We start from the raw sequence: 576716 nt of genomic DNA on the forward strand, positions 1-576716 counted from the left end.
GGTATAGGGGAAGCCAGAGCCTCTGGTTTAGATCGTCACACTTGCCACCTAAGTATAGGTATCAAGGGGATAGTTGGATATAACAGGCCAGAGCTTAGAGTTAGATATAAATTTAGAGAGTTATCCATAGATTAGTGCATTTATTTAATCACAGAACTAACTTTTGAAATACAATTTGTTAACGCGAAAGGTGAAGTTTTACATGTGGAGTCACATTACTTTGTGAGTGAACTTCTCTTGCCCTGTACATGGAGTGCAAAGCCCAACACTGATGGCTTCAGGGGCCCTTCTGTTCACGGATGGTGCTGTGTCATCTCAGGTGGAGCTACTGCATCTCACAGACCATACGCCAACAATCTACCTCCATAGGAACCCACACGGGCCCTTTCCAAGACGTCCTGTACCATAGTAGACTTTCTAGCACAGAGGCCAGATCCCTTTTCAGAAGATCCTTGAATCTCTTTGCTTGCAGCTTTAACTGAGAACCATTCTGTTATGTTGTAACGTGGTGTGAACCTGTTTATCCACTAGATTAAGCCAGAATGTGATCCTTGGCAAAGAAGCTTTTGACCAAATTAAAAGAACGGAGAATAGATGTATTAATGCAACTCAAAACAAAGTTTCTGAAGGTAAGAAAAGAACCATGTTCACTTGTAGATAAATTCTTACTGAAATTGTTCTCAGAAAATTCAATTTTCTGTTCCTTTTGAAAAATGGTTGCAATAAATTCACTATGAAGGCTTTGTTTGGAACTTTCTAATCTAATTGCAAAACTTTTGTAATCCTGTTAGCTTTCAGGAGAGAGTAGCAATCGTCAAGAGTTGGATATTAGTCCAGCTTTAGCACTAAGTCTCTGCGTGATGTTGGTCTAGTTATATAACCGCCTTGAGTTTTACTTTCTTCATCTATGAAACAAAAATATTAGGCTGAATTATCTCACTTTTATTGTGGTAAAAAACACTTAGCATAAAATTTATCATCTTAATCATTCTAAGTGTACAGTGCAGTAGTGTTCAGTATATCGTTGTTGAACAGATCTCCAGAATTTATTTACTTTGTAAAACTGAAACTCTATACCTCCTATTGAACTAATGCTAGTATATCCATACCACGGAATAGCAGGCACCTGTAAAAAGGAACGAACTAGTGATATACCCAAGAACGGGGGTGCATCTCTAAAGAACTGTACAAGTAAAGCCACTATTATAAAGACTCTATGATTTCATTTATACAACATTCTTGGGATGATGAAACTATAGAAATGGAGAACAGAGTCATGAATTTGAGGGGGTAAAGAGAGATAGGGGGGAAGGGAAAGGAGTATGACTTCAAAAGGGTAACAGGAAAGGTTTTTGTGCAGGTGGATCTGTTCTATGTTTTCATTGTATCAATGTCAATACCCAGGTTGTGACACTATACTTTTGCAAGATGTTAACATTGAAGAAAGCAAAGTGAAGGGTATTTTTCCTCTTTTCTTCAATTGTGGTAAAATACACATAACATGAAATGTACTATTTTAACCACTTTTCAGTGTGCAGCTCAGTGGTATTAAGTTCATCCATATTGTTGTGCAACCATCACCACCGTCCATCTCCAAGACTTTTTCATCTGGCAAACCTGAAACTATACACCCATTAAACAGTAACTCCGCGTTCCTCCCTCCCCCTAGTCTCTGGCACCAACATTCTGCTTTCCACCTCTATGAGTTTGAGTATGCCAGGTGCTACATATTAGTGGGACCATATAGAATTTGTCTTTTTGTTTATTGATTGGTTTATTTTACCCACCATAATGTCCTCAAGGTTCATCCAAGTTGTTGGATATGCCAGAATTTCCTTCCTTTTTAAGGTTGAAACACATTTGCTCATCTATTCATTTATTAATGGACATTTGAGTTGCTTCCACCTGACTATTGTGAATAATGCTGCTATGGACATGGATATGTGACTATCTCTTTAACATCCTATGTTCAATTCTTTTGAATATATACCCAGAAATGGGATTGCTGGATCATAAGATAATTCTGTTTTTAATTTTTTGAGGAAGGTTCATACCACTTTCCATTGCACATGCAGCATTTTACCATCTCACCAACAGTTCACAAGCATTCCAATGTTTCTGTATTCTTATCAACATTCATTATTTCTTCCTTTATTTAATACTACTCATCCTAATGGGTATGAAGAGGTGTCTCACTGTGGTTTTGCTTTGCATTTCTCTGGTGATTGGTAATTTTGAACATGTTTTCATATCCTTGTTGAACTTACTGCATATCGTATTTGAAGAAATGTCTGTTGAAGTCCTTTGCCCATTTTTAAATTGGGTTATTTGGGTTTTTGTTGTTAAGTTGTAAGAGTTATTTATATGTTTTGGATATTAACCCCAGATACATTAATCAGATATATAATTTGCAAATATTTTCTCCCATTCTATGGGTTTCTCTTTTACTCTGTTAATTGTACCCTTTGATGCACAGCAGTTTTTAAGTTTGATGTAGTCACATTTGCCTATTTTTGCCTTTTTTTTTTTGGCCTATGCTTTTAGTGTCATATCCAAGAAATCATTGCAAGTTCAATATCATGAAGATTTTCCCCTGTTTTCTACTAAGAGTTTTATAGTTTTAGGTCTTATGTTTAGATCTTTAATCCATTTTGAGTCAATTTTTGTATATGGTGTAAGATAAGGGTCTAACTTCATTATTTTGCATGTTGCTATCCAGTTTTCCCAGCACCATTTGTTGAAGAGACTGTACCTTCTCCAATGAGTGGCCTTATCACCCTTATCTTAGATCATTTGACCGTTTGATCATTTGAGGGTTTATTTCTAGGCTCTCTGTTCTTGTCCACTGCTCTGTTTGTCTAACTTACTCCAGTAACACATCATTTTTGGTCACTGTAGCTTTGTAATACATTTTGAAATTAGGAAGTGTGAGTAATCCAACTTTCTCTCTTTTTTCAAAATTATTTGGGCTATTTGGGGTCCTTTGAGAGTCCATATAAATTTTTCTATTCTATTAAAAAATGCCATTGAGATTTTGATAGAGACTGGACTAAGTGATCTCTGAGGTTTCTTGTGATATTAAAATGACCTAATTATTATGTATATTGATGAAGTAGAAGTTCAGCTCTGGAACTATTTCAATTTTTTACCTCCAGAAGAAGAGAAGGAACATTTATTCAGCACATGCTATATGCCAGGTATTTTTGCAGCGATCCTGGGAGAGACATCATTAGTGTTCTTGTAAGGGTGACTTGTCCTGCTCTGCCTGGAAAAGCCAGGATTCCAGCAGGGATATAACCCCAGGTCTATGCCCTTACAATGCTCATACTAGCTGACTCCTCTTCCATCCCTGGCAGCTTCCTAACTGCAGACAGAGGTTGTACCAAAAACCAATGGGTCTTTATCCTTTCACTGGTGCCACACACTTGTAGGGGTCCTACCTGCTATTGTACTTAGGGGGTTGTAACAGAATATTAAGTGTTCTATGTTTATTTGAATATGTATAGTGTTAAATGGATAAACTACATAAGGGAATCATGATTTAAATTTTATTTTTTAATTGAATAAAGTCCCATCTGGGGCTTCTTTCTTATTCATATGTATATAACCAATTCTTGCAAAGAAGAAGTGAATAACCCTTCTCCCAACCTTTTCTTCTCCTCTCTGTTCTACTCAAGATTTCTAGCCCTGGACAAGTAATGCAAGTGCTCCAGGATCACGCTGCAAAGACAGACGTGCTGGCTCCATCTCACCCAACTTTCGTGGCTTCCCAGGGCTTGCATCAGTGCAACTATGACCAAATCTGGGAGAGTATTTATAGCAACATCAACCTCTACCAGGTACCACAGGGAGAAATAGCCAATATGTCTTTCTGTTCAACTCACCACCTGTGTGTAGATCTTAGAAGTTTACTTTGGTAGTTTTTCAGAGACCCTCCCCCCTCAAAGCTCTATTACCTTCCCAGGCTTGTTTTTATTATAAAAAAACATTAAAGGCTAATTAAAAAGAGGGATATAAAGAAGTGCTATACAAGGTATTAGTGCAGCCAGGACATATACTCAACTGATAAATACCAGTGCAAAGCTGCAAACTTTAGTCCTAAATACCAAAAGAGGTGGACAGTTGTTAAATATTGTGAGTGTTCAGACACAAAGCGGTCCCCATAGGGTTGGTTCTATTGAGAAAAGCTTTTGAAGGAGGAGGAAATTGAGCTGGACTTGAAGAAAGCATAGGGCTTAAGGAGGAGGTGTTGGAGAGGGAAGGAGGGGGCACATTCCAGGAGGGAAGCATGAGCAACAGCACAGAGGAGAGACTATGCATAGAGTGTTCAAGTTTGATTAAGTGGAAGACTCATGTGGAAATATAGTGAAGAGAAGATTTTTTTAGGTGGGGAGGAGAGGGCAGGTTGTAGATGTCTATAAATTCCAGACTAAGGAATTTGTGCTTTATCCTGCACAGCAAGTGCTATATGCAAAGCTGCATTTATTAAGGAAGATTAATATGGCCACAGGGTGTTAGTTGGATTGGAAGAGTGAGAAATTGCAGGCAGGGATGCTAGTTAGGTAGCTACAACATGGGACAGACATGAAATTTGGCAATGAAAGGGAGTTTCTGCACAAGGTAGTGGATATTTGTCTTTACAATGGTACTATAACATTTTTGAAACTATGACCTACTATTGTTTGTTCTCTAAGAGAAGAGTTTTGTTTCACTTGCTTATTTAAGATGAGAAGACTCGAGTTTATTTATAATCTGAGGGGAAGGAGTAGGGGAGGAGAAGACACGGGAGGGTGAATTTGAGAAACAGATGACCCTGGGGAAAGAAGAGGAGACAGGATGAGAAAACCAGGTAGAAGAGTAATTTTGAGAAAGGGAGAATGGCATCGCTTCCCTTGAGGTGAATGAGGCACATAGAATTTTCAGGTGCGAAATGATAAGATGCGGTAGCTCGCAGATGGCCCGGCTGTGTCAGAGAGGGAGAGGAAGATGTGTGCATTAGTGAGGTAGGAGGTGAGCATGGCATGTGAGCAGGTATCACTACGTGGTGCGGGGGGAAGACCACCAATGAGAGGAGAACGTAAGGATGACCATTAGCTAAGAGGGCCCATGAGCCCATCTGTATAATAATTCTGTTACTTTCACCCCTAAAGACAACTGTAGAATAAATAAAAGTTACACACGAAGTCCAGGGTGTGGAGAGGTTTAGGAGCAGAACTCTAGGAAGGGCAGCACTGTCATGGTCCACCATCCCAGGGTGGCTATGGAGGAAAAGAGCAACCTGAAACAGGTCTAGCAAGGTACAGATGGTCTGCAAGCAAACACACAGGTGCATGTACACACACACACCCACACACACACCACAATTTCTGTGACTTTTCTATCTGTTTAGACAAGGGTCTAGAAAAGCTGATGAAAAATGAGTTGGCTACACAAATGAGGAGCAGATGCTGCCTATCACAGCATGGAGCTTCCCGGCTCTGGAATTCCCTGATAGTGCACCTGCGGGTGATACTCTCCTCGGCTAGCATCCTACAGGAGTTAAGAAAATAGCCAGATTTTTCCTCTCCTATTGTCATTTCACAATACACTATATGTCTTCATTCAGGAAGACCTTTTATGTTCTAACAAGGAGACATTTAAAAACATGTGGCTCTTCTTCTTGAACCAAACTGAGGGGAAAGAGGGTTGGGAGTTGGGAGTAGGGAATGAGGGGGTGGGCAAAAGCAGAGTCAGCCCAGGTATCTCTGAACAAGACCTCTGCTCCTAGCACCCTGGACAGTCTATTCCTTGATGCTGATGTAATATTTTATCTGGAAAGCCCTGGTATTCACATCTGAGGGCCATCACCACAAATTGTTTTCCTCCTTGGTTGAGAGAATAGGGAGAATTAAACTCCTGGTAGCTAAATGGGGGTGAAGGGAGGTGCCTATGTATGACGGACAGGTGGGAGACAAAGGAAGATGGAGTCAGAGATGGAGAGTTTTATGTTGGAAATCATGGCTGTGGTCAGACCAGCAGGGCTCAGAGTTGTAGCAGTGCCCAGGAGTACTGAGGGGACAAAGGAGGTTACCTCTGCGGGACCACTGTGTCAGTGAAAAGCAGGCAGAAGGTGCAGAGTGAGAGCAGGAGGTGATGGCCTGTGTACGCACTGAGAGGCAGGAAGCGCTAAGTTAGAGCAAGTGTGAGGAGCCAGCCACACAGTAGGGAGAACGTCTGGTTCTGCTGCTGCTTCCCTCCATTTGCGCAGGAGATGGAAAGTCGGGGTACGGATAAAATTCAGTCTGTGCTTTCACTAAAGTCTGTTTTTAATGCAGTTGCCCAAATGTTAAAGAGAGAGAGAAAGCAAAGAAAGAAAACCACTTCCTTTGGCTATTTACTGACTTATAAAAGTTGTTCTTGGAATTGAGCAAAGGGAGAAGAATGTGAGCACTGTATTTTCAAGTTGGTCCACGGTAAAGAGACCCTAAGGAGACTTAGGATACCTATAGATTCTAGAGGGGGAGCATGAGGGAGACATAACATACACACACAAATCACCCTCCACACTAGTGTCATGCATGTTTTTTTCCAGTTTCTCATTCATTCATTCATTCATTCACTCAGTGATTATTACATAATGCTGCATTTGTGCCAGGAATTGTGCTGGGCTCAGGAAATGAAACACATAATAAATGAGTGAACAAAGAAGTAAATCTGCATCTCTAACTGTGGGTGCCAAGAAGAAATCCACAGGAGTAGAGGGCAATGGGGCTGAGAAGAGCACTTACCGATAGAGAGATTGGCCAAGACCTTCCCAAGTCAGGGGCATCTGAGCTGGAATTTGATGAATGAGAAAGAGTCAGCCATGCAAATGGGCTGGAGAAGAGTTTTCCAAACAGGGAACAGAAAATAGCGCAAGGTTTAAGAAAGGAAATTCTAAGACAGTAACCAATAGTTTTTTACATTCCTTCACATTTTCCTGTGGGTGTGACTTGGTGACCTCCTCAAGATTTCTTCCACTTTGGTCAAGAGTCACTTCATAGCCCTGGCTGGTGTGGCTAGGTGGGTTGAGTACCAGCCTGTGAACCAAAAGTTTGCTGATTCGATTCCCAGTGAGGGCACATGACTGGTTTACAGGCCAGGTGCCCAGTTGGGGGTGTGAGAAGCAACTGATCAATGTTTCACATATCCATGTTTCTCTCCCTATCTTTCTCCCCCTTTCCCCTCTCTAAAAATTAATAAATAAAATATTTTTTAAAAGAGTCACTTTACCCAGTAACAATGGTGGCATGTTGCCATTCTGAATGTTGAATACTTGTCACATGAGTTAAGATTAAGTAAAAGGTGGAGGCTGGGAGAAGTCACAGGAATGTGGAGATGAATTTTAAAGCTCTGGTAACTATTTTGCAAGCATGTAACACTCAAGTATGAATTTTAGTATCTGTGTGCTGGGGAGCAGGCTGATTCTGAAATTGGCAAGTGACAACCAATCTCCCATGACAACTAGCTTTCTTAAGGGACTTCTTCATGAAGGACAGCAAGCCTCGTAGGACTGTCCATTTTGACAGTTCTGTGCTGCACTTGAGAGAAAGTAGGCACTACTTGTAATCAACTTCAGAACAGTTTCTGATCAATTCTCAGTTACTGTTTACCAATAACCTTTCTTTAGAGGGTTTTTAAAAATAAATAAGTGTTTTATTTTGGAATAGTTTTAGATTTACAGAAAAGTTACAAAGACAGTAAAAAGAGTTCCCAGGGACTCCTTTCCCCACTTTCTCCTATGATTAACATCTTATATTTCTATGGCACAGTCGTCACACCTAAGGAACCAACATCGATCGGTACATCACTGTTAACTAGACTAGACTTTGTTTGCAGTTCACTGGTTTTTCCATTAATGTCCTGTTTGTGCTCCAGGATCCCACCCAGGGACCACATTGCATTCAACTCTCATGTCTCCCCAGGATCCTCGGGTCTGAGCCAGTGTCTCAGTCTTTCTTTGCTTATCGTGACCTTGGCAATCTTCAGGAGTCCTGGCCAGGCCACCTGCAGAACGGTCCCTGGTTTGGATTTTCGGATGTTTTCCTCATGATTACACTGAGGTTATAGGTTTAGGGGAAGAACACCCTAGAGGTGAAGTGACCTTCTTGTCACATCATATCAAGGGCAGATGCTATCAACGTGAGTTGTTGCTGGGGGTGTTAATCTTGGTCACGTGGTTGCCAGGAACTCCCCTGTAGAGTTACTATTTTTTTCTTTAAAGAGTGTTTTTTTTAAATTAATTTTAAACTACAGAAGTAACAAACGAATGTCAAATAATCTTTCTCTTCATAAAAAAATTGAACCATCCCTGAAAAGTCAATGCTTTAATGGGGACGCCAATACTGGTCCCCATTCCACTTCCTCAGAGGTCGACACCGTTATTACTTAGAGGCTTTTCAATGCACTTACATCCATACATATGTCCCCATAAAAATATAAATAGTGTAATTTAGTTTTCTATATGAACAATCTGTCATACCCTGTGGCAGTAATTTTCAACCTTTTTCATCTTTTGGTACACCAAAAAATTCTGCAGATCTGACAAAAATAGGCATAATTTTGATGCGTTCACATTGGACAGCTATTGTTGTGTTGGCTGTTGTCATTTTTTTAATTTGACAATCTAAGGGAAAAGAGGTCAATGCCTGTATTTTTAAAATTCACCTTTTTAAAATAGCCAGGTGCTGCATGTTTTAAATAGTCAGGTACTGCTTGTTTTAAAAATTCTTGCAGCGCTCCAGTGTGCTACAACACACTGTTGAAAATCGCTGCCCTAAGGAAATTTTTCTGCAACTTGCTTTTTTCACCCAACAGTATGTCTTAGGGATCTGTCTCTACTGTTCTCTTCCAAGGCTGCATTATATTTTATTGTATACTACAGATCTCATAGCCAGCCCCCCGGGGATACTTGTTGCTATTTTCCCCCCATTAGAAACCCCGCCTACTAAACTTCCTTGTGCATACATGTGTTTCTTTAGAGCAAATATTTAGAAATGGATTTGCTGATTCACAGAATGTGCACATTTAAGATTTTTCATAGATCCCATCAATGTGGTTTACCATTTTCCTCCACGTAGCCACTTATGAGAGAACCTGTTTTCCCACATCCATTTTAACCCTATGTTTTGCTAAACATTAATAATGTTTGCACTGTTTCTATCACTGTTTGAATTGGCCATTACTTACCATTTGCATCAAAGACTGGCCACTCTTTTCTTTATTTGCAGTTCTAGTTCCAGATTCACTTAAAGATCTGGGTTTGTGTGATAAAAAGAAAACTATCGAATTTTCTTATAATTGTTATTGATGATAATCTGTTACTTGAAAGAGAGAATTCTGGTCCAGATAAACTGTATTTTTTGGATATTCTTTTGAAAAAAATGTTAAAATAATTTAAGTAGAGCCCTGACCAGAGGAAGAAATGGGCTAGCTAGCCCTGCATGGATCCTTCCGAACTTGTAATTCTGTTACATCATTATTTGCATCCAATGTCATTACCCAAGAAAATGTCTGTTTATTAAAATGTTTATTTAATGTACAAACATTAAATAAACTATTTACCAATGGTCAATAGGAATACTATTGACCATTGTATTTCTAAAGACACGGTTTAAATTGGTTACTTTAACTTTATGGAACAGTGAAGGAGCAGAAAATACTATATCCTCTGCCTCTTCTTTTGCTTTTTCTCACCGGCCACACCAAGTAGAAAAGAAGGGGACAGCCGCCTCCCTGTCTGTGTTACGCTCCCCTCCGTCTCCAGAGACCGCGCAGTACAGTGAATGCATGGTGTGCCTCACGGAAGTGGTGCTGTGTGCAGTAGCCCCAGTGTGCAAGAAGTTCAGGGAAACACAAAACACCATTTTCCTGGTTTCCTTCATCACATTTAATGGGACATTAAAAAAAAAACAAAACATTTTTTGATGACAATAGAGACATGCATTTATCACAGAAAATTTGTGAAATATAAAAAAGTTCAAGAAAGAAAATTACAATCACCCATTATGTTACCCCCCAAATATAACAACAGTATTGTTAACACTCAGTATATATCCTTCTAGTCTTTTATTCTGTGTATATACACAAGTAAGCTGTAGAGTCATTTGGGGGAGGGATGGGGAATACTTGATAGAATTACTTTTCCCCTAATTATTCCTCCCACTCCATTGCCACTGCTAATTTCCCAGAAGAAAATGAGATTTGCAATGAGTGGCAATCTCAGAACTGTCAAAATATGTGAACTCAGCCATGCCGATGGAGACCCAGTCACGAGGTAGAGTAAGGGTCAAAGGACTTACCCAGGAAGACAGAATGAGCACAGGTGTTTCTGGTCAGCCTTGCTGCCAATCGCACTGTAGTCCAGTTGTCTCGGGGGAGTACCCTCATGGACTTCAGCGTTTCCTAGGCAGCTTCCTTCTGTGGGCTGTGGTCGGTTCTCTTTACCCAGAAGATGATGGGCTTTAGTCACCCTAGCCTGTTGTGCCTCCTTCCTTTCTTCCTGGAAATCGACCGGCCTAGGAGTGCTTTTGTGTCTTTCATTGTAAGTGATGTCATTTTCTGTTCTTCCTGTGTAATTCTGGGTAATTTTAGAGACAGCTGAAAAAGTCACCATGCCATCAGAGAAAGTCTGTGGCTCTGAGCTGGCCCTATGGAGTCACACTGAGCAACACTGAACTGCAACACAAGAGCACCTAGGCCCAGGACAAAAAGAGCTCCCCGAGAATGCCTCTCCCCCAAAATTCTGGGTCAAATAGCAACTGTCAACATTTAATTCCCTTCATGGAGTATGTGCTTTCCTACACATTGTTTAAAAATAACAGAGGTTCTCTTTATTTGGGGATAATGAGCTTGTATTTCTGTATTAAAGAACCAGAGTGTGCCACATCACCTTCCAAGGTCTTCCAGTCCTAGGGTCGTGGGACATTTACACAGAAATACACCTATGTGTACACTAACCTGAAACAGACAGGACCCTCTGCCCACAGGCAGTGTCGAAGCCACTTAATGACACCCGATTAGATAACTTTGTCTCTCACCCACTCTTGCTAATATCCCTGTCCAAAATTTTCTCCCCCACCGCCTGTCATAGAGACTGGAAGTCTATCTTTAGAGACTTGGGAGCTGTTTTATTTAAGGCTAGGTTTGGACGTTGGTCATAGACAGACACAAAATAACAGGATTAAAAGAGATGGAAATTTCTCTTGCTCCCTCAAGCTAACATCCAGGAGTAGGAAGTACAGAACTGGTGCGACAACTCCACTCCATGGAATCCTCAGGGACCCATGCTCCTTCTACCCTGGAGTTCCAACAAATGTGACCTCCATACCCAAGATCAACCCCTGATCTGAGGCGGAGCTCCAGCTGCCACGTTCATGGTCTATGCAGGAAGAGGGCAAATGGGGGTGGGGAAGCTGCCACTTCAGGGAAATGCCCAGAAGATGCCACATGGCATTTTCACGTTCATCCCATTGTTCAGAACTTAGTCACATAGCTACACACCTACTGCAAGAGAGTCTTGGACATGTTATCTTTATCTGGGTGGCTATGTGCCAAGATAGATATTACATTACTATGGGAATACATTTTTTACTGTGGGAAAAGAGGAAAATGGATATTGGAAAACAACCAGCATTTTCTGCCATTGTTGGAATTTTAAGAACCAAAAATTGGAATATAAGTAAACCAAAGAGGGGGCATTCCAACTAGCCATTGCCACTCAGTGTCCTCAAGGGGATCAATGTCAGTATGAAAGACCATGGCTTATGGGAATGGGGTATAAGCCCAGGGACAGACAGAGCGGCCTCCCAGAAGGCCAGGGGCAGGACCATACATCAATATTTCCTTCTTTTCAGTTTTTCCTAGGGTCCTTGGGGGGTATGACCTCATCCTTCTCCACCACAGGAAAGATGAGTGTAGAAATAAGTGTAGACCATGAATCCTGTGATGGATCCCACAGGGCTGACTGACTACTGTAACCCACGGCCAGGAGAGAACTAGCCTGCACTGAGCATCTATGAGGTGCCAGTCACCAAGCTTTTACCCATCCTGTCATTTCATTCTCATAGCAATGTATTCTCCATTTATCCTGCCATCTTACAAATGTGAAAATAGGATTAAGACTAAGTGCTAAATCATATGGCTAAAAAGTAGAAAGAAGAGTTAAACCCCTGATCTCTTCCAGCCTGGAGCAACACTAGAGTCAAGGTTCAAGGCTTCAGACATTTACTAGAAAGTGAGTACTGACTCTTCACGATCATGAAGGTTCACATGGACCATGGAAAAGTTGGGGGGGGGGGTGCATGGAGATGGCTTGTATTTAAACGCTGTGAATAGTTTTGCAAAACAAAAACTAAATAATAGTAAAAAGGTGACCTCTAACTTCTTTTAGAAATAGATTTTCATGTCAGGTTGAAATGGACGAAGATGCTTTTCTATGATACTTGGTCATCTAAATGTGCCTTGGGTCATGAGATTTAATTTTGTGATGACCCAACTGTGAATTTCTTAATAACATTGCAAATGTCTTTGTAATTTAACTAATGCCACTTTTTTGATAGAATGGAAATATGGAGAAAGATGACCTTTCAATGGAACAAAATAAAAAACAATCCAGCACAAATAAACCTTAGTCAACATGTGGGGGAGCCTGTCAAACGGAAAAAAGACACAGGGAAAATTAAATCATTTTATTGTTGACTCGCGGATATGGCTTAAACACAGAGGGGAAAACTGAGTGACTGATTAATATAGAGGTTATATGTTAACTCAAAAATATTTGAAGCTGAAATAAAAACAAGACTGTTAAAGCAGGTCAGACAGCTAAATTAATGTTTCACTCTAGGACTAGATTGTTAATGAGAGTATTTGCTAAGAGAAATTACTTTTTATATTTATACATATATAGAGAGTAATTATTTTTTATCTTCAGCGAATTTTTTAAAGAGTGGCTTTTATCAAACTCCCTTACATTAAATAAAATGACTTCAATTTGGTGTATATGAATTTTCCAGACTACTCTGAGGTGAAAGGCATTTACTCTACATATCCTGCCTGCTGCAGGTACAACTACGTTAGCGCCCTACACCTGCTGGGCCTGGGTGACACGGTGGGGCCTGGGGATAGGGACCCAGTCCTAACGAGAGGGACCTACTTGTCCTTTCTGTATCTGCATCACCTGAGAACCAGGGAGCTGCTGGTAGGCGGAGGGCCTGGCAGTCTGGTCTCAGCAATCTGAAATGTTTGGTTATCTAGAAAGGGGGCTTTCCTGCTATTCCAGCAGGAACACATTTTTACACTTAGTTCTTTGTTCTGATTTTACCAGGAAATTAGTCTTTTCTGGGGGTGATATGCTCCTTTCTCAGCAGTAGGATTGACCTGCCAACCTCCAGGGCCCCGTTAAGCTTTTCTCTTAAGCTTTTCTCCAGCCAAGGGCCAGGTCCTGATCCTGTTCTTTCTTCACTTTAGTGCGTCTGCTTAGGAATTCTGAACTACTTCAGATCCATTGAGCCAACGCTGACGATCAATACTTCAGGCCTTACCTTGGTTGCAGGGAGCCTGTCCCCCACCAGACAAGAGAATTCCTGGATAGATATGGCAAAGGAAGCTTGGGCATGTTGCAAGGCCTAGGAGCTCACCACTATGTCCATGGGACATCTGCTGAGCACAAGGTAAGGTATCCTGCTACAATTTTTTCTTCCTCCATTACCCTGTGTCCCGAGTCACCTTCTTCCAGGCACCTGGAATCAGTTAACATGATGGAGTAATAAGTGGGAGTTTCTTAGGGAAATGGCTTTTTTTAAAAAACATGGTGAAAACCATAGTAAAATTCTGGGTCGTCTTGAGAGCAGGACACAGGCAGAGAGCACCTAATGGCAGCCCTGGGACACACAATAGGCCGGCAGGCCTTTCAGCGGCTGGTTTGTCCTCTTTATGGTGAACGGGGCACGAGAGGCTCTTTCTGTTGTCCTTGCCCGAGAACCACAGGTCCTTACAGAGCAGCTCTTATACAGCCCTCCCTGACATTGCCAGGGGGAGCTTTTGGCCTCTGTTCTGTTTTCCATGCCCTAAATTAAAAATAGATTAAAAAACAAAGGGGAAAACATTGGAAGAGCTGAAATAAAAAAATCTTTTATCTTTCCAAAAACCTATTTGCCCCTTGGTGCTTTTCATATCTCTTGCGTGTATTTTATATAGTCTACAAAGGTCATATTAAATCCCTTCCTTTGGCAGTAAAGTTGAAAATGCCTACATTTTCTTAAACTATTGTCAACATTCTGGTGCTATTTTCATCTCTATCTCCAGAAAATTTATTCCTGAAGGTAGGGTTCACTATGAATTAAATCTTTTATCTTCTTAAAAAAATACTAGGCCGACAAATGTGAAAAATTAAATCTAACCATCAAACAAGCCGTGTTCTAAGCTTGCATGGCCCCTGATTTATGTTTGTCACACCCGTAAGGGTGTGAAACCTTACGGTCTCCTGTCATTGATATGCAGAGGCTACAGTAGCACTTCCAGTGGAAATGTAACACAAGACACATAATGTAATTGAATATTTTCTAGTAGACTCATTTCAAAAAGTATTAAAAACCATAAAGTTAATTTAAAAATATATAACCTATTTAATCCATTGTACCTAAAATATTATCATTTTAACATATAACCAGTATAAAGAAATCATTTATGAGATACACATTTTTGGTACTAAATCTTGAAGGTCTGGTATGTACATCATATGTACGGCTCATCTCAACTCAGACAAGCCACATTCGAAGTGCTCAGTAGCCACTTGTGGTTGGAGGCTATTGTATGGAACAGTTCAACTCTAGATATTGAGAAACATTTTCTTATTTTTTCCATCCAGTTACCTAGAGTCCAACCTTAACTCTTGGTAACCAGGAGACTCCTCTCTTCGGTCTCCTTCCATAACAAGCTCCTGCCTCCCAGGCCCTTCACTATACACGGGCTTCATTCCCTAGAAATGAAGAAGAAGAGGGAGACAAATCCAATCCTGCCCCATTATTGATTGTAGGAGGAGCTTCTTAAGGGTAATGCAATATTTCCTTCTGCTCTCATAAGTGATAGAGATAGCAGCATCTTTAGAAGCAGCCAGCTGCTGCTACATTAGCATAAGAAATTCAAGGAAGTGACCTTCTTTACAGAGTTCTTAATAGGACAGTGAGATTTAGTTGCATTCCATGTGTGTGGCCTTGTCAGCATTTAAACTGGAACATCCAGATTTAACTATGTGATCCTTCCCCAAGTAAGGATGGGAGGCACAGATACTAATTTGTTGGGTTGGTTCCACCAGGCCCAGGACCAAGGGTATAGGTAACAAAATCACTGGGCTTACCAGCCCAGGGCGCTGACATTGGAAAAGCTCCTGTGACAGAGACCTCTTCCCTGGACCCACTGTGTTTATCCCATGAGGATAGTCTTGGGCTAGTATTAATACATGTTCACTCAATGACAATACCAGAAAAGAAAGTGACCTATGTCCCATAATGGGCACTTTGCCATTTTCTGAGCCTACCTTAGCAGAGTAGAAAGAGCCCCAGACAGGCAGTGGGCTTCTCCTAGCTGTTTGGTCTTGAGTGTGTCTCTTTCGGTGCAAAGCCCTGGTACCCCATGGCATGTTCAAGATCTGCCAGGACTTGACATGCTAGTAGCAGAGGCTGTTGTGAGCAAGAGGTGGGAGATGAGCTGCAGAAAAAAGTAAGCCAGACCATGAAGGGCTGGGCTCTCCTTAGGATAGGGACTAATTCTAAGGTTGATGAGGAACAGACAATTTCAAATAAGAGAATGGCTCTCCTCATTGCTTTGTAAATGCTATAGATTCTACCCAAATATGATCACATTTGTTCTTTACTTGTCTATGAGTTTTCTACTTCTCACAAGATAAAGGTGAAGGCTCTTGGTGATGTTTCCAAGGCTGAGCACAGTATGACCCCTGCCACTCTCTTGGACCTCATTGCCCTCCACTGTCCCCATTCCTCCATCTTTATGGGGCTGGGGCTGTCCTCCTCTGAATGGGCAGAATTGTTCATGCCACTGGGCCTTGTACATACTCACAAGTCCATGCCTTACCTCCTCTTTAATTGGTAAATGCCTAGTATATTCAAAAGTCCATTCAAATATCACCTCTCTAGGAAGTATTTCTTACATCACTATGCAGAGCTGAGTGCTTCCACCCATGACTTGCTTGTTCTATATCCATTACAGCACTTGGCTCATAGACATGCTAGACTGCTGGCTTACCTCCTCCCACAGGCTGTGAGCCTTTCATTCATTCATTCATTCATTTCTTCATTCCACACATGTTCTGACCATAAAGATACTAGGCACAGGGGACACAGCAGTTAACAAAACTGGCATAAATCCCTGCCATTATGGGACTATTTGGTGGAAAGAGACAGACATTAAATAAGTAAGTAAACATATATAGAATGTCAGATGGCTTGGCACCAAAGCTTCCCAGACTTCCTAGTCCCTTACAGTTGGGTGACGCCTACTGATGAGCTTTGGCCAGTGGGCTGTGAGGAGTAATGACATGTGTCATTTCCAGTCCTAAGCATTTAAGGGCTGGTTTGTGACCCTCCAGCTCTATTCCCATCCTGCAGCCATGGAAGGCATGTGTCAGGCCACAAAACAGAAACATTCTCGGTCCCTTGGGTCAATGCTGGAAGATACCTGTCTAGAAAGCAACTAGTCCTGCAGTGGGATCTGCATGAGTGAGAAATTAATTGTAATTGTAGGCCATTGAGTTTGGGGTTGTTTATCATAGAATAACCTAGACTTTGTGGACCACCAGAGATGGTATTAGGTGTTACAGAAAAAACTTGAGAAGAGGGATAGAGAGTGGTGGAGGCTGGTGATGGGGATGTTCCAGTTGTAAGTAGGGTAGTCATGGAAGGCCTTCCTGAGAAGGTACTATTTGAGTAAAGATCTGAAGGAAATCAGGAAGCCACCCATGTGGCTGATGGGGAGAAGAGTGCCAGGTAGAGGGGAGAGCCCATGCAAAGGCTCCGAGGCAGAACCGTGTCTGGCAGCGTTGCAGGAACAGCAACTTCAGAGTAGCTAGAGTGGATGAGGGGGAAATTGGAAGGCAATATGGTTACAGAGATTGAAGGGGTGGGAAACAAGTGATGTAGGGCCTGATGGACCACTGTGAGGACTTTGACTTTAACTTTGAGTGAGAATGGGAGCACTTGCTGAGTTCTGAGCAGGAGAGTGATGTGATTTGACTTACATATTAACATTTATGCTGCTGAATTGGGAATAGACTGACACTACATCAGGGCTGAAGCAGAGACTAGTTAGGAGGTTATTACATTGATCAAACTAGAGACAATGTGTCTGAGAAGACAGCATGGTGAGAAATGGTCGGACTCTGGATATATTTGAAGGTACAGCCAATATGATTTCCAGGAAGAAGAGATGTGGAATGCCAGAGAAAGAGAAGTCAAAACTGATTCAGAAGTTTTGGTCTGAGCATCTGGAAGATTGAAGTAGCTACCATCTGACATGTGGTTGGAGCAGGTTCATGGGAAACATCAGGATCTCGGTTTCGGACATGAAAATGTTGAGTTGCTTACTAAATGTTCAGGTGGCAAAAGGAAGTCCAGTAAGTCCTCACTCAATGTCACCAATAGGTTCTGTGACTTTGAGCAAAATGAGGTATAATGAAACTAATTTACCACAGGCTCATTGATAAAAAAAAAAGAGTTAATTTTAAGTTCCTATGACATCTCATCAACATTATAACAAAACCATATTATCTGGACACCTGCTATATATTTTTTTCACATACTAGGTATTTAATAAATGTTTGCTGGACAAAAACAAAAGGCCATGTCCATAACAGACTGGTTTTAAGGTCACAAAAGGACATTGTATACAAAAGTGTTTTGCCGAGTATATCATGCTGTCTGAATGAAGAACAGTGAGCTGTGATGATATTGTAATATCATACTCTGCAGGTGAGGCAGGTTGTAAAAGATATTTTCATTTTGTTTTCAAAATATTTGAAATTGTAGCCAATGGATCAAGTCATTCACCTAACAAATGTTGATGAAACTCTTGGATAAGACTATTATTAGATGAAATTAATGCAAAGATGATTTAGAAATAGGTGAGCTAGTCAGAGAAATAGTGTCTACATTGTCAAAACCTAAAACTCACATTAATAAATGATGACAGCAACCATTAGAGTAAAAAGAATGAATTATGTTCCATCAATTGTCCTATAGTTAATGTACTCAAATAGTTATCTTGGCATCAGTTATTTTGCAGGCTTAAAAAACATATGAATCATTCCAAAGATCAGATTACTTCTTAACCAAACAGGTAATTATTGTCTTCCCCTTCCTGCCACTCCTCTAAGCATAATATTGAACAATCAATTTTCTAGACCACAAAAACTTTAGAGGGGGGAGGTCTTTCACATGGCCGAGGAAGACATTAAAATTAAAAGAAAATATTATAATAACTGAGTCATAACCCTGTTTGAAATAATTTGGCCATCTGGTCTTCAGAGTTCCTCGCCATCAGACATAAGCACACATTTCAGAGGCAGGAACTGAGGGAGGGAAGGAGAAGGAATATGCATGGCTGTAAAGTAAACAGTGAGCTGGGGGTGGGGAGAGTGGAAAAGGAGACCTGCGTTACAGTCAGCGACTTAACACTGCTATTGTTTTCCATCAGCTTCAGAACTTAATGCAGTAGGCATTTCTTTACATATTATAAAATTCCCCTCTGCAAGAATTTGGGAAATGTCTTTTCCAGTAAAGTAGATAAGGCATACATTTTTCTGGAAGGAGAGCTCTTTTCATATAACAGGTGATAGGTGCTAAGTGCAAACAGAAACCAACATGCTGGTTTATAAATCTAAGCAAGCTGTTTGATTTTCGAATGTGGCATGTCACTTCTCAGCCTCTCTTCTGTTTTTCACTGATGCCTATAATTTTTTTAAATTATATTTTATTTTATTGTTTATGCTATTACAGTTGTCCCAATTTTCCCCCCTTTGCTTCCTTCCACCTACCCCACCCCCCCGCCACACACATTCCCTCAGGCAATCCCCTCACCGTTGTTGTCTGGTCCATGGGTCATGCATATATATGTTCTTTGGCTACTTCCTTCACCCTCTTTCATCCAGTCCCCGCCCCCCTCACCTGCCCAGCACCTACCATTTTATAAGAAACAATACTTTGACTTTTAGAACTCTTAGCCAAAATGAACTCCTAGCCAAAGTAAAGTACTAATTTTTAAAAAATTTTATATCTAAAGAATGGTCAAAATCAAAGTAAAGCAAAAATGACAACCTATTAGAGGAATGCTTAACTCTGAAACATCCTTTTTATGGAATATTATGAACCACAGATATTTAGACATGCTCATACTCTTACTTATTAGATGATTTCTAAGTTCCTGCTTGAATAATTAAGAACCTATAATTGAATGGGCAGTTCATTAAAGAGTAGTCTCTTCAGGGAAATTAAGAACATTACCATCTGGTGTGCTTGTAACAGCACATTAAATCTAATTATAGTAGCACGGAACTGAAAGGACCCATACACCACCTCTCGTCCGCCTTCCTGATGTTGACGACCAGCCATCCAAGCTGATGATCGTCTGCCCTGTTTGTGAAGCTGCAGAGACGTTCCTGTAGTTGTACAATAGGCAACACCACGTGCACAAACCAGTCGACAGGTCTACTGAAAGATAGGATACGACCACTTAAAGTTTATAAATCAACGGATTCTACCCAACAACTGGTTACTTAACTTAGCAAAATGTTTATGTTATAAGAATGAATAGATAGGGGATAAAAATACGGGGAGCCATTGGTTCCATAGTTTAAATGGCTCCTAAATAATGACTTAGAAAATCAGAGCATACACACAATATAACAACACATGTTAGAGAGGATGTGTGCCATTGGTGGGAATGTAAAATGGTGCAGCCATTGATGTGAAAGTGTATGGTGGGTGCTCAAAAACTTAAAAATAGAATTACCATAAGATCCAGCAATTCCACTTCTGGTTATGTATCTAAAAGAATTAAAATAAGGATCTCAAAAAATATTTGTACACCTATGTTTATAACAGCATTATTCACAGTAACCAAAAGGTGGGAGCAACCCAAGTGTCCACTGAGGGATGAACAAATATGAAATGTACATGTACAATGGAATCTTATTCAGCCTTGAAAGAAAGGAGAATCTGACACATGCTACAACATGGACGAACCTTAGGAGCATTATGCCAAGTGAAACAAGCCAGCCAGAAGATGACAAATGCTATATGATTCCACCTGTATGTGGTACTTAGAGTAGTCAAATCCACTGAGACAGTAAGTAGAATGCGGTTCCAGGGGCTGAGGGAAGGGGACGCGGGGAGTTATTGTTTAATGGATACAAAGCTTCAGGTCTGCAAGATGAAAAGAGTTCTGGGGATGGACGGTGGTGATGGGTGCACATAACATGAATGTATTTAATGCCGCCCTAACTGTCCACCTCAAAGTGGCTCCGATGGTAAATATGTATGTTTTATCATTTAAAAATATACAATATGGCCCTGGCTGGTGTGGTTCAGTGGATTGAGTGCCAGACTGAAAACCAAAGGGTCGCCAGTTCGATTCCCAGTCTGGGCACATGCCTGGGTTGCAGGCCAGGTCTCCAATATGGGGTGCTTGAGAAGCAACCACACATTGATGTTTCTCTCCCTCTTTCTCCCTCCCTTCCCCTCTGTAAAAACAAGTAGATAAAATCCTTTAAAATACATATATAATATGAAAAATGAGGCCAATGTTTCTTAACATGTTTTTCATTACTGCTCCCCCCACAGGACTCTCTTTCACCACCTTTCCCCGATGGTCCTTCTCCAAAGATGTGTTAATACCACAGATATGTCATATATCTGTACAGCTTGTGTGTCTGTGCTTTACACATCAAAAGAGTAAGATTTTTTTTTCCTCCCAAGAACTACTTCCCACCCTCACTGAGATGCATGTATTAGGGTATAATGACATGAGATGAAAATCTATATGGGCAAAACACACTATTTCTGGCTTATATACATTGAAAGTACAGGTAGGGATCCTAAGATGATAGACTAAAAGAAATCTATGTGCAAAAAATATCAAAAGCCATTCATCTATTCATCTGTCCTTGAAATATTGTCTAAGCACCTATTATGTGTTAGGCCCTGTGCTAAACCTAAGAATACAATAATAAACAAAAATAGACACGTTTCTTACCCTTATAGTACTAATAACTCAGTGGGCGAGATTCATATCAGTCGATGATCACACAGATAATTGTGAAATAGCAACCTCAGTAGGTGCCTCAGAAGAGAGCTAACTTGGCGCTTGCTGTACTGAGGCCACAAGGAGTTCTGTGTGAAAATGAGGATAAGCTGAGGTTGGAAGGTGAAGGGGTTTTAACTAGGCAAACGGTGAGGGAGACCTTTCCATGGAGAGGGGATACCCTGTGCAAAGGGCCTGTGGCCAGAGGGAACACGAACCCAATAGAAACCAAAAGAAGACATGCTTGGCTGGGACACAATGATCCTCATGGAAAGCAAAACAAGATGACGCCAGCCCAAGGTTCCTAAACCTTGTCTGTATTGGCATTTTGATCTTGATAATTCTTTGTTATGGGAGGCTGCCCTGCGCATTCTGGAATATTTAGCAGCGTTCCTGGTTTCTAACTCCTAGACACCAGGAGCACTTCTCCCAAAGCATGATAATCAAAAATGTCTCCAGACACCGCCAAATGTCCTCTGGGGACCAAAATCACATCTGGATGGGAACCACTGGAGAGAAATAGGCAGAGGTTGGACTCTGTAGGCCTTGTTAAGGCGGTTTGCTTTATTCTGTGAGCACTGAGGTACCTTTTAGGGAAATTAAAGGGGAGGAGGAAGGACAGTCAAAAATGCATTTCTCAAAGATCTTCTGCCAGCAATGAGTAAAAGGGAGAGGAAGGAAAGCCAGAGGGAATGTGGATAGAACAATTAGAGGTTAAACCAGTTTAGAAGCTCCTAGACTAATCCTGGTGAAAGATAATAACAGCTTGGCCCAGGGCAGTGGGTGGTGGGACTGAGAGAAGTTAGATGGATTTGAGAGATAGGAAGTGAAATCAACAGAACTTGGCAGGAAATTGGACATGTCGGGTGAGGCGGAATGAGACAGGGGAATGATTCATGCTAGAGGGAGTGGATGGGTGATGGTGCTGCTACAAAAATGGGGCAGCTGGGGATGGCCTAGGTTTGTGGGGAAAGATCACACAATTTGATTGTGTTAAATTTGAGGTGGCTTTGAGATGCCCAGAACAGATGCCAAATAGGGAATTGGATATGGGGGTCTGGAGCTCTAGGAGTCTGGATTGGAGACATAAATTGGGGAGCACAAGATCTAAAGAAAGTACTCTCAGCCATGACAGTGGACTGTCTCCCAAGGAAGGAATAGAGGAGGAGAAAATTAGGTCCTCGGGTGAGGACTTGAGCATGACCACCATTTAATGAGCTAATAGAGAAAAATACATCTCAAGCATCAGAGAAGGGACAGCTGGGAAGTTGGCAAGATCAAGGATAGTGTGGGGTCCTGGGAAACTTGGGAAGAAGGTGGGTCAAGAAGCAGAGAGTGCTAAATTGTGTGAGATGCTCCTGAGAGATTACGTAAATTAAGAAGAAAGCCTGATGGGTATGGAGGAAAGGTCATTGTCGGTCATAGTGAAAGTGGCTTGATGGAGATGGCACCAGATGGCACCAGATGGTGAGGATAGGAGGTGAGCGAATGGAGACGGTGAGTACAGATGACCTCTTAGGAGGTTGCACCTTGAGGAGGAGGACAGACATGAGGTGGAGCCTGGAGAAGGGTGTGAGGTTATAAAATGAGAGGGACATGAGCATGATTCAGTGTCAGCTGGGAAACATCTGGTTGAGAAGAGTTGGATATCCAAGGAGAAGGGATGCATCAGAAGGGGGAAGGGGTAGGGATCCAAAGCACAGGAAGGGAATGGCCTGGGAGAACAGTAGGGGAATCGTCCACTACAGTGCAGGAGGAAGCAGGAGAGGAGGGGTGTGAGAGCACTGGGTTTGTGTGTGTGAGTGGAGAGTTTGGTGGGGAGGTGCTTCTGCTGAGACTGAGAGAGGCTGGGCATAGGGGAGAGGTGGGGAGTGAATTCAGAGGCTTGGGAAGAATGGAGAGGTTTGAAGTTATGAGAATTATTGTTAGAATGATTCTCAGAAAGCAACAGATCCTCAGTCATCTAAGAAAAGTATAGTTATGATTGGAATACTCATGTAACTTTTAAGTATTAGTTTCCTAGGGCCACCACAGCAATGCACTATGAAAGGGGTGGCTTACAACAAGTGGGAGAGAAATTTATTCTCTCACCATCCTAGAGGCTACAAGTCCAAAGTCAAGGTATCAGCAGGGTCTGCTCTCTGTGAAGTCTTCCAGAAAGGATCCCTCTTTGCCTCTTCTAGCTTCTGGTAGTTGCCAGCCATCCCGGATGTCCCTTGGCATTCCACGGCTTGTAGATGCATCACTACAACCTCTCCACCTCTCTCTTTATGTGGCCTCCCCCACTATGTAGCTGTCTCCAAATTTCCATCCTTTTATAAGAACCCCAGTCATTGGATTAGGGTGCACCCCAATCCAGTGTGGCCTCATGCTAACTTGTGTACATCTACAAAGACTCTATTTCCAAATACGGTGGCATTCACAGGTTTCAGGTAGATGTGATTTTGGGGGGACACTATTAACCCAGTGTATTCCTAAGACATGAGGCTATATTAATGCATTAGAAGTATTTAGAAGATTAAAACAAGATATCTTTAGCCCCTAACACTTATAGGTCTCAAGTGCCTCCTGTGCACAGTGTCACAAACTCCCCACAAACTTTATAGTGTCTCTACCATCCCCATGTTACAGATGAGGAAACAGAGGATAAGGGTAGCTGAGTGACTTGTCCAAGGTGAGCTCCTGGCAGAGCCAGGACCTGAACGCGGGCGTCGTGACTTCAGAAACCACCTCTAACCCTTGGTTGGCTCTATTGCCTTTTCCAGGTCATCCCGAGTTAGTCGGGAGAACTTAAATCAGCTAGTTACCTAGTTCAGAAACTACACTTTCCTGCCAACATTCTTTGCTCATATCTTTTTCTCTACATACAGCTCTTCATACGTTCATCATGCCTACTGTTCTACGCATGGGAGAATAAGCCTACTGCTCGCCATTTCGTCTCGTAACATACAGCCCTCCCTTCTCTGGTAACTTCCAGGTGTTTCCCCAGGTCCACAGCGCCCAGTTCATGGAGTTGTCAGAAGGGAGGACCAGGATGACTACTATAGCACAGAGGCTGGGTACATCTACACCCGGGATCAGCAAGGGGCAATGTCATGTATGATGAAGCCTTGAGCTATCTGAAGGAACTGGGGACAGAACTGCTGCTGTGGCCGGCCATTACACTGAGAAAGAACAAGGTCAGAAGTCAGATTTTTAAAAGTCAACCAACTAAAACAAAAAACACCAAGGGCTTGGTTTAACACCTCCCACCTCAAAATATAAATGTGTATCCAGTAGTTCCTGAAAATTCAATAAGCACATACACTGCTCCCCAACACACACCCGCATTAGAAAAGATACAGCTCTGTCTCCAGCCTAAGCACCCCGTTTGTTGGAGACTGACTATGCTCTCAGGGCTTGGTTACAATTTTTACTGCGGTTTAGACTCTACTTGCTCCCCAGTGGCACTTCTGAGTGCAGAGAGTGTCACACAGGGCCCTGAGGGAAGCAAAGTAAGCAAGGGAAATCAATGACTTTTTTTCTAAGTGACAAAAAAGTGACTGACCTTGGGAAAGGGCAGTTAGAAGCAGAGACATCCCTGGGCTCCTAACAGAAAACCACCAGGTGCAAGAAGATCGGGCTAGGAAAATGCCAGACAAACCCCAGAGGCCGAAATCGTTACTCTGGGTAATCAAATAACCCACAGTCTGCATTCGCTCTTCCTCCTGGCACTACACAAATTTATCCAATTTGAGAAATAGGTGAGGTAAGAATATTTATTTTAAAATCATATGACAGTATTAGCATTACATTTGGCAAGAACTTAGGGTTTCCAGGTATCTTGCACCTGAAGGGAAATATAGCAAGGGTTTATGCTGTGTTGTAATGTATTAGACTATAATGAAGGACAATTCAGTCATATTGTTATAAAATTCTGCTTGAAGAATGTTTGACAACTACCCTTTCAGATCCTGGACAGAATTAATTTAATATCGGCTTGAACTCTTTGTCCTGCCTCTGCCCCAAGGCGTCTGGGACCTGACTCGCAGGAGACAGTGAGGGCAACCAGCATCCCGGGCACTGAACTTCCGCTCCTAGCTCTTATCCTTAGTAGTTCTCCGTACACTAATGCAGCGTTTTTCTTGACTGAGAATAATTTGTAATACAATGCAACTATTTCTAGCTGCTAAGAATTTAATTTGCTCGAAACACGGAGCAGTCATTTACCCACATGAGCACCTCTCAGCTGAGCTAGTAGGAGGAGTACAGCCATTCTCTGCAGAAGGATTCCCCAGAGGAAGTCCTGATCGAAGCCTTTCTCCTGTGCTGAGTGGCCGTCACATACTCTGTAATCATTGACCTCCGCCCTCAGCCCGTGAAAAGTTCTTACTGGTTAATGTTTCATTCTGAAATAGAGAGCTCAAACATTTAAAGCAATAATAATGCTGATAGTGGAAAACTAACATTAATATAATGGGAAAATATTTGAGTTGAATAACGACACTGATTCCGTTTATTTACTCAGATTAGTGATTAACACGATTAAACACTATCTTAGAAACATCTGAAATTTTTTCATTTGTCTAGCATCAATTGAAATAGCAGGTTAAACTGGGTTTGTTTGGGTTTTTTTTGTTGTCATTGTTGTTTTTTAAACTGGGTTTGTTTTTAAACCACCAGGTTTTAGAGAAGGAAAAATGTATGTTTTGCCTTTAAATTATAGGCTTAAGGACATTTTAGTAAAGATTTTATGTTGAGTGAACTTGGTTATATTTCTGAAATTAGTTTTTAAAACTAAAATTGTAAAGTAAAAACAAAAACCCCTGTTGACTTAATAGTCAGCAAGTGTGAACTTAGGGCTCTGTCTTTGCCAGCTGATTTAGGATTCCCATCGCGGAGTCAGTGTTTTCGCTCCTGAGAAGGAGCTGACAGTCTGAGGGCGCATTTCTGCAGGAATAGCTTCCTGGAGACAGGCCTGGCTCTGGTCATTGCCATCACTTCTCTTCCAGGTCACAGAGAGGGCAGCAAGTCGAGTACTGGCCAGGACTGGAGATGGGCCCATACAGGACTAGACAGATTTGCTGTGCTGTATGACCTGTGGACTTGGGAAGCAGCTCTTCTAGAAAACAAGCGCCAGGTATTCTTGCCTAGAAAACAAAATTCAGCTAAACATTTTTGTAAAACACAGTATTTTTAAAAATTCAGTGGGTCGTTTAGGGTAGCTCCCTTTTAAGTGAGAATGAAAGATGACTCCATTCACATTCCTTGTCCTGTCGGGACAACCCTCAGCCTACTAAACAGACAAAGTGACTGACCTCGCTGTGGCCCCCCGGAGCGTATGCCAGGTGTTGGTGGGGGAGAGCAGTTGGGCAAGGAGTGCTTGGTGCAACAAGTTACCAAGGTAGATTTAAAGCAATAAAACAGCAAGTTACTAAATCATCATCCTGTCGTTAATGGTTCATATCCCAGTAATAAATGAAAAACTACTCTTCATTGGTGTCCTTAGCATGGATTATGGCCCTTCTGATAATCACTGGCTGTTGGGAGTTTATTCATAAAACATTAAGTGTTCAGTCTGTACCAGGTACTGTTCCAGGCATCGGGAACACATAGATATAGAAGAAAATATCTTTAAGGAGTTTCTAGCCTATAAACATTGATCCAATCTCTCAGCAAAAATTATAACCCAGAGGCACATGCAAGAGCCATGGGAACCCCAGTGGAGGGAGGGATTTGTCCCACAGGGGGCTGACGGAGTAAGGAAATGTTCGCTGGTCTTCCCAGAGGATAGGTATTTATTCTGGCTACTAAAAGATGAGTAAAATATTGTCTGTCAGAGAAGGAAAGATTCTCAAGCAAAGGAAACAGCATTAGCAACGTCAGGAGGTATAAAATGGGGATGGTGGTTTGGAGGATGTCAAGAAGACTGCTCTGGCTCAGATGTGAAGGCAGGCTGGGAAACAAGGTGGACATGTGGTTTGGGCGCAGCCTGTGAAGGGCCTGCTAGCCCATGCTACATTTAGAGGGCATCTTATAAGCAAAGGGAAGCCATCGGTGAGTTTCAGTAGAGGAGAGACACGATTCTAGCTTTGTTTTCATATCATAGCTGGGTGGGTGTCAGCGTGGAGAATGGATTGGAATAGAAAGCTCCTGGAGAGAAGTGCAGTTATTATTATAACAGGTACTCAGTGGGTTAGGAGGGACCCACACCAAAGATGTAATAGTGGGAATGGGAGGGAGCAGCAGGCCTGAGAGCACTTTGCAGAGGTGGAAATGGCAGGCTTTGAAGACTGGATGTTGGAGCAAGGGAGTAAGGGTGAAATTAAAGTGACTTCCTCAGGGTCAGGGAGGAGGCTCTTAACTGAAACAGAAAGCAGGCGGAGGGGCACTTGAGAGGGAGAGTAACACTGAGTCTAGGAGACAAGGCACGAGAGGGAGTTTTCTAAAAACCCAGGTGTGGATGTTTTGTGAGTGCTATACTTTTGAAACTCAGGAGCAGGTATGTGCTGAGGTATGAATGGGAAAGTGGAACCATAGTAATGAGTCAGAATGACTAGAACAAGCCAGAGATGTCTGAAATGGGTCCCCTGGTGACGCTTACTTTTAAGGGTAAGGTCACGGGACAAGAATCCATGAGAGGAACAAAGAGTAGCCAAAGAGACAGGAGAAAAAAGGAAGGAATGATGTTCTGAAAGAGAGTGGAAAAGAGTGTGTTTTAACTAGGAGAGGATGGGTACTAGTGTAGGATGCAGTGAACATCCAGAAGGACGACTCCTAAAAGCCAGGCAGTGGTTTCAGCCATCAGGTGGTCATGGCCAGCGTTGTAGGGCTCTTCCAAGGGTCCCAGGGGTGGAAGCCAGGTGACAGTGCACTGTGATGTGGTCAGACGATGGGGAAGTGGCCGTGTTTTCATTGTTTTTCTAGTAGAATAGATAGCTTACCATTTCATCTACTCTCTGATCTGTTACTCATGGAGATGTAGGTGACCCAGTTTTAAAAGCAACTGGCTGGGCTTAAAGGGTGCAAGCCCCGGGCTTTGATAGCTGGTCGTCTTTTCAAGATAACTGGCCTCTACGGAGTTTTCATCTATCTGCCGGTTAGAACCGTAAGGTCAGCTGAGTAAATGAGACAGTTGGGCTCATAGTGTAGTAAGTGGAAAGGCTGCATTAATTGTAAATAAGACAGCATCCTCAAACTTGATGAGTTTATTGGTCCAGACATGAGTTCTGAAGAGGCCCCCTTTTCTGTACTCTCTCTCCCCATTTTCCTTCTAAGTGCTTCTAGGCCTCCTGTGGAGGCTCCAGGCGGACCCAATGGCAGAGAACAGAAGGGCGGGGTGGACCGAACGACACACCGCTGTCCTCACACTCCAGCTAAAAGTTCATTCTGTGCTAAGCTTCTAGCCGCTAGTTTCTTCTATGGGACATGAAATTATTTTAACATAAAACAATCACTGCAAATATCTCCTTCCTTTCTACCCCGAGAACAAGTTCCCCACAGAAACATAGATGTGCCAAAATGTGGCCTTCTAAATCAGAAATTCTGTTGAAAGAGCCTATTTTTAATGGATAAACCAGATTTCTATCTAGAGTGGAATTGATTCCCCCAGCTTGGTTCTGCTGCCAAGTTTCCTCAGCTGCGTTTGATTGGTAAATACATGGGAGTCACTAGTTTAAGAACTGCTCAAACACATTGGATTGTCTCAAATCCTTAAAGTAACTATATTATGTATAAACATTCATAAAATTAGAGCTGGCATGAATTTAGGTAGATTAAGGGACTCTGAGGGAAGCTAGTCATCAGCTGTACCAGCTCCTGAGTGACACTTGTACCAACAGCTAATTTTCCCTGCAGCCACCAGAGGACACATTTTCAGTTGAATTAATGTGTGGAGCACTTAAAAAAAATTCTCTTTACAGGTTGTATCTAGCATAGATTTTCTGTTTTACACTTCCATTTGACCTGAAATACTATCTTTAAAAGTTTCTTGAATCCTAGAAATAAAAAACAAGTTTAAGCTAAAAATAATATAAACAAAGTAAGTTTGGGGAGCATTCTGTCCACTTTTCTATTTCTCCCCGTCAGTGTGTAACACGTATTATTTTGCCTGAGAGTTGGCCCTTGACACACACACGTGACATTTGACAGGCTTGGAAGACTTCTTAGACAAATACCAGCCCAGAGTTTAAATGGGAATGGCCATTTCGCAAACAGATAATAAATAAAATCTGAGAGGTGGAAAGATCATGGTCCTACCCCTGTGGGGAAAGAATTCATAATAAAATCATGCAAGGCTCCATCTGAGAGCTTCCCAAGAGTGAAGCCAAAGCTTCAAGCCTTGTCAATTTAAAAAGAGAACCACACTTTCCTTTGCAACAACTAGGGTTGTCAGGTAAAATACGACAATATTTGGGACATATTTATACTAAAAATAGTATTCATTGTTTATCAGAAATTAAAATTTCACTCGATGACCTGTATCTTCACTCGCTAAATCTGTCAGTCCTATCCACAACCAAAGTGAGCCTGGCAGTTCAGCTCTGGCCTCTGCAACCTGCTATCACCAGATCTGAATCACCAGCAAGAACCCTCCCAAGCTTATCCTGCCAAATAACCCAACAATAGGGCTCTTTGTACAAAAACAGGTCAAGGCAATACAAATGCAACAAACTAGCTCCTGGGATTGCCCCAGCCCAGCAAAATGATTCAGGTTAGTCTAGGATGATTAGGGGCATAATTGTTTCTTTCCTAATTCCCCCTAGGCTACACTGAGCGACCCCGCCAACTAGTCACTCCTTTGTTTCTGCTTTATCTTCTGCTGTTTAATAATTGAATATTATTCTAGAGTAGAAGTCTGTGGACAGAACAAGGTAATTTAGGTCACCCTGCAAGTCAAGGGGATCTCCACCTTCCTTCATTTCACACCAAGAGATGTGGAGCATCTAACCTGGGGAGCACGTTCTGTGTCCTGAGCTTTTAGCCTCCTTTGGTTGACCCAAAGTCCCTTAGACCATTTGCCAAAGGAGATCCTGAAAAACCCAGAAGCTAAATACGGTGCCCCAGGCTGTAGCTCCTTGAGCTTTTAGCATTGAAAGCCTCAGTTATGGATGTCTATTAATAAGGCATGGATTCCTACTCTGCTATTAATTCCCAAGTGTTCACCTCCCCCAGGAGCCTCAGAAGCCATGATTGGCCAGAAGGAGACAGTCCTGATTTTCCTGCCCATGGTTCCTTTATCCCCTTGCCCTCTATACAGTTGCCTCCTATATTCAAGAAGTGCTTACACTTTCTCTATTCTTTGTGTTTTGCATTCTCAGCTATTCCACACAATGAGAGGGGCTCATCCCTTTTAGGAAATTTTTTAGGTTTTTTAAGAACAGGGCTGACTTTCTGACCTCAAACTACCAGGTAGACCAACACCCAAGAAAGCAAAACATACCCTTTCTCTAATGCATCTCAAAATGTACTAGGCTGTTGGCTTGGTAGAAATTGCAACCTCAACAACTCACTCCTTGCTGTCCATTGAGTGCATACACTGGGCAAGCCTAGGTGATGTGGCTGCCATAGGAGCCGAGGCCTCTCAGAAGGGTAAAACCTCCATGAGAAGAGCTAGTCAAAGAAGACTGGTTCAGAAGGGACAGCTTGAGCTAAAACGCTGAGGGAGGATGTGTTGGATTAGTTTAGCAGAGGGAAGGAATGTGTTCCATTGTAATACCAGTAGGAATGAAAGTTCAGAAGCTTCTAGTCAGAGCCAATTTATCCATCAGGCAATGTAGACTGAGCGTCTAGGATCTAATTGCTTTTAGGGACCATTGAAAATGTTTGAGATTTGATGAAAAAAAAAAAACATGCATTACTCCAAAGAAAATACAAAATAGATGTCAATAAATGCTTAACTACATATCTGTAAAATGTAAAAACTTTGTTAACTGAGCATTAATAAACTTCTCATTACATTTGAAAACAATTTATGGATCAGATCTCCTCACTTCATAAGAATCCCCAGGTATATACTGCCCAGAAATCATAGGCAGTCATTTGAAAAGCAAAAAAAAATACATATCATGTAACATTTTTACAGAAACAAGATTTGATTGGCACGTGAGTAAATTTTATTTTTTATCTTTTTATTGAATTTATTGGGGTGACACTGGTCAACAAAATTATACAAGTTTCAGGTGCACACTTCACCAACACATCATCTGTACACTGTGTTGTGTGCTCACCACCCCAAGTCAAATCTCCTTCCATCACCATTTAACCCCCCTACACCCTCCTCCCCCTCCTCCCAAACCTCCTTTCCCTCTGGCAATCACTATACTGTTGTCTGTGTCCATGAGGGTTCTTTTTCTTCTGTGCTTAATCCCTTCACCTTGTTCACCCAGCCCTGCAACCTTCCTCTCCTCTGACAGCTGTCAGTCTGTTCTCTGTATCTATGAGTCTGTTTCTATTTTGTTTGTTAGTTAATTTTATTCATTAGATCCCACATGTAAAATCATATGAAATCATATGATACTTGTCTTCTCTGACTGGTTTATTTCACTTGGCGTAACATTGTCCACGTCCAGCCATACTGTCACAAGATTTCCTTCTTTTTATGGCGGAGTAGTATTCCATTGTGTAAATGTACCACAGCTTTTGAATCCACTCATCTACTGATGAGCATTTGGGTTGTTTCCATAGCTTGGCTATTGTAAATAATGCTGCAATGAACATAAGGGAATCTCTGGGTCATAAGGCAGTTCCATCTTTCATTATTTTAGGTAACTCCATATTGCTTTCCACAGTGGCTGCACCAATCTGCATTCCCACCAACAGTGCACAAAGGTTCCCTTTTCTTTGCCAGCACTGGTTGTTTGTTGATTTATTGATGATGGCCATTCTGACAGTTGGAGGTGATATCTCATTGTGGTTTTAATTTGCATTTCTCTCATGATTACTGATGTTGAGCATCTTTTCATATATCTGTATGTCCTCTTTGAAAAAGTGTCTATTCAGATCCTTTGCCCATGTTTTAATAGGATTGTTTGATTTTTTTCGTGTTGGGTTTTATGAGTTCTTTATAAATTTTGGATATATTAACCTCTTATCAGATATATTGCCAAGTATATTCTCCCATTCAGTAAGTTGTCTTTTCATTTTGTTGCTGGTTTCCTTTGCTATGCAAAAACTTTTTAGTTGATACAGCCCCATTTGTTTATTTTTTTTCTTTTGTTTCCCTTGACCAAGGAGCTATATCAGAAATAAATATTGCTATAAGCAATGTCTGAGACTTTACTGTCCATGTTTTCTTCTAGGATTTTTATGGTCTTGAATCTAACACTTAAGTCTTTTTTATTATATATTTTTGATTATGCTATTATAGTTGTCCTGATGTATTCCCCGTTGGCCGCTCCACCCAGTGCCCTCTACTCCCTCAGGCAATGCCCCTATCATTGTTTATGTCCATGAGTCATGTGTATAAATTCTTTGGCCACTCCATTTCCTATACTGTACTTTACATCCTCATAGCTATTCTGTAACTACTTATCTGTGTTTCTTAATCCCCACACTTCTTCACCCATTCTCCCCCTCACCACCCTGCCCCCAATCTGGCAAACTTCCCATAACTAACTTCTTTTCTCTTCTTTTAGAGTCTCTCTTTCTCTTTAACCTTTGGTCTTTTAATAGTGATGTGTCTCGGAGTGGGCCTCCACGTCCATCATATTTGAGATTCTCTGTGCTTCCTAGACTTGCATGTCTATTTCTGTCACCAATTGAGGAACTTTTCTTTCACTATTTTTTCAGATAGATTTCCAATTTCTTGCTCTTTCTCTTCTCCTGGCACCCCTGTGCCATGAATGTTGGATTGCTTAAAGTTGTCCCAGAAGCTGTTTATACTATCCTTATTTTTTTGGATTCTTTCTTCTTGTTCTGTGCAGTTGGTTTTTGTTTCCTTATGTTCCACATCATTGATTTGTTTCTTGGCTTCATCCATTCTACTGTTGTTTCCCTGTAAATTGTTGTTTATTTCAATTAGTGTATACTTCATTTCTGATTGGGTCTTTTTTATGCTCAATACGTTTCTTGAACATTCTTATAAACAGTGGAGGATCAGCTGTGCAGGGGCAGCATGATGGTGCTCCGACGTGGTCTGTAGCTGTCTACTGGGTACATTGGCCTTGGGGTTTCCTGGGTGGTGCAGGCCGAGGTCAGCCCCCACTTGCAACATTTAAGTCTTTAATCCATTTTGAATTTATTCTGGTGTATAGTGTAAAAAGATGGTCTAGTTTTATTTTTTGCACATATCTGTCTAATTTTCCCAAAGCCATTTATTGAAGAGACTGTCTTCACCCCATTGAATGTTTTTGCCTTCTCTGTCAAATATTAATTGATTATAAAGTTGTGGGTTTATTTCTGGGTTCTCTATACTGTTCGATTGATCTATATGTCTGTTTTTATGCCAGTACCAAACTGTTTTGATTACTATGGCCTTGTACAGTAGTATAGTTTGACATCAGTTAGCATGATTTCTCTAACTTTGTTCTTTTTTCTCAAGATTGCTGTGGCTATTTGGGGTCTTTTGTGGTTCCATATAAATTTTTGGAATATTTGTCCCAGGTCTGTGAAATATGCCATTGGTATCTTGGTAGAAAGTGTATAGAATCTATAGATTGCTTTGGGTAGTATGGACAGTTTAATGATGTTAATTCTTCCAACCCATGAACATAGTACATGCTTCCACTTATTTCTCTCTTTTTCAATTTCTTTCTTCAATGTCACAGAATTTTCCAAGTACAGGTCTTTTATATACTTGGTTAAATTTATTTATAGGTATTTTTTTTGAAGAAGTAGTAAATGGGGTTGTTTTCTTAGTTTCCCTTCCTGAGAGTTCATATTGGTGTATAAAAATGCAACTGATACTGGATATTTATTTTGTATCCTGCTATTTCATTGAATTCTTTTATCAGTTGTTGTAGTTATTTTGGTGGAATGTTTAGGGTTCTCTATACACAGTATCATGTCATCTGCAAATAATGACAGTTTTACTTCTTCCTTTCCAATTTGGATGCCTTCCATTTCTTCCTCTTGTCTGATTGCTGTGGCGAGGACTTCCAGTACTATGTTGCATAAGAGCTGAAAGCGGACATTCCTGTCTTGTTCCCAATCTTAAGGGAAACACTAGTAGTTCTTGCCCATTGAAGATGATGTTGGCTGTGGGTTTGTCATCTATGGCCTTTATTATGTTGAGGTATGTTCCCTCTATTCCCACTTTACTGAGAGTTTTTATCGTAAATGGGTGCTGGATTTTATCAAATGCTTCCCCCCCTCTATTGATGTGATCATGTGGTTTTTATCCTTCATTTTGTTTTTGTGGTGTATCACATTTATTGATTTGCAGATATTGCACCAACCTTGCATCCCCAGAATAAATCCCACTTGATCATGGCTTATGATCTTTTTAATGTATTGCTGGATCCAGTTTGCTATGCTTTTCTGAGGATTTTAGCATCTATGTTCATCAGGGATATTGGCCTATAATCGCCTTTCTTTATCTGGTTTTGGAATTAGGAGGATATGAGTACATTTTAATGTATTTGATATAATGTGGGACAGGGCCTCCAAAAGTAAGAGTGTCTAAGGCCAATGAGGGTTTTAAAACAACTCTAAAACAGTAATTACATTGTTCAGAACTACTTACTTACCTTACCCTTAGGTTCCTATTTAGGATTCCAGCCCAGTGATCTCTGAAGAGCTTATTCTGATTAGCACCATGACTAACTACACACAAATACAATTTATACACAGAACAGAAATTCCGTAAGTCCATAGACAATTGTAAAAACTAAATAAAGAGCATCTCTCTCTGAATTCCCACACTAAGAATGATTAGTGTGTAGAAGCTTTCTTTGGTTTTTAGAAAAGGCTTGTGAACACCACAAGAAAAGGAGTTTCCATAATGCCTTTGAGAGTTCTGTACCCCAGGCCCTTCCTGATGGAGTCCAGTCTGGAATAAATACCTTTGTATTTCGGGGGACATTCACTCTCAGCCTTCCATTCTACCATACCCCCCATCATTCCTGCATAGGTGAAATTTGGGCAGACTATTAAAGAGAAGGAGTCAGAAATGGGACTGAGGGGAGGGGACCGCCTGCCTACATTTGGTGATGGGGTACAAGGAAGTGGGGAATGGGTCTGTAAAGAAAGGTGTGGAAGATAAATATATTTGATGAAGTGACAGTGAATGTGCTGTGGTTAGAGCTTATGATTGTTAGGTGTGATGTTATTCATTATATAACCCCGTTTTATCTGGGGAGAGCAGGGAAAGGGGAGACAGTATGTTCTTTCCCTTGCCCTCCCTAAGTCTGTCTGTGAGTTTAATGATCGCTCTGCATTGCATTGATGCTGCAGCTGCCTGTACCAGGCCTGTACCCCGAGGTTCAGCCCTGTCTGTCTTCTGCTGGTGCCCAGGGTCTTTTCAAAGCTTGGAGTGGGTGGTGCCTCACCTCTCTTTGCTGGGCCTGGGGACTGCCTCTGTAGAGAGTAGGACCAATAATATGGCATTGGTTTGGTGAAGATAGGATAAAGTATATAAAACAAAATGGAGTCACTCATGTCAACCAAGATGGCTGCCAGTCAGTCATGACACTTTGGTTCAAGAGGGAAACTACCTAAGTCACACTAGACACATATGGCAAGGAGACACACCTTAGATATATGCACACATGACCAGAATAGCTGTGTCTGCAGAGCAGGACCACCCACAGATGGGCTCCTGGGGAAATTCCATCCTTGTCATCAGGGATGCCAAGACACCTATCCTAAGAGATCCAGAAGGCTGGAGTACACCACTTTCAAGATATAACTAAGGCAGGCTTCACACCACTTCTAGACAGCTGAGCTCACTCCACACACCAGAGAGCTCCTTCACATCATACTGATCTCCCTTGGCATTAGCTGCCAGAGGCTCGGCTCTGCTGGACTGAGGACTTCATCTGCTCTGCTGCCCACCTGGATCCAGAGATCCTTCCTTGCAAGATGCTGACAAATTCCTTGACTACTGTGCTATCTTGCAGACTGAGACTTGCAGACTGAGACTCTGCAGACCCAGACTTACAGACTGAGACTCTGGGACTTGAGTTCTTTATTACCCATTGATTGCTGTGTGTGTATGTATTATACTTCTCTTAGAGTGTTAGAATGTGAGTAGGATATTAATGTATGTTGATGTTCTACTTTGAGTGAACCTGTGTTTACTAAAAGCTGAGTGAATAGCATAGTTACCTCTTGTGACTCTTGTCTATTCCTTGGTGCTGGGTTGCTCAGTATGCAGCCAGCCAAGCAGGTGCCCAGCTGACTTGTGGGAAAGGCTATATTGTGAACATACGCTCATGACAGCCTCCACTGTTCCCTGAGTATCAATCTTATTTGCAGCTTCTTGACTGCTACTTTGAAGCCTACCAGCACGTGTTGGACCCTGAGGAGAGGTTTGCCTTAGCACAAGCGATCACTGATACTTGCATAGGTGCCCAAGGTTTGATCTCAGCCACCCTTACTTCAGTAAGGCCTACCAAGATGAATGCATCTGCCTGAGGCTTCACCTGCAGCTAGTGAGGAGCATCCTCAATGAGCAGGTGAGTACAGTTGGCTTTTAAAATGGTACGTGTGTGAAGAGGATGGAAAACGTGACCAGAACTGAAAACCATGTTTTCTTTTCATTGTGGGTCCAGAATCTGGGTTTTCTAGGGCAGCATGTACTTGCATTGTTGAATTCCAAGCATAACCACAGTCTTAAAAGGAAGTTTCCAACCCTAACTACATATAATGGTCCACAACAAATGGGTTATAGAGTTTATTGGTAATGAAGGAAGGACTAACCATAACCCTTTATAAGACATTGATGTATACAATTATGTTTGTTATTTTTTTAATGTTGTGACTATTTTTAGGACACTAAAGGGAACAAACACGGTGTCTGTCCTCTGGGGGAAAGCTAGTAGCAGGAAGTAACAGGTGATAAAGATTGTTCCCGTACATTTATCTCCCTTAGGCCTAGGTGGAATTGTTTCCTTGTAGTCCATTATTTGACAAAAAGAAATTTTCTTGTGCTTCTTAAGACTGAGTGAAGTTGGCTGCCTTTGCTTTTCTTGGCTGACCCTTGGCTTGGACTGAGAAACCAGCATGTTCCTATATGAGAGGATCCTCAAAGTTATGTCTGGCTGAAAATGGGTCAAACAATGAAGAGATGCAAAGGGCTGATGTTTTTCTCATGCCAAGGCTGATAACTCACATCCATGGGAAAGTTTAACTCTTCTAATTTTAACCTTTATGCTACATTTCTAAATAGAACATCAATGGGAGTATGTCCAGAGGCTTTGGCAAGAAGGCCATCCAGAGGATAGAAATAATTTTGGACTCCCCCTAACATAATTTGCAAACAACTTAATTCCATCAACAATAGCTGGTAAGCTAGTGTTGTCTTTAGATATTTGGCATTTAATCTTCTAGATAAGTTAAGGGTATGACGTTAAGTTCAAACACTATTCTACAAAGCATGTCTCAAGTATTTTGGAAGATGAGAAAAGTAGAAATAAAAGCCACAGAAGAGGGATTCCCTTGCACCCTCAATATTATTTGCTTTGTAAGTGATAAGCAATAGAAGGTCGAATTTAAACTCATGCCACTGGGTGCCAAATCTTCACTTCCTTGGGAGGACCTAAAAAAAGCAGTGGCTTTTGAAATGCTATTAGAGGATTTTATCAGAGCTTCCACATAGCCAAGCGTATGAAACTTGGATGTGCTTAAAGGTTTCTCAAAAAGAAATTTCTTTTTTCTGGCAAATGCCACCAAAAAGGTTTCTGCTGATCCCCCACCCCTTGAAGGAATACATTCAATTTCCTGAGACCACTCAGAGGGGATACATTTTTTATCACCCCCTTGATATGTAATATGACCTCTCCCCCCTTTCCCTTACAGCATTTGAGGGGAGAGAAGGAACCGAGAAGTGGGTGACCAGCCCTGGGTTGTCTGCGTGGCTCAAGATTTCAGTTTCTCTATTGCCTTCAAATGGGTGGAAAATTTGTCCAGTGCCTTTCAACATCCAACAAGTGTTTGCTGAGCACTTACATGTACTAGGCAGTACGTTAGGCGTGTGCTGTTCACATACATGTGAACGACAGAAGCATGACCCTATGCTCCTGTGAAGTATACAGTGTTCAGCAGGACAGACAGACTTTCAGTGGGAAACTGCCTCAGTGGTTATGGTGTCATCCTGGGGACCGAGAGGGTGCCATGAGACTTCACAGCTGTCTCTTGAGAAAGAGCCCTTGGAGCCCCAGGCACAAGACTGCATTTCCTCCGCAGACATTTCTCGGGACTGATTTCTTCACCAGTCCTGAGAAATGTCTGCAGTGGAAATGCAGTCTTATTACCAGCCCTTCAGGTAATAAGCTTGAGACACCAGCTGTGTATGTACAACTTGCTGTGGCAAGAATCTACTGTTTAGAAAATGAGTTTTTTTGGCAGAATATGCTAGGCCTATATGGATACTAAGTCCTGTCAGCAGATCAAAAGCAAATGTTATTTGCTTGATAAGATTCCTTGCAGGCCCGAGGATTCCTTGTATTTTTTTAAGAACTAGGACTAGGGAATCCCATTTGCATAGGTTTAAGAAGTAGTTCTATTCTTTAGTTCCATGCGGGTGTAGAAAGGACCTTGGCTTGTGCTGTGTCCTCCATTTGCAAAGAAATACCCATGCAAAGTGGTCATTTCTGCCTCACTCACATACAAAATATGACATCCTTATGGCAAACGTGAGTGATTCTGTGTCACCCCCTTGATATGTGGCATGGGCTCTCCCCCTTTCCCTTACAGCTTGGTACACAGGATTTAAAGATTGTTTTTGCCCATTAACATTTTGGGGGGAGGGGGTAAAGACTCAGGTGAAAATAGAAACTAACCATGGAAATTGTTTGTTTAATATTTAGTCACTTTTAAGTTACTCCGTTTCCAAATATTTGACTAAATATTGATTACCAGCATGTTGACAGGTTTGCTACATATAATTAAAGAATCTTACTCTTCTTGTACTTTTAGAATAAACTCCTACATCTTCCAATTTTAAACGGGTTTCACATAAAAGCAAAGAGCATGTTGAATAATCTGATGCAGTCCCTGCACGGCCTCTGAGGCCTCTTCAAGTTCCTAGTTTTTAAAAATAATGTCCTGGTTTAAAGGAGCTGTCTTATTGGTCTTTAACATTTTTAAATTCAAATATCTTTGGAAACAGATTAAATTCTTCATTGTGTAAAATTGTCACTAGTTGCTCCTCTTTTTAAGCCCAGCTTTGAAAAACATTTATCTGCTGGAGTTCCACCCTTCCCTGGGCCTGGACTTGCTCATCCTGGGAGCACCTCTTCCAGGAGGCCCGCCACACCTACAGGCCCACGTCATCCAGTGGCCTCACCTCACTGGAGAGACGCGTGCTGCAGCTGCTGCTGGACGTGCAGCTGGCCCCAGCCAAGCCCGAGTCCTGGGGCAGCGCACAGATCCAGGAAGATGTAGGTTCACAGAAGGGGGGAGGTGGGTCCTTGGCAAGAGAATGTTTCCTCCCAGATGTTCCTACTTAGCTTTGTTTTTCTGTTTGGCTCTATTCCTCCCCTATTTGGCCAGAGACAGATCATAGTCTTAGGCCTTGCCAACATTTTTATGTGATTTTTTTCCACTTTTGTTCAAAGTTTCTGGTTTATCTGGATGCTGCAACAATGAAAGTTAAAAGGGAGATGTACATAGGTATGTGGGAAGTATTTTCTGGTTTATTATTCATATTTTAACAATATACATTTATAAATAAAAGTTACATATTTTCTTTCCACTAAGACTCTTTCTAAAACTCACTCATTTTGTCCTGAGCTGAGGTTGGTAGAGAAGAGAGAGGACTGAATGTGGGGTTGGGGGCTCAAGTTCGGCACTACCATTGACTTATGTGTGACCCTGAGCTGGTCCGTCAGCCTCTCTGAGCCTCACTTTCCTATTTCGTAACGCCATGTTTGTGTATTTGAAGGGGAGTGGTGGCGGGTGAGATTGATGATCTCTAAAGGCCCTTCCAGCTCAAACAATCCATTGTTCAAACTGTGGCCTGATGATGCGCATGGTGTTCGCAATTGGATTTTAATTCTTTTATTTTTCAGTGAAGGCTACACTGTAGAGCCTGGGTGTCCAGTGTGACCTTACTCTGCGTGGGTACTTGCTGTATATAAAGGAATTTTCAAGGGCTCAGCTGCTAAAAATATGTTTCACGTGTCTGGCTCGGCCTCCTATCCCCTCCTGCCCAAACATTTTGTTTTCAATTGATTTTAAGTTGGTCAAAATAATATAATACAGAATATTAGCAAGGGAGGAAAGCAAAAAAATTATCCTAAATATGACCACTCTTATGCATTCACGATCACTTTTCTGAATTCAAGTATTCTTCATTTGCATGTTTGACATAGTTACAATCATACACTTCATGCAATGCCGTCTCTTGTTTTCCTCGGTTAACATTACACTGTATTTTTCTATATTACTAACTGGTCTTTATGCTTGCTTTCATAACTGCATCATTCTCTTAAGTGACGATCATAACTTCTCTAACCATTTCCCTGTCGATGGGCATTCAAGTACATTTCTAATATTTCATTAATATTAAAAATGCTTTAAGGTACATCTCCGTGCTTATAGATTTTTCCATATTTTGAATCAATTCCTTTTGATAAGTTCTTGGAAGTGAAACTGCTGAAACAAAATTTAAGTCTTGGGATAACATGTTGGCGGATGGCTTGTCGAGAGTTGTGCCAGTTGGGGCGGTGAACACACAATAGAATGTACAGATGACGTGTTATAGAAACCTATATAACTTTATTATCAGTGTCACCCCAATAAATTCAATACCAATTTTTAAAAAGGACTTGCAAAGTTGTAAGGCCACCAGTTATGTTTAAGAGTGCCAGTCCTGTTACACAGGACAGTTTTAGGGGTCAGCATAGAATGTCTGTGCCAATATTACACGCATATATAGAAAAGGTGGAGTTGTGTTGTAAATTCATATTCTCTTGCAATTTGTTGAGATTAGATATTCTTTTAAATGTCTTATTACGAGCTGTATTATTATTGTGAATTTTCTGTTCTTTCCCTTTGTTTATTTCTTAGAATCTTGATGTTATTCTTACCCACTCACATGAACTCTTCTTAAATAAAATCTCTAATCCTTTCATCATCATATTTTCTGCAAATACTTCTCCCAAATTCTTTTTGTAATTGTTAACAGAAACTTATTTTTATGTAGTAAAATCTGTTGATCTTATCCTTTGTGATTTCTTCTATATTCCTAAATCCAGAAAGTAAATAATCCCCTAGATGTTTCATATTTCTTATTTTATTCTAATTTCTTAAAATTTTCATTTCATTTAAAAAGTATTTAACCCCTTCACTATTCTACCTGGAGTGTGTGTGTGTGTGTGTGTGTGTGTGTGTTGTGAGGTGGGGCTCAAAATTGAATTTTCCCCAAAATAACCAGTCATATATCCTTACAATTTACCAAGGATTCTTTTCACTTCGTATTACAGTACTAAATATTTAAAATGTATTTTAAATTATTTTATAAATCATAGTAAATATCTGAGATACCTATCTAGGCTCTCATTGATACCCCACAGTTTTAATAATTATTATTTTTGAAATGTGGTCAAATTTGGATCTAGAATTGATAAATATGTAAATTAAACTTTTGTATTAGGCCAGGAAAGGGGGCACGTATTACCCTCAGAAGACATGTAGGAATTAGTTTAATAAATTTCTTTGGAGAGTATAAGGGGACTAGATGGTAATGGAAAAAATACATTAAAGATTAAATTAATAAAAATAAATTTCTTCATCACTTCAGAAGACTTCAAGAGCATAGAAACTGCATCCTCGCGTAGACCAGGGTTTTTGTAGACAAACAGATAGATGAGGGAGTTTGTGCAGGCTTAGGGAGCCACACCCAGAAAGGCAGAGCAGGAGTCCCCAGCTGGGTCCTTGCTGTAGGACCCTTGCTATAGAAACCCCTATATTAGAGGGCAGCAAAGATGTCAGAGCAGAGGAGCTGACTATGACAGGGGGCACTGAAGAAGGGTGTGGCTGTTTCACGAGTGGCTCAGGGCTGGCTCTGTAAAGCAGTTTAGTGTCCTGTAGATCCACTGCACCGGGAATTAGGAAACCTAAACCTACTCTTGTGTTGCTGTGTGACACTTAGGGAGTTTCAGCATTGCTTCAGACCCCTCCCTGGGCAAAGGGAACCAATGGTATCTGCAATGCCCACTTTATGGGGAACTTGTGAAAGTAAATGAGTTAATGTACACAAAAATTCAAAAACTTTGAATTCTTGAAAATGCAATTAGAGGGGCTTATAAGAAATTATTATTATTAGCAGCCACTAAAATAGTTGACAAATATCAGGGACTTCTATTTCTGTTTAGGTTATCTTTGTTGTTTTTATTCTTTATTTTCACTTAAAACATTTACAGTAATGATAGCAACAAATACTATGTACCAGGCATTTTTGCAGCTATTAACTCACTTAACTCTCTTAACAGCCTTACTAGGTAATTATTATCTACGAGGGCTTATTATCTGCTGTTTTTATCCTCCCTTTACAGATGAGACTAAGAGACAGTGAAGTTGAATAACTTGCCCCAAATCTCACAGATTGTGAGAGTCAGGATTTGAGCCCAGAAAATCTGGATCCAGAGTCTGTGCCCCTAACAGTAGTTTTCTTAATATGTGATATTTCTTTTTTATACATATTTTAAAAAGTACTTTGTTTTCTTCCAGCTGTTTTCAGCTAATGCGATGGGAGGCCCCTTTCTGGTGGGGGAGATAGGCCTGCTTCCACTCTGGTCTGCAGCAGCCGAAAGACAGAACCAGGGCCAAGATTCTCACGTGCTGCTCCTGGAGATGTTTTCCAAACTTCTGGAACTTGTGACCCTCCACCACCGGCTGATAGAGATGAGTCTGGTGAGTGTACACTTAACTCGGTCAGCAAGAGACTGCACGTCCAGATGGGGATAACGGACAGCTGGTCTGCCTGCCTACAAGCCTTGCCTCCTCTGTGCCCCCAGAACAGCTGGAGTAAACTTTCTAAATCACGGAAATGATCCCCTGGCCCCCTTGCTTGTTCCTTCTCTCACCCAGGCCTTCCCATGTGCCTCTCTGACCACTTAGCTAGGCTAGATCCTAGCACTGGCCTTTCTCTCTGTTTAGCACATTGCCTTGTAACAAGAGGCTTAATATTGGTTTATGGTTTTCCTCTCATGGAAGCTCCCTGAATGCAAAAGCCCTGTGCATGTTGTTTTCCACGGTATCCTGTCACCTGGGGTCAGGTGGGACCTACACCAGGCCCTCGATGAAGATTGATTGGATTTTTCCCTTGAATGTAATGAAGTTGAAGAGCAGCAGAGCAGAAGCAGCAGTGGGCCTAGACAAAGGCGAGGCTGAGGCAGCGCCAGCATTCAGGCCTGCAGAGGTGTGGGAGGTTCAGCAGGTAGGGGGAGGGGAAGAGTAATGAGTGAGGCTTTAGGTATGAGTGTGAGGTGATAGTAAGACATCCAAGCAGACATGTTCCATAAGCAGGGAAAATAAGACTAGAGGGTTTGTCGCCAACGTGTATGAGTTTTAGTGCGTTCTGATCCCCATGACAGGCCCCGTAGCACAAAGGGTCCATTTTTGAGGGCCTGTTGTGGCCTGGGTCTGTACTGGGACTTTATGTGCATTAGTTCTTTTAATTCTCAGAATATCCTTATGAGGCATCTGGCAAACATTTCACCAGTGAGGAAGTAGGGGCTCAGAAAAGTCAAGTGATTTGCCTAAGATTACAAAGCTAGAAAATATAGTCAAAAAATATACAAATTTAAACCATGAGTCAAGGTGTTAACCTCTATGATACTCCCTCCCCATAATTTCTGATCCTTGATCTTCAGGAGCTCACAATGTAATAGCAACCCCAATACAGTTCGATACGATGTTTTAGCCTGTGAACAGTATGCTACAGGAGCACAGAAATGCAGTATTTATTTCCTTCTCTTTAAGTGGATCAGGGAAAGCTTCATAGAAGAGGGACTGCTAGGGGCTGAATTGTGTCTCCTTCAAAATTGAAATGTTTAAGTCCTAATCCCCAGTACCATAGCCTGTGAGGTTGTTTGGAGATAACGTCTTTATGGAAGTAATCAAGTAAAACAAAGCTATTGAGGTGGGCCCTAGTCCAATATGACTGATGTGTCCTTATAAGAAGAGGAGATTTGCACACAGACACACAGAGAGGGAAGACAATGTGAAGACCCAGGAGAAGATAGCCAACTATAAGCCAAGGAGAGAGGCCTGGAACAGACCCTCCCTCACCGCCCTCAGGAGGAACCAACCCTGCTGACACCTTGATCTCAGACTTCCGGCCTCCAGGACTATAAGCCCGGTTTCTGTTGTGAAAGCCACCCAGTTTATGGTACTTTGTTACAGCAGCCTAGCAAGCTGATATATACCGTAGGTGCTATTTGAACTCAGCCTTAAAGCACCAATTTCTCAAGAGGGAGAAATGTGTTAGAATGGGGGTGAAAGAGGAGGAGGAGGTATCCTAGATACATAAGACTGAAGTGCCAGAGGGACACCCGAACAGGGCCTCGCTGCAAGCTGCAGAAACTTGGGAGTAGAGCTCAGAGTTGAGGCAGGACAGGGGTGGGGGTCACAGATTCTCACACTAGAGGGGATTGTTCCTGCATGGGGTTGGAAGGCGGACACCCCCAGGAAAGGATGGAGAGGACTGGGTTTGGAACCTTGGGAACACCAGGGTTTGAAAATAAAGAGAAGGAAAAGCCAGTGAAGACTGAGAGAGCGTGGTCAGGAGGCAGGAGCGTGGACAGCCTGGATCCAGGAGAACAAAGATGTTCCCTAAGGCGGGGACAGAGGCCAGCCGTGAAGCATTCCGAGAGAAGATGGTGAACCTTGTACCGAGGGCAATGTTGGTGGCCTGATGAGGGCTCTGAGACAGAAGCCAGCCTGCAGGAAATGAGAGCTGAGAAAGTACCCAAGCACATCTCCTCCTACTTTCTTACTATTTTCAGCTGTCAGAGCAGAGGGCAGACACCAGGCCTTTGTGACTCATGCACTTCCGACCCTACTTGGCTTACCTTGTTTTGTCTTGTGCTTTTGTGCTTATTCTGATGTTTTGGTTTTCTTACCACTTACTTTCCTTTTAGGGGAAATAATAGCAAATGTTGTTGGCTCTTTTTTCCCCCCTTTCAGTCTCTATAAGGAAATGGTGTGGGAGGTGGGTTTTGAAGAGTTCCATTAATATCTGAGGCCAGTTCACTTTGAATTTACATCACAAAAGGACAAGGTGGTTCACCCACCTCCTATCTTTACCACCTCTCTGCTGGAGGAGAGTGATCGTGTTGACAGGTGAGCCTTAAGAGTGTCAAAGTAAAAATAATGTAATGGTAGAATGAATGACCAGTGAAAGATCATTTCTACCCCCAGTGGACACACAAATGCAATTGTGTTTCTAAATTCATTCCCTTATCTTCTACCTGCCATAATGCTACTTCTTTTTTCTTTTCTTTCTTTCTTTTGGAATAAGAGGGAAAAATAAGATCTCAGTCATGGGGAATAATTGGATTTAAAAGCATCAAGTAACTGAGAAATGGAAGAATCAGATCAGAGAGTGCAAATGAGAGGGAATCACGGGCTCAGGCAACTCCCCACATCGACTGTGTGCTCCTGAGTAGAAAGGGGATGCAGGTTGGTCTCATAGGGCAAGAGCCATAGGTCAGAATCCAGGTCCCTTCTCTCACTTTCCCTGGGATCAGGGAGAAGTCAGTCGAGTGTTTTGAGCACTGTTTCCTCGAAATTCTAACACAATGTACAAATCTAACACGTATGGCAAAGTCTCGGTCAGGTTCTTTTGTTGGTCTGTAACAAAAGCTGACTCAAACCACTGAAACCTCTTTTTCATGCCCTACGAGTTCAGCCCATTGGCAGAAAGAAAGCACTCTTACCAGGAACAGATCATGAATCTACCCAATCAGGGGAAGGAATCTTTTTCTCCTCACAGAGTCAGCTGTTGATATGGGCTTGGAAGAAACTTACTCTCCTTCTTCTTCCCTTCCCTTGTAGTCTGCCTTCCCCTAAGGGCATCCCAGGTCTATACTTGCAGATTTCTGGCCCTGGCCCCACTTACCCCAGGGAAGGCAAAGAGGACTCCAAGGAGGGATAGTCACCTTTGTTTTGCTGATGTGGATCACTGCTCAAAATATAATTTGGATATGTTAATATGTTAAAGGACTCACCTTCTCCAGAGAGAGCATGGGTTAGAATGGAGGGGTGAGGGTAATACATCCAGTATCGCAGAGTTTCTCAATCTCGGCACTATTGCAGTTGGGGGCTGGGTGACTCTTTCTTGTAGGGGCTTTATATTCAGGGGCTGTTTAGCATCACCCCTGACCACTACCTACCAGGTGCTAGTAGGACCCCTTCCCATTTGTAACAATCAAAAATGTCTCCAGACATTGTCCAATGTCCCCTGAAGGCAAACTGTTCCCCGCTCTATCCTGTGACACTAGCTAAACCAAAAAGGGAATTTGCTGTGAGGATACAGAGATACCTCACAGAAGCTGACGGCGGGAGGTGCAGTCGGGCTTCAGTCAAGGCTGAGTCTCCAACCTAGAGCCCAGCTACTCTCTCTGTCTCTGCAATGGCCTCCTTCTGGAGCTGGTATTTTTCACTGCTGTAAAATAGGACATATTTTTTGTTCAGTTGGAATCAACAAAGTAGCAAAAATTGCCCAAGTGCTCTGTGGCCTGGCCAGGCAGTGAGTGGTCCTCCCAGAGATGACCCAGAGGTCCTGCAAGAAGATCTTGAGAGCCTTCTGAATTACTAGAGGAAGGTTTATGCATCCAAGGAATTTGTGTCTTAAGTTTGCATTTATTTTGTGTATGTTAATTTCTTAAAGTTGCCACTTTGGAGTTCCACTGTAACAAAAACATATATCAAACATACATATAGTGACTTACATTTTAAAAAGCACATTCATGCATATTGTTCATATTTGTCATAACCATATATAAGTGATATCCCATTTACAGATGAAGAAACCAAAATTCATAGATATTAAATTACTCAACAGAGTCTCATAGTTATGGACAAAGGACAATGTCCCAAGGCGGACATGTGGTTACAAAGAGCATTTAGATGATGGTTGAGGCAATGGGAGAGAGTTAGAACTGGATGGCTTTTAATGAGTGGACAGAGGAGTCTGAGTCAGTGAGGGGCCTGAGTCTACATGAGGTTGCAGAGAGGAAGAGACTTTCCTGTATCTACCCTTCTAGGTTCTTTCAGCTGGTCTAATAGTCAAATAGAAATGAGACAGGTAAGCTAGACAAAATGACCAAATTACATACATACATATGGGAACCCCACATACATGGGAGGTTCAACGAGGGGGAAGGAAAAATGGCCCTGGCTAGTGTGGCTCAGTTAGTTGGAACATCATCCCGCAAACCCAAAAGTAGCAAGTTCGATTCCTGATCATGGCACATGCCTAAATCATGGGTTCCATCCCCTGTCTGGGTGTATACAGGAGGCAACTTATTGATATTTCTCCCTCGCTTCAATGTTTCTCTCTCACAGTGATGTTTCTCTCCCCTTTTCTCCCTCCCTTCCTCTCTGTCTAAGCATGTCCTCAGGTGAGGATTAAAAAAAAGGAAAAATGAGGTAATAACTCTCTGAGCTAAGGAATTGGGTAAGGCACCTGGGGCTTCAGAGAGGAGGAAGATCATTTGCAGTACAGTAAGTGCAGATGTACAGCGATTAGAAGTTTGTCCTGCCCTACATGTAGGTCATAAAAAGTTTTTCTGGTGATAACTCCTTTTATGGACAAGGCCCTTAATTTAAATTCTTTCAGGGAGAGGTAAAAGTTTCTCATAAGCCCACAGGCTCTCAATTGCCTTCAGCACAAAACAACCCACATGCCGAAGTGTGGAGGACTCTTCTGACCTCCTCTGAGGTCAAAAAGGCAAGAGGAAAAACAGGAGAAAACAGTGGAATGGCAATCAAGAGAAAGGAATTTCAAACGCTCCAGGGTAGCTGTTCACCACAGCCCAACCACAGGGACATCAAGTCCAATAGGATCGAAAAGACCCCAGAGCCCTTCAGTCTTTGGGTGGAAATATCAAGTCCTGCAAAGCCTGCATAGTCCTGCATAGCTGTTACTACTGACGTCCTAGAGCTGATCGCAGGCCACTCTGTCCCATCAGGATGGGCAGCTCTTGACTAATGGCACGGCACGCTGAAACCATGTCATGTCGCTTCTTACAGATGTTCTCCCCCTACTCGTCTTGGCCATCTCTGAGGTGGATGATAACCAAGTTGGCAAATTCAGTTTTTATGCAAAGGAAGCCATCCTTAAGGTAAAGTATTTTAATTCTTTTTTTAAACTAAATTGTATTTAAAAATACACTTTACTGATGTATTTCTTTAAAAATCATGATGTTTAATTTATATATGATTGGCTCTCACATATAAGAAAAGCTCCCGTCTTCATAAGTATTGATAATGACCTTGCCTTGTTTGATGTGCACATTGGCCTGGTTTGAACTATAGAGACTGTAACATCTGTTGAAATAACTTCTGTTAGACGTTAGAAAGAAGCACTTGTAGTGAACCATCTTTGTATCAAGCTTTTAAAATGTACACTTGTTATTGAAGCTTTTATCTGACCTTTTGAAACCTGGTGCTGTTTTTTCCCTGCCACTCAGATTTCTTTGCTTCCATGTGTGTATGTGTGGGTTTGTAGTGTGTGTGTGTGTGTGTGTGTGTTTAAACATAAATCTAATCTTGGCAGTTTTACAAGAGCCTGCCCCTGAGCATATGTTTGCTAGTTCATCAGAGCTTGCTCATCCTTTTCTGACATTTGGGGAAACTTGATGGTGTCCAGCTACGGAGCAAATCGAGCTTGGGGGCTGCTTTTATGGATGAAATGCTGCTTAGGGAGAGAGAGGTTCAGTCTTGTGACTGAGGAACAAGGATCTCAGCTCATCCTGTGGTTTGATTTATGCATATACATGCTGAGTAAGTGGTGACCTCAACCCTCAACTTTACTTTTTTCTTTATGAGAGAAATTCCTAATACCTTTCATATTTTCTTGTTGTAGCTCTTGTTCCACTCAGGAGTGGAAAATATTCAAGTGACCCTTGCATGTCAAGCTGCTCAGAAAAATGCTTTGATGGTGGCTGTCCAGCATGCCTTCTTCTACCACACTCCCTGAGGGGGCTGCCCTGCTGATGTCAAGGTCAGCCTGTAAGGTCAAGGAGCCTGGGCAGACTATACTTCCAGCAGCTGCCCCTTTGTTCCCTACTATCCTTCCTACCTCTGCCTCTCCCCCATCCCTTCTCCTCCCCCTTTCCCTCCTTCACGTTCTCTCTGTTTTCCTTCTTTTCATCTTCTTCCCCTCCCCCTTCCCTTTCTTCCTTCTTTCCTAAAGTGATTCAACATAGGACCAAATCTTTACTGGACCTTTTAATTTTTAGTAATTTGCTAACAATTTTTTCTTTTTACGTAAATCTAGCTAGAATAAAAAAACCTTTTCCTCCACCCCTGACCTTTGTAGATAAATGATTCCATTGTTTTATGTTTTATACTTCCTGTATTTCTTTTTGCAAAAGTAAGCAAATACATTTGTCCCTTCTTTTATCCACAAAAGTTAACATATGACATATATTTCATCTTTTTCTGGATTTATGTGATTGTTATTGAGGTATGATTTACATTACATAAAATTTACTCCTTTTCAGTGTTTAATTCAGAAGATCATGCAACCATCACCACTATCTAATTCCAGAACATTTCGTCACCCTCAAAAGAATGTGCTCATTAGCAGTGACTCCTATTCCTCTCTTCCCCGGCCCATAGCAACCAGAAATCTGCTTTGTGTCTCTACAGACTTGCCTATTCTGGACATTTTATATAAATAGAATCATAACACATGTCCTTTTATGTCTGTTTTTTTTTTTTACTTAGCGTTATGTTTTCAAGTTTTATCCATGTTTTAGCATGTATCAGTACTTCATTTCCTTTTACTGATGAGTAATATCGTATGGATATACTACATATTGTTTATCCATTCATCAGTTGACAGACATTGGCTTGATTTTACTTTTTGGCTGTTATGAGTAATGCTGCTATGAACATTCATGTACTGGTTTTTGTAAAGATGTATGTTTTGAGTTTTGCTAACACTTGTTATTGTCTCTCTCTTTTATTTTAGCCTTCCTAGTGGGAGTAACATGATATCTCATTGTGGTTTTGATTTGCATTTCTATAATTACTAATGTTGAGCATCTTTTCATGTGCTTACTGGCCATTTGTATGTCTTTTTTAGAGAAATACCTATTCAAATCCTTTGCGCTTTTATAAATGTAGATTTTTTGTCTTTTTATTATTGACTTGTAAGAGTTCTTCATATGTTCTGAATACAAGAGTATGATTTGCAAATATTTTCTCCCATTCTGCAAGCCATCTTCTCACTTTTTTGCTGATGTCCTCTGAAACCGAAGTTTTTCATTTTGACGAGTCCAATTTACAAATTCTTTCTTTCATCATTTGTTCTTTTGGTATCATATTTACATAATATTGCCTAATCCAAAGTCACAAAGACTTACCCCTGTGTTTTCTTCTAAGATTTTTGTAGTGTTAGCTCTTTCCTTTAGGTCTAAAACCTATTTATGGTTGATTTTGGTATGTAGAGTAAAGTAGGGGTGCAACTTCATTCTTTCGTGTGCGGATCCAGCTGTCCCAGCACCACTTGTTGAAAAGATTCATCCTTCCGTACTGAATTCTCCTGGCACCCTCGTCAAAAATCAATTCACTATAAAACATAAGAGTGTATTTCTGGACTCAAAATGTTATTTCATTGATCTATGTCTACTTCTATACTACTACCACTATGCTTTGATTACTGTAGAGTAGTGTTAAGTTTTGAAATTAAGAAGTGTGTGTCCTTCAACTTTCTTCTTTTTTAAGATTGCTTTAGCTATATTGGGTCCCTTGCATTTTCATATGAATTTTACAATCAGCTTGTCAATTTCTGTTTTTTAAAAAAGCCATTTAGGATTTTGAGAAGGATTACATTGGCTAGTTTGGGTAGGTTAATTTGGGTACTATTGCCATCTGACAATATTAAATCTTCTGATCCATGAACATGAGATGACCTCATTTATTTAGATCTTCTTTAATTTCTTTTAACAGTATTTCATAGTTTTCAAGGTCTAAGCCTTGCACTTCTTTTGTTAAATGAATTCAAAAGTATTTTATTCTTTTTGATATTATTATAAATGAAATTATTTTCTTAACTTCATTTTCAGAGTATTTGTTACAGGTCTCTAGAAATACAGTTGAATTTTGTATATCCAGCAATTTTACTAAGCTCATTTATTAGTTCTAATATTTTATTTGTGTTTATATGTGTATATTCCTTGAGATTTTCTATATACAAGATCATGTCATCTGCAAATAGAGATAATTTTACTAATTACTTTCCTAACTGGATTTTTTTCCCCTTGCCTAATTGTCCTAGCTAGATCTTCTAGTACAATGTTGAGTAGAAATGGGGATATCATTGTCTTTTCTTTTTTTTTTAGCCTTGCCCAAGGGCATGCTTATTGATTTTAGGGAGAGGGGAAGGGGGGCAGAGAGAGAGGTAGGAGAGAGGGAGAGAGAGAGAGAGAGAGAAACAATGTGAGAGAGAAATATCAGTCTGTTGCTTCTCGCACATGCCCTGACTGGGGACTGAACCTGCAACCTAGGCATGTACCCTGACTGGGAATCAAACCTGTGACCTTTCACTTTACAGGACACTCCAACAACTGAGCCATACAGGCCAGGGTTATTGTCTTATTCTTAATGTTAGGGGGAAAGCCTCCAATTTTTACACCATTAAGTATGATGTTAGGTATGGATTTTTCATAAATGTATTTTACCAGGTTGAGGACATTTCCTTCAATTCCTAATATTTTTTAATGATTTTATCATAATGTTTGGATTTTATCCATAGGTACAGTGTGGGGCAAAAGTAGGTTTACAGTTGTAAGTATGTGAGTTTATTCTTGTATTATTATTATTTACTAATTATTGTATTATTTTCCATACGAACAACTGTTTTGTACTCTGTTTTCTCACTTAGCAATATATTCTAGAAATCACTCTAAATCAGTTCACAGGTATTTTCCCCCATTTCTCTTGTGTGTGTGCACTGGTGAATGCAACTTAAGTATAAAAATTAAATATTTTATACTTAAACATTCTTTAAGCCTTATGGATTCTATATAGCTTACCACATTTATCCCTTATCATATTTATCTACCTCTACTTATCTTTCTAATCTTCACATTAACAGGAGAGTACAAATGTGTAAGTTAGGCAAGAATATTTCATCTGAAACCAAGGGCAAATCTCCACTTCTGCCAAATATTAATTCCTATAGGAATCAGATACTGAAGTAGAAGACAGGGATAGAGTGAATTATTTTTAAAAATTCAACCACCAAAATGTTAATGCAGTACCTGCTATAATACTGAGTTACAATTCATGCTCCTGAGGAACCTACAGACCAGTGTGGGGAAGGAAGACAGGTCAGCAAGTAGTTCAAATACAAGGCATAGAAGAGGTCCAACAGACTACAGAAGGAATTTAAAGAAAAAAGGGGACACATCTGGGAATCAGGAAGACTAGCCCAGAGAGGGGGCATTTGGGAAAACCGGAAGAATGAGCTTTTTGACAGGCAGGGGCAGCCAGGTGACCATTCTGAGAAAGATCCTTCAGATGCTCAGGCATGGAAGTGAGGACAGATGGGAGCTAGGAAAAAAAGAGCCCCGCTTGACCACCACTTACGGCTTTCATGCGAAGTTGACATATACATTCCTTTACTTAATTAAGTTAATCTTATGAGAATACTAATAATTAAACAGCTATAATTGGGGTTGTTCTGGTTGCAGTGGAGGTTGAGAGGCTTATGAGTCACTCCCTGAGATCCATCCAGGGAGCAGACATTGAGAGTCACTAGATAGGAGCACAGGGCAGGCGAGAGGAGGCATTAAGGGGAAAAGCCTGAAAATACCTGCTACATTAGGGTAAAAAATATATGTGTGTGTGTATGTGTGTATGTATATGTCTGTGTGTGTGTGTGAATATGTATGTGTGTGTGTTTATATGCTTTCCTACAAGTGTGGGACAGGAAGAGGGCTAATGATATAATAAGAAATAAATGATGAACACAGTGAAAGGGAAGAAGAGGAAGGGAAGGAAGTGAAGAAAAAGAGAAGAGACAGAGACAGAGAATAAAATTGTGTGCACTGATACCAAAGCCAAAAGAAGGAAGTGTGTCAAGAAGTGAGTCATGACATCAAACTATATCGCAAGGCCACTGTAATCAAAACAGCCTGGCACTGGCACAAGAACAGACACGTAGATCGATGGGACAGAATACAGAGCCCAGAAATAAACCCATGTGTCTACGGTCAATTAATATTCAACAAAGGGGGCAGGAGCACAAAATGGAATAAAAATAGCCTCTTCAACAAATGGTATTGGAAGATCTGGACAGCTATATGCAAAAAGAAATGAAACTCGACCACCAATCTACACCATACACAAAAGTAAACTCAAGATGGATAAAAGACTTAAATATAGGTCGTGACACCGTTAAAGTTCCAGAGGAGAACATAATCATGATAATCTCAGATATTCCATGCAGCAATATTTTCACTGATATGTCTCCTAGAACAAGGAACATAAAGGAAAGAATAAACAAATGGGACCTCATCAAAATAAAAAGTTTCTGCATGGCTAAAGAAAAATCAGCAAAATGAAAAGGGAACCAACCATATGGGAAAATATATTTGCCAATGACACCTTGGACAAGGGTTTGATCTCCAAAATACATAAAGAACTCATATGACTCCACTCCAGGAAGACAAACAATCCAATTAAAAACTGGGCAGAGGACCTGAACAGACACTTTTCCAAAAAGGACATACAGAGGGCCCAGAGACATATGAAAGGATGCTCAGTGTCACTAGCCATCAGAGAGATGCAAATTAAAACCACAATGAGATACCACTTCACACTGGTCAGAATGGCCATCATAAATAAAGCAACAAACAACAAGTGTTGGAAAGGTTGTGGAGAAAAGGGAACCCTAGTACACTGTTGGTAGGAATGCAGACTGGTGCAGCCACTGTGGAAAGCAGTATGGAATTTCCTCAGAAAACTAAAAATGGAACTGCCTTTTGACCCAGAAATTCCACTGCTGGGATTATACCCTAAGAATCCTGAAACACCAATCCAAAAGAACCTATGCACCCCAAGTTCATAGCAGCACAATTTACGATAGCCAAGTGCTGGGAGCAACGTGAGTGCCATCAGTAAATGAGTGGATCAAAAAACTATGGTACATTTACACATTGAAATACTACAGAGCAGAAAGAAAAAAGGGAGCTTCTACCCTTTGTGATAGCATGAATGGAACTGGAGAGCATTATGCTAAGTGAAACAAGCCAGGAGGTGAAAGACAAATACCATATGATCTCACCTATAAATGCAACCTAATCAACAAAACAACCAAGCAGACAAAATATAACCAGAGACATTGAAATAAAAAACAAACTGACAGTAACCAGAGGGGAGGGGGGAGGGGGATAACATGGGAAAGAAGGGGAAGGGTCATCAAGGAACATGTATAAAGGACCTAGGATCGAGGGTGGGAGGTGGGGGAGGGTGGGGCAGGACAAAGTGGTGATGGGAAAATGGAGACAGCTGTGCTTGAACAACAAAAAAAAAGAAGAAGTGAGTCATTTCAGAAGATGTACAGATGACAAGAAAGCATATAAAAAGGTGTTCAACACCATTAGTCACTGGAAAATGCAAATTAAAACCCTAGAAAAATGACTGCACAACCATTTTAATGGTTAAAATTTAAACAACTGTATTGGCAAGGGTGTGAAGAATCTGGAACTCTCATATACTGCTGAGGGGAATGCAAAATGGTCAATCATATTGGAAAATAGTTTGGGCACTTCCTTAAAAAGTTAAACATACACTTTACCAGATGATCCAGCCATTCCACTCCTAGGTATTTACCCAAGAGAAAGCACATATCCATATAAAGACTTATACAAATGTTCACAGCGGCTTTATTTAAAACAGCCAATAACTGGAAAGAACACAAATATCCATCACCAGATGAATGTATAAGCAAATTGTGGGGTATTCATACAATGTAGTACTACTCAGCAATACAAGATATGAGCTATTGATATACACAACAATATGGATGAAGCCAGACAAAACAAAAGTACATACTTTACGACTCCCTTTACATAAAGCTCCAGGAAATGCACTGTGATCTATAGTTGCAGAAAGCAGAGCAATGGTTACGTGAGTAAGGGGGCTGGGTGAGAGGGATGGCTAGGGTTCTTTTGTTTTGCTTTGTTTTTTGCAGTGATTATTTCAGTTTGTATACATCTACTAGAATTTACCTAATTGTACACTTTAAATATGTGCTGTTAATTGAATGTTAAATGTACCTCAATAAAGCTTTTATTTTTTAAAAGAAGAAAAAAGAATAAGAAGGTGGAAGTTGATAGAGTTAACTCTAGAGGAAAGAACCAGAAGAGCAGAGATTAAAATGAGGCCATTTGACATTCCCCAAGTTCATTGCTGACTCTGACAGAGCAGGTCTAATGAAGGTGAGAGCCAGACTGCCAGAGTTTAGGAGCGAGAAGGTGGTAGGAGTGCAGGAGCAGTGCATATCTACTGCTCCTGTAACCGTCTGCTCCGGTTGCCGTAATGAAATACCATAGACTAAGTAGCGTAAACAACAGAAATGTATTTTCTCGTAGTTCTGAAGGCTAGAACCCCAAGATCAAAGTGCCTGCATGGCCAGTTTCTGGTGAGAGCTCTCTTCCTTTCTCGCATGTGTATATCAACACTCTCACTGTGGCCTCACAGGCAGAGAGAGAGAACTCTGTGTCTTTCTCTCCTTGTAAGGGTACCAGCCCTATCAGATTAGGACTCCACCATTATGACCTTATCTAACACTAATTACCCTCCAAAGGCCCTGTCTCCAAATACCATTGTATTGGGGGTCAGGGCTTCAACATAAGCAATTAGGGGGAGACACACACATTTAGTCCACAATATCTCTTTAAGAAGTTTGGTCAGAATTGAGGAGGAAGCTTGAGGAGAAGGGAAAGTTAAGAATCAAACAGGTGTATCTGTGGAAGGGGCTGGAAAAGAGGAGGCAATCAGGGATAGGAATGAAAGATGGGTTATGACTGGGATGTTGAAAGCAGGTGAGGGAGTCAGAGAGTTAGAAGTTCAATTCAGCTTCTGGTCCAGCAAGGCAGTGAGCTAATGGGTGGATGGATATACATGGGCTCATGGAACCCTCTCAACAGCCCCATGAGATGGGGGGCATCTTCCCCTTTTCCTAGATGAAAAAACAGGTTCTGAAAGGTTAAGGAAAAGAACGAAGATCACCAGCTGAGTGTCAACACTGGGACCTGATTGCAGAGCTTGTGCTCTCTCAGTCTGGGCTCACGCTCGGCGTTTCTAAGGCCTCTCAAGTGTTCTGAACTGGTGTATTCTACAGTGTCCGGGAGACTGGAATAACGCGGGGTCTTCAGAAAAAGTCAGGATGGAAATGTTACACTTTTACCAAGGATTTTTTTTCCTTTTGCCTCACTCTCCTTTAGCAACTCAGATAAGAACTCCTTGTTTCTTTCTTTGAGAAAGAGTGGTCTTTTCTTGAAAATTTAGTATTTCCTCTTAGTATTTTAGAAAAACATAAAAGAGTCCCATCCATCATACTCTACAGTTCCATAACCAATAGGAATATTGGGAAATATGGATTTCCCTTTTTTCTTCTCCATCTTCCTTTTCCTCTCCCCCACCCTCCCTCCACCTCTCCCTCCTTCATCATTGCATCGGGTGGCAGCCTAAATAGCCCACCTTCACCTGCTTAGGCTTCACCAGAATGGGCCCCCTGAAACTGTTCCTCAGATGGTGCAGCATGGAGTCCATCAGCAGTGTCCCTTGCGAGGCCACGCTATTCGAGCACTCCAACTAGCCACCTTGTGGAATAGAGAATTTTTTTCAGAGCACTTTGGACAATGGTCCTCTATCCTGGAAAGAGTTACACTGAGTATCTTACCCTTCATTGTACAAAATGGTAGCTCTCCTCCCTTCTCTCCCTTACTCTCCTCCCCTCCTCCTTCTCTCCATTCCCACCCCTCCCCCTGCACCCAGTCATTCACATGTGTCTGTGGTCATTGGTGGTGGTGAGATGATTTTATAGCCATTACCTCAGGACTTATAAGTCCAACAAATTTAATTCACTTTGATATGAAAAATTTTAGGAAAAAAGTTCAAACCTGCGAAGTCAGGGTCCAACCAGAAGAAGTTCCAGAATTGTAAATGGCACAGAGAGAATGCTGTCAGCCCCGACTCCAAAAGTTCCAGACACCTTTATTCTTCCCTCGGTGAGATCTCAGTCTGCCAGAAGGTACTGTACTGGGAACATAGGGGGATTAAATAAAAGTGTCAATTTTTAAGTCAATGAAGGATGCCTGAACTCCCAGAGTGACCAGCATGGGTTGCATTTTGAACCCTGTGTGAACAGGGTGAAGGCTCATCTCCTTCCAGAATGCTCCAGTCTACGAAGGAGTTAACAGTTCCTAACTGCAGCCTCTTCTCTTCTGTTCTCCCTTCTCCTCCCTTCTCTTCCTTTTCCCTTCCTTTCCTTCTTCTTCCCTTTCTCTGTATTTTTCAGACTTCAAAGCAAGTAGAACAAAGAATGCTGGCCTCTCCAAATTTTCCGCGTCTATCCTAAAGAGCAGCCCAGAACTACCCTCACTATTCTAACAAGGGTTTTGACATAGAATAGAACGGTGTGTCGTCAGAGAGATGCGGCCTCTAAAGAAATACATCTACAGAGCAGGAATGTCCTACTATGTCTTTTGTTAAGATTTCATGTATTTATTTTTAAAGAGAAGGTGAGAAGCATTGATTGGTTGCCTCTCACATGCCCCCAACCAAGAACCTGTCCTGCAACCCAGGCATGTGCCCTGACCCGGGATTGAACTGGCGACCTTTCGGTTTGTGGGACGACACCCAACCCACTGAGCACACCGATCAGGGCCCTACTGTTTCTTGATCTCTTCTCACCATGACAGAGAAAGAGAGATACTTGTATTCTGCAATAACTGTGAATACTCTGAGTATTTTATTGGGACCTACCAATGACACTAGTCATTGGTAGTCATTTAATTCTGGCAAATTTAGAATGAAAAAAATAAATAGGCAAAGCTACTCTACTACTCAAGTTACCATTATGGCCAGAGTTCCAGTGCCCTAAATCTGCATTCCTAATGCGCGGACAGAAGATATAAGACCAATGTCTAGTCAGGCAGACTCTTGGGAGGCCACTTGATGCGGCCAGGAGGATACAGAAGGACCTGGACAGTACAAACACTGGGCCAGACTGTGAAGTTTGGGACTGCTGGTGCATGGCTCGGGCTCTTGGGGTCCCCAGGGAGGATGGTGACAAATCAGCATCCCCAGTAAATATAATCAGAAGTGCTGGAAGCAGCTGAGACCACAGAGACACAGCCATCACTCCCATGCTGCAAGCCCGATACGCAGCCTCAGGTGTCCCTGTCCTTCAGAGAGTTCTCGAGTTGTCTTCTTGTTACATGTCCACTTGCCTTGGGCTCAGATGTCTCTGTTCACTTGTCAGGGCGCCAGAGGCTTTTGTGTCCATTCAACTAGAAAAGGCGGGACTGCGGGGCATGGTGCCGAACGCCTTCCTCCTCAGGAGACCAACGGTGGCTGACGCAGTGGAGAGCCTCGTGAGTGCAGTCAGAAGGGCTCCCTAACGCTCTCGTGTCATCTTTCACATCTGAGCAAAAGAAAACTCTTCACCGGGCATCTCTTGCATTCAGCCTGTTTGGATAGGACCATTGAAAATATGCTATAAAGAACTGAAAAGGGAGTTCAATCGGAAATAGAAAAGAAGCAATTCAGGCTAACTGCAGTCTAGTTTTTAAAACACATGCACTTTTTCCAAGGTCACATTTTGTTTTGTCATTTTCTAAACTGAACTACTTTCAGCACCTGCTCTGGAACATTTGACCTTTCCTGCGTGACCGACTGGTACTTAAGGTGTTCAGACAAGGTGAACAGAGACTTGCCATCTGACTCACCTGCTATTTTGGGTTTTCGGGCACTGCCACCATGCTCCTACTAGCCCATCTGTTGACAAGTGTTTAGAAAACTCAAGTTTTTAAACAGTTAGAAGTGTTGCTTAATTTTGTGAATATCGTTTCATTATTTATTAATTTTTTACGAGGAAATCATTAGGCTAGTGCATCACTGTTTGGGAGAGAAATGGCAGGTTTACAACCTCTAGGCTTTTTCCCAACCTGCGACTGGAAAGGAAAGACTTACATTTACCTAATCCAGTTCTACAAATGGGCTGTGAGGGAGGCCAGACTTCAAGATTACTGCTGAGCAACAGTGGAGACAAAGGACTCCTTTTAATAAGTCATTGACGTGATAAATTACTTTTCTTACTACAATATTCAAAATTATTGACCAAGTGGAAAATGTAATAGCCCATTAACTGCTCTTAGGGTTACCCAATGCTTGGCAGACTAGAAAGGGCTCAGGCAATATACCTGTGAGTTTTGTCCAGGTCTGGGATTGGAGCCTACTTACAAGCCAGGGAGTTAGCCTGTGACTGTCCTGTGAACGCGGACAGAAGACACAAGATCCTGGGTCAGAGACAAAAGACCTTTATTGTTCACAGCAGAGCAGGCAACACGAGCTTTATGTTTGTGTCAGTTCTCCTGGCCGCCCAAGTCCCGAGGGGACAACATAGAGCAGCCTGGATGCCAGCAGTGGGTTGTCGCCCGCTGGGTATTGCTGAGCTTGGGGGAATCCGCCTTTCTCACAGCAAGCCTGCTCTTTTTCCCCAGAGGGAGACATCACCTTGCCCTTTAAAACTGCTTCCTGCAAACATACCCCTGGGTAATGGCCCAGGTAAAGAGTGGTCAGGGCCTTGCATTCTTGACTCACCCAGCAAAATGTACAGGAGTGGGAGAGCCCCAGGGAGGAGTGTTTCCCAGAAGTTGAACCTCAGAAACACTAACCAGCACACTGTCAACAGTGTGGCCTTTTTCTGCATTAAGTTTGCTGTGAGTTTGTACATACATCCTAGCTTGGGGAGTTTTTATAACCAACTGTCTCATAGAGGAACTATCATCTTTTTCTATTACAGGATGAAATTGAGAAAGCCAAGAGAGATGTTATAGTTGAACATTGTCAGAAATAAGTAGAGTATATGTGAACTACACGTGCCGATTGCTCTCACTCTGAATTCAACAGCAATATTACATAGAAATCCAGACAGTGTGTCAGGTGGTTTGCTTTAGGTAAGCTACAGTCCTATTGGATAAAACCCCGCTAAGCTGTCCTCTGACACATAGAAGAAGCAGCTGCAGAGGGGAAGGACAGGAGGGGCTCTGAGGGGCCCATGCCTCTGGCTTCCTGCACTAGCATCCTGACCCCGACAGAGATTTCTTCGTGGCAGAGGTCCTCTGCTCTCTTTGGAAGATTCTCCAGGCAAGCAGGTCCTGGAGCCTCTGTGAGAGACGGAACAACTGGGACTCACCTCCTGGCCATCATCTCTTCTGACTTTTTGGGTTTAACCACATCAGGTCTCACTATGCTCCTCAGGCTCAGATCATGGGATACTGCAACAGCCTGAGAGCTCTGCTGGAAGACTTCCCGACCGTCAGGAACACCTTTTTCATGGTGGGGCAACCACAAGAAAAGAAGGGGTTGAGGGACTCCAAGGAGGGCCTCAAGGCTGAGCCCAAGTGGGTAATTTCCCTTAGAGCTTGTTACTCCCCCTCTCTATCCCACCCCTCCCAGGGAAGAGGTATGTTAAGTCTGGTATGGAAGTCTTGCTCCCTTTACTGAATTTGACCTTGATCTTCTGGTCCAAAAGGGCAAAAGAAAGAGTTAACACTTCAAGAATAAGAGAGTATCTTTGTATTTGAGCCCAGAAGGCGTTCTCAGTTTATGGGCTGTTTGACTACTTTTTCAATCTATGCAGCTTTATTTTCCCCTGGAGAGTCCTAAGGTTTCCATCGGTCACGCCCTTTTACATAAACCAGCATCTAAAATAAGCAAACCAATAAGTAGACTTGATTTTGAGCTGTCCTAGCTTCAAAATTTCACTCAATGGAGTAGAAGAAATATCAATAGAAAAATGGCATATCAGTGCCTCGGATAAATCAATGTTTTTCTGTATTTCTCTGACAGAGAAAAAATATATATAAGTAGTGATATTAAGTAGTGAGTGCAGAGCTGCTTCCATGCTTTGTTATCATGCTTTATCCAGTTTCCCAAATGTTTTTAACTCAGCCAGCCTAGAGTTCACTCACCTGGATGAGGAGTTAGCATACCTGTGCAGTTAGTGACCACATTTCCTCTAAAAAAACAAGGAGGCCTTATACAGCTATGCAGTCTTCAAGGGGGAGGAAAAACAACCTGTGGGATGAGCTTTCCTCCCTCCTTACTCTTTCCTTTCTACATGGAGTTTAGTGCTGAGTATCAGGAATAATAAATACGAACAGACAGATGAAAGGGATCGAAAGTCCATTTGTATCAGAGCACTCTTTCGCTCACGTTTTATTCATGCTTTGTTCACACGTTCAGTGCTTGCTTAGTACCAGGCACTTTGCTGTGTGCTGGGGTTACAAAGGTGATTAAACCACTGACTCTGGCAATAAATTCAGTCTAGCAGAGGAAAGTTCTATAAACAAAAAAGTAACTTCAGAGATTTTAAAGATAACATCTTAAAGTTATGTAAAAAGTTCTGTGAGGGCGTAAAGGAAGGAGTGTTTAACCCAGGGCCTCAGGGAGAAATTCAAAGAGCAGGTGATAGGGAAGTTGGAGTTTACCAAGAAAATGGGGATGATAGAACAGGCTAGAGAATGAGAGAAGTCACACCCTTGGCTGCCAGGCAACTGGCGGCCAGTCCTACCTTGAGGCTGACAAGGCACCCAACTTGTGGACGCCAGTGTTTTGTCTAGTGAGCTCCACTCTCACTTGGGGAGGCTTCAGGATTTACCTAATGAAAGAATGCACTTAAGGGAGGAGTAAGGCACAGAGAGCTCAGTAGACTGACTTGTATAGGGTTTGACCCGTTGCCCAGTGAGGCTTAAGTGTATCTTTCTGTCATGTAAAACATCACAGGATAATCCTCCAAGATTCCCCAGTTCCATTCTCTCATCCATCCCCTAGCCAAGCCAACCATTTGTAATCTAAAAATTGGAGATCAAATTTTTAAAATAGTTTCCAGAAGTCTAATCATGAGTTCACTACATTTGTGTTTAGGATAAAATGTATTCAGGAAGTCCATTTATTGCAGCCAATGAGAGGGGAGGGGGGGCGGAAATCCCTCTAACTTGTAGGTCTTGCTCTGTTCCTTCACTGTTTCTTCTGGATGAATGTGTGTTTCATTTAGATTAAGGGAAACAGTCACTCCAGAGAGAGCCTACAGCCCTAAATCATCTGGTTGGTTAATATGTGGTAATTCCAGGGCAAGCATTTGGTCCATGAAGGGTGAGCAATCATACGGAGCCCGGCTGATACAGTCAGGCAATGGATGAGCAGCAACTGGTAGCGATTCTGAGTTTCTCCGCCATACCCATCTCCTGCTTCCTGAACTCTCTAGATTAACAGTCCCTTTTAATACACTCATATAAAATGGATTACAGAGAAAGGAACTTCTGTCTTCTGTGGAAGTTTGGAAAAGATACTGTATAAGATTCTTTCTAATGTCAAAGTCTATGACTCATTCCATACACTAAGTAAACAAATATTGAACATCAGCCACACAAAGGTACGGGGAGAGGCCCCTGGCCTGGTGTCAGAATGCGTGGACTTTACCCAGCTCAGTCATAAGTTACCCTGAGGCCTCGGGGCAAATCACTTCTCTTCAATCTCTAGACCTCAACTCTTCACTAGGGAGTGAGGAAACTGAAGCATCTCCTTGAAGTTAACTGAGGAAAGACTTCCAGGAAAGGGGCCAGTTAAGTGGAAATCATCCCGGGCCAACTTTCACTAGAGATGAAGGGACAGAGTGGAGGAATGAGGGTCATGGAGGAGAGGGAACCTCACCTCACCCATTAAACAAGGAGTTGGGTTATATTAAAGATAAGAAATAAGTTTTGTCTTAAGTGCCAATTCCAACAATTAGTGCCTTTCTGAGGAGGATTCTAAGCATCCCAAGCATGTGACAGTGTTGCCGTTGACTGGGAATGTCTGCCACGGTCAAGGAAAGGGAGAAAGCTGGCCCCCGGCTCGCGTTTGCCATCCCTTGACGAGAAGGGATGACTTCTATAGGTTGAAAATTCCAAGGTGCTACTTAATCCTTGAGAGGCTGTAACGTCTGCATGTGCTGTGTCCAGTTTTAGCAGAGAACCCCACCCCTGCCCAGAACCAGACCAGAGTCTCTGCAGAAGAGGAGGCAAGGGAGCCCTCCTCCCAAGGAGGCTGCCCTTTGAGGCCTCCATCCCTCCTGGTACCAGAGGAGTCCTAGTCTGCAGACTAGGCTGACACTTGGCCACACTCCCAGTAGCAGTGGCATTAGCTGATAGGGGAGCTAGGAAGGTACAGAGGGAGACACTAGCACCAATCGAACACTTACTATGTGACAGGCGGAGTCACAGCTATCCTACATAGCTGCTTTCTGCGCCTTAGAAGAAGGCACCCCTTCCTCTGGGCAGGGGTAGCCCACATCTGGGTGCAGAGCTTGGCGAGTAAAGGCTGGATCTGGGCCACGGCTGGTTGCCTCGGGGCACAACCTGAACAACAGTGGTACACGGCAGCCCCGGTGCCAAGCCCTGTACAGCAATGGGTTAGACATGGTCCTTGCCCTTTGGGCAAGGGGAAATAGAAAATCACAGTACATTGTGATGAAGAATAAAAGTATAACAAAAGCACCCACTGGGAAATGGTCACTATTATCTGAAGGATTAGGAAAGTGGGGATGAGGCTTTGGGGAACCCGGATCTTAAAGGATGATTGGTGTTTCAGGTGGACAAGGAAAAGAACTTGAGCTCAGGCTGGGAAACCCCCATGTGCAAAGGTACAAAGATGTGAGACAGCACGCAGATTTGTGAGTGGCTCCCATTAGGGCATTGAGGATGAGATCAGGTAAGGTACGCACAGACGGACACACGAGATCCAGAAGTCTGGCATTTGTCCTTCAACAACCAGAGTAAGAAGAACCAGGTGACTGTCAGGGACGTTATTCAGGAAGCTGCGGAAACTGCACAGATGAGAGACGTTGAGGAGGTGGAATGAGCGAGGCCAGGTGGTGGATTTAACGTGGGGCTGAGGGAAAATGGGGACTCCAGGATGTCACCCACAGTCTCTGGCTTGGGGGACTAAAAAGATGGCAGTGCCACTATTACTTCAGGGGTATGGGTTTCCGGTTTGGAAGATGGAAAAAAGTTCTGGGTGGTGGTGGCGGCGCACAACAATGCAAATGTATTAATGCCATGAACTATTGAAAATGGTTAAGACAGTAAATTGTGTGTTACGAATGTTATGTATACATCATGTGTAAATTTTATGTTCTATTTCAGTACGATTTTTTAAATGGGGAAAAGGGGTGGCAGTGCCATTCAGAGGAAGAGGTATGGAGAGAGAGGTGACGAATCACAGCTCAGAAGCCTAAGCTATGAATTACTTTTCCTAGTCTCCCAACACGCCTCAGATGCTTCCTATTCCAGGTTTTCCTCTACACTTTCGTATACATCCATTCCACCATGCTTCTAGCACAGAATCATGTTTGCACATCAGGCTGCTTCTGGAATGTGAGCTCCCTGAGGGCAGAGGCTGTCTGCATTTCATATCCTGGGTGTGCACCTCTGCCTTTGACTGTGGCTGAAAGGGAGGATGAGAAGGGGGTGGGGGTTGGCCCACAGGAAGTGGAGGGAGTTTGGCCAGTGGCTTTTAATTCAGTTATGAAAGAACAGAATATGCCATCATCTGCTGGCAGGAATTCGGTGTGAGGCTTAAAAAAGACTTGGAATTATTGAAAAAGGAAATGGGCATAAAAGCAGATCAAAGGAAAGAGAAAGGATTTTCCCAGGGTGACAGCTCAGGCTGCGATTGCATCAATATAATTAGTGGTGTGATTTCCTCCAGCTGTGTGTGACTGGAAGCAGAAAGCGAAATAGCTGGAGGGATCCAGAGTTGGGGTTTTGCTAGGTAGGTGAGTGGGGAGTACAGAAAAGCAGAGAACCGAAGGTGCCGGTGAGACAGTGGTTCGTGCGTTTGACTTGAGACCCTGTCTGGTAGGAAGGGAATGAGGTCAGAGTGGAACTGGCAGAAGGAGACAGAGGGCAGGATGATGTCAAGGAGCATATTTGATAGGAACGAAGGTTTAGTGGGCGTGAATGAGTGAGAAAACTAGAAGAATAAAAGATTGAGCTGGAAAGTAGGATATTTGAGTTTAGGACTTTGGAGGTGCTATGGTCCCAGGTGATGTTGAGGTCTGGAGTTGATGCTCCTGAGTGGGTGGCTGAAGGGAACTGAAAATGAAGGGCGATGATGCTGAGCAGGTCAAGGAACTGTCAGGCCAAGGAGCTGATGGAACGCTCTCCTTGTGGGGCTGAGAACTGGGCTACAGTCTTGCACGAAGCAGCCAGAGCTTTCTGCTGCCCTCTCTGCCCCTCTTCAGCTTGGCTGCTCCCTGAAGTCAGGTGTGGCAATGGCAGGGAGAAAACGGATAAGGAGTAAAGGATACCCCTTAGCAGAGGGCCCTGTGGCCCCAGGGCACGTGTGGTCTCAGAGGCCAAGGACTGGTTCAGCCTCACTGCTGCCCGTGGCCTCCCGTGTGCTCAGACACATACCTGGCGACCTTTTGTCATTGATATTCAGTGTTTCTTGGGGGCACCTTTGAACACTGTGAACTGAATCGTAGAGATAAAACTAGAATAAGCTAGCTTTGGTCTGCTCCAGAACAGATAGTCTGACTTTGTGGTTGCTGAAATAAAGCCAATTCTCCAAACTAACTCCACACTTTGTTCTGAGCTTCAAATTATCTGTTTAAAACCCTGAGACTTGAAATGTAGGTTTAAGGCCAATGATTCATTCTGTTCACAGTATAGTTTTCATGACCTAAAATGTCTCATTTTCAGAATATTTGATATTGAAAACATTCAGTCCTCAGTTAAAATGAATCACAGTTTACTTTGATAAGTGGAAAGGGTCATCTGACTCTCTCTTAGAAACACAGAAATAATAACAACAGTCAATAAATGCCCCTCTGGTTTCCCAAATACCCCCAGAAAGGTAAGACCCTCCCAACAAAAGTCCTTGCTTTAGGCAGTGGAAGCGGGTGCAAATGTGGGAGAGCAGCGGATTCAGTAGGACCTGAGGAGTAAAGAAGGGGAGGATCTCCAAACAACTCCCTGGTTTCTGGGTTGGAGGAGTGAGGGGTTGTGGGTCTTTGAACATGGGAAGGGGCACAGAACTGGGATGAAAGAGGGTGCAGAGTTCAATTGTTGCCTTTCTCAATTACGGTGGTCGGGCCAAGCAAGTGGGAACACGGGAGGGACCAGGCCTGCGAGTGTGGATTCAGAAGTCTTAGGCAAATAATGGTAGTTGCAGCCAGAAGCATGAAGGAGATTGCCCAGGGCCTGGGAGACTGGGAAGAGCAGAGCAGAGGGCTGAGTGGGCCCGAAGCACACCCACAAGGCACTGTATGGGGTGGGGACTCCGCATCCACTGCATTCCTCCTGCTGTGTGTCCGTCTGTCAGGACTGCCTGGCTAGCATAACCAAGACAGGCCCAAGGTGGCACTAGCCTCTGGCCTTTCCACCTAACCCTCAGTTCTAAGGCATCCTCTCATGAGCTGGTTCAGGTCCTCACTTTAACCAATTACTCCGAGGGTTCCCATGTGCGTCTCTCCTGGGCCTTGTGCATCCCTCAATGCCCGCCCACCCCTGGCCACTTTACCAGATACCCACACCTCAGCATCTTAATAGCAAACTTTGTACAGCGCCTCACTTACAAAAGAAAACTTATAAAATAGTTATCAAATCCTTGATATTCTTTTTAAAAATCATTCCTTATACCAGTACTGTGAGTTAGGAATCTTTATCCCCATTTTATGGATAAAAAGGCTCAAAAAGGATAGTCTGCCTAAGGCCACACAGCTGTGGGTGACAGATGTCGGTCTCAAAGTGAGGTCCTCTGATGCCAGATCCCACATCTGACACCCGCACACAGCCCCACTTTCCACACCAAATGAACACAATTAATTAGACTTGAAGGCACTGACATTATTTAAGGGGGGAACAGTCCTAGTGGGCTGCCTCACCCCTGAGATGATGTGGAAATCAGGTCAGGATGTCGCTTCTCAGTAAGTACAGTGGAAAGATCACGAGCTTCCAATTTCATGAAGGTCAAAAACACACAAAACCCAACAAAATCTCAGGGAAAATCCAGCACTGATTAGTGTAAAATTCAGGACGGTGGTTCCTCACGGGGCCACCAGGGAGGTGCATGACAAGCTTCAACAAAACTGGCGACATTCTCACTCTCAGGCCAGGGGGTGGGTGCCTGGGCTGTGCAAGTCCTTACACCCACAGGTGTGGATTATGTGTTTGTACATAAACTCGCAGCAAAGAGACCACTATACCACTGCCTCAGAGATGAAAGGGCATTTGGAAGTGGAGGAGAGCAAAGAGAGACAAGGAAAAAAAAGAGGGCCAGAGTCTGGAGAACCTGGAAAGAAACTGGGTGGGAGGGAAGGAAAACAGGCTGCTCTCTAGAGCCTGATTCCAGAACCGGACAGATATGCACATAACTCTCAACTTCATTTCTCAGAAGCTCGACGGGCGAGACCTGGGTCACCTCAGTTTTCTCATCTGTGGAACAGGAAGGAAATAGGTGCACCCAAGGGCTGTCATAGGAACTAAGTGAGGAGATACGTGTGGGGGAGGAAGAAACTCTCCTCTACCATTTTAGGTTCCCCCAGCTGGTGTAATAACCAAGCTGAGTTGAAACAAGAGAAGATAACTCACATTAATTGTATACATACGTATAGGAACCCCACATACACGGGAGAGGCAGAGACCCCGCACCCATGAAAAAGGTCAGAGACAGAAAGGCGAAATGAGGTGGACATGACGTCCTGACCTAAGACCGAGGGGAGGCAAGGCCTCAGCGAGGAGGAAGGCCGTTTGCAGGGGATGAGAGGAGCAGATGTTCAGCAAATACAAGTTTGCCCACCCTATAGGTAGGTCATAAAAAGTTGTGACTGCTGATAACTCTCATTGTGGGCAAGGCCACAAATTTAAATTCTTTGAGGGAGAGATCGAAGTTTCTTATGAGCTGTCAATTGCTGTCACCTCAAAGCAACCCACATGCCAAAGTGGCACGTCCTGGGGAGGCCTGTTCCGAACCCCTTCCCATGTGACATTCCGTGTGGTGCCAGGCACCTCATTCACACCCTTCCTTTCCTGTCTTCCCGCACCTCCCCCTCCCTGTGCGCCCACTGCTTCCTCCACGCAGTTCAGGCTGAAATCAGCCCAATTGCTCTTTTCCCCTTGGAGTTATTTATAACTGTGGCCGCCCAGGAGCGGCCTGCTGCCCTCAGGTTTGGGCCGCTGGGCTGGTGAGTCACCGCAGTCTGGGCCTGTATAAATAGTTCCCGCTGGAGACGCCTCTTTTCTAAGAGGGAAATGCTGTGCTACCCACGCTTCCTTCTGATGCCGCAGGAGTTGCCAGCCCCGGCCCGGTGTTTGCTGTCTGCTGACGGGAAAGCCTGCCTCAACCTATGGTTCATACCTCATCCTCCCAAAGTGCTGGTTGTGTTCAAATCCCTGACAGACGAGGTTTGTATTCTCTGTGTGTACCAGAGTGTGAACTGGCTGGGTTTTTACATCTCACTACTAAACACACCCACTTCAGAGATCATCTCTTGTTTATTCCAGGGACATTTAATAACTGAAAACTTTTCACAGGTCCTAATATTATTATATTGTATTATAATAATTTTTTCCTAATACTATAATTTTTCTTGGGCCTCATTATTTCATGAGTTCTGTTTCTCCCTGGTCATTAATGAGCCCTAATTCAAATTTCCAATATTCCTCATTATTCCTCAATGTCTTTCCAAACCCCTCAAAATAAAAACCCCACCCTGACCCCCTGAAGCTCGTGAGATGTTGAGACCACGTTTAAGCACAGGAGTCAGCTGTGCCTGTTTTTTGAGAGATTGCTCTGTGGGGTAAGTACCTCAATTGATAGAGGATAATACTGGCAACCATTAAAAACAGTGGATGTAGTAATACATAAAGCACTCAAATAAGTATTTGCTAAATAAAATACAATGTTGAAAATGGAAGTTTGGGAACACTCTGATTTTTTTCCTTGTAAGTGAAAACCTATTTAACAACCTAGATTTTTTTACACTTTCTTTATTCCCCCAGCTTTTTTGAGGTGTAATTAACAAAGAAAATTGTTCAATGTGATGATTTAATACACCTATACATTGCGAAAGGATTCCCAAAATTACGTTAATTAACACATCCATCACATCACACTGTTACCTCTTGTGTGTGTGTGTGTGTGTGTGTGTGTGTGTGGTAAGACCATTCATCTACCTTCCTAGAAAATTTTCAGTATTATGTGAAAAATAAACAAATGGAGTTACTTCAACATGGAATCAGAGCTGCCGTCCCTTGCATGTCTTGCTCCTCCAACCTCTGGGATGTTTAACTGGGCAAAAAAACCCTGTGGACTGGGCCTAGAGCAACGCTGTGTTCCAAAGGCTCTTTGCGAAGCTAACAGGAATGCAGACGTTCTGACTCCTGGACTAAACATTAAAGTCTTTCTTCAGAATTAGCACCACCACGTGCAGCTAGAACATAACTTAGTTTATCTGCACCTATAGAAATTCCACCCATGATTCGTTGACAGCAATAGGAATTTCTTCCTTCTCTTCATGTAATCATCCCCCTTCCCTTCCTCATGAAAACTGCTTGCCTTTGCCCCCTGATCAGAACAGTATTTTGGTTTCTGCCTGAATCCATGCTTCCCAAATAGCTATTCTTTTGGATCTCAAATAAATGTTTGTTGCCTCTCACTTTGGCCTTTTTTTATGCTACCATATACAATGCAGAATTATGAACTGCAGGCACCATGCTGTCTGTACATTAGATTCCAGAACTTACTCATTTACAACTGAGAGTCTGTAACCTTTGGCCAACCCCTCCCCATACCGCCCCCCCACCCCAGCCTCTGGCAGCTACCATTCCGTAAGTTTGACTTTTCTCTCCTCTCTCTTTTTTTATTTTTTTAGATTCCACATGTGATTGAAATCATACAGTATGTGTCTTTCTTTGTCTGGCTTATTTCTCTTAGAATAATGTCTTCCAGGTCCATTTATACTATTGCAAATGGCCAGATTTCTTCCGTGTGTGTGTGTGTGTGTGTGTGTGTGTGTGTGTCACACTTTAAAAATCTGTGTACCCATCCACTGGATTCTCAGGTGGTTTCCCTAGCTTGGCTATTGGGAGTAGTGCTGTCATGAACATGGGAGTGTAGATAGTCTTTCCGAGACACTGATTTTGCTTCCTGTGGATGTGTATCCAGGAAGGGACTGCTGGATCATATGCCAGGTCCACATGCAAAAGAAGGAAACTGGACCTCTGTCTTATACCTTTACATCTCTTGCAAAAATTAATTTGAAATGAATTAAAGACTTAAGTGTAAGACCAGAAACTGTAAAACTCCTCGAGGAAAATGGGAAAAGCTCCTTGACATTGGTCTCGGCAATGCTTTTTTTGGATATAATAGCAAAAGCACTGTCAACAAAAGTAAAAATAAACAAGTGGGGACTACATCAAACTACAGAGCTTCTACACAGCAGAAGAGACAATCAACAAAATGAATAGGCAGCCTATGGAATGGGAGAAAATTTACAACCCATATATATGAATCCATACCTCAAATATGTAAGGAACTCATACAACTCAATAGCAAAAAAAAAAAAAATCTTGTTTTAAAATGGACAAAGGACCTGAATAGACATCTTTCCAAAGAAGACATACAAATGGCCAACCAGTAAATGCAAAGGTGTTCAACATCACTAATGATCAGGGAAACACAAGTCAAAACCACACCAAGATATCATCTCACACCTGTTAGGGAGGCGATTATTAAAAAGACACCAGAAAACAAGTGTTGGCCAGGATGCGCAGAGAAGGGAGCACTTGTTTGCTGTGGGTGGGAATGCACTGCATAGCCGTTGTGGAAAATGGTATAGGGATTCCTCAAACAATTAAAAAGAGCACTACCCTTTCTTTCACTGAAGAACTTTTCTGAGTTTGTGTGTGTGTGTATTTATATATTTATGTGCGTGTGTGTATATATAACCTTCTTCAGTTAGATCATAATTTTTCACTTTTCCTTCACTTGAACATTAATTTTTAAGATTCAGTATTTGAGGGCGGCGGCGACGACGACGACGACGACACCACCAACACCAACACCTAAAATAATAAAATAAAAATATATAATGAAAAAAAAATTCAGTATTTGAGTTTTTAGTTGTATGTTATCCAGGGGCGTCCAACCTGCAGTCGGCAGGCTGCGTGCAGCCCAGGATGGCTTTAAATACGTCCCAACACAAAATCGTAAATTTACTTAAAACATTATGAGATTTTTTATGATTAAATGTCACAATGTATTTAATATATGGCCCAAGACAGCTCTTCTTCTTCCAGTGTGGCCCACAGATGACAAAAGGTTGGACACCCCTGGAAATATGTTGATAAATATCTATGCTTTGCCTGCAGCTATTCCCTCAGGGCAAAGTTGTCTGAATTTGGGTCTCTTCTAGGACTTATTTGAGACCTTTGTAATTTCTCAATGGTCATAGAAACTTTTTTTTTAATGTATTGTGACCACCAATGGCTTTAAACAAAGAGAAACACATCGCTTTAAACCCCCCACCCCAAGAATCACCTAGTCCAAAGGCATATAACCCAGTTTATGAATAGGTTTGTTGTTCTGTTTTTCAGATGTTATCCTCTATTATCCTATTTTTATGCTATGAAAATGTTTATCTAAATATTTGTGTTTAAATAAGTCATCTTTAATAATTGCTCATATATTTTATATGCCTCTTACAAATGGCTTAAAACTTATTTCCTTGTATAGATTTTACCCACAGGCAGGTTTTGGAGCCTTACAGCGAATGCCGCAGCTGGCGGCCCCTCGCCATGACGCCGTGGCGAGTCATGGGAATCGTCCAGCAGGTTTTGAATTTTTTCTAAGTTCCAACCCTTTGAGAGGTGACTGGGGAGGAACTGAAGGCATGGGTAACTGATTAAAGGCAATTAAGTCACCTTCAGTGTTTATCTATGAAGCTCTTTTCCACCCCCAGCTTTACTGAGGTATAATTGACAAATAAAATTGTAAGATATTTAACATGATGATTTGGTATACATATACATTACAAAACGTTTCCCTCAGTTAGTAATTACTAAGAAGCTCTTAATAGTTGGGAAGACAGAACTAAAATATTTTCTCATAAATGACAGTGATAAGAAGGGCAAAGGGAAAGTCCCATTACACCTGTCTCCAAACCGATTAAGCTGCATTTGCAGGTTAAACCACAAAGTACACCAAGGCCGGAGTGAGGAAGCCTCTGCCACTTGGTTACTGGAAGCTGGACGCTTTCTATTCTGGGTGTCTGTCTGTCCATCTGTAAAATGGGAATGAAAATACCTATCTCTTAGGAGATGATCTGTCCATTGAAATCTATGTAAAAAGTATTTCATTCCTTTTCCATTCCTGGCCTTCATGAACTAATATGGCAAAGTCAGAGCCAAACACCAGGAAGCTTACAGACAGCCCTTGGTTAGCTAACAGCGGCCCAGCGGTCCTGTAGTCCAGAACGATCCACTCGAGCGCGGCTTCAGTTGTATCTGCCCAGTGCTAACCCTTGAACTCTAACTCCGCACTAGGTTCTAAGATAAACACACAAGGTAAATTAAAGATACTGAAATGCTTAGTAAGATGATTTTATCCAAGGCAGGGAAACTGATCTTGTTATTTTAATAATTTGACTCTCATCTAAATTATGTCATTAGTCATGTTCATTAATAGCAACATATTATAACATAGCTAAGGATTTTAAATGATGAGAAGCACCAACAAAATGAGGTAATATGCCTATTTAAACCTAGGGGTCTTGAATGTACTATAATCTGAATCTTTTCCTCTATGGTCATTGCATAAAGAAAATACGTTTTTGGAGATCCTGACTGGTTTGCCGGTGGAGTTGCGTTGTGCTAATGGACACTGAAGGAATTTGTAAGCGTTCAGTGGGAGACACAGGGAAGGGGGTGAGTGCTGATCCATGAGGAAGATCCTGCCTGCGAGGACAGGCAGCACAAAGCTGGGTGGGGAGCGAGGGGCGGAGTGGGGGGCAGTTGGTGCTGCCTCAGAAAGCACAGAATTGTTGCAAAGCTTCCAAAACTAATAGCATCAAGAGATTAGACAAGTTCCAAAGCGCTCTTAGATCCTTTCCTTTTACTAATTCAGGGACTATTATGAAAGAGGTTTACTCAGAAAACAATTTAAGACTCTCTCAGGGGAGCTGCTGCATGTTTCCAGGGCATGGGGGCTGGGCTTCAGAGGAGGACAGGAGAAAAGAGGACAGGCCAGGGAAAATGCCATTCCTGCCCTTGAGATGGGGAGACAGGTGTTACATGGAGATAAGCTAGAAGCCGAGACAGAGCCAGAGCCATATTTCCAAAGGAGGTCACTGCACAGGAAGTCCTACAGGCCTGCAGGGAAGGCAATATGGGGGGACTTGCCCCCGCTGAATCAATGGAGAAAAATAGGAGGGATGGTCCTGGTAAGACAAGCCAAGGTCACTGGAAAAGACAACAGGCAGGATTACATGTGGTCAGTCCAAAGAATGGTGAACCCAGCAGAGTAATACTGAGACTCAGTAGGAAGTGAGGCCAAATTATTGAGGACCTAGAATTCAGAAGGAAGGAAATTGGTTTCTTATATTTACATGCTTCCGAACTGGAATCATTGAAATATGCAGGGCCCAGGCTTTCCGAGGTGTGAGATCAGGGACACATACCTCATCATGTTGTCAGTATAAACATTTGTGCTCCAAGAGGATGTGCAACGTTTTGCATTACTCTGCTTTGCTGAAAATAGATAAAGAGAAAACTGAACTAAAAATAAACCCCCCCCCCTAAGATAATCTTTTTAAAAAGACTAGGCTGTTCAGTCTCCCAGAGGAGGCAAGAAGAGCTAAGGTGGAAAGATGCACCGGGTCTGTTTATACACTCCCCCAACGCCTGTCAGTCATCTCAGAACTATTTGGAGCTGCACAAGATGACTTTGGGGGTGCTAATATGCTTTAAACTATTTTTTAAAGAGACACTCCGGATTTCAGCATCGGTCCTCCCCATTGACGGAGGAGGCAGCTCTTAGACACAGTTCTGTGAGGACAGGCCCCGTGACCCCTGCCAAATCCTCTCTCCTTCCTTGAAGGCCAGCAGCTCCCCCGGAGTCAGCACGAAGCAGAGGGAGTCATCAGAATGTGGTGGTTTACACTGTGATTTCCTTGGAAAGGTCTATAGGAAGCCAATTAAAGCCCAGATACTATGCACTAAACTTCGTGTTTCAGGAACTCTGGAGACAAACTAGGAGCACTGTGTGCTGGCTCTGAGTATTCACGTGAAGACAGGGCCGCTGTGATTCCTCTCCCCAGCTGATTTCCCACACAGGACCCTCCCAGGGGTGAGCGAGAGAAAGGCTCATCTGTTTCCTGAAGTTTCCTGGGGCGGGTCCACTTGCACCCCTGCCACCAGCACCACACGGCAACCATCTGTCCCATCCTCACAGAGGGGCTGCCTGCCCTGCTGGTCCCTGCCACCTTGCCTCCCACCTGGCAGGGGGACCCTGCAAAGGAAGGGGAGCCTGAATGAGCATTGTCAACTCGATAAGTAACAAAGAAAGGGCATCGCCCACCTCCACATCTGTATGCTAATGAAAATGCCACCTCTCACAGAGAACGGTTTGCCTGGGAAGGGATCATGTAAAAGTGCACACAACAGCACTATACAAACAACAATGGAAACAGTATAAAGAGAAAAATCACCTATAATCCAGTCACTCTAACAAGTGAAATATTTTTATTTACCTTTACTCCTTGCTAGCCCCCACCCAAATATACTTTACACTTACATTTTACAGAGCTTTAATCATAGGGCATATGCAACTTCATATTCTTTTCCCCTTGTCTTCACAGAGGATCATAACCCTTTCCCCATGGTTGCTGCTTAGCCTGACAGAGTGTGTCGCTTATAGAGTGAACACACTAGGTCTAGAACATATAGGGCTCACTGACCGCCCCTCCTCCCATCCACCACTAAAGTTGTTGCACAATTCTCTCTAACGTGACTCCTCTTTTGGTAGACATGTCTTTTCAGCCCAATATTACCACCAAATTTATAGGAGTCATAAAAAGTTTAATGATTAAACTGAATTCATTTGGAACTGAAAAAATACTCAGAAAACATTTTTCTGTTGTGCATAAAACATCGAATGGATATGAAACCTGGACTGTTCCTCTTTTCCTAAAGCCAAGTGCATATATTGCAAGTATCAGCCCTGGTTCTACCCTGATCAGTCTCTTTTATGGGCAGCTTCCCTCACTCCCTTAATTCCTTTGACTTACATGCTGGAGATATGGGAAGAGACCCAGTACTGGACCAGACAGGGCAGAAGCTGCTCCAGTCTGGACAAAGCATTGAGATAAAGTAACTTCCAAAATCCCCGTGGGTCTCCCGTCTCTCTTCTGCCTTGGGCTACACATAGGCACAGTGACCAACTTCCACTGTCTTCCCATAGCAGGGATGTGCTCTCATGTGGAAAGCTATCTCTGTCCTCACAGGAAGTTCATGAGCATTTCAGATCAGCTGATGTTCTGGGATTCCTGGAAGCATGCCCCCCCACCTGCCCCACCAATGCTCCTAGGGCTCATCATTTCCTTGCTGCGCTCTCCCATTCTGACCAGCTCCTTTCCCAGACCGTAACAGAGATGCTGGGACAGCCATCGAGACCCAGGCCAGTGTTCTTAACCCAGCATGGAGTGCCCCCAAAGGCTCCTAACTTAAATTTCCATCCAAAACACATATAAATCTATTTATATGCAGCCTCCTTTGGCAGTAAGAGTCCAGGAAGTAAGCCAATTTAGGATCTCCCACATCTACACTTTAAGTAACAAGAATCTCCTAGAAGGGCTTGTGTGTGTGTGTGTGTACATATATACCTATTTGCAAGCATATTTTTTGCTGGCCTTGGATGGCCTCCAGTCTTCTTTAATCCTTGAGCCAGCAACAGGGTGAGCCAGCGACAGAGAAGGCTGATTTGAATGGATGGCATGGCTCTAAGAAACGAGTTCTGGGTTATAATCTTTAATAATTTTGAGCCCCTAATAGGTCTCCTGAGCCCTATATTTTCCTATTCTTTGTAATTTGTCTTTTTCAATCTATTTAGAGACTGTAGCCTTATAAATTTTAATTTTAAAACTTTCTCTCAAAAGCATGTTCTTATTCTGCTGAAAAACAAAGCCAGTTTTTGTCTTCCTGGGAAAGGAATGATCGAAAGAAGGAAGGAAGGAAGGACACATAGACCATAAGGCTTTGCCAGTGTCGCAAAGCATATGATTGGTCTACTCACAAATAGAGAAGTCCATTCAGGTAAAAAGGTAGCTTGGGAGGTGAAATGATGGCTCACTGGGTGAGCTTTAGTAGCCGGTATTTAGTGCTGTTTACTAACATGTTGTCTGTCTTCTAGTGTCTGAGCTTCAGGAGCTGCAGAAAATGATTGACAGCCTTCGGAGCCCCCAGGACCCCACACAGGTGTCCCAGGCACTCCTCCTCCGCAGGGAGGTTGTGTTTCTGCAGTGCGACGCTGCAGCAAGGCACCTCATCCAGTAAGGGCTGGAGCGCTAATCCCATCTGGTAAATTCTGCCGGGCAGGTGTTTCTGCACGACCATGGACGGAGGTCACTCTGAGCAAGATTAGATCATGAGCTTAAAATAGTCAGGGGCTCAGCCTGATCCAGAACACTGGGGCTGCCAAACAGACAAAGGCTGTCGGTGTGGCAGGTGTTCTTGCTGGACATTAATAGTCTTGATTTTATTCAATGTGATTTTAGTACAGTTAGTTTGCATAACAATTGCTGTTTTCAATATTCAGGTTGTTTTATTGGGAATGATATTTTTTATACTTCAGAAGATGATTCTTTCCAAGAGTTTTGTTTATTGTTTTCAGCCCTTAATTACCTTTCAAAAGAACAGTTTTCACTGCACTTCTGAAGCCAATGGAATTGGCTACCAGAGTTGAATTTACAAATGAATAAATTTGCCTCTGGCCTTGTAGGTACTAAGTACTCTGCGTACAAAAAGAATGTTTACTTCGTTAGTTAATCATGACTGATGAGAAAATTAGTTTGGATTAAGAGTCACCAGGTTTCTAGTATAAATAATACGTTTTGTAGAAAAACAAAATAGGTCAGTCCTGAGGGTCTCTCCTTATTCTTAAATTGCCAATATTAATTAACTTCTTTTGATTAGTTCTCTGCGTGAGTATTCAGCCAATGAGGGAGACCTCAGAGGGCAGGGGCGCTCCTACCTGCGGACTACATCCCCGCCCACGGTTAGTGTGGGCGTCCATAGAGAATGGAAACGTGAGGAGTGTACTGAGCTGTATTTTCTCTTTCAACTCTGCATTTTCTTTGCTGTGAGCATCAGGGGCACTCTGGATTTAGAATGTAGATTTAGCAAGACAAACAAGTCAGGCTAATTTGTTCTCTTTTTATTATTGACAAACAGCTTTCTGAGCGCTAGCTCAGTCTAATTGATGGGGTAGTCATTAGTCCAAATCAGAATTTGCAAGTTGTTTACGCAGAGTGAAGAAATAGGTCTGTACTCCATAAGTGCTTTGGGGAGCTCAGCTTTGTGGGGTTCAGCTTGCTACTGTTCTCCCAGGGGAACCAGTTCCTGGGGGAATTGCTCTGTGGGCCTTTCTTTGTCCCGACTCACTCACTCTGCAGGAGTGGAGGGCACTGTGTCCCTGTGTCTGGTTTCTTTACTTTCAGTGTATTTTTCAGAGGACCTCATAGGGAACCACCCTGGATGGTGCATCTCCATGAGGCCATTCCTTGCATTTCTTCCAAACTGTTTTCTTCTGAGCTCTTCAGGGGTGTGTGTGTGTGTGTGTGTGTGTGTGGAACCGCATAGCTAGTACGTGGCAGACCAGAATTAGAGCCTAGGTGCATTTGACTCCAATGCCTGAGAGCTGGGTGGATGCCAGGCAGCAGTGTGGATTGAAAAGGCGACTCCAAAGAGAAGTCTCCTACTAATCCTGCGTAGCTGGAATCCAAAAAGAACTCCTGGGTTATAGTCCTATTTCTTTGCTCTACGTAAATTCCTTGCAAATTCTGACTTGGAGTTTCAGAGCCCAGAGGTGGGAGAAAAAGAGAAGCTGAATGGTAAATGCAACCCCTCCTGCTGATTTTATTTAGTGCTGAACCTGCAAACAAGGAAAAATCCTTAGATAATCAAAAGAGACAGGAAGCTTGTGAAGTTCCCTCGCCCTTCCCAGAGCTCACCAACTCTGAGCAAGTATGACTGTTTACCCCAGGGAACTTCTTGCTTATGTAAACGGAAGGCATCTCCAGAGTTTGAAAAGACTCTTGCCTAGAATGAGAGCAGCTTGCTTCCATAGACCGGGGGTGGGGGGAGGCAGGCAGGGATGGAGCTCATGGACCATAGGACAGTGGCCCCATAGAGTCACCAATTATCTGGCTCCTGCTTCTCTGTGGCATAGACCAGCTCGGGTTACAGGATAGATACATGTTTCTGAGCATAAAAGTCTCACTTTACTCCTGTTAACCCACCCTTGACTCAACTCAGGGGAAGACCAGATGGAAATTGCTACCGTCTTCTGATGTCATTGGAACCACACTGCCTGGGGCCTATTGTTCACCTCTGGGCACATTCCTATTGGCCAATGTAAGAAGTGCCTGAGGATTGAGTTTATCTTTAATTTCAGGTGAATGAATCATTTGGGTGGAAGGTAAGTGCTTGGGCGGTACAGTGGTGCTCATGGGTCTCATCTGTTTAAGGCAGGGGCTGGTAAACTACTGCCTTAGGCCCCTGCCTGGTTCTGCGCGGCCTGTGGGCTAAGGGTGGCTTTTACACATGTAAATGGGGGATAGTTCAAGAAAAGAATCCCATAGAATTCAGATTTCAGTGTCCATAAAAGAGGTTTTCTGGGAACACAGCCGTGGCCATTCATTTAGGGATTTTCTCTGGCTGCTTTCACCACAGAGCTGAATAGTTGCAGTGGAGATCCTATGATCCACAAAGCTGCAAATATTCACTATCTGACCCTTTAAGAAAAAGTTTTCCGCCTTGTGATTTAATGGATTGAATCCCTTTGCGGTTCAGGAATGGAAGGAGGCAAAAATAAACCCCCCTCAAAGGAACGCTATGGAACAGAGTAAAACCTGTGGCATGAGAAAATGCCGCTAATGCTGATGTTTAGCAGGACCATGGTGAAAAGAAGAAACTTAAGAAGATACAACAACTTCCGGCAGGAAGCCTGATTTAGGAGTATATCGAGAGATCACTAAAGAAAACAACACTAACTCCTCAGTTCTTGAATTTGTGTTGGTTTTCTCCTTGTTTCTTAATTTATTGTTATGCTCATCCAGTGTTAGTGTCTCTAAACATGCAGATATTAAATTGTGCCTCAGGGTTACCTGGGGAATTCTGGGAGATACAGAGAAGGCCTCACGTGAGCTGGGCCTAGTTCGTGACCGTGGTCTTGGTCTCCAGGGTCTGAGTCTCAGCTTTTGCCTGGCTTCCCCAGACCACGTTGCCGGTGTTTTTGTTTTTGCTTTGGTTTGTTGTTGATATCCTCACATCCAGGAACCCCCTGGTTTGCACCAGCTTGCTGCGCGTAGTTCTGTCACGCACAAGATGATTGGTGTTCTAGGAAGCCTTTGACTGCTTTTGACTGCTTATGGATAACTGGTGTGTGGCAGAACGGTTTGGAGAATTTGATGCATCTATTCCAGTATTTTAGTGGGTGTCTGGGGTGACCTGACTTTATCAGAGGCTGGCAGGTGACAGGTGCTGCATTGGCACGAGTAACAAGCTGGCCTGTCCTGCAGATGGGTTTCCCTGTGTCTTTCATGCGGCCGGCAGCTGCCCTGATGAGACACAGCCCCATGGAGGTGCAGGCCAGGCTTTCCCCACTGAGGCTGAGGGAGCTGTCACAGGGCTGGTGAGCCCTTTTCAGTGTTTCTGAATGAGACAAAAAAAGACACATTTGCCCAAAAAATTTGCGGGGAAGGAAAATGTCAAGCTCCTCCCTGTTTTTAACTGGAAGCATTGGAACTGAGTGAAATAAGGGGGGAAAGCTCCCTCCAAGTGCTAACTCTGTGGGAGTTACTCTTTCTACAGTTGAGGAAATAGAGATTCAGAGAAGTTGCATAACTCGCCCAGGGTCCCGGAGCTTGTTGTAGCGGAATTTAAGTGTATACAGTTCGTCTCACTCCAGAGCCCTGTTACTTCCTTTATATCATGTTTCTTCATCTTTTCCTGCAGCTCAGGGCTTGGGCTAGAGGCTGACGTGGCTTTGAGTTAAAAAATGAGAAAATGCTTAATGGATATAGAAAAGTCTTTCAAAATATGGGGCCCATGCAGAAGGAGGAAATAGAAAAGGATCTAGTGCTAAAAATGTGGGGTACCATCTTAAAACCCTGAGAGAGCCCTGACCGGGTGGCTCAGTTGGTTGAAGCATCATCCCATACAGTAAAAGTTTGTAGGTTCGATCCCAGGTCAGGGCACATGCCTAGATTGTGGGTTTGATCCCTGGTCAGGACGCATACAGGAGGCAACCGATCAATGTTTCTCTCTCACATCAATGTTTCTCCCTCTCTCTCTCCTTCCCTCCCTCCCCCATTCCTCTCTCTCTAAAATCAATAAAAAAACCTGAGGTAAGGGGGGACAGGTAAGGGCTGTGTGGAGGTAGGCAAAGGGAAGGAGGGACATGGGGACATTTGTAATAGTGTCAACAATAAAAATAAACCTTTTAAAAACTTTTTTTTATATAGTATTACATTGTACCACTCCCTAATAAACAGTTCTAAGATTAAGGGGACTTGGTCCCTGGGAAGGGCGGTGACCTGAACTGAGGAATTAGGAGAGTGAGCGAAAGGTTAATGGATGATGCTCCCAGTGGTAGTGCCTGTAATTTCACTCTGGTCTCTCTAGAGAGTGTACCATAGTCTATGATTCTGTGGCCTAGAGTAGCAGTCCCATGAACATCTGAACTATACTGATACTTTTAAAATAGTCTCTAAGAGCCCATAAAGTAATGGACCTAATACGTGCACAGAGCTGTGTCTGGGGCTGTAGAACCGCCAGGAGCTGTGGTCACATCAGCACCGGGTAGTTACAAAGTCCTGCACAGACTTGCCAGGGTAAGAGAGCACGTCGGCGCTCTGTGTTCTTTTACGTGATGATCAGTCAGGTGCGGCCACAAGGGGAGACACAGGAGAGACTCGGGAGACAGAGTTTATTATACTCAAGTCCTAGAAACAGGAGGCGTGCCGCCCACACGGGGTTCACGGGAAAGCGTCGGTGTCGGTCAGGAGCGAGGAGAGAGCCGAGGCCTGGATAGGCAGGCAGGGCAGGGTGGACAGGTTACGGGTCGGCAGATCCGATCATTTCAGGGGCTTTGGTCTGTAGGAACGGTCTCTGGTTGCCTGCTAACTAGTCGTGTGCTTGACTGCGGTGGCGTGGGCAGAGAGAGAGGCGGGGCTCTGGGTGGGTGTTCTGCATCTCGGGCTCAGTCCCTGGCTGAGGCCTGTGCTAGCTCTAGAAGGTGGCTAGCCCGGAGGGGGCAGCCTCTCCCCAGCCAGAAAGGTTCTTCTAAGATGTCAAAACATCATAATAAACAAAATAAATGTTAATATATAAACAATACAAAGATTGAACAAGTGCGATGGTAACAAAGCTAGGCCCAGAGGCTGAGGGAGAGAAATAATTCCGTGGCCTGGAGAGAGAGAGCAGCAGGAAAGACGAGAAAGGAGCCAACTAGGGAAAGTGTGTGGGGTGCTGTGTGGGATTTGGGCTGGAAAGGTTTCCTTTAAAATATTCTGCCTTTTGGTCCCGTTGTTTTCAGTCAATATATACAACCTATGAATGCCATCAGAGAAATGTGTGTGTAGAAAGTGCCTTGGGAGTTTAGAGTGTTAAAGAACAAAATTCAACCAAGTAAATTTGAGGATCTAATTGGCTTTATTAAGCAATTCATGAATCGGGAAGCATCCCACCTAGCAACTGCAGGGTCACACAGAAGAGATGTACAGGTGGAAGTTGTCACAGACTGGAAGAAAGTGGGACTCAGAAGTCAAGAGTGGATTCTTCCAGGCAAGGACACCTTCCCTTGAGGGACAGCAGAGGGTCTTATCAGGCAGATTGTCTCATTAGTGCTGACCAGACAATCCCAGATTGATCAGTTAAAATTCAGGCTGAAACTGCCATTGGATTAGTTATTAAGTTTTAGTTTGGTGAGGTAGCTTAGCAAAAGTGACTCCATTTTGGCCTACTGTTTCTTTCTTTCCTTCTTTTGTTCAGTTGGAAGGTCAGAAGCAGCTGGATAACGAACTCTGCCTCACAGGGCCCTACCAGGCTGAAGGTCAGACCCATCTTTGAATCTCAGGCATTTCTGGTCCAGTGCCCACGCAGTGGGGGCTTGATGCCTCCCTGACACCTGTGGGTTAAGTGAGTCGTGGGTCCCTTTGCAGGGCCCTGTGAGAATCTTAAGGAAACAAGAAAAATATGAGAAATGGGAGAAAATGTTTACTCTGTAATAAATTTGACAAGTTCAAGTGACCAAAAGCAATCTCACAGGGTGATCTGATCCTAAATTCTTAACTGGGCAGGTCATGGTGGGTAGTCACGTTGCAAGCCTGTGGCTTCTTTAAAGCTCTTTTTTATCCTCCCCTGAGGGCATGCTTCTTAATTTTAGAGTGAGAGGAAGGCAGGAAGATGGAGGGGGAGAGAAACATCAGTGTGAGAGAGAAACATCGATCAGGTGCCTCTTGCAGGCGCACCTGGACTGGGGACCGACTCCATAACCCAGCTATGTGCCCTGACCGGAAATTGAACCCGTGACCTTTCGGTTTAGAGGATGACGCTCCAACCAGCTGAGCTACACCAGCCAGGGCCCAGGCCTGTAACTTCTTCAGTAAAAGTTTTATCTTTGCCTTAAGCAGGCCTTGTCCATTGTTCTCATGCATTTAGGTTAACACATCTTTAAAATGCCTGAATAATTCTCTTCTCAGATCCCTCCAAGCCATAACCACCCTCAAGGGAGCATGTGATCTTCTCACCTAAAAGCAGTCATAGAGATTTCCCCACCCACCTTGCTTCTCCTACCTTCTCTCCCACTTTTCTGTAACCTTCCTTACTTCCCTCCTTAATTCTAAATGTATAAAAAGAACTGAAAAACTGCCATTCTCCATAGTATTTGAGATCTTGTCAGTTTGGCTCAAGTAAACTAAAAATTCTCAACAGGCTTGGACGTCGACACCTCCACTGAGCAGCTCCGAGCTCCGTGCTTGAGCGGTCAGGGTGAGTCCACGATTACCCTCCGTCTCAGTGTATAACAGTACTCACCCATCTCTATTAACTCTCCTTCAAATATGGAAAGTGTGGTACATTTCTGCTCCAGTGCACGGTTTGATGTGCAAATGTAGAGCGCCTTTTAGTTCATAAGCCCCTACTTCGGCGGATGGCAAAAAGATTAAACTTTCCAATTCCATGTCATTCAGCCACATTTAGAGTTTAAAAGCGGTCAGTTTGATGTTTAAATTAATTAACTCAAAATTATCCCTTTTCTTTTATTATAATGACCTCTTACTCTGTTGGTGAGGGAGGGATTCTGCCCTAGGGGTGTGGGGATGGCACTAGGGTTGGGGGCGGGGAGCACAAGGCCCCAAACACTGGACAGATGAGATAACAGCAATGTATTAGTCACCTACACTCACAGCCCAGGGGAAGAAGACATTGTACACCAGGCAGGGCCACAGAGGAATTGCATTTGGGGACAGAGTGAAATACCAGGGGCTGTGGGAGACTGTGCATCAAAAGGATGTGGTGTCCCCTGACTCCCACAGGAGGATATGATTGGTTCGTTTGAATAATACTGTGGTCTGACATAAGAAACACCCAAACCTGTAGAGAATTTTTATAAGAATTTATTTGGGCCAAACTGATGACATATGCTGGGGAGCAGGATCTCGAATGCTCTGGGAGAATGACAGTTTGCAGTTTCTCTTCTGCATGTGAAATTAGGACGGAAACCAAGGGAGATCAGTGAAGGTGGGAGATCAGCTTACCGGCTAGTTAATGAGATTATGCGCTCTCTTGCACACTTTAGACAGAGGGGTCTGAAAGGGGGCGTTGCAAAGGCGTATTAGCCTCTGTGCACAAGAACAATGGGGAAGGCTGGCTTAAAAACCTTCTCTAAAGAAGTTACAGGCCTGGGGTGTGACTACCCCCCATGACCTTCCCAGGTAGGAATTTATGATTTATTATTACAGCACCCCTTTTTCATCCACCAGGAAGCTGAAACCAGCACTCAGGGGTATAAGCACGGACTGTGCTTGGTCCTTGGGGGGCAGATGGGGGAGGGGAACTGTGGTTAGGCCATTCAAGGCCCTCCTGATCTTACCGGGTGTCAAGGCCGCACACAATAGTGGACCTTAATTCTAGGCCTCACACCACCCCTGTCTTCTCCTTCATTCCTCTCAGAGGTGATCCTTGTTCCTGGGGACGCTTATAAATCATCCCGGCAGTCAGGGAAGAGTAGCCACCTCCCCTCTCTCTGTGACTGATTGGCTGGTCCAACCCCAGATCTCCCCGGCTGGGCTGCTACCCAGCCCCCTGCGCAGACACCCATTTGTGGGGGGCTCAGGCACTACCCCCACCCCGCTTTGATTGTCTGTAGTCTCTGCAGGGTGGCCTCGTTTCCATCAGTACCAACATCTCCCTTAGTCATTCCTAATCTCCTTCTTTTCTATGTCTGATTCATGCAAGACTGGGGCCACACCCAGGGAGGACCCAGGCAAAAGGCTTCCCTTCCGTTCTGGGACACCCTCCCCCGCACCCCAGCTTGTCCCATGTCCGGGTTTTGGGCATCCACTAGCTCTAAGCTCTACAAACAGTTTTTCCTTGCTTGCTGAACTCTTTTTTCCTTTTGGGCAAGAAGTCATTGTAATTTATCATGCATACTTCCTTCTCTACAGTTTACGGTAAAAATTTCATGCTCTAGTCTTCAGGATTTTTGGTTCATGATATGCAAAACCAAGGTTGTTGAAAACAAAGGAAAAATCTTTCTCTTTCGAACCCCAGGTTCTTATTAACATTTGATTTTAGATTATCAAGAATTGTTGTCTCAACTCTTGATCTTAAAATAATCACTTCACCAGACAATCAATATCGTCATTCTAGGGCGACGATTGAACTACCCAAACTGTAGTCCCATGTGGCTATTTAATGTAAACCATAAGTTAATATTGATTTAGATGAAATAACATTTAAAAGTCAACTCCTCAGTCGCTGTAGCCACATTTCAAGTGCTCAACAGCCGCATGTGGCCAGTGGCTACCATTTTGGACAGTCAAATACAGAATGTTTCCACACTGCAGAACGTTCTATTGGCCACTGGTAGTCCAGAGCAGGGATCCCCAACCCCCAGGCCATGGACCGGCACCGCTCTCTGGCCTGTTAGGAGCCAGGCCTCGAAGGAAGCCCTCAACCTGAGCTCTAACTCCTGCTCCCCCACCATTCTTCTGTGGAAAAACCAGTCCCTGGTGCCAAAAAGGTTGGGGACGGCTGACCTAGGGTATGTGTGCCTTCCCTTGAGAGCCGTGAATTGTAAGTGATGGGCAGTGTGTGAAGAAGGGGGGACGGATGCAGTCGCTGAGAAAGAAATCTGTTAATATCTCAAAATGCTGTCTTGCTACAGTAACTTTGAAGAAAGTTTTGAGCTTGAGAAGCTTAAGTAACCTCTTTTAAAGAGACTCCCTTCATTCCTTGCTAGGAGAACATTTCTGACGGCTGGAAACGCTGCTGCCTACCAGTCTGTCACAGACAGCTTGTACCACGGGCTGCAACCTCTGAGCAAGTCCCTGGTGAAGAGCATTTTTGCTGCACAGCTCAGCCTGCCCTCAGCACTGGACCCACAGAGCCCCCAGGTGCGTTGAGAGGTATTTTATACCTATAAAAGCTGTGCTGTGCTTGGGGGATTTTGCCACTTTGTTTTCATTGGTTTCAATATCTCAGGGACTCTCTGAACTCACGCCTTCCAGTCTTGCTTGGCCCCCCTTCTCAGGTGGCGAAGCAGTCTGGTCCCTATGGCCAGCGGCTTTTCCTAGGAAGGGTTTTTGCCTCTCAACTGCTCAGCAGGCTAACTGGGGCAAAGCTTATCTGCTCAGAGCTGGTAGCAAAACCAACATTTGCTCTTTTTCATTTAATAAACAATAATGATAGCAATGACAATACATAAATTAGGTCAGCAGCTGAGTTCTGAACAGCCCTGTTTATAACATGTGTTGTCCGATGTAATCCTGGCTACTATTATAGCCCCTAGACACCAGCAATGCGCCCACCTGCCGCAACTGAAGAACTCAAGGTCAGGAGTGCAGGGGTTAGAGCTCTGGGCAGCCGCGTCAGCACTAGCTCACAAACTAGCAGTCACCTATGGCGGCATAACAAATTACCTTAAAATCTGGCATATTAAAGCAATAAACATTCATCATCTCATGTAGTTACTGAGGCTCAGGAATTTGGGAGCAGCCTAATTGGGTAGTTCTGGCTCAGAATTTTTCACCAGGCTGCACAAGTGTTGGCCGGCGCCTCGACACTCTGCTGAAGGGGGATCTGCTTCCAAGCCCCCTCACTCGCCTATTGGTAGGAGACCCACCCCCAGGCTTATTCACATGGGCTTCCCTGCGGGCCTCACAACGTGGCAGAGGACTTCCCCCAGAGTGAACGGTTCAGGAGGGAGTGAGAGAGAGAACCCAAGATGGAAGTTACGGTCTTTTTGTCACCTAATGCAGACATGCCACCCCATCACTTTGCCATAGTCCATTCATTAGAAGCGAGTCATTAATGTCATCAGACACTTGAGGGGCAAAGAATCAAGCTCCACCCTTAAATGCGAAGAGTAACAAAGAATTGGTGGACATTATCTCTAAAACCACCTCCCAGGCCTTACTTACCTTTTGACTCTAAAACCTTCATCTTCACGTTTTTGTGTAGTGACGCCAACACCAACCCCATGTAAGTCCCACACTTCTTCCTTCCCTAGCTACCAGGCCATGACTGTGGCCCAAGCCTTGACCCTCTTTTAGACCCAGAAGACAAGGTTGGACCATGACCAGTGGGTCTGTTCCTTCTGCCTTTGGGTGACACCCGGGATTAGGTGGATGTGGGGGTCCTGCCTGGCTGCCACCTGAATCAACTCCAAATCCAGAATTGCCTGACGCCAGTACCAGGTCTGGGAGCATCGAGCGGGGTCAGACAGACAGGCCCACTGTGTCCGGCGCTGCAGTGGTGCCGCAAGGAGCGGGGTGCCTCAGCAGTGGGACAACGGCGTGGAGAGGAGGGAGGCCCCGGTGTGACGTTGTGGCGTTGATTTTGAGCTGTTACCTAGAACTGAATCACAACGGCAATTAAGGACAAATTTTTAAGACTCCTAATATTGAGAACATTTGAATACGTTTTCTCTGTTGATTATAAATATGTCGCACTGGTATGGCACTGACCTGGACCTTTCGAACTCTGTGCTGACTAGTTTCACAGAAGTCTTCAGAACCCTTCTGTGTTTAGCCACTTTCTGAAAAATCAATGTAACGAAATAAGATTGTTACCCTCTCCTCTATCATCAGGGACTACACATCAAGAACTATTTCTACACAAGTATCCAGTGTTTTGGGGGTAGACACAGCTATCCTGTTCGCATGAGGGTGTCTGTGATGAACACGGTACAGCATTGCCACGTTTATTACTTGGTTCTTTCGGGCATTTGTGCTGTTCCCTTGGAAAGCGTTCCTGCAAGATGGAGGGCCATGTCCAGTCATGAGTAGCAGCCCAGATACCCTGAAAGGTAACATGCAGGTAGGATTGGTCTTTCCACTTGTCACAGACGCACCCCGATGCAGACTGCAAAGGGAGTGTCCTTGGGTCTACAGGTCAGATCCTCCACACCCTGGCCAGTGGTGAACAATTTAGGAGATAATCAGGTTGTTTCATAATGAGGCGTAAACCCCATGCCTGCAAGGTGAGTCATGCTTTCTTACATCAGAAGAGCATTAAGGTCTCAGCTGGTATCAGCCTTTGCTGTAAACTCAGCTGAAATTCCTGTGGCCAGGAATGATCTGGAAGAGAGGACATCCATTCCTGGCCATTTTTTCAGCCTCTTGGAGGAATACCCAGGCTGGCAGCTCAGAGGCATGTGACCCCTGATCCATCTACAAATAGTGATAGAAAGAGAACTCTTTAAGCAGAACCTGACCCCATGGCAGCATTTGACATAGTATGTCCTTCTGGAAGCCTCTCCTTGGCTCCCAAAGCGCAGCTCTCTCTTAGTTTTGCTCCCAGTTTTGCTGGCCACAACTTCTCAGATTCCTCTGTAGACTCTCCTCCCTCGGCCAATCCCAGAAATGTTCTTCAGGTTTTGTCTCAGCACTGCTTCTCCCAGGCTGCATTTTGACCTCCATGGCTCCAGCACCGCTGTCTTCATGGGCCCCTTCTGCCATCAAAACAATGCAAAGTTACAGCTTACAACTATGTTAATGTAAAGAAAAACATATTAACATCATATATTAAAATATTCTACTCAACCTAAATGTTTTTTCTAATTTTTTAAATAAATTACTTTATTGTTGTTCACTTACAGTTGTCTTCATTTTCTCCCCACTACTCCTTCCACCCCAGCCAAACCCACCTCCCTCCCCTGCTTCCACCCTCCCCCTTGATTTTGTCCAAGTGTCCTTTATAGTAGTTCCTGAAAACCCTTCTCCCCACTGTCCCTGCCCCCCTCCCCTCTGGCTATTGTTGGATTGTTCTTAATTTCAATGTGTCTGGTTATATTTTGTTTGCTTTTTCTTTTGTTTTTTCTAACTTTAAAGGAAATTAAAACATTTTATGAACCCCAGGCATTATGCCTTCTGTGCCTAATCAATAAGTTTGTTCCATATACTGTGAATACTACTATTGACTATGATTGAGATCTGTTTGGAGTGCTTTATTAATTATTAATTTCTTTAATCCTCACAATAATTCCATGAAGTAGGTACTTCGTTATTCTCATTTTACAGTTAATACCAAGGCTTGCAGAGGTTAAGTGACGCTCCCGAAGTCACATGCCTCATGAGTTACATTCGCCTTGGAAGGTTTAGCATAGATTTTAGGAAGTTACTTTAAAGAGATGCAGTAAAAGTTTGCTGCCTCAATTCAGGGTGAGGGAGTTTTAGCAAAAAGCAAGTCTTAAATTGGCCTAGGTTCAATGCAGGCCTGGTTCCCCACGGGAGAACCTATCCATGGGCATGGGTCCTGTGTGCCAGACCTCACTTTCCACTGGCCTTCCTGAGTGGGGGCTGGGCCCACGCCACGCAGAACGACCTCCTATAAGTTTGAAAATGCAATGGTCCACTTGTGCATGGGTTTTTTCACAAATACACAGTCGGCCCTGTATGTCCCTGCGATTCCACCTGCACAGGGGCCGGTGTCCCTGACCCCCACGTCCTTCAGGTGTCAACTATATACTAACAAGGCCAGTCTGCTTTAAAATTAGTATTTATCTTAGTTAGTTTTATTTTTACGATCTGTCTTATTTAAGAGTATTTAACTATTCATAGATAGCAGGAAACACTGGAGCTTATACTGGGTTTCCTGTTTCTGCGCTGCCACCAGTTCTGTGACCTCTTAAGCTTCAGTCTCTAAAACTCCAAAGAGAAAGTGATGAATTAATTAGCTCAAGGCCTTTAAAGCTGTGGCCCCAGGACCCTGGGTTCCTCAGAGGCACGTTGGGGATTTTTGAGCAGAGGGACCAACTCTGTGGCCTGCAGGCTGCCACCCCCTGTCACCATGTTTGGCCTTGGTCTGTCGGATATTGAGGGCCACTGCCTAAGATTCATGGGACAAAAGGTTTCTGAAAGTAAAATAAATCCAGAACTGCACGGATTACCTGGCGGTTGAGGAAGTTGGCGACAAGGTTGAGGGGTTGCCAGGCGTCCTCAGGAGCTTACTCTCGCCCTGGTCTTGTTTGCCACCTGTCCCTCTGACCAGCCCTCTCCTGGCAGCCACACCTTCCTTCAAATATGTTAATAGTGCTGATCTAGGATCGGGTTACTCCGGCAGTTCTTCCTGTTCCTACCCAGGAAACTCGAGCATCTAAGGTACTAATACCTGATTGTTCTCTGACGCCATTCTTGCCCTAACATCACAATCCAGATTTGCCGGCTTCGTGTGCAAAGGGAAGCTCCTTTTCCTGTGACGGAGCTGCTGCTGTCAGGCTGAGAGCCTGGACGCAGGTGCCCATTCTGTCTGTCGCCCTCTGGGTTGACAAGCCCTCAGACCACTGGCCACAGGAGAGCAAGAACCTGAAACCCCTTTCCCTCCACTCCTTCCAGGGCTCATAGCAGCCCCTCCACAAACACTTACTTAAGAAAAACACCAGTGAAATGAGTGAGCAAATCATAATTTTCAAGTAAAATTATCTATTGAATAATAAGTTCCAGTTAAGAGACATGTTCTCTGCCTAACTTTTACAGGATGATAGAAGGAGCAGGAAGTAAGATTAGCTTAAGTGTCCTTTCCCTTGCCCACCCAATGGCTGAAGTCCCCAATTTAAGGTTATGTTACTGCTCTACCACATGGGGAGTTAAATCTCACGTGTGTTGAAAAGCACTCTGCAGAATGTGGAGGCTAGACATGAAAACCTTCATTTCTCAAAGGGAGAGAGAATGTTAGCACCCGAGTAAAAAAGCATAAAATAAGTGGGCCAAGGCTCAGGCAGAAAGCTGAAACTGAGGCCTGTCTCTCCCTTCTGCTCAGGAAGGGTGCTTTCCCTCCCTAAGTCCCCCCGAGTGCTGCAGGTCTGTAAACCGCTCCTCCTGCGGACAAGAGTCATTTCCAGAGCCTTCTTTCTGCAATTCTCCAGGTAAAAGTTCATCCCGTCTGGGTCCATGATCAACAAAGAAGAATTTTTGTAATGCTTTCAGGCAAATTTGTCCAGAGTACTGGGATTCAGAAGTCAGTTCCCAAGCAACCGGGTAGCCCCCCAAACTTTGGGGAGGCCCGTGCACGCCCTTTCTTTGCTGAGGTCATTTCTGGTGCCGTGGAAGCAGCTGGAAGTGCTGAAGGGGCACTGGGGCCACCTTAAGCTGCGAGGCCAGGACATCAGTTCCGTCTCTCTCCACAAACAGTTCTCAGAGCTCTGTGGCTGATGTTGCTGAGGTGGAAATTCATGTGAACCTGGGGTTGGGCAAATCCCAGCCCCTTGCTCTGGGGGTGAGATTTGGTTCATGAATCCTGGTACGGCCTCCCCACTGAGCAAAGAGGGAGCTAGGCAGCATGTCCCTACAAGTAGTCTTTACAGGAAAAGCTGCACTCTGTGGGCTGCAGGGACAGCTCTGGCAACACAAGCAACACTGCTTATCATTTACCCAGAGCTCTGTCCCTGGGAACTTGTGCTTCTGAAGTGTCCCCACCATGCTGACTCTACGGTTTTTAGCTCATCAGTTCCCAGTGAGCGCTGGGTAGGGAGATGCTGCTGCTGCGGATTCCTGCCTACTCTCTGCCCCATTAGACCCAAGTGCTGAGTCTCTGAGAGCTTCATGTGTGGCAGCCAGAATGTATATGGTGCAGAGGTATAATTAGGTCTGCAAGGGTAGGGGGGTGTTTTCTCAACTGCAAGCTCTGGCTGGGATGACTTAGCTGGCAGGAAAGACACATTGCTTTGGCCACGTGCCTGTCACCCGACAAGCATTCACAGAGCACCTACCCACCTCGCAGGACCTTGCTGAGCACAGGAAGGGTCAGTTTGGTGGGGTAGTGTGGATTGTGTATCTGATGAGTTATGAACAGTCAGCTTCCCAGTTACTAGGGAATGAGACTTGTCAGTATTTTGAAAAATAAAGACGGAAATTAAATGTACCAAATGGGAAAAGGCCGCAGGGTTTAAGACTGACCAAGGGAATGGCAGATGTGGTTAATTTACATGTTGATGTGAGCGCCTGTGATGGGTTGGGAGGTTTATATGTGATGACAGGAAACAGAACAGGAATGGAAATAATTGTCAGAGAATCTAATGAGAAAAAAAGTGTGTTTGTTTGTAACTTCTGTCTCACTTTTTTAATGGAACTGACATTTTGTACCCAAGCATGAAAGCTATGGCCAGGAGGATGGGGAAAGACGATGAATTTGAAGAACTTATAATAAGTAGTCAATCTATCCTTCCCCCCAGAGGCGCTTCAGAAATTCAAATAAAAACTCAGCAGGTATGCAGGAGCTGTTTCGAATCTGGCTTTGGAATTTTTCTTTATGCCATTAACAGATATACCCAAGTAGTGTTTTTTCCTATGCAGTGGAGTGTAAATTGAAGGTTGTAAGTCACTGAACAGGCTCAGAGGGAACTAAGTATTTAAAGGCGTTTGGGGCTTTGAATAAGCTAATAACCACCACTTAATGTCTCAGAATTATTAATTTAAGTCTAGATTTTCATATTTTAATTTCCCAAAATTAAGGTGTACCACCACGAAAAAAAGACGACAATAGAAAATATAATCACGAGCATCCGAAACATAAAATCCAGCACAAAGTATCCCCACCCCAATGCACACACCCGTGGAAATGAAATATTTAAAACAGCTCCTGTGATTGTTCTTCTGAGAACAAGACAACACCATCTACGCTCCGCCCACTTGGTGTGTGTTAGCTGGTCTACGTGGAGAGGTTGTTTTCCCACGTGTCTGTCCACCTCGGTCCTGGGACACAGGCTCCGCGCAGCTGTGCTTATCGTGAGAGGTGAGCGAAGCTTCTGGCTCCTTGGGCGTTGATGCCGAGGTGCGCGTCCATGAGCATCAAAGAGAAATCAGTGCCCCGCCCCCAACGCACACACACCAGTCCCAAGCAATGTGTGCTCTGCAAGCACAACGTATAAAGTAAGGGCTCGAGGTCTTGGAACAGAGTTTTCTCTTGGCTGTGTATGGAGTTTTAAATCTTCTCGTGAAATCCTCCTTGGTGTCTAAATCAAGTTTCAGATGTGAGGGCTCTTCATGTAATAACAGATCACAAAATTCATGGCCACATTTAGAGATGCCAAAACACATGAGGTCACCTCAGACATTGAGCCCTTTGCAATTTAACAGAACTTGGCAAAAAGGGTTGTGTTTTATTAGTCAGAATGTAAGCCACGAAGAAAAGATGTGGGTCTCCGAGAGGTGTATCTACCCTCGCAGAAACACTCGGGAGTCCTGGACAGGGACCTGTCCTTCTTCCCCGGGGGGAGGCAGCGGACAGCCAGGACCAGCCCAAGGACCTTCGGCAGGAGTTTGACTTAGAAGCCTCAAGTGTAAACCAAAAGTGGAGACTGATGCTCAAACTGCTTACTCTAGCTTCAGAAACTTCTGGGAAATCTTGAAATTCATATGATCCCGGAGGTATTAAGGAAAGTTACCAGAGAGAGAGAGCACTGGTTGTGTCAGAAAAGTCCAAGGAGCTACATGCTCTGCCTGCAGATAAAGTATCTTACAAAATAACATTCACTGCCCTGGCCGGTGGCTCAGTGGGTTGGAGCGTTGTACGGTGCACCGAAAGTTTGCGGGTGGGATCCCCAGTCAGGGCACATACCTAGGTTGACGGTTCGGTCCCAGTCGGGTACGTACGACAGGCAACTGAGAAATGTTTCTCTCTCACATCAACGTTTCTCTCTCTTGTTCACTCTCCTCCTTCCACTCTCTCAAAAACTCAGTAAGCATAACCTTGGTGAGGATTTAAAAAAATAACATTTACTGTTTTTTCCTAATAATAAAAGCAATCCGTGTATCCATATTCAGAGTAAAAAAGCTCTATAATGCCCAGAAAAATGATACAAAAATTGCCTTTTCACATCCTGACCCACAGAAAAGTACTATTAACATTTTGATACATTGCCTTCCACTTAAAGGGCTTTTAAATAGAAAACATTTGTTGTATGTTAACCGTAACTGAAAAATACATTTTTAAATAAATACATAAATAGAAAACATTTGTTAACTTCAGTCTCAACCCTGCTTATTAACTCTAACTGAAGTAAAGTTGAAATGGGGGAACACAAAGCTTTTCTTATTCCATGTATACATGTAGATAGTACACATATATGACATAGACATGGGGTGGAAGGCAATCAAAATCATTGCTTTCACCTGAGGTCTAAAGTCAGGGTCACCTGGCTGGTGTGGCTCAGTGGATTGAATGTCGCCTGCGAACTAAAAGGTCACTGGTTCTATTCCCAGTCAGGGTACAAGCATGGGGTGCAGGCCAGGTCCCCAGTTGGGGGCGTGTGAGAGGCAACTGATCAATGTTTCTCTCCCTCTCTTTCTCCCTCCCTTCCCCACTCTCTAAAAATAAGGAAATAAAATCTTAAAGTCAGGGTCACTTCATGGGCATATGACCGGCGTGCTCACACAGGCAGGGCCACTTGGAGTTTAACATTCTTTGGGTGCCACCTTGAAACTCCTAGTTTTGACTTAGAATTTCCGTTTTGTAACTGGAATCCAGTGAGTCGATGGAGCATGCACCAAGGGCTTGGAACCTTGGCTCACATAGAGTCCCACCTCCTGCTGCCTCCCCTCCTTGCCAGGTGGGGCTCTCAGCTGCCTGCTTCTCAGCTCTCTGTCTCCCAGGGCACCCCTGAACTTCCCCTCACCATCCCCACTCAGCAATCGCTGCAGCTCTCCACTCCAGTGGGGGCCTGAACCTGGCGAAGGCCCGGTGGGGTGTGTATACCTGGCAGTGTCTCAGGGATCCCAGGCTGACAGCAGCCCAGTGAGTTAGATGGTGACTCAGTGGGGACAAGCCTGTTGCCCATCCCTGGGTGCCTAAAATATCCCAGTTCAGAGGCTGTAATACCCGTGGGGTTGCCCATCTACAGTGGGTTGGGGCGGTGTGCCTGTGGGAAGGGGCATTCCCGGCTCGGCTTCTCTGCCCCTGGCCAGGGAACAAGACCTCAGCCTTGTTCCTGGTGGACCACATGCACTCATGCACCCACTCACGGGGCCGGGTTCCTGGGAGCCTATGAGGGTCGACCTTGCCCTGCAAGTGTTCCTGTGCCCGGGTGAGCAACCCTGAAAACCGAGAAGACCACCATGATAAGTCGAGAGAGAGAGACTGTGATAGGCAAGAAAACTATCTTTTAGTACCTATAATGGTTTTTTTTTCCTGCTTTTTCAACAAGAAGACCTGTGTGTTTATTTTGCATGGGGCGCCACAGATTCCACAGCTAGTCCCGTCTGAACTACAATGTCTATTCCTATCTCCTACTAATTTTGTAGGAAAATCCACAACCTTTGATATACAAAGGAGTTATATGACTAGCAAAATAATCTAGGTTTTCCTCTTGAGGCGACATCCACAGGTTGTAACGTTTATGAATAACCCCCGTCCTCACCTAAGCCATTGTCATTTAATCAGTGCTTGGAGTAGCTGAGTTCTGTAAACAGGGCTCTGGGAAAAGGCTGTGCTGGGAGAAGGCAAGCCACACCCCCTGCTCCCCAGGTGTCTCTGAATGTCACCAGTGAGCTGAGTGTGGTTGAGCTCCGATTACAGAACATTTAACAAGACACAAAGCCCTGTTGTTTGTGCTGAGTTTGCTGCATCCAGTCTGCTCCCTTGGAGAAAATCCACAAGCACGAGGCAGGTGCAACCATCTGCGCCTCAGGGGCTGTGGTTCTTAGGAGACTTGGGGAGGAAGCATCTCTGCTCTGCAGCTGTGCAGCGTGCTGCCCCGTGCGGGGTGCATCTCAGCTGTGCTTGGAAAGGGCCTTTAGTAAGGGGCTGGTGGGAGTCGGGCAGAGAGCAGGGGCAGAGTCAGTTTTAATGGTGGTAAGGTTGATAGTACCAAGTCTTACTTTGGCTACAGTATACGTACTGGCCAATTCCAAATTCTCGTTCAGATTCTGTACTCTTGGCACTTTTAAGATAAATGCCAATGATGAGGGTGGTTTGGGTTTGGGTTTGGATCTGTTAGCCTGACTTCGTGTGGAAGCCTGGGTCTCCTCCTGAACTGACTCCTCCCCATGCAAGTGACAGAGTCCCCACTGCCTGCCGGGGGCGCTTTTATATACACTTCCTCAAGTTAGTCTTCCTAAGACCTCTGTGGGTTGGATACCTTTGAAGAAGGTGATAAAATCACATCCTGCTCATTTCAGCAGCAAGAAGCAGCCGTTGGGGAGGGGGCTTCTAACAGGGGCTGCTTCATGCAAGACCACTGTTTGTGGCCAAGATTAGCTTGGGGCCAGGAGTGTCTCAGAGGGAGTTGGAAATGAAGAGACTGAAACCAGGGGACATCAGAGGCTCCTGTCCTCCCCTTGGGGTCTTCTCTCTCCCTGTCGACTGACTGAGGTGTTTACATTTATACCTGCCGGAAATGCACCCTTGATGCTTCCTTCCGTCTCCTTCCCTCCTCTTCACCTTGTCTGGGAGCTTAATCTTTTGTGAGTGAGTTTTCAGTTTCTCAGTGAATGTGGATGTGAGTTTTCAGTTTCTCATCTACAAATGTGGCAGCCACACCCAGTCTGCAGCTGGTTCTTGGAGGCTGAACCAGGGCTCTCGTGGGAACGTGCAGAAGCAGCTCCGGCATCCCCGCTCAGCCTCAGGGTTCGCCTGGGCAGGGAGAGAGGCCCCACTGAGGCAGAAAGGCTCTACCCTTCTCCACCTTTGACATTTTGGGCATTGAAGTCATTTTTAATTGATTTTCTAATCTTATCCAAGCAGTTACAAGGCCACCAGTCTCCAAAGTAGAGTATATATATCCCAGGGGTGTGGGAAGAAAATATTAGAACTTCTGAGTAGATGAAGTTCAAGTGTAAGAAGTCACATGTGACACTCCCCCCTGAAGTATCCTAATGTGACGGGGGTGGGGGGAGGTAATCCACAAGTAAATACGAAGAAGTAATAGAGCTGATACTTCTGACCCTGGTACATATTATGGCTTATCGTCAGCCATATTGTGAGGTAAAAAAGAACTAATCACAACTAATAAGAAGTCAGACAGACGAATTGAAAGGTAGAAGGAACTACTGGGAATGTGGATTGAGACCCGATTCTCACTGCTCAGGGCCTTCTCCCTAAGTACATCATGCTTTGCAGTATTAGCCAGCGATGGTGTTGTAGGAAATTACACGTACATAAACCTACATATGCTAAAGGTGAGTGAATAAATATGTTTCACTGGAGGGAAGCACAATCCAAATACTCAAGAGAGCATGGTCTAGGCCAGCATGTCCCCAGGGGCGCGCCCTGGGACACAAGTCCCTCAGCATGTTCACGCAAGAGTTCTCCCAACCACCCTTCACTGACAGGCTCATGGACTCCCTGCAGCCTTCCGGTCCCTTGGTGGCACAAGCAGGCAAAGGGCTTGCTAATCACAGTCTTTGGCTTGTGTATGTTTACCTAGCATCATTGATCATTGTTGCTCCAAACCCGTTTGCCACTTTTATTTGTCATTGTGTTTGAGTAATTTAATTTGTATTATGTAAACCAATGAACTAGGAGTACGAAAAGAGAGAGATCTCTTCTGTGAGAAGTAAGCTGAAGTGGATAAACTGCGGTACATCCAGTCAATGGGGTATTATTCAACACTAAAAAGAAAGGAGCCATCAAACCACGAAAAGACGTGGAGGAAAGTTAAGTGCATGTTACTAAGTGAAAGAAACCAGCCTGAAAAGGCTACATATTGTATGATTCCAACTACATGACATTCGAGAAAAGGCAAAACTATGGGGACATTAAAAGTATCAGTGTTTGCCAGGGGTTTAGAGAAGAGAGAAGGATAAACAGGCAGAGCACAGAGGGGCTTTGGAGCCTTGAAACCACTCTGTGCGGTATGTCACATGTCATCATTATACGTTTGTCAGGCCCACAGTTTCTGAACCGTAATGGAAACCATGGGCTTTGGAGGCTAATAACCTGTTGGTGGAGTTCTTCAGCTGGGTCAGTTTACCACGCTATGTGGGATATTGATTTTGAGGGGAGCTGTGTGTTGGGGGTGAGGGCAGGGTATGTATGGGAGCTCTCCATACTGTCTGCTCAATTTTTCTGTGAACCTAAAACTTTTCTTTAAAAAGGATGCATTCGGATTGTTTTACAGTGTTTAAGCTTTCTCCATAAAAGGAAAGAAACACTAAATAAAAAGAACACTCGAGATTGTAGGCCATACACAAATATTATAGTTTATAGAAGAAAGATGGCACAGAACTTCAGTGAGTGCATATATACAAAGAAAAGGCTAGGCTTTGTGTTAGAAGAATGGCAAATGTTTGTATATTGGTGTATTTTTAAGTTAAATAAAATGTTGAAGACGGTGCATGTGATCTTTTAAGCACTCTCTGGTATAACAGATTTCTTGATTTGGATGATCAGCTCTCTCAGGCTTAATTGCTTTAAATAAGAGGATTTCTGCCCATTTTGCAGGGGTTGAGAGAAAAGGGTTTTATTTGGTTTTTGTCACAGTAAGTTTGGGAAATTTGGAGTAAGTAACGTTAAAAAGATTTCTTTACTCCGACTTTCTTAGAGACTTTACTGTCCTATTGTGAATTATAAATCTCCAGGAGAGAGAGCGAGAGTACAAAACATTCTTTAAATTTATTTGACCACTGAACACTTCTTCCCCTTGGGAACATCTGTCATTAACTCAAAGAAGTAGTGTCCTGGGGAGCAGCTTGAGAAACTCAGGAGTAAAAATACATGCGTATGCGTGAAGCAGCAAGGTTCTCCACCTGGCTGGGAAACAACCTTGATTGGCAGTGGTGTGACTTTAAGTTTCAGTTCTGCCTCGGCTTAGGGCCCAGGGGCCACTCAGGCACAGAGGGCTGGTGGTTGTGTTAGAGAAACGAAATACTGAAATAGCAGCAAATGAAGAAGATGCCTTTCCTAGAGGGAGGAGGCTACTTGGGGGCGGGGAGTTGTGTTCAGAGAGGGAGAAAGTGGAAATTGGCCACGGAGAAGTTAAAGTTTCCTGCAGTCAAAGAACATGGGAACATGGGGGATGGGGGGCAGGCAGGGCAGGGGAGAATAATGGGGGGAAATGGGCACAACTATAATTGAACAATAACAAAAAAATTTTTTTAAAAAGAACATGGGAACAGAGTGAGAGGGAAGAACAAAACCGGAACTTGGCCCCAGTGTGCTGTCTCCCGCCTACTGCCACGCTCTGTCAAAACCCGCCCACCTTAAAGAAGCCCCAACCACACATGCTGACGACAAGACACATTTAGAGACTGCCAACTCCACTTGGCCAGGAATTATTTCTCTCGGATGAATCCTACTCTTGGCTTCCCTTGCCTGCTTACAGATGCAGATGCACGTGTGAACTTGAACTCATGAGATGTGTGCGTGGAAGTTTTCTCGGCACTCAGGGAAAATACTTCCCCTTCAGCTAAGCCCAGAGCTAAACCCCAAACCAGCTCTGTGGGCATTTCACAGTGATGGTCCCCAAACAAGAAGTGTGGGATGGATGTGGTCCCTCACTAGGCCTCTCTGAGCCAGACACCTGCCCCCGAAGTTTCCTGGGAAAAGCACTCAGTTCCTTGTCTGCAGTGTACATGAGCTCTGTCTTGTCAAAGCTTAGATTTATGAAAGCCTTAAACATCTTAAGAAGTGGGAACTTGTAGGCACATAAACTCTTCAATGTCTACTTGCTTTTATTGTCATAAAGGAAAAGCAAAATCGGATTTATTTGTTTATGATGGAAAGTAGACAATTGTAAAAGAAACGGGGAATCCCATTTTCAAAAAGAGGACCCCACCTCCATAAATAACATAATAAGTGCAAATACCAGAGGCTCCTGCTCTGTCATATCCAGCTCTCTGGGAAGATTGTGCAAGATGCTTCCTCTTATGTGCACTGAGTCTCCTGTCAGGAAAATGAAAGTGTGAATCAGAAATCTCATCTGAAATCAGAGAGGGCCAGGGGCAGGGAGGGGCCCTGTGTGTGCTCTTGCCGATGGCCAGCACCCCTGACCGAAAGGGGAGTGGGGTGGGGCTGGGCTCCTGCCTCTGGCCCTATAGGTCTCTCTTTGGTTCAAGACACCCCAGGGGCCATGCACAGGGAGATAGGACTGCACAGCTAACACACACATGTGCGTTTGCTCTTCCACATGTAAGTTAAGGAATGCTGACATACGTCCATTGTTCTAGCATTGTCATATTGTATTTAAATTTGATTTTGTTTGTTTAACCTGGTTCAAAACTCAAAATGATATCAAAAATACATATTTAGAAGCCTTGTTGCCACCTCTGACCCTCTTTACCACCCCCTATGTAACCACTTTGAATTCACTTTTAACATATCCTTTCAGGGCTTTTTTATATGTATACTAATTCATTCCTCATCCAGGGCCTACTTACTGAGCACATACTATATTCTAGGCCTCTATATTTTGGGCACTGTTTCGAGGATGCATCCTTACTGTTACGGAACAAAAAATCCTTGCCTTCGTGGAGTTTATCATCTAGAACGGGGTAGACAGACAATAAGCAATGAACACAAGCAATAAGAAAATGATGGAGTAAGGAGAATGGTGCAGTGGAGATTTGAAGGGGGCACATGGCGACCTGAAACCGGGTGGTTCCGATAGACTTCACTGATAGAGGGGCATTTTGAGCAAAGTTTGAAGAAAGTGAGGGAGTCAGCTCGATGGGAATGTGCAGGAAGAGCACGGAAGACAGAACGAGGACCCCTGTGAGGTCCCCAAGCAGAGCAAGCCTATTGTGTTTATGGAACAGCAAAGACCAAGTATGGCTGGAAAGGAGGGCGTGACCGGGAGCAGGAGGTGGGTGGGAGAGGACGGGTGAAAGGGGAACGATACACACGGGGCCTTGCAAGAATTTCAGTGTTCACCCTGAATGTTAACGAGGGCCTGTCCAAGGTTTGAGTGACATGACCTGACATATTTTGATAGGATCTCTCTGGCTGCTGTTTTGAGAATGGACAGTGAAGAAGGAAGGGTGGGATAAGGGAGAGACTGGCTGGGAGGCTGTTGCAGTCATCCAAGCAAGAGGCTAGTGCAACAATCCAAGCACAGTGCTTCAAAAGAGGTTGGGAGCAGGGAAAGTATTAAGTGGTCGGATTCTGGGTATATTTTTGAAGGAGTCACTAGTGGGTTGAGAGAGTGACTACTTCACTCTCTCCATAATAACTCCAAGACTTTTGACCTAAGCTATTGGGGAAATAGAATTACCATCAGCTGAGATGGCTAGTTGAGGAGGAAAGGTCAGGAATTCAATAAGCAAAAGTGAAGATTGAAATGCCTTTTAGACATCCAAGGAGAGATGCCAAGTGGGTATGAAACCTGAATTTGAGGGTTGGCAGCATATGGATGCTATGTAGCCGTGAGACTAGGTAAGATAGCCAGGGGACTGAGTGTCAGTAGAAAGAGGTGGACCGAGGTCTGAGTCCCAGGACACTCTCAACTCTAGAGCTGGGAGTGGGGAGTGGGAACAGAGAGCTAGTAAAAGGGACCTAGAAGGAACAGACAGTGAGTCAGGGGAAAGTAGAACAGAGTGGTGTCCAATGTCTAGTGATGGACGTGTCTCAAGCACAAAGAAGTGGTAAATTGTGTGAAATGTTGTTGGTGGTCAAGTAAAACCTTAGGCATGTTGCAGTCACGTGGTGGTATTGCTGTCACGTTGGGGTTTATGACAAAATTGGTTTCGCTGGAGTGGTGGGTGAGTGAGTTTAAGAAGGATTTTGAGAGAAGTCACACATAGTAAGGTTAGGCATCTCTTTTCAGAGTTTTGCTGAAAAGGGAGAAAGGAAGTGAGGCAACAGCTGACAGGGCAAGTGGGGTCCAGAGAAGGATTTTCATGTGGGAAAAATAATGAGGGTTATTTTGAATGGTCCAGGAGAGAGGAGGGAAATGATGATATTGGGGAATGCCAAAATTTTGGAACAAAGATGTTGAATAGGCTTGAAGAGATATCTTCCCACTTTATTATGTTTATCATAATCTTTCTTATAAAAGATAGCATTTTATATCCACTCATCTGCAAGTTGATTTTTTAAGTATATTTGATTGACTATGCTAATACAGTTTTCCCAAATTTTCCCTCTTTATCCCCACTCTGCCCTGTACCCCCTAGCCCTCCAGCATCCCCCCCTCTTAGTTCATGTCCATGGGTTGTACATATAAGTTCTTTGAATTCTGTTTCCTGTATCATTCTTAACCTCTCCCATCTATTTTATGCCTGCCAATTATGCTTCTTATTCCCTGTACCTTTCCCCCCTATTCCTCCCCTCCCCCTTCCCACTGAAAACCCTCCATGTGATATCCATTTCTCTGATTCTATTCCTATTCTAGTTGTTTGCTTAGTTTTTGTTTTCATTGTTTTTCTTTTTTTTAGATTCATTTGTTGATAATTGTAAGTTTGTTGTCATTTTACTGTTCATAGTTTTTGATCTTCTTCAAATTCTTAGATAAGTCCCTTTAACATTTCATATAACAAGGGCTGGGTAGTGATGAACTCCTTTAACTGACCTTATCTAGGAAGCACTATATCTGCCCTTCCATTCTAAATGATAGTCTTGCTGGAGAGAGTAATCTTGGATGTAGGTCCTTGCCTTTCATGACTTCAAATAGTTCTTTCCAGCCCCTTCTTGCCTGTAAGGTTTTTGGGGTTTTTTTTTTTGAGAAATCAGCTGATAGCCTTATGGGAACTCCTTTGTAGGTAACCCTCTCCTTTCCTCTTGCTGCTTTTGAGATTCTCTCTTTATCTTTAATCTTGGCTAATGTAATGATGATGTGCCTTGGTGTGTTCCTCTTTGGGTCCAACTTCTTTGGGACTCTCTGGACTTCCTGGACTTCCTGAAAGTGTATTTCTTTCATCAGATTGGGGGAGATTTCCTTCATTATTTGTTCAAATAAGTTTTCAATTTCTTGCTGTTGTTCTTCTCCTTCTGGCACCCCTGTAATTTGGATGTTGGAACGTTTAAAGTTGTCCCAGATATTCCTAAGCCTCTCTTCACTTTTTTGGATTCTTGTTTCTTCTTTCTGTTCCAGTTAGACGTTTATTTCTTCCTTTTGTTCCAAATCATTGATTTGAGTCTTGGTTTCCTTCCTGTCATTGTTGGTTCCCTGATTATTTTGCTTTATTTCACTTTGGGTATCTTTCATTTGTTCTTTCATTTTTTGACCAAGCTCAATCAGTTCTGTGAGCACTTTGATTACCAGGGCTTTGAACTCTCCATCAGATAGGTTGGCTATGTCCTCATCACTTAGCTCTCTTTCTGGAGTCTCGCTCTGTTCTTTCATTTGGGCCCTATTTCTTTGTCTCCTTATTTTGTAAGGCGACAGGGCCTTCCGTATTCACCAGGGCAGGGCGACCCTCCTTACTGTGCTGCCGCGCTGCCTTTGGGGGAGGGGCCAGAGAGGGAGCAAGACAGTTCACCTGCTCAACTCTAGCCCCACTTTCCAACGGACTCTCGTATGAGACTGGGGCAATGCCACTGTAGTCCACAGTCAGCTCTGAGTCTCAGTTTCCCATTCAGCCAGCCCTGCCCTCGAAGTCCGCTGCCTTTTTCTGGGTTCTCTCAGCCAGCCCCTGCCTTGCCACATGGTCTGGTCTGCTGCCTCCCCTTCCAGCTGGCCCCTTTCAGCTGGCCCCGCCCACATGGTCCACCACCTTGCCTCAGGTCTTCTTTGCCCACCCCTCTGCTCAGCTCCTTCCTACTGGTCTGGGTGAATGTTTCTTTAATTCCTTCATTGGTGGAGTACCATGCAGTTTGATTTTCTGGCACTTCTGGTTGTTTATTGATTTTAGATTGGTTGTTATTCTCCTTTTGGTTGTACAAGGAAGCGAAGGGTTTCTACTTACAACTCCATCTTGGCCAGAACTTGCAAGTTGAATTTTTCACTTAACAATCAATGCTTCTCTTCACTTCAGCATATGGAGCCAGTCCTCTTTTTATAGCTGCATACTATTCCACTGGGAGACTGTAGTGCAGTTTAGGGGTCGGTTCAAAGCTTTCACTGTCCTGAACAATGATATTCCGAGTAACTGTGTATGTGCCTCATCTCTTATGTGTCATCCCTATTCTGGCTTCAATCCAGGAGCTAAAGTTTATAGTCTCTCTGCTCTCAACATTTCTAATCTGTGACTCTTTTTTGTCTCTTTTGGACTTCCTCCTGTTTTTTATTAATTCTATATTCAAATTAATTTTTCCGGCAACACCAGGAATATAATGCAACAGATACAGATCATTGCTCTTCATTTATTTCTGGTAATTGTGTTAAGCCAAAATAATTGTTCAGATACATATAGGCACTTAATTTTCATTGAACATGTCATACAGGATCAATAATAACATTTAATTCAGGATTTTTAGTTCTGGCAGCAATATTTTTCATCATCTTCAGAGGTGCTTTTCCAAATCTTTTCATTAGGAATTTTGTTAGATATGTGTCTTCCTTATTTCCATGTTCTAAAAGATCCTGTGTCCTGAACCTCCTCCTCCCGTCCCCGACATCACCCACTAGTTTTTGTCTATTTGGAAATGACAGCTTGCTGTGTCCAGTGCCGTCTCAGACAGGTGCCGTCTCATAGCCATTAATGGTTGTTCAGTGTTTCATGATATTAGTGTTGGTCTATTTCTTCCCCTTGACCTTTGGAAACACTAAGTCATGAGAGAGAACTTTTCAGTTATCAGACCACAAATAGTGGAAAATTTTATACAGAGATTAATGGGGAATTACCAGGATGGTGGACTAGAAGTATGTATTAAAAATTAGTCATTCTGTAGTGTGTGTGTGTGTTTAAACATAAATCCAAACAAGGAAGACTTTGCCCTAAGCCAGTGATTTTTCAACCCGTGTGCTGCAAGAACTTTTAAAACATGCAATACCTGACTATTTAGTCAGGGGCACTGACCTCTTCCCTTAGATTGTCAGATAAAAACATGACAACACCCAACACAACACAGCCATATGGTGTGAATGATCAAAATTATACCTATATTTTGTTATATAGGCAAAAAATATAATGTGTTTTTTTGGTGTGCCACCAAATTTTAGTAATTCGTGTATGTTGGCCATGATACGAAAAAGGTTGAAAGTCACTCATCCAAACCTATCTCCTCACGCTCCCCTTACTCCCTGAAGACCAAAGATGTAAACACCGAGCCTGAACTCAAAGTACCAGTCCCTTGGTAACACATTAATTTTGAGAAAAGACTGATTTCTAATACAGATGGGAGAGAAATCAGAATATGCATGTTGGCTAATTTCAGATTTGGCCAATTTTAAAAGCAACCTTGGGGTTTGTTTATAAATGAGTTATTTTTAGCAACATTTCCTAATGTTAATTTTTTAGTATAGAATATTTAAAGAGAGAAACCAAAATAGCCTATAATGCCACTAGAAAACCTTTTTTAAATGTACAATATGAAAAATAAAAAACTTATCCCAGAAAAGTAACACTTGTATCCATCCTCTGCTTCGCCATCCCCAGTTTCTTTGCCACAAAGGAAACCAGTGTCAACGACTTTTTCTGTGTGTAGGTATTTGAATCCATAACAACTCTATACAGGATGCATTGAATCACACAATACGCATACACACAGCTCGTGGGGTTTGGAACCCTGTAGTCTTGACAGGAAGTGCCTTTCTAAATCAAAGGGATCCACCAAAAAGTCAAGAGTATATGTGACTATTTGTCCATAACAGAGCTTTTAGGATCATTAACAAATTAAACACAAGTGCATTGGGTATATGAATCCTGTTTCCTTTGAAATTCAACCATTTTTTTTTTAAAGGTGACATAGCAAAATGTGCTCAATTTTTACATGGCAGTGTTTTCTCCAAAATTACGTGTTTAAGCTCTTCAAATATTCCCCATAATTTTATAATCACTTCAGTTCCGAATTATGAGGTAGAGAATTCACAAGCTTGGTTGGGGATCATTTCCCCCCAGCACTTGATGATTTGTACATATTTGCTGGAAGCTTCCAGTTACACCCAGACGTGATACTGTGAGTTCTGATGGGGGGGAAGTGGTTCCTTCTGGGAACCTGCAGCTCAGAGGTTCTCAGCCACAGGCACAGAGGTGTTTATGGAGAGGCTCAGAAGAACATTTGAGCCAAAAAATGTGTGTGGCTCTCTTTACAAAGGAAGGAAATTCTTACACGTGTTTGGTCACGATGCACTTTGAAGACATTATGCTAAGTGAAATAAGCCAGTCACAAAAGCACAACTGCTGCATGACTCCCTCACACGAGGCATTGAAGACGAGTCACATTCATAGACAGCAAGTAGAAAAGGGTTGCCAGCAGCGAGGGGGAGGAGGAACAGGCAGTTAGCGTTCAGTAGGTACAGACTTTCAGTTTTGCAAGATGAAGTGTCCTAGAGGTTGATTGCACAAAAATGTGAATGTACTTAACGTCGCTCAACTGTATGCTAAAAAATGGCTAAAATGGCAAATTTTACATTATGTAGATTTTACCACAATAAAAACTACAGGTTTGTGACCCAGGATCTGCTCATCCCCTATCTATATACCTCACCCCAACATTGAAGACAGGATCTCTAGGAAAGGAATGTAGGTATTAGGAGCCAGGGAAAACCTGTATCAGGCACCACAGAAACTCGGGCACACTGAGGAGACTGGTATCAGCCTGCGGGTGTCTTGGAATAACAGAACTTCAGGGTGTTAGGTCCCTCCAAAGTCTGTGTCTGCTGGGCTTCTGGCCTCTCCTGGATCATCTGCAGTGACAGGGACTCACTCTCCCAAACCCTTCCCACTCCCCAACTGCAGCTCTTCCAGAGCTGGTGTTGGCATCCCCGGAGTCTCCACCATGGATCCTGGTTCTGTCCCTGGTTCCGACCCCTCACAACAAGCCTGTAGATATCTGAGGGCAGACCAGTCAGGGAGGCTCAGCTGGCACCATTGCGAACATACGTGCAGCTTCCATAAAATTACAACCAAGGGCCTGCTCTAGAGGGACAAACCCAAGCAGGTGGTGGATTACAAATCCTTATCCCTTCCTCCATAGGTTGTGGCCCAGGGCCAGGGCACGTGAACTGGGAAATGGAGCAGGGGCCGGGCTACCCCCTCACCTGGGTGCCTGAGCCAGCCTTCTCTGCTTCAGACTGACCCACCTTCACTTCCTTCATCACTCTACGTGGGCACCCCCACCATCCCGGTCAGTCTCCTCTAAATTCAAGGTTGTCTGGCCAGTGAAGAGTGCCCTTGACCTGGGTGTTGTGCTTGATTAACGCCATGTGTGGGGGTTTTAGGCAGCCACGTCAAGGCTGACTCATGAGGCTAATGATCACCCGAAGCCCACATGTTGCCTTTAGGCACCTGGCTACTGCCATGTGATTAGCCTTGTTCTTGTTCCCTTTGAACCTCTTGAAATGCTTAAAAATCTGGATTTTTATCATCCAGCATGCTCCCTCTCCCTACCTGCTCTTTATATCCTCATTCAAGTCATTAATAACAGTGCACTGTTGGGAACCGCCCTGCCTGGTTTCAGAAGCTGTAACCCCCATGGCTAAGGCTGAGTCAGAGACCTTGGGACCATAAGCCACTAAGGAGACAAAGCTTAACTTCCTGGCAGGGGTGCCACCTCTGCCCACTTTACCTTACCCTGCTTGGCCCTGAGCTTGACCAGTTAGCCAATGACGGGTAATTCCTCAAGGAAGGGACGACCTAAGACAGGCATGGTCACGAAAAAGGCCCACAGGGAAGGACTCGGGGGGCTATAGAAAAAAGGGGGTGATGGACCCTCGCCCCTCATCTTTGACATAGCCTCATTCTGAGATAGAGTCCTCATACTGTCTGCAAGAAGTCTCCTAATCTCTTGGCTGCCTTACTTCCCTGGCCTGACTTAAGCCTGAAACAATGACAGAGGGCAGTGCAGTCCTGTGCTGCAAAGGGCGGATTCCCCGAGGAGATCAGGCCTAAAAAAGAATACATAAAACTCTGTGAAACCTGCTTTACTAATACCCTCAATTTAAATGATAAGGGTCCAAGCCTGAAATGAGTTTGTTTCCCAAAATCTTATAGCCCTTTAGCTAACTGACCCAGACTCAGAATAAGCCTTCAGAGTTCTTTGTGTGTTATCTATTGTTTGATCCTTACTGCCTGACAATGATTGATGAGCTTTACCTGTATTCCTGTGCAAAATGAACCCAATAAAAGCCCATTGAGGAAAAAGCTCTTGGCCCTTCTCCTTTGAGAGATCAGCCACCTTTCCTCCCCAAGCAGATCACGTCTTGGTAGACTTATTCCCATCCGTCACGGGGTGGGCGGGAGGGTGGGGCCTGCGGATGGAGCCCCCACAGTGCAGGACAGGACAGGCCCCAAGCCCTGTGCTACCCACTCTGGGTCCCCTCCTGACTGACCAGGTTCTTTGGGCACAGTCTTTCAGTGGCCAGGAACCCACCCCGCTGTACTGTTCTCCACTTGTCCAGGGACATCAGGAGAAACCTTCTCAGATGTCCTGCCAAAATGCAGTGGGCCCGATAAAACCCTGAGACACACAGACACACTCTCACTGATACACCCAGACACACAGAGACATACAGACACTTGTACAGATAGAGACATACACAGAGAGACACACCCACAAATGCACACACACAGTGATATAGATGCACAGAGACACACATAAACGCTCACAGACACTCAGGATCTAACCTTCCACATACTGGCTCCCATTTCCCTCCAGAGACAAAATCTAAGCCTACCTTGGAGGGGTGGACATTCCCTCTGTTCCTCAATGGCCACCTCTTCAATAGGGGACCAAATCTCTTGGAGAAAGGGAGGGAATGGCACTGCTTAGAGAGTGAAGAGTAAGTATGACCATTTAGCCAGAGGAAGAGGGACCCCTGCCATATGCCCCATACTCCAGAGGGCCCTCTGGCCCTCCTCCAGGCCCACTCTTCCCCACAGAGTAAGAAACCACACATCCCAGTGGTCAGACACACTCAGACCCTGGGCCTTCCTTCCAGACCACACTCCAGCGCCTGGGGCCCTGGAATTCCCCGAGTCCAGGGCTTCTTCCCCAGATCACCCTCCCTGGAGCTCACCGCCAGTGCGTACACCCGCGTCTGAGGGGCAGTCCAGGGCAGCTGCGTGGGGGTGTGGGCTGCTGGGCTGCTGTCCGCTTTGTGCACGCAGGGGCCCTACATGGCATGTTGTGAGGCCAGAGTGGGGAAGAGATTCGGGTCACACTGTAAACTGCGAGAGCTACTCCATGTGTTAGGAGCACATGTTGGAGCACGTGAGGCGGAAGCTCTGTCAGAAGGAGCAGGTGTGTTTCCAGAGACCGGAACTGCAATGGGGAAGCTGTGGGTGGGGCAGCCTGGGAGCTATTCCGAAGAGGAAAGTAAAACAGAGGGGGGGAAGAGGTGTTCTCCCGTAAGAACAGAGGGTGAGCTGCACACTCAGTGGCTCATTTTCTTGGGCTGATATTCTCAGCCACAAAGATGATGGCCCAGCAAGAGTGGGCTACGTGCTTTGGAGGTGTCTAACAGGAAATATAAGAGCTGAGCGACAAAGGAGCTGGCTCCAGGGGAAGATGCATAGCTGACCTTCTCGCCCTTGACAAGGCGCCTCATGCGGTTCCCGGTCTAGCAGAGAAGCCAGGGTCCCTGAAGAAACTGACTTTAGGGTGCACATCAGGGGCTCAGGGGTGGGACTTCCTTAAAATGAGACCCCACTGGTGGGAATCCAACAGTCACTTCTTCTGTCCTAGATTGCACATTTTTTGAAATGGATTGCATCAGGGGTTCTGTAATTTTAGTGTCTACCTACGAAAAGTGCAAAAGTCTGAACAGATGAAGCATTCAAATATCAAGTAATGAGTCTTAGCTTTGCCCGCAGTTTGGCTTAGCCCCAGAGCGGGGTCCTCCGCCTCGGTGTGGGTGCCTGGAGGTGGATGCTGTCTTTTGAGGCTGGACTGGGCACCGTAGAGCACAGTCCTGGCTCCAAGTGAGTCCAGGGACCTAGATGAAGCTGCACTGACCCGAATAGGAAGTGCCTGGAATGTGCTGTCCTGAACTGAGCCCCGGTCGGAAGAATAAATGTTTGAGCTGAGCTGTGCGCTGCTCTCTTCTCTTCAGGGATTAGGAATTTTACAAAGATGTCAGAGTCCACCAGAAGGCCATGCTGGTCAGGCAGGTCAGTTATCACTGAGCAGTTTCTCTTCCCCGGGTCTCACATCCAGTCGCAGCTGCAGACATGCGACTGCAGACCCGTGCTGTTCCTGTGCCCCCTTCAGGAGTGGCCTGCGGGAGCCACACCAAGGAAGGTCCGCTGCAGAACCCCCCAGGGACTATGCTTCACTTTTTAAGCAATGAGGGCTTTTTCTGTTGTATTTTGCTTGGGTTTTTTGTTATTTTTATTGATTTGGGTTTTTTTCCTTTTGTTGTTATTTTTGGGGTTTGGGGAGAAGGGGTTGTTTGTTTTCTTTCAAGGGCAAAGTACAATTCAAAGGAGAAGAGGTAGTTTGCTGAAATGTCAAGGGGAGGCCGATTTGGAGATGGAGGCGATGATCAAGTATTTTCTGCAAATGACAAGTGCTTAATTAGTGTCTCTTCTAGGGCCATTCACTCAGCAACCATTTACTGAACACCTACTGTGTGCACGGCGCTGTTGTGGGGCCCTTAAAGCAACCTAGATTCTTCCACCCACATTTGCCTAATGGGATACTCACCTTCTCCATTAGGTTCAAGGCAGAAGTGCAAATTGTAGTGGCAGCGTGGAATTCCTCAACTATCTTCTGTTAAAAAGAACTATCTCTGCTGCTAGGTGGCGGAGCTCAGCCATAATATGATCATGGGAATCACTGCTCTGAGAGCCCGTCTCGCAGACTTGGAAGAGAGGAACCTGAATCTCGAAAAGCAAATCATAAAAGAAATGCAAAAGAGAAGAATACGAAGATTTAGTCAAAACTCCGTTTAGGGAGTGTTTACACATAAAGTGACCTGTGTCGGACATCAGGACAGGCCCGTGGGGAGTGGGAGCAACCACATGGCGGCCACACGCAGCAGGGTCAGTGACACAACAGGCTTTGGCGTCCCAGGAGCTCTCCAGCGCTAAGCTTCCTCTACAGAGCGGGAGTCAGCAGTGGGCTGTCATTATTTTACCGTGATAGACACTGAATTTTAGGTAATTTAGAAATTTGCTATTTTCCTCACTCTACTTCCAGGTGAGGGAAGGAAGGGGGCGCCTTCTTCTCCAGTGTCTATTGTGTATGACCATCCAAACAGGAAAGGACAGTGCCCTGGGCCAGGCCAGACCCCAGAGTAGGGAGCAACGGGCACCTCCTGAAAGCTTGCTAGGTAGATTCGGAATTTGGATCGGCTTTCAGAGATGTTTCCAACCCTCAAAACACCCGCCAGCCTTTCCCTAAAATCTGGTGTTGGAGCTGCGGGCCTGTCAGCAGAGGCCCACCTGGAAGAGCAGCGTGGCATGCCCATGTGATCGCCGTGCTGTGGAAGCCTGTCCCTCTGTTAGGGTGTCCGAGCAGCTGTAGATGGAGGCCCCCGGCCTGAAATGGGCCATCGCAGAGCCTGGGCCAGCTGTCACACAAATATGAATTTCAGTTCAAACGCACTGTCCTCCAGCCCACTGCCCCCTTCCTGACCTTGCATGTCCCCAGCGCCAGCCCCAGCTGGGTCCTTCCCTCCTGTCTCTACCATGGATCCCTGGGCCATCCCCGGGGTCATTATACTGAGAGGCACTTTTACCAATGCTCTGCCCTGGCCTGTTCATTCCAGACAGGATAGGAGATTCCTTCTTGCTTGCGAAGGGCCCACAAAGCACAAGTGCCTACAAATATTAAAGGACCAAAACCAAAATGCGCTGGGCCTGCTGCTGCAGGGGAGGGGTGAGCAGTGAAGGTGGGAATCTGCTCCAGAGGTGTCCAACCTTTTGGTGTCTCTGGGCCACAGTGGAAGAAGAATTGTCTTGGGCCACACATTAAATACACAAACACTAATGAAAACTGATGAGCCGGAAAAAGGTTTTAAGTAAACTTATGACTTTGTGTTGGGCCACATTCATAGCCATCCTGGGCCGCATGAGGCCTGTGAGCCACGGGTTGGACACCCCTGTCCAGCCATGTTTTGGGTGTGAAATTGCTGAAAATGTCTTAAGTTCTTTGTAGCTTCTGCCAAATTCCTAGACAAAAAGTGGATTCTGTACTTCTCCCAGGCTAAACTAGTCTACAAGTGCCCCCCCTACCCCCCACCAAAGTAAGGTATCCCTGCTCTACCCCAGGGCCCCAGAGAGTGGCAAAGCTTTTGCTGGGGCCAGCGGCTAAGCTCCCTACCGTGGCTCCCAGCAGGGCCGTCTCTTCCTGCTTTCCTCTCCAGGGAAGTGGTTCAAAGGTGAGAGGCCACCCTACTCTCACCCCTTACCCCAAAACACTGGGTTTCCAGTAGCACTTATCAGTGATCAAGTCATTTTGCCGTAAGCTGTTAGCTGTAGGCCATTCAGAACGGGCTGTTTCATAATGAGATTTCTGCGGGGGCCTCACCAGGAAGCCAGTCAGCCTGATTCCTCCCTCTGCTTTATCTCTTTTTCATGGACTTCCCTGTTAGTGGTCATCCACGGTGGTCCACCGGGTCAGATTCTGCTGAGTCAACCGGGTAGAAAAATTCCTCAGGTTAAATGCCTAAGTAACCATTTGAGGAGCAGGAGGTCAGTTTTCCACCTGTGACCCCCCAGCACTCAGCCTGCCTTGGCATCTGACAACCTAGGCCGGCTCTCAAATGATGAAGCCCTGCATTGAAGTCAACACTCCAGGGGCTGCTAGTGAGGCATCGGATAACACCTGATGAAATAATTGTTTGGGTGGATGATTTTTTTAAAAGATCTTATTTATTTATTTATGACAGAGGGGAAGGGAGGGAGAAAGAAAGGGAGAGAAAAATCAATGTGTGGTTGCCTCTCATGTGCCCCCCACTGGGTTCCTGGCCCGCAGCCCAAGTATGTGTCCTGACTGGGAATCGAACCAGTGACCCCCTGGTTCACAGGCTGGTGTTCAACCCACTGAGCAACACCAGCCAGGGCTGGGTGTATGATTTTTTTCACGTGAAATCATTTCTAAATGTTGCATTTTAGAAGGCAAAATGATTTCCTCAGCTGCCCTTCCTGAACTTGAGTCTGCAATTTGCAGGAGAAGCTGAATGAGAATCAGCTTAATTTGAACCAGAAAGTGTGTGAGCTCATCAGTGAAGTGAGAACAGAATGGACTGAGCATGTGAAGGATCTAAAGAAAACATGGGGCTCTGCCAGACCCGATGAAGGAATAAAAGAAAATGCAGCCAAAGTATGTGGTTTCGTTTAGCCATGGGATAGCAGCACTTCCTCCCAGCCTCTGACCCCACCACTCGCTCCGTTTGCATTCCAGTCTGGTCTCCCTGAGACAGCAATGCATCAGGCATCTTAAAAGAGCACTGGGGCTCACTGCACAACTGTGTCATCTTCTGGAAGGTGTGTTTCTGATGTTAGGGTTCATGCCCTTCCAAGAAAAGTGTTGGGGCCAGCCTTTTCTGAAACTGAGCCTTCTTAGCAGGAGCAGCTGCAGGACTTGGAGCAGGAGAAGAGCAGCCTGGCTGCCCTGGTGTGCAAAGTGCAGAGCCTGGGTCGCTGGAGGCTGGCTGCACAGCAGGCTTGCTTCCCGTGGCTGAGCAGGGCTGAGAAGGTGAGCAGTGGGGTGGGAGGCCTGGCCCCCGGGGCTGGGCTGGGGTGGGGGCTTGGCTACAGCAGCTCTGGCCATCTTAAAGGATCTGACAGGAGAGCATTATTCCAGAGAAAGAGCAACATCAGAGGCTCGAGAGAAATAGGAAAAAGCTAGAAGCAAATTTTGGGAAAACAGATCAGAGAGTTTACCGTGAGGAAAGGGAAAATATGGAGGAGAGACTGCTGAGGGCTTGAGACAGCTTCTTCAAAATGCTTCAGATCTTTGAGTGTCAAACATGCTTATTTGAGGAAAATGAGGTAACAATATAATACATGGAAAATCCACTCTAAGGTAAACTGAAACCAGGGCACATAGTAGTAGTGGTTTGGAAACTTTTTCTTACTGTTTCTGAAAGTCTTTGCTCTGTCACACTGCTCTCGAGGGAAATGGCAGCGGCAGTGACCCGCAGGAGCCCCTGGCACCACAAGTTTTGAAGAACAGTGAATGGTGAGGTGGTTTAGAAATGGCTCATGAAGCTGAAAATATGGAAAGGACGGTTATTTCCTATCTTATTTGTTTGGGATGTTCACAGGAAGCTACACAAAGTAAAGAAGAGTGTTTAAGCATCAGGCTAATGGAAAAACAAGAAGCGGCTTTATTTCATCAGCAGGTAGTGGCTCTGAGGCAGGCCCTGGCCAGGGCCCAGGCGGACAACCTGATGATGTGTGAGCAGCAGGAGAGCCAGGTATCTGGGCCCAGGAGCTCTTCCTCCCTGACTCTGAGCGCGCCCTGCAGAGCTGGACGTGCTGAGTAGAAGTGGTGGGCACTGGCTGTGGCGGTCACTGAGTGCCACAGTGTGAAGCATGCCGATGGCCCAGACCTTGGCTTCCCTTCACACTCCTTTCCAGCCCAGAAACCAAGAGTGGTGGCCGAAAAGCTTGCGTTCTTATTCATGGTAGGCTAAGATGATGACATGTTACTCACACTTCAGATTATTTAAGATTATTCGTGTGTGTGTGTGTGTATGTGTGTGTCTGAGCATCTTTTCGCCCTAAAGGCACCTTGGGCCCTGGGTCTCTGTCTGGAACACAGTCCTTTCCTCTTCCGAGCACACTTTCCATCGATGGCACCCTCTGCCTGTGCGTTACACCCCAAGCAGACCATCCCGGGTCCTCTCCTGAGGACCCACCGCTAAGTTTTCATTTCAGAAGTTCCTGCTGCTCAGTAGAGGCTGGCACCAAAATAAAAGTGTTTCCAAAGCTAAGCTCTGAATAACTGTGCCGGTCCTCTGAGCATGAAAGAAGCAGAGAGACCCTCAGTTGAGAGACCGGCTAAGTTTAAATGACAGCCTGGGAAAGCTGGGCATATTTAAAATATGAGATATTATTTGTTCCTTTTGGATCCTAATTTCTCATCATTGTAAAGTCTATATACAAGTACAGTAAGTCCTCAAGGTCATTGGTAGGTTCTGTGACTTTAAGCTAAATGATGCGTAACCAAACCAATTTTACCACAAGCTAATTGATATAAACAACAGTTAAGTACCTACGGCATCTCATCAACATTATAGTGAAACAATGTTGAACAAAACAATGCCATTCAAAGACCTGCTGTATTCATTGTTATTAGTAGTACTATAACTAAGGATTGACCTTTGGTACTTATGGTGCTGATTAGAAACATGTCAGAACACAACTAAATTATTACTACTGTTTTCCTTCTTTAACCACCTGGAGTCTGACTTCCCCAAAGCTAGTTTGGAAGTCAAAGCAGAGGCCAGAGTAGACCCTCTTCCCCACTCACATCGCAGCAGCTTGGATCACCGACCCCTCCCCCCACTCCCGCCCCCCACCCCCCAGGTTAACCCTTCCCTGCTCGCTCATGGTAAGTGCTCGGTGACAATGCAGATGCAGTTTGAGATCGATGAGACTCCGGCCAATACGGTAAGCAACATACAAATTTGGGAATTAAAAGACCAAATTATCTGGCCTGGTATCGCTGGATAGTGGCATTGTCACTTCATCACTTGTCTGGCTGTGATTGCTGTGTATTGACTTCGTTTCCTTCCCCCTTTGACTGTTGCCTTGGGGCTCACAGTAAACGCCAGGCTGGCCTACAGCCTGGCCGTCTTGCTGCTGGCTGGACTGTAGTACCCTGAACTGAGGAATACTCCACACAGTTCTGCCCCCGGGCCCTGAAGGAGGTCCCCCAACCTCTAGTTCCCTGCCTTGTGCTGAGAAGACAGACTGTGCCGTCCTCCTTGCCTTCGGCTTTTCCGGCCACAGGCTCCATTGCTGAAAGAATTAGCACACGAAGTGGCGCAGGGATCCGCCCACCGGCAGCAGTCGATTTACTGAAAACCTCCCGCGTAGAGAGGCTCCTGGAAGGCGTGGAGCGAAAAGAACAGCAGCTGCAGCTCCCTGGGCCAGCTCCAGAGGAAGAAACTCCAGGCAGAGCTCCGACAGGTAGCTCCAGGGAGAGGTAGCAGCGGCTGGAAAGCAACAGGGTGTGACCGCCAGAACCCTTTATTTCTTCCCCTGTCTTTTCGGTGCCCCGCATGTCCCCCACAGCAGAGTTTCTTCACCTTTGTCACTTCTGGGCCCACCGGGAAAATGGAAATATTTATATCCACACTGGCTGATTGTGCAGCTGCTAATGGAAAGAACGAAGGCTTGACTGGCTCAAGGCCCAGTATCTCGGCACCCTTGTACCCCACTTGGAAAATGCATTTTCACCTGGCTTTAATCTTTGAACCAGGAATCCTTTAGAAAGTTCTGAGAAGTAATCTGAAAAAGGAACAAGTATTATGGAAGCTAGTATAAGACTTTATTCACGGTGTTTCTGGAACTGCAGAGACAGAAAGGGAGGCAATAGTGATTCCCAGACACAATACATTTTTCTTACATATACCCCACAGCAAAAAAAGAAAGAAAAAGGAAATCATATAATATGGTGTAGATGTGGATTAATGCAAGTTCCAACAAAGGAGATCACGGAATGTAATTCAGTACAAAAGGAAAAAGAAGCAGCCTCTTCCAGAGTAGGCACTTCCCATGTATTCATTGAATAAATGAGTCAACTAGTTCACTGGAGATACTAGAAAAGAGAAATTGGAAAGTTAAATTACCGAATAAGCCCCGGCTGGTGGGGCTCAGTTGATTGGAGCATCATCCCTTAACTGAAAGGCCGCGGGTTTGATCCCCGGTCAGGGCACATGTCCAGGCTGTGGGTTTGGTCCCTGGTCTGGATGTGTACAGGCAGCAACCAATGGATGTTTCTCTCTCACATCGATGTTTCTCTCTCTTCCTATTTCTCTAAAAGTAATGGGAAAAAATGTCCTCGGGCGAGGATAAAAAATAAATAAATTATTGGACAAGTGTTTCAAGTGCTCAAAGAAAAGATCAGTAAGGAAAATTCTACAAAAATAAATAACGAATAAAAAATTAACTGAGGCAACACTTGAGAAAATATTTTTGTAGAAATGGAAAGAAAATGAGTAGCTCTTAAAGAAAACGAGAATTTCACATTTATTTCATGAAAAGTAAACTAAAATATGACTGAATCCATAAGAAAAGTTCGGTGTCACATATGTACATGTACCCTTCAAATTATGCTTTTATAAAAGCCACCACAAAAATACGCTGTTCATAAAGTAGTTTCTCAAAGTCTTCCAGTTAATAATTAATTTTTGTTTAATGGCAGGGATTCTAAAAATAGTCACAACACATGTTTTGAGGCTTCTCTCAATAAATACATGCTTTAGCATTTGTGTGTAGAAACAGTCACTGGCTCTTCCTGAACTGCCCCTCCATCTCTGCTGGCAGCTCAGGTGCCCCTGGGCTCACCCACCCAGACAGCCGACAGCTGTCCATCCTCAGCCAGCAGCAGCTTCTTTAATCCTTCTCCAGCCTTGACCTTTTAATCTTGGAGAGCTAGCCTGTCCTTGCCTGCCTCCTGCTCCTGGGGAAGTCATTTAGAGACTGATTCACAGCCCAGGCCCCCCAGCTGTGGGACTTCGGGTGAGGTCTGGGGCTTCTCCGAGTTCTAGTTCCCTCATGGAGCGAGCAATGGAGAATTACGAACTCACCTCACGGGATTTGGGGGTGGGTTGAATTAGGTAATTCAAATGCAGCACTTAGAACAGGAACTGACACACAGCTCTCTATCAATACTGGCTGTTTGACTTTTTGTTGGGAATATGAGGGTGGACAACTTTGGAAATAGGTAGATAGACCTGGATTCAAACTCTGGCTCTGTGACTAACTGGTTGTGTGATCTTGGCCAAGCCACTGCACCGACCTCTCTGAAGTGGGGGTGGGGTATACTAACACAAGGTCCTTATTAAGTATGTTTCTTCCCTTTGCTAATATTTTTCAAATTGCTTTAGCCCCTGCCTGGCTGAGGGGGTCTTGATATGTTTCCCCTGTCATGAGGATCCCACACAAATAATCCCCATAGAACAGAGCAGGACCTTAGGCCTAATTTCTACAAGGAAGTTTTCCTGACTCTGAGGATCTGATCATCTACCTTCTAACATTTGTAAGACAAGTCTGTGGTCACAGCTCAGAGCCCAGGGGCCTTCTGGTTGGGTCGCTACAAAAGGAGTAGGATTTAAAACACATATATTTTTGAGATTAGCAGGTGTATTAGTTTCCTAGGGCTGCTGTAACAAATTACCACAACGTGGGTGGCTTAAAACAGAAATCTGTTCTCCCACAGTTTAGGAGGTCAGAAGTCTGAAATCAGGGTGTTGGTTCCTTCAGAAGGCTTGGGGGAAGCATCTGCTCATGCCCCTCTTCCAGCTGCTGCAATCCTGTTCCTTGCCTTGCAGCCGCCTCACTCTAATCTCTCCCTCCCTTGTCACCTGGGCTTCCTCCTTATGTCCCTCTGTGTGCATGCGCCCTTTTCTTATAAGGACATTGGATTTAGGGCCCACCCTTACCAGCATAATTTCATTTTAACTTAATTACATCTACAAAGACTCTTTCCAAATAAGGTCACATTTTTAGGTTCTAGGTGAACATAAAATTGGGGGGGGGAGGCACTATTCAAACCACTACTCTATTACTACTTTTTCATAAACTGAAAAATTAAGTGATAATTAAAATGCATTTCAAAAGAAAAAAAATACCCGTGATCTCTGCTGATAAGGTGCACTATGGACCCAGCGACTCTCTGGGTGGGGACTGTGAGTCAGCTGTGCGGGAAGAGCCACAGGAGTAAACACAGAAATTTCCTCCAGGTGTGGGCCTTAGCTCAGGCCCCAGGACTTTGCCTGAAGCTGCTGAACTGAGCTGAGCATGGAGATCTGGGAAGAGATCAAGCCTTTCCTCTGTTAGGAACTGTCCGGGGATGCCTGCACCACAGGTGCTTGGGGTAGGTAGGTGCACGGCTTGCCCTGCAAAATCCTCTGTGAACTGGGCCCTGCCCACTCCCCCACACCCCCTCCCTCTGGTAAAATAAACAGAAGACAGGACTTTTGTGATTAAACACCTGGCTTTTATAAGGTAATAAAGGGTTCCAAGGGCTGTCTCTCCTCCTACTTGGTTAAGTTCTTGGCCTTCCTGGAGCTCTTGATTCTCAGAAGGCTGAGTTTAGCCTGACCAGGACTTTTCGAAGACTAGTATTCCTGGACTGGCCTGGACCCACACTCTCCCTAGGAGCCCCGGGAACTAAGTATGCACGACCAAAACGCATCTCTGCTTCCCAAGCACTTTCCCCTCAGGTGAGAAGCCAGAGCACAGCATGAAACTGGACACGTTCCAGCGCTTGAAAGAGCTACAAAGCCAGCTTACTGACGCGGGGAGCTCTGTCCAGATGAGCTCACCCGGAGGTAAGCAGATGCCCTGCTTTGGCTAGATCAAGCTCCCGGGACCCCCGGGTCTGAATTGAAGTAGGGACCCAGGGACTAGCCATAACATCCCAGGGGTTATTGAGTGGGTGTGCCATGATGTTTGTTGAATAAATGACACGTGAATGAATAAAGCTTAATTCTGATTTGCAGACACAATTTTCTACTTTAGTTCTCCTTTGATTCCTGCAAGCTTACACTGAATGGTCTCAGTCATAAAAACTGGTCCCAGGAGTTATGTCATATACCACTTAAAGAGCATTGGGTACTTCACTGGATTTTGAAGCATCTCAGTGCCTTGGGATATTAATGACCATGTGTCTCAGATGTTATTCATAAAGTCCATGATGATTCTTGGGTGCTGGGGGCTTGAGGAGCTTTATGGAAATGGCACAACCCTCTGGGCTGTGCAGCCCATAAGCAGTGTGGAGCTGAGACCAGGCCCCACGGCATCTCTCCACTAGCATCCTCCCCTGTAAGAGGAGGACTAAATAAATTCCATGTTCTCTTCTAGCTCTGACTATTGAAAATTTCACCAAATAGCCCTGGCTGGTGTAGCTCAGTGGGTTGAGCATGGGCTGCAAACCAGAGACTTGCTGGTTCGATTCCCAGTCAGGGCACCTGCCTGGGTTGCGGGCCAGGTCCCCAGTGGGGGCCACATGAGAGGCAACCACACATTGATACTTCTCTTCCTCTCTTTCTTCCTCCCTCCCCCTCTCTCTAAAGATAAATAAAGTCTTAAAAATATATATCGCCAACATCAACAACCACGATTAGCCTATTGTTGAGATCAGCCAAGCCTCTTCTTTCCTGTTCCGCAGTGTGGCCTTGTGATTGAGTGTGGGGGCTTTGGAGAGGGCAGCCAAAGTTCGAATCCTGGTCCTGACACTTCTAGCTATGTGACCTTAGACAAGTTAATTAGCCTCTCCAGACAGTGGGAGTAGTGTATTCTGACTATTAAGTGAAATAACACATGAGGCAAACAATATAGACACTGAGTGTGCAAATGCTGATTCCTATACTCTCAGACCTGTGTTGTAACTTTGTGTTTCCTTTTGGCTACTTACCAGTGTGAATGATGCAAGAAAACCCAGCCTCTCAGAAGCAGAAAGATCAGTTTCAAAGATCAAGATGACACAGATCAAGTTACTTTGTGTATACTGAGAGCAGCCAGGCTGGGCTTGTCCAGAAGGCGCAGGGGCCCTGCTCCCTGCAGCTGCCTGCTGCCTGGCCCTGCCCGGGGCTGGCACCCCTTGCCCCCAGCCACCCACTTAAAAAAGGGAGAACATCAAGAACACCCAAGGGCTTTATTTTGGCCAATGACTCTGGGTGTAGCACAGTCCTTTCCACACACCCTTGGATTTTTCTGTCTCTCCCCTTCCCCTCTGCCTCCAGCCCAGCCAAGCGTCTTTTTAATCCCTTTCGGGGTTAATGTGTGCATGTAACTGCCACCCATGTCCTTCAACACCTGCACAATTATCAAGGAGAACCACGGGGCAGGAGGGAGGTGGGGAGGCCTAATCCCCAGGACTGGGGGTGTGGCAGGAGTGAAAGAGCAGCAAGCCTCTATCCCAGGAAGCCGAGGTAAAAGTCACTCCCCGGGCTCGGCCCCCACCTGTCCCCCACTGCAATGACAGGAGGAGGGTTTGCTGAGCATTCATGGGAGGGGAGAGACTGGGTCATACCTGTCTATTTAGTAGCCAGCACTCTGAGGGGAGAGGCAGATATCAACTACACTGTTGGTGTTACAGGGTAAATTCAGCGGGAAGGGTAAGGCCACACGCTCCTTGCTGCGGGGCTGACAGCGGTGGCCTCCCTGCTCCCACATCAGAAGCATCAGAAGCCCAGGCAGGGGGGAGGCGGTGAGCTCTCTTTAGTGGGCATTAACATGGATTCCCCTAGGATCTTGCAATTCCTGAGAAACTATCATTTGTTCTAGCGTAGTTATTCTCAAAACGCTTCAGGAGAAAAATGAAATCATTTGGCTCACAAAACTGTGAGATGTTCAGAGGTGGACTGGCTTCGGTTAGTTCAGTACGGGTTTGAACTGCTTCACAAGGGCTGGTTTTTCTCTCCACCTTTGGGCTCGGACAAAGCTGGGAGCACAAAGGGAGTGGAGCCCCTGGGCTGCCACCTTGTAGCTTCCATCCCCTATTCAAGCTTGGGTGGCAGGAGTGGGCTTGGCGATGGTAGGAAAAGAACCAGGCCCTGGCCGGGCCATGTGCCCAATTGTAAACAAGTCACTGGAGACAGAGACGCAGATGCCTGGTGGGCTTAGGCTCCACTCGCTCGCTCCTCTTCACAGCAACCATTTTAACTGTTCTTGGTCTCTTCGGACCTTCAGACACTGTCCTCCTCCCCCACATCACAGAGGAGTTAAAAACCATCAGGAGAAAACTCCCTCTACTTGTTGTCTGCAGCCTACTTACATCCTACATCGATAAGGCTGCTTCTCCTTCCTCCTATTAAGGTGGAAATGGTGCCCTTTTCCTCCCCCCGGCCAATCCTGGAGCACGATTCCATGTGCTCCGGCCTTCTCAGGGACCTTGAACTAATCTTTATCTGCTTCCCATCTGCACATTTACCCATTTTGCACACATCTGTCCTTCTAATCTTGTAACTAGCAATTAGTTGAGTGTGTACGTGCCAGAGTCATAAGATCCACTGTAAAATAAAATTGACGTCTATCCAGTTGCCTGAGCCAGAAATCTGGGAGCTATCCTTCCTCACACTGCAAATCCAGTTAATTACTAAGTCCTATCAATGCGAGTATCTCCAGTCTGTTCACTTCTACCCACAACAGTCCAAGTCACCCCTCATCGTCTTCTCTTTCACTTGGTCATGTGACCCTTAGGCAAAAGACTCTATCCAGGATTTGATGTTTTTGACTCAAAATTAAGGGAGCTGGATTTTATGCCCATTTTAAGCTGTAAAATTTTATGAATTAAATCTAGGCCTGTATATTGCAACCAGAAATATAATTTAACATTTTTAACCTATAGGCCTCATATCCCAGGCTCTGTACACCCTAAATTCTGCTTCCACATCACCCAGATACTCCCAGCAATACCTTTCAAAGACTAATCTAATGGGCAATAAAATAACAAGGAGGATTCAAAGGGCAAAAACTGTAGGTAAGGATAAATTTGAATATATACATATACATATATATATATATGAAACAGTAAAACATGTAGATAAGAAATTATAGGTTTAGGGTCACTTCAAACTTACATTAAAAAATTGTATCGGTATCTTATCTAGGTGCTTGTGTCTGGATTTCTCACAAAAGGGATTTGTCCATGAACTGCTGCTGAATCATATTAGTGGAGGGAAAGAGGGCCCAGGGCTTCCTACTCTGCCATCTTGCCTCAGTAATAAAATTCTGATATTGAAACAATCCCAGAGTGCTTACTCAATTACAGATCAGTGTCAAAGTCAGTACAACACCTTGTTATGTTCTGTCTCCGAATTTCTCCTTTTTTTTCTCCACTCATATACAATCAACTAGCAGTGTCAGATTCCTTATCCGAGCCCCCTGGGAGAGCAGAGTTCCAGATATCTGCCCTCCAAAGAATTTCTTGGAATGCAGATTAGCTTGAGGCATATAGCACGTATTCGAAGATTTTTAAAAAATATTTCAGCTTTTACAACCTTAGTGCCCATCAGTAAATGAGTGGATCAAAAAACTATGGTGCATTTACACAATGGAATACTATGCAGCAGAGAGAAAGAAGGAGCTCCTACCCTTTGCAACAGCATGGGTGGAACTGGAGAGAATTATGCTAAGTGAAATAAGCCAGGTGGTAGGGACAAATGCCATATGATCTCACCTTTAACTGAAACATATCAACAAAAGAAAAAAGCAAGCAAAATAGAACCAGAGACATTGAAGTTAAGAGTAATCTAACAATAGCCAGAGGGGAGGGAGGAGGGGACTGTGGGAAGAAGGGTTTTCAGGAACAACTACAAAGGACACATGGACAAAACCAAGGGGCCAGGGTTGGAAGCAAGGGAGGGAAGTGGTTTTGGTTGGGGGCGGGGGGAAGAGCGGTGGGAGGTAATGCAGATAGCAGTAATTGAACAACAATAAAATAATTTTTTAAATGTCAGCTTTTAGTTCATGTGAAACATTTACATCCTCTTCCACCGCCTTCTCAGTACTATTTTAATACGCATTACACTCTTTGCTCCAGTCTTTCAGGATCCCCCTAGAGAGTTACATACTGATTAACACATTTGAGAATTCCTCTCCTTGTGTTATGCTAAGTGAAATAAGTCAGACAGAGCAAGACAAATGGCATATGATTTCACTTATATGTGGAATCCAAAGAATAAAATAAATGAACAATCAAAACAAACAAACTCATACAGAGAACAAACTAATGGTTGCTGGGCGGGAGGGCGTTGGGGGGCTGAGCTGAAAAGGATTTTAAAGTACAAATTGGCAGTTACAAAACTGCCCTGAAGCTGTGAAATACAGCACAGCAACAGTCAATGATACTGTAGTAACGGTGTGTGGTGCCAGGCGGGCGCTCACCTTACTGGGGTGAGCACTTTGGAAATGACATAAATGTCTGACCACTGTACTGTATGCCTGAAACTAATGTAATGCTGAATGTCAACTATAAGTGAAAGAATAAAAAAAGAATTCCTTCTCTCTTACTCTAAGAAAAATTAAGAGAAAAACATTTTGTCATTCTGTCAGAGAAAACAGGCCATGCTAAAGCCTTTTTCGAAGGTGTCATCCTGCAGCTGATGTCCAGCGATTGGACCGAAAGCTGGCCGCAGTGTTTCCGAGGACGCCGTCCAGAGACAACACACACAGAGGGAAGAAACAGGCTGGGAACAGCCCCGGCTGAGATCCTGGACAGCGTAGGGCCACGCTGCTAGTGCCCACGCTTGCTTGACTCACCAGTCTCCGTGGAGTCATCTTTGACTAACACTTGGAACCCTAGTATGTGTCTGCTCGTTTCTGAAAAACTTTTCCCAAAGGAAGCAGTGTCCGGGTGGTGTGGATGGGGCCACAAGGGCTTTCGAGATCACTCCATCCCCATTTCTCTGCCCCTGTGTCTGCCATGGGGTGTCCCAGCACAGGGTTGAGAAGGCTGCAGAGTAGCGACATGCACTAGTGGAGACCCACGATATGGGAGAGGTTCAGAAGGGTGACATGAAATCAGATTGTGGGACATTATCCTACTACATACATAAATCCTCATAAGTAAGAAAGTGCCTTGTGGGCCCCTGGCTTGGGTGCCCAAGTATAGAGACGCCACATAAGAAACCTAAGGTCCAGGAAAGGCAACAAATTACTTGGAACCTCTTCAACTCTATCTCAGATCTGACTTCTCAAGCAAGGCCTGTGAGACAGGTCAGAGAGTCAGACTGAAGAAATGTATACGTGGCTGGAATGTAAGAACATCAGATTTTCTAAAACAAAAAAATAGCGCTGCACTGACACAAATGATAAAATATTAAGGACTTTTTAGATTAGTCCAAACATGGGTTATCTTTACTTCCTTAGCAGGAAATGGCTTTCCACTGATGGATTCATTCTTCACCAGTTCTTTTATGACAAGTGGCAAAATGTGTACAAGAAGGCCCACTAAGTGGCCTAAACCAGACTGAATGGTGTGATCTTGGTCTCATGAGTAAAAGCGACTTTTAGTGGTGCTGTAACAAGAATTATTCACTATCTTCCTTAAAAGCTCAAAGATCTACTGAATATTAGCATTGCAGGTGCCTACTAAACACAGAAAAGGGATCGGTGATGTTTTCCTACCCAGTGTGGCAGAAGACGTCCAACTTTCAGCTTTGCAAGTTTAGACGGCTCCATCCAGAACCCTATTTAGACCTGACTGGTGATCACAAATCCTTCCCCAAATTTTATTTCTGTACTCATTTAAATAAATAGAAGTGATTCTAGACTCCATTAAACCCTTTATCTAATATTTACTATCAGTACTGCAAAGATAGTGTGGAAGGACTGACATGATTATACCCCAAATGTCCCACGTGAAGTAGGAGCTGGCCCCGGACTTTAAAATAAAAGAGTTCATTTGCTTTTCTACCACCCAGGCCTGCCTGTGGTCAACCAGCAGCTTCTCAACCTGGGTTCTAGAAATACTGGTTACATGAAATAGCCAGGAGAAAGGCATTGCTACTAAGCAGTATTTACTAACCAGTGGAAAACTGAGATTAATCCAAATAAACTTCAACACACTCATTTCTATTTGTTTCACTTAAGAACATCATCCTCTCTTAACAGGCTTTTTATTCTGCCTACAAAAGCCAACACTCTGTTCAGACTTTCAGAACGTCCTAATCCAAGTCTCTCTGTTCAGACAAGAAAATCTACCTTGGGTAAAGTAATAACCAGATGAATGGGACAGAATAGACCAGAGAACATTTGCATGCATAAATTTACATATGACATGTGTAGCTTTTCAAATTAGGGAGAAGTCCAAGTCTCTCTGAGGCAGATTAAATCGCCCCCTCACACTACACACAACAAGTTTTGGATGAAGATCTACATGCACACACGTGCACACAGACACACGCACAAACTCCAAGCCAGGAGGAATTCTGATGACTGATATCAAAGTAAAAACCCAACAGGACAAGGTATGCTACCAGTTACCAATGAACAACCTCTCAGCTCCAAGTTCATCCTTAACTGTCTGCTGTGAAATAATGAATCTGGAGCCTGCAAATATTGCTTCCTTGCCAACTGGCAAGATGTTAAGCTTTATCAGCAGACGGTGCTGGAAGCACCCTGGGGGGTGGGGGAGGCTTTCTGGCCCAGGTCCTGGGGCTCCTTTGGGCAGGTTCCCGCAGTGCCTGCAGCTTCACAGTGGAGTGTCAGGGGCATGGCACCTTCTGTGAGGGGCCTTCCTGCCAGCACCACTTTGGATGTTGCACAGCCTCAGTGAACTTCTCTGCCAAGCAGTGAGCCTTCAGGGGCACACCCTCTCCAGTGAGGTCTGGCCATCAGCCCTGGAATACCAGATATTCTCTAAATCTGCTATCCCTGTATTCTTCTGAACTCTTATCACATACGAGCCAACCCTCCCATTACTTCAATCTCTTATCATTGACAATTCTTTTTTTTTTAAGATTTATTTCCTTTTAGAGAGGGGGAAGGGAGGGAGGGAGGGAGGGAGAGAACCATAAATGTGCGAAATATCCACTGGTTGCCTCTCACCACGCCCCCAACCAGGGACCTGGCCGCCACCCGCCCACAACCCAGGCATGTACCCTGACCAGGAATCAAACTGGTGACCCTTCTCTTTGCAGGACAACACCCAACTCACTAAGCCACGCTCGCTGGTCAGGGCTCATTAATAATTCTTTATAGTAAACTCTCCCTGTTGATTACTGTGTGGTTTCTGCCTCCTAACTGGCCCATGACTGATACAAAGCTGATACCAGTAGTGGGTTAGTCCTAGAGGACAGACACACAAAGATGGGATTTGGGATGTGTTTGGTTGCATCCTTGGACTTGCATGCAGTGCTGAGCTCCTTGTGACAGGAAATGACATGCTAGTGACACACATGTGGCATGACAATGAACCAAGCTAATACCTATGGTCAGTTGTGACAAAGCACCTGCTGAAGCATGAGCCTTGGGAGCCCAAATTTCTACCACATTGACTCATTCGGTGGTAATGATGACCATAAAGCTTGGGGTGGGAGATGGGGGTTTTTGGATGCACTTCAGCACTTACCAAAGAAAATGGCAAGGTCAGGTCTGTTCATTCTCAGCTCATATCATGGTCCAAGAACCAATGAGCTGCCACAAAGAGTCTTTTTAAAATCCATTTCCTATAGTCACAAGGATAATGCTGCTAAAAAGAAAAAACATTTTAATTGTGCAAAATGCTAAATTACAGTGACAGCTAAAGTTACAGTCTCGTTGTCTCCACGGCTGAGATGGGCTCCCTCACCTCCACGGTGATGAAGCCATCCTGGAGCAGCAGAAGCCACCCACCAAAGGTATGCGCATCTGTTATGAAGGCAGGGACATATCAGTCACCAGGTAGAGATTTGGCACACAGAGGTCTTTGGTGGTAGTGAACATGTCCCCATGAGTAAATGAATACACATGGGTAGCCGACTAAACTATTGTTTGATGTATGTAAAAGGAAAAACTCTGGTAGCCAAAACCTGATGTGAGCCAGCACAGTGGAGAGTCACAGACTCGCACCCAGACTCTGGACCTAAGTCAGTTCTCAGACCACAGCCCCTTGCCTGCAGGACAGGCTGCAGCCCCTGGAGGAAGGACCCTACACCCCTGCTGCACGTACAGAACATAAACCTCCCTCCAAACTTTTCCCTAAAGGATCTGTACTCATTTGCTAGAGTGATTTTTCATCAAAGGAAAAGAAATATCCAGACCATCTGGTGATTCCTAGGCGCTACCTCTAAATCAATTCTGATCCCTGGGGGTCCCAAACACCGCTGTGGCTCACCAGTCAAGATGAAGGCACACAGCAAGGTGATCAGAGCCTCAGCTCAGGTCTGAATTACAGTGGGCCCGGTTGATCCATGGACCCCACCACGTGGTTATTGCCTCAGTTCCTGAAGGTATAATGCAAATAAACATAATTAGCAACTGAAAGGATTCCTGTACTGGTTCTCTGACCCCTGAGTTATGGCTTATCATTGCAGGGATTATTGGAAGCCCCTGGAACCTCCCTTCTGTCAAGTAAACCAGAAGCTACATAGCATCCCTGGAGAAGCTGCGGGGATTAATGCCAGACAATGACTGGGAAGAAGCAGGGTGGTGGGATCTATCCCATCACCTCTTGACTCATCACTTTGGCCTGTGTGGAAAACAGATGGCAGGGAAAACGGCTGGGGGCTACCAGGTCCACACCTTAACCAGGCAGTGATTCCAATTGCAGCCGCTCCCCCAGACGCAGTGTCTTCACTGGGGCCAGTGAATCCGGCTCGGGCACTTGTTCTGCAAATGTGCCTTTTGCTCCTTACCACATTGCAAGGACAAGTGCTTTGCTTTTACCTGACAAAGTCACCGTGCACCTTCAAATTCTTGCCTCAAGGCTGTGTCAGTTCTCCGGCTCCCTGCCATGAGTTAATAATTCACACAGAGTGTATCCCATAAAACATCATATGGGCCTACTACATCAATAACATGCTGATTCGGTATCAAGAGTGGAAAGCAGTAAGTACTGAGGTGCTTTAGTAAGACATGTAAGAACTAGAGGTCAAGGGTAAACCCTACATCTCACACTATGTACCATGAAAAAACAGCATGATGCTCAACAGGACTTTTAAGACTTTGAAGGCAACATACATCATGTTCGAGTGTGCTACCTCAGCCCCCGCCCCAGCCAGCATCCGTATGATCAACTATGAGTGGGGACCAGAGTCAGAGAAGGCTCCGTTGTGATTTTGAGTTTTAATATGAGCTGCTTTGCCACATAGTTCCTATGATCCAGCAGAGCCAAAGATCCTAAAAATGCCCCGGCATACAGAACCCTGCACAGAGCCTCTTGTCAATCGCCAGGAGAATCACAGGCAGACTTCCAAGATTCTGAGCAAATCTATGCCCTCTTCTGATGTTAAATACCCTCCTTTTGCACCTTGGTAGAGACTGAACGCCTAACCATGGGGTAGCAGGTGACCGTGTAGCCCGAGCTTCCCATCATGATGCAGGTGTGGTAGGACCCACCTAGCCGTAAACTTGAGCACGCAGAGCAGCGGGCTATCATCAGTGGAAACAGTGTACAATCAACTTAGCTTGCCGGGCAGGTCTGAAAGGCACAAGTAGCTTCCACCAAACACACGGCTCAAACTCTTTTAACTCCTGCTGCCTCCTCTCCCTGGACTGGGGTGTGTCTTAACAATTAGCTGGCCAAGAAAGGAAAAGGCCAAGCCTGACTTATGGATAGGACCGAACCAACATTTATATGTTGGTTCAAAGCATGACTGTATTTCTCATCCCAGCAACCTCAAGCAGCCCTGGTTTAGAGGTCTTAGTTCCTGAGGGACGCTTCAACCAGGAGCACAGCCACGGGTCTACCGATGGAAGATTCAAGGGAAGGTTGCTGCTTGGCCGTCTTGATTCTTATGCCACGGAACCAACAGGCAGCGAAAGGTGTTACTTTACTGGCTGGAATGTCAATCCTGACTGCCAAGGCTGAGACTGTGTTACTGACCCACAGTGGAGGGAAGCACCGTGTCATGGAAACATGGGATCCCCCGGGTGCTTAACTCCTTCCATACCCAATAGAAAAGGTTAACGAGAAACATCAACCAAAACAGGTAGGACAATTTGAAGACTTGGACCCTTTGGTAATAGTTGGGTCACTCCACTAGGTAAAGAGCCCTGACCAGCTGAGGTTCTGACCAAGGGCAAAAGAATTACTGAGTAAGTAGTGGAAGATCACAAATTTACAGAAACCAGGGCTTTGAGCTTTGAATCCACCAGTTGTTGCCTGCTCCACCATTATAGTGAAAATGGAGCTGGAACATTCGAGTACTTCTATGCTAGGTGGTGTGTTTTGTCAGCAGAGGGTACTGGAGGGATTTTTGTGGTTCTGGGCAAATTACCATAGCACCCTGCTCAAGCAGTGCACGCAGCGCAGCAGTGGAGCGTCCCTGGTGTGGAACCTCTTATGTGTGGGGTAACCTGCCCCACACCCCCTTGGATGGCTTCACAAGTTGCACTGGCGTACCCTCCCTGTGGATAACCTTCCCCGGCACCATCTCAGACGGATGTGCAGCTACCACAGATTTCATCCAGAGGCAAGGTCGTCTTCTATGTGATGCTTTCCGCAATTCAGCCTGAGGGAGAACAGAGCGGCCACTTCTCGTACTTGCTATGCCTGTACTCTCCCGAGTTCTCTTCAATGCTTTGCAGTTTTTATTTCTTCAATTACAGATGCTATGCCCCATCAGTCCAATCCAATCCTAGAGTTACACTTTTATGTCAAACTCTTCCTGTTCATTTCGTGTGGCTTCTGTCTCCTGACTGTACTCTCCTGCTAATACACCATAATCAAAGACAGACTTAAAGAAAATATTGATTAACGGAAATCCATTGACCATGGATTAGCATTCAGGATAGTTTAAGATTAAAAAAAAAAAGCCTACAAATTGTTAAGACAATAGAAAGAGACAATTCAGAGGAAATGCAAATTAATGATAGTAACCAAGTGTAAGTTTTCCTCACCAGAGTACTGAAATTTAACTTGTCAGTATCAAGTGGTTCAGGACAGAGAAAACACTGACACCCTGGCTGGTGGGAAATGGAAGGCAATCTCAGCCTGTTAAAGTCTCCCAAGTGGAAACCCCGCAACACAGGTTTGCAATTCTGTTTACTCTAGAGAAACGGTCACACATAAACAAGGTGGCAAGTACAGAACTGTTTGCAAAATTGTTAGTAAAAACTGAAAATTGCAAACAACCTAACTATCCTTCAACAGGTAAGTACTTAGGATACTCGACCACGTACACCAACATAGAATTTAAGAATCTGGTATATCAACCTAACTAACGTGGAAAGATCTCCAAGTAGTTAAGTGGGGGAAGTTTAACACCAAGCCAGTTCCAGCAATTACCTCTGAAAACTGAAGGGCAAGCAAGTGGGAAGGGCCTGGGAATGGTCAAAGACGACGTATACCTATCTCTAGCAGTTTAAAAGAAAAAACTATGAAGATACATATATATTCACATTACCCGAACAATTACAAATTAAGACTGTAAAATCCCAACTTGAACTTTTTCTTCTGGCCAAGATGAAACGAGACTGGATTAACTTTGAAATAACTAAAACACTGAACCAAATACACGAGACGGTAGTTTCAATACACTGGTCTCAGTCCTGAAGACAGGAAAGAACTGACCCCACTTACTGCCTTGGATTTCTCAGCCACAATGCAGGGAGGGGACACCAGGGCAGAACCTACTGGACTTCCTGAGTTCAGATGGAGGTGAACTCAAGGGAGATGAAGGCAGCTGGGAGTTCCCAGGGGCAGAGGACCAGGGAGGAGTGACAGAAAGAGCAATTCCAGGGATCTGCAGAAGGTGCCCCACCCCACTCCTTCAGCAATGTATCTATCCGTCAGCACATGCGCCTGAGGAAAACTGCCCAACTCTGGGGAAAGGCTGACAGGAAACAGCACCTGCAGCCCACACGAGGCTAGGAACAGAGCCTGCTCCAATTAGCCCAGACTGGAAAGCTTCGTAATCCAGGGGGGCCCTGGATCCTCAGAAGGGTCTTACCTCAGAACCAAGCAACAATTAAGCCATAGAACAAATGCTGTGCTGCTCTCACCAAAGTTTAAAAGCAAGATCTGAAAGGATCAAACTGTTTTCAAGTAACTTAAGTCCCAGAACAAAAATAACCAGCACCCAACAAGTTACAATCTGTCCAGCATACAATAAAAAATGACAAAAGCATGCAAATAAATAAGAAAATATGACCCATAAGAAAAAAAACTAGAAAATATGACCAATAATAAGCAAAAAAAAAAAATCAACAGAAAGTAACCTAGATGGTAGACGTAGCCCATAGGCTGTTAAAAATTGTTACACTAGATGTTCAAAAACCAAACAAAAGGTTGGCTATATAAAGACATAAACAATATAAAAATACCTGAAATTAATTTCTGGAAATAAAGACATCTAAAATAAAAACACACATCGGACATTAACAACAGATTAGACATAGCATTAGTGAGCTCAAAGACAGTAATAATCTAGCATGAAATAGAGTAAGATGTTTTAAAAACCCTCAACAGTACATGGGTGAGCTGTGGAGCAACTTCTAGCGGCCTCTGTATAGAGTCTGTAATGGAGAGAAGGGAGAGGACAGAAAAAAATTTTTGAAGAAATAAAGGCTGAAAATTTCCCAAACTTGATGAAAACCATAGATTCAAGTAACTCAATGAACCCCACACATGAGAAACAAAGAATACAGCAGCATAACACATCACAATCAAGACATTATATTCTCTTCTTAGTCCACGTTCTGTGATTTAATATAGGATATAATCTTGGCCAAAACATGGACCAAAAGTACCAGATTTCATATACTAGCCATGTGGTTTGCTACTAGGTATTTATACAAAGTACTCTAAGCAAAAGACTAATTTTACTTTACATGCAATCTAAACTAAAAAGGCGGTTGACAAACAAGATTTCAGATTTGTAACAATGAATAGCAGTCTCATAAATTTGTTACCTGGTACAGTTTAAGTGGATAATTTCTATGGATTTGTGGAAAATCAATTTGCACACCACTCCCATAAGCATATAAAGTCATCCCTCCAGCTATCATTTCTAAGGCTCTGTTCTCCACTAATGATTACATACTTCAGTTACTCCCCGCTGGTGGTCTTGGGGAGCAATAGAAATTGAGTAGACAACTCACTCTCAGTGACAGGGTAAATTCCCTAGCATTAAATGTCAATCAAAAAGTAAAGACACACTTCAGTTAATAAAAAAAACACATCAATTCAATAAACACGTAGATTTATTTTAAATCAGTTTTGTACATGATACAGATTGGTTTTGCAGTTTTTTATAAACTAAAATAGAAATTTCTTAACACAGCAGTGTCTGCCTGTACAACAAATATCTTAAGGTAAAATAAGCTATTTTGATAGAATTACATCTGCATGAAATAATCAGATGAAAAATCTGAAAAGGTTTCTATATACCTTCTGGATTAAAAAAACCCAAAAATTATTAATGGCTCCAGATACTCAATTGCTACAGGAAGAAGGGGAAAAGTCTGTTGAGTTCTCTTGTAAGATCTTCTTGTAAAATCTAATTTCATATTATATGATACTGTTGTCAGAGAAGTACTCAAAATTACAGAAGATGAGAGGCATCATCAGCTACATTTTCACGGACATTGCTCTGTGTTGACAGTAATGTGTGACAAGGTATTCATAGCCAGCTAAATGACAGTTATACCATTGTAGCCAATTTTTGCCACTTTGGGAGGAACGGAAATTCTGCACACTTTCCAATATATCTTGCATCTTATAGTACTCACTAAAAACTAACAGCCATGGCACCGGAATAAAACTTTTTGTGAGGAACTAGAATATTACTACTAATGAAACACAAAAATGTGAGGTAAACCCACCTTTCCCCCAAAACTTTAAAGCCAGAGAGTTTAAACAATTAAGGCACTTGAAAACATTAGGTGTATGTACAAATGTGCAAGTAAAACAAACTTTAGCTGTACCAGCAATTAACTAAGAAACAAGTAAATCTTCATTTTAAGAACCTTTATTATCTAAATGTAAGGAATTTTGGTTTATGAAATGGACCTAAGCAACTTGCCATTCCTACCATAAAAATATTGAAAACCAAGGGCTAAACTCAGCCACTACAGAATAAAGAAACTAAAACAAAAAAATGTAATGACCTAGAAAGGCAAAAGCTCATTTTAAACTAATTTAAGCCTCTGAACTAATCCAATGTGTCAAAGGCAGGGAAAGAAAAGTATCCCTCTAAAACCAAAAAACGTAGTGCTCCTAAGAAAAATAAATAAAAGTATGCATGCATGCTTACTATACTATGAGAACTGAAACTAAGAAGGCTGGGAGAGAAGGAAAAAGAAAGAAAAAGAGAAAGCATAATCTGTTTATCCAGGGCAACCATTAAAAACCTACAGTACTCTGATCAACCACAAATCCTTAGATTTTGTGAAATTACACTGGTCACACATGCTGTCTCAAAATTTAAAATAACTGGCTCATTTGAACAGTAAATGATTCTAAAACAACTGATTGTTTCTTGCCTCATGAAAGAAGTTACTTTTCAAGATAGCTTGGTAAAAATTCTCTTTGAGATACAATAGTGTTAGGATACTTTTTGAAATACAAAGGAAAATATAATTAAATCAATTTTAATCTATTATATTTTTAACAGCTATAAGAAATACATTGGGAAGTTCAATAGATGAACACTTTCAACTCTGTATAACATCCTTCAGCTTAAGTTACTCAGTTATGAAGTAAAGTAGGTAAGTTTTCAATTAAGTACTAACAGCATGATATCTAAAAGCAGGTTTACTACTGCTCACAAAAAACCTTTTACCTTCCTTAATGGGAAACGACAAATCACAAACATTTTACATTACAGTCTACCTTTCAATCTGTCTTTTAAGGCACTGTTCCTTATTTTCTCAATGATATAAGGTGCTTTACAAGTATTAACAATAACCTGCTACTCTTTAATAGTTTGTATCCTTTCCATTCATTACTTTAAATCTGGAATGTAATTCCCTGGGTGGCCTTGTATTTCTAATGCAGAAAAAATGACTGTTCTCAGCACAAAATTTTACTCTAAGAATACAGTTTACTTTATGGATATTAAGCTTACACATTTATTCCATTTTTAAAATGGTTGCCAAAAATCCACCTGATTGATGCTCACTTGGCACATTCTTCTCAGTTCTGGTCACTAAAGTACATCCTGAGTTAGGATGTAAACAATGCAGCTTTCAGGCTTTAAAATGACTAAATTTAACTGCCCGACGAGTCATGAGGTCGTCTGTGCAGGACAGTACTTCTGTCACTTACAGTTACATTTGGCATGTCAAGAAGAGAACATAATCCCACAGCAGCAGCCATTAAAAATATAAGAAGACAGCCACAAGGATTCATGCAGAGTATTTTAAATATTCCTGTGGAACAAAACGATTTAACTGATTTTTCCTCAAGCACAATGCTCCAAAATACCTTATATGCATCCTTTGAAAATTTAAAGATCCTGGAATAGCGTCTTCCACGTGGGACATCTTGAAAGATAATATTTTGGTTTCATTGAGTTACACGACAGTCCTTGTTTGTTAATCTAGTGGGTCTGTTTACAGAGTGTGGTAGTTTCGTTCTTTCGATTTGCAGAATTTATAGAGAAAGAAAATTACAGCCTGCACACCCAAGACAAGAACAATTCCTCCAATGAAACTGGCTGCATCAAAGGTAGACTTTCGCATAGGCTGTGAAGTCGGAGTTAAAGTGGTATTAGTTGAACCTATTAAATAAGATAGAAAAAACAACAGTAAGTCTTATTAGCTTCTATCACGATTTCAAGGCCCACCTGAGTTTCTACTTTGCCATGTGTTAAATTCTATAAAGTATTTCCTCTTCAGTCAAGTCTTTACAACTAAGATTTATATCTGCTTGAAGATGACAAATTACTTATCAAGCCCATGTTTCACAATGATCAAGTGGTTACTGTAGCTTTACAACTTTACTACGCAAATGACAAAAAACACTCTCCTGGTATATAAATTATGCCCTGGGAACATGTGAAGCACTTTTAAAATTTGCAATTTCTTCAGACTATATACAGAATTGCTAAATAAAAGTATTAATTTGTGTTGAAAATTCACACATTTTGAATTTTACTAAACATATAATGTAAATTAAAAAATTTGGTTGCAATTTTTCAATTTACAAAAATCTTAAGTATCTGCAATTTATAATTCCATAAGCGAAAGAACTTGTCAATAAAATTATCTTAAATCTTATTCTGCAGATTTTACATATGAGATAGTCATTATAAAGTCATGGGTTGGGGGGAAGGCACAAAAATTTGAATTCCTTCTCACGGAATTAAATGATTCAAGCGAAGCACCACTCACTTTTTAATAAAAAGCAGCTTCTTATTTAAAATAACTTTAACATTTTTCTTAAATAGAATATCAAATAAACACTGGTTCTAGTGGCTTTATATAGTAAGTAGACCAGCTTTAAAACTAATTACAAATTTTCTGTATTTTTTCTTGTGAAGACAGAATGGCTTCATTAAAAGTGAAATAAAGGTAGTATAAGAATGAAGCCAAAACTCAGATAATTATAAAAGATTAATCAGAAACAATGGTATTTTAAATATGGATAGAAAGAAGGGTTCCTAATATGTGTATCTACTATGTCTAACTATAACTTAGTTTGTAACATGTCAAATCATTAATTAAAAAGTTAATTTTCACATGTACTTTCAAGAGTTATTACAAAGGAATTTGAGAAATAGTAAGAAATATGGCCAAGGTGCACACTAATAAATAGTGAGCTTGTCTTTTTAAGTGTTTCTCAGTAAAAGGATGGCTTTATTATCTTCACTCAAACCACTATGGTCTAATACAGCACATATCCAATTCCTAACAGTAATTAGTATTTAATTTCTAAGTTATAAGAAATTAGATTTCATGTACAAGCCACACTGAAAGGGTTTTGGAAAAACATTTCATACTAATGTGTCACGCCAAATGTGATTACAGGTGAAAAACCTAGGTAAGGGCCCCCAGAAAACCTGCCGTTACTGCTTTAACAGCCTATGCCGGTCTTCTAAAGACGTATGAGAGATTCGTTTCTGTTCATAACCATTCATGGGTGAACTGGAAACGATGGCAGGCGTGGTAAAAGGCAACAGCGGTGCACACACATCCTGCTTCTCTGTTAGTGTGGAAAGTCTCATTACCTGGCACAGTAGCTGTAGAAGAGGAAGGCACAGTTGTGGTTTTAGCTGGAATACAAACACAACATATTAATAATTTAAATCTCTAAAGTTCTGTTATCTAGCATCTACCTTTTTAAAATAATGCTGTCAACTTCCACGTTTTCAATTTTTTTTAAGAGTAAGGCCAAATTTCAGTTAATGGTTCACTATCTACATATCCAAAATACTAGCTTTTAAATGTATTTTAAAACATTAAGCAATCATAAATTGTAGCTCTGCTAGTGTCTATGTGTAAATAGATAATGTAAAGCATTACATTAACAAAATTTTTTTCCTAAGTAAGTCCCTTTAACACATTTCACATAACAATATGTATACATCCAGATAAGGTTTGCAAAAAGACATACAGAAGGGTAAGAATTAGAGTTCATGTGAGGGAACTATAGGTTCTTTGTAAATAATATTGCTTCTAAGACAAAAATTAACTTAAAAAGTCAAGGTAAGAAGGGCAACTCAGTATTTCTTACATGTGTATCAAGATCTGCTTATCGTCTTCGTTTCAGGAGGTTGGCCAACTTTTCTTCAAGAGGCAGATAGTAAACAGTTTATGCTCAGTGCACTGTGCAGTGCAAAAGCAGCCAAAGACAACATGCAAATGAATGAGCATGACTGTTTCAACAAAACTTTATTTATTGATAACAGGTGCCCTGAGGCCACAGTTCCCCCAATTTAGAAGAGCCCAGTGGAAGCTCTAGTCTACCCCTCAAATAATTACCTGATGATGCCTCTCAAGAAATAGACACTTGAGAAGAATTACATTGAACATAACGTTTGTAGGAACTAAAGCACTGTATTACAGACTTGTTAGTATTGATACTATTGCTGGATAGCAGCAAATATGTTAACGCTGATAGATATCTCCATACTTCGTATCCCTTCTCTCTCACCAGTGTACACATTTCGCCTACTCTACTCTTGGTTGCATTTTACCTACTCTGCTCTCATTTCTCCATACTATGCTCATCCTACAGGGAAATATTTGATCTCATCTCTGATAGGACTGATTCCTATACAGAATTCCCAGATTACAGAGTATGATTGTTTTAAGATTTACAACTCCTCCAAAGTTTTTTTGTGTTGCTTATATATTCTAACTTCAAAAAATACACTTTACAATTAAACATGTATCAAATTATTTTTCTATCTTAAAACACTATTACCAGTTTTGTCTGCACGTTTACTTTTGACCAAAGTAATACATTAACAGAATTTTTTTCCTAACTAAATCCCTTTAACACATTTCATATGACAACTTGTTGATGATGAACTCCTTGAGCTATTACCTTGTCTGGGAAGCACTTTATTTGCCCCTCAAATTTAAATGATAGCTTTGCTAGATAGAGTAATCCAGGTTGTAGGTCCTTGCTTTTTATGACTTGGGATACTTCTTGCCAGGCCCTTCTAGCCTGCAAAGCTTCTTTTGAGAAATCAGCTGACAGTCTTATGGAACTCCTCTGTAGGTAATTCTTCCCTTTCTCTTGCTGCTTTTAAGATCCACCCTTTATCTTTAACCTTTGGCTTTTTTTTTTTTTTTTTAAAGATTTGTTTTTTTAGACAGAGGGGAAGGGAAGGAGGAAGAGAGGGAGAGAAACATCAACATGTGGTTGCCTCTCATGTGCCTGTAACCTGGGAACCTGGCCTGCAACCCAGGCATGTCCCCTGACTGGGTACCAAACCAGCGACACTTTGGTTCACAGGCTGGCGCTCAGTCCACTGAGCCACACCAGCCAGGGCTACTAACCGTTGGAATTTTAATTATGACGTGTCTCAGTGTTGACTTCTTTGGATCCAACTTATTTAGGAGACTTTGTGCTTCCTGGACTTGTATGTCTATTTTCTTTGCCAAATTTGGGAAATTTCCTCTCATTTTTTCAAGTAAGTTTTCAATGTCTTGCTCTTCTTCTTCCAGCACCCCTGACTCAGATGTTTGTACATTTGGAGATGTCCCAGAGCATTCTCTAAACTCCATTTTCTTTTGAATTGTTTCTTCATTTTGTTCTGGCTTAATGTTTATGTTCCAAATCACTGATTTGAATCCTGGCTTCCCCCTCCCTTCAGTGTGGTTTCCTGTGAATTTTTCTCATTTCTTCCCTCATGCTTCTGCCATATTCAGTGGGATCTCTGAGCATTCTGAGTATACATTTTGAACTCTGCATTTGATAGGCTGGCTACCTCCACATCGCTTAGTTCTTTTTCTGGGGTTGTTTGTTCCTTCATTTGGGCTGTATTTCTTTGTCTCCTGATTTTGGCAGCCTCCCTGTGGATGTATACTAGGTAGAGCCACTCTGATTCCATTTGAGCGCACGTGTTAGGTCATATGGGGCAGAGCCCTGGGTATTTACCAGGGCGGGGCAACCATGGCTCCATATGTGAAGGAAGGGTTGAAGAGGGGACACTGCTACTGCTGGCTAACTTCTGGGGGCTTGCCTGGCCCTTGCCCCGTTTCCAGTCACTCACTTCCCATATGAGACTGGTGCCCCTCAGCAGCTGTCCTGGTTGTGCTTCCCAGGGTGGGTATGTTTAAATGTGTATGTATGGGCAGTTTCGTCCACCACCCAGTCCCTGCTGGGTTTATAGCCGTAAGTTACACAGCTTTATTTTTCCCCAGTGCTGGAGCCCTGGGGCTGGCTTGCTCACAAGGTGTCCCCACGAGTTTTATCCACCAAATGTGAATGTTGGGTTGCCCGTTCGCTGGTCGCCGCTGCCTCTCCACACCTCCTACCTGTCTGGATGAATATAGCTTCTTTAAATCCTTGGTTGTCGGACTTCCGTAGAGTTCTGGGTGTTTTTCAGGGTGATTTTCTAGCCATTCTTTATTATTTTTAAGTTAGTTATGTTCCTTCTCATGTATGGTTGTGCAATGAGGTGAGGCATGTCTACCTGCGCCTCCATCTTGACCGCATCTCAAATTGGTGAAGATTTTTAATAGGAGATGTCATCTAACGCCACTGAGTGTCATGAAAAACTTTCCAGTTGATGAGAAGTAGTAGTCTATCTTTTTGGAAAGCAATCAGCATTGAGTGTCTTAAGACAATCATTTAGGAATGTTGTTTGAATCAACCCAATCAGAGATGACAGCAAGTATTTCCATATAAGGTATTCCAATCTAACTATTTAACCAAAAGCACAGAGTGAAAAGTGCGTACGCCGCCGCCTGTAGTAAAAGGGAAACAACTCAAACGTGTAGGTACGTGTTATCCAATTCCATAATAAGCTTATTTATTTAGATACACACATAGAAAAGACTGGAAGAACTCAAATCACTTAAAACATTTTGGTATCTCTGGATGATGTGAATTATAGGGAATTTTAATTTCCTTTACATTTTTTAATTTACGAAGATTTTCGCAAAGCCCATAAAAAGCGGTTTGTGGACTCAATGTACAAAGCTACAGGGAATCTGCTTAGCTCCGTGAATGTGTTGCTGTCACAACAGCACACACTAACATCAGTGTGGTGGGCCACACCTAAGTATGTCTACAAGTTTTAAAATTAACAACTTTTAGGTATTTACTAAAATGTTATCCATCAAAAGAGCTTAAAAATCCTGAAAGGAAGAAGACGAGAGAAACAGTTGATTATATTACCTGTAGAATTGGTTGGCAATGGAGCAACAGTGGGCACTATTTAAAAAACAAACAAGTACGTAAGTCAAAGGTGTCTAAAAATCACAATCTGCTAACACGACTTCCTAACCTGCAGCCATTTGAGTGCCACTTTACAACTGTTACATTTTAGTACCATCTACCTGTGAAGGAGACTGACAGTTTCACCCAATATTACACCCTCTTCCTTAGAAATAGGAGCACCAATTTTCAACAACACTTCCCTTCACCCAGCAGACATTTCTCCACTTCCCCTGCAGCTAGGCAGCCATGTGTAAGTTCCAGAAAGCACACATAAAGTAGATATGGGCCTTCCTTTAAAAAATTTTTTTGATTGATTGATTTTTGAGAGAGAGGGAGAAAGGAAGGGGGAAAAGATAAAGAAACAGTGATTTGTTGCTCCACTTTTTTATGCATTCACTGGTTGATTCTTGTATGTGCTCTGATACGGGGTCCAACCTGCAACCTTGGTATATAGGAATGATGCTCTAACCAACTGAGCTATGCAGCCAGGACTGATATGGGCCTCTCTTTCCCTTCTTCCTGCTGGCAGGAAAACCAATGACATGGCTGAAACATGAGAATTCACCTTGGAGAACAAGGTCAAAGCCCACTTTTGAGGAATGACAGTAAAAACTTAGGAGGAGCCTGGGTCCCTAATAGTTGTAGAGCTGCTATACTGTAGCCTGCTAGCTGTACTTGAGCCCAGGCTTCCTTTACTGGATGGCTAAGTGAACTTACTTCTTAAACCATTCTAATCTGATACATCATCAAATAAGCAGAATTATTTGTTCAGTTTTTCTTTACTCTCTCTTAAAATGTCACTTAATCTTTTTTATAGGCAATATCATGAAATCAAAAGTATGACACAGTTATTGGTTTTTCTAACAAACATTAAAATAACCTAAATGACGTTATTGCACTCTACATAGAGCATAACTGATCTCATGCTAATGAAATTCTAAGTTACAAAGTTCATGTTGGGAAGGGGGAAGATGGGAAAACTCCTACCCAACAAAATTAGTTACAGGTAGGTAGTCTTTTAAGATTATTGATATTCTGCAGAAAAACCTTTTGCTCAATTATTAGTTATGCACCAAAAGGAGTTTGACTTTCCTATTAATTTATAGTCTTGTTATAAAAATCCACTGTTTCAGCTAGGAATTTTACTATTTCCTGAGCAAAGAGTAAAGGTTAAAGAGTGATCAAGTTCCTCAAATTAAAGTACAGAAAACAGATGAATAAATAGATTTACTTAACCACAGCACACACTAGCTGGACACTATGACATTCACCAGTACCATAGCCAAGAAATTGTCACAATAAGACTGTCCATGCCTATAAAATACAAATAAAGAGAGGTCTAAACAGCAGTGAGATTCTAGAAGAGTGAAAAATTATAATGAGAGGAGGAATCTGTATTTATAACATTCCCAATATAGCCAAATCACTAAACCAAGCTTCGAAACACTGTTCTTTTAGCAATCAATATAAATGTTATTCATATTGAAACTTATAACAAGATTAGAACTACAGAAATACTTCAAACCAAACACGGAAATAAGGCTTCCTGAAGCAGTGATCTTCCTCACCTCTCTGTGACCGCTTTCCCCAGCAGCCAGTGTGAGTACTTACCGTGACAGAAGTCTGTATTGTTTACCACCTGGCAATCGTTAACTGTTGAATTCTGTGAACAGTAGCTTTTACCTGTGATGGAAGAAAAAACAAACACGGTAAACAGCATCAATCACTCAATACTATCTTTGACTTTATTACTCAGCTCCAGGACAGCTTCCAAAAACCGAACTTAGGCATAAACACTATAGAAGTCCATTCACACACCAACAAAATACTGTTATTCTTTCCCCCATTATCTTAGCAATATTATACCGCACCTTTCCAAATATTATCCTTTTAAAATCCCCATGAAAATATGTAACAGATAACCCAGAAACACTTAGCTTTTAAAACTGAGGTAAGACTGCTGTCCAAGGAGGGCTGCTTGAATGCACATGAGGACCTTGTCAGTAAGGGAGAAGCGGTCAGGATCGAAAAAGGCTTCGGAAAAAGGGGAGGTGCCACCAAGGCAGCAGTAAGTCCTCTGTTCCTCATCTCTGCCTCTTCTACACTTTCTAAAACCAGTGGCTGATGGAAGACTTATAGCAAGAGTAAGGGAGTGCTTTCCCCTACAAATCCCACGGAAGGGTACTTAAGCTTTGAAACTTGCCAACTCTGCCATACATATGAGGGAGGGCTGCACTTTTAAATTCCATTTTATGAACTTAAAAAAAAAAGTGACTCTTATACAAGAGTAAACAACCCCAAATTAATTTTACTAATACCTTAATTTTAAAAAGGTTTTTATATTTTGTTACCTATTGATACAATATTCAGAACTCTTAATTTTTTCAATGAAGAGAAAAGAAGCTTAACATGTACCTTTGGCTCTTTTATTTTTGTATGTAAAAAAACCTGCTATATTGATTAAGAAAAAAAATGCGAGCACCTTACATTTAGAAAACAATAATTTATGCTGTACTCCCATGGTTCTAACAAAAACCTAACTGGCATTTCCAAGTATCTCCATCTAACTCTATTTCTCAAATTAAAGTAACTTTAAAACTTAACAAAAGCACAGCAAAGAATGAACTGACTCCCCACCTCATCCTTCTCCCCTATCTTAAGTTTCATAAGGTCTCTCTCTAAGTTCATCTAGCCGGACACATGGAGAATAAATGCCTCCAACATTTTTCTGGGGAAGTTTTCAGAGGAAAATCTCACAACTTCCTTTCACAGCTATCTTCACTGTATACTACAAAGATCTATAATCTCTCTTCCTTTGAAACTATTAAGCTTTAATTATCAAGTCTAAAGAATTAAAGGGGGTAGGGGAATGGGCGACAACAAGAGATTTTAGGGGGGAGTGTTAGGTAATTGGTACTGTGTAGGAAATGTACTTGACTTGCAGAAATAAAGTGCACACTGACATAAATGTTCTACATAATTTTCGAATGTTCGATATCCTGTAGTATTTTTTAAAGTGTAACAAAACAGTTTTGCATTCTCAAAATTAAAACAACCTCAAAGTTTCTTACCTTTACATTCCATCCAAAAGCAGGTAGTATTAGCAAGAGTACTGCTAGCATTAACACAGGAAATGCAGCTGTTGCGGTTTTCACAGGTTTCTGGGGTAGGGAAGAATGTATGCAATCAATTAATTGGCAGCTGATATTTTGTATTACTTTTTTTTTAAACACAGTAAACATTATATACAAGACTTACTAATTCAGAGAAATGATAATACTTTATAGCCTATCAATAGATGAAATGCTAACAAACATGTATTATACATACACAGTGGAACGTCAGTCATTGAAAAGGGGAAATCCTGTCATATACTGCAACACGCATAGTCCTTGAAGACATTATGCTACATGAAATTAGCAAGTCATAGGACAAACACTGCATTTCCATTTTTATATTATCTAAAATTGTCAACTCAGACAAGATCACCCTGGCTCAGCTGGCTGACCCGTCATCCGGCAAAGGGAAAGGTCCCCGGCTGGATTCTTGGTCAGGGCACATGCCTGGTTGTGGGCCTGGATCCTGGTTGGGTTATGTGCAACCGGCAACAGTTCAATGCTTTTCTCTCTCTCTCTTTCTCCCTCCCCACCCCCATCTCCAAAAGTAAGTAAATAAAATCTTAAAATAAAAGAGTCAAACTCAGAAGCAGAAAGTAGAATGGTAGTTGTAAGGCATGGGGGCAGAACAGAGAACAGTCCAAAGACTATAAAGTTTCATGCAAGAGGAAAAGTTTTAGAGATCTGTATATCGCTGTACTTATAGTTTATACTTACAATACCCTTAAAAATTTGTTAAGAGGGTAGATCTCGTGTGTGTGTGTTTTTTTAGGTGCGCACACACACCTTTATAAATTGGCTAAGAAATTCCAATCGTTTTAAATGACTTATAAGGCCCGAGTCAACTCAAGAGAAAGGGGGAAACACAAGTTAGTGGAACACTGAACACTTCCTGGTACCCATCTAAAACAGCCCCTTCTTACATGGCAACTCTTTCACACACACTCAGGATTTCGCGATGCATTTTAAAGCATCCTTAAAAAATAAAAATATTGGAGAACAAAAAGGACTGTTACAAGGCCAACAATACAGACAAAGAAATCATTGCCCCAAAACATCAGATGAGACACTACAGTTTGTAATGGTAATAAAGGTTGAGCCCAAGATTTAATGATGCCCATTCTGAAAAACCCCAGAGACTTGTCATTAATAAATGATCCACTGTTTCCAAGGTCCTCTATAACTGAAGAATAAGAGATAACACATTTGGAGGGCGCTACAGCCATGTACATGTAATTTAACAAGTTAGTAAGATCTTTTTTGATAATTTAAGCCAAATATCCTAGAAATAAGACTTCAAAGGAGGCTAATTACAATTCAATGTCTGTACAAACTAGACTACAGAACTGGGCTTGCGTTTCTATACTTCATCATTAGTATTTATTGGAGACAGAGGACACATGTGGGGGGAGGGGTCACAAAGCAGAAATAAGTCTTTCAGAGGTTTGTACACAGATGAAAAATGCTAGTTGTTTCAACTCTTTTGTGTTTGATGAGGAATGTTTGGGTAGCATAGTAATGATACAATGAACTGAACTTGCCTTTCAGATTGCAGCCCACCCAACTACCACTTACAGAAAACACAAATCATCTCCTTTGCATGCATTTAAATTACACAAAGTCAATTAATTTCGTATTTCCAAGCTTCTCTTTAAAAAACAAAAAACACAACGAAACTACAATTCTGAGAGGAAACTGCCAAGTAATTAGAAGATGAAACATATGCCGCTTTATCATCTTAAAAATAGGGCAGGTTTGAACTTCCAGTATTGAACTGCAATTTCCTTTCATTTAAAAAATTTAAAATGTTACCATTACATTGCTCTAACAAATACTTCTAAGTTCACTAATATTTTATTAAGCTTTTATAAAATACAAAAACTAGGGAAGATACTGTACAACAGTATGATCGACCTTAAGAAAAACACTAAGGCAAAAGCTAGAGATTATTCCATCAAAATGCCAGTTACTTACCCACTATTAACTAGACTAACCAGCCACACTAGACTGCAGGTTTTATATATCTAGTTCTTCACCTTACTATCTCAAATTTATCTTCCCTTCTTTTTCGTATTGTCACGACAGTGAGGTTCAGTGTATGCTTCAACCAGTAGGCTGCAAAGACTAACATAAGGTGTGTTCCCGATCGGAGTCTAGAAAATCAACAGACCTGGTTCCACTCCCAGCTTCACAATCTACTATACAAACGGTCCCAGCAGTTACTTCTCTACTCGCGGTTTCACCACCTATCTTCCAGTTTAGTCTGAGACAGACGTACGCCAAACACTGGCTACACGAATGGGTACTTTGCGTCGTTTGCACGTAGCACGGGGTGTAAAGTTTTAATTAAACGGCCAAACTTAAGGTAAATCTCGTAACTATCCGCAAAATTAACGTAATTAAATCTCAGGCGACTTATTTCTCAGACCCAAGTGTCGACACACAAGCGAAAATTAATGTCTTCAGTTTCCCCTTCCCCCTTCTGCAACTTCTGGAGAAGCCTCCCTTTGGACTGAAGACCTGGGTGGACAAACAACTAACCTTAGGGAGAGGGACCTCGGTCTCTTCGCCAACTTAGGGGACATGTCGCCTTGCCCCATGATCAACCCCACTGCCTCCACCGTGGAAGGAAGCCACGTCCCTTCTTCCCAGCCCACGGCAAGCTGGAGATTTCATAATCTCCACTTTTATAAAGCACCTCGGACTGGGACACTGGGGTTATAAACTGTGTAAGGGCCCCGCCGCCCCTTCTCACCATGGCGCTTCCCCACTCCGGCTACCCCGCGCCCGGCCCCGACCGGACTCGGACGGGCCGCCATGTTGCCGGAGCGCGGACGGAGGGCAAGAAGGGCAGCTCGCCCGGGCGGGTGAACGAGAGAGCGCAGAAAGCCGGCCGGGCCGGCACCCACCTGGTGCTGGAGTGGTGGCCGGAACGAGGGTGGTCAACGGCGTCGAGAGCGTGTGGTTGGTGGGCGCTGAAGTCGTATTCGGGGCCAGGGTGGTGTTCTGAGCCACGGTCAGCACACAGAGCACGGCCAGGCAGGCGACGGCCCAAAGCAGCAGGCGGGAGAGCCCCGACATCGCGACCTCAGTGTCAGTCTTCTGCCCAAGCTGCAGCGCACAACGCTCGACGGGCAAGTCCGTCTCCTGCGGCACCTCCTCCTACACTCCGCTCCCCCAGCAAGAACGCGCTGGGGTCACGTGAGGGGCCCCAGGCCGCGGCGTGCGGGGGCGTAGCGGGGCGGAGACCGGGTGTAGTCGATACCAACTGGAATACTACGGGAGGGGGAACACAGGCATCCAGAATAAACCGAGGGAGTACACCGTTGTCCCCCAAAGAGACTGTAATATTGCAAACCACCCGAAGTATTATACATATGAAACTATTTTTTTTGCCCAGTGATTACCATACAGGACGTAACTTGGCTTTTCTTTTTCCTGCAATATGGAAAGCTCCCACCCTGGCTTGGATGGAACAACCTACGTGACGTAGCGCATGGCGTCCCCCAGAGCGACCAGTGAGGCTGTGAATTCCGCAGCCCCACGTGACCCCAGGGCCTCGCTTTCCGGACCTGAGTCGCCGAGGGCGGAAGTTGTCTCCGAACGGTGCTTTACGACCGGATAACATTTAAATGTGGGCTGCGCTTCCGCCTTAACAAGGTCTTGCGCATATATGTATTTAACAGGACCTGTGCTTTTTACCTTAGAAGTCGATTTTTCTGGAAGTCACCCCGTGTTGGGATTCCCTAGGGAAATGGAGACCACGTGGTTAAGGGATTTCTGCCTCGCCGCCCCTGTAGTGTGAGCGGCGAATCACCGAAAGTGGTCTCCTGCCTTCTTGCCGGAGCCGCACACGTCTCTTTCACACTTTCCTAACATGACTTTCCCAAATCTCTTGCCATTTCAGCCAGCGATAGCAGCGGCCAATAGTCAGAAAATCGAAGACGGATCTGAATTGGAAATCCATCTGATGGGTTCCTATCCCAACTTTACAGGTGAGTGAACAGATTCATTAGTGACTGGACCAAAACACACTGATTGCTTGGCGTCAGGGCTTCATTTAGAAATGTCTGTTAATTTTCCGTCGCTGCTCAGGCTTTTATTAAGGGTGAGCGCCATCTGATGTCCAGTCGCATAGAAATATTCACAGGTGCAGCCATGCTTCCATCAAATGTTAAACATTGGATTGTAAAAGCGAAGTATCTAATGTCGTCTGTTTTCAGCTATTTGTGTTTATCATGATAACCTTAATCATGCACATTTACGCTAATAAAATATACACGGGCAGTAATTGCTTTTGTGAGATCTGCTTTAATATGAAAGCACCAAAAAGAGACGACTGCATAAGCGCTGTTAAACAAAATCTTTGAGGCCAAAAGTTGTCCTGAAAGGGTTTGTTGAGCCATACGCTAATCAGGAAAAGGACCAGGTCCTGGGACATGCAGTTTGAACCGTCAGCAGCAGCAGGGCTTAATGGAGATGATGAACTTGTCCACCGCCTTGGGGTTGATGGGGAGGGAGGTGATATTTTATACAATGAGTTTGAAGCAGAAAGATGAAAAGTTTTGAGAGAATTTACACTGGTTATACATAAGGGATGAGCCCCACAAGTCTGTTTTGAAAGGCTCAAGCACTTCTGATGCACATTGAGGAAAATGAACCTATGATTTAGCACATTTTCAAAGCCCCCTATCAAATACCAAACTTCGTAATTTATGTTGTGTATGTTACTGTTGAGATTGTTACAAATGTTTTGTATGTTGTATAAAGTTTATTTGAAATATGGACTGACTAGATTTGCAAGTTTTAAGTTGTGATTCCATTTTGGGAATGGTAATAGATAGTGTAATCTCTAAAGTACTGGTTTAAAAAATGTGTTTCCATACAGGAGAGAGTATCACAAGGTTTTAGAGATCAATTTTAATTTGAGTATGAATTAATTCAGTCAGTTGAAAATTAGTATGATGTTAGAATGGCTAGTACTGAACGTAACAGGGATTTGATGTTTATTGATGATGATGATGCTCTGTCGATGGCAGCTTGACTGTTTTCTCATGAGTTAATATTCCAGAAGGGAAACTAATTTTTATTTAATATCTGCTGTGGGTCAAGCACCATGAGAAATATCTTCACATATTATCTCAGTTAATCCTCAGACCATTATGAGATAGATATACCCTCATTTTACTAAGGAAATCGAAGCCCCAATATAATGATATTGTTAGTGATTTTATGAATTTATTAGTGGAAGGGAGCTGACAACTTTTTTCACTTCTCTACTTTTCACAAATGAGGAAAGTTAAAGGTTAAGTAATTTAACCGCCACATTGCTAGATAGCTGGGACTAAAACATGGCTAATTTCAAATATGTATAAAGTAGAAAGACTCAGACTGGGATCCTGAGGTTAGCAGACTAATCATTCATTGACAAATAACTGGCTTCTTTGCAGTTGGGGCAAATTCTTTAGATAGAATTTAAATGTTTTTCAAATGTCCTAAAATAAGAACGTCCATATACCACATTCTTATTAATACGGCTTAGTGTAAGATACAGCCTTGTATTTGACTGTGCCATATCAGCAATTAGGGCAAGGCCACGTAACTAACATTTTGCATAAATCATCAGAATGACTCTACTCTCATAGTTGTAGACTTGGAAAAATCTAGAATTCCTTCTGTTTAATCAAATTACAGTTTTCAATTTGGTTAAATCAAAGTCTTATATTTGGAGTAAAGTGGGATAAGCTTTTGAGTCTTTTGTAACAATCAGTTTCTCCAAATGTGTTTACACATACAAATCATTCTAATACATACTATGTTCTGATAGAGAGGTATTACTGTGTATACCTTTAAGTGGGGGTAATAAGAACCACTGAATGTACAAATCAGCAAAACTTCTTATACAGCCTCAGAGTGGAAAGTGAGAGGGAACGAGTGGACTGTGAATGTGCCATTCTTTAGACAGTTTGCAGTGTTCTACCTTCACATTGCAGCTAAACTGAAAGATAGGGGAGCTAGAATGTTTCTTAACACCCATGCAGATAATCCAATTCTTTCACATAAAATATTTAAAGTCATGATGTACAGGTTCATTGCCAGTAAGAACTACTCTGTTGCCTGTTATTACATGACTAATTCTTGTAATGTGTTTTAACCAGGATCTCTGCAAAGCATTGGTTTCATTCATCACGTGCTTCACTAGCTGGTGAGCCCACCTCCCTGCTTTGAGACATCCCCGGTGTGACCACAGGATCCCATCCAAAGGCCCAGAGAGGATCTGGAGGCTTCAAACAAGCCTGAGTTGTCAGGTTGGCCCAAACTTAGGAAGAGGAGATAGCTTCCTCTTCAGTGATTCCCAAATCTGGCTGTTAGTCAGTCATCGAGGAACTTTTAAAAATACAAGTTCCAGACCAGAGGCCACCCGGACAGCCAGCACCATGTTCGGCTCCAGCCGAGGTGGCGTGCGGGGTGGGCAGGACCAGTTCAGCTGGGAGGATGTGAAGACTGACAAGCAGCGGGAGAACTACTTGGGCAACTCACTGATGGCCCCAGTGGGCCGCTGGCAGAAGGGCCGTGACCTCACCTGGTACACGAAGGGACGAGCAGACTGCACGGGGATGAGTCGGGAGCAGGAGCTGGCGGCCGTGAGGCAGGCGGAGCAGGAGGCACTCATGGCGGCGCTGGGCTACAAGAATGTGAGGAAGCAGCCCACGGGCCTCAGCAAGGAGGACTTTGTAGAGATCTGCAAGCGTGAAGGAAGTGACCCTGAGGAGAAGGGAGTGGACCGTCTCCTGGGCCTGGGGAGCTCCAGTGGCTCTGCGGGCCGAGTGGCATTGTCCCGGGAAGACAAGGAGGCAGCTAAGCTGGGACTCCCAGTGTTCACACACCACCGAGTGGAGAGCAGTCGGCCTGGGGCCTCCCCGGCCCGGAAGAAGCCCAGGCCAGAGGAGAAGGTGGAACCGGGCCCCCAGAGTCACAAGAAGAGCAGGAAAGAAAAGAAGAAGAAAAAGAAGCACAAGAAAGAGAAGAAGAGAGAAAAGGAGCACAGGACCAGGGCAGCCTCCTCGCCATCGCCGGCTCCGTCTGGGACCCGCCATCGCAGGCACGACTCTGACTCCTCGCCATGCTGCAGGAGGAGGCGTGGGCATGACAGTGACTGAGGCCCAGCCCAGCAGGACCCTGCCTACCCCAGGCAGGCTTCATTCTCAGTGAAGCCTTTGAGCATGTGCCCTGCCAGGCCCAGGGAACTGCAGGACGGGCTTGTGGGAGCCCTACCAGGCCCCTGTGAGCAAGCAAGGTGTCCAGGTGGTGCCTCACTCCCAGATGGGCCCCAGGCCTACCAGGGGAGGACACACCTGCCTTAGGCTGTAAGAACTGCTACTTCTATTTTCTTTGTGAAGACTCACCCTTTGTGCTTAAATAAACTTACTTTTAGCTGGAAAAAAATACAAGTTCCTAGACAACACCCTGAAGGCTATACACTGGTAATTTATTGAGCACTCACAGTGTAACAGGTCCTATTCTAGGTCCTGTACACAAGGTATCGATTCCTTGAATCCTCACAACTCTCTGTGGTGGTTACTGCTATTTTGAGATAAGGAAGTGGAGACACAGTGAAGTTCTTGCCTGAGCTTTTGCAGCTAGGGAGCGGCAGTGCCAGGATTCAAACCCAGGCTGTCTGCCTCTAAGACCCACATCCTTAACACTGCTGGGTCAGTTGAGAGTGTGACACAGGCAGTGTACTTTCTCCCCATCCCCTCCAGTTCTTAGTATAAAACCATATGCTGTATTGTAATGAGCTATTATAAGAATGTGTGTGTATATTAGAGTGCGTGTGTGTATAAATATATAAATATGCCACTTTTCAGGAGTTAGGGATGGTGGAGGGCAGGGCAGTAGATAGAAGTACAAACGGGTGGCCCCAGGGAAGTCTCTATAGCACTAGAAAAGTTCTGTGTGGGTTGTGTCAGTCACATGAGTATACATGTGATGGAATGACTGTATGTTGTACCAGTGTCAGCTGCCTGTAGGTGTACTGTACTGTAGTTGAATAAGATACGCACATTGGGGAAACTGGGTGATCGGTAGATAGGACTGCTCTACTATTTTTGCAACTTCCTGTGTACCTATAATTTTTTTAAAAAATCACGCTTACCTTTGGCAAGCCCTAGGACACTTAGAGACCTGTCTCTATAAGATTGGCTGAGAGAGAGATCACGTTTGAAGACAAGCCTGCTAAGGGCAAGAAAAGCACAATGGCTCTGGGCAGAGCAGGAGTGCGGTGGTAGTGGTGGCAGTGGCAGCTGAGCAGGGTCACCACTAAGTCAAGCACGTCACTGAAATGGGGGCTGAAACCATTACTTAGGTCTTGCAGTGATTCCCAAACAACTCGTGCCCAGCGTGCTAAATAAGAACCTCTGGGGAGAGCCAGATGAATGCACAGAATCCCTGTGTCAGATGTTCAAGACTGAGCAGGTCAAGGATAGGATCCAGCAGTCGTGTTGAAAAAGTTCCCTGGGTGACAGGGATTTGAAAATCTCAGATTAAGGAGCAGCTGATAAAGCTGGATCCCCAATCACGTCTCAGGAGTCAACCACCAGGGGGACTATAACCCAAGCCCTTGGTATGACTAAAACAAGTATTCACATCCCTAAAAACATCCACAGATGGCCTTTTCTGAATGTTATGTATAAACAGGGAAATTGAACAAAATTACTTTTTTCTATTGTCCCTCCTACTTGGGTATTTACTGAGTTTCTCATGGCAGACAATTATAAATATTTTAGAGTTCAAAGTCCATTCATTAGGTACTGCTATAAATGAAGAATGGTTTTGGCTATAAGCAACTACTCTATCAACGGTAACATAAACAAGGGCCTATTTGTCTCTTGTAGTAAGAGGTCCAAAGATAGACACTTGGTTGGTGCTGGTTGCATGATTCAAGAGTTGGGGCAGACATCTCTGCAGTTCTCTTGGCCTTTTTTTTTCCCTAAAGATTTTATTTCTAGGGAGGGGGAGGGAGGGAGAAAGAGAGGAAGAGAAACATCAATGTGTGGTTGCCTCTTAGGCCCACAACCCCGGCTTGTGCCCTGTGGGACTCAAACCAGCGACCCTTTGGTTTGCAGGCTGGTGCTCGATCCACTGAGCCACACCAGCCAGGGCACTTGACCTTTCATTCATGGCTCCAGCCTCTTTGCATTTAAGACTGGATGAAGGGGAAGGGGCAGGATCACTGGCATTCTACTCCTGTCTCACTGGCTAGAATGGTATCCCATGGCCACTCCTGGCAGTAAAGAAGGCTGGGAAATTGAATTTTGTGCTCTTACAGTTTCTGGCAAATGCACAAAAGGAAAGGGGGGGGATACTGGGTGTTGGGTGAGACAACCTCCAGCACCTGCCACAGCTTTCACATGAAATTTTATTAAGCATGGTTTAAATCTAGAAACAGCTGATCAGATAATTATTGGGAAATATTGATATGAAAATCAAGCATAAAAATTTCCACTGTCAATAATTGTACATTGTTGTATTGGTCTTTCATTCTCTGTTGGAACTAATTCTAGTTGTTGGAGAACTTCTTTTCCTTCAATTAATTGCCTAATGTAGGAGAAAGGGTGGAAAATTTAGTCAGTCATACATTTTCACATTTAGCTTACGTTCTTAAATTGAGTCCTATCTAGCTTAGCTAAGGATATTTCCTACAAATTAAATTAACATCAGTAATAAATATCTTAAAACAGCTCTCAGTGTGTCTGTGTTGCCAGGGCTCCCCTACACCTCTCTGGGACCCTTACAATCTGTCATTCTCACAGCCATCAGGATGAAGTTTTAAAAATGCAAATCTATCGATCTTGCTCCCCTGCTTAAAGCACTTCAATGCTTCCCCATTATCCCTATGCTAAAACCGAACTTCCACCCTGGCCAGCCTCCCCACACCTCTCCGGGGCTTCCTGGCAGCATGCTCCCCTTGTGCTCTCTGCCCCAGCCAGACTGACTTTCAGTACCTCAGCAGCACCGTGAGCCCCTCCTGCCACAGCTGTCTCCTTCGCTCTTGTCCCTACCCCAACCCCTCTGCCTGGTCACTTCCTGGCCTTCAGATCTTAGCTCGGTCATCACTTTTCTTGTGGAAGTTTCCCAGACCCTTTTATAGGAATTACCAGGGTTAAATTTGATACTTATTTGTATGTTTCTTTGATTCATTTCTGATTCTCTTCTGAGGACAGAGATCGTGCCTTTGCTTAGTGCTCAATGCCTAGCACAACACCTAGCACATAGTGGACACCCAATCAACATCCACTGGATACATGAATAAAAACTCAAAGCCACGCTAGTTAGAGTCTAGATATTCACTAGCCATGAGGTGGAACTCTGATGGTTCAATTAAAAGAGAGAGAGAGAGCCCTAAGCATAGGACCAGTGCCCTCTACCAGTGCTTGCTTGGGTTGAGGTGTGGCTGAGGGGAAGGTACAATCTCCATTTCATGCACCTTTGGAGGGACACAGTCAGTGCTGACACTGATCATGCTCTAGTCATCTTTGTCATGCTCTATTTTTGACATCCCATTCAGAAACTGACACAGAAGGGGCATTGTGAGGATGAAGAGCAGGGGAAAAGGGACAGATTCACCTCTCTCCAAAGAGGTGACACCTAGTCTCCAAATTGGTTTCACAAATACTGAGGAAGCACCTACTGTGTGCACCTGTCCACTGTGATAGGTGTTAGGGCACAAGATGAGTAAGACCCAGTCCCTACTCCAATTGTTCACAGTGTGCCAAAGAGGACAACAACCAGCTTCATCTTGGTAATCAGGTTGGTTTCTGACCTCAACCTTGAACAGAATTTCAGCAGATTGAAGGGAGGCAGAATGAGCAAACAAGCAAAGGCCCAGAAGTTGTTTTAGGAGTGATGGTACTCTGCTCCAGCTGTAGCTCAGCTGCTATGTCGACAGCTTCCAAAATCTACATCTCCAGCCCTTGTCCAGCCTGAGCACCTACTCCTGGTATTCAGAAGTTGCCACCTGCTTGTTGTGTCTTAATCCAAATCATAACTTGCCCATCCTGAATTCATGATCTTCTCTCCCATATCCTTCTGCTTGTATTCTCTATCTTGGTGAATGGCACCAACCATTCAACAGGTTCCAAAATCCTAGGAGTTCCACTAGAACTTCAGTGCCCAACGTGGGCATGTGTGGCTATTTAAATTTAATTAAAATTAAATAAAATGTAGTTCCTCAATTGCCTTAGCCATATTTCAAGTACTCAATGGCCACGTACAAAATCTGTGGTTAAAATGAGCACTGGCATGAAATTTTTCCATGTAATGAAGAGTTAATCATCCCCATGGAGTGGCTGGAATAATGTAATACTCAGAAAAATTCTAACACTTTACATCATTTCAGGGCAGACATTTAAATAATCAAGTAGAGATATGAAACACATGATGAAAAGTATATCATCCATTTTAGGTCCACATGCCTATAAGCATCATGCTAGTAATATTTTAGTAATAATTACCTAAGATAGTTCCATATTTTAAATTGCTCAATAAAAAAAAATTACTTGTGGCCTGGCTGGTATGCCTCAGTGGATTGAGTGCTGGCCCGTGAACCAAAGGGTTGCCAGTTCAATTCCCAGTCAGGGCACATGCCTGGGTTGTAGGCCAGGTCCCCAGCAGAGGGAGTGCAAGAGGCAACCACACATTGATGTTTCTCTCCCTCTCTTTCTCCCTCCCTTCCCCTCTCTCTAAAAATAAAATAAAATCTTTAAAAAATAAAATAAAAAAGTTACTTACAAATTGGCTAGTTTTCATCTATCCCCTCAGTGTTCATGGACAATTAGTTTCACCTCACTTCTGCATGTAAATATAGCTACATTATTAAGCACTATGGTATTATTCATAGTAATTAAGAAGTGATACCCTTGAGGCTGAACGTAAATGGATGGATGGATGAACATAAGATTACAATGGCTGTGCCTCCTAAATGGTTTCTGTGTTTATTATAGATAGAAAGTTTCTTACAAAATATTTCTAAATATGTTTGTATTATTTTTGCTTTTAAATTCTCTTTGCTTCTAAATTCTCTTAGCAACTAAAGAAAATTTAGAACTAAATTCTCTTAATTACTCATACAATACTTAATCAAATTTTTTGAACCACACATACTTCACATATATGACTATAATATACACAAACTTACAATACACATACCCAAAAGCCACATATTTTTTATCTAGGTAGGGAGTCGCTTGTAGTGTGATGTAGAACTGTGAACCATTGCTGTGACGGCCTTTGTTGACCATCCCAAGAACTCCCCTTTTATCGTGAGGAATTGAAAAGTTTTCATCTAGAAAAGACAAACAGTAGTAGGTCATTAAAATATTTCTATTATCTCGATGGATGGTAACACGTAAAGCAAAGAGAACCCTTGGTAACAAGGGTTCTCAATCACCCTTATCAATACATCCCCAATGGCAAATATTCTGTTTGTTTCATATTACTTTCACTCAAGTGGGCTGTTAAAAAAGACAAACTGTAAAGTCTTATTTTATTTTCATTTTTATTTTTAGATCACATAACAGGCATAGACTATCAATAAAACGTAAAAGAAAGTTAAGGAAATTCAAAGGCTATGGTACAAATCAGAACCCTTTCATTATATTGGGACTCAGGAGTTCCTGCCTGCCTCTGCCACTTATAGGAAGATATGGAGTAGTAGTTACAGTTCTGTGGTTAAAACTGGTTTTATTTGTAATATACAACATTACGAGTGAGAACTGCTTGTTTGAAATAGAAATCAGAATTTATGTGAAAAATAACAGTTTCTGAATTTACTTAAAATAAAGCTCATCCTCATAAAGAGAGCAGAAGGGAGAGAGTATGAGAGCTGAATGGTGTGATCTATAAAGGACTAGGACCAGGTGGGAGAAGTGGCGGGAAAGGATCAATGGGGAGCAGGCTGGGGGGACGTGGGGGTCTGAAATGTACCGAGTATTTCAATTCCAATAAAAACACCATAGTTCAGAAACATAAAATAAAATAAAGCTCATTCTGATACTACAATGGAAGCAACTACTTTAAGTGTGGGAAACTGCATTGCATTCTCTCTGGTAAAAGTATAATCAGACAGTTTGGGAATTTCCATAGAATTTTCTAAGGACTGTTGTATCAATTAGAGCCAGGGGTGTCCAACCTGCGGCCTGCAGGCCACATGCAGCCCAGGAGGCTATGAATGCGGCTCAACACAAAATTGTAAATTTACTTAAAACATAATGAGATTTTTGTTGTTGTTGTTAGTGTTTGTATATTAAACGTGTGGCCTAAGACAGCTGTTCTTCTTCCAGTGTGGCCCAGAGATGCCTGAAGACTGGACAGCCCTGATAGACAATCTGATCTCAATCCTACAATATCCATTTTTAAAAGCTACTGCTATAATTTTACCATCAATGTTCTAATAACAGCTATTCACTATTTCTTGTTATAGAAAAGTAAATGATGTGTGATACCTAACTAGCATTTTTAAACTGCCGCTTTAATGAAATAGTTAAACATGTTGATTGTGTGTGTGAACAGCCAAGTATTTATCAACACTTGACTGGATAAATATTTACTTACAGTATATTTTTTTTATTATTGTATTTTTTCTATTACCATTTATCCCCCTTATACCGTCTTCTATGTCTACCTCCTCCGTCCTCCCCTCCACCCCATTTACGGTATATTCATAACATTAAACAGTTGTGAAAAGGAGAGAGTTGCAGCTACAGATAACATGGGTGAATCTCATAGACACTGATGAACCAAAGCAGCAAGACATGAAGAATGTCGACCATATAATTCCATGTTATATAAAATCAAAAGTAGGCATAACTTAACTATATTGTTTAGGGACCCATATGTGGGTAGTAAACCTATCAAGAACAGCAGGGGGAAAGTCAGGTTCATGGTTACCTCTGACAGGGAGATGGAATTATTGAGGATGGACAGATGGGGGGCTTCTGGCATGCTGGCAGTTTTTCTTGACAAGGATGGTAATATGAGGGTTTGCTTTATAATTCATAGTGTTTTTAATCCTCACTTAAGGACATTTTTTTCATGGCTTTTAGAGAGAGAGGGAGAGAGAAAGGAAGGAAGAGAGAGAGAGAGAAACATCAATGGGAGGGAGAAACATTGATTGGTTGCCTTCTCATATGGACCCCAAGCAGGGATCGAACTTGCAACCTGGGCAAGTACCCTGACCGGGAATCGAAGTCATGATCTTTTGGTCTGTGGGACAACACTCCAACCAACTGAGCCACACTGGCAAGGGCTATAATTATTTTTTAATTGTACATGTATACCTTCTATACATAGGATAAACCTCACAATTAAAAAAAAGTCCTTAAATAGCTACCCAGATCATATCTTCAGTTCTTGTTTCTAATAAAAAATACTTTTGTAAACTTTCTGTTGGATCATAGAGCCTGACGGCACCTCAGGCTCTGTGACTTTTATTAATGTCCAGTTACATTTAAAGACAAGTAGATCTAGGGTTAGACAACCGGTATTTATGTGATGTGTCTATTAGGGCACGAGCTAACTTTAAGAAACTGGTCTGTCTAATGTCACGAGGATAATACAGTATTTTAAAATATATGCCTTTTTTTCCTTTGCTTTTCATATAAATGACCTCTTTTCTAGTGAGCCCAAGCCATCTAGTCACCAATCCTTCAAGGGTGGGAAGGATTAGCATTATTATTCGAAGAACACAGGGAGAAGAAAGGGTGGATATTCATCTTCTACCACTCAACATAGGATTTGGGAGGACAAAAAACTTGTGATCTGAAACAAAGCAAAACAGGCTTTCCTCAAGTAAATCAAAAAAGATTAACCAGTTTATAAAATAGTCATCTAATTAAATTATATATGATTTATTTCATTCTTTTAAATTCACTGTGTTACGCTTAATAAAAGTGAGTTTTGTTGTTATAGTTGTCTTTTAACAAGCCCTGGGTTTTCACTCTGCAGCCCAGGGAAAGAAGGTCCCGTGAGAGAATTTCAGAGGGCTGGTGGGCTGATGTATTATCAGTCCGCCGTGGGGAGGAGGAGGAGGGAAAGCCATGCTGTGGCTGTTGTGGGTGCTAGTCACGGCCTCTCTTTCACAGTCACTCACCCTTCCTTGTGGAGCATCTCTCTTTAACGGAATTAGTTGCTGGGTCTCTAATTCTGCACTGCCACAAACGGTAGCAGATTTCCCTAAACACGCTGCGCTTCCCTGGGCACCAGAGAAAAGCCAGGCCTCCATCTAGTGACCAAATCCCCACAACAGTCTAAGGGTGGAAACAAAAGATAATCAACAGAGGCCCAGAGGGGCAGGTGAGGTGCAAAGAGATCAGCCTCCTACTCGGACACGTGGCCCAAGTTGTCTGCGACTGTGCCCAAAGCAGAAAGACTTTGGGTGCTCTGACAACAGCTGTTGGGTGCAGAGGTAGGGTGGATTCTCATCAGGGAATAAGGATGCCAGGAAAACTTCCGGAACATCCTTCCCATCTGCACTGTCTTACTTTAAGACTAAACTCATAAGCTGCTCTGGGCCACTGCCCCCAACTCCCAGGTAAGTTGTTCCTTCTTGTCCCACAGCACTCAGCTATTCCCTGGAAATAGCAATTAGTACTGCGCCTGTAGTTTATCTGTTTAAACATCTGCTTTTGCAAAGACACTAAAATCCTTGAGGGTGGAAACTTGTTTTCAAAAACACACATCCCCTTTGTTTCAAAGGCCCTGGCACCATGTAGGCACCCAACCGAGACTCCCCTGATTTATGAGTAAATAAGTGAATGGTGTCACTTGCAAGGTTTCATTTAATAAAGCTGCCTCCACATGAATTTAGAAGCAAACTACCTTTCACTTTTCCTTCTCACTTTTGCCACTGGTTCAATACTATTTTTAAAAATCTTTTCATCATATTAAAATACAGACACAAAAAGCCACAGAAAACCAACGTATAGTTACTTATTATTAATTACTATACAGCAAATGCTCTTTTAACTACCACTAAGGCCAAGAGAAAGAATTTTGCCAGCCTCCCCTGAAGTCCCTTGTGAAGTCCCTCTTCACATCCCCAAAGTCGCCATTCCCCTGACTTTCACAGTCACATACTTAATGTTTCCTTAAATTTTACCATCTGAGTGCGCACCCCTAGGTAGTACAGTTTAGTCATTACCATTTTAAAAGATTGTTATGCCTTTGAAATCTCTTTCAATCTACAGGTTCTTCCTCGAACCCTTTCTCTTCCTTACACGTGATCTGTTAATGAACCTGTGCTATTTAACCTAGAATTTTTCCCAGTCTGGAGCTTGCTCCTCACACACACGTGGTGCAGTCGGTATACTTATTTCTCTGTCCTGTCAGTTTGGCTATAACGCTTGTGTTGAAAATGCACATTTTTTTCACCTTGATTGATAAATTAGGGAAGGACTTGAGCCTAATGAATTGCACCCTGCTCAAGTGCAGTTTCCTCCAGGAGAAACACCCCTGGGTGAATGCAGAACTGCTCCCAGCTGAACTGAGCTGGGTTGCAGAGGAATACACACACCTCAGACATCCACCAGCTACCTCAGGCCACTGCATTGTGCACCGCCTCCAACCACATCTGGGGGCCCAGCTTGCCTCCAATTTCAGAGAACACTCCTTCCACCACTTCAAAGTCACTCACAAGCTGCTACTCTTCCCATGCCACCTCTACAAACGTCAGGGAGTTTGCAAGGTAGACTACCATATTTATTATACTGTTTATGGGTTTCTTATCCATATCATGTATGTAAAAAATTGTGTTACTATTTTTATTAGGTTACTATCTTATTTCTTAATGTGTCACTAAGAAAGGTTTTTTTACCTTATTTTTGCCACAAGTCCTGTGCTTTTTAATTACATGATCAAACATAGCACAGAGATCCTTAAGAACACATTATGGCAGACTTGGTTGTATTTCTTGCAAGTTGGCAGCTGGGTTCAGAAGCTTAATCAGACTCCTGTTCTGTCCATTTAGTAGTGTGTTCTCTAAACAGAGGCTCATAAGGTCCTGTTGTCTGTTATGTTTTCGTGAACGTAGCAGATGCTGATGCAGCAAATGCTTAGATCCACTGTTTCACTTGGGGCAGCAAAATGGTGATATTCTAATTCTTTTTATTTTTAATTGGAATTAAAATACTTTTATAATGAGATGATTCCCCTTATCTACACTTTAGTCCAGTTCACATAGAAAAGGCAAGATAAATGCTTGATTCTTTCCCATATGTATCAGTTTTCTTTTCCTGAATATATTTTATTGATTATGCTATTACAGTTGTCCCAATTTTTCTCCCTTTGCTCCCCTCTGCTCAGTACCCACCTTCCCTCCGGCAATCCCCCCTTAGTTCATGTCCATGGGTCATGCATGTAAATTCTTTGGCTACTCCACTTCCTATACTATTCTTAACCTCCCCCTGTCTATTTTGTGCCTACCAATTATGCTTCTTATTCCCTGTACCTTTTCCCCCTCATCCTCCTTCCTACCCCTCCCCACTGCTAATCCTCCATGTGATCTCCATTTCTGTGATTCTGTTCCTGTTCTCCTTGTTTGCTTAGTTTTTGTTTTTATTTTTTAGGTTCAGTTGTTGATAGTTTTGAGTTTGTTGTCATTTTACTGTTCATAGTTTTGATCATCTTCTTTTTCTTAGATAAGTCCCTTTAACATTTCATGTAATAAGGGCTTGGTGATGATGAACTCCTTTAACTTGACATTACCTGGGAAGCACTTTATCTACCCTTCCATTCTGAATGATAGCTTTGCTGGATACAGTAATCTTGGATGTAGGTCCTGGCCTTTCATGACTTTGAATATTTCTTTCCAGCCCCTCCTTACCTGCAAAGTTTATTTTGAGAAATCAGCTGACAGTCTTATGGGACCTCCTTAGTAGGTAACTATCTGCTTTTCTCTTGCTGCTTTTAAGATTCTCTTTATGTTTAACCTTTGGCATTTTAATTATGATGTGTCTTGGTGTGGTCTTCTTTGTGTCCATCTTGTTTGGAACTCTCTGTACTCCCTGGACTTGTATGTCTATTTCCTTCACTGAATTAGGAAGTTTTCTTTCGTTATTTTTTCAAAGAAATGTTCAATTTCTTGCTCTTTCTCTTCTCCTCCCAGCACTTCTGATTCAGATGTTGGTACATTTGAAGTTGTCCCAGAGGCTCCTTAACCTATAGTTGTTTTTTTAGGATTTTCTTTCTTCTTGCTTTTCTGATTGAATTTTTTCTTATGTTCCAAATCATTGATTCTCAGCTTCATCCATTCCATTGTTGGTTCCCTGGAAATTTTTATTTCACTGATTATAACCTTCATTTCTGCCAGGGTCTTTTTTATGTTGTTGAAGTATCCAATGGGTTCCTTCAGCATCCTAATAACCAGTGTTTTCAACTCTGCATCTGACAGATAGCTTATCTCCATTTTGTTTAGTTCTTTTTCTGGAGTTTTGTTCTGTTCTTTTATTTGGCCCATATTTCTCCATCTCCTCTATTTGGCAGTCTCCTTGTATTTGGTTCTGTGTATTAGGTAGAGCTGCTTTGACTCCCTGTCTTAGTAGCATGGCTTATTGCAGAAAAGAGCACTGGTAAGTTGGATGGGGTGGAGCCTGAGCAGTCTCCAGGGTGGGGCAACCCATATGAATCACGTTGATGAAGTCTCCAATATGGTGTCACTGCTCTGTGGCTCTATGTGGGAGAGGGCTAAGAAAGAGGATAATGCTGCTGTTGCTGCTTGGCCTCTGGAATTTTCTCCAGGATGAAGCTGTCCCTTGACACTTGCCCTAATGCCAGACACTTCAATTTCTCCCCATATGCCACTGGTGCCTTCTAGCTGCTGCCCTGGTGCTGGAGCCTAGAGGGAGTGAGTCTGTGTAAGTTCTTAGACTGTTGCGGGCCCTTTAAGAGGAGACTCCTGAGAATCCCACAGTTTCTTTCACCACCCCAACCCCTACCAGTTTTTAGAGCCAGAAGTCATGGAGACTTATCTTCCTGGCACTGGAATCCTGAGCTGGGTGGGCTGGTGTGAGGCTGGGATCCCTCACTCCCAAGGAATCCCTCCCAATTTTTATCCACCACATGTGGGTGTGGGACCACACATTCCAAGTTCTCCTCGCCTCTCCATGCATAGTCGTGTCTCTGCCCCTCCTACCCATCTGGATGAATGTTACTTCTTTCGTTCCTTTGTTGTCGTACTTCCATGTGGGTTGATTTTCTGATTATTCTGGGTGATAGTTGTTTTGTAGTCTAGTTGTAGTTTTTGCTGTGGTTGTGTGAGGAGGTGAGCTGTGTTTGCCTATGCCTCCATCTTGACCACGAGTCCTGTGCTGCTGCTGCTCATGGGCTCCGGTTTCTCAGCTCCCATAAGACCCAGGACCCAGAGCTCTTCACCTTGCTCCAGCTGGGAGATCAGCTCCGGGTTAGGGACAGGAAGCCCCACATGCCCATAGTTCTCCGGCATCATGTCCCTGTACAGTGCCTCCTGGTCTGAGCCCACCTGTTGCCCCTCCTTGTGAGAGAAGTACATGGCCATGTCTTTGAAGTGGCACCGCCTCCTGTAATGACAGGTGGCCGCTGCCCCAAGGCTGTGCCCACTGGGGTGTGGGAAGCCTGAGTGTGGCTGCCATCCTGGGGGAGCAGGATCTGGGAGGAGTGGGGCCACGGGGTGAGGGTGGGGCCCCATGCCCTATATTTATCAGTTTTCAGGACAATAAAGTCATTCCAAATCATTCCAGATGGGCAGGTGAGGAGATGAGAGATCAGTCTCTTATTGGACAAAAGGACAAAGTTCTAAGCAATTAGGCTTCATTTATAATATAATATTAATATGAACTCATGGATTTAAAATGTGTTGGGTTTTAATCATCGCAACTACTATTCAAATTACTCCATCTTTGGCCAGTGAGAATCTTTTCAAATTGTCTCTTAAGGCCTTTGACATCAGCCTAGTAAATTTCATAGTGCTCCTGCTGTCTGATGACAGTGTGACTGAACAGGAGGTGCCAGGCTCGTTTTGTAATTTCCTGCCCCAGAATGGGATTCTGATATTTCTCCCAGAAGCCCTGGTGCCTTTAAGTGAGAAATGACATTTCAAAACAACAATGTAAATGCTAGGAGTGAGTATCACTACAGGATTGGTTGTTGTTTGTAGACCAATTCAGTGGACACAGCTATATATAGAGAGAGAAGATACTTCTTGAGTTTAAAGGGGTATTAACCATTCAAATTCAGGACAATGAACTATTTTTCTTATTAGCCTCTATCATATTTCATCTTTCCCTCCTTCCTTCCTCAGTGAAAATCCTGATTCTGAAGGATGCAGGAAATAACAAAATTAGAATATCCCTTAATTACTTACCTTTTCCCACATTACATATACAATAATCTCAAAATATCAATATTAATAATACCATCACCAGTATGACTGAAAATAGTTAAAAATTTTTAGCATGTATTCTCCCCATTTTTCTTTCATTTTTTAAATAGTTAGACTAAGTATATAGTCATTACATATCATACTCTCACCCATTTTTAAATTTTAGTTTTACAAGTCACTATACAATTAACATTCACCACAGGTTCTTAGAGCAACATCTGTATGTACTTGGGTTCTGGGAACTTTACCTACAGTCACTACTCAGGAAGGGCTCGTGGCAACACTATTCCCTAAAGTTTGACATGTTGTTAACTCTGTGTGCTCCTTTAAAACTCAAACTCAGTTTGGCCAGACAGCAAATCCACAGCTCACATTTCCTTTCCTTGAGCATCATGAATACATTACTCCATTTCCTTCTGCCATAAGGATGTGATGGTAATCTACTTTTCTTTCCCCTGTACATCACTTGCTCTTTTTGCCTAGCTGACAAAAGAACTTTTTTGTTTTTCCTTAACGTCCAGTCGTGTTACTAAAATATGTCTTGGTATTGGTTGTTCTAGTTCAATGTTGTCAAGTAGCAGTGTACTTGAAAGATACGTAGTTTCAAGTTGTTATACATATATTTTTACTTAAGGTGTAAAATTATACAATAAAATGCATATATGTTCAGTTTGATGTATTTTCACAGTTGTATATAGTCGTGTAACCATCACCCCAAACAAAATATATTTTCAAATCCTTTTTTATTTTAGGAAACTTTCTTCAATTATAGCTCTCAGTGTTTGTTCTGTTCCCTCGTATTGGTTTAGTTCCTTAGGAACAGTCAGTCATATATTGGGTCTTCTCTCTCTTTAATAGTTGTTACTTTCTTGTAAATCCTTTTTATCTTACTTTATCTCTTTTTGATTTTAAAAAACGTCCCCCTTCTGCCCTGGCTGGTGTGGCTCAGTGGGCTGGGCGTCATCCTGCAAACTGAAAAGCCTAGAGTTTGATTTCCAGGCAGGGCACCTGACTAGGTTGTGGGTTCAGTCCCTGGCCAGGCAAATGGTAACCAATCCATGTTTCTCTCTCACACAGATGTTTCACTCCCTCTCTCCCTCCCTCCCCTTCTCCCTAAAAATAAATAAATACACTCTTTAAAAAAAAAAAAAAAAACAAAACCCCTTGTCCTTCTACTTTATACTACTTTTAAAACATGTATCTGTTATGTTTATTTCATCTGTGTTCCTTCTAGTTTATTTTTAAAAGTTTCTTTTTGTGATTTTCTTTTATTGTTAATTCTTTCCTCAGCTCTGAAACCTCATGCTGAGTTTTCTAGTTCTGATTTATGAGTTCCTTCCTGTCTTGTATCATTTTATTATTGTCTTCTAGCTCGCTTTGAAATTGGCACAGGTTTGCTCTTGTTTGTGAGCCTGCCTTTCTAGTGTGCTTTCATGATCTGTAGTGATGGCACTCTGTTCCTTTTTCTTCTAACACCCACGAAACGTTTTGCTGCTCATTTTTATGTAAAATTAGCTTTCCTAAACATTTAGAAGCAGGTGTGGTTTTAGGAGGAAAGTACCTTCTCCAACTTCACAAAGCTCCCTTTTGGGCTGTTTTCACACAGTGTTCAACAATATGGCAGCCTGCTTTCTGAGACTTCCTAGTCCTGTTCCCATGCCTTCTTTCTCACTGTTGTCCGTCCCTACATCCTGCATAATTTCGATTCCATTCCCAGCCACACCTCCTCATTGTGCGCCTGTCCTAGAAGAGAGCCATTTCAGATCGTCCTCAAGAGTTCACAGAGGTCAGACTGCCCCAGCCACTTCAGACCTTACTATGGGCCCCATGCCTACACCAGCTCTTGGCTATTGTGGGGTTTGTTATTCTCAGGTCCCTCGGACACCCTGCTTTCTCTACCACAGATTTCATGGCTGTTGGCAGACCGTGGCCATGGGCAGTCTGTCCTCACCTGTTCATACTTTGGAATTCACGTAACTTAGCTTGTCACCTCATTTTGTTGTAAGTGTTATCCATGGGTTTTCAGTTTTTATATCTAATTCTCTTGTCTGTTTTTATGTTGGAACTTAAAAAAATTAAAAACTACGCCACCACCACTACCATCCTCCCAGGATCCCAGACAGCCTAAACAGGACAATAGTCAAGGGGCCCATTCTGAGAATGGCAAATTACAAGCTTTAAAAATATCAATTCCCTTTGACCCTATAATCCTCATTATAGGAATTCATCCTAAAGAAATAATATATTTAGGAAAGTGAAAAAATGTGTGCACAAAACTGTTCTGGACTAGACCGGGGTGCCATTTTTAACTCCCACTTTTAGTGTATTATCCCAAACACTATCTTATTTGAGATTGTGAATTGCTCTGTCCTGTTAAATTTGAATAATCAACCAATATATGACTAATAAAATTTAAAGATACATACCTTCAAATGTTGGTCCATAGATCGATTCTCCACCATTTCCTTTTCCAGCCACTATATCTGCAAAATAACAATAAATAAACATTAGAATTCTGAAACTAAAAAGGAAAGTACAATATTGGTAGGGGAAAAATGCTTTAAATTATCATTTCCCTTATACCAATAACTACGGTAAGTTTTATACCATGAAAATATTGCTATAATGTTCTCACTTGCATTTTTTAAGCACTTTTACATTCAAGACCCTATTTTTTTCTCCTAATAACTCTTGGAGGTAGGTTAAATTATCATGCAAAACTTTGAAATGATGAAATATTAAATTATAATTTGATAATGCTTTTTAAGAAGGTATTCATATAAATTCTGCTCACTTCACAAGTTATTCCATAGTCCATCTTGTTTTTGAGAAAAATAAAAACCAAGAAGATAAAATAGAAATGCTAAGATCTTTTTAGAGCAAGAATAAACACAGATGATTTAAGAAGAATTAATGTTTCAATTTTCATTCCTTGGAACCCCAGTATTTAGGAAATGAAGTTCCTTTGTAATATATGAGTTTTCTTTTTAAAGTATGTATATGACCTGTTTTGCATTATATACATGTTTTGGCTTAGGCAATGCTCCTAGTATAAAACTCCTCCATCTACAAGTTAATCTACCCACAGCTAAAAGGGAAGCACAGCTAATTCTAGTGAAACTAGAGGTTGCTGATGCCTGACTTCTGCGCCTCCAGCCTCCCCTGAACCTCTTCACATCCTCAGCTCTCTAATCCACCCTCCTTGAATACAGTGTGCAATAAATATCTAATGAAGGGCTTTGCCTTTTTAACTCAGTATGAACAATTTATAAAATATCTGTGCCACTTTTAAAGATTTCTGATACAGCAGCAAGATGTGGAGAGAATTTACGCAGGACAAGGTATGTAGCATTTAAATTATACTATTTACAAAGCTGGTTCAGAAGTTAATTGATAAGCTTCAAACCTCCAACCCATCTCTGCCGGATACTGTCTCATGATTCACCCAGGGCCCTCAGGAGCTCTCAGAAGCATGCTGGAATGGCTGAAGGCTGAATCCGGGAACAGGGGTCCCCCAGCACCTATTCCCTCAGATCCCAAAGTTCGCTTTGCTCAGACAGATCTGTCCGGGTGGCTCCCCTCCCCTACTAACACTTAACCACCAGTGATACTCCTTTGCTCTGTCTGTACACACTCCTTGCGCCCTTTGCTTTCAGATCTCTCAGGTGAATTTTTTACATTGATACCTACCAGTATTTAACACTTTTGTGACCATAACCCACCCCTTGACTTCAGCCTTGTATATCTGGTATTCTTTCTATACATCTGAAAACAAATTAAAGGTAAACTTTAAAGTCAGATGATTTTAATTTCAATCTCAAATCTTATTTATCTTTTCCAAGCCTGGTTCCTCTTCTGTGTAGACATGGATAATGGGAAGTGCCTCCCAAGCAGCTCTGAGGGTGCAATGAAATCATGGAGGTGCAGCACTTAGTGCAGTCCCTGGCGGAGCGTCGTGCCCGCTCATCGGCGGCTGTTACTGTTATGCGGCACCACGTGCTTGTGGAATGCACCCTTTCACTATCATCACCTTCACCATCACTGGGATCATTATGGTGATGAGGATGATGAAGTTGTGTTAAGCAATATCTCAAGAGATCCTTCTAAAGACAGTAGAACTTGTGGCAACCACAGATAGAGAATCCTACCAAAGTGGCTTAATGACTTGATAGCTTTAACTTTGTACTTTAGAAATGAATAGCATGTATGTTTCCCATTTAACTATCTGTTCGTTCATTCATTCATTCATTCATTCACTCGTTCAACCTAATTTTAAAATGATTTTTTTTTAGAGAGACACGAAGGGAAGGAGAGAAACATTGACCGGTTGCTTGCTCCCCCCCCCAGCCCCCACCCTGTATGCACCCCAACTGGGGATCAAACCTGCAACCTTTTGGTGTATAGGATGATACTCCAACAAACTGAGCCATCCTTCCAGGGCTCAACAAATACTTTTTAAGCACCTATTACATTCCAGGCACTGCTCTTGAACCTGGGGTACAACAGTGAGTGAAATAGATAAAAATCTCTGTCCTCATGGAATTTATATTTTACTGAAGAGAAACAGACAATACATTAACTGAGAATACAGAACAGAATGCCCAGTGGTGGGAAAAAATAAAGAAGGAATAATAAAGAAGGGTAAGGGGACAGGAAAGCAGCAGGGAAGGAGTTAAGGAGAGGAGTGTGTGTGGGCGGGGAGAAGGTGGCCTTTTTAAATAGGGTGATCAGGTAAGTTCCTGCTAAGATGAATTCTGGGCAAAAAAACAGAAACAGATCAGGGGGTGTAGCAAGGGGATATCTGGAGGACTAGGTGGTAGAGTGTGTTCCAGGAAAAAGAAATGACAAAAAGACTCAAGGCACATGTATGCTTGATGTGCTTCAGAAACAGCAAGCAGCTCAGTGTGTGGAGCACAGTGAAGGACAGAGATGTCAGGGGATGTGAGGACTGGGGGCCGGGGGTGAGGAGTGAAGACTATGTAGGGCCTATTAATCCCAAAGGGCAAGAAATAATGCCTGGAAGCATCCTAAGGCATAGCACAAAACCACATTTAGCTCCCATACTACAAAATTCGACAGAGCCCTGTGGAATTCTAACATCCGAAGGGAGAATGTTTACAGAACTTGACACTTTCAATATACTAGGCCATTGAATCCTCACCATATCCTGTGATATTATAATTACCTCCATTTTATAATTAAGAAACCAATTCAGAGATGCTAAGTGACTTATTCAACATGGTACAATTGCTCATAACAGTTTGGATTTGAATCTAGTAATCAGAATTTTTTTTTCCAAACTGTCATTAACATTGCTGCTTTGCTATTTTGAACACACGACTAAGATCTAGCCCTGGCCAGGTAGCTCAGTTGGTTAGAGCGCCCTCCCAATACACCAAGGTTGTAGGTTCGATCCCTGGCCAGGGTACATAAAAGAATCAACCAATGAATGCATAAATAAGGGAACAACAATTCCATGTTTCTCTCTCTCTCTCTCTTTCTCTCTCTCCCCCTTCCTCTCTTTCCAAAATCAATAATTAAACATTTTTAAAAAGATCTGTACACTACTATTAATATTTGGAGATTTTACGTCAAATAAATAAGCATGACCCACTTTTCCCAGATCTTATACTGGGGGTGGGGGGAATTTGGGGCGGGGGAAGGAGGTATAACCAAAAAGCAAAACCAAGACAAAAAAGAACATAGCAACTGGGAGCCCAGCATGTAAGAGTCAACACTGAACTCAGTGCCAGGATACTGAGCCCCTTGAGGACTGTTTTACACTAACAAAAAATTGAAAACAACTACATGTTCACCAACGGTGAGTTAATTAAATTGGTATAGCAATATGATGAAAAATTAGGCAGATCCTAAAATTTTATGTTTATGTATACTGACATAGGAAGATGTACAGCATGTAAATGAGTGGAAAAATAATGAGGTTAGGTAACAGTATTGGTGATCTGGCGATCTGATCTCCTTTTGCAGAGACTGAGGGGAAAATAGCTGATTTATATACAACATACTCAGATTAAATCTACATTTTTCTCCTCATCAGCCTCAGAGCGTTCCAGATTGCAGAAAAATAATTAAACATTATCTTAAACCTCTGCATACTTCATCAAGTTCAAGCAAATCTCCTCCCACACTAAGCCAATTATTTTTCCATTTTGTGTTTATATGTTATACGTGTTTTTCATTCTTTCACCTTCAACCTTTCTTTTTTCTTGTTTTAATTGAATTTATTGGGGTACATTGGTTAATAAAATTACATAGGTTTTGGGTGTACAAGTCTATAATATGTCATCTGTAAGTTGTATTGTGTGCTTACCACCCCAAGTCAAGCCTCCTTCCATCAGCATTTATCCCCCTTTACCCTCCTCTACCTCCCTCACCCCTGCTTTCCTTCTGTTAATCACCATACTGTTGTCTGTGTCTGCGAGTTCTGGTTTTTTCCTAAGTCAATTATTTTTAAATTGCTGATTGATTGCTTCCCATGGGTTATTTTCCAAAGGGCCTCCCAAATTTAATTTTGTGTTGTTAACCAGGCACCTAGTCTGGTAAAAGCCAAAGGACTGACCTGGAAAGAAAGCAAAAAGGAAACCAAAATACTGTACATCAGCCATTTTCAACTAGTGTGCCTCCATAATTTTTAAAGCATGCAATACCTGATTATTTGTCAGGGGCACTGACATCTTTTCCCTTAGATTGTCAGATAAAAAAATGACAACAGCTAAGACAACCATAGCCATCCAGTGTGAACGAATCAAAATTATGCCTATTTTTTTGTTAGATCAGCAAAAAATACATTTTTTGGTGTGTCAAAGAATTTTAGTAATTAGTTTATGTGTGCCATAGGATGAAAAAGGTTGAAAATTGCTGCTCTAGATCTTACTTTTCAGTTGTTACAATGTAACATCTTTGGTAAGAAATAAGTTGTTTTCCATTTATTCTATTTTCAAATTCTCACCTTTAGTATGTTTCTTAAAAGCACTGTATTTTCTAGGTACTCTTATTTATTTAGGTAAGCATTTTAAACTACATTTAATTAAAAATATGCTATCCTACTTTATTGTATTACTTTATTTTAGACTATTCCTAGTAATATACTTTAAATTTGTTTAATAATTAGGGAATTTTTAAAGAATATGAACATCTTAACTCATCATTTGGTCATGTGAAATATCCTTTAAATATATAGAATATCTTATATTAAATATAGCTAATTCTATACACTGTATTTTGCTGTACATAGTGCATACCAACGTTTTTGGCTCAAACTTTAAGGAAAAAATCTTTTGTTTTAATTTTTTAATTCAATTATGTATTTATATTTAAAAGCAAAACCGATTATTGTATTCCAGGGTATTATTTTGCATATGGATATCATTATTGCTTTCTAGAGTTACACTTTTAATGCATAAGCATAATCAAAAGAATTAAAAATATTTATATAGATACAGAATTAGTACTACCCGTGTATAATGCACATCCTTATTTTTCCCTCAAAAATTTGGGCAAAAAATGTGCGCATTACACACAGCACAATACGGTACGTTTCACTAAGGTAGATGAAATTTTGGACACTCTGATTTGATGTTACAGTTAGATTGTATTTAAGATTTCAAACTCACCCCCTCCTTGTATCCAACCATTCTGTACTATTCGATGAAAAATTGAACCTGCATAATGTAGCTTGACGCCACTTTGAGAAAATCCTGCTTTTCCTGTGCATAGGACCTGAAAATTTTTACATGTTTTGGGACATGCATCGTTGTACAGCTAAAAAATAAAGATTAAAGGTTTCAAAGGTTAAATATTTAACATTTTAACAATTACCAATTCCCACTCCCCCCAACTGACCTAAACAACAAAAAACTCACCTCAAAAATCAATCTTCCAATTGGAGAAAAAGCAATAGAAACATCCAAGAACACAAAGTCATGCTATTAAAATTCAGGAGAAAAAGATAATGCAGGTCAGTGTCTTGGAAGAAAATTTTAGAAATGACCAAAAACCAAACAATAATATTTTTATTGATAAGATGTCAACAGCATTAACAGTGGAGAATGTAACAGCTAAAAGAATAACTTAAACAATTGTTTCATTTTATCAAGGTTTTACAACCTAAATAACATGCTTTTTAAAACCCTTCAGCAGCAAAGCTTTGGGTAACATTAACCTGTCCCCAAGCCTGAGAACACATGGCCTAGATATCCACTACATTGCAAAGTAGGTGTGGAAAGGAACACCAGTCAGTCCCTTGGGGAAAAGAAGGAGACTGGGAATTCTTTTTTTCTGAGTATTTTCAGGAAAAGTGCCAATGAGAGCGCCATGGATTTGGTTACCGTGTGGTCTGGATTTTTACAGACAGCTCAGATTCCAGGCCAGCCTTCCTGAGTGGGAAAATAAGGCTGCTAAATCCATAGCAGGTGTGATTCCAGGGCTGGGGAGAGATGCTGTGCTTTTGATGCTGTACAATCACGTCCTCATGTTCTCAGAGGTTCTCAGCTCTAGTTTTCGATTCACGTCCTTTCTGGTACAGACAGCTAACATTTGTGCGATCTTGTCTAGCCTTACAAAGAGGCAACCAAAACGAAAGCACTGGTCTCTGTCACAGTGGCAGTCACTTAGGGAGCAGGGCACATCTGACAGAATACATTTGAAGTCTTAGACACGTTCTCGTACATAAAAATGCCACCTGATTTAACAAGGTCCATAATTTGCCCTGCCCTATTTCTTAAGAATCCAGGAAACATAAATGAAATCACTATTAAATGTATCCCTATCATTAATTTTATGGTACTCTAACCTTTTCTTTTTTAATTAAAAGACTGAAATAATATTGTACATTCCTGCATCCATACTAATTATAATTAATTTGTGCCTCTCAGCTTCTATACTACAATTTCTTAATTATAAAAGATTATAACAAGAATAAAAGACATAATATTGTAAACTTCACAGGCTTAGGAGGAAAAAGAGGATCTACTGAAAATCATGATTCCTTGTGCAACAACATCTTATCTTTACGGGGTTGTCAAGAGTAGATAATTCCGAAAACTCTGCTGAAAGGAGGGCAAATAAATGCAGCACAAGAAATGTCACCTAGCAGCCAAACACGCAAACACGATTATGTAGCGTATCAATCCAACCCAGAAGTAAACAAATCCCTGCCTGGGTTTTACTCAGCAACAAATACCTACCATTTGGGGGAAGAAAAAAAAAAACAAAAACTAAGGATTTCCTCCAGAATCTAGGTCCCCTCTCCTCACTGCCCTAATTATTCAAGCTGTCATTATCTCTAGCCCATGCTAGTACTGCAGCTTTCCAAATGGCTGTTCCTGCATACCCCTGAAAGTTTTTCCAAAAAAGCGAAGAGATTATATCATATTCTTTATGAAAGTTCTGTTGGCTTGGCTTCCTTAGATAAAATCTAACTCCTTGATTCAGAATGGATGGTAAATTCAACTTTCTTTAATGGGTCTGTTAGGGTTTTCTTCCTACTTCACAGCTGAACAGGTTCCTATTTGGGCCACTCTCTGTAAAACCTAAAGGGGCCAGATGCTCCCTCTCCCCATCCCGTGAGCACCAGGGTGCAGGGGTATGACCTGGGCTCCACGAGTTAGCTGCTCTTGCCTGCTCCTTGGCTCTCCAGAGAGCAACGACAACACAGGTCAGCCGAGCAGTTATTCTTAGTGAAGGTGGCAATTCAAACTCAGGCAGGGGGCACCCATGGCTGCACATTCCTGGGGTATGGCTCTGCCCATGTTTTCCTGTTGTTGGGCCTCCCTTGGTTACTGCCTGCTTTCCCAAGGGGTTCCCCAGCTTGCCTGTCAATTGTGAGGTTACCAGTATCATGTCAATACATACCTTTTCTCCTTAAGCTAATCAGAGTAGCTTAGTATGACCGAGACTCTCATTTCCCCAGCCTTGTTTCTCCACTAATCCTGGTCTCCGTGCTTTTCCCAGTTGTTCTCAGACTACGCCACGTACTTCTAGACTCCTGTCCCTCTGGAATCGACTGCTATGAACGTTCAATTCCTCCTCACACACCAGACTTTCCAGCATTTTCCAAGTGCATTGTTTATTCAACCAAAGATTCACTGAGCACCTACTATGTCTCTGATTCTCCTCAAAGCAGCGCTGACACAGCGATGCAAGTTACTAGTCTTTGCCTTTGCCTGGCTCAGAAAGACAGATCTTTGTGTGGGCCCAGCTACGACGAGCAAGAAGTGATTTTCAGCATGTGGTAGTCGTTGCTACAAAGTGTCTGAGCAAAATGACAAAGTACTTTTGTCTCTACTGCCGTCCCAACCCGATGTCTGTCTCTCACTCTTTGGACCTCAAATGCCAGGACTGCCACGGAAACCCCAGTGCCACAGCTTGTCCACTCCTGCTCTCACCAACTGTGCCATGCTTTAAAACGTCACCTTTCTTCTCCAGCTGTCTGTGCTCCAGTGCAGTAGCTGTCACTAACTAATACCAGGTGTTAGAAGTATTACTTAAAATACTCACTAGCCCTGGCTGGTGTGGCTCAGTGGACTGAGCGCCAGCCTGTGAACCAAAAGGTTGCCGTTTCAGTCCCTATCGGGACACGCGCCTGGGCTGTGGGCCAGGTTCTCCAGTTGGGGGAGAGAGAGAGACAACCAACTGATGGACCTCTAGCACATTTCTGATGTTTCTCTTCCTCTCTTTCTCCCTCCCTTTCCCTCTTACTATGAAGTAAATAAATAAAATCTTAAAAAAAATAAAAAATACATATTCACTAAAGGTGGATGAATGACAGGCTTGACCTCTGAGGTGGTCTTTATATTTTAAAATGAATGATAATAAACCTCGCAGGGGTGTCCAACCTTTTGGCATCTCTGGGCCACACTGGAAGAACAGTTGTCTCGGGCCACACATTAAATACATTGTGACACATAATCACAAAAAAAAATCCCACAATGTTTTGAGTAAACTTACGATTTCGTGTTGGGCCGCATTCATAGCCATCCTGGGCCACATGCGGCCTATAGGCCACGGGTGGGACACCGCTGCAGGGGAGTGGAAATGTTTGAACAGGGATGCCCCTGCCTGCTGAGGTACAGACTTGTTTAATGCACCACCAAGCCGAGCCCTACCACATTATGTAATCCTTGGCAAACCTGGTCTCCTACTCTTTTCTATTCCCTTCATTAGGATATCAGTAAATAATGCTGAATGGACTTCTTTAAAAATTAGTGTAACTTGCCTTGGTGTCTCTTAAGAATTTAGCAGAATAATCCACAGTAAGTGCCTCATAAAGTGCAGGAGGCTTAAAATCTACTACATCCCACACCTTGTGGGCCCACTTCTGAAGATCAAGCGCATCACCCAGGAGCAGATCATTAATAAAACACATGACGTAGGCAGAATATTCCCAGACTTCATTCTTAAGTTCCTGTAAAGGAAAAGGAAAAAAGGTAACAAAGAAAGAAAGAAAAAATCTTGCTAACCCCACAAGCCAGAGCTTGGGTTCAACTCGAGGACTGAATCTTTAAAAAAATATGTTTCTTGCCACTTTTCAGAATTTTGCTCTCAAAAAGAGTGTAAGAACATTTTTCAAGACTCTGACGTCACTGAAAGCAAAGAATGACCTAAAAGTAATCTTAAAAAGGGCACAATCATAGAAAATACACGGTAACCTGGTAATAAAAATCTCTGTGTGTGTGGCAAGCTTGTCATAGTAACCTGAAAACAAAGGGCCATCTCTGGCGTCACATCTGAAGCACGTTTTACTGTGTGCATACATGGAAAGGTGAGGGGTTCTGAGCAAGACATGCTTTTCAGTGTGACGGATGGAAAGAAAGTTTTGTTGACAGAGGAGTGTGGAGAGTGAAGGCACGCCTCCTGAGAGGGCTGACAGGAATTTCTGGGCACCCCAGGTCAGTGAGGAGCAGGACTCACCTTCAAGTACTTTCAACACTTTCAAGTACTAAGCCCTTCAAAATGAAGTGTGTTCGTGTTTTCATCCACCTGACACTGGCAGTCAACCTCCTGGGGCCCAGTGTGTGGCCACTGAGTAACGTCCCCTTCAAAGAGATCTGGTTTATTATCACCCTGTGCTGGTCCTGGCAAAACCATGGCCAATTTGGAACAGCTGTTCTCTAATTTTAGAGGGCAATCGGAGTTACAGATTCCTGAGCCTCTCCTGAGTTTGTGATTTGGGGGTGGGGCCTGAGAATTTACATCAGAAATGTAATGTGTAACAACATCCCAGGAGATGCTAATGCTGCTGGTCTGGGACTACACTTAGAGAAGTGCCGGTTTGGGGGAACAGCCTGCCTTCAGTTTGCCGACTTGCTCTACTTTCAGCTCCTCTCAGATTTCATATCCGGTTGCAACCTGCTTCAAGGAAGAGCATACAGTTCATGCCCAACTGTAAATCACTGATAGAGCTTATGAGTCAATACTCCCTGGACTGTTTAAATTTACCAGTGTTATCACATTTCACAGGACACAAAACTTTGAAAAGGGGAGAGAAAGTTTAACTGTGGGTATTTTAGTTCCCTTGGCGGAAGGAATGAGGTAGAAGGTGTACTTTGTTCCAAGGCTGTTTCGTCTCTGCGTGTCTTCCGTACATGAGGACACGTCCTCGCCTGCCTCAAGATAGTGGCCGGACCCGATGGCTTCTGGGCTTTCCAGCACTATGACGTATGATGCTACTTTTTTTGAAAAGGAGAGAAAGGCATTTCAAAAGCCCTGAAGCCAGAGCAACATTCTGCTGAAGCACAAGGCCCGCCTGGACCTAACCTTGAATGCACTAAGAAACACTGCGTCGAACACATGACACAACACTTACACTCAAGGACAAAACACTGGCCTGAAAAGGACGAAGAGGTTAAAGTGAGGAGTATCCAGGAGAGGACGGAGAGAGAGGGAAGGAAGGATAAGGAATAAAGAATAGGTGGGAAGAAGCAGCAATGCTTATCTAGAAAGCCTCATTCAGGCCCTGTGAGAAAGGCAGGGGAGAAGGAACACAAAACATGTCAAGGTCAGTAACCTCGGCTGAAAAGGGTGGGAAATTTCTCTTTAAGAGCACAGAGGGAACATGTAAGAGGAACAGGTGCAAGCCAAAGCGTAAGATCGTGGCTCTCTTGGAAGTGGAGAGCATGATGCTGGTACACAGTAGAGTAAGTGTGATGATAAAAATGAAGAAAAACTTTGTTTTACGTTAGAGTGACCAACTGTCATGGTTTGCCCAGGACTGACCCAGCGTTAGTATTGAAATTTCTGTATCCCAGGAAACTCCTCGGCCCCAGGTAAACCAGGGCCATCGGTCACCCTAGTTGTAAGGATTAGAGTAAATATACGTTAGGAGCTATTAGAATAGTGTCTGGCATACAGTATAAGCATCACACGTGTTTGCTATGGTTCTATTTGAATGCCAATGAAAATGCGTTATGGCTACGAAAGTGGTATGAGACTTAACAAGTGGTATCCATGACTCAGTCCTGCACCACTTAGGTGACTGAAGAGTGAAGTGGTCTCAGGTAAAGTGACACTGTCTACGTGATAATCACAAGACCACAGGACCTCCTTGTGCAACCAGGCACAAAGCAATTGAAACTGCTCCGGTTAGGCGAAATGGGATTTCATCAGCCACTGGTGAGATGGGATGGGGCAGGGAAACCAGGACTGGGACTCTCTACAGGACTGGGCCCGGGGGGGTCTGGCAAGGGGCATACACCATTCCACCTCTCCCCCAACACGAGATGTTGCTGAGCTAGGATGCCACCTCAGAATCCTTCATATCATATGCTGCAGACAGCACTACCAACTTATCAGGGTTGGCACCAAAGGGAAAACTGATCTGCCCTCCCTGGACAAGCTCCACTAGCCCTGGGGTCACTAAGGGAACTGTGAGGGGGGAGATGCAGAGAAGCAAGCTTCAATTGGAGCAATGCTACCCTGTGGGAACTTGGTGCCTGTCATCAGAGCTCCCCTAGGCAATGGCCCAACACAAGCTCCTCACTACATCTGTGCTCCACAACCAAAACCTTCCGGAGTTGGAGTGGCAAGCTGTAGCAACCTGAGCACCAGAAAGTGTAAGGGATGTGCAGGGAAAGAGGGGCAGCCACCAGCAGGGGTAAGTAGCAGCATTGAGAGTTTAAAGCTTACCTTTATCACATGCCTTCCAAAAGAAAATCCTGTAAATGTTTTACTTTTTCTTAAAATCAGCCTGGTAAAATGATTGAAATAATTTAGGAAAAGTGCATAATTTAAAGAAATAAAGTTTAGTTGCACTAAAATTAGTACTTCAGTTTTCCCAAAACAATGCATAAATACTTCAGGCAAAACTTCACTCATTTCCACCACCCCAAATATCCTTTACCCTTTTTTTCTCCTGTAGATATCGATCCCATGCAAAATCTTGAAGAGGAACTATTATAGGATCTTCAAATTTGGATGGAAAATTACTCTTCAGACTCTAGGTTTCAAAATAGAATAATTATTTTAGAGTAAGTGCCTTTTCAAAGTAGTAATCATTTGCCCCAATTTTCCTGGGGTCTCCGAGAAATTTTATACAATGCATACCCAGTCTGCACAGCACTCTGAGGTCCCGTGTGTTCACTTCCACTGAGTCTCTCCCCAGCCCAGGCTGGGGCTCTGTCTTATTTGTTTCTCATGTGTAGAGCATAAGCCCCTTGAGGGCAGAGACTGTGTCTTATGTTTCCTAATCTTCCACTGGCACACGATGGATCACTCGTACATAGCAACTGGATAAACAAGTGAATAAATGAGTTTGTGCCAATAGTTCTGTGATCTATCATTTCTTTGAGGACCAGTTTTTTTCCTGAATTCAACTCTTACTAAACCTCAATAGATCTATGGATACTTTTAACTAAAAGAAATAAATGTTACTGCTTTAATTCACTGACATATGGAGAATCGCCAAAAGGATATTGCTATGGTTACAACTCTTGGGAAAGAGGTAAGTAAATACTAAATATGTTTAGGTTTAGATGAGCATGTTTTGGTTTACCATGCTCTATATGAACTGTCTATATGAATCAGAGAAAATTCTTAGTGGTTAATAATCCCTGTCAAAAATAAAATATTTCGGTTCCTAGTATGTTATACTTTCCCTCCTTCTAAAGCAAGAGAAGGTAGTTGAGGCAATAGCAATTAGGCCTGTTTTCTGAGTGGGTCTGAGGAGCAGATGGGCCAACAGGGAAAAGTGACAGCAGGCCTCTTCTGCCATCATCTAAGACAGGGGTGTCAAACTCCTTTTCACTGGGGGCCACAGCAGCGTCGCTGGTTGCCTTCAACGGGCCGAAGTAATTTTAGGACTATATAAATGTAACTACTCCTTAACTGTTCAGGAGTTGAAATTACATTCGGCCCTGTGAAGGCAACCAACGAGGCTGATGTGGCCCCCGGTGAAAAGGAGTTTGACACCCCTGGTCTAAGAGAACACTGATCTGGAATGCTCCATCAAGGATAGATATTTCAAGGGGAAGAAAGCCGCCATGTGAGTGCATGTTGCCTTAGAACCAGGGACAGCAGAAGAGGGCAACAGCAATCTGGCCATTGCCTTCTTAGACTACTGTCCCCAACCAACAGATGATGTGTCCTTTTCTCTCAATTCCAGTGTCTGTGCTCACTCTGAGGCAACTCTGCGGGACGCCTGTTTCGAACTGAGGGACCACCTAGAATGACTGATAAACCCAATAGTTTTCAAATTAAGCATACGTAATCATATTTTCTTCCTAATTTAGTGTTTGTTCTTGAATGGACTACATCCAGATTAGAATATGTGTAATACTCTTTACAAATCTGAATCTTTGTCAGTTAATTAGGCATCTGGGATTGCTCACAAATGATCATGTTGGGCATATTTTCTAGGATCATTTATTAAGTAAAATCTAGCTGAATTCACATTGATGTTTTCATAGTCACACAGAGCTATAGTAGGCAAAAGTGTATGAGAGGGAAAATTATCACTACTGATATAATAAAGACATTGTTTTCTTGACTTAGCGTGTTCTATGACAGAGACTGGCAATCTTGGCCAGCAGAACAAATCTGGCCCCCAGCCTGTTTTTTGACTTTAGAGCTAAGAATAATTTTTAGCTCTAAAAAACCAAGTAAGTTGAAAAACCACTAAGTTGGAAAAACCAAAAGAAGAATATTTCACATCATGTGAAATTACATGCAAGTCAAGTTTCAGTGTGCATAATACAATTTTATTGGAAACCTGCCATTCATTTACATACTGTGTGGCTACTTTTGCACAAGGATAAAACTGAGTAGTGGCCATGGAGAACCTACGGCCCCAAAGGCCTAATAATTTAATATCTGGACTTTACCCCAAAACATTGGCAACACCTTGTATACAGTGTGGAGCAGGCACAGAAAACATGAGCCTTCAGAAAAGGAGCTAAGAAAAACAAAGGGAAAAATAACCCCTCAAACATATGAAATACAACTTAGGTTATAAAACTATGCCAATCCCATCAGCCCAACTAACACAACCCTCAATTTCTACATTAGATGACCCTTATATCGTTTCCACAGACTTCTGGTCACCTTCATTTTGATGTAACTTTTACCTATTTCATAAGTTAGTTACTATTTCCTGATTTGACATAATTACAAACTGTTCTTTAACTCTGTGGACTTGGGAGTAGGTGAGGTGGGAATTTAAGATTTCTTCTATTTGGGAACATTTTGTGTCAAGTATCCAGCTGGGTATTTTGCCAGATATATACATACATAAGGCTGGTGGGGTTTTGAAGGAGAGAAGCTTGGCATAATGTTAGAGCAACGTTTCTGGAGCAAAGCGCTGAATTCTACATTTCAACATTTCGGATTTCTACATTTCCCCTGCATTGGGGTTGTAGGTGTGCTGCAACGTTACTGACCTGGCCACAGTCTTTCAATTAAAGTGTTTTTCCTTCTATATCATTCTGTGTGTTTACAAAGAAATATTTGTATTCTCGGAAGCACCTCATGGTCAGTCATTTATTAAGAAATCTGTCCTGGCTGGTGTAGCTCAGTGGATTGAGTGCCCGCCTGTGGACCTTTGGTTGCTTATCCCATTCCCTGCCAGGGCACATGGTGAGATGCGGACTTGGGGCGTGGGAGAAGCAACCGATCTATGTTTCTCGCACATATTCATGTTTCTCTCCTTTTTTCTCCCTCCTTTCCCCTCTCTCTACAAACAAAAAACCTATAAAAAAAGAGAGAGAAATCCCCTTAAGCACATAATTCGATTGGAATGCAGTGACTGCTATAGAAAATTTAAATTCAAAGCAAAAAAACCTTCCTGAATGAATAGTTTTCAACAATCACTCGGAGTGGGAGTTTGTAAAAAATCAGCTAATTATATGATAACACTTTTTCCTAGACATTTTTTCATAAATTTTTAAAATCTATAATTTAAAAATTAATGTGGAATAAAATGTGTGGCTAGGTAGAGGGCAGGAATTACCTTTATTCCCAGCAAGGTTCTGAACGCTTACTGCACTCGGAAGGCCCTTTAAAGGCAGCCCTTCTCGAAGTGGAATGCCCGCCCTCAGAACCCGCACTTCCCTCTTCTCGCTCAAATCCCACCTGACCAGCCGGGCTCAGCCGGGACCCTCCCCTCCCGGAGCCTCGACCTCCGCCACGAGGAGGCGTGAGCCTGGGAAGTGGGAAGAGCCTCCCGCACTTGTAGTTTCTTCGCCGTTACCTCAGCTGTGCTTTTCGCAACCTGAAAGCTAGAGCTTTTGAAGAGCCCCACCACCTTCACTTGCAGCGGCTGCTCAGGCGGCGACTGCGACCGGAACGGGACCGACCTCTGCCCGCAAGGTTGCTGTCCCGCCATTACTGCGCTCTGGGACTACTCGGAGCACAAACACTGCGTGTCGCCAAGACAACCGCGAGGCCCCTCCCCCGACGCTCGCATGGAGGAGGGAGGCGAGGCTGGAGGCGGGACCGGAGGCGGGACCAGGGGCGGGACCAGGGGCGGGGCGGGAGGCCGCGGCCGCGATTGTTCGCCTGTTGCTGGTGAGCCGGAAAAAGCCACGGCAGGGCGCGCTGGCCGGAGCGGGAGGGTCCTCGGGCCGCCGCGGACAGCAGGGACAGGATTCGGGGGAGAAGAACCGGGAGTCCCGCGCCTCTTGTGTGTCAGTGCGCCTCACCGCTCTTCCGGGCCCCCTCGCGCGCGGCCCTCACCTTCAGTCACCTCCCGGGTTTCGCCGCAGATCGCCTTTCCGGTTTGGTGGGCAGCCAGTTTGGGCCAGCTAGTCAGTTGCCGGGGTAACGCGGGAGTCTGTTTCGGGTGCAGTGCCCCGGCCACTGGCCTGAGACTTCGGGACTTAGGAGATACGGCCTTCGGGGCCGCGCGACTGCGGGGCCGACCACCTGTGCCGCACCTCCCTGGGAAGAGGCGCCGCCCGCCCACACTCGTCCCGGCCGCTGCGGTCACTGGGGAAGCCGAGCTGTCCCTCGATCCGGAACCGTTACCGCCATGAAGCCCAACTTCTCCCTGCGACTGAGGGTCTTTAACCTCAACTGCTGGTGAGTGGTCCTGCAGAGTGGGATCTGGGCCACAGCTCCAGTTGCACCCACACAGCCAGAGGAAGGAGGCTGTTCTCACAGTCGGGCGAGGGCTCTACCCTGTCCTACAATCTCGGGTGTTGCTAGAACCCGTACCGCCAAAACCCACACCTGGCTCCCAGCTCCAGCGGTGTCCAGAGGGCTGAGGACTCCCAGTAGTCACCTTCCCTGGTCCTTCTGTCCTTAGGGGCATTCCCTACCTGAGCAAGGACCGAGCAGACCGCATGAAGCGCCTGGGAGAATTTCTGAACAGGGAGACCTTCGACCTAGCTCTACTAGAGGAGGTGGGCTGTATGGAACTGGTGTGGTGGAACCCCGGGCTGGGAAGCGGGAGGAGGGGGGAGTAGGAGGAGACTTTCCCTTTGGGGAAGAGCCAGGCAGACATCCTCACCCCTTCCCCCAGGTGTGGAGTGAGCAGGACTTCCAGGACCTGCGACAGAAGCTGTTGCCCACCTACCCAGCTGCACATTACTTCAGGAGGTGAGAACCCTTCTGGCCTGCAGGCTCTTGGCCCTGCCAGCCCTACACTATCCTCGGTGCACCCTCCTTCCCGTCCCCCAAAATCCTCTCCTCTGGGTGTGAGAGCTGGAAAGGGTGGAACCAGGAAGATCCTAGCTCTTCAGCTTATCTCAGCCCTGTCATCAGGTCACCCGTGCTGTCCCACAAAGGTCTATTGCTTTGAGCTGGGTTCCGGAGCTGGTCCCCGCAGCAGAGATTAAAAAATAGCCGATAAGTGCTGGGAGACAAGGGAAGGGAAGAGAACTAGGTCTCTCCCTGCTCTTCTGGCCATTAATCAGGATTTGTCTTCCAGCGGCATCATTGGCAGTGGCCTCTGTGTCTTCTCCAAACACCCAATCCAGGAGTTCACCCAGCATGTCTACAGTCTCAATGGCTACCCCTACATGGTATGCCTGATCTCTGACCTAATCTGCCTCCTTTACCCACCCCCCACTAACTGGGTAAAAGAGGCAGCCTTCCTAGGGTTGCAGGGGTGGGCAGAAAGAGGATAGCCATGCTCTGAGTTCCTGCCCCCTCCTGCCTGTAGATCCATCATGGCGACTGGTTCAGTGGGAAGGCTGTGGGGCTGCTGGTACTTCATCTAAGCGGACTGGTGCTCAATGCCTACGTGACCCATGTGAGTGAAGCTGGCGGTGCTGAGGGCTGGGACAGGCAACCTGGTACTGGGAGGGAGAGATGGAATCCTCTAGCTGGGCTGCCTGTGGGTGAGGTGTGGGGGCAGGATCTCCTAAAGTCAGTAGGCGAGGTTCACTCATTTTTTACCAAGCATCATGCCAAGTGACAGACACGAGCTTAATTTAGACCTGCCCTTGGGACCTTCAGTCTCACATGCTGCAATCTCATTTATCTTGTTCAGCTCCACGCAGAGTACAATCGACAGAAGGACATCTACCTAGCACATCGTGTGGCCCAAGCTTGGGAACTGGCCCATTTCATCCAGTGTGTGAGCCTGGGCTTGACAAGGGATGTGGGATGGGGTCCAGGGGCTGAGGGGTGGCCAAGGCCCCACTTACAGGGCAGAGCTGGCTAGGGAAGAATTCTTGCCTCACTTACCTGGTTCCCCTAGCCATACATCCAAGAAGGCTGATGTCATTCTGTTGTGTGGGGACCTCAACTTGCATCCGAAGGACCTGGGCTACCGCCTGCTGAAGGAGTGGACAGGGCTGCATGATGCCTACCTTGAGACCCAGGACTTCAAGGTGAGGACCTGCTTGATTGTTTCCCCATCTGGACACCCAGCTTCTTTCCCTTCTTCTCCCACATCCTAGCACAAGCCAACTGTTCACCTAGGGCTCTGAAGAAGGCTGTACAATGGTACCTCAGAACTGCTATGTCAATCAGCAGGAGCTGGAGCCATTTCCCTGTGGCATCCGCATCGACTATGTGCTCTATAAGGTCAGGCCCCTCCCCGCCATGTGCCTTCACCTACTGTGTCTCTGTCTCTCACTGACCTGTGCTGACCCTTTGTGCAGCTACTCTAGTCTTAGTTCACTGATGCCTGGGGAATGGGACAGCTAGGAGCTGGTTCCCTGGGAAGATAAAAGTTTCTCTGTGGCCCTTCCTTTTCCCAGGCTGTTTCTGGGTTCTACATCTCCTGTAAGACTCTCAAAACTACTTCAGGCCACGACCCTCACAGTGGCTCCCCACTCTCCGATCACGAGGCCCTGATGGCTACTCTGTGTGTGAGACACAGCCCAACCCAGCACAACCCCAACTATACCAATGGTGAGTCACCCACATCCTCTGCCTTGGTCCCTCCCCCCAACAAGGCAGCCCTTCCACTCTGATCCTCTCTCTTGCCCCACTGCCCTGCCTTGTTCTAGGACCAGCAGAGAGGTCACCATTGATCAGTGTGCTAAGGGAGGCCTGGACAGAGCTGGATCTGGCTGTGGTTCAAGCTCGTTGGTGGGCCGCCTTCGCTGGCTACGTGATTGGGCTAGGGCTGCTGCTCTTGGCATCGCTCTGTGCCCTGATCGCTGGAGGAGGGGTCAGGGAAGTTGCCATATTGCTCTGGACTCCCAGTGTAGGATTGATGCTGGGGGCAGGTGCAGTCTATCTCTTCCACATGCAGGAGGTCAAGGGCTTATGTAGAGCCCAGGCTGAGCTCCAGCATGTGTTGGGAAGGGCAAGGGGGGCCCAAGACTTGGGCCCAGAGTTTCAGCCAGCCTTGTTGCTGGGGCATCAGGAGGGGAACATGACTGAGGACCAATAAAGCTTGACACTTTGGTGGCTCTGCCTTTTCCTTGGAGAGGCAGGGATTGGGGCCCGTGAGCACGGTGATTTGTCACAGTGTAGACCTTCAGGCTCCCACACATCTCTTAGCCTCCCCACACACTCCCCACCTCCCATCTGCAGGCAGCCTATGCCTTGTGTGTGGCCGAAACATTTTTATTGCAAACACTGAGGCCCTCTCCCAGGCAGCCCAGATGAGCAGGGTGGCACTGTCCTGGGTGAGGTGGTCTTGTAGGGAAGGGGGCAGGCAGCCTACCATCTTCTAGCCCTAGGCCCCTGGCCCTGATGCCAGCTCGCTGAGCCTGCGTTCCTCTTGGAAGCGGATGAGGGCATCTCGCTGGTTCACCACATTCACCAGCTCCCTCAGGATCCGGTCCTCAGCCTGCTGATCAGCAGCTGTCTTTTGGATTTCTGAAGGGAGAAGATGATGCTTACAGAACTAGGCGGGGAGGCAGGAGAGGCACACCTTAATCCTGGCCCGTGTGATTTCTATTACCTGACTTTCGTTTCCTAATCTGTAAAATTAGGTTTGTCAACACCAGCAGTTTTCTAGCATTGTTCCACAGCAGCACCATTTGAAAGGAAATCCTGCATGAAGGCCTGTATGTAGAGCTCTGACTGAACTGCAGGCAGAAGAGGGGCTTGGAGCCCCTTCCTCTGGCCTCCTGCCACATTGCCTCAGAGGAACTCTGACTAGAGGACTGCGTTGCTTAGTCAGTACCCGAGATCACGAGGCTCACGCAAACCCCAGCCCCGTGATGTCTGCCTCCCACATCCTGCGTACCGCTTCGGTTCATGTAGCTGCGTAGCTCCTGGTCCAGCTGCAGCTGTTTCTCCTCCAGGCTCAGTTCCTGTACCCTGTGGAGGGCAGGGATAGAAGGCACAGTTGTTCTCGGTGCTCAAGGACCCGACTGGGACCTGGCTCACAAGCCACTGTCACCTCCCTGTGTCCCTTACGTGATCATGAGCTCAGCCTCCTCAGCCACTAAGCTGTTTTTCTTCTGAACAAGGTGTAGCAGTTGTTCCAGCCATAGTGCCTTTTGCTGATCTGGAGAACCTGATAAGAAGGGGGGTTTCATGGTCAGGCGGCCTCCAGCCAGGGTCCTAGGAGTCCTGAGCACGAGGAATGGAGCCTGCTGTGGGCCAGAGCCCGCGGGTTTGAGGGATCACGGGGGGCTGACCACAGTGCTAGGAGGCAAAGGGGTATCCTCACTTATCCCTCCCCTGTCCTCACTCACTGCTCTGGTTCCTCAAGGCCAGCTCCAGCTTCATCCCCTCGGCCTCCAGCTCCCTCAGAGCAGCCTCAATCTCGTTTAGTCGCCGCTGGATGGCCTGAGGGGTCCAAGACAAGAGGCCCAGGAATCTTTGGATTGTTCACGAACAGAGCACTAGAGGCGCCCCGATCCCCAGTCTTACAAATCTGACTCCCTCGGGACTTTTGGCAACCCCTGGACCTCACCTGGGCCTTGCAGAATCTCTTCATCTCCTCCTCCTTAGCACGGCGCAGCAGGGTCCGCCGCCATGTTGGGTACTTGCCCATGGTGCCTGATTGCTTGGCCAAGGTCAGCAGAACCTGTGGCAGGGTCAGACCAGTCAGGGGCAGGGCCTGGCATCTTGGTGGACAGGGGTTGGGGAAACTTCAGTTGGAAGAGGCCAAAAAGAACCTGGGCTGGAAGTGGGGTGTGTTCTGGTAGAAAAGATGGAGGCTTAGAGAAAAGAACAAGTCAGATTGCAGGAGAAGACCTGAGACCTGTGGGATGCACGCTGGCTTGGGCAGAATAGATGGCCAGGTTCCTTCCACTCACCTGTTCCATGTCTGAGTCCAAAGGCACATCTTCCTCTTCCTCCTCTTCCTCTTCACTGGAGGAGGGACTTCCTCCTCCTTCTTCTTTCTCCATGGCCATAAGAACTGAGCAGAGAAGTAGACATGGCCTGGGACCTCCACAACCTCCCTTCCTATTCCCCTTCAGGAATCCTAGTACCACCCGCCCCTCCCTGCCCTGGCTTAGCACATCTGGGCAGAGTCGTTACCTTGAGAGCTCTGGGTTGGTACTCCCCATCCCACAAAGCTGGCCTCCAGGGCCTGGCGGGCCAAGGCAGAGCAGCTGCGGGGGGGCTTGGGTGGAGGCTCCATCTCCGAGGTAGGGGTCAGGTTAAGGGAGGACAACCGCTGGCGTTCTGGGCTGGACAGGCGGATCAACTGACGGGTGGGCTTGGGGCTTGGGACAGGACTGGCCCCCTCCCGGGGGGCTGTGGGAGTCAAGGGGCTGGATGGCATGTTCATCTCACCGGGTGTGAGGGGGTCCTAGAAAAACCACCATATGGTTTGGTCAGTGACCTGCCCAGTGTGTGTGTGAGGCTGCCTCTTTAGACAAGTGTAGGCCCCGGAATTCATTCATTTTCTGGACAGTGTCAGACAGTGTACTAGCCGCTTGGGCTACAGCAATAAGTGAAACAACAGAAAGTCCTGCCTTTGTGGAGCTTACATTCTAGCAGAGAGCATTCAGTTAACCCCGGCAAAGTCTGCTGGGCTTGGTGAGACCCCTTTCCTTATTCCCACCCCTAACACACACTTCCATGGCTTTAACCTGACTCTCAGGGCCGCTGTCCTTGCCATCCTCTTCGTGGTCTGGCTGGGGCAGGTGCTGGAGGCAGTAGAAATGTCCTGGGAAAGGTGGGGAGGGGGAAAAGATGTCGGGTATAGGCAGCACAGTGCCCCAAGACTGCTTATCTGGGAGGGTGGGGGCAGCAGGACTTGCAGGTGAGTTCCTGTTAGCCTCCTGGTTCCTTAGAGCCCCGTTTGGGGCTCTGGAGGAGATGGGGGATGAGCCCAGAGGAAGACGGTGCTGTCCTGAGCCTGTTTCCGCCTCCCGCCCAGCACCCCAGTTCCCCTCCACCTTCCAGTTCCTTCAGGCACTGCTGGCTGTGCCCTGAGTTCTCTTGAGGCCTCCTGGGCCTACTCACCATCTCCTGGATGCTGTCCGTAGCCACCTGGCCACAATGTGGCCTCACAGATACGGCAGCAGCAGCAGCTCCGGTGGTAGAAACGGCCATTGGCACACACGCGTTCCAGGATGTAGAGGTGCCCTCCACAAAGTGCGCACAGGTCCTGGCTACCAGCCTGCACAGATCCCCGTGCCACAGGGTCACAGGACAGTTCTTCCCTACCCCTGAAACTCCCTTCCTGCAGGCAGGGCCCCCATTCTCACCTCCTGGTGGTGTGATGGGGGTGTCAGGGGAACACCAGACTCTGGGACTAGTGGCTCCTCAGTATGTGGGGTCTCAGCCTCTACCTAAGGAGGTAAGTGCTCAGGCCGGAGGGTAGAGGGGCAGGATCAGCTGGAGAGTGGGTGCATGCAGATAAATGGAAAGGGCTGGAAGGGAGGGGGAGTGAGACTAGGAAGGGACATTGGATGGGGGGTTAAAGGACTGGACCTTGGCGGGGTAAGTCCTGGGAAAGTGTTCGGGGAAGGGACCAGAACATGGGGCGGGGGCTGTGTGGCCCTTTCACGTATTTACCTCCAGGCGTAGCTTCTTGCCACCTGCATCGTCCCCATTTTCCTGTGACAAGTCCTACACTCAGCATGGGGCTCAGCCCCCAGGCCTCGCCCTCAGAACCCACTGCTCAGCCCCAACCCTGCCTGGACTTCACCTGGGCCCGGGTCCTTTGCAGGGTCCTCTGCAGTTTGCCAAGGAATAGAACAGCACTGGGGGTCACTGGAGAGCCTTGGCTGGCAGGGCCTGCAGGGAGAGTCGGAATGTTGGGGCAGATGGGGGGCCCATGCTGTGCCCCTGGAATAGACGGCTACACTCCAGCCCAAAGGGACACCTCTCCCAGGCTGTCCCTCAGAGGGCACCCTCTCCTCATGCGTGCACAAACACACACCTTACCCCACCGCTGCCCCAGTCTCCAGCAGGTTACCTGGGTTGTGGGGCATGCTCTTAAAGGCACTATGAAAGTGGCTGAGGTAGGCGATGAGGCCCAGTGGGTCACTTCCTGCCACCACTGCCTGTGCGGACAACACAGGTGTGATGCCCAGCTCGTGTTCTGCCATCTTCAGCGCCCAGCCCGTTGCTTCCAGAGCCCCCATGCCCTGCAGCTCAGAGGGTTCCCTATGGCATCAAAGGGGGAGAGGGTGGGTAGAGAGCACTGTGGGAGGGGTGGGGGGTGGGGAGCACAAATGCAGGAGAAGGCAGGAAGGGTTATTCTGTGCTGTACTATCACCAGCACTACCCAATGACAGCCTGCTGGCTTTGGGGATCTCTACTGCTCACACAACTGTCTCTACTGAACTTATTTGATTCTTACAATGTCCCCAGGCAGGTGGGCATGCAGGCAGAGTAAGACAGGAATACTGTCCATAGGGAGGTGAAGTGACTTGGGCAAAAGTGGTGGCACTGGGACTCAACTGGGTGTGCTAACTCCTACCCAGTGATCCCCCCACAGTTCCATACTGCCCAAAGGAGGGGGAAGGGACCTGAAAGGGAGGTGTGGTCTGCCAGGGACCCCAACCCTAATTTGCAACTCACAGTAGGCCAGGCCGCAGCCGGTTTACCAGGGCACAGAGAGCCAGACCATCGGTCCAGGAGGAAGAAAGGTTGGTGACATGGACACCAGGGTACCCAGCAGTCTGCTCCTGGCACCAGTGTAGCAGTTCTTCCTGTGTGCCCACTGACCCTGGGAAGAAAAGCTGTGCTGCGCCCCAGGCCCCCGGGCTTTCAGAGAGCTCAGTTGCCGAGTGGGGGGTCTAGGTGGGAGGTAGAGGCAGGGCCCCACTCTGACTGGGGCACCAACCTAACCCTGTCAGCTGTACATCCATCCCAGCTTTCTCTAAAAAAAAACACCAAAAAACCCTTTCTGGAATAAAGTGAGGAAATGAATCAAGTGAGCTGAAATCACTGCCAAAGGCTCAAAGGAAAGGTGGGTTTGGAGTCTGCGAGTCTGGAGGGTCAGGGAGAGCAGCTGAGCACAGAGCAGTGCGGCTGCCATTCAGCTGCTGTTTACATAGCAGTTGCTGAAATACTGAAATACTTGCCCACCCTGGCAAAGAGCTGCTGCTGAGTGTTCCGCTGGCCTTCCATTCCCGGGACACCCCAACCATCCCAGCCAACCAACAGTGGGCCAGCAGCCTGCTCCTGGCCCGAGGCGGCAGCTGCTCCCTAAGTCGGTGCTTGCACCTCACCGGCTGGTAAATAGGCTGGACGCGGCCCTGGAGGAAGGCCTGCTTACCAGTGTCAGGCTTTCCTGAGTCAGTCTTGTCACTCTTCCACACGGGCTCCTTGGCCATCACGTCATACAGGTCTCGCACCTAAGGCAGCCCCTTTCAGGTCCGGAGGCAGGCTGACCATGCACCCCCATCAACCCATGGGGGAGGGGCTTCCTAGGGCAGGGCTAGAGGGAAGGCCTGACCTGGGAAGTCTGGTGGGGGTGGCAGGAGGTCTAACCTGATTAGGGGACACAGCCCGGAGGTTCAGGTTGGGGTAGCGGGTGGCTGGGTCCAGCCCGTACTGGGCCACGTTGCGGTGCATGTTTTCCGGGGATGTCTGTGACAGGAGCTGGTACAGGCTCTCCCTGGTGGGGGAAATTGTGAAGGTGGGGGTCAGGGACACACATCAGAGTTCACCCATCAGCACCCACCCCTCAAGAACTGCCAGGCCTTTGTTCTATTCTCTTTTGTCCATGCCCCTATCTATTCACCCAACACCCCCACCCCCTACCTGCCCCTCGTCCCTATAGCCAGCCCTTACCCGTCCCACCCCTAACTCAGGCCTCACCGCTCTGCCAACACTTCCAAGGGCTCAGTGCCCTCTGCCCACCGCTTCACCATCCAGGCGGCATCAAAGGCTGCCAAGAAACCCCTGGCCACTCCAGTGCCCAGGGGCCAGAAGGGCTGCAGGGTGAGAAGGATAGGAAGCACCTCAAGGTCAAGCAGGAGTGTCCAAGCCCAAATGCCCCCAGGTCATGGCAGAGGCAGCCCCTCACCACATCAAGCCCTTAGCTCCTTCTCACGACAGGGAAACCCTTTTCTCCCCTCCTTTCCAACCACAAACCCTTGTGCCTCCTTAAAAGGAGTCCCTGTTTTTCGAAGTACCAGAGAGCCCTTCACCCTCCCCCCAACCAGGGAACCCTGACCCCTCACCTCTACCAGGCAGTCTCCCACAAGCCCCAGCAGCAGGCGGGTGCCATGCTTCTCTTGCACACGAGCAGAGCTATCTGCCCGCATCATGCTTGTGAAGTCAAAAGCGGAGACGTCAGGCCGCCCATGGGCATCTTTAGCAAACTCCAGCTTCCCGAGCTTGCCATGGGTGGCGAAGTCAGCAGCTTCCTGGGCAAAGTGCTGCAGAGCCTCGGGCACCACATTGGCACTGCCCAGCAGCCGGTCTGTGTCTGGCCAGTCCTACAGGGCCCACAGATCAGAACAAGCATCCACTGGGCAGCCCTATCCCCTTGAGGGTAAGAGGTGCACATACATACTAAGGACCCAAGAAGGGGCTTCCCCAGACCTCACAGCAGTTGAAGGCTGAGCTGCACCTGGAATTTGAACGTCCTGCTTCGCAGGCTCAAGCCCCTTCCTCAGCACTCACCCTCCTTCTGGGGGTCCCAGGCCCCACCTTTCCCCCAAGGCCCAGAACCATTACTATTATCATACACTTGCTCTGGACAAGTCCCTGAACTTCTCAGAGCCTGATTTAAAGAACACACACCTAACATCTCAAGGTACTCATGAGAATTTGGTGAGGATGCATATAAAGCTCTCAACAGAGTACCTAGTATATAGTAGGTGTTCAGCTAGTTCATTCAGCAAATACTTATTGGGTGCTTACTATATGCCAGGCATCATTCTAGACACTGGGAATAATCAACAAGCAAAAGAGACACAACACTCCTGCTCCCCTGGAGCTTACATTTGTAGTCCCAGGGCTGGTATAAGGTTCAGCCCAGAATGTGATTCAGATTACCATGTAAATCCCAGCAGAGGGGAGCCTTTTGGGGTGGAGGAAAGGGCAGGGCAGGGGCAGGACAGGCTCTCTCCACACCAGGGGTGGAGGTGGGGCAGACGATGTCCAGGTCCGGCCTCCCCTCCCAGGGCCCACTGCCCAGCACGCCCTGGCCCAGGTCTGCCTCACCTGACGTAGCACCCCCAGACGCAGCAGACACTGCTTCTTGGCTGTCATCACGAAGTAGTGTGTGTCGTCCTTGTAGTACACAATGTTTTCCAGATCGATGCCTGGGGGGGCAGGGTAGGGGCAGGACATGTGTCTCCTCCTCATCATGTGTCACCTCTCCAAACACTCCAGCCATGCCTGCCCTCTTAGACTATAGTGGGTGCCCCACACAGGAGCCCAGGAGTTCTGATGGCACAACAGGCCATCTGTCCCAGGCCTAGGAGGCCTGAGGATATGGAGCAGAGAGAGGATCTTGGGTGGGGCAGCAGCTGGGAGACCTGCACCACTTGGTCACATGCTTGTGGAGGACAGCCTGGCTTCTGGAGCTAGAGTGTGCACACCCCAAGGGGCGTGGCAGTGCAAAGTCGAAATAAACGTAGGGCATCTTCCTGAAGTTCCTATTTCATTTTGAATTTATATCATGTACATATTAAAGCATACATAAAAAAGCACAAAGCAAAATTTCACACATTCTCTGAAAGGTTTCCAAGACCCGCCATGTTTCATGGTGAAGCGGGGCTGCGTCTGCTGAACGCCCTGGGGCTCAGGTTCTCTGCTGCCAAGATTCCTCGGACTGAAGACATGTCTGTGAGGGCAGGAGAGGGGTCCTGACCTGTGGCTTTGAGCAAGCTCTGGAAGAAGCTCTGGTTGTAGATCCTGGCCACACCGCTGATCTCGGGCACCTGTGTCTCTTCCACGGTGCGTTTGTTCACAAAGTTGGCCGTGATGCCAATAGCCAGTTTGCCTCGCATCTCTCGCACTGTGAAGCCTAGAGAGGGTGGGGGCAGGTGGGCAGTGGTGGGAGGATGAGGGCTATAACAGCCTAGAAGGGCCCAGGAGAAGCTCAAGATGCTGACTCTTCTAGGAAAGGGATCACTCACCTTCAGGGATGAATTTACCTCCAGCAGCAGAGATGAGGACATCAAATTCATAGTTGGCCAGCTGGGCAGGGGGACTGGGCTGGAGCCGGGCACGCCAGCCACTCCCTGGGGCAAAGGGCGCAAGAGGCACAAAGGTGTAGAAGTCTGAAGGGGCCTCAATGTTCCCAGGACAAGCCAGTGAAATAATAAATGTGTTGAAGGGCATTATGGTTTAGAAGGCAATGACTGCTTATCAAATTATACCTTCACAACTTCCTATGGAAAGTAGGGAGGGAAGGGAATATTACTCCCATTTTACAGATGCTCCAAATGAGGCACAGAGAGGTTTGCACAAGGCCACCTTATTAGAGAGGGAGACTCTGCTGACTCCCAACCCCACATTTTTTCTTCCCACAGGCCAAGATGTACTTGGCAGATGGTGGTTCTCAGGAGCAGAGAAGTACTTACCTTTTTTGGAAGGGGGCTGGAGGCCAGTGAAAGTGATACCCCAGTGAATTTTCACCCCTAGCAGTAATGCCACTTTCAACAAAAGCAGCTGAAGCTGTCGGATGCCTGGAAGGGAGAGGACATTAGGAACAGGGACCCAGGGTCTCCTCAAGTATCAGTGTGCACCTGGCCAGAGCTGGAAGTCTTAGGGATCACTCTATCCAACTGCCCATTTTACAGGTGAAAAACCTGAGTCCTAAACATCACCTAGGTGAAGTGAACCTTGTCCGCTCTGCCTCTTGGCTGGCCCAGCAGCCCCCCACTGGCCTGTCTCTAGACCCAGCCCCTCCAGGCCACCAGGTGGTGCTCACTGATGTGGTCCAGGGTGCCTGTGCAGAAGCGCCCACAGAACTTCTTCGCACCGAGTGCCCGAAGGTCATGGATGGTGAAGGGCCAGAGGTGGAGCACATTGTGGCGAGAGAACTTGGTGCGCTTTTCCACCAGTACCACACGGGCCCCCAGCAGTGCCAGCTCCACAGCAGCCCGCAGACCACAAGGTCCAGCGCCCACCACCAGGCACTGTGAACACAGGAGGCAGCGTGGGTGTGGCATCCCATCTCCCTTCTCTGACTCCTCCCCCCCATACAGGAATCTCCAACCCCCATCCCAGCCACTGTGTATTTACCTTCGTGTTGGTGCAGGCCTGGCCCTGCTGGTAGACAGGCTGGCCTGCCCGCTTGTCCAGCTTGGCCCACAGAGCCTTGGCGCTCCAGTAGTTGAGCTGGGCCTTGATCTTGTGGTACTGGGACAGCCCTCCACCAGACTGGAGCCCTAGGGCCTGGCATAGCCCCTGGAAGCTGCTTAGCACGTTCTGACACAACTGGGCCTGCAGGAAGCTCTCAAAGTGGGCATGTGCTGGATTGGTGGAGGTGGGTGAGGCCATGGTGGCCCCTGGGTCCTTCAGGGAAGGGAGCAGCTGGGCAGAGGCACGTGGCTGCTGGAGAGGAGGGAAGAGAAGGGGAGAGGAGACTGGAGAAAGGAAGAAGGGAAAAGGAAGGGGGAGAGAGGCAAGCAGGCTGGTGCCCCCAGGGAGTTCCGGGCCAACCCTAATTGATTCTGCTCCTTTCTCACAGCCCACTTCCTATCTGCTCCAGAGACAGCTGCTATCCCTTCCAAGTGAAATCTGCCAAATTTGGAAATGAAAAATCAGCAGTCCTGGGCACACAAGCAGCAAGGGAGCCACCAGCTCGGTCTTCCCGTCCAGGGATCTCCAAGCCCTGTGCCATCTCTAGAGCCCACAGGGCAGAAAACAGGGTGTGGGGTAATTTCTCGGACATGGAAATGGCAGGTTCGCCAGAAAGAGAACTTTCCTTGTGGTGCAGACAGGGGCTACCCTAACCTGCAACCCATTGCCCTACCTCAACCTACACCTCCCTATGTCAGGTGCTCCTTGATGGCCGCGGTGTCACGCAGTGTCACCCGGTGTGGGGTATGTCTCACACCAAGGGCAAATGCTTCCTCCTTAGCACACTGGTGATTTCCTCCTGACGACGGGAGAGGCAGACTGTGACTGTGACGGTTCCACTTCTCACCACCCAAACTACCTCAACAAAGAGCCGGAGGATGTTGCATGTTACGACTTACTGGGTGAGGGAGTACTGGGTCTATTTCTGACTCACTGTGGTCAAAAACACTTCCCCTGTGAGCCCTGCCATGTCCAGGGGACCTCGAGGGCGGTCGGGGGCGACAGCAGCCGGGTTTGCCCCTCCCAGGTTCCTTCCACCCGCATCCAAGACCCGCCCCATCCCCTGTGGGCTCGGGCTCGCTCTCCCAGGAATTTCCCGAAACAAGGCCTCCCTTTGTCCCCCTCTCCCTCTCTCGGGCCCCCACGCAGATTGAGGGGTGCTGGAGGGGGCTTTCTCATGCTGGGACCTAGAGGAATCAGAGGGTATGGAGGATGGGTTGCCGCTGGTGGAGTTAGGAAAGATGCGTAGCATCGTTGCGCAGAGGTCCCTGGGACCGATACCCCCACCCCCTCGGCCGCTCCACGGGTCCCAGCCGGAGACCAGCAAGCCAGACCAGGGGAAGGAGACTAAAGCTGTCTGCTACAAATCACCTGGACAAGGGCCGACGGACCGTCAGGAAGGGCAGAGGTCTCTCAAGGGTGGGGGAGTGGAAGGAAGAAGATCTCAGCGACGGGAGAGGGAGGGGTGACCCAGCCTGGAAACGCCAGGACTAAGGATGTGCGAGGGCTGGAGCGGTCTGGAAGGACGCAGAGGAGCTGGACCACTGACGGCGGGGGTGGGGTGGGAGGTACTCACACTCGGGACCAAAAAGTCTGCAGAGGGGCTGAGCGGGGCGTGGGCGGGGGAGAGGGGCGGGATAGGCCAGGAGGGGCTTCCGAGCGCCTGGGGTCGCGTTTCCCCCAAAACGTCCCCCTACCCCGGCTCCACCGCGAGCAGGGGCCCACAGCTGGCTCAGCTGAACAACTTACCCGGAGGCTCCGGAGCCGAAGGGGCCGCTTCCTGCCCAGCTGGTGGGAGGGCGAGGGCGGGCACGGGGGCGGAGGAAGGAGCGGGGGAGGAGGAGCGGGGGAGAGCGCGGGGCGGAGGGGCGGCGAGCGGGGTCTGCCTGGCCGGGTGTTAGTTCTTCGGGGTGCGGTCTTTGGCGCCGGGGCGCGCAGCACTCCGCGCAAGGAGGCTTTATTCGCGCTCATTAGCATCTCATTATCCCGCGTTCCCCGGCTTGGGGCGGGCAGGGGCCCGCCCAGGCCTGCTGAGTGGTGCCCGAAGGCGTGGCACCTTAGATGCCGGGTTTGGCTTGGGGGCCGGAGATCCAGGGCAGGGCCTGGGGGGTCCGAGAAGCCCGGGATCGTGGGGCGCCGAGCGCCCGGCAGCGCACCCGCAGCACCGGGCTCCGTGCCGGTGCCTGCGCCCGCAAAGCTAACCCTTCCTGGGAGGGCGAGGCACTGCTCGAAGTGCGCGGGCCGTCTCCGAGCGCGGAACCAGAAGTTTGCTGGAGCTGGCGGGTCCATAGGTGGCGCCGGAAAGTCTGAGCTGTATTCATCTCTTACCACTGCCCCGGCACCCCACGTGGGATTCCAGCTCGAGGTCCCGCTCCCCTGCGACGAGTCTGCCCCGGACCCGGCGTGCGGGCAGTGGGCACGGACTGAGCACTGCGAACTCCGCAATCTACAGCTTCCACGGCGGCATGAGAAGTGAGGGGGCAGACAGGGTCTTGGGGGTGGAGGGGGCGGAGTGATGGTGGTGTTAGATCACTACTGAGAAAGGGGCAAGTGGGAGGGGTGTGTGGGAGAGACTAGATTTCCAGTAATCAAAAATGTCTTGGACTGAGGACCTACTGAACGGTCAGTGCGGAAAGGAGCTTGAGAGAACTTTGGGCTCAGCTTCCTCATATCCCAGATAAGGAAACAGTCTGAATGTAGAGGCACTAGTCCAAGGTTAATATTTTAGCTAGTTAATAATTAACTAGTTAATATTTTTATACATTTATTTTTTAAAGATTTTACTTACTTTTAGAGAGAGGGGAAGGGAGGGAGAAAAAGAGGAAGAGAAACGTCAATGTGTGAGGGATTCATGGATCCATTTCCTCTCACACACCCCAATTGGGGACCTGGCCTGCAACCCGGGCATGTGCCCTGACTGGGAATCGAACCAGCGACCTTTCGTTGGAAGGTCGGTACTCAATCCACTGGGCCACACCAGCCAGGGCCATCTAGTTAATATTAACAAAGCATCACTTCTCATTTACTGGTTGTCGACTGTAAGCACTCCCCCAGTCTCAGTCATCACAACAATCCCACTTTATGGCATAGGAAACAGAGAGGGAGGTTCTGTGTGACCTGCAACAAGTTACACAGCAAGTGGTGTGACTCCACCACACTAGTGTTGACACAACGTGACAAACTGAAAGGCTGGCATTATAAGAAGCTGTTTTTTTTATTTAGAGCAAGCGGCACTGTTACACTGGCAACACCAACAGAACAGAGGAGTCCTTGGGAGGGTTGCTGTCCTTGACACGCAGGGATCAGGGAGAGCGGGGTGTCCCCTGGCTCTCCCTTTCTCTGCATTCTCCCTTTGCTTTTCATCTGGAAACCCTCCGAGACCCAGTAAGACTTGAATACTCACTGCTGGCTGCTTGAACTGAATGCCAGCTGGGGAAGAGGGGCAAGGGGAAACGCCTGCTCTGCCAGGAGAGGCAGGGAATGCAGCCAGGTCACGCTCAGGAAACTAGGGCAGCCTCCCAGCTGGGCCTGTCGGGGCTCTTGAGTGTGACTGGTCACTTTGAGATGAACTTGCCAAACATCAGACGCACCACGTTTAAGTACATACTGTAAGAAGCCTTCTAAAGCCCACTATCAATGGGGTTACCAGACTCTTAGAAAATCCCCATCTCCCTTTCATGAACAGCTGGTAAACAACTAGCTGCTTGGACTCAGGGCATTTGCAAAGGCCCAGCAGACTCTGGCCCTTGGCTCAGTGACTTGCGGTTGCAGCTAAACGGCAGCTGGCATTATGTGACTCTTGAGTGACGAATGCTAAAATTTGCCTTTAAAAAGGATTGCAGAACAATAATGACTTCATCAGTACTAAAAGCTGACTTGGTGTTTGATTTATGCTAATGAAAGATATATACAGGAGCATAAAGTAATGAGGAATATGTTGATCTGTAACCTAGGCCTGGTCAGATTCCAGCTTTGCTTCACACTAGCCTACTGTGACCTTGAAAAAGTCACCAGCCACTATGTTTCAGTCTTATCATCTCTGAATGGAAACTATAATTACTCAACCTCCTCAGCCCATGTTGATTCTAAAATCCTGTTATTCAATGTTGGTGACTGTAAGAAATGCACAGTCTAGAAGACCCAAAGCAAGTTCTACTTAAAGAGTTTCTTCAAAGAAAAAAAAGATGACCTTTATTAAAACTAAAAGAATAAATTTATTATTTATCTACAAATATTTATCTTCTTAACTACAATCTTGAGTCATGACCTATATTATATGTGTTGTATACAGAATTAAAAATACTGACGCAATAACATCGGCCAGTTCATATTATTACACCAAGTAAGTGGCTGATGCATGAAAAGTCTGTTTTAAAAGAATCCCTTTCTAATGTTTTTGCAAATAATACTACCGGCAAGGGCCTAGGTCAAAAACCTGAGCCATTAAGACAGGATCCATTTCTTCTAACTCACACCATGTTGTGTCTCCCTTCAATGTCATCCGTACCTCACTCCCAGCCTCTCACTTCCTGAGCCTGAAGCCAGAAGTTAGGTCCCTAGCACCGCAGGTGGCGTGTTTAAGACACCCTGCACCTACCTGTAGGTCAGTGCGGTCACACACACCCATAGTCCTGGGCTGGGAGCTGTGGTGGCAGGGCGACCAGACACGCACCGTCCTGATGTAAAATAGTTATGAACTGAGCCAGATGTGTAGAGTGCTATTAAGAGAGATGACAGGTGGATGACTGAGATTAGAGGGTCAGGGAGGGCCTTGCACCGATTTCTGATAGACAGACAACAGAAATTAGAGAATGTGGGCGGAAACCTTTCAAGGCTGAGAAAATGCCTGCCTCAAAGCCCTAAGGCAGGAAATTGGGGGTGTGGAAAGGAGGGGTGGTGGTGGTTAGATAGCAGGGAAGCCAGGGTGGCTGGAAAATGGGAAAGGGGCCCGAGAGGGAGCTGGATTGGGAATTTTATTACGTGCAATGAGAAACTGCAGAGGAAGTTTAAATAGAGCAGAGACATGATCATATTTGCCGCGAAAACACAATATCCAATCATTAGCTTGATGCTAAGGGCACAATGGTGAGCCCAAATCACCACTTCCAGGGAAGAAAGGGGTTGGGGGAGGGTGGAAAGGATCAGTCAGGCCTTGCTGGAGTCCAGGGAAGAGCACATGGTGCAGCGGAGGGAATGGGGAAGTGGACAGATTCAAAAATAGAATTTGAGGTGAAAACTGATGTAACTTGGTGATGGGGTGGGGGTGGGGGTGGTGAGAAGGATTCTATCAATAGTGACTCCCAGCTTTTTTGGCTGTAACATGAATGAATCACAACAAATTTGAGGGCCTCATCCTTTCTCTCTCGTGGCAACCTTACCCCCCTTTATACTGCTTGAGAGGTTTTATTTAAGTACCTTCCCCAGAGGTCAAAAGCGGGACGATTGCATAGACTCCGAGCTGACCCAAGGGCCTCTCCTCTGAGAGGCTGCCAAGATTAAAAATACAAATAGACTGAGGATCAGTGTAAATACTTTTCTGTATTTTTGTCATGAGAATGCTCTGCTCATCAAACACTAAGATTATGGGAAAAACTTGTCCGCTAGCCACTTAATCATACTATAATTATCTGAGATGAATTTTACAAATGTATTGTTTTTAATTCCATCTTAGCCTAAGGGAGCTTCTGTTTAACTTTTCATCTAATAAGGATAAAAGTATATAAATAAACTAAAAACAATTAAAAAGAACCTAACTATTCTTTTGGAATATCTTCAAATCCATAGTTAAAGGAATCTAATATGGGTATTAAAAATTCAAAATAATAAGTCCATGCTCTAAAAGCAAGAAAGTTCTCTGACCTAACTGCTGCTCACATTTCCCCTTCTATGTGGATTTGGTACATTTCACTTTAAAAACAAAAAAAAGGCAAGCTGTCTTGTGAATGTTACCTAAATGTGTTCAAGTTCCTCCTACATTTGTATTCAAAATGTGATTGAATGAGCTTACAATTTTAATGTACTGATCAATTTTAGATGGTGAGGGGGAGGAGAGAGAGACATTGACTTTTTTTTCACCTACTTATGCATTCATTGGCTGAATCCCGGACGTGTCCTGACCAGGGATCAAAGCCACACCTGGTGTAGGTGGAAGATGCTCTAACCAACTAAGCTACCTTGTCGGGGTGCATGAGCTTTAACTGCTTTCCTAATGTGAGTTTTAAAAGTGAGAATGATTATACTGTACATAAATAGAAATATATTCCAGTTAACAAATGTTTGTTGCTTAATTACATGTAAATAAGAAAGCAAGATAAACTATCACAGTGACATTGCAGCTTCTTTTTAGGGGTCACTCTTCGATACCTGCTGTTTACAAAAAGAAGGCAGGGGAGATTTTTAAAGAGGGTATTCCTACAAGCGTATTTACAAAATTAAGACAGTTTTCTTTCAATTTTTAAAAATGTAGCCTTACTTTGGTTTGGAAACTGAGGATGAAAATTTACCTCGATACTTTAAATTAGAATAGCAAAAATAAAAATCTGCCCTAAATGTAAAATGTCCTCAGAAGACGGATAAAACAGCTCACTGACAGAGAGGTTCAAGTTAGTTAAGAGACTTTCATTGCAGTAGTAACTTTCATCTATTTGATAAATTTCAATAAAGCTTTATTTTCAATCAGTGGTAAATACTAACATTAATACAGTAGTTATTGTGTTGCAGGAGAAAGACTATGTCACTTTTACTGTTTTATGTGTACAGTTTATGATTACATGCTGAAATTTCAGATGCAAACCCTCAATTTTTAGTCAATAAGGTTCTGTTACATTAAGTGGATCATATGTAAAGAGAAATCCAGTGGGAAGTTTTAGAAGACCGGTGAAGCCCATCTGGAGGAAGCACCGTAGCGGGCCCTGTGCCCCAGTTCTGGCTCTGCCACTTGCTGTGTGCCCTTGGGCAATGGACTTCACGTTTGGGTTTCAACATTCTCATCTGTAAAACAGCCATAGTATTACTTACCACATAGGAATGTCGTGAAGATTAAGTAAATAAGATATGCTTCAAATAGGTTACAGATGTGTCCCAGACACTGCTTCCCAACACACTCTGGATGCGAGTTATGGTCTGAATGGTGCCCCATAAAGTCAGTGATGCCCTAACCCTCACTACCTCAGAATGTGAGTGTATTTGGAGACAGGACCTTTAAAGAAGTAATTAAGTTTAAATGTGGTCATTGGGGTGGGCCTTAATCCAATATGAGTGGTGTCCTTATTAGATTAAGACAAACTCATACAGAGAAGACCACGTGAAGACACAGGGAGGAACAGATGGCCAGGATGCCTCAGAAGCAGCTAATCCTGCCAACACCTTGATGTAGGACTTTTAGCCTCCAGAATTGTGAGAAATAACTTTGTTTTTTTAAATCAGTCTGTAGTATCTGTTATATCAGTCTGATATATACTGTTATATCAGTATCAGTCTGTAGTATCTGCCCTAGATGGTTTGCTAGGGCAACCATCTTCCAATGGTTGCCCTAGCAAACTAATATTCCAGTCAAGGCCAGGGGTGACTGGAGTCCTCTAACTGCAGGGTGCTGTATAAAGCCTACTTTTTGTGCACTGTGACATGGAAGAAATTTGAGAAACATTAAGATAACATTTAGACCTAATGCACCTGGCTTTGCTCCTGGCCTAAAGACTTGATATGTAGCAGAAATTATCATTCCAATTTATGAAAATCTTGATGCAAGCATCTAAAATGATAGTCTCTTACTCCTCAGCATTATTTAACTGGTTGTTCCCCAAACTTACAAGAACCAACTGCAGAAAATACAGAGTAGAGGTAGAAAAAGGCGTTTCAAGAAACACAGGCAAGCACAAGAATAACATTTTGATGGCAAGAGCTCTAGTCTTCCCAAGGATAGACCTCTACTGAGAGAAAACCAGATTCACTTTTGAAAGTGACAAGGTCATTTCAATAGTCCAAAAGCATAATATTCTACGATTTCCTAACCAGTACAATTTGTATTTCTGCACTTAAAGACAATTGAAAAAAGTTACACGTTTAGTAAAAATGAGTTGTGAAATACTGAGCCAGCCAACTTCTCAAATACAACAGAAATGTTGTTAATGTACAAGATACTTCCTTTGGGTACAGTCGCTGAACTTTAAAATTCTGGATTTCATTCAAAGGGGCAGAATGTATATTTGAGACACAGAATAAAGGATAGGTTTATACAGCTATCATTTCTCATTTCCCTTTCACAGCTGGTCAAATAACCCAGAACTCTTCCAGAAGATATTTTTATGGCTGATACTGGTTCTCAATCTAGAAACAGGTAGGCCTGTGCTGTACAATGGAGCCACTAGCCACATTTGGCTACCCACAACTCACAATGTTGCCCAGGTTGGTATAGCTCAGTGGATCGAGTGCCAACCTGGGAACCAAAAGGTTGCCAGTTTGATTCCCAGTCAGGGCACATGCCTGGGTTGCGGGCCAGGTCCCCACTTGGGGATGCGCTCACGCTTCCGTGTGTGTGTGTGTGTGTGTGTGTGTGTGTGTGTGTGTGTGTGTGTCGGGGGGGGGGAGAGAGAGAGAGAGAGAGAGAGAGAGAGAGAGAGAGAGAGAGAAGCGACCAATAAGATGTTTTTGTCTCTCCCTCCCTTACCCTCTCTCTAAAAGTAAATAAATAAAATCTTTAAAAAAAAATCACAATATCACTAGTGTGACCATGAAACTGCGTTTAAATTTTAATTAATTTTAATATACTTTAAAAACCAACACTCATTTCAGTTATTGAAAAAAAGGTATGACCGCAACTACCTGAATATATAGTTTCAACTGTAAATTGCATGAACTCTAAATACAGATCAAGCATGTCCAACATTAGCATCCAAACTGAGTGCCAGTAGTATATAATACACACTAGATTTTGATGACTTAATATGCCAGAAATGATGTAAAATATCTTAATACATCTTTATATTGATTACATACTGAAATGATACTATTTTGCAAATGTTGGATTAAATAAACTATTTTATTGAACTTAATTTCATTCCCCTCTTTAATTATGGCTACTAGAAATTTAAAATTACACACGTGGTTCACATTAGATTTCTCTTAGCACAGAGGTAGACTGTCATAAAGCTAATCGTGACTTAGTCATGTGACTGACCATATTTCCTGAATAATTATCCAGCTATCTAGAGTGAGTAGTTAAAAATTCATTTATTAGGTTGGCCAAAAAGCCTGTTCAGCTTTTTCCATAAAAGACACATTTTTCATTTTCACCGGTAACTTTATTGATTTGGATATTTTGAGGTGTCAGCTATCTCTCACTATTGGCTTCTAGTGGGTAGAGGCCAGGGGTGCTGCTAAACATCTTCCAATGTGTAAGACAGCCGCACAGCAAAGAATTATTTGGCCAAAATATCAGTAGTATCAAGAAACTTTGCAAATCACTTTTCACACATTTCATCAGTTACAGCACTTTGTCCATATACTGCACAATCTTTTTTTTTGCATTTCAGTTGCATTTTTACCTTTCTGTAAATAATAAAGTGTAATAGGCTGAAAATGTTGCATATTTTCTTCCATCTTCAAAATTAAAATGGCTGTACAAAAGTTTACCCATTGTTGGTTTTTTTTTAATGCATGCTGATATGACAGCTGTCACAATGCAATCTAACAAAACTGCTTCCAATGAGGTTAAGAACTAAGTACTACTAGAGCCATTGTATGGAAAAACTAAACGAACTTTTTGGCCAACCCAATAGTGGAATATTATTTATATCCAGGAGAAAATGTGGGCCAGTGGGCTTTGAAAAGCTGGGAAAGGCTTTGCATTTTAAGAATAAGGTTTAAGTAAATAGTTTAAATGACTAAGGCAAGAACCTGAAATAATATTTAAGGCATAACTGTATTTGCAAAAATCACACTTTTACTCTAGTCAGGTCTGATTTAACATTACTTTGGTTGATATCTAAGATAAATCATTTTGGAAATTTTGTGAATTATATACAACAAAACATATTTTGGCAAGTATGTTAGAAAACTGGTTTCATCTTCTCTCAAACTTGAACCATTCTGTGTTACTTCAAACTCCAAACTTAATGTGATTCAGGTGGAAATCAAAGACATCTAAAACAAGAAAAGAAGTAACTGATGTGGTGACCCTGTTAATTTTAGGACAGATAAGCCCTACTCTCCACCAGCATTGTTAATTTACATGTAGCAGTACCCACCATCTTTTCTCAAAAATACTCTACCAGTTTTCTTGAGAGAAAGCAGCTGAAGTATTTAATAAAATAAAATATGCTGGGCTCGAAAAACCTAAACAGAACATCATGTAATCTTTGACAGTTATCTAAAGTCATATGGTAATAATAGACACATGCTGGCTACTAATTCTCTGAGGATCAAAGATTTTAAGATTATGAGGAAACACTTACTTTAAAAATCATGTGTCCATTTTGTGGGATTTAACCTGCTTTGCAATAAAAACAGTTTACAGGTTCCTGTCTCCAGAAAGTTATCAGACATAATACACAGATCACCATCTTTGGAGGTCAATTAGAATTCCGTAGAGTATATTTAACATAAATTACACTGATTAGGTTTTTATTCCAGGGCAATTAAGAAAGCTCGAACTTTATCACGAAGATCAAACATCACTGCAGGTCCGAGTCTGACTTGAGGAGGCAAATGTGCTATGAGAAATGAGGAAGTGGAACTAGCCATTCCACCCAATTCAATGTACGACTTTCTTTGTCTGAAACACTAACAACTGAAAAGGTCAACAAGATTATAACCTATGGCTGTGAACATTTAGTACTTACGGAAAAGTCCAAATCAATACCCCCACATAAAGACAGTGAAATGCTACATCCCTGTAAGTACTACGTATGGGGCATGATACACGTATCTTGCTGCCTGGATGGAAAGCATTATGACTATCAGCTGGTTATCACATCTCTGTAAGGATCTGTAAGTGAGCATTTCAGGAAGCCTGACTTCAAGCACATAATTCAGTTACAGCTGGCTTATGGAAAGAGACCAGTAGAGCATTCAAACATGTTTCCAGGTCAGCTCTGCTCCTGGCTCAGCGGTGTGGGCTGGGGCACGTGGTGGCTGGGTGGAGGTGGACCAGACTCCTGTGTCAGCTGCAGGTGCTGAGCTGGATGGGCAGCACTTGTTAAGTGGAGCTCCCCTGTTTGCTCTTGATGGGCGTGCAGATGCTCCAGGGTTTCCTTGGAGAGGGCGATTACGTGCACAGGCTCACTCTGCGAGGGTTCCATCTGGCTTTCGATCACATTGAGGCTCTGAATGTGTTCTGTTTGCTCCTGTTGAGCTGAAAGAATTAAATTCTGCAGCTGTTCTGGCTGTTGTGTGAGCAGCGTGAGATTAGCAGCCTGGTCTGCAGTCATGTTCTGGGAGCTCTCTGCAGTAACGATGCTGATTCCTTGGCTAGGACCAGGCATGAAATTGATGTTATGTACAGAATCAGTTACCAGAAGCTGGATTTCCTGCTCTCCGGAGGTAGAGAGTTGATAGGGCTGCAGCTGAAGAATATTCCTGACCTCTTCAGTATTATTGTTGCTAGAAACATTGCTGGCATCTGCCACATGTTTCTCTTTGCTGTGGATTTTCAAGTGAGCCTTCAAGTTGTCTAAGCGAGCAAACTGTAAGTTACACTCGGGGCAGGAGAAAGGCTTTTTGCCCGTGTGTAGAATGCAGTGTCTCCTCTTGGCACTGGAATCAGAGAAGGATTTGCCACATATGCCACAGGAGTATGGCTTTTCTCCTCTAAAAGGAAACATGTTTTACATTAAAAACAGATCTATGTATTACTTCCTGATATATAGGGAGAAGCAGTCAAAGACAGAGGAAAGCTAGACTGAGTGTCATAAGTCATGGGTTCTCCTAACTTAAGGACTTGGAGCAAGTCACAACTTCCAAGGGTTTCAGTTTTTAATTTTTTTTAAAAAAGGTGGGAGTGGTTTCTCAGGAAGGGCAGTCAATGGGGTTGGGCCAGATTTGATAAAAATTTATGATCCCACAGTATCTTTTTCAGATAAGAAAGTATTTATATATTACATATATAGTTCCTTTTCATTTTGTTTTAGTTTTCACAGCCAGTTTTTTATTCTAATGGCCAAGTAAGTACATACAACTAATTTCATCCTTAAAATGAGTAGCCCCTGTGGTGCTGTTAGAAGACCTACTAAATCCAATGTAGAAGTAAGTTTGTGAACAAAAACATTCATTCAGGAAACATTTAATACTTATTTTGATTGAAGATTTAAGCTTTGGACCAGTCCCCTGACAAAATTAAAATTTAAGAAAGAAAATCAATAATGCAAACTTTTGCTGGCTAGCATCAGTTTTCCTGATTTTGCCTAATTGAGGAATTTCTTTATTGAACAAATTTAAAAAATTTTTAAAAGTAGAAAATTCTATCAGAGTAACAGTGTGGGGAAAAGGACTACACAGGTAATGTATGTCACCCTACTATACAGGTAACATATGTCACCCTACTGAACACCCGGGTTGAAGGAGGACTCCACGTGGGAGACATATCTGCATAATTACCGATGGATTCTGATGTGGGTCTGAAGAGAACTCTTTGCTGTGAATGATTTGCCACAGATTTCACACGTAAATGGCTTCTCACCTAAAAAAGGGAAAGCATTTAGAATTACACACTCAACCTAAAGCAAAAAGCAAAAATCACTTCATAGTTTCACAATATAAACAAAAAAAGAATTAAGGCAATACCACTTGAATCTTCAATAAGCACGAATGCATTGAGCACTTACCAAGCACCTACTATGTGCTAGGTGCCAAGAGGATGCAGAGAAAGGGTAAGTATGGTTCCTTCCCTTAAACTTAAAAACTGAAACAAGGTAAGCGAGTATCCGTAGGAAACAAAGGAGCGCACCACACCCTCTCCTGTACCCTCTGCCCTTGGATAACTTACTATGCTGCACTGCTTGGTTAGGCAGCCTCGACCTTTGTAAGGACACTTGTGCACTAGGGTGACTTTCGTATTATTTGCACGTATATCTACCTTCCACGTGTATCCCAGCATGAGTCACTCACCTGAAACCTCTGCTCAAATGTCACTTTACAAGGAGGCTTGTCACCACTTAAAGCACTACCCAACCCCAACACTCGTAGTCCACTTCCCCGAGTTAGTTTTCCCATAATGCTATCATGTTGTTTATTATCTATACCCCCCCCCATTCTTACGTAGGGTAATTTATGGGCATATTCACTCCCAGCACGCCACTCTGGAAATTCTTGTTGAATGAACTAATTTCACAGGATGGGGACTAAGACTCACATAAGATGTGACTGCTCCAGACCCCGTAAGAATTAATAAAGCTTTGACAGCATTTATTCAGCTTTAGTTTGTACACTGACATACAGTGACAGACTGCCATACCCTCAGGAAGAAAATTAATGCAGGCAAGGGCACTATAAGTTAAAAAAAGGAAAGAAAGAAGGAAAATCCAATTTAACTAGATAATGGCAAGGGAGGAGCAAAATCTGAAGTGGAGGATGGTCAGGTGGCTGCCCTGTCACCAGGTGGAAGCACCCTGTAGACAGAGGACACTTGTCACAACTTGGATGAGTGTGCACCTTTGCATCAGTAACTCTACCACTCCAAAGGTTAAAACCGGGCCACTGCCGGCCCTGGCTGGGTGGCTTGGTTGGTTGGAGCATCGTCCCACACACCAAAAGGTTACCGGTTCAATCTCCGGTCAGGGCACCTACCTTGGCTGTGGGTTCGATCCCTGGTTGGGGCGCATACAGAAGGGAACTAATCGATGTCTGTTTCTCTCTCTCCCTCCCTCCCTAAAATCAATAAATATATCCTCATGTGAGAATTTAAAAACTAAATAGCAAAACAAAACAGGCCATTGCCACTCTCTCTCTTCATAGCTTTCCAATTCAGACCCAGTGCCTGCTCTGCTCTCAGTTCCTCTTCTCCCTCTCCACATTCAGAGACTGAGGACCTGCTCTGTGTGCTCACCATTCAATTCCGTCCAGACTTACAACATCTCCAGTCTTTCTGTTGGCAAATGTTTAAAATAATGGAAGTTCTTTCCAGGAACACTCTTCAGGTGGCACTCCTTGAGGGAGTGAGCAGGACAGTAAGAAGACAAGTTTTCTAGCCCAGGTGAATCTGAGGAAAGTTTCCCTACCCTCTGGTTTATGATCTGTAACAGAGCCACACAGCTCCGCTGCCTTCCGGGGAATGACCTATTATTCCTTGATCGGTTTATTCACTTCTAAACCACGGCAGATCACCAAACAGAAAGAAAAAAAGACATGAGCACTGCTTCAAAGAGAATATACAGTCTAACTGAGAAGATAAGAGACATGTAATAAACGAGAGACGTGGGCTGTACGGGACCAGACATTCGAATGAGCGGTATCAATAACACTGAGCGCAGACAAGATGAAGGATGTAGAGGAGGGTCTGGCTGGAGTGGAAAGCAGCCTGGGGACTAGGATAAACAGCAAGACCAAAAGGCAGTGTTGACAACGACCACATGGTGTGGCCAAGGAAGGACGAGGACTTGCTCTGAGGTATGGTAGAGCTAAAAGGTGAAGCCAGGCCACAAAGAGCCAGACGTTTTTGGCAAAGAACGTGCTGGAAGTTTTTAGCAGAACAACATGACAAAAGCACTAAGAAGCCATGGGAATCATGGGAAGGGTGGGCTGGAGGCAGTAGCACCTTGCAGGAATTCCTGTAAAGTCTAGACATGAAGTGCTGAGGCCTGGACCAGGAAGGGCAGGAGGCAGACAGCGAGGAAGAAACAAAGGTGAAGTGATAAGCCTTGGGAGGCAGTGGGGCCGGAAGGAAGTTGGTTACAGGATTAGACAGCAGTGATGGAACGATGGAGCAGAGAAGGGAGTGTGATGCTAACGGGTCCACCCGGAGGGAGGCCCACAGTGATACTTCAGGGTTTCCTTCTGGGAGAACTGTCTTCTCAGCAGTATCCATCACTGTCCCCACCCACCCCCGATGACTTGTACTCCCATCCCAGCCCCAGACAGTACCGACTGCCCAGGGCTCTTAAGCTGCCACAGCTTACTTCCCGCTGCCACTGGTTCAGACCTGGAATACCGTTTTCGGTAACAGCAGCGCCAGCCAGGCCCTGCCCCGGCCAGGCCCAACAGTCAGTCACATGACATGTCCAGCTCACTGTGTTCACGTCCAACTGACAATCCAGTTTTATACATTCTAACTCCAAAAGAAAACAGTTATGTTTTTCTTTATTGATCACCCATGTTCAGTGTAAAAAAAGATTCAAATAATATCAAAAAGGAAAAGTATGTAGCCTTCCCCATAACAGGAGTTATCACCAGAAATAACTTTTTTGACCTATCTATGGGGCAGGGCAAACTTCTAATTACTGAACATCTGCTCTTCTCATTGCCCTGCACATGACCCTCCTCCCCTCTGAAGCCCCGAGGCTCTTCCCACACCTCTAGCTCAGAACGCCACTGTTACCTCATTTCCCCTTTCTGTCTCTGACTCTGGCATGTTACGTGGGGACCGTGCAGGTACGAAGGTAACTAATTTGGTCATCATCTCTTATAAATCTGTCTCACGCCTATTTGACTGTTAGACCAGCCAAAAGAACTTGGACTGGTAGAGGAAAGTTTCTTTCCTCACAGGTGGCGCTATAGACAGGACACCTCACTGGCTGGGCCCTGCTCACCCTGAAGCTGCTGCAGGAGGAAGGTCCTGGGGCCCCTAGCACGAGCCGGCAAAAGGCAAAGATCCCTGCCATGTCAGACTCCCAGATCTCTACCTGCAGAGTGGTGAGAGTCCTTTTGTTCCTTTTCTAATGCTAGCAGAAAATATTTATGGAACTAGACCCTTGGACTGACTCTTGGTTATTTGGTATGGCATTCTTGGTGTTTCCTGATCCTTTCTTTTGACGGATGGTCGCTGTTTAGTCTGTTATGTCATGTCTTCTTCCATGTTTTGAGAGCTTGGTTTTGACCTCCTCTTAGATCCTGGTCATCCAGAAGACGCACTTACTGGCGTGCATTTGGCAGCCACAGAGCCTGGGGATTCCTGGCAGCTGTATCTCTGCGTCTCTTTGTCCAGTCTTGCCAGCACTCGGGAATTTCATGAGGGGTCCAACTCCATAAGGGGCCTTAGTCATCTTAATCTTTGTAGCTTCACTGCCAAATGGGTTTCTTAATTAGAATACTCTGTGAGTGAACTTTCCGGATCTTGTGAGGGCTGAATTTTTTACACTCTTGTGTGGCCTTTGGTTAAGCCATAAAAAGGCTTACTGGTTTGAGTTACTATTAAAATCCTTCTTGTCAAGGCAAGAGGGTGGACTCTCTCAACTGGAAAAACATCTAAATTAGAAAAATTTTAGAGCTTTTATCATAATAGCTGTTTTATTGGTATCTATGGAAAGACCAAATTTTAAAAGTGAACACAAAGACATATAACACCTAGTCTTAAGAACTCTCTTAATAGAGCTTTTACCCTTCTCAACAGCATGGATGGAACTGGAGAGCATTATGCTAAGTGAAACAAGCCAGGCGGTGAAAGACAAATACCATATAATCTCACCTATAAGTGGAACCTAATCAAGAAAACAAGCAAGTGAGAAAAATATAACCAGAGACACTGAAATAAGAAAAAACTGACAGTAACCAGAGGGGAGGGAGAAGGGGGTAGTGGGGGGAAAAAGGGGAAGGGTCGTCAAGGAACATGTTAAAGGACCCATGGACAAAGCCAAAGGGGGTAGGATCCAGGGTGGGAGATGGGGATGGGTAGGGTGCAGGGGAGTAATGGGAGGAAAATGGAGACAACTGTACTTAAACAACAATAAATTTTTTAAAAATTTAACAATTAAAAAAAATTCCCTTAATAAAAAGCAAAAACATCAAATTTCTAGTCTCAGCTTCTCCTCATGGGTCTTACGTATGCAAATCAAAACACTAGGTTAATTAACAAGAGAGTGGGGAGAGGCCAAGCAAAGAGTCCTGGGACTCTTCCCTACATGGTAGAAATTTTTAAAGGATTATTAAAAAATAGGTAAATAGGGTGGGGTGGAGGGATGGGGAGAAAAGGCATACAACTGTAATTGAGTAACAATAAAAATTTAAAAAGAAAAGAAAAAATAGGTAAATAAAACAAATATTGATGGGGTGAAACAAAAAAAAACAAAGGAGAGTCACAGGACTAGTCTTAGCAGGGTGGAAATCTTCAGATGATTACTTTAAAAAACTGGGATAAATATGAAAATGGACATTGACGGAGTTAAGACGAATGCTTTAATACAGCCCACCAAAGGCTGGCGGGCTGTTGGTCCCCCAACACCAACAGGCCTGAACTCTCTATTCGCCTCATTTTGAAAAGTTTTTAAAGGCTGGAAGACAGAAATTATAATGAGAAATCTGATCAGCAACCCTTGAGACAGCAAGCAGACTGGTTAATCAAGTTAAATAGTACCAGAGTCCCTTGGCCTGACCCCTTGATAGGGACCCAAAGTCTTTTTACATGAAGTAGGTAATATGGTCAGGGGACAGAACAGAGAAATTTTCAGAACTATGGGATGACAACTATGGCACCAAAGTCCTTTGGTGAAATAACATAGAAATACAAGGATTGATAACCTTGTGAAAACTGGAATGTTTACCCAGGCTTTACATAAAAAGGTTATGTTGATTTTACCTGAATATTTCACGGGGATGCGGATCATGTCTGGCTGTAATCACTTCCCCTACCCAGTACTGTAAAACCAAAACTTAGTGATGAAGTCCTAATGGAGGCTACAGTTAGGTAGCAATGTATGAGTTGATGGAATTAAAGGAAAAGTTTATAGGAGAACTGGTATATATTCAACAGACCATATGTGACGTGATTGCATCTCCTTTGCCAGACTGTATTATGAGGGTGGATGTGGTGTCTCACTAGGAAACATTCCCCTGCCTAATATAAACAGAAGGCATGTAAACCCACCCTTGAAGCAATATTAATCAGACATGCTAAAGAAAAAAACGATATAGCAAAATCTTGCTAGAGACAACCTAAAAATATTAAAAGAAAATTTTTTATCCTCGCCTGAGGCCATTTTTTTCATTGCTTTGAGAGAAAGAGAGAGAATAGCATTGATGTGAGAGAGAAACATTGATTGGCTGCCTTCTCATATGTGCCCTGACTGGGGATCAAACCCATGACCTTTTGGTCTACTGGACGATGCTCCCACCCACTGAGCCACACTGGCAAGGGCCAACCTAAAGATTTTGTGTCCTAAGAGCCTGGGATGGTGACTGTCAGGTTGGAAGCTCCAAAACACGACCAGACAGAATGTAGGTTGAACTCCATTTATGGCTAGGGTCCTACAAAACTGCTGCCAGCCCCCAAAGAAATTACAAGCTATGAGGAATGTTTCAATTAGATCATTTAAAAGTTTCATTTATGATGCCCTTAAAGGCAAGGGCTTCCAAATCAAACAAACAGAATAACATACCTATTTTTAATTGGTATGCAAGAGCCAACATAAGACTTCAAAAATATTAAGAAGCTTCATTAAAAGATCTGCTGTAAAAGATTTGTTTTAATAGGCTAATGAAAAATTAAAAATATAAGAGGTGTCTAAAATAAAGGACTGTAAGACTGATGTTACCCTTACAGGTGACTGTTCTCAGGCATCTTTCATTCCTTGGTGTAAGTCCAATATGAGAACCATAATTAGAGAACTTCTGAAACCTGAGGAGGACCCTCAAGTTTTTATAGGGTGGTGAACACACAATACAATAAACAGATGATGTATTAGAGAATTGTACACCTGAAACCTATACTTTTATTAACAAATGTCACCCCAATAAATTCAACTACGAAAAAAGTTTTTTAAAACAGATTATCTCCTGAGTCCAGTGAGAGAGGGAAATAAAATTTCACCTGTCCTTTCCTTCCTTCCCAAATCCAGACCAAACGGCTATTGATCCTTTCTCCCAGGGGTAACTGCTGCCTGTGTCTGGGTTTGGCTGTCTGCCTGCCTGGGACCCGTGGGCTGTCAGAAGGAAGGGCTCTGGAAGGTAATTATCTTTGCGCCCTCTTGATTCGATTTAACACTGCCAGAAATAGTTATTGCTTGTACCAGTTGAAACATGACATTTGAGAGGACTGAATAATCACAACTAGAAATAAAACTATGTACCCAGAGGGTAAGAAGCAAGTCAGGGATGATGCAGCTGGACAGGAAGCTAACCTGTGATGTCACTGTGCTGTCGCAACTCAGTTCTTTGGGAATTGGAACCAACTGTCCTTATTTTACAATGTTTGCAAGACCAGAAATGAAGCTCTAGAGGGAGTTCAAAGCCCACCCATTTTTATCATCCTCAATTCCTAAGAATGAAGAAAATAACAAGGAAAAAGTTAAAAAAAAAAAAATAACACCCTTGCCCCAAATCTAGCCTATAACCTCCATAAGATTGTCTTCTCCACAAATTTTAATAAGAAATCTTTAGTTTACCTGAGTTGATAAACTTATTACAGGTCTCCTGACTAAAAATTTAAAACAAAGCCTAGTCTGTTTGCATCTGTGTATGTTCATGTAGGGTGAGTAGCATTTTCTCTCTCTTCATGGTATTGCTAATCTGTAAAAGAGCTCTGTTTAATTGGCTTAAACAAGCAAGTGCTTATATTTAAAATTCTCAAAATGTAATAAAAATTAACCCAAATGCTTTTTAGGATCATATGATGTGAGAAAATATTTGATATAAAAGGTGGTTTGAGTTTGGTTAAAACTGGTCTGTCTTTAGAGTTATCAGAATTAAATGTAAAACTTTAAAATAAAGTGTTTAAGTGAAAATTTATCAATAATTACATGTATTATACTCATATATACTTAAAAACAGTTTTTCAAAATCCTCTGGTAACTTGAAACCTTAGAGTCTTACCAAGTTAAATAACGAAAATTTTTATTGAATATCTAGATCATTTCCAAGAAAGATAAAATACTGAATCATTAATTGTTAAATAAGTCTGCTTACTTTTGATTTCTTGTAACAGAAAAATTAAGATAAATTTGGATCTGATAATACGTTTTGCTTTGTTGAGGAAGCATATGTTTCTAAATATTACGAAATATATTTGCCAGTAAAAGTACCTATGTTTCTAGAGGTTATGAAATATAGTCATAAGTTTGCCAATCTAAAGAATGCTAATTGATTACTTTCTAGCTGTCATTAAAAATTAAGGTTTCTGATGGTTAAGAATTCCTTTTTTTTCAATTACAGTTTATACTCAACAATATTTTGTATTAATTTCAGGAGTATAGCATAGTGGTTAGACAATCATATACTAAGGGTTAAGAATTCTAATTAATATGAGAGGAAGTTAATATGCACTTTTAGTAAAGGAGGGTATATGGTATGGAAATGCATTTTTTGTTTGTTTTTTTGTTTTTTTAAAATTTTTATTGTTATTCAATTACAGTTGTATGGAAAATGCATTTTTTAAAAAATTAAAAGACAGTGGTTTGTCATAAAATGAGCTGTTTATTTATGAATAAGAGGAGACAAACTAAACTGGACAAGAAAAGTTGTAGAAGATTTGTGGAAAAGAATTTTGAAAAAGAAAAATTTATATACGGCTAAGCTGAATAAGATCAGAATAAATTTAAGTAAATGAATTTTAGTATCAAAAGCTAGCTCTGCAAAATTAAGAGTTTGGTGTGCTCTCTCATTCTCTCGTGTCTCTCTTTCTCTCAAAAGGAAAAAGTACTGTTGGTCAGCTCATGATAAGATACTGTGAAAAGCATTCTGCTTAGAAAGCAAATATTCTGTGTTTTATCAAATTAATTTCCTGTTCTGCTTTGGCTAGTGTGGCTCAGTGGATTGAGTGCCAGCCTGAGAACCGAAAGGTCACCGGTTCCAGTTCCGGCCAGGGCACATGCGGGGGTTGTGCACAGGGGTGTGCAAGAGGGAACTGATGAATGGCTCTCTCGCACATCGATGTTTCTCTTTCTCCCTCCTTTCCCTTCTCTCTAAAATCTTTGAAAAATTAATTTTGTTTTAATTTTGTCATTTTAATTGGGTCTTTGATTACTTAGGAAAACGGAATCTTCTCAATAGTAAGAGCTCCCTTCTACATTTGAACCGCCCTAGCTGACTGGGCATTCAATGGCAGCAGCAACAACGAAATTTATAGACTGTGGATATGTATATAAAGATTGTGGTCTGCTTCTGTAAAAATGACCCCTCAGTTCCATGTTTTTGCCATGGCAACTGTCTGTTCCTTAATCAGAGAAACTAAGATGGATAAACAATGGCTATAAATTAAACCAATAGTTGAGCCTATGGGAAACCCAAGATGGCTGCTTGGTTCTACTGAGCTTCCCGGCAAACCCCACTTTTGGTTTTTGCATTCTTCCATCCACCACAGTACATTTAAGCTGGACTTCATTCAACTAACACTTAGTATGGGCTCAGTATGTTCTTGTTGTATGCGTGTTTTCCAGACGGGTGGAAGCCTTTCCTTTCTGTAAGGCTGACCTCTCACAGTGGCAAAGAAACTGTGTTTTCCCATGTAGGGTACACGTTCCACAGTCTCGAGTGACCGAGGTACCCACTTCACTGAGAAAATCACATGAGCCTTGATGAAGGCCTCGCAAACTTCTTGGAATTGTTGCTGACCCTACTGCCCTCAATCATCAGGTAAGGCTGGGAAAACTTATGCAAAAACTTGATTAAAGCAGAACAAGTTTTATTTACATGGGACTGAATAAACTGATGAGGATGATTTTATAATTTTTATGACTTTTTGTCTGAAATATTGATGATTTTTAAAATCTTTTGTTTTCCAGATATAAAGAAACTTGCTTCTCTTAAACTACCTAAGTCAACAATTTGGTAAGTTACACCTTTGTGGGCAGAACGGAAACATTTATCTTTTTCTCCCCACTTGACCCTTCCAAAATTCAGAAGCTCTCAGTGAGTAATCGTACTTTCCTGGCATTATTGCCATTTGCACAGGTCCTGTAAGGATCTGTTCTCCTTGTAACAGGACACAACTGGAAACATTGGTTACGTTACCAAGGCTTTGACTAGAATGTCATATTTGAGACAGATACACATAGACTCAGACATGACCAGACATCTTTAAGGAATTAAGATTAACTAACGGAAGCCAATAAAACCGTTGGAAATTATAGGCTCAGTGAGCAAAGAAGGTCACTCCTGGCAGGTACAGGAACCTCAGGATATTTTGTGGACCCTGAAAAGAGAGAAACTAACCCAAATCTATATAGATAGGTATTGCAGGCAACAGTCTATATAACCTATATATAGGCACTGCAGGCAACATCAGACAGAAAGTCCTTACCTTGGCTTTTCTAGCCCCTAGAGACCTTTTGAAGTTCAGTCTGAAAATTCCCTATGAAAAATTCCAGAAAAGTAGATTTAAAAGAGCCTTTAGGTTAATTACCATTTTTGCTATTCTTATGTAAGTAACAAGCAAAACTTATTGAAACTACACTTATTGTACAAATTACTCTTAATCTGGCTATTGGTGGAAAAAATGTTAGAAGGGGGGTAGTTGCTGATTTTAGAAAGATTGTGTTTGAGCCCTGGCTGGTGTGGCTCAGTGGACTGAGCACCAGCCCATGAACCAAAAAGTTGCTGGTTCGATTCCTGGTCAGGGCACGTGCCCTGGGTTGCAGGCCAGGTCCCCAGTTGGGGGCCTGAGAGAGGCAACCAATTGATATTTCTCTCACACGTCAATGTTTCTCTCCCTCTTTTCCCCTCCCTCCCCCACTCTCTGAAAATAAATAAAAGATTGTGTTTTAGTAATATACCTCTGTGGATATCAAATTCTAGTGCTGTTCACTGTCATTTGAGGTTTTGTTCCTACCTGTAAATTGGATTGAATCCTGAATTATTCTACTTTTGTCTAGTATCTGTCTATGACTCTCCAAACTAACATTCCAAATTTTTCTCCGATATTTCTGACTTGGAATCATTAAGATCAAAAACTGCCTTCCCCCTAAACCCATTAAGCTAAAGTGGGACAACTTGCTATAAACTTCAGAGAAATCACCACAATAGTTCATACACGGACAACCTTCCTGACTGGTACAGAAAGATCACCAGACATCCAAACTGCAGACCATGAACATCCATCACATTGTCACCACCTGCCTCCACTCCATCTGAGGATGCTTCAAACCAGACACCTAGAAATCTTCTCAACTGGCTGCTGCCAGAGCTCAGAAACAAGGATTACAGTCTACTCCAGGCATTAATCATTATTTTCCTTTCGTTTCCACCAATGTGCCTCATTAAATACCTGACTGCCTGCAGCACAGACCTAACTTTGGGAGCCCTCCTGCACCACTATCTCCTGAAATGAGATACAACTGTTTAACTGAACAGACCTATTTTTGAGACCATGACGGGTTAGATGAGATATGGAACAATCTAGCAACACAACATCCGGAACATGAAGCTTCCCAGAGGTGTCAGAGGTGGGACTGAAGTGATTCCGAACAGGCCTCCCCGGAGTGTGCCACTTGGCATGGGAATTATTTGGGGCTGAAGGCAGTGGAGACCCACAAGCTCACGACTTTTACCTCTCCCTTAAAGAATTTAAATTCAGGGCCTTGCCCATAACAAGGGTTATCACCACAGGTAACTTTTTATGACCTATGTATAGGGCAGGGCAAACCTCTAATTACTGAACGTCTGCTCTTACTTCATCATCCTGTGAATGGCTTTCCTTCTCTCTGAAGCCCCGCGGCAGCTCCCCTCATTCCTTGGCTCAGGACTCCATGGAGATGTCATTTTAACTTTCTGTCTCTGACTCTCCTGTATGTGGGGTCCCTGTATGCACATATGTAATTCAATTGTTTTTTTCCCCTTGTCAACCTGTCTCGTGTCTATTAGCGTAGACCAGCTGAAAGACCTAGAAGCGCGGAGGAGCTCCCTCCTCCCCCCGAATGTCCAGCGCGCGCTGCTCTGCAATGTCACAGCCACACCACCGCTGTAAAAGGCTGTGCTGTGTCTCGCCGCGTGTCCTGCCCCAGCTTTACCTAACTAATCCTGTACTGACGGACGCTGCCGTAGTTCCTGAGCACGTGACATTATAAACAATCCTGCTCACGATGAATATCCTTATGCAAACATCTTTTCACAGCTGGGCAGTTTACATTTTGATACACACTGCCAAAGATCTTTCCACAAAGTTTCTCAAGTTATATTCCCAGCAACAGAACATAAAGTTCTCCATTTCCTCACATATTTGCCAACCTCATGGACAAGAAGTGCACATTTCTTTTTTCCGATAATTAATGTAGTTAACACCATTTAATACACGTACTGGACATTCCTATGTCTCCTTCTGTGATGTGCCTTTCATGTCTTCCGCCCAGTTTTCCACTGGGGTACCTGTATTTTCATATTTTGGTATCAACACTTCGTCATGTTCACAGTGACTTTTTTTTTCCAGACAAAACTCTTAAATACATCTTTTCTTTCCACTCCCTTGACCCAAAGGCCTTCATTTATCTTCGCCAAAGAGCCTAACTGGTTCCCTCTCTGTCCATCCTCCTGGGGTTGCCTGAGTTCTTTTCAATACACCAATCAAAATATGCCTCCCCTCTGCTCAAATATCTCCCCTGAACCCACCTCACCCCACGTGCCCCCCTTGTCAGCCACCTCACCCTAGGTGTTCACCAGGGAATCCCTCACCGCAGCCTTCAGATGCCCTGCTCCTCACGTCCTCAAACTCTACGGACCCTGCTCCTGTCTGGAAACACCTCTTCCACTTCCTGTGTCCATCCAGCACTTACTCTGTCTTCAAGCTCCAGGCCTTTCTTTTGGGATGCTGCCCCAGATCTTCCCAGGGAAAGTGAATCATGTCTATCACTGTTTATGTATCAGTGTTCACAGCTCTACTAGGGCCTGCATCATGCTGAGACTCTTACTAGATCACACACAGATTCTGTGAGGGTGGGCTACAGTGAGGGGTCCCCAGATCTCACTAAGATGGGGACAGGCAACATTAATAGATGGTCTGGACATACATGACTGAGATTTAAGAAGCTTTAAATCCATTCCAACAAAATGAAGCTGTGAATGAAAGCTGGGACTTAACTGGATGATGTGCTTCTAGGCTGGGCATCTACATGAGAGTGGGAGCCTGTCAGGTAGAATTAGTGTTCATCCTAACGTCACACCAAGGGACAGGAACACCAGAGGGCTGTAACTGTGCTGTAGGGTATGATATCACTCACCAGGCTTCTCCATGGCCTGGGACAGTTCCCTGAACTTGCCCCTGGCTCACCAAACAATCTTCTGATCACTAACTTGGTGTTCGGGTACACCAAGGTACTGGTTTAGGTACACCAGTGTGGGCAATAGAAAGGTATAGTCTCTTTTTTAAGTTAACACATAAACTGGTTTATCAGTCCCGGGACTGGCTTGGCTTGCTCAGTCCCTGACAGCCTGACTAGCTCCAGGGAGAGGGACAAGGTCTGAGTACAAGAGCCTGAGCTGTGGCGACCTCACGGGTACTGCCTACCTGCCTGGTGCCTGCCTCCATTTCAAAACGCATCCAACTCCCTCACTGAAGATGTTCTTAGGAAAAAAGCATTTCTTATTTATCTGACTTCTTGGGTTTGGCACAGGACGTCTAACCCAGAGAATTTTGCACTTCAAGAGCTGAGATGACAGTCACAGTTTTCCAACTGAGTGTGCCCCACACTGTTGCAGTCGGTGCTCCTGCCTTGGCCCCCACCAGCTACAGTCTGTTCACACCACCATCTGCAGAGGTGAGCGCCAGCTCCGCCAGGCAGGCCTCCCTAAGCTTTCCACTCTGCCCAGGGAGCAGGGATGTGGCACACCAACTCTTTCAACAGCACTGTGCAACTGTGCATATTTTCTGTGCTACAGGCGCGTGGGTCTTAATCCTGCCCTCAAAGAGCCCAGTGTTTTGGTGGGTTTGAATTTTTTCATTGTGCTCTTTGGAAGGAAGTTATTCAGAGCCCACATTTAAAGAGTGAGGAGTTATGCTCTACCTCCATTGAGAGTGGACTATCTTTTTTTTTTTTGGCTTTATTTTTTTTTCTCAGTTTTTGCCATTAAAATTCTTTTATTTTACATTTTTTTAACTGTATTTTTTCCAGGTGGGTTTGATTTCTTATTTTAAGTCATAACAAACCACTGTGGAGAGCCCTTTTGGTCTTCTTTTTTACCCATCATGTATCTTCCACTTCCCTCTTCTGCCTCTTAAAGGAGAGAGAGAAGAAGAGTTTGCTAGGATTATGGAGAAAGGACCTCTGTTCCTTTTTATCCCCATTTCAAGGTGACATCTCAAAAAGACCGGAAGCCTCACTAACTAACACCTTACACGCAGAAGACAAAACCAAGAAGAAGCGCCTCGTTTCTGGCACTATTCAACAAAACCAAGGTGCCTCAGTCCTCCTCCCCCTCCCCCTCTCCCAAGGTCTTCCCTTCACGGCTCCCAAGCCACTTACAGACGGATGTGTAAGCACGGAAACTTCATCTCTGCTAGCATGTCTCCCCTGCACTCCCGACCCAAGCAACTGTCCAGCTGCCTCCACATCTGCACTGAGATGTCGCATCGACATCAGAGCCCACATGTCCAAAATCAAACTCTTGATTTGTTCCTTCTGCAGTCTTCCCGTTTTTCATCCTTACAGTTGCTTCTGCCTCTCCTTTCTCTCAACCCCCACATCCAATCATGAGTAGATGACATTGACTCTTGCTTTAAAATACATCCAGAATCGGACCACTTCATCACCACTTCCACTGCTGCCACACTGTGCCAAGACCCTGATTACTGCAACAGCCTCCGATGGCTCTCTCCCCTCCTAGTGGGTGCCTCCACCCCTGCCTTACCGCACCCCACCTGGTAGCTGGAGCGATCCCATTAAAACTCTTAGTCCCAGCACATCAATCCTCTTGCCAGTCATCTCATTCAAAATAAAACCCAAAGTCTTTACTGTGGCCACACAAAGCCCTTAAGCCCGAGTGCAAAACAGAATCACCTAAAAGAAAACTTAATGCCAATTTCAATTCCAAGGCCCTACCTCAGGTTAGTTCAATCAGGATCTCTGGGGTAGGATCAAATCTTTTCTTTTTAAGATTTTATTTATTTACTTTTAGAGAGAGGGAAAGGGAGAAAGAGAAACATCAATGTGTGAGAGATACATCAATTGGTTGCCTCTTGTATGCCCCCAACTGGGGATCTGGCCCACAACGCAGGTATGTGCCCTGACTGGGAATCAAACCGGTGTGTTCCAGTTTGTGGGCTGGTGCTCAATCCACTGAACCACATGAGCCAGGGCCAAACCTTTTCTTTTTTAAAGTTTTTCAGGTGACTGAAACACACAGGTAGGCTGAAAACCCATGCCTTACACGAACCCCAGTTGCCTCTGAAGGCACCTACCGCATTCCTTCCTATTCCAATCATCCTGGCTCTGCCACAGCCACTCTGCCTTCTGGCATTTCTCCAGCATGTCTGAAACTCTCTTGTGTCGGGGTCTTGTACCCTCCATTCCCTCTTCCAAGGACGATCTTCTCATGGATAGCCACATTCCTATCTCCATTACAGATGTCGCCTCGTCCCTGAGGCCGTCCCAGGTAAGTCCCCACATAAAAGAGCAGTTCCTTTCTGAACTCTGTCCCTTTAGCCTGCCTTTCCTTCTTCATTGCACTTACCCTCACCTTACATGTTACACGGTTGTTCTTTGTCTCCCCTTTCGAATTTTAGCCTCTCAAGAGCAGGGGCTCCACCCACCTCATTCACTCCTATATCCCAGGACCCAGAACAGTGCATGGTACTCAGTAACTGCTCAGTAAATATGTGTTAAGAGGATGAATTAAATTGCACAGAACTTATTAATAATGAAATCTGTAGAAAAATGGTATAAAGATTCATTTTCATTAAACTCATACCCTGTATGACATTTGCTTTAAGAAAGCAAATGAAGGAGAAAAACTTATATTAAAAAAAAAGGTCCAAAGCAATATAAAGCAACCTGTTATTTAATAGACAATTTAACAGAATTATTAAATAATTAACCTACACTAGAATATTTTTCTTACAAAAATTTAACAGTTTATTTAACGGTTTATTTTTAAGTGCTCCTACCCAAAGGTCTAAAAGGTCCACATTTTCACTTTTCTGATCTCAAATGAAAGAATGTGACCTGCCCCATCTGATCCCGAGTCCTCTTTATCCCTGAAGCTGGTTTTTCTGGAGCTGACAATGCTTAAGTTGTAAGTGCTGGTTCTAGAAGAGAAAGTGGGAAAAAATCCTCTGCCTAGGTTACCTTGGTATGTTTCACTTTGCTTCCTTTTCTGAAAAGAGTATCTTGACAATCTTGAATGCTGCGGTAAACTAAGAGTGAACCATGGCACCGCACTCAGACTTGCCCTATTCCGTGCCAGCAGATAAATTTCCCCAGATCCAAGTGCTCAGGAAGTAATCTCTGTTTTGCTTTCTACAAAGTGTGATTTCCCCACAGATGCCGACAGCATTCTGCTTGGGCTTATACAATTATAAAATTCCCACCTACTTCACAATGAACACCCGAGAAGAAGACTGCAAGCACTTCGTTCCTCACTCTCCTGAAAACATCAAGTACACCGGAAAGGAAGGATCAGATGGAGTTTTACCTGTGTGGGTTCGTAGGTGTTTCTTTAGCTGAGACACGTCCATAAATTTGCGATGGCAGTGGTTGCATTCCGGTAATGAGTGGCCTTGTCGCAACAATAAAAAAAGTGTCAGTGCGTCTTTCCGCCATCGTGGAGCCTGGGGGGCCTGCTGGGAACAGGACTTCTATAACAACCAGTATGTCTGGAAGGCTGTGGTCCAAGGCCATTTCTGATGGCTGTAAGTGAGGTCTCCGGTACCAGAGCGAGCACACAGCTCTTGTTAAAATTGAAGGTGTTTATGCTCGAGATGAAACAATTCTACGTGGGCAAGAGATGTGCTTATATGTACAAGGCGAAGAGCAACACAGCGATGGCTGGTGGCAAACCGCACAGAACCAGAGTCATCTGGGAACGGAAGCTCGTGCTCATGGAAACAGTGGACGGTTTGTGCCAAATTCCAAAGCAACCTTCCTGCTAAGGAATCTGTAGAATGCTGTACCCCTTATAAACTTAAGCATATTGACAAGTAAATAAATAAAAGTGGATTTGTTCCCTTGAAAAAAAGTGTCAGGGCATATATGCTCCCCCTGCATTTCTTCAGTGATTTGTCACAGCACTTCCCTGAAAAATAATCACTTTAAATATGGTACTTTAATAAAAGCACTATAATTTTTAAATTAATTTGGTAACAGTTAATATTTTTGCTATGCATCTCAATTTATTGTCTCCTAAGAAAGCTGGGACCTTTCCAAATCCTTAAGTATATTCTTTTCCCTGGAAGCACTGGTATGACTATGGCCAATTAATCTCACATGACACTCCCAACCCCCATTCATTCCTATCACTTCTAACGAGAGGGGAAAACAAAAACAAAAACAAAAACAAAAAAACAGCCAGTGGGCGGAGCCAGGATGGAAAAAGCCTGGACTGACAGCTACTGAGTGGCCACATCTTTCTCCAGGCACCACTAACATCATAGTCTAGTGGCACTTTTGAGATACCAGTCCGTAGGGTTTTTGTGTGTGGCACCAAAACTGTAGTATAGAAATTAAATACAAATCACAAGGTAGTGAGAATTAACACAAGAACATCTAATTTAGATTGTTTTTGAAGACTTTTTCCTAAATACTCATTTATCTTCTACAATATAACCTAATGTTTCAGAAATAATTTGTATTTGCATTTCTCCCCCACCAATCCAAATTTGCTCTCACTTTATTGTACCTGTATGAACTCGGTAATGGCTCTTTAGTTGTCTTTTCTGGCTGAAATATTTTCCACACTGATCACAGGTAAAAGACTTCTGTCCTGCCAAATAAAAAACAAAACACTAAAGTATGCAAAAAACTATGAAGAACAAGGATGCTCGCAGTTGGGCCCAGGTCCCCATTTTCTACAAATGATACAAGTGGCTTGTCTACAAACCCAAATGCCTTCACAGTCTACCACAGTAACATAATGTGCAAAGGCATGTAGGGCAATAGGGAGTGGTGGAGACTGTGGCAGACCTGGTGAATTCAAGTTTCCCCTAAAGGCATCCAATGTAAAATTCTAAGTTCAAGTGGTTAAACAAAACATGTTTGCAAATTGAACTCCTGACAGCCAGTTTATAATATGCCCTAGTTTAAGGCTCCATGCTGTGCAGACTCTAACCTTCACTCTTAACAGTTCTGTAACTTTGTCTCTCAATGATACCAGGCTGGTAAGACTGTTTCGATCATGGTAACGCCCACCCCGGGAACAGGAACCTGGTGGTAGTTGGCTTTCTGGTCCAAGTCCGGCTACCTGAGTGCAGGCTCATGTGCTCCAGCAGTGAGTGCTTGGTGGTGAGAGCTTTGCTGCACACGGTGCATGTATACGGCCGCTCGCCTGTGTGTATCCGGGTGTGGACCTGTAGGGAGTGCTTCTGGGTAAAGCCTTTTCCACATTCATTACATTTGAAAGGTCGCTCCCCTGGAATAAGAGCCCCAGAAAATTGGTATAAGCAAGAACGTGCACACCTTTCTGTTCACTTGCTAATTAAAATGACAATAAAGGCACATATCCAAAAGGCCAATGAACAGGGAAACAAATACCAGCAATAAAATTTTGCAACCTGGAACAGATGAATCTGATGCCAGCAGTAAGGAATACTGAGATACGACCTAATTTTTAAGACAGCTCTCCATAAGACTCAGGACTTGGTGGCACATGTTATCTCCAAAAATGGGGGCAAGGATGATAAATGACAGTCTGTTTCAAAGGTAGTTAGACCCCTCAGATCTAGTCTCCTACTCCATGGAGCTGGGATACCAGCCTTTCCCCAAAATAAGACGGAGACTGTTCTCTGGGGAGAGTAAAACAGAGGGTCTCTGGACTAGGGGGACTTGGATTAGAGGTATCCCGTACAATGGGGTGGGATGACCACAGGGAGAATTGGTCAAAGGTTACATCTGGGATGCTGACACTCCCCCCAGCCCTCCTCTCCCTTCTGCCGTAGACACTGGCAGCGAGGAGACTATAGCCTTCAGGTGAGAGAGTGGAGTCTGCCTAGAATGTGAAAAGCCAGAAGTAAGAAAGCATCAGCAAGGAAGTGGGGGCCATTCTTGCCACCCCCTGGAGGCTGTTGTCTACAGTCTCTCTCCATACTGGCAGAGCTGCTGGTAGCTTTAAAGAAACCATTTTTACAAGAGTATGATTTTTAAAAAATGTTTTAATCATTTAGCTGGCTGAAAGCAAAGCAAAGTAATTTAAAAAAATGTTTTTAATCCTCGCATGAGGATATTTTATTATTGATTTTTGAGAGAGAAAGAGAGAAACAGACAGACATCGATGTGAGAGAGAAACACTGATTGGTTGTTCTCTAGGTAGGTGTCCTGACTGGGATTCAAGCCCACGAGCTTTTGGTGTACGGGACAATGCTCCAACCAACTAAGCCAACCAACAAGGGCAAGATTATAATTTTTAAAAAAATCATCATTGAAGGGAGGCCTCTAGTAGTTGAAAAAGATAGATGCCAAAACAAGAAGAAAAAAGGCAACTTGCAGAAAACAGAAACTGCCCAAGGTGAAGAAAATGTTAAAAGCTAACAAGTAGATGTTATTATTAACATGCTTACAGGGGCGAGGTGTTACATTGTGAAATTTAAAAAAAAAAAAGGATTGTAGTAAATTTTTTTGTAGAGAAAAAAGAGGGCCATGAAGTGAAAAAATAAGAGTGGAAGTAGAAAAAATCTAAGGGCTGAGAGGATAAGTGGAAATCTCCCAGGTGGAAAACAGGAGACAAAAGATAAGGAAGTTAGAGGACGGGCCCAAGAGGTTCAACAACCAAGTAACAGCTGGCCCAGAAACAGAGCAGAGCAAACGGAGAAATCGTCTATGAAATAATTCCAGGAAACTTTCTGGATCTGAAAGACAGGAGTTTCCAGAGACACCCAGTGGAAACTTTCAGAATACCGGGACAGAAGGAAAGCTCCTACATGCTGTTTTCCTTAAACAATCTTGTAGACTAACTATTTAACTCTTGACACTATGCTGTATTACAGCTCAACAAATATTAAGTGTCTCCCTTGTTCAAAGAACCAGAATTCAGGGTTCTCACCTATCTTAAAAACACCAAGGCTCCAGACAAATCAGAACCTCTGGGGTGGGGCCCCAGGCACTGGTAGTTTTAGAAGTTCTCTAGGTGGTTCTAAGGTGCAGCCAGGTTCAAAACCACAGTGCTGGGTGCTGCTGGGTCAGAGCACAGCAAGCTGCAGGATGACAGAAGACTCAAGCACTAGTCCCTATACATAAGCTTACAATTAAGTTGAGGGTATTTAAGTGGTAACACAACTGAACCCAGAGCGGAGTGAGTTAGTGTATGTATAAGAGAAGGTTCAAAGGAAGAAGGGATTTCTGGCTAGTGCTGCAGTGTCTAATATGGTGGCCATTTAAATTAACTTAAAATAAAATAAAAAATTCAGTTCCTCAGTCACACTTGTCACATGTCAAGTGCTCAGAATCCACATGTGGCTAGTGGCCACCACATTGGACAATCCTGTATCTGAGGATGATATTACCACCATCAGAGAAGGGTCTCTTGGCCAGTACTGGACTAGAGACACCAGAAAGAAGACATTTACAGCTAGATTACAGCTAGCTGGCTGCGTGAGAAAGCTGTCCACATAGACCAAAGGCACAGCTATGGTCAAGATGAGGAACATTCAAGAGTTGGAAAGCAGATAAATTTGGCTAGAGTTCAATACCTGGACATTACAGCCTTGCACCAACAACTAGAGAGGTTCTGGAATCAGGCTACCTGGGTTCAAATTTAAGCTTTCTAGGACTTGGTCTCTTCATCTATATAATGGGAATAATATAACTTATCTCACAGGGCTCTTGTGAGAACTAAATGCAGTAACAATTATAAAGGCTTTATTGTAATACCCATGATCTAGAAGTTGCACAATAAATGAAATCTGTCATTATCGTTACTATTGCAAAACACATTCCAATAAGCTGTGAAAGTGTAATTACCTGTGTGGCTTCTCTGGTGGATTGCTAAAAAGTGATTGTACTTGAAGACTTTGCCGCAGTCTTTACAACGGGCCTCAGGGCCAAGTGGACGCTTTCTCCTACCGCAGACCCTCTTGGCTGAACCCTGGTCTTCTTCATCCCCAACAAGTTTGTAATCTTTAAGTTTGATGGATCTCTGAATCCTCCGCTTGCTGAACCGAGTCTGGTGGTCCTGTCCATCCTGGGTCTTAGGATCACAGTTCTCATCTTTTTCAGCGGGGGTTCCCTCCCCTCTACCTGGCTCACAAGCAGGCTCAGATTCTTCCATTTCTTTTGCTGCAGTCTGTTCATTCAGTATACCATTGTCTACCTCTTTAACCACAAAGTTTTGTCTGTTCTGAACTGAATTGTTTATTCTCAGCTGTATTTCCTCCTCTGCAGCCAGTTCTGATCTCCCCTCCTGCAAACCATTAACTTTTCTTGGTCTTCCTCGTTTCCGCTTTGGCGGATCATTTTTCTTATTAGAAATAACAACCACTGGAGCACCAGGCGTGTTCAAAGTCGTGGGCTTTGGGGAACTACGATTAATTTGAAAGTCTGTATATGCCTTCACCAGGTCATAGACTTTTAAGAACTGAGCAGTAGCCAGGATTTGTTCTGTACTTTTCTCACTGGCCTGGAGACAACCTGTGTAGATGAACTCCAGCAGGATACCAAATGTGTCGGCTACCATGCCCTCTAGCATGTAAGTGGACTGGCCGATCTCCCCCTCTTCAGCAAACATCATGCAGAAGTATTCGCTACTAGCGGCCAGTAAGGCTTTGTGGGCCCGGAAATGCACATTCTCCACGATTAAAGTAATGTCACAGAGAAAGCCTTTCCTCCTCTGGTCCTCGAAGCTGGCCAGGACAGTGTTACTGTGAGTGTCTGAGTGCACAACAAGGTGCCCCGAAGGCTCTGATGCTGTTTCCGCCATTGTCTTTGGAAGACAAGAAAAATTAAGCCTGAAATGAGAAAACAATGTTGAAAAAGGAGTCAGCACTAACAAGGTTAATCCCAGACCACGTGAACCTACCATTTACTTCACGTTGTTAACTGAAATTTACCACTTACAACTTTTAGAAGTGTATTTAAAAACTTAGCTTTGAGTTCTTTTTCCTGTTGTACCATTATCTAGGTGGGTGAACTTCCAACATCCGCGTTACCTTTCAGGGTCTGTTTTCTCCTTTGCAAAATGAAGGAACTGGGTGCAAGCACCCCTAAAACTCATTCCCAGCGCTCACTTTCCATAGTTGCACAAAGAACAGAATGAGAACTACAGTGTCTCGATTTCATACATTATTAGCCATTTTTTAAAAACAAATATGAAAAGCGCGAAGAAAATGTACATGTGCTAATAAGTATCTGTAATTAAATAATAATAACGCGAGGCGCAAGGGGCCTCGCTTTAAAAGGGCGGCGCGGAATGCCCAAGGCTGACGCCAGACAGCACCCCTCGAAGAAGGGAGGACTGACGATTTCCGGATCCCGGGCCGCAGAGTTGAGAGTCGGGCGCGGAAGAGGCCCCCACCTCCGGGCCCGAGCCGCACGGGCCGGACCTGGGAGCAGAAGGCTGAGGAGGGGTCGAGATGGCCGCGGGTCCCGCACTCCCGGACAGTAGGTCTGGGGTGGACCTACCTCTCACGGCTTCCGGCGACGTGTGGATCGCGGCCAGCCCACCCAGCGGCCTGGCGGGCGCACCCGCGCCGGGCTCTCCCTGGTCTCCAGATCCACTGGGCCTGCCACTGGGGTTCCCGCGACGCCCGTGCTTCTGCTCCTCCGCCGCCTCAGATGCTGCCAACCCGGAAGCACCGGCGCGGGGCGCCGGACCACGTGGCCCGCGGGGACGCCCACTGGAGGGGCGGGGCGGGGCGGGGCCTGAGGTCCCCTGCGGCGCCCCAGGAGGCCGAGTGTTGGCAGTGGAAGACAGAATTGTGTTGGAGAGGTAGACGGAATTATGTTGTTACTCTGCAAATGTGGAAATTTTATATCACACCGGACTTTTAGCTCATCACCCCAGATGCCAAAGCTCCTCCCCCTCCTCTATTATTGTTATTTGCCTCCTCATTGTTTTCCAAATCTGCCTTCTTTTCTCCACTTCCATGCCTTAGGCCAAGGCAGTGGAGAGAGCGCTCTGGCCAGACTGATGTGGGTACTACTGAGTGATCTTGGGCAAGCTGCTTATCCTTTCAACTTTATTTTTCACCTTACCTATAAATCGGAGATATAAACGCTAGTTAACACGAGGTTGGGTTGCTGTGGGGTAAACAAGATTATATAATGAGTTTAGTAAGTACCTGGTTTAATTCTTAACTACTATGAATAAAATTATCATTATTATTCTTCAGACGTTCATACTCTTTCTTCAATAGACTATTAAGCGTTTCTATATACCTTCCTGATGAAGACCAAGCTTGTCGATATGGCCTACAAGCCCCACCCAAAGGCAGTTGCCTCCCTCCCTCTCTCTCCAGCTATTTTAACATTTTCTCTCTCTGTTTTTGCCTCGCCAACATACAATTGCTTATACTTTATCCACTCCTAACAGATACTTCCAGGTCCCCACCATACCATCTATGGCCTCCAAGATTTTCAAACTGGAGGTATAACTACCAGCCTGGCTCTTTTAAAATTTTACTAGTTTTTGTTAAAAGTAGTCTTTTCTCTGAGGTTTCCTTCCCCCTTCTCTGGAATAGCTTCTCAACCCCAGAATTTGTGGGGTTCCAAATAGAGGGCGGGCCCTGCCGGACTTCTGCACACCAGCAGGAAGAGAAGTCAGTGCGGGGAGCTGACTGCCCCATGGTGTCTCCCTGCCTCAGCAGTAAAAACACCGGTCCTCCACACGGCCTCCCTCTAACAGCTGAAGATGACTCAGTGCAGAGTGAAGCCTGGTATTCCTACTCCTCCACTGGGTCATTGCTCACCAGGGCACAAGCTCTGAAAGGAAATTCTGGGGCTGGAGGATCTTCCACCACTAGAAACCAGCCGTTTCTTCAAGGCAATTTTGTTTAGAATCCATGTGACTTTTTTTTTTTTTGAAATGTTTGTTGCCATTATTTTTTGATTGAGGCCAGCTGGTCTGCCTGCAGCAGATCTTCATAACTAAGCCCTTGCAGAGAAGGGTTTGGGCTGCCTATTTATCATTCATCCAAAAAATGTTTACTGGGGGCCCACTATGTGCCAGGCACTGTGTCAGGTGCTAGGGATGGATATAGCAACTAACAAGGCCCTTGCCCTCAGGAAGCTTACATTCTTCTATGGGGAGGAAGGGGAAAAATTACAAGTAAACAAATAAATAATTATATTTCAGAGAATGTTAAGTTTTATAAGTAGTGATGGAGCCTGACAGGAAGTGAAGTCAAGATAGGTTCCATTTAAGCTGAGATCTACATGATAAGAACTCCGCTGTGTGAAGATCTAGAATAAGAATGTTCCAGGCAAGGGAAAAGCAAGCAGAAAGGCTCTGAGGCTGGAAATCAGGCTCTGAGACTGGAAAAGGCTCTGAGGCTTGGTGCTTTTGAGGGACAGAAAGGCCTGTGTGGCTGCAGCACAGTGAGTGAGGGGGAAAATGGCAGGAGATGGATCAGTGATAAGGTGGCCAGATTTTGCAAATAAAAACACAGAACATCCAAGTAAAAATTTGAATTTCAGATAAACAACAAATAATACATCAAGGGATATTCTTATACTAAAAAAAAAAATCAATGTGATATCTGAAATTCAAACACAGCTGAACATCCTGTGTTTTTTCTGACAACCCTCACTGGAACGGATCCTGATTTTGACAATATGGGAAGTTAATATTATGAAAAACCTTTCCACAACAAGATAGCTAGAAATGACAACAGAAAAATGCATAATTGAGCTTAAAGGAGAGTAAAGAAAACCCCAGGTGCCTAATAGAATTAAAATCAGGGTAGTAAACTAACCTCGATGTCATGGAAATCCTAGGGGCGCATTTTATTAAACCAGCACCCAGAGGCTTAGGTGTTAATGAGTAATTTGGGACCACTAGACCAAGCCTTTGGTGTGTCTGAAGTAGGGGGTTGAAAAAGAAAACCTTCTACAGAAGTCAGGTTCTGTGGAAGGGCTACAATCTCCATGAAAGGGTGGAGTAGGGAGGAAAAAAATCTTTCTGAGTTCAAGGGGAGATAGCGAGAAATCATGTCTTTCTGTGTTGAAGGAAGAGACTCTTCCTTCTCACCCAGAGCCAACACAGAAATTTTTGTGACACCCAAAATTTGTGACCTGTCAGAATTAAAAAAAAATACCCCCCCAAATCCTCTAGAAATTAAAATTAAATTAATGAAATTTAAAAATCAGTGGATAACATTTCAATAAAATCGACACATAACCACACACAAGACTCTGCAGATAGGTCCAAGAGTTGAAGACAGAATTTGTGATTTAGAAGGTGTATCTGAACGAACTGCCTAGAAAGCGAGTCTGAAATAAGGAGATGGAAAGTATGGAAGGGATGTTGAGGGACCTGAACAGAATGAGAATGATTTATCATGTAATTGCAACTCTAGATGCAAAGACTATTGAGAACGGGAAAGAAACAATATTTAAAGATAATGATGAGAATGTTCCAGAACTAATACAAAACACAAAGCTACAGATTTGGGAAGCACAAGTTCCAAGAATGCTAAGCAAAAAAGAAATCTATAGCTAGATATATTGTAATCAACCTGCAGCACATCAAAGATAAAGAGACCTTAAAAGAATATAGAAAGAAAATACTGATTACCTCTAAAGGAAACCCAGTTGCACTTTACGGATAATTTCTTGAGAGCAACAGTGGAAGTCAGAGTCTTTACTGGAATGGTATTTTCAAAATTTGCCTATTTTTCCCTTTTAAACATTATGTTCACAGCAAAATTGAGCAAATAAAGAGAGTTTCCATATACCTTTTGCCCCACACATGAACAGCCTCCTCCACTATCAACCTTCAACATCAGAGAGGTACATTTACTGCAACTGATAAATCATTGCCTGGTAATACACAGACACATCATCTCCCAAAGTCCATAGCTTACATTAGTGTTCACTCTTGGTGCTGTGTATTTTACGGATTTAGACAAATGTATAATGACATGTATCTACCATTGTAGTATCACACAGAATTATTTCACTTCCCTAAAAATCCTCTGAGCTCTACCTATTCATCCCTCTTTCCCTGCTAACCCCTGGAAACCATTGATCTCTTTACTGTCTCCGTAGTTTTGTCTCTCTCAGAATGTCGTATAGTTGGGAATCCTACAGTGTATGTTGCCTCAGATTGGCTTCTTTTACTTACTAATATGCATTTAAGGTTCCTCCAGGTCTTTTCATGGCTTGATAATTCATTTCTCTGTAGCAATAAGGAATATTTCATTGTCTGAATGTATGACAACTTATCCACTCATCTAATAAAAGACATCTTGGTTGCTTCCAAGTTTTGGTAATTATGACTAGAGCTTCTATAAGCATCTTTGTGCAGGCTTTTGTGTGGACATAAATTTTCAATTCATTTGGATAAATACTAAGGAGTGTTATTGATGGATCATATGGTAAGAATATGTTTGGTTTTGTAAGAAATTGTCCCAAGTGTCTTCCAAAGTGGCTTTACCATTTTGCATTTCCACCAGCAATGAATCAAAGTTCCTGTTGTCCCATATCCTTGCTAGTGTTTGATGTTGGTGGTGTTCTGGATTTCGGCAATTCTAATAGGTGTAGTGGTATCTTGTTTTAATTTGCGTTTCCCTAATGATATATTATGTAGAGTACATTTGCATATGCTTATTTTCCATCTGCATTTCTTCTTTCATGAAGTATTTGTCAGGCCTTTTGCCCATTTTTGACAGTGTTATTTGACTGAGTTATAACAGTTCTTTGTATATTTTGAATAATAGTCTTTTATCAGTTATGTATTTTGCAAGTATTTTCTCCCAGTCTACGGTTTGTCTCCTCATTTTCTTGACAGTGTCTTTTGCAGAGCAGAAGTTATTTCATTTTAATGAAGTCCAGCTTATCAATTATTTCTTTCGTGGATCATGCTGTAGTGTGATACCTAAAGTGTTTAAAGTTGTCTAGGTTTTCTCCTACATTATCTTTCAGGAGTTCTATAGTTTTGTATTTTACATTTTAATCTGTGATCCATTCTGAGTTAATTTTTTTGTGAAAGTAAAAGTTCTATCTAGTTTCATTGTTTTGCCTGTGGATGTCCAGTTGTTCCAGCACCATTTGCTGAAAGACTGTCTTTGCTCCATTGTATTGCATTTGCTCCTTTGTTAAAGATCAGTTGACTCTATTTATGTGGGTATATTCTGGGGTCATTTCTCTGTCCTATTGTCTATTTGTCTATTCTTTCACCAATACCACACTGGTTCAATTTCAGTGGCTTTATAGTAGGTCTTGAAGTCAGGTGGTGTCAAGTTTTCTGACTCAGTTCTTCTCCTTCAATAGTGTATTGACCATTCTGGGTCTTTGCCACTCTAAATAAACTTTAGAATCAGTTTGTCAATACCCACAAAATAGCATGTAGGATTTTGATTGGATTGGATACATAGATCAAGTTGGGAAGAACTTATATCTTGACAATACTTAATCTTTCTGTTCATGAATATCTCTCCCTTTATTTAATTCTTTAATATTATTCATCAGAGATTTGTAGGTTTCCTCATATAGATATTATAGATATTTTATTAGACTTATACCTAAGTATTTATTTTGGGGGGAAGCTAATATAACTGGTATTGTGTTTTAAATTTCAAATTCCACTCGTTTATTGCTGGCATATATGAATTAATTGACTTTTGTATATTAACCTATTCTGCAACTGTGCTGTGATCACTTATTAATTCCAAGATGATTTTTGTTGATTCTTTTGGATTTTCTACATAGACAATCATGTCATCTGCCAACAAAGAGACTTGTATTCTTCCTTGCCAACCAGTGTACCTTTTAGTTTTTTCTTCTTATTGTATTAGCTAGGACTTCCAGTATGATGTTGAAAAGAGTAGTGAGAGGGGACATCCTTGCCTTATTTGTGATCTTAGTGGAATATCTTCTAGTTTCTCACCATTAGGTATGATGCAAACTGTAAGTTTTTGTAAATGTTCTTTATCAAGTTTAAGAAGTTCTCCTTTATTCCTAGTTCACTGAGAGTTTTTTTTATCATAAATGGGTGCTGGATTTTGTCAAATGTTTTTCTGTACCTATTAATATGACGATGTGATTTTTCTTCTTTAAACTGGTAATGTGATGGATTACACTAATATTTTTTGAATGTTGAAGCAGCCTTGCATACCCGGGATAAAGCCCACTTGGTTGTGGTATATAATTCTTTTTATACTTGTTGGATTCAATTTGCTAATATTTTTGTTGAGGATTTTTGTATCTGTGTTCATGAGAAATATTGATCTGTAGTTTCCTTGTAATGTCTCTGTCTGGTTTTTGTATTAGGGTAATGCTGGCCTTATCGAATGAGTGAATAAGTTCTCTCAAAGAGATTGTAAAGAATTGGTATAATTTCTCCCTTAAATATTTGGTAGATTTCCTTGGTGAACCCATCTGGGCTCAGTGCTTTCTATTTTGAAAGGTTATTATTTATTGATTCAATTGCCTTATAGATATAGGCCTATTCAGATTGTCTATTTTTATTTTTAAGCCATAAAATTATCATAAGGAACAAGGGAAAAAATTGGACAAACACTGAAAACATTAACCACCAACAAATTTGTACTATAGGAAGGAAAATAACCCTAGGAGGAAAGTCAGAGATGTAAGGAATGGTGAGAGAACAAAACAAACAACCAACCAAAAACATGAGGAAAATCTAAACCAACACTGATTATGAAAAGAAAACATCTAATACAGATAGTAAACACGTAGACTAGATCTAAAATATTAAATAAAACTAACATTTAAGATGAGAAGCTGGTGACTGGTATTAAGTGTTTAAAGGATAGAGATATTGATTCCCTTCAGACTAAGTCTGCAGGTTAAGAGTAGTGACAGCCACTAAAAGGATATAAATAGAATATATAACTTCAAAAAACTTCAGAGGATAAAATTAAATTAAAATGTGCTTAATCAATCTAAAAGAAGGAACAAATAAAAAGAAATTAGAGAAGATATTGAAAATCTAGTCAGGGCCACATCATGTAGTCTTTTATGCTGTATTAGAGGTCTCCGGAGAAATAGAACCAGTAAGAGATATAAAGAAATTTAGATTTATTATAAAAAATTGGCTCACATGATTATAGAGGCTGGGAAGTCTAAAATCTGCAGTGTAGGTCAACAGGCTTAAGACCCAGAACTGATGGTACAGATGAAGTCTGACGTTTGAAGGCAATCTGCTGGAGAATACCCTCTTGCTCAAGGAGGCCAGTCTTTTTGCTCTATTCAGGCCTTCAACTTATTGGGTAAGGCCCACCCACAGTCTAGATGGCAATCTACTTGCTTAAAGTTCACCAATTTACATTTAATTTTATCCAGAAATACCCTCAAAATTAACACACAAAATTAATGAAAGTCATGCCAAAGTAAGGAGTTTGGATTATAACTGAAATAGAAGGTCACTGGAAGGTCTTAAAAAGGGATGGAGAAAGTCTGTTTACATGTTTAAAGATTAGTCCAGGTGCTCTGTGGAATGCAGACCTTAGAGGGACATGAGTAGAGGCACAGAGACTGGGTGAGAGCAGTAAAAACATGAGACAAGCCCAGACTTACAGCTTATTTTTGAAGTAATTCTCTTTGACAGGACTTTCTGAGAGAGTGGGTGTGGAGAGTGAGGGAAATAAAACAAGGCTGATTTATAGCTCTGGGGACAAATCAATGGAGTGTATGATATTTTGTCCTTAAATGATCTGGGGGAAAACTGGAAGAAGAGAATTTGGGGGAAGTGTGGGACAGACATACTAAATTTGAGATGTCAACTAGATAATCAAGTAAATATATACAGTAGGCAGTTGTAGGCAAGGGTCGAGTTCAGGGGTGAAAACGGAATTTGAGATGTTAATATTGGATTTATCAGAGTATAGGTTAAAAACCATTATAAGATCGCTTACAGAATGAATATTGATAGATAAGAGGGCTATCCAGCCTTTTTCTCTTTTCCCTCCAAATCCAATCTCCACCCTTCTCCTCATTTTTTTTTGGCCCTGAGAGGGTGCAAAGACTTCTTCATAAGAGCCCAGTACCTGTTGGCTTCTGGGTGGTCTAGGTCAATGGAGAACCTGGAAGGATTTTGAAGGAGAGCAGAAGTTCTTGGAAGTCCTTTGTCATCAGGAAGGGCATCCAAAACATCCTTGTAAGCTGGTTGACTGATAACTGTAGCTAAAGCCCAAGGCTCATTATCACTTAAAGGGATTTGAGGGGAACAGAAGGGTAATTGACAATGTTCAATGTCAGTAAGGCATCTTTATAAGGTCCATAAAGCACTTTTTTTTTTAAGAGAGAGGGGAAGGGAGGGAGAAACATCAATGTGCGAGAGATACATGGATCAGGTGCCTCTCGCATGCCCTGAACTGGAGACCTGGCCCACAATCCAGGCATGTGCCCTGACTGGGAATTGAACCAACCACCTTTCGATTTGCACACCAGCACTCATTCCACTGAGCCACACCAGCCAGGGCCATGAAGCACTTTATAGGGATTTTATAGCACTGATTCTGTGATGTTTCAGTTTCTAGGCCTGTATCTCTTGATTTTATTATGACATATATTATACAAAATATATGTAAAACAGGCTTCTAGTTTTTAATTAACATTGTTGAAGTTATAAGGATCAATAACAACATGGATGAACCTGAAGGACATTACGCTAAGTGAAAGAAGCCAGGCAGAGAAAGACAAATACTGTATGGTATCACTTTGTAGTAGTTCAGAATGAGTCAGCCCAAGATGTGTATTATTTTGAGTTAAAGGTAACCAAAACCCTGTGGACTCAAGAGAAACTTCTGCTACCCCTCCCCACCACTAACTACCTAGAAGAATTTAAATTAAGAGCCTTGTTCATAATAATAGTTATTACCAGAAATATCTTTTTATGACCTACATACAGGGCAGGGCAAACTTCTAATTACTGCATATATGTTTTTCTTATTGTCTGGTGAATGATATTCCTCTTTGAAGCCTCAAGGTGTCTTACCTCATCCTTAGCTTAAAATGCCATTTATAACTCATTTCATTCAACTTTCTGTCCTTGATCTAGGATCTATGACTGTCTCATGTACATAGGGTTCCCATACATGCATATGTAATTAAATTTGGCTATTTTCTCTTATTAATCTGTCTCATGTAAATTCAATGACTAGACCAGCCAAAAAGAAACTTGAGGGTAGAGGAAAGTTCCTTCTTCCCCCCAGACTTATATGTGGAATCTAATTTTTAAAAAAGGTCAAATTCATAGAAGCAAACAGCAGTATGGTAGTTGCTAGGGGCTGGAAAGTGAGAGAAATGGGGATATATTGGTCAAATGGTACAAACTTTCAATTATAAGTTGAGTAAATTCTGAGGATCTAATCTATACCATGGCGACTGTAGTTAATAGTGTACTGTATACTTGAAATTTGGTTCTTCAATGTTCTAACTAAACACACACACAAACACAGTAGCCGTGATATGATAGATGTATTAATTGACTTGATTGTGGTAAATATTTCACAATGTATTCCTACACCAAAATCACCATGTTGTACACTGTAAGTATGTATGATTTTATTTGACAATTATAACTTAATAAAGCTGAAGAGAGCTAACTCACTAATTCTAGAGATTAAGAAACAAAGGCTCAGAGAAATTGAGATTTACCTAAGATTATACAGGTTGCATTTTTTATTTTTTAAAGAGACAATCTTGCTACTTCATATTCTAGATTTCTTATGCTGCTGCCAAAAAAATTGATAATCTTATTTTAAAAATCTCTTTCAAATTCAATTTAGTAAGTCTTCCTCTTGAATATACTACTTGATAATGTCATATAAGACTCTAGATTTCATCCTTCACAAAACCCCAGGTGATTTCTAATTACAAAATAATGTATAAAGCATACTTCATTTCATACTCAAAGAAAAAGAAGAGAGACAGCCATTTAGTTATCTCAAAAACCATTTATTTCTTTGGGAAAATGATGAAGTATCTTATGTTCATAGTTTACAAATAACTCCTTATTTCAAAAGTATAATCAATATTTCTGTTTTATTGATATAAATGTTAATTTTGTTTCTTGAAGCTTTCTAACATTTGCTGAGTAATTTTCTTTAACAGAGACTGATTGTTCTACTGAAAATGTTAAAAAGGAAAATGAACAATAGATTTATTAAGTAAAATGAATTACCTAAATATTCTAAATGGTAGTCTGAATAATCATTTCTTACAGAATCAAATCTCAGACAAAGAGCACTAAACTTTAAAATTATATTAAAACTTATGCTTACAGAAGAGCACTCCTCCCTGGATGGCAGAACTTTGAGTCCTTTGAGCCATGGGACATCACTCAGAGAGGGCCGACTTTCAAGTTCTCTTTCCTTCTGTGTCTTTCAGAAAACTCTTGAGATTCTGGTTGCAGGAAACTAGCATACTATTCATTAATCGGGTCTATATTTTTAAGAGAGATAAAGGTCTGTAATTTATGATCAAAGTCAATTTCTCTAAACTGAGGTTCCTTGTATTTTCTGGTCATCTTGGCACCCAGGTATGTAATGAGTTCACATCTCTCTATAAACTGCTCCATCTTCTTCTTATACTTTTTTCTTGTATATGCAGAACCTTTGGGATTAAAGGCTGTAGAAAATTTCACAGACTTGTGAATGTTTCCTGTTGGGTTAGTAAATCACTAAATTACAGAGAAAGAACTGTGTGTGTGACTGAGCTGAGAAGATAACAAAATCCCAGTAAAATTTGTGGATTTTCTATCTTAGATCATAATTGCCTTTTTATCTTCCTTTGTGGCATGAATTTTTGAGAGCTGACTATATTACTCAGAGTCTCTGCTTTAAAAACTAGGAATTCAGTTTTGGTATTTTCGTTAAAATATTTGCACACACATACACATATGCACACACACCATTCAAGAGACGAGCCCAGCTCAACAGTCCTATTTATCACATATACTACAGTTAGTGTTAAGTTACTTCTGAGTAGTGTGTCATTAGAAAAGACATACCTTTTAGGTGAAACGCTATATAGAGCAGTGCAGATTTCTCTAGACTTAAGAAGGGAAATTTGGGCTTTAAGCATCCTGCTGCATTCATTGCTTTAATTAGAGAAGTTGCAATACCCTGCAGGTAGGGAACAATTTAAACATGTACATATTTGAGTTTGATTTCTTTTCTTAGTGCAAATAGAAAAAGAGGCTATTCTTGGCCTCTAATAACCTCCTGGGGCTGAGAATGGGGCTTACGAAGATGGTTAGATGACCACTTAACCAACAGAAAAGAAAGCCCAAATTCATCTGATTAGGAAAAATGAAAAGCACAGATAGGATTAGTACCAGTTATGTGATGGACACATGGGCTTCATCACACAATTCTCTCTGTTTTTATACATTTGACATGCTAAATAGCAAAAAGTTGAAAAAGAAGGAAGGCGACACTGGGCTTTGAGCTGTCTTGGCCCATTTTGCCTCTGCTGCTCAGAACTGGCCAGACTGCCTCCCACTATCAGGATCCCTGGCCACCTGACAAGGACTTTCAGAGAACGCAGAGATCACTGCGTCAAGATTCTGCAGCCCTGAGCAGGCAAAGGAAGTGGGAGGCTCTCCTGCTGGAACTTGGCCGCTATGAGAATACCCTCTCTGGGTGGGCTGCGGCTTGCATTTTGTTACTAAGTGAAGGCCAAACATCTAGGAGAGTTGAAAAAAAAAGTGGTTACAACTTTTCATGAGAAAGGTATGAAATTGGGCCCTGGGCATTTATTTATAGAATTAAAAACAGTGCGTGGCTACTGTTAAGCTTTACTATGTGTAAAAAGAGTTATATTTAGACAAATAAAATGTCACTTCAGTAGACGGCTTCAGTGACAGTGTAACCCAACTCTGAAGTAAGGAGTAAGCCTATCGGACCCAGAATCTTACATTTCAAAATAAGACAATGTTGTACAGACACTGAAATTCAAGATATGAGCCAAACTCCATGTCAAATGTAAATAACTTTATAACAATCTATTCTCTTCTCACTTTAGTGCAGGTATTTGGGAACTAGCTGTTTCACATATCTTATTTTCATAACCACCCAATAAATAAAATAGGTTAAACGTGGATTTGCAGCTTAAAATTAGAAAACTCTTCCTTGAATTTCATTGTTACCAAAATAAAAATTACTGTTAAAGAAGAGATTGTTGTGCTCTTCTAATGTGTGTGTGTGTGTGTGTGTGTGTGTGTATGCAGAGAGAAAATCGTGTAACTGAACCTGTTCCAGATATCCAGGTAAAGGAAGACTGGTGAGATTTATTGGTTCCTTTAACGGGGGAAGTTTGTATGGAAGCTTCTGATCCCAGTACTTCATTGGCGACCTAAGAACACAAAGTTCATTAGACAGATGCTCTCAGATATACTCACTGTGTGAATATAGGAAAGTAGGTATACAAGAGACAACTAGAAGATAAAGTTCAGTACCCATTTTCTCCACGGGAGAAAGCGATCCAAGTGGGAAGAATGGTGCTCCTAGAAATCCTTGGCCATCATGTTTGCCTCGGTCCCTAGCCCTGCTTGCCTACTCTCTTTACTTTTCACAGCAATTATATAAAATGGTCTTTGTTTTCTGCAAACTTCTGACTCTCCCAAATAACCTCCTACATAGATGCCATGCTATACAAGGGAAGTTCTCTACAAGGAACTTGCTCAACTGCTTGTCACCAGCAAAGCCCCATAGGGGCTCCTCCTTCCATGGCACCATTTACCTCCCCTGCGGCCCTGTCTCCAGGTCCCTTATATAGCATTTCTTTCTCCCTCTCACCTTTGGCATTTCCTTCCCATGTATTGGATGTCCATGGGAAAGTGTCTTTCTTTAACAGAGACTGACTTTTCTACTGAAAATGTTAAATGCATCTGCCTTTAAACGTGCTCAAACTTCCCCCATTGAAAAAAAAGAAAAAAGAAAAACCACCTTCAGTCCTTCGATCTCATATCTCTTCCAGCAACTCATGTCTTTTGTTTACAGTTAAACTTCTTCAAACAGTGCGCTTCACTAGAGATCACAGGCTACTGCACAAACCCTGCCTGCGGATGTGATTTGATTCACACAGTATTTTTAAATTTGAATCCGTCACAAATATGTTAAAAATCAGAAAAAAAAATGAGGAGATTGGGTTTCCAACCCGTGAAAAACAGAAGTGTCTGGCAGTAGACGAGTAGCTGCTGCCCCTTTAGTTGGCACATGTGCGCTCCAGGATGCAGCGGTCCCCCCACTTCTGTTGTTTCACATCCAACCTGCTTCCCTAACTTTACCTTCCGGGCACTATAGGCCTCTGTGTTTGTAACCTCTGGGCTACAGGCAAGGTCTCAGTTTCATCACCCCACATCCACTCCTTGGCACTCCGCAACTGACTACTTACCTCACTCGACTGAAATCATTCTTGCCAAGGACACTGATGACCTGTTACAAACTAAATTTGACATACTTTTCAAATCTTGCCTTGCTTCACCGCTGAGCAGCATTTAAACCTGTTGGTACACCCTCCAGTGGGGTGTACAAACTCTCTCTCCCCTTCACATCCCAAGCTTCCCCTCCTGGGTCTCCTTTCACCTTTCTGTGGGTTCTTTCATTCTCCGTTGTGAGCTCTTCTTCTGACACTTGTCTGTCAGTGTTTCTCAGGGCTTGTCTTAAGCCTGCTGCTTTCCCCTCGTGAATCTTCATGAGTGACCTCAAACAGGCTATATTGTTTTGGACAGGATTACCCCAACAGTATTCCTGGTGGTCCTGCCTCTACTCCGTCATCAACCTTCCAGTGATGGTCTCTTTCCAAAGCAAGTCTGATTGTAGTACTTGGAACCAGTCCACACATTCAGACTGCCCATCAGATCAAGTCCAAATGATTTATGGTGACTTGATCTTCCACACTCAGGCCCGGCTCACTGTCTCCAGCCTCACCTCCCGCTCCCTTCCCTCTCCACCTCACACCTAGGCCATGCCGAATTTCTTGCAGTTCTGTGCTCACTGGGCCAGGTTTGTAGGTCTCTCTGCTTAGAACCTGTCCCTTTTCTCTTCCTCTAGCCAATTTCCACTTGTCATTCAGGTCTTACACAGACAATCTAGTTAGATTTGGGGGCACACTTTCCCAGAGCTCCTGGCATATCCCCACCCTAAACCCCTTCACGTTCTGTTTTCATATCAGGTACTTAAAGTCTATTTTACCTCTGAGCCTCAGGCTACGGGACAGCAGTGATCAGTCCTTGTTCACCATCATAGATGTACATAGATGTGTGCATGTGTGTATATATGTATATGTGTGTGTACGTGTGCACACACATATATATTCCAGCATGGTGCACTGAACATAGAAGATATTCAAGAAACACTGAATGGTCTCACCTCAAAAATTTCTGAAGCTTTTCCTCACTCTCACAAATATATATACGATCACAGTATTCTAAGGCACATTTAATGTTCCCAGGTACCAGGGCTTCATATCTGAAAGACAACCCCCCCAAAAAAACCTACAGTATAAATAATATACTGTATTGTATAAATAAAGTGTCAAAATGTTTTCTTTTTCTACCTATGCAACTCAAGAAGAAATAGAATATTTTCCCATTAAACAAGTGACCTTCTGACCACAATGTTAAGATTGTTACGTGAACCACTTATTGCGAGTGGAGACATCACCCTGTACGTGCACAAGGACTTGCCTTTGGTTTCCATCCTGATAGGTCACGGGACAGTAGCCCTGGAGCTCAGCACACTTAGGGAATCGTTTCTTCAGCTCTGACAGCGTCAGCCTTTTGGGGATCGTGTCAGCAGGTGGGAGTGGATGAGGTGCTAGTGGAGGCACATATAATTCTGGGTTCTCCAAAAATTTCTGTAAAGGATTACAGCAAGAAGACCATTTAAAACAAGAATACCATGCCAATAAAAAATCCACTGAGGCTTCCCTGGTACTCTCCCCATTTTCAGCGGCAGTGTTTGGTCTCCCAAACCACACGACAGCCGCTTTCAGCAGCAGTAACTCCTTCCCGGCTGGAAGTGCCTTATGGTAACACTCGCATCTGTCTCTCCTGGTCTCTCTCTCTCACTCACTCACCCACTCACCCATTAACACAAAAAATGTTCGTTGAGCTCTACCATGTGCCAGGCACTCAAGAGGACACAGTCTCCTGCCCAACTGTCTTCCTGCCCTGTAGTATAATTAACTAGTTGTGTGCCTCTTGCCGGGTGAGATAACTTCTCCAGCTTCAGTTATCACTCTATAAAATGGGGGGGACAGACCAGATCCATGATCTCCAATGTCACCTGCAGCTTTTAAATTCTGTGATTATTATTTAAATAAGCAGGAATAAACAGATGTATCCTTAATTAACTGATTAAAAAACTCTAATTCTTCAGAGGAAAATAAAATGTTCAGAGGCATCTATTTAGTTTTTAACTACCAATCTTTTTATGTCATCCCATCATGGACATTATAATATTAGAACAAATCTGTATTCTGTTCCATTAAACAGAAATATAAGGTTTCTGAGAATTCTAGTGATAGAAAAAAAAATTAAAGCACAGGAAGCATTACTTCATTTCTACTGACTTTGAGTTCCCTTCTGTACTCTTGGAGCTGAATGCCCTGGACGCCCTCCTGTGGGCCGAGCGCTGATGCTCAGCGAGCACCCCTTCTATTGGTGAGGCTCACCATTGGGTCCCCCTACCTGTTAAGCTGGCTCAGGCTGAGGGCCCATCACTGACCCTCAACTTCTGCTTTGTGCTAAAATACGTTTTGGGATGGAGTCCCAGGACTGGCCTCTGAGTTGTCGCATTGATCCCGGAACCATAGGTTTCAATAATGGGGCTCCTGGTCCCCAGTTCCTGGGTGTGTCCACTCCTTCCTATCTGACGAATTCTGAGACAGGAATTTTCTTTCCCTAGTGAATATTTGGAGTTAGGAATAAACTTACATTCAGTTTTTCCTGAGAATCCATTTTATAATAATGCCCTCTGAACTCTGCCGCAAATTCCAAAGACTTAGTTACAGAGCAATCAACTAATTCATATGATTCTGCCAGGCTCACAGGGCAGAACTGTCCGAATTCGCCCAGGCGGGAAGTCAGTTCTTGAGGGGTGATGCACAGCTTGTCAATGCAGGCAGCTTTCCCTAGTATTAACAAATTAACTATTAATATATATACTTTTTTCCATAGGAAGTTTTCCACAATGAGTTTTTAAATTAAAGTAACCTTTAATTACACAGCACTATAGAAATGCACACACATTGAAAATTTCCAAACAATAGAGCAAAAAACAAAAGTTTCTCTTCACACCGCTGTCCTCAGTCCCGACTAAGGTAACCACTGCTGTTTGCATCCTTTTCAGACTTTTTTCTGTACAATCGCAGGCACACGTGGGTATGTTTTGCACATAGTGGGCTTCTGCCACTATACTGTAAATCTGATCCTCAACGTGCTTTAATTACTTAGTTGTGGTCTTTCCATACCAGGTTATACAGCTTACCTAATTTTTAAAGTTGATGCATAGTATTCCGTTGTATAAATATACATATATAGTTTACTTAACCATTTTTCTGTTGATGGATATTTTGGCTGTTTTTAATTCCTAGCTATTATAAATTATTTATGTTATTAACAATATATACACACATATATGTATATGTACATATATACATCCAATCACACATACACATTTGCTTCATATTTTACATTTTTCTATGGACAGATTTTAGGAAGTGCAAACAGTTTGTTGACATGTTGACTGACACAAACTTGCCCCTGTGCCCAGATGCCACCCAGAGGAAGTGAAGAGACATTTATCCCAAAGTGACTAGGTTTACCCTAAGGAATCCATTTTAAAAATACAGAGCTCAAATTTCTCAATGGACAAGTTTAAGAGTTTTCTCCCTAATACTCCACTGGAATGGGGACTCAAAAGAAACATGAGATATTATAGAAAATAAGATTGCTTTTTTTTTACATCTCAGTTATAATGAGTAAATTTTGACCCCAATATATTTTGTTAATGGTACCTATTAACAGTGAAAAGTTTTGCCTTTAAAAAAAAAAGATTTGATTTATTTTTTTAGAGAGAGGGGAAGGGAGGGAGAAAAAGAGGGAGAGAAACATCGATTTGTTGCCTCGCACATCCCCAAGCAGGGACCTGGCCCACAACAGAGGCATGTGCCCTGACCTGGGATTGAACTGGTGACCTTTCATTTTTTGGAATGATGCACGATCTAATGAGTCACACTGGTTCAGGGCTTACCTTTTTAAAATTATGCCTAGGAAGGTCTTAACTGTGACATTATAAAGCAGTTATTTGATAGTCTGAACAAGTAAAATTTATCCTCAGGATCAGAGTGACGCGTCTGCAAGCCACGGAGCACAGGGATTGCTGGTGGCCCTGGACGCGGAGACAGCGGCACGGGGCAGATTTTCTCTCAGAGCCTTCAGAGAGATTTTGGTCCTTTCAACACTTTGAGTTTGAGCTCCCAGCCTCCAGAACTGTGAGAGAATGAATTTCTGATGTTGAAGCCCCCCAGCTTTTGGTACTGTGCTACAGCAGCCTTAGGAAACTAAAGCAGTTACAAAGACTGTGCGCCTGCCTCCTTGGCCCCTCCTCTTGCCTTCTCTTCTGGTCACTGGACAAAGCAAGCTGCCACGTTGGAAAGGTCCATATGGCATGGAACTGAGGCCCACAGTTCATCAGTCCTCAAGGGGCAAAATCATTTCAATGGCACATGAGCGAGGCTCCCAGCTGATCCTTCGGATAAGGCCATAGCCCTGGCCGACATGGCCAACACCTGGACTGAAGCTTTGTGAGAGACCCTGAAGTAGAGGACCCAGTTAGGCTGTGCCTGGACTCCTGGCCCACAGAAACTGTGTTGCTGTAAGCTGCTAAGTTTTGGAGTAATGTGTTATGTAGTAATAGACAAACGAATACACTATTCCACTTGCTGCTTATGAACAGCAGAGAAGAGGCTAAAAAGCTCCATATCCCTTTCTGACAGAGAATATTACACTACTATAATACCATAGTGGTGTAACATTATTGTGAAGTATTACAATGTACAGTGTTATGATATAATAGTACATGGTATTACTGAAGTATATAGTATTATATAGTGCTACCATGTTATACTATACGGTTCTATAGGTTGCTCTTCAGCTCAGATGCGCTGAACCTCACCAATTCTGACAGATTTAGTAATTTAGAATCACCTGACTTCAAGTCCTAAGTGACACTTAAATATCTTTTTCAGATTCTTGGGATATTCGTGACAGCATCTGGCAATATCTAAGGATTCTATTCTGGAATGTGGCAGAATGAGGAAGAATTTCTTTATTCTTCTCGCTCTGACTTTGCCCCATCTCATTAGCAGAGCAAACCTTGGCCCCTGACTGGGGAGGATCATTTGAATAGCACACAAAGGAAACGTGGAAAGAAAAAAATTAAAACTTAATTCAAAGAATTGGTCACAGGCTAGATCATTAGGCATGAGCTGAAGCTGAAGAGCAACAGGGGCAGACCCCAATTAGAGTAAATGATTCCAGGCAGAGGCCAAGCGTATTGGGGTGATGGTGTGCATACCATGGCGCCCCGCCTAGACCCCTTCTCAGTGCTCATGTACCCATCCCCTAGCTGCTGGGAACATCAGTGCTGATGGCTCAGAGCTGCACTGGGAACTGTCCCCGTCATAGGTTATGCCTCCTTCCAGAGCAACCTATGGTCAATGGCAGATTAATGGGAGTATATAAAGCCTGACCCTTCTCCTTAATTTGGGAAACTCGAAAATCCATTCCAGCCCCCCACCACCATAGGATCTACTGAGGCTTCAGTTCCTACGGCCTGTGGTTTAGTTTTTCCCTCTGCCCTGTCCTCCTGTCCTTGCTTCCCCACAGGGGGATCTCATTAGGGTTGGCAGAGAAAATAATGTGTGTCTCATGCAATATTTGGGGCATAGTTATACTATCAAATTATTTGTTGTTTACCTCAAATTAAATTTTACCAGGCATCCTGTATTTTTTTCTTTAAAGATTTTTAATTTAGTTTTTCAGAGATAGGGGAAGGGAGGGGGAGAGAGGGTGAAAGAAACATAATGTACAATCAGTTGCCTGTCACATACCTTCAACTAGGGATGTGGCCACAACTCAGGCGTGTACCCTGACTATAAGTCAAAGCAGTGACCTTTTGGTTCACAGGCTGACACTCAACCCACTGAGCCACACCAGCCATGGCAGTATTTTTATTGTCTAAATCTGGCAACTCTACTCCTCTACTCCTGAGAGCACTTTCTGATAAAGCTTCTGTATATGTATACTTGTTTACACTATTGCAGATGTCCCCATTCCTTCACCCTTTGCCCACCTCCACCCAGCCCCCACCCCCTTCCCTCTGGCCATCACTACACTGTTGTCTGTGTCCATGGGTCCTTCATGTATGTACTTTGGCTAATCCCTTCATTTTCCTTCATTCAGTTCCCACCCCCCACCCCTCTGACAGCTGTCAGTCTGTTCCATGTATCCATGCCTCTGTTTCTATTTTGTTTTTCATCTTGAGTCTGTTTCCAGGGAGGGGGAAGGCAGGGAGGGTGCAATAAGGTAACACAAAAATAAATGAGGCATGATCTTTGCTTTCAAAGTCTGTTGTGGAATGTTTTGCTAGTATGATGCTATCCAAAACTTATTGGGAATAGGTTCCTAAAAATTCAGTTCTTCCTTCCCTTACATTCTTATCTTCATGCCTTATAACACTCAGGTGAAAACAAATTTCCAGTTTGCAGACAAACAGGAACCAAAGATAATGGTTAAGCCTAAACAATGAAGCAAGTCAAGATTCAATGATACAATTATTATCAGTATCCTCAATGCATTTTTTACTTGTACTAGATTCTCTTAGCCAAGTTGCTCTCTCATACCTTACTATGTCTTCTTCTCTATAGTTTCTGAAGTTAAGCAAAGTCATTGAACAAATGTCTGTAAGACCCCTACAGATAAAGTGTTTGGAGTCATCACTGTTTTTAGACATATAAGATACAGATAACTTTTCTTCTCTTTTGGGTATTTTTGGAGAAAAATCAAGAAACTCTTAGGAAATATAATCAAACATTTTCTTTCATGGATTCCAAATAAGATGAACATACATTTTGCACTCAAGTTTAATTTTTATTGACTCAACATTTATATCGTATCATAATGAATGTAAATAGTAAAGATAACTTTGATTCTAGATCCCTAATCAAAATTTGGACAAGTGTCACTCCAGACCTCTGCCCTCATATAACCACCGTTCTTGAAACTGGCTTTGTGCACAGCATCCCAAATGCCATAAACTCTTCGAGTGAAAGACCATGTGTTATTGTATGAGCTGGGTTTACACAGGCACTCAGTAATATAGCTTGAATACAGCACTCATTTATTAGAACAAATATATATGCCCACAAAAATTAGATAGTACTATGTTTTTAAATAGTGATTAAAACTGTGGGAACAAATGTTCAATTTGAATGAATTAGAGTAACATGAGCCACGCATATGCAGACTTTGAATTCGTATCTTATTCTATTTTAACAATTAATGCTTTCTTACCTGCTTTTATTCTTTCCAGGTATATCTGCATGTGTCTATTCACCATTTTAATGTTATTAATGGCTTCGTTCCATACCCACCACTTGCTGTGAAATCCATCAATCACGTACCAGTTCTGATGCTGCTCTTGATAATATTGCCTAATCTCAACAATATTTTTGCAGTACTTTGAGTACTTGACAGCTGTAATCTGTGTGCTGTTGTGCAACGGATAAGGCAAACTAGTAGAGAAACAGAGAAGGAATGTAAAAAGCTGTTTAAAACATACTCTTTTCTGGATCATTGAAGTGCATTCCTTAATTACTATTTTTATCACATCCATTACCTTTGTTGGGTCTTTTTTTCCAGGAACAATCTTTTGAAAATCTCCTTGGAAGGCACATCCAACTCCAAGATTACCAGGGGGGTGATTGACCTGTCTTCCAAGAAGTTCATTTGATGCTCAGTTAAAGGGTATCCGTCGATGACGACACTAACAAGGAGAGACATGAAAATAAAAATTCCAGATTCCTTTTCTCTCATACCTTCCTTTCTGTCTTTTAGGACCAGTCATCCACCCTTTTGGAGTAGCCCCATGCTCTTCCTTAGGTAACCTGATTCATCTTTGTGCTCCATCTCTTTATCTCTCTCTACATACATGTGTTTTTAAAGATTTTACTTACTTATTCTTAGAGGGGAAGGGGAGGAGACAGAGAGGGAGAAGAACATCCATGTGTAAGGGTAACATTGATCAGTCGCCTCTCGCACACTCCCCGACCAGGGACTGGGCCTACCACCCACGCATGTGCCTTGACCAGGAATCAAACTCCTGACCTTTCACTTTAAGGGACAACATCCAACCAACTGAGCTACACAGGTCAGGGCTATCCGTATTTTTAATCTCAGACAGCCCAAGACCCAGGAGGAGGGCAGCATACATCGGAAAACAGCTCTGAATTCATACACTTAGCATCATACATGCATGAATCTTAGGATTAGAGGGAGAACACACATAATATCTTGAACACTGTGTTGTTCAATTGGGGAGGCTGGGCACGTGGAAGGGGAGATGGAGAGCTGGTGAGAGGACCCCCATAATACCTGGAAGAGAATCATTCTATCAGGGCCCATCAGGCCACTGAGTAGAACTGGAGGAAAATTTTTAGTCCAACAGCTTGAAATAATGGGAGTGTTACTATCAAACTGAGAGAAGGAATGAAAGCTGTTTGCAAATTCTGAGAGGAGTGGCCCCCAAAGCCAGGGGAATGCTGGCAGATGGTCCTCCGGCAGGGCTAGTTTGAAATAAGCTGCAGGATGCCCTCACTCAAAGCTCTCCAGCCAGACCTCTAGGTACTAATTAGTTCTACGCTCCATGGCCAAGAGGGACATAAATTCACCTAGCCTGGCAAGCCTAGCAGACAATGTATGGGGTGTCGTTGTTGTTGCCTTTAATGGACAGCGGCTCAGCCTCTCTGTCTGTGAAGGGTCACTCAAGGGGCCCTCAGGGTTATGGAAATTGAGGGTGAGTAGCTAGCCACTCTCCTGGCATTAAGGTGAAATAAAATCTTTAGGACTCAACCAAGATTCCTCTTGTTGAGATTTCTTGTATGCAAAGCTGAATGCCAGGGAGGAGGTAACTCAGTTTGCATTAAGTCTCAGAGCCTTCTCTGGGAGAAAATAATCTGACCCCCCAGAATCTGCTCCCTCATAACTGAGATTAGGAGAACTGCCCAAGGATTTGATTAAGGAAAGTTGCAGGGAAGGGCAAGGAAGCACCTAACATAAAAGAGCTTTGAGTAAATCAGGGATTCTAGGTCAGTGACCTGGGCTCATGAGCAGGGCCTTAGGTTTCACCATCTTACTACTGGGTGTGACCAGTGGCTGTGCAGGGGGGGCAATGGTTGAGCAGAGGAGTGTGAACTGAAGACACAGCTCAAGCAGGGAGAGCTTTCCTGTCCTGGTATTAAAGGGGGTGGAGGGACACTTCCTCATCACTCCACAGGGCAGGGAGGAGGTCTCCTGGGCTGCGGAAGTCACGCTATGAAACAGTATGGTAATATCGCTCCCTCCCCAGAGCTGCACGAGGACAGTTGTCACCAGTCAGTGGTAATGCCAAGTGGTAGACGGTGCAAGCCCAGAGACTTTTGGACAGCTCAGGGGTTGCTGCAGCAAGTACAGTAGTAGCCTGCTTGTTGCTCTGGCATGTAAGTGTTCAAGCCAAGTTTTAGCCAGACAGAAGAGTAAAATATGCGACCATATAGGTGCCTAAAGTTTAACAGGTAGATCACACCTTTTATAAGAGCTTTAAACCCTATTTAAGATAAATGTTTTAAATCCCAGTGAGTCATTTCTTGAGAGTTAACCACCCCAGTGAGGCCCCCACTCACCCTGCTGTATTACACACACTTCCCATCAGAGACACTTCTAAGGCTTGAGTGGCCAGTTGATCAGGCACTGTCATTCCTTTATGAAGATGCCAATTCAACATGAGTGCCAGCTCTGTGTCTGCCTGGTGGTTTAACACATAACGCAGAGCTTCTCCTACTGACAAACGCTTTAAGCCATATTCACTTGAAATTTTTTTGGCAACTGAAAAACATTAAAACTTTTAAACTTACTCCATTTCAAAAATTCATCAGTTAATCTTAGTTGCAGATTCTGGTTAACTGATATCAATAGCAAACTAATCTTCACATTCCTCAAAAACATTTTGAAAATTAAAATTGCTACATTTTACTGAATTAATACTGTCAAAAGTCAATCATTATTAGTACTTCAGGTATACATGGCCGACAGATCTGGGTAATGAGCCAACTCTGTGGGTTTTTCTCATAACCAAACCAACATTTAAGTTTTCCTTCTTGCATGAGGTAGTAAAATTATTGAGAGCTACAAGGCATCCTACGTGTAGTACTAATATTTGGTATTATGTCCAAAATAGCTCAGTTAATCCCTTAAGAAACAATTAAAAAATTATAATGGCATACCAGACATTTTAATAGTAATTTACTGCTTATGATAAAATTTTTCTCCTGTGACTTTGATATTTTCAAGTATTCCACCAGATGGGTACAGTAGATATTGAAATTCCAATTCTATACATGAGAGAACTGCAGCCCAATAAAATGGGATGGTTTGTCCAATGTCACACAGATGTCACCACTGGCTGAAAGAAAACTCACCTTGGCTTTGCTTCTCCTAAATGAGACCCAGGCATGGCTTCCAGGAACTAGCATAAATGTGGGCATGCTTTCTCGGGGTCTGTGTGCCCTGTCTCACCACGGTCTGCAGACAGCAGTGTGGAGGACGCTGAGAGAGCCGGTCTGGTCTCACGGGAATGCAGATGAACTGACCACAAACCCTTAAGCTCAGTTTTGCCAGAAATGCTGGAATCAGGCCTATTTTTTAAAGGTCTACAAATAATTAAGCTTTTACAGTTTGACATTTTGTTTAAAAATTAAACTCTCAACACAAAGAAATGTGAAATCAGATGGTCTTGTCTCCATTTTTACTTTATGTTGTGGTTGTGGGATCTTATTTGAATGTCAATGTTCTGCTTTCTTTGGGAAATACCAACATCTTTGTGAAAATTTTAAATATGACTATTAAAGGCTCTCGTCATGTTAAGAAATTTCAATGGCAAAACAAATTTCATCTGAAGGAGTGGAACATAAAACCCCGCTGTATTTTTCCTGTGACAAATTCAAATTGACCTTTGACCTCATCTCTGCCCTCCATTCTCTACTCTGAGTCATGAAGTCCATTGTTTTCCTTCCAAATATCTCCTGTATCTGTCCTTTCCAATCCTATTCTCATTATGACAACCATATGACAATGAACATATGGTTGATGTAGATGGTAGGTCACACAGAAATGCGTACTACACCAACCATTGTTGGACTATCAGCCTTTAAACACACCCACACACAGTCCAAAGTTATACAAAATTCAAACATTACAGGGGTACAGTTTGCCAAATGCCTTATTCAATTCATCTAAGATAATATTCAGTTAATATTCAGTTAAGAAAATAGACTGTTACTCTTTCAACTATTAATACTGTAGATTATACTTATAAAATTTTTAATACAATTTTTATGCTAATATATTAATATACTGTTATTTGACTCTGTTTATGTTCCATTAGTTTATAATTTCTTTTCTTGTATTATCTTTGTTAGGTTTTGATATCAGGATTTTGCTAATTTAGAAATGAATTTGTATTCTTTATATCTTTTGGATTATATGGACCATATTCCTTAAAAAAAGATATTGAAAATAAATCAGGAAGCTGTCTTTTCCCTTGCTGTGGAAGAGCTTATAACAACACAAGAAGGATCTCTTGTGTTTTTAACCCTTTTAAAGTTTGCATAATTTTTCTCTAAAACCATTTGATCCTAGGCTGTTTTAGAGTAGGGCTATATTTTTGAATGCCTTCTCCCCAACGGTTATTCGCCCATTGAAGTTTTCTCTCTCTTTCTGAGTCAATTTGGACAGTTGGTTTCTTGAAGAAGTGGCACCGCTTTTCAGGGGGTTCTTGGATGCTTATTGGGAACAAAGGCAAACATCTCCTCACCTGTCGTTTTCCCAGATTTTGGAGGCCCCACAATTGCAATCTTAATGGGCATATTAGGCTTTGGTTTGGGTTGGCGAATGTATTTGATTGGGTTCTTCATAAATTTTTCTCTAGTTTCCTTACTAGATAAAAAATAAATATACTGACGATGGATTACAGGATAAACTGGATTCTCTGAACTTTCAATTGGCTTGATTGTCTCTCCTTCACTTAGCTGCAATATATACACAATTAAATTAGAAAGTTAGCTTTAATTTATACAGCATTTCCCCCAAATATATTTAAAAATGAAATAATTTGTTAAATAAGAAGAAAACTATAATCAAATATTAATATTGATAAAACTATGTAAAAAGAACAAATTATTTTATACCCATACAGAAGGCTTTCCGTTTACGACTGTGAGAGTGCTTTGATTCCCTTTATAATGTCTTTAGTGCCCATGCTCAATGTTCCTGCCAAGGAGCATAAAGTGGTTTAGATATGTTCAAGGGCCAATTTATCTTTACAAACAGGTCTACTAAGGTAATGTTATGGATGGAGATGTGTTCCCCCAGATGCATAGGTCAAAACCCTAACACACAAAGTTACTGTATTTGGAGATGGTCCTTCAAGGAAGTAATTAAGGTCAAATGAGTCACAAGAATGGGGCCTTAATCCAACAGGACTGGTTTCCTTGTAAGAAGAGGAAGAGACACCAAGGGTGAGGTCCTAGTTTATCTTTTAGGGTATACTATTAGGACAGATGCCACTCACCCAATCAACAGCAGCCACAAAAGGAAAAAAATCCACATAAAAGTCAGTGTAAGGGGCAGGGAAGGAATGCAGTGGGGGCAGGGGCCCCACATGGCTGAGGTGATGAGGAGAACTGGGTAATTTATTGATGCTAGGTTTGCCTGGCTTTCTTACAGCATCCGACGGCCAGGCTTCCACCATCCCTGGCCTTGACGGAGTAGAGGTGAAACAGCTCCTCCCCCAGAGCTACACGGGGATGGCTGTTAGTAGTCAGCGGTGTTGTCAACATTGTCATTCTTGGGCTGGAGTGATGTTTATGTCTGGGAGTAAGTGCTTCAGACGGGGAGAAACTCAGGAATGGGGAGGGAGTGTCTGCGCTGTGTTTTACACTTGGTAATACCAGAAAAGCTGAGAGTTTAAGAGTTCCATGTCAAATTTCCAAATTAAGTGTGAATCCTTCAGTAGAATGATACTCACACCCATGACGGCATAAAGTCAGAAACACCAAATTACCAGGCACAAGAAAGGTTCCCAACAACCCTTACAAAGGGTTCCGTACAGGCTTAAACCCTCCCACTGACCGTGCACTCATTTTTCTACAAGGCATTTTTGTACAATCCTAATTGTGTTTGCACGTGGGCTCGTTTTTCCTCTCGAAACAGACTTCTGACTGTGCCTGCTTCTTTCCCTCTCTTACCTATCTCAGAGAGAATGTTAGGTCGCGACGATGCTGCACACCCTTTCCAGGTGATTCTAATACATCCTTAGCTCTCTCCAGTTCTCTATGGGGGCCTGTCATAGTGTTTTTGTATTTTAGCATGATGTTTGAAAGGTTTCTCTTATGGTTAAGATAAAGAAGATAGCACGATTGGATACAATTGAAACTGATTGTGTCCATATCAACCAAGAAGGAGGTTTCAAGTATCAATGACATGCATACGGCTCCATTTTGGACCCGTTCTGCAAATACTTTTTATCAGCTACCAATAATAATAATACATATTAATAACAATAACCCATATTAACTGCGTTCTTACAAAAAACAAGCACTATTGCGAGCACTTCACAGTAATTAACTCATTTAATCATTGTAACAATATTTTCAGGTAGGAACTATTCGTATTCCCATTGTGTAAGTGGGAATGGCTCAGAGAGGTTAAGTAATTTGTTCAAGCACATTCAGCTAGTAAGCGGGGGTTTTGAATCCAGGCAGTCTGGCTCCAGAGGCACTGGTCTTCTCCACGGTGCTACATCACTGACAGAAATACAAAGGTACGGTTGAGGGAGCAGATCGCTACTAGATGATATGCTTTTACTGTCTTATAGTGCTTAATTTTGACAAGAACCTATTGGTTTGTTAGTTATTTATTGCCTATCCTCCCTCCCCAGCCCAACTAGAACATAAGCTCTACAACAGAAGACACCTTGTCTGTTTTGTTCACTACTTTATTCCCAGGGACTAGAACAGTGGCTGCCATGTTCTTGGTTAAGATTTGCTGAAAACCATCCTGGCTATCATCAACTAATCATTAAACAACAGATGTCAGTGAGGATGTGGAGAAAAAGGAATCCCTGTGCACCCTTGGTGGGATTGCAAATCGGTGCAGCCACTAGGAAAAGCAGTATGGAAATTCCTCAAAAAATTAAAAATAGAAATACCAAACAATTCCACTTCTGGATGTTTATCCAAAGAAATCCAAAACACTAATTTGAAAAGATATATGCTCCCCTATTCCATTGCAGCATTATTTACAATAGCCAAGATACGGAAGCAACCTTAATGTCCATCAGTAGACTATTGGATAAAGACGTGGTACATACATAGTGAAATATTACTCAGCCATAAAAAAGAAGGAAATCTTATCATCTGTGGCCTAAAGGGTATTGTGCTAAGTGAAATAAGTCAGACAGAGAAAGACAAATGCCATATGATTTCATTTATATATGGAATCTAAAAAACAAAATAATGAACAAACAAAACAGAAACAGACTCATAGATACAGAGAACAAACTGACAGTTGCTGGATGGGGAGCCGGGTAAAAAAGGTGAAGGGATTAAGAAGTACAAATTAGCAGTTACAAAGTAATCACAGGGATGTAAAGTACAGCAAAGGGGATACAGTCAATAACTTTGTAGTAATTATGTATGGGGCAAGCTGGATACTAGACTTATTGGGGGAATCACTTTGTAAGTTAATGTCTAACTGTAACAGGGTGCAGCCAAGAGGGGGTCCCCAAATAGGGATTTGTAATGGAGTCCAGAAGAGCTTGGAGATAATTGGCTCCACACCACAGGGCCACACCTGCCCGGAATGCTGGCAGCTGTGGCCAATTGTGGGAGGAGCGGGAAATGCGGCTGCAGAGGAAGATTGGCGCTGGGATTTAAACCCAGGTGAGGCAGCCATTTGGGTCTCTTGTTGGGACCAGGAGGCTTGGACAAGAGTCAGGACCACGCAGCCTTGGAAGTGCTCCCTTTTGCCACGTGGATGGTGCCGGGAGCCTGAATCACGGACTTCTACTTCTTTCCTGAGACACGATACCCAGACTGGGCAGAGGGAAAAGGAAGGACTGTGTGCGTTTGTGGATATTCTAAAGAACTTTAGTCTGTATAACTTTTAAATAAATAATTCCTTTCCTTTTCACCAATCTCTGGCATTGAGAGACATCTTTCCTCTGGTGGCAGGCAAAGTGCACCTAGTACAGGGGAGGAACCCCCGGAGAAAAAGGGGAGGTCCTTTCATATCGTTCAGCCCCCCAGGTCTGTTCTGTAACATAACCACTGTGCTGTACACCTGAAACTAGTATAACATTGAATGTCAACTGCAATTAAAAAAATTAAAATTAAAAGAGAAAACCATCCCACATTTGCAGTTATTGAATTCCAATTGGATTAAATCTATTGTACATACTGCATAAAATTACAATACTTAAAGTAATATTGTTATGAATATTAATGGCTCATTTTGAATTGCGTCTCACACTTTCCAGAGGACTTAATACTCTTACATTTGGTCGCGGTGGTCTGGTGGCGTTACTCTCCCATCTTACAGGTGAGGAAACAGAGTCAGAGGTTAAAAGACTTGCCTAAAATCAGGTAGCAAGTCAGTGTCACAGTTCAACTCTCTAGATGTTTAGTTTGAAAATATTCCCACTACCATCTTCTTTTGCTACAAAGTTAAAAACAAGTTGGGATTGGGCTATCTCTACAGAAATAAACAAAAGAAATTAAACCTTTCAACTACTTTTCCCACCTCAGAAAGGCAAAACAACCACATATTTTTATAGGTAGTTAAGAATACTGTACAATGTTTACAATTTTTAAAGTTGCCCAGTCTTCTTAGACATACTAAAAAAGAAAAAAGAAATAATAGAACATAACTTTCCTGACCTTACCTTTACAGGGTCCCAGTAGCCGAATGTGCTTGTATATTTATAGGTAAAGCTGAGCATTTTCTGGGCAAGGCGTGATGATATTGGATAACACTTCTCAAAAATGCTTGCACGATTCTCTACCAGTGGTTTTAGTTTTGCATTCAACATATATTGTACAATGTGGATTTTCCGACCTCCGTTAATGAGAATTACTGGTATCAAAAACCTGTCAAATTCATTCTGATGAGAAAAGCATAAAACCCAGTACTTTTAGTGGGAAGAAGGCTGGTAGTATTCATTCCGTGGCAGCACATAGACGTTGCTGCTGACTGAGCACGTTAGTCTAGAGTACAAATATTTTTCAGCTTCTGCGTGACTGCATGTTGGCAGCTGGAACCTTTGACCCTATGTGGCTTCCGGGTTGCCCTTATTCATTAACTTGTTTTCATAACTCTAAGTAGTGCTGACAAGAGGGAATATAGCCCTAAAATACACATTTCTTTTGAAAGGTTAAAAAGAAACCAAAGCATAAACCAAATTTCTTTTGTTTCAACTCAAGTCACTTTTTTGAATTATGAAAAATAAAGAAAAATTAATAACCTGTATCACTTGTAAATTACGCATATCTGCTTCAAATTTTTCTCCCAGTTCACCTTTCAGACGTTCAAGTGCCTCAGTTTCTTGTTCTTCATCTTCCTCACTCATTGCATCCTCATCTTTTGGAAATTCATCTTCAAGAATATTGTCAATATCATCATCATCTTCTTCAGGGTCTTCTTCACTAATTTCTTCATCTTCTCTAACAATCTAAGGAGGAAAATATTCCCTTTTACTATACACATAAAACATGTAACAAATGACATTGCTAATTAATCACCCAGAATACTTTGTAATAACTGGATTTTAGCTGGTATGGCATTGGCAACGTTCATCTAATAACATGGTAACATTTTAACTATCTGGCACCCGGAAATTGAATACCTTTAAAACTCTGACACCATAGTGATCCCATAAATAAATACACAGACAAAATATTAAATGCTATTTATGTCTATGGTTGTCAGAATATTATGTTTTTGATGGTCTTCAGTAAAAGTATTTAACGCAACCCAAAGAGTATAAAGCACTCACTATCTGTGTTCGCTTGGACAAGATCAGTTTCCTCAACTGTAAAATAGGAATAATAAAAGTACCTACCTCAAAAAGTTGTTGGGAACATTAAAATTAATATATGTAAAGCCCTTAGAAAAGTGTCTGGCACATGGTAAGCATGCAAATGATAGCTATTATTGTTACTTTGTATAAAGCACTGTACTAATAGACTGGTACATGCCCTCTAGGAAGTTAGAGCCTGTGTGAGGAAACAAGAACAATACAATATCCTGTGACAGGATATTGATACTAAGTGGTATTGTGTAGGTTTTAAGTGCTACAGTGCAGTTTGTGTAATACCGAGCCCTATAATACTGACTCTTCTGCAGTGCCTTCAAACTCTTCTTGAAGCACTCTTTGTCTCAATTAGGGCACTGCCTTCCGGTTGGAAACCTGAAAGTTCTCTTGACTTCTTGCATTGCATCTCTGCACATCCAGTTTCCAAGGGCTGTCATTTGAAATAATGCCCATCCTTTCTGGTCTCATGCCACTGTTTGCACTCTCATCTCTGGCCCGAGTCTTCTGATCAGCTTGGAATTTCCTAATCTTTGTTAACTGCTTAGACCCTAGTTCTTCTAAAAAGTGCCTGAAGCTGGGGTTTGAACTGAAGGTGCAGGGAAGATGAGAGGATGAGGGCCAGTTCCTTCAATGTCTGTGCTCCTTCCTCCTTACAAAAAAGGCTTGCTAATGGGGTAGCGTTTCTCAGTTCTGGCTCTTTTTTATTTAAAGTTTGAAACCATTTGGTCCTCTTACTACTTTTCCCTTTTTCTTATATGTTGACAATTTTTTTCCTGAGATTTGATTTTTTAAAGATCGTTGCAAGTATGGTGGTGGATTGGTGGATGAGCCCACACTGCTAGCTGGGGACATTTTAGTTTCAGATGAACTTGAGTTCACCTTTGTACTTAGGGTATGTGTCAGTATCTCTGTTAACCACTCACCTGGGCACAATGTTGCACAATTGTGCTTACTTGCTGCCCTGCTTCCCCATCCTGGCTCTTCCTGGCTTTCTCCTGTCTATGGCTGCTCCACACTTTGTAGAGGGGACACAGGCACCAGAGAAGCCAGGGGCCAGGCAGCCAGCCAAGATTGTGGAGCCAGTAGTAAGAGGAGAAGCAGGGCCTCTCAGGAGGTGGGAGATAGGCAATGCAAATCTCGAGATGAAGGGGGTTGGCTTATAAAATATTTTTAGTCACATTTGGAGACTGAAGTTCTGCATGATGGTGACAGTTTCCTGAGAAATTAATGCAAGTAGTCACCATGAGACTCTGAAGGGTTTCTAACGTTAAAATGTTTTATTTGCTGCTAAAATGTCAGACAGCGAAGGCAATGATTTTTGCTCAGTGTGAGAAGACAACCCTGGTTAGGGCTTCATCTGCATGCGGTCCCCCAGTTACTTGTGAAAGGTGAGTCACAGACCTGCACATTCAGTATATAAAGAGGCAAATGAGGAGAAGGCTCCTGTTCCTGTTCACAAAGCCAGCTCGTCTGTGCAGTCAGGACGGATTCGACAGAGGGTATCCCATTAACTGATTACAGCAATCACACTGGGTGATCCTTGAAACGCTGTATTTTGTTTAGTGTTTCTTTGTCTAAGGCAGTAGCAGGGCATAGAAAATTCCCATCAAAGGAGTTGGAAAAAATCACACAGCTTTAATCTTTGAGTCATCAAAAATCTCAGGACTTGCCTTCCAAAAGTCAGTTTGTGTGGGATACGTAGCCAATTTTATAAAAGAGTAAGTCCCAGGAGAATTAAGTTACAAAAACCTATTTAATTTATAAGATGGAATATTGGATATTTGAATTAAAAAATAGTAAGAAACTCCTCATTAATGAATGGAAAAGTTATAAATTAAGAAAATTTAAAATTTATCTGGAAAACTAATTCTCTTAGGAAAAAAATTTAAAGAATAGCAAAGAAGGAAAATTAAAGTATTATTAACTAGGGAAACTAGGTATCAAATTTCCCATTCTATAACAAAAGAACCTCGGCTCAGAGAGATTAGTAATGTTCCATGTTACACAACATCAAAGAAAATAACGATAAGCTGGTGCCTGCTGTGTGTCAGCGCTGTGGGAGGCACCAGGGAGTCATCGATGAACAAACTCAGGAAGAGCTGCAGCGCTTACACCGGTGTAGGTCAGTTTCATCCGGAAGTCTGTAACCCTTTCATAATATGTCCCTGAGACATGCAAGGTGATTCATAAGGACTCCCAAGGGCTAAAGGCAGGACCTGCCTTAACTGTGGCTGGACCCAGGTAAGGATGTCTGTTTTTTTATCCGAGACATTAGCATGACATCTTTGACAGACTAAAATTTCAGAACATGCTTGTCCAGGGAATGAGCATTAGAATGAGGCCAAAGACTTTTGTGAATTCTGTTCATGGCTGATTCTCCAGTGTCTGAAAGAAATAGTGTCAGGCACACGGTGAATGCTCAGTGAAGGTTTGCTGACGAATTGACTGGATGAATGAAGGTTACAACAAATAATGAGAAGGAGAGTTCTCATTCCTTAGATGGTGCCATAACTTTCTCAGTTTAATGGTTTTAGATCAGCTTTTGGTTGTAAATACTTTGGACACAGAAATAATTGTTCTGGACTTTTCTTCTGCAATGTTTTGATGCACAGGTACAGTTACATTGTATCAAGAGTCTTCTGTACATAAATGGAGCATACCCACACCGGGGTGATACATAGTTGCATGTGTAGCCAGTCCTATTTTCTGTTATTCCTCTTTTGTTGGGTTAAATGTTTATATAGATGGAAATTATATAGAAGAGTCAGCCTTCATAAGATGTTATAAGGGGGCCTTAAACGAGAAGGAAATGGAATAAGGCAGAGACTATCTTATTGTTTGCCTCGGTTACAGGGTTACTGGTAAACTGATTGTAAAAATACAAGTCTCACGCCCTTTAAAGAACTAGCTGATCTAATGACACCTCCTCTTTAACTCCTGCACCCCTGAGCAAGCTTGGCTGTGGCATTTGGGTCAGCAAGGCCAATTTGGGAATAGCTCCTCTCTAAATGAGACAAAATCCCCAGTCTTCAAGGTTTATGGTTTGTTTTTTTTGTTTTTTTTTTTTTAATCAGCAGATGGAGAGAAGGAGCTGCACTGAGCATCCTGCAGAGTATATGACTCCGGGTTCACAGGCTCTGCCTTACTCCATTCTTTATTTTGAGGTCATCTCTCTGTTAGTCCCAGCACAGTTGCACAGGTTCTCTGTCTAGACCTCAGCCTCAAGCGCCCAGCCTGTTTCCTATGGCACGGGGTGGAAGTGTGAAAGCAAAACTAAAATTCCAAAGGAAGCATTGTTTAATGTATAATTATATTTGGTATTAGATTATTTAAACATCTCTAGTGGTTTTCTTTCCTTTAAAAGTGTTTATTTTTCAGATTTAAAAAATAATAAAAGATCATCATAAACAGTAATGGAACAAAGGGTATTAAAAATAAAAATGATATATAATCTCACTGCTTCCACATGAATTCTGTATTTTGTTCAAGACTTTTATCTATGCAATATTTTTGTTCTGCTGTTGACACACACACACACACACACACATACACACACACAATGGGTGTCCTGCTTTTGAAAAACCTTTTTTACTTACCTCTTTCTTTTTTTTCTCTCTCTCTGCTATAAGTTCAGCTCTTCTTTTAGCAATCATATCATCCTATTAGAGAAAGAGATATTTAAAAATTTTAATGTGTAATCATAAAATTACTTCCTATATATTAATGTTATACACACACACACACATTTTTCCTGAAGTGGGAATAACATTTGGGAGAAAGGGTGGTAAACTTTCCAAAAAAGAATGTGCTGGTGGTGATTGTGTTACTCCATCCTTGTATCTTGGAACCACCTGATTAGCCATTTCCCTTCAGAGGGATAAATGGCCCTTGGAGCCAGTCACTCTTCTAGAAACTTTAGAATTCCTTTTCAAATGTATTCCTTACTGATTTGCTTCAGTAAAGAGATGGATTTTGTACATGAAGAAATAGGAAAAACCTTGAAGGCAATCTGGTGAAAATGTTTGACAATCTTTTATCAAACTATTAAATATAAGAGCATAATAAAACCTAAAAATGTGTACTTGTATACAAGTGAAGAAAGCATATGCACTTTGGGTATGTTCACGGACATGGTGTGCGGGCAGTCCTCCAGGCTTTCCTGGGGCTTATAAATCTAACGCAACGGATACTTATCCTTTGACATGTCCCCAAGGTTCCCATGAAAACTGATCAGCTCCACTTAGGCTTTGGGACTCATTGGCTCAGGGCTCTCTAAACTGCACTCCCTTTAATTCCTAGGATATGAGGGTGGTGCCTGCAGACATGCTCTGTGGGCTCACGTCAAGGCCAGCAGGATCCTGCTGTTTTTATCTGGCAATTAGTGAGTATTTTAAATATATTTTATTGATTATGTTATTACAGTTGTCCCATTCCTCCCCCCCTTTATTCTCCTCTGCTCTGTACACCCCCTCCCACCCACACTCCCCACCGTTAGTTCATGTCCACGGGTTGTACATATAAGTTCTTTGGCTTCCAAATTTCCTATACTATTCTTAATCTACTTCCTATTTTCTTCCTACCATTTATGCTACTTAATCTCTGTACCTTTCCCCCCTCCTCCTCCCAATCCCCTGTTGATAACCCTCCATGTGATCTCCATTTCTGTGGTTCTGTTCCTGTTCTAGTTGTTTGCTTAGTTTATTTTTGTTTTTGTTTTTGTTTTAGGTTTGGTTGTTAATAACTGTGAGTTTTTTTGTCATTTTACTGTTCATAGTTTTGATCTTCTTTTTCTTAGATAAGTCCCTTTAACATTTCATATAATAAGGGCTTGGTGATGGTGAGCTCCTTTAACTTGGCCTTTCTAGGAAATACTTTATTTGCCCTTCTATTCTAAATGATAGCTTTGCTGGATAGAGTAATCTTGGATGTAGGCCCTTGCCTTTCATGACTTTGAATACTTCTTTCCAGCCTCTTCTTGCCTGCAAGGTTTCTTTTGAGATATCAGCTGACAGTCTTATGGGAACTCCTTCGTAGGTAACTGTCTCCTTTTCTCTTGCTGCTTTTAAGATTCTCTCCTTATCTTTCATCTTGGGTAATGTAATTATGACGTGCCTTGGTGTGTTCCTCTTTGGGTCCAACTTCTTTGGGACTCTCTGAGCTTCCTGGACTTCCTGAAAGTCTATTTCCTTTGCCAGATTGGGGAAGTTCTCCTTTGTTACATTTTCAAATAAGTTTTCAATTTCTTGCTCTTCTTCTTCTCCTTCTGGCATCCTTATGATTCGGATGTTGGAACAAAACTAGATGAGATTGAATTCATTTACTTTTTGAGCCCCCCAAAAGATTCTCTAGCTCTTTTAGAGCAGGGGCATCCAAACTTTTGGCATCTCTGGGCCACCCTGGAAGAAGAAAGGGTGTCTTGGACCACACATTGAATACATTTTCAACATGTAACCACAAAAAAAACTCATACTGTTTTAAGTAAATTTACAATTTTGTGTTGGGCCACATTCATAGCCATCCTGGGCTGCATGCAGCCCCTGGGACACAGGTTGGACTCGCCTGCATTAGAGGGTGTAAAGTTATAAAAACTGTTATTATTCGTTTTTTTAAAAAAACTTAAAAGAACTTCAACAGCATAAAAGAGGACACAGAAACCATAAAGAAACCAGTCAGAAATGAAGGCTACACTAATTGAAATGAAGACTAATTTACAGGGAATCAACAGTAGAGTAGATGGAGCCAAGAATCAAATCAGCGATTTGGAATATAAGGAAGAAAAAAACTCCCATCCAATCAGAACAGTAAGGAGAAAAAGATCCAAAAAAATGAGGATAGTGTAAGGAGCCCCTGGAACAACCTCAAGTATATCAACATTTGCATCATGGGGGTGCCAAAGAAGAGAGAAAGCAGGAATTAAAAACCTACTTGAAAAAAGAATGACAGAAAACTTTCCTAGCCTGGTGAAGGAAATAGACTTATAAATCCAGGAAGCACAGTGAGTCCCAAATAAGATGAACCCAAAGAGGTCCAAACCAAGACACATCATAATTAAAATGCAAAAGGTTAAAGAGAAAGAATGAATCTTAAAAGCAGGAGGGGAAAAGCAGTTAGTTATCTACAAGGGAGCTCCAAAAAGAGTGTCAGCTAATTTCTCCACAGAAATTTTGCAGGCCAGAAGGGATTGGCAAGAAATACTCAAAGTGATGAAAAGCAAAGACCTATGATAAGATTATTTTACCCAGCAAACTATCATTTGGAATTGAAGGAGAGATAAAGAGCTTCCCAGACAAGAAAAAGTTAAAGAAGTTTGTCACCACCAAACCAGGATTATATGAAATGTTAAAGGGTCTTCTTTAAAACAAAGGAAAAAAAGATAAAAGTATGAACCATAAAATGACAATAAATACATATCTATTAACAATTGGATCTAAGAAACAAAATGAACAAGCAGAAAAGAAACAGACTCAGAGATATGGAGAACTTTTTGATAGTTGTTAGATGGGAGGGGTTGGAGGAATGGATGAAAAAGGTGAAGGGATTAAGAAGTACAAGTTGGTTGTTACAGAATAATCATAGGAATGTAAAGTACTGCATAGAATATATAGTCAATAATATTCTAATAACTATGTATGGTGTCAGATGAGTATAAGACATGGTGGGATGATCACTTAGTATGTTATATAATGTCTAATCTCTGGGGTACACCTGAAACTATTGAAATATTGTATGTCAATTATAATTGGAAAATAAGAAAATGATTTAAAAATAAAAAAATTAGAATCTGGGAGGAGCAAAAAATAAAACCCACACTTTATATTATTCCTTTTTTAAAAACCAGAGTTTTACCATCAGTGCTTTAATTGTATAGTTGTGAAGACACAAGTCACCTCTGCATTTCTGTAAGAGAACACTGTATACGTATACCACAGAGAAATGCTAAATATGCACAATAACACATGTACATATTTTGAGTCTATTTTTCCCCTTGATCCTTTCACTCAGATAAGCTGTGGTTAGTGAAGTTTAACTATTGTATGTCTGCTGAATGCCATCACTCTTATGAGCACTGCAGTGTATACATACTTTCATTTTTCTGCTCAAACATATCTACGAAGCAGACAGTATTACTCTACTCCATAGGTGAGTTAACGACGTCAGAGGGTTTCATTCATGTAACGACACACGGCTAGTGGAGGATGGTGTAAGAAGATTCCAGGTAAGGGAATGGAAAAGCATATGGTATGTTGAGTGCTGCAGAGGAGGGTTTGTATTTGCTCTAAATAAGAAACAAAGTTAGAAAAAGGGTCTGAAATCTCTTCCCTTTCAAAGGTGATTTTAATTTTTAGAAAAGCAGAAGTCGCAGGGTATCAAATCTGGGCGGTAGGGGGCTGTCAATCTGGGTGATTTAATGTTTCATCAAAAAACTCTGCGTGTGACATGATGCATGAGCAGATGTATTGTGTGATGAAGCTGCCAATCACCAGCTGTCCATAGCTGTGCCCTTTGGATCACTGAAATAGTTTCCATGGGGAATGTTCAAGCTTAACACAAACTTTGATGCAGATTCATTGCTTTACTCATTCAATCATTTTGAATGTGACAGCCACACAGTACACATGCTCACTCAACAGCTTCTACTGCCCCCACTGACTAGTACAGTGAGGTTGTCATTATTCACACATGCACATTCCAGTCCATTCTCCTTGGCTGCCAGGTTACATCAATGTTGCACAAACCATTCTCATTATATTAACAACAGCTGGATTTTTTCCGGACAGGCCTTGTCGTATACCCAGAAGTGGGATTGCTGGATCACATGATAGTTGCGTTTTAAATTTTTTGGTGAACTTCCATACTGTTTTCCATAGTAGCTACACCAAGTTACATTCCCACTAACAGTGCGAAGTGCTGCTCCCGTTCCTCCACAGCCTACCCAACACTTATCCTTTGTCTTTTGATGATGGCCATTCTAACAACTATGAGGTGCTATCTCATTGTGGCTTTGATTCTCATGTTCCTGATAATAGTGATGCTGAGTACTTTTTCACGCACCTATTGATCTTTGTATGTCTTCTTTGGAAAAATGTTTATTCAGTTCATCTGCCAGTTATTTATTTATTTATTTATTTTCCTCACCTGAGGACATGCTTATTGATTTGAGAGAGAGGGGAATGGAAGAAGAAAAAGAGGGAGAGAAATATCGATGTGAGAGAGAAACATTGATTGGTTGCCTCTCCTGTATGTGCCCCAACCAGGGACCAAACCCACAACCTAGGCATGTGTCCTGACTGGGAATCAAACCCACAACCTTCTGGTTTAGGGGATGCTTCAACCAACTGAGCCACACTGGCCAGGGCCATCTGACAGTTTGTAATTAGATTGTTCGGTTTTTTGATACTGAGTTGTGTGAGTTCTTCTTATAATTTGGATTTTAACCCATTAGATATAAAATTTGTAAATATTTTCTCCCACTTGGTAGATTGTCTTTTGTTGATGGTTTCCATTGCTGCATAGAAACTTTTTAATTTGGTGACTTGCTGACTTTCGCTTTAGATGTCAAGTCCAAAATAAAACATTGCCAAGGTCAATGTCAAAAAGTTTACTCCCTATCTTTTCTTCTGGGCTGTAGGGGGACGGGAATGCGCATGTGTGAATAATGACAACTTCATTCTACTAGTCAGGGGAGCAGTAGATGCTGTTGAGTGGGCATGTGTACTGTGCGGTTGCTGCATTCAAAATGACCGAGCAAGGAGTTCCATGGTTTCAGTTCTTATGTTCAAGTCTTTAATCCATTTTGGTTTGTTTTTTTGGTATGGTATAAAATAGGAGTCCAATTTCATTCTTTTGCATGTGGCTGCCCAGTTTTATGAACATCACTTATTGAAGAGACTGTCCTTTCCCCATTGTGTATTCTTAGCTGCTTTGATGTAAATTAATTGACGATACATGTGTGGGGTTATTTCTGGGCTCTGTATTCTGTTCCACTGATTTTTGTGTCTAGTCTGCTATTGAACTCTTCTATTGCATTTTTCAGTTCAGTATTGTGCTCTTCAACTCTGTGATTTCTGTTTGGTACTTTCTTCTATTTTCTCTTAGTTGAAATTCTCGTTTTGTTTATTTACTGTTCTCCTGACCTTTCTTGGCATCTTTATGACCATCATTTTAAACTCCTTATCAGTTAAATTATTTATGTCCATTTCAGTAAACTCTGCTTCTGGAGTTTTATCTTGTTCTTCTGTTTAAAACATATTCTTTTGTTTCTTCATTTTCCTTGACTATGTTGGTTTCTGCACATTAAATAAAACAGACACCTCTCCTGTCAGAGTGGGCTTTTGTAGAAGATTAACTCTATTTTTTTTTTTTTTTTTAGAGATTTTATTTACTTTTAGAGAGGGAAAGGGAGGGAGAAAGAGAGGGAGAGAAACATTAATGTGTGGTTGCCTCTCACGCGCCCCCTGCTGGGGACCTGGCCTGCAACCCAGGCATGTGTCCTGACTGGGAATCAAACTGGTGACCCTTTGGTTTGCAGGCTGGCACTCAATCCACTGAGCCACACCAGCCAGGGCAGAAAATTAACTTTATTGATCAGCCTGGCCCTCATTCTTGGCTGTTTCTCAAAACTTTGTGATTGTCCAAGCTACCTTCTTTGTTCTTTGTGGCTTCCGGTAGTTGAAGGTGAGCTATACCCCATCAGTGTCCCAAAGGGAAAATCGCAGTCAGTACAGGCTAATTAGACTTTCAGGCAGCAGCTCTTTTGATATGGGTGATAGTGGTTCTTGTTCTCCCAATATGTAGGGCTAAAAGGTTCACACTTGCTCAGCTAGTTTCTGTGTTTCCTTCAGGGGGAATTGCTTTACATAAAGATTCAGTGTGTACATGGGAGGAGGTGAGTTCAGGAGGCTCCTATGTCTCCATCTGGGGCCAGAACTCAGAGCACTCTACCTGAACATCTATCAGGTATTTAGTTTCTCCATTCATCAGGTGAAGGACATTGGGTTGTCTCCACTTTTTGGCTATTATGAATAATGTGATTATGAACATTCATATACAAATTTTTATGTGGACATGTTTTCTTTTCTACTACATAGATTCCTAGGGATGGAATTGTTTGGTTCCCTATGACACTACTGAACATTTTATGGAATGCTCCTCATGTCACAGTTTTAGAAAAGATGTTCTAGGCTATTATCTGGATCGTTTCACTACAGGCTTTACATGGCCTTCATGGATGGTGTCATAATTCCAGGACCTAGTGAAAAAACCACTGATAATTTTAATTCTCTGTGTTTTAAGGCCTGCTTCACTTGCTGTCTCTTCCGTAATACTCCTGTGTCAGACATAAGGATACTTTGGTGCTACCACAATCTTTAACTTAATTTGCTTTAGAGAGAGAAGCACTAACATATTGATAATCACTTAGGCCTCATATAAATCTTAACTCTTTAATTATAAGTACTCAATATTTGATGAAAAGTGTTTTCTTACTGACTGTGGTATTAAAATCAGAAACTACATTTTTGTAAAGACCACTTTATAAACAGAATAGATAATGAAAATAGTTACTCTTTTTTTTTTTTTTTTTTACAAGATACATACCTTGATTTTTGCCTTCATTTCTTTAATGAGTTTTTTCCTTTTTAATTTTATCTTCTGTTTCAGCCTCCACTTTTCAATTTGGGGAGGCAAGAGGCGATCAGAAATATCTTGATCATCTACTTGTAGTAAAATAGCAGCATCTGGGAAAAATCCATGTTCCGCCAGTAACTGGGCCTCATCGGGATATCGTGGGAAACCATCTAATATGAAACCTGTGGAACTAGGTGTACATTTCACAATTTACTTAAAATATTATATTATAAATATTGAAAATGGAAAAAGCATGATACATCTCAATTTTATATAAGATACATGAGTAGTTTAAAAAGTAGTATCTTTTAGTTTTTGTAATGTTTCTACTTATATAAACATGATGTGTCTTCTCTCAAATGTATTAAATTAGATTAAAATTATAACATTTTATACTCACATTTATAATATAGGTAAGTTCTCTTTAACTGTAAATAGCCTTAATATTTGATGGGAATTAAGAGAAAATAAATTCTCTGCCTGGGAGGAATGCCCAGCCTAATGAATGTGTCACCCTTCATAAAAAGGCAGATTGGCCAGCCCACCTTCACTGGGAATCCGCTCTTCAGTAGTTTTTCATTTAGTGATGCTTCCTTTCCTGATACAATTCATACCCTCTTCCCTGGGTCCCCTTGTAACTCATGGCAGTTATTTGTGTATATATCCTGGCTCATATGTATTAAGACAATTATAATCAAATAGGATTATCAAACTTGTTTGACTGTGATGAAACTTGAAGAATCATGAATATAACTGGAGTGTTAACACACTTGCATTGTGGAGTAACGAGAAAAGAATCAGGCTTGGAGAACTTGCCTTGCTTAGTTGAGAAAGTCAGTATTGGTCCCCTTTTGAATGAGAGTTTATCCTCATCCAAAATTTGGTTTGCTTCAATATTTATATTTAAATATATGTTTTCTTCTTAATATGAACAGGAGTGTCATGAACATTTGATAGTTTCAGCCCTTAACTGGCATTAAAAAAAGTTTTCTATCTTATTAATGGGCAAATTTCCATCAAATGGCCATAGCAGGTGTCCTTTTCTTTAGAGATGCCTTCAGCATCATCTCTTTTGTGAGGAACAATTTCATTCCTACTCTTCCAGCTATCACTTCTTTGTCAATGACTTCTAAATCTTCAGCTTTACACCCAACTTTTTTTTTTATGTCTCCATTAAAATTTTATTGTTTTACCATTTACATTTAGATCTTCAATCCATCTGAAATTGATTATGTTTATGGTCCGAGCTAAGTATCATGATTTGTTTTTTTCTTTCTCTTTTTTTTAATTCAGTTACAATTGTCTGCATTTTCTCCCCATCCCTCCACCCCACTCCAGCCAGTCCCACCTCCCTCCCCCACCTCTGGAGAGCATTACACCCAACTTCTGTTCTGAGTTTCAATCTGAATTTTCAAAAAGCTGCTTAGTTTCTCCATCTCAGTGCCCGTCAGGAATTACATATGCATTGTACTATGAAAAACCCTGATTATTGTTAATTCTTCCACACTGCTGTTCCTTCTAACTCACAACTATTCAGGTGGCAAACTTCAGAGACATCTGGACTGCTCCCTCAATTCCCTCTTGGTTCTCATAGATACAAGCTACGTCCTGGCATGCCCTTGTCTGTACCCACACTTCCATTTCTAACATTATACCTTAGGTCAGGCTCTTATGGTATCTCTCCAGGACTAACGCAATGCCCTTTTTTAAAATGTGTTGATTCTTTCCATATTATAAAAGCAACAAATCTCACTATAGAAAAAGTGGAAAATACAGGAAAGCATGAAAAAGGCGAGATTATCTACAATCTCATGTTCCAGAGGTTATTGACATTTTGTTTTTCTTTCCAGTTTGTTCTTCATGTGTCCATCTCTCTATCATATCATAAATGATACTGCATCTTCCTTTTAAACTTACCATGAAATGACATTTCTTATGCTATTATGAATTCTTCATTGTAATACATTTTAATGGTTGTATAATATTGTTATTTTATTTAGGCTTTTACAACTTCATGCTTAGCTTTTAATTCTTCAAATCATATGCTTTAAAAAAATGTATAGTATGAGGTCAGGAGCTAAATAATGAACAACTCATGACTGCTACTGCAGGCAACCTACCCAAGTTTACTACAACTACTGATCTAATTTAGGGAACAAGACATTACACTTAAAGTTGGTGACATAACCCCCCTCACTCTTTCAGGCCAGGGACTAAGTGAAAGAGCGTCCAGAGGAGTGCTGGCACTGGCCAGTTATTTGAATTTTCTATGATATAGTTTTCTTATCTCCAAAATGAGATAATAAAAGTTTCTATCCCACAGGGTAGTAGTAAGGATTAAGTAAATTAATATGAATAAAATATAGTAGAACAGTACCTGGCACATAGTAAGTTCCATTTAAGTGTTTGCTATTAGTATTGTGAATATTATTTCACTTTCTTCTGGTGGATACCAACACATAAGGTTCTGGTTTAGGAAAACAAAGTGACGTTTTAAACTCTGCTGACCTGGAGATTCTTAGACTTGTCCTGTGTGAGGTCAGGCTTGTTCTTGGCTTTTGGTTAAGGGATAACACTATAGACAGCTATTAAGTGTTCTTAACTGTAATTACTAAAAGGCACATCATGGGTTTAGATCACAAGTTCTCAACCACAACTACACATTAGAATCACCTGGGAAGCTCTCAGAAATACCAATGCCTGTGTGCCAACCTTACATCCTTAAAGAGTTTGACTCAATTGTTTTGGGTTGGGGTCTCTGCCATCAGTATTTTAAAAATAATTCCCCCGATGATTTTAATGTATAGAATCACTAATTTACATGAGAGTAAAGGAGAAAATTCTTAAATTTATGTTACACTGCACTTTAAACTTTTGAGAATAAGGCAAATTAAAGTCTATAAATGTATAATCCTATATAAATTAAAATACCGTATTGGTTCCTTAAACCACCACTCAGAAAGAATTGCATCAAGAATTTCGGGAGGCAATGGTTCATTTTCCATTATATTTAATCTGATTGCTTCTTCTTCTTCTGTAAATTGTACTTCTGGAGTCTAAACATGAAAACAAAACAAAACAAAACAGATTTAAACATCTATATTAATTAACAATGCTCTATTGCATAGTTGAGTAAGATGAGACTGGTTTTTCTCAGAACATTTTTTTTTATACTGTTGCTTTAAACCTTTTAAAATTTGTGGTCTTTTCTTTAAGCCAATTTTAATATGGCTTTAGATATTAAACTATACATATCTAAGAGATGTTACTAGCTATTAGCATAACTGATTTTCATACATGGCCTCAGGATATCTGTCTTATCACTTTTTGTTAAAATCTTGTTCAGTTTATATCATAATCCTGTAAGGCTTAACTGCTTTTTGTCATCTATCTTATAGTGATTAAACCCAGGTCCTGATAAAAGGGCGGGCTAGCTAGGTGGTCATCTGAAATACAATCTGTACCATGTACAAGGGATCCTTTGAGAAGCAAAGGGTCTAGCTATATCAGAAATGGTTAAAAAGGGAGTCAGAATGAAGAACATTCTCTGTTCAACCCCAGATAGAAACCACCTAAGGGAGTCATACTAACTTTCTTATGAGGCATCATGAGAATTAATATTCTGAAATCCCCATTGGCATCGGGGCAGATTTTTATGACACAAGATAAAAAAAAAGGCAGAGAACACAATAATGAAAAACCTTATAGTCTAGGTCAGACATATCAAATACCATAGTCCCAAGTAAATGCTGTACAACACTCCTATTAGGGAAAACTTCTCTGATTTTTATTGGAGCCATGTGGAACTCAGAATTTTATACTCTAGGTTAGCAGTAAGATCTGTACCTAACATATGAGGAGGATGCCTTTTAAGTGACTTTTATGGGGTAATTTTTACTTTTTCTTAGAAAATTTATAAAGTTTTATATTGCTTATATTCTACTTTCCAAAAGTAATACCAGTAAACACAACTATCTGCAAAGAGAGTATCAATATTACTACTGGCTTCTTTGTGTTTTCTTCCTCAATCTTGACATTGGCCTGAACTGCAAGTTCTTCAAGTTCTTGTTTTGCAAGTTGTTCTTCCTCCGCATCTTCTTCAAATTCAGTTCCAATTTTCTTTTCAGTTTTGAGCATTAGTTTTTCTTGTAGAAATTCTTCAAACTGAATGTGAAAGATGCCCAAGTTTTCTGCTAACTGTCTCGCACAGACAGTTTTGCCAGAGCCACGGGGGCCCAGAAGGCATATTCTTAATGGAGGAGCCTGCCATGAGGGGTGAGTCAGGGAGAGGTGGGTAAGGGAGAGTGAAGAAAAGAAAATTTCGAGTAATTAAAAAAAAAAGGTTAATTCACTGCCCCCCCGCCATTATCACCCTTCATACACTCAAGGATATTTTGACATCAGGATGTAAATTAACATGACTCATCACATCAGCAATTGTTCTCAGGGTTCATTAACACCCACGAGATCATCTAGATCTCTTAGGCCAAAAAGCACTTGCTAAAATAGAAATTTTTTTAAGTTTTTATGTAAAAAGAACGGAAAGATACTTTTTCAGCATGATAAAAACATCTGACAACTTACCTTAAAATGGTATGTCAAAATGATCAAGCATTATGAGATCTATATAGAAATACACAAACTTTCTATGGTATAATGTTGAGAAAAAAGATTATAAAATATTTTATACACTAGAAAGAATGTGGAAGAGGATGAGAAAGTAAAACATAAAAATGAAGACTTGCCTAAAGCTGGTGTTACTTACTATGTGTGTGCTTTGTTTTAAAGGATGAATAAAATATTGCCACAGTGTGTTCTTTTATTATTGTGGTAAAATATACATGACGTAAAGGTTACCATTTTAACCATTTTACGTGCACAACTCAGCCGCATTCTGTGCATAAACAACGTCATGCAATCATCACCGCTCTCTCTCTGCGGAACTTCTACCATCCCATCATCTGTGCCCATTAAACAGCAACTTCTAGTCTCTGTTCTCCTCCACCCCTGGCAACCACTTTTTTGTTTTCTGTCCCTATGAATTTACCTTGTATGAGTCCAGTCACACAGTATTTGTTCTTTTGTGTTTGGCTTTAATAAGCCAATTTTTTAAAGAACGTAGAAAACCGGTCCAAATGTGACAAACAAGTAAGAATAAAAATGTTCCCACAAACTTAGGAAAAGGATGATTGTTCTATAGCTACTTAAACCAGTTTTAAAGCAGTTTAGTTGACCAAGGACAACTCCCCTCTGGGAACACTCTTGCAATCTTGCGAATCAGTGTCATCCCTCGCTCTTCAGAGTCCGGCAGTCAGGCATGAATTTGCCGCAGTAACCATGCCTCCGTGTTGAACCAGGTTAACAGCAGTCTCACCTGAGTAATCAATCACCTTTCTACACAGGATGTCAGCCCACTGAAGGCCGTGAACCTGTGAATCCCACACTTCCCCAAAATCCTATCTGATGATCCGCAGACTGCTCTGCTCACAGAGACTAACTGGTTATGGATATAGTAAGTCCCTAAAAAGTGCACAGGATCAATTAGAATAGGAAAATAGTTTTCACCTTTAATGGTTCTTTGTGAGCTACATACTCCTGAGGATATGCCAAAAACTTTTCTTTAGCCTCAGGACTTGAAAAGTAGTAGATCTTTTCTCGATATTTAGCTGCATCTTCTGTGTTGCCTGGTTGGAGGACGAAGTTTTCTTTGAGAACCACTGGACAAAAGTGCTTCGTGTCTCCCAAATGCCTTTTTTTCTCTTTCATTTTATCTTCATTCTAGAAATAGTTTTTAACATTTGGAGAATATTTTAAAAAGTATTTTGATGCAATACTAAAGAGGGAATTAAAAAGTAATATCTTTTAAATAATATTTAATCCAGAAAAATACATCTTTAAAACAATTTGTAAAGGCCAGTTCTTATACGGCCTTTAAAAAAAAAACAATATAAAACTACTCATTGACCACTGTTTACCAGTATTTACAATAAAGTAAATAATATACAGTTGGATAACATTCTGTTTACTACCAAGTTGTTGTTTTTCCTGGCTTCTATTGAACCAGAAACCCAAATACTGAGACTGAGCCTACGTGCAAGGAATGAGCTGGAGTAAAAACATGCAGGTCAAAACTTTAGATTACAAAATTTGTTCACTCACATATTCTAGCAGATCTAAATCACCAAGGTCTCTAACCACCTCGTTAGGTTTCCATGAATAAAGTCTTACACATTTCATGATCATAACTTTTTAGTCAACACAACACAGGGATTTTAACTTTTTGTAAAGGAACATCTTATTAGATGGAACTTGTAAATAAGTCTTGCTTGCCTAATTAAAACATATCAGGGTTTGGCTAGTTTTCTCATTTGAGATGAGAAGTTGCTGGAAGTGATAACATTTTCCTTTCACAAACTTGCATTTATAATTGTAGGTATGGATTCTGATGTGGCTGCTTTTAAATTGTCCAATTTGAACTGCTTACATTATATTTAAGTTGCCCAATTAATTACAAATTATCTATTTAATTTCAAAGGTTAAAGCTTCAGGAAAAATTTCAATTTAACTTGAAGTGATTTATTTCTTAGGTTGCTGAAAATGATGGCAGCCCAGAAACATGAGCTTATCCATGGTTTTGAAGTGCTGTTTTTGTTTTGGTTAAAAAAATAAAGGAAAACCATTTACATGTACATATGTATACACACTAACCATCCCCCACCAAATAAAAAAAAAAAACCCACGATGATCCTTAGGCATATATGACTTAAACACGAATTCTGACTGAGTAACAACAATGGAGGGTCCCCCCAACATTTAGAAAAGCTGTTCTCCAATGCAGAGGAAGGAATACACCATGGTATCAAACGTTCTTTTCTGCTGAAGGAAGCAACTACAGAAAGCTTTTGTTCCAAAGTAACCAGTGCTACAGATGCACCCCCTCGACTACTCTCCCAGTATTACTTCAAAACAAACCATCAAACTTGATTTCTATTTGAATGTAATTATTTCTTCATGCTAATAAATCAAAAAGACCCAGATTTTTATACATATAAATAATATAAAAAGGAATGCAAACAATTATTGGACGTTGTCTTCTAAACAAGAATGTCAAGTTAGAATCTTCATTAAAAGCAATTACAATTTGAAGACACTTCATATTTGCCTCTTTTGCCAGCACCACGTCTGCCTCATCTCAACCTTTCCATTTCGTGAGAAACATTCATTCTCTACTGCTGTCTGTGGCAACAATTCTTCCTTCAGGATCAAGACCTCTGACAAAGCCTCTTGGTTTATCAGCAGCATCTTGCTATCATCAGATTCATTATCAGATAAAGACTTTCTTTTTGTACGATCTTTTGTACAGCTTTTTGAGAATGAAGAAGTGCTTCAATTAACTCTGAACAATCTAAATTTTCTGCAGGTTCCCAAGTATTGTCAGCATCTGTGAATCCCTTCCACTTCAGGAAATACTCTACCTTCCTGTTCACTATGTGTAGGTACCCCACTTTTTCCACTACAAATTCTTCAGGCTCTGCCTCTTCAACTTTTTTACTCTTTCCATTCTGTTTCTTTCCCATTGCTTGCAATGTAATTTTACTGGAGGCCATTTTTTAAAAATGTTTTTAAAGTATGTTTTGTTAATTATGCTATTACATTGTCCCATTTTTCTCTCCCCTTTATCTTCCTCTGCCCTGCACCCCCCTTCCACCAGCATTCCCCCTCCCTTAGTTTATATCCATGGGTTGTACATATAAGTTCTTTGGCTTCTCCATTTCCCATACTATTCTTAACCTCCCCCTGTCTATTTCGTGCCTACTATTTATGCTTCTAATTCCATGTACCTTTTCCCCCATTTTCCCTTCTCCTTCTCCCTGCTGCAACTCTCCATGTGATCTCCATTTCTGTGATCCTGTTCCTGTTCTGGTTGTTTCATTAGTTTGTTTTTGTTTTGGGGTTTAGTTGTTGATAGCTGTGAGTTTGTAGTCATTTCACCATTCATAGTTTTGATATTCTTTTTCTTAGATAAGTCCCTTTCACATTTCATATAATAAGGGCTTGGTGATGATGAACTCCTTTAACTTGATCTTATCTGGGAAGGAATTTATCCGCCTTCCATTCTAAATGATAGCTTTGCTGGATAGAGCAATCTTGGATGTAGGTCCTTGGCTTTTATGACTTTGAATACTTCTTTCCAGCCTCTTCTTGCCTGCAAGGTTTCTTTTGAGAAATCAGCTGACAGTCTTATGGGAACTCCTTTGTAAACAAGTCTCTCCTTTTCTCTTGTTACTTTTAAGATTTTCTCCTTATCTTTAATCTTAGACAGTTTAATTATGATGTGTCTTGGTGTGTTTCTCCTTGGGTCCAACTTCTTTGGGACTCTCTGAGCTTCCTGGACTTTCATGTCTATTTCCTTCACCAGATTAGGGAAGCTTTCCTTCATTATTTTTTCAAATAAGTTTTCAATTTCTTGCTCTTCCTCTTCTCCCTCTGGTACCCCTATGATTTGGATGTTGGAATGTTTAAAGTTGTCCTGGAAGTTCCTCAGCCTCTCCTCATATTTTTTGAATTCTTGTTTCTTCATTTTGTTCCAGTTGAATGTTTATTTCCTCATTCTGCTCCAAATCATTGAGTCCCAGTTTCCTTCCCTTCACTGTTGGTTCCCTGTATATTTTTCTTTATTTCACTTTGTATAGCCTTCACTTCTTCCTTTATTTTGTGGCCATACTCAGTCATTTCTGTGAGTATCCTGATTATAAGTGTTTTGAAGTCTGCCTCTGATATCTCCTTGTTGCTTAGTTCTTTTTCTGGAGTTTAGATCTGTTTTTTCATTTGGGCCATATTTATTTTTTTATTACAGACTTGAAGAGCTATTATTCACCGCCTCCATGTTGCTCCAGATCCCAAGTCCACAGCATCTCCAGCCCTGCACACCTCCAGCTTGAGCCACATCCGAGGGGGAGGGGGCCTGGGACCCATGCACTGGGCTGCTGCTGTGAGAAGGGGGTTGGCCTTATAATTTGTTAATTAAAAAATCAGTTTCTCATATCCCTCTAAGTTCATATCTCAAGCTTCTTTATTTTCATAAAGAAAATAAGCAGCACTGAGAATCAAGCTGTACCCAGCTATCCACAGACATAGGTACAATGAAAAACCCCAGGATATACTCTGGTGCAGAATCAGTTTCTAAATAACCTTAAGAAGTAAAAGCTGAATCAGGGTTACAACTTCTTACCTATTGAAAATGAAATGCGAGATGCTTCATGATTTGCTTGTTTGCTACTAAGTGGATATGTAATCAAATAATTTGAGCCCTGGTTGATGTGGCTCAGTGGACTGAGTGCTGGCCTGTGAACCAAAGGGTCTCTGGTTCGATTCCCAGTCAGGGCACATGCCTGGGAATGCTGGGGTTGTGGGCCAGGTCCCCAGTAAGGGGTGTGTAAGAGGCAACCACACACTGATGTTTCTCTCCCTCTCTTTCTCCTTCCCTTCTCCTCTCTCTAAGAGTAAATAAATAAAATCTTTAAAAAAACAAATAATTTGAGAATATTTTATTTCATTCCATTAGTAATTTGTAACCTATTTTCATTATGAAAAATAAAGAAACTATGTATAAAGCCCTTTAAGAATTCTTGCAATTTATTTACTTAAAGAGTTCATTCATTCATTTTTAGAGAGAGGGGAAGAGAGGGAGAAAGAGAGGGAGAGAAACATCAACGTATGAGTGATACATGGATAAGTTGCCTCTCACATGCCCCTGAACGGCGACCCAGCCCGCAACCCAGGCATGTGCCCTGACCAGGAAATGAACCAGCAACCCCCTAGTTTGCAGGACAACACTCAGCCCACTGAGCCACACCAGTCAGGTCTGTTGCAATTTATTTAAAACAGTGGAAGTACATTTAAAAAGAAGTTTCTGTGTTATAAAATACATGCTTATGTAAAATTATTCAAAACTTGTCACAGTGCATAAAGAATAAAAATTTTCTCTCACATTTTCCCTTCAAATACTATATTATCATTCTCCAAAGGGGGGTAGGATCAAGGGTGGGAAGTGAGGATGGCTGGGGTGGGGGAAGTGGTGGGGGGAAAATGGAGACAATTGTACTTGAACAACAATAAAAAAAAAATTTAAAAAGAAACGTTGTTAATGGTGTTATGTGTATCTTTCCAGACTCTTTTTCTAAGTATACCCTACCAATATACATACAAAAATAGACATATACTTAGGCACAAATACATTATTTTAAAAAACATCAATGAGCTAATATTTTATAACATTACTACATGTCTCAATTTTTTGTCCAAAGCAAAATATAATGAACAACTTTTGGTAAAGGTACAAAAATGAGAGTAATCTCTATTTTCTTGCACTGCTCTTTTAAAAATTACAAAAAAATTAATATTATTTGATATAATTTTAAGATTTATTTTTTCAATCACAGTTGGCATACAATATTATATTAATTTCAGGTGTACAACATAGTGATTAGGCATTTATATAACTTACAAAGTGATCACTCTGGTAAGTCTGGTACCCAAATGGCATCATACATTGTTATCACAGTATTATTGACTGTATTTCCTATGCTGTACTTTACATCGCCATGACTGTTATCTTGTACTAGTTTTGTTTAATTTTTGTATCAGCGTTACGCAAGTTTCATAATGAGCTGGGAAGTATTGATCTTTTTCTATGATGTGGATGCTTTTAAACAACATAGGAATTATCTAATCAACAAAGGTATATTAGAAATGACCTAAAACTCCCCTGTTATTTTTGTTTGTTCAGCTTTTATCTTTCTTCCTAAGCAAATTTTAGTAATTCATATTTGCAAGTCCATTTCATCTTGATTTTAAAGTTAATTTATTAGTATAAAGCTCCTGTAATTTAAAATAATCCTCTTTTTTATCTGATTATATATCAGTACATTTTTTTTCAAGTGTATTTGATTGCTTCTTCTTTATACCTAATTTGACTTGATGGAAGTGTTTCTATTTTATTGCCAGTGAACCAACTTTTTATTTTTGGAAATTAGGTCTACTGTTTTTATTTGCTCTTGTTTTCCTATTTCATTATTTTTTGCCTCTAATCTTCTGCTTGTACTTTCTATTGAATTATTTTGTTGTGCTTTTTTCCAGGTTCCTGAGTTGAATGCTTAATTAATTTTTCTAGTTTTTCTTATTTTTCAATAAATGCACTTCTGAAGACACCCCCCAAAAAACTGGAATTATCTTCTGGAGGGCGGGCCCGTTGTAGTACAGGCTTCCCCTATTAGGTGAGTGTTCTAGAAACCCATCTGTATCAGCATACCAGCTGGCATTGTTGTGAGAGGCTGCATTTGGCTTCAGTGAATTTTATTTTGAAGACTCAACTCATTTGCCCATTTTATGATAATGCACCTGCCCACACCGCACTGAGTGTTCAACAGTATTTGACAAAAAACAGCAAGACCTCCATGCCCCACCCTGCCTACTCACCAGATCTTGCCCAGAGCTACCATTTTTTGTTTTCCCAATAAAAAACATCCTCAAAGGGAAACCTTTCACTGATGTGGAAGAGGTGAAACAAAAAATGGCAGAAGCACTAAAAGGCATCAAAATCGACAAGTTCAAAAACTGTTTTGAGCAGTGGAAAAATGTTTCAAAAATTGTATTTCATCAAACGGAGAGTACTTTGAAGGTGACTTTGAAGGCATAAACATGTAGGAATAAATACACTGTTTTTTGAGGGGGTCTCCCCTCATATGTGTTTATCTGTGAAATCATCACCACAATCAAGATAACGAACATATTCAGCAATACCACAATTTTCTCATACCTCTTTCCTGACCCTGTTTGCCTCCTACCTGCCCCAGCCCCCCGGCAACCACTGCTGTTTTCTGTCCCTATAATTAGCCTGCATTTTCTAGAATTTTATACACATGTAATCATATAGTATGTTTTCTTTTTTGTCTGGCTTCTTTCTGTTAGCATAATTACTTTGAGATTCATCCAGATTGTTGCATGTATGAGCAGTTCTTTCATTTACTTATTTTTGCTGTGTACTATTCCAGGTTTAATTATCCCCAATCCTGATGCTTAGATCCTTTTTAGTACTGCTCAGTGGTTAGTGGGAACAGGCATTATTTCTGGCCCTGTGTGAGACCTAAGTATTGGTCCCTCCAATCTCATCAGGTGGTACTTCCCCAAATCCAATGCCCTTTACTCCATCTTCCCCAGAAAGGCTGTTGAGATTTTAATACCTATCTTCCCGGAATTTTTCTTACAATGTGGTATACATCTTTTGCTTTTCTCTGTACAGCGCATTTCTTCCCCTTTTCTAGTAGCATAACCTTCCTCCCTCTTCTCATGGAGAACTGTGTCTTCCCCATTCTGAGGCGCTCACATGGACTAGACGATCACAGCAACTCCCCACCTCACAGTCACAAGGTGGGCATGTTACCAAGGTTGCTTCAGTCATACTAAGTCCTCTAGTTACTGTGATTAGTCGGGACAAGTGACTGAGACAGGAAAAGCAAAGTTCTTTCTTGCTATTTTTCCAAGCGGATGTAAGGATAGTGTTCTTTTGCCTCCTAGATCAAAATTTCTAAGACCTCCTGGCAGCTGTATCTGCTTTGTTTGAGAAAAGCATCTTTGCAGATGTAATTAAGGATCTCAAGATGATATGTACAATTTATTATCCAGGCAGTCCCTAAATCCAATGACGAGTGTCTGTACAAGAGGAGAAGACAGAAGATGAGAGGGCCGTGTTCAGACAGAGGCAGAGATGGGAGTTAAGCAGCCATAAACTGTGGATTGTGTGGAGGCACCAGAAGCTGGATCAGGAAAGAAAAGACTTTCCCTGGAGCCTTAGAGGGAGCGGCGGCCCTACTGACACCTCGATTTCAGAATTCTTACCTCGAGAACCATGAGGGGATTAATGTCTGTTATTTTAAGTCTTTCAGTTTGTGGCTCTTCCTTTCTTTTTCTTTTTTTAAATTTTACTATATTTTGTATTGTTTCAGCCTTTTACAATGTATGTGTCTTACTTTTTAAAATTATATTTTATTGATTATGTTATTACAGTTGTCCCAATTTTTTCCCCTTTGCCTCACCTCTACCAAGCTATCCACTCCCTCAGGCAATTTCCACACCAATATTCATGTCCATGGGTCATATGTGTAAGTTGTCTGGCTACTCTATTTCCTATACAGTACTTCACATCCCCATGGTATTGTGTAACTACCTATTTGTACTTCTTAATCCCTTCACCTCTTCACCTGTTCTCCCCTACCCCCTCCCATCTGGCAACCATCAAAACACTCACCATATCCATGATTCTGTCTGTTCTTGTTTGCTTAGTTTGTTTTTTCAGATTCACTTTTGATAGATATGTATTTAATGCCATTTTATTGTTCCTAGTTTTGATCTTCTTTTTCTTAAATAAGTCTCTTTAACACTTCATATAATAATGGTTTGGTGATGATGAACTCCTTTAGCTTTTTCTTGTCTGGGAAGCTCTTTATCTACCCTCTAATTCTGATAGCTTTGTTGGGTAGGGGAATCTGGGCTCTAAGTCCCTGCTTTTCATGACTTTGAATATTTCTTCCCAATCCCTTCCAGCCTCCAAATTTCCTTTGATATATCAGCCGACAGTCTCATGGGAAGTCCCCTGTGGGTAACTAAGTGCTTTTCTCTTGGTGCTTTTAAGAGTCTCTTCATCTTTACCCTTTGGCATTTTAATTATGCTGTGTCTTAGGGTGGGCCTCTTTGCAGCCATCTTGTTTGGGACTCTCTGTGCTTCCTGAACTTTTATGTGTATTTTCTTCACCAAATTAGGGAAGTTTTCTTTCATTATTTTTTTCAAATGCTGGTAGATTTCCAATTTCTTGCTCTTTCTTTTCTCCTTCTGGCACCCATATGCAGTGAATGTTGGAACACTTGAAGTCATCCCAGAGGCTGCTTACACTATCTTTGTGGGGTTTTTTGGGTTGTTTTTTTTTATTCTTTTTTCATCTTGTTGTCTGACTGGTTCATCTTTTCTTCCTCATGTTCCAAATAATTGATTTGATTCTTGGCTTCATTTGCTCCACTGCTGATTCCCTGTAAATTGATCTTTATTTCAATCAGTGTATCCTTCATTTCTGACTGGATCTTTTTTATGCTGCTGAGGTCCTCACTAAGTTCCTTGAGAATCTTTAGTGACAGTAACTGTAGTTGAGTTCTGATAATCCACTATCATCGGACCAGTCTCTTTATAACCAGTATTTTGAACTCTGTATCTATTAGATTGCTTATCTCCATATTGTTTAGTTCTTTCTCTGGAGTTTTGATCTGTTCTTTCATTTGAGCCATGTTTCTTTGTCTCCTCATTTTGGCAGTCTCCCTGTGTTTGTTTCTATGTATTAGGTAGCTTTGCTATCACTCCCTGTCTCACTAACATGGAATAATGTAGTTAGTGTCCTGTAGGATCCAGTGGCACAGCCTCCTCTATCACCCAAGCTGGGTACTTGAGGTATGCCCTTCATGTGGGCTGAGTACACCCTCCTCTTGTAGTTGAGCCTTGATTGTTGTTAGCAGGTCAATGGGAGGGATTGACCCAGGCCAGTCAGCTGCAAGGACTGGCTGTGACCACTGACTATGAACCTCTGCCCTCCATGGAGGATCAGCTGTGCAGGGGCAGGATGGTGGTGCTTTGATGTGGTCTGTAGCTGTCCACTGGGTGCACTGGCTCTGGGGTTTCCCAGGTGGTGCAGGCCAAGGTCAGCCCCGACCTGTGTTTTGCCCAGGGCCACCCTGCCTGAGTTATAAAGCAATCTGAGATGGTTAGTTATGCTGGGCTTGGAGCTTCCCAGGTGAAGCCAAGCTATAAATCTAGGCTGGTTGCTGCTATTGCTGGGCCTGGGGCCACTTAGCAAGAGGTATGGGGGCTGCAGGCTCACTGAGGCTGTCTGTTGCTGGTTTGAAAAGATTTAGGAAGTTGCGAAGCATGAGCCAAGATCAGCCATTCATATGGAAAAGCCACAGTTAACAGCTATAAATTGGGTGGGACAGAGCCTCAGGGGATTTCTAGTGTGGGACAGTGTTAGCCAGGTTGATGGAGTTTCAGCTATGGCACTCACTGTTTCTGTGGCTCTGTGCGGGGAGGGTTCAGAAAATGGAAAATGGCCTCTACCCACCTTTCTAGAAGAGAGAAAGCAGTCCCCCAGCTCCCTCCTTGATGCCAGACACTTCAGTTCCTTCCTATACGCCACTGATGCCTTTAAAGATGCTACCCTGGTGCTAGAGCTCAGAGGGAGTGAGTCTGAGTAAGTTTGTGTGTGGCTTATTTAAGAGGAGCTGCTTGGGACTCCAGAAGTTTCTTCCACTGACTCACTCCGCATTGGTCTTTGCAGCCAGAAGTTGCGGGAACTCATTTTTCTGGCACTGGAACCCTGGGCTGGAGGGCCTTGTATGGGGCTAAGACTCCTCACTCCTGAGATATCCCTCCCAAATTTTATCTACCAGCCCATTCTGCATCTCCGCCCCTCCTATCACTGTGGATGGATGTGGTTTCTTTAATTCTGTAGTTGTCAGACTTCCATTCAACTTGATTTCTGATGGTTCTGAGTGATGGTTGTTCTATACTAGAGTTGTAATTTTGATGTGGTTGTGTGAGGATGTGAGCCGTGTTTACCTATGTCACCATCTTGACTGTAAGTTTTGGCACTTTCTTATGGTAGCCTTAGGAAACTAATACAACAGGAAGAAGCCTTAGGAAACTAATATAACAGGAAGAAGTGGTAAATTAGGGAGAGTGGAAGTGAGGAGAGGACATTGTTATCAATGAAGACCTTACCTAAAAATATGTTTTGAATATTACAGACAGCCTGAGACTTGTCTGCAGATACAAGAAAGAGCCACTGATTTTGCAGAACAGAACCAGGCATGAAAGAATGGCAGAAGAAGGATGATTGAAAGAAGAGAATCTAAATATAGGAAGGACAAAACCTGCACCTGTTAGCCGCCTGACTTAGGGTCTCAGCAGCTCCTTGGTGATAAAGTACTGGAAGTTGTTGTCTCAATCATAGTACATAACATTTGTTGTTTGACACACACATATTTGGGTTTAAATTGAATTACAACTGTCTGTTTATCTAACTTATTACATCATTTTGTTTCATTCATAAAGCCCAAAATTAAAAGAATCACTCCTTCATTTATTATTGACAGATGCCTGAATTGGATGGCTATCAATTGAGAATGGTTATCAAAGTTTTTGTGACAAAGGAGTAGATTTTTTGCTAAAATGAGTCGTTCCAGTTTGAAAATACCACTCATTAGTATCATGCAAGCAACTTCTCAAAGATGCTATTTCTGTATTTTATTTAAAACACCACTTCTGTTAAATTAACAAGAGATTTCTGTCTCGCCCTGGTTGGATGGCTCAGTTGAATGGAGTGTTGTCTTGCACACCAAAAAGGTTGTGGGTTCCATCCCCACTCAGGCTCTCCAGGAGGCAACCAATTCATGTCTCTCTCTCATATCTATGTTTCTTTCTCTCTCTCTAAAATCAATAAAAAAATAAATAAAAACATGTCCTGAGGTGAAGATTTAAAAAATTAAAAAAATAGTTCTGTCCCTAATATCTATAGATTTTTCCATGAAAAATTTCTTTATCAATTTCCCTTTTCTTTTTTCATGGGTGTAACATACTGCTTAAGCAGCTCTGACATTTCAGGGGTCAAGGGAAGCTGGGGTGGAAGCAAAGTGTGTCGAAAATGTTTATATATGAAATTGAGGAGGCCTGCTTATTTTCCTGAGGTCCAAGAGTGCTAATTACCATTCGAGATATGTGCACTTTCAATAATGTGACCAATATTAAGGAGCAGTAATAAAAGACTCATACCTCTTCCTCTTCCTCTTCCTCATCTTCCAGCTCCTCCTCAACCTCTGCTTCAGCATGAAAGTCCTCTGTTTCTTCCTCATAATCTTCTAAACTTAATTCCCATCCAGCATACTGGAAAGGTCCTGTAAGGGAGAAAGAAAGGAAGGAAGGAACAAACAAACATTTGGAAAGATATTTTTACAATAAAATGATACTAGCAATATTGGTTTGGCCAAGAAGTCTGTAAGTTTTTTTCCATAAAATAAAAGATGCATTTTCATTATCATCAATAACTTAACTGATTTGGATACTTTGGGTATGTCAGCTGTCTCCCACATGGTATAATGTGGATTACTCTCAATTAATGTCTTGCTTTGATCACTGTTGACTTCAACTGGTCTACCTGACCGTGGGGCAGTGTCAGCAAGAAATCTCCAGCACAAACTTCACAAACTACTTTCCACACATTCGGTCAGTCACAGCACCTTCTCCACACACTGCACAAATCCTTTTTTGTGCTTTAGTTGCGTTTTTGCCTTTCTTGAAAGAATAAAGCATAATATGTCAAAAATATTGCTTATATTTTTCCATCTTCAATATTAAAATGGCTACACAAAAATTCACCAATATTGATGCTTTTTTAAATGCACGCTCACATGACAGCTGTCACAATAGAACCTAACAAAATTGTTTCCAATGAAGTTAAAGACAACTAAGCGCCATTAGAGACATCTTACGGAAAAAACCAAATGAACTTTTTGCCCAACCCAATAGGAAAATTAATTGCAGTGACTGATCTCTTACTATAAATGTGTATGCAGATTGGTCTTAGAAATTCTTTAAGCGGCAGCTGGCCAGTGTTTGTGTACCGCCACTGTTGTGATTGGTGGGTGCCTGTGCTATGAGAGTTGTCGAATACTTTAAACATCACCCCTGAGTATATTGAATGTTTTACTTTATTGGACCATCAAGAAAGGCTTTAAACTTGTACAGTGCTTTTAATAACATTACCTGCTCTTGACAGTAAATGTTAGGAGTATAGCCCTTACTTTCCATTGTCTCAACTGCTTTTTGAAGTAGTTCCTCTGGAGTTTTGCCAGCAATCTCCAAGTGGAAAACTTGAATGGAAGAGTCAGTGAATGCTGCTTCTAGAGATTTCCACGTGGTGACAAAAGATTTGATCTTCTCTTTAATAGGGTCCATTTCAGGAACATCAGGATAAGCATCTTCAGGAAACTCAGGTAGTTCAACTTTTGAGTAAAGGTTAAAGGAAAGAAAAAAAAGAGGCTTCAAATAAGGTGTTTTACCCATATTGCCAAAATGATTTATATTCATATTTTTGGAACATATGAAAGAAATAAACAGGTTGTTCTCAACAATAATGTACATTTATAAATTCATATTTGAATCATGCTTCAGTTTCTTATATTGGCTAGATGAATTATTATCTATTAATAAAATCGCTTGGATAATTAATATGTATTTCATATGGGATCTTGAACTGTTGATAAAATTTGACGAAAAACAGTGTTAGAAGCTGGAGAGATACACTTTCAATGTGATAAGCGAAATCGGCATAATGCATCAAGTGGCATACAATGCAAAAAGAAATAAGTAGGAAGAAGTTCATACTATGCCTAAAATAAGGAACTAGACCCTTTGTAGGAGAATATGGAAAGCACTTTTATGCACTAACTACTTTTATTTTATATGCTCACCTGTTTCAGGTAATTTAGTTTCCAAGCCTTCTTTGGGTTCTTTTGGAATTTCTGTTCCAACTGTAGTTTCCTCAGTAGGCTCAGATACTTAGAAAAGAAATCTAATATTACTGTTTGAATTTTAAGGAGTGGTTTCTTTATGAAAGTTTCGGCACAAAGAAAATCTCAAAACACAGTTTAAATTGTATATACTATGTCTAGCTGAAAATATAGTTCCAGTTAGGAAAAGTATAGCATAAAAATACCTAATAACATACGGCAGAAAATGAAGAATATTCTCAAAAATACTAAATGACCAGAATAATATCTGACACGATACATACAATTCTGACTGGCAACAGTCATATCTACAGCACTGAGGTAGGGCTGACCCTAATTGAAATAGGAGGCTGGCTTTAGATCAAAGGAGGTTCCCTGGGAGAAACAGTAGGGAGATAAAAAGCAGTAAAACTAGATAATCTCCTAGACTTGTAACATTATTGTGAGACACTGCGTACATTAGAGCCCTCTGGTTTAATGTTTGATGTGTCATATTTAATGAATTTCTATTTATTTATTTGTTTTTGGCATTTTACGGCCTGTCTTCTTGCAAAAGGCGGGTGGGTAGGAGAACAGTCAGCCTATTGTTTAGGTACTGAAGAAAATGCTGAAGTTTCTGAGTGGGAGTGGAAGTCAATGGAGGTGTGGGAGTCTTAAAAGGAAACTGGGTGTTGTATCCTGATAGCTCCTCTCTTGGGCACAAGGGATATGATTTTATACTTATTGTCCCATAAATTTATGCCAATCCATGTGATAAAAATGATCTATGTTGAACTTGAGATTTCTCACTGTGAAATTTCCCATTAGTCCTGTTTCTTTTACCAGATGACAGTAGGTTCTGAGTTGCCCCAGGCTGGATTCGGCTGCAGGTATTTGAAGACCTTTAGTTCGTAGCTAACACTAACTGAGCTTGGAAGCATTTATGAGCCTCACCCCCACCATGGTGGGGTGCCCCATCTTGCTGCTTGAAGCCCACTCCCCAGTGCTGAGAGTGACTTCCATTGTCCAAAGATTCCTTCTTGCCCTGCCCCACCCATCAAACTGCACCTCCGCAGCAGGGCTGGCTCCGTGGGTGTGTGACCTGTGCAGCTGTATAGTCTCTCACTCAGAATGGCCTCACACTTACTGTAATGCTCTTTGGTTGTCAATTTGAAATTTTTAATAATTTTATCTTTGACCTTTGTTTTGTAATTAAAATCCAAAGTGGCCCCAGTGGGACAATAGAGCATGCATATAAGCAGATATAGGTACAATATGTGTTAGCTAGCCCTTGCCATCCCATTCTTATGAGAGTTCCTGATGGCCCATCGTTAGTGTAGAATTCCAGAGGACCCAAGATGTGTGGGAGTACGCATGACTGAGTGGTGAGGGCAGGCAGGCAAAGATGCTGACGGGCCCAAGTGACCATACTTTCCTTTTGAACTAGGGCTTGCTTCAGTTGCAGGAAGAAGGTGATAGCATTCAGAGAGACAGGAATGACCAAGGACCCCCATAGCCTCTCTTACTCATATCACTTTCCTCCTGTAGGAAACATTTAGGCTGAAAATGACATAGAAGGACAGGAAAAATAGGGCAACCCAGTGTTCCTTTTCCTTTCGGTCTTTCCTTACTCATTAGGAAGTTAAAGGTAGAGAGTGTTGGTAGAATATGTGCATATTAAGAAGTGAAATAAAAAGCTGAGTTAGTTTTGTGCACAAAACTTACCAGTATTCTGGTAAGAATGAAATATGTATGTAGGTATGAGCTGTAAAATATGAACTGCGTTAATTTCAGTGATTCTTTTTTTTTTTTTAGATTTTATTTGTTTTTAGACAGAGGGGAAGGGAGGGAGAAAGAGAGGGAGAGAAACACCAACGTGTGGTTGCCTCTCGTGCGCCCCCTGCTAGAGACTTTGCTGGCAACCCAGGCAGGTGCCCTGACTGGGAATCAAATCAGTGACCCTTTGGTTCACAGGCCAGTGCTCAATCCACTGAGCCACACCAGCCAAGGATAATTTCAGTGATTCTTTATATGAGTTAAATACTCTTATATTTTTATTTAAAAGTGGCATTGTACAATATAAAGATGAATGGTAAAATTCATGCTAATAATTTAAATTTTTAATTTTTCTTTACTTAGAATGACATTAAATAACAAATAAAAATCAATCCATGACAACTTGTGAGAGAGATTATGGAAAAAAGAAAAAGCTTTATATTTTAGTACCTTTAATGGCATTTCCCCCCTGCTTTTTAACAACATGCCCTACAAATGATGTAGACAGGCCTGTCCCTGAGTACCGAGACAGGGCACAGCAGAATCAGCTTTCTTACAGCACTCCAAACCACGTGACTCAGAATAAATGGCTGTTCCCTGGGGGCTCATTCTCCATTTTTAGCCTGTTTCCATTTTCTTAACATATATACACATGTGCACACACGAACACAGCAATGGACATGAGCGGAATTAAGGGCATGGCTGTCAGTAAAGTCTGACCTGATTCAGATTCTGTTTCGGGAATCTCGGACACTTCAGACTCCTCAGGTAGGAAGCCCTCGGTCTCCTCGGGTACCTCGAGGGCTTCAGACTCTTCAGGAACATCAAGCTCCTCCCCTTCAATCTCCTCATCAGCATCAGGGTCTGTCTCGTCCACTTCTAGAAAAAAATGAGAAGTAAATTCTCGTTCAGGTTAAGTCAGCAAATATTAATTGGGTGCTAGGCACTCTAATAAGTGCTGAGACCCAAACAAAGAATCAAGAGTGGTCCCCTGCCCTCCTGGGGCATGGGGTTCAATGAGGGAGAGAGAGATTTTCTATATATTTTACCTATGAAAATGTAGCGGTAAAGGGTTCTAATCATATACTCAGAGTTCTATTGGAGCACCAGCCTAAGGGTTCATTTAAAAGAGGAAATGTTTATAGCAGCCCCAAATATTATAACAGTAAATAACTGGAAACATCTCAAATGTCCCTTCAATAAGGGAATGGGTAGACCTGCACTGTCTGATACACAGCCACTACAAGATGTGGCTATTGAGCACTTAAAATGTGGCTAGTTGTGAGATGTGATGTAAGTATAATATATACAATGCATTTAGTATGGAAAATTGAATGTAAAATGTATCAATAATTTTTGCATTGATTATATGTTAAAATAGTATTTTGGATACACTGTACCAAATAAAATTTGTTTCACTTGTTTCTTTTTACTTTTTATGTGGCTATTAGGAAATTTAAAGTTACATATGTGTCTTGCATGATATTTCTATTGGGTAGTACCAGGCTAGACTGTGTATTTTCTTATAGCTAATAATGAATAGTAGAGTGGTTAATCAATACACTGAATGGGTTTAAAAGTATAACTTCACATTTTCAGTAGTGGCTGATGACCATGTAGTTGCTGATGAACAGAAATATATGCATGGAAATCTTTCAGGAAGAAGATGGGGTGAATTGTGGAGTCAGAAAATCCATCTTCACAATTCCTTTATGAAATTGAATGAAAATAAAGGTAATCTCTCTGCAAAGATGATGTGGAAAAATAAATGAACTTGATTTCTGGATTGTTGTGGAAATTCTTTCCTCTCAGTCAATACCTTCCGAGAATCACATTCTAGTGGTGAGTGATACCTCTGGGACCTGAATTCTAATATAAATCTGGGTGATTAAGTCCCCAGAGGAAAGCATACTGAAGTGTCCTTACATCTCGAGGTCTGACCAGGGCTGCAGAGCATGTGGCTTCCAAGTATGTGACTTTGAATGTGGTGAATCTTTGGTGTTATTTGGAGAATTTTATGGTGATGCACACGAGGAAGAAGCAGAATTTGCTGAAACCTACTAGGGTTTGGGATGCAGTTATGTGCTCTACACCAGAAACTCAAAATGTCTTCAACTAAATATCTCTTTTGGTTAAAAAAAAAAAAAGGTAAAAAGTTCTACTACTTTTTTCAAGAACCCTAGTGAATAATCTGAGTAGCATAGAAGTCAGGAATGGGTTGAAAAGTGTTGTAAGATCCTTCACTATCTGTGATTTTGACTATATGTTGTATAGTTATCTACAGCTTCATAAGAAATTACCCAAGACCGTAGTGTTTAAAACAACAATAATCATATCAAATGTTAATCACCGCCCCCCCCCCAAAAAAAAACAATGATCACATATTATCCCTGTAGTTGCTGGGGTCAGGAATTTGGGAGTGGCTATTGGTGGCTCTGGCTCTGGGTCTCTCATGAAGTCATCATAAAGATGTTAATCATGGCCACAGTCACCTGAAGCCTTCAGTTGGGCCAGAGGATCCACTGCCAATGTGGCTACTTAAAGTCGGAACTCAGGTCCTTAGGGAGCAGAGAGAAGCCCTGCCCAAATTCCTGTCCCACAGAACTGGGACAGAACTGGGTGCACAATAAAAATGGAGGTTTACAGTGTAGTGGAGGTTTTTTGCCCAGCAATGGAAAACTGAAACAGATACTCTTCATTCTTTTGAAGAATGGACTCCTTTGGCAGTCTGATAAACCATATGGACCCCATTTTAGAATAATGCTTTCAATCTCACAAAATAAAATACGTAAGAAGCCAATTACATTGAAATATAGTCTTCAAGACATCAAACAAAATTCTGTGCTGTAGGAAATTTGTGCATCTTTACTAATGCATTATACAACAAGAACCAGCACCTGGTTTAATAATGACCATGATTGGGGAATAGTGATAAACATACACAAGATACATAAAACTGTAATGTAGTATCTTCATTTTTAATGGTGACAAAGTTAAATTATTGCTAATACTATGTGATTTGTTGCCTATATGAATTATTAGTTGAAGGAAGAACTAAATTTTAATGAAAGATTAGTTAAAATAAAGTTGTAATTATTTTTCATTCAAGTTCATAGACCCCTGAATTTTATCCATGGACCCCCAAGTTAAGAACTCCAGTCTAAAAGAAGTTTGTAGGGTAAGTTCTTCTATAATGGAGATTGGAAGTTTAAGTGCAAATACAATGGGTATAGTAAGAGCTTGACTGTTTTGTCAACTTCTACAACTCCCTTCTAGTGGAAGTAATCCCAATAGCCATGCATCATCCGTGACCAGGGCAACCATTCTAAGGCATGCTGCTCATGCTGTCCTGCTTTGCGGGTGCAGGAGTCTTTTCCCTACGATCCATTACTCCAGTGACCATATAATTTATTACCCAAATTGGAGCACTTTGAGAGTGAAAGGAGGTCAAATACATACTTTCGAACCATGGCCATAAACCTGGACTCTCATGGGCAAATGAAGAAATGTGGTAACCCTGTCTATAATTCACTGAAATACTACAGTTGCTAGCAATAATAATACAAAATTAAATAATGTATTATTAGTCATATCAATCTGTGTTTGCCTTTTCTTTTCATATCCAGAGAGTCCAAGAGCCTGTTATTTTCTTTTTCTAGTCTCAATGCCTCCTCTTTGGTTTTTCTGAAACAAAATAAAGGTCAAAATTTAATTATCTTTGGAAATTCAGACATCTTACAAAATTATAAGATTTAAGGCTTAGAATGGTAGTAATAAACAGTACATTGTTTATAATAGTCATTATATTTTTTACTTCACAATGTAAATATTTAATTTACTCATATTGAGGTCAGTTAATTTTCAGGGGGTTTTTTGGAAGAAAATTTGGAATGTTACACTTTGAAAATCTGTGGCTATTTATTAGAAAACCTGTCAAAATTAATAAAGGATTGTCTAACTACAAGTTAAACAGGCAAATGAGAAAAATTGTACTTTTTTTTCTTCTATTTGAGAAAAAAATATATTTTCACAATATAATCTTAAGTGAAAAGTATAATACAGAACTATGTATAATACAACTTTAATTTTGTATTTAAAGTGAATATAAATGATTAAAAGACTAGAAGAAAACTAATCAAATTGTTAATAATAGTTATCTGAGTGATGGCATTATGAGAAAATAAAATCTGAAATAGAACCAAAAACAAAAAAAGTCAAAGTCTCATATAAAGGCCTTGCAAGTTTTTTAGAAAACAGATAAACTTAACAGGATTAAAAATGCCATCTCGGGCCCTCGGTGTGGCTCAGTGGACTGAGTGCCAGCCTGTGAACCAAGGGGTTACTGGTTTGATTCCCCATCTAGGGTGCATGGCTGGGTTTCGGGCTGGGCAACCACACATTGATGTTTCTCTCCCTCTTTTTCTCCCTCCCTTCCCCTCTCTGAAAATGAATAAATAAAATAGGTTTGTTTTTTTTTTAAAGAATTCCATCTTGGGCCAAATATCTAAAGACATGTGGAATTCTACAGCTTTTCCAGCATCAGCTTCCAAATGTGCCAGGCAAAAGCGGGATAACTTCTGTCAGCACCATTAGTCTTTGACTGGTCTGTAAGAGGCTTATCTACGGGTGTCATAACTGGCAGCAAAATCCCGCCTCATTCTTGTCAGGTCTCAGATTCTCACCAGCAACATACTTTATCTAGGTTTTGGATAACATGTGTCTCACAAGAGAGTCCAGTATGAACTGCCAATTCACACACAGTCAAAATGGGAAAAGGGTAGAAACAAGACCCAGGCATTGCAGAGGTCTGGTCATGACCAAAGAGAACTTGAATTACACCAATACTTTAGGCTGGGTGGCAGGATTTGGCTTATAGTAAAAGAACAGCCCCTATTAATGAGAAACATACCTGCTGGGAGAAGAGGTGTGGTAATGTTTTCTGAAGAGACTGTACGTAACTAGAACCCAAAGAATGCTGACTGTAAGAGAATGACAGGCCTACAGACCAGCCTTAGGAGGACTGTCCCAGAGTGTGCTGCTGATATGAATGGGCTCCACTTAACTTCACTGGTCCCTGCTGAATACTTGGTACAGTTTTTTTGATATTATTATTTTTTAAGATGCAGTTATTTTAAAAAGGATGTTAACATTCTTACACATGTTCTCTTGTGCATCAGTATGCTGATTCCTGAGGGCTAAAGTCCTAGATATACCTTCTAGGTCAAAAGCATACATTTTAATTTTTTTTATCCTCACCTGAGGACCTTTTTTTCATTGCTTTGAGAGAGAGAGAGGAAAGGAGAGAGAGAAACATTGATGTGAGAGAGAAGCAATGACCAGTTGTCTCCCATACGTGCCCGGACTGGGGATGGTACAGGGGATGAACCTGTAACCTAGGTATGTGCCCTGATGGGAAATTGAACCCACAACCTGTCGGTTACGGGACAATTCTCCAACCAACTGAGCCACACTGGCCAGGGCCATATTTTCATTTTTAATAAATATTTCCTTTCTTCACATTTTAGTTATATCACACAAGTGTATTTTTATTTACTTTTATCATGTTATTTCTTCACTGTGTGAATTCTAGTTAGCGAAATTACTGAAGTCACAGATAAATATGGTAAAAAGAAAAAAAATCTTATCTGTGCTCATTTTTTCTGGCAGTGTCTTTTGAGAGTAGATATTTGATTTAGAATAAATTTGGTTTGGGATTGTGAAAACATCCACAACTCTCCTTTAGATTCTAGAAATATTTGTGAAATTACTGTTTTTCTTAGAATTAGAGTCGGATCAGTTGGACCACCATTTTGATATTAAAGAGATTTAATAAATATAAATTGGAAGTAGATATTTAACAGCTTCATAAAAGATTTATTAACCTCTTTTAATATTCCAGGCGGATTTTACCTTGCTGCTTCTTCCTCTATTTTTTTCTTTTGTAGTTCATCTAATAATCTTTCTAATATTTTAGAGTCAATTTCAGGCTTATTCTCTAAGTACAGTCTATTAAGTAAACATTTTCCTGAAATGCAGACAAAGAGAATAATATTAATTTTGAAGTTCTATATAGTGAGATACATTTTGAAAATTAACAAAATTTAATTCTTACTAAATCCAAATAATTTCCTTTAAGCATTTATTTAAATAGAGCCCAAATTCTTTAAAATATTAAGAGACCGTCTTAGTAGTTTTTAAAAGGTATATACTGACATGTCAAAAATGACTAAAACATGAAAAAATGCAGTATATTTCCCCTGGAAACTCTTTTCAAGTATATTTCCCTAAGATGCAAAATGTCAAAATATCCTTGGCCCACTTGTCAAAGATTAGTTGACTACATGTACATGGGTTTATTTCTGAGCTCTCTACTCTCTATTCCATTGGTCTATACATTTGTTTTTCTGCCAGTCCCATACTGTTTTGATTATTGTAGCTTTGTACAAAGTGACAAAATAATAAAAATTTAGTTCTGCTATCTTGATGTACTTAGTATATCCCATTTGAGGTGAACAAAGACTAGTATATAGTCTTGCCCTCAGCCTTATATATACTTCACTTAGGATTTATAGTGCTGACTGAGGGAGTGGGTGTTAAATTCTAGCTCCAAAGAGTAATTAGAAGGGCCTGCTGGGACATCCAGTGCTCCAGGGCATTGTTCTGGCCACCCACTAGGTGGATAGATGCCTCACTTTGTACACTTCTAGGCTGTAAAGGAATTGTGGGGGTGGTATTTGTACCTAGTGAGGGTAGAGAGCTTTCCATTTTATATTTTAACTAAAACTATTATCAGGAATAAAAACTTCAGTTTGAAATTGACATGATAAATATTTACCAACCATTGTTTTCCGTATCTGACAAACAGATGACTAAATCTGGTATAATTCCTTTCTCGACTAAGGCTATCCACAGTTCTTTTTTAATAGGGCAGTTGTCCAGTACCCATCCTCCATATTTTGGGACACCAGAAAACCTCTTCTTGTTTTCTTCGACTACCTGTAAAAAAATTGACGCACTGATACTACCATCATAGCTAGATGAGTCAAGGATGCTACCTTAATATATCACTTTTGTGAACCTTAATCAACTGTCTTCTGAGTTCTTCTTTCAGAAGGAAATAAGAGAACCACTTAATTTCAAAAAAGAAACTTAAAGCAAGAAAGCTATAAGTTTTAAAAATTAAGAATGAGAAGCAAAAGCCTTTATTAAATAAATATAACACTTTCTTTGCTGTGTTATTCCATATTACAGAATTCAGATCCTAATTTAGAAGGTCTGCGATGAGGCCCAAAGGTCTGCATTTCTAACATGCTCCCAAGTGATGATGGTCTATGGACCACTCTTTGGGTAGTAAGGTCCTACTCCAGCTTGCTTTTTTTAGTGACAACACTCTTCACTTCCCTTCTGCTTTTCATCCCTCAGCGAGAGAGCTGAGAGGTACTGAGATGATTAATAATAGCCAGGGAGGGAATTGGGTCAAAACAAATCTTGCAGGTGTTTAATGAGTTCTGCTAAACTCTTGTCTTCCCACCACTGAGCAGTAATAGCTTCAATACAAGTATGGCAATTAGTAGTGTGGATCTGTGAATACACAAATTCTGAGGGTTTTAAACATGTTTGTGTGACATCAGGTAATCACAGTATGTTAGAAGTCAAAAGGCAAGAGATGTCTATCTAGAATTAAAGATTATCTGCTTTATGAATTTCCATCTGAATGAAGTCTTTAGAAAAAAATTTTAAACTCGTTGTACATGTATAATATTAAGACTTAGAGGGTAAAAAAGCTATAGAAAAGAAATACAAGTAATAGAAGATAGAGAAAGACAAATTCTGTGTGATTTCACTTACATGTGGAATTAAAAAAAACTAAACTCATAGAAACAGAAAGTGTTGGTTGCTGGAGGTGGGGGTGGGGGCAGGGGAAAATAGGTGCAGGGGTCAAAAGGTACTTCCAGTCATCAGATAAGGAAGTCCTGGGGATGTGATGTGCGGCCTGGTGACTACAGTTAACAATACTGTACGGTATATTTGAAAGTTTCTGAGAGAGTAGGTCTTAAAAGTTACCACACACAGGCAAAAAGGTAACTGTGAAATGATGGATGTTAACTAACCTTATTGTGATAATCATTTTGCATATATGCGTATGTCAAATCATTATGTTGTACAACTTAAACAAATACAATGTTATATGTCCATTGTATTTCAATAAAACTGGAAAAAATATAAATGGTTAATATAAATGTTACCATCTAGTTGCAAAGATATGAAAATTAAAGCAATGTCAACATATCATTTATAATTTCCCCTCAATTTTTTTCAAAAAAACTTAATGACTTTTTAGTGTTTTATCAAATAAATAAATCTTGATTTGTTTAATCATCCTGTTTTATATTTATAATTTATATATATAATTTACATATGTAATTGATAACTTTATATAAATTTATATAATTGATAACTTTATTATAACATTGTACTCATGTGATGGACATCTGTATGTATAAATCTTTGTCCAAATATACATTTTTTCAGACCAGGGGCCTAGAATTGTTTTTAGGTCAAAGAGAGTAAGGAATAAACATTTTAAAGGCTCTGCATACACATTGCCACATTGCTTCCACATCAATTTTCACTTCTGCTATGTGACTATATCATTATAGTCCCACTAATAAGATTGTTATGAGTTGTAAAATATTTTTGCCAACTTTACAGAAATTATACCTCAATGTTTCAATTTTCATATTTTTATTGAAACTTGAACATTAAAATTTTTCAATTAACCATTTGTATTAAAACATTCTTTTATTTATTGATTTTACAGAGAGAGAGGAAGGGGGGAGAGAGAGAGAGAAAATAAAAAGAGAGACACATCAATTTGTTGTTCTACTAATTTATGCACTCGTTAGTTGCTTTCTGTATGTGCCCTGACTAGGAATCAGACCAGCAACCCTGATGTATTCGGACAACGCTGTAACCAACTGAGCTACCCGGCAAAAGCTGTATTTTTTCCTTGATAAAATAATCTGTTTACATCTTTTGCCTGCTTTTTTATTAGGATATTAGATTTTTCTTGATTTCTAAGAAATATTCATATTAAAGAATTAATATGTCATTTTATAATAAATACATTCCTCAATTTGACCTTAGTCTTAAAATATTGATTTTCATAATTTTTTATATAAAGAGAATCATTAAGTATTCTCACCACTGAGATTTTACTTTAAGAGTTCTCCCACTGCATTTGTGCCCAGAGTACTTGATAATTCCAAGATCACTTCAATATAACTACACTTTCTTCTAGTTCAAAATGCAATTTTTAGGCCTGGCTGGTGTGGCTCAGTGGGTTGAGTGCTGGCCTGTGAGCCGAAGTGTTGGTTTGATTCCTAGTCAGGGCATATGCCTGGGTTGTAGGCCAGGTCACCAGATGGGGGCATGGGAGAGGCAACAAATCAGTGTTTCTCTCCCTCTCATTCTTCCTCCCTCCCCCTCTCTCTAGAGATGAATAAATAAAATATAAAGAAAAAATGCCATTTTAACATTTAATTTTATATTATATGAAATTTAATTTTCATAAGGTGAGACTCTAAATTGGTTTTCCCCAATAGTTAATTTTATCAACACTATTAAATAATTCTTCCTTTCCTTTTGGATTGTGATGTAAACTTTATTAGCATATGGTAAATTATTAATCTCTGCTGAGGTCTATTTCTGTAGCTTCTCTGTGGTTCTGTTTATTCTTTTTAAAAAATGTATTTTATGGATTATGCTATTACAGTTATCCCAATTTCTCTCCCTTTGTCCCCTCCACCCAGTACCCCTATTCCCTCCAGCAATCCGCTCCCTTAGTTCATGTCCATGGGTCATCAATATCTGTTCTTTGGCTTCTCCATTTCCTATACTGTTCTTAACCTCTCCCTGTCTATTTTGTGCCTACCCATTTGTACTTAATACCTGCACTTTTCCCCCCATTCTCTCCTTTTCCCCTCCCAGCTAATTACTCTCTAAATTTCTCCATATCTATGATTCTGTTCCTGTTCTGCTTGTTTGCTTAGCTTGTTTTTTAGATGCAGTTGTTGATAGTTGTGAATTTGTTGCCATTTTAATGTTTAGTTTTGATCTTTTTTTTTGGTATATTGTTCTCTTTAACATTTCATATAATAATGGCTTGGTGATGATGAACTCCTTTAGTTTTACCTTGTCGGGGAAGCACTTTATCTGCCCTTCAATTCCAAATGATAGCTTTGCTGGATAGAGTGCTGTGTTTTGTGATGTATAATGCACACTTTTTTGCCCAAATTTTTGAAGGAAAAATAAGAATGTGCATTATATATGGATAGTACTAATTTCATATCTATATAAACATTTTTAATTCTTTTATTTATGCTTATGCATTAAAAGTTTAACTTTAGAAAGCAATAATGATATCCATATGCAAAGTAACACCCTGGAATATGATAATCAGTTTTGTTTCTAAATATCAATAAATAAAAAATTGATTTAAAAATTAAAACAAAAGATTTTTTTCCCTGAAAGTTTGGGCCAAAAATGTGGATGCACATTGTACGTGGGAGCATATTATATGCAGCAAAATATGGTAATCTAGGTTTTAGGTCCTTGCTTTTCATGACTTTGAATACTTCTCACCAGTCCCTTCTAACCTGCAAAGTATCTTTTGAGAAATCAGCTAACAGTCTTATGGGAACTCCTTTATAGGTGACTCTTTCCTTTTCTCTTGCTGCTTTTGATTCTCTTGGTATCTTTAACCTTTGGAATTTTAATTATGATGTGTCTTAGTGTGGTCCTCTTTGGTTCCAACCTGTTTGGGGCTTTCTGTGTTTCCTGGACTTGTATGTCTATTTCCTTGGCCAGACTGGGGAAGTTCTCTTTCATTATTTTTTCAAATAAGTTTTCAATTTCTTGATCTTCCTTTTCTCCGTCTGGCATCACTATGATTCGGATGTTGGTATGTTTGGAGATGTCCCGGAGGCTCCTTATTCTATCCTCATTTTTTAAAAAATTATTTTTTCTTCTTGCTCTTCTGATTGAATGCTTTTTTCTTATGTTCCAAATCCTCGATTTGATTTCCAGCTTCATCCCCTCTACTGTTGGTTCCCTGTAGATTTTCCTTTATTTCGCTAATGTAGCCTTTATTTCTGCCTGGGTATTTTTTATGCTGTTGCATAAAAAATGATTTCTTTGAGCATCCTGATAACCAGTGTTTTGAACTCTACATCTGATAGGTTGCTTATCTCCATTTCATTTCATTCTTGTCCAGGAGTTTTGTTCTGTTCTTTCATTTAGGCCATATTTCTTTGTCTCCTCAATTTGGCAGCCTCCCTGTATTTGGTTCTGTGTATTAGGTAAAGCTGCTTTGACTCCCTGTCTTAGTAGCGTGGCCTATTGTAAAAAAGGCACCTAAAATTGTGTGGGGTGGAGCCTTAGGTAATTGCCAGGGTAGGGCAACCTGTTTCACCACTCTGTGGTTCTTCATGGGGGAGGGCTCAGAGAGGGGACAATGCTGCTCCTTGGCCTCTGGAGATTGCCCAGGAAGTAGCTGTCTCCCGGCACTCGTTCTGTTGCCAGTCACTTTACTTTCTCTCCTTCTCCCATAAGCCATTTGTGCCCTTCCAGCTGTTACCCTGGTGTTGAATCCCAAAGTGGGTGGGTCTGTGTGAATCCTAAGTCTGTTGTGGGCCTTTTAAGAGGAGACTCTTGAGAATCTCAGTTTCTTCCACAGTACCAGCCTCCACTGCTTTTTATTGATAGAAGTTATGGGAATTTATCTTCTTGGTGCTGGAACCCTAAGCTGGGTATTCTGGTCTGGGGCTGGGACTGCTGGCTCCTGAGGTATCCCTCCCAATGTTTACCTACCACATGTGAATGTGGGACCACCCATTCCGATGCCTCTCTGTGCCACTCTGTTTCCACACCTCTCTGCGCCTCCACCTCTCCTACCCATCTGGATGGATGTAGCTTCTTTATATCCCTGGTTGTTGGACTTCCCGACAGTTTATTTTCTGATGAATCTGGGTGATATTTGTTTTATGGTCTGGTTGTAATTTTTGCTGTAGTTGTGCATGGAGGCGAAGAGTGTTTACCTATGCCTCCTTCTTGACTGGCTGTTTATTCTTGTATGATTATTGAGCTCATATACTACTGTTGCATTTCAACACATTTTACTAGCTGCAAGAGCAAGGCTCTCTCTATTATACGTTGCCAAACGGTTCTTTCTTAGTCTCAGCTATTGGTTCTTCCAAGTCAACTTTAGAGTTATTTTGCCATTTTTCAAAACATATTGAGATTTTTCGTACCATTGCATCAGTCTATAAATTAATTCAAGAAAGACATCTTAAGATTTTATCTTTACATGTAAAAAATTAGTAACTAACTAGCTACTTTATGACAATAAGTTTCCTACTCACAGAGATCATAGGAAACAGATGATGAGTAAAACAGTCTCCTGCACAGATCTCTGTTCTCTTGGGAAAGACAATCTGATATGAGCTTTGGTGGTAAAAGCTCATGTGATTTCAGCCCCCACAATCCCAGAGTCACAGTGTACCATCTAATGACACTACATATATTCCTCTATCAGAAGTATTTTAGTAGCACTCCCCGTAGATTTGTATCCTCCAAAATAAACTCTGAAAGCAAGGGAGAAATGCTTCAGTGAAGGGAAAGGGCGGGACTTTCACAGTGCTAAAGATGTCTCTCACTTTCATGTCTCCTGTTCTGGGATGCTTTGTCTCATCTCCCAGGCAGAGATGACAGCCCCGACCTTGGTGGAACTCCTACACCTTGTATATACCTATTTATCACTTAGCACATGATGACTCAATTATTGGATTATTGGTCAGCCATCCCCCACCTGACCGATAACTCCTTAGAAAGAGCTGAGTTTAATTCATCTTGATATCCCTAGGACCTAGTACAGGGCAAATAGTAGGTGCTTAGAGTGTTTCTGAAGGAATAAATTGATGACAGAACAACCTGAAGAGATGCAGGGGAAGTTGAAAGATCTCTTTTGGGAGCTCATAGGGAGATAGCAACTCATCTTGGGTACGGCCTGGGGCTTGAAGAGACCACCAAATACATTACAAAGTGGTTGTACACTCTCACAGAATTTTTTTCTTCTCACATAATTTTCAAATTATGCCATTTCAAATTACACTGCACCATTTTCAAATTAGAGAGAAATATAGAAGTTCGTTGAGAGTCCAAAATTGATTTGTTCTCTTTGACTTTGCTCTGAATGCTTACTCAAGGTCTCTGTGCAAAACAAGCCCACGTGGATATCGTATTCTTTATAAACAAAAGATAAGCTTTCTGATTTGCCATCAGTAGGGAATAGTATCTGAGGTTTTATTTTCCCCTGAGATTGGAAAATCACTCATGTGTCCATCCATCTCCACTATCAAAACACATTTAGGGTGGTTGGATGAAATTATCTATGGAGAAAAATTTGTCTTGGTTTACAACTAATTACATAAAATATATAATTTTGGTACTGGCCTCATCTGCACCATCTTTTAACAAACTGAGTGGAATTAAATACAATAAAACTTAATGAAGAATTAATTTCAAAGCTATGAAATTATATTGCATAATTGTTGAGAAATAAAAACTTACAAAGAGCATAAGCAATTATTCACAGAGGTACATTATACATAAAAATGTTGAGTATAAAATGTACATGAATTTGAAGGCTACAGATTTCAGTATTGTCAATGAGACTCTAAATTAATTATACATATACTAGATTAACACTGTCTCAGTTTCTGTTAAATTAATGATAAAAATGAACAGCCTGGATTTCTTACCTCTTCCAGGACTTCCTCTAAGATTTCAGCATGTTTTTCATATGGCTGTTCAAAGTTCATATCCTTTGTCATTTTCACAGTCTCCTTTACCATAGAAACAACCTCTGGATGATCTGCAGTGACCTTGCTTATTGAGTCTTCTGTTGAGTTTAAAGTAAAGTAAGTTAATAAACTAATGCTATTAATAATTTTAGTGGACAATTCTATTTGCAATAGAACATAACTGTTAATACCTGACCCAACAAAATACTACCCATGTGTTACTGTAGCACATGCTAGGAAAAAGGGGAAACAGACTTGGAAGAAAATGTCAGGTCAGGAGTCACAAAATAACAGAGCAGTGGCTTAAAGCCAGTGCATCAGAATGAAAGTGAATGAGGCAAGAAGTCCTATCAGGCAGCAGTCAAAACTCAGAAAGTCAGAAAGAAGAGGTAGGCTCCAAATGATTCCAGGGGTCAAGCTAAAACACAAGCATCTAGGGAATGAGTCAGAAAGTGAGATGAATATTTCTAATTATAAACTATAGTTAGACTATACAGGACAGGAAGAAGACAGGAGGTAGGCAAGTTGGAGGAAAAGAAGAAAGGGTGACAGGCTGGTTTCTGATGTGTTACAGTTGATTCTTGCCCTCATTGCATCCTGAGTGTCTCCTTACACAGCTGAGTTGGCTCATAGATGCCTCATGTTGTAAATGAGACAGGAGATTGGCAGCTCCACCTGACTCCTCTCCCTCTGTCTTTCCAGTTGAGCTTGCTGACCTGCTGCCCCTAGGCTCCATTCATCAGGGTCTCCCGTCAGGGCCCAACTGATCCTAGCCCAGAAAAATCCCAAAGGGCCTTCCATGAGTACCTTCCTGCTACCCTCCCTGCTGTGAAGTTAAAAAGTCTGTTTTCAGCAGTGGGGAGAGCCTGCAGTTCCTGGAGAGCCAGAGTGGAAGAGGCAACAACCCATGGTCTTGGAAAGGGGGAAATGGTGAGGCAGAAATAGCCAGGCAAAGATACTAAATGTGCTAGAAGCTGCTAGTTTTCCACCCAGTATCCACTCTCTTCTTCTTTAGTAACTTCTTTGGTTTGGTTGGGGTCAGCAAAGTGCCCAGCTCAAAACACTACATCTTCTAACTTTCATTATAGCTTGGATGGCCCATAGATAAGATGCAAGCAGATTAAAAACATTTTTTTGGTGGGTCTTTCTGTCATCTCTTTAAAGAGAAATAAGCCATTTGGGAGGAGTGCAGTTTTTGTTGCTTGTCTTTTCTCTCTTCCTGTTAGGCACACTGATATGATAGCTGGAACACCAGCAGCCATATTGTGAATTGTTACACTAGCCACATGCCAGGGATGGCAGAACAGAAAGATAGATCACCTGTCTTCCCAATATTCTTTTTCACCAAAACAATATACTGCATTATTTTTTTCTGTGTTCCCACATGTCCCACTATTTATAATAGAGTAGCCTTTAAGATGAAGTTGGGTATTAATAATACTTTTTAAAAAACAAATCACATATTTCTCCTTCAAATTCTGAAGGAAATGGTTGTGATTTTTAGATCCACAATCTAAGAAAACCAAATTACCCGAATGTTAATTTACCTTTTTTGAATCCAACTTTAGATCTTGACTGTCTTGAGAACTTTTTTCCCAACTGAGTAGTCTTAATTTTTTCATTTGTAATTTTTTATTGAATTTACTGGGGTGACTGACACTGGTTAATAAAATTATATAGCTTTCAAGTATACAATTCTACAATACATCATCTGTATATTGTTTTGTGTGTTCACCACTCCAAGACAAGTCTTCTTCTATCACCATTTATCCCCCTTTTACCCTCTTTTGCCTCCTCCCACTTCCCCTTCCCTCTGGCAATCATCATACTGTGGTCTATGTCCTTTTTTTTCTTTGCTTAATCTCTTCACCCTTTTCATCCAACTCCCAATCCCTCACTATAGGAGATCGTTCTGCATGGCATGGGAAATGCAGCCCAGCTCCCACTTGGAAAGGCCAGTGGAAAGCGAGGTCCAGCACATAGGACCCACGCCCACAGATAGGTTCTCCCACGAGGAATCAGGCCTGCATTATACCTAGGCCGCTTTGAGACTTGCTTTTTGCTAAAATTGCCTCACCCTGAATTGAGGCAGCAAACATTTACTGCATATCTTTAAAGTAACTTCCTGAAATCTATGCTAAACCTCCCAAGGACGAGTGTAACCAGTTCAACCACTTTTCCCTTTACATTCGCAAATATCCTTCTTTTTTGATGTAATTAGCAACATCCTCTCCTTTGTTTTCTATAAAAGGTAACCACCTAAAGCAAACCTGTGTATAGTAAATGAGGACCATCCTCAATGTAATGTGCCCAGAAAAAAAAGCAATAAAAGCCTGTCTAGGCAAGGGACGGGGCCTGCCCTGTCTTTCACTGAGAGAACAACTGTGTCATCCCTTTTCCTCCACAGGATTTCTGTAGTTCATATAAATTTGTTTATTGCAGCCACAACACACGGACCCTGCTGGTCAGGGTCTATATCAGCTGGTGCCCAGAACAGGGACCCAGGGTTACCAGGCGTCATTGTGGACAACACACCAACTTGGTTGGAGTGCGTGCATCAGCCCAGCTAAGGGTGTTTTTCGGTTAGGTTGTAGGGTGTATGGGATTTCAGAGGAAAGGGTTTTCTTCCTAGGTCGCCCTCTCTTGTGATCACTTCACATCTGAACCCTCTTTAGTAAGCAGGAGCCTTGCTCTCTCTCCCAAGCATCTGCTGCAATCTCACGGTCACGGGTCAAGCCATTAAGAGCCACAAGGGCACTCCCCAGAATGAAGATTCCCACGAGAGGATTAGCTGGACATGGACCAGGTCAGAACATTTGGTTTCCCGCCAGCTGCAAGCAAAGGTCCATGCAATGAGAGGCACATTGTAAAAACACTCACAAGCCTATCCCTGCAGCACAACCCCCAAATAGGTCTAGGCTTGGGAGAAGGAGCAAAGATTTTCCCTTTAAGCAGCTTTAAAAACATCAACTAGTTATGGACATTTACAAGCATCTCAGCAAATTTTTTCTTTTAAGCTGCTTCTTGCGGTCCTTTTGATTCTGCCTTTTCCTTCCACCCATCTGCATAAGGAAAAGCAGATGGTAAATGAGTGTTTCGGTTTCCACCGGACCCTGAAGATCGCTTTCCAGAAGAATTTAGTGTTAGTCACAGGTTTCGTATGACAGCTTTTGGCATTCATCAAGCACCGAAGACAAAAGGCACGTTGTCCCCTCGGCCCGAGAAATCAGGTGTTCCGTGAATCGGAACCTTGCGAGGGTGTCTGGGATCAATTCCTGAGATGTGCAGGGGCCTCATAGGGACCTCCAACACTGCTTAATCTAACTTCTGGCTTGTCTGGGAAGCGTGATTTAAAGGTTGGTCACCTAGAGTTATGAGCACCTCCCCCCCTCCCTCTGCAGTCCTAAATGCTGGGGGAGAACCCAAAACCTGTAAGTGGGGTGAGGGTACTTGGAAAGTCTGGTACCCTTCTCCCTGACTGTCTTTCACCAATAGCACATTTCGACCCAACACACTATATCCCTCAATAGCTAACTAGTTAGGGTTCCGCACAGGTGGTGGAATCTGAAAGGACAATTGAAAGTCAAAAGGAGCCTTTTAATAGCAAGAATGGGCTCTGGTTTATCTGAAGAGCAGGAATTTGTCTCATCTCATCCATAACGCCGCAGACACTGCAGGCCCGTGTCCGCATCACCTCCCTTCTGAGAGCTGTCAGTCTGTCCTCAGATCCATGTATCCATGAGTCTGTCTCTATGTTTATTTTGTTCATTAGATTCTACATATAAAGGAAATCATATGGTACTTGTCTTTCTCTGACTGGCTTATTTCACTTAGCATAATACTTTACAGGTCCATCCATGCTATTGCTGAAACTAAGTATTCCACTGTGTAAATGTACCACACATGTTTATCCACTCATCTACTGATGGGCACTTGGGCTGCTTCCAGATTTTGGCTATTATAAATATTGCTGCAATGAACAAAGGGGTGCATATACTCTTTTGAATTAATGTTTTGGGTTTCTTTGGTTATATTCCCCTTTTAACTATAGACATTGCACTGGTTTCCCTTTTATCTGTGAATGAAATATTAACACCTACAGAACAATATTAAATTGTAGGTAATTATCCCCAAAAGATTGTGGTATGGGTCCAGGGACCTAGGATTCATGTTCCTAATTATTTAAAGTTAAAATAATAGTCATAGTAATAAAATAGATAAACATATGTATCAGTAGTAGAAAATAAAGATAATGACTTAATTAACCTATAACAAAACCATGAGCAATTTCAGTCTCATATAATGCCAGTAGATCTAAATTGAGAGAAATATATATCAAATTTTCCCTTCCCAAGGTGAAGGCCATGTTTATCTCAGACACATGGAGCAGGGAAGGTGAATTTTTACCAGGGAGCACGGCCAATGTTGACATTCCTCCAGCAGTGGGTAGAGGCGCTGATGTCTGCTTCTACTTGGTACTGCCTCTCCCGAGCATGGGACAGACATTATGGGGAGGGGCTCTCTTAGTGGCTGGCAACTACTGGCTGGCAACTCCCAGAAGTCACTTGTCCAAAATTTTAATATATGTGTATGTGTGTTAGGGGAGGTTCTGTGTGTATGTTCGGGGAGGAAGAATACCATGCATAAGTTTCTGACGGTGCCCAGTTCAATTCCTACTAGAGTTGAAATACATAGCACAACTGTCTGATTCAGGTGTAAGAACCAAACAGAAAACATCAGCTGTATGTTACATAATAAAATAAATTATAGATGCACTTAAAAACTAAATAGAAAACGTTGGATAAATTGTTTAAAAAAATTTTAAAAGGAGTATTAGCAGATATTAAATCTCTGCTTGAGAAGACGACATTTTTAAGCCTGAAAGTAAATGGAAGAAATCAACAAAAAGAAAGCAATGATATCACTACCAAAATGTAAAAAAATCCCTCTACTTCAAAAACAGCAAGGTGGTTGAAAAGACAAACCATCCAATTTGGAAAAAGACTATTAAAAATACTAATTAATATAGAAAGTTTATATAGAAACCATACAAGTTAGAAAAATGGGCAAAAGAAAAAAATGTCTACCTCAGAAAAAAGAAATATAAATGATTCACAAATACTAAACTTTAGAAACAGTTAAAAACTAAAATAATATCTAAGAAGAGAAAATACCGAGGAAGCAATGACATGTACTTTGTATACTAATGAGGGGAACATAATCTGGAAGAACTTTATGCAGCACAACTTGACTCTATCTATAGCTTCATATTCATTAAACCAGTGACTCCACTTAGGTCAACTTGCAGACAAAACTTTGTTTAAAATTCACTAAAGCATTATTTTTAGTAGCAAAACAATCTGAAAAATTACAAGTTTCCAACATAAAGAATTAGTTAAATCTATTATCTATAAATAGGGAAATTATGAAGTAAATTGAAAATGATGGTTAAAATATCTTCTAAATAAATAATATAATTAAATGTTACATTATAAATCAAAAAGGGTAAAAATAGTTTATACTGTATATTTTCAATTATGTTAAAACATGAATGGAAAAGTTTTATAAGGATAAATAACACTAAATGATAACAGTTCACAGCTAAAGCTCTAGGTTCATGATGGTTGAATCTGAATGCATTAAAAGAAATAGAGAAATTTTAAGAGAGAATTTATTATTATACGATAATAATTTTGTTACATTTAGAAACATTTAAAAAAAACTTGGGTGGACCTAATCATATCAGACTCCTCAGTTTCTACACTTTTCTTCTTTATTCTAGTAAATCTATTTTTGTTCTATAGGTTAAATCTGTAAGAGAGATGCTAACTCTTTTCTCCTGAACATTCCCATTTGGGGGGTATTTTAAGCTTCAGTATAAACATGACAAAATATAAATGAAAAAAGACCCATAAGCATGGCATTAACAGTTCATTTTGTTACCATCTTTATCAGTTTTAGCAGCTTCATCACTCTCTGACTTCATTTTGGCTTCTTGATTGTCTTCTAATGAGCTTATTCTTTGGGATTCATGAGCAAACCCTGTAGTGAAAGAATAATATACTTTATCAGCTCATGTGTTTATATTTTAAAAACTGGTCAATAATAACAGAAGCAATATATTTCTTTACCATCATCATCAAGTGAAGAGAGCTCCCCTTCTAAGCTCTTATCAGAAGAGAACTTGTCATATTCCTTCACTTTTAATTCACTTTCAAGTTCTCTTGAAGCTGAAAGACAGTAATTGGCTGTATTAGCAGAGGGTAGTTGAGGGTAAGGAGTCAGGTATGACGATTCATTCCTCTGCTTTAAAGCCAGACAGACGTGGGTGCAAGTTCTGACTCAGTCAGCAGGGCTTTGCACATCACTTCATCTCCTCGTCTCAGTTTCTGTTCTGCAAAATGAGGGTGTTCGAACTGAAAGCACCAATGCAAGGACGAACTACGATGATGGACGCTGCAACTTAGAAAATGCTAGGCTCATAAAAATCCTGCAGCTGCCAGCGGACATCCTCTGTATTATTCTATCACTTTCTGTGTTCAAAATCCTCAACATTCTCCACGAAAGACTTTTCTTAAAAACATACTGGAGTAAAATTCACTAGCAAGAGTATTCCACATTTTTAAATTTTAAGAAAGGTTAACCCTATTATCAGATTTAGAATAATTAGTGAATTTAAAAAGAGGGTTTCAGGTTTGTAGCATATGAGAGATAGTATCTATTTCTATATTCTGATGGGAAAAGGCAATGTGTGGAATGCTCTAAAATCCATAATTTGATGACATAATGTAATGTGAAATGAATCTCTATAGACTCCAAGAAACATTACAGATCACTGATCTTCCTCCAGGACGCTGGCTAGCTCCCTCTTTTGATCTAGAGAATACAATAGAAAAATTATCTCATCTAATAGTAACAAAATGACAAAATACCTAGGAGTAAAATTATTAAGAAAACTCTAGATAACACATGAGGAAAGCTATAAAATATTGAGGCAGGGCTCAAATATTAGACCAAAAAATGGAGATTTCCACTGTTTCCAGGAAAAGATTAAATAGTAAAGGTGCTAATTCTCATCAAGTGATTGTTTAATGTTAACACAGTTCTCCCACTGGGATTTGTTGTAGAACTTGGCAAAATTCTACATGTATCCCAAAGCCAAGTACAGCTCCTGGTGCACATTAAGCACTCATTTTATGGAATAAGTGAAGGAATACATGGGAATAATTTCAAAACAAAATGTTTTGAGGAGAAAGTTATATTACTAAATTAAAATGCATCATGTTTTAATAACTACATTTTGTATTAAAGACTGAAATAGAAAGATGAATAGAATAAAAAATTCAGAAGTTTACATACACATGAACTTAATATTAAGATCAAGATGGCATTTCAAAACTGTAGTAAAAACATGTATAATTTAGCAACTGTTGTTTATAAAACTGGCCCACCATTGGGAAATTACAAACTGAAATCTCCATCTAACACACCATTTATTACAATAATTATATATTAACTGGAAAGAAGCTGTTCTTATAAAACTGTTATTAACTGTTCTTATAAAACAAGAGAATGCAAGTTTGCATATACCATAGAATCACAATTAATTATTACAAATATAAATAGACAAAAGAAAGGGCTGAAGAATGCATCAATTGTTAAGGGGATATCTCTGGAGTATAAATGCTCTTTCCAGTTTTCTGTGACCACTTGAGAGACACAGCAGATAGGAGTACAGACATCGATTTGAACCCCAATCACTTGCTGGCTGTCAACTGCGGGCAGCTACCTAACACCTCTGAGCCTTGGTTTCTTCATGTACTAAAAATGGAGATAAAAATATGTACCTCACAGGCCTGTTATGAGGATTAAGCATGCGATGCATTTAGCATAGCCCCGATGTATAGTAAATGCCCAGTAAATATTATATGACATTACTTTCGTGATGGGAAAACCCTCGCTAGGAAAAGAATATTTGGGATTGCGGCAGTGATGGTGCTATTAGATTACAAGTACACTGCCATAGCTTCTGGAAATCCAAATAGTGGTATTGAGTCCAGTCTAAAATACTGAAGCTAATCTCAAATTTTGTTTCCAGATCTTCAAAAGTTAAAAACATCCCGAGTAGTGTATAGCAAGTGCTGCATGGTGTGTATCCCACTAAGAGAAGATGTTTAGATATTAAGCTACTTCCACATGTTCTAACATCACTGGTTGCAACAGTACCAACTATAGACACAAATTCTACCAAAACCAATCAATAAGTCTCAAAAATAGCCATGAAATGAGAACTCCCACTTTTCCTGGAGAAAAACAGAAATTAACCCCCCCCCCAAGCCCTTGTGTGAGTTACAGGAAGATGCAGAATGGTCAGGAGAAAGAAAAGCTGGGACTTGGGGAAACTAGGTTCAAGTCTCAGCTCTGCTACCAGCTGGGTGAGCTTCAGGAAGCCATCTGCCTTCATGTGCCTCAGTTTCTCATCTGTAAAGTTAGAGACTTATGCTAATTGATCTTAAGTCTTCTTTCAGTTTTCCTTTATGACTTCTTGAATTTAAAATTAATATTCCTCAAATAGAAAGATTGATTACAATCAGAGCTGACATATGAGTCTAAAACAGCAGCAGCAGCAACGCCACCAAACTCCATGAGTTGGGTGGAGTGGTGGTATCGTCATGATTGGTGTATATAAAGGCAAAAATTCTGCTCAGCCTCTGGCCAGTGAGTAAACTCACAAAAGTAAAGCAATCTAAATTTGGAAGCTCTTTTTGATTCTTTTCCTTGGAAATCTAGATTGGAAATCTTTCCTCTGCTTATGAATCAGGTGGATGTATACTCACTTCTTCAAGCATTTATTAAGAGGCTACAAATGTGCAAGGTGCCAGGATATCAAGATGAACAAACCAAGTCCTTGCCCACAGGTAACTAGGCTTAATTGTTAACTTAGCCTTTAAAAAACACATTTTAAAAAGACGAGTTACCTTTGCTTTTAACTTCTACTTCTGTTAGAAGTCGTTCTTTCACTGTCTTAATAGCCGCTTCAGTAGCCTCAGCTATAGTATTTTTTATTAACGTTTCAAGGCTTTTATCAAAACGTGGTTGAACATGTTTGACGTAGTCAACTACCTGCAAAGAATATTTGAGAAAACCAACATAAGCATAAGTTACTGTAAAATGTAATTGTTCATACTGTTCATCTACAGCTACATCTGTATCTATTTATATCTATATCTTTACCTGTCTTAAAACTATTAATGCTACTTGAGGTATGTTATTTTCAGAATTTACTGATTTTTGAGTACTTGCTTTCACAGCAATTTGGGCATATTTTTTCATGTAAGATTATATATCTATGTATGTATGTATCATGTAATATGTTTTCTTGTTACATAAATATTTTTAAAATCAACTTTGTATAATTCACACACCATAAATGGTACCCATTTTAAGTATAGTTTGATGAGTTTTTACAAATCTATACATATAACCATAAGCACAATCAATACATAGAACATTTATATCACCCTTTCAAGTGTCCTCAAGCTTTTTTATAGTCAGTATGTCATTTTTTCCAAGGTTTTCCCCTTTATCATAATGTTTTCAAGATTCATCAGTGTATTATCTATCAATAATCTATTAGCCTTATTGCTGAGTATTATCATTGTATGAGTATACCAGGTTTTTATTCATCTATTGATGGAATTTGGGTTGTTTCCACTTTTTGATTATTTTAAGTAAAGTAGGAATGAAATTTTTTAAAATTATATTTTATTGATTATGTTATTACAGTTTTCCTGATATTTCCCCACTTGCCACACTCCACCCAGACACCCCCACTTGCTCAGGCGATCCCCCCACCATTGTTCATGTCCATGGGTCATGCGTGTTAAGTTCTTTGGCTACTCTGTTTCCTATACTGTAGTTTACATCCCCATGGCTATTCTGTACCTACCTATTTGTACTTCTTAATCCCTTCACCTCTTCACCCATTTCCCCAGAACCCCCTCCCATCTGGCAACCATCAAAATGCTTTCCATATCCATGATTCTGTCTCTGTTTTTCTTGTTTGCTTAGTATATATCTTTAGATTAATTGTTGAAAGAGATGTTTTTTGCCATTTTATTGTTCCTAGTTTCGATCTTCTTTTTCTTAAATAAGTCCCTAATATTTCATATAATAGTAGGTTGGTGATGACGAAATCCTTTAGCTTTTTCTTGTCTGGGATGTCTTTATATGCCCTTCCATTCTAAATGACAGCTTTGCTGGATAGAGCAATTTTGGCTGTAGGTCTCTGCTTTACATGACTAAATATTTCTTGCCAATCCCTTCTAGTCTGAAAAGTTTAATTTGAGGAATCAGCTGACAGTCTTATGGGAACTCTCCTGGAGGTAACCAATTGCTTTTCACTTGTTGCTTTTAAGATTTTCTCTTCATCTGTAACCTTTGGCATTTTAATTATGATGTGTTTTGGAGTGGGCCTCTTTGCATCCATCTTGTGTGGGACTCTCTGTGCTTCCTGGACTTGCATGTCTATTTCCTTCACCAAATTAGGGAAGTTTCCTTTCACTATTTTTTTGAAATAGATGTCCAATTTCTTGCTCTTTCTCTTCTCCTTCTTGCATCCCTATATGTGGATGTTGGGTATCTTGACGTTGTTCCGGAGGCTGCTGACACTATCCTAATATTTTAGGATTGTTTTTTCTTCTTGTTGTTGACTGGTTGTTTTTTTTCTTCCTTATGTTCCAAATCATAGATTTGATTCTCGGCTTCATCCTTGATGTGGTTGTGCGAAGAGGCAAGCCATGTCGGCTACACTGCCATCTTGACTGGAAGTCAAGTAGTGAACATTTTTGAAGTCTTTCTGTGAACACATGTTTTCATTTCCCTCGGGTAAATATCCAGGAGTGGAATTACTGGGTCATAAGTACAAGTTTGACTTTATAACTAACCATTAACCTGTTTCCAGGATGGTTGAACTATTTTGCATTCCTATCAGCAATGTATGAAAGTTGCAGTTACTTTACATCCTCATCAACACTTGGTTTGTGAACCTTTTACATTTTAACCATTTTAATGGGTCTGAAGAAGTACTTCAATGTAGTTTAAATTTTTGAGCTTCTTTTCTTGTGCTTCTTGATCACTCACCTTCTGTTTTTAAGTGTGTATAAACTTTTGTCCATTATAAAGGTTGGATTAAAATTTTACATGTATTCTGAATATAAGTCCTTTCTCAGGTAGGTAGTAAACTTCATACTGAATTGTTACAAGTAGATTTCTATATGCCTTTTAAGTTTAAATAATATTTCCATACCTCTAGATTCCATTTTACTTTTCCTTCAATAGTCTTATATTATTTTATTCCATGCTAACATACATTTACACTATCATTTTTAATAGATGAACAATATTGTATTAGCTAAATATATTACAATTAATTTAACTAAAATACCAATAATATATACTTAGGCATACATATTTTTGATGTTATAAACTAGGCTGTAACTGAATACAGTTATGTGTATATCTTTGATAGTTTCTTTAGGAAAAATCTATATAATAGAATTGACAGCTCAAAGGATATGCATGGATTTTAGGCTTTTAAATGTATTTTCAATTGCCATCCCTAATGGTTATATTCTCACAAGTAGTGCATGAGGACATACTTTCCCCCACCTTGTTTACAGTGATCTTTCAACTCTAAGAGTTGACTTGACACACCTCTGGCTTTTTGGCATCTCTCTGTTTAATGGCTATTTGTATCTATTATTTTGTGAATTGCCTATTGGCCATATATTTTTTCTATTGGGGCTTCATCTGCATATTGGTTTGTAAGAACTCTATCTATATTTTAAAATTATAACTGTTTTGTCTGATACATATGGTGATGGAGAATAAGATTGATCAATGAGGGAGAGGTCAAGGAATTGACAGGCCAGGAAGCTGGGAGGGTCACCTTTGTAGCTACTAAAACCTCCAAGAACTACGACAGGAGTAAGTTCTCCACAACATACTCACCCCCAGTGAGCCAGGAGGGCTGAAACCCAGAAAACAGACCAATAGAACCAAGAGAGATTATAGGTGGCATCACCTGCATGACATAATAGTCAAATCAAGGGTCTTTTGGGAAGCAGGAAGGGGCAATGGTCTGGATGCTACAATAGACAGCTAAGGGGATGGATGTCTTCCCCAATCCAAGCCCAGAAGAACAACTACTCAATTGATGGTGTAAAATTAAGAAAACTGAGTATAAATCCTGCAAATCCTAAAATCCTACAAATTATAATCAAGTATAAATAGATAGAAAGCTAGCTAGCTAGCTAGCTAAGTAGTTACCTTTCCTTTGTAATGTTCTGCAAGCAAATTGCTAAGTGTTGTTTTCCCTGAAGAATGAGGTCCAAATATGAAAACTTTACACGGTGGTGCTGGCATAGGTGGAAGAAGATAGGGACGTGGGTTCAACAAAAATGTTTTAAATGTTCCTTCCGATGACAGACAGTACATTTTACCTAGAAAACTTAAAATATGCCATAATCATAAACAACTGAAAAGAGATATGGGGAAGTTTTGAAATTAGGTTCTGAAAAATCTTACTTACCTCACGGAAAAGTCTGGCAATCCTGGAAGAATGTTACCTTCTTTTAAAACCACAGGACATGTTCGTCCCCACCTGCTTCTCTTCCATCTATATCTTGGTGCGATAAATTTATAAGATGCAAGAGTACGAAACAGCTCATCCTATTAAAAACAAAACCACATTAAATATGTGGGTGCCCTGGCTGGTGGCCTGGTTGACCACAGGTTCGATTCCTGGTCAAGTCACATATAAGAATCAATCAATGAATGTTTCATTCTCTCTCTCTCCCCACATCTTCCTCTTTCCCTAGAATCAATCAATAAAAAAATAAATACGTAGGTATAAGTTTTGCTGAAATTAATTGTTTTATTTTTTTATTTGATAGTACTTTAGCTATTTAGGAAATAATGTAGAGAGTAAATTTTGGCTTTTTTCTTAATGGCAACCATTCTGCACTTGTGTAAAATTTAATAGGCACATCATTTCCATTTCTGTTATAAAATCCTTGTTTAAATTTTACTGAGTATTTTCTATGATAAGGTAGAATGAGCATAAGTAGACGGAGTATTTTCTATTATCTGCTTCAGAAAACAGATACTGGAAAATTCTCATTGAAAAGGTTTGAAAATGTACCAAATTCATAGTCAATTTACCTAAGTTTTTAAATAGTAAGATATTATACATAGTCTGCTTTTGCATTTACTTAGCTCTTTCATTCTTCTTAGAATGTAAAGCTTCCCCCAGCAGTTCTTTCTGTTGGTGTTCTCCAGAGAAGTTAACAACCACTTCTCCACAGACTTCAGGTTGCTGAACGGTTCACTGTCCTTCTGCTGCCTTAGCAGGGGACAAGAGAACTGGAGAGAGATGGGAAGGTGGGCAACTGCCAGGACGACAGGGTCCAGGTTGGCTCCTTCCCACCTGCAGATATGGATCTCACATTAGCAGTTGGCTCCAAGTTGACTGTGAAGAATAGATGAGATGGGAGCTATGGTCTTGCCTGGACCACTGCAGCATCACAGAGCACAGAGGCATGCACAGTATAGAACTGCTGCATGAAATGTCCCCAACTGAAGGCGGGGAGAGGTAGCTAAGGATAAAGGAAACTGTCAGTGCTTAGAGGATTTGCATAAGACTGAGAACTTTGTTGGTGGCGTTACCCGCCTTCGCCATGGAGTACACAAGACGATGAGCTATGGACTGAAGAGTACCCAGTCAAGTCAGGAGGCAGCTGCTCTCTCCTTATCATCTTTATTTCCTGTCCTAACTTGAGAAAAATGTTTTTATAGGGGACCATATTTTTCTCTCACCGTTAAGTCCCTGGAGCCACATGTCTATGGTGCTGAGGGGTGATGAGATGAGCTTTCAAATGAGTTGGATGTTACAGTTAAACAAGGCAGGTAACACGTGCATTTGTGTTTGCCACTTTCCTAAAACCTCATGAAAAGGAGAGCAGAGGATGAACTCATGAGGACACAGAATGGGAAAAGAGACCAGAGGAATTGATAGTTGACCCTCCACAGCTACACATTTTTATAGCTAGAAAGCAGATGGATGAGTGGTAGCTGACTTAGATCAGAGAGAGGTAAAGGCTCAATGTGGTGGCAGTGATGGGAGTGGGGGTGGGGTGGGGACAACAAGAATCAAGTTGATTCCCTCTGCAAAATCCTCCAGAGGCTCAGGGCCTTTTGATACCAGGGACATCTGAAGGCAGACAATGGAGAGCAGAAGAGAGGCAGGTTGGTTGAAAATCTTTAATAGGAGATTCTACTGGCCAGAGCCACTCTCCATTTCACTCAGGCGGCCAACCACCCTGTCCCTCTGCCCTTCCAGTTGGAAGACTGGAGGCTTAGTGTCTGGAGAGACTAAAGCAGAGGGTCTTATAAGAGGAACCCCAGTCACAGCCACAGTCAGAGGGAGGCACAAGAAAGTCGGCAGTTATAGCCACTACCCTCAAGCTCCCCTCCCACCGGAGCCTCTCCCTGAAGAACTTCTGGTCCCTCCCTCGATCCAGCCACTACCTCGCTAATGCCTGGCACACGGAGGCTCTTCAGCTCTGCTGCCAGCTCTGCTGGGACTGGCTGACTGACCCTGCACACATCAGCTACTTTGCTGGGCTCAGTAGAAAATAAAAATGCAGAGCCCTTGTTTTAAAGTTCTAAGAATTTCAGGACTGTGACAGCACAGCATTAAACTAATGGTGGGGCCTTCTAAGCATGGGGTTCTGTGTGACTGCACCGGTCTCTAGTTTGTCCCTTCAACACAGATGTTAGATATTTTGAATATTACCATTGGTTTTAGGTACCTTACGAACATCATCTCATATAATTCTTATAATAACTCAATGTGGTAGAGGATAGCATCCCCTTTTTAAACAATTGAACAAAGGGTAAGGTTAAGGCAAGTCACAGATCTGGTGCCTGTAGACCTGGAATTCAAATCCAGATTATTAGCTATTTAGAAATCTTTGGAAATTTAAGTCCTTTATATTCAACTCCTTTATATTGATTTTCTTCAACTCTCCTACCTTTAGCTCAAGGGCATTCATCCAAAGTTCTTCAAAACACTCAGGAATTTCAAGATTATCAGCCAGGATAAGCCAGGATTCCTCAGTGCCCCAAACTTTAAAGTGGGGTTCTCATACTTAAGTGGGGATAGAAATCTTCTCTGGACCTTGTAAAAATACATTTCCAGTTCCCACCGCCTGACAGTCTGGTTCAGCTGGTCTGGGATGTGGGCCTGGGGAATCTGCATTTGTAGTAAACTTCCCGGGTGATTCTTTTGGAGGTGGTCTGGACTGCCAGGGAGGGTCACTGCTTGAGGGGTGTGAATAATGACTCCATTACACACAGTCACAACTTCTGCTCTTTTACGAAAAAGAGGGCAGGCATCCTCAGTCACATATCTTATGAACTATAACCTTAGGCAATAATTTCTATGGAAAAACTTTCTAGCTGGAAATTCCCACAGGTGTCATGCGTACTTTAAATTTTCCTCCACTGATGACCTCAAAGAGGAGGCTGAGGATACGGCCTCAGTGCTCACCAGGCCCATCTTTCGTCCTCTTCAGCATCAGTTTGTGTTACTGAAGTCCCAGCACATATGCCAGCTGCGTCTGCCCATAAAGATCTTCCTTGAAATGTCTCCAAAACTTGACCACCCATTAAGATTAAGGGATTACACTAAGAGGATAACAAAAAGGTCTTTCTTCAAAGATTACTTTATTTGAATTACAATATCTTTTTGTAAATTCTGGTATTTGTTTTTAAATTTCTATTCATATCTGTGGAACTAAACGTTCCAGAACAGGTTATATCTCCAATTAAAGACTTGTGGTCCCTTTAGCACTCAGGCTTTATAATTTGATCACCATCACATCCATAATACATCAGTGCCAGGAACACAGTAGATATTCCAAAAAATTGGTAGAACGATTGAAAGAAGGAATGAATGCTCGTAGAGTTCAGGGCTTTTATGTCTTTGTTTTCTCTGGTGCTACAGAATTTTTAAAGTGAACTTGATTTCTTTTTTTCTCATTTTCCCTGTCATTGGTTTTTCTGACTTTATTGTTTTTCTATGTTTCAAAACTTTGGTTTTGTTGTGTTTGTTGTCTATAAGGATATTGTGCTAATATTACAGTTTTTCCCAGAAATCAAGTCAATTTTTATAAAAGGCATCCCAAAACTCCTTTTGAACCTTGAAAGGATACAAATTAAGGTAACAGCACATAGTAAAAATGTTCACTTTCAGTTAAAAATAACTTACATTGTCCATTGTATCATTCACTTCTTCCTCTGCACTCTGAAGTTTAGTTAAAATAGCTGCTCTTCGTAGGTTCAGAAACTTAAGTCGACTCACAACCGTCTAAATTTAAAGAACAAATTAAATACAATGGCATTTGAACATCTCAAATATTCTGAGAAGTGATGAGCTCATGAGTAGAATATTTCCCTGCTTCCTCCTAGTTCTGGTTGTTTACTGGCAATCTTTGGTGTTCCTTGGCTTATAGACACATCACTCCAGTCCCTGCCTTTGTTGTCACGTAGCCACCTCCTCCCTCTGTGTCTGAGTCTCTTCTCTTGTAAGGACGCCAGTCACATTGCAGTGGGGCCCACCATAATTCAGTATGACCTCATTCTCACTTGATTCATCTGAAAAGGCCCTGTTTCCAAATAAAGTCACATTCATAGGCATTGGAGGTCAAGACCTCACCATATCTTTTGGAAGGAAGCAACCCAACCAATACCAGTCTTCCTTCTCATCCCCAAATATTCACGTCCTTAGAGGTCTAGCTCTACAGGACCTCTGCAGGCAGAGGGAAGACTGTCACAAGAAGACAGAAGCAGATACTGGAGTTAGGTTGCCACAAGTCAAGGGATGCCCGGGATTACTATAAGCCAGAAGAGGCAAGGATGAGTACCCTGGAGGCGTTGGAGGGAGCATGACCCCACCAACACATTGATTTTGGACTTCTAGCCTGCAGAACCATGCGAAAATAAAGTCCTGCCAGTTTAAACCACCTAGTTTATGGCACTCTATGGGAGAATTTGAAACAGAGTCTGTGTTGAGAGATGGTGAGATAGACAAAGTCCTGATGGCACATGGTAATCTGTGGGAGATTGTATTATTTATCCACAATTCACCCTTCCCTCCCTTTCCTTGTTAGTTCCCTAGTTCATGTTCAGTAAAGTACATTGCCTATTGCATTGGTGTTGAGCTTCTCCATGTAACTTGTTTTAGCCAGTGGAATGTGGGCAGAAGCACCAGGGTACCAATGCCAAACAGGGCTTTAACAGGCTTGGCAAGTTTCAAACAGGCCTGTTGGAGTTTCTGCCTTGAGGAAAGTGCATCTTAGGTTGCAGAAAGGGGTCAAATTTTGGATACATTTCAAAGAAGAAGCCTGCTGTGTATGCTTGATGCATTGAATGTGGGATGTGAGAAAAACAAAAGAGCAGCTTGGAATTTTCAGTCCTTATCCTCCAGGTGAGGGAGAGGGGTTAGACACAGAGTTGATAATTCATCACGCCTTTGTAAGGACACCTCCATAAAATCCCAATCGTATGGGGTTTGGAGAGCTTCCAGGTTGGCGAACACGTCTACACCAGGATGGTGACACAGCCCCAACACCACAGGGGCAGAAGCTCCTGAGTTTGGGGCCCTCTCAGACCTCACCCTATGGATCTCTTCATCTGGTTGTTCATCTGTAACCTTTATTATGTCCTTTAAGAAACAGGTCTTTCTGGTGCCCAGTCCCTATCCAGGAGACCTCCAGGAGCCTACTCAGAGTCACCTCAATAAAACAAAAGATGCTCTTAGTGCTCTTGTCATTTAGGAAATCACAAGGGTTTGGGGAGCTCTGTGTCAGGAACCAGGGGCAGAGACAAATATTTATCTTCTATTATTGCACAGATGTCTGCTACTTACTTCACATGTACACGTGCAAGATAAAACTCATGATCCACCCTCACCACCACCCCACCTCAAACACACTTCTCCCACAGTCCCCCTCTCAGTAATGTCAGATCTGTCCTTCCAGCTGCTCAGCCTTAGAGCTTCAGTTTTCAAATTATTTCAGATTATTTTTCACCAGACTAGGTTCTGCCTTTCTGCTACACCATTTTACAACCCTACCAGCAATGTATGAGGTTTCCAATTTTTCCACATCCTTGCCACACTTGTTAGCCCCGTTTTTGTTTTTGTTTTTTTAATTTCAGGTATCTTAGTAGGTGTGAAATGGTATTTCACTATGGCTTTGTTTTGCATTTCTCTAGCGACTCATGGTAAGCATCTTATCATGTGCTTGTAGCCGCTGTTTGCTTTTATTTTTCTTTGAGGCACTTTTGGTCATACAGAGATTTTTAAGGGTCAAAATGAATTTTTCAAACAATAAATGGCTTAAATTTAAATATATTTCTGATGGTTGTTAAAATAAGAACAATCCAGTCAACAACTTTTTCATTTTCCAAACTGCGGAATATATTTACTGAAAACTGCACTTACCGTGAAGAGCTCCTCTGGGGGTCTGTTTCCATCTAGCTCAATGAAATACAGGGAATTGTGTTCAGCCATTACTTCCTGCAAGTAATAGGAAAGAAGCACTATAATCTAGAATCACTGGGAAAACTGAATACAAGGTAAGAATTTTAATATTCTATGAAGAAATCTTGAAAGCTAAAATGCTTTACGCATGATATACTGCATGTTATTTTCAGTGCTCAAGCTATTCAACATGACCACACTGATTTCCACTCCTTTTAGCGGCTTGTGTTTGCTTTACTGTATTCTTCCTAGCATTAGGAAGTCTTATTCCTTGTTCAACTTTTACAATTTGATCATGGAAATGATACTTCATTATCTTGATTAGCATTTTTCATAATCAGTGAAGCTGAACATTTTTTCTAGAGCCTTGTTACTCTTTTGCCTTTCACTTTTGCGACCTGTCTGCTCATATCTGTGGTCTGTTTCTCTCAGAAGGGTGAGAACTTACAGGTTAAAAAAAACATTTCTATGACTTTTTCATAATTGATGTGGATATATTACCAGTTTATCTTTTAATCTGAATGAGGTGTTTAAAAATTTATTTCCAGAAGTCTTACCCGTAATGCAACTGAAGCCATCGTTTTTTTTCCTTGTGATCTCATCACTTGTTCAGCTGAACATCTGCTAAGCATTTACCGCTCACCATACTTTGGGCACCGCACTGGGCACCGGTCACATGAGTATGGAAGACCATGCACTTACCTTGAAGAGACTATCTCTGCTTATTTCCCCCCTGTGAATACAGTTCTCTAATTTTCTGAATCTGCTTTTAATTATGCTTTATTTCATGCCCAGTACTAGCCACTTTAGGACTATGCAGGACGTTTTTGTTGAAGGGAGACAGAATGTTATACACAGACATGTAAATTGCTGTTAAGAAGCTATGTTTAAAGGTCAGAGATTGAAGAGGAGGAACAAATTTGGTTTTCTCATGGACGCAGAAACAGCATGGTGACTGCCAAGGGGAGGGCAGTGGAGGAGGGTACAGGGGGGGATAAACGGTGATGGACGGAGACTTGACTTGGGTGGTGAACACACAGTACAGTGTACGGAGGATGTGTTGTGGAACTGTGCACCTGAAACCTGTATAATTTTGTTAACCTGTATCATCCCAATAAATTAAATAAAAAGGGAAAAAAATTGATTCTCATTTTGGGGGATAGATGATGAGAATTAAAATGGTTTACTTATTTGTCTTAAAAAATATATAAACATCATAAAACAACAAAAAACAACAAATTATTTTAGTTTCTCTGTCAAACAGGAAGAGGGTTTGGGGAGCTTGTTGTTCTATTGCCTGGCTGTATGTCTGGACCAATACCCAGGTTCAATAAATGTTTGGTGAATAAATTTCCAACGCAAATTTGGTGGTCTTTCCTGGATTTTTGGCCATATAAAATATGTTTTTCACATAACTGTAATTTTAGTAACCATATTCTTAAAACACTGATTATTTTAATTCAAAATTTCTTATTATAAAATATATAATGGCCTTTTCATGTTCACATACAATCAACTTTGAATGGCATTGCCACAGAAACCAATCTGGGGATAATTCTCCTTTAGACTGCAATTTAAATAAACTAACAATTCCTTTTAAAATAAAAGATGCACCTTAAGTATACAATTGTTTTGATAAACTCATAACTTACAGATTGAAAATGATTTTACTACATAGCCTCTTACATGGGTTTTCAATCTCCAACCATAAACGAATTCCCCTAGTGACTTTTGAAAACTGCAGTTCATTTAGCACCTTTCAACAACTAATGCTTTGCAAAAGTAAAATAATATTGTTCTTTGAAGCAGCCTTCGGGATGGAAACTTTATTCTAAAGGCATTCTACCAAATTCAAGAGGAGGAAGGTCAGGCAGATGATATACAGGGGTGAGTAAACGTGAAAGCTCTTTAGTGAGAACACAAACATGAATATTCCCATTTTCAGCAATATATCTTGTTCTTACCTCTAAAGCATGAAGAACTATCTCCTTATAAAGTTTAACGAGGCTCTCAATATTTTCCAAATAATCCTCAGGCCTCTGAATTAAATGTTGGAGAATTTCAGCCACCATCTGCATTTCAGCAATAAATGCCTAACAGGAAAAAGAAAAGATTTTAAATAACTTCATCATCATGATTACTTAATTACAACCCACATCCCTTCCTCTTTACACTAAGATGCCATTTTGGAGGGAGAAGCAACCAGAAGGGAAAATCAGAGACTGAGGGTTTTTATTTAAGAAAGATTAAACACCCTAAAGGGCCTTTACAGATGAATAAAACTTGAAATTGACTTTCATACTTATTAATTTCTTTGTGCTTCTCAATGAGTAGGGAAGAGAAGGGAGAGAACATCAGGTTTTTAGAGACAAAATAAAGTAATTCTATTTTCTCTGCATACCTGAGGTTTTAGTTTGTTCATTCACTCATTCAGTAAAGATTGATCAGGTGCCTACTATGTATAGGCACTTTTAGAAGCTTGAGATACTACAGTGAATAAAACCAACTAAGACACTGGGGATCCTAGACCACACATTCCAGTTGGGAGATAAAGAACATAAGTAGACAAATAAATATAGAACAGGTTAGGTGGTGGTTCAGTACAGGAAAGAGAATGCAGGACTCAGGGGTTGAAGAGTAAAGGGAGAAGGTGCTATGTTAATCAGGAGGTCATGGAAAGGTTCTCTGACAAGTAACTTTGAGTAGAACCCAGAAGGAAATGAGGGAGGGGGCCACACAGATTTCTGGAGAATGAATGTTTCCAGGCAGAGGGAACAGTGCGTGTGAAAGTTAGCCCAAGGCCTGGACAGTGTTCAATATCACATTTATTATTCTATTATTATTATCATCATATTTATTATCTAATTATTAATTCTAGTTATATCAATGCATACAAATCTATGTTTTATACCATTTGAATTATACTATCTATTATATAAGCTAATTTATAACTTATCTGAAATGCTTTAATTACTATTGTATTGGTCAAATAATATAATAACCTTAAGTATATGATTATTTAAGTATTCTAAAGTTGGACAGCAAGAAGGTTTTACATTTTCCACAATTACAAATAACATTTCACCGAATAGCTTTGTAGATAAATCTTTATATTGCTAATATTTTCCCTTAGAATAGCTCCTAACAGTAAAATTACTGAGCCCAAAATCATACATTTCAAAGTAGCTGGGAGAAAATGCAGACAACTCTAATTGAACAACAATAAAATAATTTAAAAATTGAAAAAATAAACAAAGTAGCTTAATACACACTATCTTTTCCAGAAGATGTCTTCTTTCTCTCTGTAGCAGAGGGCTTTGCTAGGACTCTCGTGCATTCAGTCATTACACAGCTCCTTATTATACCCACTGTATACAGAGGATGGTTACGGACATGGGGGATATAGATCTCTCTCCCTGCTGCATAAAGCCTACATTCAGTGGGGCAGACAGATAAGCAAGAAATTGCTGAAGACTAGGTGGAAGGCTGATGCGGCTGGAATAAGTGAGTAGGCTGGGAGAGACAGCGGGGATGAGATCAGAGAGGCTGGGTTGTTGGCCTTGTAAGCCAAGTGAGAAGGTGTTTGGATTTTCACCTAAGGTGAAAGAAAGTCACTGAGGGTCATAGCTTTAAAAAATGGCTCTGGCTTCTGGAAAGAATGGGATGGGATGGGGAGGGTCAAGGAAAGTGGCAGTCAGGAGAACAGTAACAGAAATTCAGGGACATTGTTCACATTTGTATCTATATAAAGGTGAACACTTTCACACCATCGACCCCAGTGGGTGGCAGGTTTGCCTCTGAACATGGCTGTGCCATTTGGCAGAGATCACAATAAGCTGGGGTCTGGGGGCTGGATCCAGCCTAAAGGCATAGTTTAATTATCTTCTGCAGCATTTAATTATCTCTAATTATCTCCCTATCTTCTTTTCCTATTTATTTATTATTGTATATTTTTTCCATTACCCTTTAGTCCCCTTCTACCCCTAACCCTCAACTCTGGCAATCACTACACTGTTGTCTGTGACCATGTGTCCTTTATCCTTTTGCTCAATCCCTCCACCTCCTCCCCTCCCCTCCCCTTAGCTGTCATCCTGCTCTCCATCTAAGAGTCTGTCTCTATTTTGCTTGTTAGTTCAGTTTGTTCATTAGATTCCACATATGAGTGAAATCACGTGGTATTTGTCTTTCTCTGACTGGCTTATTTAATTTAGCATAATGTTCTCCAGGTCCATCCATATTGCAAAGGACAAAACTTTCTTCTTTTTTATGTGTGAGTAGTATTCCATTGTGCAAATGTCCCATAGTTGCTTTATCCACTTATTTACTAATGGCCACTTGGGCTGCTTCCATATCTTGGCAATTGTAAATAACACTGCAATTAACACAGGGTGCTTATATTCTGTCGAATTAGTGTTTTGGGTTCCTTCAGATATATTCCCAGAAGTGGGATCACTGGGTCAAAAGGGTGATCCATTTTTAATTTTTTGAGGTATCTCCACACTGCCTTCCACAGTGGCTGCACCAGTCTGCATTCCCACCATCAGTACAAAAGTGTTCCCCTTTCTCCACATCCTCACCAGCACTTGTTTGTTGATTTATTGATGATAGCCATTCTGACTGGTGTGAGATGATACCTCATTGTGGTTTTAATTTGCATCTCTCTGATGACTAGTGACGTTGAGCATCTTTTCATATGTCTATTGGCCATCTGTATGTCCTCTTTGGAGAAGTGTCCTTTGCCCATTTTTTAATTGGGTTGTTTTTTTTGGTGTTAGTTTTGTAAATTCTTTATAAATTTTGGTTATTAGCCCCTTATCAGATGTATTGGTGTACATGTTCTCCCCCATTCTGAGGATTGTCTTTTTATTTTGTTGATGATTTCTTCTGCTGTGCAAAAACTTTTTAGTTCGATATAATTTCATTTGTTTATTTTTTCTCATTTCCCTTGCCTGGGGAGATATATCTGATAAAATATTGCTATGAGCAATGTTCAAGATTTTGCTGCCCGTGTTTTTCTCTAGGATTTTTGTGGCTTTAGGTCTAACATTTAAGTCTTTAATCCATTTTGAATTTATTCTTGTGTGTGGTGTAAGAAGGTGGTCTAGTTTCATTGTTCTGTACATGTCTGTCCAATTTTCCCAACACCATTTATTGAATAAACTATTGTTAGCCCATTGTATGTGCTTGCTTCCTCTGTTGAATATTAATTGAGTATAAAGGGTGGATTTATTTCTGGGCCCTCTATTCTGTTCCATTGATCTATGTGTCTATTTTTATGCCAGTACCAGGGTGTAATAGGGCCTTAGAGTATAGCTTCATATTAGGTAGCATGACTCCTCCAACTTTGTTCTTCTTTCTCAGGATCACTGTTGCTATGTGAGGCCTTTTGTGGTTCCATATAAATTTCTGAAATATCTGTTCTAGTCCTGTGAAATATATCATTGGAGTCTTGACAGGAATTGTAATGAATCTATAGATTGCTTCGGGTAGTATGGACATTTTAATGGTGTAAATTCTTCCTATCCATGAACATGGTATGTGCTTCCACTTATTTGTATCTCCTTCAATTTCTTTCTTCAGTGTCTTATAATTTTCTGAGTACAGGTCTTTTACATCTTGGTTAGGCTTATTCCTAGGTACCTTATTCTTTTTGAAGCAATTGTGAATGGGATTGTTTTCTTAATTTCCCTTTCTGTCAGCTCATAATTGGCATATAAAAATGCAACTGATTTCTGGATATTAATTTGTATTTTGCTATTTTGCTGAACTCACTTATTAGTTCTAGTAGTTTCTTGGTGGAATCTTTGGGGTTCTCTATGTACAGTATCATGTCATCTGTAATAAAGACAGTTTTACTTCTTTCTTTCTAATTGGGATGCCTTTTATTTCTTCTTGTCTGACTGCTGTGGCGAGGACTTCCAGTACTAAAGAGGTGAAAGTGGACATCCCTGTCTTGTTTCCAGTCTTAGGGGAACACTTGTAGTTTTTGCCTGTTGAGTATGATGCTGGCAGTGGGTTTGTCATACATATGGCCTTTATTATGTTTATGTATGTTTCCTCCATCCCCACTCTGCTGAGAGTTTTTATCATAAATGGGTGCTGGATTTTATCAAATGCTTTTTTTTCCCATCTATTGATATGATCATGTGGTTTTTATCCTTCATTTTGTTTATGTGGTGTATCACATTTATAGATTTGCAAATGTTGCACCAACCTTGCATTCCTGAAACAAATCCCACTTGGTCATGGTGTATGATCTTTTTGATGCATTGCTCTATTCAGCTTGCTAATATTTTGTTGAGGATTTTAGCATCTATGTTCATTAGGGATATTGGCCTATAATTTTATTTTTTTGGAATTTTCTTGTTCTGGCTTTGGTATTAGGATGATGCTGGCCTTGTAAAATGAGCTTGGGAGCCTTCCCCCCTCTTGAATTTTTAAAAATAGTTTGAGAAGGAGATGTGTTAGTTCCTTCCAGAATGTTTGGTAAAATTCACCTGTGAAGCTATCCAGTCCAGGAGTTTTGTTTGTTGGGAGTTTTGATTACTGGTTCATTTTCACTAGGTGTACTCTGTCTATTCAGATTCTCTTATTCTTCCTGATTTAGTTTTGGAAGAATGTATGTTTCTAGGAATTTATCCATTTCATGCAGGTTGTCTAGTTTTTTGGCATACAGTTGTTCATAATTTCATTATTTCTAATTATCTTCCTATCTTCTCTATTTTCTTTCTCCTTCCTCTTCTCCTTTCCCTTCCTATCTTTCCATAATTTAATCTAGCCCATCATCTGTTAACAGATATCTTAATACCAAATTTACCACAGACTACAGTGTGTTTAACAATTTTCAGATTACTTGCCAACTACTTTATTTTATGATGTTGATTTTAGTTTCTCTGGAGAAACCAGACTACCTGGTAAAAATAGGCCACTTTTCCCTCATGGCACGAGTTGGCTGGGCTGGAGCTGAGAGGGAGATGTCCTCTGAAGAAGGGAATGCACTCTCTCGCTGTGTACAGGAACTTTCTGCAGTAATGGAAATGCTCTGTGGCTGTGCTGTCCAATTTGGGAGACAGCCATGTGTGGTCACTGAGCATGTCAAATGTAGCTAGTGCTACTGAGGAACTAAATTTCTAATTTTATATAATTTTAACTAATTTAAATTTAAATAGGCACACGGAGCTAGTGGCTACCATATCAGACAGTGTGGGCCTAGCCTACCCCATTCTTCACTCTTTCCAATTATATCCCTGGCCAACAATCACAAATTGACTTAACCATGGCCTGTATAACTGAGTTGTGACCTCTGTGTCTCACCATTTTTTATTTAAGATGGTGTGTTCTATTCATGCTAAAATAGCATACTTTAAAATTCCTATTTGCTATGAGGTTTTCCTTTTTTTTAAAAAAAAGATCTGGAATAGATGCTATTATACAATGCCTTATTTGCATAGGGAAGATTGTTTTATGTTTTTCAATAGCCTTTCTTACATGAACAGGTTTTTATTCAAACAGAATTGACATAACATCATATAGTTTCAGATGCACAACATAATGACTCAATATTTATATACACTGCAAAATGATCACCATGCTAAGTGTAGCTAACATTCACTGCCATACATGGTTATGATATTATTTTGTCTTGTAATGAGAATTTTTAAGATCTAGTCTTAAATGAAAGAACAAATGTCAAAGATTCATTGAACCCATTAGTGAGGGAATCAGCAGTATGACAAAGTTGAAGCATATATAATCACCGAAATGAAACAGCAATTTTAGAAGCTAGGCAGCTTAATATCCTATAGGGCAATAGAACTGTAACCTCTGGAGGTTATCTTTTCTACTGAGCAATTGGTTTGCAATGTGTCCATCTATAAATTAATAGGGTATAGGACCTAACAGAAATAGTATTTACTTGTAATATTATAATAATAAATTATAGAAAGTATAAAAATTATACAAAATTATAAATTTATAATAGAAATCACATGTATATTTCAGTAGAGCAGGAATTGACTAACTATAGCCTGCCCCACTCCAGTGGGCCAAATCCAGCCCCTCACCTGTTAACAGATTTCTTAATATTAAATTTTCCTCACTAACTTGTGGTAGAAGATACTTTGATGCCCTACTGCATTAGGCTTACTAGTACTGACTTTAGGATGGTTTAACATCTATATGTGAAATTGGGCTATAGATTTTGTTTCATGTGCTCTCTTTGTCTGAGTTTGGAATCAGGGTTATGTTAACCTCATAAATTGCATTATACCCGGGCTACCTTGCTCTTCATACTACACTTTGTCTTTTATTGCTCCAACTCCTCACTGTAACTTGTATAATGCTTGATACGTAGAATTTGGCCAATAACTCTCTGTTGCTATGAAATAAAGCAGATTAGCTGACAGCATGTAGAGGGACTTCCATACTGACAAGAAGGTTAAATTTATGACCTTCAGATTATGATTTAATAGTTCTTGAGAATGTGAAATATCTTTGCTATTTCCTCCAGACTAAATTTTTTAAAATGTTAAAAATATATCTGTATTATCTGTTATTTTCTCTTATCTAATGTAATTGTCACAAATTTTTAAAAGTGCAGTATGTGGTATTAGGATATTACCTCTTCTTCTTCTTGCTCTTCTTCCTCTTCCCCTTCTTCTTCGCCTTTTCCTCCTTTTTGGGCTTCTTTCTTTTTTTTCCTCTGATTCTCAATGAATTCTAGATCCCACTGATCTCGTGTGTATATGTACCCTGTGGTACTGTGCTGCCTTTGCCCAGAAACTCTTCGGCATAAATCATAGTCAGGGCACTAAGAAACATTAGCAATCATTTAAAACATGTTAAATACGCTTTTACTTCCTACTTGCGTATTACGCAATACATAAACCAAAAAATCCCTTAAAACCCTGAGCGAATGTAATATTTTTTAAGCGTTATTTTGTATCGGGTTTCATTACATGCCAAGAGAGGCACAAGACACAACTTTTATGCTATGGCAACACTTTTCTTTATCCAAAAAATATATATATGAGAAAATATCAGACATTTTAACATGAAAGAAGAGGGTTATAAGAACGGCAGAAAAAGAGAAATACATTAGAAAATCAGTTTAGCCTGCAATTCTGTCAGATTAGTTTCAGAAAGATAAGAAGAAGTGGTACAGACATGAAATGGAGTTACTTGACCACAATAAAGAGTGAAATCTTACCATTTGTGACAACATGGATGAACCTAGAGGATATTATACTAAGTGAAATAAGTCATACAGAAAGACAAATACCGTATGACTTCACTTATATGTGGAATCTGAAGAACACAACAAAAAAGCAAAAACAGAAACAGATTCATAAATACAGAGAACAAACTGATGGTTGCCAGGATTTGAGAGGGGCTGAGTGAAAAAGGTGAAGGATTAAGAAGTACAAATTGGCAGTTATAAAATAGTCACAGGGATGTAAAGTACAGCATGAAGAAAATAGTTAATAATATTATAATAACTATGTATGTGCCAGGTAGGTACTATATTTATTGGAGAGATCACTTCATAAATTATATGTCTAACCATTATGCTATATACCTGAAACTAATATAAAATAATATTGAATGTCAACTGTAATTTTAAAAAATAACAGGATGAGAATGGAGGAAAATGGGGGAATAGCTACATATTTTCAACAAAAAATACTGTGTATTTTCAATATTTATCATTTTATAGGTGAAGTATTTTATAAAATGTCAATCATGAATGGGACCTGAATGGTCATCTATTCTAGTCTACACTTTTAATTCTGTAAATGAGAAAACTGAGTCTGGAGAGTAAAAAAAAAGCCAAAACCAAAGTCTGTGAGTAATTTTCTTCTTTCAAAGTGCTGTCACATGTGTAACCTCTGACTCGATTCTCAAACTAATCATATAAGAGAAGTGATCCAACATCATGATTAAGGCCGCTCTGCTGATCAGAGAAGAGCTGCGCTGGCAGGTTAGGGCTCTGGTCTCTGACCACAATGTCATCAGAGGAGACTCCGACTTGGAGCCAGGCCTTCTGATCCACAGCCCATGCCCTGTGGCACATTGGTAATGACAACTAGGGTTTGGGGCTATAAATCCTGCTCTGAATAATTTCCAGGGCAAAAAACTCTGGATGATATTCTATGGATGTGGTTCTCAAACACTAGGGTATAACTGTACATAGAGAATTACAAATAGAAGTTTCTGTTCCCCCTTGTGACTTATTAAGTCTGGAGTGAGGCTTAGCCATTTTAACCAGCATCCTCAGTGATTCTGATGCCAACAGTCCATGTACCATAACTCTGAGAAACAAAGAAATAAGAAACTTTACAACCTTCCTTGCTCATATTCTGATTTCTTCAGGCCACCTCTATGTAGAGATGGGAGGATTATTTATTTGCATTTATTTCTTTTAAAACATTCTTCAATTATAGTTGACATTCAATATTATTTTATATTAGTTTCAAGTATACAGCAGGAATTTGCATTTCTCACAAGCTTCTGAGCGCTGCTGCGTGAGTGGTCCTGAAGCTGGACTGTGAGTACCACTGCTGCAGAAGACCACCGGCCCTTAACCATTTGTTTGAAGTACAAACCCCCTTCAGAATATGATGAAAGTTGTAGGCTTTTGTTTCAGAAGGATGCACATAACATACAAAATTTTGCACATAATTTTAGGAGGTTCACGGATGCTGAAGGATTGATGGACCCTAGGCTAAGAAATTTTGCCCTAGAAATTCCAGATTTTACCCCCAAACATGGCTAAACCATCAGAGAGGTGTGAACTGTATCAAGTTCAGTCTCACATTAGACCCTCTGATGACCCTCTGGCTACACTGCAGAAACTGTTATGGACACCCACTATTACACATAATATAAATGGGGTTCAGGATTTCATTCTCTACATTAACAATCTCTTACATTAAGACCTATGTAAGATGTTTCTCTCATTTTTAATGTTTTGTGTTTCCCAAGGAATGGCTTACCTTTTCATGGGTAATATGAATTTTATATAACTGGTCACATTGCCCCTTCTACTTTGGCTCATCAAACTTACAACCAAATCGATGCCCCAGATTTAGGAAGCATTTGAGGCCCTACAGCCTGTGTGCTCTTGTTCCACCAAGTCTTAAAGTTCCTATACAATCTACATTTTCCATTGCTTAGACATCAAATGTTCACAGCTGTATGGTGTCAGTATCACAGGGATTTTGATAGGCCTCTGACCATGACCTGTGGCCCAGGCAACATGTTCAGCACTGACTGCCACCTGTCTGTCACAGCTGGGACCCCACACCTAGCTGAGACCCATCTAATTTATTTTGAGCTGTCTAGCCTTTTGGCGAAGCAGGATATGAATATAAATGCTTATCATTCATTTTTATATAAACAAGTAGTCCTCACCTCACTGAATTCTTTTCACAATCCAATGAGGCAGTTTTTATCATCTTTGTAAAGAGGAAATTGAGGCTCCTAACAGTGATTTACCAAATTCTAATAGCTGAGAAAGGAAAGAATTGGGAAAAGGACCCCACCTTGATTCTTAATCTAATAGTGTTCTTTAACACTCATATGTCCAAACCACTTGTTCGTTCTTTTGTTTTATTTAACTGGCAAACTTATCAGGTGTCAGCTAAGTGCCAAACATTGTGCTAGTTTATGTTTACGTGAGCAAGACATGGTCCCTGCCTTTAAATGAGGCACAGTCCAGAAGGAAAATGTCCAATGTGAATATAATGAGATAACATGACAGAGCAAAGAGAGTAATATGAATGGTCGTCAGAGAAGTATTTACCTTTCCTGTAGGAGGTCACGTGCTCCGGGAACGGAGAGGAGAGAGAGAGAACGCATTAGTTAATGAGTGTGTCAGGGTACAGGAGATGGCCCTAAGGAAAGTTCTGAAGAGACGATGCCTGAACTGACTTTCGGTGGGTGGCTATGATTAAACCTGGTGAAGAGGCAAGGAGGTGTCTGCTGTGGATGGAGCTGTGGGCGCAAAAGCACAGAGGTGTAAGAAATTCTAACTTGGGCCCAATGATTGATGCATAAATTAGTATTTCCCTAAATATTTAAAATTTTGTAAACATTGCTTTCATTTCACTACCATAAAAAGAATGGTTAACTATACTAAAAAAAACTATTCTTACCTTAATATTGATTATAACATCAGGTTTCAAATCTAAATTTTTAATTAATTCTATTTGCTGCAAAGTAGTCATGGCATCCTGTGAAAGTGATGGTATTTCAGTGATAATATAACCTATAGAGTAAAATATAATGTTTAAAGTTCTGTGTTATCCCTATGTGAAAGCAGGGACTTATTATTATTACTTAATAAAATATCATCTGGTAATTGATGAACACTAATGCAGATCTTAAAATTGCATATCAAATTTTTAAAAATCAATAGTTAAGGAAATAGTACTATGAATAATATTGTTCTCATAATAAATAAAATCATTGGGCGAGGAGGAGACATCTTTTAAAATTCCAAATCAATTTACTTTAGGCATAGGAGGTGCCTAAGGAAGTAAATTCCATGTTAATAATTCTTCTAATTCATTAGTAAAGTTCATATGATGAATGGTAAAGGTATTTTATAGGGGTTGCATGATATATTATTTTTTCTTCTTAAATTAACACTTCATACTGTAACAGAATATACATATAATGTTTATGTAAGTTATAGGGAGTAATAAAATACCCAACTACCCCTCATACAGCCTCAGAAAGTATCAGTGGTTTTGGCTTAGCACGTTCATTGGTTTGCATCCTTACCCAGGAATCTCAATCATCCCATTGAAATTCGCCCAGTTTATCACCATCGCATTAACTTCCTTAATATATTTCTTTAATTATGTCATTGTATTGCTTGAAAAACTTTTTTCTTATTAATAGAATAAAGCCTCAATTCCTTCAGTGCTAAATGAAAGCCTCCAACAGATATTTCTGCTATTTTAACAGAACCACTTTTCCTTTGAAGAACCACTGACAACAAATTACGGTTATATAGCTTTAGATATTTGGCGGACATTTTATAAAAAGTGAATGGGGTGAGCCTCTCACTTCAAGGACAACTACTGACAGCATTTGTTGTCAATTATAAAATTTAAGTGAAAATTAGTATTTTGAAAAACTTGTATCCACTGCCTTAAGCTTAACAGCTTCCCAATTCTTAAAACTTGTCCTGATGAGATTGGTGGTGATTATTAACAAGTGTGATTTTTTTGATATTGCATAATGACATGTGTCAACATTTGGAAGGTCATAACTCAGTGAACAATGTTTTCCAAACAACCAATGCCTGGTGCCACAAAATCATGCCTGGGTAGGAGACCCGTTCCCAGTTCCACATAGATCAGTGGATTTTAATGGAATACAGTTTGAAAAGTTCACTGATATGGTTTCAGATTCCACAATGCAACTAACCTTTAGTAGACTTTCCCTTGTCAAGTTTTGGTGTAGGATCAAGAACACCCACAGTTATTCTAAAGGCCCTCCCTTTTCCAATCACCCATCTGTGCAAAGCTGGATTTTCTCTAGGTACTTTAACAACACACTGCAACACACTAAGCAGGAGCAGATGTCACAAGCCAGCTAGGTCTTCTCTTAAGCCACATATTAGAGAGATTTGCAAGAAATATAAAACAATACCACTCTTCTCGCTAATTTTTTTGCCTTGAAGAATATTATTTTATAAAATATGCTAATTATGTTAACATGTAACAGTTTTATTATTTTTAAACAAATATTTTATACATTTCTTAGTTTATTTTCTAATATGGTAAGAACCGATAGATACAACCCATGTAAGCAAAATCTCTTTTGGGGCCTCAATAATTCTTATAAATGTAAAGGAGTCTTGAGACCAAAAAGTTTAAACTGCTATCTGATATTATGCCTAGCATAGTATAATAAAAAAAAAACTACTAAGCATCTGTTGACAGATGAATAAATGTGTCTAATAGGCCAACCTCAAAATCCTCATTTAAGAACATGCTGATCACAATCTTTTACTTAAAAGAATCAGATCAACAACTCCACAGTAATCCAAAACCTCCTTAAATGTGTCAATTTCTCCTAAGCTTTCTCAAACACTTTACTTTCTGCCTGCACATGGTGGACACTATCCAGAGAAGCAATCCTAAGTGGTTTAACTTCAAAAGGCAGAAAGGGAGACCTGTTATGTTGGGTTTGGATGTCTGAGTTATATCATGATTCTCTCCTGTTTGGCTATAATCTTTAGTTCCCAACTCAGCTTTCTAGTTTGCTCTTGCTGTTGTCTTTGAAACACTCAGAAATCATGGTGGTATCTTAAGGTAGTCACCCTCCTATTTGAGGCTCTTTAAATGAGCCCAAGGCACCCCTGCAAAAATCTGGTCACTGCATGCATTGGTACTGACTCAGGAACTGGGCCAGACCTTTCTCTGCTTGCCTCCTCTTCGTGTTCTTGCTTTTTTGCTTTCTCAGCACTCCCCTACTTTGGTGTGGCTCCTGTTGTTGATCTAGCCCTCACTTGCTTAACAACCTTTTTTGAACTTGTTTTCAAGACTCTGATGTGATGGCTGGCGTTAACGCCCAGGTCTGACACACCACAATGGTGGGTACTTTGGTTAAGGAGACAGTATGTCTAGCCCTAGTCTGAATTCAACCCTTGCCCAGCTCACCCCTCTTGACTGGACAATTCCGAAGCCTCTGTTCAGGACGTGTTTGAGGGCACAGAGACTTCTCAGGCCCAGAGTCAGAGGGTAGACTGGACGAACAGGCTGGAGCCTGCCAATAGCTGGAGCCAGAGGGTAAGCTGGGGCTATTCTAGTTCTCATTCCTGCCTGATAAGTGTGGATTAATACAGAGAAACTACACCATGGACAGGACTTACTGTCTAATCAAACTCAGGGTGAAGGGGAAAGCAGTCAGCAGAAGCTGCCAGCACTGCGAGAAGGACTGCAGCAGATTTTTGATGCTTTTGCTGAAAATGCTAAAATAAGACTGGATCATATAAACTTAATTTGTTTTTACAAATGTAGAGTATGAAAAAAAACAAGTAAACAAGTAAATAAAACTATCTGAGCTGCTCAATTGAATGCAGGCTCTGGGACCTGTACTAGGGGCAAAAGAAACAGCAACTCCACAAATTATTTGTGCCTCAGACGAAGCATGAGTTTTTAAGTCTGCTCTGATAGCCACTGATGTACAAAAACAAACATACCAAGGTGAGAGACTTCTGGAGATTTGAGCTTCTCCAATATTAGCTTCATGACAAGTTCTTCTGGAATGCTTTGACCACTGACCAGCATTGATTGCAACTAAGAAAAGCACAGATATTTTGCATTACTGTATAATAATACCTGTGATACAGAGCTTTTTTAAAAAAATAATAATTTTGAAATTTAGATTTGTTTACCATAACTCCTGTTTCAGATTCACTGGCAATATGTTCTTCCAAAATTGTTAAAGCTGAAATATGAATTTAAAATATTAGCACAAACTGGTATTAGAATTGTCAAATTAGGAAAAACATTCGTGTGTTTTGTAACTGGTAACAAAGATTAACATTTGTATATCACTTTAGAGTTTACAAAGAATGTTTATACGCATTACATCATTTAAGCCTAACCAAAGCGCTGAGCGGCAGAACATATTCCACAGAGAACATGTCTCTGCCATCTTGGGGAAGCTACCTCCCTAAACACTTCTGTGTCTTGAGCTCTTCATGCCCTGTATAACATGCAAGAGACTATTAGGATGAAATGACATTGAGTATATGACGGTGATTGGGAAATTGTGAAGCACGGCCCAAAAGTGTCTGGACTATGTTATTGGTCCAGATGTTTATAACCGTACAGTTATGTCTAGAGCTCATTAATATTGCACACTGGTTCTATAAAAAGAAACTATGCATCAAGAAATGATAAAATAGATAAAAACTGACCAGAAAAAGGGTCTTAAAGCTGACATTTGAATAATGTGTTTCCTTTACAAGAGGAAACATTCCATCACTTGTGGAAGACTTCCTGGGGTAGAAATGACAGGGGCATGACCTAGGAAAGGACCCAGGAGCTATATGATGTCTCTAGCTGCTAATAATCTATGGAACATTTGGTATTCTTTAACATTTCCTACAAATAAATTTTTTTGATCAAAGAAAGGAAAATTAAATTTTTTGTGTGTGTTTTAGTTCTTGAATTGCCCCTGCCAAAAGTGTATCCATTTGCAATTTCACTAACAGCCCATGCAATGCTCATTTCATAACATTCTTGCAAACAATGACTGTAGAAACTTAAAACATTTACTGCTGAACTTCCAGTCAAGATGGAGCTGTAGGTAAAAACAGATTGCTACCTTGCACAACCACATCAAAATTACAACTAAACTATAGAACAACCATCACTCAGAACCATCCGAAATTGAGTTGAATGAAAGTCTGACAACTACAGAATTAAAGAAACCACGTCCATCCATGCTGGTAGGAGGAGCAGAGATTTGGAATGGGATGGTCCTACATCCATGTGTAGTGGATAAAATTTCAGGAGGAACATCTCACTAGTGAGAAGTCCCAGCCCCACATCAGTCCCCCCAGCCCAGGGTTTCAGTGTCAGGAAGGTAAGTACCCATAACTTCTGGCTGCAAAACCCAGCAGGGATTGAGTCAGTGGAAGAAACTTTTGGAGTCCCAAGCATTTCCTCTTAAAGAAGCCACACGCAAAATTACTCAGACTTACTCTCTCTGAGCTCCAGCACCAGTGTAGCAGCTTGAAAGGCACCGGGGCATATAGGGAGGAACTGAAGTGTCTGGCATCAAGGAAAGACCTGGGGAACAGCTTTTTCCCAAAGAAAAAGGCAGGCAGAGGCCACTGTCCCTTTTCTGAAACTTCCCATCACAGAGCCACAGAGCTGGCAGGCCGGTGCCATATCTGAGACTCCATCAACCTGGCTCTTACTATTTGCCCTGCCCTGGAGATCTGCTGACACTCTGTCACACCCAATTTATGGGCCCACCCAAGCTGTTAACAGTGACTTTACCATATGAATGGCTAGTCTTGGGTCATGCTTCACAACAGCCCCCGACCTCTTGCTAAGTGGTCCCAGGCCCAGAATTAGCAGCAGCCATCCCAAATTCACAGCTTGGCTTCACCTGCAATGTCCAGCCCAGCAGAAGTAGCAGCCATCTCAGATTGCTTTATAGCTCATGCAGGGTGGCCCTGGGCAGAACACAGTTGGAGGCTGACCTTGGCCTGCACCACCTAGGAAACCCCAGAGGCTGCGCACCCAGTGGACAGCTACAGACGACAATGGAGCACCACCACCCTGTCCCTGCACAGCTGATCCTCCACAGATGGTAGAGGTTGGTGGTCCGTGGTCACAGCCAATCCTTGCAGCTGACTAGCCTGGATAAATCCCTCCCATTGACCTGCCATCAGCAATCAAGGCTCAGCTACAAGAGGAGGGTGTACTCAGCCCTTATAAAGGGTTCACCTCCAATATCCAGCTTGGGTGATAGGGGAGGCTGTGACACTGGACCCTATAGGACATCTACGACATTAGGCCATGCCACCAAGGCAGGGAGTCATAGCAACTCTACCTAGTACATAGAAACAAACACAGGGAGGCTGCCAACATGAGGAGACAAAGAAACATGGCCCAAATGAAAATACAGATCAAAACTCCAGAAAAAGAGCCAAACAAAATGGACATAAACAACTTATCAGATGTAGAGTTCAAAACACTGATTATAGGATGCTCAAGGAAATTAGTGAGGACTTCAGCAGCATAAAAAAGATCCAGTCAGCCCTAGATGGTGTGCCTCACTGGAAGGAGTACCGGCCTGTGAACCAAAGGGTTGCTGGTTTGATTCCCAGTCTAGGGCACATGTCTGGGTTGTGGGCCAGGTCCTCACAGTAGAGGGCATGCAAGAGAAAACCATACATTGATGTTTCTCTCCCTCTCTTTCTCCCTCCCTTCCCCTCTCTAAAAATAAATAAATAAAATCTTTAAAAAAATGATCCAGTCAGAAACAAAGGATACACTAATTAAAATAAAGAACAATTTACAGGGAAACAACAGTAGAGTGGATGAAGCTGAGAATCAAATCAATGATTTGGAACATAAGGAAGCAAATAACAACCAGTCAGAATAAGAAGAAGAAAAAAGAAACCAAAAGATGATGATAGTGTAAGCAGCCTCTGGGACAACTTCAAGATGTCCAACATTTGCATCATAGGGTGCCAGAAGGAGAAGATAAAGAACAAGAAATTGGAAATATATTAGAAAAAATAATGAAAGAAAACTTCCTTAATTTTGTGAAGGGAATAGACATGCAAGTCCAGGAAGCACAGAGAGTTCCAAACAAGATGGATGCAACGAGGCCCACTCCAAGACACATGATAATTAAAATGCCAAAGGTTAAAGATAAAGAGAGACTCTTAAAAGGAACAAGAGAAAAACAGTTACCTACCAAGGAGGTCCAATAAGACTGTCAATTTGTCAAAAGAAAATTTGCAGGCTAGAAGGGACTGGCAAGAAATATTCAAAGACATGAAAAACAGGGACCTACAGCTAAGATTGTTCTACCCAGCAAAGCGATCATTTAGAGTCAAAGGGCAGATAAAGAGCTTCCCAGACAAGAAAAAGCTAAAGGAGTTCATCATCACACCATCATTATATGAAATGTTAAAGTGACTTCTTTAAGAAAAAGATCAAAACTATGAACAATAAAATGGCAATAAATACATACCTATCAACAATTGACTCTAAAAAACAAACTAAGAATCATGGATATAGAGAGTTTTAATGGTTGCCAGATGCGAGGGGGATGTGGGGGAATGGGTGAAGAGGTGAGGGGAGTAAGAAGTACAAATTGATAGTTACAGTACAGCCACGGGGATATAAAGTACAGTATGGGAAATGGAGTAGCCAAAGAACTTACACCCTTGAACAATGGTGTGGGAACTGTCTGAGGAAGTGGGGGGTGTTGGGTGGAAGGGAGCAAAGGGGGAAAAATTGGGACAACTGTAATAGAATAATCAATAAAATATAATAAAAAATTAAAAAGCTTTCTGAGAAGAAAAAAATTTACCACCAACTCAATAGGCAAATATCAGTGTTATTTTAATTAGCATTTCATTGAATAACAATGATGTTAAGCTCTTTTTTTCTTATATTTGCCCATATTTGTTTCTACTTTTGTGAATTATTTTTCTATAAGGGAATAAGTAGTTTTATTAATTGAGAGAATATTTATATATAAACATATCAATCCTTGGCTTATATATTGCAAAGAGTGCAATTCAATTTATAAATAATAAAAAATAAATTTATCACCAAAGATAGTTAGGTCCTGGAAAATAATCCCAAGAGCAACTGTAATAGTTCCTTCTCTTTTCATTTTTCATAGGGAGGCAACCCAGAGACACATCTCCTCAATAGTTCTAAATTATGAAATCAGAGATTTGGAAGCAATAGAATGAAGTTAAAAACCCTTCATAAACCCCTCTAAATTCTATGAACAAAACTAGGACTAACTAAAGGGCAAAACATGTTTGATTGTATCATGAAGATAATTCACTGGGTCGATAGTGATGTATGATAAAGGAAATACAGCAAAATATTAATCACAGATGATAAATGATGAGTAGATGATTTATATGAGCATTTATTGTGTAATTTTTTTTAAAAATCTGTACCTGAAGATATGTTTTTTGATTTGAGAGAGAGGGGCATGGAGAGAGAGGCAGGCAGACAGACATCGATGTGAGAAACACTGATCAGTTGCCTCCTATACACACCCCAACTGGGGATCGAGCCCACAACCTAGGTATGTGCCCTCACTGGAAATCAAACCCACAACCTTTTGGCGTATGGGACAATGCTCCAACCAACTGAGCCATCTGGCCTGGGCCATTGTATAATTCTTTACTTTTTATGCATATTTGAAAACTGTTATGCCAAAATATTGGGTAAAAAAGTAAAATTTACCTTCTACATGAATACATTTCCATTCTTGTGCTATTTGACGGGCCAATGTTGACTTCCCAATGCCCTTAAAAAGAAAGGTGTTATTTAAAACCCAGTAAAATTGCTATTTGCCAGTGGAACAGATATTCTCATTTTAAAAGACTCTATTGACTGTTACTATATTATCAAGTAAATTATTTTCCAAAATAAATTAAGAGTAGACCCAAGAGATTTATAGCATCATTTTTCTCTACTAATTGTTGCATTTAAGTGATTTGAATAAATCTTTTTGAATTAAGAAAATAACCCTAAAACCAGGAAGCTCTACCAATGTGGTATTCCAGGTATTAAACACTTTTGAATGTCAAAATTTATAATTTTGAATATAAATCATTGTGATTCTATCGAGATATACCATTTTATTTTCTTCTTAAAGTCTGGAATGATGAATGTTTTGAGACTTTTATTTAGTAACTTCCAAGAGCAAAAAAGTTCTTAATGGACATCTTTGAAAAGTATCATATTTTAAAGATAAAAGATCACTTTAATGAAGTAATAGTTGCATCTGATTACCTTCACTGTTGACTTTAAAAACTCTAATTTGTTTTTAGAAACATAATAAAACCTACTGGTATCTGTCCCAGGGTCCATATAAAATTAAGTCAAAAACAGGATCCAACCCTTGGACTCTGCTCTTCTGGAGAGGCTCTTTAATTAATCAGCTCAGGCCCTCTAGTACTCATTACCCACTAGCTCCTTGGCTGAAAATAGCTCTTATCTAGAGGTCCTTACTAGAACTGCCTAGAAAGGGAGGCTATCCTACCACAACCATTTTGGGCTTCTTCATGTTTTGTAGAAGGACACTGCATAGGTTCACTAACTGTGGGCAAAGGTGAGGCACCTTGCCTCTTAAGCTTCAGATATTAATGGGAGAACCTCCCATTTGTCCTTTATTGTCCCACTTCACATATCCAGAGAATCTCACAACAAATTCCACAGAAAGTTTTGTATGCAAATTGAGTCAGATATAACCTTGGATCACATACTACTAACTTTCATGGTACAGTGTTTTGATGAGTTAATTTCTTTATAATATAAAACCAAAGATAAATACAATCTAGGTTCCTTTGGGATTATAATGAACAAGAAGAAAGTTATAAATTTACAACCAATATCATATCAGGTTGTAAGTCATACAGTGAAAGTCTAATAAACACAACAATTATCATTCTGTGGTTTTCATTCTACAACATAAGGTTATGATTTCAAAAATTAAAAAATTATACTAAGTAAGTTAGAAGAGATAGCTTACTGGTTTCCCAAATACAGCAAAGCAAACAGGTTTAGACAACATAAAGTCTTCTTCAGCTTCATCTTCACTAAATATATCCACAAAAGGATGCTGCTCTTCGATCTTCTCTTGAGAAGTCATAATACAAAATACTGCAATAAGAAAGGGTAAGACTGTTGAAGTGTTTAATTTAGTCGGAACAGGTGGGCAGGCTAGGGAGAACTAGAATGTCCTGTCAATGTGCTTAGCCCAGGAGCCTTTTCACACCACTAACCACATGGCTTTTCCTAATAACTGCAAGTAAGTTAAACTCACGTATTAAAACCATAATAGGCTCTTAGTTTGAGATAAAAAGCAAAATCCAGTTATATTCTGTAAAAAAGGGAGCTCAACCAAAATGCTTCTGAAAGACTAAAGGGAAAAAACACATGTATGTATACATGCACATACACATATATGATGTATTTTATTAAAGATAAAATTGAATATGTTATACATACACACACATCTATTTGTGTGTGTGTAGGGACTACCAATGGCTCTAAAATAAATCCTAATGAAAATAATAAAATACATAGAACTGAAAAATAATGAACATAATAGGTACCAAAACTTGTACAATACAGCTAAAGTAGTATTTAGAAGCCTTAAATACTTACGTCAGAACTAAAGAATGTCTGAAAAGTAATAAGCTCACAACTTAAGAAGTTTGAAAGACAGAAAAAAAATGAAAAATGTATTTAAAAAATTAATAAAATCAAATACAAACATTATATAAAGAGGATCAACAAAGTTAAACAGTGGTATTTTGAAACAACTTATAAATAAAAAACCTCTATCAAGGTTGATCAAGAAAATAAGATAGAAGGTGCAATTAAACAATATTAAACATTAATTTCTTAGAAGTATGTTTTCTTACATCTTAAAACTCAGATTTTTCTATGTTTTTGTTGTTTATTTCTAACATTATATCAGAAAATGTTCTTCATGTTAGATTAATTCTGTGAAATTTGTTGAGGATTGCCTTATGATCTATCACAGGGTAATTTCCAAAAAAAAATTTCCTGTATCCTTGCAAAGAATATGCAATTTACATTTATTTGACACTATGTTCTTTAAATACTGTTTACGCCAAGTTTGTTAACTTTATTGGTTGAATTTTCCATATCATTTACTGATTTACTGCCTATATGATCAAACAATATTAGATATAAAAAAGTGGAAGGACTATAGCAATAATAATGCTACAGATAGAGATAATAAAAGATACAAACACAGTTATCCGAAGTAAATTTGAAAACTTAAATAAAATTATTTCATAGAAAAATCAGTGTCTCAAGGAAAAAAGAAAAGAAAGCCTGAGTGGTTCTATAACCATTAAGGAAATGAAATCAGTAACTAAAAAATCTTTCCACAGAGGAACCAGATGGTTTAATTGGAGAGCTCCATGTCTTGTGATCTAACACACTCTTTCAGAGAAAAGATAAAGTGTAGACTTCTTATATGAGTTTATGTGTCTCATATAGCTTCCATAGCTAAACCAGAAAATAGTGCAGAAAAGTAAAATTATGTGCCAACTGCATTTGTGAACAGGATTTTAAAAATCTCAACCAACATAATAGCAAACTGGCAATATATAAAAAATATAACAACATCACGATCAAGTTGTGTTTTCCTATTCAAGGGTGGTTTAATATGAGAAAATGAAATTATCACCTTAAATGAAGGAGAAAAACTATATGATTATCTAAATAGAAAAAGTATGAAATAATTCAACACTTTTTAATAATTAATACAAGATAAACTATTAGGAACTAGGAACAAAAGGAAACTTCTTTCTCTTGATAAAGGGTATGAAAAAAGGACGAACATTTAATGATTAAATGTTAAAAAATGTGTCTTTAAGGTCATAACAAGACAAAAGAAATAAAAGTGTAATTATTCCCAGTTGATACAATTACCTGCACAGAAAACCCAACCATGGATAAATTTTAAGAATTAATGAGACAATCCAATTTTCTGAATTCAAAATCATTATACAAAATTCTGTTAATTTCTATACACCAAAATAGCTAGAAAATGTAATAAAAAATGAATATGACTTAACAACAAACATATAAAGTAGACAGGATTAAACAGAACAAAACCTATAAAGCCCTTTATGGAAAAACTACAAAACCTTATAAAAAGACTTAAATAAGCAAACTTCAAAAATGGAACTAAATTATGTCAGAGTGGTCTCAGACACTGTTCAGGGAACAATAAACAAATGGATTGAGGAGGTTATATGCTTCCAGGTAAATGAAATGTAATTATACTTCTCTGCAGAAGTTAAGAATTTTCAAGTGGGCTTAATGTAACTACCTTTATTTTAAGGTGGCAACATGAAACAAGACAGCAAGAAATAATACTCGTATATTAAAAAGATTTAAGATGGATACTTCATCAACTATAGGGCTGAAATTTTAAGTTTTTTTATACCCCCCCAAATTAAGTAATACTACCATAAATGTAGTTTTAAAGGGGAAAATGCATCTATACCTTTTAGAGGCCTGATGAATTTATTAGAGACCCTATTATGGACTAAAACCAGGGCTCTAAGGCCTGGAATGCGGCTGCCTAGGCAGATGTCTAAGCACCTGGTACCTTGTTACTCTGAGTGCTCTGCATCAAGAGAAGTAGCCCCTCCTCATATCTGGAACATAGCAGCCTCTTCTTGCCTGGTTTAAGGCAGATGCCTCAGAAGACAATGCTTGCCTTCCACAAGATCAGCCTTCACTTTCCCTCATAGCTTCTAGAGCAGTAGCTGGGGTCAAATGTCAGCCCAGCCTAACTGGGGAGGCACTGCTACAGGGAAAAAAGGTATTAGGGACCAAAAGTGCTGAGGGGCCTGGCCATGATGTCCCAATAGGAACCAGGAGAACATCCTGGGAGAAGATCTTGAGGGTGCTTATTGAGGGAATGTTGACTGGATAAGAGTTTACTGATATGTGGGCTCTCTCCCAGGACTCAGGCTTTAACGTCCCGGCTAGGACACATGGAGCGGCTCCTAATTCACGTGGTCAAGGGCCTGGAAGGAGCAAGATTGGAAGATAAAAGAATTTGGGGGAAGAAGCATGTGAATGGACTTACGAGTGATGTAGTGAACACACTCTGAGGTGACCTCTAATGAGTCACACCCTTGTGTAATTCTCTTCCTTTGATTGCAGTCTGTGACTTGCTTCTAAATATAGCAAAAGTAATAAAAATGTCACTCCCATAACGTTATGTTATATAAATAAGATTCCATCTTAGTAGACTGGAGAGAGACTCCTGATTGGCTCTGAAGAAATAAGTTGTTATGTTATAAAAGGACCACATGGCAAGGAAGAGCAGGTGGCTTCCAAAAAGATAATCATCTCCGAAGGCAGAGAGCAGCCACTGGCCACCAACCAGTAATAAAACTGGGACCTCAGTTCCAGAGATAAATTTTGCCAACAATGTGAATGAGCTTGGAAGTGAATTCTTCCATAGTTGGGCCTCCAGGTAAAAATGCAGCTCAGCCAACACCTTGAATGCAGCCTTGTGAGACCATGAGCAGAAGACCTAGTTCAGCTATGCCAGGTCTTCTGGACACAGAAACTGTGAGATGATAAATATGTATTGCTTTAAAATGCTAAATTTGTGGTAATTTGTTACACTGCATAGAAAATTAATATAAATCAACACAAAATATATGAGCTTTCCGTCTCACAAAGCATCCATCTCAGAAGAGGCCCTAATCAACCAGGTGGACAAGATAATTATCCAGTAAATGTTAACTAGTCATTGTCCTTGGTCATCTCAGTGCTCAAAAATGGGCCGAAAAATGGAGTAAGCATGGTGGCAGGGATGGGCTGCGAAGGAGGCTGTGCTTGGGCTCAACAACAAGGCTCCCTCTTCAGGCTGATCTAGCTACTACTTCTGTTGGATGTCTTACCTGTCTGCAGCAGAGACTGAGGCTGAGCCCTCAATGTGATACACCATCTATTCGGTGACAAACTAATTACACAGGACCCCTTCACCGTGGAGAGGGCAGCAGGTGATAAGCGTTCCTAGTATGGTTTTGCCTTCTGTACCTGCAGTGCCGTGGGCAGCACCACTTGCTAAGGGGTGGAGTTATCTCATTTATCATCATGGGATCCCATGTAATATTGCTTTGGATCAAAAGAACCTCTTTATAATAATGGAGATATAATAGGAGAATCCACTGGTCCTACCACATACCACCTCACCTAGAAGCTGCTGGTTCGAGATTGTTAAAATGGCCTCTTAAAACACCAATTTATGATTGTGTGGGACTGAGACATTACTTCAAGATGAGGAATATGCTTTGAACCAAGTGTTGGATAAGAGTGACTCCTCCAACTATCGCTGTGATTGACGTGAGGAATCTGCACCAACCTTCTTCATAACCTGAGGTTCTGCTGGACTGGAAGTCCTGGTTTGACTGAGGAGAGAGATGCTTCTTTCAGGAGATCCACTTAGTTAGGTTTCACTAAACCTGAAATTGCTGCTGCCACCTGGTCATGTTTGGCTCCCAATATCTGTTAAGGAGTCATTACACTGGTGGAGATAGAGTTGCTGCCACATGAGTGGGGCAGGGGGGATGTGTGTCTTGAACTCAGGGGATTCTCTGAGTCTCCTCTTGGTGCTTTCTTAGCCAGTGAGTGGATAACTGTAGCAACCAGAACTTGATAGTGACATGGTAATCAGGGGTTTACACACTTCAGGGATGAAAGCTGGTTTCCCTACTAGTAAAACAGCTTAGACCAGCAGAAATGCTGGCCAAGGGAAAGGGAAATTTAGAATGGGTGTTAAAGGAGGGAAGTGATGAATTACCAGTTACAGACTTACAATTAATTGCAGTAGAGGATTCTGTAGCTTGTCCTGCTAATCATCTTTTTGTGAGTCCATTTCTTTTAGAAATTGGGACCAGGTATCACCTTAAAGAGTCAGTGACAGGCAGTGTAAACTTAATATGGGGGAGGAGTGGGTATGAGAGGTACAAATGTTGGAATAGAGCAGATGTTATTGGTGTCTTGTTCTTATCTACTTGACATACACCTTTTCCACACATGGCCAGCCTAACTTCCAACTGTGGCTGGCATGTGTGACTCTTCGTCTAAGGGTTCTTTCTGGCTGCCAAAACCTATTCTGTCTGAGCACATGACAGACTGGAAGTTCCAGGGGAATAACTGGTGGGCGTTGATGAACAAATACTCTAGCTCCTTTGCCCTTTAAGAGGGAATAGGTGAAGTAAGCCCGGTGGTAAAGACAAATACCATATTATCTCACCTATAAGTGTAACCTAATCAACAAAACAACCAAGCAAGCAAAACAGAACCAGAGACATGGAAATAACAAACTGACAGTGACCAGAGGGGAGGATAGGAATAAGGCAGGAAAGAAGGGGAAGGGTGATCAAGGAACATGTATAAAGGACCCATGGACAAAGACAATGGGGTGGGGGGTTGGCAGAGACTGAATGTGGGAGGTGGGCAGAGGAGTGTAATGGGGAGGAAATGGGGACAACTGTAATTGAACAACAATATAAAAAAGGGGAAAAAAGAGGAAATAAGTGATACATACCTCAAGTGAACTCCTCAGTGAATTCAGCCCACAGAGAGATTTGCTTGATGATATTCCTTTTATTAGCTTCCTTCACATCCCTGCTGTTGTTTTTGGGGTTATTCCTCGTATAAACTATTTGTACTCAAATTTTCATCTCAGGATCTGTTTCTGGCTGAACCATACTAAGACAAAGTTTAAGTGAAGTGCTTAATTATAGTATAATAATTGAAAACTAAATATTGGAAAACCAAATTCAACAGATATATTAAGAGTTATCCTAAATAAAAATATTGTGCAAATATTTAAGTCATTTCTATTATAAAATGGAGCAGAACTAAATATTTTTCCCACTTAAAAGACCCAAGTCAGTGCAAAAGCCCAGCACTGACATGGTCACCTTTCTAGTTTTTAATAAAAGGAGAATCAAACTGTGAAAAACAATTTAAAGTTATTAAATATTTACTTTAAAAGTTTTGTAACTTCTCCATTTTGAATTTACAATATTATCTCTAATATCATTGTTATATAATGTAATCTGTAATACCACATTATGTGTTTATACTACAATTCGATTCAAAATTTTAAAGTATCCTTCCATTTTTAGGTGTTGGAAACCCCTCTAGAAGTGGGTCCTGAGGTTTACAGGGGGCCCAACTCCTGGAAAACCTAGCACTCTCTCTGCCTAGGCTAGATTAGCTGCACTTCATTACATTGTTTGCTCTCACAGTAGGTGCTCAGTAAATATCTGTGGAATGAAAACTTCAGTCATCGAAAAGGGGAAGTGGTTTTAAAAAGCGGAATTTCTGGAAATCTCGAAGTTTAGTTTTGCAAGAAAAGGAACTGGTCTGGTCTGGGGTCCCCGTAGTAGATGGGATTCCGTTCAATCCGTACCAAAATGCATTGGGTCAGTGGACTACCACCCCTAACTTACCTGGCTGCAGCCGACCCCAGCGGACCCCACTCAGGCTACGGCAGCCTCCTCGAACTACTCGGATCTGTCGAGCGGTTGCCTAGGGAACCCTGGGCAGCGCGGCGCGCAGGGACGCTCGGCCAGACGTTGGGTGTGATGGGGTGGGGCGGCTCAGGGACGGTGCCTCGGGCGGTGGAACTGTAGTTTATTTTGTTATTTTAAATGTTCACTTTTTTGTACCTGATTTTGCACATAATTATAATACACCGCTTTTCACAAATATGGACAGCAATCAGAGAGGGCACCGGCATTGCCATTTGTGTTCACACACATCAAGTGGAAGAAATCTTAACTTTTTACGCGGAAGTGCCTGACTCCAAAGCCAGGGCTACACTAAGCGGCGCAGCACTACCCTCGACAGTCCATTCGTAGAATCTATAAATGGTTAGCCTCCGCACAAATAGGTGGGAGAGTCCAATTAGGTGAGTTAAAAAAAAAAAATCTTTGAACCACACACTCTCCGGACGGTAAACGTGAAATAGACAACAAAAAGACGCGAGAGGAAATAACTCCGACGCTCAGAGAAGCACTATCAGAAATAAAAGGCTTCCAGAAAAATAAAGGCAGAAGTAGACAGACAAAAACTGACTAACTTGTGAACGGATCTGTCTACAACTCGGAGAAGCGTTTCGAAAGAAGCAATCCAGTCGTAAACCCCCTCTTTTTCCAAAAAGGACCAGATAAACGAGAGATTCAACTAACCCAGATATCTTCTCCGCCTACTTTCCCGCTGCCCTCATCAAAGATGGCGCCGTCGGCGCCCTCCCTCCGCTGCACGCAGATTCTGGGAACCTCTACCCGACCTCTCTATGGTGTATCCTCCAACCCCGCCCCGCTGCTCCTGGGGCGGGGCTTGCCTGGAGGTAGGGTTTCGGGGTCCGGAGACCCCTGAGTTGTAGCCAGTCATCCATATATTTATCTTTCTCTTTAGTGCCCAGGGAGTGTTTTCCCGGCTGGACCCGTGTCTAGGGTCTGCAGTGCCTTCTCTCTGGGTCTCCTGCGGCGGTCCGGAGGCTGCCGCCACTTGGGCCACGGCCTGGTGCCCTGTCCAGGAGGCTCCCATTTGCTCAGGCCATGCCGGCGGCCGCCGCTCCGATCATCAGCTCCGTGCAGAAGCTGGTTCTGTATGAGACTAGAGCTGTGAGTACCCGGGGCGGCGGGGCGCGGGCAGGAGGAGGGCGGGCGAGCAGTGTGGATCTGCAGGGTAGAGTGTGCAAACCCCTATCCGCCTGTACCCTAGTCCCAGCCTTGGGGAATGTGCCTGAGAGGGCTTCCCCCAGTTATCGCACCCAGGACGCTGGTGTTTTTGCTTGTACGAATTTCCACTTAAAAGCCACACAGTAGGAACACACTGCAAACAAGTCCTTGTAGTATCTCAGAAACTGTTCATGAGGTTCTTTAGGAGTTACTGGATTCTTTTCAAGTTTCAGAGAGTTTGTTAGAGTTCTGTGGTTCGCTAGTTACAGGACAGGCATGGGTGTGAGAGAATGTTTTGACCTATGTGAATCGATAACTTGCCTGTTTTCCTATTCCATAGCATACTGTCACTATGACTGATGTTAATTACCAGTACTTTTATTGCTGAAATGTTTGGTTTTCCTCATTTGAAAGGAAAAGAAAAAGGTTTTCTGTTTAAAGACAGCCGATTTGTTTGGATAAAGTTATTTTGCTTTTCACTTGACTTTTCCCCAGTACATTTCTGGTTTGTTTATTTTATTACTTTAAATGGCCATGTAAACAGTTAATAGCCAGATAAGCAGGTCAGTTTTTATGTTTAGGTTAGTAGCTCCCTACAATTTAGGGAATGGAGTTTGCAGAAGTACATACTTTGTCATTTGTGTGGTTGGAAAATAAAGTATAGCTTTTCTGAATTGGGGTTTAGGGTCTGTCTTTAAAATTACACTCCATGATAACAAGATTGTATATAACAAGATTTCTTATGCTATGGAATATCTTACAGCGCACATTACGTGGAACTTGGGTTGTCTTCGTTAGATAGGGTGCAAGAAGGTACTTACCTTAACAGATTCTCCGTTTTAACATGGTCGTAATAGCATGTCTGCCTCAGGTCATCATTAGTGTAGGAACTCTGGTGATCCCAAATTAATTTCACTGACAACTTCATTTGATCAGATTCAGACCAGAAGACGAAATTATCTAATATAGTGCATTTGCAAATATTTAGTTCTTTGAGTAGAGTCACAGAGAAGTATCATTTTGACATTGAAGCAAAACTTTCTGCTTTATATACAATGTGCTGGTAAATAGTTAGAAACATAGATTACTTAGAAACGTAAATACTATTCTGAAAACAGAAATTTCAGCCCATTAATAAGCTGAGTGTTCATGGGGACTGCCTGAGATGTTAGTGTTCTTTGTAAAGCAATTCATGTTATAGGGCTCTTCTGCTCAGAAACCTGGAGTAGCCTCCATCCTGAGGAGAGTAAATGCTGAATTCCTTAGTTTGTCATTCAAAATCATATATGATTGGTGCTGAAGTTGTCTGTCTGGTCTTATATCTAATTTAGTATCAATTTAGCAAACATTTATTGAGGATTAACAATGTGCTTTTCTGTGCCTTATTCTGCAGTAAAATTGCATTTCTTTCAGTTCCCTATATCTCTGTGTTGTTCTGCTCTTCTCTCTCCTTGTAATACCCTACACCTTCTTCTCTTGTCAAAATTTTGCGGGTCCTCACAGCACTGATCTGGTACAGTGACTTGTAGATCTCACAGCTGTGATGCCTCTCAGTCATCTTAGTAATGGAAACTAATTCTGGCCAACTTAGAGATCAAAGGTGAGTTTATCACAAGGACCCACTGCATAGAAGAATCATTAGAGGAGCGTAACTCCCCAACCTGGGGAAGGGCAGAAAGGGGACAGCAGGGTTTGAGGACCCTCTCAGAGTGCTGTCAAGGACAGAGCATAGTGCTAGGAGAAGGAACCTCATTGACTCAGCTACGATTGGGAATCTGCCCCTGTGTGGACAAACCGTGGTGGCCAGGAAGGACATGGCAGTAGTGACTTGTCTGTGGAAACACCCCTTTGTTTCAGGGAATGGTTGGGCCAGGTCAACCACCAGAGAAATGTGTTTGCTGCATTTAATCTTTGAACCTCAGTTTCCTCATCAGTACAGCAGGCAATTCTTTTCTTTCTTTCTTTCTTTTTTTTGATTTAAAGATATGAGCAGAAAGATTATTTTTAACTAATAAGCTCAAAGTTTAAGGGATGTCAATAATTTTAAGAAGAGGCATAAAATTACTGCCAATTAAGTAGATCCTAGGAATTAAAAAAAAAACAAAACACCAAACTGTAGCAGGTTGTATTATTCTAGTGGATGTTGCTCACAGGAGAGCTAGCAACCTGAAGTTATCATGAGTGAAATGGCAGTTTACTTTAGATGATTTCCAATTTATAATTCTCGCTTAATATATGAGGCCCTAGGGGTCTTACCATTGCAATAAGTGATGAGCATTTTATAACAAAGAAATGTAACGGTTGACTTTAAAATTCGTAGCTGAACATAACTGTGGTGGATTTCCGTGTCTGCATATGTATTTTGTCAGGGTGAGGTTATTAGGATAATCTTTACTCTTCCTAGCTCAAAATTGTTTATATGTATGTATGCCGGTAGGTAGGTATGTGTTTAATTCCAGCCTTGTTCCAAAAGAATTTAAGGAAGCTTCTCCTTCCTCCCTACCCCATCATACAAAATAGAATAAAATAAGTAAGAATCACATCACGAGAAAGGCAGCTTACTTAATTAGCCTTGATATGAGCCTTGATCAGTGTAATTAGGAAATGTAATAGAACAATATAGGATGTGGCTGGCTAAGCGGTTGGAGCAGGGGCCTAAATGATATAAAGTGGGAGAGGGAAGCATAGCCGATTTGGAAGGTGTGGTTGGAAGTGCCAGTTTCACACTTGTTTCTAGAGGGCATTGGAAGCTTCCCCATCAGTAAAGCTGTGACTCTGTACAGAGTGAGTTTGCAGCCATCCCTTTTGACTGTCAGAGGCCCATTCCCCTCTCCGGGCTGCATTACTGACTGTGGATGACTGGAAAGTGAGGAGGCAGGTCTGAAATACTGTTAGATTATGACAAGTAACTGCATGTGATTTTTAAAAATAATATCTATTCTGAAAGTTCAAGTGAAGGTGAACATTAATTGATGCTGTCAGACAACCTAAAATTTCTTTTTCAAGAAGGCAGATTTTCTTCCCTCAGATGAAAAGTGAGTGATTAATTAGCCTGTCATTCTGAAAGAAGATAATAGTGTTAGTAGATACTGCGTTTCCTCTTAAATGGGTTACCTATTGTATTCCCTTTGGAGTTCATGTATATATTTTAGAAACACATTCATCTTATACTAAGTCACCACTGTTAAAGTTACATACTGAAATTGTAAGCATTTCCTTAAACACTGATGCTTAGCTTCTGGAAGCTCTGATCACCTTCTGTCTTAAAGGGAATTTTAATATAGTTTGTTTTGGTATATAATTCTTCACCCCAACTGCTGATACTCCTCCCCGTAACGTATCAACAAACACACACACAAATGTGTCCCCAGCAGAGGGGAGTCATCTGCTCACTCATGTATGAACGCATTCAGGCAGTCTAGCTGAGGCGAGCCTGACCGATGGAAACCCTGGACACTTCAACTACTGCTCTCTTTCTTCTCTGTTGCTTTTGGGCATTTTGTTTACCTCCCTTTCCACCTTCACTATTTGAAGTTCAGACTGCTAGCACTTGAGATGACCTTTCCTTCTTTCTACAATCCCTAATTCTTACTGAGAACTTACAATGAATTCAGCCTCAACTTTCCCAGATATGCAAGCCTCCTCTCGGCACATTCCCACACTTCTTACTGGTTTCGTCTTCTTGAAGCAGTGGCTCCTGCCTGGACACAGCTGGTGTCCTGTCCCCTTCACCCCCGGCCTGTAGCCTCTCGTGATGATGGCCTTATTTTTCGAGATGCTATGTTTTTCTCTTTCTTGATTTTCACCCTCATTTTGGTGGAGCACCTTTTCCAATTGCTTCATGAGGAAGGGTTCATGGACAGTAATATTTTGGAGCCCATGCATATGTGAAAATGTCCTTGTCCTATCCTTATGTTTGATTGATAGATTTAATTTACATTGAAGATTTAAAGTAATTGTCCCTTAAAATTTTGGAGTATCATGCACCTGTCTTCCACCTTCCAGTGTTGCTGTTGAGAATTTGTAATGTTATTCTATCTTGATCTTTAGTTTGAAGCCGTTTTTTAAACCTCTTTAGAAGCTTGTGCTATCTTCTTTATCTTTAGTTTTCTGAGACTTTATATTTCTACCTCCAGAGATAAGAAATGCCACAAATTTCCACACCTTTTGGAGATTCTGTGGTGTAAATTGGATTGCTTCTTGAATTCCTCACTGCCAACTTAGGTATGGTTTTCAGTTTTAAATGATTGTTTTTGTTTTTGTTTTTGTTTTTTGCTGCTGTCTCCCTCACTCTTCCTATAGCCCTTTGGGCTTGTGTTTAAAAAACAAACAAAAAAAACTTCATAGTTTTCATGAGGTGTTTGGAGGAACAGAGGTGTTCACTCTTCCGTCTTTACCCAGAAGACTATTTGCTCTTCAACCTGCTCTGCCGTGGATTTTGCCTCCACTTCCTCACTGCAGCTGCCCATGGACAGGCCACGCACAAGTTCTTATTGTCAGATCCTTTGGGCACTTCTCTCTCTTTATCTCCCTTGACTTCTCAGCTGCATTTGATGTGAATGTGACTGCTCCCTCCTTTTCCAAATGATTTCCTCCCTTTGCTCTGAAGACTCTACAGTGTCCTGGGTTTTTCCTACTCACCGGCCCTTCCTTTCCGTCTTCTCAACCGATTCCTTTCCATATCCAGCCTTTAAAAAATGCAGTTCCTCAGCTTAGTTGTGGGGCTCTGCCTCCACCCTCACTCTCCCTAGTTGGTATAAGCCAGTCCATGACATTAAATGCCATACCTGTGCTGGTAACACCCGCTGAGATCTCTCCTTTCAGCTGCAGGTTCATACAGAGTTCCCATCTGATCTCTTTGGGCACATTGTAAATAGAACTATCAGTTTACCCTCAAACTTGTTTCTTCCCCAGTAGTCCCTACATCAGTAGGTGGTGCCACCATCTAGGGAGTTGTTTGCACAAAAGTAATTGGGGCAGTTGGTCCCTTTTTTGATCTAATCCATTAGCAAGTGATATCTCCAAAATCTACCTTCAATTTATCTTTTCCCTTAGGTGTCCAGACCAGTGCCTGGCACGTATGAGACATCCACTAATAAATAGTCAAATCAATGATGTCAATAGAAACCCAGGGAAATTGGTGTAAAAAAATGTGTGCTCCTTGAACATGCTGAGGTTGTGAAAGACAAAGACGGGGGCCTATTGCATGATCTGTAATTGGATTCTGGTTTTAGAAAACCAGGTATAAAGGATATTCACGTGGGAAAATTTGAATGTGGGTTGTATATGGATAATATTGTATCAGTGATATTATGATTATGTGGGTAACCTTGTTTTTAGGAAATACAATTGAGGTTTTTAGGGGTAATGTGTTATGACACCTGCAACTTGTCTTGAAATGGTTTAGAAGAAAAAAGCTTGTCTCAAGAGGGAGGGAGTTAGTAAACAAATGTAGCAAAATGTTAACAATCTAAGTGAAGGGTATATGGGGTTTCATTGTATATTCTATTCATCTTACTGTAGGTTTCAAAAGTTTTGAAAATAAAAAATTAGAAAAAAAAAAGCAGTGGAGAAGAATTTAAGGAAAAGATATTTCAGCGCAATTTTTAGGTCCCCAAATACTGAAATCCATTTTGAAGCAAAATACTAACTGTAGCAAAGTCTAAGGATATACATAGTTAAAGAATTGATATACTTAACAGGAAGGAAATAAAACCAGGTAGAAATAAGGCCTTTCTGGAAAACTTAGACTTTTAAAACTTTGGTGTGAACGTGGATGGTCAACTGCCCACCAGAGGGCAGTGCACGAGAGTTATCCTGCCCACGCAGGCCAGCCGAGGACTGTGGCTTTCTTTCCCACATAACTGGCTCCACCAGAGGTCACTCTTCTCTGCACAAACATTTTTAGGATTCCTAGACCACTTTAGAAGAGAGAAAATGTAGTTTAGACCGCTTCCTGATTCTTTCTCTGCGCTCAGATCTGCTTTGGCTCCTCTGCTTCCTGGAGGCCTTGGAGGTGCCCGGATACGGGAGCTGTGCATCTGCCCTCCCGCGTGCCTGCCCCGAAGCCAGTCATGAATTTGCCCACTAGGCTGTCAGGAATGAAGTCTACCCTTTCATTACAAACTGCCAAATCGTAGTCCTACTGCAGTCCATCCTTAGGTTTCCTAGGATCTATTAAGACCCTAGGAATTCCATGCAGGGATTTTACCTCCTGTAAAGCTGTGATGTGCCTCCTTCCTGAGCTGCTGACTCAGAAGGCCTGCCTTTCTGTGTGCTTACACAGAAAGGACGGGTATGTAAATGTGGAAAGTTACCCAGCACATGGAATGATTGGTCTGTGGGAGGCGGTTGTCCTGTCACCGGCCTTTCACCCAGTGCCTGTGGAACCAGATTGTGCTTCTAGGACAGAGTTAAACACCACAGAGGTTAGTTAGGGTGTTAGCCCCAGTCTCCTAAGCTGCTTACAATCGGGTGAAGCGTGCAGACGTGTCCCAAGAACATTTAGACAAGGCCTTCAGAAGTAAGAGCTAAATTTAGATATAAATAAAATTGCTTTGGTGGGCCACGCAATGAGAGGATTGCTGCAGGTGGAGAGGGTGGGTATTCCTCAGTCCTGTTTAGAGGTCCTTCAAGTCCAAACTCAGCATCGGGACAGCGTCAGCTCTCTGGATAGCTTGCTCTGACTTGCCTGAAGTAAACTGTGCTCCTCCTGTGGAGTCCAGTTCATATCTCGATTGTAGACCACTATTCATGGTTGTTGATTTGCACGTTCTTCTCTCCTGACAAAGGAGAGAAGACTGATTGTGAATAGATTTGTACATCCTTCCATTTTCTGGTTCCATTCTGGCTCTGCATATGCTTTTATTCCTCTGGGGTATTTTTCTTTCCTGTTTTTGTTCATTTGTTTGTTTGTTTTTTGTCCTTTTCTCCAATACAACGGCATAGACTTGCTGATGCCTGACAGATAAAGGAGAGAGAAGGATCTGACACTCATCGAGTGCTGTTTCTGTTGAGCACTATTCAGTTAGGTGTTTTGTGAGCATTTTGCCACTTAGTCCTGTTCTAACAAAGCGGGAGAAGCAGGAAGCTTCTTTCCCTTTCATGTCCTTGTAGTTGCTATTTCCTCTCCCAGGAACGGTTTTTCCTGAAGTCCTCAAGAAGGTGGCCCTCTTTTCTGACAACAAATGTGCAGCTTACAAACTGTTCTTCTGAAGTTAATGTTACTACATTGGTTACCCCTCTCCCCTCAGTGGTGGGTAGGGTCTCTGGGAAGGAATCACTGAGGCCAGCTGAGCATCTTTGACCTCCTCCCTCTGTCTGTCTCCCCACTCGTCTAGCTGCTCCCCCAGTGCATCAAGTCCTGGTCATTTGATGTGAGCAGGGTGTCTCAATGTAGTTTACTAATTTTTATTGTAATTGTTTCTTCCCACCCCATTATAACTGGTATTGTCATCCAGACTCTACCTCTCCTAGGAGATGAAGAACTGATTCAGTCCTTTGGTTAGCCTTCCTCTTGAGGTAGGCTAGCCCAGCATCTTTTAACATAGTTTTGTTCTTTATAACCTGGAAGTCTAGATCAGACCTTTATGAACAGATATATACTTAATAAGTAAAAACCCATTTATTTCTCCAGACTTAGTTTTAAAGAAATAAAACCAAGTGCTCGTATTCTGATATACAGTAAAGTCTTGCTTTTGAAAGTCTTACCCATCCTTTAAGGCTCAGTCCCGGCCCCGACGTCACTGGCAGGTTCTGCACCTCTAGTAACCCACATTGATCTTCCTCGCTCTGAATTGCTGTGGTCTGCGTACTGCAGTGGGTCATTCACCTGGAGAATTTATCTAATTCACTCGTGCATCGTACTCTCATCTGGCCAGTGAGGTGCTGAGATGCCAGTTGATTGCAGCAGTGTCTCCTCAATGTTTGCAGTCTCGGGGACGTGCCGTATTTTAAAGGACATGTTTGAAGCAAAATATCTTTACATAATTAATTTTTGCTGTTGGAGGCTTATTTATTTTCTTAAATGAAACTTTAAAATTATTCATCTTGTTTAGGCTTTCTTAAATGAATTCTCATTTAAATATAAGATTATTACTTTTCTACAGTTTTATTACTTATTTTGCTTTCAGTATTCATAAGAAGACTAATGTGTTCAGGTAAAACGCTCTGAGAAAGTGTTTCAGAAGAGAAAGACTATTAATTATTTCTGGTAACTTGTCTATAAAAAGCCATTTGGGAAAGTACACTCATTTTAATCTTTTATAGGACTTTGGGGTGGATTTTTATAGTTGCTATAGTAAAGTCATTTTCAGTCATCTATAGAAAATTTGTAAAGATTTATTTGATAAAATATAAATATTTTAATAGTGATAATTGTCTCAGCATTCCTAATTATGCGTTGAGCTTTCTTGCCAGAGCTGCTCCTTCCCGGCAGCAGGCGCCTGTCGGGCGTTAGGTTAGTCTCCGGGTAGTATGGTCAAGTCCGTCTGACCCGGTCACTGGGTGTGTTTTAGAGGTCACACTGATGCTCACACCGCTAAGGGTATTTCAGTATTAAAACTGACCTTTGGACCATCCTTTCTTTAATCTGCCAGTCATTCTTAACAGCAATATTTCTTTTAAAAAGTAACTTCACTTTACTAATGTATTTAATTTCAAAAACAGATGTGGTTATTAAATGTGTGCAAAGCAGAATGCCTTCAAAAACTAATGACATTTCTTTTTATTTATAGAGATACTTTCTAGTTGGGAGCAATCATGCAGAAACAAAATACCGTGTTTTGAAAATTGATAGAACAGAGCCAAAGGATTTGGTCATAATTGATGATAGGGTAAGTATCTTGCAAACCTAAATACAAACAGAAACTTTGTACTTGTTTAAAAGATATAAAATATCCTTATACCTTCTAGTGATATATAATTTTTTATTATGCATCTAAAAATTTCTGTTAATTTTCATGATTGGCTAGAATTTGAATCTCTGATGTGATTTCTAGAAATTGCTGATGTCAAGTAGTATGCTAGAATTGCACTTTGTTCCTCATTTTGATTTGTTTTACAAAGCAAACTCTTTGGATAAGAATGTATTTTCTTAAAGGGGTGACACTTTAATGATGCAATTAACTCTTTGTATTTCATCTGCCAAAGAGGTTATTTATTACTGTGCTTTAACACGAAGGTACTTGAAGTCAGAGAGGACTTCTGTACTGCAGACTTGATTATGCTGCTGAAAATTACCTGTAGGGCCTCTTCTGATGGCTTACTACGCACTAGAGAAATGTTAAGCTGTTCTTATCCAGATGTTATATTATCCAGAGTCAGGAATGTGAGACTCAATTCAGGTGGCACAAAAACACGAGGCTGTTAGTTAAAGGAGAAACACAGTATGGTGGTGGGGAACAGTTAATTTTAACTCTTTCAAATGAAAGAACTTAACCTATTCTTTGTATCCTTTGTTCCTGTCTGTGAATATTTTTGAATCCATGTAGATTCCTGGTTTTTCAAATACATTAGTAGCTACAGTTTGGCACTCATTTTCACTAAGCAAAACTATTTTCTGTGTTTTAATAATTTCAGATAAATTATATTTTGTGATTTCCTGCACTCTAGGGTGTTGTGGTCTTTTCCACTGCCCGCATCTGGGAGTTTTTATTAATATAATGTAATAATTCTTGGCTTTATTTGGGAGTGGGAGTAGTTGAGCAGGAATCTCTTTGAGCTTCTAAGAAAAGCTATGGGCCTTCTTATAAAAATGCACATATGCACATAGAACCAAAACTTGGCACGTAATTTTAAGGGGTTTACAGATTTCTTGAAATTTTTCCTTGGATTCCTTAAGTCTCTGGTTCAGAAGATAAGGTTTTTATACAGTTTTTTAAATATAGCAACACGATTCCATAACTACCCTTAATGCTAATATTAAAGAATTTGTTGGCTTTTTAAAATTGTAGCTTAGTCTTGCACTTATTGTATACCTCTCTGTGAAATAGTTAATGATGCTTATAGGCAACTTTTAATTTTCAGGAGTAAAGAATAAATAGTCCATCTAAAAAGTAAGCACACCTTACAGATCAAGTTTGCTTATTTTTAGCATGTATATACTCCACAAGAAGTGAGAGAGCTTCTTGGCCGCTTGGATCTAGGAAACAGAACCAAGATGGGGCAGAAAGGGTCCTCCGGCTTATTCCGAGCTGTTTCTGCTTTTGGTATTGTAGGTAAGAAATGTACCTGCCCTTCCTACCTCTTTTTTAAAAAATCTGCATAGACTACTTATAAAGAGTACATAAGCTTATATAGCTTTATAATTATAACCCATCATCTGTGGCATTGGTTGTTTAACACTTCATCATTCATCAATCGTATATCAAACAGCCTTTATATAGCATCTGCTGTGTGCTCGGCACTGTGCTCGGTTTCATACAGGATGTGAACAAATAACACAGAAACAGCTTGGGCCTTTAAGGAGTCTGCTGTCTGGCTTGTTGAGGAATGAAAAAGTAAAAATGAGTGTGGACGGTGCACATCTGCCCTGTCATTTATCAGCTGGAAAAACAGACACAGATAAAGCCAGCTATAAAATGAACAGGAGTTTCTCCCCAGGACCTGCTGCAGCATAAAGTGTCATAACCCCTTCTCTGAATGACTGCTGCCTTCTTAATCACTGAGAAACTCTGTCCTCTAGAATCACAGACTATCCGAAACTTGCTGTTTGAAATTACATCAGTGAGAGAAAACATTCCCCTCTTGCCTGGATGATCTCAGTCACTTTGACACAGAGAAGCAGCCTTGATTTGCAGCTCAGAGGCAAAGCTTCAAGCAAGGGGTTTCTGGGGACAATAGTCCACAGCTGTACTATTGTTTTCAAGAAAACAGGACCCTGAGTCAGCTTCATAGTCCAGACTCGATATTGATCTCTTTACACGCAGTCCTGCTTTGGTTTAAATGTTACCTAAACTCTTCCCTTAAGCCCTGATGCATATAGCTCGGTTGGTTGGAGAGTCGTCCCATAGACTGAAAGGTCATGGGTTCGATTCCTGGTCAAGGTGCATAACTGGGTTGTGTTTTCAGTCCCCAGTCAGGGTGCATGCAAGAGGCAACCATTCATGTTTCTCACAGCGATGTTTCTCTCCCTGTCTCTCTCCCTCCTTTCCCTTCTCTCTAAAATCAATAAGAATGTCATCAGGTGAGGATAAAAAATATTAAACTCTTCCCTTAAACCCTATAATAATTCCTTTAATTATTCACAAACAGATATAGATATGGGTTTGGCCTATAAGAAATCTGCTCTCTGGCTTGTGGGGCATTTGTGAGTGCCCCACAGTTTCTCTATACATTGTTCCTCATTGTACTGGGTCCATAAACCTGCCTTTGCTGTACCATGGTCTTGTCCCTGGGGGTCTTAGGATGATTGGACTAGGGTGAGGGACAAAAACCATTGCACATGAGGCAGCTCCAAGAATGTAATTAAGAGCCAAGCTGTGGAGTAAAAGTTGAGTGGTATTGGAGATTACAGGAGAGGTCAGTTATTTAATCTGGGATGGCCAGGAAAGATTTCCTGGAGAAGATGAAACTCAGGCTGGACCCTAAATGAGGAACAAGATTTGGATGGATGCGGGAAGAGAGGAGAGAACTCTAGTAGGGATGCGAGCAGAGGCATAGGTGTGACCATGTCCACGTGTCCTGGAATGTGGGTGAGTTGGGTAAGGCCAGATTGCGTGGGGCCTTGGAAGCCAAGAAGAGGGCACTTGTATTTCAGCTTCTCTGTGGACAGAGCCTTATTTTGAATCTATTTTTTTCATACTTAAAAATTATCTCTGTGCTTCTTAAATTTACTGGACTGTATGCATGATTGACTGAGTAACTGGTATCTACAGATGTAGATACTAATCTATGAAACTAGAATGTAAACTGAACTATGCTGTACACAGGGTGGGGCAAGAGTTTGTTTATAGTTGCGAGTATGGGAAACAGTTTATTCTTGCATTATTGTTTATTAATTATTGTGTTATTTTCCATATGAACAACTGTACACATTTGCTCCACTCCATATTTTCAAATTGTTCTGTTAGTTTCTCTGATTAGCACTTTCTATTTTGTGACTTGATTGCTGTAAATTGATAATTTGATTGTATTCTGCTATATTTTAAGTTTGTTTTGCTCATTGTGCTCTTGGAGCTCTTCATAAATTATCCTTCTAGGTCCATTTTTTGACTGAGGTGGTGCTAGGGAGGATCAAGAGTGGTGGTATGATTCATCTCCTTAGGTCTTGTCCCTTTGCTACACCTTCTGCTCAGTCTTGACAAGTGCCTCGAGGTTACTTACATATTTCATAGATAAGTGCTTGTGAGTGTGTGCACATCTGTGTATGTCCTGTGAGTTCATGTGTTTAAATTCTATAAATTCCACATGTTAAAATTTACTTTGTATTGCTTATGTTTGAAAGAAAAAACATGGAAATAAAAATGTGTCTTAAATACTGTAGGCTTAATAGGTTAAACGTATTCCTTTAAGTGCTGATACTTTATTACAATCTTTTTTTTTTAATTGAAATTTCCTAAGGTGTATGTAATATTGAATGTCTCATTAGCCAGAGTTTATTATTCAAAATTTAACTTTCTTTGATGATTAAGTATAAATCGCTGCCCTTGGGTATTCTGGAGTTGTATTGGGCAGTTTGCCTTTACATTAAATGCCCCCTCGATTGCTTTACTACTTTGTTTTTATGAGACTTTGGTCAGTCTTTTTTAAAAATTTTTATTTATTTATTTTTAGAGAGAGGGGAAGGCAGAAAGAAAGAGAGGGAGAGAAACATCAATGTGTGGTTGCCTCTTGCGCACCCACTACTGGGGACCCGGCCCACACAACCCAGGCATGTGCCCTGATTGGGAATTGAACCAGCGACCCTTTGGTTTGCAGGCCAGCACTCAATCCACTGAGCCACACCAGCCAGGGTGATATTTTGGTCATTCTTAATTGTTCTTGGAATGTTTGCTTTTAGCAATGTTATTTACCTCATTTTAAACCTATACTTGATACTTGATAACTAAGCTTGTAAAACCGAAAGCTTTATGTTAATCAATTGATAACCAAGTATATAACCAGATATTTATTCTGTATACAAGTATTAGTTGATAAACTCTGGGTGGGGGCTGAAGGTGTGTCCATGTTTCTTTTAAAGGTGACATTCTTAGCTGTTGTGGTAGCTGCTTCTCAGAAAGAGGCCTCGCAGGTTTGAGTCTGTTTCTGGATGATGGAGTCACTGAAAGACTGACCTGCCTACCAGTAACATGACACACTCACGAGCCAAGCAGACACATATATTTTTATGGAAATGCACTTTATGTATTGTCGTTCAACCATGCACATGAAGCTTAGAGTCTGTGAAGAGTAAACAGGGATGTAATAAAAGTCTGTGATTTGTCTAGTACTGTCTTAGATATTAAAATAGCTGAACACAGAATGCTTATCTTTGAAGAACGTATAGTCTAATTATCAAAATAATACATGTGTGAAATGACTAGAATGGTTGTCTTCTATTCTGTGGCTAAAATATTTTCTTTATTAACTTTTTTCAGCATTCTTCATTTGTGAATGCTATTTTTGCTGGGATGTTTTGGGTTGTTAACATGGTTAATTTAGTCCATAATCTATAAGAACCTAGAGCAGTGCTTCTCAATTATCTGTAGTAAAGGACCAGATTATTTCCCCCCACCAATATGTCACAGACCAACACATGATCTTACTGTACAGACCTTGTCTGCAGCTTGGACCACATGTGACTCTTCACACAAGTTTAGTAGTATCCAGCTAGTCTATGCCGTGTTTGAGGCTAGTTCATTTATCATGCACTTGCATCCTGTGGCCATCTTAAATCGCCGTAAAGTTTTTAAACCTTTACTTTCAGTTTGCTTACTTGTCCTTTTATGAGCTGATATTAAAAGTTCATGGATCATCACTGGTCCCTAGACACGGACTGGTCCCTCCTATAGCTGCAGCTACCTTGCCTGTTTCTGACCTGCTCCATTGTTATTTGACAGCCAGCAGGAGGGTTGGATGGTATCATGAGCATCCTTCACAGAGCTGATTTGTCTGGTCCTGGGGCACATCAGTGGAGCTGGTGGCTGGCAGTCTTAGCTCTATGACTCAGCCAGCCCCATCTGACACATAGCCTCAGGTCTATGTCCTTTTTCTCCCTGTGTCACCTGTCAGAGGATACTCTTTTAAGCTGCTAGTTCGTTGAAGGGGAGTGGTAGAATAAGAAGTGTCATTGTAGAAGACTAAGTGATGGACTCAGTTGTAAAAGAATACCCTTAGAAATCACTGCAGATCCAAGATAACAACAGAAACAACAACAAAGTCTGAGCCTCAGACGAGTCATGGAGCAGTAGGTTTGGTGTGAGAGAATTACTTAGGTTCCAGAGGGCTCTGTTGTGCAAAGGCCCGAGATACCTTGTGGAGGTTTTACATACTTTTCTTCCAGAGTGCGTTCTCTCTATAGGCTATCAAGGTAATGACTAGTTGGCCTGGTGACCTTCCTAAATGGGATATTGCATTCTTTTTTGTTGTTGGGCTGGTGGGATCCTCTCTAGCAATAACTCCACCCTACTCCGTCCTCTCATAGGATCCTTTTACTGTATGTTTTGCTTGGTGTTGTTTTACATGACACAGTCTTCTCTGCCTGGAGAGACAGAAATTACTTTTTCAGGATAATTTTCATCTAGGTGTCTGGGAAGTTCCCAATGACATTGGTCTGAGATCAGAAGTACATAGAATGAAGATGAAAAAACTTGTTCTGTTTTTCAGTGTGCAAAGTGGTGAAGAGGCCAACTCTTGGCCTATGCCTATGCCAAACCGAAGCCTTCTCATTGTTGGCTATACATATTTAATAAGAACCATTTCAAAGAGAAAGTGACGTTTCCAAATTGTAGTCAAAGGAAGAAGAAAATAATCTCATCTAGAATACGTGAAGACATTTGTGCTGGTAGAAAAATATCTCTTTTGTGAAATATATTTACTTTCCTTCATTTAAATTATGAAGCAAAAGGTAGGGTGATATAGTCTAGAGCTAAAAAAATTAAATTAAAATTCAATGGAAATGTAGGTTGAAAAAGATTTTAATACATTTTTTGTATAAAAATAAATATATAGTAAGAATAAGAGGGAAACTCATTCATCTTAGAAATACTTATTACTAAGGCCAATGTGAGGCCCTGGCTGGGTGGCTCAGTTGGCTATTGCATCATCCCTGTACACCGAGGTTGTGGGTTGGATCCCCAGTCAGGGCACATGCAAGAGTCAACCAATGAATGCATAAATAAATGAAACAACAAACTGACGTTTCTTTCTCTCTCTTTTTCTCCTTTCCTCTTTCTCACTCTCTAAAAATCAGTTTTAAAATATACCCAATAAGATTCTCTTTTTGAGTGTTTTTATGCTGCTTCCTAGAACCTTACTTTTGTAAGTTTTACCGATGGAAAAGAATAACTGCTTTCAAATTTGCTTTTAATGACATCGTCATCGCCTTTTTTTCCTTCACGTTTCTAGGTCTAGCTATAGTAAGGGAATTTTTAGTTTATCTCTAAGGCAAGGAAAGGAGCATAAATGAAAACATTTTTAAAAAGCATTCTGTGCTTTGTGGATTTCTAAAATGTAAGTATTTTTAATTGTCTTAATAGCATTTTTTTGGATAGTGTGGCTCATCAGCTCCTTGAGGCATCTTTCCAATATATTTCAGCTCATTTATGTTAATATATTTAATTAGTAGTTTTCTTTTTTGTCAACTGAGAATAACAAGACACAGACAATCAGTATTTGTGAATTCTAGAGCAAAAATTATAGCACTAAAATCCTAGCTCAGACTTTATAGATGTAACACTCAGAGAGAGAGGAGTATGTACATGTGTTCACAAGAAAGTTTTAGAAGATATTTCTGCTAGATACAAGGTTTTTGGTTGACAGTTTGTTCTTTCATTGCTGGCCTCCATTATTTCTAATGGGAAGTCAGCTGTATATGGCTCTATCTGACTAGCCCTGTGAGTGAGTTGAAGTGAGGGGCATTAGGACCCAGTCTTCTTGACCAGTTATGCTGGGGTAGAGCCTCCACTCTGTGAGTAGGATGTGGGTACAAGAAAGGAGCCCAGATCTCAGCCATGCTTACCTGGAATAGAGCTTCTGTAACACAGAGCTGGAGAAATTCCGGTGGCTGGTACCTCCTGAGCAGACACCATGGCCCTAGACTGAAAGCTGGGTGGGAGACGGGGAGCACTATCTTCTTGGTGACACCTGCCTAGAATAGATACTCCGTCTTCTGCCACAGTGAACTAGGCAAGGGCTGTGGGAGAAAATCAGCCTGTGATTCAAATCCAGCGGGTCTGCTGTTCTCACCAAGATTTAGTTGATTTTCTTGAATAAATCCATTTGCTAAATGTCATTAGGACAATTTCCAGAAACTTTCATTGTTTTCTTTTCTTAATATAATTTTTACCAGTTATGGTTGTTTCTATGGAGAGAGGGTCTGCCGAGCTCCTCATATTGCTATTTTGGGAATGACCCCTGACCACTGCCACCAATTAAGAGAGTCAGTTTTAACTCCCAAAGCAAAACATCTGGGGGCCAAAAAAATTCAACCAAGACTATATAGTAACTAGTGTGTTGCTGAGAGCTTAGTCCAGTTGGACATTAGTAATGCCAAGTCTTTCCAGAAAGTATCCAGCCTTGTACTGTGAAAAATCTAGAACCATTTATTGAAGAAGATACAAGAAACATTGTACATAGGATAATGATACCTCAGTTTCCTTCAAAGTGGGCACCTTGGGACATTACACAGTTCTCCCAGTCGCTATCAGCTGCCCCATTGTATTTTCCTGAATCTCATCAATGGTCTGAAATCTCTTCCCTTTCAAAGGTGATTTTAGTTTTGGGAAAAGCCAGAAGTCATAGGGTGCCAAATCTGGGCTGTAGTAGGGCTGAGTTACCTGGGTGATTTGATGTTTTGCCAAAAACTCTGCACGAGACATGATGCATGAGCAGGCACATTGTCGTGATGAAGCTGCCAATCACCAGTTGCTCATAGTTGCGGCCATTTTTGTCATATTGCATCTCTAAAACAATGAAGAACATTGAGGTAGTACTCCTTATTAATTGTTTGGCCTGGAGGTGTGTACTCGTGATGGACAACACTTCCCCAATCAAAAAACATAGTTAACATTGTTTTGATCTTGCTGTAACTTTGCTGTGCCTTCTTTGGTTGTGGAGAACCAGGCAACTTCCTTTGGGATGACTGGGCCTTCATTTCAGGTCATAGCCGTAGAGTCACAATTCATCTCCAGTTATGACCTTCTTGAGAAAATATGGTTCATTGGTAATAATTTAAATCAAGTCATTAGCAACTGTAACACAATGTTCCTTCTGCTCAGGTAGCAGAAACCACAGAACAAATTTTGCCATGACATGTTTCATGCCAAGATCCTGCATCAAAATCTCAGACACAGTTTTTGGAATCCCCAGATCAGCTTCCAGTTCTCACTGTCAGTCACTGATCTTTGTTGACTGTAGCCTGTACATGTTCACCATTCTCAGGTGTCCTGATTGTTGCAGGCCTTCCAGAGCATGGATCACTTTCAGCAGATTCTCAACCATCTTTGAAGTGTTTGTGCCACACTTTTATTTGCACTGCATTTATTGCATTGTCCCCAAAAGCCTTCTGAATGATCTAAATAGTTTCCATAGAGGAATATTCAAGCTTCACACAACATTATATGCAGATTTGTTGCTCTGCTTGCTCAGTCATTTTGAAATAGGACTGTCACACAGTACACATGCTCACTCAACAGCACCTACGCCCCCGCCCCTGACTAGTACAGTGAAGTTGTCATTGTTCACATATGTGCATTCCAGTCCACTCTCCTTGGCTGCCAGGTTACAATCGATATCATGCAAACATTTCTCATTACACTAACAATGGTTGGACTGTTTCTGTACAGACCTCATCATACACCCTATTTTTAATCACCAATACAGTATATGCATTCCAATAGCTTGACATAAAATGTAACTTTATAATGCTCCAACATTCATAAAAAGCTTAACTATAGGAAATGATATTTGTGGAAGATTACATGACGGATATGCAATTTACTGGTTATATTGTTTTGTTTGCTCAATTTCTCCACTTTTCTCTCCCCCTGCCCCATCTAGGTCACCTAGTTATTGTGTTGTAAATAAATGGCTTGCAATGCAGTGGGACTTTATTCCTTGGCCACAGTTGATTGGTTGAGGGCTGGGCACTCAACCCATGCTGGGCCAATCCAAGTCCTTCCCTAGGAATTCTGTAATTCAACTTGATAAAACTGTTGTTTCTTCCCAGTGAAGGTTTTAGATGTAAAGCCTAGAGTTTTTCCCAGCTGTGTCTCACTAAGCGATCCAGAGAAGTGGAGGAGCCTGGCCTACGGAGAGAGAGAAGAATAGAGCACATGTTCAGAAATGCATCTTGACTCACTTTTCTTTCCCCCCTGAGGCCCAATCATAGCGGTTGCCCATTGGTATCATGGATCACCTCAGTATCCTTAATATTAACTTTTTTTAAAAAGCTGGTTCAAGTTGGGTTTTGCCTCCAGTCATGAAGGGTCAGTGGGGTTTGTTGGTTCTTTTGAGCACTGTATTTCAAAGTATGTGTCTTAGAACATTTATCCATTGGCTAATTTCTTCTTTAAAATAGGGGAGGAGGTGCCATGATTAAACAGCTATAGAAAGGTGCTTAATCTTTATCCCCCATTGAGACTGTGTTAGCACAGTTGTATGAGTTTCTAAAAACTTTTGTGGTTTTTGTCTTTAAGTATTTTTACTAATAAGTATTGACTTATTTTATAGCTGTATGTACAAAACATAAAGTAAAAGTTACAATCCTAGCCTCCTGAAGTGTGCAGTACGGTGGTACTACATACGTATGGATCTTGCTGTGCCGCAGGTCTCTGCACTTTCCATCTTGCAAACCTGAAACTCCGTTCGCTTGGACAACAACGCCTCTTACTCTTGTGTGTGTTTCTGCTCACCGCACCTCGGTTCCATCTGGAATGAGGCTAAATAGGAAAGAGTAAATGAATGGAGTAAAATTGTTGAGAGTAAGATTTTTAAGTGAGATAAACGTCAGTATAGATATTTCTAGAGAATAATTCTAAGATAACTGAAAATTTGTATGGCTGTAAATCACAGAAATAAAATAGGAAATGTGTCAAAATTATTTTGCCTTTTTAATGTGTATCTAAAAGTATTACTGTGTTGAAGAAACATATTTATCTTTTTTGTTTGTAGGTTTTGTCAGGTTTTTAGAAGGCTATTATATAGTGTTAATAACTAAAAGGAGGAAGATGGCAGATATTGGAGGCCATGCAATATATAAAATTGAAGATACCAATATGATCTATATACCCAATGATTCTGTACGGATTACTCATCCTGATGAAGCTAGGTATGTGCTGGTGGTGACTACTATTTGTTTAATGTGGTAGATCGATTAGAAAATAAAATGAGGTCAAAAGATTATAAATGTTATGTTAAAAGTGTAAAATACTGGCTCAGGATTCTACAACTTCAGTTCAAGGGCTCTTAAAAACCTCCATTATAACAGTTGTTTCAGGTGAGGATCAACGATGGCTGTTGAAACCATTAGGTGAGAGGTTATTATTGAGAAACAGAATAGTTACCAGTCTCAACATACACTGTATGAATCTATTATTTACAAAGAGGAGCAAAATGGTAAACATCTTAATCAGGTGATCAAACTTAGCGTTACCAAGAATGAAACAAAACTGACATTATTTGCCTCTTAATGTAAAACAATGGGAGGAACACAGATTATCTGTGTAGTTTTCTTACTTAAAATATTTCACTTGAATCTAAGCATGAAGAAATAATCAGGGGGGGAAAGGTACAGAGAATAAGTAGCATAGATGATAGGTGGAAAATAGACAGGGGGAGGGTAAGAATAGTGTAGGAAATGTAGAAGCCAAAGAACTTATAAGTATGACCCATGGACATGAACTATAGGGGGGAAATGTGGGAGGGAGGGGGTGGGCAGGATGGAGTGGAGTGGGGGGGGAAATGGGACAACTGTAATAGCATAATCAATAAATATATTTAAAAAAAGAAATAATCAGACAAATTTATATTGTGGGACATTGTAGACAACTGGTTTGGGCTCTTCAAAAACATCAGTGTCATCAAAGACAGAGAAAGCTAGAGGACTGCTCAGGAGTTTGTGACAGATGTGACAGCCAAATGCCGCCCTTGAACCTCCACTGGATTCTGGACTAGACCGTGTGTGTACTCACCTGTGTGCACACAGAGCTGTTAAGGACTTCATCGGCATAGTGTGTAAATGGATTATAGACTAGGTACAATCGGATCAATGTTAAATCTTGGGTTTCACAATGCTACTGTGGTTGTTTAGGAGATTGTTCTTGTTCATAATAGATATATCTTAAAATATTTAGGAGTGAGGTGTGATTATGGCTGCCGCTTACTAAAAATGGTTTAGAAAAATAAAATGTGCTTGTATATTTAAGAGCGAATGTATATATGTGTATTTAAAGAGAAAGATTTAGCAGTGAATTCTGATGAAGGTCATACTGGTGCTAATTATACTATTTTTTCCCCCAGTTTTTTGAAAATTTGAAAAAGTTTTTTGGGGAAATTATTGGAGGCTTGGTAATACGGGAAAAAGGCTATTAATAATTTGATAGAGAAAAGAATAGAATTGATTTATTTTAATAAATAAATGTATTTATTTTAAATATAATGTAAAGGTTAAATGGAACGAAGTTAGTTATGCTTATAAGTTTTTAGAATAGGTAACGGATTTTAACTACACTTGTTCTAGATACATGAGCCAAAACTCAAAGGTGGTGTGGCTCTCTAAAAAATCCTTTTAGGTAATAGTTTTCTGGACTCTTGAGATATTGTCTTTGGTGATATTTGGAAATGGGGTTGTTGAAAAATAACTCATTTCAGATGCAGGTAAGTAGAATTTACCAGATAAAGTGGGCCTTTGTCTTACACTAACAACAAAAAAACAAGAAGATAATCTTTATAGCTTACAGGCAGGCATAGGATATTGATTAAAAGTGAATCAGGCACACCAGCGCACAGGAATCCAAGGGCTGGGGAAAGTTGAGGGGTTTGTATTATTTATAAACCCATCTTTATGATTCTTTTTTAAAATTTATTCTTTTATTGTTATTCAATTAGAATTGCCTGCATTTTGTCCCCACCCCTCCACTCCCTGCCCAGCCAAACCCACCTCCCTCCCCCGCCTCCACCCTCCTTTATGATTCTTTAGTTAAGACTAGTAACACAAATTATGTTATTCTATATAGTGATTTGACTATTTTTAAAGAGTGAAATTATCTTATGATTAATACTATGTTGCAAATAGGCATCCAGAATGAGATACAATTATATTAATAGTTTGTTCTACATAGACTGAAGTACTACTGATAGATAGGTAAGACTTTTTTAAAAAAAAGATTTTATTTATTTATTTTTAGAGAGGGTGAGGGAGGGAGAAAGAGAGGGAGAGAAACATCAATGTGTGGTTGCCTCTCGTGTGCCCCCTAATGGGGACCTGGCCTGCAACCCAGGCATGTGCCCTGCCTGGGAATCGAGCTGGTGGCCCTTTGGTTTGCAGGCTGGTACTCAGTCCTCTGAGCCACACCAGCCTGGGCAGACTTTTAAAATACTTATAAAACTGTATAATCCAGTAATGTATTTTTGTTAAGATATTTGGTAAAATATTAGAAAGTAAAATACAGTGCTATTAAACATATCATATGGGACAAACAGAGGTTATCCCTATGATGCATGGCTGTATCAACATTAGAAAATTTGCTAGAACAATTTACCACATTAAAATATTGAAAGGAAAAATTATGATTAATATTTGTAGAAACTATATTTGACAAATTCAATACCATTTGTGATTGAAAGTCTTTGAAAAGTTGAAATAAATATGAAAAAATGTTAACCTGTATTAATCCTGAATGGTAGACATGCAGATATATATTTTTTAAAGATTTTATTTATTTTAGACAGAAGGGAAGGGATGGAGAAAGAGAGGGAGGGAAACATTAATGTGTGGTTGCCTGTTGCGTGCCCCCTAGCTGGGGACCTGGCCCACAACCCCGGCGTGTGCCCAGAATGGGAATCAAACCTGCGACCCTTTGGTTCGAGGCAAGCACTCAATCCACTGAACTACACCAGCCAGGGCAATATGTAGATATATTATTCTCTGCTTTTTTTTCACTTTAAAAGTTTCCAACTTAAAATTAGGGTGATTTACAAACATTTTGGGTGTTTTAGTTATGCTTCATCTCTCCAACCTCAAAGCATTTGCAAAGCACATTTTTTAAAATTTTTATTTATTTATTTTTATTCAGTTACAATTGTCTGCATTTTCTCCCCTTCCCTCCACCCCACCCCAGCCAGTCCCCCCTCCCTCCCCCACCTCTACCCTCCCCCTTGATTTTGTCCTTGTGTCCTTTATAGTAGCTCCTATAGATCCCTCTCCCCACTATCCCCTCCCCACTCCCCTCTGGCTATTGTTACAATGTTCTTAATTTCTTTAAAAACAATGTGTAAGTGGCCCACAGGTGTAAGTGCGTGACACTTCCCTTCTGTGGCGTAATCGGTGATGAGGAGGTGGTTGAACTGTAAGGTCAGGGTCTCTGAAGGATGATCAATAGACTTAGAAATTCCTTCAGATGAAATCCTTAATCCAGTTAGGGATTGAATCCCTCAGTTTTAATGAGCATATTTACAAACATAAATGTATATTTGAGTATATGTTAAGCTGTAAAAAAATAATAATAATGTATTTTTTTTTTAGGTATCTACGAATATTTCAAAATGTGGACCTATCCAGCAATTTTTACTTTAGGTAAGTTTGAGCTTAATTTTTCTCCTGCCAGCCACTTACATGTATATTATTTTCCAAGAGGTAAAAACAAAACCAGAGGACATACTAATACTTCCTCTATTCTTTTTTTAATGGCCAAATTATTTTATCTAAGCATACAATAATACAGGTATTTCTTTCTTTAAAAAATATGGTATTTGAATGGACAAATTAAAGGGTAGTTATTCTCACTATAAACATTTTTCTTTTAGATGGGATTTTAATGAAATATTCTTATTTTGTAATTTTGAAATACAAGAGGGAAATTTGCATTCTATCTCTAATACAGAGTTGTAACAATTTCACAGTTCAATTTTCAGGTACCAATTTACCAAAATTAAATAAAAATAAATTCAAGATAGGAAGAACTGTTGTAATACCAATGTACTGTTAATGGCATTGTAAATGAAGAGTTTTCCTGGAGAGGAATGAAGCTTTAAGTATATATGAAAATGTATTATTCTAAGGAAATAAATCAGGAGAGAAAATATTAATCGCTGTTTGTAGAGACATTTGGGTTTCTATTTAGTGTCGCCCAAACAGGCAACAGACAACACAGGGGCAATTCAAGTATCGATCCCTGAACAACAGGCAAGTACATTACAGCAGAGCGTCGTGATAGAGTGTTGTACCACCACGGATGTGGCCCATGTCGGGGCCTAGTAGAGCCGTCGTGCTGAGTGGAAAATGCTATCAGCCATAATGCCAAAACTACAAAGTAGCACACAAAATAGCACGCACCAGCAGGGACTTGAGCAATAGGGACTAAAAGAGGACCTAGAGTGTTGTAATATTGGTGTTCTACACTGATGGGGTGCTTTGTGTTCTTTTAAATTATTTTTTAAGTGTTAATATAATTAACCATTTATCTATGAAACAAATAAAAATATGTCTACTATGAAGAGTGGACTATGTCTTCATTGATGTAAACCTCTGAAGGAAGTTAACTACTTTAATAGTAGTACTGTGTAGTGAAGCGCTCCTAATGATATAATTTTCACCTCCACAATGTTTATTGAATGTGTACTTCCGTGTGTTTGTCGCAGTCGTCTGCTTTTCCACCTTTATTGCTTCATTTTATGTTTATAGCATCTGTGAATTATTATTGAGGCTTGGTGGTACTTTAGAAATGGTCTTCTCTTTCTTCATGTGTTCCAACTTTGTCTGCATCCCCATTTTGACTTCTGATCAAGGCATTCCATAAGTAAAAATATGTAGGTTAAAGTTTTTGTGTCTCATAGGTAAGCTTTAGAAAACACTGTGCTACATTTTTAAGATTTAACTAGAATAAAGCAATTGTTTTAAATAGAAAGAATTGATTGTGACAAGTAAAAAACGCTTCTTCCACCCTCCAGCTTCATTGAGATATTATTGACATACAACATATGTAAGTTTAAAGTATACAATGTGATGACTTTTACATGTATATATTGCAAAATGCTTACCACAATAAGATTAGGTAACACCTATTACACCTCACATAATTTTGATTTTGTATGTGTGTGTGGCAACATTTCCGACTGCTCTCTTTAACAGATTTCAAGTATATAAATCAGTATTGATAATTATAGTTACCTCGCTGTGCATTAGATCCCCAGATCTTACCTTCTAGCTGGGAGTTTTTACCCTTCGACCAACATCTCCCATCGCAGCCCCCACCCCCCACCTCTGTCAACTACAATTCTACTGTCTATGAGTTCGGCTTTTTTAGACTCCACATATAAGTGAGAACATACAGCATTTGTCTTTCTCTGTCTGACTTATTTCACTTAGCGTAATGCCGTCCAGATCCTTTCATGTTGCTACAAAAGGCAAGGATTTCCTTTTTACAGCTGAATAATATTTCATCGTGTGTGCAGGCACCTGTGTGCAGGTGTGAGTATCACATTTTCTTTAGGTGTCCATTCGTTGATGCACTCTTAGGTTGTTGTCACATCTTGGTATTGCAAATAATCCTGCAATGAATATGGAGGTACAGATGTCTCTTTGAGGAAGTAATTTCAGTTTTCTTTGTTTATATACCCAGAAATGGAATTGCTGGATCATATAATAGTTCTACTTTTAATTTTTTGAGGAACTTCCGTACTGTTTTCCATAGTGTCAATACCAATTTGCATTCCTTCCAATAGTGCAAAGGGTTTCCTTAACATTCTTGCCAACACTGTTTCTTATCTTTTTGATAGTAGCCGTTCTAATAGGTGTGAGGTGGTATCTCATTGTGGTTTTAATTTGCATCTCTCTGATGTGATGTTGAGCATATTTTCATGAATTTGCTGGCCATTTGTATGTCTTTGTCTATTCAAGTCTGTTCAGATCCTTTGCCCATTCTTAAATTGGATTGTTTATTTTTCTCTGTTGAGTTTATGAGTTCCTTATATACTTTGGATCTTAATCCCTTATCATATAGATGGTTTGCAGATATTTTCTCCCATACCATGGTTGCCTTTTTATATTGCTGACTGTTTCTTCTGTGCAGAGCTCTCTAGTTTAATGTAGCCCCACTTATTTATTTTTGCTTCTGTTGATTGTGCTTTTGGTGTTATATCCAAGAAATCTTTGCCAATACCAACAGCAAGGAGCATTATCCCTATGTTTTCTTCTAGTAGTTTTACAGTTTTGGGTCTTATATTTAAGTCTTTAATCCATTTTGAATTAACTTTTGTGAGTTGTGTAAACAGGGGTCTAATTTTATTTTTCTGCAGGGGCTTATCCAGTTTTCCCATCACCATTTAGGGAGAAGACTGTCCTTTACCCATTGCATCTTTTTGGTTCCCTTGTCAAATATTAGTTGAGTGTATATGAGTAGGTTTACTTCTGGGCTTTCAATTGTGTTTGATTGGTCTGTGGGTCTTTTTATGCCCATACCATACCGTTTGAATGCTATAGCTTTTTTAGGTAGCTTTATAATAAAGGTTAAAATCATGAAGTGTGATGCCCCCTGCTTTGTTCTTCTTTCTTAAGATTGCTTTGGCTATTAGGGGTCTTTCATGGTTCCATATGAATTTTGGAATTGCTTTTTCTACTTCTGTGAAAAAACATCATTGGAATTTTGATAGGGATTGCACTGAATCTATAGATGTTTTTGAATAATATGGGCATTTAAAAAATATGAATTCTTCTGTTCCATGAACACAGAATATCTTTCTTTTTATTTATGTCTTCAATTTATTTCATCAGTGTCTTATAATATTTTACCATACAGAGCTTTCTCCTCCTTGGTTAAATTTATTTCTAAGTATTTTTTTTTCTGATGTTCTTGTAAATGAGATTGAAAAGACAATAGTTTTTATTCATGTGAGGATAGATGCTAGTAAAATTAATTGCTCTATCATGGTAAAATTGAATTTCACAGATAAAACAAATCCATTTCAACCAGATTACATGAATAAATTAAAGAAGAAATAATAATTGAAGTAATGTGTGTGTCTCCAGACAGAATTGTAACCATCTTAAAATATGACTAAAATAATCTTGAAAAAGAAGAACAAAGTTGGAGGGTTCACGAGACCTGATATCAAACTACACTACAAGGCCACTGTAATCAAAACAGTCTGATACTAGCGTAAGAACAGACTCATAGATCAATAAACAGAATAGAAAGCCCGGAAATAAACCCATGCCTTTATGGTCAATTAATATTTGACAAAGGAGGCAAGAACATGCAATAGGAAAAGAGAGTCTATTCAAAATCAATGGTATTGGGAAAATTGGACAGATAGGTACAAAAAAATAGGACAGATAGGTACCACCATCTCACACCGTGCACAAGAATAAACTCAAAATGGAGTAAAGACTTAAATGTTAGACTCAAAACCATAAATTCTAGAAGAAAACATAGGTAGTAAAATTTCAGGCATTTTTCACAGCAATTTTTGTTTCTGATATATCTCCTCGGACAAGGGAAATAAAGGAAAAATTAAACAAATGGGACTACATCAAATTAAAAACTTCTGCAAAGCTAAAGAAACATCAGCAAAATGAAGAGGGAACCCACTGTATGGGAGAACATATTTGCCAATGATACATTGGACAAAGTTTTAATCTCCAAAATGTATAAAGAACGCTTATGACTCAACACCAGAAAGACAAACAATCCAACAAGGCACACATAATTACAATACCCAAGATTAAAGATAAGGAGAGAATCTTACAAGCATCAAGAGAAAAGAACACAGTTACCTACAAAGGAGTTCCCATAAGACTGTCAGCTGATTTCTCAAAAGAGACCTTACAGGCAAGAAGGGACTGGAAAGAAGTATTCCAAGTCATGAAAGGCAAGGACCTACATGCAAGATTACTCTATCCAGCAAAGCTTTCATTTAGAATGGAAGGGCAGATAAAGTGCTTCTCAGATAAGGTCAAGTTAAAGGAGTTCATCATCACCAAGCCCTTATTATGTGAAATGTTGAAGGGATTTATGTAAGAAAAAGAAAATAAAAAATATGAACAGTAAAATGACAGAAAACTCACAGTTATTAACAACCACACCTAAAACAAAAACAAAAACAAAAGCAAACTAAGCAAACAAATAGAACAGGAACAGAACCACAGAAATGGAGATCACAGGGAGGGTTATCAACAGGGGAGTGGGAGGGGGAGAGAGGGGGAAAAGTTACAGAGAATAAGTAGCATAAATGGTAGGTAGAAAATAGACAGAGGGAGGTTAAGAATAGCTAGGAAATAGAGAAGCCAAATAACTTATATGCTTGGCCCATGAACATGAACTAAAAGCGGGGGATGTGGGTGGGAGGGAGTGTGCATGGTGGAGGGGAGTGAAGGGAGGAAAATGGGACAACTGTAATAGCATAATCAATAAAAAATATTTTTTAAAGAAAAGAAAAAAAAAGAAATAGGCAAAGGACCCGAACAGACACTTCTCCAAGGAGGACATACATATGGCCTACAGACATAAGAAATGATGCTCAGTATCACTAGGCATCAGAGAGATGCAAATTAAAAGCTCACACCTGCCAAAATGACTATCATTAATAAATCAACAAACAAGTGCTGGTGAGGATGTGGAGAAAAGGGAGCCCTACTGTACTGTTTTGGGGTATGCAGACTAGTGTAACTAATCTGGAAAACAGTATGAAGTTTCCTCGCAAAATTAAAATGGAATTACCTTTTGACCCAGTGATTCAAATTCTGGGAATACACGTATATCTAAAGAATCCCAGAACACTAATTCAAAAGAATATGTGCACCCCTGTGTTCATAGCAGCATTATTTAGGATAGCCAAGATTTGGAAACAGCCTAAGTGCCCATCAGTAGATGAGTGGGTAAAAAAGTTGTAGTACATTTACACAATGGAATACTATGCAGCAGTAAAAAAGAAAGGAATTGTTACCTTTTACGACAGCATGGATGGAACTGGGGACTATTATGCTAAGTGAAATAAGCCAGGCAATGAAAGACAAATACCATATGATCTCATTTATAACTGAAATCTAAGGAACAAAATAAACTAATGAGCAAATAGAATCAGAGGCACAGATTGCTAGCTGTAAGAGGGAGGGGGGAGGTTGGGACTCGTTGAAAGAAGCTGAAGGGATTAGACAAAGAACATATATGATGGACCCATGGACATGGACAACGGTGTGGAGATTGGGGGAAAGGGCCTGGGGGAGAGGGGCAACGCGGAAAAAATTGGGGCAACTGTAATGTTGCATAAACAATTAAAAACTAAAATATCACTAAAATACTTTACAAATTTGATTAAACCTACAGAAGTCTAGATAATTTCAGAAATTCTGTGCTAAAATATATATAGCTAGAGATACTCATAAAAATTACTAATTATGTAAAATCAGAATTTAAAGTGTTTCTTTTGGCGTAAAGACCAAATTTTATTTGCACAGCCTGTTTAGACTGTTATAATTTCTTGGGTGACTGTTGCTTCCTAAAACATGTTTCACTGTAATGGCTTATTTTATATTTTTATTTCTGTTTTATTAAAAAGTCAGTGGTGGTGCCACCATTAATAATTGAGAGAATTACTTTTGTTCATAGTTAAACTGGACTGCAGACCGTGCCCGTTGCAGTGAATTTTGTAACATCTATAGACCTCCATTCAGATGCACCTGTACCTACGGCCAGTGAAGTTAGACTAATTTCAATGTGAAGCAAAGAAGGCACATTACAAATCAGTGAGTGTAGGTTGCTCACATTGTATCCTATATTTCTAGTCATGCAAATGCCTAGGTCATGAAATGGTTTTTAAATTTCCAATCACATGTATGGTTTACTATGTTTTATAGTACTGATTTGAACAGCATTGTTTTAAGTAAAGTAACAGGTGCTAATTAATTTCATTCACAGTTTTTAATAGCAAATGGGAGCCAAGACCCCAATATGTTTTGCTTTTGTAATTCCTATTAAGTTTCAGTTCTGTTCTCAGTTACAGCTATGATTTGTCCCACTCACTTCAATACAATCTCACTGTCTTGCGAATGCCCCTGGAGATGCTGAAGTCAGAAACGACCCAGGCTCGCCAGGAGAGTTTTGACATCTTTGAAGATGAAGGATTAATTACACAGGGTGGAAGTGGTAGGTGGTTTTCAGCATATCTAATGCATGTTAGTGTGGCCTCTGTGAAGTGGCATCTGATTAAACTCACTCACATTTCCCTCAGATACCGCCACCCCTCACTGCTCTTTGTCCTTACATGGGGTTCTTTCGGATGTATGAACTTGACCAGTCCATTTTCATAGAGATCATTAATCTGTAGGCGATTTTATTTGTGGGCTAGCCAGAAAATTGTATGCTGACATTCTGTAGCTAGTTTTCATGTACTTTTTATGGAATACATTCAGGTCTACACTTCGGTGGAGTTAGAATAAAGAGTTTTGGTTTTAAGTGTTGGAGAATACATACTACCGTGTTATTTTCTTTCAGAGTTACCAGTTTAATATGGGCTGAATTTTAGAAAATAATTACCATGGGCTGTCTGTTTTGTCCTGACATTTACATACAAAGCCCCTAATCCTCATAAAAACCGCTCAGTTGGTATAATGCACACTTAAAGAAGTAAAGACTAAGTAGGAGACTGAGGCCCGAGATTAAGACCACATGACCAGTGTCTAGAGGAACCAGTGCAGCAGGTCAGAGGCTATTCTTTGGTCCCAGCTGACCCCCTGGCCTCTCATAGGCCTTGCTTCTGTCAGGACCACCATAGGATCACTGCAGGACCCTTGGGTGACTGTTCTAGGGTGACTCTGGAGATCTTGGACTAACCAGTCACACAACAGAATTGGTAGCTTTACCCCTAGATTTTGGGGTTGGTCTAGAACTCTAAAACCAGAGGCATTGCTAAAGCAAATGTTGTGAAGGAGTCGTTTCAAACTTAAAGCTAAGGCAGTTTAGCTGAACTGGAGTTACTATGGAAACGAAGTAAGTCGATAGTGTCTTGCTCTATGCAGCCTAAATAATAGTGATGAAGGTGTGGGTGCAGGAGATAGAATGTAATGTAAAGTTCCAGAAAGTTTGTCCTTGCAGGACCCTCAAGAAGAGCCTGTGTCCTGTTAGCATTTTGCCAAAAGTTCTGGTCCACTCTAAGAAAACTTAGGCTGTTACTGACACTGAATGCCATTTCTGTCATTGCCCTTAGCTTCTTCTTAGAGCTGAGATTGGCTATCTTAGATTGGCTATCACTTGAGCCAAGATCAAACCCAGCACATGCTCCCTACCCCAGAACATCCAGATCACGTAAATGTGCCCTGTTTCAGATAGGTGAGTTGTAACCTATGCTATTAGATACAGGTGGAGGTTAAGGTAATGTATGCCTGAATATTTGTGCATCATTTCTTCTAAATCTCCCTTGGTAATAGCAGAGCTTAAAGAAGTACTAAATTAGCACTGCATGTCACCCCAAATAAATATTTGAATATCTGTTTGGGGATCTGAATTAAGTTTATAATGCCACATAATTTTTTTACTATCTCTAGAGCAATTCCACTTGGTAGATATGAGTAACAGTGTGTATTAGGTTTTATAGCTGTTATAAAAAATTACCACAAACTTAATGTCTTAAAACTATACAAATTTATTATCTTATGGAAGTCAAAAGTCCAAAATAGTTCTCAGTGGACTAAAATTTGGGTGTTGGCAGGGCTGCATTCCTTTCTTGAAAATTTAGGGGAAAGTTCCTTTTCTTGTTTTTTCCGTCTTCTAGAGGCTGCCTGCATTTCCTGGCTCACGGCCCCCTTCCATCATCAAAGCCAGCAGTGGACAGCCACATTTTTTCATCTTCCATCGCTCTGACACTCCTGATTTCCTCTTTATTTATAAGGGTCCTGATTATATTGGGTCTAGCTGGATAATCCAAAATAATCTCCCCATCTCAAGGTCATCTGATTAGCATCCCAATTCCATCTGTAACTCTTAATTCCTCCTTGCCTTGTAATGTGATGTATTCACAGGTTCTGGTGATTAGAGCATAGACATGGTGGGGTGGGGGTGGGGGTCATTATTTTGCTACCACACAGAGGGAACCTGACAGGAAACAGAGTGAGGGTAGAAGGTATGTGGGTAGGCAGAAAAGGAAAATAATACATTTTTTAAAAGTCTCTGCTGTCTCAAGTAGTGTATTACTTACTTTGCATGTATTATTTAATCCAAACAGTGTCTCTGAAATGAGTAGTAGTAGTATCATCATTTTTACAGTTTGGCAAATTGAGGCTCAGCGATGTTAAGTAACTTACCAAAGGTCACAGAGCTGGTAAGTGGCAAAGACAGGACTCTAACCCATAGCTATACTCTACATGCTCTGTGTAATGCACTGAAAGGTCAGAGAAGATTTAGTTTTTATGAATCAAAGCAAGCATATTTGTCATAATGTATAAATACTCTTGCCACATCATGTTTTAAGAAAAAAGATAGTATCGATTGCCTGCTAATCCAGAACTGTTGCAGTCTTTTAAACCATTATCTTATAGATAGATTTTTGCACTTCTATAACTTTTGTAAAGCTCTGATGTTCAATAGACGTGTCTAGATATGATGACGTTGTTTTTGATGAAATTAATTTCTCCATATAAAAAAAGCCTGATACAATAACTGCCACTGTGGAAGTATCACTAAAGGCACCAGGCTTGTTCTAAGCACTTTATATGTGTTATCAACTTAGTTCCTCTTTCCAACAACCACATGGCACAGGTGCAGGCGAGGAAACGGGGGCACTGAGATAGCAAGGGACACTCGTGGTCACTTCTGCCAGCCCGCTGATGAGAGGCAGAGGCAGCATTTGGATTCAGGCACTCTGCCCCCAGAGCAGCGCTCCCAAACGCTGCTCTATGCCGCCTCTCAGCCTCACTCACGTACTTGTACTTGCGGCCTTAGTTGCCCTGTCACTTCCGTTTCTCTTGGGTTAAAACTCTCACAGATCAAAAACCGTGTTTCTTCTTTGACTTGGTGCAGTATCAGCACGTGTGGCAGATAGTGACATGAGTGATACCTACTGAAAATGGCAGTGCTCTTAATCAGGCATCTTCCTCTGAAGCCAAAAACAGAAGCTTAAGGTCTTAGAAATGCGTTGAATGTCAACCAACTGCCTAATCTTTCTGACAGCAGCTTTCGTTTTTCAGGTGTATTTGGGATCTGCAGTGAGCCTTACATGAAGTATGTGTGGAACGGTGAGCTTCTGGACGTCATCAGGACCGCTGTGCATCGGGACTGGCTGTTGTATATCATTCACGGGTTCTGCGGGCAGTCGAGTATCCTTTTTTAAAAAAAAATCAAGATACATGTTATTAAACTTATGCTGTACCAATTTGTAGAAGGCTATCTATGAATGACAAGATTATAATTGTCATGCTGTGTACCCAACAGAAAGGTTACCATGATGCCAGGTAGTAAGACGCAAAGAGGAATACAAATCACTTGAACAGACCTATTATGTACAGAGAAAGGTGAAAAACAAGGAAGAAAAGAGCTTGTACACCATAGGTTATATAGGTGATAAGTATCATTCTTACCTGAGAAAGGGAGCAGAATCTCTGGCAGGTGGGGAGGGTGGGCAAGGTTCATAGGAAGAGCTGAACTTGGCCTGGGGCCTAACAAAAGTCAGGCCTTAGCAGTGAGCAGGGAATGAGATTGTGGGTTGGGGGCACCAGGAGTGAAGAGGTACAGAAGTTCATGGGAGTGTTTTTGTGGCTTGTGGTATTTAAAAGCCCTGGGCGGTACAATCTAGTTGGGAGGGGTCCGGTTGCCAGTTACCAGGTTGCTTTGGCGGTCAGACTAGGGACTTTGAGTTTGGTGCTAGAAATTTCAAAAGTGTTTTTTTCAAAAAGGTGATGTACAAATTAGTACTTAGGAAGCTTGGAGCTGACAGCCGTTTTCAAGCTAGAGTAAATAAAATGAGACTAGAACAAGGGACATGAGCTAGGAAGAAATCACAGTGGTTCAGGCCTTATGTAATGGAGGCCAGGGCTGGAAAGGCATATGGTAGATTAAATACAAGCAGCCAGGGGTTAAACCACTGAGTTCAATTTTATGAATCCTTTTCCCCCTTCATTTAACTGCTAGCTGTGTTGAAACCTTTCAAGAAAGCGTTATTATAAGGTATATAAAGGCACTGTGCATATTTTCTAGAAGTGGTACTTAGATGTCCCTATCCCTTTTTGACTCATAAAGGGGTGTCCAACCCGCGGCCCGCAGGCCATATGCGGCCCAGGATGGCTATGAATGCGGCCCAACACAAAATCGTAAATTTACTTAAAACATTATGAGATTTTTTGTGATTATGTGTCACAGTGCATATAGTGTGTGGCCCAAGACAACTCTTCTTCCTCCAGTGTGGCCCACAGACGCCAAAGGTTGGACGCCCCTGGTAGGGCATTTGTGCACCTAGCATCTTGTCTAGTTGACATTCTTCCTGTGTCTTAGATTTTTTTTTAAGATGTGTTCATGAAAACTTTAAAGGAGTGGTTGTTTTGAGATTAGTAAGTGGGTGCATGTTGTTAGCCAATATTATGTTTTCATGCACCAGAGCATTTCAGAGGAGTGGAATCGAGGGGTTCAGCGGGAGAGGGCAGCCTTGAAGAGGGCCGGTGCTGCCTTCTTTGCGGCAGTTGAGGGAGAGGAGAGGCTAGATAAAGACACAGGGGTTTCGGAATGAAGACGGGTGAGATTTTATGTGCTACACTTGAAAATCAGGCTTATTACTTTATCATCATTTTCAGCCAGTGAGTGGGTATTATCTTCTTGATTATTCACTGAATAATGAGATTTGGCCCTGAATTACCCATTCTGTTTCCATAAGAAAATCTACCTGGGAAGAAGAGAAGGTTTTCATCGCCAAGGACACCAAAAAGAAAAGATCACTCTGAAGTGTTTTGTATTGCCAAGAGAACTCAGGGCCTGCTTCTATTAAGCACAATAAATGTTTGCTTTTTTAAGGTAGCAGCTGCCACCATAGATTATCATTTTAAAGCTCATTAGTTTAAATGATGACTCTAGTCTCCTAGTTATCAAGTATTTAGTGAATTCTGGATATCTATATGATGATAAAAGTAATTACTATTTATTAAATCTTCACTACAGGCCACACACACTATTATACACATGACCTAATCTAGTCTTCCCAATCTAATAAAACTAGTTACTCTATTAGTACTTACACCATTCTACAGAAAATGAAGCTGAGGCTTAGCAAGTTTAATGAGGTGACGTAACAATAAGCTGTATGTTGGTTAAACAGTTCACAGTGTTCAGTTTTTGCAGTTAGGTGATAATTTAGATTGGTTTTGTACTCACTCCATTCTCTCAGTTTTGTGTTTTGCTTCATAGTTTAAATAGCCTGTTAGGTAAAAGGTGTATGATCTCTGAAGACTAAGGAAAGATTAGTTGTACCTGTTTACGTCCTTGAATTGGCTACAAGGACAAACCAGGTCTTTCCTTGCCCAGTATCCCTACCCCTGGTTACCAGTTCCTCTGAAATTCTTAGAAACCACTCCTTAGGGAGGTCTCTTTTTGCCCTAAATATCGGCCCAATTTGGAAGAACAGTTGGACCCAATGCTGTTCATTCTTGGGTGGAGCTTTTGGTATTCTTTAACCCACTCAACAAGATGTATTTAAGTGTGTGTTTTAGATGCAACGATGCTCTTGGTTTGGTGTGACATTCATGAATGCTAAATAGCTTTAACTTGCCTTCTAAGAGCTGTTGATCTATGGACGACCAGTGTATGTCACTCTGATAGCCAGAAGATCCAGTAAGTTTGCAGGCACCCGTTTTCTCAAGAGAGGTGCAAACTGTGAGGTAAGGTGGGAAAAACAACAGCGCTGCTGGCCTCTTGACCTTTCCATCAGCTTTGCTGACAGATAAAGCAAAGCAGATTTTTAGAAAGTGCAGTGTCTTAGTTTGGGACATTATGAAGGGAATGGTTCTCCAGAGTATCCGAAATTTATGAGAAATAGGACTAATATACAGCTGTTCTGAACTGTCGGCTATCTTAGAGCAAGTTATGCAATGCCGTAGGGAGTTACGAAATGTCTAATGTTTTAGAGGATGAGCCGTTTATGTAATATATGAAAAAAGGCAGAAGATATTTAGTGTAGAGACTAGAATAGCAAAGCACCTCCAGCCAAGGAATAAATGGAGGGGAACGCTTGTTGGAAATGCATCCTTGAGAAGAAGAATAAGGACAGCAAGACAAGGGAGACTCAGCCCTCTTCCCTCTGCTTTAGTTTGGCTCAAGGCAGACTCCTTATTCTGTTCATCACCAGAATAACAACAACAAAAATTTATCTATCATGCCATCGGCCATGGAATCCCCTTTGAGTGCTCAGCCCCTATTCGCAGTAGACAACGTGAGTCTTAAGCAGATATGTGGACCAACTGAGACGTTGGGTTTTAATTCTGGCTTAAGATAGCAACGTTGTTCTTAAAATTATATCAATAATGAAAACAGTTGTCACTGGTGCTTTCAAAAAATCAGAATTTTGTAGCTATATTAGTTAGTTTTAAATATTCAAGGGGTAACCCAACAAACCTGTTATTAATGCCTCTAAAATTATTTTTGTCATATCCTTACGTACTTTTATAGATAAAGCCACCTCAAGACCCCCCTTTTTTTCTTCTGTCCATCAGACATTATGTGAATCTCACTCTCCCTTTCATTTCTCCTTGCTCTTCAGAGTTGAATTTTTATATTCCACTGGTCTTCCTAACCTCCTATATAATTCTGTGTAATTTTTTTTCTTTCCTCTCCCTTCCTGCCATTTGTATCACTCACGATGTTCTCTACTATTTGTATTATTGGTTTGTTCTTTCCTTGACTTTTTCCTAGTCTATTGGCTGCTATTTTTTAATTGCCTTCCTTGATTACATTTTAATGATTTTCCTTTTCTAATGTACACAATATTGATCAACATTTATCTCTTTCAAAACATTCTAAGAATAGGAATTATAATTTAATTGTATACTGGAAATTTTTTCATTAAAACATTCTAAGAACGTAAAATACCTTTAACTGCACCTTTCTTTCAGGGCGATGTTGCAAATGAAGTGGAAACTGAGCAGATACTCTGCGATGCTTCTGTGATGTCTTTTACTGCAGGAAGTTACTCTTCTTACGTACAAGTTAGAGGATCAGTTCCTTTATACTGGTCTCAGGACATTTCGACTATGATGCCTAAACCACCTATTACATGTACGTGGAACAGTCTTTTTAGTAGCACTTCTTCTTTATCCACAGTTAGAGATAGTTGACTTTGTCACAGAAATCTCATAAATGCTTATGTTTTGACAAACTTTTAGTACTGGAAAGAAGATAATTTTATTATTTTTTTGCAATGACTTTATATTTTTCTTTAATTTTGGCTGCTAGTATATTATTTGTATTTTACTTCAGAAGTGTAAAAATTGTTCAAATTCAAAAAATACATGACGAATTAGTGTCTTGATAAGCTCAGGAGGAATTTGGGAAGTGAGACTACTGGATTGGCTGAATTGCATTTGTATAAACATGAAGTAACAAAACAAAACCCTATACTGTTATTCTTGCGTTATAGTTTCCACTCTGGTATTTATTCATCACTTTTTCCTCCTCAGTGGATCAGGCAGACCCATTTGCACATGTGGCGGCCCTTCACTTTGACCAGATGCTCCAGAGGTTTGGCTCCCCCATCATCATCTTGAATTTGGTGAAGGTATGATGTGCTCACCTTTCTGGTTATGAAATTCAGTCACACTGGACAACCTCTTCCTCAGCACAGAGAGGTTTAACAAGCTTGCCGTACCTTTCCCCAGAGGAGAGACTTATTGACGTGGCCTGCGTGATGGCCCGCTGTGCCTGAGCCATCCGAGCTGCTGTCCTTCGACTTCATATAGCACGTGGCCTCTTCCCTGGGTACCTAGGAGAATCAGTGATACGTTTGCAAGGGAGGCGTGTGATGCAGTATGTCAGTCTCCTGACTTCCTTGGGTGAACTAGATATGGGTGAAATTCTGCAGTTTCCAGGACATGTTGGAGAAGGAAGCATGGAGACCAAACAGCCACAGCCAGGCCTTGATACAGCCAGTTCCCTTGACGATCCAGAAGCTCTCCTGGGCAAGTTAACGCATAGTCAGAGGACCTAAAGACTAGATTCGGAAGGTGGAGTGCTGTTGTGGCTCATGAATCAGGTGGACAAAGTGGTGTCGTGGCCTCGTAGTTCTGTGCTTCCTTGTCAGAGTACACTGTCTGCTCACCATATCTTATGTGTCAGTAGGCACACAGGTCAGAGGCCTAGGATGGAGGACAGGGAGACCAGATAATAAATTGTATCTGTATTCATTGCAACCAAGTGAGTTGAAAGAATCTCAGTCTGCAGCCTGGAGAGTATGGAAAACAAGGGCTGTGTTGTTGTGACAGTGGCCGGCAGCCTAGCAGCATCGAGGTTATTCTGAGAAGTTGGTTAATAAATCTCACTCAATTCAGTCAAAACCCAAGAAATCCTGTGTTCATTTAGTCCATTGTTTAACCAGTGTTTTTGAAGATTTTCTTTGTGCGAGTGCAATCACAGAAACCATTCCTGCCCTCACGGAGCTAACGGTCCAAAGGAGGAGACTGTGAAGGACTACAGGGCAGACAGGGCCTTGAGAGCCTGCAGTGTCCCCTGAGGGAGTGGTAAGTCAGTGCTGCGGAAGGAAGAGGCACTCACTAGTCCAAAAGCCAGAGAATAGTATTCACCTCCGAAGAGTAGGTACCAAGGCCCTGAAACAGGAGGGGATGTGGTGTGTTTGAGGAAGGAGAGGCCTGTGTGGCTGCGGCCCAGAGAATGAGGGCAAGGAAGCCTGCTGTGGGACAAGGCTGAAGAGAGATGAATCTGGTCTCAATCCTGAGAGTAATAGAAAACATCGAAGGTTTTTGCATGGTTGAGAGGATCGTGGTTAGATTTATGTTTTGAAAATATTATCCTGGCCTTTACGTAGATAACAAATGGATTGGTACAAGGCTAAAGCCAATGCTGGGAGACTACGTGGGAGGCTATTATAATTATCTGGTAAAGGGGTGACTCTGGCTTGTCCTGTGGTGGTGTGGTGGAGAGGCAGAGAGGCGGATAGAGGAGGCAGACTCGGTGAAGGGCAGGATGTAAGTGAGGGAGAGGGAGATGGCAGGCTTGGTTCTTAGGACTTTGATGCCATCCATTCACTGACACAGGAAACACTGACTCAGTCTGTGGGGGAGGCTGCTGAGCGTGGTTTGGACGTGCTGAGGTTTGTGTGTATCTGAGTCCTCTAACAGGAGATGGCAAATAGGTGGTCAGTTGGTGAGCTGGAAGCTCAGAGGAGAGGGCTGGGCCGAGATATGATTTTTAAAGGTGCGGGTGTGGGCGGGGTGCCCCTACGGAGGTTATAGAGAGAGGAGGAAAGAGCCTTCCGTCTACTCTGGAGGGCCTGCACTCTCGCTGTCCAGTGAGAGTGGTCTGCGTCCATAAAGGGGTCAGAGAACACCCAGACGAAAGTAGGCGGAAAACCAGATGAATGCTATGTTGTGAAAACCAAGAGGAAACGTGTTTCACGATGAAGGAAGGAAGGGGAAAACGTGGACGGGTCACGTAAGATGGGAAGGGAAGAAATACTCATTGGTGTCAGCAGCACCAAGGGCACTGACTGGAGCAGCTGAAGTGTGGGGTGAAAGCGGGCGGCGGTGACAGTGAGCACTTAGTGAGACGTGAAGAGGAGTTGGTGTTTTTATCACTTTTTTAGAAGAGATCAGGCTGTAGCTGGTGTGGCTCAACTGCTTGTAGTGTCGTCCTGTGGCCGAAAGGTTGTGGGTTCAATCCCTGTCCCGGGCATATATGGGAGGCAACCAGTCGATGTTTCTCTCTCCTTTCCTCTCTCCCTTCCTCTCCCTCTAGGAGCAATGAAAAAATGTCCTCAGGTGAGGGTGAAAGAGAGAGAGAGAGACAGAGAGAGATCATGATGATGTGTTTAAACGACCATGGGAAGGATCCATTTGAGATCCTTGAGGAGACGTAGAAAGCACAGGAGAGAAAAGGGATGGCCAGTGGCATCATGGACTTAGGAAAAGAGGAAAGGGAGAAATCTGAACCACGGAAGGAGGAATTATGTTAACGGGATTACAGAGAATAGTAAGGGTGCTCAGCTGTGCGTGTGTGTGTGTATGTGTGTGTTAGACCAAGGGTTTGGAGGAAGATGGCCTGAAAGCAGCCAGGCTACAGGGAGGAAGGAGGAAAGGAGGGGAAGCCTTGGGCAGTGAGGCAGTCAGCTTCATTTCTTCCGTTGTTGCTCTTTGGTTTATGTGATTATTATACCCGACCAGGGATTGACTTTGTAAAATAAATTGTTCAGATATTAAATACATCATTTTCTAAATGTTTGTTCACATTAATTCAGAAATTTCATTTTCACATCTCTCTCCCTGTCAACTCAGAATAATCTAAGGCTGCAGCTGAATAAACTAAGGCTGCAGCTGAATAAACTATAATCTCAGCCTAGTGTGACCGAACAGTAGCTATAATATACATGATGTAAAAATTAAAGTAGGACGGCTCTAGTAACAAAGACTGTCGTGAACACTTTCCTAGTAAATGTATAGGTAAGGTATTGTTGGAATATAAACGTTGACCTAAATTGTAGATACTCTTCATGGTTTATGGAGTCCTGATAGCTGTAGTTAAATGGAGATTCAGTCTGTGGCATTTAAAATAATTCTCTATTAAATATACAGATTCAAGAAATAATATCTGATATGTGTGATTTTGTAAAGTGGTTCTTTTGCCAAGATTTCTCAAAAGTACATTTTAAAAAATATTTAAAGGCCAGTCTATTGTTCTGTTGTCCTGAAAATCCTGGCAATAACCAGAGATTAACTAAAAATAGTGTGAGATTGAGTGGCTGTATGTGGGATAGTAAGAAAATTTTTGTTGTGTTTGTCATTAGTTATTTTATTCATAGGATGAAAGAGGGTGTTTGTTCAGTTCCCTTGGAAGTCGCCTCACTGACTTGTGGTGGAGGAGTCAAGGAACGTGAGTGCAGAGTGGCACCCAGGGACATGCTCTCTGTCCTGCCTCCACGTGAAGTTACTGAAGTGAAACACTTTTCTTCCCTCTTTTACCCCATGTTGTGAACTCTCCACCCCCAACCCCCACGCGTCGACTGTGGGAGTTTGAGGCACTGGGTGACAGACGTTTTCCATCTATCCATACGCCTCCAGTGCCGCTACTGGGGATGGAGAGAAAGCCCACCTGGGATCAAGCATAAGTGTACATCAGAGGTCTTTAATCTGGGGCCGAGGATGGCCGTTAGAGCGGGGTCTCTGAACCCTTTGAAGTGATGCGCAGAATCACTTGCATATGTGAAGTTTGCATTTGGTCGTTAAGGAGGTCTGTGACCCTAGGAAGATTGACTGACCAGTCCACTAACATTGATTCTCTGTGGACAGACAGTGCATAAAGCAGATTCTTTGTTTAGAGATGATCAAAGGTTGATTAAATAATCTTTTCTCTCATCTCATAAAATGTCAGATTTTAAAATTTTTTGAGAGAGAGAGGGGAATGGAGGGAGAAAGAGATGGAGAGAAACATTGATTGGTTGCCTCTCTTACACTCCCCCTCCAGGGACCAAGCCCATAGCCCAGGCATGTGCCCTGACAGGGAATCAAACTGGCAACCTTTTGCTTTGTGGGACGATGTCCAACCACACGGGTCACAGCTAACATGTCAGATTTGATATCAGAATTTCAAAAAGTTTCGGTTTCCCTAGTTGATTTAAAATGCTTTTGAGAAAAATTCCAGTATATAATTTAATTTCCTCAGATGTAAAAATAAGCTAAACCTATGCTTATCCTAAACTGATATAACATTATTTGTAATCAACTATTTTCTCACTTGATTTATTTAGCTGTACAAAAGAGACACCCTTTTCCGTTTCCACAGTGGTTATCGAAGTTCACGGCGGCTGAAAAGTAATCACCACGATGCAGAACAGCGTAGACTTGGTTGATGCCAGTGGTAGCGCCTCAGTGGCCACGTCAGTGTCACTGCTGACGGATTAGCTCTTCTGTCTGTCTGTTTGTTTCTAAGTGAAGACCTATCAGGATAACAATAAAAATGGTTAAGTTTTATTAATACTGACCATGTTACAGATGTTAATTACCATATTTTATCTCACTTAAACTTCACATGGATGCTGTAAGGAGATGTGATGGTTACCCCATTTTATAGATGAAGAAGTGGAGGCCTAGGAAAGCTGAGAGCCTTGCCCTGGGCTGCGTGGCTAGCAAGTGGCAGAGCCAGATTTCACCGCAGACCTGCACAGGAGCGCGCTGGCCTCCCCTGGACGGGAGGCAGTGTAATATCTAAGGGGGTAACGCAGGCAGGAGGCAGAAAGTAAGGGTTAGTGTCATGAATGCCTCTCAGCTTCAGTCCATTCAACCACAGTGTAAAAAGGAAAAAACTACTTTTCTTGGCTGCCTCACCAGGTATTTTGTGAGTCAAATTTAAAAACATGAAAAGGCTGTGAAAGCTCTCTCTGTACGCTGGTGTAGGCATCCTCCATCCAGACCCAGTTGATCTGTGTGGTCCTTAGATGGCTGGAGTTCGGGGGTTCCCTTCTTCTGGTCCTCAGGGATTCTCTTCTGCAAAAGTAGGGTGTGAAGGGAGTAGGCCAAGGCTGGGGAGGGTGTAAGCCGAGGCTGGGGAGGGTGAGCTGGGCTTCTTGGGGCTGCAGGATGTTACTAGGAAGAAATCTGATCTCCCAGAGTCTTTAGAGCTCATTATCTGTTGACTTAAACTCAATGAAGTGTTCATTTCTTTGCATTTATATTACTTTAATTTTCATAGGTAGATTTCACTTCAGTACATTTAAGGTGGACTTTTTGTCTCGTCTTGGCTGAAAAGTAAAAACATTAAAAGCCTGTTCCTCTGATTTAAAGTAACTAGAACACTGAAAATGTTTGGTTTTTGATAAAGGAACGAGAGAAAAGAAAGCATGAGAGAATTCTGAGTGAAGAGCTTGTGGCTGCGGTGACGTACCTCAACCAGTTTCTGCCTCCTGAGCACACCATTATCTACATCCCTTGGGACATGGCCAAGTACACGAAAAGGTGAGTGCGCATTAATGTGTCTGGTTGCGGTGTTTTCCTGCGTTTGTGCTGGAAAATAGCAGAAAGCTGATCTCTATGGTAAAGTACGTTACTCTTCTAATTTCTTTCATGAACCCGCTGAGGGGCTGTTGAATGCTTAAATCAATAGACCAGCTCTTTTTTTGCCCACTTTTTATGCCACTTGCAAGTTCTCTTTGAAGTAGCCAGTCATTTCAGAGTATCTCTGCCCCACTCCTTTTCCTTAAAGACCTTCATTCCACTTTTTTCTATTCTATTCTCTCCGCCTGTTTGGTCACCTTCTCTGATACCTCTTGCAGGTGATCTCACCTGTGGATGAACCTGCAGTAACTCCCGAGTGTTTCTGGTAGATCCAAACTCCTAGATGTAATGTTAAAGCGCCATCACCTGGTTGGTTCCAAAATGTAATAACTTTTTTATTCCTAGATCTGTCCTGTTACTGAGAAACTGGACTTCATGCTCTGCCCCAGTGTGGCAGCCGAGGTCCATTCTTTGTTCCTGGTCTTCACCCCCTGCCCCTTTCCTCCACTTCTCCCAAGTGTGCTTTCTCACCTCTTTTACTTGTCACGATCTGATTCAGAACATCTCCAAGGAACTTTCTTCCATTAACATTGCATTGTCTTTTTACTCGTGTACTAGGCATCATGCAAACAGTAGCTTTATTTTGAGATCTTTTTAAAAATGTTACTGTATTGTTTTGCACTAAACTCATTATACCTTTTTCTAAATCATTTTGTGTAGTTAGACACACACACACACACACACACAGTGTTTTCTGCACCTGCCACCTGCACTATGCGTTGTGCTCTTCACAGGCATTTTACGGATGCGTGGTGACTTGAATGACTTGACTCTTGAGGAGTGAAAGGCTTTGAGAAAAGCTCTTGCAGGCACGTGATGTGCCAAGAGTAAGGCTTGCCAGTAGTTGATATTAAATTACAGGCCATTAATGTCTCTTTGCACCAAACCTTGTTACTTATTGAGTATAAATTATATTCTAGAAATTGCTACTGTGTCCCTATTGAGTACACACCAGAGGTTTCTAAAATTAAATCCCTGAATATCATTTCTATAGACTTTATTTGCTTTAGATATAAGGATGAATAGGTATTAAATCGTGGGTTCCTCTCACTTTTCTCATTCTTCCTCCCCGCCTCAGCAAGCTGTGTAACGTTCTTGATCGACTGAATGTGATCGCCGAAAGTGTGGTGAAGAAAACAGGTTTCTTTGTAAACCGTCCCGATTCTTACTGTAGCATTTTGCGGCCAGATGAAAAGTATGTATGATTTTTAAAAACTTAAAGAATTTTGGCCTATGGATAAAATTATTCTAAATATGAGCAGAACACTCATCTTAACTTGGAAGATGGATGGGTTTATTCCTTTGGGGAGACGAGCTGCATGTAATGAACGTTCACTCTGGGTATCAGATTGCCTCAAGTGGTTAGGCAAGGTCTGTCCGGAAACAATCCAGCCATTGTTAGTATAATGAGAACAGTTTGCACAACATCAGTATAACTTCACAGCCGAGGAGAGTGGACTGGAATGTGAAGTGTAGACAATGACAGCTTCACTGTACTTGCCAGTGGGGGTGGTAGACACCATTGAGTGAGCATGTGTATTGTGTGGCCGTGGCGTTCAAAATTAGTGAGCAAGTAGAGCAATGAATCTGCATCAGATTTTGCATTAAGCTTGAACACTCCTCCACGGAAACTATTTGGACGATTCAAAGGCCATAGCTATGGACAGCTGGTGATTGGCAGCTTCATCATGACAATGTGCCTGCTCACACAGCACATCTCATGCAGAGTTTTTGGTGAAACATGAAGTCACCCAGGTGACTGAGCCCCCGCTACAGTCCAGATTTGGTGCCCTGCAACTTCTTGCTTTTCACAGAGCTAAAATCACCTTTGAAAGGGAAGAGATTTCAGACCATCAGTGAGATTCAGGAAAATACAGTGGGGCAGCTGATGGTGACTGGGAAAACTGTGTGAGGTCCCAAGGTGCCTACTTTGAAGGGGACTGAGGCATCATTGTCCTATGTACAATGTTTCTTGTATTTTGTACCTTTCCAATCAATGTCTTTATTTTTCATAGTACATGGCTGGATACCTTCTGGACAGGCCTTGTGTACCGTGGGATGGAAGCCATGGAATTTTTATATCTTGCTTCATGGAATAAAAATTACATAAAATATTTCTGTAAAGTAAAATTTTCTGCAATGAATTGTATTTTCCAGTATTAAGTAGGAGCAGGAAAATTTTTCTCTTACAAACTAAATACTAACATTTTAATAAAAATGATATTTATCATCATACTGTAGTTAGTTATTTGCTCATAATATTTCTTCATTACCATTATGTACCAAAATATTTTGTGAGCTTCTTCAGATCAAGGATCCGTGTTTTATTTACTTTTTAAGGAACCAATATTATATATTTTGAGCACTTTATTTGCAGTTAACAAAGTTAATTATAGTGGTAAAAATGAAGAAAAACAACTGACTAATTGTGCGTATGTCTTTTAGAGGTGATCCTTTTTTATAGCTTGAATATTATGGCGCCTGTCATTACTACTAGGCACATTGATTCACCAGGAGAACTCAGAGGACTCAGCATATCATACTCATGGCTGTGATTTGTTATGTCAGAGGATACAGAACAAAATCAGCAAAGTGAAAAGGTACCTGGGCAAAGTCCAGAGGAAATCAGACGCAAGCGCCCAGAGTCCTCTCCTAGTGGAATAGCACAGAACACGCTTAATTCCCCCAGCTACTTGTTGTGACAGCATGTCTGAAATGTTGCCAACTAGGACAGATTATTGGACACCCAGTGCTAGGGTTTGTTGCTGTTTTTTTTCATTGGAGGCTGGTCCCGTAGGGAGTCTGCTTGGCACGCACCGAAATTCCAGACTCCCAGAAGGAAAGGGGATATTCAGCGAAACCGTATTGTTTCTACAAACAGTTTAGACCCCGTGAGCCGCTCCTGTCTGTCCTGGGGTCGTGGGAACCCAAGTGCTCAGATGTTGGCCGGCGGGCGGCCCTGTAAGCTGCTCTTTCTGAGGACAGCAGGCAGGCCCAGTAGCTCTTCTCTGTACTGCATCTTCTTTCAAATAAAAACAAAATACTAATATCGCTATAGAGCGCTTAGGACATATCCCCATGCCGTCACTAGCACATGGAGAAGAACAAAAGTAAGGAAGGGAAATAATAAGGAAGCCTGCAAAAACAGCCAAAGGAATGAGAAAAGCTGAGGAGGTATGGAATCCTAATACCGAGGTGAAAAGGATAAGGCTTAGAAGATTTTAATAGAAAGATGTTCCGTAATTATTACTTATCTCTGTAGAAACCAAGCAAGAAATCAGCTGAAATTAAAGCAAGAGAGGTTTTGGCTGAACATGGGAGACAGAATGCCAGAGTGTAGGGCCCTGGGACAAGGTCAGACACCCCTTTCCTGGGCTCTCTTTGAGGAGAGCATGGATAGCCTTCCATCCCAGTTGTTCGCATATTAACCTACCCAAAAGGATGAAAGTAAGCAGAACCAGCTGATTACGTTGGTGCATGTAGCGCTATTCATTTGATTCTTGGTAAAGATCTAGTAGCAAAAATGAATACAGATTACATTATCAAAACTTTTTTTAAAAGCATGTATTTTTAAACAGGTGGAATGAACTAGGAGGATGTGTGATTCCCACTGGTCGCCTGCAGGTATAGATGACATTATATTATATTAATAGTGAGTAGAATGCACAGTAGATGATTTTTTCTGAATGCAATCATTGAGAGTTATACTTCTTGTTTAATGCAGAATTATTAATCATTTGGGAGTAATTTTTAAAAGCCGTACTGCTAGAGTTTAAATCCCAAAGGATGTTCGGCCAAAGTAAAAATGATCCACGGATTTTTAAAATACATTATACATTTCATTATTGGAAATAGAAACATAAACAGAAATGTGGAAAGAACGGGTTAGAATGACTTTGGAAAATGAGCCAGGTATGATCACTATATGTACGAATTATGCTTTAAGCGTGATACGACCCCAACTCCTGCATGTTTGGTTTGTACAGTACAGGAGACACATCAGGGAAAAAAGCACACATTTTGGTAATTGGTACGCGTGGAAAGTGTTATGTGTTTTATCTTGTTAAACTAAAGAAGAAAATTCAAATACACACCAGAAGGTATAATGATGCTGTTGCAGCAATAAGTGAGCGGCAGCTGTCACCTTTCACCATCTAAGAAGTAATCATTACTTGTTCAAGGAATAACACCCTACCTATAGCTTTTCCTCTACTTCCTAAGGGAAGGAAATCTCAGTAGGATGGAAGTTGTTTTGGTGACTGAATAGTGATTAAAAGTCTTAAGGTGTCTTTCTTTAGACGGGTGTTCTTCGAACCAACTGTGTGGACTGTTTGGATCGCACCAACACTGCGCAGTTTATGGTGGGAAAATGTGCTCTGGCTTATCAGCTGTACTCCCTGGGCTTGATTGACAAGCCTAATCTGCAGTTTGATACAGATGCAGTCAGGTAAGCCTTGTTTTCTGCCTTTTGAACGCTGGTAATGACAGTAAGCAAACCTGATTAATAATAAGGACTTTTATGAACTCGTTTGTGCTTTTAGCTTCTGAAAACTTATGTTGCTAATTATGCAAGTTAATGCATAACAAACATTTCTGTTAAATATGTGTGTATTGTTGCTATGGATTTTTGTGTTAATTATCAACAAACACTGTGTTCTTTAGAAAATTCCAAAGTGCTTTAAATAAATCCAAAATAGTGGGTTTTTTAAAGAAACAAGTCCAGGCTACATTATGAAAAAATAATAATGTGCCTTCATATATTTTGAATTAAAAATGGAAGACATATAAAAGATTGATTCTTCATTAAGGATTGGTTGCTTCCCTGTCATTGGATATCCATGGCATTGTGTGAAGTACGGTTTCTTGAAAATACAGTGATAGCTCTTACTTGTCATCTGAGATCGTCAGAAAGGCTGTCAGGAGAAGTGATCAGCTTGCAAGTAGCCAGACCCACAGATATCACAGCACTGAAAGTCTTTAACAGGCACTGGAAGGAACACAAGTCTCAAACGCGTGTTTCCAGGAAAGAATATGGTTTATCTGTCCGTGATCAGAGCATGTCTTCTTTTCTCAAGGCAATTCAGAGAGAGGAAAATTCTGCCATGGAAGATAAAGTGATCAGGCAGGCTGCAGAAAGTTAGGCATCCTTTTTTTTAAAGATTTTATTTATTTATTTTTAGAGAGGGGAAGGGAGGGAAAAAGAGAGGGAGAGAGAAACATTGGCCCTGGCTAGTGTAGCTCAGTGGATTGAGCCCTGGCCTGCGAACCAAAGGGTTGCCAGTTCGATTCCCAGTCAGTGCACATGCCTGGGTTGCGGGCCTGGTCCCCAGGAAGGAGCATGCAAGAGGCAACCACACACTGATGTTTCTCTCCTTCTCTTTCTCCTTCCCTTCCCCTCTCTCTAAAAATAAATAAATAAAATCTTTTAAAAGAAAAAAGAAACATTGATGTGAGAAACATCGATTGGTTGCCTCTCACATGTGCCCTGACCAGGGACCAAACCCATAACCCAGGCAAGTGCCTTGACTGGGAATCGAATCAGCAAGCTTTTGCTTTGTGGGAGCCCAACCAACTGGGTCACACCGGTCAGGGCAAGTTAGATGTCTTCTAATAAGTTTAGAACCATCTCGGTCTGACTTTGGTGGGTTATGTTCTTAGTGCCCCTACTGCCTTTTTAGTTTTTTCTGTGACTTTGTTGCTCATTAGACTGTTACTGTAAAATATAAAATATTTTGCATTTGTACTTATCTTCAAGTTGTAGAAGAATCTACTTGAAAGGAATGGCCCAGAGAATTTATAAACTAAAAGACTTGTTTTAAGTCTATGACTAAGTGAATAATGTGTAATACTTTTTCTAAAATTCTTTAATATCTGGATTCTTTTTTTGCTTAGGCTATTTGAGGAACTCTATGAAGATCATGGGGACACCCTGTCCCTTCAGTATGGGGGTTCTCAACTTGTTCATCGTGTAAAAACTTACAGAAAGATAGCACCGTGGACCCAGCACTCGAAAGATATCATGCAGACCCTGTCTAGATATTACAGCAATGCGTTTTCAGGTAATTCTGGAGTCTTAGGCATTTCTAAGACTTATCTCAATGTGCATTTTTTTTCTCATACATATACTTTTGTTTTAGCTCCTTGACTAGTAAAATTCAAAATTAAATGTTTGAGAAGTTTAAATAAAATAGAATCTGTCACTTAGAAAATGCTCAACAAACATTTGTTCAATAAATGCATGCATGAATAAACTTTGTATTTTAAATAAGGTCTGTTTGCACTTTGTCACCCCCAATTGGAACTTTTACATAATGCAAAATACTTTGATTCCTAGGCTTCTCTCTCTGTATTTCTGCTTGTGATATATAGATAAAAAATGTTTGAGAGTATTGAATCATTATTTTTAAAATAGGATTCATAGTCTTGACAATTGTCTAAGAATGTAAGTATCGCTGATTTTTTAAAAATGTCAGCTAGAAATGCATGGTAACGTTAACACTGAGTCATTTGCTTGTTTGATGACTTGCGAATACTGAAAGCAACAGGTTGTTACAATGGCACTTTTCCTGCCTCCATTCTGATGGGATTTCCAACACAGCAGATGTCACAGAGCAGAGTGATTGAGAGGCAAGGCCCCATGCACAGAATTCACAGGAGCGTGTACAGTGACTGAGTCTGCGAGTCTCTGGCTCTTGAACCAGATCAAGGAGAGAGAAGTTGACAGAATACAGAGAAGACTGGCAAAGACGTTCTTTGAAGTGAACTGTAGCTGTGCAGTGACTGTCACCACCCCCTTCTTCACCTCAAGGCTAGAGAGAGCAAGCTTCAACAGGACTCAGGGCCAGCTTGATGGGGTGGCCCACCGTTGGAGGGACCCCATGGAGCTGCTGGCTTCGGACGGCTGTGTAGAGAACCGGGAGCAGAGGGATGGGCTGAGGAGAGGGCTGCCGTGTTAGAAAGGGTCTGCCCTCCTAGAGTTGGTTGGGCCAAAAGATCCTTGAGGGTTTCCTGGGGACCATATTAGGCCCATGGGGGAGGGTGCTGGCTGGCATGGGGTCAGCCTAAGTCCTGGTCAGAGGGACCCTAGCAGTAAGAACCAGGAGGTGATCACTGGATTCCTAAGGAAGGAGCTGCAGGAAACTGATACGAAAAGTACATGTGCCCACACCAGAGGGTCCGCACGAGTCCCCAGTGATGATGGGAGCCTCTGAAGCAGGTGTGAAAGCATCCACAGAGGGGCCATCTTTCAACATTTTTCATGCCCAGAGAAAATGCAAGGCCAGTTTGCTACACTACTGTTTAAGTCTATTAGTTTTCTATGCTGTGTAACAGATTACTAAAAACTTGGCAGCTTAAAACAACCTGCGTTTATTATTTCACGATTTCTGTGGGTCAGAATTCCAGGCACAGCTTAGCTGGGGGTCTCGCACAGTGGCTTGCCAAGCTGCAGTCAAGATGTCATGCAGGCTGTGGCCTCATTGGGAGGTCTGGCTAGGGAGGGAGGTGCCTTGCACTCATGTGTTTGTTGGTGGAATTCGGTTCTTTGCAGGTCCTTGTGCTGTAGGTCTCATAGCAGCTTGCTTCTCCACAGCCGGCAAAGGAAGGAGTCTCTAGAATGAGGCTGCTAGCAAGACAGTCTTACAGAACGTAATACAATCTTTGGAATGATGTCCCATCTGCTTGCCATGTCCCATTGCTCAGGAATGAATCATGGCTGTCACCCACACCAAAGGAAGTCTGAATCAGTGTTACAAAAACCACAGAGTCCACTGTAGACCTTAAGATTATTTAGATATTTCTCTTTATGCATGGCTCTTTGAACCGGCTGTAGGGACTTAAAAATCAAAGTCTATTATTTTGAGCAAAAATTGTTTTTTAAAAGTTGTAACTTATTACTCTCCGTTTGGACTGAGACGGCAGTTCTCCGAAGCATGCTCAAACCAGCTTGACAGGCATACTGCATTTTCCTAGTGTGTTCATTCTCCCACTCTCCAAAATGACCATTTCACACCTGTCCTCTCTCTCCAAACCTACAGCCCCCCAGTTTCAGCTGATGACCTTGCTTCGTACTTCGTTGAGAAAACGAGTCATTGTGACCTCCATCTTCATCTTATCACCAAATGCAGAGCCGGTCCTTTTCTGCACCGCACTGTCTCCCTTGTATTGTGTTAAAGTGGTTGGAGGGCCCCCGCCCCGCCTTAGGCCAGCCAACCCCTGTGCTCTGAATCCCAGCGTTTCCTGTGGTCCCCATACATCATGTGTCTCCCTCTTTACTGCCTCTTTTCTGTTAGCACAGAAGCACACTTGAGTGGATTCCAGCTAACCTTTCCTTCTATCCTTAATTCTCCATCCTATTTCTCTGCACAAGCAAAACCTCTTGAAAGAGCTATCTGCATGCCTGTTTCCTCTCTCATATCCCATATTCTGCATCCGCTTCACTGGGCGTGTGCCCTGTCATGCCACTGAAACTGCTTGTCAGCATTGCCAACAGTCTCCACGGTGTCAAATCCCAGTGGTCACTTTCCGGTCTTTATCAGCCTTACTCAGCCTTTCAACACCTATTATCACAGCTGAAGAGTGTTCCTTTCCACTGCTGATTTCAGAGACCACTTTGTCACACACAAACTTTGATATTACTATATTATAATAACATATTTTACCTCCAAAATAAAGTTTTGGGCTGAATAAAAAGAATTGTTAGATTCAAGCGTGATCTATTTGAATGCAGTGCATCATAAAATTGGTTACTGTTTAGCTGTTTGAATGGAGGTTAAATGATACAAATTATTTTTTCCTTTATAACATGATTGAATACAAAAATAGGTAATCCTTTTGTCCTACAGAGAACCTACCTGTTTTAAGCCCTTGTCCATATCCAAAATACTTTTGTCTTCCTGCGGGTGATTGTCTTATTTGCTGTGAAACGTAGCCAGGAAAAAATCCTCAGGTTCGTGAGGCCCGTCGTCGTAGTCCAAGCTTCATAAGTGAGCATCAACTCCATAGATATATTTTAAGTTATAACAGCAGCAGTGCAGTCGAGAACTCTTTATTATGATCCTGTGAAAGAATATCTTTTATTTGGTTCTTTTTCTCACATCCTACATTTTGTCGTATTTACTTAAAATTAAAGGAAGCTACTGTTGGGTTTAAAGGATGAAAGAAACTCCTTGAAAACATGGCTGAAAAATGGAAAGCTTCTCTAGATAGAACCAGGATATTTTGAGGTACCACATAGATGAATTAAGGAGGGCCATTAAAGCTATTCAAGATGCATAAAGAATGTAATTACTATGAAGGCAGTGCATTTACTTTTATATTGTGTAAAGAGGGGATGATGATGTGTGCATCATTTAATATTTGATGTTTTCTCCCCACAAATGACAAAAGACCCCAAATATATTCAGCATATAAACACATGCCTTTTATATATTATTGTTAGCCTGAAAGGTAAGTGCTGATTTAATGGGATGCTTCCTATGAAACTACTAATAACTCGAATACGTATTTGATGTATCATATTTCATTTATTGTTTTTGCTGAAATGACCAAGTAGCCCAATGAGAACAGTGTTGCTAATTTCAGATATATCCATGTTTACAGTTGCTGTTGGAAGAAAATTGATTTCATCACAATGTTATTTCAAAAGCAGTCATTACTACTGTGCTGCCTTTTGAGTTCTGTACTCATTCTCAGAAAGAGGTCATTATTTATATTGTGCATGTCTGCCCCAAACTTGAATACACAGGGCTCCGAGACAAGGATGGAAAGAAGGAAATGAGGGGGAAAGAATGAAGGATGCTAGGGAGAAGGCAGTGCAGGTGGGAGGCGGGGGTTCATGAGACCACGGCTGTGCTTACTGTCATTTTTACACACATATATATGTATATGAGTGTGTGTATATATATATACATATATATACACACACACATACACAGACACACACACACACATACTTTAAGTATATTTACACAGTCAGCAATTTTGGAGTGGTTGAATGGTTAGAATGAGGCTGTTACCTGTGTGCCTGCTCTACCTTCATTATCAAACACAAAAGCGAACGGGCCAGGTCCACGACTCGGGGGGCAGGGTGGACAGAAAATATTGTAAACATATTCTCTGCTGAAGAAATGGAGAATATCTTTTCAAGGATTAAAAGTGGAAGCTATGCAAAACCAACTTGTTGAACGTCGTGCAATAGAATATGGATAATGTGGTTATTTTATTGTCTCTAACGTCTCTGCTTGTCTTTGAAATAAAGTGGACACGTATTTGTTTTAAGAAAACTAACAAATGGTGAAAATGTATTTTATTCTAAAACTAAAATCACTTCGGTATTACGGCACTATGGTATTACGAGTCATTCAAAATTCAAGAAGCGGTTTATGTACTCTGTCTTCTATATCATGAGAGAGATGGAGTAAAAAGGAAGCATTTTGAAGCAAATTTTGAATTCTGCTCAAATCTTGGTGGCTGTTTCAGATTTTGTGTGTATGACTCTTGAAGTATAAATACTGTTATTTTAAAAGTACCGTCTTTTGCCATGTATAGTGTACACTTTTTGCCCAGACTTTTGAGGGAAAAATAAGGATGCACATTATACATGGGTAGTACCAATTCCGTCTCTATATAAATGTTTTTGATTCTTTTATTTATGCTATGCATTCCAAGTGTAACTCTAGAAAGCAATAATGATATCCATATGCAAAATAATACCCTAGAATACAATAATTGGTTTTGTTTCTAAATATTAATTAATTAAAAAATTAAAATGAAAGATTTTTTTTCCTGAAACTTTGGGCCAAAAACGTGGGTGTGCATTACACACGGCAAAATACAGTGTATTCCGTGAAATCACAGCTGTTCCCTCATCCTCCTGAGAAACATTGTCTGAGTTGTATATGTCAGCAATGGAATTTCCAAATACGTATTTTTGCTTTTCAGACGCTGATAGACAGGATGCCATTAATCTCTTCCTGGGAGTTTTCCATCCCACTGAAGGGAAACCTCATCTCTGGGAACTCCCTACGGATTTCTATTTGCATCATAAAAACACCATGAGACTTTTGCCAACAAGAAGGTATTTTTCTTCCTACTTTACTATGTGAACTGAGATTTGATGTTGTTTTGAAAGTGAGATACTTTTTGGGTTTTTTTGAGAAATACTCACATAGGCCGAAGCAGCCAGTCTTCCTCCATGCCTGCCATGAGGAATTTACCATCGTTAACAATTGGTGTTGTGCATTTTCCATAAGATAAAATGTTTCAGAGCTTCATTAGTGAACATAAGTCACAGCCCCACTAACCGTCATTTTTGAGTGCTTCTGACGAACGTGGAGCTCTCAAGCACTCTAGGAGTCCGTCTCTGGTTTTTCAAGTGTGCTGTCTAAGCAGCATCACTTTGGCACTCTTCCCTCCAGGAAGCACAACTGACTCTTGGTGACGCTAGTAAAGACAGGAAATTAGAGCAGTGGCTTTAGTGGCAGATGCCACTCCCACCACTCCTACCCCTTACTTCGGGCTTTCTGAAGTCATTTACTGGTACAGGTTATTTTGATGAGAGTTAGATTGGTGGTAATGGTCTCAAAACAAATGAACTGTTTACCTGAAGCATTTTAATAAGACACCCTGTAATGTTGGCCTCAGGGTCAGGTAGACTTGAGTTGGAAGCTCTGTAGTTGTGTGACCTTGGACTGGTTACTTAACCTCTCTCCTGGTCTGCAAAATGTAAGTGACAGGCCACACTACACAGAGTTATTGAGAGGATTTAATGAGAAGATTCTTTCATGTTTTTAATTGAGAAGTCATGTACTAATAGAATAAATTTTGCCATAAGGGCAAAATGTTCACATATGTGAGGTTGGAGCCTGGTCCATTTGCTCAAATGTCAACTTCTCTTTCAAAGTACTCCTCTCTCCCAGCATCAGTGTGATGTAGCCCTTGTTTTGTGCAACCACACCTCCCAAACACTACAGTATTCATTGACTGTGCAAACTGTGTGGACAGACCACGAACAACTGGTGAATTAGCAAATGGCCATGTTACAGCTATTACCAAATTCTGTGTCACTTCAGGAATCTTTAGAATATTAATGAAGTGGCCCTGGCTGAGTAGCGTAGTTGATAGGAGCATTGTCCCAATATACCAAGGTTGTGGGTTTTGATTCCTGGTCAGGGCACATATAAGAATCAACCAGTGTAGACAAAAAACCATAAAAATCATAGATGGAAACACAGGCAGCAAAATCTCAGACATTGCTCTTAGCAGTATTTTATCAGCTATATCTTCTGAGGCAAGGGAAACAAAAGAAAAAAAAATAAATGGGACTACATCAAAGTAAAAAGATTTTACATAGCAAAGGAAATCATCAACAACAAAAAAAGACAACCCACAGAATGGGAGGACATATTCACTGATGCATCTGATAAGGACTTAATAACCAAAATTTATAAAGAATTTATAAAGCTCGATACTAAAAAAACTCCAAACAACCCAATTAAAAAATGGGTAAAGGAACCTGAATAGCCGCTCATCCAAAGAGGACATAAAGATGGCCAATAGACATATGAAAAGATACTCAATGTCCCTAATTATCAGAGAGATGCAAATTAAAACCACAATGAGATATCATCTCACATCTGTCAAAATGGCTGTTATCAATAAATCAACAAACAACAAGTGCTGGTGAGGACGTAGAGAAAAGGAAACCCTTTTGCACTGTTGGTAGGAATGCAGACTGGTGCAGCCACTGTGGAAAGCAGTATGGAGATACCTCAAAAAATTAAAAATGGATCTGCCTTTTGACCCAGTGATCCTATTTCTGGGACTATATCCAAGGGAACCCAAAACACTAATTCAAAAGAACATAAGCACCCATATGTTCATTGCAGTGTTACTTACAGTCGCCAAGATATGGAAGCAGCCCAAGTGTCCATCAATAGATGAGTGGATAAAACAACTATGGGACATTTGCACATTGGAATACTACTTGGCCATAAAAAAGAAGAAAGCTGTACCCTTTGTGACAGTGTGGATGGACCTGGAGAATATTATGCTGAGTGAAATAAGCCAGTCAGAGAAATAAAAATACTATATGATTTTACTCATATGTGGAATCTAGTGAATGAACTGAACTAACAAGGAAAATGGGGACAGACTCATAGATGGAGAGCAGGGTAATACCTGGGGGTGAGGAGATTAGGGGGTGGAAGAGCTGAGCAAAAAGGAAACAGGACTCGTGGACACAGACAACAGTGTGGTGATTTACTGGGGTTAAGGGAGTATAAAGGGACTTAATGGTAGTGGAAAAAAATTTAAAAAAAACAGTGAATGCATAAATAAGGGGAACAGCAAATCGATGTTTGTCTCAAATCTACAAATAAAGAAAAAAGAGTATATATGGAAGTGTCAGAGTTTATGTTTCTCAAATTTGTTACTGCAGTAACCAACTTAATATTTGAGCTTACTTTCCCTATCAGTGAAGCACTGCTGGTTTTTACATTAAATTTAATGTAAATAAATGGCTGCCTATATGAATATTTTTGTAGATAAACAAAACATTTGGGACTAATTATGTTTATTTCATGAGAGATGAATGTAAATACCTATATTTTGGCGATGCTGTTGACTATAGGTAAATATTGATGTTCTGAAATTTTATATTACTTTAAAGCAGCAATTATGAACCTCCTTCATCTCATGGTACAAATAAACTAATTACTAAAATGTGCAGCACACCAAAAATATAGTTTTGGCCAATCTGACAAAAAAATAGATACAATTCTGATTCATTCACACCAAATGGTGATTATTTATGTTGGGTGTTATAGTCAGGTATTGCATGCTTTAAAAATTCTAGGGGCACACCAGTTGAAAATCACTGCCTTAAAGTATTGAAGCTATTTTCACACAATTTTCTACTGCATGAATTAGCTGGAATATTGTAAGTGTAAATTAAACCACTGTTTACCTTGAGTTGCATAACTGAGGCAGGCACTGTTGGAGCAGCTTCTTCGTGGGAATAAAAGGAAGCTGGTGTTACATCCATTTTCTTAAAAAAAAAAAAAACAACACAAAAGCATCACTGAGGTGTGGAGAGAATGTGTCTTAATGGAAATTATCTAGCTAGTTAGATGATTCTACGAGCCTGCTACTAAAAATTTGATAAACCATTTCACATCATTCCCCTTCCTAGCTCTCATGAACTTTGATATAGCATTTTGTCCCTAAATTGCCATTTCATCAGGACTTGACTTAGAATTAAATTCAGTTTTGGGGGAGAAGGCAGTTCAGGATTCTCTCAGATGCTCTGCGCATAGCGGATGAGGGTGCCAGTGGAAATCCAGCTGACGGCAACTCCCGCCCTTACTCCCCCTGGCCTCTGCGATCCAGTGGTAATTGTGGAGATGGACAGGGCCCACGCTGGTTTCTGCAGGAACTTGTTTAGGACTATCCATTCACGTCTTGCCTTTGCTCAGCTCTTTTAATTAGCTGTACACACAGACCCATACTCATGGGGCAGAGTCATCTGGCTCTCAGACAACTATATGCAAGAGAACCCTGGTTATGGGACCTGGGTCAGGGCCCTGCCACTCCCGGGGTGGCAGAGTGATGCAGGCTCAGTCCCTGGGGAGAGTGAACAGCAGCTCAGAGAGTCTGGCAGAGTACAACCAAGTCTTTTCTTTTTTTAATCTAAAAGTAAGTACATGAGAGCATCTCGACTCATGGATGTGTTTATGGCCTTTTTGTAAACCTGTCACATAGTTGAAACTAGAAAGGGGTTGGGACAAGAATTAACATGTTGAAGACTTACTGTGCCAAAAGCTTCACAAACATGTTTTTAAAAGAAAAAGAAATTAACTTTGACCTATGAGGCAGCACCTTACTGTAGACCATATAACCCCTTTCATCCAGTGAATTGTAGAGAACCAGTGTTTACAATCAATCCATCTTATCTTTTCTTTAAATTTTATAGTTATACTTACTGGTGGACACCGGAGGTAATAAAACATTTACCACTGCCTTATGATGAAGGTAGGTGTACTGTTTCTCTTTTAGTTGTTATGCTAACATACAATGGTCTGGCGCAAATAACGCCCCTTTTTATTACAAAATCCTAAGCATGTAATTCTGTAACGTAACAATATCACACTCAAGCACACCATATGGTGTTTTAGGTGAGATGTTCAAGTTAAAACTATACATTATCACAGCCATATTATTACCCTACCAATCACACTCAGGCAGACCTTACTCCTGCCGGACCCGGTATTTTGGAATTATTCCTAAATGAGCTCAAAGCACTACATTCTTTGCATATAATTTTTTATTAGAGAGAAATGAATGGCTGCTCAGTGCTATGTTGCTGTTACAGTGGATAAGCTAAGATATCATGACATCTTAGCTTTTTAAAGGGCAGGGATTCTGTTATACTTCTTTTATCTAAGTTGGCCAATGTCTTGTATTGTGTCTTACAGTCATTAGGTATGTCCCCTAAATATTTGGGAGATATATTAGTTTGTCATTTTATTTTTTTAAAAGATTTTATTTATTTTTAGAGAGAGGGAAAGAGAGGGAGAGAAACATCGATATGTGAGAGAAACCTGGGTCAGCTGCCTCTCGTGTGCCCCCAGCTGGGGACCAGGCCCTCAACCCAGGCATGCGCCCTGACTGGGAACCAAACCAGTGACCTTTAGGTTCAAAGGCTGGTGCTCAGTCCACTGAGCCAAAACAGCCAGGGCAGTTTGTCATTTTGCATTAGTACTGATTATATTTCTAGGTATTTGGGGAGAATGGGAAGAAGGGAAGACCATTCAAAAGGAGATATGAAAACTTTTCTATGTCTAAACTGAAAAAAGTTACAAATGTGTATATAAAAGTACATTTTAGTCACTAAAGTTTAGATTAAATTTTATTGCCAGAAAGGCAGGAAAATTTTTGTATTAAAAGAATACCCTCAGATGTACAATACTTCAGGATGATGTTTCCAAATTTAAATTTTTGACTAGTTTTAAATAGAGTTTGATCCTGGCTCATACTGATGTCCCTGACTCGAGGTGAGCCCATTTTCCAGCTTGTGAGTGAGCACCGAGTGAGCCCTCCTTCCAGGCCGGAGCACTCTGGCTGAGGACCCCATCTGGCCATGCTTAGCCATCCCAACTTTGGATGGCAAAGGCCACAAAGTAAGAAGACTGAAAATGATTTTTAGTTCTTAATACATTATTTATTGATTTATAAATTATTTGTGACCTTGTAATTCTGGGTAAAATCATAACTTATATTGCTATAAAGCTTTGGTTGTTCTGGAACAAAGGAAAGGACTTTAACAACCTAACAATGGCCATAAACAGGATTTGAAATAGAGGGGGAAATTTAGTGAAATAGCGACATAATTTTTATCTAGAAGGCAGAGGGTATTTATTTAAGAGCAAAAAAGAATTTAAAAAGATGAGTAATTTAACTTCTAAAATAACTCCCTGCTCTCATCCTGACTCCCAAAGGCCCTCCCACCTCCTTTTGCTCTTGCATATTCCCCAAAGCTTTGCATTGCATATTCTATGCTTGCTTCTCGTCCCTTCCCAGAGCGTAAGTACTGAGGCAGGAGCTGAACTTTGTTCGATGCGCTCTCTGTGAATACAGTTGATGTTACAGATGTTTGCTAGATGTAATCTGAAGACTTTAAAAGTAACAGACAGTATCTCTCTTAGTTATCTGTGCTGCGAACTTAAAGAGGTTGACAGTGAAGAAATTTCACCGATATGAAGAAGAGATTGACATCCACAACGAGTTCTTCCGACCATACGAACTGAGTAGTTTTGATGATACCTTTTGCTTGGCTATGACAAGTTCAGCACGGTATGTTGTGAGTACTACTGTAAGGACTTGGGGACTGTAGTTTTCCTAGTTCATACAGATGTGTCTTATTTTACCGGCAGTCTGTTCTGCAAGCCTGCTGGCGGGTTCAGCCCCTGAATACCTCCCATGGTTGGGAGCCTGCTACTTCAGGAAACAGTCCTCTCTATTGTTAGAAAACTGGGTTAAATTTCTTCCCTTTAATAAGTTGAAATATTTCTCCCACTGGTCCTAGTTTGTCATTTGTAATAAACCCAATTTTTTAAATCAAACATCGGAGTTGAGAGCTAACATAATTAGCAGGAAAAAGCATGGTCTTTGGTATGGAAAGGCTGGGATATGAACCTTAGACCCTCCACTGCCTACCTCTGTTACTTTAAGAAAATTATCCAACTTATGTAGATCTTGGTTCCTTCATTCCATATAGGTAGGGGTGTATGTGAAACCACACACATATTCACACATATACCAAGTGCCTGATGTAGTGCCTAAGACAGGTGGATGACTGATAAATGGTGACCGTCATTATATTACAGTTTTTATTGGGCACAAGTCAGGTCCTGTTCCTCTTCTGTTATTACAGCTATTAAGATACTTGAGGAAGTATAATTAATTTTTTTCAGAGTAAATATCCTTCATTCTTTCATAACGCATGTGACATTTTTTCAGAGTTTCCATCCTGGTCTGCCACAGTTGAACAAACTATATTTTTCTGTGTCTCTTGTAGACTTTGGTGGGGCCTTTTTTTTTTTTTAAATTTTATTGTTATTCAAGTACAGTTTTCTACCTTTTTCCCTGGTGGGGCCTTTTAGAAAAATGATAAGACTACAATAAGAAAATTAGGCAAAGCAAATCACTTCTTGATTATTATGTTTAAACTAAAGTTTACATTTTTGTATTTTAAATTTTCTTCCAATGTGATATATGAATGCCTAAGCTTAAGTGGTACATATAGAAACATATTTTATGGTTTTCTTTCCTACAAATTACTCTACATTTTGCTTCAATTTTAGATAGAAAACTTGAAGTATTTACTTGCTTGGTTTTCAACTAAATTTATTAAAATTTAGCAATTTTAACTGCAAGGTCATTGTCATCTCCAGAATCTTTCGGTTCAGCAAAGGATGACTGAGGTTTCACGTATGTATAAGTACAGATATGTACAGTTGATTTCCTTTATTTGTAGGAGTTTTGTTCTGCACAGTTCCTGCAAACACGGAATTAGAGAACATGGACCTTTGCTCCTAGGAGAAGTGCAGGGTTAGGTTCCTATAAGCCTCTTGTCACGATGTGTCATCAACCTTTCAATATGCAACCTTGTTTTCTGTGTTTCTGTTTAAAGAAACCTTATTTAATATTGTCAATTTATTAACATTGAGCACACAACCAACAGCATTGTAACTCACGCCTGAATGAAGCTTCTCTAACACACTTATTTTCTCTACAACACACAACTTTCTTATGCTTAGAAACACAAAACAGCTTCAGCACCAGCTGGGGAGCTGTTAGCTAGTGAGATCACAAAAATAAAAGCACAAAATTATGAAAAACATGGTACTAAATAAACTATGAAAAGGATACTTTTTTACAGTATGAGAGCTAAAACAGGAAGGCAGAGTTCTGCCTCAGCTGGGAAGTGAGCATTGGGTTCCTCTAATTCTTCACTTTTTGGCACATGCCTGTGTCTTGGGGTGATCATGAAAGCTATGAGTATTGATTTGGGGTTACAAATAAATTTTAGTGAGTAAGCAAATTCTCAAATATGGAGTCAATGGATAATGAGGATCAACTGTATATGTTCAAAAGAAAGAAAGAAAAATTAAACAAAACACACAATGAAATACTACTCAGCTATAAAAAAGAAGGAAATCTTATGAGCAACAGCATGGATGGACCTGGAGAACATTATGCTAAGTGGAAGAAGCCAGTCAGAGAAAAACAAGAACCCTATGATTTCCCTCAGGTGGAATCTAATGAATAAAATGAACTGACAAGCAAACCAGAGACAGACTCATTGGTAGAGAGCAGATGACAGCTGTCGGGGAGGGTGTTGGGGGCTGGACGGGGAGGCATTGAGTAAAAAAAGAGAAAAAACTCATGGACACAGACAATAGTGTGGTTGCCAAATGGGGGGGAGTGGAGGAGGGTACAGGGGGGACAAATGGTGATGGAATGAGACTTGACTCGGCGTGGTGAACACACAGTACAGTGTACAGAGGATGTGTTGTGGAACTGTGCACCTGAAACCTGTATAATTGTGGTACCCAGTGTCACCCCAATAAATTCAATAAAAAGGAAAAAAATTGTAAGTAGGAAAAAAACAATTTTAAACTTTTATATTTGCCTATTAAAAGAACTATGGAACACCTTTTAAAAATAAAATGTAATAAGATTGTTACAGCAAAAAAAAAAAACAAAAAAAACACTTTCAAACTGTTTAAGAGGCATTTTGAGTCGATTCAGTATTTCTTTATCTTACCAAAATGTAACATTGACTTACACTTGGAACAGCATCCTTGCTAATAACTGTTGCCGTTTTGGCATCCAGTGAGGATTTGGGTCTGGCTTCAGCAGTAATAGGTAGGCATTGCATAGTGAGGACATAGCTTTAGCTCTTAGTAGGTGGTAAATTAAAATTTCTATTTAAAGTGTTCCAGCAGGGTTCTAATGAATTAACCTTAGCCTAATGAGGGGGACGCGGATACTTTAATTCATACCACTGCCTGTCTGATCACTGTGTCAGCCTCCCAGGTGGTATAGTGTAATCAAAACATTGTCCACGAAACTGAGTGGCTTAGTGGTTTGTCATTGGTTTTATGAGTTTAATTTTACCTGAAAACTAATCACGATATACAACCAGAGAGTATACGTCTTAGCAGTAATTCAGATATCAACTCTGTCCCAGTAAACAAAATCATTAAATTCATAAGCACTGGGCCGCATAATCATGAAGAAAATTCACAGTGAAGACCGATAACATTGACATTAGCTAGTGTCGTTAGTTCATGGGGTTTTACGGCCCCGCTCACCTCAGCTCCCCTGAGCATTTGGCTCAGAATACAGAATCAGCTCTGTGTTCTGTGTGCTCACAGCTGTACACCTCCTCTCGCCCGCACCTGTGTGTAGCTCCAGGGGCTAAGCAGGAATAGTATAAAAATGTGAATTGAATGGAAGCCAATATTCTCTGGATGGACAGTGATTCATATGGAATGTTTTTCTCCTCTTTCTTCAGTGACTTTATGCCCAAGACCGTTGGCATTGACCCAAGTCCATTCACTGTGCGTAAACCAGATGAAACTGGAAAGTCAGTGTTGGGGTAAGATTCGCGTATATGGATAGAATGACATTTTACTTATTTATTTTAGAGTGAAATATTAAAGCTTCATGTAAAATAATATAGCACTTGCCATATACCCTCCACCTGAAACCAGCGACTCACGTTGCAGAGGTTGGGGCACAGCCCTGTCACTGCACCTGTACAGGGAGCTTTTATCCAGCGCTGAGACCGCTGAGGCGGTTCGACGTGAAAATGGAATTTAGGGGAGTTTCCGCAACATGGGGCAGTTTATTATTTTAAGTTAGGAATATCACAGATATAAAGGCAGGTAGCAGATATTATGTGCTGTGTCCTTTAAATAGCTCAGGATCCTCTATTTCCCTCAACATAAAATACTTAGGTAAAAATTCATATTCATAGTATTTATTTTTTGTTTTATTTGTAGTATTTATTTTTATTCACATCCTGAGGAAACATTAAAGCAAATGTATTCAGAGAGGGAGATTAATAGATTTTCTGTGTATTACTGTAACATGGTTCGGGGAAGACTGTTACGATACCCAGTAATACAGGGAAGAAGACAAACCATGTTTACGTCTTTGTGCTTAGAGACTGGAGGGAAATGTGTTGTGTTCCAGCAATAAGAACCGCTGGTTCTGCCACTGACTTGAATCATCCCAGTGATAAGGTTTCTCCTAGACCCTACCCAGAATCCCTGACTGGCTGCAGACAGGGTCCGAATTATATTTAGGAGCATGTATGGGGTCCTAATGGGGTTTTAACCACATGCGATTCATACAGTGGGATGTGTATTACTCCTTTCCAGACACATTATTTCTATGACTTAACAGTGGCTTTAAATAGCAACACGTTAAGCTCAGGACCAGATGCTAAGGAATTTAAAAGAAAGGATCCTCAGGAGTTTAGAATTCAAGGATTTCCTAGGACAGATACATAAATGACCAGCTATATTAGTGTATGGCACAGAAATGCTGTTAACTTTGAAATTTTTAGTTGCAGAAAGTCAGAGAAAGTCTAATTTATCTTCTATAATATCTAACCCGTGGTCACAGAGTATGGCAATTTCCTTTCCTAGAACATTTCAGAATATTTATGAATTTTAAGTCCCTTGTAGATAATTGTTTTCCAAAGAATGAAGTATTAAACATTTTTCATAAAAACTAAAAATTATAAAATATTTTCTCAATTAAAAAAACAATATTCTTACTACTCTCAAATTTGGAACTAAAATACAAGTAAATGCTTTTGTAAGTGTCAGTTCTTTCTGTTTGGTCTCCCCATCTATTTCCTACCATTAGAAGCTATGTTCAGCAAATATAATTATTTACCAGTAACACAATAAATTTTAAAATTTAGCTCATGTTCATCAGTTGCTCATTACTCTGGTAGAAATAATCAGCTGAAACTGATTGATAAAAACATAGAAGGGAAGGAAATATACATGGATTTGGCTCTTGACCTTTTCTTGAAGCTTTTACAAGTTACGGTTGATTTTACTAATATCTCAAAACATATGGTCTTTTATTGAACCATATATTTTTGAAAATATTGATTTTGGCTACCAAGGAAAGGCACAATAAGACTTTTCTGCACTGGTTTACACGAACATACAGGTTTATTTCCAAAATTTATAACAGTTTAAATTCACAGTAGGTCAGTACTTGTTATACATTGTAAAATGTTAAGGTTTTCCCTTTAGCACAACTTGAACTCAGGAACTCGTTTTCTCACGGTCATGGTCTCATGCTTTACTAGGACGGAGGCTTTGGACAGAGATGCACAGTGAGTGTTGAGGGTTCTGTTTAGAGATGCTTCACCTTCATATTTATCTTTCCAAAGAAACAAAAGCAACAGAGAAGAAGCTGTGCTGCAGCGGAAAACGGCAGCCAGCGCCCCGCCACCGCCCAGCGAGGAGGCTGTGTCCAGCAGCTCTGAGGATGACTCTGGGACCGACCGGGAAGACGAGGGCTCCGTCTCCCAGCGCTCCACTCCAGTGAAGATGACCGACACAGGAGACAGTGCCAAAGTGACCGAGGTGCCTGTTGGGGGTGGGGCTTGTGTGGGCCAGCACAGGGCTCTGGAGAATGATCTCTAAAACTCTACTTTCAGTCAAAAGGCTGAAAGCAAGAAAGGTTGTGTTCTCCCATTCACACCGTTCTAATGTGTGCTGCCCGAGGGCACTGCAGAGAGAAATCCATTTAGCACAGACAGACAAAATGAAAATGGCTTCATTTTGAAATAAAAGTGGTGTTTTGCTCCCGTGTATAACAGTGAAATTCTTATTACTTTAGAATTGTTAAGAGAATCCTGTTCCTCTTTGAACAGCCCATCCTCTTACAGGCTCATTTATTCCGTTGCTCAGCACAATGTTGGAATTCAGGCTTTGGGCCTGGGCCTCACCACCTTTGCATGGCCCCAGTGCAATTTGGTATTATCAACATATTACACGGGGGGAAAAGGGAAGTAAACAACAAAAGAACCAAATCAGCTTTGAGGGGAAATTTGATTTCTAGAAATAGTGAGAAATCATTAGAGGTCAATATGGCAAATAAAATGTGATGATACAAGAACTGAATCCATTATTCCAGGAGCTGGCCAACTACAAGCAATTGGCCCAATGCAGGTGGCTGTTTTTGTCAATAAAGTTTCATTGGCACCCAGCCATGCCTATTTGTTTATATGTGTCTGTGGCCGTTTTTGTACTCTATAACAGCAGAATTGCATAGTAGCTGTAGAAATGGTATGACCCAAAGAACCTAAAATATTTACTATCTGGCCCTTTCAGAAGCATTTGCTAACTCCTGTAGTATACTAAATCAACTAGTAATTATTTAACAGTTTTTTTACCCTAAAACAAACTATTTTTAGTAGAAATAAAATGAAATTAAAAAAAAAAAAAACATTAACTGAGAAGTTTAATGAATACAAGGTCTATCCAGAAACAGTCCAGCCATTGTTAACGTAAAGAGAACAGTTTGTGTGACACTGATATAGCAAGGAGAGTGGACTGGAATGCACGTTCATGAACAATGACGACCTCACTGTACCTGTCCGTGGGGGTGGCAGACACCACTGAGTGAGCATGTGTACTGTGTGGCTGTCACAGTCAAAATGACTGAGCAAGGAGAGCAACAAATCTGCATCAAGTTTTGTGTTAAGATAGAACATTCCTGCATGGAAACTACTCAGATGAGCAGGAAGCCACAGCTATGGGCAACCGGTGATTGGCAGCTTCATCACGACAACACACCACTCATGCATCACGTCTCGTACAGAGTTTTTGGCAAAACCTCAAATCACCCAGGTGACTCAGCCCCTCTACAGCCCAGATTTGGTGCCCTATGACTTCTGACTTTTCCCAAAACTAAAATCACTTTGAAAGGGAAGAGATTTCTTACTGTCAATGAGATTCAGGAAAATGTGATGGGGCAGCTGATGGCGATTGGGACAACTGGGTGAGGTCCCAAGGTGCCTACTTTGAAGGGGACTGAGGCATCATTCTCCTATGTACAGTGTTTCTTGTATCTTGTATCTTCTTTAATAAATGTCTCTTTTTCATATTACATGGCTGGATACCTTCTGGACAGACCTCATAGATTCAAGAAACATTGTGATTTCTTTTGTGGAAAAAGTCACAGGTTCATTTTCTTCACTTCTGGAAATAAGTAATATGCTAGATGTCTAAAAATTCTTCCTGGTTCCCTTTATTTTTTTAAACCACAGAACATGGTCCAGCCCATGAAAGAAGTATATGGCATTAACCTCTTTGATGGCCTCTCAGAGGACGATCTCTCCATTTATTCCAGGTAAACTACTATGTAGAGGTTGAGACAAAATGCCAATGTCTTATTACAATAACTTATGTCTAGTTTAACTTTTCAAAAATTAAAATAGTCAATACAGAAGGAAATGAATTCTATCTGGAATACAGTAGTGGCATTTTAGAAGGTCAAATTCAGAAACACTGACTTACATTTGGAGGTAAAAGGCCTATTGCCTGAGACTCTTGGAGTCTCTCATGATAAAAATTTATCATACGTACGTGTATTTCACCACTTGCATAGAAGCTGCAGACTTAAGCACTAACACAGCTCTGCAGTAACAAATGCTCGATATTGGGTACAGACAAACCTGAGATACTGCCCACTGAGGACCTTGCAGTCACTTCAGCTCTGGGCTGCTGGTCTGGTGGGAACAGTGTCTGAAGAGGAAAAAGGGAGCCATGGTGTTAGGTGCCAATTCAAAATGTTAAAGACCTTTGAGAGGTAGATCTAACTGAAAGGAGAGGCGCCACCAAAAGCCATTCCCTGAAATCGCGGGCATAATTTGCTTATTTATGTGTGTTTTTCTGAGCAAACTTGTCGTTACCAGATTCACAAAAGAATCCCTCACCTGGAAATCCTGAAGAAACCGATGAGACCACTGCAAATACTCCCTCAGCCTAATACATGCATTGAGAAGACAATTATTTTTTCACTGTTTCTATATAATTTCATTAGCAGTTATTATGCTAAAATTCACATTTACAGGATCCAAAGGACTGTCTTAGAAAATTCTAAAGCATATGTGATTAGACTTTAACAGTAAGATAGAACATATTCTCATTATAGTACAGCCCTTAAAAAGTCAAGGATAATAGAGAATTAAGGACAATTCTGTCAAACTGGAAATCACCTGCGTGCACCATTCCCCTTAAAGCAACGTTCCATGAAAGTGTAGTATATTTCTGTGAACGTGAATTTCAGTGGCAAACATTAGCTCTCCAACAACTGACACTAAAGGGAATTCCAGTCGAAACACAAGCGCAGAGGCTTTCGTTATAGAGTCATGGTAGTTCTATAATGAGACCCTTCATTCATATAAGTTTGCATATGTAAACACTGTAACATAAGTGAGCACTGATCGTCCGTTCTTTATTAAGGAGGGTGTTTCATGTATGGAATTCGTCATACTGGATATTGCCACCTTTTTTACTTTGAGCTAGTAGTAAGATCTGTGATATAATATGTAAAATATAAAAATGCACAGTATTTCTTGACTGCAAAAGCACTGGTGTGACTGCATCCCTGTCTTACCAGAACCCAGGTGGGCCATTCAGAACTCAGCCACGCCCTCCTCCCTCCTTAGCACAAAGACTTGCATTCACTTCTTCATCACATGGTCACAACAGTGTAGCTACTCTTTATTAGCTGAAGTGGGCCTTTGTAAGGAACGTGGGCTGGAAGACTGAATTATCTGGGGTTAGTGACTGAGTAATATGACTGCTTGTTGCAGAGGGCATGAGTGGACATGTCAAGGGCTGACATTTTGGCTGTGTTAATTAAGCTAGAAGTTGCTTTAGGCATGACTTTCACTGGAGCCTTTTTACTCTGACTGCCCCTGAGGGCGCACCTCCAGTTCTCCCACCTTGGGGAGTGAGATAGGGCCTTGTTCAGCCACAGCAGCCCTGGGAAACAGTCTAAGAAGGGTGCAAGGGCGGGCCTGTAGGATAAAGATTGCTGCAGGGGAGGAGGGACCCTCGTCTCGGAATAAGATTCTGTGTTCGCTATTATGAACATCAACAGGGTCTTTGGGTCAACAGGGTACGTTATACCCTTTGCAGGGTGTAGTACTTCAGTGTTTTATCTGTTCTTGAGACAACTCTGTAGTAGATGTCATCATCCCTCTTCATAGGCTGAGAGCACAGAAAGAGCCATTCAGTGACATCCTGGAGACCTCTCCTGTGCTTCTTGGGTATCTGTGATTTAGACTGTGCCATTCTCTTTATTCTCTTGATAATGTCAGCTGCCTCTGCTTATCATGCAGACCTGGGGGAAAGGGGAGAAGCAGGAGCCTGGCCATCTCTTCCTCTCTCTGCGAGTGTCCCCTTCCTGTGGTCAGACCCCCCTATTGGCAGTTGTGGTGTCTCCCCTCTCCATCTGTCATGGGCACTGCTATAGGCAGAGGAAGCCTCCCTCCATCATATCTGCGCATTGGGTAGCTGTGCTAGGGGGTGGCCAAAGATGTCCAGGGACTGATTGGAACCCCGTCTTGCTCCAGCTAGGTCCTGGGGCTCTCTTTGTGGCTCCTCTGACCCAGAGAGCAGAGCTTCAAGGTCAGGGCGAGAGCCCACGTAGTTCTGCCCTGTATGGTGAGATGCCCTCTCCCACTGTTGTTCTGCACCCAGTTGGCTAGACTCACGAAAGTTAGTGCATGTAAACACGGTGCCCTCGCCTGACGTGCCTGTCAAAGCTGCCACCTGGGCTGCCTCACCGCGTCGTGTGGGCAGGGAGGCGATGCAGCCAGAACTGGCTTCTGCAGCCTGTCTTCCAGCTTCCTGTTCGCCTGCCTGTTTTTCCTGTGTTGACCCTCAGCCACCTTCAGACTCCTGAACACCTCGTGGTTTTATCGTTTTGTTCTAATTCCGAGCCCTATTCTCTGCACCTTCCTTTGCCCTCAGATTTTCTGATAGCTTTTGTTTGCTATCTTGACCACACCCAGAAGTTTACTGACTTCCTCAAAGCCTCAGCCCTGGCCAAATCTTTTTTTTTTTTTTTAGTTCTGACCGTGATTGTGCAAATGATTTGTAAGTTTAAAGTTCTGTACAAATATTAGATGTTATATGACATTCTTTTAAAAAATGCATCAAAAATGTTCACTTGGTAAAGATAAATTGGATAAAAGTAAGCTATTTATTTTAAAGTGTTTTGGTAGCACCATAATGATTTAATAATTGGTAGTTTCTGTAACACTTTGCTTGACCTTTAAAAAAGCTAATTAAAAAATAAATTATAAAAAAAGTCCATAGTCATCAAAAGAAACTATTTTAAGTAGTAGAACAGTGAAAAGGGAATCAGCCCTTTAATCCTGCCCTGGCACCTTCTTGGGGCACATTAGAACAAAGCTGCCAGCCACACTTCAGACAGGTGTACTCTTGAGAAATAAGCTGGTGGCCCTCTGCCCCTCACAGGTACCCCGCTGGCATGGCCTGGGGCCATTCTCTTTGGCTCTGAAATTTAAGACTGGCTTAGTGTTGTCCCAGTCTTCTCTAAGGAGGGGTGGCATACAGTGGTGCTCAGTAGGTGGTCTCCTCAGCCCCTCACGATTGAAAGTACTCTTTGGAGTGACCAGACTATGCTTGGGGATTCTTGTGGTCCTAAGGAAACTGAGTCCATGTCTTAGGTTCCCAGCAGCATCCCTGCTTCCGGAGACAGGTCCCTTGCCTGACCCAGCCCTGTCCTTGCCCTTAGTGTTTCCCCACGTTTCCTGTTGAAGTCACCTGTAGATGGGTGAGGCCCTGAAAGATCAGCTGTTTGGCTCCAGGAACATCCTGGTTAAGTTTTTTTTATTGTGTTTAAATAAACAGAAATGCAATAAGTACACATTTCATGTCATTCTTATAGCTGTGGTTCTGACTTATGTTTTAAGCTAAATCCCTCCTCCTTTACTTCTCACCAACCCACTCTAAAATTAGGCAACCGTTTATAAGTAAAGTCTTGTGGTACAAAGGGTACTATATTTTGCCGTGTATGTGCACACTCTTTGCCCAAATTTTTGAGGGAAAAATGAGGATGTGCATTATACATGGGTAGTACTAATTCCGTATCTACATGAATGTTTTTAACTCTTTTATTTATGCTTATGCATCAAAAGTGTAACTCTAAAAAGCAATAATGATAACCATTTGCAAAATAATACCCTGGAATATGATCATTGGTATTGTTTCTGAGTATAAATAAAATTAAAAATTGAATTAAAAAATTAAAACAAAAGATATTTTTCCTGGAAGTTTGGGCCAAAAATGCGGGTGTGCAGTATACACAGGAGCACATTATACATGGCACAATATGGTACTGTTGTTATTTGAAAGCTCATTCCATTTTGTGAGATCTGCTGAATGAATTTATTGCAAGCAGTTTCCTCGGTAGCTCACTTTTATCTATTGTCATCCGTAGATTCGTTCAGCTGGGCCAGAGGCAGCACAGACCAGACAAGAGCAGCCAGCAGCTCTGTTCCAGGTGCCCAGATGGAGTTATAAAACTGTGAGTACTGGATTAGACCTTGACGAAAAACACTTGTGGTCATGCCATTCCTAGTGCTTTTTAAAAAACACTTTGTAAGGAGAATGTTATCTCGTCACCACATCAGTATAAGCACTGAGGCATCCCCTCCTGGCACCTTATGCAAGGAAGACCATAGCTGTGAGGGTGGGGAAGAGATTGGCAGCCCTGACTGTGCTTGCAGTGCACCCTTCGGAGGTGGGATTGGCGTGGAAGGAGGCCTCTCTCCACTGGGTAGAGGTGGGATGACAAAATAGCTCTGACCCTGCAGACAGGCTCTTCAAGTTCAACGTAAGACCCTTGAGGGCAGGAATGGGATGGTCTCTTCTAACTGTGTGTCCTCACCAGTTCTTGTAACTTGCTATAAGTTAAGCAGGTATTTAGTAAATTCTTAAATGGTACTGGTGGTGTATCCTGAATCACAGCTCTACCACTTCTTGTTTTGTTTTGTTTGTTTTTGCCGTGAGCAAGTAACTTAAGCCTTGCGTAGCCCAGTTTCCACATCTGCAAAATGGGACAATAATCGCACCTGCTTTGTAGGAGGGTGGTAGGCTTAAGTGAATACAAAGTGCTTAGAACACTGTCTGGAAAAAGTTCTCAATAAATGTGATCATCACCATCATCATTTTCTTCATATTCGTCGTGATTCTCTGCTCACTGGACCAAACAAAGCAAAGCTTGTGACCAGGAGAGGCTCTCTGATGCTTATGCGCTCAGTTGAGTTTCTTGTAGACAGTGGGTCAGTGTGGAGATTAAAGGAGGTGGTATGTAGCAGGTGTTTAGACCAGTGCCTGGCACAGAGCTGACATTTAGTAAAGGCTCTCTTCCCTTTTCTTGACCGACTTCATCAGTAAACTATTTGATGGACGCTAATTGCCTAACGTCACTGTGCGCTACATCTGCGCGTTCCTGACTGATGGCTAAGAGGCTGTTGTAGTAAATCAGGGGAAGATGGTGCCTTAGAGGGTAGTGTCTGGGAGGAGTTTGGAAATGGGATGGATTTGGGGAATATTTAGGAGGCGAAATGGGCAGGACTTGGATACGGACTCATCTTGGAGGAAGAGGAAGGGGGCCGTATCAAGGATAACCCTTAGGTGTTTTGGTTTGTGTAACAGGTTTCATCGATTCATTCATTGATTCATTTATTCATTTAGCAGATAGGTATTGTATGTCCCTGTGTTAGGACCATTCAAAGCTGCCATTTACCAGGGTAAGGAGCACTACAGAGGATCCAGTTTGCCTTTAAAGTAGCATCGAAGTGGCCAGTTTAGGAAGCGGTTGAGTCAACTGATTTAGAATTCAGAAGAGAGCCTTCTGGGGATGTAAATGCACATGGGTGATGATTAAAGCCACTGACTACGGAGGAGAGCACCTCAGTAAGGGGAGTTAGATGAGAAAAGAGCCACAGCTGTGTTGAGGGGTCTGGTCTCACAGCTGAGACGGAGAGAAACTCCAAGGGAGGTGGAGAGGGCCGGTCAAGGAGGGGAGGGAAGCCAAGGCAGTGCTTTACCACGGCCTTCAAAACGGCCCTTTGTCCCTTCTTTTTCTCCCTGTCACTGTTTTTTCTTTGTTTTCCCTGTTTAAAAAACATACAAACTCATTAATTTAGAGGCAGTTTTTCTTTCTTATATCTAATGAGCATGCGGAAGTATGGGCTCCCAAATGAATTGAAATATGATGTGGCCAAAGAAGGAAAGTATTTGAATGTGTTAGTAAAATAAGAGACTCTGGTAACCAAATTGTATTACACAAATTGATCATTCCATTAAGACAGTATGGCACAGCCTAGGAGAAGGTGATGAAATTAATATAGCATGCAAAATAAAAGAAAAACGTTTTCCTATTTTCTTTAACGTGGGGACTACTTTGATTCATAATTGATCTTGCCGTTATTACTTTTAAATTCTTTTCTTAAAATATTTACTACTTGCTTTTCTGAGTTCTAGCACATAACAAAATCACGTGGATCTAGATTTGTTTTAACCTTTCCATTTAATTGGTAAAGAATCTAACATGAGTGGTTTTTTGCACATCTTCAGCAGGATAACAAAGAGCCTGGTAGGCTCGGCATTATGTTGTCATGGCAACTGCCCAAGAGTGTTGTTGTTTTTGTGTGTGTCTGTGTTTGTGCATTGGTGTTCACTTAAAAATGGAAACTGTAACTAGGTTCTTAAAATACCAGCAATACAGTTTTACATGTCTCAAGCTCTGACAAAACCAAGAGAATTTTGATTTATGTGAGATTATTGAAATTCTCATCTAGTTATATTTTAGGTTCTAGTAGATTTTAAAGTGGTAGTAAGTTTTTTTTAAGTTTATATCCATATGTATCTACTCATCTCTGGGTAATTCATAATGTGACCAATTTTTCTTGCAATCATGAGGCAACCGGTATTGCTTTTCTAAATGTGAGGTAAGTACAACCGCAGAGGTGCAGACACCTGGATGGGGGAGCTGGACACTCGCCCACGGTCTCGCAGGACATTTTTTAGAGGTGGATGTTAAACCCAGACCTGTGGAGGTCTGCGCTGTCGCCCCACGTAGAGCTGCATTTTGTTTGAGTGATCCCTCACTGCGGCTCACACCGGTTCCCAAGTGGGCGGGTGGTGACCAGGGACAAGGAACCTCAGCCAACATTTACCGAGCACTCCGGGTGACACGGGCACCTTAACCCGCATTCACTCCATGTGGAGCCTATCTCGCCGTCACCTTCCTTCTGCAGAGGGAAACTGGAGCGCAGAGAAGTATGGAACTTGCCAGAGGTCAAACAGCCCTCCAGATCCGAGTCGGACAGGCTGGCTCACTGTCACTAAGCTCTGAGTGCCTAGTGTTACCCCTGCTTTTATAACCACAGTGGTAGAAACTCTTATCATCAGCGTGAACATTCTTCCCTTTGATTCTCTGGCATGATCTCTGTGCAGACATGGTATTCCTGCTCTGTAGATCTTGAATTAAAAAAAAAAAACATTTTAAGGTAATATACCCTATTCTTTCCCCAGAACCCAGTCTGTTGTCCCGAATGAGGACGTGCGTTCTGGGCAGGCACACCCTGCTCCACCCATGACGTGGTGCAGAGGCTGTTTCCCCGTCACAGAACAACATTGCTGCTGTTTAGGGTATTGCTCCCCTACTAGGTTATAGGTCATAAGTTCTCCGAGGGCAGCCCCTCTTTGTGTCCCCTGCTACCCCCAGAATAGCTCCTGAAACTGAGGACTCAGTCAGTACTTATTGAAATGGACTGAATCTTACCTCACCCCAATCCCTTCCATTGCTGTCAGAGTCTGTATAAGGCCCCCTGAGCATCCCTGGAAGCCCATCTAACCCAGTGTCTCCCTGGTTTTTAGCCATCCTCCCCCCTCCAAATGCTGAACATTCCCTAGTTCTTCCCCTATGCTGTTTTCTGCTCATTAGCCCTCTCTGCACCCTCTTATTTCCTTTTGTTGTTGTTCTTCCCCTGCTGCCTTCTGGTAAAAGAAAAAAATGAGCACACCAAGGTTTTAGCCTTTTTTTGCTTTTTCTAGCCTGCTTCCACCTGCCCCTGTGAGCGAATGCAGGGTGCTGTGCAAGGGCAGGTGGGGCCAACCCGTTCTCGTTTTACACTCCCACCAGTTCTCTGGGAGTTTTAAACTAAGCAACAAATGCCAATCAGTGTAGGTTAAAAAGAACATGAGCACATATATTATTAGTACCTGCTATTCTGTGGCTCACCTATTGCAGGAGTATGTCTCAGTTATTTGGAAATTACCTCTAAGAAATGGTTCAAAATATAACACATACTTTGGATAAATAGTGTCTACCTTAGAATTTCTCCAGCTCAGGATGAGCTGAAATGTAATATAAGGTAAATACGTATGTTTTAGGACCATGAGGTTGAATTTGTTGCTAAAGTACATCCTGTAAGAAGCCTTTATTGACCTTAGAATGAACGCCCCTGGGTACGAGTTTCTGTCAGGGAAGTGTTTCACAAATCTGAGGGTGCTCTTGCACAGTCAGAATCAGCACAACTTTTTACACTAAAGAGAGGAGTGTGACACAATAGCCATGATTAGCTCTACTTTGTTTCCTTCTCATGATAGTGTTTTCAATCGTGTGCTACCTCCACAGGAGTCACGGTGGCGGTCCTCCCCCAGCCCACTGATTTCATCTAGTCCTCCGCAGATAATGCTCTGGTCTCTGTGCTGCAGGCCAAATGATTTCTGCCATAATGGGTAACTCTTGTTATCTTTGCCGAACACCGGGGAGCGCAGTTTTTAAAGGCTTAAGGATCAGAGCAGTTGGGAGGCCAGGATCAATGATTAATCAGCTAATTCCCTCCACAGGTGGGAGATGATGATAGGAGACATCTCCGCAGCCAAGGAGGCTGTGACCTCTTCTCCCCCAGCAATCACCTCCACAGTCTATTTTGCTTTTTTCATTCTGGCCTTTACTCTTCTCTCTTTTTCTTTAACCTTTTTCCTGTATATCTTTTTAAAAATATTTATTTATTTATTTATTTATTTATTTATTTCTAGAGAGAGGGGGTGAGAAATAGAGGGAACATGATGTGCAAGAGGTACATCAGTGTGTTCCCTCTTGCACGCCCCCAACTGGGGACCTGACCTGCAACCCAGGCATGTGTCCTGGGAATCGAACCAGCAACCTTTCAGTCTGCAGGCTGGCACTCAAACCACTGAGCCACACCAGCCAGGGCTCCTGTATATCTTTTCTATTTCTAAATTAGCTTGTTCTGTCTCACCTCTTCCCCTGCCCCCCGCCCATTTCTTTTATTTTTCTGTCCTCCTTTCTCCCTCACCATCCTCTCCATCCCCTCCAGGGTGTATTTTTAAAATACAGTAGCCCCTCCAAAACACCAGTTTCCTTCATGTATTCCAGGACAGTGCTTTTCAGGCTGTAATTCTTGACTCCTTAGTGGGTCAGGAAATTAATTTAGTAGGCCTCCACACAGGGAAATGCAATAAAACTGGACTGAGTCCAGTAGAAAGTTTCCGTGCATTGCGTATAGTATGGTTAAGTCTTAGTTCATGAAAATTTGCTTCTGTGCATAAATGTAGCTTCATCAGTACACACAAATAAATACGTGTGTACTGATTTGCCATACAAAGTGCTTTCCTTACTATGGGTAATAGTCACAGGTGCGCACAGGTAACCATGTTCTTGGTGATCGCAAACAATGAATTGAACCAAACACACAGAGTTTATAGCAGAAAGAGAGAGAGAGAGCAGATTTATTTAGCAATAGTACACTCCACAGAACATAGGAGCGCGTCAGCTCTGAGCAGAGATTGACCCTCGGTGGCCAGAGGGATTCTATTCTTACAGGGCAGATATTTCCTGGCTAGTTTTGGCGGGCTTTTATTGTGCATGTACAAGTAGTTACATTACTTTTAAGTTACTGTGCATATGGTCTCTCATGATTTTCATTGATTGTGGGAGAGGGGTCCCACAATGCTAATTTATTATAATGCTATTGTAATGAAGCAGGGGTCACGCAGCATCTTCTGCAAAGGAGCAGTCATGATTCACCACGATTTAGCACTTTCCCAGAAAGTAGGAACAACTGGTCTTAGAACAGGGTCTCTGTCCTATATGGATGTCCTTTATCTTAGCCCTGAGGCACTGCGGGAGTTTCCTCACTCCTATCTCCTGCCTCAGTATGAATGCACCTCTTCTGGAACCACATGAGTTAAAAACTCAGCTCCATTCCTGGCCTCTAGGCACTTAATAAATGCTTGTTGATTGAATGAAAGTATGTGTGAGTAATTCCTGTGGGGAATAATGAGAAAAAGAGAAGAGAGAGGTCAGGAAGAAAAGGGGAGAGGAAGAGACGAGAGAGGTTTCTGCAGTATATTCATTGTAGGTAAAATAAATGTAGGCCCTAGAAAATACATTCTTGTTACTGAGACCTAATTGAGAGCTGGGATGGCATGCAAGGAAAGGAGGTAGCAGGAAGCTACAGCTGAAAGTCAAAATGAACAAGCCATAGATAAAGTGGACGCCTCTTTGTTTGAATATCATCCACAGAAGCATCTGCATACTGTTACACGAGGTGAGTTTAATGGAATGGTGCATTTGGTGAAACTTTCAGGGAGGGCTGTCCTGCAAGGTTTCTAGCATGTAAATGTAATTTCTAGTCAATAAATGTAAATTTCATTGTGGGTGCTTGTGTTGTTAGTTTAAGGTATCTAAAATGACTTTCATATTTTTGTAATTCAGTGTATTGCCTGTTTTATTTTGGTGACTACAAAGCGTACCATTTATGGAAGTTTCACAGGAGGTCTTAAGTACCCACCCCCCTTAACATGGCTTTTTGTTGTTGTTTGAGGAACATAGATCTCTATAAGGGAAGGTGTAACTGGTAAGAGACACTAAAGGCACTAAATGACAGATATTGAAGGCTCCTCACTCTGTGCCAGGTCAAGTGCTCACAGGACCCAGTTGAGTGAGATAAAGCCCGTGCCTCTGAGGGTGTGCCTTGCCAGGTTTACATTGTCATTATTCCAGGTGGTGGAGAGGTATGAAGGTATTAGCAGAGGAGGCTGTGGGACTACAGGGAAGAATACGAATCAGAGATTCCTGGGCAGAGGTGAATTCTACGGGACAGATGAAGTTATCTGGTTGAAGGAGGATAAGAGGGCATAGGGCAGAAGCTCCGGACACCACTCTTGGAGACCCATATTTAATTCTGTGTGTCTAATGCCAGGGAATAATCAAGGAAGAGGCAAGAGGCACAGACAGTAGGAACAGGATCAGGATGAGATGCTGAGTGAGGGAGAGTGACCCTTATTTTATTAAAAGCCCATTTTAATCAGGGGAGTGATGGGCCTATATTTGCATTTCAGAAAGGTCACTCTGGAATTAGCGTGGAGGATGGATTGGAGGCAGGGAGATAATCAACATATCTGTTGGAAAGAGAGCAAAGCGACTGGAGTACTACTGGCAATTGAAATAAAGAAGGGGGTTATTTTGTAAAAGTAGACTTGCAGGGCTTGGTGAAACTCGGTGGTGGATTAGTTGTGAAGAACGCGTGAGAGGCAGCAGCTTTCTAGCTTTGGTAGCCAGATTATGGTGGAGGGGCACCGGGATTGGAAATGCATGACAAACCAGATTTGGGGGCTCAGGTGGTTTTTTGTGGCAATATGGGACATCTAAGATGATTTTTTTGGAGCTAAATAGGTTTTAGATTAAACAGATTCAGTAATTTGGTTTTTTTCTGCTCTTGATTTAAAAAGCAAGTAAGTAAAATTTCTTAACTTCCGACGGGGTCCAGGTTAAATAGATTACTTTGTACTTTGAAATTCCTGGAGATTTGTGGTCACATTGAAGGGGAAAACAATCCTTTAATTACCGATAAAGAGGAAGAATTTATTACGATGTTCGGTGTATTTTTAGCTCATAAAACACTGCCTTGTTTTTTACATGAGCAAGCGGGCTAATTCTGTGGGAACAGATCTGGGTATCTGGTATGACCGTGTGAGGGGTATTACTCACGGGTTTTCTTAGCTCTGTATACAAGAGTCACACTTTGTAACTGCTTGTTTAACCTTTTGGTATTTTGCTGTTTTACCCAATTATCATCCATTCGTGTCTGGGAGGTGAGTGGGAAGGCTTGGGGCAGATGGAATGGTCGCTGAGCCCGTGCTGTGCCACCATGGCTTCCCGACAACAGTTCCTTGTGCACAGGGAAGACGTCTGCCCGGGGCTGATGTATTCATGGCCCTGTCTTCTCTGACCAAATATGAGAGATCTTTTCAGCTAAGATATATTCTTGGTCGAAATGAAAAAGTAGTTTAATTTTATATTTAAATGTAGCTTTACCATCCTATGTGTGACTTATGACCCCTTGGGGCTTTTACACACGGTTTTGAAAATAAAGTACAGATCCCATTAAGTCCTAATTGTGTTTAAAATTCACCAATAGTCTTTTAAATGCTATGTAAGTAATTTTTCATGTTTCATATTGTAATATTGCTGTTTGTTTTCCTTATGGTTTCATAAGAAATTTGAGAAATACCACCATGGAAATTAATCACATTATGTCTTCATAATGAAAGGGTTGCTTGCGTTCTGTCGACGTCCTTCCGCCATCCCTCCCAATTCTGGGGGAACAGAAAGTCCTTGGTAAATAGAACCCACCATGTGGTATTCTTAATCTGAAACAAATCAAAAATTCTGAGTTACTCGAGGCCAGGGCTCATCTGCCTTTGTATCCCCGGGCTGCTGCACAATATCTGGTATACAGTAAGCATTAAACATAAGTTACAGATGAGTAATATTTGATATTCAATATTTTTACCTCTTTTAGGAATATCATGCAAAATTAAATGTGAGGGAGTAAGAGAAATGCCAGGATTAACAAGCTGAAGCCAATGGCAAAGAAAATGATAAATGCTTGTTAGGTTTTTATTTCACTATAATTTATTTTTAGTTTTAGCTGTAACAACTCAGAGTTCTTGGCAGGTGTCTCAGGATTTTTCAGTGGACAAACTGTTGCTGACCTTATTAATTTATACATTATGTTAGTAGGATGGGCTAAAGTTATGATTTTTAAAGTTAAATTCAAATGTTTTTCCTGCTTTTTTGAAATATAATTGACATGACATGTAAGTTTAAGGTGTACAGTGTAATGATTTGATACATGTATACACTGCAAAATGATCACCACAAGAAGGTTAGTGGACACCTCCATCCCCTCATGTAGTCTGTGTGTGTGTGTGTGGTGAGAACTTTCAAAATCTACTCCCTTAGCAACTTTCAAATATACAATACAATATTATTAACTATAGTCACCATGCCGTACATTCTATCCCCAGAACTTATAACTGGAACTTTGTACCTTTTGACCACCTTTACCCATTTTCCCACCCCTGCCTCTAGCAACCAACAATCTGTTCTTCGTTCCTATGAGTTTGCGGTTTTGTTTTGTTTTATTTCTACATATTAGTGAGACCATACAGTATTTTTCTTTCTCTGTATGACCTAGTTCACCTAGTGGAATGCCCTCAAGGTCCCTCCATGTTGCAAAGGGCAAGGTTCCCTTCGTTCTTATGGCTGCGCACCTGTAGACACTTAGGTTGCTTCCACGTCTTGGCTACGGTAAATAATGCCATAATGAATGTGGGTGCACGTATCTTTTCAAGTTAGTGTTTGTTTCCTTTGGGTAAATACCCAGAGCTGATATTGCTGAATCATATGATAGTTCTATTTTTAATTTCTTGAGGAACCTATAGTTTACCTTAGTCGCTACACCAGTTTACATTTCCATCAACAGTGTGCAAGGGTACCGACCCTTTTCTCCACATCCTAGCCAGCACTTCTTATCTCTTATCTTTTCCATAATAGCCGTTCCGTTCATTGACAGATTATTGTGCTTTTGATTTGCATTTCCCTGATGATTAGTGATGTCGAGCACCTTTTCATGTTCCTGTTAACCATTTATATGTCTTACTTGGAAAAATGTCTCTTCAAGTCCTTTGCCCATTTTTAATTGGAATATATGGTTTTTGCTATTGAGTGGTATGAGTTCTTTATATTTTTTAGATGTTAACCCCTTACCAAATAAGGGGTTTGCAAATATTTTCTCCTGTTTCTCCCTTTCTGTAGATTGCCTTTTCATTTTGTTGGTCATTTCTTTTGCTGCACAGAAGCTTTTCGGTTTGGTATAGTCTTATTTGTTTATTTTTGCTTTTGTTGCTTGTGATTTTGGTATTATATTCATAAAGTCATTGCCAAGATCAGTTTCCAGGAGCTTTTCCCTGTGTTGTCTTTGAGGAGTTTTATGGTTTCACATTTATTTTGAGTTAATTTTTGTGTGTGGTGGAAGTTAGAGAAACATTTTCATTCTTTTACACGTGAATATCCAGTTTCCCTAGCACTATTAATTGACAATATGACCTTTTCTCTATTGGCTCCCTTGTCAATTATTATTTGCCCATATACATGTGGGTTTGATTCTGGGCTCTCAATTCTGTTCCATTGGTCTATGTGTCTGTTTTTATGCTAGTACCATACTGTTTTGATTATTATAGCTTTATAATATAGTTCAAAATAAGGAAGTGGGATGCCTCCAGTTTTTTTCTTCTTTCTCAGGCTTGCTTTGGCTATTCAGAGCTTTCATACACATTTTAGGATTATTTGTTCTATTTCTGTAAAAAATGCCATTAGAATCTTGATAGAGATTGGAATTAATAGATTACTTTTGGTAGCGTGGACTTTTTAACAGTATTAATTCTTCCAGTTTGTGAGCAAGGATATGTTTCCATTGATTTATGTCTTCCTCAGTTTCTTTCATCAATGTTGTATAGTTTTTATTATATAGACCTTTCACATTTTTGGGTTAATTTATTTCTAAGTGCTTTATTGCTTTTGATATTATTGTAAATGGGATTATTTTCTTCAATCTTTTTAGATACATTTTTTAGTGTATAGAAATGCAACTGATTTTTAAATCTTGCTTTAATGTCCTGCAAATTTGCTGAATTCATTTATTAGTTCTAACAGCTTTTTGGTGGAGTCTTTAAAATTTTTCTAAATATAAGATCATGTCATCTGCAAACAAAGATCATTTTACTTCATCCTTTCTGATATGTATCCCTTTTATTTCTTTTTCTGACCTGATTGCTCTGGCTACAGCTTCCAGTAGCAGGTTGAATAGTAGTGGTGAGAATGAGCACCATTGTGTTGTCCCTGATCTTTGACAAAAAGCTTTTAACCTTTCACCATTGAGTATGATATTAGCTATGGGCTTATCATTTTGGGGTTTTATTTTGTTGCTACATTACTTCTCTACACAATTTGTTGAGAGTGTTTACCATGAATAAATGTTGACTTTTGTCAAATGCTTTTGTGAATCTGTTGAGATGGTCCTGATTTTTATCTCTCATTCTACTGTGATGTGTCACATTTGTTGATTTGCATATGTTGAACCATGTTTGCATCCCAGGGATGAATGCCGATTAATTATGGTGTATGATCCCTTTAATGTGCTATTGACTTTGGTTTGCTAGTATTTTGTTGAGAATTTTTGCATCTATATTTATTGAAGATATTGACCTGTACTTTTCTTGTAATGTCCTCCTTACCTGGTTTTGGTATGAGGATAACGCTGGCCTCATAAAATGATTTTTATGAAGAGTTTGGGAAAGATTTGTGTTCTCCTTTAAATCTTTGTTAGAATGATCAATGAAACCATCTGGTCCTCAGCTTTTCTTTGTTGGGAGGTTTATTACATTATTATTATTATTATTATTATTATTATTACTATTATTATTATTGATTAAATCTCCTTACTCATTAGTAGTCTGTTCAGGTTTATTTCTATTTCTTTATGATTCAGCCTTGGTCAGTTATATGGTTTTAGAGACTTACCAGTTCTCCTAGGTTGCCCAGTTTGTTGGTGTGTAGTTGTTCATTGTTGTCTCTTCTGAACATTGTGTAGCTGTGGTATCAGTTGTAATGTCTCCTCTTTACAATTTTATTGAATTGAGTTCTCTGTCTATTTTTCCTGCTTAGTCTAGCTAAAAGTTTATCTATTTTATATATCTTTTCAAAGAACCAACCCTTGGTTTATTAATCTTTTTATTATTTTTAAAATTTTCCATTTCATTATTTCTGCTTTAATCTTTATTATTTTATTTCTTCTGCTAACTCTTAGCTTTGTTCTCCTTTTTTTAGTGTCTTGATATGTAAGCTTAGGTTGTTTATTTGAGATCTTTCTTTTTTCTCAATGAATGTTATCTCTATAAACTTCCCAGTTAAAAGTGAATTTACTGCATCCCATAAGTTTTGTTATGTTGTGTTTCTGTTCTCATTTGTTTCAAGATTCTTTTTACTTCTTGTTTAATTTTTTCTTTGATCCATTGGTTGTTCAGGAGCATGTTGTTTAATTACTATGTGTTTATGAATTTTTCAGCTTTCATCCTGTTACTAATTTCTAGTTTTCTTCTCTTGTGGTTAGAAAAGATCCTTGGTATGATTTCAGTATTCTTGAATTTGTTGAGACTTGTTTTATGGACTAAATATGATCTATTCTTGAAAATGTTCCATGTGTGCTTAAAAAGCATGTGCATTCTTCTGCTGTTGGATGGAATGTCCTGTATATGCCTGTTAGGTTTGTGTGGTCTCTAGTGTTGCTCAAGTCCTCTGTTTCCTTATTCGGTCTCTCTCTGGAGGATCTATCTATCCTTTGTTGAGAGTGGGCTATTGAAGTCCCCAACTGTTATTGTATTACAGTGAATTTTTCTCCCTTTACTTCCAGTATCAGTGTTTGCTTTATACACGTAGATGCTCTGATGTTGGGTGCATAAACATTTACAATTGTCGTATCTTCTTGATGGATTGACCTTCTTTCTCATTATATAATGACTTTGTCCTTTGGCCATTTTTGTCTGATACAAGTATAGCTACCCCTACTTCCTTTTGGTTATCAATTGCTTGTAATATCTTCTCAATCCCTTCATTGTCAGTGTGTCCTTAAGGGTAAAATTAATTTGTTGTAGACAACATAGCATCTTTGGTTCTTGTTTTCCACTCTGTCCAGTCACTCTGTCTTTTAATTGGAGAATCTAATCCATTTATGTTTAAAGAAATTATTGGTAAGTAAGACTTCCTGTTGCCACTCTGTTCTTTGCTTTCTGTTTTGTAGATCCTTTTCCCCTGCTTCTTCTCTTGGTGCCTTCCTCTGTAGTTTGATGACTTTCTGTGGCATTGCACTTCGACTTCTTCATCATAAACTTTTGTGCATGCACTACAGGTTATTTGTGGTTACCTTCAGGCTTACATAAAATATCTTGCATTTCTAACATCCTATTGTAACATGATAATACCTTTAATAGCATACAGAAACTTTATACTTTTCGTTTCCCCCTTGCATTGTAGGTTACTGATATTACTATTCACATCTTTTATATTATATGGTTATTATTATTGTTATTATTACTTTTAATCCTCACCCAATGACATGTTCATTGGTCTTAGGGAGAAGGGAATGGAGGGAGAGAGCAAGGGAGAGAAACATCGATGTCAAAGAGAAACATCGATTGGTGACTCTTGCATACACCTGAGACAACTGAACCCACAACCCAGGCACGTGCCCTGACTGGGAATCAAACCTGTGACCCTTCAGTTTACGGGACTATGCTCCAACGAAGCAAGGCACACCAACCAGGGCTATATGGTTATTTTTAATGTTTGGGTTTTTTTTAAACTTTTAAACAAGAGTTGCAAGTGAATTATACACCACAATGATAATATTAGAGAATCTGACTTTGACTATATATTTACTAATACCAGTGAAATTTACACATTCATGTGTTTTTATAGTATTAATTAGCATCCTTTTATTTCCACTTTCCACCAAGCTCCCTGGCCAGAGAGGGCCACAAGCTTAGCTCTGCAGCTGGAAAGAGCCTCTGGCAGGGATCTCTTTTCAGCTGTAGCTGCAAGGAGTACAAATTTTGATGTACAAGCATTGTACATCAAAATAATACTTCTTTGAAAATGTTAGGCTTGTTTCAAAGATGAATAGCTAAATTGGTGGTCCCTTAATCATGTGGTTAGAAAAAAGGAATGTAAATTGGCTAAACACAGTATGTTCAGATACATTTAATTTTAATAATAGGATAGAGCTATGAGAAAACATTCTAATAATCTCAGAAACATCAGTAAATGTTTAGCAGGTAGAAAAGGACCTAAAATGTTATTTTAGTTATCTTTTGGGGAACTCTAAATTGAATTATATTTGAAGTTTTGCAAACCAACAACTCTGTCCCACCCACAGTTTTCTACTCATTATTATTCTTACTGGCCCAAAGATTTTGCTTTTACTTGTTTTGAACAGTTTCAACACAGTAGGTAATACTGTTCTTAGATTTTCTAGTGCTGTAACAGAATCAGTTATTGGTCTATTTATAGATCATGTAGATGTATAATTAAATTTATTGTTTACTAGTTTAAATTTTTCATTTCATTTTAGCCTTTAATTTTTTTAAATCTGGAATCCTGGGTATTTCTCAACAGTCTCATGATGAGAAAATCAATTGCAGTCATCTGAATTTTTCATATCCATCTCTTCTCCCAAAGCCTGTCTATAATAGCTTCTAGAGATGCAAAGATACAGTCAGACTTGTGTGGAGAGGGGAAAGATGGCATTCTTAGAACCTCTTAGCATGCGTTCAGGTATATTAGGACCATGAAATCCGAGAACTGGAAAATGCCGAGGGATCGTTGGATTCGGTCCTCTGATTTTTCTGAGAAAATAAGGCCTGGAGAAGGTCAGCAGCTCATTCAGAGTTACAAAACCAATAAATCATAAAACTAGGCCTCAAATTCATTTCTTTGGGACTGAAACACTAAGTCCAATAACATGCTATCCTGAGCCAGGCAGTTGGAATTTCCCCATCCCATACTACTACTGGGTGCAGCCGAAAGTGGGGGCACCTCCCACAGGAGCATGGATAGCAAACTGCATCCAGCAGGTTGTCACCAAAGAAAGAAAAAGAAAAAGATACACATAAAGCAGTGAATTTCAAAATATCGTCTGTAACTCCTGGGTGTTTCAACCCTTACCGTGGGCAGACATTTCCTTCGCTGCTGCAGACTTACAGGAGAGAGAGAGAGAACGGAGGGAGGAAGGCAGGCCAGCCCCTTACACTGACGTGCTTGATGAGGCAGGAAAAGTTGTCAACCCTTGATAAAAGATTTCTATCATGCCTTTTTAGTATTCGTTGTGATAAAACAGGAAATATACATAAAACACTTTTATTGAATATCAAAATATGATGGCTGTCTCGAGGAAAAGCACTTGTAAGATTGTCTAAGTTGTGAGCCGAACTCACCGTTTTTTTCACGGAATACCGGTTGAAATAATGATGGAAGACAAGCTGTGGTCTTCAGACTTGGGTATTTGGCAGACACTTTCTCAAAACTGAACAAAGTAAGCCTTTTACTTCAAGAGAAACAGTTGAGAATTTTTGTTAACAATGATAAAAGCCAAAGTCAGAAATTTAGACAATACTTGAAGATTTTTCTGATGGGATTGGTGACAATCTAAATAAATATGATTTTTAAAAATATATAAACAACATGCTACCATTTGGAAGATCTTCATAAGTCCATGAGTCAATATGGTCCAACTGACCAATGCATGCTGTTAAAAAATCATCTATGGGTAAGAAATCCCATCCCAAGTGGAAGGTAGGCCAGTGGATTTTAAGATAAAAGCATATGGCCCTTGCTGGTGTGGGTCAATTGTTGAAGTGTCATCCCATACACCAAAAGTTTGGGAGTTCTGTTCCCAGCTAGGGCACATACATAGGTTTCGGGTTTACTCCCCAGGTGGGACTCATATGGGAGGCAACTCATTGATGTTTCTCTCTCACATTGGTATCTTTCTGTCCCTCTCCCTCTCTCCTTCTTTCCTTCCCTCCCTCCCTTCCTTTCTCTCTAAAATCAATAAACATATATATGTTTTTAATGTTAAGATAAAAGCATATGAAAAATTCATTAGTATGGTTTCAGATTCCACATTGCAACTAACCTTTAAGAAAAATGTCAGGTTTTGGTGTAGTACCAAAGAAAAATATCCACAATTATTTGGAAAGGGTATTAATATACTTCTTCCTTTTCCAACTACATATCTCTGTGAGGTCAGATTTCACTCATGTACTTCAACCAAAACATGTCATGACAGTTTCAGAACAGATTTGAGGATTCAGTTTTTTCTTTTTTAGGTTTTGTTTTGTTTTTTTATCCTCACCCAAGGACATTTCTTCATTGCTTTTAGAGAGAAAGAAAGGGGGAGAGAGAGAAACATCGACTGGTTGCTTACCTCTTGTAGGCTCCCCAATTGGGGATCAAACCTGCAACCTTTTGGTGTATGGGACCTCGCTCCAACCATCTGAGTCACGCCGGCCAGGACCAGTTGTCTTCTATTAAATCAGGCATTGAAGAGATTTGCAAACATGTAAAATATTGCTACCTTTTTTGTTAATTTTCTTTTGTTTTAGAAAATATGGTTATTTTTCATTAAAATGTAGTATTTATGTTAATGTTTATTGGGTTTATTATTGTTATTTTTGTTTTATTTTTAAGATTTTATTTATTTATTTTTAGAGAGAGGGGAAGGGAGGGAGTAAGAGAGGGAGAGAAACATCAACGTGTGGTTGCCTCTCACATACCCCCTACTGGGGACATGGCCCACAACCTAGGCATGTGCCCTGACTGGGAATCGAACTGGCGACCTTTTGGTTCGTAGGCTGGCACTCAATCCACTGAGCCACACCAGCCAGGGCTATTATTGTCATTTTTAAATGACTTAATACATATTTTAAAATTTTTTGTTATTTTATTTTTAATTGAGTTTATTGGGTGGACGTTGGTTAATAAAATTATATAGGTTTCAGGTATACATCTGTATATTGTATTGTGTGTTTAACACCCCAAGTCAAGTCTCCTTCCATCACTACTTATCCTCCCTCTACCCTATTGTACCTTCCCTCACCCCCCTTTCCTCTTGCAATCGCCTGTGAGTCTTTTTTCTCTTTGCAGTAAATTTCTAACACAGTAAATTTCAGTAGATACAACCCCATATAAGACAAAGCTTACTAGGGTCCTCAATAATGTTTTTAAGAATATAAAGTGTCCTGAGGCTAAAAAGGCGTAGAATATTTGACCATTTACGTGCGGATGCAGCACTGAGGCAACCAAGGCATCACTGCAGTGCAGCCTTGCATGGCCTGTGGCAGCAGGATGATACTCTTGCCTGGCCCAATGACTATTTGTTTATTTTTAATGTTTTTTAAGAAATTAAAGAAGCAGCTATTATTCTGAAAGGTTTCTATCCAAAAATTGTTTGAATCTCTTAAGATACTTTCTGTTCCAAATAACAGAACATCTAACTCAACTGAACTATAAGACAATGGACAGACAGTTTTGGCTTCACTGAAAGATTGCACGTCGGGCAGGTTCCAGAGCTGGTTGATTCCACAGCTTCATAGGATCCTTCAGCGTCCAGTTTCTCTCCATCTCTGTCCCATCTGCAGACTGCTAGCAGGGTAGCTACAGGAGGTCCAGGCACCGCAGTCAGACACAGTCGTGCCTATGGGAGAAAAGGAACGTTTTTCCTGCGTCTCCTCTTTAGGAGCAAGGAGTCCCAGACCCTGCCCAGCAGACCTCTCATGCCTCACTGGGCAGGATTGCATCACATGCCATTCCCTAAGCTTGTCACTGCCGAGGGCCATGGGCTGTGATTGGCTTAAAATAATCGTTTTGGGAGACAGGGATGTGAAGAAGTCATTCACAATGACTTAGTTATTGAAAAACAAAACAAAAAAATCCTTTATACTTACCCAGTTAACTGGCAGTTCATTTGCAAAGGTGCCCAATAAAACAGGCAGTATGAATCTGTGGAAAGAACCCCAGTCTTGAGAATTAGGAACCCTGGGTCTGGCCCCACGTCTGATATTGTCTGGTCCTTCCCTGTCCTTCCCATGTCCCCTCGTCTGTAAAATGAGAGCTTGGACTAGAGTTCTGGTTATGACATCCTCTGGCTCATTGGTTCCTTTATTCACCCACCTACTCCTTCATTCAATAATATTTATATGGTGTTTACTGTACTGTGGAAGTCACGGGGAAGGATGCAGATCTGCACGAGAATGCCACCCGTTTTACCACAATAGATGTCCTTCCTCCTGTACTATGCACACGTTGAAAGCCCAAAGGGAAGTAAGGTCTACAGCGTTTCTTTACTTGTAGCATAAACTGTTCAATGCCCTCAGCAAAGAGCCCTTGCCACAAAGCTTATTAGCAAACAGTTACATCATGAGAGTTCTCTCCCATCTTATTAAAATTTAAAATTTATTTAAAGTGAGAACAGAAACCCACAAATACATTCTGAAAAAGGTAAGCCCTTGTCTTTGGGAAAGATGCTTGTGGGCCTGGCTGTCCTTGATCGTTGCAGTCACCTCGGTGTCAGAAGGAGTGTGCTGTGGAGAAGCAGGCTGTTAGAGAACAGAAAGGCAGCCAAGAGAAATGAGACCATGTTCTCTGAATACCCAAGGGCACTCTTACACTTTATTTTTTAGATAAAATGCTTAGGTTTTATTTTTTTAAACTAAGCTGCTAAAATTTTGGAGACCTTTCTTGTGTGAATTGTTGGTTAATTTTTCATGTCACATGAAGTGTTGAGATAGCTGGAAGTATTTATCTCAGGAAAGAGAATTCGGATTCATGCAATCAGTCCCTCAAGCAATAGGCCCTGTGCAGCAGGGCCTTTTTAAGTTACTTCGGGGACCAATAAGTGGAACACACAGGGAGGAAGATTTAGGGCCACTGAAGAGAAGAATCTTTCCAATAAGTGCAGGTATCAACAGTGACGTGTAACCATTCCCGTAGTTAAAAGTTATGACTTCTCCCGTTGCTGAGAGTACTAACGCAGAGGCTGGATAACCTATCAGCAATGTGGTGGAGAGTTTCTTCATTTGATCTGAGGTTGGACTAGCTGATTCAGAAGGAAGGTCATCTCTAAGATTCTGTAATTGTCATTCTCACAGCCATGGGACATCTGATGGTTGGGATCATTAGCACTGAAAAGTACACGATTCATTTATTTACCAAATATTTATTAAGTACCCACTATGTGAGACATTGGACATACGATAAAAAAACAAGCCTGGTAAAGTGCCTCAGGGGATTTATGTTCTAGAGTAAGCAGATAACATTGAACTAATAAATGTGACAATTTCATGTCTGGATAAGTGTCCTGAGGAACGCAAACCGGGGTGGTGGGAAGGAATGATCTGTTTTAGATTAGGCTTTGAGGGAAAGTCTCCTTGAGGAGTTGCCATTTAAGCTGAGACCTAAATGAAAAGGCAGCGTCTGGCCAGAGATGACTGGGGAAGACTGTTCGAAGCAGAGAGAACGTGCACAAAAAACCAGGGTGGAACCAGCTTGGCATATTTGAGGAGCGAGCAGAAGGCTGAATGAGAGGTCCAGAAGAACGTGCTATGGATGGAGGAAGGCACAGGCAGGCTGTGACTCTGTCCAGTGGGAACACAGTGGAGGTTTTCAGTAAAGGGTGGGATGCTCTGACTCACGTCTCTAAAAGATGACTGTGGGTGCTTTCTGGAGGATGACTTGCAGGGGGCAAGGAAGTACGCCACGAAGGTAATAAGAAACTCAAGAGAGGTGTGGTTTTACAGAGGCCAAGAATACAGAAAAATTAACAAGAAGGTTATTGATGGGCTTGATGAGAAAATGTTGATGGGCAGTAATTTTGCAAGCCCATTTAGAGTGAATTCAGGACAAGATGGGAAGTTGTTAAGAGGACATGGTGAATAGAAATCATTCTTTCCAAAAACAATGCTGTTAAAGGGGTGCAAAGAAATAGGGCTGTATCTGAAGAGGAATACGTAAGCATGACATTGTGTCTAAGGTATTAGTTACTATAGCAGCTTCTCCATGCTGACGGAAAGGGGGCGGCAGGTAACGAAGATGCTGGGGATTCTGCACAAAGAGAATTGTTTTCATCTTTATTGAAATCCATTCCATTACCTTTGATGTTGATTGGTGTGTTAAGATTTTCTGTATTAGGTTGAACCACAGGAAATTACCAATACCCATACGTTTTTAACCTACAAAACAGCAGTGTGACATAATTCTACCTAACGGAATTCAGATTTTCTACTTTAACTTAGACAATTTTAAATTTCTCTCACAGGTCTTTATAACCCACATACATTTTTAACTTGGAAACGATCTCAAAATTATCTAGAAGTTGTAACTACAGAACAAAGAACATTCCTCTCCCCCCAAACCATTTGAGAGGAAATTGCCGACCTCATACCCCATCTTTCCCTAACATTTGAGTAGGTATTACCCGTAAATAAGAGCATTCTCCTACAAAATCACAGCACATCCAGTAAAATCAGAAAGTTAACATCAAATTAACATCCTCCAATGAAGCTCCTGAAACTTCATCCAAGTACTTGCCTGTTGTTTTGATAATACCTTTAATCCCCAAGAGCTCTAGTCTGACGCCGCACTTTGCATTCAGTCGCCCTGTCTCTGTAGTCTCCTTCACTCGGGAGCAGTTCCCCGTCCTCCCTGGTGCTCATGACCATGACACTCGAGAAATCCAGGCCCGTTATTCTGCAGAGCGGCCCTCAAGTCGGGCTGGCTGTGGTCGCCTTCAGGTTATGAATCTCCGGCAGTGCGGTAGCCAGCCTTCCGATTGGCCCCACCTCCTGTTAGTCACCCCTTTGCAGTGTCCTCCCACATTGTACCCGAGTGGATTTTTGTGACCAAGAGCATGTAGCAGAAGTGATCAGGTTATAAAAGTGATTTCTTGGGTCGCTCGCTCTGGGGGAAGCAAGCTTCATGCTGTGAGCAGCCCAACGGGTAGGCCCGAATGGCCAGGAACTCAAGCGTCCATCTGGCAAACAGCCAGTGAGAAACGGAGGCCTGCCAGCTGTGTTGAGTGAGCTTAGAAGTGAATTCTTCATCCCCAGTTAAACGTCGAGTTGACTGCCACCCTGGCAGACAGCTTAACTTTGACTTTGTGAGAGACTTTGAACCAGAATGACCCAGCAAGCCACTCCCAGATGCCTGACCCCCAGAAACTGCGACATGGTCAGTGTGTGTTAGCTTAAGGTGCATCATGATTGCAGGCAGGAATATCACGGAAGTGATGGTGGCTTCCTTTCATTGCACCCTATCGGATGACACAGTTCCAGTTCACCCCATTACTGAGGATCCCTTGATTACAGCGCTGTCTTTTGGGCTTTTCCACTGTGTGATGGCTCTTTTTTTTTTTTTTATTTTTTAATTCATTTATTTTTCTCAGTATGAGACCTTGGTTTCCTATTTTATTCAACAGGAAATAACTTGTTGCCATCATTATTTATTTTGATGTTCAAATTGTCCCTCATTTCACAAAAGTCCCTTTAATCTGACTGCTGTTCTTAAGACATGTCCTCATCATTTTTTTTGAGCACTTACTTGATTTCTGGCACAAGATGTTCTAATCTCATCATGTTCTTTTCTTGCCCTAGCCCTGAGATCAGTCATTTTTCTAAGGATCCCTGGTTCTTTTTAGTGGAAAATGGTATTAAAGTTAAGATCTGGTCACTAGGCATGCCTGTTGCCATTGGGGTATTGCTGTTCCCAGGCCCATTCACAGGACATATGCACATTTACATATACACCTATATGTAAATTTATGCAGACCTATTATCTGTTAATGTATACATAATATACGTATATACAAGTATATACTACATGTGTATTTTATATATCACAAAGTAAATATATATCAATATAATATAAATAAATGTAGGTAAATACATATATGTGAATCCATAAGTTCACACTGACACCTCTAATTTCAGGGTGCCCAGCGCTGTTTCTGTTTTTCTCCCTTTCCATAATAGCGCTTCCTTCTCCAGCAGTGAGAAACTTGGCTGCTGTTACCCTCACTGTATTTACCTGGTTAATTCCTGCATACACCAGTCTCCCGTCACTAGTGCGTGCACCCTTTCCCAAACACGGCTGCCCCCACCCAGGCTCTGACTGCATGTCAGAGTCACCCACCCATGGATGCCCAGCACATCCCCATGGGCTGCAGGCCACCTCTCCACATGGGCTCCCACACCCGCCTCTCCTTGCTCAGCCTCCAACATACCTCCTCAGGCTATGCCCCCACACAGACACCCTCCTCACCCCACAGCCTTTAACTCCCTGCCTTGATCTGTCCTCTGTTGGGCCGCCCTCCTCACCCCCGCTTGGGCTCTGACTCCCCACATGCTGTCACAGTCTCTCTCCTTGCTCTGCCCCTCTTAATGGCTTTACTTAGTGGAGGAAGGAGAGGAGCAGGGCTTTATAATGTTATAATGGACATCGGCAGTGCAAAGGGGACATTCTGCTTCTGCACGGCTAACTTGGGAATTTCTTCTGTAATAGCTGGTTCCAAATTTCTCATTATACTGGAGTGACTTATGAAGCTTCTTGAAATACAAATCCCAAAGCAAACAAAAACAATAATAAAAACAGAGCAATCAGTGTCCCTAAAAAATTGTTAATAGATTATGGAGAGCCATTCCTTTACATTTTGGACTTTAGGTTATTCTTTAAATTTTCTACCTTTATACTTCTATTTATATTAATAATACTGACACCATTAGCCATGTTTTCTTTATAATTTTCCATATTAAAAGCAAAATTAACATTATTTTCTTTTTAAAGGGGTACAAAATACAGAATTCTAGACCCTGCTACTAGAGATTCTGATCCATTACACCTGGCCTAAGGCCTGGACTCTGTGCGTTACAAAATCTCCACTGGAATGTAATGACCAGGCAGGTTGGGGAACCCCTGCTCCAGCGAGTTCCCCACAGGAGTCCCCTCAGCAGCCGTCTGGGTACCCACTGGGCAGCACACCCCGCACGCCATCACTCTGGACATTGAGATGAAGCCACGTCTTTCTGAAAACTCAGAATAGTTGGATTTTGTTTTCAAGATTCATGATCCTACTGATACCTTCTTCTGAAAGACAGTTCTCTCTGATTCTTATTGTTAGTTAAAAAAAAAAAAAAAGGCCACCTCTGAGAAGATGCACGTTAAGTACTCTTCAAAACTATCAGGGTCATTGAAAACAAGGCAAGTCTGCTGTCACTGCCAAGAGGAACCTAAGGGGACATGCTGACTAAATGTCATGTATCCTGGGTGGGATCCTGGGACAGAGAAAGGGCATGAGGTCAAAACTAAGTATGGACGTCAGCTAATAATAGTGCGTCAGTATCAGTTGGTTAATTGTAATAAATATCCCATGCTAATGGAAGATGCTGTTAATAGGAGAAACTGGGTGTGTGATATGTGGGAATTCTCTGTACTCTGCACATAATTCTATAAATCTCAAGTGGTTTTAGCATAAAAGGTTTATTAGAAAAAAGATGCAGGTTGCAACGGATGTGGTGCTGTGGCACGGCAAACTCAATGGTAGTCCTCTGTAAACCGTCTGGGACAGTCCTTTGTAAAAATCCCTGAACGGGCATGAAGAATATACCGGTACCGGTGAGTAGGGTGTCATCACTTTCATGTGGCAGATATGACATTACTGTAACCCATTGGTCTGAGTCTCCAGGAATGACAGGCCATTGCTGCTGCTGCTGTCGTAGGAAATTTGGGGAGAAAAGGGACCAGTTACTCTGAAGGTCACTGTGTAAGTGTTCGGTGGGTGAGGGAGAGCCGAGGCCCGTGCACAGGCAGGGGGAAGGGTGATTCCGGGCACTGCAGTTCATTCTTTGTCCTTTGAGAACAGCTGCTTTGTCCTTGATGTGCGCCCTGTCCTTTACCAGCAGAACAGACCCAGTGCTGGGTGGGATAACCAGTCCCTGTGGCCAGCGGCTCAAAGCCAAGTGTTCTCTCATTAAACAACAGTTGAAATGTTCAAGTTGTAACCTACAAAACAACGCAGCCGCATACTGTTGGCCACTCCCCCGGTGTTTGCAATAAAAACACAGCTGGAACAGAGAAAAACTGCATTTCATTTTATAACAAGATAATATGCTCTGCAGATGGGAGGGAAACCATAAAGTTTATAAATTGCACCCTAAATTGGAAGCATTTTGCCTATTTCAAGTCCAAAAGTCACTCTGCTTTATTTCTGTAAAACCAAAACTTCTTTTAGAATAAAATAACATTTTTACTTTGCAGGTCTCAGAGAGAATGTAAAACCACTGTCGTTCTGTTGTATCTGGACCAATAAAAATGTTAATGACTATGGCTAAGACATTAAACATCAAAGTACTACCACTGCTACTTGTGTATGTGCTTGCTGTTGACTACCCCTTCGGTCTCCATGGGCAACAAACATACATGTGCCCAGTTGATGGAAGTAGCCCCTTCCCACTAGAGCCATCTAGGGATAGGGGTCACCTGGGAGCCTGGCTGCCTGCTCTTGGGTAAAGCAAGAGAGAGCTGGAGCTGGGTGTGCTTTGCGCATTGTCTGGCTGTGGTGATCAGAGGTCCGTTGCAGACAAATAATCCACTCTAGGTGGATTAAATGGAGAGTAATCTATTATAAGATTTTAGGTGGTGTTCAGAGCCACTGGAGGGCCAGAGAAACAGACTATACACCAAGCTTCCAGGAACAACTCTCAAAATCATATGGCAAACTGTCGGAGTGGCTGCTGCATCTGCCTTGATCAGGAAGCTCTCACAGCAGCTGCTGGCTGCAAAACTGGCCACCTCAGCCCTGATCAGGAAGCTGCCACTGCAGTGGCCAACTCAGGAACACGTCACCTTCGCCACAGTCTTCAGAACAGATACTGTACATCTTGCTTCTTCACATATGACTCAGTTCCAAATCTTAGCCTTCTGTAGTCCAAGTGGTGGGTAGAGCCTAAATCACATTTTGAACCCAAATTGCAAGGGAATCCAGGTAGGGGTTGGGGGTTTTTGTTTGTTTTTGTTTGTTTGGTTGGTTTTTGAGCCTCTGCACACTAGGAGAGGAGTTCAAGTGGATATTGAGAAATCTAATGTTATTTGCCACAGTCTGCCCCTCTAGCTATCCAGTTATCCAAGCATACTCTCCTCGCTGTAAGGAGAATCCACTCATATCCTCTCCCCTGCCCCACTAAGTTACTGCATTCTGCTCAAAGTCCAGGATCTCAAGGTTTTGTGCAGTTATCTTTAGCAGGTCCAGATGAGACTTCTAATCTAGTAACCCATAAGCAAAAAGACTGCCTGTCTGCTTCCAACATACAATGGCAAAGGGAAAGAAAAACTCCCATTCAGAAAGGGAGAGAATGGGAAACATACAACTGCCGTTGGTATGAGCAGTGCTCAAATTCCATTAGGCAAGAAGGAGGAAAGCACCCTGCTTGGATAGTAGAGTAAGGTCCTTGGTACACTAGCCATCTCCCATTAGCTGCGAGGAAAGTATAGCTGATACTTAGAGGCAGTCAATTTTTTTAACATCCCTAAGTCTAGTTGTACTTCTGCTGCTGTGTTAAGCACCTCTTGATTAGCCAGAAGCAGAACTAAATGACTAAGGGCCCTACTGTCTTCTGCTCTCTTCCCCCTCTAACAAGCTTACGGTAGCCTCAAAGGCCCTTTTGTGTACAGTGTGTGTGTGTGTGTGTATCGGTATAATATGTAAATATGGTAGTATAAATAGTTACCTTTTAAAAGCATGATGTTCCAACTCTACCTAAGAAATAGTAAATGCTGTAATAGGGTATCTAGAGTTATTGGCTCCATTACCCCAGCTGCTCTTCAACTACACTTCGGTTTCAGTATCTGCACAATGGAATGGGCCTTGTCAAAGCGAGTTCACGTGGGCTCGTTTGAAGTACATCACTTTGTGGGGAGTGCTGAAATGCATATATATTGCCCTTTCCTCAGCATTATGTTTAAAGAATACATACAAGTATATAAGATATTAGTGTATATGGGCATAATATTAATATATGTTATATACCTGTTATGTGTATGTGTACACATGTTACACACTAGATTTTCATTTAGAGGATCTGATGGCAAATGGGTCTTAAAGACAGAGGTTAGCGGCCTTAGAAATTACAAATGTATACATTTCTTTGAGATATATTAAGGTCACTTGTACTTTTATCTGTAAATAATTGTTCTGCATTATTGATATTGCTTAGGCTTTGGCATAAAATCCTCAACTTTTGCGAGCCTGCACCCACACGCCGTGCACCGACACGGCTCCCTCACGGTCTGGAGGCAGATAAGTGTTTGAGAAACACGCACAATGAGAGTTTTGCTGCCCTCGTGCTCTCTCCGGAACCCGAATGACATTTACTCCTCTCTTACCAAAATCTTTAAAGACTTACTCTGCTTCCCCTGGCCGGTGTGGCTCAGTTGGTTGGAGAGCCAGCCAAAAGGTCGCAGGTTCAATTCCTGGTCAGGGCACAGGCCTAGGTTGCAGGTTTGGTCCAGGTTGGGGTGCATGCAAGAGGCAGCCATTGATGTTTATCTCCCTCCCTCCCCTCCCCTCTCTCTAAATCAATCAGCATGTCCTCTGGTGAGGATAGAAAAAAAGACTCTGCTCTAAGGAGTTGAGATTCCTTGTTGCTGAGCCTTTGAAGGGCCTTATGTGCATCCCTGTCTGCAAGGTTGTACATTTTCTGTTCGAGTGGCACAGATGTTTTTCTTTACTTCCTTCCTATCACCCCTTTGCTCCTTGGAATGGCAGTGTATTTAGGGACTGGCGTTATCCTCATCTTCGCTGTAATGAATTGTAACCTGCCTGTGAAATTTCTAACCTCCCTTGCAGCATCGCTGCTGGAGGCCAGGCCAATCATCCATTATAACAGCAGCTGTCAAAAGGATTTGGAGAGGTTTGCATTTGAAGGGATCAGATTTGTTTACTATTTTTGTCATGTTCATTAGCTCTCAATAACAGTAAGGCTGAAATAATTGGACTTTGTTGGGGATCCTGTATTAGACGCACAGTATTTTCTGTGTATATAGATTTATGTGCATACACGCATGTCCTTTAGCAGGAGTAAAAAGGGAAATAGTTATTCTTTATTACTAAATTCAGAAGACATTTCAGTTGGACCAATTAAATGTTTTCTGGGCATAAGTCAGAAAAAAACCTCAGAAATTGAACTTTAAAAGGGGCTCAAACATCAGTTCTGCACCCAAGTGTAAGATACAGTTATTCACAGACATGGTCAGATTTTAACCAAGCGCGTAACGCCACATTTAGGAAAGAGCATGAAAGGGCACCAAAAAGATTTTCTTTAACAATATGTGGTATGTCTAATGGATTTCTCCCCGAAGTGTTGCTCTTCTGTCGGGGGGAGCTGCAGTTAAGGCTGTGTTATCCGTCCCCAGAGTCGGAGCGTGCCGGCGGTGTGGGGCAGGCAGCCCGTAAATGAGCTGGCAGATACGTTATTCTAAGTAAGACTTGTAACATTCCTTGAGGGGAAATACAGAGCTCTCCTTCAAGATGGAACTAGGTATTATAAATAAGAAGAAATGAGACTGCAAATTTGTGACTGTAGTATTTTATCTCCAGAATTACAGCTAGTGTTTGAATTGGGGGCAGGAGGTCTTATGCCTTTGGGGGCTGTGAGGAGAAGCTAGAAAAAAATCATCTTCCCTCTTGTTTATGGTCAAGAGAGAAATGTGGACCCATTTTTTCCCCACCAGATATGGTAACAAGCCAACTCTACAAGAATGAATAAAAAGACATGGCCTCACAATTTCCACATCATTTAGTGTTTAAATACTGTTTTTTAAAAAAAAATTCAGAAACAGATGCCATCTAAGCTAATAAAAAAGACAATTCCATGTGGTATTGGAAATGTTATTGGGTTTACCTCCATCTCTGTTCAGTGCCGTCAGAGATGAAATGCCAACTAGCAGCCCCTGTGGGGGTCTCAGGTGTTTTTACATCCTTCCCCCACGTTGGATATGTGTAAGCCAATGGGGAAATCATTAGGAAATGTGTGATGAATCTAATATTGCTGCTTATCTTTACAACTAAATGTTAAAGTATGCCTTCTCCGCGTACGGTTAGTGACAGTATAGAATTTTAAAAGAAAGTTCTTGCTTTAAAATATTCAGTTCCGCTCATTGTCCAAAAATATATTATTTTAGACAATTTTGGCCTTCTTTAACCAAAGATTCTTAAATTCACCGAGTATCAAAATCACCTGGAGGACTCACACCTTTGCCGCCTCCCCCCCACCTCAGAGTTTCTGATTCAGTAGGTCTGGAGTAGGCCTGAGAATTTATGTTTTTAACCAGTTTCTAGGTGATGTTAGTGCTGCTGGTCTGGGGACCACACTTGGAGACCGGCCACTGCCTTAAGACTACGAGGAACTCATTCTGATTATGGGTTTGCCTTAAATTGCTTTCTTTCCGAAACCCATTAATAAACATTTCAACATTACACCTTTGTTACTTAATACAGACTTTGAATCTAGAAGAGTAAAAAGGACACAGGGACAGTTGATGCGTTTCCTGACTCCCTGCATTGTTCTGAAACCACAGTGAGGTGGTGTTGGAGCCCTGAACACACCTGCCACTCAGTTCTCATCCATTTAAGACCAATTTTGGGCACTTCATGTTTAGAGTGTGTGTAATGGTTTCCCATCGCTGCACACGGCAGGGAAGCAGTTTACGGAGAACGAGGGTGAGGACTCCTGACTCACTGACTGAAACCCGAGGCACCGCGTGGCAGTGGCAGGCCTGTGGCCCCGATCGTGGTTGTCTTGGCCCTCCATTGTCAGACAGTCACTGGGCCCTGGTCCTGTCCCCCCCACAGCCTTCCCGCCCGTGTCTTCAGCGGAAGCCTTTGACGGACAAAGCAAAGACTGGGTGACTTGGCATTTTCCCCTCGCAGCTACATTAAGGTTTAGTTCCCAGACCGTATCTTCCTGCATTCATTGATGTCCTGTGTGACTACAGCCAGAGAGGGCTTCGTTAATACCCAGAGGGCTCCAGGCAAAGGTCTGGCTTCAGAGGCTGGACAGGAACCACTCACCCCATCTAAAAACTGACTTTAAATGTCTCGTCTGCAAAATGGAGAGCATAATCCCAGTGCTTCCTGTGTCCAAGATGAGTGTGAAATTTAAATACGATAATTATATGTGAAAGGGATTTGAGAAGGAGGAGATACTAGACAGGTATAGCTGATGTGGGTCAGGAGGCGTTGTTATGGCTGGCGCTTTGATGACAAACTCTAAAAACGCTAACAGAGCCTCCTCTCTAAAGGTCAGGTTAAAATGGTTTGATCTGAATATTATCAACCATTAAAGGATTCTAGCGTCTCACTTTGAATTATGTAAATGACTGTAGAGTTGCTATGTTGTTTTTTGTGAGGGAAAATTGAGCTCACATATTAATCATCCTAATTATTCTGCATTGTAATGTGTCAGCCACAGGTGTTACCATAACTGTGACTTTTGTGTTTTGTGTTTTGGAGAAAAGCACCACTGCCAGGCGGGAGTGCAAGCTGAGATTCAGAGTCTCAGGTTTCTGTCAGCTGAGCCATTAATTGTTTATAACTTTGAGTAAATCATTTTACCCTTTGGTTTTCATTCACTTAAATGAGGATGTGAAATTATCAGAGTGCTTTGAAAAAATGAGAGTATTTCATAAACTATATACCAAATTTGAATTGAAATATATTACAGAGGTGAAAACAGTTGAGGTTAGTTAACCAAATAGCCAGGCACCCAGGGCGTCTTCCTGATTCCTCTGATAAGATGCACAGAAGCAAATCTAGGTCCCAGCCAGCAGAATAGGTTCTGCAGATCTCCCTGGGTCATCTTGGCGCTCTCGTTGGAGGGCTACCCTCCCAGCCCTGGGCTAAGTGGTCAAGAGTGTTGTTGCACTCCCAAGCCCTCACGGTGTCTTTTTAAATTACCACCCTCCCCCATTGGTGGCCTCTTCTTGACCTCCCACCCACACCACGCACATACTCACTCTGCATCACACCTGACTCGGTTGACTCATCCCTTGAGGACTTGCCTCCAACTCAGAATGTAGTAACCAGTCATGCTGCAGTAGAGGGTGTGTAAGACACCAGGCTGCATTTTGACAAGGGCTTTCTGGAGACAGTGCCTTCCCCAAGGGGGGACGGCAATTTCAAGCACTACAGCAGACTAAGTAGGGTGGGAACGGAGGGGTGTTTTTGAATAGAGAGGTTCTTGGGTGCTTTTCAAATTGTCTCGGAAAGGAAGGAAGCTTTCTATGACAGATCTGCAATCCCTCATCCTAAGGCCTGAGGCCAGGTGTGTTTCAGAGTTCACAATGTGGGGGATGTTAGCATACCATGATGGTACGTATGCCTTATAAGAAGTGTGATTTGAGGCCTTGTCTGGTAATTAAACACATTACTACTATTCCCGTGAAGTGGGATGAGAATTGTCAGTTTATGTTAGGATGTTCCTCCAAATGAGTTTCAATCGGATCAGGTTTTGCCAGCAAACTGACGTTAAGTTATTAAAGCTTTTAGGATTTGAGAATTGCAGATAAGGAATTATGCACCTGTAATTATGCACGATGCTTCACACTTACTGAGCACTCACAGCGTGCCAGGACCACAGTAAAGGAGCACTTTACACACGTAAACTCACTTACTCCTCGCATCAACTTGTGAGGAAGGAATCACTAATACCTTCCACTTCTCTGATTCCTACTGAATCTCCCTTTAAAAAGTAATTAACTGTTACAACCAATCAGTGACATCACTGAAGTTGTGGGATACAAAAAATATGTATACACAAAAATGATCGAGTGCCTACCATGTGGCCACGGAGCACATAGTCCCCCAGTCCTGAGAGGGAAGCCGATGGGTACACGGACACAGGTGTGCCCATGGCACTGGGAGCAGAGCGGGGAGCCTTCCCAGCCTGTGCTTCAGGGAAGGCATCCCTGGCGGGTGCTCCAACTCTGTCCTCCAGGCAGAGGGAGAAGCTAGCCAAGAGGGGATAGAGGGGCCACGATAATCCCTTGTTACCACTAAGTCCGCCTGTTCAAGGTCAGCAGCTCTCAGACACTTCGAGACCACTGGGAGCCTTGGTCCTTCACTTGATTTTCTTTAATGTAGCCCTCTGTTCTCTTCTCCTGCACAGAACACCTATCTCAGCTTTCTCACAAGATAATATCTATGAAGTCCAGCCTCCAAGAGTAGACAGAAAATCTACAGAGATCTTCCAGGCCCACATCCAGGCCAGTCAGGGGATCATGCAGCCCCTTGGGAAAGAAGACACCTCCGTGTACCGAGAATACATCAGAAACCGCTACCTGTGAGGAGAGAGCTGGTCCCTGTGGTGGCCCCGAGGGGGACCAACAAAGTCAATTTTCTGGTGGTGTAACCTGCTTTGCCTCATTTTAAAAGGGTAATTTCCTGTCAGTCCTTTACATCTGAAGGCTTTTTGGGTTTTTTTGAATTATAAATTATAGGTAATAAAGAAATGACTGACCATTTTGCTATCATTGCCTTTGCTTTATTTAAAAAATACTTTGTTCAGAAATGTGGTCAATATAGTATCACACTATCACATTGAGAAATTAACTGAACAGGTATTTATTGAGCACCTGCTGTGTGCCAGGCACTGTGGGAGGGTCTGGGAACAGCACAGTAAACAAACAGACCAGTAAATTCCTCTCTTGTGCAAAGTGAACACAGATTGTTTTTCTTTGTAGTTAATATACCCTTATTTATTCTGATGGTTTGTATGTTAAGTTTGTGTTTTGATGAACAATTCATTACTCCGAAAGCCCTGACATATTTATGGATAAAGGGACAAGATGTCAACAAAGTGCTGTCTGACGATTCAGGAATGAGGAACCGATGGGGCCAAATGTTAGTCGTCGTAAATCTGGGAAGGAGTAAACAGGAGTTCTGTGAACTGTGGCTATGGTGTTTCTGGAGGTGTGAAATTATGTAAAAAGAAAACATTAAAGTTAGTTACCTGTTTAACTTGTAGCGCGCTGTTGTGGCACGTGATGCGGCATCTGGCGTCCAGGCAGGACTGACTCGTCCTGTGCACACGGTGTGGTGCTGTTTAGTTAAACGGCACGTGCACAACTCCCTGCAATGAGCAGCAGTGTGACAGACACTAAAGGTTTGATCTCGTTACAGCTACGCTGTTTTCCCCCAGAGCTGTCTCAGTTCTCCCTCCTCATAAAGAAAAGAGAGAAGAAACCCAGGACTCTGGGATTCTTTAGAAGATTCTACATTGCAGATCAAAGTAAGCCCCTGATAATAGACATATTCGATTGATGCTCTCACAAAACCAGGATTAAAAAGTGGCAAAATAATAGGCAAGAGGAATTTGGTGTTGTCTGGTCAGAATGAAATCGCTTAGAGTGGCCAGAGAAGGTGAAGCTGGCCCAGTGTCCCGCACATGCTTTTCTTGAAGTCACGTTTTTGCTCTTTTAAAATACATTCAAGTTTAAAAATACATTCTCTTTCTCTGATTCCCGCCCCGGGGCATTTTTTATTTGTTTTGTTGAGATAAATACCGTTTCTCAATCTCTCCTGCCTAACAAACAATATAACTAACTAATGATTGTTCTGGTTAAATGAATCCTTTATTGAAGGAAAAATTATTTCACTTCCTTATTGAGACTTAATCTGCTCCCTTTGGAAGAGGCAGTAGGTGGGTTTGGAAGCTGCACGTGATCCGTCCAACATGCTCCTACTGTAGGTCAGGTTTCTGCCCGAACATGAGCAGCTTCCTTCAATAGACTCTTGAGGCCCCTTTTCATTTCCAGGTGCTGGAGGGCCATTTACTAATAAAGAACAGTAAGCTACCATTTAACTCTTACTACCCACACACAAAATATTGCTCTGGGTACATTTCTTTGGTACATTCATCTGAGTGGACTCCAGTGTAATTGCCATCCAGTTGGTAAATAAGAACCGGAGTCTGAAATCCGTCCTCAGTAGTTGAAGAGAAAATCACAAACCTAAACCACTTGCATTAGTTTATAGAGAAAAAAAGAAGGACTGGGAACTGGGAAATAGGATTTGCTAAACTGGGCAGCAGCTAGGATGCTGCCTGGTGGTGGGGGGAGGGTCACAAACACTGTGGCCTCAAGGTTAGTTGCAGAAACAGGGAAAGCACCTCCATCTGCATTTTCTTTGCTGCTAAAGAGCAAATGATTCCAGCACTCCCCTACCATCATTTTTCCTTTAAAAATGGGAATTATAATTTAAATACAAATTTTCTTTTCTCTCTTCCTTTCCCTCCCTCCACCCCAATAATTGTACTTTAGAGGTAGTTGGGCTGGTGATAAAATTTACCATCTGGTCCCAAGGTGGCAGAATAGCTAAGACAGGCACATTCCAAGGACCCTGCACTTAGGGACCAGTGGTGTCATGGTGTCACCTGTGGCTGCAATAACTGGGTGGGACTCAGTGATTTCCTGTGGGGAGGGATTATGTGCTGACATTTGTGTGGGGTCTCTCTGGCTATGTTAGAAGACATTCCTGGAAGTTTTGGGGGGAAGGAAGAAGGTTTGTGTGTCTGCCAGGAAGCTAGGGTTTGCGTGTGCACCTGCTGTTTTGTCTAGTACATCTTGTCTTTGTACTACACCGCCCACTATCATCCCTCCTTCTGACCCAGAGTCTTTAGGTCAGTGCAGGGGAGTGAGATAAAATTCCTCTCAGCTTCTCCTTTTCTTGAATTTGTTGAGCGCCAGCAGTGTGCTTGGAGCCACGCTAGCTGCTGGGGTTGAATGAGTTCAAGATGAGGAAGACTGTTCCTCGTCCTGCAGACTCCGCAGCACACAGGGAAAGACAGCTGTGTGTACAATCTCATACAAATAGCTTTTCAAGACCACTGCTCTGCACAAAGCACCCGGGTCCCCAAGGAGAGTGTAACTAAATTTCTAGGGAAGTGAGGGAAATTTATACTGCACTTGGTTTTAAGAGAACGACTAGAAACTTTACACATAGGGGAGCGGAGAGGGCATGCAAAAGAAAAATGGAAATGAGGAATGCAGGCTATTTGGGGGCCAGAAACTCACTAGTCGTTGCTGGACGTGGGCATGGTGGTGGAAGGAGGGGAAGAGAGATGAGTAGGGAAGGGGTGGGAAATAAAGTCGGAAAGGTAAGTCAGGTAAGATTATGAAGGGCCTGACAGGCTGACCCAAGGGTTCTCAAACTGTTGCTCTCAGAACCCCATCACAGTCTTAAAATACTGAAGATACCAAAGAGCTCTTGTTTACATGGTCTTATCTATCAATATTTACCACATTTAGAAACTGAAAGTGGTAACTTTTAAGTGCATATTAATTTATTTAAAATAATAAGCCCATCCCATGTTAATATAAACAGCATATTTTTGTGAAAAATAATTCCCAAAACTAAACATCATAAACCGATCACATATCAAATAGCATTTTGGGGGGGTGAAAAGTAACTGTTTCTTAACAAAAAAAATTAATAAAGATTGGCATTCTTTTATGTTTCAAATCTTTTTAATGGAAGACAGCTGGATTCCTGTGTCTTCTGTACTCAGTCTGTTATATGTTGTTGTGGTTAAAATATATGAAGAAAATCCATCTTCATACAGATAAGTTGGAAAAAGGAGTATTTTAATAGTCTTTATATGTATAATTATGGATATTCTTTCCTACTACACAAACACTCAATAAGTGGTAGTTTCTTAAAGATTAGTTGCATTCTGGAACCTGAAACTACGTCAGTGAGCTTTTCACTGTGTGTGACACTAAAATCCGTTGGCCCTCCTTGATCTTGGAATGGATCTGTCACCCATGCTTGCTTTTGTAGCAACATGCATTGGTCACTTGGAAAGCATTGGCTCACTGAGTTAAGCAGATCTTCCAAATGTTGACAAGTTCATTTATAGCCAGCTTTAAGCAATGGGAAGCCACTGTGCCAAATTCATAGTAGTGGATATAAATTTTCCAAAATTCTAATGTTTGCTTAAAAGCTCAAATTTTATCACTGGCAACCAAATACTGCCAATTTTCCCTGTCATGACAGGCAGAGTCACTTCATCCATTTTCAAGAGTAAAGGCCGCCAAATACGCAGGCCTGATAACTAGTTTGTCTGACGTCCTTTCAGGTAAGGTAAAAACGGTCTTCCGTGAATAGAGTGGCTGTTTTAGCTCACAACGCAAATAGTTGCAATACCCCTCAAGGTAGCTGTTGTATGTGGGTATGCAGCTCAAATGCTGTAGGTGCGCTTCCCCTCTTGTCACGCAGAATATTTCGAAGACGGTGCTCAAGGGTGGAGATTTAGTAAAATCAATCCCCTTTACTGCTTTATCAGGGACATTCTAAGTGAAGCTGGTGGCTTTCCTACTGAGCGTGCGCTCTGCTCCCAGTACAGTTGGGGCCCCTGCCTTGATCTGTGCTCAGGCTCCAACCGGTTCATCCCTGTGGCTTTTGAACCATCAATGCCAATGCCAACACGGTGAGAAAGACAGACAATATCCTCAGATCATTGTGAAAATAGTTTGACCTGGCCGACCCCCTGAACGAGTCTGGGGAACTCCCACGGGTGCAGGAGCCACATTTTGAGAACTACTGTGCTGAGAAATTACAGGTGGACAGGTGGGACCATCGAGGGTCTTGAAGAGAGAGCCTGGGCGGGACACATTCTGCTGAGAGCTTCAGCATCCCGGCTTGTCACAGCGCTTAGCCCACTGTTCTGCAGAGCGTGTCAGGAGTCTGTCTCCCCGGGAAGACTGGCCCTGTGAGGGCAGAGCCGTGCCCCGCTCAGCTGCATTTCCCGGGCTCCGAGGCCCCCAGTAACTGCTGTGGAGTGAGTGCTCCAAACGTGACTCTGGTGGCATTGTGACACCGTGCAGGCTCAGGATCAGCGGGAGATGTGAATCATCCTGTTGCCTTTGAGTGTCTGACCCATTTAGGAAAATGTTAACTCATGCCTGTTTTAAAAGACATGTGAGGGAGATTAGACTGCACCTTCCTTTAACCCTTTACTCCCCAACCTGCTGCATGATTCTGCTACCAGCGGGGTGATCTGAGCACAGTAGGTGCCTTGTCTTTCTTGAGGAAAAAGGCTTATGTGAATATACATTTTGCTTTTATGTATCACATCCAAAAGAATCAGTTAGTGCAAAACCTTAATTTTGTCGAGTTTGGTCATTGAAACATACTGAAAATCATATTGACAATGTTGAAAATTCTTAAATATTCTTTTTTATCCCTTTTTATTTGCTTTTGATGTTTCTTTTTAAGCAGGGGAAGATAGACTAGAGATGATATTAACGTGCTGTTTTTTATTATTCTCTTAACTGTGGAGAATTATAGTGTAACTTGCCACTTCCAGATGAACGAGCTATATGGGTCTGTTTTTTTTCCAAGAGATACGGATAAAAATTTTATGTTTGGCTTTGACTCAATAAAGGCTAATGCCTCTGAAGAATCAACTTGAGAAAAGATACCACATGTTGGTAAATCACATGTGATAAAAGCCTTTATGAATCTCTCTTCCCTGATTATGAAGTCATCTTTAATTCAGTTCAATAAAACATTTAATTTTGTCTGTATCTTCAGAGACAGAAATTCACAGGTCAGCTTGTTCACAGAAAATATTAAGAAATGGAAGTAAATATAGGGCTCTTCTAATCATCATTTCAGGCCAATTAAGCTTGTGTAAAAAATCTATTTTATATTTTCCTCCTGAAATCTTTGGGATAATAAAATTAAATGTCTCTGAGAAACTTCTGAGAGTCTTGTACATTAATAAAATTGTTTAAGAAACTGAATTTACTATGTGCATTAAGGACTCCTATTTTACATACTTTCTAGGGTAAATTTATTACTATTTTCAAACAAAATCAACTTGTGGGGGCTTGGCAACCACAGTGAAGGGTCTCTGGATCTGAGTCAGAACTGGCTGCAAGTGGAGATGTCCCACATCTCCACTAACCCAGGGGAGTTGATGTGCTCCAAGGGGCTAGGACCCATCCAGGGCTACGTGAAACTGTTCTTCTCTTTAATAGAGGCAGTAATCTCCGCCTCATGCCATGCGGTATGATGTTTTATGATGCACAATCTTGGCCCATGCGGAGCGAGCCCTTTCAAAGGTTTCTACTTGGCCAGCCCCACTCTGAAAACTCTTAACCCACAGTCCAAGGATCCAATGGGGCATTACTCCAACTGTCAAGTATAACAGTTCCAATTATACATTAAAGACCTGCGGAAGTGACCACCACAGACCCAGTGGAACCACAGTTAGCTGGACTTACTAGTCTGCTGTCCATTTGTCACCTGGCCTCTGTGAACCCGCACTCTAACGGGGGACCAGGTGTCACTGCCACCTCTGACCTGTGATTGAAATGTCTGCATATTTCCCTTTCTGCACTGTCCAGTCACTCAAGTCACTGGCCAGAGGTCACTTGGGGGAGAGCCAGGAGGGGCTGCCATGGAATATACTCGCTGTGTGTTGTAGCATCCTTCCTTCTACAGGTGAAGCCACTTCTTCAGTCAGCGGCTTACTAGATCAGAAAGTTGCTCCGGTCTGGGAACTGAGTGAGGGACTGACTTTTTCTTGGGGTGTCCTCAGCCTCCTGCTCCCCCATTCTTTCTCTGGTTGTTAAGCAGCACTCCAGTTGGTTGCCCATCTATGTTTTCCCCACTGGGGCATCATGCTTTCTCATCTTGACCTTGTGGGTCTGTCCCAGGTGCTGGTCGTCACAGCAACTGCAGCCTCCTGGCTCTGGCAAGTGCAGCCGCCTGACTTTTGTGGTTTCAGGACCCCACTATCCTCATGGTTATCATTTCATTTTCATTTTAAAAAGTCATCTGACACCCAGAAAAATACAATATGTAAAAATCCTTAGGTCATTTTACATATATATTTTAGATTCCCTTTTCACAGTTGGAATCTGAGTGAATGGAGGGTGTACCTCCAGTTCAACCAACATTTTTCTGAGTCCTTAGGGGTTCCAGGCATGCAGAGCCGCAGGACTCGAAACAGGCTGAGGCTGGGCTCTGCACTAGAAGGGGCAGGGCAGCAGCACCGGCACTGCCCAACTGCTGGTCGCGTTAGACGGGGGCCAGAGCACCCCCCTCTGCCGGATACATTCCTTGGGGCCTCTGAACAGAGTGTACTCAGGGCCCTTGATTTTCTGACTATTCCATTTAATAGATGTCAGCTCCATGGGTTTTTCATGAAATCTGGTGATGAGGCGGTTACTTTATGTGATAATGCACAGAGGTCAGTTTCAAGGTAAAAAGTGTCAACAGTGGTAACTGTCTCTATTTGGGAAACATGGTCAGGAAATTGCATGTGAAACCTGCAATGGGGCAAACATTTCCCACGAAGGACTCCACAGCAGGGCTCCTTCCTCCGCGAGAGAGCAGCGTTCTTGGGGCTCACATAGAATGTAGAGTCCCAGCCAGCCTTGACGATGGGGATTGCAGGGTAAAGATTGCGAGGAAAGGAAGGGACCCCACAGGAAGGTGGAGCCCTAGTGCCTGTGTCTGGCTGACGGGAGCCCCGGAACGTGGGAGGTAGCCCTACCAGACAAATCCTGGGGTACTGAAGAAATCTGCGGCCCTAGGAGTGAGCCACAAATCTTGACACTTCTGAGACGAGTGTTCCTGGGGACTTTCTGAACCAGACACTCTGCCCAGATATCCTTTGCCCCAGAGCTTCAACTTGTCCCACAGGCACATCTGGGCATCCACCCTTCCCATCCCCCACCGCACAACCACCAGCTACCTACGTCACTCTTCCTGTCTTAAGAGTTCCCCAACCTCCTTCACCTGAAGCCTCCCAAAGATGATGAGAAGATGGTTACCTAGCTAATGTGAATGCTTTTTTATCTTTTTGGGCATCAGCTAGGTGTAGTCTGGGTGGACACAGACAGAGAGACTGCAGAATTAGGGACCAGGTGTGTCCAAGTGTGCCTGCCAGTGCCAGAAGGAAAAGGCAGCTCTTGCCATGGACAAAGTTGGACCATGATAGGGTTAGACCTGAACCCCTTCTGTGCGCTAGGCTCTTAGCTAGAGATTGAGAGTACGCTAGCAAGCAAAACAGAGTTCTTCTCCTCAAGGAGGTGAAAAGGTCACTCTGGACCCGTAAGGGTAAGCGTGGTGTTACGGGGTAAGTACAGGGCACCAGGCAAGGGCACAAGGGAAAGCACCCAGGCCAGCAGGCCTGGGTTGGTTAGGCAGAGACAACCCTGAGAACAAGGCTGTATGAGGACACATTATCTAGAGGTTCTTCATCGGTGCCAGAACACCTTCACAAATACACTATCGATCTTTGATCAGGGTATATGACTAACTTAACGACCACTGCGTGTCCACAGAGCAGGGTGAGTAATGAGGCAGAAGTGCATGGGGCTGGTTGGGCAGCCTGGTGTGGATCAGGCAACAGGGGAGCACAGTCACGTGCCCTCCAAGGAGAAAACTTCCACGTACAGGACTGTAGGGGAACTTGGCCCAGAGCCCTTGAGAGGTGTCCAGGCAGCAGCCGTCCTGTTCAAGCCGCCAACTGCACTGAAGGCGTTGATGGCAATGGATCAATCACGGCGCTATATTGCAGTAAGGCTTGTGTTGCAAAGATTGTTGGCGGGTTTTGCATTGTTCTCACCTTTCAACACCTTCACAAACATCACCAAGCCTTTCAGTATTAGAGAGAATGCTGGGATCACACACAAAAAGTTGAGAATTGCTGCATTATAGTCTAAAGTGTTGCACTTTCTGCTTCCAACATCAGAAACGAGAAACAACCCCGTCTGAGCCCATTTCCTGCCTCTTCTTTGCTCTGAGAGGGTAAAATTCACCCAGAGAAAGAATGAGGTAAACTTTTCTGTTTGCTGTAAATGACAGGGCAATTTCTCTACCCAGTTTTTGAAAGATTGTTTTCATTATGAGAGTTTGACTTTAGTTCCACTTTCTGAAGAAAGGGCAGGGGAGATATTAACAGTTTCTTTGGTAGTACAGGCAACAAATTACCCACAAAAATTTTCAAAGCAGGAGCCGTGTGGGAACATGACCACTGGCCACAGCATCCTTGTGGGTTGGCCATCTGAGGAGGGGGAATGTAACTCCTTGCCAGCAGGGGCTGCCTACATCCCTGCGCTTTTTGTCCCCAGGTGTGGCAATAAGCTGTAACCTCACAGGCTGGAGTGCCATGCAGACTCTGCTCTTTGGGGACCAAGACACTGAATTTGAAAAATCACCACTCAAGCCGCACTCAGACCAGCTAAATGGTCCCCCAAATCTGGCTTCCCCATCAGCTCACACAGATGGTCTGGTCTGAAGTGAGGTCTTCCAGGGTGACTCCCAGGGCACTGGGAAGCTGGTAAGTAGAATGGACTCTCCAGGAGACTGAGAGGCAGTTTAGAGCCATAAAGGGCCTTTGGAGACAGCATTTCTCTCTCCAGATGCTCTTAAAGGACTACTTATGTATCCCTACCATCAAGTCCAAGTTTAGATTAATTCGCTCTCCTCAAGTCAACCCTGCTCAGCAACAGCAACTCTGCCACTGGGCCATGCCTTGCGTGGGGTTGTCTCTGCAGGGAAAGGGCAGACAAGTTCAAGAACAAGTTTGATTTTCAGGGCTTTGCATACGTTCTCACTTTAATTCTCACAAGTCTGTTGTCGACACTATTATAGATGTCCCCCATTTCCTTCTCTTTGCCCCCCTCTACCTCTACCGAGCCCCACCCTGCCCCACCTCCCGGCCTTCATCGATAATAAAAAATTTTTTAAAATTAGTTCTCACAAGTCTATGAACTACCTGTTATTTTCCTTGTGGTGGGAAAATACATGGGGAGAGGAACCTTCCCCCTGATAGTTACTCTTTTACTCCTCTCCCCTCAGCCCGGCCACTAGGGACCACCCGCATTGCAAAGGAAACAAGGGGAGTCTTTCTTGTGGTTTCCATGAGCCAGTGAATGAGTGGTCTATTGGAATTACTGGATTATTTGAGGATTTTAAAAAGAGAAAGATGAATTATCTTTTGCCTCCCCACCCCCCACTCCTTAGGAAAAGATGATGAGGAAACAAGAATACACCTGGGAGGATCCTAGAGAAATGGGCTATGGTCACAACAATGTCCCTCATTCCACATAGTCTCCTTACAAGTGACTGTGACAGTCTTCTTAAAGGGAAGTGGGGTCTGTGTCCCCTCACCTTGAGTGAGGGCAGACTGGAGGCCATGGCAGTGGCAACACTGTGGATTCTGAGAGTATACTTAAAGATGCATGTGGCTCTGCTTGGGAGCAGGGTTACTCGCCTACGAGCCAGCCCTGAGCAGACTGGCTGTGGGGAAGAGACAAAGTCTACTTGGCCTTGAAAAAATGGAAAGAAAGAAAAGAAAAAAACCTCAAGAATCTCATGTTAAATCATACCGATCTGTAAAGAGCCGACAGTTAGTGTGGAGGAGGCCAAGGTGAGCTTGGGTGGAGTTATCTTGGACACGAGAAGGAACAGAGATGCGACTGCTGAGTCCTGCAGGAGGGTGGGCCCAGCCCGGCACTTACCTCCTTTCCTGCATTGAGCTGCCAGGACCTGGGAGGAAAAGGCTGATGGGACTTGCACAGGGCCCAACCTAGAAGAGGAACAGCTACATGATCTGCTTAGACAGAATGGCCCCTAAACTTCCTCAGTGAGATCCTGGAACTCTGTTCCAGCAAGTCCCTGGTCAAGTGAGGCTTGGAAATCACAAAGGACCAATGGACGTGGAGCCTGCAGAAGGGAACAGAGGGTTCTTAGTGGTGACCTGTGTCAACCAAAGGCTGATTACAGAGCGGGTGGTGGATGTTCTAGTAGAATGAGAACCATGTAGGACCATCCATTGACACAATGTTCCCCAGGACATGTGGGCAAGGGAACAGTCCTGGAAAACATGAACTAGCAAGGACACCAGAGGGATTCAGAACATGCCATCTCCAAATATGCCACTTTGGCGTATTGGTTATTTTGAGGTGAAGACAGTTGAGAAATACCAGATTCAGGAAGGGCTCTCTGACCGCCTCCTTTCTACCTAAAAGCAGGGCATAAATTTCCTGTGAAGAGGTGCCCCCTGTCCACTGTACCTGGAAGAGAACATTCTTATCCCTGGAAATGGGGAGTTGACATACAGATGACCCTATACAGACAAACCTACCGAAATAAACTTTGCCTTCCATGAATTACCCTCAGATATTTCCTAGTCACTTTTCCCACTGCCCCTGCCAAGCCCCTTTTTCTTTGGTTTGTCATCTCCACAATTTATCATTTTTGTTAAAATGTTATAGAAGCTCTATGGCCCATTCACTTATTTAGGTCTCCATTACTTATATATGAAGGCCTCTGTGTGCACATAAAAATATCTACATCAAATGAAACTCATGTGCTTTTCTCCTGAAGATCTGTCTCCTTGTTCTAAGTCTCAGGTCCTGTCATAGAACCTAAGAAGGCAGAGGAAAAGTCTTCCCTCCCTGAGAACACAAAAGTGGCGGAAAGAAAGTCTCCATCGCCTTTGGGGGATGTGGGAACCAAATATAGAAATGGGGTTACAGAGAAACAAATAGATGTATTTTTATGTACACCTGAGTTTGGGGTCTGAGATTTGTACTAACTGTCACAAGTTGGCTCCCCAAATACCACCAACAGAATCTGTTGATAAGGCAAAGCTGAGTTGATCCCTTAACTCTGTAGGACAGAACACCATCCCAACTTGGCAGTGTCTCGGAGTGGCAGAGGGGAAGGTCAGAGCTGATTTTCCGTAAGGAAAATCTGCTGTGCCTTTACCTAGCACTGCATCGTACCAACTAGTTTCTCTTACACTACTGCTACCGGGGTTTGGACCCCTGTGTAAAACTGTCTTCCTGCAGAGTACATAGCTGTCTTACCAACACAGATGCTGCAAGACCTGGCGTCCTACCAGACTAAGTGGCACCAAGCAGCAAGTATCCGTGGCCTTTGCTCACCAGCCTCTTCTGTGGAAAGGAAGGCACCTACCACATGTCCCAAAGCACGCCTTACTTAGACTTCAGGGCTTACTGACTTATTAATTCATTTGAGAATCATATTATGCCTGCCTTTGGTCAGAGGAATTGTGAGTGTGTAATAGGAATATCAGGGCTCCCAAATGGGGAAAAGGTCCAACTAACCTGGTTGGGGGAAGGGGAAGTGGAGCAGGGCCATTGAGAGTTACTTTGTATATGTAAAGAACTTGGCCAGTGTTTTAGTAATACTAAGAGCTGTGCCTGGAGCCAGGGAGTGGGCCTACGTTACTGTAGTTTGGAGGGGGTCCTCTGGCTACTGTGCCTGCCAGTGGCTCAGAGGAGGTTCCCATGTCATGGGGCCACATCTGCCAGGACTAACAGTGGCAGCTAAGAAGGGCAGGAGGTATGGGGAAGAGCAGTTGTAACCCCCGTGTGGGAAGAGTGGGAAATGGGGTTATGGAGGAAGATCCACTCTAGGATTTAAACCCAAGTGCAGGGCAGCTATGCTGTCTTGGACACGCAGTTTGAAAAGATGCAGAATGACCCCTGCTGGCCTGGCCATGAGGAAGTACTGTAGGATTTTGGATTAAGAGCAGGAGCCTTGCTGAGCATGAAGGACTGGAGGAAGCTGGAATGCAGACAGGAATCTGCCCAGCCAAGCTACAGGCCTCTACTTCTTTTCCTGAGAGGCGGTACCTCTGACTGGCCTGGTTTGGCAAGGGGAGGCAGGACTGTATGATTATCGGTGTTTTTTTTCCTAAAGGGAGTGGGATTTAACAGCAGAATTCTGTTAACTTTTTAACAGAATTAACTTTTTGATTAAACAGTTCCTTTCCTTTTCATAAGACTGTCACTGGGAGTCACGGTTTTTCGGCGGCGGGCAACAGAACTCAGAAGAACAGAGCCCAAAGTGGCTCTGTTTCAGGTGGATTCGTTTTGAGATGAACTTGGTGAGCTTTTCTAGTTTAGGTCAAAGTCAGGGGGATTGTTTTATTTGATCCAAGCCATTAACAAGAGAAAACAGAGCAAAACAACCAGAGTAGAAGGTTACACAAAAAGTTGGTGTTCGATTTTGACATCAAACTGCTCCCTGGGCATTCAAGACATTATGCAAAGATTTTCCAACTCTGCCTTCACTGGAAAAGAAAATTTTAGATGTGTTTTACAATACTGGATGAAATGAAGTGAGACTCATTTAGGAAAAACTATTACTATAGAGTTAAAATGTCATTGCCTTTCCTGATTCCTATAATTAACGTCTGCAGCCTCCCTCTGGGGAAGATGATGAGTTTTAGTGTTTTACAAAGTCTGGAGGACAATGACCTTAGCCTGTGATTACTGCTGCCTGCTTTGCCTGAGGGCCGAGTCACCAGTCACTTCTCCTCACGGAGCACACCTTTCTTTCCTAGATCTAGGGCAGTATTTCCAGGATGGGTGATCCAGCCCCTGACCTCCCAGCCAGGCAGGTGGAGAAATAAAAGATGTAAAATTACAGTTGGTTGTTGTGGTGGAAGAAAAAGGCAGGAGGGGGAGAGAGAAAGGAAAGGGGCAGAAGGCTTGTGGAGAGTGGCCTGGTGCTGGTAGTCTCAGGAGCCACAACTTGTCCCCCACATCACTTAGCTTCAGACATGATAGTAGGACACGTTCCTGGGTGGGAACAGAAACAGCACATGCAGTGAAATTCTGCCATACATGCAAGTGGGGTGTGAAAACTTCAATTGTCCAAATGCTAGGTCAATAGAAAACTTTCAGCCTGAGTTGTCACATAAAGCACAGAAACAGAGTGAAACTTACACACAACTGACTACAAGAAACTCAAAGTCCCAAATGATTGAGGGCATCTCTTCCCAAGGCCCCCATGCCCGAACCAGGCCCTCCTTCCTGTCCCCTTCCCCAGGAGAACTCGATTCCGCCCTTTGAGAACAGGGCTTCACAGAGGATGGGAACCAATCGCAGTGCAGCCAAATTCCCTCCAAGTTGGCATTGCTGTTGGGTGCATTACTGGGGGAGCGTACTGTATGGGGGGTGGGAGAAAACTAAGTAGAATTCTCTTCCTGTTGGCCCCTCCTCTCCTCTCCCAAGACCCACTTAATGCCTTTGAGCCTTCTGGCCACGGTACTACAGTTGTTTTCCTGGTTGAAAAACAACCTTCCTTCATCCAGCCTCTGGGCTCATGGTGGTTTTATGTATTTATTCACAAATTCACTTGTTTGCCAAATGAATGACTATCCTGTGTTAGGCAGGTGCTGGGAACCAGAGATGCAAATACTCTCTGTGTCCCTAACAAGAGCCCTGTAATCTCTGAGGATGAGCCGCCTTTAAGTAGGCACATACAAGTAGATACTGAGCACTTACCATGTGCCAAATACTGTTCCAAACATTTCATATGTGATAACTCAGTTAATTGTCCCAACAATCCTTTAAGATAAATATTAGCATTCATGTTTGATGCCAAAGGAACTGAAGTCCAGAGAAAGTAACTTCTAAGTAGAGGAACTGGAATTCAAATCAGACATTTTGGCTCTGGATCCTAAGCTCTCAACCACTATGCCCAAACTCTAGTGTCTTTCAACAAACCCCGGGGCAGGACAGGGCTGCTTTGGAACAACTGTAACAGAATGTGTCAAAAAGTTGAGGGAAAAGAACTTCCCCCTGAAGTTCTTTGAAACAGCTTGGGAATGTTGATACAGAGCAACTTATGGGGTGGATAGCGAGGGGCAGAGGCAGCCACAGCCTCCAGGGGGAGCCACAGGAACCACTATAAGCGCCCAGACTGTTCTAGCAATTGTACCTTTGGCAAAGACACAGTGACATCACAGGGGCCTCTTAATTTAGTGCTTCAATAATGGAGGTAGAGGACAAGGGTAATACCTGGTAGGCAGGGCAAGGCTGCACACCCCCTTGTGGCTGGGTGAGGGTGGGGGCTGGGCTCACAAGCTCCAGCGAGACCCACCTGGGAACCTTAGAGATACCTGAGGGGCTCCTCTGAAAAAAGCCAAGGTCCCCAAAGCAGGGAGGTTAAGAAAGCAAGAGGTTCACGTTTCTAATTGTTCATTTTACCCCCAAGCCTGGTGAGACCTATAGAAATAGAGTTTGTGTCTAGAATTTCAGGTCCCACCCTGTGGAATTATTCTGCTCACTGCAGAGGCCTGGGCACAGGCGCTTATACAAAACTTCACCAACAGTGGCCGGCTGAAAGGCTTGACATGAATACAAAAACGGTGGAGTGGAAGCAGCCTCACTTCTCCACCCTAAGCCCCTGATGCATGCACAAGGAAACTGAGACCAAGAGACGCTGCAGGACTTGAGGATCACATGTTAGGGTGTTTGAGGGCCAAGTCAGGACCCCTCATGTGTTCTGTGCTCTTTGTGTGCTATTATAAAACATGAGGAGCATGATTCTGTATCTTTCTCTGTAGCTCCCTCAGCATCTAACACATAGCTGGTATATAATAGGCCCTCAAGGAACATGTGCTGAATGAGCATGACTGGTGATTGTTCTAGAAGAAGTGCAGCTGGAGCAACAGTGCCTGTGGCTGCTTGCCGCGGCCTGAACTCCTGCCCGTTCCAGCATGTGTGTATGGCAGGCAGGCACAGAGCAGGGGCCAATCCACAGACTTTCTCTGGCTGTTCTTCCAGCTTCTGAAATGATCTTACCTCCTAAAAAGTTCTGGTTTAGCAATTCACTCTGCACTTCCAGGAACACTTTTCATAAAGGAAGATGGCTGTAGTCTCTGAGATGGGCTGGACTTACAGTGACGTATGACGTAGAGTCTTCACATTCCAATTTCAGTGCTCCCTTCAAGCCCTTCTTTTCCAAAACCGGCCTATCAATTAAGCTGTTGGATTTCTCCCTCCATCTGGTTGCTGTACCGCTTGCCTCTGCAACCTGAAAGAAACTCGGTCTCAACTACTGATCTGGGCTGGGCTCCCGCTGTGGGAGCCAGACTTATTTATGTCACAGAGGTGTTTTTCCTTCTGTCCCTGTTTAGCGGTCTGTTTGCTGCCAGCAAGTACAGTTTTGTGATTTGGGGGGTTTTAATTTTTTGTCCAGTAGTAGTCAGTACTGGGAGGAGGAGGAGTTTGTGAAGACACCCAGACACCAAGCTGACTGCACAACCATTCGTGCAAATCCCCTCGCTGGCAGCAGAGAGGGTGGCAGCCCCCGACCCTTCCAACTGCTGACAGCGTGCTTTTGTACCTGAGCTGGTCCTGCGGGACATTCACCTGGCCAGGCCAGTGTCCTCGTTAACACAATGAGAGAGGAGCTGCTCTCCTGACCCTGGTAGCTGGGTGGGCACGTGAGAGCACCTGGGGAGCTCTGGTAAAGGAGGCTGCCCCGCCCCGTCCCAGGACTCTGATTTAATTGGTCAGGGGCTGGGCCTGCACACCAGTGTTTCTGAGCTCCAGTGGGATCCGTAAGGGTAGCCTCACCTGAGATCTGGGGAATGAGATTAAAGGCAGGACTAAGGAATGCATTGCCTCTTCTTGCTGACAGCATCAAAACTTCTCCAAAGGTTCTGACTAGGACAGAAGGTTGGATAAGGTGAATTCTAACCTGGAGAGTCCCTGACTCAGTGAATGATGCTGGTTTGAGCCCAGGAAATTTAGTGTGGGTGGCGGGGGAGGCTTTTTCCATACAACTACTAAGAGGCTCTCAGCCAGCTGCTCCTTAAAAAGAAGTTAGAATCCAGTAATTTTAATAAATGACCTTGTCTCTGTGGGGAGATTTAAAAAAAGAAAAGACAGTTATGTTTTAAGACATTGACAGTAATAAGTGATAGTTAAGCACAGAAAGTAGAATAACAATTAGTGGCTCTGACTTCAGTCTCCTTGACTTACTTGCAATGTGGCTTTCTAAGAAACTGCTCCACGTCTTTGTCAGATAGCCTCACAACTGGCCTGTCAATCTGCTCTGAAAACCAGCCAGTGAGAGCCTGGAGACATGGTAGGCTAGACTGTACCCTCTTAGACCAGGAAAGAGGGGCCCACCCAGGCTCTGAGCTTTGGAATATCCAGCTCTGTCTCAAGCCCCAACAAACTCCTGCCTGTGGGCCAGGAATCCATAGGGTCAAGAAGACGTGCTCGCTCAGAGCTAATGAGTCCTTGCTTCCTGGGCCGGGCACCAGGTGCCCAGGACCCAGCATTTCCTACGTGCTGTGGAATGAATATTTGCATCCCTCAAATTCACATGTTGAAACCCTAATCCCCAATGTGATAGTGTTAGGAGGTGGGCCTTTGGGAGGTAATTAATTAGTTGTGATGGGAGCTCTCATGAGAAGAGACATGAAGGATAAGATATGTGTCTCCTTTGTGTGAGGATGCAGCAAGAGGTTGGCCATCCGTATACCAGGAATAGAGCCCTCACCAAACACTGAATAGGCTTACACTTTGATCTTGGACAGAACTGTGAGAAATAAATGTTTGCTGTTTAAACCATCTAGTCCATAATATTCTGTTGTAGCTGCCCAAGTTCACTCCTGGGCCCTGAGTGGCCTATGTGGTATTTGTGTCCCTGGGCCTGAGGGGTGGCAATGGGCAGCTGTTTGCAGGAATATGGACATGTAGGTTGGGGCATCCACATATGTGGGAGATGTAGCCAAAGGTAAGATGAGGATGGGGGTGCCCCAGGCTGGTCCTCGCTGTCCTACCACACTAACACAGGCCTAACACAGGTCCGAAATTTCCTTCTAAGTCACTATGAAGATGTATCTGTTAAAATAGGAGGATAAAACACTTTGCTTGGTGGCTTATTAGCTTGATTTATATAACTTCTAGAGAGTTAGACCTATGAGGTATGGACCTTCCTTTGCACTCCTGAGGTTCAGAGTGTAATGCTGAGCTATACGCAGTGCTGCATATACAAAATACACAACCAGCCATCTTCCCATGTCAAGGGTCTTTCTGCATTTTTATTGTATATTATGAAGGACATGTATATAGGAGTCATTTCTATTTGTCGATTGTTTCTCTTCATCCCTATCAGGGTTTTCAGTGCTTGACTTGGGAATGCCTTGTGTTCTTACCGTCCTATGAAAGACAATCACTTCATGAGCAGCATGCTGATGATAAAACTCCTACAGCACTCTCCTGAACAATCAGAGAAATACTAACAAGTAAACGATTTCTTCTTCAGTGGGAAAAGCAATTCTGAAAGCACCTGCTTCCTAGCTCACAGTTAGTCACTCTTCTTTGAGTCCCGGTAGGTGTGCATTTCACAGCGCTTGCTGAAAGCTGTTTGATCCCCGTCTTCTCCACTGGGTTCACAGCTCCTCTTTCTTCCTTCCTTTTTTTTTTTTAAGATTTTATTTATTTATTTCTAGAGAGAAGGGAAGGGAGGGAGAAAGAGAGAGAGAGAAACTTCCATGTGCAAGAGAGAGCTCCTCAAAGCAGAGATTACACTTCTTCCTCTTTAGATTTGTAGCACCAAGCCCCTGCTCAGCATACAGTGAATATCATGTTGTGGTATAACAAAAATACGTATATTTGGTCTCCTGGTTCCTGGCACACTGCTCCTAAAACCCTTGGAATTTCTCCAGTAATAGGAGCATCTTTTGTCTGCTAATGAGCTGACTCAAGGTGGGATAGAAGGTTGGGTAGTTTTAGGATGAGGACCTGTGGCCAGAAAAAGCAACCACGTGATTTGAGGGTTGGAAGTTTCAGCCCCACTCCCCAACATCTGTGGAGAGGAGAGGGTGGGGGGATGAGTTCAATGATTAAATTGACCATTCTAGGTAATGCAGTCTTGATGGAATATCGGAAGCGGTGCGGCAAGGGAAGCTTCTGTGTCAGTGAACGCGTCGTTGTACTGGGAGGGTGGTGCTCCCGGAGGGCATGGAAGCTCTCCGCCTCCCCACCACTGATTCTTTGCTATGCATCTCTTCCCTTTGGCTGTTCTTGAATTATATCCTTAATAACAAACCAGAAATTGTAAGTAAAGTGCTTTCCTGAGTTTTCTGAGTCACTCTAGCAAACTCTCAAGTCTGAAAGGGGATAATGTGAACCCCCAAATTTATAGCCAACTTTGATGGAAGTGTGGGTAGCCCTGGGACCCTGGTGTTGCAACTGGCATCTGAAATGAGTGGCAGTCTTGTGGGATTGAGCTCTTAACTTGGGTCTGTGCTAACTCTGGGTTCTCCAGTGCCAGAACTGAATTGAATATTGAACACTTAATTGGTGGCAGAGAAATGGAGAATTGGTTGGTGGTGGAATACCACACTTGTTGTTGGGGAAGAGATACCACATGTGTATACCAATAATTAAGAAAATGTATAAAGCATGAATTGACTTTAAGGGCAGACTTTGCTCCAATTTATTAAATATTAAGAATTCTGTCTATGGCATTTTAACACTCCTACTGAGAGATGGGGTCCATGTCCCCTCCTTGACTATGCGCAGGTTTATAACTCCTCCAACCAGCAGAGTATGGGGAAAGTGACACCGTTTGCCTCCAATGCTAGATCACAAAAAGTCGTGCAGCTTTCATCTGGGTCTCTTGTGGAATTTTCACCCTGCAGATTCTCCCTTTTAGAATACAGCTGCCATACAGAGAGAAGCCCCAGCTCCCAGGTAGGCCATGTGTAGGTGACCTGGTTGACTGTCCCAGATGAGCTCCGCTGTCAAATATCCCTCCTGGGTGTCAGTCATGTGAGTGAAGAAGCCTCCAGATGTTTTCAGCCCCCAGGTATTTGAGACACCTCAGCCATTCAACCTCCCGGCGAGAGCCCCAGAATCCTGGAGCAGACACATGCCATCCCTTATCCCAATTCCTGGCCCACAACATCCAGGGGCATAATCAAAGGACCGTTGCTTATGCCACTGCATTTGAGGTAGTTTTTCATACCAGTAGTAGCTGGAGCACAGTGCTGTCAACACTTGCTCATGGCCGGCTTTCTAAAACTCTTTTTCTTCATTCTGAGTGATTCCATTTATTATAAGGGCTGTGGCATTGCAACTACATGTAAAAACCAGGCCATCAGAATTCTGTTAACTGTTAGTTATTGAAAGAACAGGTGATTGTTTTAACATAAAAATAATGACTTTTCAAGATGTGGGGAAATACTTTTTGTGTATGGAAATTTTCTTATTACATGACTCTTTCTATGTATCTCTGATTGTTCCCTTAGATCAATTCCTGGAGATGGACGTGCTGGGTCAAGTGATGACATGTTTTAAAGACCATTATTGATTCATAGGACCAAGTTGTTGTATTTCACATCTGCCTCAGTGCCTTCTCTCCCCCAGGCTTGTGGAGCTGCTTGTGAAAAGGGCATGGCTGCTCTTTCAGGCTTCCTCCTCCCCTCACTCTACTGCTTCCAGGTCCCCCAGAGCCAAATGCAGAGAGGGGAGGAAGAGATAGGAAAAGGGCAAATGTCTTTGTCCCTCACGTTGTCCTGTCTCAGCTTGCATGTCCTCTGGGCCTTGGACATCTAGATGCTCACTGTCTGGTGGAGCACACGGTAAGTTCTTTGGGAGCTCTGTGGGATGCCTCCCCTCAATGTAATTACCTCACTTGGGAGACGTGTTTCTTTTGGACGTGGGTCTCCCGTGAATTCCAACCCACATCAGAAAAATGCGCAGTATCTTGCTGCTGATCTGTCTGGGCAGGTGGCAGCCAGGCAGCCCAAGCCTGGCTCTCTTCCCCAGCATCACTTGGCCACAGCAACTCGTGCCCCATCATCACACCAGATGACACAGCTGGGCCTAGAGCTGGAGGCCCCCTGTCTTTGCAGTGCCCTCTCTCACCAGCTCCTCTTCCCCCACTCAGTCAGTACAGAACACAGATCAGCAACTGCACTCTAAGCAAATGTTCACGGGGTAAGATGCCTGTCTCCCTTCCAGATAAGCACAAGCTCTACGGGCCACCTGGATGTGGGGCTAGGGGAGCACTCTTCCCCAGGTCAGGAACTCCCTGCACACAGGGTCCTCTAGTTTCCACCTCTGGGCTTACAGAACCAGTGGGGAGTGGAGAGTGAGTAGAGCCCTGTGGGGATGGGCCTGTGAGCCCGCAGGATGAAGAGATAAGTGGGGCCTCTGTTTCTCAGCTCTGGCTTTTGCCCCAATAATCAAACAAGGAAAACTTCCACTTGAAATTCTCTCATAGTAATTGATTAAATAATTACAATATATTCTCTACGAAGAAATAAAATGTATCCAGTCAAAATCTGAGGACTACTTAAGAGAAGTATTTTTTGATATTCATCATTCATTGACATATTTAATGAGATATTGCTGAATGAAGAACTCAGTCTCCAAAACCACATAAAACCATGTTTGCAAACTACATGGCATAAATTTATAGATGCATTTATAAGATTCACCACACCATTGTTTTCCCAGAGGGATGGAATTACAGGGAATTTTCTTTACTTTTCTGTGCTTTTGGGGGGTTTTCACATTTCTTTGAGCACATGCAACTTTGATAAGTGCAATCTTTTTTCCTGAAAAGTAAAATTAAATGTTAATCTCCTTCTTATCCACACACCCCTGCAAATGTTCTTTTTCCTTATTAACTTTTGCGTTTTCAGTACTGATGAAGCTGTTCTTCTTCAAAGCAAATGAAGGAGAAATAAAAACCACAGGTGCCGATGCCAAGTTCTCAGCAGTCAGCCAGAGCAGGCACGTGCAGGACCTGCTTCGGCAGAGATTAGCAGAGTCAAACGAGGCAGCCTCATCCTCAAGTGTCTCAGGAAGGGTGCCTGGAGCAGAGGTGTGCATCCCGGCTGCACATTGGAACCACCAGGATGCTTTTAAAACAACTGATGCTAGGACAGCAGGAGTTAAAACCTGCAGTGTTTCCAACACGCAGCCAAGGCTAAGAACTCCGCCCAACTGTAGGAGCCTCACCTGCAAGCCTGTCTTCCTCATCGCCCAGGCACCTTCTCTGGGAGTTTCCCACCTCTTCTCCTATATCAATTGTCTGAAAGTATTGGATTGCAAATGTAGCTTCCAAAATTATAACTGAAATAGGAGGCAGGAATGTAAAGGCGTTTAGGCCATGTGTCGAATTGAATCATCATCCCAAAAGATTCTCAGAACCTTAGCATGTGACTGTATTTGGAAATAGGGTCTTTGCAGGTATATATCAAGTTAAGATGAGGTCATTCTGGACTAGGATGGGCTCTAAAGCTCATGTAATGAGTGGTGTCCTTTAAAAAGAGGGAGGTTTACATATGATCTCACCTATAAGTGGAATCTAATCAACAACATAAACAAGTGAGCAAAATAGAACCAGAGACATGGAAATAAAGAGCAAACTGACAGTGACCAGAGGGGAGGCGGCAGGGGGATAATGGGGGAAAGAAGGGGAAGGGTCAAATCAAGGAACAAGTATAAAGGACCCACGGTCATGGACAATGCGGGAGAGGATTGAATGTGGGAGATGGGAGTGGTAGGGTGGGGGAGAGTAATGGGGACAACTGTAATTGAACAACAATTAACAAGTGTGGCCAAAAAAAGAGAGAGGTTTAGAGACACACAGTGGGAAGAAGTCTACATGAGGACGGAGGCAGAAATCAGAACGATGTAGCTATGAAAAATGCCAAGGATTTCCTGCTGCCACCAGAAGCTGGGAGAGAGGCAGGGAGTGGGTTCTTCCTCACCACCTCTGGAAGAGCCAACCCTGCTGACACCTTGGTTTTGGCCTCCTGGCCTCCTGAACTGTGAGAGACTAAGCCTGTCATTTCAAGCTCCTCAGACTGTGGCAATCTGTTCCGGCAACCCTAGGAAACGAATGCAGGCTATTTCAGAAAGCTCCCTGCTACATCTCGAAGAGGCAAATGCCCTCCTCAGCACAGCTGTTTTCTGGCCCTCAGAGGTCTGTCTCCTACCTGCCCAGTATTCTCTGTGCACATGGGAAAAAAGGCTTCTTGAATAATACATGTCAATTTTCTTTCAATTATGTGGAGTGCAGGAGCTATTTGGTTTGCAAGGTGGGAAAAATCCCTACTCTATATTTTGTTCTGTTGCTTTCCCCAGCTCAATCAGGGGACTTTTCTTATTAGATTCACTCACCTGGTAACTAATGAGAATTGCCAGCCTTTGAAAAGCAATTACTTCTAAGTAAAATAAGCACGACTCTGAAAGAGTTGGAAAAAGGCAGTACAGATGAGGTGCTGTAGGAGAGGTGTTTTGCTGTGTCTGCTTCACCCTTGAGAGAATACTTTCGTCAGGACCATGCCTACGAGAGATGGGGGAATGTGAGGTGTCCAGTGGCCATTTACTTTATTTTCCAGCTTTCCAGTGGGTAGTACCAACGATGTAAATTAAGTCTCTTTCAATTGAATAAACAATGATTGCATGCCCTCTCTGCTAGGGGCTGGAGATGCAGACAGAGCACTGCTCTCAGGAAAGCCACAGTCCACGAAGAAGGTAGAGAAGTAACGATGGATTAGAGCTGAAGTGTGATGCAGGGGCATCTACTGGCCAAAGTGGTGGCCTGAAATGACTTTCCAGTTAAACCCAGTGAATTAAACACGAACGTTTCTCTCTGCTCCTCTGAAAATGTACTAAAATGAAAGTAGTAGGGAAAAAGACATACACCAAAAAAGACTAAGAGAATTGGGGAAGAGATGGCAACAAATGAGAAACATTACCAGATTTGGTAGGATGGAAAACTGAGGAAGAAGAGAACAGAGAAATTTGACTACCAAGTGCCTATAGGTGAACTGGAGACATCTAAGCTGGGAGGTGGTGGTAGGTCTGAGGTGGAAAACAAGAGGTGTGATTGAAACTCTGATTAAGACGAAATTAGATCCCAGGTTCCCTGTCCATCTGGAGCAGCTAAGGAGTCAGCCCTCCCCACCCAATACGAGATTTATTGTTGGAGAGCAGGATCGAGAGGGATGCAGTCATGGCCGAGAGCGGCAAAGTGCTATTCTGGGAGTGGACATGGATGTCTAAACCACCAGACTCTCCTCCCCTGCCCCCAACCCCCATTCCTAGCCCTCAGATAGGAGACTAGTGGATTCTCCCTGGAGAAAATAAATGGCCCCAAAGAAAGGGGTTTCTGGGGGGAGGAAGAAGGGGGAATCCAAGTCCTTGATGAATTATCCTACAGATCCCCACCCTAAACTGTACATGTGCATGGACAAGCCCCTCCTCCACAGACACACAGAGCTTCCGTCAACCTTTCAGTGTTCGATGAACAGCCCAAGGTCCCCAGACGTCCGAAGGAAGTTTTTAACATGGAAAATAGAAATCAAAATAAGGAAAGAGAAAAAAGCTCAGTAGAAAGAGAAAACAAGAAAACTAAAAAAATAAATAAAAATCCTATAGCTAATAACCTTGGAGAGAGAATGCATTTCCAAACCAAGAAGAGCCTGCTATTAAAAAAGAATGTTACTCACAATCGCTGAGATGTGGAAACAACTTAAATGTCCACAGACAGGTAAATGGACAAAGGAAATTGGTATGTACCACGTACAATGGAATATTACCCAGCCTTAAAAAAAGGAAATCCTGTCACGTGTGAACATGGATGAACTTTGAGGACATCGTGCTAAGTGAAAGAAACAGGTCACAGAAGGACAAATGCTGCATGATTCCGCTTTTATGAAGTATCTAAAGTGGTCAGCATCATAGAGGCACGAAGCAGAATGAGGCTTGCCAGAGCCTGGAGGAGGAGAAATGCGAGAAGTTGTTCAGTGAGTATAGAGTTTGTCACGCAAGATGAAAAAGTTTATAGAGGTTTGCTGTACAGTGTGCCTACGGTTAACAGCACTGTATGGTACATGTACAATTTTTTAAGAAGGTAGATTTCATGTTATATGCTCTTTACCACAATTAAAAAAACCCAAAAACCACAAGTCCACTCTGGCCCATACCAGCTGTGTGACATTGAGTTACTTACTTTGCCCTTCTCAGCCTTCTTATCATTATAAAGTGGGGACAGATAACTGCCTGCTGTGCTGTGAGGACTCAAGTACATGATGCGTACAAAGCACTAAAGCCGGCAGGAGAGAACAACAAAAAGGGGTGTTGGCAGAAGGATAGCAAATTCATGGGCCTTAAAAATCTGACAGCAGAGCTATCCCTCGCTGCTGACAGCCTGCAGCCTGCCTCGCCACTTGCACGCCCGGCTGCTGCCCACAGCAATGCTTCGATTACGCAAGGTCCTTTGCCAGATTAGGACAGCGTCCAGGGCCCTGGCTCCTCACATCATTCAGGTTTATGCCAAAGATGTAAGATTTGGTGCAGATGCCTGAGCCTTCATGCCTCCATGTATAGACCTTTTAGCTAATGCTGCAGCTGTTAGTATGGGGCCAAAGGCAAGAGCGGTGATTATTAAATACAGCTGGGGAAGTCCCAAAGTAACAAAAGGACGGTGTGACCACTGCAAAGTCCCCTGATTTAAAAATAAAAATATTGGCACTAAACTTGTTCGTGGTGTTGCCAACAATACAAAGAGGCTGGGAAGGGCACCAGTACTGCGCAGGTATTGGCGTGCTCTGTGGTGAAGGAAGGCTTTGGGAAGATCAGCCAAGTGCTAACCCAGTGGAAGTCGGGAGAGGTGTGATGTTAGCTGTCGACGCTGTAATTGCTGAACTTAAGAAGCAGTCTAAACCTGAGACAACCCCTGAAGAAACTGCTCGGGTTGCTGCAATTTCTGCAAATGGAGGCAAAGAAATTGACAGCATCGTTTCTGATGCAATGAAAAAGTTGGAAGAAGGGCGTCATCACAGTAAAGGATGAAAAAACACTGAATGATACATTAGAAATTACTGAAGACATGAAGTTTGATCAAGGTTATATTTCTCCGTACCTGATTAATACAGCAAAAGGTCAGAAATGTGAATTCCAACATGCCTATGTTGTCCTGAGTGAAGACAAATTTTGCACTGTTTAGTCCATTGTACCTGCTCTTGAAATTGCTGGTGCTCGCAGTAAGGCCTTGGTCACATTTGCTGAAGGTGTTGATGGAGAAGCTCTAAGTACACTCATTGTGCAAAGGTTAGAGGTTGGTCTTCAGATTTTAGCAGTCAAAGCCCCAGGTCTGCGTGATGATGGAAAGAACCAGCTTAAAGACATGGCTCTTGCTGCTGGTGATGCAGTGTTTGGGGAAAAACTGACCGAAATTTTGCAGGTGTTCAGCCTCACGACTTAAGAAAAAGTTGGAGGGGTCATGATGATGAAAGATGATGCCGTGCTCTTGAGAGGAAAAGGTGACAAGGCTGAAGTTGAAAAACGTATTCAAGAAACCATCGACCAGTTAGATATCACAGCTGGTGAATACGAAAAGGGAGAACTAAATGAACATCTGGCAGAACTCTCAGGTGGAGCGGCTGTGCCACAGGTTCTCGGGACAAGGGATGGAGAAGTGAATGAAAAGGCAGGGTACGAGCTGCTGCTGAGGAAGCATTGTTCTGCGAGGGGCTGTGCCCTGCTTTGCTGCATTCCAGCCTCGGACTCCTTAACTCCAGTGAATGAAGGTCAAAATATGGGAATAGAAGTTATTTTTAAAAACACTCAAAATTCCTGCAGTGACATTGATAAGAATGCAGGTGTTAAGGGATTGTTGATAGGTGAGAAAATTATACAAAGTTCCTCAGAAGTTGGTTATGTTGCGATGCTCGGAGGCTTTGTAAATAAGGTGGAGAAAGGAACCATTGGCCAACTAAGGGTGTAAGAACCGCCTTATTGGATGCTGCTGCAGTGGCCTCTCTGGAGCGGCCTCTCTGTTAACAACAGCAGAGCTGGTAGTGCCAGAAATTCGTGAAGAAGAGAAAGATCCCGGAGTGGGTGGAATGGGAGGTGGTGTGGAGGTGGCATGTTCTAATCCTAGAATAGTGCTTTACCATTATTCATGAGAACGGGGAGAGGAAGTTCAAGCCGGTGCTCCTCACCTGGAACTTCAGAGAAGTCAGTTGAAGGAAATGACAGAAGAAAAGGCTGGCGATGTTTAAGAAAATCACTGTAACCATCAGTTACTGGTTTCAACTGACAACATATAATAATTTGCCACCGTCATTGTCCATGCCTACAGATAATTTGTTTTGTATTTTTGAATTAAAAGACATTTTTACATCCCTGATAACTAAGTGCAAGAACCCTGTACCAATGTACTGCTTTCCACTTAAATCACTGAGACATTTTTTCTACTAGTCTCAGAAAGTGAGGATTTTAGTGCTTGCCATCACTTGATGAGAAGTTAAGAAGCAGCCTTTCTGTGGAGAGTAAGAATAACTGTATACAAAGTAGAGAATTATCCAATTATGTGACAACTTTTGTGACAGAAATTTGTTTAAAGTTTAAAATATGATAGAAGGAATAAATATTGAACTAAATGATGATTTAATCATGTGGAAAATGGCATTCATAGAAGTTTTACAATTCTGTTGGAGAATTTATAAAGAATTTGTGGTAGTAATATAAAAAAGTAAGCTAAAAAAGAAAAGCGTATTACTATCTATGAGAAAATAAAATTGTACAAGAAAAGAAGTGGAATTTTATCATAGTATTTGACTTGACAGTAAATGACAAGTAATCAAAATAATGTAAACACTGAACACCAGCTGCAGATGTGGGCATTCTGCTAAGTGAAATAAGTCAATAGAGAAAGAATAGAGAATATAAGTCAATGTACACTATAAGTCATATAGTGTATGATCTCACTTATATATGGAATCTAAAAGGACAAAAATAAACAAAACAAAAAAGCAAGCTCATAGATACAGAGAACAGAATGGCACTGCCAGAGGGGAGGAGGTTAGGGGGTGGGTGAAGGGGGTGAAGGGGGTCAGAAGGTACAAACTTCCAGGTGTGAAGGAGGGAAGTCCTGGGGATGCGATGTGCTGCATGGTGACTACAGTCCATAATGCTGTATTGGATATTTGAACGTCGTTAAGAGAATAAATCTTAAAAGGCTCATCACAAGAAAAAAAGGAAAAACAATTTTTGTATCTACACGTAGTGATGGATGGTAGCTGAACTTAGGACTAGGGTGATCGTTTCACAATGTGTATAAATACCAAATCATTATGTTATTCACCCAAAGCTGGGATGATGTTTTATGTCAAGTGTATCTTAATGAAAAAACGAAATGAAACAATGATGTAAACATTGAACACTAACTGAGAATGTGATATCCCTGAACCATGAAGTTAGAAGGAGGGGAAGTGGTAGTGGAGTATAAGGGTGCTAAGTCCTCATAATAGAAAGTTAATAACTAATGCATAAAATTGATAAATCAAAGAACAGCAGTTTAAAAATTAGCACTGAATGGGCCCCCAATTTATAAGAAACAATTGGAAGAGTTGAGAATGTTTTTTCCTGGGGAGCTGGACTCAAGCTAGAGATTGGGAGAAAGCCCTATTATAAGCTCTGTAGTATCATCTGACTTGTTAAATTATGTAAATGTCTGACTACAGTAAAAAGAAATAAAAAAGAAAGCTTAACAAAAGGAGGTGGTGCTAAGGAAGACATGATAGCTTTACTTGGAATGTGCACAGCGTGGTAGCCAGGCTGTACGACAAAGTACTACGGGCTGAGCGGCTTGAACGACTGAAATGTATTTTCTCGCAGTGGTGGAGGCTGCAAGTCAGAGATCAGGGTGCCAGCGTGGCTGGTGTCTGGTGAGGCCTCTCTTCCGGGCTGGTAGACGGCTGCCTTCTCCGCACTGGGTCTGCACGTGACCTCTTCCTTGTGCATGCTCAGGGAGAGAAAGAGCAAGTGGGCAAGCTCCCTGGTGCCTCCTGTTATAAGGACACTAACCCTATCATGACAGTCCCACCTCATGACCTCATCTAACCCGAAGGATCCCCCAAAGGCCCCACCCCAAATACCACCATTTCAGCATTACGGCCTAGATGTGAATTCGGTGTGCGTGTGTTGGGAGTGGGCCCAGGGAGAGGGCGACACAATTCAGTCCCTAGCACTTGGTAAACACTTCTTAGAAGGAGTGCCATTTCAACTGGTACTGAGAGCAGGGAAACTGAAAGGGGAGCTCTTCAGAGAGGAAGGGAGGAGAAAGGTACAAAGGCACACGATCGTCTTCCGTGTGCCTCCCTCCGCCCATGGCTTTCATCCTGTGTGGGGATTTCCTTAAGCAGAAACCTAGACCTTCTTTGCCTCTTTTCCTCCTGGCCTCTGGGGAGGTGGAGTCTCCCTCCCCTCCTTCCCTCTGATGGAGCCATGCTTTCTGTGAGCTGAGCAGTGCAGGAGGAGACGGATGGCCCCTGCTCAGAGCTTTCCCCAGCCTGCTGGTAGACAGACCTGAACCTCCTCCAGCTTAGGCTCACTCAGCAACAGGTATTTGTACTTTGATCTGCCACTTCTTTCATTTCTTCATTCTTTCATAAAGTTGTAATATGTCTTGGTCACTAGAGAAACCATGGTTCCTCTGGACAGTGCCCAGCACATCACCCAAAGGACATCCAGTGATCTTTTATGCCCATTTCCAAACCCTTCACAATTTTTCCTAACCATCTTTACTAATCCTTTGTCGCCAGAATTCTGCACAGGAGAATGAACGCATTCTGGTTTACAATATTGGCTCCATAGATTAGCAAAGATGGGGAATTGAATAAGGCAAGAAGCAGGCTTAAATTTTTAAACATTTTTATAGAATATATTGGGGTGATACTGGTTAATAAAATTATGTAGGTTTCAGATGTACAATTCTATAATACATCACCTGTACATTGTATTGTGTGTTCACCACCCCAAGTCAAATCTCCTTCATCACTATTTATCCCACCCTTACCCTCTTCTACCTCCTCCACCCTCCTTTCCTTCTGGTAACCACCATACTGTTGTCTATGAGGGGGTTTTTTTCTTAGCTCAATCCCTTCACCCTTTCATTCAGCCCCCCAAACCCCCTCTCCTCTGACAGCTGCTAGTCTGTTCTCTGTGTCTATGAGTCTGTTTCTGTTTTGTTAGTTAGTTTATTTTGCCCATTAGATTCTACGTATAAGTGAAATCTTTCTCTGACCGGCTTATTTCACTTCAAAACCAATAGTTGTGTTGCCCCGGTTTCTCCTCTGGTATTTATTACAACGTCTCCAAACGTGGTAAGATCCTAATGGCACAGTTGCTTTTAATCACGAGGAAATGTCAATTCATTTTCTAATAGCAACTTTCTCTTAAATGTCAAAAACAACCACTTAAAAAAGAGGAACAAATTAACTTTAGAGGAACTACCTGTAATTCTATGTACTCAGGAGATCTTTTTTTTTTTTGTCTGAGCTTAAAAACAGAAATAAAAGAAAACAAACAGACAAAATACAGCTAATAGACAAAAAACCTTGAGGACAGTATTCTAAAATCAAAGTGCTTACTTAACCAGAAAGGGAAGTGAACCGATCAACATGGTAGATGTCCTAGGATGTTTTCTGAAGAAACCCCAACTCAAACTTTTGCACTAGACGAACCACATTTCAAAAAAGTGGTAAAATACACAGTCTAGTCTTTCAGCCATCAATCAGCACTTCACCCAGAGTTGACTCTCTGCTGCTTTCACAGAGCAATGAACAAGACAATATTGTTTTAGCGATTAGTTAGTTTATGTAATACTGAGTTGCCAGTATTGGGATCCTCCAGGTAACGGTGAGAATAAAAGTGGTAGAGTATACATGACCTAAAACTGAACCACTTTGGCAGTTTTAATGTACAATTCGGTGGCATTAAGTACCTTCACACCGCTGTGCAGCCCTCCCTGCTGTCCACTCCCAGAACTTCGTCATCATCTCAACCTGAAACTCCGCATCTACCGTCAGGAGCTTCTCATTCCCCGCCCCAGCGCTGGTCACTTCTGTCCTATTTCTGTCTCCGTGGTTGTGTCTGTTCTAGGTGCCTCATGAAAGTGGAAGCAGACGCTTGCCCTTTGGTGTCTGGCTTCTTTCACGTGGCTAGATATCTTCAACGTTCATCCATGTTGCAGTGTGAGGAGTCATGTTTTATAAAAACAAGCCCAAGTCTCAAAGATAACTAGGCGAGAAGAAGCAACCCTTCCCACCTAATTAAGCTGGCTTAACCCTCCATCTGCTCCCTCAATGACCAGACTTACTGAAGCTCACTAGTCGCCTTTAGAGGGCAGGGGGCCCCTGATTTCCTTTGTGTCATTTTCACTCCCCCCTTCATCAAACAATGGTAAGAGAGACCCTTCCTTTCGCCATTTATTAAGCTCCTATATATTTCTGGATACTCTGGGGTCAGGGAAAGCGTCCTGGACTTGATGAGACCTTGGGCGATTCAGTTAGCTTCTAGGACCTTTACTTATCAGTGAAATGTTGAGTCAAAAGTTATTTCAAAGTGCTTTGCAAACTGCAAAATATATGAATATCAAGTCAGGCTGATCTGAGTAGACCCTTGTGGGGCATGTGACTAAACTGCTATCCTTTCCCACAAAGCTGCCCAAACTGTTTGCAAATGTGGTCCTTACCCTGTAGGCAAGAGCGGTACCTAACAGAACCTCACAGAACGGGGGTGGTGGTTGTGCCTGTTACACACGAGATAGTTTTCCTCCTGCAGTCGTGCTGCTATATTGAGGATTGCACTACTGACACCTCAGCTATTATATAAAGTAACTAATACCTAAAAAAACAGTCCTACTCATTGATCCATGAGACCAGCAGACAGTCAACTCTGGGTGACCTCGCTGATGGCGGAAGAAATAGAATGGGTAACTGTGCCCCTGGAGAAGCAGACCCCCATTCTGCCAGTTGGTTCAATCTGCCCACCACTATCCGCCCAGAGTTGCTAATGAGTGGCGAAATTGACTGCTCTCACCTCTTTGCCCAGCAAGGGCTGGCTTCTGGTGGAAGTGCTAATGAGCCCTAAAACTGTTCTCTGCAGGAGGCCAAGGAGAAGTAAGAGTCCTGAATAATCCACTCACTGTCCCAGAATATTCCAGAACCAGCTACCAAATGGGAACAACCATCCTTTCCCTAGCTTCTCCTGCTTGGTCAGAAGCCCCAGATTCTGCTTTTTGCACCAGGGTCAACACAAGTATCTTGTTGCATTAACCCTCACAGCTTCAACAAGCTTAGACCAGAGAGGGATTCAGTGACTCAGTATATTTGGCCACTGGCCCCTTAGAAGGCAGAGAGGGCGCCCATCCCCTAGACTATGTCTCCCCCACCGTTCTTCCTCCTCTTTCCCCAGCAGATTAGGTAATAGCTACTATAGAAATGCTGAATACAATGGAAATGCATAGGATAAAAGAAGTATGAAACACCTGATTTTATTTTTTAAATTTTATTGATTGATTCATTGATTTAATCTTTATTGTATTTTTTTCATTGCCATTTAGTCCTCTTATACTCCCTCTCCCCAGCAATCACCACACTGTTGTCCATGTCCATTAGTCCTTTTTCTTTTTGGCTCAATCTCTCCACACCCTAACCTCCCCCTTCCCCCCCCCACAACCAGTTATAATCCTGCTGTCCATCTATGAGTCTGTCCCCATTTTCCTTGTTAGTTCAGTTTGTTCATTAGATTCCACGTATGAGTGAAATCATATGGTATTTGTTTTTCTCCGACTTATTTCACTTAGCATAATATTCTCCAGGTCCATCCATGCTGTCACAAAGCGTTAAATCTTCTTTTTTATGGCTGAGTAGTATTCCATTGACACACCCGATTTTGAATGGAAAAGGTTGGAGAGTCCCATGAACAGGTCAGAACTCGAGCTTTGCTGCACCAGTGCATGTGTGCGGGAATGTGTGCGGACACCTGCTGGAAAGGTGTGGCAGGATGTGGCCAGGCCAGGCCAGGCCGGACTTTACCTCAGGGCAGTGAGTGGTGGGGATTGGAGATGCAGCCGTCCAATGTGAGCGCCCTGCCTGTCTGAACTGTAATAACAAGCATGGATAACTTTTGTATTAAAAAAGTTCAATAATGTGAAGGAACAAACAAACTAGGGTTTTTCTTGTTGAACAACAGTATTTCATATCCTGTAAAACTCTTCATTTTACAGAGGAGACAAATGCTCCCGGTCTCCTGAGAGCCTAAACCATGAGTGTGGCTGCGTTTGCCTCTTTCTAGGTAAAAGAAAGAATGAGTTTCAAAATAAAATTGGTTCTTTTATGACACCCCAAGGCTCCAGTTAGCTAAGAAGAGGAGGTGTTGGAGACTGGAAGCCTGAATAGTATAGAAAGTAAGGGGTTGTGTGGCCTGTGGTCACAGGTCCCGGTTGGCCTGGCCCGTCAGCCCCCAGGCATTGTAAGGACACGGAGCTCATGGGTGCAATAACCCAGGCACTTATTGATGCAATTAAGTTGCTGGGGCCTTTTGTAGTATTTTTACAGCTGGTAGGCACCTTGGGAGCCAGCAATGACTTAAACTTGGTTTACTCTGAGGAAGCAAAGGGCCCATTATGAAGTTCCTCTTGCCCCAGGTTTCCTCTACCTGTAAGACACAGCCTAGAACTTGCTATAAATTTAGCTATAAACCAAGCTTATGCGCACAGATCCTTCGCCTCAGAGCCCATCTTCTGCTGAAATCCCATAGCCCATCTTACAGTCTTTTCTATTATATGAGCTTCGTTCAGTTCTGCAGGGAGAAGTAATAAAAAAGTAATATTCATACTAGCAATTTTTATAATTTAGGGAAGAGACTAATGAATAGTACTGGATGACACATCCTTCCCACCAAAGGTGACAGCAGACGGAATGAGACACAGCCTGCACCGATCTTCTGGTGCGCGGCTCCAGAGAGTGCCGCATCGACGCATGCCTCTTGGAGCAGGGTAGCAACATCAGTCACGTGATACCACAATCAGTCCAGTCTCCCAACAGCAACGCTGAAGGAGTCCTGACATAGATGTTAGATCAAGCACATAAAGGAAGATAAAAGAAAAAGTAGGGACTCCAAGGACAGGGCAGTTGAATTATATATAACAAGGGATTAAGTTGAAAACAAAAGACCATTTCTGATGGCAAACTGTGGACTGGACCAAAACAACAACCTCTTGAGACGTTCCTTTTCTTGGTACTTAGAGTCTTCCTTCTTTCTCTGTGCTGCTGTAGATCACTCTTCGCCTGCACCCATTGAAAGCGCTGGGGCTTTAGGGACCCCTCTTGTTTTGGTCCATAGGACTTTCTCCCTTTCTGGCTTCCCAGCATTCTTCTTCCACTTGTCAGTGATTCATGTATGGCCTTGGCTTTCTACACAGGGCAATGCATGCTCTGACCTCTCTGAAGAATGAGAAAGGATACAGATGCCTCAGGGTCCCAAGAAGGTCTCATGACTTCTTTTAGTATCTTCATCCACAGGGATGAGTTACCAAGATGTGGTATTTTCAAATTTATCATCCCTTTTCCAACTTTTCCCCAAAATACAATTTTGCCCCTTACAACCTGCTTGGCCTGACATCACATGTTGAGTGAGTCAGAGCTGTCTCACTTAAATGCAGCTAACACTAAAATTGTGTTATCGATTTCTGATGCTCTCCTTGCTTTTCCTTGCTGTTGGTTTGTAAAAGTTGGTTCAACTAATATTATTCTAAATATATAATGCTGTCCTCGGCTCTGTCTCTTCTTCCACTTGCCTTGCTCACTGTCATTTACGGGAGTCACTTACGTCAAAAAAATTATTTTTACGATTTCAAATAATGGATTTTTTTCATTCTAAAATAGTTCTAAATATTATCCAGCCTCCTTTTGGTCATAATAGAGCACGTCCATGCTGATATGGAATATGCCTTCCGAAATGCACAGGGCAAGAGAAAACCAGTGCTGATAGAATACAGGTTTGAGCACTGGAAGACCAGGGAGAAATCCCGGTCCCTTACGGCTACCTGCGTGATTTTAGGCAAGTTGTTCATTTTGTTGAGACCTCAGTTTTCTCATTTATAAATTGAGCTCTTTACATTTATCTCACAGGGTTTTTGTGAAGCTCAAATGAGATTGTGTGGGTAGGGCTGGCTTGCTAATATTATTACTATTATTTTCTGACATCACTACACTACTCTCTCTTAAATTGGAAACACAACCAGCTAAGGGAAGAATGGTCTTATGGAGACAATGAGAGGGCATGAGAAGGGCTATCTCTCCTTGTTAGTCTCCTGCCTAAATGTCATCTCATCTTTCAAGACACCGCTTAAAAAATAACCTCCTTGAGCAGGCACCCTTGAATTCCCCAGGTCAACATGGGCTTGTTTTTCTTTGTTTTCCAATAGTACCTACCATAAATTTCTCTCCAACTATGCAACACAGGAACCAGAAAATCCCTAGTGAATCAAAAGTCAGGAGTTAATGCCTTAAATGGCAATGTAGAATGGGGAGAAGTTATAAGTGACTCTATTACACTATTTATTACATTTACTAAATAAAATAATAAAGATGGCATCTTAGATAAAGAGAATACCATTTACACATTCTACATTAATTTGTTAAGGTAAACATCTTTAGGCTTTCCCATCCTTGGCTGTTTCGGTGAAATGCTTAAAAGTGAAAACTTTACATTCTTATAGGTAGTGTGTCTAATAAAATGTATTCACTTTCCCATCTGCTTTGCTATCCAAATATTCAATGCTTTTCTGATTTTATATCTTGGAGTAGTTAGCTCCCGACTTCCTGCTCTCACTAATTTAAAATCACTTGGAGAACTGAGAAGCTTAGCTGCATAGGTCTCAACTCCCTCCCTTCTTGCACAAGGTCATTTAGTTGTGATTCCGTCCACGGTAACTTTATGCACATCCCTTCTTTAGCCTTTCTAATAAACATTTCCACTTCCCTTCCACCTGAGGGAGATTCTGGTTTCCCTGCTCTCTCCCCCAACATGGCAATGAAAATGTTCATTTCGACTCTGCCATTCACAATATCTCCCTTGTCCATTCTCTGCCCCAAGTTTTATCCCTTCCACTGCCTCAATCTAATTACCTCAAATGGGAACAATTCAATGCATAAGTACTAGAACTGGAAATCCTAAGATATATGCTAGAATTTCAGGTAAGGGACACTGAGGTTCTGGAGAATTATCATGGTAATCACTTCTTTACTACCTGTTTCACCCACAAACTGTGAACTTCTTGAGGATGGGCATATTTTATTATTGCAACATTTTCTCTTTCACATCAAAAGTCTTACATACTCTGACATGCAGGAGGCCCTTGATCTGTATTGGTTGAGGGGATGCATGCTTGCTAAGAGACCACGTTCACGCTTAGTCTACTTGTCCATTTCAGTCAGATAAAATGAACTTTCTTGGATGTGCTCTTCCTAACTATAATTTCAACTGCTAAACTGGAAACTTGTAAAAGGAGGTACAGAGGGCAGGGGGAAAAGAAAGTGAAGGAGGAAAACCAGGCTGGCCAGCAGTCTTTGGAGAACAGTTCAGGACATTGGGAAAGGCTTGGTGAACTTCAAGGGAAAATGCCAGAAATGTGCCACATGTCTCTTGCTGTCTGCTGTCACAGTGAGGGCTGCTGGGATTTGGACCAGTCTGTGAGTTGACCAAGCCATACTGGATGCCTGGTTGTGGCTTGTGTTTGGGGTTGGAAGCCCGGGACCAATGTGTCTGCATGGATTGTACTGCCACATCACTCTCCAACTCCTCCCCAGGGTCCAGTCTGACAGCTTCTTGTGAAGCCATTAGTACAAACGTTCACTCTGAGTTCTGATTTACCCACAGCCTGGGCACTCTCCTGGCTGCCCCGTGCCAGGGCATGCACAATGACAACCCCTCTGCCCAGCATGAATGCACTCTGGGGGCAGGAGCAGACTGTTTTTATGGGAACTAAGCCATACTGTGCTACTTTTTTCTCTTGCACATGAAAAAAGAGGAAAAATTCAAAGAAGCCAAGTTTCAGGACAAGCCAAGAAGCCAATGCCATTCTGTCAGTAGGCGCAGACTGTGCCAGGGTGAGGGTGGTGTGCAGGGGGAGGGACAGAGGTGGTGAGACTCTTGGCGTGGGTCAAGGGGATCCAAACATTCATAGAGAAACTACTTATCTTCTCTCTTGCAGATCTGGACAACTGCCCAGTTAGTTACCTGTAGCAAATGTGTGGATATTTTCGCAAAAGAATTAAAACGTGTTAGTCAAAGATCCTAGAGAAAAAAATGATGTCCCACAGATTCGAGTTACTCCAAGACCATGTCAAAATACTAGATCTACTTTTTCAGGTGTCAACTCAGTGAAACAATTGACTTCACTCTTTTTTTTAAAAAAAAAGTTAATATGGCTCCATTTTTTAGAAAACTTTTAGGTTTACAGAAAAATTGAGCAGTAAGGAGAGTTCCCATTCCTCCTCCCTCACAGCCCCTACCAGTTCCCCATTAACGCCTGCCTTAGTGCAGTGTATTCATTACAGTTGACAAGCCAATACTGATGTTAGATATTATTACTACATGCTTATGTGTTTATTATAGACTCGTATAGATCTTGTTTATTAGATAGTATATATTTTAACTACTATGTTAATTAAGACCCACAGTTTACATTAAGAGTCACTCTGCCCTGCACATTCTATGGATTTGACCAATGTATAATGTTGTGTAGTCCCCATTACAGTTTCATCCTGAAGAGTTTCATTGCCCTAAACACCCCCTGTGCTCTACCTTTTCTGGGCTTGAATTAACACTATGATTGGAAAGAGAAGCTTTAAATGCGATGAAGACTGAAGTGTTGATTTTAGACGGACTTGGACTTCTAATATCTCAAAACAACCAGCTAAAGCTATGGGATCTACCTGAGACCTCATCTGGGGATAAAATGGCTTAACAGTGTGAGCATGGAGAGGTAATGGAGGAAAGAAACTATCCCAACAGAACCCATGTGTGTGTTTCCTTAGGCTGCCGTGAGTAGACATCCAATGCTAAGGTGTCGGCAGAGCCAGGCTCCCTCCAAAGCCTCCAGGGGAGGATTCTTCCTCACCTTGTTCAGTTTCTGGTGGTCCCAGGTGTTTTTTGGTTTATGGAAACAGGACTTCATTCCCTGTCTCCTTCTTCACATAGAGTCTCCCCTCTGTGTGTATATGTTTCTGTGTCTTCACATGGTGTTCTCCCTGTGTGTTTGTGTCCAATTTCCCTCTTATAAGAACACCAGTCATATTAGCTTAAAGGCCACCCTAGTCACCTTATCTTAATTGCAAAGACTATAATTCCAAATACGGCCACATTCACAGGTACTAAGGCTTAGGGCTTCAGTATATTGGGTGGGGGGAGGGCACGAGAAACCCACAGCCATCTACCTTGTCAATATACTGGTTCTGCGTGGGCTGACTTCTGAGCTGATATCCATGTGACAGTACTTTGTGACCTCCTCATGAATGAACCATTGAGTTTCATTCTCTTCCGCATGTCCTTCCTCTTGTCCTCTCAGTTTGTCCTCTACCTCACTGTCCTCTTAGAGAGTATGTTACCAAGCAGACTGGGGCCCAAACACATGACGCCTTGGTGAACAACCCGGCAATTAATGGTGGGAGGAACGAGTCTTTATTTACAACATTCCGACCTTGGGAGAACTTAGAGCACCTCAGCTCAGAGTCCTCCTTTCCCACGAGACCCAGCATTTCCCATGCTCCCCACCAGGCTACTAGCCAAAACATCCCCCAATGTTTCCCATGATCTTATCTGGTCTTAATCAGTACTCCAGCCCCTCTGGAAGGTACCCAAGTCACCATCCTCATACAGCAGTTCTCTTCTTCAGGATCTGTGTACGTGGTCATCAGCCTTCATGTAATAGTATGGAAAAGCATGTGCTGTGTTACTCTGGATCATGGTGTAACTCAGGAAAGGCACAGGTCTTATAAGTCCAGGTAAAATCCAGGTGCAGAAGGACAGGATCTTGCAAGGAAGTCCTTTGCAGCTCCGGAGTCAGCTAGAGCAGGCACGATCACAGCAGCAGCATCGCCTTTCTTATTAGTGCAGGCTGCATGGCCTCCTTCTTCACTATAAACCACATGGCTGCTTGCTCACTTCTCCCTTCGCACTGCTCTCTTTCAAACCACATGGCAAAAACACCTTACTACAGACAGCATGCCTCCTCCCCCACTACTACTCCCTGCATAGCCAAGAGAGCAAATGGCTGCCACACTCCAGTTTAAATCCTCACCGTGCGCCTCCTCCATAACCCCATTTCCAACTTCTCCCATAATGGGTTACACTGTCCGTCTCCCATATCTTCTGCCTTTCTCCAGCTGTCATTGTTAGTCTGGGCAGGCATGGCTCCATGATGCAGAGTGAACCACCTCCAAGCTCTCCAAGCCTCCAGCTACAACACAGGTTAAAGTCACGCCCATCTCCCTGGCCCAGAGTGCAGAAGGCACAGCTATTTAACACAACTATGAAGCTAGCCAAGTTGCCATCCAGTTGTCATGCTCTGCTTCTCCCATCCCCAAAGCCAGATGTATGGGGGTTGGGGGGGGCTTTTTTCTGACCCCTGCTCTACCCCTGTTGCAAGTAGACAAGGCAGAGACCACTCTGAGCAACTTTCTGCATGAAGTTAATGGCAGTGTTTCAGGTGTACAGGCTCTACTAAATGTGTTTTGGTTGTGATACAGGGTACTTTCTACATATCTCCCTAAACACTGCAGTTAATAAGGTAAGAGAGAATGGAAATGTCCACCCAGAGGCAGGATCGAACACAATGTTTAAGTCTCACAATCTACCCGGCCCAGTATCAGAATGCCATCCAGCAAATTTTATGTACCTTGGGAAAAAATACACTTTAAAAACAGCATTCAAAACATTTTAAAGTAACATTTCCAAAAAGCAGAACCACATTTCTGAAAAGAGAAAATAAGAGATTTCTTCCCCCCATTGAATCCTCTGACATCGTTCTGTATTGTGGGGAAGGGAAACTACAGCAGAGCCTCAGCACCTCTCTTCCGCGAACCGAGGGTAGACAACAGCTGCCTTGTAATGTGTGCCTGGCAACTAGAGAACCAAAATGAGCCTTTTTTCTCCCAAACTGCGAAGGTTGGCGAAGACACAAAAAATTAATCACTGAGAGCATGATGTGTGTGCAAAGGTGAAAATCAGCAAACATCTAGTTTTGTAATTTTGCCATTAAAATACATCACAAACTCTTACTAATGAGAGGTTATTGGAGATGAATACTGAACCCAGACATGGAGTGAAAAGGGCATGGAGAAAGAATTGCCTTGCTGAACTTAGAAAAACATTACTTACCTTAGGTGAGCTCAGTATCTTGCCGACTTCCCACAGCCTTCTGCATTAATTTCCAAATTCAACTGCAGTTTGAAAAATTCTTCCTCCTTTCCCTGGTCCCATCCATCCATCCATCCATCTGCCCCTTATTCATTGACCCACTTATCAAGATTTGTCAATGTAAGAATGTCCCAAACCTGTAGAAATTTTTTATGAGTTTATTTGAGCCAATTGGTGGATGTACCTGGAAGCAAAATCTCAACAGGCAATGAAAAGAAAGCTTCAGAGAAGGACAGTTTGCAGTTTCTTTTATGTATTTGGAATTAAGGAGAGAATCAAGGAAAATTACATGGAGGTGGGAGAAAGCAAGGCAAGGATTACATTACAAGGCTTCTGAGGGGTCTGAAAAATAGGCATTACAAAGGTGTGTTAACCTAGATGTGCAGAAACAATAGACTGGGCTTGCTTAAGGCAAAAATAAACCTTTTACTAAAGAAGGTATATGCCTGGGGTATGACTACCCACCATGACCTGCCCAATTAGGAATTTAGGGGCTTCAATAGTCATTGTCCCCTCCAAATCCCAGGGTCCTTCTTCAGAAAACCATGATTGACAGGTTCTCATGTCTTCTCACAGCTGAAGGACGAGGGTCCAGGAGTCCCTCCTCAGACATCCGGGTCTACCCACTATTCTTGGTTGTATTGGGACACTTTGCAGGGGGGCGGGAGTTGCATAGATACAGGTTACATCAAACTGGTCAGAGATGAAGTCAAGTTGTGGAGGCAAGTCACTCCTGGGGGTGAAGGGCGGGTACTTGGCTGGGATGCAGTGGAGTCCTATCCCTAGGCTGCTGCCTTCGGAATGGCTGTCACAGTCCCTGACAAGGGTTCTGGGGCTGCTGGGCCCTGGCAGGGTGATCATATAGTCTCCCCCAGGCTCCAGGGCCTTGAAAGTGGCTCCAGGTGGGGAGTCATTGTCAGTTCATCCTCTTGCCCCCCACCTATAACCTTGTAGGCCAAGGCAATGATGGAAAATACAAGGGTATGAAAGACAAGTTAACATTTTATACAAAGAGGAACTTACTGCATCAGCCTTCTAGTGCTCTCTCTCTCTCTCTCTCTCTCTCTCTCTCTCTCTCAGACAGCTTAGAGCTATTTTCATATTGTACATATAGCTCTGCCTCATTCTTTAAATCATGGCTGGTTTACTGAATGCTCATCCTACTGACAAACTGGTGAGTTATGTGCATTCTTATCTGTATTTTAAAAGACTGATACATTTTATTGTATCAAAATTAAAAACTTTCTTATGTCAAAAGAATTCTTAAAGAAAATAGAAAAACACACTAGTGTTTATTAGCATAAACACAAGGGATTAATAACAAGGACACCCAAAAAAACTTCCAAATCAAAATGAAAAGCAAAAGGAAACTGGGCATAAAAATAATTTCACAGAAAAATAAATGCCAATGAAAAAATAAAGAGATGTTCAACTTATTAGTGATAAGGGATATGCAAATGAGATGCCTGTTTATGCCATTCAGTTGGCAAAAATGAAGAAGTCTGACAATACCACATATTAAAAAGACTGGAGCAAACGAATCTTCATGCATTGCTTGTTAGAGTGCAAATTGGTACAGTCACTTTGAAAACCAGTTTTGGTAAGTCACAAAGTTCCACATACACATGGGTGTGTTTCTGGGCTCAGATCAGTCCTATTGCTGTGTTTGTTGCTGGTGTGCAGAAATGCAATTGACTCTTACCAGTATTTTACAGATGAGGAAACCAAGGCTGCAAGAGCTTGGTCATGTGTCCAAGTCACCAAGCCTGCAAGTGCAGGACAGTGGCAGGAGCCCAGGGATTAAAGGGAAGCTATGAGTTCCATGTCTGAGACAAGGTGATGCTCAGTAGTTGCTACTTCACACTCTCCCTGAGAAGCATTTGCTGCCATCACTGGACAGGCAGTGAACAAATGTGGAGCGCTATTTCTCAACCTTTGGTCATAATAATGTTGGACACGGTTGGCCCGCTCTCAGGCAGTGTCATGGGGGCAAAGGTGGCCTTGGGGCAACCTTTCCCATCCCCCTGCCCAGACCCCTATCATGGTCCTATTTTCCGGGTAGGAACTGAGTGTCTCTCCTCACAAATGACTTCTGGTAACTGTTTCCAGAAGCTCTACAGATTTGCTGGGTAGAAAGATTTTCCTCCAGCTCTGCTACTGCTAACAAGCTGGGGGAGCCCTCAGTTGGGGCAGGAGGCAAATGAGGGTGGGTATGTATGTGGGGGGTACCTTCTGACATAACACCCGCTCCGTGCTGCCCCATGGAGGTGTCAACACAATAGACTGAAGCCAGGCCATTGAGGAAAACTGTGTCTTGTTTTCTTCCTTCCACGCATATTTGCTTTTATCTCTATGATTTTTCTCTTGGGATTAAAAAAAAAAAAACACCAAAAATCCAGGGGTGAGAAGAGGCTCCTGTAGCCCTCTGTTATCTGGCGCCCCCCTCCCCACCCACTACCACTCATCCAAAGTCCAGCTGCTGTAGGTAGAGATCAAAGTGGTTTTGTGCAAAAGCAGCAGGGAGTTCTGAGGAAAGAGGGTATTTGGAGTCTGCAATCCTTTCATTCGGAGTCACGGAGATAGTTCAGGAAGAGGGGAGCCCACCTTATCAACCCTGAGGACACGTGCAGGGTTGCAGGGGCTGGAGAGGATTTCTGATTCTTCTGTGAAGAATCCTCAGAGGAAAGTGACCGCTTTACATGTGAACAATACTCAAATAAAAATAGATAAAAAAATAAAAATGGGTAAAAATAGACCATTCTTTCACTTGAATGGGATAATTTTCAGAAGCCCTGCTCCATTTGCAGTAAAACCCTACCACTGTTCCCATGATAGCGTGAGACAGAAGCCTCAGCAGGCTGGCCCCGCCAGTCAGTCACTCACGCACACAACCGGCCTCCTGCACACGCAGCAGAGGGCCAAGGGAATGGTGGCAGCAAACAGGGATTTGAAATCTAACTGTGGGGGAAACACACTCTGAGGGGATTGCTTTATCTTGTGATTCTTTGTGAAAAGTTGTTTTATAAGAAATATCGGGGTGTTTTAAAGTCAGAAAATAAATAACTGCTGAAATTCCTCCACTCTGAGAACAACCACTGGAGGTGCATCCTTCCAAAATTTTCTCCAGCGTATTGGTTTTCTAGGGCTGCCATTACAAAGTGCCACGGACTGGAGGGCTTAAACACAGGAAATTATTTTCTCACAGTCCTGGAGGCTGGAAGTCCAAGGTCAAGGTGTTGGCAGGTTTGGTTTTTTCTGAAGCCTTTCTTTATATCTTGCAGGTGGCCACTTCCTCTGTGTGTCCTCAAATGGTCTTTCCTCTGTGCGGGTGTGTGCCTATGTCTGAATTTTCTCTTTTTATAAGGACACCAGTCATATTGGACTAGGACCTTCTCTTAAAGACCTAAAGACCCAAGTTTAAGAATTAGGTCTTCTTATCTCCTAATTTGGAGATAAAGATCTTTAAAGAAGTAAAAAGATTCTTTAAAGATCTTAATCTCTAAATACAGTTTACATTCTGTGTTAGGACTTCAACATATGAATTTGGGGGGTATACAAACCAGCACATTATATCTACTAATTTTTATGTAAAAATTTATATTTCCTCTCAAATGGGAATCATAAGGTAATTACTTAGTAACCTGCTTTAAGTTTTTTTTTAATTTTTAAATTTTGATTATGCTATTACAGTTGTCCTGATTTTTCCCCCTTTCTCCCTCTTCACCCAGCACCCCCCTCTCCCTCAGGCAATCCCCACACCACAATTCATGTCCATGGGTCACGTGTACAAGTTCTTTGGCTACTCCATTTCCTATACTGTACTGTACATCCCCATGGCTATTCTGTAACTACCTATTTGTACTTCTTAATCCCTTCACCTCCTCGCCCATCCCTCAACACCCCTTCCCGTCAACCATCAAAGTGCTCTCTGTATCCATGATTCTGTTTGTTCTTCTTGTTTGCTTAATTTGTTTTTTAGAGTCAATTGTTGATACATATGTATTTATTGCCATTTTATTGCTCCTAGTTTTGATCTTCTTTTTCTTAAATAAGTCCCTTTAACATTTCATATAATAATGGTTTGGAGATGAACTTTAGTTTTCTCTTGTCTGTGAAGTTCTTTATCTGCCCTTCAATTCTAAATGATAGCTTTGATTGGTAGAGCAATCTTGGCTGCAGGTCCTCATTTTTCATGACTTTGAATATGTCTTGTCAATCCCTTCTAGCCTGCAGAGTTTCTTTTGAGAAATCAGCCAACTGTCTTATGGGAACTCCCCTATAGGTAACTTCTTTTCTCTTGCTACCTTTAAGATTCTCTCTTTAGACTTCCGGCCAAGATGGAGGCATAGGCAGACACACTATGCCTCCTCAAACAACCAAAAGAAGGACAACAACAATTTAAAAACAAAAAACAACCAGAACTGACAGAAAACCGAACTGTATGGAAGTCTGACAACCAAGGAGATAAAGAAGAAACATTCATCCAGACTGGTAGAAGGGGCAGAGACGGGCAGCCGGGCAGAGAGGACAGGCGGCAAGGCAGCAGCTGGTGGACTCAGCAAGGTGGCGGACTGTGGAGCAGGGTGGGCAAGGCTGCAGCTGGCTGGTGAGGCAGCAGCTGGTGGACCAGGTGACAGACTGCGAAACCCAGAGTTCTAGCGTGGGGAAATAAAGCCTCAAACCACTGATTGAAAACAGCCATGGGGGTTGAGGCGGCAGCAGGAGAAACTCCCAGCCTCACAGGAGAGGTCGTTGGAGAGACCCACAGGAGCCTAGAGCATGCGCAAACCCACCCACCTGGGAATCAGCACCAGAAAGGCCCAGTTTGATTGTGGGTAGCAGAGGGAGTGACTGAAAACCAGCAGAGAGAGGAGCATGCACCATTGCTCCCTCTCGGCCCCTCCCCCACATACAGCGTCACAGTGCAGTGACCATCATTACCCCGCCCCTGTGAACACCTAAGGCTCCGCCCCTTTACATAACAGGTGCACCAAGACAAAAAAAATGGCCCCAATGAAAGAACGGATCAAAGCTCCAGAAAAAATACAACTAAGCCACAAAGAGGTAGCCAACCTATCAGATGCACAGTTCAAAACACTGGTAATCAGGAAGCTCACAGAATTGGTTGAATATGGTCACAAATTAGATGAAAAAATGCAGGCTATGCTAAGAGAAACAAAGGAAAATGTATAGGGAACCGATAGTGATGGAAAGGAAACTGGAACTCAAATCAACAGTGTGGACCAGAAGGAAGAAAGAAACATCCAACCTGAAAAGAATGAAGAAACAAGAATTTGGAAAAATGAGGAGAGGCTTAGGAACCTCCAGGACATCTTGAAATGTTCCAACATCCGAATTATAGGGGTACCAGAAGGAGAAGAGGAAGAGCAAAAAATTGAAAACTTATTTGAACAAATAACAAAGGAGAATTTCCCTAATCTGGCAAAGGAAATAGACTTCCAGGAAGTCCAGGAAGCTCAGAGAGTCCCAAAGAAGCTGGACCCAAGGAGGAACACACCAAGGCACATCATCATTACATTACTCAAGATTAAACAGAAAGAGAGAATCTTAGAAGCAGCAAGAGAAAAGGATACAGTTACCTACAAAGGAGTTCCCATAAGACTGTCAGCTGATTTCTCAAAAGAGACCTTACAGGGAAGAAGGGGCTGGAAAGAAGTATTCCAAGTCATGAAAGGCAAGGACCTACATGTAAGATTACTCTATCCAGCAAAGCTTTCAATTAGAATGGAAAGGCAGATAAAGTGTTTCTCAGATAAGGTCAAGTTAAAGGAGTTCATCATCACCAAGCCCTTATTATATGAAATGTTGAAGGGATTTATGTAAGAAAAAGAAGATAAAAAATATTAACAGTAAAAATGACAGCAAACTCATAGTTATTAACAACCACACCTAAAACAAAAACGAAAACAAACTAAGCAAACAACTAGAGCAGGAACAGAACCACAGAAATGGAGATCACATGGAGGGTTATCAACAGGAGATTGGGAGGAGGAGAGAGGGGGGAAAGGTACAGAGAATAAGTAGATAAATGGTCGGTAGGAAATAGACAGGGGGAGGGTAAGAATAGTATAGGAAATGTAGAAGCCAAAGAACTTCTATGTATGACCCATGAACATGAACTATGGTGGGGGGGGGGATGTGGGAGGGAGAGGGTGTGCAGGATGGAGTGGAGAGAAGCAAGGGAAAATGGGACAACTGTAATAGCATAATCAATAAAGTATATTTTAAAAAAGATTCTCTATCTGTAATCTTTGCTATTTTAATTATGATGTGTCTTGGAGTGGGCCTTGTTGCATCCATCTTGTGTGGGACTCTTTGTGCTTTCCGGACTAGCATGTCTATTTCCCTCACCAAATTAGGGAAGTTATCTTTCATTATTTTTTCAAAAAGATGTCCAATTTCTTGCTCTTTATCTTCTCCATCCAGCACCCCTATGATGTGAATGTTGGAAGGCTTGAAGTTGTCCCAGAGGCTGCTTATACTATCCTCAGTTTTGTTTTTATTTAAAGATTTTATTTGTTTTTGGTCAGAGGGTAAGGGAGGGAGAATGAGAGGGAGAGAAACATAAATGTGTGGTTGCCTCTTGCACCGCCTCGCACCCAGGGGACCTGGCCTGCAACCCAGGCATGTGCCCTGACTGGTAATCAAACCGGCGCCTCTTTGGTTTGCAGGCTGGCACTCAATCCACTGAGTCACACCAGCCAGGGCAATCCTCAGCTTTTTGGATTCTTTTTTCATCTTGTTCCTTTTTTTTTAAGATTTTATTTATTTTTATCTTAGAGAGAGGGCGAGGGCAGGAGAAAGAGAAGGAAAGAAACATCGATGTGCGAGAGATACATCAATTGGTTGCCTCTTGCACACCCTCAACTGGGGACCTGGCCTGCACCCCAGGCATGTGCCCTGACTGGGAATTGAACTGGTGATCTTTCAGTTTGTAGGCTGGCACTCAATCCACTGAGCCACACCAGCAAGGGCTCATCTTGTTCTGATTGGATGTTTTTTGCTTCCTTTTGTTCTAAATCATTGATTTGATTTTTAGCTTTCATCCACTCTACTGTTGTTTCACTGTAAATTGTTCTTTATTTCAATTAGTGAATCCTTCATTTCTGACTGGATCTTTCTTATGCTGTGGAGGTCCTCACAGAGTTCCTTGACCATCCTTATAACTAGTGCTTTGAAGTCTATATAAGATTGCTTATCTCCATTTTGTTTAGTTCTTTTTCTGGCGTTTTGATCTGTTCTTTTGTTTGGGCCTTGTTTCTTTGTCTCCTCATTTTGGCAGCCTCATGTGTTTGTTTCTGTGCATTAGGTAGAGCTGCTATGACTCTCATCTTGTCAGTGTGGCCTTATATAGTAGGTGTCCTGTGAGGTCCAGTGGCACAGCCTCCCCTACCCCTAAGCTGTATACTTGAGGTGTGCCCTTCGTGTGGGCTGAGTGCACCCTCTTCTTGTAGTTGAGCCTTGATTGCTGATGGCAGATAAATGGGAGGAATTTACCCAGGCCAGTCAGCTGCAAGGACTGGCTATGATCACTAACCACCCATCTCTGCCCTCTGTGGAAGATCAGCTGTGCAGGGGAAGGGTGGTGGTGCTCTGACATGGTCCATAGCTGTCCATTGGGTGTACAGGTCTATAGTTTCCTGGGTGGTGCAGCCAAAGTCAGACCCCACCTGTGTTCTCCCTGGGTCCATCCTGCATGAGCTATAAAGCAATCTGAGATGGCTACTACTTGTGCTGGTCTTGGAGATTCCCAGATGAAGCCAAGCTGTGAATCTAGGCAGGCTGCTGCTAGTGCTAGGCCTGGGGCCATTTAGCAAGAGGAGTGTGGTCTGGGGGCTCACTGAGGCTAGCTGTTGCTTGTTTGAGAGGATTTAGGAAGTTGTGAAGCATGGCCCAAGACCAGCCATTCATATGAAAAAGCAGCTTGGGTGGGCCCATAAGTTGTGTGGGACGGAGTCTCAACAGATCCCCATGGCAGAGCATACAGTGTTAACCAGGTTGATGGAGCCTGAGATATGGTACCCACCTGCCATCTCTGTGGCTCTGTTGGAGGGAGGGTTCAGAAAAAGGGCAATGGCCTCTTCTTGCCTTGATGCCAGTTACTTCAGTTCCCCCAGTAAGGCAGTGGAGTCTTTCACGCCTTTATCCCAGTGCTGGAGCTCAGAAGAAGTGAGTCTGAGTAAGTTCGTGTGTGTGTGTGTGTGTGTGTGTGTGTGTGTGTGTGTTCTTTAAGGGGAACTGCTTGGGATTCCAACAGTTTCTTCCACTGACTCAATCCCCACTGGTTTTTGTCACCAGGAAGTTTTGGGGACTTATCTTCCTGGCACTGAAGCCCTGGGTTGGCGGTCTGGTGTGGGGCTGGGACTCCTCACTCCCAGGATATCCCTTCTGAACTTTTATCCACCACACATGGATGTGGGACCAGCCTGTTCCACATCTCCACTCCCCCTACCAGTGTGCATGGATGTAGTTTACCTAATTCCTTAGTTGTCAGACTTCCATTCAACTAGATTTCTGACAGTTTTGAGTGATGGTGGTTCTGTATTTTAGTTGTAACCTTGATGTGATTGTGCGAGGAGGTAAAGCCATGTTTACCTATCCAAATGAATCCATTTTCATACTTGTTGGTCCTTGGAAGAGGGGGTGTGGTGGCTCCAGGGCAGAGAGACAAGCTGGGCTACCTGGTGGCACAGATGGAGTTCCCCAGTCACTCCAGTGCTCACGGGCTCCCATGGACCAATCAACCAAGCACTTAAATTTTTTTAATATGTGCTATTTCTATGCCAGTAGACACAAAACAGGTTTTGGCTCAAGACTGATGGACTGAGTAGATGAATTTACTTCCTGCTCCCTCTTAAGTCTGAATTAATAACAATAGCTCACATTTACTGGGTGCTTATTATGTTCCAGACACTCTTCTGACTACCTGGCATGCATTCAATTACTTAATTCTCACAACTCTGTGAGATGGGCATTATCTCCATTTTTCAGAGGCTGAGGGGTGAAGAAAGTCAATATTAGGAGGGACAAAGAGTCAATAGTGAGGGACTAGGAGGAATTTTCTTTCCCACAGGGAGAGCCTGGGGTGTGTTTATAGCTGTGGGGGAGGACTGGGAGAGGGGAAGTCTGCCAGGTGGCTCCTCCAAGGTCAGAGCCACACCCTGGAGTGTGGTCCTGGCCACTGAAGATAGCTGCATGTCTCGACTCCTACTCTAACCTCTGGGTGCCCGTATTCCCAGCACCCAGCAGTGCACCTCATGATGATAAGCTTGTGTAAATATCTGTTGAAATAAATACACATTAATATGAGTACCCTGAAAGGCTCTCTTATAGAATCATTCTTATATTTTTAAAGGTTTTAAAAACATTTTAAAACTTCCTAGAGGTAGGGGGCAAGCATTCTCAATTCAGCAAATTCCATTTCTGGCCACAGTTGAATATAAGATATTTTTCTTGTTAAATGGAAGAAAGCAACTGAAGAAATGCTGAAAATCCCACTGTGCTTCTTTTGAAACAAACATACAAACTTGGCTGATGGCAACAGCATTAGTAAATTTCACTTTACTATTTGCAAAGTATTTTAAGTGGTAGAGGTTCTGGGCCTAAAATGGAAATAATTATTCACCTAGTATGGATGTCAGTGCACTCACCGTCCCCCATCCCTATCCAACTCCATTTGAGACGGCTTGTTTCCCCGAGACCATCATCAGCCTGTTTCACGCCCCAGTCCGGCCAGCCTTGCATGTTCCTCCCCTCCTCCAGTGAGGCATGCCCAGCCAGAGCATAAGCCCTCTCCATCTTTTCTATACCACCTCTCTGTCTTCTTTACACAGCCTCTCTCTACTAAAACCCTACAGAAAAGTCACTTCCACCATGAAGTCCTCCCAGACTCACTCTCCCAGATTCTCTTGCTCAGCTCTTTCTTTACCTGCTGAGTCCACAGAGACCTGGATCCCTGGATGAAGGAGTTGGCCATTAATTCTCCCGCCCCCACCCCCCAGCAGCAGAGACACACAGAAGTCTCATGCCTGTATAACTGGCCCCAATGAATCTCTACCACTAGCAACGCGATGCCCACTGCTTCTCCTGGGGTACAGGCCAGTGCTACATGTAGAGGCTGGGAGGATGTTTTGTCCTGAGGACTGATGAGCCTTGTCAGGGTTGGCCGGTCATTGCCGCTGTCCTTGCTTCCTACGAGTTCTGAATCACGGCAGTGCTTTTTCAAAGGGAACATTACAAGCATTTACCCCCCTCATCTTAGTGATCAACATATCTTGATGCTTAATGTTTAAAAACCATTATGTTGCTTTCTTTTGTGTCTCTCTCCTTACTGCAAAGAATAAAAAAAAAATCAAGATGTAGAGAAGGAACAAATGACTGGGCCCTCCTGCAGCCCCTCCCTCCTACTTCCCAATAGCTGCTCAGGCTGAATAAAATGATCTCAGCCATAACTGTGAAAACACAGTCCTAATCACCCACTAGCATCTATTTTAACAAAAAGAAAATCCCCAGATTCTGAGTAATTTGGACACACACACACATACACACAACTGTGAAGAGAACAACAAAATGTGCGTTGTCCTTATTAGCATGGTTTCTCTCTGTCCCCCGAAGAGGATGCTCTGTACAGGAAACACAAAGTACTACATTTGGGGGATTAAAAACAGGCAATTCTGAAGAAATTATTTTAAACAAATAATTGCTAAAAGAACAGAGCTTTAAAGAAAGTTCTTTTTTTAAGAAGAAGAAAGAAGCTCACAAGATAACTGATTGCCTATTGCCATAGGTGTTTGTCCTTTAAGGCGGAAACAAGGCTTACACTTCCCCTCTATTGCCATCCAGTGTGTGCAGAGTGGCCGTGAGCCACTGTTCTCTGTCAGCTGCTTGGCCTTCCTCCCAGGCACCAAACAGGTTCTTATGGGAGAGAACACCGTGGGCATCCACAGCCTATAAGACACTGTGACGCTGGCCAAGCGTTTTCCATCTATGTGTTAACTGTGGTCTGAACCAATTTGGAGCCCTGGGTGTGGGGTCAGCAGCTCCCCTAGCCATTAGGAGGAAGATGCTCTCTTGTTTCTCCAAAGATGGGGTGGAGGGGTGTCGGGTGTGGGGTGGAGAGGGAGCAGTAAGCAATGGGCAAGAATTACTACTAGTGACCCCTGAGACAGAGGAAGGCAGCGGGGTTCATGGAACCCTCTTCTAGAAATTCTAGCCAACGACAGCCTGAGAGGTGCATGAAAGAGGGAGCCAGCCTCGAGGGCTATCTGACAGGGCCCAGAACTGCCAGGGACAGCGATCCAGCGGTAATGAAGAACCTCTTATCCCACTCAGGAGACTTGTGGTTCAGTCTGGGGACCTCAGGGAAGTCACTTCCCCTCTTGGGGTCTTTCTTGGTTTGCTAAACTACGAAACCTGAGATTTACCCCAGTGACACTAGAGCTTTACTCTGAATATAAAATCAGATGATGTGTATTAAAGTCACTTATTAAAACTGAGCTCACACTTCTCATACGACCCAGTAATCACACTCCTTGGTATTTACCCAAAGGAGTCGAAAACAAGTCCACAAGAAAACCGTCACATAGATGTTTATAGCACCTTTATTCATAATTGACAAAACTCAGAAGCAACCAAGGTGTCCTCCAGTGGGTGAATGGATGAGTAAATTGCGATATACCCAGACAGTGCCCTATCATTCAGTACTAAAAAAATGAGCTATCAACTCACACACACACACGCACACACACATACCCCATGGAGGAATCTTCAATGCATAGTACTAACTGAAAGAAGCAAATCTTTTTTTAACTTTTATTGTATTTTTTCCATTACCATTTAGTCCCTTACGCCCCTTTCACCCCTGCAATCACCACCTGTTGTCCATGTCTGTGAGTCCTCTATCCTTTGCTCTGTCCCTCACCCTCTAACCTCGCCACCCCCAGCTGCCAGCCTGTCTCCATCTATGAGTCTGTCCCCATTTTCCTTGTTAGTTCAGTTTGTTATTAGATTCTACATATGAGTGAAATCATATGGCATTTGTCTTTCTCCGACTGGCTTATTTCACTGAGCAAAATGTTCTCAAGAAACAAATCTTAAAAGGCTCCATTTGGTCTGATTCTGAGCATACGACATTCTGGAAAAGGCAACACTATAGAGAAAGCAGAGATCAATGGTTGCCAGGGGTTTGGAGAGAGGGAGGGGAGTGGGCGAAGCACAGGGGAGTTTTAGGGCAGCGAGACTTTTCCCTATGATGACGATAAGCATGGATTCATGTCATTACATGCTTGTTTAAACCCATGAAATCTACAACACCAAGAGAGAGCCTGAACATAAACTATGGACTTGGGGTGAGTATGATGTGTCCGTGTAGGCTCATCAGCTGAAACAAACTTTCAGTTGGGGAACCTTCTGGTGGGGAAGGTTGGCAGCACCAGGCTGTGGGGGTGGGGTATGTAGGAACACTGCTTTCTGCTCCGTTTTGCTGTGAACCTGAAACTGCTCTAAAAAATAAAGTCTAAACTATAAAGTCTAAAAATACACCTGGTAGAATTATTTTTTAAAAATTATTACTCCTGTTGGTGACCTCAGTTGTAGAGTCGGGCTGGTACTGCTTGACTGAATCTTTAAACACAGGCATATTGTCAAACTAATTTTCCCTGTACTGGAAACTTTATAATTAATAGTAACACCTACGGGAGTAATGACTATTACTCACAACATGCCCCAGATTGAACTAAAGATAGCAACGTTTGGAAGCTACTTTAAAAGTGAGTTCCCCCTCACAGCCCTGGAATCTCACATTCAAATCAGACGACTCTGGCTGGAGGGGCGAGTGTGCAGCTCCCTCAGGAGACCCCAGGGTTTCAGGCAGGTGGGCACGCTCAGAAGGCCACAGGCCAGTGTAGAGCACAACGTCTGAGGCCACTCTGCTTGGGTTCAAATGAAGCCCTCTGCCTGGCCCACCTGTGAAAATACCAAGGGATCACCCAGTGGCTGGGAAAGCATGAAGTCAAGTTCTGATGGGCAAAGCGGTTGGCAATGCCCCGGGCGGGGAAATGCTTGCTGGAGCCAATTGCTGGGGCAGAGGGGGAAAGGTGAGAATGGGGAGGATCCATTTGGTGGAGCCTGGAGCAGGGCTGGTGGGTGGAGGGGAGACAGCCTGAGCCCCAAATCTAAATGTGCAATTTCTCACCGACCTCCCAGGCCTGCCCTTCCTCCATGCGTGTCTCAATGTGGGCTTCTGCTGAGCCTGTGAATAAATTTGGGTTTTTTTCCAGCCCCGCAGATGGAGTCGCTGGCTACCACTTCTCATGTTCAAGAACGCTTGAGGCCTTTTCTTGCGCATGGCTGCCTTGGGCTACACACTCGTCCCTCACTTCGGCCTACAGTTGAAGCCTGCGTGCTGCAGCCCCTGTCTAAGGCCTCATCTCAACCCAAGGGTGTGGCTCACGTGTTTCTGTTGTAAGGGACAGACAGAATCACTGCTCTACTCCACGCATGCCATGAGGAAATGATTTTTAAAAAGGAGCAGAAATATCACTGAGGGCCTCAGGAAGCCCTGGATGGAGGGACCCAGAAGACAGGAGCACACTTTCCAGCTGCTGTTTCTATTTCTCCTGTCTCACCCTTATGTTTTGCCACAGACTGACTTATCTTCATGATTTAATAAAAAGTTTTCAAGTTTTAAAATCTATAGTTTCAGCTTCCAAACACATTCTTGGTCCTCAGTCTAAGGAACGCCATAGAAGCCCCTGATGGACAGCGGGGTTAAATGCCCACCCTAGGGTACAGGACATAGTCATGCCATCCATTTCCTGGGGCCAAGACTTAATAACCTGTTGGCTATTCCAAGTCTTTCTGTCTTTTCCACTCACCCACTAAAGAGAATGTTGCATTTACCCATTCATTTAGATGAGAAGATGAAGAGCTAATATATGCAAAGGTACTACATACGTGTCCAGTGACATTATTTTTATTCACTAGGGAACCCCCCAGGCTGCTACCTAAGGAGAATTTCTTCTTTGCCAACCAGCTCTGGTCTACATATTCTGTGAAGAATAAGCTTCAGAGACTGCATAAGAGAGGCTGCAGAGGTTGAGGAAGAGGCAAGCATGGGGGAGGAAAAGGAGGACTCACATGTGGGAGAGAGTTGGGGCAATGAGTGGCTTGGCAGAGGCTCTGGGAAGCTGGAGCAGTGAGGGAACCAGGGAGACTGGAAGTGGGGTTTGCAGAGGACTGGGGGTGGGTGGTACGTGGACTGGAATCTCAGTAATGTTCTTCAGGAACTGTGACTAAATATTGTAATACCTTTCTATTTGATGTTGGCTCCTGAACAATATTAAGTTGATGAAGAGAATAGACCGTGTGGGGTTTTATTACTATCACATACAAAAATGTCTAGCATTCTAGGGGTAATCAAATGCTGAGGGTGGTGGTGATGATGATACAAGATATTTATTGAACATATACTATGTGCAAGGCTCTGTGCCAAGTACATTACATGCAGATGGTCTCTCAAACAATACTTCACCCCAGGAAGGGACGCTTATTATTTTTTAAAACACCAAACAGATGCAGCCATTGAGGCCTAGAGGATTTAACTGACAAGTCCAAAGACATACCTGTAAGTGGCAGAGTGGGGATTAGAACTTGGGTGCTGTGATTTCGGCTATGAAATGGATGGGTGTGAGAAGTCCTGATGGGCAGGTGTGTGAGGTGGTTGCATGGTAAGAGATTAAGCCATTCTTTGAAGATGGGTGCAGGGCAGATGACCCTGCTAAGCCAGGTAACTTTAACCCCAGCAGGCTTACAGCTCCTTCTGGGCTTCTCACAGCAGAGGGCTACTCCTTGCCGTTTGGGTCAGATTAAGATGTCCTCATGTTGTTTCAAAGTTGTTCGTCAGTCCCTATTGACTTCTCTCTCTGAAACCTAAGCCCTGAGCTGACCTCACAAATCAACACTGGCCAATGTGGCCCAGTGACTCCTGGACATAGTCATCAGGTCATACCTGCACGCCTTTCTCAAAGCAATAACCAGCCAGCAACATCATCCTTCACCTGACCGATCTATCTATCTATCTATCTATCTATCTATCTATCTATCTATCTATCTATCTATCTATATTTTTTTAGGTCCTTGTTAATTTAAAACAATGTGACATCAGAGGATCAGGCAGCATCAGACTCAGGACTCAGGGAAAATAGGAGAGTGACCTTGGGGAGCTTATGTATTGACATTGGAATCGCCCCCTCTGGGTGAGCACCAGAGGCCTCTCAGCAGACTCTGTGTGGAACCCAGAGAGAGAAGAGACTAGTAATGGTCACCACTCTGCAAAGGCGGCTGGCATCGTGAGACTATGCATGAGATGGCCTGGGAAACCTGGGAGTAATGGAGGCAGCAGTAGGTCCTAGGGGCCTGAATGAAGTTCCTGCAATTTCAGGTTGAGGGAAAGACAATGGAATGTTTTACCCCAAGGCTGGTGTGGCCCCAGAACCACAGGTCTTGTTGCTAACTTGTTTGCTTCAGGATGCTGCATTTTACCAATGTCACAAAGCCCTCCTGCAGGTCATATTTCTGAGTCCGCATTCTTTGTTTGGAGCATCTTCGAGCCTAAGTGACCACTCACAGGGCAACTCACCAAGTACATGTTACCTGGAGACTTATGCTGTGCAGCCATGTCAGGGGAAGAATTTGAAACACACAGAAATCTAGCAAAACTGGCAGACTTCCTAGGATGGTAGTTAGCCCAAGCTCTTCTCTGAGAACTTCTCGGTGCATCAGAAAAGGACTTACGTCTCTCTCCCTGATTACCACTGGCTGCAGTGAGGACCAGACTTCCCTGGGAGCAGCAGGTTAAGGCTGGAGAGAGGACCCCATGGGGCCATTGATTCCCTCATCATTAGGGGTCAAGGCACTTGTTAACTATGACAGCCAAAGGCCCATTAGTGATAATGCAGTCAAAGTGGAAACTCAAAATGGCTCAAGCCCAAGACAAGAGCAGAATCTGTAAACTAAGAGAGTGAGTCATCCTTTCTACACCTAGGAAAAATACATCAATTTATAGATTGTCACCTCAGTACCTGAGAGGTAGTTCAGAGACACAAAAGAAGGAGGAACTTGCAGAAGTTGAAGTTGGCTTGTATTCTGCTAGGTCATTTATAATAGTAGTAGTAGTAATAATAATGCTTATCTAATATTGCCATGAACCAGGCACCATTCTAAGCATTCTACATGTATGAATTCATTTAATCTGACCACTATTTGACCACCTGACTGATATGACGAGTATGGGACTGCACATTTCTTTAAATCTCCCCTTGATTTCTGCCTTTTATAGGTGACCTGGGCTCATGTGATATAAGGAATAACTTTGTCATTAGCCTATAGTGAATGCTTGAAAGTCTATCATGACACTAGATTAAAAAATATTGATATTGGTTAAATGGGAACCTAACTGTAAGGGGTAACCCTTTACATTTTCAAAAACTATGTTAAATGTCAATTGTCTTAGGCACTGTCATAAACAGTATTTCATTTAATTCTCATGGTCCTACAAAATAGGTGGTATGTGTAAAATGAAGTTAAGAGAGCCTGAGAAATGCACTCCGGTTCTCCCAGGTAACGTGGAGGGACCAGGATTCGAGCCCAAACGCTAGGTCTAACAGGTCACACCCAGCACATCCCGAGTCCTGTGCCTTAGGGCTCTAGCTCCAGACGAATACCTTTTCATTTCTTACTTTGTTGTATGTTTTTAGTAAATAATGAATTTAACATAATCCCAGTACAATCACCAGACCCAACAACATTAACAATAATTCACAGTAAAGCCCATGTTCCATTTTCCATGGTTGTCTGAAATACATCTTTTTAAATTGGCTTGTTCAAATCAGCATCCATGTAAGAGCCACACAGCACATTTGGCTTATATGTCTTCTTTTCCCTTTGATTTATTTTTTTAAGAGAAAAAATATTAAACCTTCAGAGAAGTTGAAAGAACAGTGTAATTAACATCTGCATATCATTCAACAAGAGTCGCTAAATTTGGTATAGTCTTAAATCTCATTTTGTCTATAATTGTTCCACTTATCTTTTAAAAAGAGTCACTTAAAGAGTCACTTATTTCTGGATTAAATTGGGTCATTTCATCTGTAGAATTTCCCATGTTCTTAATAATTCTGATTAAATCACGTGTAATGTCATTTAATGTGTTCCTCTGTGAACTGTGAGTTAGATCTAGAGTTTGATTATATTCAGCTTCTTTGTTTTTTGAAGGAGGGGCAGAAGATATTGCATGCTTCATAAGTGATGCTGTATACTTCCAGTTCTAGCTCATCAGGATACCCATTAATACCTGCTTCATTTAACCTTGATCTTTGGGTTTAGGTGGTGTCAACCTGATCCATACCTTACAGAATTCAGCTGGTGTCAACCTAATCTGTCCCCATCAACCTTGAAGCCTAATGGCTTTAGCAGCCCTTGGCGATTGTTGCCTCAAACCATTATTTTGTTAAGGTTTGCAGATTGGAGAGTTCCCAATTTTATCATCCCTATTAGGCTTCCGAGTTGTGTTTCTTCTGTAAAGAATTTCCCCATAACAACTATTTGGTGGCCAACAGGTACAGTTTGTTTAGGAAAAAGGTAGGATAACTACTTGATTCCTTTATTTGTCAATTTTCCAAATATTGAACTGGTGCTCTGGCCACTTCCAAAGGGGATGAAGGAGGTTTTGCCTATTGTGGTAGTGGGGGAGGCACGGAAGGGGTGTGGAGTATTGCTATGAGCCCAGAAGCTTTTCCGTATTTGAGGTATTTCAATCCACTGCAGTATGTTTCTTTCCTTTGATGATCAAACTGTCTCATCCTTGGGAGGTGGGGGGCCCTTCAAGTTGGCTACTATGTCATTTTGATGTGATCACAGTAATTTTTGATAGCTTCTTGCTTTCAGGCATGACAAGATGTTCTAGCTCAAGGAGCCCTTGTTCCTTTTAGCGAGAAATGGCAACTCCAGACTACAATCTGGGAAGTAGAGTGTTCGTTGTTATTGAGTTGTCATTGCTTCTAAATCTTTTCAGTGAATGTCACTAGGAAATATCAGAGTTTTAGAAAAGAAAAATAAATCATGAGTTTATACTGATATTTTCAATTTGAAGTAAGGATAATGGGATTTGATTTTAATTCCTTGATTTCATTCATTTATAGGTCTATGTTTTATTTCCTTATATTGAAAATCTTGGTTCCTTCTGAATGTGATTAGAACAAACATGTTTGTTTTATTCTATTTTCAAAATGATGTCAACCCCCTACAACAAGCCCACTGCATGCAGAGCACGGTTTCTTGGTATCTTTGTGGTTCTTGTTGTCCTTGGGCTAGGTCTCACTAGGGGTCTGTAGTGAAGATACTGAGGCTTATATTATTTGAAATAAGCTTCCTACGAGTGATTATGCTACCAACTACATAAATAAGTAGGTTGTTTGCTGTTCATTTTCAGTTATTACTTTTATTTAGTTATTTTTTTAAGTTGCACATAACATTTACTGGTTCTAAAATCAAACTATAAAAAAAGGTGCATTCAGAGAGGTCTAGTCCTTATTCATCTCAAGTTCCTTCTGTTTTCTCTCTTCCTCCGTGGTAATATATATATTTTAATGAGTGTGTGTATGTGGAGGTGCACATATACATCTCTCTATACATATATGCACACATATACTGATATGTATATATGCATGTTATATGTATATATATATAGTGTGTGTACCCGGGGATCACTTCATAGCAGTTTATGGAGATCTTTCTCATTCTCACTGACAGCTGCACAGCCTTCCCTTGTAAGTGTGTTACATAGCTTATTCAGTTGTCTCCTTGTTTAAGGACATTTGGATTGTTTCCAGTCTTTGGCTCTTACGTATTGTGCTGAGTGAATACTTCTACGCACACGTACATCATCTAGGAATTTTTCCAGTGAGTCTTTGAGGTTGAGTCCTAGAAGCGAAGTGATGGGGTCAAGGGCAAATCAGTCTGTAGTTGTGGTAGATATGGCCAAATTCCTGTTCCTAGCAGTACCATTTGGAACTGTGTCTGACTGCCTGCTGTGTGCTCCTCACTGTCCTGGGCTGTTTGTAAGTATTAACATCTGGGAGATGGTGCTACACTTGATCATTGGAAAAGTTGACTGCTAGCTAATCAGTGAGGTTTTCAGCTAACTTGGGCCTCCTACTTTCCTTCTCCTCTTTGAAATTGTAGTTCAGTTTGATGTTACAAGCACATGCCAGGGGCTGTGGGTATGAGCAGAAACGTTCCCCTCAGAGCGGCTCAGAGATCTTGGGACATTGCCTGAGCTGCTATGAGATCTGGTTTTGCAGCCAGAGATAATATTTACATTGTGTTGAGCCTGTTGGGCTGATGGTTCTAAGTATAAAATCCATCACAGATGTGGGACTTACTCATAGCAATTGAGAATGAAAGAAAACCCCAAGCAAGTCAGTATTCCTGTGTGCCCATTCTGACAAAGCTTATAATAGGGATTTGAAGTGGGGAGATTAGAGGTATAAAGCCCTTACGACCCAGCTCCATGGCCACCAGTTCCTTCCTACATTTGGTTGCCAAATTCTTCTTCTATCATAAACTGCCCCAGGTAAGGGCTTCTGTCCTCCATTTTTTATTTATTTTCACTTTTTATTATTTTTTAATCCTCACCTGAGGATATGTTTATTGATTTTAGAGTGAGAGGAAAGGAAAGAGAAACATCCATTAGTTGCCCCAACCAGGGATAAAACACACAACCTAGTTACTTGCCCTGACTGAGGAATCAAACCTACAACCTTCTGGTGTATAGGACAACGTTCCAACCTACTTAGCCACCCAGCCAGGGCCCATCCCCAATTTTTTAGATGCCCCTACCATATGTTGTGGGCAATGGGGATCTCTCCTGTACCTTATGTATCTTATTTAATTCTCATGACAATAATTCTATGAGACAGGTCTTGTTATCTGAAATTTAGATGAAAAACACAAGGTTCGGAGAGGGTAAGGGAGATGCTTATTTCAAACATTACATAAGCAGAGAAGTCAACCTCTGCTCTTAACTGCGGCACTGAGGCCAAAACCTGCGGGGGGGTGGGGGGTGCAAAGCACAAGCAGGCCGGCTCCAAGACCCTGGTAGTCCTCACATCCCTCCCCACACCATTGCCATATATTTCTTAGGAGAGTAAGGTGTGTTGGGCTGGATCATTAGCTTGCACCGTGGATTTGTTTTTCTCATTGAGGTCCCACAGGTCATCATTTGCCTCCACTCACCTTGCCCTGGTTGGCCACAGATGCTGATGTCCAACCTCCCTTGGTCTCAGGCCTCTTCTATTGGCAAACCTGCAGGAGAAAGGTCAAGTCAGCCTATGTTCTCAATGAACAGAGGCTGGAATACAGCATCACAGCTCATGGCAACCACATGGTTCTTGTGTGAGCACCAAGTGGCACCTTTTCTCCCTTCCTTCTTGTCCCTCTTCCCCATGCACCTGTTTCTGGCTGGATGTTTTGACATCACTCTCAGCTAGAAATAGCCCATCCCCCCACCCACATACTCCCTATGCAACCCCCCAGGGCATCTGATTGGAAGCCTGTACTAACGGAGACATCCAGTTCTAGGACTAGAATGCACCCATCCACCTGTAAGTCCAGAGGCTGACCACAGAACCCAGGTACTGGGTACCTCTATATGTTAAGACAATATTCAAAGAATGCTTGTTATTACTGTTATTGGCAGCAGCATCTAGATTCTTAGGTTTGATATATGATTGTTCCAAATGATAATCAGGACCCCCCCCCCCCCAGCTTAGCCATAGGATTCCAAACACCTATTGAAATGGTGGAGAGGGGGTGGGTAATCCAGTAACATCTGCAAAAACTACTGCGTCATGGCTTTTGATGGTCATTAGGCCCTAAATCACTGGTCGGGAGATTCCTGTCCCCATATCAATTATGGGTGGCTCTTCTGGGCTAAAGATCACATCTGGCTCTCCTCTTGTTTTATGGTGCCTTTCAAGGTTTTGGAGTTTAACAGGGTCTGTTTGCTGTTACTGGTGATATGACTTCACCAGAAGCCACAAGTGTGCTGTGAGAAGGCCAAATAGACCCTGATTTCATCGGCCAACCCCCTGGAGAGATATCTCAACAGGGCCGTAGAAAACTCATTGGGAATGATTCTGCTCTGGGGCTGGGCCCAGGCTGTGGCTGGGAAACACTGTAGAGGAAGAGCCTGGAAGCCAGAACCTGTGGACTGAACCTTTTACTGGGTGTAGCACTAAGGTCTTTCAGAGACTGATAGGGGAAAAAATGTTAAGTAATCTATTACCCAAATCTGTCCACCATCCTGAATCCTGGTTAATGATGAAATTATTCATACAGCCACCCAAGCCAAAGACCAAAGAGTCATTCTAAATTCATTCTTCCTCCTCTTTTTCTCCATTTGTCTAAGCCACTAAGTCCTCTTAGTTTTACCATAGTAACGTTTTCCCACCTCACTGTCATGGTCTTAGTTCAAGCCTTTAGTTACTCAGCTGCTTCAGTCATCTCCTCACTGGCCTTGGCCCTCAGTCACACCTTTCCATCCAGCCCCCAAGCCTGATCAAGTCACTCTCATGTTTAAAACACCTTTCACATCACTCCATGGCCCAGAGTATCCAACTCCTTGACAGAGAGAGAAACTGCTCCCAAATCCCCTGCCTGTGGCTCTGTCCTCTCAATACAGATCCTCCAAGCAGAAGAGAAGAGACACTGGAGATTCACAGGAGGCTTCCACTACCTGTGCATGCAGGTGGCATGCATCACTTCCACTGTATTTCATTGGCCAGAGCTAATTTGTGGCTCCTCATCCCCACAAAGCAGGTGGGAAGTTGAATCTCTCACAAGGTCAGGAAAGAAAGGAGAGCCAGATACTGTTGAACACTGGTAATAGCTGCCTTTCCTCCTTAGGCTTCAGGTATTCCAAAGCCCTGTGGCCCCCTTAGCATACCTTACCATGAGATGTCTCTGTGCCTTTGCGCATGCTGTTCCCACCCTCTGGAATGCTTCGCTTCTCCCACTTTTTCCATCTCTCCCAGCCTTTCTTTCTCTGCCAACACATATCCTGGGAAACTCTCCTACTTGGTTTTCAGAACCCAGATTGAGCGATTTTCTATAAACCTTCTCTGACAGCCCTCAGGCCCCACGGATGAATAGTGTGCACCCTCCCCAGTGCCATGACACCGTTGGGATATAAACAAGTTATTGGGATTACCTTCCCCTGTTCACATGGTCTGTTGATGTATCTGTTCTTCCTGCTGCCTTATGTCCCAAGATTTTGACCCAGACCCTGGCAGTAACAGTTGCCCAATGTATGTGTATAAAATTACACTGAGTGAATAAAGGTGACTCTTTACTGGGGAGGACTCAGGTCTTTCTCATGGGTCCCACTCCCAGGCCCAAAGAGGTTGAACACAGTGGTCCACTTCAGGGCGGGCGTCCTCATCTCTCCCAACCCTCTGCCGTTGCATCAGATGGGCCTTGTCTCCTTGGGCCTAACAGGCACTGCTAGGAGCAGACAAGAGGTTAATTCTCTGGGTTCCTGTGAATGTCCTTCACTCTCATTCTTGAGATCAGGCCAGGGGCTAACAGAAAAGGGGAATAATACTAAATGGGGCAGCAGCTTTGGAAAAGGAGGAACAGGTGAAAAGCGGCTGATATCACCAAGGAGGTGAAGGTATTTCTGCCCTTTCCCTCTTGGGCATAATCACCCTATATTAATGTCAACCTCTGCCCAACAAGACTCCTGTTAACCATTTATCCCCAGGACCCTGAGGCAATGAGGTCCTACATCAATTTTCCTTTTCCTCAATTGCCCCTTAGCTTCTCCCACTAAGGCAGGCTGCTTCAACTGACCTCTATTTTTTCTAGTAGGACCCAGCCAACTGGACCCCAACTGCTCTCATTCTATAAACATGGTCTCAAACCACCTGCCTTCCTCTTTCCTGTCCTTGAAAACTAATTTTCCAGCTAATATTCCAGTCTTCTCTGGGGATCCCGTTTGTGGACACGGCCGCGCTAACTCTGTGTTCCTGGTGAACTATAATGGTGATCATTGGTATTGCCTTCTTCCCGTGATCTTTCCAATCAGCTGTGCTTCTCGGATATTTTCTCTCTCGTTTTCATTCTCTATTGTCAAAACTCATTTTTGTTGTTCTCATTCTACATACTTAAAAGATCAGAGTGAGTTAGTGTGGCATCTCCGCTTCCCCCTGGCTAACTGTGCCTTCTAGATTAGTATCCACAGTAGATTTAATTAGCACAATGTTTACCTCTGCTTCTTGCTCATTAATAAAGATATCACAGCCGGGCAGGCTCCCGTGACAGCCCTCCTGAGCCACATCCAGGTGTTTGAGTGGGAGAAGGAGGATATTTGATTATTTGTGTGGTAATTGACATAATAATGTGTTCATAAGCATTTTCCCAGAGGTTCAACAGACTCCTCAAAAGCAATTGTCATACAGTTATTAGTTACTTTCAAAACTGTATTTTTAAATCAAGAAAGCATTTCTGAGGTCTTTAAAAATATTCCCTTCACTGTTGGACCATGTCCACATCTTCTCATTTATCCAGAGCCTCTAAAATGGAAAATATGAAACTAAGTCAAAGGTCACAGAGCTGCAGGAAGAGAAGGGGAGTAATGGGCAAGCCGTGTGCAAGGTCACTAGTGGCTGCATGCCATGGGTGGGAACATACCTGTCTGCTGTGCCTTGAAAGGTGACCATTGGGCATTTTTTGTTACCTAGCAATTTTCTCATCTAAACCAACTAGAATTCATGTTTGAGGAGGGAAATTTCAGAAATCAGTTCAGAGATCTCTGCAACACTTAACTGTGAACTCTTCAGTTGTTGGTTCCAAAGCTCCAAGGGTATTTGCACAATGCAAAGAACTCTTTTATGCAAAATATGACAGAGGGGTTGTTGAACGTGATTGTTATATATTATCAGTGTGTCTGCTGATAAGAACATAAACTGGCAGCCCATGATGATCTTCATAAGACCTCTCTGAGAAGGGCGAAAGTGACACAGAATAAACTTGGGGGTGGGGCATGGAGATAATAGTAACAATAACTTACAACTGGATAATGTGGTGGCACTTAATTAAGGCTGCATCAGAGGCTTTCCGAACACCCCAAAGATATGGATTCAGTTGATCAGGGACTGGGATCCAGGCATGTGTATTTGGAGTAAACTCTCCCTGGGTACTTCTTCTGCCCAAATGCTCCTTTTGAGAAGCACCGAAAGCAGCACGTGGTTTTTTAAGTATGTTTCCATTCCATACAACTGCTTCATGAGACTGTCCCTGTGTTGTCAGATTCAGGGTCACTTTTCTTAACCTAATACTTGGCACCTTAGTTGGCCTCTCACTCTTCTTGGTCAGATGCTCCCTTCTTTTCTTGCCTTCTTCTGCTTTTCTTTGAACCACAGTGACAGCTGTTTCTCATCTCTTTTGTTGGATCCTCTTCCTCGACATCCTCTAAGGGTTGGCAAGCTCCAGGGCTCAGCCCCTGCATATCCTCTCTCCCCTCAGGTGACTCATGCAGCCCATGGCTTCAAATACCTCCTCTGTGGTGACTAATTTCTTCATTTCTATCTCCAGCTCTGACTTGCCTACTGATCTTTAAACTCCTATATCCTACTATCTAGATAACATCTCTCCTTGGATATTTAAGACAGTGCAAACCTAATGTGTCTCAACTAAAATAGAACTCTTGATCCCTATAAACCTCTTCCCTCTCTAGGCTTCCCCATTTCACTCAACAATGTACTCAGTCCAAAAATCTGCCCGATCCTCTACCTCACCCTCATTCTGAAGCAATTGTCAGGCCCCTCTCTTTCTCTTCTGTTTATTTATCTGCATACTATTTACTCCCTATTTATTATTTTTGCCTCTTAGTTATATGCATTAGAATGAGAGCAGGGACCTTGTCTCATGCTTATTTGAAATATTCCCAGTCCTAAATAACTATTGAATGAATCAATTAATTTACTTAACTGAATCAAGTTGGCTGTGAAGAAGGCTTGATCATGCTTTCTTTTCCATACATGAGAAAAATGTCATCTAGTTGTGCCAGATGACTTTCTCGAGTTCTCATAGCTAAGTCAGTGGCAGGGCAAGACTTCTGAGTCTTACTCCAGCCCCCTTTCCACTTATGTTGAGGCTGCCTCCACATAAAAAATTCCACCTTAGCCCTGGTTGGTGTGGCTCAGTGGATTGAGAGCCGGCCTGCAAACCAAAGGGTTGCTGGTTCAATTCCCAGTCAGGGCATATGCCTGGGTTGCTGGCCAGGTCCCCAGTAGGGGCACTCGAGAGGCAACCACACATTGATGTTTCTCTCTCTCTTTCTCCATTCCACCCTCTAAAAATACATAAATAAAATCTTTTTAAAAATTCTACCTTAATAAAATGTCCTCATCTTCCACTCTAGCCAGGTGGCTCAATTGGTTGGAGCATTGACCTGGCTGGACAACAAAAGGTTGTGGGTTTTATTTCCAATTGGGGCATGTGGGGGAAGCAACCAATTGATGTTTCTGTCTCACATCGATGTTTCTTCTCTTTATCTCTCCCTCCCACTTTCTCTAAAATCAATAAACATATTCTTGAGTGAGGGTTAAAAAAATGATCTCATCTTCCTTTAAAAAAATTAGATGTCCTGCACACCTATGCAAAGTAAGAATGGTGTACAGACTGGGTCTCAGTACAGAGAGAAGCTAACTTTTCCTGAGTCCTAAGGTTCCGTGAATTTCTGCTGACCTCCAGGAAGGGAATTCGATGTCGATGGAGCACAACAACAATCAAACGGGGGCTCTGTGTGTGTGAATGAATATGCAGCTCTTTTGTGTTTGTACTGAACCAAGGCCCCTGAGCTGAGTCATGGTCACCAGCTCGCATTCCTTGAACTAAACCACCAGCACCTCCTTCACCAATCATTGTTCACCTAGGAAACAAGCCCGAGGGGAAAGTTTGGATGCACCCCAGGACAGAGTTTGCCAGCACTCCGAAGATTACAAATGGGATTGTCAATTAGTTTTCAAGTTGGGAAGGGGTCTTTAGTTTCTGTCTTTGGTAGGTAACCACTTAACCGTTCTTTCTCTGATTGAACCAGAGGAAGTGCATAGATTAACAATGGCAGTGTTTACCCAGGCCTGAGCGTTTCCGAAAATGTGTAGGAAATTGTTCCTATAGCAACAAGGAGATGACAGTTCAGGTCTGCTGCTCCAGCTGGATCACAGAATGCAGCGGGCGAATTCTCCATCTTCACACTAAAGCTCTCCTTGAAAAAGAATATGATCATGTTCTTAAACTCCACTTAGCTTTCGGATCTGCCAGCTCAGAAAACACAGCCAGGGTCTTCCAGGCTGCACTTCCAAACTGTCAAGGACATGCAAGGAATGGAAGAGGCTTGAAATCTGCTCACCTCCTGCTGGCTTTTCTTAAGCCTCTGGCCTATTCTGGGTTCTCTGGTCAGTTCTGTTTTGCCAGCTAATTGTAAGTCTTAGCACCTGGGCTTGAAACTCGGGCTGCCACCATCCACTTCCCTTGGTTTCCAGGTTTGAGGCACAGAGATTGTCCTGGGTGGTGAGGATTAGCACGCCTCTGCTGCTCTGGGGACTCTACCCTCAGCGGAAAGAATTGGCTGAGGAACAGAGGAAGTCAGCTGGGGGTTTTACAGCTGTATGACAGTGAACAAATCTCAATCTTGCGTGTTAGCTTCCACATTTCTAAAACAGTATTTATATGTTACAGGATTGTCGTAAGGATTTAGCTAAAAAAAGTAGAGAAAGCACCTAGTTCAGTGCCTGGCCAGTGGTGGCTCTCCATGAATGCTGTTTCTCTTCCCCTGGATCCCCCATTTCTCAGACCACACCTCCTTGAGGAAAACAGACTTTCTAGGTAGAGGCAAAGAATTTGGGGAGGAGAGAGCTTCCTTGATGAGCAGGGAGGAAGAGAAGCAGTGGGCACCAAAGGATGTTGTTCTTTGGGGTGGGGTCATAGGGCATGTGTTAGGTAGAATCCAGCCAGAAAAAAAAAAATGCATGAACATGTTTTGGAATATTTGATAGAAATCTTCGAATTGGTTTTTAAAAGGCTGCTAAATAGCACTTAATTGGTTAATTGATATTTTCTTTAGTCTTGTGTTGCTATGAGTTTCACCAGAGCTGTGCACACAAGGTTTGAGGCCCAGAAGGCAGGAAGACCCTGAACAAGGCGGACTGAAGAGGACCGCAGCAGCATGGGGAGGTGCTTGCAGGCCCTCCTGCTGGGATTGCCCCCATTGCCCCTTCCTGAAGGGTGAAAAGACTGGGGTGGAGGTGAGCGTGGGCTATTTAGTATTTTACTTCTTCATTCTGCAACCTCACCATCTTTGACTGCAGAACTGAGAAAGCTTTGTTTACTTAATCATTGGGCATTGCCTCCTGTAGGGAAGAAAAAGATATTTTTCTTCTACCCTCCTGGGTTCTCTGGCTGGGACCCTGGAAATCAAACTGACGAAACATATATTAACAAGAAAAAGAAACAGCTTTAATTATATGTGGAGACAGAATTTGGTGGCTTACATACCACCCCCAAAGGGCAACAAAAAATAGAGCAGAGGCTAGACAAATGAAAGTGGATTTGGGGCTTTTTTTTGTAATCAAAGGTACACCTATTCTAATTGTGACTCAAAACCAAAACCAACAAGCCTTTCTATCGTTTACCCATGGACACAAGAGCTGTTCCCAAAGACAATATAAAAGATGTGGCCCTCATGATGGAGTCATTCCCAAAGATAGCCAAAAAAGAGAAAGGCTTAGACAAATCTGAGAACGAGTATCAGGATATCATACAACTCACATTTCTTTCGGGGCCTTGAACCTGATGGTTGGCCATCCACAGACACAGGCCCACCAACCTGTGCCCCTCGGCAGGTGGAAAGCCAAGACAAGCTCTCAGGACACGAGGCAAGGCAACCAGGAAAGCAGTGGCTGCCCCTGGGAAGGAAAGGACAAATGACTAATAAGCACTCAAAACCAGATTTACGGCCTGACCGGTATAGCTCAGGTGCTTGGGCATCATCTCACAAAGCAAAAGGTTGCCAGTTTGATTCCCAGTCAGAGCACATGAGTGGGTTGTGGGTTCGGTCCCCAGTTGGGGGGTGTACAAGAGGCAGGCAACCAATTGATATTTTCCTTTCACATTGATGTTTCTCTCCCTCTTTTTCTCCCTCCCTTCCCCTCTCTCTAAAAATAAGTAAATAAAATCTAAAAAAAATTTCACAAGAGTCCCAATGCAAATTATGAATTCTTACCCGTGCTTCTCTTCTGTTAATCTCAATTTGGAAAGCAAAAGACAAAGAGATTCTTAACTGCCCTCTGTTGAGTCTGCAGGCAGAAATCTGGGAGGCTGACTTAGTAGAGATTTTGCCTTTTGTCAGACATCCCAGGATTTCAGCTGAAGGCCTAAGAACAAGTGGGGTATCCCAGCTGGTCCTTTGTGGTTGCCAAAACTTTAGCGGAGGAAAAGGCAATTCTTATTCTACCCCTGTAGTTTCAATGTCTGGGGACTACTAATCAAACTGATAGATTAACAAGAGAAAAAAAACAGGTTTAATTATGTACATACATATGAGAGTTCACAAAGAAAAATGTGGCTCAAGGAAAGCAGTATGGAGATACCCCAAAAAGTTAAAAATGGATCTACCTTTTGACCCAGCTATCCCACTTCTGAGAATATATCCAAAGGAATACAAAACACTGCTTCGAGAGAACATAAGCACCCTTATGTTCATTGCAGCGTTATTTAAAATCACCAAGATATGGAAGTGGCCCAAGTGTCCATCAGCAGATGAGTGGATAAAACACTGTGGGACACTCACACATTGGAATACTACTCACACATAAGAAAGTTATACCCTTTGCGACAGCATGGATGGACCTGGAGAACATTATGCTAAATGAAATACACCAGTCATAGAAAGAGAAATACCATATGATTTCACTCATATGTGGAATCTAGTGAACCAATTGAGCTAACAAGCAAACAGAGACAGACTCTTAGATGGAGAGCAGGAGGACAGCTAAGAGGAAGAGGAAGGGGGTGGAGGGACTGAGCAAAAAGGAAAAGGACTCATGGACACTCACAACAGTGTGATGATTGTGGGGAGAAGGGGTATAAAGGGACTAAATAGTAATGGAAAAAATACAATTAAAAATCATTAAAATGTAAAAAAAGAATTTGGGGGCTTATATACCACCCCCAAAGGGCAACAAAGTGGGGAAAAGAGGGTAAACACAGGAAGAGGGGTTTGGGGTTTCTGGCTGGGGGAGGCAGTCTGTGGAAGGTGACCAGGAAAAGTGCAGTACGTAAGGGCTGCTGTAAGGTTTGCTGTGCGGATTTGAGGCAGTGCCTTCTCCACTGAGGGGTTATTAAGAGTTCTCTTCCTGCTGCGGGAGAGGGAGACACCTTTACACAGGGAGATTTTTTTTGTAAATGTGAATTGCCTTTACAAAAGGAAAACTTATGCTTTGCTTTTACTACCTCTGCTGTTCCTTGGTTGCTTTCAGCTCAACGTAATCCTCATGCCAAAGAGCCATCTTTTGGAGTGCCATGTTCCTTCTGGTGCCCTTCACTCCCAAACCAGTGGCAGCAGAGTCACGGCACACAAGCTGTTCTTCTGGACTAGAGACTTCTGACCCCGCAGAAAGTGGCCAGGAAGTGACAGCAGGAGAAAGAGGAAGCAGAAAACTTCCACGTAACTCACGCATGAACTGATGACCCTTTCCATAGAGTCGCTTCTGGAAGACACATTGTTAATATTTTCACATGGGAACACTGGCAACATTGGAAGGTGAAGGCCCCCGTGGGGCAGTGACTGGCTCCTCCTGGAGGGAGAACCCAGGTGCCCCAGAGGAGAACCACAGAATCTCTGGTCCAGATCTGGCCAATTCTGCTGCAAGCAAGATGGACAGAGAGACAGGGATTCAAGTGGAGAGGTGGAAACCAGAGGGATGATGTCAAGATGGCTTGTTGTCTAGCAACTACCCTGGACTCCTGTGAGTCCTGCTGGGGAGAAGAGCAGAACTACAAAGCCAGGAAGGCCCTGGGCCATTTCTGACTGAACTCTGGGCACTGAGATAAGCCACGTTCTGCCTGATCTACACAGGCCCACCTTTAACACGGTGTTGGAGGACTGAAGATTCACCTTTAACATGCGGTGATGGGGCACTAAAGATTCGCCAGGCACCATGGCCGAGGGGCTATCCTGCACTTCTACCACCTCACAGGCTGCTGAGCTGGGGAGTGACAGCCTGTAGGAACCAGACTGAGCTTCAGCCTTCCCCAAGCTACGGGTTCCTGGGCCCCGAGGCCTCCCACCGTGGTTCTCACTCCCAGACTAAGGGTTGACGATTGGATGTAGACTTTGTACCAAACAAGGTTGTGAGGCTGAGGACTCAGGGATCTGCAGGAACTTTAGGGGTAGTTAGTCACCAAAACACCCACCTCTCGTCTCAGTTCACAGAGGCTTCAGTCTCAGAACCACCAGGGATGTCGTGCCCATTCTAGGGTGCAGAGGTGAGTTAGGGAGACACACTGTCTTTACCATAATTGCTTTGCCCCAGAGAAAGCAAATATTTGGCTACATATATCATTGCTAAGTGTTACTATTGTTGCTTTTCACACAGAATTTTGACAATCAACCTTTGTCCTAAAAGATTTTCAGCCTAAAAACCATAAAAGTAGCAACATTCAGCCCCACTCTTCATTCTTCAACCTTCACATGTGTGCACATCTAAAAATAAATGAACTGGTTAAGCACATGGATTTGGAAACCAGCCTGGACTCAATTCCTAACTCCATCCCTTACTAGATGTATGATTTTGAATGAATTTTCCTTTCTGTGCCTGTTTTTGAAATTTCTTAGAGTATCTCCCCCATTTTCTGTTTTGGAGATGATGAAATGAGATGATGCATGTAACATACGTGCACGCCAGGCTCATAGGTATTGTGAGTGTGGCACTGCTATCACTATCATTCTCAGATACACACCATGCCTGGTATAATGGAAAGAGCAACAACTTTGGTCTAAAGTAGTCCTGGGTTCAAATTCTAGTTCTGCTACTTCTTAATGGCATAACCTTAGACGAATTACTTAACCTCACTTAGCCTGAATTTCCTCATCTGGAAAAGGGGATTAAGGACTTCCCAGGGATGCAGTCACCCCCAAGGGAGGGTCACACAAAAAAGCTTCCAGCTGTGCCTGGCACACAGAAGCAGCTCCATAATCACCTGCTGAAGTTCTTTCACGTCTTCAAGACCAGATGAAATACTACTGCTCAGAGTCTTCCAGACCACACAGAAACAACAGTTCTCTCCCTTGCATTGTCGTACTTATTTTTGTAGTCAAGTCCTGTGTTCATTTTCTAGGGCTGCCATAACAAAGTGCCACAGATTAAGTGACTTTAACAATGGAACTCTATTATTTCACTGGCCTGGAGGCTGGAAGTCCAAGATCAAGGTGTCATCAGGGCTTGTTTCTACTCAGGTCAATGTCCTTGCTTTGCCAAAGGCCACCTTCTCACTGTATCCTCACGTAGTCTTTCCAGTCTTACTCAGTTAGGACCTCATTGAACTTGTTAGATCATAGGACTTTATTTAACTTTAATTACCTCTTTTAAAACCCTATCCCCAAGGGGTAGGGCTTTAACCTACAAGAGCTGAGGGGACCCAATTCAGTCCTGACCAATTCCCGGCCGTGGTGCCTGGCCAGTCCACAGCAAAGATGGGGAACCTGACCTTGACTGAGCATGTGTGTGTCCATGTCATCTACTTCTACACCTTGACTGAGCATGTGTGTGTCCATGTCATCTACTTCTACACCTTGACTGAGCATGTGTGTGTCCATGTCATCTACTTCCACACCCGGACAACCGGCTTGAAAGTGGTCGTGTCTCAGTGAGTGTCACGCTGGTGAAAGAGGGACAATATAATATGATTAAAGAGTTTCATAAAACTTTTCTTCTTCCAAGAGTTGCCAAGGGCAGCTCAACAATATTCATTTACTTATTTATTTATGGAGTCAGTCAGTCAGTCAGTCAGTCAACAAATGCTATGTGGTAGGCACAGGCTGGGGTCTGGAAACAACAGGAACATCCTTTTCTTAAGAGCTCACAGTTCAGTGGAGGAGGTAACCATTATCTTGCAAAGTCTTGTAGTTCTGTGAAGGAGCGAGAGGCTGTGGAAAGGTGTACCTGACCCAGGCTGAAACAGTCAGAGAAATCTGGAGCTTCCTGGTGGGGCCACATGGCAGGCTGGCTTCCCTCTGCAGGAAGCACCTCGAATTTGCAACTGCCCATCCCAGGACAGCCCAGCTTTAATCAGATTGGCCTGGGAAAGCCCTGGTTAAGGCTCCTGCCCTAACACTGGTCATTGGGGTTGATCTGCTGATTCCTCCTCCTATCTTCTCAAAGCTGCATGTTTGTCAATTACCTTCTCAAAATCTTGGTAACAATTCTTTAAAGAGGAAAAAAACATATTATTATTATTTTTAATTTTAGAGAGAGGGGAAGGGAGGGAGAAAGAGAGGCAGAGAAACATCAACTGGCTGCCTTCTGCACGTGCCCCAGCTGGGGACCAAACCCGCAATCCAGCATGTGCCCTGACCAGAAATCAAACCAGCAACCTTTTGGTTTGTGGGACGACACCCAACCAACTGAGCCACACTGCCTGGGTAAGGAAAACGGAATTTTAAACAGCGAAAGCAAAAGCCATCCTATGGACACAGTTTTCTGTCAAGGTCAAGGGGGAAGGTGTGTAGCCCAGCTGCACCTGCATGAACAAAGCTTCCTTCCTATCCGCTTGCACTCAGTGGGCAGGAGGAGGAGACAAGTGCAGGGTGCTGGGGCCACTGATCTTCGGCTCATACACATCTGGGCCAAGGATCCTCCTCCTCCCACCCCAGGAAGTATCGTGGAGCTCTTTGTGATTAGTTGTTTCTTGTGAACTCTCTCTTCTGAGAAAAAGACAATTCCAGGGAAAAACAACTGGGCAAAGGAGGCAGGCAGAGAACAATAAAACCCTTGAGTGGAATCTCAGCTTCTTTAAAAACAAAGAAGAGAGGTTTTTCTTTCTTGTGAGGATGCTAGCCTAGGGACCCGGCTGTTTGCCTTCCGCTAATACAGCCATGCCGGCCACCGGAAGGCTGCAAAACTGAAAAAACTTTCTGCCATCACACTCCTCTCCTTTCCTGGTACATTCAAGCTTCCCAAGATGCCCTTCACCCCATTCCTGTCTACCTGAAAGGAGGCCAAAGTAACGCCCTTCAGCCAGTGCTAGGAGCTGTCTGTGTGCCACATTTCAGGGCGCATTTGTTGTGTGCTGCGTGCCCAGCATGTGCCAGCTGCTGGGCAATAAGTAAAACACCGCCCCAGCCCCCGGGTACAACGACCAGCAACCAGAGACCTGCCACGCCCTGTGCACATTCACCATCCGTGGGGGAGGAAAGGCCTACGTGTGCCTGGGAAGAGCCTGAACAGTTTCAGGGGGAAGGTGAGGCTGCCGGCTGACAAGCAGGGGAAGCATTTGTGCTCGAGGAAACAACACAGGCGGAAGCTCAGAGGCATTGAAATAACATCGTTCTTCACACGACTAATGGGTGTGCGTTACTGGAGTGGTGAAAACTGAGGGAGAGAAAAGTCAAATTCATAGACGCAGTGGTTACCAGAGGTTGGGGTGGGGGTGGGTGGGGAGAGTTTAATGAAAAGATACAGACTTTCAGTTATAAGATAAATAAAGTCTGCGGATCAACTATAGTTGATAATACTGTGTTGTATAACTGAAATTTGCTAGCAGCAGAACTTAAGTGTTCTCACACACACAAAAAGTAAATAAGGTAGTGGATGTGTTAATTAACTCTATTGTGGGAATCTTTTCACAATATATACATATATCAAATCATCATGTGTACACTTAAAATATATTAGTTTTATTTGTCAACTATACCTCACTAAAGCTAAAAATAATGAGATATAGAAAGAAAGCGGGGAAAAAGGAAGTGCCGGGGAAAACTCTAGGTGGAGAGTTGGATACCAGGTCAGAACAGGTGTTGCCATGAAAGGATTTTGAGCAGAAAAAAAGAGATTTCATATGATTAATTAGATTTGCAATTTAGAAATACCTCTGTGATTGGGGAGGCAGGGAAATCTAGAGGAAGATCATTTAAAAAATCTTGGCAAGGGATGGAGAGAGTCTAAATGAAGAATGAAGAGAAGGGGAACAGGTAGTTTCAGCCTATAAGTAACAACCTGGGAAACCTGACGTAATGAAGGTTGTGGGTAAGAATGTGAACCTTGGAGTCAGATTGCATGAGTTCAAGTCCCAACTCTGCTACTTATAAACTGTAGTATTAAGCAAGTTGTTTAATCTCTTAGTATCTCAGTTTCCACACCTATGAAATGGAGATAAAAATGCTACTTGCTTCACAGGATAGCTGGGATGATAAATCAAATCAATAAAAGTAAAACACTCAGAACAGCCTACCTGGCACATAGTAGGCACTCCATAAATGCTGGCTAATATTAATAGCATTGGATGCAGAGAAATAGGGAGAAGAAGAGCCTAGAGAAACAACTGAGTTTGGAAAATAGACATGTGTATTTTTTCTTAGGCAGAGTCCTTACCCCTGGGCATGGTCCTTTCTCTTAAGATGTAGCCAGGAGAGGTCTCATTTGAATGGTTGTGGTTATCGGCAAGTTGTCTCTGTCTTGACTGGGCCCAAACTCCAAGGTCTCTCAGTCCTGCGCAATCTTTGATATCCCCACTCAGCTCTCAGCTGGAAAGCATCTGCATCTTCATGCCTCACGATGTCTCACCCTGGACCCTGCACCCTCCAACACTCTGTGGCCAGGACCCAAGGGGAAGTTCCCTTGTGTGAATCTTCCCACATATTGGATGGAGCCCCCTCAGCAGCCCCCAACTCTGATCTCTGCCTCCCCTACCCAGTAAAATTGTAGCTTTCCACAGACACTTCACAAAAGAAAATTTGTGAAAGGCTCAATAAGCACACGAAAAGATGCCGAATGTCATTAGTCATTAGAGAAATGCAAATTAAAACCACAATGGATATCACTTCATACTCATCAGGATGACTGAAATTAATAAGATTGAAACTGCTAAATGTTAATAAGGATAGGGAGAAACTGAAGCTCTCATACATGGATCTGACAACTTTTTATAAAGTTAAACATACACTTACCATATGACCTAGTCATTCTACTCTAGTATTTACCAAGAAAAATGATAACATGTCTGCAAAAACTTATACATGAATATGCCCCAAGCTGCAAATAACCCAAATATATACCTACCAAGAGGTGAATAGATAAATGAATTGAAATATATCCAATTATTCAGCAATAAAAAGATACAAATTACTGATTTAAACAATGACATGAATAAATCTCAAACACATGATGCCAAGTGAAAGAAGCCAAATGCAACCAAGTATCCATATCAATTTATTGTATATAAGGCTTGAAGAAGCAACACTTATCTATGATGGTAGAAATCAGGGAGGGGTTTGTGTTTGAAGGCAGGGATGGCTTATAGAGAGGGAACTTTCTTGAGGGTGATGGCAATCTTCAATGTCCGATTAGAATTCTGATTGCCTGGATGTGTTAATTTGTCAAAAATCAGTGAATCAATTACTTAGTAGTTGTGCATTTCCTTCCATGCAAATTTTACTCTAGTTTTTGAAAGAGTAAGAAAAATAAATTGTCAAAACAAAACATACCAGCAAGCAATTCTCTCTTAAATTTTTTTTTAATTTACCCAAAGGAGTTGGAAACTAACGTCCACACAAAACCCTGCACACAGATATTTATAGCAGCTTTAACCATAATTGCCCGAACGTGAAAGCGCCAGGATGTCCTTCAGTAGATGATGGATAAACAAACTATGGTACATCCAGGCAACGGAATATTATTCATTGCTAAAAAAGAAAGCAACAAAAACATCTATGAAGCCACAAAAAGACATAAATGAAATTTAATGGCATGTTGCTAAGTTAAAGAAGCCAATCTGAAAAGGCTACATTCTGCATGGTTCCAACTATATGATATCTGGAAAAAGCAAAATTATAGAGATAGTAAAAAGATCGGTGGTTGCCCGAGGTTTGGAGAGAGGAAGGGCTAAATAGATGGAACACAGGAGATTTTTAGGGCAGAGAAACGATTCCATGTGATACTATAAGGGCAATACACATCATTATTCGTTCCCTTAAACCGTAGGCTGTACAACATCAAGAGTGAACCTTCAGATAAACTTCAGACTCTGGGTGATAATGATGTGTCAATTGTAACAAATGCACCACTCTAGTGGGGGTGTCCATAGTGGGGGAGGCTGTGCCTGTGTGGTAGTGGAGCGCATGGGGGGAATCTCTGTATCTTCCCCTCAGTTTAGCTGTGAATCTAAAACTGTGCTAAAGCAAAGTCTTTTTTAAAAGCAAGGAAAGTAGAGGTGGAACAACATAATGTAAAAAGTAGGAACTCAGCTTTCTGTCTCTTGTGTTAGGTGCAGGGGTTAAGAATGAACAACAGAGCCACTCTGGCCTCGGGGAGCACGCAGTCTGGTGGAGAAAGAGCAAACCTGATTATGCAAATGATGGTAGGCAAGTAAGAAAAGCATTAAAAAGGAGAAGCTCAAGAGGCTGTGGGATTAGATGTGGAACACCTGATGTAGTTTGAGGATTGTGGAAAAATTCCCTGAGGGGGTAACACCTAAACTAAGTCCCAGCAGATGTGTTAGCTACACATAGAAGCTGGAGAAAAGGCCTCCAGCCAGAGAGGGGCATCTGAGCAGACCTCCTGCAGGAAGGGGGGCGTCCCCTGTGCCCTGAGCACCGACAGGAAAGGAGTGACAGGAGGTGAGGCCAGTCAACAGGGCCCAGCGCCCGGAGCCTCCCGTTAAAGACGCAGCGTTTGCAGTGCTTTATCTTGAACGCAGTGGGAAGCTAATGAAGATGACCTGGGTGAAGAGTGAAAAGCAGTCTGTCCCACAGCTCTCCATTAGAAATATAATGCAAGGCACAGATGCAAGTTACATACGCAATTCAAAATTTTCTAGTAACCACATTTTAAAAGTGTAATTAAAAACCAGGTGTAATTAATCTTAATAATACATTTTATTTAACTCAAAAATCCAAAAATATTATCACTTCAATGTGAATCAATATGAAAGGTAATTAATGAGATATTTTACTTTTTTTCCCTAAGTCCTCAGAATCCAGTGTGTACACATCTCAGTTCACACTGGCGACATTTCCAAGTGCTCGATAGCAACCGGAGACTAACGGCTACTGTAATGGAAAGAGCAGGCCTGGGCTGAGGCAGAGCTGATTAAGAGGCTGCAGCAATTTCAGGGCAAGAGGAGATGGTGTCTTGAAACAGTGGGATGAGCAGCAGGGGTTGATTTGAGAGATAATTTGGAGAAAGAATCACCAGCACTTGGTGGCTGGTTGTCAAGGTGTCAAATGAACTCCTTTCTCCTAGTAGTCGGCTCTCAGCCCTTGTCTTACTTAACATATTGGATGTACAGTTGTTGACCATTTCCTCTTTGAAACATTTCTTCTGCTTGACCTCAAGCACGTGACACTCACTTTCTTCCTATTTCACTTACTCTTCCTTCTCAGTCTCCTTTGTTCTTCTCATTCTCATCTTTCTGCTCTTTAAATACTATCTACAAGCTGTACTCCCAAACCTGTATCTCCAGCCCAGATCCCTTCCCTAAACTCCAGATTTGTAAATCTCTCATAACCCATATTCCATTTTGTTGGCACGTCCTTCAAATCATATCTCTAGGGTTCCCTGTCTACTGCTATCATCAGCCTAGTCTAGGTGCTCATCTCTTGCTTGTGTTATTACAATAGTCTGCTAACTCCTCTTCCTGCTTCTATTTCTTCCTCCTCAATACAGAAGCCAGAGTGATCCTGTTAAATAGAAATCCATCCCTTCTCTTTCAAAACCTTCCAAAGGCTCCCCACCTCACTGATAAAGTCTTCACAATGGCCTACAAGTCCAATGCAATCTGCCCCTTAAATCTCTGACCTTTTCCACTTACCTCCCTCTATTACCTGCTTTTTTCCTCAACATACTGGAAATTGCCCTAACTCCAGGCTTTTGCGATTCTATTCTCTGAAATGTTCCTCTCTACAATAGTTGCTCACTCCCTTACCTCTTAAGTTTTTGCTCAAATATCACCTTTTTGATGAGGCCACTTGATCACCCCACTTAAAGTTCTAATCTGAGCCCTGGCTGGTGTGGCTCAGTGGATTGAGCACCAACCTGCAAACCAGATGGTCACCAGTTTGATTCCCATTCAGGGCACATGCCTGAATTGTGGACCAGGTCCCAAGTAGGTGGCTCACGAGATGCAACCACACATTGATGTTTCTCTTCCTCTCTTTCTCTGTCCCTTTTCCTAAGAATAAATAAATAAAATATTTTTTAAAAATTAAAAAAAATTTAGAAGTCCTTCTCTGCATTATTTTTTCTTCATAGAATTTTTGCTTTTTAATATGCTGTGTCATTTACCTATTGATTTTGTTTATTGTTTATCTTTCCTCAATAGAATATAAACTGTATAAAGGGAGGGACGTCTGCTATTTTTATATATCCACTGCATTAGAATCATACCTGGCACACTGTAGATGCTCAAACTTGAATGAATGAATGAATGAATGACATAGGATAAGATAAGGTGAGATAAGTGGAACTGAGATGAGGAGAAAGGGCAGAATCAAGGTTAATGACTAGATTTTTATTTTTTTTAATATATTTTATTGCTTACGCTATTATAGTTGTCCTGATTTCCCTCCCTTTGTTCCCCCTCCACCTGATACCCCACTTCCCTCCAGCAATCTCTCCCACTTAGTTCATGTCCATGGGTCATACACGTAAGTTCTTTGGCTTCTCCATTCCCTACACTGTTCTTAACCTCCCCCTGTCTATTTTGTACCTACCAATTATGCTTCTTAATTCATGCACATTTTGTCCCATTCTCCCCCTCCCCACTCCTAAATGATCTCCATATCTATGATTTTGTTCTTGTTCTGGTTGTTTGCTTAGTTTTTGTTTGTTTGTTTGTTTTTAAGATTCAGTTGTCGATAGCTGTGGATTTGTTGCCATTTTAATGTTCATAGTTTTGATCTTTTTCTTTTACTTAAATAAGTCCCTTTAGCATTTCAGGTGATTATGGTTTGGTGATGATGAACTCCTTTAGCTTTACCTTGTCTAGGAAGCACTTTATCTTCTCTCCCATTCTAAATGATAGCTTTGCTGCATAGAGTAATCTAGATTATAGGTCCTTGCTCTTTATCACTTTGAATACTTCTTGTCAATCATTTCTAGCCTGCAAAGTTTCATTTGAAAAATCAGCTGATAATCGTATAGGAACTCCTTTGTAGGTAACTATCTGCTTTTCTCTTGCTGCTTTTAAGATTCTCTCTTTATAATTAGCCTGTGATATTTTAATTATGATGCATCTTGGTGTGGTCCTCTTTGGGTCCAACTTGTTTGGGACTCTGTGTTTCTTGGACTTGCATGTCTATTTCCTTCACCAAATTAGGGAAGTTTTCTTTCATTATTTTTTGAAATAAGTTTTTGATTTCTTGCTTTTCCTCTTCTCATTCTGGCATCCCTATTATTCAGATGTGAGTATATTTGGAGACGTCCAGAGGCTCCTTAACTTATCTTCATTTTTTTTTTAATTCTTTTTTCTCCTTGCCATTCTGGTTGAATGCTTATTTCTTCCTTAAGTTCCAAAGCACTGATTTGAATCCTGGCTTCCTCCCCTCCACTGATGGTTCTCTGTAGATTTTTCTTTATATCACTTAGTGTAACTTCATTTCTTCCTTTATGTTGTTGCCATATTCAATGGGTTCTTTGAACATCCTGATCACCAGTGTTTTGAACTCTGCATCTGATAGGTTGGTTATCTCCTTTTCATTTAGTTCTTTTTCTGGGGTTTTGTTCTGTTCTTTCATTTGGGCCATATTTCTTTGTCTTCTCATCTGGCAGCTTCCTTGTGTTTATTTCTGTGTATTAGGTAGAGCTTTTTTACTCTTTGTCTCAGTAGTGTGGCCTATTGTAGAAAAGGCACCTGTGGATTGTGTGGGGTGGAGCCTTAGGTATTTGCCAGGGTGGGGCAACCTCCTTCACTGCTTTGTGGCTGTGTAGGGGAGAGCGATTGGAGAAGGGACAATGCTGTTGTCTGGCTTCTGGAAGTTTGCCCAGCACTTGCCCTGTTTCCAGTTACTTCACCCACTTCCCATATATGACTGGCACCCTTCCAGCTGTTGCCCTGGTGGTGAATCTCAGAGTGGGTGGGTTTGTGTATGTACTAAGTCAGTGCAGTTCCTTTAAAGAGAGTCACCTGAAAATCTGGCAGTTTCTTTTGCCACCCCTATCCCCACTGGTTTTTACAGACAAAAGTTAGGATTTATCTTTCTGGTGCTGAAACCCTGGGCTATGCAGTCTGGCCTGGGGCTGGGATTACTGGCTTCCAAGGTATCCATCCCAATTTTTATCCAACACACATGAATGTGGGACTGTCCATTCTGCCACCACCATCCCCTCTCCACACCACACTATGTCTCTGTGCCTCTCTGCCTGTCTCTGTGACTCTACCCCTCCTACCTGTCTGGATGAACGTGACTTCTTTAAATCCTTGGTTGTTGGACTTCCATCCAGCTCACTTTTCTGATGGCTCTTGGTGTTACTTGTTTTTAGATCTAGTGGTAATTTTTTCTATGGTTGCACGAGGAGGCAAAGCATGTCTACCTAAACCTCCATCTTGACCAGAAGTCTAATGATTAGATTTTTAGCCTCTAATGCATGGCAAAAGTTCTGAAGCTTGAGAATATTTTCAAACACTTCAAAGACTCCTTCAGGGGTTCTAAGACGTTGCCAGCCCCAACAACCACACTTGGCAAACCCTGTGCTCACTTCCACTTCTCGCAGAACAGAAAAACCTTGGTCCTCAGGTCCTGCCCGAAAATGTGACTTTCTGGTAGCTGAGTTTCTCAGTAGCTTTCAGCCCTAAAATATTTTTATACTGACCATATGTGATGGAGACTTCTACATAACACAACTTCTAGTCTCCTTATGAATCAAGCACTTTGTTTAAGTTAACCTTTTCTCTGAGTTTGGGTATCATCATAAACAGGACCGACTGTGCTGTGCTGAGGAGGGGAGACCCCCCGGAGATCCCAGGAGCAGAGGGATATTTGTTCCTGCACTGAAGGCTCAGCTTAGGCTACTCAGAGTTTGTGTTTCTGGTAGCTTATTCATCCTTGCTGTCAGAAGGCCAGCTGTCCTTTCGAACATGGCCACAGCCCCTTTCTTTGCTTTCTAAAGTGCAGCTTCAAAATCAAATCTAAGCTTAGGCTCATTGTAATGAAATTGAAACATTCTAGTAAGGGACTTGCCAATGGTTAAATGTTCCAGAACTGTTATGTATAAAGTGTGGGGCATCAGTGGGCTGGATTCCTAATGAATGAGTTTACCAGAGAGCTGGTGTGTTGTGGTACAACTTGTAATTGAAATCAACTTTTGAGAAAGTCAGTGCTGCCATCTGAAATTGGGGTGAGGGGGAAGATGTTCAGAATTCTCGTGGGCCCATTTTTCCAAAGTTGCAAAAGGAGGGGAGTGGGGCTTCTTGGACTCTCCTGGGGTCATTCGGTTTCTCAGCAGACTCTGTGCTTCTCAAAGACCATCTCAATCATAAGTAGTACTTTTCACTGTCTCCCACATCCATACAGGGATCGCCAGCCACAACCCTGCCCTTCCTTCTTGCCCTGTCTGCATCCATGTTTCTGAACTCCTTTATTTAGCATCTGCTCTTACTCAGGGCAGCAAATCAACTATTTTATGCTTCTGAGCCATTTGAGCACTTGGGGGATAAACTCCCTCCTTGGATCTTCCACTAGTTTCTCCAGACCATTAAACATTACCCACCTTAATAGTCAGACACTTTATCGGTCCTTTTTCTCTATGTCTGTTCAGCACAGCAGTGGACAAACTAAGGCAGAATTTGGTTTTCCCTCATTTAGACTTGCCCTTTATTAGGTGAGTCACCTGCAAGACATTCATACCAGACAACAGGTCCTGGAGGTGACTGGATACCATGATGCAGGCCCCCCTTGCTATTTCTACTTGATAAGGTGCCTCTCACTTTTGCATTTAAAGGGAACCCTTTGTGCCCTAGCTGGTGTGGCTCATTGGATTGAGTGTCAGCCTGTGAACCAAGGAGTCACCGGTTCAATTCCCAGTCAGGGCACATGCCTTGGTTTCGGGCCAGGTCCCCAGTAGGGGACACGTGAGAAGCAACCACATGTTGATGTTTCTCTCCCTCTCTTTCTCCCTCCCTTCCTCTTTGTCTAAAAATAAAATAAATAAATTTTTTTTTTAAAAATAAAGGGAACCCTGTGTGAACCCCTGCAACACTAAATTGAGGACAGATGTCACATTCCACATAGTAGAAGGTGCCAAAGTTTTCAGAATGGAAGGATTCTATACAAAATCTACACAAAATAAACAATGTCTTCTAAAAATTTATCAAAGGATAACAAAAGAGGCTAAATTTAGAGGAAAAAAATGACCTGAAATTGGGGTATATAGACTTCCATGCACATAGAGATAATTTTATAACCAAAAGACAATCTTAATCTTAGCAGTTGTGGTAGGCAAAATAAAAGTCCCCAAAGATAACAATGTCACAATGCCCACAACCTGGAAATAGGATATCTGACATAGGAAAAGAGACTCTGAAGATGTAATTCAAGTTCTTTGAGATAAGGGAACTATTCTGGATTATTTAGGTGAATCCCCTTTAATCACGTGAATTCCTAAAAGCAGAGAACCTTTCCTCACTGTAGTCCGTGGGAGATGTGATGACAGAAGAAAAGTCAGAGGGATGAGTCATTGCTGGTCCTGAAGATGGAGGGAGGGTCCAGGAGTCGGGAAAGAGCAAGGAAGCAGGTTTTCCCTAGGACCTCTAGAAAGATACGCAGCCCTGCTGACACTTTGGCTCTAGCCCAGTGAGACCCAAGAGGGACTTTGAGCCTACAGAACTGCAAGATAAGAAAGTTGTGTTGTTTTAAGCCAAAAAATAAATAAATAAATAAAATCAAGAGGAAACATCATGGAAATGGAGCCCTCTGCTACTCCCATTATCCCAGAGCTTAACCTGTGCTAGCATATGAAGCAGGCAGCCAGCGAAAGGTTTAAGTTGAATGGGCTTCCAAGATGTTTGGTCTGATATCTAGAAATGGTCTAGACTTAGGGATATTGTTGAGTGGTGGAATTCATGGATGCTGAAGAAAATGGCTCGCTTTCCCTTTAATCCCTCAAGCTGAGAAGAGCACTGAACCAGAGAGTGATTTATTCAATGATCCCTTGGGGTCGGAGTGGTGATGTACTTCCTCAGTCTTGCCCCCTGGCCTTTCTTGTCTCCATCAGCAGGCCAAACATCATCAGCAGGCTGATAGGTTCACATATGTGCATTTCAGCTTCCGTCACTTCCTAGATGGCACTGGGTGCTGAGCCTAAGCATAGCTCCAAAGCCAGGAGCTGCTTTGGAAACCAGGGCGCAGAGCTCATGGCAGTGATCAGGTTTTCCTTATTTATAGGCAGAAGAGCCCCGTGATAACAGTTGACCTTTATGGGACACTTAAAATGTGCCAAGCACTGTGTTAAGCTTTTGACATATATTCTCTTATTTAAGGCACTCTGCATGAGTAAGACAAAATGACCTTTGCCAACAGTGTCATTTATTTCAAAAAGTGTCTCCGTGCAGTGTGAGGCTGTGGAGAAAGCCCTTCACTTTTGCACAGATGCAGTGATGGTTCAGCCAAACCCTGCCCTCCCCATGCAGAGAACACAGGGCCTCCTGGAGGAGCCCCAGAGCTTCGTTAGCCCTCTCCTGTCACTGGCCCTGGACCACTGCTCATCTGCACCTTGACAGACTTCCTGAGCTCTCCACAGAGGAGAACACAGTCCGCAGATTCCCGCGTCAGTCACTCAGTGAATATTTACTGAGCATGTGGCACGTGTCAGGCCCTGTACTAGGTGCTTGGAAAACATTAGTGAACAGTACCAAGAATTTGTATTCCTGTGTGGGGGTAGACAATAAACAGTAACATAATAAATAACTAAATTATACAGTACCTGAAAAGCCAGTAAGGACCACGGGGAAAGTGTAGAGCAGGAAAAGGTGGAAAAGGGGAAAGCAAGAGGTGGGGGTGCAAGTTGCAATTTTAAATGGAGTAGGCACAACGGGTCTCCATGAGGAAGTGACTTTGAGCAATGACTTGAAGGAAGTGCAGAAGGTAGTCACAATATCTGTGGGAAGAGTGTTTCAGGCAGGGTGAATGGCCAATGCAAAGGCCCTGGGTCGGAGTCTGTCTGGTGTGTTGGAAGTAGAACAAGACCAGGGGAACCGGAGTGGAGCTAAGGGAAAGGAAAGCAGTAGTTGTGTTCAGAGAGCACAGAGCAGGAGGCAAGTCATTCAGGGCCCACAGGATGAGAGGGTCACTGAGATTTTGGAGCAGAATCTGACTTGCACCCTATAAAAACTTTATTCTGTCTGCAACAGGATTGTATTCTATTCTGAGACTAGAATAAGAATGGTTGAGGGCTAGCCACGGAACAGGTGAAAAGTGGCCAGTTCCTGGTTCTCTCTCTCTTTTTTTTTAAATTTTTATTGTTATTCAATTACAGTTGTATGCCTTTTCTCCCCATCCCTCCACCCCACCCCAGCTGAACCCACCTCTCTCCCCCACCTCCACCCTCCCCCTTGGTTTTGTACATGTGTCCTTTATAGTAGTTCCTGTAATCCCCTTTTCCCACTGTCCCCCCCGCCCCCCCCCCATTGGTTCTCTTTTGAAAGGAGAGCCTAAAGGATCTCCTGATGGCTTCTTTTGTTACCTGTGCGGGCTGAGAGAAATTCCCTCCAGAGGGTCATGTTTCTCTCTCTACCAGCCAGCAGCATTTTAAACACTTTCTAAAAACACAGAGAATTTCTTCACTTCATGAGATTATTTCTATTAAGATGAACAACAACATCACACCTAGATGAAAAGCTGTTGACCAAGCTCATTCATGAGCTGAGCCTCTCAGAACAGATGTCAAATCTGTGTCACAATAAGCCCCCACCTCCACCTGGCTCCTCCATGATTTGTGTTTCCAGTGTTCAGGAGGGAGTCATAGTTCATAGCAGAGTTCTGAAACAAATGGCCTGGGTTCAAATCCCAAGACTTACACTTGGACAAGGGACTTTCAACCTCAGTTTAAAATGTGGGTAATAGTCTATTCCTCACAGGGTTATGTGCATAATGACCATGCTAAGGATCCCATACTTACAGTCTGGGCACATTTTTAAACATGGCCAATACCAGTCAGGAGGGACATAAGGCTTTAGAAACTCTCCATATGCCTACGTGCCAGTCAGTCCCTGCTTCCTCCTCATCCAGAAGTGTAGCAAGTGCACCTCCTAGCAAGTGTTCAACAGCACCACCTAGGGGCAGCCTGGCCCTTCCCCAACACAGCGCAGAAACAGGACGTTCTCTCCACAGGGAGTTCCAAGGCCGTGGGCAACTTCGTTTCTGAGAAAAACTTCACAAGGGCATCACGATCCTATGGAACCAGGAATCTCTGCTTGTGTCGAACTATAATCTGTAAATACTGCCACGGGAATGGTTTTTTCCCCTGTGAACTCGGACCTGCTCGGGAATGCCAGCCACTGTGCTAAGTGAACCGAAAAGCAAAAGCTGATGGATTCTGTGAGGGGATGTAGTGGTGGCAATGGGATCCTGAGGAATATTTTCCACACTAAACGTGTGAGTGTTGTTGAAATGTCAGCACTCTGCTTCATTGACATCTTCATTTCTTCATCTGATAGCTCTTTTATTTTGTTATTTTAAGTATTCCTTATGTTTCAGGATAATTTCCCCTGCACCGTGTAAGCAAATGCCTGGGAGGAAAAAAAAAAACTTTAAAAATGACCTTTGTCATTTGGAGCAGTGAAAGCAAAAAGTACCAGCTGCATTGAAGCCAACTTAAATTGCCTGCAGTTTAGATCACCAGACGTAATGTAAACATTGCATGATTGTTAGGAATGAATGGGGACCCCTGCGACCTACAAATGTATGGAGGCGGAGTGACAGAGGTGGTGTTCTCCGACTTGGTAATCCTGGAGTGGCTTCTAAATTAACTGCAACCCTCTTTAGGACCCAGCAACACGAGGCGTCTCCTCTGTCACTGTTACATAACACTGCTGCACACATGTATGTGCAAGCACGTGCTCACACAGCCTGACACTGCAAACACACACCTACACAATATGCATGCACACAGCACACCATTGTGGCACAGGAGCACAGCACACCCTCCCCCCCACACCCCTATACAACATATAGGCTTAACAAACACGTGCCCACAAAATACACATGATCATGTGTGTACCACCCACATACCAGCAACACACAGCACATGAGTTCCACACACCCACATAAAGCTTGTGTAATACACAGCTGCAACACACACACTCACACACACACACACTCACACACTGACTTTTCTCTTGGTTCTCACGGGCCCCAATCTCAGAATGTTGAAAGAAGCTGCTCGCTCGGGCAGGGCAAGGGCCGCTCAGGCCATGTCATCTGTGGTTTTGCCCCAAACTTACAGGTCTCTAATAACCAAAAAGGCTGCTGCAAATATCCCAAGATGTCTGCAATGGAACCACATCAATATCTTATCCCAGGAGAGCTGTGAAGCCTTTTGAATTAAAATCAAGATAGTCTATGGTCTAGGGATGGGACAGTGTGTCCTTGACATAAAAAACTGAGCAGCGTCAAGTGTGATTTGATGCAATTTGTCTGAACAGAGTATGAGAGCAGATACAAATGAAACTTGGGACAAGTGGTTTCAATAAAAAAATTGTGCAGCTAGAAAAATTATCCCACATACAGGAGTTGAACTTGAATTCTCAATATACCCTTATCTAATTCATGGCTTTAAAAAATATACAAATGTATTGTCTCAATGGATTTGAGACAGCAGAACAAATGGATTTGGTTCTACTGTCACGTGACAGAAAACTCAAAATGGTAGTGACTCAAATAAAGCAAAAGAGGAACAGTGATCCTCATGTAGATATAGGGTGCTCAGGACTAGTCTGGTGGTCCATCATTACCAAGGACCCGGCTGCTTCTCTCTTGTTGCTCCAACATCTTCAGCCTACGGCCTCCACTTCAAGGTCCAAGGTGGCTGCTTCAGCTCCAGCCAACATGCTCACATTCCAGCCAGCAAGAAGGAGTAAACAGAAGCAGGGCATGCCCCTTCCTCTCAGGAACCCTCTCTGGAAGGTGTCGTACAGCACATCCACTTACATCTCACTGGTCAGATCATTGACAGGACCACAACCAGCTGCAAGGGAGGCCTAGAATTATGCAATTTTTCTAGGTGGCCGTGGGCTGAGCTAAAGTTAGAGGTTCCATTACTATAAAATAAAGGGAGAATGGATATTAGAAGATAGCTTTTATTTTTTTAAAAAAAGATAAAATTAGCCTTCACTCAGAGGTAGTCATTGTTAACAGTTTGATATGTTGTATATATATAATTTTTTACAAAACTGAGTCTATACTGTATACAGTGGTTTTAATTTTCTTTTTGTAAATATATTCTATGACTGTATGTAGATATATATCCTTTATTAGAGTTCATAAAGAATCTAATCCACCTCCACCTAATAAAATATGTATATTATACAAGTCACTCAAATCAATTATTCTTGCTTGACGCATCATTCAGTTCGGGGTTCAGGGTAGAGATGTAAATCTACACCAAGTAAAAATCTGGGAGGGCTTGAGAGGGTAGGGTCCCCGGCTGAAGGAACATGTGGGGCGGTAGACACCCTGAGAGTGCCGGGTGAGGAGGACTCTTGGTGGGACTCACTTCTGTGTACTCAGAAGTGAGGGTAGGGGGAGGAGGAGAGAGCAGATCCATGCTGTCTTCCTCCTCACCTCCAGCTGAACCCTCAAATGCTGCTGGCTGGATAATGGAGCTCATGATATTTTGGGGAAATTATTTTATGGATTCCGCTGTTTATGATACTTAGGGCTTTATTGCCTTAGCAACCTCTCCTAGGTTTTAGAATCCTTCTCAAAAGATCAGGAGATTACATTTCAGATAAGCATCCAGAGTGGTGGCTGATCTTAGCAGCAACTCCGAAATATCTGTTCCGGCTGGCTCTCGTTAGCTAGGCGTGTCATATTTACTTGGTGCCCACAAGTGTGCCACAGAAAAATAGCCTGCTTTCTGCTCTCTGCTCCCTGCTGTCTTCCTAACGCTTCGATTCAAATCCACTCTCTGCTCCAAGTGATCCCCTGGGTTCCTGGTTTCTCCAGCACTAAACCCTAACTCCTCCGCTTGACTTGCAGCACCCGCCAAACTCTGCTGGCTGGCCCCCACTTCCCCACCGCTCCCCAGGCCACACATTGCATTGAAGCCAATGACACCTCTGGTCCAGAGCCGAGACTTTAACTGCCGAAACTTTTTAATTTGATGTAGTCCCATTTGTTTATTTTTTCCTTTATTTCCCTTGCCCTAGGAGATATATTGGCAAAAATATTGCTACACAGGATGTCCGAAATTTCACTGCCTATGTTTTCTGCTAGGACTTTTATGGTGTCATGACGTATTTAGGTCCTTTATCCATTTTGAGTTTATTCTGGTATATGGTGTAAGTTGGTGGTCTAGTTACGTTTTTTTCCATGTACCAGTCCAGAGCTCCCAACAAGATATTCAGTCTTCATATATTGGAAAATTACCCCACCTTTCCTTTTTTAACTTTAGTTTTGATTGTTTAGAAGTATTACATTGTTATAAGGTTGGTTGGGTTTTTTTGTTTTGTTTTGTTTTTGTTTTTTTTTTTAAGAGCACCCGTGCTTCAGCTTCTAGCCTGAGAAAGGCACATGCTTGACTTTAGGGTAGAGTTTTTCTGACATGTATTAGAGAAGAGAGAGGACAGAGACCTAGGGAGACAAACGGGTATGGGAGGGGCCGGGCCCTGAGGCAGGCTGCTGTCTCCTCTGAGTGTCCAAAGCCAACTGGCTAGCCTCGGCCTGCACAATTTACCCCAGGAGGGTGCTGGCACCTGAAGACAGTCGAGTCTTTGGGCAGGGCTGGGTGACCATGGCTCTCAAGTTCTGGCACAGAGCTCTGCAGGGAGGTCAGAGATTAGGACCTGAGCTGCAAGGGAGGCCAGTAGATTCTGGACAGGGGAGCAGCTTAGCTCGAAAGGAGCAAGGTAGAGACCAGCCCTGAAGAAAAGGCATCTGGTTGGAATACAACCCACCACAAAGTCTGACTGGGAAAAAAGACCTAAGTGGAGGGACATAATTACAGGGGGAGGGGATGGGGAGAGGAAACTCACATCCATTTAGTCCCTTGCCATGGGCCAGACACAGTGCAAGACACTTTACATGCATGAGCTCATCTTATTCACACTGGCCCCTGTGCGATTTTTTAAATTATTATTTCCATTTAACACAGGAGGAAGCAGAGGCTCAAAGGGGTTAAATAACATTCACTGTTACACAGCTTATAACAGAGTCCATTTGGTTCTCAAAGTCTCACTTCCTTAAAAAAGGAACCATTATCAAAATGAAAAGGGAATCGACTGTATGGGAGAACAAATTTGCCAATGATCCATTGGACAAGGGTTTAATCACCAAAATATATAAGGAACTCATATGACTCAACAACAGGAAGACAAACAACCCAATTAAAAAGTGGGCAAAGGCCCTAAATAGATACTTCTCCAGGGAGGAAGGAGGAAGAACAGATGGCCCATAGACATATGACAAAAAATGCTCAACCTCACTAGACATCAAAGAGATGCAAATTAAAATCACAATGAGACATCACCTCACACCTTTCAGAATGGCCATCTTTAATGAATCAACAAAGCAACAAGTGCTGGTGACATGTGGAGAAAGGGAATCCTCAGGCATTGTTGGTGGGAATGCAGACTGGTGCAGTCACTGTGGAAAATAGTATGGAATTTTCTCAAAAAAGTTAAAAATGGAACTGCCTTATGACCCAGTGATTCCACTGCTGGGAATATACCCTAAGAACCCTGAAACACCAATTCAGAAGAACTTATGCACCCCAATGTTCATAGCAGTGCTATTTATAATAACCAAGTGTTGGAAACAGCCCAAATGTCTGTCAGTTGATAGGTGGATTAAAAACTGTGGTACATTTACACAATAGAATACTATGCAACAGAAAGAAAGAAGGAATTCCTACCTTTTGTGACAGCATGGATGGAACTGGAGACTATTATGCTAAGTGAAATAAGCCAGTAGGCAAAAGACAAATACCATATGATCTCACTTATAAGAGGAATCTAATGAACAAAATAAACGAACAAGAAAAATATAACCAGAGACATGGGAATGTGGAACTGACTGGTGGTTATAGGAGGGGAGGAGAGGAGGGGAATGGAAGAAAGGGAAAGGATTAGTCAAAGAACTTGTATGAATGGCTCATGGACAAGGAGAGGGGATTAACTGTGGGAAAGGGAGGTGGGCTGGGTGAAGGGGGACAAAAGGGAAAAAATTGGGGACAACTATAATAGAAAAACAATAAAAAAGTAGGAAAAAAGAATGAACATCTATAGTAGACTTCATCAGCTATATAAAAACAGCATTAAGGGAAAATTCAAAGTGTTTTAAAAAAATGACCAGCTTTAGTGTAATCAAATAAGTATGATTTAAATCTTTAATGAGGTACCACTTATACTCATTGAATTGAAAGAACATTTTAAAACAATAAAACCCAGTGCTATAAAAGCTGCAGAGAAACGGGTACGTACACAGAGTGCTGTTGGCATTGTGAGTTATTACAGTCGTTTAGAAAGCAATTTGGCAGTGCATTTCAAGAACCATGAAAATGTTTTTGCCCTTTGGCTGACAATTTTTATGTAAGATAATTATACAAAATAAAAATATTCATGTGCAGGGAAGTAATCTCTGTAGAGTTATCCATAATAGCAAACATATAAACAACCTAAATGTCTAACAGGAAGAGAAGGGTAAATGAAATGTTACTCCACATTCTCAATGTAATAGGGTGCAGTCATCAACATGATAACTGTAGAGACGCTACCATTTTCCATCTCACTATTAGATGATTTCCTCGTGTCCAAATTTCACAAAGAATTAGAAGGCAATCCCTGGCTCTCCACTTAAAATGGACATAAAAATGGCCCCCTGTGTACACGTCATCCTCCTGCTCCTGTCCGTTTCTCAGGTTAATCTCTCTGTATCTTTGCTCACCACCATCTCACCCCCTCAAATAACTATGGTGGCTGAAATCAACCTTGACTTCTCGGCCACCTCTTTCCCTTTCACATCTCTTCCATTTTTTTTTTCATAAATGCTCTCTCTTGAACCTACGTCTCTATCTAGCTACTGCCCTATTGCCCTGTCCCCCTTTACGACAGCTTCTTGATAGAGACGTCTGCATTCCCCTTTCTCATTCTTCATTTACAGCCACTTCACTTCAGCCTGGCTGCTGCCATTCCTGCATTTTCAGCAGTCACCAATAAGTTGATAAAACAAGTTAAGTTCAGCTAATATTTTTTTTCCTTGACCTAACCTCCTTTAACCTCTCAGTGTATATAATTTGATTCTTTTCCTCCTGAAGCTCACCCTTCCTTTGATTTCCACACCCACTCTCCTCTCCAATTGTCGCTGGGTTTCCACAACATGTCCTCGCTCCCTGACGGCTCTTCTCAACTTCCTCTGCACGGCCCCGTCCTGTAAGGGGTGTAATTACACCCACTCTGTAAGGGCTGTAATCCCCAACGGACTGCCCCCAGTCCTCTTCACTTAGATTCCTCAACTCCCTTCAACTGGAGTCAGACAAATGGGGTTCAGATTCTGACTCTCACTGTCCAACCATGTGGCAAAGTTACTCCAGCCCCTAATCTTCATTCTCTTCTGTAAAATGGGGATAATAGTAGGTCCCACCCTGTAAGGTACCTTAGTAAAGAGTATGCATTCGATGAATAGTGGCTTTATTAGGAAGAGGAAGAGGAAGAGTGTTTGGTATCCTAACCCACTTTTTCAGTCTAGACTCTCTGCTGAGTTCAGAACGAGCCCTTTATTCAGTGTCCCTCTGGAGATCTGCACCTGGATGCCCTACCTCGAACTCAAATGTGCACAATTGCGTTAACTATCCTGCCCTCTCCAATACCACTCCTGTCCACACCTGGAAACTGGAAGTCATGTTTGATATCTTCTCTTGTTTTATCTGTATCTCTCTACCTCCCCACTTCCAGGCATGTCCCATAAAATACTCCAGATGGAATTTCCCACTTCTTTCCCTATCAACAAAGTGGCGAAATACTGAAATGGTGAATGCTGAAAACTCTGAGGTCCTCAAGGAGGGTAGAAGAACTACAAGACGGAAGGAGTTGGATCCCTGGGTTATCATGTGAAAGGCTGCCTGCCAGTCAGGAAACCTCTTCTTAATTTCACATGAGTAAAGAACAATTCTCTAGTGTGTTATGCCACCAAGATTTGAAGAACTATCTTTTACAGCTGCTAGAGTGCTTTAACTGATATAATGTCCACAGCATCTGAAAGATCCATCAACGCCTCTGGTTCCTGCCGCCACTACCCCTGTTATAAGCCTTCATGATCCCCTGTGTAGATCACTGTAACAGCCTCCTAAGAGGTCTGCCTGATTTCACTTTTGCCCTTCTCTAATCTACTCATACAGTTGCTGATGGGGCTTCCATAAACTGTAAAAGGGATCCAAGTCTGATTATATCAACCATCCTTGCTTAAGAAACTCTGTCTGGTTCCTTACCTCCTCAGGCTAAATTCCAACTCCTGCCGTGACATAGGAGGTCCTTCATGAGTTGGCTCCACCTACCTGGTATATTCCTGCTCCTGCCCTTTGGTCTGACATGCCAGCCCCAATTACCTACCCACAGTCCCAATGGCCTGGGCCAGGCTCCCTTGGCTTCATGCTTTTTTTCATGCTATCTCTGCCTGGAACACTTTGATGTCTTCCTTACCTATGTGACTGTAACTCATGCTTTGAAATTTGGGTTGGGCATTATTCCTTTTGAGAGGCCTTCCCTGACTCCTCCAGGCTGGGTGAGAGTCTTGTCCTGAATGTCCCCATTATTCCCATGATCTCCTCTTTTATAACATGTACTGTACCGTTCTCATAGAATCTCTTTACTCATTTCTAGCACAATGGCTAGCATTGGTAGGTTCTCAGTAAATGCTTATTGAATGAATGAGTGACTATGCAAAAGTATGAAAAATAATGACAATGCAACATATAAAAATATTGACAGAATATCTTTCATTATGAAGTGAAAACTTAAATTATACACTGCATATTACATGCATACTATGTAATCTACCCATGTGAAATATATATGCATGTAGATAAACTCGAAATAGTTGTTCAATAGACATTCATTAAGCACCTACTCTTTGCCAGGTCATACAGGTAGAAAGATTAATTAGAATTGGCTCATTCTTCAAGAGGTTTACAATCTGAAAATGAAAAAAAAAATTCTGGTTAGCTGATGAGAATATGGGTGAGGTTTTTTTTCCAAAATTCTCTTTAATATATTTATAATATATTTAAAAAGCAGCTTATAAAACATAAAAGAATCATCTATAAACTGCTGTTCACAGTAATATTAAAGTTATAAAATTCAACCTCCACCATTTTGGACATATCTATCCAAAGCCTCTTTATATTTTGAAATCTTCATAGTTTTGCACACGTTGAATCAATGTCTGTTTTGCTCTCCCATGAGACTGTCAATACCTTGTACACAGTGTACCTGCTGGTGTCCTGAATGGTCTTGGGCAACTCACTTCACCTTGGTAAACTTCAATTGCCCCATTGCAAAGAAAATAATCCTGAACGCCATGTAGTCGTTTCAGAGGAAAAAATGAGACAATGAGTATGAGCCTGCTGTGTGAGATTCAAAGCACTTAGGCAATGTGGGGCATGGCAGGTTAGGAAACTGTCTCTTTGTTAGTTTTCAAATATGCCAATAGAACTGGTTTGATCATTCTCTTATTCAATAAGTCAGTAATATAAGATGTAAGATGACACACTTCTCCATGAAACTCAATAAGTTGTTTTTATTCTTTATGGAAAAGGACATATGTCTTTAAATGCTATTATCATCCTAATTTGTTTCTCATGCAAAAAAAAAAAAAAAAAAAAAAAAAACGCTCACCAATTCAGTTACCTGAAAAATGTCAACTGTCCCGCATGGTGTTCTGCATCTGGCAGACATGTAATAGTAACAACGGTGGGTCTGCTTTTCTAAATTCGGTGGGCACATCAGGTCATACTAACCTTCCAGGATAACAGAGCTTTGGAGTAAAGACAGCTCACCTGGCACGAAGCAGGAACATTCCTGATGTGTTTGGACATACAGAGGAAACAGGTGCCTTGGACCTTGTGACACTCCATCAGTGCCTGAGGGTAAGAAGAGACCCTGGGGACAGTTAGAAACAGGAAAAAGGGTATTTTGAGTATAATTCATCTGTCTAAGCAGGTGTTCCAAAAGATTACTGTCCCTCCAGCACCCCAGATCTGGACAAACAATGCAGAGAATTCAATGGCCCTTTGTGCTTCCTGCCTCTTTCAGCAACAATCTTTCTTAATAACAGCTTCATACATCTCACTAAGCACCTGCCCTCTTCCTGAGCTCTCAGTGCAAGTGTCTGTGTGCCACCAAATAGGCTTTTACTTCCCAGTAGGAGGATGAGCTGCTTGCCTTGAAGAACTAAGTTGAAGGAGAGTGTGTGTGCGAACTCAGCTCCTCAGAGAGAGGCCAGAATTGCTAGTGTGGGTCTTTCCAACCTAGTTTTACAAAGTCTAGACAGCTTGGCTGACTGCAACTCTGATTTTGTAAACCAGAATTGATTTGCAAAGATCTGGGCCAGGAGAGGGCATACCTGGGAGGTGGCTGTGGACTCAGACAAGAAAGGGAACAGACACAGAGGTATCCTGAGATCTCCAGCAAAATAGAGGGTTGAGGGCAACCAGAATTTAGAGCTTCTCGTGGGAGTTAATCAGGGCCAACTGTCAGCCTTCATCTTGTGACATGTAGGTGGTTCTGTGTGAGTGTGAAAAACAAAAGGTCTTCAGAGGACGTCAAATTAGTGCCTTAATTCTGAAATTACACTAAGTGACTTGAAGCTGGATTGTTGCCAAAATTCCTGTGTTGCAACTATTCTAAACTCCAACTCACTATTTCAGGGTTTCACTACATGTTAAGCCGATAAGGAGATGGTGTGATTGATCAAATGAGTGTTCTCAACACTGGCTTTTCCGTAGAGCCTTGAGAAAAACTGATTCCTGGTCCTCAGTCCAGACCAGATGAATGAGAATCTCTGGTTGAGTGATCTAGGATTGGGCAGTTTTTAAAGCTTTCTAGGTGATTGTAATGTGCAGCCAGGGTTGGGAACCACTGGCTTAGGCTGAGATGGGCAAGAGATACTCACAGGAGTTAGAGAAAGAGTTATGTTTGAGAGGTTTTGGTCATGGGCACCCTCAGACAAGGAAAGGTTCTCGTGTTCATGTTTGGATAGTGCCGGAATATAAAAGGACCAGATGATATGTTGGTGTGTTAGAGAGTTGGTAACAGTGAGTTTAACCTGTGATTACAAGTCAGAAACCAAACTTTGTACACCCCAAAACATAACCAGGACCAGACAAGCTGGTGGGTGAATAATATATTTACTTGTGTGTTTCAATCAAGTATCAGGTATTCACAGAATAGAAATGCACTCAGGGTGGGTCAAGATTATGAAGGTTTGTCGTAGAGACATGAATAGCAATTTCAAGGCATCCAAGGATCTGGACTTCCAGAGCCAGGAACCAGACACTCAGGTACTGAGGCCATTCCTTCTACCTCTCAGTCATTTGATCTTCATCTCTGTTCATCTCTCCATGTCTGCTTCATTCTTTCATCACAGCTGGCTTCCTCTGATTACTCTGATTTCACACAAGGCTCAACATGGCTGCTCCAGCCATAATGCATCATAATCTTGCAGGTCCAGAGCCCAACACTGACTGACCATTGTCCTTTAGCTCAAACTTTCAAGAAGGGGAATCGGTCATCAACAAAGGATGACTGGTTTGTCTAGCCTTGGGTTAGGGTCAATTTTCTCCCAAATTCTAGGCTTGGGGTAGAAAATGTCATATGGTTCACAGGTGAAACCATAGTAAAACATTCTAGGAGGCCACCAGAAGGGAAAGTACTTCTGAGGAGCTGTGGGCAGAGCAGGCAATGAAGTTAATCTAATGCTACCCATCCATAACCAATAACCACACATTTTTCTTCTTTCCCATCTTCTGCCTTCCAGGGATGGGTGGGCATGGGGGATATGAGGTAGAGTTTGGAAGTATGTGCCCTGTCTATTCTCAGGATCCAGTCCAGCCTCTGAGAGAGGTAATCACAGATTGGCATGATGCAAAGACAGACTGAAAATCCTCAACCAATATGATACTACATGTGTTGTCCTCCAGAAACCACTGAAAACTGCATCTTGGCAATGGTAAAAGCCTAAGAACATCCAAGACACAGGAACTCTGTTCAGTTTTAGTTCCACATTCTGCTGCATGTGGCATGTGAAAATGTAACACATGTAGACATTAAGGAGGATTCTCTTCCCCGTAGGCCTTTATTTGATCACTTGGAAAATTGGCAATTAACATGTTATTATGGTGGTTTGACAGTTCACTGAGAGCTCTGAAATAACATTCTTGGTTTTTAAATGATGATGTTTCACTGACATTCAAGTGGCTCTTTTCAGAAACTTAGGACTTCAGCCAGTTTGGGGGTTCATGAAAATAGGGCTGTGAGAATTTTATAAATTCTCCAAATGGAGACATTGTATGTAAACTCGATTTATGGTCCAACACTGGCTATCGCGGAAACGAATTGAATGGTTCTACAGTTTTCCTTCTTTCCTCTAGTTAAGTTCAGCTGCACTGAGGTAGGAGGGCAGGACTAGTCCAGAGTTGGGGGCCATATTTAGAGGGAGCAGGCCAGGGTAAAATTTCATCTCCACCCCAGCCTGTAGACAGTCTGAGTATATGTTTTTTTTTCCTTTGGGGGCCCCTGGGGCTAGAGGCAAAGTGAAGCCAGGAAGGGGGAGAGGAGATTCAGGAAGAAGTGGAGGAAGAACCAATAACAAATGTTGTCTATTTTCACTTTGCCCAGAGCATGTAGCCCCTGAAAATGACAGCTGTGGCCTCAGTATAATGCCCGCATGCCGATGTGTGACCATTGATTTTAGAGCCTTAGATGGAACCAACTATTTTATCTTTTGCCCAAGTATAGCTATTGAAGATTCTGAATGATTAAAAAAAGAAGTCTAATATTTGTATTTTACTAACAAAACACCTTAAACCAAAAAGGATGATTTATCTGGGCTGAAAATAAAACCCTTGCCTATTGAAGTCTGGTGCAGCCGAGTTATCACTATTTTCATCCTGCAGTTTGTTTTATAGGTACTAATTAACAGGGCAAAGTCTGTTGCCAAGAAAGTAAATCACATTTTGCTGTTTTCTTATCTTCTAACAAGACACAGAACTGGTCTTTAATTAAAGATCAAGTTCCAAGAGTACTACATCAGCTACCAAAATTAGGGAACATTGGTCTGGGAAGATCATGGTGAAATCTGCTGTGTAGAGTTCAAGAAATAGCGGGAGAGAGGGGAAGGAATGGAGGGAGAAAAAGAGGAATTGCACAGGTAACCTTCAAAAGAAGAGGTGGTTTTCCTCAAATGTTTCACCTTCTCTCTGTTCTCCGCAGCTCTGCATAGCTTCTCTGACTCTACTCAGCACACCGTTTTGCAACATCCTTTTTTTAAAAAGCTCATCGCTCCACCCCCACCCCCAATTCATTCCTGTCCCCAAAGCATAATTTTTTCAAGGTGGCAACTCTGCCTTCAGATGTCCCAGCCCCACCCTCCCCCTTTCTCCAGGCCTTTTTGTTCGACTTGGCCCCCTCAGTGACCTTTGACCCTGGGCTTTGCTGCCTGGACGATGCAACTCTCCCTTCGGCCCTTTCCTCCCAGCTCACCCTCCTCTCCTGGTCTCGGAGTCTTCTTTACTCCTTTCTCCCTTTTCTTCTCTTTCCCCCATCCTGTTCCTTGAGGTTCTGGACTAAAAGCAGCCATCCCCGCTCCTCCTCCCTCTTTGAACCTTCTGAGACCCCGTTTGGGGGTGGGGAGACAAAGAAGGGGGTGGTCGTGTTGGGCGGGTGAGGAGAGCGAATGCCGAACCAGAAGCCTGACGTCACTGCACCCTGCCTGTCAATCTGCAGCGGGCGCGCTGCTCGTAACCGCCTTTTCTGCCACCGACTTGTCCCTCACTCTCCTTGCCTTCCGCACAACCTCTGGCGCCGGGCGCTCCTCTCTGCTCAGTCCCCGGCTGCTTCGCAGGCATCAGCTCTGTCCGCGCCGGGGACGCAGCCCGGCGCCCCACCACAGCGCTCATGATCAAAGACTTTCTGGAGCCCTGACTCCCCAGGTGAGCAGCCGGGCCCCCAGGAGGAACTTTGAGGGTGTGGGGAAGGGAAGGGGCGAAGGATGGCCAGGGGTGAGTCCTTCCCAAAGCCGGAGAAATGGAGCCTCACACCCTCCCCTTACACAGACTCCTCAACTTCTGCCCCAAGCCTCCATTCGAGGTGTTTCTCTGCGGCTCCCAGGACCCGGTGGCTTTGCACCAGAAACTTAGCTTTCAGCACCGCGGACAGCGACTGCGCTGCCCAGTTTAGGAGAACACCCTGACCCCGCCTTGCAGGAGCCCGAGCGGGACTCGCCCAGGCTCACACCCCTAGCTCGGTGCAGATGGATGCGTGTGCAGATGTAGTCGCCCTTACGGGATAGACCTGTGTGCATGTGAGTGGATATTATCCGTGTGTGTTTCTGCAAAAACTCTTATCTGTGAGAGCACCCGTGTCCATTTCACTTACTCACTCCTTCAACAGGTACTTATTTTTGGCTCTCACTTAATCACTGCTTCCTCTCCCTGCTTTGGGGTCCGGGGTGGGGTGGGCAATATGAGCGGGACATCTGCACCCGGGAAGTTCCCTGTAGCTTGAACCGCACACCTGATGCTTGCCGTCCCTCTCCATGCAGGGTGCAGTGTCCGGCCGCGATGAACGCGAGCGCCTCTTCCCTCAATGAGTCCCAGGTGGCGGCAGTGGCGGCCGAGAGAGCGGCGGCAGCGGCCACAGCGGCAGGGGCGCCGGACACCAGTGAATGGGGGCATCCTGTCGCGGCTGCGGCGCTGGCAGGCGGGGGCGTGGCTAATGCTTCGCTGGAGCTGTCTTCGCAGATGCCCGCGGGGCTGCCTGGGCTGCTACTGTCGGCGGTGAATCCGTGGGACGTGCTGCTGTGCGTGTCGGGGACAGTGATTGCAGGAGAAAATGCACTGGTAGTGGTGCTCATCGCGTCCACCCCGGCGCTGCGCAGGCCCATGTTTGTGCTGGTGGGCAGCTTGGCCACCGCCGACCTGCTGGCGGGCTGCGGACTCATCTTGCACTTCGTGTTCCAGTACGTGGTGCCCTCGGAGACGGTGAGCCTGCTCACCGTGGGCTTCCTCGTGTCCTCCTTCGCTGCCTCGGTCAGTAGCCTCCTGGCTATAACAGTGGACCGCTACCTGTCCCTCTACAACGCGCTAACCTACTACTCACGGCGGACCCTGTTGGGCGTGCACCTTCTGCTCGCCGCCACCTGGACCGTCTCCCTAGGCCTCGGGCTGCTGCCGGTGCTAGGCTGGAACTGCCTGGCAGAGCGTACAGCCTGTAGCGTGGTGCACCCTCTGACACGCAGCCACGTGGCGCTGCTCTCCGCGGCCTTCTTTGTGGTCTTCGGCATCATGTTGCACCTGTATGTGCGCATTTGCCAGGTGGTCTGGCGCCATGCGCACCAGATCGCGCTGCAGCAGCACTGCCTGGCGCCACCCCACCTTGCAGCCACCAGAAAGGGTGTGGGTACGCTGGCTGTGGTGCTGGGTACTTTCGGTATCAGCTGGCTGCCCTTCGCCATATACTGCTTGGTGGGCAGCCGCGAGGACCCGGCTGTCTACACCTACGCTACCCTGCTACCAGCCACCTACAACTCCATGATCAACCCTATTATCTATGCCTTCCGCAACCAAGAGATCCAGCGTGCCCTGTGGCTTCTGTTCTGTGGCTGTTTCCAGTCCAAAGTGCCCTTCCGCTCCAGGTCTCCCAGTGAGGTCTGAGGGCTCTCTCTGTCCTCTCACCCATGCCACACCTGCAGCAAGCCAGTCTACGGCCAGCTTCTCGGTGCCTGCGGATGGACTCTGAGATTCCACCAGTGTGACTCCGACTTTGAAAAGAAAGAGAAAATAAACACACACAACAGACTTACAAGGACAAAGAAGTTTGGTGGCACTTTACATATACAGTGTATACATGTGTACATATATATACAAATTATTTGTATCTTCTGGAGGTGTTCAGGGTGTGAAATTTTCTGGTGGTGAAAAAACTAACAAAGATGTGGTTGTAATACCCAAACTGTACATCACATTTGTCAAGTGGACACATCCGATACTGCTTAATTATAGCATTTCATTTTTAGCTGCTGAACTGCCAAAACAGTGTTGCCATTTTCAAGGGCAGGGGAAGGCAGAGGGGAGTAAAAGGTGTATTTTTGTCGTATGTGATAGATATTTTGCTGCACATGCATCAGTAAATTACAACATATTTTGTACACAAATAAACACATAAAATGTAATTTTGGGCATGTGACTTACTATAGAACTACTATTTGAGAGTTGAAGTATGAATGCATTTGCTTTAAAAGTTTACTGTGAATCATCTACTTCCAGTGAAAATCTTAATGTAAAAAATCATATGGCCCTGGCTGGGTAGCTCAGTGAGTTGGAGCATCATCCTATGGATCAAAAAGATTGTGAATTTGATCCCTGGTCACAGCATACACCTAGGTTGCAGGTTCAAACCCCTGGCGCGGGTGTATGGGAAGCAATCAATCAATGTTTCTCTTTGACCTCTCTCTCTCTCTCTATCACACACACACACATCAAAAAATACATCCTTGGGTGAGGATAAAAAAAATCACATGCATTTGCATATTTTTCATAAGTTGTCACTGAAATACCTAATTCAGATAACGGTAGGGAGGAAGGGAGTAAAATATTCATGTAGCAGTATTCACAGAACACTAAAAGATTATTGGTGTTATCAGTGAAGATTAATCTACTCTCTTCATAGGTTTTGGTAGACAAGCTCTAGAGGATGCCTGAAACCATTCTTTCATCTTACCTGTGTGCACTTGTCAATCCAGAAATCACAATTTTTAGTCATCATTTTTTTCAGCCTGGAAAGAATTTTAAATGTTGAAAAATTTTATTGACTGAGTATATTGTTGCTGCCAGGTAGCAAAATGCATGGTCTTATAAAATAAATAAATTCTTCCAAGACAGGATTCCAAGATATAGTGTGTTCATGAGGTCACTGAACGTATGCCCAGCTGCCCCGCTGGAGACACTCTTATCTTCAAAACACAAGGCATTAAGGTCCTCAAAGACTAAACTTTCCATTCCACTGGTGGGTGTGGTCATAGTTAAATGGTTCCCCTCCTCCCCTTCATATAGGATGGAGATGAATAAGGCACGTGTGGAGAAATACACACACAAGCACAAGTAGTTGCTGGTCTTTGACCTTAGAAAAAAACACACAGCACCATCACAGACACACCCAGAATAAGATTCCACCAAATGTCTGGGCGCCCTGTGGTCCAGGCAAGTTGACACATACAATTAACCTTCACACGAACAAAGTGCGAGGATCCAAAATAAAGGAGAGGGAGTGTTTAAGGAGGGATTAGTCAACCGGGTAAAATGCTGCTGAGAGAATAAGTAAAGTGAGGATGAAAAACAATGACTGCAGATTTTTAAATGTGCGTGTCATCGGTGAACTTGACAAGGGAAACTTTGGGATAGTGAGGAGAGGAAAAGCTTGGCTGTAGAAGGTACAAGCAAAAATATATTAGCAATCTAGTCTCCAACATCTTCCAACAGAGCTGTGACCTTTTAAATATTGTAAAACATACTAAGTTTTATAGACATATGGTTTTATAGCATCTGTAAATTTAGAGCCAGGAAGATCAGCAGTATTGCTCAGTCGTCAAATTAACATTTTTCTAAATAACTAAACTTCATAGACTGACTATTCAGCATCATCAGAGCTGTCTCGGGCACTATTAGTATCCAGAATGCATTCAAGCAGGCTGAAATAATAAAACTCTGGCTGCAAATTTTTCCAAACATGTGGGTGTGGGACACAATGTAATTTCAGAGATGAAAACAAAAAAAATAATGGTATTACTATACATTTTATAAATATAGAGAAAAATTCTTGCCATCAGTAAATTAAGTTTAACACTAGGTTAGTAACACAGAGACCATGAATCTGACTTCAGTTGGTGTTAATATTCAAAATCAGCCCTACTTGTAATCAAAATGTTTGATAGAGCAAAGAACAAGAAGATACTAAACAGTCAGGTTGTTCATATCCCTGGCTTACATGGTTGGCCAGGCTGTGTGATGTCAGCAGCCTTGATATTAACCAACCTAATAACGAGAGAGTGTAAAACCGTGCCCTGATCTTGAAACACTTCTATGGAGGAATGTCACTATTTATTTGCCCCGTCAAACTTCAAGACCCTATTCTAGATGCTGGAAGCATACCTCCAGTCTTTGAGAAAGGCCAGATTCACTCAAAATCCAACTGCCTGCCCACTTTGCTATCTAATGGGCATCCCAAATGTAACATATTTAAAGTTGGGCCATTTATCTTTACCCAAAAACCTGTCTCCCTTCTCCCTTCATTATCATCGAAATTAATGGCAATGCCATTTTTCTGGTTGATCAGGCCAGAAACCTTGCAATCATACTTACTTTTCTTTCTCACATAACTCCCATCAAAACCGTCAGCAAAACCCTTTGCCTTACCTTTCAAAATGTATCCAGAGTCTAGCCACTTCTCACCATCTCCATCACTATCATCACCTCTCGCCTGAATTATTGTAGTTGCCTTCGCTCTGGTCTCCTGGCTTTAGTTCTTGTGCCCTGCAGTCTGTTGTCTACGCAGCGGCTCACCCCCACAAACAGTGGCTCCCTCCGCTACCCTTCACAGGCAGGCATGAGCAGTACAGTCTGCTTCAAAAGGATAACATGGGCCCTACAGTTCTTATATCACTGTTTGATTGTGTGAGACTAAGAGCAAACTTTGCTACAGATAAACCAGAATGGAAGTAATTTATTCACAGATGGCATTTAAAACATTTTTAGTACCTGTGCATCCAGCACATATTTTTGTATTTAAACACAGTAGAAAATTTAGACATAGTAAAGGTAAAAAGATTGTTGGGGGGGGGGCGGAAAGGACAGACTTAGGGAAGAGGTATTCAGGCCTTGAGTAAGCATTTCTTGAGTGAGGAATTCCAGGGTCCTGGGTACCTGGTGCCTAGTCTGGAAGTGAGGGCATCGACTCTTCACCCAAGAGAAGGAGCACAGCTGGAGGAGGCCCAGGGCAGGGCCTTCATTGGCCCAGGGTATGAGTTTCCTATTGCTGCTGTAACAAATAGCCACAACCTGGTAACTTAAGGCAATATGCATTTATTCTCTTACAATTATGAAGATCAGGAGTTTGAAGGGAATTTCACTGGGCCAAAATCAAGGTGTCAGCAGGGCTGCACCCCCTTCAGAGGCTCTAGAGGGAGGAGAATTTGTTTCCTTGATTTTCTCCAGATGTTAGTTGCATTCCTTGGCCAGTGAACCCTTCCCCCACCATTAAAGCCAGCAGTGCATATTCTTGTTTAAGTAGTTACCCTGCCCTCTTCTGTGGTCAAGTCTCCCTCTGCATCCCTTCTTTCTTATTTATTTATTTATTTATTTATTCATTCCTCACCCAAGGACATTTTTTCATTGCTTTAGAGAGAGAGGAAAGGAGAGAGAGTGAGAGAGAAACATCAGTCAGCTGCCCTCTTGTACATGCCCTGACCTGGAATCAAACCTGTGACTTCTCGGTCTACTGGATAACGCTCCAACCAACTGAGCCACACTGGCCAGAGCCCTCAGCATCTGATAAGGACACTTGTGATTACATTTAAGCCCTGCCCAAATAATACAGGATAACCTCCCCATTTCAAGACCCTTAACTTAATCACACATGCAAAGTCTCTTTGCCGTATAAGGTAACAGTACAACTCTGAGGGCAGTACTGATGAAAAGTTCAATAACAAAGATATACACAGAGTGGTAGGGATCCCATAGGAAAGCCAGGGAAATTCTATGGAAGACTTCACTAGGGAGGCAATACTGAGCTGAGTCTAGGAGAACAAAAGAAATTTGTAAGGCTAAGGGGACAACATGAAGCACAAAAGCATGGCCCATTCAGAGAAAGACAGGCCATTCAATATGACAGGAGTATATAAGACTTTAAGCTGAGAGAGGAAGTAGCAGGAGATAGGTCTGGAAAGGTAGGCAGGAGACAGATCACAAAGAGCTGTGCTGGGGAGTGAATTGCAGGTGGGAAAGACTGGAAGCCAAGAGACTATTCTGAAGCCAGCTGCGTCAATCCAGGTGAGAGGTGGTATCAGCCTCAGCTTAGAGGAAGAGAAGAGATGGAGAGAAGGGATGGACTCAAGAGCTCTCGAAGAGGTAGAGTGCCTCTGAGTATGTGAGTGATTGTGGGAGTGAAGGAACAGGTTAGGAGTAAAGTTCGTTTGATTGGCCACCCAATTCTATGTTCACTGAGATGAGACTATCAGCAGAGAGGTGGATTTGAGGAGGAGAGTGGTGGTGAATCAACTTTTATATCTATTAAATGTCAGGATCTGTGGGATATTCAAATGAAGGCAGCTGGCTCTGTGTCTTTGGAGCTCACAAGGATGGCTGGAATGGAGACGTAATTTCAGTCGTTCGGTCATTGACGTTAAGGCAGAAGTGGAGCCAGGGAAGGGAATGAGCAAGGCCAACGTCACAGTATGGACACAGTAATAGCTGGAATACAGTGAGGGTAGGCAAAAGAAAAAAGGAGACCAAGCAGGAGCATCCAAGAAGAGCCTCTGAAAGTCAAGAAGAAAAAAGTTTTAAGAAGGAAATGATCAAGTGTGTAAAGGCTGCCCAGAGGTCAAGTAAAAGAGGTTTTAGAAAGTATTAGATTCAGGAACATGATGGACTTACTGGTGACCTGCGTGACAGCTGCATCAACAAAGAACAAGATGAAAGCTTGATTGCAGTGGACTGAGGAGAAAAATGGAAATTTTCCAATTTTTTTTCCTCAATAAATTTAACTTTAAATGGAAGGATGTAGCTTGAGGAAAATACAAGGTCACAAGATAGTCTTTGTTTTGTTTTTAAAAAATGAGCAAGAAGTGAATATATGATTAGACCAAGGAACAAGTACTACACAATTGGAAAAGTAGAAGATAGAGATGAAAAGATGCCTGACAAAGTGAGGCTTCACAGGATGAGAATGGGGTCCAGGGCATCGTGTTGGGGGCGAGGGGGACTGAGACAGGAGGAGGTGGAGACACAGCTCTGCCGCTCTGAAAGGAGGCAAGGTGCGGATGATTGGCACTGACAGAGCTGAGTGTATGGGCGGTGGGAGGAAGTTCACAGAGTTCCCATCTGACAACCACAATGTATCTGAAGGAGGACTGCCAGTTAAGAGAGAATTGCAAGAAGTATCAAGAACCTAGGTTGACGACATTGGGAATGAAGCTGTTAAATTGGGATAGTGTAATCATTAATCAGAATTAAAGGTCAGACCATACCAAGCATTGCAAAGATGTAGAGCAATTGGAATTCTCATACATTGGTGGTAGGAATATAAAATGGTACAAACACTTTAGAAAATAGCTTGGTGGTTTCCTAAGCAGGTAAACATACTCTTACCACATGATGTAGCCTTTCCACTCCTAAATATTTACCCAAGAGAAATGAAAGCATTTGTCCATGTGGAGACATTTGTCCATGAATGTTCATAGCAGCTTTACTTGTAGTAGCCAGAAACTGAAAATAACTCAAATGTCCATCGACAAGTAAATGAACAAATAAATTGTGATACATCCATACAGTAGAATGCTACCTAAAATTAAAAGAAATTAATTATTGATATATGCAACAGTATGGGTGACTCTCCCAATAATTATGCTGAGTGAAAGAAGCCAGGCAAAAAAGACTATATGTTGTAGGATTCACTTACATAAAATTCTTGAAAACGTATAGTGATAGCACATCCATCATTGGAACAGGGAGAGAAAGGATGGGAAAGAGAGAGAGATAGGGATTACCACGCGGCACAAGGAAGCTTTTTGGGGTGATGCATAAGTTCATCACCTTAATTGTGATGATGACTTCATGGATGCATAAGTATGTCAGAACACATCAAATTGTACACTTTAAATATGTACAATTCATTATATGTTGATTATCCTCAATAGAGTTGAAGTAAGTTTAAGGCCAGAGAAAGAATCATAGTAAAATAACAGCTATTACAGATAATACTATGGAATTAAAATGCAAAGTTCCAGTACAATAAGGCTTATCAGTCAAAATGGGCTGTTATGTGGCAGTAACAAACAACCTCCCCAAATCATAGGTGTTTCACACAACAAAGATGTCTCACTTGGACGATGCTAACTGCACTGCCTGGTCAGCTTCCCAAGGCAACTGTTCCCTCCGCAGCCGTGTAGGCCTCCATCTTCTCTGTCATCACTGGGGCAGGACACGGGAGCACTGGAGGGTCTACCATCAGCTATGAAATGCTCTGACCCACAAACGACACTTTCACTTCTAGCCCATTGGTCAGGGCTAGTCACATAGCCCCACTTCACTGCAATGGGGTAGGGAATGTCATATTCCTGAGTGCTCAGAAAGAAAGGCAAGTCAGAAGTGGATGAATTTGAGATTTTACCACTTGTGGCTTCAGGAACAAATACGCTTTCTTTGCCATCTCAAACGGAACATCCAGTTACAGACAGAGAAGAGATTTGCAAGATTCAACCCCAAATTTTCAATTATTTAAGACTAGACAGAGGTTTATGGTCCTTTAATAAAACATGTTATGGGCTGTTGCGTTCATCTGGCACCAAGCAGCATAAAACAGTCAAGACTTGAGGTGAGTGGAAAGGAAGTACAGATCTCGAAAGGAGCCTGGTTGTCCAACCTCAGCCAGACTTTGCCCCTGGCCACACAGAAGGGGAGAGCTGTGAAGGTTTGGCACACACCCTTCTCCACAGACAGACAATCCCAAGCCTGTGTTGTTGGATATGTTGCTGAAATTGTGTGAGAAAAATTGAGGAAATTAGTACTAAGTGATTGTGGCCAGAGGATCCAGAAACATCTGAATTCTACCCAAACCTTACTAAGTACTTTAAGGAAATAAAGTACAGAGGACAACATCCAGTCAAGATTACTACTTATGGAAGTTTTCTGTATGGAAGCTGGACTGTGTCACATGATCTGTCCTTTTCCCTTAAACCAAGCAGGTATGAAGAGCCTCTGTCCGAAACTTGACTTGCTTTGCCCCATTTAAGCCCTCAGTACTCAAACCCAGGCCTCAGGTCTCAGATCTTGCCATTGATGGTTATAAAACAAGCCAACATCAAACTTTCAGGCCTGAGGAAAAGAAAATCAGAATGAAAGAAGAGAGCAAAAGACCCAGGGGCCAGCTTGCCTGGACCTGTTGCCTCAGAGGGTAACCAGAAGGAGCTGGCCAGGCCTCCAGACAAGGAGCAGGGCTGTCCCCTCTACTCCTGCTAAGAGGAGGGGGGTATGTAATCGGCCACTTCATAGATGGACCAATTGGATGAGCGCTCCTGCATTTAAGGGTGAAGTGAAAAAGAAGATGGAGAGGGAGAACAGTATCTTACCGTTCGCAGTAACGTACCGCACCTTCTGACTTTTTAATTAGCTGTGAGATCTTGGGCAAATTCTCATCTGAACAGTGGGGAATCATAACAGTGACTACCTTCCAGTGTTGTTGTAAGGATTAAAGGGCTTACTATATAAAGTTTAAGTAGTGCTTGGCATGTGGTAGCATGGTGTATGCCTTAGCTGCTATTATTTCTGCTGCTACTGTTGTTATTAAGCAGGCTTTGTAAATGTTGAAATTTACAGTCAAGAATTTATGGGCTTAAGTGCACTTTGCTTTTCAAGTCTCCCTCTATTGCATCCCTGAAATATTTTACATATATTATGTGTTTTCAGTAATCAAATCTTAGAAAGTGCCATTTCAATAGCTTTAGCTGCCGCTCTGAAAATAATATGAATATAACACATTATTTTATAACATTTTTGATACATAGTTAAGATTTATCTTCAAAACAGTAATCCAAGTCAGGGTTGTATCCATTTTTTTCCCAATGGACTGAAATTGAGATCAACATATTTGCTATACAATATCAATTTTTAATTTTCAAATAGCACCTTGAAATCTAGGAATACCTGGGCAGAATAACATTAACATTAATCATATCATCTCTGCTTCCCCCAAAGCAGGTTCCCTGTACAGAAAAAGAAACAAAAAACTAACCAATGAACACACACACACACATCTCTGTTTCTCTTTGTCTCTGTCTCTTTTTCGACATGCACACACACAAACACCCCCAGTGCCTGGGGGTCCCTGTGACCTGCCAGGGCTCCCTCGCTCAGACAGTGTCCTACATACCCAGGAGTAGTTTGTGTTCAAAGATCCTCTGCAGATCTGGGTTATTTTCCAAAGAGATGCAGATGTAAGAAGGAATTTGTGAGGATCAACTCCAGAGGAGTCCGGAACCAGCCGGAGCAGTGGCTGAATGAACACGATGGAATACAGACGTGCAGGTGGAAGGATGGGAGGAGAAGGCCCTACAGTTACTGAGAGAATTCCCTCAGTGTGCTACCTATCGGTCAGGGAGGGTCATGTTGGGGAAAAGGGGCTATGAGATGCAGGCCGTTGGAGTGTGCAAATGACGGCAGTGTCTTGGAAGCCTGTGTGTGTGACAGGTCAAGTCATAGTGTAACCAAATTAAAAAATGATTATAGTGTCTGGTAGTGGGGTGTTACTGTTAAATTCAAGTGAGCCTTGTATTAAAATTATAATTGCTGCCCTGGCTGGTGTGGCTTACTGGATTGAGCACTGGCCTGCAGACTGAAAGGTCACCGGTTCGATTCCCAGTCAGGGCACATGCCTGGGTTGTAGGCCAGGTCCCTGGTTGGGGGTATATGAGAGGCAATTGGTCAGCATCAATGTTTTTCTCCCTCTCTTTCTCCCTCCCTTCTCCTCTCTCTAAAAATAAATAAATAAAATCTTTTTTAAAATTTTGTTTTAAAGAATAATTGCCCTGAGATGTTTTTATTACTATTTTTAATAGGTACACAAAGCAAATAATCATGAATCAACATTCTTTCTTTCACTGGAAGTGTGTTAAATTTGTGCTTTGCAAATATTTTACACAAAGGTGCTTATGAAAACAATGGCAGAAGGTAAAGATGGCTAAATAATACATTTCATAACGTGGTGATAAATCACATTTCCACCACTGTGAATGCTCATCCACTTTATTCCTGGAACGGCTGACAGCAGATAACATTACCTTTTGTTGCTGAGTCATTTAATCAGTGTGTGACAGGTGTCACTAAACTAGCTGGCACCAAAGCAGCAGAACTTTCCACCCCATGCAGTGTGCACGTGAAAACCAACCTGCCTGGGCTTTGCAAATGGCACTGAACTCCAGGAGCCTGTGACCATTTGTGACTGCCTCCCTCTCCACATAGGAGCCACCTTCTCTGTCCCGGGAGCCAACTGGCTCTGCTGGCAGGGTTTATTTGGTTGCAGCATCGGAGAGCATCAGGACTGGAAGGGACCTTAGAGGCCATCTTGTCCAAACCATTTGGTTTCAGACAGTAATATTGGCCTTCAGAGAAAGTGGGTCACGTAACCAAGATTGCGCAGCTTGTAAATGGGTGTTCAGTGTACTGTCAGCCATACAAACTCAGGTGTGCTCTTGTCTGTCTTCACAGCCCCTCTCTGCCTCTCCTTCTATTCTTAGAGATGTCTCTTCCTCACATCCCAGGAAAGCAGCTGGGCCAGGACTCCATTCCAATCCTAGTGCCTGGACCAAGCTCTGAGCTTTGTTAGGGGTGGTGACCCAGGCTTGACTTTGGCAAGCCGGGTGCTGATGCCGCTGCTTGCAAAGAGTGATACTCTCTCTTCTGTCTGCAAACCCAAGGCTCAGTGTAAATGGTCCCATCACTCCAGAGTCCTGGCCCTTTGGAGTGGTGGGGGAAGGGAGTTTTGACCCCCAACATTCCTTGTCATTCTCTCGAAGCTCAAAGTTTGGCTGCCTTTTTCTTTCTTCCTTTTCTTTCTTTCCTCCCTCGCTCCCTTCTCTCCCTCCCTCTCTTTCTCTTCCTCCCTCCCTCCCTCCCTCCCTCTCTCTCTCTCTCTCTCTCTTTATCTCTTTATTTCTTTCCTTCCTTCCTTCCTTCCTTCCTTCCTTCCTTCCTTCCTTCCTTCCTATCAGAGCCCACAGGACAGAATGATACCACCCAAGAAGCAGACTCTGGTTGCAGCTTCAGCTCCATTGCTGTGGATAATAATCTCTGGCTAAGCATTCAGTGAGTTGGTAGACAAGCTCAGTCATCAACCCTAATACCAGAGTCAAATTCTCTTGTGCCCTGTAATTCAGTCCATGACCTGTTCTGTGTATTATTTAGTGCTTGAAATACCATCTTCAACACCTAAATCATGCAGTTCCCTCTTAAGGACTTCATGTAAAGCTTTTAGCCTAGTGAGTCAAACGAGTTTTCTACCTCCTCTAATTACGTTTCATATAGACGAATCAGTTAAAAGTTAAAATTTTTATTTTATTAAAAATTAGAAGAAAATACAAGTGAGTACCTATCTGTGACACCTCTGGAGTGGGGAGGACTTTATGAGCTAAAAAGCAATGAACAAAATCACAAAAGTACTAAAGAAATCAAAGTATGTGTGCTAAAAACAAACCCTGCCATAAACAAAACTAAAAGAAAAAGAACATAGTAAAATATATATGACAAAGGGATTACTCCCTTACATACGAAGAATTTTTACAAATCAAGAAAATGCCTTGACTGGCGTGGCTCAGTGGATTGAGCGTTGGCCTTGAACCCAAGGGCCACAGTTTGATTCCCAGTCAGGACACATGCCTGGGTGATGGGCCAGGTTCCCGGTTGGGTACGTGCAGGAGGCAGCTGCTCAATGATGTTCCTCTCACTCATCGATGTTTCTCACCCTCTCCTTCTCTCTCCCTTCCCTCTCTAAAAAATAAAATTTTTTAAAAAAGAAAATGCTAATGAACCCAATAGGAAAATTGACAAAAATATGAAAGGCATTTCACAAAGGAAGATAAACAACTGTTCAATTGTATTACCCAAGGAATGTGAATTAAAACAACATGCTATTTTTTCATCTAGCAAGTTGGGTAATTTTTTAAATGAAAGTATCAAATACTGACAAAACAATCATAATGTCTTGTTGGGTTTAAAATATATGAAGAACTAAACTGTAAAACAATAACATTTTGCTAAGTGTGGAAATTTATGAATTAGAAAAAATGTATGATGGAGAAAATAACAAAGTTTTTGCATTGTTTAGGAAATGGTAACAGTACTGTATTAGTTTCTGAAGGCTGCCCTACCTAACAAACTAGGTGGCTTGAAATAACAGAAATGTATTCTGTTATTTCAGAGTATGTACTCAGAATATTTCAGAAATGTATTCTCTTGTGGTTCCAGAGGCCAGGGGTCTGAAATGAAGTTTTCTGCGGGGCCAGACTCCCTTTGAAATCTCTAGGGGAGAACCCTTCCTTCCCTCTTCTAGCTTCTGGTGGCCCCAGGCATTCTGCAGCTTGCAGCAGCCTAAGTCCAGTCTCGGCTTCCACCTTCACACGGCCTTTTCCTCTCCTTGTCTTCTCTCTTATATTCCAGGAGGACTTCTGTCAATGGATGGAGGGCATACCCAGATGATCCAGGATGATCTCATCTACTGTACTGGATCATCTACATGATACTTACATCTATACATGATTTCTATACATGTAATGTATACTCAATTACATCTATAAAGACACTTTTTCTAAATAAAGTCACATTTAAACATATATTTCATTCAGAATTTATAGTTGTTCTTGGTGGAAAGATTGGTTTATTACAAGCTAGTCCTTTGCAGTCAGGAGTCCCTCATATGTCTTTAATGGATATCATTTTGTTTGGCTGTATCCCTGCAGAATATGTTTTCTATGCATGTATTTTAAGTTTACATTAAGGGTGGGCGTTTTATGAGAACACATGGTGTTTCTTATCTTTGCTCCCAGTACCACACCTTTAGGCTATCTGTGTGGCTATGTGGATTCTAAATTATGCCTCCCACCTCTGAACCTCAGTCTGCTTCCCAGTCATGGCATCCACATTGCCTCCAACTTCCTAACACCACAGCTAGGATTGAAGTGAACATTCCCAGGTATGATCCCTTACTGACCAGTCTGAGAATTAGCTATGTATACCCAGGAGCAGGATTACTGTGTCATTTAACTTAGACTTTGTGAGCCAAATGATTGCTAAATCTGACATTACTCTCCAAAATTACTTTATCTCTGTATCATGGAAGTGTGAGTATGTAGAATTCTCCATACAGCAGAATGGATACAGTAGTGAAACTGATACGGGAACCCAAGAGTTAAAGATTTTAGCTTTAGTTCTAGTTGATAAGCTTAAGTGATTAAAGCTTGTGTAAAGCTGTTATTCCAGGAACTGGAATGCCTGACCATGTGACTCCAGGAGGTCGACCAGCAATTCAACCTTTCTGCCACCAGGAGGATCTGCAAGCAAAGGTGATGGTATCTGAGCCATTGTGCTCCAGGGAGAAAACTTCCGTGAAGCAGGTCAGGAATTGTTGATCAACATTTAAAGAAGTACTAGGAAAATTACCTCTAGATTATTACTCTTATCTGATTAATCTTTTTTTCCAAACCCCTTACCTACTCTTCCTTCCTTTTATAAAATAGTCACCTTGAGATGAGATGTTAAGGTGGTTTTTGAGAGTACCTAACCTGTTTGATGTCTTCTCAGATCACCAGCATCTGAATAAAGAGCCCATAGAGATTCAATTCTTGTCTCTACTTATTGGTTCTGGTAGTGACAGGCAGCACGAATGCTGACTTTTCCAGTTTCAGTACTGATTATTGTGGTCTTACCTCCTCATCCACTTCCTGCTCTGGCCTCCTTAGTTTACCACATAAACTGGTCCCCATAGTCCATAACTGATTGGACAAGGGTGAACACATAAGTTATGCTGAGCCAATTAGATACTTTCTATCAAATATTTGAATAAGGACACTGAAAGACCCAGTTGGAACCTGGTGGACACTTGAACTAAAAGTTTATATAAAGTCAGAACTGGACTGGTCTAACCACCTTCAGCAATTTCTTGCCCTCATAATTAAGCATGGAGAATCCATTGAGAGGAAGGGGAAAAAAGGGAGAGGGTCAGGAAGAGAGGGGGAGAGAGAGAGAGAGAGAATGGAGGTGATATGTGGCTCCACCTGAAGTGGGAGAAGCAGTTTATCTCCTTGACTTCCTGGACTTGGTCCTGAATTTTGTTTCCCATTTGGATGTCTAAAAAGTTAGTTGATTGTTGAATCTTTAAAAACAACCACCGCCAAAAAAAAAAACCCCAAAAAACAAAAAACAAGAAATCTGATTTTCCTTATACTGGCTTAACTAGGTTAAATTTCTAGCAACCAAATACTCCTAATATAGTATAGAACTTTTTTTCCTGCCCTAGTAGACAGAGCACATTGTTTTTTGTAAATAAAGTTTCACTGGAACACAGCCAGCTTATTCATTTATATATTGTCTATGGCTGCTTTTGTGCTACAAAAGCAGAGTTGTCACTGTATAGCCCACAGAGTCTAAAATACTACTAAACCTGCACAGAAAATGTTTGCTAATCCCGGCTTAACCTTTAGATAACTCAACGGCAACATTCTGACTATCACCCGTGGCAACCTGCTTCAGTAGAGGGCTGCACTCAGCTTCTCTGCACACTCAGGGGTGCCCTAGAGTGCTGTGCTGCTCTAGCAGCTGGCTTTCTCTCTCCCCCTCAGGGCCTTTCTGCCACTTCTCCCTGCTCTTTGGGTAGGATGGCAGCTCCACCTCAGTCTCAGTCGTTTCCATGTCTCTCACCTCTTCTCATGCTTATTGGGCCCTCCCCTCCACTCCTCCTTTCTTCTTTGTCCTTTTCTGCAGCTTCTCACTTTGCATTTTTGTCTTTAAACATTGACTTTTAGGTCCAGCCCCAGTCATCTTGTGCTCTGCTGAGGGGCTATCTAGACACATTTCATCTCCTTCAGTCCTCTTAGCTGAGGTTCTTATTATTTTAATCATAATTTAGTTTTCTGTTGTGTTCAGACTCCTGACACCTCTACATTGTGGAAAGTGTTGAAAACAGAGCAAACAAAGAGGATTTCAACAGTTCTCCAGGACACGTTAGATGCTAGGCATAGGAACAAGAGTGGGGGTGGGGCACCCTTCCTCTGCATCTTCACCCAGACTCTGCTGAGCCACCTCCCCACGCCTCAGACCCCAGCCCCTCCCCCTTCCACACAGGGAGGGGCTGGGCCAGAGTTCTGGTTAGGCCTCTCTGCAGACTGTCTTAGCACACAAAGACCCTACCCTAAACTACTCCCTCCTTTTAGGATCATCACTGCGGCCATCTTTGGGGCAAGAGATGTGAGAGATGACAGATGTGAGAGAGCACAGGGGCCTTAGACACCTGAACCTGTCTTAAGTCTTCAGGAGGCAGGTTTATACAACCCATCAGGAGGGTGTGATTGCTGCTTAGTGGGGGCTGGCACCCCGGGAGTCAGACTTGGCCCTTAGCCCTGGCTCTTCCCTTGAGCAGCTGTGTGACCTCAGACAAGGCCGTTCTCTGCTTGGGGCCTCCATTTGTTTATCTGCAAAATAAGGCATTTGGACTGAGATGAGTTCTGAGTTCTCTTTCCACCCTGCCACTCTGTTCTGAGCAGTTGGCCGGCCAAGATCCTATGTGAGGGAACATAGGAGAGATGCCGTGTTGGCTGAGATAGTCAAAATGTCCATTGAACACTCTTCCTATGGAGACATGCTGCAACCAAGATCCTTATATTTTTCAGAGGCAGCTGCCTCAGCTGGAGAAAAATTACTTTTTCCTGTCAGAGAGGTTAGAAGACTCTTGATGTATAAAAAATGATATAAAAGCATAATCTGGGCTCAACCTGCTTTTGCTAAAGCAAAACAAGGCAAAATACCTATATCAAATGGTTGTGATTCAAAATATTCTTTTAACCAAAGAGCACTCCCCACTATCTGGATAGGTCATTCTCTTCCATGCAGTCTCTAAAACCAACTGAATGGACTTTGGTGAACACTGAGGTATGAAGACTCCCCTACCCATACTCCACACCCTGACCACCCCCCAACCCGGCTGTTTTGGGCAGTCACCTGGCTTCCATTCCCTCTCTTCATGGCTCCTTGACGTCCACAGTGTCCTGCCTTCCCTTGCCTACAAGTTGGGCACGAGACCCAAGCTGTGCCAACCAGTGTCCCTCACCCAAGGTCTGAATCTCAAGTGCATTGCCTCAAGGATGGAAAAAGACTACATCTATTCTGGGCGCAGCATCCAGGAAAGACAGGCTGACTGTTTTCTGCTGCCTAAATGCCCAGAGGTGCCCTGATTCCTGTTCTTACACCTCTTCTGGTTCTCAACCTTCCTGTCCATTATGGAAGCTTCTCCTTATCTCCTCCAAACATCACCTTTGTGCTTACGGTGGGTAAACTTAGTCTCTGTTGCTTACAACCGAAGAATCAAGGTGCATCTTCAGATTCTCATTTGAAGATATGTTAACGTTCAAAGGTATCACTATTTCAGGTTTATGACATAGTGTTAAGTTTAAAAAGATGCATACCATATGTACATTGGTATCTAGGTACATTTGGGTTAAAACAAAACAAAGTTGTGTTTGCAGAGGATAAAAGACTGCCAGAAAAAGCACCAAATTCTGAGTGGTTATGTTAAGACAGGGATGTGTTTGATCTCTTTATTTTCTCTGTATTCCACATTATTTATGATGTGGCACTTTACTTTAATAATAGAAATACTGATTTATAGTGAAGAAAGTACAAAAAGGAGAGATATATTGTCTAGAATTAAAGCCCTTATTGGGGTTTTGTATTAATGACCCTCTTACAAAAGTTACAAATGTACTACTTGGCCTCTTGTTCCAAAATTCTAGTTTAATTTCCTGCCAGGACCTCTCAATACACAGTAGCAAGGTCAACTCTTAATCAAATCATCACAGCGAGAGCAGGATGGCAAGGGCTCACAGCAATCACCTCTCTTTGAGAACGGCCACACATTTTCGGACTAAAGACGAGTCATTCAGAATTATGCTTGCTGGTGGAGTTTTACAGAAAGTATACAGGTAAATAGTGGAAGCCACAGTGCGTGGGAACCCACTAAAAGGAAGGCCAGTTTTTATACATGGAGGTTTTCAAAGGCTTAAGAAGAAGATTTCCTTCTTTTAGGTTAATTAATTCTACATTAAGAATTCATTTGGAAATTGAAAAAGGAAAGACAGCTCATGTTTACTGTTATGTTTAAGAATAAACAGGATAAGGAAGGTAAAATCTGAGCTACCTGCATTATTTTCATGTTTAGTTAATCTGTTTATTTTTCAGCAGAAGGTTTTTATAGTCCCTTTACATTTATTTCCTATGTGTATTAGTTTTATACTGTTGCTGTAACAACTTATCACAAACTAGGGCTTTAAACAATTCAAATTTATTCTCTTACTGTTCTGGAGGTCAGAAGCCCACGAGCCACTTCACCCGGAGCACGTCAGCAGGTGGATCCTTCTGCGGGCTCTGAGGGAGAATCCGTTCCTGGCTTTTTTCTCCTCCTAGAGGCTGTCCCCAGGCCCCGGCTCCCTGTTCCACCTCACATCGCCTCCTCTCGCTCTGCTTCCATCTTATGCGGCCCCCTCCGCCGGCCCCCTCCGCCTTGACTCTGAACCTCCCGTCTCCTTCTTAAAAGAACCCGTGTGATTACATTGTGTCCCTGGAGATAATCCAGAGTAATCTCCCTATCTCAAGGTGTTTAAATTCATCACATCTGTAAAGATCCTTTGCCAAGTAACAGCACAGGTTCCGGGACTAGGACACGCACAGCTTTGGGCTGCGGCAGGTGTTATTCTACCTGCCACACTGTGTGCCAAGTTTGTCTAATTAGTTAAGACTCACACAACTTTTGAAAAATGTGGAGAGCATTTTTTTAGTTAATAAAAATATTTTAGTATCTGTTATATGTGATAATGATACTATAATGTGGTAAAAGTGCCCAAATTAGAGAATTCCATCTATTTTAATAGCTTTTAATAGCTTCATCAATTATTCTGACAGAGATGAAAATTTACAATAAAACCAGCATTTGTCTCAAAGCTATAAAGGCCAAGGGTTTTTTTAAGTGATAAAATACATGTTTTAAAATTAAAATAAGGATTAAATTGGGTCTTCTTGACTTGATTAGTAATGAATCTACTTTATTCCAAGGACTCAGAATTTTTAACCATCATTACATTTTACATGTGTGGTATATGAAAGATTCTAATCAGCATCCTTTCTGTTGGTCTAATGAGGAATCACAAGGTGGCGAATACAATGATACCACTCTGGAATGGAACACTGCTGCCTAAGGCCTTACCTATCCGTGACCCAGTTAAGAACTAGGAAGGACGTTTCTCAATAAATAATAAAACAACAACAACAAACAACAACAAAAAGAACTAGGAAGGACACAGGAAATGCCCCTGAGCATCCAAAACAGAAGGCACTAAAGACCCCTAATTTAGCACCCTGCACTCCATTCACAGGAGAGCCCATGGGCCCTAAAACAGAGCCACAGTGCTTTCCTTTCCTTTCTAATAAATGTGACCTTCTGATTTCCCAAGGAGATAGGAGAAGTACCCGCTGAGAAGTTGGGCACATGGAGTGGAGTCATTTACTGTTGGTGGGCCAATGACTGCAGCTCAAATGAGGGTCTGGGGCTGAGGGGCATGCAGGGATCTCAGGGAGCAGGCCCACTCACCCGCAGGCACACCTTCCGAGAATTGATTTGAGCAGACCAAAAAGCAACCCAGGACCCCTCATGGTCCTCTTATATTAAACAACCATAAAATAACTATTGCCCACAGAGTTAGCTTTGAATCACTTAGAAAAGCACAAATGATGTTTGGTCAGCTCTGCTTAAGAAAACAGGGAAATATAGGGTTACTGTGGAAATATTACATAAAAATAAAGAAAGCCTTCTCCCTCGTAATTTGCTTGAAGGATAAAGCATCAACCACCCAGAAAACATGGCTCTCCTAAACGCCTTACTCTCTGATACCAAAGAGTAATTCTTTTATAAATTAAGTTTCATTAATTTGTATTCTACTCATTCTGAATTTTTGATAATTTTATCCCAGCTGGAATGATTAAAATTTTGCCTTTGTATAATCTACAAAGTAAAGGTTTCCAAGCAAACTGAAAGCATAAATAAGACTTCAGACAGATATATTTAGTCTGCTTACCAAAAAATGTAAATAAAGTCCTTTGAAATGCTTCTATGCAAAGAGAAGTTACTCATAAGTGTATTTTCTGTTCATTACTCTTAATGTGGAGTATCTAAATATCAGTTTCGTTTTATGTAGCTGAAAAGAGTTTTTAAAAATGCATTTTTAAAACATTGAAAATTCAGGCTGACCACCTCGGTTTGTCCAAGTTAATGAGAATTTTTTTTCTTTTTCCCTGTGCATTACATTACAATTAAATGAATAATGGCTAAATAGTTTGAAAACTATTTAAATAAAATGAAAAGTTTTTAAGAAAGAGTCACCATTTATGATAATTCAAGATATGAATTATATTTAAAAGCTTTTCTTTGTTAAATTGAGGTCAAACACCATTTTAAATGGAGAACTGTTCTCCAATACATTCAACACCCAGAAAAACTTACAAAAGCCTATGGATATTTGCCAAGTACCCCAACTTTTCTCCTATAGTCTTATTTAAAAACACTGGGAAAACAATTTTCACATTCAGTAAATCATACCCCAACAGATGAAGAACTGAACTTGCGGACATAGGAGAAGTTTGCATCTGTCTCCTGAGATAACCAAAGACCTGGAGTTGCTCCTATAGATGCAGAGGAACGTACATCTCCCAGGAAATGTATCTGGAAGATTAGGGTTAGTGTTTAACATTTTTTCATTTAAATCTGGTTTAGCATCTTGCTACTTTATGCTCAGAATAGTTTATAAACAGTAGTTGTATCTGACTACGCAAACTGTTTAAGAAAAAGATGTTAAATCCAGCCAAATAATAATTTTGTTTCCTCTAATTTTGTTAGGGTTGGTCAGTCTAATCATTTGTAACTGGATAGCAATTGGTTAATACTTTTGATTTCTAAATGATTGGTTATTTAAATGTTGGTTTAAGAAACAAAAAGCTTTGACAAAATACTGTATCTGGGATGTGCTTTGAACTAATCTGGGGGTGGAGGTGGATTGTCCTGGGTGAAGAGATGGGCGTGACTGACTTGGTCACTGCTGAGCCGGGTGGCGAGGATGCGGGTGCTCATGAGCGCGGACTGCACTACACTCCTGTGTCTGCTTTTGGTGTGCTTGGCGTTTTCCCACAGTAAAAAGGGGAGAGGAAAAACCATGGTAAGACAGTTGAAAGAAAACAAGACTCATTACTAGTTTAGCATCAGAAAAGGAAGAGAGAAACTGCGTTGTTAGTTAGTTAGTACAGGCCTGCTGGACTCACCATACACGCGTGCGTGACTCAGTCCTCAGAATGCTGGTGGCTTGGGGTCCCCTTTCCAGAGCTTCTGGGTGGTCCCCGGTAACCTCAGACCCTCTGCCATCAGGATATAATTAAGCCCCAGGAACTCATGGGTGAACACTATGAGATTTCCATATAACAATGGTTCTGTGATTTTTCCAAGCCATCAGGCCCCTCTCCGATGAGCATTGACCATGATCCAACACTTGATTCTCACTGAAAATAGGCGTATATACATAAGCACACCTCCACTTGCACGTTTAAGAATGTAAAATCACACCTCCATCTTGTTCCCCCCCAAATTTAAGATATTTGTGCACAGGTGAATTCAACTTAGTTTTGCCATTTAAAATCTCTCTTCCTAAAATAAAGCTCCATGAATAGTTATCTTATATTTGCATAAAAAAGGCAAACACCTTGTCACGAGGCCCTTTGTTCAGTTGGCTCACATCACTCAAGCTCACGATGAGCAACTTTCCTATGTATATACAGCATGCTGGGTGGAAATGTGGTTAACATCAGAAAAGTTGCCCCGTGAAGAATGTTGCTTTTCTTGGTGACATCCACTTCAAATTCTCATTGCCTGACTCAGAGTGTTTATCACATGGAAATCGGGGTCCGTACCTTGTAAGTGCACACGTGTGAGCACATTGTGCTGATGCCTCTGTCACAGAAAGACACTCTGTGCTGGAAAGCAGTCTGCCTCCTCCCTCCGTCGTCACCTGCCATCAATAAAAGTCTCAGGGTCAAAAAGGTAGGACGTGGTTTCCTCGCTAAACCAGAGCAAAAGGAGCCAAATCTGCAAAAATGACTTTGACCACTCAAAGGCAAAAAAGTTGGAGAAAATGAATGTTATGCTTGAACACCACCGTCCGGGATATTACCCCAGTAGTATAGCCAATCAGTATGTAGATTTAGCCGGAAGTCTCCGGGGAGTGTGCAGGCAGCTGGAGCTTGGCCAGCCCGGGCAACAGCAGGGCAGGGGCCGCTCCAGGCATGGCCGTTCCAGCCCGAGGGACCCAGGGGCCGGAGACACAGTGGGGATTCATTTCAAACCAAGTTAGCCTAGAATAAAGAATTACGATCAGATTTTTTTTTTTCATTCAACGTTATCTATCTCACAGCCATCAGTGCAAGGCACTAACTGTGTTGTAAATTCAAGGATGCTGAGTCCTGGTCCCCACCCTCGCTGTGCCGCTAAGACTTGTGATTTCTCCCCCAACTCTGGTAAATCTCATCACAGAAGCTCGGGGACACTTAATAAATCAACCAGTGGGAGCAGTGCAAAGTTAGTAAATGGTCACTGATGAACAAAGTTCCCTCAAGAGCCACAGAATAGCCTAGAAAATGAGTTTTAAGCATGCAGACCAGAGATATTATTTGTAATAATCCAAATTATTTATGAAGCATTGACCATCGATTTTGGCCCCAAGCTCCTCCTAAGCCCAAACTCCAGACCAATCAACTCAGAATCTCTACCGGTGAAATCCAGCCGCGCGGCTGGATATATAATATAATACTATATTGGTATAGTATAATACTATATTGGTATAATATATTGGTATAATATTGGTATAATAGTATATTATACATATAGTATAATATATGTATATATATATATAATATGTATATATATATATAATCTTTTAACTCCCCAGATGATTCCATGCATCCACATTGAAAAGCCAGTGCTTTAGGTATGTGATTTAATCTAAAATAACCTCAGGAGGTGGGTGTTTTCCATGCCTGTCCAATACAAGAAGAAATAGGCTCAGAGAGATTTTGAAATTTACAGGTAGTTTCTGACCTACATTTATCTGGTTTCAAAATAAGGTTTGAACAAGAGCTTTTGTTATATTAACATCTAAGAAAAACAGCTATTCAAATGCTGATCCCCATGTACCAGAATTCAGTGACACATTAACAGACTCAACCCCAGAAGCAAAAAGCAGCACTCTGAGTCAGTAGGGTCTAGAAGGCAATTTTTCTGAGAGGAGGAGGTTGGGCAATCTGGACTTCAGAAACTATGATACTTTGGTCCCATGCTGTGGAGTAGTCTCTCCTCTGTATGCTGGGTTGATGTGTTGTGATGAAACCTAGTTATGGCCTGACAGATGGATGCTACTTCCCTGAAGAAGAAATTGTCCTTAGCAATGAACAGACTGCCAATGAAAGAGGAAACTCTTTTCCCACTTGAGTTTTCCAAGAATGGTCTGAGTAGTAGAGGGAAACCAGCATATGCCTTAGAGAGGCGGGCTGGAGGCCAAGCAGCAAGGCACTTTGTATTCTTAAACCTACATATCCTAGTCTTGGGCCAAAGCTTTGAAAATATGTGAATTCCCAGGCGCCACCCCAGTCCTACACACCAAGCTCTAAGGGTGGGATGGAAATATGTCGCTGAATAACGTTCTCCGAGGTGGAAATCACATAGATAGCCACTCCTTTCCTTCCCCGTCCTGCTAATCTCTCCTCAATCAATCCATGGTGG

At 42.2% G+C, this 576716-nt stretch overlaps 10 protein-coding genes, 4 long non-coding RNA genes and 3 pseudogenes across 27 annotated transcripts; 10 read left to right on the top strand and 7 right to left on the bottom strand.

The window, feature by feature from the left end:
• Positions 1 to 538: 538 nt before the first annotated feature.
• Positions 539 to 20238, top strand: LOC139440366 (uncharacterized). The gene is made up of 4 exons (XR_011650563.1): positions 539 to 629; positions 3678 to 3839; positions 13486 to 13688; positions 20130 to 20238. It is a non-coding gene; the product is annotated as an uncharacterized lncRNA (long non-coding RNA).
• A 2577-nt stretch (positions 20239 to 22815) lies between these two features.
• On the top strand, positions 22816 to 63785 carry LOC128779513 (uncharacterized; annotated as a pseudogene).
• Positions 63786 to 86291: 22506 nt separating this feature from the next.
• Positions 86292 to 90900, bottom strand: LOC123478885 (uncharacterized). Its single transcript, XR_006654288.2, has 4 exons — positions 90817 to 90900; positions 89143 to 89379; positions 88394 to 88464; positions 86292 to 88283 (listed from the first exon to the last, which is right to left on the bottom strand). It is a non-coding gene; the product is annotated as an uncharacterized lncRNA (long non-coding RNA).
• A 503-nt stretch (positions 90901 to 91403) lies between these two features.
• On the top strand, positions 91404 to 125231 carry LOC123478881 (coiled-coil domain-containing protein 162-like). Its single transcript, XM_071219628.1, is given in 17 exon segments — positions 91404 to 91422; positions 91869 to 92069; positions 92988 to 93130; positions 94247 to 94340; positions 102089 to 102101; positions 105465 to 105631; positions 110047 to 110138; positions 110950 to 111003; positions 111638 to 111751; positions 111753 to 111815; positions 114012 to 114164; positions 114411 to 114539; positions 115111 to 115263; positions 116378 to 116461; positions 116698 to 116983; positions 120244 to 120351; positions 125125 to 125231. Coding segments are annotated over 17 exon segments (1980 nt in total).
• An 8621-nt stretch (positions 125232 to 133852) lies between these two features.
• On the bottom strand, positions 133853 to 147822 carry CD164 (CD164 molecule). Of its 2 annotated transcripts, XM_024551795.4 has the most exons (6): positions 147532 to 147821; positions 144578 to 144667; positions 143118 to 143189; positions 141465 to 141500; positions 137839 to 137883; positions 133853 to 136389 (listed from the first exon to the last, which is right to left on the bottom strand). In XM_024551795.4, exons 1-6 carry the CDS (start codon positions 147701 to 147703, stop codon positions 136223 to 136225), a joined length of 582 nt encoding a protein of 193 aa, XP_024407563.1. In that variant the 5' UTR covers positions 147704 to 147821; the 3' UTR covers positions 133853 to 136222. The 2 variants fall into 2 exon arrangements, with proteins under 2 accessions (XP_024407563.1, XP_045044600.1); XM_045188665.3 differs by lacking the exon at positions 141465 to 141500 and having other exon boundaries at positions 147532 to 147822.
• A 363-nt stretch (positions 147823 to 148185) lies between these two features.
• On the top strand, positions 148186 to 154363 carry C11H1orf35 (chromosome 11 C1orf35 homolog). Its single transcript, XM_024551796.3, has 3 exons — positions 148186 to 148282; positions 148530 to 148617; positions 150781 to 154363. Exon 3 carries the CDS (start codon positions 151060 to 151062, stop codon positions 151780 to 151782), a length of 723 nt encoding a protein of 240 aa, XP_024407564.1. The 5' UTR covers positions 148186 to 148282; positions 148530 to 148617; positions 150781 to 151059; the 3' UTR covers positions 151783 to 154363.
• PPIL6 (peptidylprolyl isomerase like 6) lies at positions 154088 to 182873 on the bottom strand. Of its 3 annotated transcripts, XM_024552069.3 has the most exons (8): positions 182734 to 182873; positions 179392 to 179487; positions 176269 to 176457; positions 172916 to 172978; positions 172667 to 172814; positions 167459 to 167515; positions 156830 to 156965; positions 154088 to 154219 (listed from the first exon to the last, which is right to left on the bottom strand). In XM_024552069.3, exons 1-8 carry the CDS (start codon positions 182866 to 182868, stop codon positions 154108 to 154110), a joined length of 936 nt encoding a protein of 311 aa, XP_024407837.1. In that variant the 5' UTR covers positions 182869 to 182873; the 3' UTR covers positions 154088 to 154107. The 3 variants fall into 3 exon arrangements, with proteins under 3 accessions (XP_024407837.1, XP_045044602.1, XP_045044601.1); XM_045188667.2 differs by lacking the exon at positions 179392 to 179487; XM_045188666.2 differs by lacking the exon at positions 182734 to 182873 and having other exon boundaries at positions 179178 to 182487.
• Positions 182874 to 183010: 137 nt separating this feature from the next.
• Positions 183011 to 186347, top strand: SMPD2 (sphingomyelin phosphodiesterase 2). Its single transcript, XM_024551797.4, has 10 exons — positions 183011 to 183563; positions 183790 to 183886; positions 184006 to 184082; positions 184414 to 184507; positions 184648 to 184737; positions 184978 to 185060; positions 185188 to 185320; positions 185412 to 185516; positions 185693 to 185846; positions 185945 to 186347. The coding sequence occupies exons 1-10, from the start codon at positions 183514 to 183516 to the stop codon at positions 186331 to 186333; spliced, it is 1272 nt and encodes a 423-aa protein (XP_024407565.2). The 5' UTR covers positions 183011 to 183513; the 3' UTR covers positions 186334 to 186347.
• A 146-nt stretch (positions 186348 to 186493) lies between these two features.
• Positions 186494 to 197502, bottom strand: MICAL1 (microtubule associated monooxygenase, calponin and LIM domain containing 1). 5 transcript variants are annotated; one of them, XM_053914006.2, is made up of 26 exons: positions 197322 to 197502; positions 195513 to 195824; positions 195199 to 195406; positions 194849 to 194953; positions 194402 to 194506; positions 194134 to 194289; positions 193482 to 193582; positions 192494 to 192751; positions 192129 to 192244; positions 191799 to 191925; positions 191584 to 191662; positions 190884 to 191031; positions 190276 to 190466; positions 190006 to 190094; positions 189873 to 189914; positions 189563 to 189646; positions 189318 to 189474; positions 188942 to 189018; positions 188385 to 188658; positions 188159 to 188262; positions 187813 to 187926; positions 187592 to 187685; positions 187311 to 187410; positions 187138 to 187211; positions 186850 to 186941; positions 186631 to 186764 (listed from the first exon to the last, which is right to left on the bottom strand). In XM_053914006.2, exons 2-25 carry the CDS (start codon positions 195768 to 195770, stop codon positions 186886 to 186888), a joined length of 3117 nt encoding a protein of 1038 aa, XP_053769981.1. In that variant the 5' UTR covers positions 195771 to 195824; positions 197322 to 197502; the 3' UTR covers positions 186631 to 186764; positions 186850 to 186885. The 5 variants fall into 5 exon arrangements, with proteins under 5 accessions (XP_024407567.2, XP_045044607.2, XP_045044604.2 ...); XM_053914005.2 differs by having other exon boundaries at positions 186850 to 186953; XM_024551799.3 differs by lacking the exon at positions 186850 to 186941 and having other exon boundaries at positions 186494 to 186764; positions 195513 to 195821; positions 197322 to 197500.
• A 364-nt stretch (positions 197503 to 197866) lies between these two features.
• LOC128779539 (uncharacterized) lies at positions 197867 to 224253 on the top strand. The gene is made up of 5 exons (XR_008425569.1): positions 197867 to 198044; positions 203837 to 203907; positions 217157 to 217280; positions 217430 to 217475; positions 224114 to 224253. It is a non-coding gene; the product is annotated as an uncharacterized lncRNA (long non-coding RNA).
• ZBTB24 (zinc finger and BTB domain containing 24) lies at positions 204282 to 230560 on the bottom strand. 4 transcript variants are annotated; one of them, XM_024551800.4, is made up of 7 exons: positions 230396 to 230560; positions 228740 to 229722; positions 226029 to 226196; positions 225468 to 225551; positions 224265 to 224348; positions 208164 to 208245; positions 204282 to 207377 (listed from the first exon to the last, which is right to left on the bottom strand). In XM_024551800.4, exons 2-7 carry the CDS (start codon positions 229692 to 229694, stop codon positions 206657 to 206659), a joined length of 2094 nt encoding a protein of 697 aa, XP_024407568.2. In that variant the 5' UTR covers positions 229695 to 229722; positions 230396 to 230560; the 3' UTR covers positions 204282 to 206656. The 4 variants fall into 4 exon arrangements, 1 of the variants encoding a protein (XP_024407568.2); XR_006654189.2 differs by having other exon boundaries at positions 207324 to 207377; positions 224265 to 224409; XR_002973997.3 differs by lacking the exons at positions 204282 to 207377; positions 208164 to 208245 and having other exon boundaries at positions 225468 to 225546.
• A 9289-nt stretch (positions 230561 to 239849) lies between these two features.
• On the bottom strand, positions 239850 to 351689 carry AK9 (adenylate kinase 9). Of its 4 annotated transcripts, XM_053914159.1 has the most exons (41): positions 351542 to 351689; positions 350629 to 350792; positions 345040 to 345170; positions 343749 to 343812; positions 339179 to 339231; positions 338984 to 339080; positions 335922 to 336034; positions 332387 to 332575; positions 325731 to 325859; positions 323728 to 323802; positions 321493 to 321591; positions 317752 to 317891; positions 317490 to 317670; positions 314138 to 314282; positions 311291 to 311389; positions 311103 to 311201; positions 305118 to 305257; positions 298137 to 298293; positions 297208 to 297322; positions 294905 to 294981; positions 292018 to 292176; positions 289504 to 289590; positions 288835 to 289035; positions 287807 to 287928; positions 276505 to 276717; positions 274942 to 275202; positions 273871 to 273995; positions 270910 to 271129; positions 263910 to 263972; positions 259744 to 259950; positions 259165 to 259383; positions 255037 to 255250; positions 252848 to 253049; positions 250807 to 250953; positions 250482 to 250702; positions 245841 to 246037; positions 244590 to 244759; positions 244273 to 244371; positions 242152 to 242254; positions 240909 to 241023; positions 239850 to 240526 (listed from the first exon to the last, which is right to left on the bottom strand). In XM_053914159.1, exons 3-41 carry the CDS (start codon positions 345157 to 345159, stop codon positions 240324 to 240326), a joined length of 5640 nt encoding a protein of 1879 aa, XP_053770134.1. In that variant the 5' UTR covers positions 345160 to 345170; positions 350629 to 350792; positions 351542 to 351689; the 3' UTR covers positions 239850 to 240323. The 4 variants fall into 4 exon arrangements, 3 of the variants coding, with proteins under 3 accessions (XP_053770134.1, XP_053770133.1, XP_053770132.1); XR_006654191.2 differs by lacking the exons at positions 239850 to 240526; positions 240909 to 241023; positions 242152 to 242254; ... (15 more) ...; positions 297208 to 297322; positions 298137 to 298293 and having other exon boundaries at positions 287819 to 287928; XM_053914157.1 differs by lacking the exons at positions 239850 to 240526; positions 240909 to 241023; positions 242152 to 242254; ... (16 more) ...; positions 289504 to 289590; positions 292018 to 292176 and having other exon boundaries at positions 294868 to 294981.
• LOC123478831 (uncharacterized) lies at positions 262400 to 280553 on the top strand. Its single transcript, XR_006654192.2, has 3 exons — positions 262400 to 262554; positions 264613 to 264694; positions 279797 to 280553. It is a non-coding gene; the product is annotated as an uncharacterized lncRNA (long non-coding RNA).
• On the bottom strand, positions 278017 to 278546 carry LOC112297328 (chromobox protein homolog 3 pseudogene; annotated as a pseudogene).
• Positions 351690 to 352401: 712 nt separating the features above from the next.
• FIG4 (FIG4 phosphoinositide 5-phosphatase) lies at positions 352402 to 454519 on the top strand. Its single transcript, XM_024551803.3, has 23 exons — positions 352402 to 352720; positions 361513 to 361611; positions 362871 to 362994; positions 372089 to 372245; positions 375660 to 375710; positions 382127 to 382275; positions 385311 to 385439; positions 387883 to 387983; positions 389214 to 389376; positions 389778 to 389875; positions 395143 to 395276; positions 396454 to 396570; positions 398954 to 398999; positions 399674 to 399822; positions 401268 to 401434; positions 406317 to 406452; positions 410347 to 410405; positions 412079 to 412226; positions 415456 to 415539; positions 417361 to 417556; positions 419245 to 419327; positions 423456 to 423542; positions 454169 to 454519. Exons 1-23 carry the CDS (start codon positions 352655 to 352657, stop codon positions 454344 to 454346), a joined length of 2721 nt encoding a protein of 906 aa, XP_024407571.1. The 5' UTR covers positions 352402 to 352654; the 3' UTR covers positions 454347 to 454519.
• A 24564-nt stretch (positions 454520 to 479083) lies between these two features.
• Positions 479084 to 480796, top strand: LOC112297226 (60 kDa heat shock protein, mitochondrial pseudogene; annotated as a pseudogene).
• Positions 480797 to 553339: 72543 nt separating this feature from the next.
• GPR6 (G protein-coupled receptor 6) lies at positions 553340 to 555048 on the top strand. Its single transcript, XM_024552141.2, has one exon. The coding sequence runs from the start codon at positions 553439 to 553441 to the stop codon at positions 554528 to 554530; it is 1092 nt and encodes a 363-aa protein (XP_024407909.2). The 5' UTR covers positions 553340 to 553438; the 3' UTR covers positions 554531 to 555048.
• The last annotated feature ends 21668 nt before the right edge of the window (positions 555049 to 576716 follow it).

This window comes from Desmodus rotundus, chromosome 11 (assembly GCF_022682495.2).
Source record: "Desmodus rotundus isolate HL8 chromosome 11, HLdesRot8A.1, whole genome shotgun sequence".
NCBI lineage: Eukaryota > Metazoa > Chordata > Mammalia > Chiroptera > Phyllostomidae > Desmodus > Desmodus rotundus.

What these genes read in the sequence shown, in the direction of transcription:
- CD164 (XM_024551795.4), bottom strand. Translation starts at nt 147,703, where the DNA reads ATGTCGGGGCTCTCCCGCCTGCTGCTTTGGGCCGTCGCCTGCCTGGCC. An exon ending in CAATACAGACTTCTGTCACG is followed by an intron (nt 141,501 to 143,117) that starts GTAAGTACTCAC and finishes TTTTTTAAATAG; the next exon opens with TGCCCACTGTTGCTCCATTG. An exon ending in TTCTACAGCTACTGTGCCAG is followed by an intron (nt 136,390 to 137,838) that starts GTAATGAGACTT and finishes CTTATTTAATAG; the next exon opens with GTTCAACTAATACCACTTTA.
- C11H1orf35 (XM_024551796.3), top strand. Translation starts at nt 151,060, where the DNA reads ATGTTCGGCTCCAGCCGAGGTGGCGTGCGGGGTGGGCAGGACCAGTTC.
- PPIL6 (XM_024552069.3), bottom strand. Translation starts at nt 182,868, where the DNA reads ATGGCGGGACAGCAACCTTGCGGGCAGAGGTCGGTCCCGTTCCGGTCG. An exon ending in ATCTACAGGAGAAAAAAAGG is followed by an intron (nt 176,458 to 179,391) that starts GTAAAGGATATT and finishes TTTCCTTTACAG; the next exon opens with GAACTTAAGAATGAAGTCTG. An exon ending in AATTCTTAAGAGACACCAAG is followed by an intron (nt 172,979 to 176,268) that starts GCAAGTTACACT and finishes GAATTTTAATAG; the next exon opens with CATGACTTTGTGTTCTTGGA.
- SMPD2 (XM_024551797.4), top strand. Translation starts at nt 183,514, where the DNA reads ATGAAGCCCAACTTCTCCCTGCGACTGAGGGTCTTTAACCTCAACTGC. An exon ending in TCAATGGCTACCCCTACATG is followed by an intron (nt 184,508 to 184,647) that starts GTATGCCTGATC and finishes TCCTGCCTGTAG; the next exon opens with ATCCATCATGGCGACTGGTT. An exon ending in TCAATGCCTACGTGACCCAT is followed by an intron (nt 184,738 to 184,977) that starts GTGAGTGAAGCT and finishes TATCTTGTTCAG; the next exon opens with CTCCACGCAGAGTACAATCG.
- MICAL1 (XM_024551799.3), bottom strand. Translation starts at nt 195,770, where the DNA reads ATGGCCTCACCCACCTCCACCAATCCAGCACATGCCCACTTTGAGAGC. An exon ending in GAGCATGCCCCACAACCCAG is followed by an intron (nt 190,095 to 190,275) that starts GTAACCTGCTGG and finishes CTCTCCCTGCAG; the next exon opens with GCCCTGCCAGCCAAGGCTCT. An exon ending in ACCAACCCAGAGCTCTCAAG is followed by an intron (nt 188,263 to 188,384) that starts GTAACGACTCTG and finishes TTCTCTGCTCAG; the next exon opens with TTCTTATGGCCATGGAGAAA.
- ZBTB24 (XM_024551800.4), bottom strand. Translation starts at nt 229,694, where the DNA reads ATGGCGGAAACAGCATCAGAGCCTTCGGGGCACCTTGTTGTGCACTCA. An exon ending in CCACCAGAGAAGCCACACAG is followed by an intron (nt 226,197 to 228,739) that starts GTAATTACACTT and finishes CTCTTATTCCAG; the next exon opens with GGGAGCGACCTTTCAAATGT. An exon ending in CCATTACCGAGTTCATACAG is followed by an intron (nt 224,349 to 225,467) that starts GTACAATAAAGT and finishes TGTTGCGACAAG; the next exon opens with GCCACTCATTACCGGAATGC.
- AK9 (XM_053914159.1), bottom strand. Translation starts at nt 345,159, where the DNA reads ATGACTTCTCAAGAGAAGATCGAAGAGCAGCATCCTTTTGTGGATATA. An exon ending in GAAAAAAAGACCCAACAAAG is followed by an intron (nt 250,703 to 250,806) that starts GTAATGGATGTG and finishes TTTCTCTACTAG; the next exon opens with TTTGCCTTATCCGTTGCACA. An exon ending in TATCAGGATGGAAACCAAAG is followed by an intron (nt 244,372 to 244,589) that starts GCAAGTCCTTGT and finishes GTTGTCTTTCAG; the next exon opens with ATATGAAGCCCTGGTACCTG.
- FIG4 (XM_024551803.3), top strand. Translation starts at nt 352,655, where the DNA reads ATGCCGGCGGCCGCCGCTCCGATCATCAGCTCCGTGCAGAAGCTGGTT. An exon ending in TGGTCATAATTGATGATAGG is followed by an intron (nt 361,612 to 362,870) that starts GTAAGTATCTTG and finishes GCTTATTTTTAG; the next exon opens with CATGTATATACTCCACAAGA. An exon ending in ATGGCCAAGTACACGAAAAG is followed by an intron (nt 395,277 to 396,453) that starts GTGAGTGCGCAT and finishes TCCCCGCCTCAG; the next exon opens with CAAGCTGTGTAACGTTCTTG.
- GPR6 (XM_024552141.2), top strand. Translation starts at nt 553,439, where the DNA reads ATGAACGCGAGCGCCTCTTCCCTCAATGAGTCCCAGGTGGCGGCAGTG.